A 571,688-nucleotide genomic window follows, 5' to 3' on the forward strand; every position below is an offset into this window, starting at 1 on the left:
ACTTTATAAAGATAGAGGTCCAGCTCCTCTCTCCTGTGGGGATATACCGAGCAAATGACATCGCGGTATATCCCGAAAGCCAGCTTTTTGTTAAGCCTAGGGTCTCTGGTTTTAAGCACCACAGAAATATCCCCGAAGTTATAAGCCCGGTTCTCCAGCACGTCTTGAGAGGCTATAAGCAATGACACCAAACACACATCCTTCCCATCCAGAATTTCTTTCCTAATGGAGTCTGGGATGGAGTGAGCTGGTGACACAAAAGGTGACGTATCTGAGGCAGGAGCTGAAGGGGGAAGTATAGGGGCGGGTGTTGGTGCATCAGAGACTGCCGGGTGAGGGCTGAGAGGCCAGGGAGGTTACCTGGGGAGGCGATGGCACTCTCCACCTTGCTTAACCTGCTGTTCAGGGTCTGCAGGATTGCCGCAAGGGTGTCCTGGGTGGCTGTGCAAGTGCTAGATGGTTGCCCTTGAGAGCTAGTGCCTGGCCTAGGCTCGGTGGCCTGATAGGTCAAAAGTCTGTAGAGTTCCGCCTTTCTAGCCGTAGCTGGAAAGGGGATGTGCCTGAGCCTAAGTTCGGCAGTATTTTTTGGAATAGTCCATGCTCTCAAGGACGTAGGGATAGAGGGGGCGAGAGATATGCCTGGAGACTCGGGTCTGATAGGAGTAAATGGTAGGCAACTCGTCAATGGGAGCCAGATCTTGAGACATCCTAGAAACAAATTAATGAGATGGATTTAGTAGGGGCGTATGAGAGAATGAAACGAGGGGGGGGGGGGGGCAGGGAGGTTCCTAAGGTGAACTGGACTGTAAGGCCGAAGCGAAAAACTTAACTGTGACTAGTGACAGATGAGGCCCTACTAGTGCCAAGTGGCGGTGAGAGGCTCTATCTATGATTTGGTCGAGGTAAGTACGTGGCCACAGATGTGGTGGCGGGATGACATTTAAGAGATTCAAAACGTGTGGCCGTGGAAAGTGAGGCCCTGACTAAGGCCCTGTAGAAGGGCGAATGAGGCGTTTGTTTATGACTTGGACGTGGGGCCGTACCTCCGTGTTGAGGTGGGAGATGACCTTGCGGGACCTGTAAATACCTTGGTGAGCTAGATCCGGAGCCCAGACCCTGTAAGCCAGTTCACGCACCATCAATGTATTATGTAATGTGTGGATCCTAACCTTGATAGTGGTTATACCCAGGAACCTGAACCTTCGAGTATTTTTAGAAGAGAGGCACAGCGGTTGGTGATATCGTAGAAGAAACCTAAGGGTTTGAGATAGATGTAGATCTGTGTGAGCGTGACGTGTTAGCGTGACGTATGAGCACAACGTGAGCTTCTGGGGGGTCTGAACGAGTGGTTCGAGACAGAATAACAAGTGTAGAGTGAAGGCTGCCTGAGGCCTTGATAAACAGTAAATGAAGTGAAATAAAATACTATACCTCGATTGTATGACAAGAACCAGGGTTTTTGCAATTTAGCCGTAATATATGACAAACGGGCGATCTGTGGAGACCAAAGAAATTTTAACAGAGCTATGATAAACATCCGCATGTAAAGAAATGGTATAATATTGTGTTATTAGTATTTCATGGTTAACAGCCAAGTACGTTAGATTGCTGCTACTGCTAGAGTTTAGTGCAGGCAAGCTACATGGAATACATAAAGAAAAGAACCAGCCAATACCATAAAAAACCACTAGGTGGCGATAACAGCCCATTAAACTTGGCATATGAACTGACACAAGAGATAATGGAAAGCATGAATGAAAGTTTACAAACAGAAGCATTATGCTGTGAACACTATAATGAATTATGGTATCCTTTACATATTCAGCTTAGTAGCATAGCCTCTGCTATAACAGCAGAGGCTAACCCAATGCGGATTTACATGCACAATTGAGAACCCGGGAAACAAGAGTATCGTTTAACCGAGCCGGTACGTGGTATGTGTGAAGGGTAGTACCGCGAACCGAGATGGTACGTTGGGGGGAGGGGAGAGATGTAGTTACGGCCATGTGCGTTACGGCCCCCCGATATGACCACAGAGCGGCGTGGAGGGGACCGGAATGTACCGCAAGTATGATTCATTGTTTAGCAGTCAGGAAGCCGGACCACAGATAGGACGAATGATTCAGAAGGAGACTGCAGCTGATAGACAGGACACCCGGACCGGAAGTCAGACAAACTGGAAGTCGAACAGCAACACTCGAACTTGGACATCAGAGGCGAGTAGGGGCTGGAAGTTTAAGTAGGGGACTTACTCCTCCCACAAATTCAGGTCTAATGGCCTTTCTACATATAAAATTTACTGTTAATTGTAATTATTTTAGTTGACAGTATCTACTGCGAAAACGAAAAATAAAGCTAAATAAATAAAGCAGTTTATATTCTGTTCTATGACATAAGCCACCATTTTTCTCTTACCAATACAGCTATACCATGGGGACAGTTCTTGCAAATCAAAGACATGGTTCCCCGAAGAGACCAATACTCCTGAAGAACAAACCATTGTGATAAATAAATAAATCAAATATCTTGGACTGGATGTTAAATCAGGCCTATAATATAACACTTAATATGAAGAACTCTACTGGTTAGGGGCAAAAAGATACAAATTGTCAGCATGAAACATTTCAATTACATGTTGGTGATGATAACAGCAAACAAAAGAGAAGATGGCAAAATCTTAATACCTTTGTAAAATATTTTATTTTTTGTAGCAAGAAAGTGTTTGCAAATATATATATACTGTTAAATATCAAAATACAACAGAATGTCAAATATGTTATGGTCAGGAAATTTTACTAGCAAATTGATTATGTTATTGATACCTTTGGCTTTCCACTAAGCTTGTACATGGAAGAGACTAGCTGAAAAAATTGTTTCTTTAGTTTCTCCGTTAAAAGTTCTTAAACTCTTTAAAAATTGGATCTTCTACCATGGTTGACTAATGATATGTAAACTCCTGGAGACATATGCAAAAAGTAAAACTTGCTTCCTTTTCAGACCCTGGCACAGGGATAGACAACCTTCATCACTTCAGTTGCCGTGGACTACATTACCCAAAGTGCTCTTACATCCATAATTCTGGCAAAACATCATGGGAAATGCAGTAGACAATATCTGGAATGCCAAAGATTACCCACCCTTGCCTTAGGGGTGACATTTTCAATTAGGTACCAGAGTTAAGAGAATTAATCTTAATTTATTATTATGAGTTAATTAAACATAATTTAACAGGGCCATCTGCATTTCAATAAATATGGGAGCATGAGATATGGAAATGTAAGAATACACACCCTTTACACAGTGCGCCAACCAATAAGAATGTTTTTTTTTTGTTTTGTTTTGTTAATCTTTCTTTTATTAAGGCATGCGAGTTGGGATACAGAATAAAGAAAGGGAAATGTACATGTCAAATACAAGACGGGGATATCACAGCATTAACTTTAACATGAATGATGAACATTTCCTAGATAGTAATGTCTCGTTTTTTTTTGTTTTTTTTTTAAGTAGTTGGAGTTTAAGCACAGGGATAAGACAGCTTGCTTAGGCAATGTGTAGGTTAACTAAAGGTAGGGTGGTTATCAGGGACTAGCTGATAGGGAAGATCTTCAGAGCTGATAAGTCTTACAGTATGGGCACTAAGCCGTTGAGTGCTGGGCTAAGAGACCTCCTAAGGTGTGTGTCATGGTCATTTTGGTTAACTTATGTAGGAGTAACCAATAATTAGATAGCTTGTTAGTTGCTTTGCTAAATTTTTTGGGGATTTTAAAGGTCTAGCATTGGAGTATTGGTTTGGAGGGAAATGGCGCACGGCTGTGGGTCGGGATCGGTACACTGCCGCTCAAAGGAAGTGAGTGTCCTGGATATATCAGGTCGTTGGGGGATCTGTCTGAGGAACCTGCTCATCTGCTCATCCCCCATTAAGTCTTGTAGTGTCTTGAGCTCAGGTCCCTTAAACATGTGACGAGCCTGGACCTGGCCATGCGTATGGTCTAGCCCTCCAGTCCAGGTTGAAAGTTGGGGTTGTTGGTGATGGGGTATAGGGGGGACGGGAATGATTAAAGGCCCAGTCTGGATGCGATCCTGTGCCATATATCCAAAATGGCAGAAACGCATGGCTGTTGTCCTGATTTCATTCTGCTAGCCCTGGGGTTCATCCATATTAGTGCCACTAATGATCCGCCCATTTGGGCCTGCTCTACGCCTTTACTTAACTTACTCACCCCATCCTTGGCCTATGCCATTATCCTCTGTTGGGTCGCGTGGTAATACAAGAGAAAGTCCAGAACCGCTAACCCTCTGTCACGTATTCATCCGCTTAGAGAAATGTGGTTCATGACATTTACTGTCCACACAGGAAAAGTTGTGCCGAGCAGCAACCTAATCCACAGAAGGGTTAATGCTGAGCAGCAATTATGCAAATGAAACCTGGTAACTGACTTTGGGGTCAAAGGCCGGTTACAGCCTATCAGATCTAGAGAAGGGGTATTTAGACCCAGTTCTCATCCTGCTCAGTGCCCTGTCGTTTTTTCCCTTGTGGTTGTCTGAGAGCGCGTTCCTGTTTATAGTTTTCTACCTGTTTTTTTACTTTGGCTTTGTTTATTGACTCTATATTCTGGTATCCTGACTCCTGACTTTTCTCATCGCTGCGTCCCTTTCTGTGTTCCCTGACCTCAGCTAGTATTTTTGACTATTCTTTGTACGTTAAATCCGGTCATTCTAAGGACCGGTAAAACTTTACTTATTTGTCATCCGTGCTATACAGTTCTACGTGCTGAATCATACAGTAATCCTGACACCCTCCCTCCGTCTTCGGTTTAGTCAAAGTTTGGTATCGCAGTCGGGGTTTATGAGAGCCCCATTTGTAAGTTATCATTAAGGATCGGAGCAATGTGAAATATGAGGTCAGTATCCGAATAGGGAGAGTCTGAAACAGGTAAAGGACTCGCGGCAAGATATTCATTTTCACCACTGCGACACGTCCCAACCAGGAGATATGTGGCAACGTCCATTCCACCAGGTTCTTCTGGATTGTAGTCATTAAGGGTGAGAAGTTTGTTGCATATAGGTGGGAGAGGTCCCTCAGGATCCAGACACCCCAGTACTCTCTTCACCACTGCGACACGTCCCAACCATCCCTCATTCATCTTAATAAAGGTGAGGTAATCTAGACTTTTTTTACCTGGGCGACTTCTCTTCTCAGTGACAATACCTCCTTCTGCACTGAAGGTCCTTTCTGACAGGACACTTGAAGCGGGGCAGGCCAGAAGTTCTATCGCAAATTGGGATAGCTCAGGCCACAGGTCAAGCCTGCACACACAGTAGTCAAGAGGTTCATTGCTCCTCAGAGTGTCGATATCTGCAGTTAAGGCGAGGTAGTCTGCTACCTGTCGGTCGAGTCGTTCTCTGAGGGTGGACCCCGAAGGGCTGTGGCGATGCGTAGGACTTAAAAAGCTCTGCATGTCCTCCATCAACAACACGTCTGTAAAGCGTCCTGTCCTTGCCGGCGTGGTCATGGGAGGAGGAGGATGACTTTCACCTCTTCCCCTGTTAGATTCCCGTTGTGCTGTGACATCACCCTTTTACGCTGTGTAAAGCATACTTTTTCATTGATTTTGGAACTGCTGCATCCTTTCCGACTTGCCGTAATTCGGTAACATTTCAGGCACTTTCTGCTTATACCGGGCGTCTAGTAGCGTGGACACCCAGTACAGGTTGTTCTCCTTCAGCCTTTTTATACGAGGGTCCCTCAACAGGCATGACAGCATGAAAGACCCCATTTGCACAAGGTTGGATGCCGAGCTACTCATGTCCTGTTCCTCGTCCTCAGTGATCTCACTGAAGGTATGTTCTTCCCTCCAGCCACGTACAACACCACGGGTACCAGATAGGTGACAACGAACACCCTGGGATGCCTGTTGTGGTTGGTCTTCCTCCTCCTCCTCAAAGCCACATTCCTCCTCTGACTCCTCTTCCTCACAATCCTCTTCTAGCATTGCCGCAGGTCCAGCAAGCAATGCTGATAAGGCTGTTTCTGGTGGTGATGGTGACCACAACTCTTCCTCTTCACGCTCATCTACGGCCTGATCCAGCACTCTTCGCAGGGCACGCTCCAGGAAGAAAACAAATGGTATGATGTCGCTGATGGTGCCTTCGGTGCGACTGACTAGGTTTGTCACCTCTTCAAAAGGACGCATGAGCCTACAGGCATTGCGCATGAGCGTCCAGTAACGTGGCAAAAAAAATTCCAGCTCCGCAGAGGCTGTCCTAGCACCCCGGTCATATAAATAGACGTTAACGGCTTTTTCTTGTTGGAGCAAGTAAAAAGCTACAAAACGCAGGATACATCCTAAGTAGAAGAGTATCGAGGCCTAGGAGGGCGTGACAGTCGTGAGCCCCAAAGCAAGCGGCACACCAAAGGGTGTTGGCCTGCGGGACAGCCGTCAAAGCCCTGATGAGCTGAGGAAATGGCCGATCTGTACAAGTTAATCGTGCGATACGCACGACCAGCCTCTAATAACAAAGTGAGGAATTGAAGGATTGCAGTTACAGGTGCCAAAACGGGATCCATGTTCTGAGCCGGGCACCAACCAGTCCAAGCTCTCCAAGCAGTCCCATATGATCGTCTAGTACCAGAAGCCCATGCGTCCGCCAGGAGGTGTCGAGTTGCGTCCGAAACCCCTTGGACTTCCAAGGTAACCCAGAAATACTCCAGGCAAGCAGCAGCAACGACCCGTCCAGCAGGAGAGGGTGTCGCCAGCCCGATGGATCCAGAAGAAGGTCCAGGTAAGATGGTAGTAGCCTGGGTGCATCCACTGCCAGTTCCAGGAGTTGTGGGAACCATGATTGAGTCCCCCAAAACAGGGTCAGCAGAATCAGGTAGGTCAGTTGGCGGCGAACTTGGAGTAGGACCCGAGGGATCATGGCAAACAGATGGAAGGCATAAGGGAGCGAGCCGGTCCAGTCTTGCAGGAAGGTGTCCACTACCTCCACGGCCGGATCCAGGTGCCAGCTGTAGAACCTTGGTAACTGGGTATTGAGCCAGTATGCAAAGAGGTCGATGGCAAAAGGACCCCAGAGAGACAAGATAGCGGAGAACGCCCTTACGTCCAATCTCCAGTTGCTGCTGTCTGACAGATAGCGTGAACTCCAGTCCGCATGAATGTTGTGGAGTTCTGGGAGGTATTCCGTCTTGACAACCAGATCCCTGGCCAAGCAATGAGCCCAAAAGTCCTTCGCCAGGTGGGCCAGAACTGCCGACTGCCTGCTGCCCATGTGATTGACATAACGGACCGCTGAGACGTTGTCCATGCGCAGCCTGATGCATGTGCAAAGCTCCAGATTGCGAAGGAGCTGGCCAGGAGTTCCAGAATCCGAATCCACTGTGAACTCCGGTTGGGAACCGAAGATGGCCTTGACATTCCAAGCCAAGAGATTGTGGATCCACCAGGTCAATTTGTTTCGAGTCTCTGTGTCCAGAGAGACCATGTCCGCATAGGATGCCCCGTTGCAGAGTTGTGCAAAATTCAGGCACTGGAGGGTACGGTAATGGAGAGGGGCTGAGAACACCGCTTGGATTGAGGATGCCAGGAGTCCAATGATCCGTGCCAGATGGTGTAGCGGTATCTGGGGGGCGCGCCAGTGCATGGCGTAATTCCTTGCGGATGGTCCGAATCTTGGATGGAGGAAGGCTCAGTGACTCCGCTGCGGAGTCTACGGTGAACCCGAGGAACTGCATGCATTGCGAAGGAGACAGGCAGGATTTCTCCAAGTTGAGGAGGAAACCCAGACGAGAGAGGAGGTATATCGTCCATTGCAGATGCCATGATTAGGATGTCGTCCAAGTAGACAATCAGCCAAACTCCTCGACTGCGCAACCAAGCCATGGCTGGGCCCATCAATTTTGTGAAGCACCAAGGTGAGAGCAATCAGCTGTGATGAACGCAGCGTGCAGTGGGCGTATGGTATGCCGCCTATTTATTCATTGTAATCCAATGGGTAGGTCAAGGGGAGTGAACCTACACAAACTTCCCTGCAGTCATCCCATGGTATCACAAGGGGGCGTGACCAAAGTCCGCCCGTTAGCTTGTTTGTCCAAAGGTAATATAGAAGGGGCGGAGTCATATTGAGGCACGTCAACATGACGTCCTGCACCTTGCTGAGGAGGTGTCAGATGTATCTGCCCACTACTCCTGGTGGGCCAATAGGAATGTCCAAAGTGCACGTGACCTCATGTAACAAAACAAAACAATTGTAGGACCATTATATCAAATATTCATCAGGAAAATGTGAATTGAGTATAATAGGTTCAAAAACATAAACTAAATCCTAGGTGTGTCCAGGTAGAAAATGATAATAAAGCGCCTTATCTGTAGTATATAAATTAATGCCCGCCCATTAACCGTAGCGGACCAATTGGGTGCATCTCGTCCAGCACCTTGTTAAAGAGGCATCAGATGCATCTGCCCCCATTTCCTGGCGGACCAATAGGAATGCCCAAAGTGCCGATCACGTGACCACAACCATCGGCACAAAGCAAAACCATTGTAAGACTGTAATATCAATTATCCATCATATAAATGTGAATAGGATATTATGAGTTCAAAATTACTAGCATAATAGTATATCTGGTATCATTGAAAGGGAGTATTGAGATTAAAGTTCCCTAATTAGTATCATCCACTTGTAGTCCGCATGATATTTGAGTGCAAGCTGAAAGTATAGAAAGAGTAGGTAGAATTGTTCTAGATAAATGGTGCACTTTTGATAGTATCTACTGAGAGCAGGGCCGGCGCTACCTGTTAGGGGGACTAGGCAGCTGCCTAGGGCGCCCCTTGGGAAGGGGCGCCGCCAGGAGCGCCGTCCCACCTAATGCTGCAGCCGCCCGAGCGATCTGCAGAGAGCCTCAGGCGGCTGCAGCTTTGCCCAGGCTGGTGCGTCCATGAGGGCGCACCGCCCAAGCGCAGCATGAGGAGAGGGGCTGACAGGAGGGAAGCGCTCAGCGCTCCCTCCTGTCACTCCCTCACTGTAGCGTGGTCGAGCGCTGTATGGTCCGCGGGTACAGGGAGCATCTGTCTCCTGTACCCGGCTGGACTAACAGGAAGTGCACACTGAGTGGGCACTTCCTGTTAGTCCGGCCGGGTACAGGAAACAAAAGCTCCCTGTACCCGGCAGGACCATACAGAGCTCGGCCACGCTACAATAGAGGTGGGGGGAGAAAGAGAGTGGGGAGGGGGGAGAAAAAGAGTGGGGAGGGGGAGAAAGAGAGTGGGGAGGGAGGGAGGGGTGAAAGAGAGTGGGGAGTGGGGAGGGAGGGGGGAGAAAGAGTGGGGAGGATGGGAGGGGAGAGAAAGAGAGTGGGGAGGGAGGGATGGGAGAGAAAGAGAGTAGGGAGGGAGGGAGGGGAGAGAAAGAGAGTGGAGAGGGAGGGAGGGGGAGAAAGAGAGTGGGGAGGGGGGAGAAAGAGAGTGGGGAGTGGGGAGGGAGGGAGGGAGGGGGAGAAAGAGAGTAGGGAGGGAGGGAGGGGGGGGGAGAAGGGGAGGGGGAGAAAGAGAGTGGGGAGTGGGGAGGGAGGGAGGGGGAGAAAGAGAGTGGGGAGGGAGGGAGGGGGAGAAGGGGAGGGGGGAGAACGAGAGTGGGGAGGGAGGGGGGAGAAAGAGAGTGGGGAGGGAGGGGGGAGAAAGAGAGTGGGGAGGGAGGGTGGGGGGGAAGAGAGTGGAGAGGGAGGGAGGGGGAGAAAGGGGAGGGGGGAGAACGAGAGTGGGGAGGGAGGGGGGAGAAAGAGAGTGGGGAGGGAGGGGGGAGAAAGAGAGTGGGGAGGGAGGGTGGGGGGGAAGAGAGTGGAGAGGGAGGGAGGGGGAGAAAGAGAGTGGGGAGGGAGGGAGGGATGGGGGAGAAAGAGAGTGGGGAGGGAGGGATGGGGGAGAAAGAGAGTGGAGAGGGAGGGATGGGGGAAAGAGTGACAAGGGAGGGAGGGGGGAAAGAGAATGACTGCTGCCATCCAGTGTTCAGTATGCGTAGCCGCGGCCAACCGGTATAGTCAATTAAGCTGCGGTTAACCGCAGCTACTGGGTGGTCAATTGACGACTGTTTGTTCGGTAGATAGAATCTACACATTCATACAGATACACACACATACATACAGAGACACAGACACAAACACAAATATACACACAGACACACACACACACATACAGAGACACAGACATACAGAGACACAGACACACACATACATACAGATACACACACACAGAGACACAGACACACACATACATACATACATACAGATACACACACACACACACATTGTAATATCAATTATCCATCATATAAATGTGAATAGGATATTATGAGTTCAAAATTACTAGCATACTAGTATATCTGGTATCATTGAAAGGGAGTATTGAGATTAAAGTTCCCTAATTAGTATCATCCACTTGTAGTCCGCATGATATTTGAGTGCAAGCTGAAAGTATAGAAAGAGTAGGTAGAATTGTTCTAGATAAATGGTGCACTTTTGATAGTATCTACTGAGAGCAGGGCCGGCGCTACCTGTTAGGCGGACTAGGCAGCTGCCTAGGGCGCCCCTTGGGAAGGGGCGCCGCCAGGAGCGCCGTCCCCCCTAATGCTGCAGCCGCCCAAGCGCTCTGCAGAGAGCCTCAGGCGGCTGCAGCTTTGCCCAGGCTGGTGCGTCCATGAGGGCGCACCGCCCGAGCGCAGCATGAGGAGAGGGGCTGACAGGAGGGAAGCGTTCAGCGCTCCCTCCTGTCACTCCCTCACTGTAGCGTGGTCAAGCGTTGTATGGTCCGCGGGTACAGGGAGCATCTGTCTCCTGTACCCGTCCGGACTAACAGGAAGTGCACACTGAGTGTGCACTTCCTGTTAGTCCGGCCGGGTACAGGAAACAAAAGCTCACTGTACCCGGCCGGACCATACAGAGCTCGGCCACGCTACAACAGAGGTGGGGGGAGAAAGAGAGTGGGGAGAAAAAGAGTGGGGAGGGGGAGAAAGAGAGTGGGGAGGGAGGGAGGGAGGGAGGGAGGGGGAGAAAGAGAGTGGGGAGTGGGGAGTGGGGAGGGAGGGGGGAGAAAGAGAGTGGGGAGGGAAGGAGGGGGGAGAAATAGAGGGGGGAGGATGGGAGGGGAGAGAAAGAGAGTGGGGAGGGAGGGATGGGAGAGAAAGAGAGTAGGGAGGGAGGGAGGGGAGAGAAAGAGAGTGGAGAGGGAGGGAGGGGGAGAAAGATAGTGGGGAGGAAGGGGGGAGAAAGAGAGTGGGGAGGGGGAGAAAGAGAGTGGGGAGTGGGGAGGGAGGGAGGGGGAGAAAGAGAGTAGGGAGGGAGGGGGAGAAAGAGAGTAGGGAGGGAGGGGGAGAAGGGGAGGGGGGAAAGAGAGTGGGGAGGGAGGGGGAGAAAGAGAGTGGGGAGGGAGGGTGGGGGGGAAGAGAGTGGAGAGGGAGGGGGGGAAAGAGAGTGGGGAGGGAGGGAGGGAGGGGGGAGAAAGAGAGTGGGGAGGGAGGGATGGGGAGAAAGAGAGTGGGGAGGGAGGGATGGGGGAGAAAGAGAGTGCGGAGGGAGGGATGGGGGAGAAAGAGAGTGGGGAGGGAGGGATGGGGAGAAAGAGAGTGGGGAGGGAGGGATGGGGAGAAAGAGAGTGGGGAGGGAGGGATGGGGAGAAAGAGAGTGGAGAGGGAGGGATGGGGAGAGAGTGACAAGGGAGGGAGGGGGGAAAGAGAATGACTGCTGCAATCCAGTGTTCAGTATGCGCAGCCGCGGCCAACCGGTATAGTCAATTAAGCTGCGGTTAACCGCAGCTACTGGGTGGTCAATTGACGACTGTTTGTTCGGTAGATAGAATCTACCAAATGCCCGGGCAGAAATACATGAATAGACCTTTCTGCATAGGAAAATTAAGTATTTGAATGCCGGTCCATAGTCAAAAGGCAGCAGGCAGGCAACCAGGCTCCTCCAATGCACAGTGGCGAGATTGGTCTTGTCACAGCCGAGGCCAGACATCTGTCTTCTCGCCAGGCAGTGGCGTACACACAATCCATGGGGCCCCGGTGCAAAACTGATCTGTGGGCTCCCCCCTTGTCTCCCTACCCTGACCCTCTCCCCCATGACCGTGGGCCCCCCCGACACATACATACAGACACATACATACACACACACAGACACATACATACACACATGCAGACACATACATCCAGAGACACGCACATGCAGACACATACATACATACAGAGACACACACAAATACAGAGACACACACAATACAGACACACACACAGATACACAGACACACACATACAGATACACACACACATACACACATAGAGACACACACACATACAGAGACACACACATACATTCAGACACACACACACAAACATACAGACACCCATACAGATACACAGACACACACATACATACAGATACACACACATACATACAGAGACACAGACACACACATATATACACACAGACACACACACACATACAGAGACACAGACATACAGAGACACAGACACACACATACATACAGATACACACACACAGAGACACAGACACACACATACATACATACATACATACATACAGATACACACACACATTGTAATATCAATTATCCATCATATAAATGTGAATAGGATATTATGAGTTCAAAATTACTAGCATAATAGTATATCTGGTATCATTGAAAGGGAGTATTGAGATTAAAGTTCCCTAATTAGTATCATCCACTTGTAGTCCGCATGATATTTGAGTGCAAGCTGAAAGTATAGAAAGAGTAGGTAGAATTGTTCTAGATAAATGGTGCACTTTTGATAGTATCTACTGAGAGCAGGGCCGGCGCTACCTGTTAGGCGGACTAGGCAGCTGCCTAGGGCGCCCCTTGGGAAGGGGCGCCGCCAGGAGCGCCGTCCCCCCTAATGCTGCAGCCGCCCGAGCGCTCTGCAGAGAGCCTCAGGCGGCTGCAGCTTTGCCCAGGCTGGTGCGTCCATGAGGGCGCACCGCCCGAGCGCAGCATGAGGAGAGGGGCTGACAGGAGGGAAGCGCTCAGCGCTCCCTCCTGTCACTCCCTCACTGTAGCGTGGTCGAGCGCTGTATGGTCCGCGGGTACAGGGAGCATCTGTCTCCTGTACCCGGCCGGACTATCAGGAAGTGCACACTGAGTGTGCATTTCCTGTTAGTCCGGCCGGGTACAGGAAACAAAAGCTCCCTGTACCCGGCCGGACCATACAGAGCTCAGCCACGCTACAATAGAGGTGGGGGGAGAAAGAGAGTGGGGAGGGGGGAGAAAAAGAGTGGGGAGGGGGGAGAAAAAGAGTGGGGAGGGGGAGAAAGAGAGTGGGGAGGGAGGGAGGGGGAGAAAGAGAGTGGGGAGTGGGGAGTAGGGAGGGAGGGAGGGGGGAGAAAGAGAGTGGGGAGGATGGGAGGAGAGAGAAAGAGAGTGGGGAGGGAGGGATGGGAGAGAAAGAGAGTAGGGAGGGAGGGAGGGGAGAGAAAGAGAGTAGGGTGGGAGGGAGGGGAGAGAAAGAGAGTAAAGAGGGAGGGAGGGGGAGAAAGAGAGTGGGGAGGGAGGGGGGAGAGAGAGAGTGGGGAGGGGGGAGAAAGAGAGTGGGGAGGGAGGGAGGGATGGGGGATAAAGAGAGTGGGGAGGGAGGGATGGGGGAGAAAGAGAGTGGAGAGGGAGGGATGGGGGAGAGAGTGACAAGGGAGGGAGGGGGGAAAGAGAATGACTGCTGCCATCCAGTGTTCAGTATGCGTAGCCGCGGCCACCCGGTATAGTCAATTAAGCTGCGGTTAACCGCAGCTACTGGGTGGTCAATTGACGACAGAATCTACCAAATGCCCGGGCAGAAATACATGAATAGACCTTTCTGCATAGGAAAATTAAGTATTTGAATGCCGGTCCATAGTCAAAAGGCAGCAGGCAGGCAACCAGGCTCCTCCAATGCACAGTGGCGAGATTGGTCTTGTCACAGCCGAGGCCAGACATCTGTCTTCTCGCCAGGCAGTGGTGTACACACAATCCATGGGGCCCCGGTGCAAAACTGATCTGTGGGCTCCCCCCTTGTCTCCCTACCCTGACCCTCTCCCCCCTGACCGTGGGAACCCCCGACACATAAATACAGACACATACATACACACACACAGACACATACATACGCACATGCAGACCCATACATACAGAGACACGCACATACAGACACATAAATACATACAGAGACACAGACACACACAAATACAGAGACACACACAAAACAGACACACACACAGATACACAGACACACACATACAGATACACACACACATACAGAGACACAGACACACACACAGTGGTGGCTCAGCCTGAGGGGGGTCAGAGTTCCTACTCTGACTCCCTCCTCCTTTCTGCTTCCTCCCGCGCGTGCTCTCTGTATGCTGTGAGGAGTGACCGGAGAGTCACTTCCTCCCAACAGTGATGTCATCACAGGGGGCCCGGTCGCAGTGTTAAAGCGCACAACGCTGACCAGGCCCCCTTACAATCCATGTCCATCGGGTCGCCCTGACAGCATGGGCCGGGGCCGCAAAAGGTGGCAGCTGGTACCCGGTCGCAGGGGTCCGCAGGGCGGCCGGGCTCCCTGGATTGACGGGCCCGGTCACAGCTGCGACCCCTGCGACCGCAGTATGTACGCCACTATCGCCAGGCTAGGTGGTCCTTATTTCTGTCTCGCTTCCAGTATACAATAACATACAGACCTGAATACAGCAAAATTAAGGCAGATGCTATATCCAGGCAACACGAACCACTGGAGGTCGACCCCTCCCCTCCAGAACCCATAGTCCCTTCCGCCAACATTATTGCAGCTACACACTTAGTTATCTCCTTCCTCTTTTTAGAAAAGGTGAAAGATATCAAAACCAAGCATCACCTGAAACACCTACAGGTTTATTGTTTGTACAGGGAAGGGACAGGAAAAAAGTCATGACATTGTTTCATAGGTCCAAAACAGCAGGACACCCAGGCATCACAAAAACTTATGATAACATAACAAGACATTTCTGGTGGCCTTCTGTTAGGAGGGATGTCAAGGAGTACATTATGGCTTGTCAAATTTGTACTCATGCCAAGTTTCCAACAAGCAAGCCACCTGGTCTCCTTATGCCACTTTCAGTGCCCAAGACGCCTTGGACGCACCTGTGGACCTTCCCCCCTCTGAGGGTCATACAGTCATTCTGATGGTGACTGATAGGTTCTCTAAGATAGCTTACTTTGTTCTGCTGAAGAAGCTTCCTTCTGCTGCGCTATTAGAGGAGGTCTTCGCAAAAGAGTTATTCCGGCTTCATGGCATACCCATCGATATTGTCTCTGACACGGGCCCTCAGTTAATCTCACGATTCTGGAGGGGTTTCTGTACTGAAATGGGTATATCCTTTTCCTTTTCCTCATCCTATCACCCACAGTCAAACGGGGCTGCTAAAAGAGCAAACCAATCACTGGAACTATATTTATGTTGTTTCGTGAACGAGCATCGAGATAATTGGTCCTGTCTTCTCCCGTGGGCTGAATTTACCAGGAACATGGCCTCCCATGCCTCCACTGGCTTGAGTCCTTTTCAGGTGGCTTACAGTGTACAACCTAGCATCCTTCCCGGTGTATTCTCCGACAAGGGAATACCCACTTTGGATGTGGGACTGGGTCCACCTTGCTCTAACATGTGCTGTGGAATCCCAGAAAAAGTTTGCTGATCGCCATAGGGCTTCGGCTCCCGCTTATGTGCCGGTGACAGAGTATGGCTGTCCACGAAAAACATACGCCTCCGTGTCTCCTCCAAGAAGTTGGCACTGAAATATATTGGGCCTTATAAAGTCTTGCGCAGGGTTATTCCTGTCTCTTAAACTCTGGACTTGCCTCCATCCCTGCGCACCCCCAATATGTTTCACACGTCCCTTCTGAAGCCCCTCCTGTGTAACCGGTATTCGAGGCCTGTTAGGCGCCCCAGCCCTGTCTGTGCCGACTCTAGCGAGGAGTACGAGGTGCAGTCCCTTCTCGACTCCTGCTTTTTCAGGGGTGCCTTACAGTACCTGGTTCACTGGAAGGGTTACGGCTCGGAGGAGCGTTCCTGGGTATCTGCTTGAACACCCCTCGTCTTGTTAGGGCCTTCCATGCTTGTTTTCCCTTGAAGCTTATGTCAGGTCCCCTGCCCCCGCGCCGCTCACGGCGACCTTGCTTGCGTGCACGGCAGGGTGGTATCTGAGTGTGAGTCAAGTGTATGGTTGATATCTCCGCAGAGGATTATCTGGTCTGTGTTCATTTGAACAGCTAAGGAAACAATTCTCCCCTCCTTGCCGTTCTCTTTCTCAACCACACATAAATCATGCTTTCCCTACCCTTCAGACTTTCTCCCCAGCTACTGAACAAGAGGTGGCTGCACTTCTCCGTTCCTCTCGCCCCACCACTTGCCCACTTGATCCTGTCCCATCTCACCTTATCAGATCTCTCTCCCCTTGTCTTGTGCCTATCCTAACACACATCTTTAACTGCTCTCTCTCTCTCTTCTGGCACTGTTCCTGCTGACCTTAAACATGCCACTGTAATACCTATCCTGAAAAAACCATCTCTTGACCCGTCCTCCCCCTCTAACTATCGTCCCATATCCCTGCTCCCTTACTCATCAAAAGCTTTTGGAAAGACTTGTCTTTACCCGTGTGTCTCACTTCCTTAATTCCAACTCTCTCCTTGACCCTCTTCAGTCTGGCTTCCGCCCTCTCCACTCTACTGAGACCGCTCTTATCAAAGTGACTAATGACTAATCTCTGCTAAATCCAAAGGTCACTACTCCATATTAATTCTCCTTGACCTCTCTGCTGCCTTTGACACAGTTGATCATGTTCTCCTCCTTCAAACTCTTCAATCACTCGGTCTCTGTGACTCTGTCCTCTCTTGGTTTTCCTCCTATCTCTCCCAACGCTCATTTAGTGTCTCCTTTTCCAAGGATACCTCCTCCTCTCGCCCTGTCTCGGTTGGAGTTCCCCAAGGCTCTGTCCTTGGTCCCCTTCTATTTTCTCTTTATACTGCCTCTCTTGGAAAACTTATTGCCTCTTTTGGATTCAACTACCACCTGTACGCTGATGACACTCAGATATACCTCTCCTCACCGGACCTCTCCCCGGCCGTCCTGCAACGTGTCACTGCTTGCCTCTCTTCCATCTCTGACTGGATGTCGTCACGCTTTCTCAAACTTAACCTCTCTAAAACTGAACTCCTTGTCTTTCCTCCTCCTAATACTGATCCTCCTCTCTCACTCTCCCTTCAAGTCAGTGATATCCACATAAGTCTATCCCTACAAGCGCGCTGTCTTGGCGTCATACTTGACTCTGGTCTCACCTTTGAGTCTCACATCCAGTTTGTTGCCAAGTCCTGTAGGTTCCAACTCAAAAACATAGCCCGCATCCGCCCCTTTCTTACGCAAGATGCTACCAAGGAGTTTGTCCATGCTCTAGTAATTTCCCGCATGGATTACTGTAACTCTCTCCTGATTGGTCTCCCCAAAAGCCGTACTGCCCCGCTACAGTCTGTAATGAATGCTGCAGCTAGACTGATTTTCCTATCCAGTCGGTCCTCTCACACCTCGCCCCTCTGCCAGTCCTTACATTGGCTCCCTGTATCCTATCGGAGTCAATTCAAAGTGCTAACCCATACATTTAAAGCACTGAACAATTCCAGCCCCTCTTATATCTCTTCACTGATCCAGAGGTATGCCCCTCCTCGTACCCTCCGCTCTGCCCGCGACCACCTCCTGACCACTGCTCGCACCCGTACGGCCAACTCGCGCTTGCAGGACCTCTCACGGGCGGCTCCTCTCCTTTGGAATAACTTGCCTACTGCCATCAGACTCTCCCCTAGTCTTCAATCATTTAAGAAGGGCCTTAAAACCCATCTCTTCAGGAAAGCGTATGGCCTCCCAGAGTAATCTCTCCCTTACATACCTGTCTCTTGCTCTCCTATGGGATAGTGCTTTGCTCTCTCCTCCAGCTCTGCTTCACTCCTACTTGATATTTCCTATCCTAATGTTTCTAATACCCCACCTCCTATAGACTGTAAGCTCATTTGAGCAGGGTTCTCTTCAACCTATTGTTCCTGTAAGTTTTCTTGTAATTGTCTTATTTATTGTTACATCCCCCCTCTCAAAATATTGTAAAGCGCTACGGAATCTGTTGGCGCTATATAAATGGCAATAATAATAATAATAATAATTTGTGGTAATTTCGCTAGGATCTTGTGTAGAAAATTTCTTTGGTGATTGTTTAGACTATAAAACCTCACCAGTAAATAGAGTAAATTATTTATTGTACAGTGCAGTATCAGAAATCTACCTTGGCTGTCTTTTTTATGATAAGGAGTTAGAAAGAGAGGGAGAGTTGTGAAATAAAAAGGAGACAACAAGTTTTGGATGTGTAAGTTGCATGGTAATGCGTGGGGTAGTCCCTGAGGCCGAACTGCAGTATCCTATTTGTTACAAATTGCGTTTCTTGGACACATATGATGTCCAACTTTCTTTTAAGAGGATTTGTCGTTTGTGTGGGGTTTCTAACCCTCGGACATTGAAAAAAGTAATCATCCCACACCAGTAAGGTGTCTGAACACATTTGTATTTAGAACGTTAAGCGTATCTTTTTATTTATTTACTCCCATTCAAATTAGGTCCTATATTTACCTTAACAAGTATCCTGACACACACTTTTGGTTAAATACATAATTGTGACATGTGAAAAGTAATATTAAATGCATACTTCTTTATCCTGCAACTGAATGCCTGCATCTTTGCTCTCTCTGATTGTGTTACAAACTATCTCCTTTATTCCTGGCAGCCAGCATAGCAGATGCATAAAAAGAAGATGAGATTCAGATGTTTCTGTTTTTGCTCTTCTGGATTGTGATTAAATATGCAGAATCTTTAACATCGATTAAGGAGAAAACAGAGCTTATCATGGAAAAAACTTTATGTTTTAGTCTGTAGTGTAAAATCCAGAGAAGTGAAAGTTACCTTTTAAGAAAAAAATAAAGATAATTTTCAGGCACCATTTGTATTTTTAACTGGAGATACACTGCCATCTTGTGGTTGAAAATAATTATTGTTAAAAAAAAAATCCCTAGTATGGTTATTCAACGTGAAAATTCAAAGTGGATTCAATGTTAATTTCAAATTTAAGGACACAGCAGCTGAAGTGGAAGCATAGCTGACTTGGATGATTTTTCCAATTCAACTATTTTCGTCTTACATTTGAATTCTTACCTTAGTTGATAACACTCTAGGCTGTAAGCTCTTTCTTCTAGACCAGTGGTTCCCAAACCAATCTTTAGGGCCCACCAACATTCCAGAATTTATGTATTTCCCTTTTTTATTCCAGTGGAGATACTGACAAAACCTGGGCTGTTTCTGGGTCGTGAGGAATGCTTTGGGAATCACTGCTTTAGACTGTGAGCTAATTTGAGCAGGGTTCTGTAACATTTTGTAATTGTATCATGATATATATATATATTTTTAAAAAAATAACCCTGTGAGAGGGTTGCATATTCTGTAATATGAATATATAAGAAAGTAATCCTAATAGCTGACATTGTATTATATTTAAACTTTAAGAAAAATGATAAACTAACAAAAATTAAAAGTCTGTACTCAAAAGTTTTAGTATACATCTCTGATAATGGATAGTACAATTATGTAAGTAATGTCTGTAGGCTTTAAGCTGGGTACCTCTGCCAAAGACCGCTTCCTAGCTGGAAGAGGGGACAAACCGCAACACTTCTGCCCACAGTCGCTGTGGCTTGACTGGGGCCCTGGAACTGCTCTCTCCTGGAGCCGAATAGTGAATTCGCTCTAGCAACTCCCAGGCACTGGACAACACTAAGTCCTGGGAGCTCTAGTCCTTACAAGGACTTTCCCCGCTGAATCCTCCACGCTGGAACAAGCTGAAACAGTGATTTGCCCTTTCCCCTCCCAGTAAACAGATGACATATAGTTCTGTAGGCAGGAGGCTGGCAAGCAGGCTCTTCCAGGAACTCGTGGCAAACGAAAAGGGGAGTTTGTCACAATGTCTTTGTTGACATGGTACATGAGGTGACATGGTACTGAGGTGGATATTAGGCTGAGTTTGGACAGTGAATTAATGGATTAATTAAGCCAAACACAAGGACTCAAAAGTTTTTGACCACCATTACAGAAAGAAGAGTATGTATCATATATTTTTTTTATTACATAGCAATATATGTTGATAAAAACCCTCAAATTAATTGAGTTCAACCTTTCACACATCTCTGTTTCTTCTGTTGATCCAAAAGAGTTAAGAAACCCACTTTTATGGGGTCAGACTGACAACAACCTTGAATCTAACAACAACAATACTGGGTTTGGGACTTTACCCCACCTGCCATCCACATAAGCCCTTACCTTTCTCCTGAATGTACTTTATGCTATCAGCAGTTTCCCCCAATAATTTATTCACACATAAGCCATAGCTCCCTACATACCATCCACACATGCTCCCTACATACCATTAACAAAAAACATTTCACAAACTGGCTACAACAACACACAAACCAGCCACTGCTCTCCAAAACCATTCACACACCACTCACTGCTCCTCTTAAGCCTATGTAGCCCATCCACACAATACTCACTGTGACGAAATCCACTTCGCCACTGGTTTTTGGAGGGGCCTGTTTGCCAGCCTCCTACCCTGGGACTATGGGCCCTGTGATAACCCATGTTCAAAAGTACTGTTTCTGCCCCTTGGACTTTTAACTGGAACAGATTCAAACATGTGGCGGCGGCCATCTTAAATTGTCCAGTGGTGTTTTGTTTTTGAGTGTATGGAACTGTTTTGGGCATGGGACCATGTGTACGGTGGGGCAAAAATAAGACTTCAAGGAAATTCCTGAACCCATGAACCGATGTGACTTTTGTGGGAATATGTTGTATTTTGGGGTACTTTTTGGGGTTTGTAAAAATGTATGTATTTTCTGTTTAGAGTTAATTGAGTTAGCCAATTGTCTTTGTTAATTGTATCACAGGCAGAGGGATTGTGTGCTGTAAGTGGGAATGTCGGACATTGTTGTATTGTTCTGATTGGTTTGTGTCCTTTGTGTGCCTGTGTTCCATCAGGTCCAGGGGGTGTGCCTCTGGCCTGAGGAATTGTATATAAGCAAACCTGTACCAATAAAGTGTCAGACTTGTTCTACCCTTCATGAAGTCTTGGCTCATGTTTGGGGGATTGGAGAACTACACTCTGGGGATTGCTATAATCACTATACTCCTCAGAGTATAATCACTAGCTCTTGTAAGAGCTGTTCCTGTTCCTGCTCTCTGGATTACAAGAGAGGTCTACCTACTGGAAGCTGGATCCTGGTATTGAGTCCAGAGTGGGTGGATGACGGCGAGACCCCAACCAAGCGGCAGCGGTTCGTGGGGTCTGCGTGGTTATGGTGTCTAGTGGAGTGCTTGGAGCCCTTGGGAAGGACTAGGGGCATCTGTCAAATGGAGGTACCCAGTTGGGGTGCCAGGCAATCCATTACAGTGGTGGCAGCGGTGTTATGGCATCCTAATGCTCGGAGAAGCAGCTCGGAGACACCGGTATTGTATGAACTCTAATTGAGGGCAACGCTAGTATCCGTACAGCGCCCCTGGCTACAGCAGTATGGAATTGACAGCGTTCCATGACGAGGAGGAGGAGGCGGTCGCGGACTACAGGGATGCAGACAGGAAGGAAATCTGGTATGATGCCCTGGAAGATGCCCAGAGTCTCCCCAGTGATGAGCAGCGGCTACAGAAGCGTGTGGCAATGCGGATGTATCTATTGGGAGAGCAGCCCCTGGATGAATGGGTGACAAGATTAGAGACCCTGGTATGGCGAGAGATTTGGCTAGACAACGCATACCAGGCCCTATGGTGGCATACCGTTCAACATACCCACTGGACGGCCGAGCACAACTTACCCGCAGGTGATGATTATGATGGCCCTGGATTACTATGGGATGCCTTGAAGGAGGACATTGATCTCGGCAGCATGAAGGAGTCTAGGTTTTGGGACATCTACGACTACCAGATGGGCATGTATGTTTGGGCTGACGACCGCGAGGTGAGCAAAGTGTTGTAGCAAGGGAGTGGGAGCTGGAGCAGGACTACCAACACCTGCTCAGCTTCGTGCAGCCCCAACCTACCTGACAAGCAGAACCAGACCTACCACCCTACAGCGGGGAAGACCTGGCTGAGGTACCCCCTGCTTCCCTACCAGCTACCGAAGTGGGGGACCTCAGCGACTGGTTCTGGGATGACCTCCAGATGGCAGGTGGAGATGGGACCAAGGTCCCATCCCCAGCTACATCTGGAGTGAACGGGAGAGGAGACGGTCGGTCTCCCTCCCCAGCGGCAGGGCATCTCACAGGGAGAGGAGACAACAGGTCTCTCTCCCCAGCTGCAGGGTGAATTACAAGGAGTCGAAACCTGACCTCAGGTAGGTCACTGAAGGGGTTCTTCTTGGTAACATGGCGACATGACCCATTTTGGATTTTAAAACACTGAATTTCAACATAAACAATGCTAGTTTTTACTAGGGATTGCTCCCCTTTTGCCCCCTTATCACTTTTTTTTTTTTTTTTATTACATTTTCCTTTTTTTTTTTTTTATTTCAGACATTACCAGACATCATTGTATAGGGCTTTGGTAAAAAGTCATCATCAATTTAGTATTTTCTCTTCCTATCTCCTGACTTCTTACCATAACCCCTATCTCTCCTCCTTTCCCTCTCTCCTCCATCCTCCCCTCCACCCATCTCTCCCCTCCCCCTCATCTCTCTCCTCTCTTGCCCTCCTCTACTTCTCCCCGAATCCCCAACCGCTTGTGTTAGGGGGCTACCCTTCGATCCTATGAGAGTCCATCACTATTCCCTCTCTCCCTTGTTGGGAGGTAGTGGTCAGGGGTGGTGGGGGAGAAAAATCTCTTGCTGCATTCATTCATCTATCACTCACACATTAAACTTTCACATTAACTTGGTACAGTGGTGACTTTCATCATCATCCCGTCTGACTTATGGAAGTATATATTGTATAGGTAGCTATTTCTATGGTAAGTTATTTTTTTCCTCCTGTTCTAATAATTCTAACCAGGTAAACCAGAAATTATTCTCTTTACTGTTGCTTCGACTTTTGTTTACTCCAATTTCCATTCTTATCTGAAATTTTACTTGTTGTATGAGCTTTGCTTTAGAGAATTCATCTGTCTTTCTCCAGTTTCTCGCTATGATTATTTTTGACGCTATCAGACAATGAATTGTCAATATCTGCTTTCTTTTAATTAAAGCGGGCCATCTAAAGTGAAGCAACATCGTGTCTGGGCTAGTCTCTAGTCTGATATTGTCCAGTTTGAATAACAAGGTGCTCACCCAGCTCCACAAGGGAGTTACTTTTTTACATTTCCACCATATGTGAAGATAATCTCCTCTTGATTCGCCACATCTCCAACATAGGTGGTCATTGTCTGTTGAGATTCTAAACAATCTTGTAGGTACCCAGTACCATTTATTTATCACCTTGTAATGGGTTTCTAATAAATGTATACTATGCACATATTTGTTCACCTTAGCTAACGCCCCATACCAAATATCTATATCTATATTTATATGCAGAAGTTTTTCCCAACTTTTTATTGCTGTTGGGTGATGTTCAGACACCTTAGTATCAAGTATTCTAATACTTTTTGAGAATAATTTCCTTGTTTCATTATTATCAAAAGTTGCTTTTATTGCATTGTACATATTCCCTTGATTAATAAATTTGTGTTTATTTAGATAGCTATTTACCCTTATATATGAAAAAACTTCCTGTGGCGAAAGAGACGATTCATTTTTTAGTGTTCTGAATGGTTTCACCTTGTCATCTTTGTAAATATTTTCTATTGTGATAATATTTCCTTCTTTCCATTTTTTTAAGGAAATATTAGGTATTTCTCTTTCAAGATGCTCAATACTTTGGAATCCAAAAATTTTGTTTTGTATGTCTAATTTCTTTTTACATTTTTCCCACATGGGGAGTAAGTGTCTCAACACATAAGAAGAAGAGCAATCACATATTTTATTATTCCATATTATATTAGCTAACTTCTCGGTTTGACACATTTCAGCTTCTAGCCAGAACCAACCCTCTTTAAGTATGGATTCTTTCTGCAGTAATGTTATATGATGAATTATCCCAGCCTCATAATATTTTTCTATATTTGGGTAACTAAGCCCACCTTTGCTAGTATGATTACATAAGGTGTCTGTTTTTAACCTGGGTTTTTTGCCTCTCCATACAAAATTGGAAAAAGTTGATTTTATAATTTTTATCCAGGGGGGAGGGATTGTTAGCGGCAACATTCTGAACATATATATCCATTTGGGGAGAACATAGGACCTTAAGGTGTTAATTCTGCCCCACCATGATATTTCTAGTTGGCGCCAATCCTTTAGATCTTTATTAGTTCGTTTTAGGAGGTGTAAGAAATTTATTTCCATTAGTCTATCTATATGCTTCGTTATTCTAATCCCCAAATATACAAATTCTTCTGGTTGTAGAAATCCGTATTTAGTTTGGTATTCCTTTATTGTGCTTACTCCGACATTTTTATACAGAGCAATCGATTTGGTCATATTTATTTTATAATTTGAGATGGTGCTGTACAATTCAATTTCTGCCATTATTTGGGGTAAGGAGCTCTCTAAATCTTTGACATATAGGAGGGTATCATCTGCGTATAATGATATTTTTAAATCGCCCTTAACTGTGTTAAGGCCTTTTATTAATTGATTTTGTCTTATTTTTAAAGCAAAAATCTCCATAGTAATGATGTATAGGATTGGAGACAGGGGACATCCCTGCCTCGTTCCGTTTTCTAAACCAAACCAGGAAGAACATATATTTTGACCTACCGATCTTGCTGATGGGTTGGCATATAAAGCTCTGATCGCATCCAGCATCCACCCAGAGATATTGAATGCTTCCAAGGCCCTGAACATGAATCCCCAACTGACCCTGTCAAACGCTTTCTCTGCGTCTAAGGACAGGATCAGGAGGGGATCCCCGCTTTTGTTCGACATGTCCATTGCGTCTATTAGCCTCCTCACGTTATTACCCGAGTTTCTCCCAGGGATAAATCCACTTTGGTCTGGGTTAATTATATCCTCCAATATTGTTTTTAATCTCTTAGCTAAGATTGATGCAAACAGCTTAACATCCACATTTATTAAGGAAATTGGTCTATAGTTTATTACTTCAGTTGGTATTTTACCTGGTTTTAGTATTGGCAGGACATTTGCTTTCAGCATTTCTTGTGGGAACGCTCCCTTTTTTATGGCCTCTTTGAAAGTCTTAGTTAATGGATCTGCAATTATATCCTTCATATCTTTGTAAAACCTATTACTGAATCCGTCTGGTCCTGGAGTTTTATATTGTGACAATTTATTTATTTGTTCTAATACCTCTTCTTTTGTGATGTCTTTATTTAGGTTTTTTCTTTGTTCTATGGATATTTTTGGGATTTTCACCCCCTTAAGATATTTTTCTATTTTCAAATTTGAATTATTTTTAGGTAAATTATACAGGGATTTGTAGAATTGATTAAAAGCTTCTCCTATTTCTTTAGGTGCTATGCATGTTTTTCCATCATATATGATTTTATCTATTCTATTATCTGCTTTCCTTTTTTTTAGTTGGTTTGTTAATATTTTATCTGCTCTATTTTGCCGATAATAATATTTAATTTTTAATTTAACCATTTTTTTTCTATGTTTTCTAAGATTTTATTTTTTATAGTCTGTTTAATTTGTTCTATTCTGATTTGACCTTCTCTATTTGGGTTATCCTTGTATTCTGTAATAATTTGATATAATTGAATATACCACATAGCCAACCTCGATCCTTCTGATCTTTGGATATCTTTTTTAATCTTTATACAGTGCCCTCTAATCGTTGCCTTATATGCGCACCATGTTGTTATATCTGATATCTCTAACGATTTATTTTCTATAAAAAAATATTTAGAAGTCTCTTTCAAAAATTCTTGATTTTCTTTTTTGTAAAGAATTGACTCATCTAATTTCCAGGTTGTCCTTGAATGATTGATCTTCCCTTCTTTTAATGTCATTATGATACTGTTATGATCAGACCATATCATAGTTTTTATCTCTATTTGTTCAACTTTTTCTATTATTCTTGTGTCACCTATGAAAAAATCAATCCTTGAGTATGAATTGTGAGGCCATGAATAAAAGGAATATTCTTTATTTATTGGGTTTCTTATTCTCCAAATGTCGTATAGGTTGTTCTTTTTAATAATGTTAGAGAAGGTTTTAATGTTCCTAAGTTTAGTTTTGTCTATGTTTGTATTGTTCTCTCTATATGTGTCCATTTCTATATCCAACACACAATTAAAATCTCCCCCCAATAATATACAACCCATAGCAATTTTATCTACTCGATCTAGGATTTGAGAAAGTAGTTTCATCGGGTTAATATTAGGTAAATATATATTTACCAATGTATATAGATCACCATTAATTATACAAACTAAAATTAGGAACCTTCCTTCGACATCACTCTCCTGATGTTGTATTTCTACTTGTATATGTTTTGAGAACATGATTGCCACCCCTGCCCTTTTTTCCTCTTTTTTAGATGAAGTGAATACCAATGGAAAGAATTTCTTACACCACCCAATTTTCTCCTCAAGGATCCAATGTGTCTCCTGTATTAGTGCCACTTGAATATTTTCAGATACTAAATAATCTTTAAAAGCCCATTTTTTTTTTTGGTGTATTTAAACCCTGAATGTTAATTGAAATTAATTTCACCATTTAATGACTGATTAACCATCCTCTTTTTCTTCCCCTTTGCTTAACCCTGATCACCGTATCGTTCACCACTGTACCTAAGTCATTCATTCTACACATACATTCTTTCATTTTATTGTCTTCTACTAAAATCTCTATATTGTTTAGAGATCTATACTTACATTAGCTTAAGTTGCCTATTATTTCGTTGTGATCTACACTACTCTACTTCAATCCTCATAATATAATCTGCTCTAAGTGTTTATTTGTATCACGCTTATAAAATATTGTGCTTTAGTGCCTCTGTTCTTTGTTATGTTCATTTATATGGTGCTTCTATTGTCCCTAACTATATTGCTCCCCTTATTATTTGCTCTTTTATTTCTTAAACTCAGAGAGAGGTGTATATATATTGATTCCAGCTTCCCCTTATTTACAGTCTTATGTCTAACTCTAATCATGTCTTTTCTGCTCCGTGTTTATATTGTTATTCTCTGTTGTGTTTACCACTAGTGTACATACATGCAAACTATTGTGTCATTACATTGTACTCGGTGAGTCTATAACTATTATTTTGTAAATTATTCTATTCGCCGTGATGGGGAAAAAAAAAAAAAACTACATTTATTCCTCCCTCTCTTTCTCCCCACCCCTATTCTGATGCCAGATTCATTTTATGTTAGTTGTTTCTCATTTATCCAAGATGATATTTTGTCTAGCGAATCGAAAACCTCTGCATGATCTTCCATAAACACTTTTATAGCTGTTGGAAAGATCCACGAATATTTTATATTATGTTGCCTTAATATAGCTGTTGCTGTTCCATATTTTTTTCTTTGTGCTCGAGTATAGAAAGACAGGTCTGGGAAGATTTGTATATTTTTAAATTCTTCTCCTTGCGGCTCTTTTTTCCTGCTTGTTTTCAGTATTATTTCTTTAAATTGAAACGATTGAAAGCAGCAAATTATATCTCTTGCTTTATTATCTGGGATACTTTTGGGTTTAAACACCCTATGATATCTTTCCATATTGCAATTGAATTTTTCCACTTCAATCCCCCAGGCTTTCCAGAGGTTGATTACATAGTTTGGTATCTTCTCTTGCTCTATATTTTCTGGTACATTTCTTATTCTCAAGTTATTCCGCCGAGAGCGATCTTCCAAGTCTCCCAGTTTCATTTCTAGTGCATTAATTTTCTTTGTCAATTCTTTATTTTGTTCTAGTATTATTTTTTCTTGGAATTCAATAGATGTAATTTTTTCTTCCGACGTATTTATTTTTTCTGTCAGCTGTCTCATTTGGCCAAGGATCTCTTCCGAACTCTGATTCATATGCTTCATTAAAGTATTGGATTGAGATTCTAGGCATCTTTCTAACAGTTCTGCAGTTATCTGTGTACTAGGTATGCTATCTTGGCTACTCGGTGATTCTTCGATTCTTGAAGTTGTTAGGGATGTATTCTCTGTGTGTTTCTCTTTAATTGTTCTATTTGGAGGTGAGAAAAAGTTTGTGGTTTCTTTTCCTAGTTTAGAACTTTTTTTCTCCTTTTTTTTAGTTATTTTCTCTTGGGATTTTGCTGCCATTTTGCTGTGCTCTTTTCTCAATTTCCCTCCTTTCTCCCCTTTTTTTTTTTTCCTTCTACCCTTTTTTCTCTCTTTTCCTCTGGTTCTACCTTCTCTTTTTTTTCTTCCTTTCTGCCTCGTGAGGCAGCACCAGTCAATATCCTCTACTCTTTCAATCTTCTCTACCAGTCCACAGCGGGAAAATCGATTTTTTTTTAGAGACCTATCTTTAATAGCCAGGTTTTCCAAATTTAATGGTCAAAAAAGAGACATCAGTCTAAACACTGGCCACGTCCTTACACCGTTGACACCGTTGATTGTTTGGTCTCTACCGCGTTCTCATGGAAAAAAAAAAAAGCGTTTAACTACTGAAATATGTAAGCCATATAAAAAAAAAGAAAGCTCGTGTCTCAGTACTTTCGTCACGGTTTTTAGTCCTTTAACCATGTAAGGCAAATGCCAAATCACACTCTCCACAATAACCTACTGGTGTTTCTCATTCGGTTACCTAATTACAGCATAACAATGCAGTTTTCCAATTAGCATGTGTAATCTTGTCTTAAACAGTATGAATTAAACTTTGGGTTTAGGCTTAACAGAAACTTGTATATAGCATTATAAGTTTCCACTTTAGCAGCCTAATGGATACAAGGGAATTAGCCTCGGCCCTAGCCATACACATATAATCACCACTTTGGCGTTAATGTAACTTCTCGTTTACTTAAGTGGGCTATGGGCTGTGGGCTGTATTTGTTTATCTCCCAAAGAGTAGATGGGAGGGGGGAAAAAAAAAAAAGGAGTCAGAAAGAGACTCTCTACTTATCTTATCTCTGCGGGTAGAAATTCCATTTCCTCTGGCCCCATTCAAGTTGTTTCTTCGGGGTACTTAGCTGGTAGCTTAGCTGGTAACTTCCCAATCCGGACCTGCAGGTATGTTCTTGTTGCCGACCTTGTCTCCAACATCTCCCGCTCACACGGTCTCCGGTCTCCCTCGACCGCGTTTTCAGCCGCCGCCCGCCCTCCTTAGCTCCGCCCTACGATGCGTGCGTCCGCACCTACGTCATCACGCCTCCCTCCAGTTTGCTTTAATGCATCACCCTTATCACTTTTAATCATCCCCAGGCTGCTATATCCCTTAACTACTAATCATTTGCCCTCATTCGCACTATTCACTTTTAGTTGGCGGCGGTCATTTTGGTGTCCCCAAGGAACATGTCACGTCGGCCATCTTGGTGCTCCTCTTAACCCCTTAAGGACCAAACATCTGGAATAAAAGGGAATCATGACATGTCACACATGTCATGTGTCCTTAAGGGGTTAAAGCCATCCCATTATACTACTTGTTACCATGCTACTTGTTTCTCTGTATTACGTAATGTGCATTCTGTAGTGTACCACGCTACCCATGTGAGCCTATTGTGTGTGGGGTTTTAGTCCCTGTAGTTGTACCTGTGCTTGTGCCAATTGTTGTATCATCCGGCTCCATGCTAGTGGGCTCTTTACCTATGGACCCAGCCAAGGCGCTGGATCCCGATATGTGTTTTGTGGTAGTGAGGAGGCTGTCTCTATTTATATCTATGCTATCAGGCTCTTCTCCCTATACATCTGCCACATGTTGGTTACCTCTCTCTCTGTAGACCCTGTTTGCCAGTGGAGTGTTGCATACCTTTCATACTCCACATTTGTGGAGATTAAGTCAGTCAATCAGTTCCCCTGTGGAGGGCGCCCCAACCTCTTGCTATCAGTGTTGCCGCCGCTACCAGTATAAGGAATGCTAGTTTGCATTTCGAGAGGCCCGTGGCAGTATGTACAATAGATAAGTCTCTATAGTTAGTGGGAACTGCACATCAGTGCTTTCTAATATCATCTTCTCTACCTGTGCCCAATATGGTGTTAGCCTTGGACACGTCCACCAGATGTGTAGTGTATCACCCCTCACCTACTTGACATCTCCAGCATTTAACGTCTGGTGTATTATACATTTTGTCTATTTTATTTGGTGTCAGGTACCACCTGTATAATATTTTCCACGCAATCTCGAAGTGTGAGGCGCAGGATGACAGGCCTCTAAATGCTGTAAATGCCATTTTCCATGTCTGGGGTGTTAACTCCTGTAACGGACCGTTTCAGCATAAAAGGGGAAAAATGCGTTTAGGCGATAATCCCCTTTTCCATAGACCAGCAGCTACCATAAGCACCAACTTCCCGAACTCCCAAACTGCACGCATTCACCAACTCTCGAACAGCAGACACACGAACCCTGGAAGCAGCCGAACAGGAAAAGCAATATGGACAGCTTACACTCCTGGCAGTCGGCATACAGTCCCCTTCCCCCCAAGAAAGAGACACACTCCAGCTTCAGGGTTAAACAGCAACTCCTTTACTCAGGGCTACCTGCCCAGTATTTATGCAGGTCTCCCACCTGGTGGACACTCCCCTAGGGGACCAGATGGAAGACTGTAACAAAGGACAGACATAAACCAATTACAGACACACAGCAGTAAACATTCCCACAATGCATCCTGGTTTCCTCCCTTCTGCCCTGGAGATAATTGTAGAGGTAATCCACTTATCTCACAGGACAAAGACAAGACTCCATTACACATGTGGGGATCTAAATACAGTATTATGCTTTAAAATATATAAAGTCACTTTTATTCCTCCCAACACAGACATGTTACATATCCCCAGATAGCTCAGGTCTCGGTGCACATTATTAGGTGAATGGCACCCAGACTACACGAATACAGTTTAATCGCCATGGAGCCAAAGTCTTTAATCACACAAATAGGCTCCATGGTATAGCTATCTGGGTTACTACAATTCCCATAGAAATACCGAATTCCAGTGTTCGGTTAACCTTGTACGATTAGGACCCAGGCGACAGACGGCTCAGCGGTGTTCGTGCAATTAAGTGTCCGTTTATAGTTCCATAGAATCCTCGCCGAACACCGCTGGTCTTTCGCACGATTAAAATGGCCGCTACCTCGTGGTCGGCAAACGAACAAAGGCCACCCAGCGTTCATCAATTAAGCTGCGGTTAACCGCAGCTTCTGGGCGGTTAATTGACGGCACACTCCATCTCCTAGGTGGTCCCTCATACGGTAGTTTGTTCGGTAGCTGGAATCTACCGAACACCCCGGCTGAAAGGCACGAATATGCCTTTCTGCAGGTAAAATAAAGCTTTTTAAAGTCTGGTCCATAGTCCAAAGGAAGCAGGCGAGCAACCAGGCTTCTCCAGCTCATAGTGGCGAGGTTGGTTTCGCCACACTTCTCCCCTTTACCAACTAGACTAACAGGGTACCTGACCTCCTGCCGGTCAGTGCCCTGGTTAGTCCAGCAACCCACCCACAAAACACAACTATTAGTACAGCCCCCCCACAATAACTGGGTACTACACCTGAAAAAATTACAAACTTGTCCAGGTCCAGGTGTCTCACCATGACTGTGTGGGGAACAGTTAGGCTGCCTTGGTGGGTTGCTGAGGGGGCAGAAACCAGCGGTATTCTGTCCTGGTGCCAGCACTACCACGGAAGTAGTCTGGTTGGAGCCTGGTTGCTGGAGACTGACTGTCTCCCCTTTAGGTGCATAGCTCGGCTGCCGGAGGGGGAGACCGACTGTCTCCCCTTTGGATACACCGCTCTGTGGCTGGGGGACAGGACCGACCGTCCCTACCCCTTGGGCTGTAAGTACAGAGACTACGGTCCCATCTGCACAGTCGTGGGGCTTAACATCTCCCCTTGGTGGGTTAGGCTGCCGCTGGAGAGAGGGTGTAACAAGCTCCTCTCTCTGGACGGTAAACTGCCGCTGGGGAAAGGGGGTAGCAGGCTTCTCTCCCTGCCACTCTCTCTGCTGGTGGAAAGGGGGACCAGCTGTCTCCCCTTTCATTCTCTTGTCCGGCTGCTGGGGTGCGAGACTGACTGTCTCTGCTCCCTGCAGGACACACTGCCGCTGGGGAGGATGTACGACACCATCAGCTCCCTGGGGTACACACTGCCGCTGGGGAGGAAGGACTGCACCTTCTGCTCCCTGGGACAGACACTGCTGCTGGGGAGGATGGACGACACCATCAGCTCCCTGGGGCACACACTGCCGCTGGGGAGGGAGGACGCTGCTCTCCTCTCCCTTCGCTTCACACTGCCTTCTTGGCATATCACTTTGCTGCTGGGGGGCAGGAACAACAACCTCTGCCCCTGTAACTCAGCCTGCCGCTGGGGAGGAAGGACTGCACCTTCGGCTCCCTGGGACACACACGGCTGCTGGGGAGGATGGACGACACCATCAGCTCCCTGGGGCACACACTGCCGCTGGGGAGGGAGGACGCTGCTCTCCTCTCCCTTCGCTTCACACTGCCTTCTTGGCATATCACTTTGCTGCTGGGGGGCAGGAACAACAACCTCTGCCCCCTGTAACTCAGCCTGCCGCTGGGGAGGAAGGACTGCACCTTCGGCTCCCTGGGACACACACGGCTGCTGGGGAGGATGGACGACACCATCAGCTCCCTGGGGCACACACTGCCGCTGGGGAAGGAGGACGCTGCTCTCCTCTCCCTTCACTTCACACTGCCTTCTTGGCATATCACTTTGCTGCTGGGGGGCAGGAACAACAACCTCTGCCCCCTGTAACTCAGCCTGCCGCTGGGGAGGAAGGACTGCACCTTCGGCTCCCTGGGACACACACGGCTGCTGGGGAGGATGGACGACACCATCATCTCCCTGGGGTACACACTGCCGCTGGGGAAGGAGGACGCTGCTCTCCTCTCCCTTCACTTCACACTGCCTTCTTGGCATATCACTTTGCTGCTGGGGGGCAGGAACAACAACCTCTGCCCCCTGTAACTCAGCCTGCCGCTGGGGAGGAAGGACTGCACCTTCGGCTCCCTGGGACACACACGGCTGCTGGGGAGGATGGACGACACCATCATCTCCCTGGGGTACACCTTTGAGTCCCCGAAACGCACTCTGCCGCCGGATAGGGCGACCGATACCCTTGGCTGGATCTGCCATGAACCGCAGGTACTCATCTACATGTCCACTCACAAGCCGCACGCATTTCTCCGGGGGGTTGGGTCCGAAGAAAATCAGTCGTGATCTCAGCTCTTTGTCAAACTCCTCCTGCGTGTAGCTGGGTGCCATGCTTGCTCTGCTGCAGTTGGTTCCTTGTAGATAGGGGCGCTGTACGGGTACTGGCGTTGCCCTCACTTTGTAATCCAGGAATGGTGTTGTCTGTAGCTGTCCCTCTGGTTGTAGGAACGATCCCGCCGCTTGCCACCAATTGTAACGGACCGTTTCAGCATAAAAGGGGAAAAATGCGTTTAGGCGATAATCCCCTTTTCCATAGACCAGCAGCTACCATAAGCACCAACTTCCCGAACTCCCAAACTGCACGCATTCACCAACTCTCGAACAGCAGACACACGAACCCTGGAAGCAGCCGAACAGGAAAAGCAATATGGACAGCTTACACTCCTGGCAGTCGGCATACAGTCCCCTTCCCCCCAAGAAAGAGACACACTCCAGCTTCAGGGTTAAACAGCAACTCCTTTACTCAGGGCTACCTGCCCAGTATTTATGCAGGTCTCCCACCTGGTGGACACTCCCCTAGGGGACCAGATGGAAGACTGTAACAAAGGACAGACATAAACCAATTACAGACACACAGCAGTAAACATTCCCACAATGCATCCTGGTTTCCTCCCTTCTGCCCTGGAGATAATTGTAGAGGTAATCCACTTATCTCACAGGACAAAGACAAGACTCCATTACACATGTGGGGATCTAAATACAGTATTATGCTTTAAAATATATAAAGTCACTTTTATTCCTCCCAACACAGACATGTTACATATCCCCAGATAGCTCAGGTCTCGGTGCACATTATTAGGTGAATGGCACCCAGACTACACGAATACAGTTTAATCGCCATGGAGCCAAAGTCTTTAATCACACAAATAGGCTCCATGGTATAGCTATCTGGGTTACTACAATTCCCATAGAAATACCGAATTCCAGTGTTCGGTTAACCTTGTACGATTAGGACCCAGGCGACAGACGGCTCAGCGGTGTTCGTGCAATTAAGTGTCCGTTTATAGTTCCATAGAATCCTCGCCGAACACCGCTGGTCTTTCGCACGATTAAAATGGCCGCTACCTCGTGGTCGGCAAACGAACAAAGGCCACCCAGCGTTCATCAATTAAGCTGCGGTTAACCGCAGCTTCTGGGCGGTTAATTGACGGCACACTCCATCTCCAAGGTGGTCCCTCATACGGTAGTTTGTTCGGTAGCTGGAATCTACCGAACACCCCGGCTGAAAGGCACGAATATGCCTTTCTGCAGGTAAAATAAAGCTTTTTAAAGTCTGGTCCATAGTCCAAAGGAAGCAGGCGAGCAACCAGGCTTCTCCAGCTCATAGTGGCGAGGTTGGTTTCGCCACAACTCCTTCCCTATATCTTTGTGCCATTCTTTTTGAAAGTGCCAAGCTGGTTCCTGTGACTCCTCTATGAGTGTGGTGTAGCAGAATTAAAGTATTTTCTTCTGTTTTAGAATGTTTAGGCACATGTGCTCAAACTAGGTCATGTGTACGGGATTTCCCTTTTGTACTTCATATCTTTTCTCTTCCTTAAGCGTGTAGTGTAGATGTAAATACGAGAATTGGGCATTGTGTGGGAGATGATATTGAGACTTCAAGTCTTGGAAGCTCCTGGGTACTCCCTGTTCGGTTATTTGGTGTACGTGGGTCATGTTGTATGTTGCCCATATTTTGTAGTTAAAAGTTAAAAGTGGGGTTAAGTATGTGTAGGGTTTTCAGTGGAGTTGCTGGGTCCATTTAAAAGTTAGTGTTAGGGTATCACAGTTAGTGTTAGGGTATCCATGGTTACGTGCCCAAAATCCCATTTTCGACTGGGAGACAAGGCAGATAAAATCATGGAGTGAGGCCTGCCATGAATCATGTACTATTGAAGTCACTACAAATACAAAAAGAGAAGTCCTGCGCTTAAGCAGCAAGGACTACAACACACATCAGCCCCAATATATAGTAAAAACCAAAGAAAAGAAAATGTTACTTGCGCTTTTTCCTTAATCCCTATGTATATTTAGACAAATGGAGGTCATTTAGTTGCTCCAATGGCCATTGGAGGGATGCCCGCCTGCCAACGTCAAGGCAGACCCCCCTAAGCGGGTCCTAACACTGACCCTTCAGCCTGCTTCCTTGAGCTTCTGGCAAAGATATCTCTAATGAGACAGAAAGGGGTATTTTTTATATACACCCCTTTACTTATTAACCCTTAATAGGGAACACATGGGATGGGTAGCAGCATTGTAACCAGGCTGTGTGATACAAAGTAAATACAAATACAAAAAGAGAAGTCCTGCGCTTAAGCAGCAAGGACTACAACACACATCAGCCCCAATATATAGTAAAAACCAAAGAAAAGAAAATGTTACTTGCGCTTTTTCCTTAATCCCTATGTATATTTAGACAAATGGAGGTCATTTAGTTGCTCCAATGGCCATTGGAGGGATGCCCGCCTGCCAACGTCAAGGCAGACCCCCCTAAGCGGGTCCTAACACTGACCCTTCAGCCTGCTTCCTTGAGCTTCTGGCAAAGATATCTCTAATGAGACAGAAAGGGGTATTTTTTATATACACCCCTTTACTTATTAACCCTTAATAGGGAACACATGGGATGGGTAGCAGCATTGTAACCAGGCTGTGTGATACAAAGTAAATACAAATACAAAAAGAGAAGTCCTGCGCTTAAGCAGCAAGGACTACAACACACATCAGCCCCAATATATAGTAAAAACCAAAGAAAAGAAAATGTTACTTGCGCTTTTTCCTTAATCCCTATGTATATTTAGACAAATGGAGGTCATTTAGTTGCTCCAATGGCCATTGGAGGGATGCCCGCCTGCCAACGTCAAGGCAGACCCCCCTAAGCGGGTCCTAACACTGACCCTTCAGCCTGCTTCCTTGAGCTTCTGGCAAAGATATCTCTAATGAGACAGAAAGGGGTATTTTTTATATACACCCCTTTACTTATTAACCCTTAATAGGGAACACATGGGATGGGTAGCAGCATTGTAACCAGGCTGTGTGATACAAAGTAAATACAAATACAAAAAGAGAAGTCCTGCGCTTAAGCAGCAAGGACTACAACACACATCAGCCCCAATATATAGTAAAAACCAAAGAAAAGAAAATGTTACTTGCGCTTTTTCCTTAATCCCTATGTATATTTAGACAAATGGAGGTCATTTAGTTGCTCCAATGGCCATTGGAGGGATGCCCGCCTGCCAACGTCAAGGCAGACCCCCCTAAGCGGGTCCTAACACTGACCCTTCAGCCTGCTTCCTTGAGCTTCTGGCAAAGATATCTCTAATGAGACAGAAAGGGGTATTTTTTATATACACCCCTTTACTTATTAACCCTTAATAGGGAACACATGGGATGGGTAGCAGCATTGTAACCAGGCTGTGTGATACAAAGTAAATACAAATACAAAAAGAGAAGTCCTGCGCTTAAGCAGCAAGGACTACAACACACATCAGCCCCAATATATAGTAAAAACCAAAGAAAAGAAAATGTTACTTGCGCTTTTTCCTTAATCCCTATGTATATTTAGACAAATGGAGGTCATTTAGTTGCTCCAATGGCCATTGGAGGGATGCCCGCCTGCCAACGTCAAGGCAGACCCCCCTAAGCGGGTCCTAACACTGACCCTTCAGCCTGCTTCCTTGAGCTTCTGGCAAAGATATCTCTAATGAGACAGAAAGGGGTATTTTTTATATACACCCCTTTACTTATTAACCCTTAATAGGGAACACATGGGATGGGTAGCAGCATTGTAACCAGGCTGTGTGATACAAAGTAAATACAAATACAAAAAGAGAAGTCCTGCGCTTAAGCAGCAAGGACTACAACACACATCAGCCCCAATATATAGTAAAAACCAAAGAAAAGAAAATGTTACTTGCGCTTTTTCCTTAATCCCTATGTATATTTAGACAAATGGAGGTCATTTAGTTGCTCCAATGGCCATTGGAGGGATGCCCGCCTGCCAACGTCAAGGCAGACCCCCCTAAGCGGGTCCTAACACTGACCCTTCAGCCTGCTTCCTTGAGCTTCTGGCAAAGATATCTCTAATGAGACAGAAAGGGGTATTTTTTATATACACCCCTTTACTTATTAACCCTTAATAGGGAACACATGGGATGGGTAGCAGCATTGTAACCAGGCTGTGTGATACAAAGTAAATACAAATACAAAAAGAGAAGTCCTGCGCTTAAGCAGCAAGGACTACAACACACATCAGCCCCAATATATAGTAAAAACCAAAGAAAAGAAAATGTTACTTGCGCTTTTTCCTTAATCCCTATGTATATTTAGACAAATGGAGGTCATTTAGTTGCTCCAATGGCCATTGGAGGGATGCCCGCCTGCCAACGTCAAGGCAGACCCCCCTAAGCGGGTCCTAACACTGACCCTTCAGCCTGCTTCCTTGAGCTTCTGGCAAAGATATCTCTAATGAGACAGAAAGGGGTATTTTTTATATACACCCCTTTACTTATTAACCCTTAATAGGGAACACATGGGATGGGTAGCAGCATTGTAACCAGGCTGTGTGATACAAAGTAAATACAAATACAAAAAGAGAAGTCCTGCGCTTAAGCAGCAAGGACTACAACACACATCAGCCCCAATATATAGTAAAAACCAAAGAAAAGAAAATGTTACTTGCGCTTTTTCCTTAATCCCTATGTATATTTAGACAAATGGAGGTCATTTAGTTGCTCCAATGGCCATTGGAGGGATGCCCGCCTGCCAACGTCAAGGCAGACCCCCCTAAGCGGGTCCTAACACTGACCCTTCAGCCTGCTTCCTTGAGCTTCTGGCAAAGATATCTCTAATGAGACAGAAAGGGGTATTTTTTATATACACCCCTTTACTTATTAACCCTTAATAGGGAACACATGGGATGGGTAGCAGCATTGTAACCAGGCTGTGTGATACAAAGTAAATACAAATACAAAAAGAGAAGTCCTGCGCTTAAGCAGCAAGGACTACAACACACATCAGCCCCAATATATAGTAAAAACCAAAGAAAAGAAAATGTTACTTGCGCTTTTTCCTTAATCCCTATGTATATTTAGACAAATGGAGGTCATTTAGTTGCTCCAATGGCCATTGGAGGGATGCCCGCCTGCCAACGTCAAGGCAGACCCCCCTAAGCGGGTCCTAACACTGACCCTTCAGCCTGCTTCCTTGATGCTACCCATCCCATGTGTTCCCTATTAAGGGTTAATAAGTAAAGGGGTGTATATAAAAAATACCCCTTTCTGTCTCATTAGAGATATCTTTGCCAGAAGCTCAAGGAAGCAGGCTGAAGGGTCAGTGTTAGGACCCGCTTAGGGGGGTCTGCCTTGACGTTGGCAGGCGGGCATCCCTCCAATGGCCATTGGAGCAACTAAATGACCTCCATTTGTCTAAATATACATAGGGATTAAGGAAAAAGCGCAAGTAACATTTTCTTTTCTTTGGTTTTTACTATATATTGGGGCTGATGTGTGTTGTAGTCCTTGCTGCTTAAGCGCAGGACTTCTCTTTTTGTATTTGTATTTACTTTGTATCACACAGCCTGGTTACAATGCTGCTACCCATCCCATGTGTTCCCTATTAAGGGTTAATAAGTAAAGGGGTGTATATAAAAAATACCCCTTTCTGTCTCATTAGAGATATCTTTGCCAGAAGCTCAAGGAAGCAGGCTGAAGGGTCAGTGTTAGGACCCGCTTAGGGGGGTCTGCCTTGACGTTGGCAGGCGGGCATCCCTCCAATGGCCATTGGAGCAACTAAATGACCTCCATTTGTCTAAATATACATAGGGATTAAGGAAAAAGCGCAAGTAACATTTTCTTTTCTTTGGTTTTTACTATATATTGGGGCTGATGTGTGTTGTAGTCCTTGCTGCTTAAGCGCAGGACTTCTCTTTTTGTATTTGTATTTACTTTGTATCACACAGCCTGGTTACAATGCTGCTACCCATCCCATGTGTTCCCTATTAAGGGTTAATAAGTAAAGGGGTGTATATAAAAAATACCCCTTTCTGTCTCATTAGAGATATCTTTGCCAGAAGCTCAAGGAAGCAGGCTGAAGGGTCAGTGTTAGGACCCGCTTAGGGGGGTCTGCCTTGACGTTGGCAGGCGGGCATCCCTCCAATGGCCATTGGAGCAACTAAATGACCTCCATTTGTCTAAATATACATAGGGATTAAGGAAAAAGCGCAAGTAACATTTTCTTTTCTTTGGTTTTTACTATATATTGGGGCTGATGTGTGTTGTAGTCCTTGCTGCTTAAGCGCAGGACTTCTCTTTTTGTATTTGTATTTACTTTGTATCACACAGCCTGGTTACAATGCTGCTACCCATCCCATGTGTTCCCTATTAAGGGTTAATAAGTAAAGGGGTGTATATAAAAAATACCCCTTTCTGTCTCATTAGAGATATCTTTGCCAGAAGCTCAAGGAAGCAGGCTGAAGGGTCAGTGTTAGGACCCGCTTAGGGGGGTCTGCCTTGACGTTGGCAGGCGGGCATCCCTCCAATGGCCATTGGAGCAACTAAATGACCTCCATTTGTCTAAATATACATAGGGATTAAGGAAAAAGCGCAAGTAACATTTTCTTTTCTTTGGTTTTTACTATATATTGGGGCTGATGTGTGTTGTAGTCCTTGCTGCTTAAGCGCAGGACTTCTCTTTTTGTATTTGTATTTACTTTGTATCACACAGCCTGGTTACAATGCTGCTACCCATCCCATGTGTTCCCTATTAAGGGTTAATAAGTAAAGGGGTGTATATAAAAAATACCCCTTTCTGTCTCATTAGAGATATCTTTGCCAGAAGCTCAAGGAAGCAGGCTGAAGGGTCAGTGTTAGGACCCGCTTAGGGGGGTCTGCCTTGACGTTGGCAGGCGGGCATCCCTCCAATGGCCATTGGAGCAACTAAATGACCTCCATTTGTCTAAATATACATAGGGATTAAGGAAAAAGCGCAAGTAACATTTTCTTTTCTTTGGTTTTTACTATATATTGGGGCTGATGTGTGTTGTAGTCCTTGCTGCTTAAGCGCAGGACTTCTCTTTTTGTATTTGTATTTACTTTGTATCACACAGCCTGGTTACAATGCTGCTACCCATCCCATGTGTTCCCTATTAAGGGTTAATAAGTAAAGGGGTGTATATAAAAAATACCCCTTTCTGTCTCATTAGAGATATCTTTGCCAGAAGCTCAAGGAAGCAGGCTGAAGGGTCAGTGTTAGGACCCGCTTAGGGGGGTCTGCCTTGACGTTGGCAGGCGGGCATCCCTCCAATGGCCATTGGAGCAACTAAATGACCTCCATTTGTCTAAATATACATAGGGATTAAGGAAAAAGCGCAAGTAACATTTTCTTTTCTTTGGTTTTTACTATATATTGGGGCTGATGTGTGTTGTAGTCCTTGCTGCTTAAGCGCAGGACTTCTCTTTTTGTATTTGTATTTACTTTGTATCACACAGCCTGGTTACAATGCTGCTACCCATCCCATGTGTTCCCTATTAAGGGTTAATAAGTAAAGGGGTGTATATAAAAAATACCCCTTTCTGTCTCATTAGAGATATCTTTGCCAGAAGCTCAAGGAAGCAGGCTGAAGGGTCAGTGTTAGGACCCGCTTAGGGGGGTCTGCCTTGACGTTGGCAGGCGGGCATCCCTCCAATGGCCATTGGAGCAACTAAATGACCTCCATTTGTCTAAATATACATAGGGATTAAGGAAAAAGCGCAAGTAACATTTTCTTTTCTTTGGTTTTTACTATATATTGGGGCTGATGTGTGTTGTAGTCCTTGCTGCTTAAGCGCAGGACTTCTCTTTTTGTATTTGTATTTACTTTGTATCACACAGCCTGGTTACAATGCTGCTACCCATCCCATGTGTTCCCTATTAAGGGTTAATAAGTAAAGGGGTGTATATAAAAAATACCCCTTTCTGTCTCATTAGAGATATCTTTGCCAGAAGCTCAAGGAAGCAGGCTGAAGGGTCAGTGTTAGGACCCGCTTAGGGGGGTCTGCCTTGACGTTGGCAGGCGGGCATCCCTCCAATGGCCATTGGAGCAACTAAATGACCTCCATTTGTCTAAATATACATAGGGATTAAGGAAAAAGCGCAAGTAACATTTTCTTTTCTTTGGTTTTTACTATTGAAGTCACGCCTGTGAATTCTATTAATGTTCCTACCACTCCTCCTTTGTCTACGGCTATACCCTCTCAGTATTTATCTTTAAAGACTGTCTTTGATAAAAGAGAGGCTGACAAATTACCGCCTCACAGACCCTACGATTGTGCTATTGACTTGTTGCCTGGCACTATACCTCCAAAGGGCAGGGTGTACCCCTTATCGGTTCAAGAAAACCGTGTCATGGAGGAATATATTAAAGAATCATTAGATAAGGGATTTATTAGGAGATCCTCTTCTCCGGCTGGAGCGGGGTTCTTCTTTGTATCGAAGAAAGAAGGTGATTTAAGACCTTGCATTGATTATAGAGGTCTTAATAAAATCACCATCAAAAATGCTTACCCTATACCATTAATAACAGAATTGTTTGACAGGCTCAAACATGCTACGGTATTCACCAAATTAGATCTTAGAGTAGCATACAATTTGATACGTATAAAAAAGGACCACGAATGGAAGACAGCCTTTAACACTAGGTCAGGTCATTATGAGTATACCGTCATGCCATTTGGGCTTTGCAATGCCCCAGCAGTATTCCAAGAGTTTATTAATGATGTCTTGAGAGACTTTATTCACTCATTCGTTATTGTGTACTTAGACGACATTTTAATATATTCTACAGACTTACACACTCATCACAGACATGTTACGACCGTTCTGAAGACCCTTCTTGCTAATGGTCTTTATTGTAAATTAGAAAAATGTCTATTCGACCAATCCGAAGTCCAGTTTTTGGGGTATTTGATTTCCGCTAAGGGTTTTCGTATGGATCCCCGGAAGCTCGCTGCTGTCATAGAATGGCCTCTGCCGCAAGGTCTAAAAGCCATCCAGCGTTTTCTGGGTTTCTCTAATTATTATAGACGTTTTATCAAAGGTTTTTCGTCTATTGTAGCACCTATTACTCGTATGACAAAAAAGGATGGCAATACTCGTGTCTGGTCTACCGAGGCACTTCAAGCTTTTGACTTCCTTAAGACTACGTTCGCCTCTGCACCTATTTTACAGCATCCTGTCCCCTCATTGCCCTATATACTTGAAGTTGATGCTTCAGATATCGGGGTAGGTGCTGTTTTATCTCAAAGAGAGTCTCCTGAAAAACCATTGCATCCTTGTGGCTTCTTTTCTAAACAAATGTCCAAAGCAGAGAAGAATTATGATGTGGGTAATCGCGAACTCCTTGCTATCATTTTAGCACTCAAAGAATGGAGACATTTGTTAGAAGGTACTAAGGATCCCATCCTCATATTTACGGATCATAAGAACCTGTCCTACCTTAGCGAAGCTAAAAGATTGTCTTCCAGGCAGGCTAGGTGGTCACTGTTCTTGTCCCATTTCAATTATATAATCACCTATAGGCCAGGTGATCGGAACACTAAAGCGGACGCTCTGTCCAGACAGTTTGAAACTATTGACAAACAGGAGATTGATGTTACTCCTGTCATTCCCCCAGACAGGATAATAGCAACTACTGTATTATCTATTTCCTCGTCCCTATTGCAGGCCATACAAGCGAAACAAAACATGGCACCTAGCGAGAGGCCTAATGATAAATTGTTCGTTGACGTTCCCGGGAGACGGGATATTCTGTCACTATATCACGATACTAAGACTGCTGGACATCCTGGTATTTCCAAAACAGTGTCAGCTGTTTCTCGGTATTTTTGGTGGGATTCCTTACGAAAGGATGTCACTGACTATATAAGTGCTTGTACTACTTGTGCCTGTATGAAATCCTCTCGTAGAGTTCCTTGTGGGCTGTTGCATCCGTTACCCGTTCCCGAGAGACCTTGGTCCAACCTATCTATGGATTTTATTGTTGAATTACCCCCTTCGAACGGTAACACAGTCATCCTGATGATAGTTGACCGGTTTTCCAAAATGGCTCACTTTGTGTCTCTTCGCAAGTTGCCCACATCCAAGGAACTGGCCCTTATCTTCGCTAGAGAAGTATTTCGGTTACATGGTATTCCCTTATCTATTGTGTCCGATAGGGGTAGCCAATTTATTTCCAGGTTCTGGAAGGCCTTTTGTACAGAAATTGGTATTTCTCTCTCGTTTTCTTCCGCTTACCATCCCCAGTCTAATGGAGCTGCTGAACGTGCCAACCAGTCTCTGGAGCAGTACCTCCGTTGTTTTGTGTCTCACCATCAGGACAATTGGTCTGACCTACTTCCTTGGGCTGAATTTGCTCGGAATAACGCCACTCATGATTCTTCCGGAAAAAGCCCTTTTTACGTCGTCTATGGCCAGCATCCCGTTGTTCTCCCGGCTGCATTCTCCTCACAGGGCATGCCAGTTCTGGATGAGCATTTGGTTGGTTTGCGTAATACTTGGGAGCAGGTTCAGCGTTCTTTGGTTGACTCTGCTGCTCTCCAGAAGGCTCAGGCTGACAAGCATCGCAGAGCGGCTCCTTCCTATGTTGTGGGGGACAGAGTTTTGCTTTCCACGCGGAATATTCGTCTCCGGGTGCCTTCTATGAAATTGGCTCCCCGCTTCATTGGTCCTTATCGTATTATACATAAGGTTAATCCCGTTTCTTATGCCTTGGGTCTGCCTAAGAATCTGCGCATACCTAATGTTTTTCACACCTCGTTGTTGAAGCCTTACGTGCGCAACCGCTATACCCGGCATGCTCCTCCTCCTCCTCCTGTCTCTGTGGAGGGTCATGAGGAATTCGAAGTGTCTGCTGTTCTTGACTCTCGTTTCCTTAGGGGTCGGCTTCAGTACTTGGTACATTGGAAAGGTTATGGGCCTGAGGAGCACAGTTGGATTTCTGCTGATGCTGTGCATGCTCCCCGCCTTGTGCGTTCTTTCCATTCACGTTTTCCTGCCCGACCTAGTCCTGCCCGCCCGGAGGGCGTGTCCTCAGGGGGGGGTACTGTAGCGTTACTCACCTTTCCATGGGGCCGGCCGCGGTCCTCTCTTCAAGCCGCGCGCGGTCCTGCGGCTGCACGAGCCGCGCGCGGCTCATCCGACGCTTCAGGCAGGAAGGCGGGCAGTGACCGCGAGATGCGGTCACATGTCCCGCCTGAATCTAAGAGCGCGCCGCGAGTCTCGGGCGCGCTCTTAAAGAGACAGTGGGAGCCTAAATTGCCAAATGGCTCCCATTGGCCCCTGTCATCCCACACACCCCATACACTTACCTTTTGGGGGTGTGGAAGTGACAGGAGCCAATCACAGTAGTTTTGAACCTATTTATACTTACCCTTTTCCCTTAGTTCCTTGCCCTATCGTGGTTTCTGCTACAGTTCCCTTTAGCGCTTCTTGTGTTCAGTTGTGTTCAGTTGTGTTCCTCCGTACTTGACCTTGGCTTTGTATTCTGACTTAGTTTTCGCTTTATCCTTGTCTGTTCTGTTTGCCGGCTTGCTGTTTCCTGTGTACCAGACCCCGGCTTGTCCTCGTTTACGCTGTCTCTTTGTGCCCTTGACCTCGGATTGTTCCTGACTCTGTACTTCTCCTATATACGTCGAGTCCGGCCATTCTAATGTCCGGTAGACGTATCTCTCCTCTGTTCTGCCTTCTGTTTAGCTGGATCCTGCGTGTAGGGGTATATTCTCGTTACAGAAGTATGGAGACCCCTTTGGATTTATGAGGAGTAGTGGCGTGGAGCTGGTGAGGGTATAGGTGTATCTACAATTGTGGGGGGGTGTTCATGCGAAAGTGTGTCTCCTGCAGTCACACAATGTCTGCTTGCGCCTTTTTGATTTTCCTAGACATTATGTGTCTCTCGTAAGGGATGTTTAATCCTTGTACGTTATGGGAGTATATTTTCATGTTTTTTTTTTTGTAAATATAATTTTTATTGCGATACGTACGGATCAGAATGAGACTCGCAGGTCTCTAGCTGCATGTAAATCAATTGTATAGGACACCACATGTGCCAGAACATAAGAAAGTATAAGACACAAGATATAACACAGGTGATTGGGCGCGCAGGCCCGTGTTAACATTGGACTCGCAGGTCCTTGACTGGAATTAGTGGTCCTTTCTAATGTACCAAGCTACAATGAAACCGTTAGCTTCAATCATGGTATAAGCCTGAGGCTAATCCTAACCAATAGCGTATATTCAGGGTCGTACGGACTCTGTAGGCGTGCAGCCTGGCATCATGAATGGGTATTGTCGGTCATTTCTGCAACATCTACCTATCCCTTTCGGGTTTCCGACCTAGTTAGGCCTCTTGCTCTGGGTTATGGCTCCGCACCCTTCTGGTCGGTGCGTATTGGTTGGGTCGGGGTTAGGGAGGGGTAGGATCAGGTAGGGAAGGAGGGGTAGGGTTAGTTTGTTGTCTCCGTGTCAGTCGGTCTTGGGCTCTCAGGCGTTAGACTCGTCAGTATCGTCTGGAATTCTGGTTTCGCAGTCGTCAGTATCCACTGCGTCCAGATGTCTAGGTATGTCTGTTGTTGCGGTCCAGCCGCGTACATAGTGAGTTCCTCTATGGCTCTGAGGTCTTCCATTTGGGCAAACCATAAGGGTAAGGACGGGGTCATTTTCGTCTTCCAGAACCGTGGGATCGTCTGTTTCGCTATGTTTATGATCCGGATCGTGAGCGATTTTTTATATTTGGATGTGTTTGTGTGGTGGAGTAGCATGGCTGCCGGTTCTAATGGTAGGGGATTGTCCGAAAAGCGGGTTATAATGGCATGGATAGTGTGCCAGAAGGGTTGTATCAGTTCGCAGTCCCACCATATATGCCTGTGTGCCTATCACCTTTTCGCATCTCCAGCAGAGGCGAGACTCTGTCGTGTCTATGTGATGTGCTGTGGCTGGTGTACGATACCATCGTGTGAGCAATTTATAAGCTGTCTCTTAGGTCTTGCTAAATATGGAGCAGTGGTGTATGATATTGCACATCTTTTCCCATTCCAGGGCGCTTAAAGTTTGGTTCAGGGATTCCTCCCATTTACCCATAAAGTTAGGCGTTTCAGTTGGTGTCTGTGATTGGAGAAGGGAGTATAGGTGCGATACCCCATGTGGTGGAGGGTCCGGGTCAGAGCACAGCCTTTCAAAGGCCGTGAGATCTCTGCCGAGAGCCTGGCCCTGTGGAAAGAGTTTTATGTAATTGCATAATTGTTCGTATTTAAAACGCGTTAGGAAGGGCTGGGAGGTCTCCCCACACAGTTCTGTCAGGTTTTTCATTCCCCGTCTAGTACAGACGTGTCGTAGGCAAGGCAGGGGGTCGTGTACTAGTGCCCTTAAGGCTCTCGGGTCCAGGCCCGGCGGGAAGTCCGGGTTGTGAACCAGGGGTAACAGTGGGGACGGGTATGTGGAGAGGGCATGACGTCCGACACTACCTCGCCACACCGTCAGTGTCGCTTTTGTGTAGGTGGAGAATCGTGTTTCCTTCCCTGACCCCCTGGCGGGGAGCCACGGGAGGAGGGCAGCTGGTATGCCCGCTTTGTACTCCTCTGCAGTTTTCCAGAGCTTGCTAACCCCCGGTTTGGACCACTCCACCACACGTTGCAGGTGGCATGCTTTGTAGTATAGTGTGAAGTCTGGTAGGGCAAGACCACCTTTGTCTTTGGGTTGTGAAAGCAATGTATGTTTCAGTCTGGGTCTCCTCCCATCCCAAACGTAGGACCCCAATGCTCCCCGAAGTGTAGTGAAGAAGGATGTCGGGATCACTATGGGCAAAGCCTGGAAGAGGTATAGCAGTCTCGGTAAGAAATTCATCTTTACGACTTGCACCCTACCTAACCAGGATATGTGGGGAAGGCCCACTCCCTCATCTCTTTTCGAAATTGGGTCAGCAGTGGGGTGAAGTTGGCCGTGTATAAATTTGTTGCGTTCACTGTCAGCCAGGTGCCTAAGTAGCGTATTTTGTCCAAAGCCCATTGGAAATTATGACTCCGACGCAATTGGTCGGCTCTATGCGCGGGTACACTGATATTTAGGATATAAGATTTTGAAAAGTTAATTTTCAGGCCCGAGAGGAGCCCAAATGCCGGAAATGCCTGCACTAGGTTGGGTAGGGAGATCTCTGGGTGAGTGATAAAAAATAGTAGTTCGTCCGCGTTTGCGGCTATTTTATGATGTGTATCCCCTGTATATAAGCCGGTGATATCGGGGTGGTGTCTAATGGTGTTTAGGAATGGCTCCAGGGCCAGTACAAATAATAACGGGGAAAGGGGACATCCCTGGCGTGTGCCATTGTGTATCGGAAAGGCCTCCGTTAGTACCCCATTGACCAGCACGTGTGCTGTCGGCTTGGAGTAAAGGGCTCTAATCCATCCCTGAAGGTGTGGTCCCAGACCCATATGTGCCAGCGTCCGTAACATATATTCCCAGCTGACCCTGTCGAAGGCCTTCTCCGCGTCCGTGGAGAGCAGGAGAAGGCCCGAGTCCACCCCGGATTTCCTATGCATAAGCGTGAGGGCCCTAATGGTGTTGTCCCTGGCTTCACGTCCCATCACGAAACCCACCTGGTCTGAGTGAACCAGACTGGGCACGTGTGTTTGGAGTCTGGTCGCTAGGACCTTTGCCAGAAGTTTAAGATCCGTGTTGATGAGGGATATAGGTCGGTAGCTCCCACAGTGTTCCCGATCCTTTCCCTCCTTGGGGATGATGGTGATGTGTGCTGTTAGTGCCTGCTCGGGAAGGTCGTGTCCCTCTCTGATTGCATTAAACATGTCTACTAACTAAGCGCCAGTTCCTCTAGGGTAATGGGTTCTTCCAGCTGGTCAGCTACGTCTGTCGTTAGGGAGGGGAGTGTATGGGCCAAAAGGTATTCGTCTATAGAGTCACGGAGTCTGAGGGTGTGTGAGTCTGTGTGTGGCCGCGGCATAGCGTATAGTTCCGTGTAGTATGCCCTGATGATCTCCTGTATCTTGGCGGGGTGTCTGTGAAGGATTCCTCCCTTGTCTCGAATGCGGTCAATGTAAGTGTCTTGCCTCTTTTTACTGAGCATGCGCGCTAAAAGTTTCCCACTCTTGTTACCATTTACGTGAAAGAAAGCCCTGTTGCGCAATGCGGCTCTGTGGTGTTGGGAGTGTAAGAGTGTAGTCAGCTCTCTCCGCAGACTTAGCAATGTCGCCTGGTGTGTGGGGAGTTGTAGTCGTTTATTGAGGGCGTCTAGGTGTTGTATGTCTGCCAGTAGTGAGGCCATGCGTGCCTCCCTCTGTTTCTTTAGGAGTGCGCCCTTTTGTATGAAATGCCCCCTAACGACACTTTTGTGTGCTTCCCACCGTATGGTGGGGGACGTCTGGGTACCATTGTGTGTGAAGTATTCGTGTAATGTGGTTTCTATTTCGGCCGTCAGTTCTGGCTTGGCTAGTAGGGCCTCATTTAACCTCCATTTGGAGATCTTGGGTCTGAATAGCGGGGACTTCAGGGTGACCGACACCGGTGCATGGTCCGACCACGTCGCAGTGCCCTGGTCAGCCCGAAGTGCCAGCGGCAGGTTGTGACATAAAGAGGTAGTCGATGCGGGTGTGAATAAAAGGTATAATCCCTTTCATCGGGGTGTAGGGCTCTCCAACAGTCCACAAGTCTTTCCCTTGCCTGTAAGATGTTGGGTGGGGACGTGAGAGCAGGGCCGGACTGGCCCACCGGGATACCGGGAAATTTCCCGGTGGGCCGGTGCACTTGGGGCCGCACAGTGCAGCAGCCCTTCCTCTCCCCCACACAGTGAGCAGCAGGCACTCCAAAGTGACCTGCTAATGCTGCTCGCGAGTGAAGGATAAGGAGCAGGGAGGGAGGCAGTCCTGTGCCTGCCTGTCAGCCTTCACACACAGGAGGCATGTGACCCGGTAATCAGGCAGAGCAGGGCAGCCCACGCGGGTCCTCTGCCTTTTGCTTCCTGTGTGTAAAGTGCTGGCAGGCAGGGAGAGGAGTGGGGCCAGACAGCTGCAGGCAGGGAGAGAAGTGGGGCCAGACAGAGCTGCAGGCAGGGAGAGAAGTGGGGCCAGACAGAGCTGCAGGCAGGCTGCTTCTCAGCCAGGAGCTGAGCGAGCACAGAGCAAGGTAGGATTCATAGGGTGTGTGTATATTACACTTAGAATGACGTTACATATATATATGTATATATTATATATATATAATAGATCTGCATATATATATTATATATATACACGTATAATTACAATAATAAATAAATAAATAAATTAAATAAATAAAATATTGAAACAAAATATAAAATAAATTATATATTCATATGTAATTTCATCCTAACTGTATTTTGTTATTAATATATATATATTGGAAACAGAATACACTTAGAATGACATTCTATATATATCTATCTATATATAAAATACAAATAACCGCAAATATATATATAGAGATAAATACATATAATTACATAAAAGATTACATTAGTATACACGTAGAATTTATATACCTATAAATGCATATATATTAAAATTCTACATGTATATTTAAGTAATTTTTTAAAATAATTATGTCATTTAATTAATTAAAATTTGATTGACATGCCTGACAACACAGGGAGAAAGTGCAGAGAATTTAATTCGCAAGCACTATATTAGACCCTGTAACTCTCCAAGACACCATAAAACCTGTACATAGGGGGTACTGTTTTACTCGGGAGACTTCGCTGAACTCAAATATTAGTGTTTCAAACTGGTAAATTGTATTACAACGATGATATTTTAAGTAAAAGTTACGTTTTTTGCATTTTTTACAAACAAACGGCACTTTTATGGACTATATTATTGTTGTAATATGTTTTACTGTTTTAAAACACTAATATTTGTGTTTAGTGAAATCTCCCGAGAATAACAGTACCCCCCATGTACAGGTTTTATGGTGTTTTGGAAAGTTAGAGAGTCACATATAAGGCTTGCATTTCATTTTTTTGACATTGAAATTTGCCAGATTAGTTATGTTGCCTTTGAGACCGTATGGTAGCCCAGGAATAAGAATTACCCCCATGATGGCATACCATTTGCAAAAGTAGACAACCCAAGGTATTGCAAATGGGGTATGTCCAGTCATTTTTAGTAGCCACTTAGTCACAAACACTGGCCAAATATTAGTTTTTTGCTTTTTTCACACAAAAACAAATATGAACGCTAACTTTGGCCAGTGTTTGTGACTAAGTGGCTACTAAAAAAAACTAAACATACCCCACGTTCAATACCTTGGGTTGTCTACTTTTTCAAATGGTATGCCATTATGGGGGTAATTCTCATTCCTGGGCTACCACACCGTCTCAAAGGTAACATTACTAATCTGGCAAATTTCAATTTGAAAATGGAACGTTCTATATTTGACCCTGTAACTTTCCAAAACACCATAAAACCTGTTAATGGGGGGTACTGTTGTACTCGTGAGACATCGCTGATTACAAATATGTGCATTTTGTTGCAGTAAAACCTAACAGTATTATGACATTTACAGCTAAAATGTGAGGCGGAACTACAAATTTAAAAAAAAAATTAAAATTTCTCACAGTTTTTTTTTTATTTTATTCATAATAAATTGTTTCATATACAAATATTTTATATGAAATGAAAGCCCTGTTTCTCCTGAACAAAATTATATATAATAAGTGTGGGTGCATTTAATATGAAAGAGGGGAACTACGGGTGAACAGACATATAGCGCAAATTCCAGTTTTTGTTTACGTTTTGTTTTGATCAGAACGTGTACTATTGACTCCGTCCTGAAGGGGTTAATCAAAAATCTGTGTTTATGCTTGTGTTTTGTTTGTTTTTTTAAATGACATGTTGAATTAAAAAAATAAAATATAGCTTTGCTTTATCTATGTGATTTGTGAAAGTATTCTGCATAGATACATATGCACAAATAGTATTATCACTATATATATATATATGTATGTATATAAGTCGCAAGCATAATTTTAATAATTATTATGTTTATAATATATAATATTTTCATGCATAATACACTTGGAAATTACACACACACACACATATATATACATATATAATGTATGAAGGGTTTGACATTTGCCAAAGGGTTATTACTAATAGTTTTAATTTTAAAAAGTGAAAATGTAAATTTCATAATTTAAACCAAAATAGCGTATTTGAAACAAAATTTTAACTTGGGTATAGTGACAGCTTGACTATTTAGCAATTTACATTTTCATTCACAAAAATATTAGTTTAGTGGATAACCCTGCCTTTCTCTCAGTCGTTCATTCCCTGGTATCAAACTACATACAACGAAGAGTGCACTCATAGGAATGAGGACTAACCAAAATAAGATTAATTTAAATCAGACGTGCAGCAGCATTCAGTCAATGTTTCATTCCCATTACTGGACCTTTCAAAATTATAAGGATGAAACGTTGAAGTAAGATGTTGCACATCTGATTAGAATAAAACAGCTCTTTTGTTTATTTTAAGTCCTGTGAGTGCGCTCCTTCTTGTTGGTTAAATAATTGTAACTGTATATCTGTCACAGCTGGCACAATTTATGATGGGGCTGGTATAACATTTTTCCAGGGCTGCTTTTTATTCCCAGTCCGGCCCTGCTAGCAAGTAAGTTCTTTCACATACTTATAGCATCGCAAACATTGATAGCCAAACGCTGGCTTACCACAGATAAATCCTCTATGTCAGAACTTAATTATAATAATTATAATAAATTAAATATCCCAAACAGGGAAATATGAGTTAACAGTAGGCAATCTGAACCACTACAAACTTACTGACAAACTGCATTGAAAAAGGGGTTTGAGAAACCCCCCATTTAACAATTGACTATGCAAATTTCTCCCTACTAAGTCAGTGGCGCATGCACTATTTCACAGTTTGTAATCGACTTTATATATCACAGACGTAATAAAAGCCTCTAATGTTATGATAAATCATAATCTCTCAGCACTGCACTGTGATATTCGCATTTGGGAATATTCTAACTAACTCTACACTACCATGTACGTAATCATATTTGTATGTAGACCCCCCACACGGAAAAAATATTGCATACAACTTTACACAAACCTCTATGACAATGTGCTAAAACAGGGGTCCTCAAATTCCGGCCCCCCAGATGTTGCTGAACTACAACTCCCATGATTCTTTGAATTACATAGATAGCCACAGAATCATGGGAGTTGTAGTTCAGCAACATCTGGGGGGGCCGGAGTTTGAGGACCCCTGTGCTAAACAATCCTTTAACACACCAAACAGTGTGAGAGATCAGACCCACCTTGGAAACATCTATGCTTAGGTTCAGTTGTATAGAATATTATGATATAAGACCCTGAGTAATTATTCAACCCAGGGCCGGACTGGCCCACCGGGATACCGGGAAATTTCCCGGTGGGCCGCGGCACCTGGGGGCTGCAGAGGTATGTGCCACCGGGTGGCCGGTCCGGTGGCACACTCAGAGGGGGCCTGCCGCTTTCCACGCTGGTGCCGTTGGGCCGGGTGGCAGCCTCGCCGTTCCGGCGGCACTTCTATTGCTGAGGAGGGAGGAGCACGAAGGAGGAGGGAGGAGCATGGTACAGAGACATGCTCCTCCCTCCTCCTTCATGCTCCTCCGTCCTCAGCATTAGAAGTGCCGCCAGACCGGCGAGGCTGCCACCCGGCCCGACGGCACCAGCGTGGAAAGCGGCCGGCCCCCTCTGACTACTCTCAGGTAAATGGAGAGGATGGGGGTGTAATATAGAGACACAAGGGGGGTACTATAGAGACACAAGGGGGGGTAATATAGAGACACAAGGGGGGGTAATATAGAGACACAAGGGGGGGTAATATAGAGACACAAGGGGGTAATATAGAGACACAAGGGGGGGTAATATAGAGACACAAGGGGGGTAATATAGAGACACAAGGGGGGTGTAATATAGAGACACAAGGGGGGTAATATAGAGACACAAGGGGGGGTAATATAGAGACACAAGGGGGGGGTAATATAGAGACACAAGGGGGGTAATATAGAGACACAAGGGGGGGTGTAATATAGAGACACAAGGGGGTAATATAGAGACACAAGGGGGGGGTAATATAGAGACACAAGGGGGGGTGTAATATAGAGACACAAGGGGGGTGTAATATAGAGACACAAGGGGGGTGTAATATAGACACACAAGGGGGGGTGTAATATAGAGACACAAGGGGGGGTAATATAGAGACACAAGGGGAGGGGGAAATAAAACAGAGATAGGGAAGAAAGAGACAGTGGGAGAATAGAGAGAGACAGAGGGGGAGGGAGAGTGAGACACAAGGGGAGAAAGAGGGGGATAGAGAGATGTTAGAGAGGGAGAGAGAGACGGAGAAGGGGGAAAAAGAGACAGAGGGTAAGAGAGAGATGCACAAGGGGAGGGAGAATGAGACACAAGGGGAGAAAGAGGGGGATAGAGAGATGGTAGAGAGGGAGAGAGAGACAGGGAAAAGGGGGAAAAAGAGACAGAGGGGAAGAGAGAGATACACAAGGGGAGGGGGGAAAGAGGCAGAGGGGGAAGAGAGTGACTGGGAAGGAGAGGGGAGACATGGACACAGAGGAGCAGTGAGGGGGAGAAAGAAACATATATATATATATATATATATATATATATATATATACACAGGGAGTGCAGAATTATTAGGCAAATGAGTATTTTGACCACATCATCCTCTTTATGCATGTTGTCTTACTCCAAGCTGTATAGGCTCGAAAGCCTACTACCAATTAAGCATATTAGGTGATGTGCATCTCTGTAATGAGAAGGGGTGTGGTCTAATGACATCAACACCCTATATCAGGTGTGCAGAATTATTAGGCAACATCCTTTCCTTTGGCAAAATGGGTCAAACGCCAGCAAGATGGAGGTGGAGTACTGGTTTGGGCTGGTATCATCAAAGATGAGCTTGTGGGGCCTTTTCGGGTTGAGGATGGAGTCAAGCTCAACTCCCAGTCCTACTGCCAGTTTCTGGAAGACACCTTCTTCAAGCAGTGGTACAGGAAGAAGTCTGCATCCTTCAAGAAAAACATGATTTTCATGCAGGACAATGCTCCATCACACGCGTCCAAGTACTCCACAGCGTGGCTAGCAAGAAAGGGTATAGAAGAAGAAAATCTAATGACATGGCCTCCTTGTTCACCTGCTCTGAACCCCATTGAGAACCTGTGGTCCATCATCAAATGTGAGATTTACAAGGAGGGAAAACAGTACACATCTCTGAACAGTGTCTGGGAGGCTGTGGTTGCTTCTGCACGCAATGTTGATGGTGAACAGATCAAAACACTGACAGAATCCATGGATGGCAGGCTTTTGAGTGTCCTTGCAAAGAAAGGTGGCTATATTGGTCACTGATTTGTTTTTGTTTTGTTTTTGAATGTCAGAAATGTATATTTGTGAATGTTGAGATGTTATATTGGTTTCACTGGTAAAAATAAATAATTGAAATGAGTATATATTTGTTTTTTGTTAAGTTGCCTAATAATTATGCACAGTAATAGTCACCTGCACACACAGATATCCCCCTAAAATAGCTATAACTAAAAACAAACTAAAAACTACTTCCAGCTTTGATATTAATGAGTTTTTTGGGTTAATTGAGAACATGGTTGTTGTTCAATAATAAAATTAATCCTCAAAAATACAACTTGCCTAATAATTCTGCACTCCCTGTATGACTGGTGGATCCAGGGGGGGCAACGGCAATTGCCCTTTCCCCCCCAGATGCTCTCCCCTGCTGGCCAATGCAAGGCTAGCACTGTCCAAGCATCATGTGCCTTCACGGACCGGAGGGGAGATCAGAGGTCTCCCTCCCTGTTCTGGAGGCACCATGCAGGCAGCCGGCAGGGGAGGGAGGAAGAGAGGACCCAGCCTGCAGCTCCTCCGGGTCCTTCTTGCGCGAGTACAGAGCGTTGCCGCGGTTACAGTGGCAACGCTCCAGCTCTCGCGAGAGTGAACTCTAGCGCTGGAGCAACGGGCTAGAGTTCACTCTCACCACTGCGACCTCTAGCCCCATACACACACCTAGACCCCCCATACACACATTGCCCCCCCCCCCCACACACACACACAGGCACCCAAGCACACATTGCCCCACACACCCTACACACTGAACCTTTCACACAAACAGCACCCATCACACATTGCACCACTGCTCCTATACCCTACTACAGCCCCATATCCCAGCAGACCCCAGGTAAGTTGTCAAACTGTTCTTAAACGGTTTGACTACTTACTCTGGGAGCGGGTCCCGGCACTCCTGGCACCATAACCACTACACAGAGCAGTAGTGGTTATTGTGTATGGATTATTTCTTTAAATCTATAAGTGCCCCTCCCGAGATCAGGCTCTGGATCCGCCACTGGTGTGGGTGTGTGTGTATATATACATATATATATATCATGTATATTAATGTGTGTATTAGTTATATATATATAATTATGCCTATTATATTTACACATATATTAATCTACATATATATATATATATATACGTAATACACAGAGAAATTTAATTGATATGTACCAAATGTAATGAGCAGATATTGGCCCAGTCTTGTTGCTAGGTGCATACTCCAGCACAATAACATATTTAAAGTGAAGAGTGCACCCACAGGACTTCAAAATAAACAAGATACCGTCATTTGTTACAGTTGTACCCTACATACATTCACCATTTCAGTCCCATCACCAAGCTTTTCTTAATATGTCAAGGTAGTTGGACTGAAACATTGGTTATATGCAAAGGCACGTCTGCTTAAAATAAATCTGCACTCTTGTTTTTTTTTTAAGCCTATATGTGCTTTTTTTCACGTTGGAGTAATAATTTTTAATCTTAAATTATCTTTTCTAACGCTGTATTTGCACACTATGCTGGCGCGATGCATTATGGGGCTGGTAAATAATTTTTTTCCAGGGCTGCTTTTAATTCCCAGTCCGGCCCTGCGTGAGAGCGACCCAGGGAGGAGTCCCACTTAGGGTCCAGAGCCACGTTCAGGTCTCCCCCTAGTACCAGCACGCCCTCTGTGAAGCTCTTAAGGGTGCGGAGTATCCGGGCTAGGAAACGATATTGTCTACAGTTTGGGGCATAGACATTAGCGAAGGTGTATATTGAGCCTGCTATCTCCCCCTTTATGAAAATGTACCGTCCCTCCGGGTCGGTCAGCACTCCCTTTTCTTTAAACGGAATGCGTTTGTGAAGAAGGATTGCTGTCCCCATGGATTTCCAACCATGGAAGTCACTGTAGTATCCGATGGGATAGTGCTGATTAGTCAGAGAGGGTCGCGACCCCTTTCTGAAGTGTGTCTCCTGTAAATACACTATGGATGCCTTATGGGAGAGGAAGTCCCTCATGGCTCCCGATCTTTTCTCGGGTTTTTTTAGGCCCCTAGCGTTGAGGGAAAGAACCGTTATGGGGGCCGGGGTAGTGGACATGGCCGAGACCTGTCTGTCGGGTGTATGAGTGCTGTCTTGTCCGTCCGGCGGTCAAGTGCTAGGATGGGGTGAGGGGGGTACAGGGAAGTATAGGGTAAGCGGGGTAGAAAGGGTCAGGGGTTGTATGTACACAGTCGCTGTAACCAGCGGTGTTGGAAAAGAGCATCGGAGGGCAGGAGCCCCTCCGGCCGTTAGCGGGCGGAGGGGAACCACTCACCTGATACTTGTCGCTCACTCCAGTAGGGCAGTCAAAGGAGTCCCGGAATTCCCAAGTGGGCAGGGCCCAGAGGACCAAGTGCGCTCGCAAATCGGTCATCGCTGACCACTGTGGCCTCTCGGGGCTCCACCCAGTCAGGATCTTCCGTCTCCCCGGCTTACGGCACAATCTATCTAGAATGAAGCATATATGTCAACCTCACCTTAGAATAACAATAGTAACTTTAACATGTATATCAGCCATAACAAAAAACATCTCAACAGAGATCCCTCATGTACCTTCATTGTGTAGGTCACCTGGTGGCCTGTCACAGGCCCTCCCCCCACCCTTGTCTCCATTTCCCTCCCACCCTCTTGTCCCCCAATTTTATCTCCCTCCCTCCCCTTCCCCCTCTCCAGTGGGCAAAACCCAGCCTTGATGGCGAGCTCCTGGGAGCTAGCGCTGTGGGGTCTAGCCATCGGGCGGGTGGGGTGTACTATATCTCTCGTTCTCCTCTCGAGCATAAGGCCCAGTGTGAGTCTCCAACCCTCGATGAGGAAGCAGGTTCAAAGTGTCCCCACCCCCTGAGCTAGCCCCTCCAAGCTCCTGAGTGTCCCCCTATCTGCCCACCCTCCCCCTGTCTGGAGCCGCAGCTCTAGCAATACTTGCGTTGTCAAAAGGCACATCAGCGTTCATAGAGTGGTGGAGCACCAGAGGCATGCCGATGTAAGGTCCATAGTTCACATCATGCCTGCGGTATCAGGGTAACAGTTCCGAGGCCGAGTCGTCTAGCAGGCATGGCTGTTTTCAGTTGGGCATCCCCACTGGTCTGGTCATCTGTGTGTGTGGTGGCCTCAGTCTCTGCGGACGGGGGCCCGTGCCTTGTGGTCTGGGGGCAAAGGTGTAAAAATGTAGCGGGTTCGGCCAGAGCAGTGTCTCCGGTGGCAGGTGTAGCTCTTTCTGGAGCGCCTGAGCATCTTCCTCTCCTAGGACCATGAAGGGGCCGTTGGGAGTCGCAACCTGCAGTCCCGTGGGAAAACACCAGCGGTACCTCAGTTGGGCTGTTTGCAGTTGTCTGGTTAGGGGTTTCATCGCTCTCCTATATGCCAGGGTTGCTGGGGACAGATCGTGAAACAGGTGAATCTCCGAGTCTTCCAATAAGATTTTATCTGTTTCTGGCTTTGCGGAGGATCTCCTCTTTCAGGGGGAAGCTCCCCAGACAGCAGATGATGTCGCGGGATGGGCCTTCAGGGGGTCCCTGGGGCCTAAGTGCGCGATGCGCTCGTACAAAGCCTATAGGCGTCTGCAGCGGCCGGGCCAGTAGTCTGTTAAATACAGGGCCGGCCTTAGGGGTGTGCGAGCTGTGCGGCCGCACAGGGCGCCATGGAGCAGGGGGCGCCGTGGATTTAAAAAAAAAAAAAATTTTTTTTTTTTTTTTTTTTTAAATTTGCAGCGGGGGCGGAGCTTACCGTGCGGCGGGGGCGGAGCTAAAAGCGCCGGAAAACTGCTGCAGGGGAAGCAGGAAGGAGTCCCTTCTTCCCCACCAAACAGTCACCAGGAGCTGCACTGCCTCCACAATGAACTCCACAGGTAACTGTGGGATTGTCAGGTGAGTGTGACTCTCTGCCTGTGTTTATTACTGTCTGTGTGTGTATGACTGTCTGCCTGTGTGTGTCTGTGTGTATGACTGTCTGCCTGTGTGTGTGTGTCTGTGTATGACTGTCTGCCTGTGTGTGTGTGTCTGTGTATGACTGTCTGCCTGTGTGTGTGTGTCTGTGTATGACTGTCTGCCTGTGTGTGTCTGTGTGTATGACTGTCTGCCTCTGTGTGTGTCTGTGTGTATGACTGTCTGCCTCTGTGTGTGTCTGTGTGTATGACTGTCTGCCTCTGTGTGTGTCTGTGTGTATTACTGTCTGTGTCTGTGTGTATGACTGACTGTCTGCCTGTGTGTGTCTGTGTGTGTGTGAGACTGTCTGCCTGTGTGTGTGTGTATATGACTGTCTGCCACTGTGTGTCTGTGTGTATGACTGTCTGCCTCTGTGTGTATGACTGTCTGCCTCTGTGTGTATGACTGTCTGCCTCTGTGTGTATGGCTGTCTGCCTCTGTGTGTATGGCTGTCTGCCTGTGTGTGTGTATGACTGTCTGTGTGTATTACTGTCTGCCTCTGTGTGTGTCTGTGTGTATTACTGTCTGTGTCTGTGTGTATGACTGACTGTCTGCCTGTGTGTGTCTGTGTGTGTGTGTGTGTGTATGACTGTCTGCCTGTGTGTGTGTGTGTGGATGTCTTCCTGTGTGTGTGTATGGCCGTCTGACTCTGTGTGTGTGTGTGTGTGTGTGTGTGTGACATACAACCAATACACGCATATCACACACTGTTAATACACCCATTACAAATATCACACATAGCATACATATCACACACAGTCATCACACCTACTATCACATACACAGACAACACAAACATTACAGCATACATGGATGACGGGGGGGGGGGCGCTGTGAAGATTTTTCGCACAGGGCGTCAAAATGCCTAAGGCCGGCCCTGGTTAAATAGATCTGACAAGGTGGCTTGAATAGGGGTTTTCTTGTCCAGTTCCTCAGGCACCCCCCTGATGTGGATGTTCTGTCTCCTACCCCTGTTATCTAGGTCCTCAATATGAAGTGCCATTTGCTGCAGTACCTTTGTATGGGATTGCAGCATGTCAGTGTTTGCTGCCTGTGCTGCAGACATGTGATCGCTGTCTGCTTCAAGCTGGGCCACTTTCTGGCTGAGGCCTTGTATCTCCTCTCGCAGTGCGTGGAGCTCTGTAGTGATGGAGGTGCGGAGTTCTGCATTCGCCTGCTTCAGGTCTGCTTTTGTGGGTAGTTGTTGCAGTATGGACATCAGCTCAGGGGTGGAGGTTTGGGAGATCGCTGGTGTGTGTTCTCCCTGCGGGGACCGCGGGCGGGAAAAGCCCGAGGCCGTGGAGTCAGTTGAGGCCTGCTGGTCCGGGTCCGCCTGCACCACGAGGTATTGCTTCATGGAGGGGTTCGGAGTGCTTTTCGGGGTGTCCGCGGGTCTTTGGGCGCTTGATACGCGGTGAGTTTTCCTCATTTTGAGCGTTTGGCTGTGCGGTCGTTGAGGTTTAGTGCAAGGCCGGCGGGGAGCTCACGGTTTAGGCAGCCATGTTCGCGGACCTCCAAGCCACGCCCCGTATATTTTCATGTTTGATTAAAGTGTTTTCTAGCAGCGATGGCGTATCTTTGTGCATCTTCAGTATTGATTCTGGATGTGTGCACTAATGTACCCTGTTGTTGGACACCAGCTGTTGCAGGACTTATCCTTGGCCTTGGCCCCACAATGTTATTTCTTGGCAAGTATACATAGGAATACATGCACACAATTACAGTATTGACCAAATAAACAATAAACTTAACATATAAACAGAAAGATAACTTAAACATCGGGACCGTACCGGTCTCCCTGCTAAAGCTTCGTCACGCTAGCTAATCCCACTAGCCTCGAACTTCGGGGATTGTAAGGAGTCAGGTCCAGCTTTCAGGTCACCCAGTGAACTGCATCCCCTCCGCTTCTGGCTCTAGTACTTGTCTCCTGTATTAGAAAATGTACCCTTTCCAATTAAAACTTAAACTTAAAGTGACCGTGGGTATTTGAACCCTTTAACCCACGTTATAGCGGTCTTCTAGTGACCCTCTGGACTGTACTGCTCCTGCAGCTGTATTGCAAGCCTGTGAGGTGAAGAACACCCCGGTGTTAGTAGAATTTTTTATTTTTTTAGTCCCTATTGTTTGAGTAGGGGTTGGGCTGGGGGGAGGAGGGGTGAGGAGGCAAAATAACTACTCCTCTGCCTGAGGCATTACGTGGCATGGAGACTGGCCATCTATTTGACTCTGTTGTGGCCCAGGCCATCTATGTGGCCCTAATAGGTGGTGTCATGGCACCCCATTAACTTGGGTGCTCCTCTATGGCTCTACCCCCCTTGCACAGTAAAACACAACCTTAAACATTAAGTGTTATATGCCCTTTCATAGTACGAGCGGACCTTTTATAACAGTGAGGGAGTCTATATTACCCATTGCCGTCAGTTGTCATTTCTGCGCCGTTGTGACTAAATCTTCCAGTATGGAGCCAAGTCTCTGGTGGTTAGGGAATGCAGGAATAGTTGTCGCCCCCACCATTTACTGTTTCCCCGTGACTCTGGGAGTTTTGGAATGTCGTATGGTTCTCCATTCTTGCTGGATCGCTGTATGCCTTTTGGTGCCCTCACCTGATGCAAAACTGGTGATGCCACAGTTGTGTAGTAGTCGATTGCCTGCAGCGACATCAAAGATCACTTGCATCTTGCCATCTCTGGAGATTAGTAGTTTTGTCGGGAATCCCCAACGGTATGGGATTTTTCTGATTCTCAGCTCAGAGGTTATTTCACGGAATGTTATTCTACATTAAAGCGTCTCCACTGACAGGTCTGCAAGCACCTGGATATTTTTGTATGGCTCTGGTAAGTCTTAGATCCGTTTAGATCTGAGGAGAGTCTCTTTGACATGATAGTAGTGGAGCTTGGTGAGCACGTCCCTTGAGGTGAAAGCGGGTAGGTGCTGGGGTTTTGCCACCCTGTGTGCCCTATCCATTAGGAGAATGGATGGTTGTATATCAGGGGCTAGGGCCTGGAAGAGTCCAGTCAAAAAGGCGGTGAGCTCTGCCACTTGTATGTCCTCAGGGATACCTCTTATCCTCAGGTTTTGCCATCTGGATCTGTCTTCCAGATCCATGGATTTTAGTTCTTGCCTCTCCAGTCTGGCTTCCAGCTCTTCCAGTTATGTGCTACAGTGTATTCCGCCATTTTATTTTCTATGTGGGCTGTGCGGTTACCTAAATCTAGTAGGTCTCGTCTGAGGTCTGAGATTGCTGACTGTACTGTAGTTTGTATCTTAGCAGCCATTGTCAGTATATTTATACTGGCAGACATTTTGTGTTAAGACAGAAATTAAAAGTGTATACTGTAAGTCACCATCAGAACTGAGGTGACTCCATTTTGTAACAGAATGCCAAGACAGACACAAATTTTTCCCTCTGTAACTCTATTCATTCAAGTCTGAGCTAAGGAATGCAACTTATGTAAACAGCAGAGATAAAACCTGAGATAAGGCATGAATATTCATGGATATAATATCAATGAAGAAATGCAATATTATTTACTAATGTTAGTGGAATATGTGTAATAGACATGTATAAATAATATTACTATGTGCTACACACAGACACCAATGACAGTAATTAATTTTACTTTCTAAAAACTAATGGAATCTCAATGGAATCTTAAGTTCCATTATAAGGAAGGGTGAAATTAAGGTTAGGACATGTCAAATTACAGACGTTCTGTCTGGTAAAAGTGAACCAAAACCTTTGAAAAGTGACATGTCTGTGATGGACAGTTAGCCATAAAGATAATCAGTTGACGTCAAACGCATCACGAAATACAGTTAAACCATTATACAAAAAGGTATATGGACCCCCCTGACAAAATCTAGATGATAGTCTATTGGGAAGACACACCCACAGTTCTCTATTGGTTACTATCAACTAATGATGTACAGAAAATTGTCCTTTAAAAATTAAGGACAAAGGAAAGAGAGGGGACAGGACTCAACACTCTCACTCTCAAACACTCAGACTCAGATACACTATGACTCTTAGACATAAACTCAAGACTCACACTTAACATCTAAGATCTGACATCTGGAGACAAAGCTGGACACACCTAATTCTTTATATTTTTTTCCAACTAACACAATTTCAGAATCTGAAAGTATTTCTATTTTCATACAATTCTCTCATCATACTTGCATTTAAAATTCCTGGGACATATCTACACATCTGATAGAAAAACTACAACCTAACTGGTAATTATGCTGGTTATATTTAATTAAATTAAATTAATTATTTTTTACTAATATCAGGAATATATATCTGGATAAATGTTGGTACGATTTCAATTATTAGAAATCATAATAAGCTAAGGAATATATGGTTATAAAAATTCCATTCCTGCAGCTGGAATAAAGATAACGATATGTTAATGGTAAATTTGCCAAATGTTAGCATACCAAATTTTTATCCAGAGGTATTGACTTGTTCTGATATTAAGGATAGTGAATCTTAATTAGGAAAGTTAAAATGCTAAAAAAGTTAAATCTGGTTAGAATTATTCTTATTGGATGGACAGAAGAATGGTCAATGATCAAGTATGAGATACATTGTAGTTGTAACATTGCAATATAATAGGATATCTTGCCTATGAGAATTGTAGCCAGCAGTGAAAGAGTTAATTCAGTGTGATTTGACTGTCAGTCAAAGCTTTTATTGCTGTGCTGCTGTGAAATGCTGTGTTCTCTGTTAAGTTGATTTCAAAGTAGTGTCCTGACGTAAATCTTGTTAAAACTGCATACAACTGTTGCATATAACTTGCTATTTAGCTGTCTATATTATGTTAAAGGACCACTATACTCGTTTTCCTGGCACTATAATGCCCTGAGGGTGCCCCCACCCTCAGGGTCCCCCTCCAGCCCAGCTCCGGAAAGGGGAAAAGGGGTAAAACTTACCTTTTTCCAGCGCTGGGCGGGGAGCTCTCTGCCTCCGATCCTCCTCCATTCCGCCCCATCGGCTGAATGCGCACGCGCGCATTCAGCCGGTCGCATAGGAAAGCATTATCAATGCTTTTCAATGGACGCTTGCGTGCTCTCACTGTGATTTTCACAGTGAGAATCACACAAGCGCCACTAGCGGCTGTCAATGAGACAGCCGCTAGAGGCTTTGGGGGAAGGCTTAACCCATTTATAAACATAGCAGTTTCTCTGAAACTGCTATGTTTATAAAAAAAAATGGGTTAACCCTAGCTGGACCTGGCACCCAGACCACTTCATTAAGCTGAAGTGGTCTAGGTGCCTCGTGTGGCCCTTTAAACCACTGCAATTACTGTTTACTTATGTTATACCTAAATATTCACTGATATTATCACGCATGTTACATATATTTTTATTATTAGTATTGTCACAATAAATTATATATTTATAATTCATCTGTGATTAATGTGTGAAATAACATCTTCTAATGAAAGTTACTCTAGGATCTAGGAGAATTAAAATAGTGGGTAATTCTCAGCTTTAATTCATTAAAGGGAAACTCCGGTGCCAGGAAAACAATCCGTTTTCCTGGCACTGCAGGTACCCTCTCCCTCCCACCACCCATCCCAGGTAGCTGAAGCGGTGAAAACCCCTTCAGGTCACTTACCTGAGACCCCGCCAATATCCCTCGGCGGTGGTTTCGGGTTGGCGTCACTCCTCCCAGTAATCGCGTCAGCCAGTGGGCGAGACTGATCCCGCCCGCCGACTGAGAAAATCTAATGCCGCGCACGCGCATTAGGTTTCCCCATAGGAAAGCATTGAAAAAGATTTTCAATGCTTTCCTATGGGGAATTGAGCAACGCTGGAGATCCTCACACAGTAGACAGCCACTAGAGGTGGAGTTAACCCTGCAATGTAATTATTGCAGTTTATAAAAAAAACTGCAATAAATACAGTTGCAGGGTTGAGAGTAGTGGGAGTTGGCACCCAGACCACTCCAATGAGCAGAAGTGGTCTGGGTGCCTGGAGTGTCCCTTTAATCGGGGAAATAGTGCCAAGATATCAATTTTTTTATATAATAAAAATTATTAAATTAACTTTTGATCATTTTTATGAAAATATTATTTTTAATATTTATCACCCCATAAATATCCTCACACCATGTCGTCCAGCATATTTTTAAATAGATTCCCCTGTATTTGCATTGTTTCTTGTGGGGATTGTGGCCTAGACAGAGCCCTGTCTTCGCCACTGCCGTCGCCATCTTGAGACTACAACATGGCTGTCCTCTTGCTCGGCATTTTCGCAGCAAAAAAATAGTGTTTCTCCTTGGCATCTGCCGTTTTCCGTGCCCCCTGTTGTGACATTATGGGTACACCAGGTTAGTGGAATGGTTTTAGCTGTTTTGCCACTGGAATAGCCGTCGGCCGGGGAGCTCAGACACTACGCAACCATTCAGCTCGAGCGCAGGCTCCATCCCCTTCCTAAACAGTTTTAACGGTAACACTCTGTGGTTATCCAGTGTGTCGGACAATTTAGAGATGGATTTTTATACTTACGCAGTGGGTAGTAATGTCTTTGGAATTTACTGGAGTGGTAAGTGGGGAGTAGGGATCTTGCAGGAAGCTTGGAAGAGGGTAGGGTGGACAAAACATTTGACGCTATTGGAGTTATTTCCTATCATGGTAGCATTAAAAGTTTGGGGCCAAGCCTTTGCGAACAAAAAGCTGAGGGTATTTTGTGACAATAAAAGTGTGATCGATGCTATTAACTCTCTCCATGCTTCCTCTCATCAGGTAATTTCAGTCATGAGAAGAGTAGCGTTGCTGTGTATGACTAATAATATTTGGTTAAGGGTAACTCATATTCAAGGTAAGTTCAATGGCATTGCTGATTCCCTTACTCGTTCACAGTTTACACTATTCAGAAGCCTGGCTCCAGAAGCGGAGGAAGAGCCGGTTGTTATTCCAGGACGAATATGGGAGCGTATGTTACCAAACCAAAGTGAACGAGCTTGTACAGAATTTGGTTGCCAAGGCAAGATGGACTGCCTATTTGAAATTGTGGATAAGTTGGTGCCGTTTTTTCGCTTAAAGGCAGGCTGACCCCCTTAATGCGAGTTTAGATCTCGCAGTTTCATTTTTTATTAAAATGTTTAAAGCTAATACACCCAAAACTTTATTACAAAGAATGTCACGTGGGGTTACATTCTTTTTAAAGTTACTGGGGGGGTGCAAATTGTTAGGAGTTTTTTAATTCAGCAGTTAATAAAGGGTTACACAAGAAGGGTAAGAGTTAACGATAAAAGAAAACCTATTTAGTTCAGTTTGCTTAAAAAATTAATTAGGTCACTGAGGTTCATCTGTTTTAATGAATTTGAAGTTTGTTTATTCAAAGTGTCTTTTTTATTGGCTTTCTTTGCAGCTCTTAGGCTAAGCAAACTCGATTCGGCCTCTAAATTTCAGTTATCACGTTTATTTATTGAAGATGTGGTGGTCAGAGAGGGAAGTTTAACTATTTTTATCAAGGTGTCAAAAACAGACAGGGAAAAGATTATCATTTACGCTATCAACGAACAGGAAATTTGCCCGGTAAAAGGTGTGGAAGAATTTTTGGACACCAGGCCTGCTGAGCTGGATCCTTTATTAATTCACAGTGACGTCTCTCCTTTGACACATTTCCAATTTAGAGTTGTTTTAAGGAAATGCCTGAAGCTTTTAGGTTTAGGAGGGCAAAAGTTCTTGTCTCATTCATTCCGTATAGGCACAGCCACTGAGGTCTTAGGCAAGAGGATATAAAGAGAGTGGGAAGGTGGAGGATTGTTACAAGCTTTACGAAAGCCCGGATTTAATGTAATATACTGATATATCTGATGGTGACATTTTCTTTTCTTTATTCTTCCTCGCCAGCAGCTATTTGGATAGTTGGGCACTCATTCATCTTTTGGGCACAGAGAAGAGCAGCCGAGAGATCATATGGCCAAAATTTGGCGCTGGATGAGGACAAGTTTACGATTTTTTGGAAAGGAGTAAGTGGTTTAAGAATAAATTAGGTGTTTGGGACTCTCAAAGATTGTGCGAGTAACTTCCCTGATCCAAAATGTATTATTATGCACCTTGGAGGAAATGACAATGGGAATATTAGATCTTTGTAGCTTATACAGGGAGTGCAGAATTATTAGGCAAGTTGTATTTTTGAGGATTAATTTTATTATTGAACAACAACCATGTTCTCAATGAACCCAAAAAACTCATTAATATCAAAGCTGAATATTTTTGGAAGTAGTTTTTAGTTTGTTTTTAGTTTTAGCTATTTTAGGGGGATATCTGTGTGTGCAGGTGACTATTACTGTGCATAAGTATTATGCAACTTAACAAAAAACAAATATATACCCATTTCAATTATTTATTTTTACCAGTGAAACCAATATAACATCTCAACATTCACAAATATACATTTCTGACATTCAAAAACAAAACAAAAACAAATCAGTGACCAATATAGCCACCTTTCTTTGCAAGGACACTCAAAAGCCTGCCATCCATGGATTCTGTAAGTGTTTTGATCTGTTCACCATCAACATTGCGTGCAGAAGCAACCACAGCCTCCCAGACACTGTTCAGAGAGGTGTACTGTTTTCCCTCCTTGTAAATCTCACATTTGATGATGGACCACAGGTTCTCAATGGGGTTCAGATCAGGTGAACAAGGAGGCCATGTCATTAGATTTTCTTCTTTTATACCCTTTCTTGCCAGCCACGCTGTGGAGTACTTGGACGCGTGTGATGGAGCATTGTCCTGCATGAAAATCATGTTTTTCTTGAAGGATGCAGAATTCTTCCTGTACCACTGCTTGAAGAAGGTGTCTTCCAGAAACTGGCAGTAGGACTGGGAGTTGAGCTTGACTCCATCCTCAACCCGAAAAGGCCCCACAAGCTCATCTTTGATGATACCAGCCCAAACCAGTACTCCACCTCCACCTTGCTGGCGTCTGAGTCGGACTGGAGCTCTCTGCCCTTTACCAATCCAGCCACGGGCCCATCCATCTGGCCCATCAAGACTCACTCTCATTTCATCAGTCCATAAAACCTTAGAAAAATCAGTCTTGAGATATTTCTTGGCCCAGTCTTGACGTTTCAGCTTGTGTGTCTTGTTCAGTGGTGGTCGTCTTTCAGCCTTTCTTACCTTGTCTCTGAGTATTGCACACCTTGTGCTTTTGGCCACTCCAGTGAAGTTAAGGCAAGATTCCCCAATACGTTTTTAATATTTTCTGAAATCGCGCTGCGACTAATATGGAGCAAGCACTGGGGGTTGAAGGCTTTGGAAAGAGTTAGGCGTAAAGTTAATAAAGCCATTCATAAGATGATGCCGTTTTTAGGAGGTATAAGTTTGAGGCATCTGGATTTGAAAAATGGTGGTAAAGGGATTTATTTTAAGGATGGAGTTCACCTATCTGAGATTAGGATTTACATTTTTAATAATGGTTTACAAGAAGGAATAGACAAGGCCGTAGGATTGTGGAAGAAGCCGCAAATGGCAGAGGTATGCTGCCATTGCGGCTTTGGGTAAGGTCGCCTCAAATACGAGGTGGATTGAGGCTTAAGGTTTAAGCAATCTGGCTGGTTCAAGGGTGGATTGTTAAATTTAATTTTGGTGAAATAGTTATGGAATTCGTTTTACAGTGTTTTGTAATGCCTCTAATTACCCTAAATAAAGCTACGTCAGTTATAATTTATTATATGGTATTTGGTTTTGTTTATTTAAAAATATGATCATTCGAAGGACATGCTTATTCATTTGTTTATTCACACTTTATAGAAAAAACAGTGAGAAAATGGTTAAAAAAAATATGGTTTTACTTATCTTGCTATAATTTAGAAAGGGACTGATAAAAACAGATAGTTAAATATGGTCATTTATCCTGCTTACGGACATTAACAGTTTGTATTATCCACCACAAACAAGATCGACAAAGAGGAGACTGTGTGTGCACATTCTAAGCGGAGAATATTGGATCTACCATTCACCCATCTTTTAATGCTGCTCTCAGCTTCACTACAGAGTGGGTCAGGGCAGTGGTGTATCCTGGTTTTGTGCTGCCATAGGCAGGACAAAACTCAGGCGCCCGGGGGCGGGGCCTGACTAAAGAGGGGAGTGGACGCATGTCGCTGCTGCTCCCGCGTGTAAACTCACCTAAAGCCGATTATCGATGAACGGAGGCAGTAAGCCGATGTCTCGGTGCTCCCAATCGATAGGGGACATAGAGACCGACATGTTGACACCACGCAAGTGGTTCTATGTACCGGTTCCGACCCACGCAGGTTTGCGGCCTACAAGCATGGCGGCAATGGGGGAGATGGCCGCTCTCCCACTGCTGATACACACGGCGAGGCGAAGTTAGAAACCCCGTTCCCCCCCTATGGACCGGCGGGGTTATCCCGGTCCCCACTGAAGCGACACACAGGGCTGCACGGACGGCTCCTGCACACTCGGGCTTGGGCTCCGGATGCTCCGGGCCCAGCAGTGTGACAGAGGCCCCATACCGTATGGATCCCATACCCGCGCAACCCACAAGCCTGGATTTGATATTCCAACACTTTATGGAAAAGCTGGACCGACTCTTCACGACACCCCATACGCAAATCGGAGGTACAGCATGTGGGTCGGGGAAACGGAGGCGCAACCGGGCCTACTAAAGGCACTGCTTACCCTTTAGAGCCAACGTCGAGCACCGACTGCCCTCCCGGGCCGAGGGTCACCAGGAGGCTACCTCCTCAGCATCAGCCACATCGCCGTAAGCCTAACCGCCGCTGGCGGCGACGGAACACCAGGGCTCTCCGAAGCGCCCTTACAGGGAAAAACTTGGCCTCTAGTAGCACCTGAGTTTGTGGCGCCAAGATGCAAACCCCACACGGAGCCTGGGGCCAAAGGGAGACCCGGCCGCCCTCGCACCTCTCCCGCACTCGACGACCTCCTGAAGTACTGACACTCGCACTGATAACACGGCTCCCCACCGGCAGCAGACATAGACGGGGTACCCCCTCAGGATCTATTAGAGAGAATGTCTCACCGAGGCATCAACACGGCCATGGTGTGTGGCCCGTCCGTCCAGCGCTCAAAGCCGGCATAGGCTGAACAAAGCGGACTGTAATTATGGTTGTACGTAACCCTGCAGACTTAACTGTAGAGACACAATAGGTTACCTTCATGCAATTTATTGAATAACGATTTATGAGCAGTAAAGCGCTAGGGTGTTTAAGCACTCTGTATTTACCTTACTTTAGTCTAGTCAAGGCTCTCTTTAAAATCATTAGTCTTAGCAAGTTCCCTATACTAAAAAATGAGCATTTGTATACTTAACTAGCATCACTAACATAACCAGCCTAGTAATGTGTCATTATATCTCTTGATCTGACGATTATAGACATTATAATTTTTGCTATTTGTATACTAACTAACGTTGATGCCTGCATGTCTCTATTTTAATAATGTATTTTTCAATTTTGTATGGGAAACTACACTACAACCCTCTAGTTTACTCTTGCCGCAGGGAGACTCAGGGAATACACCCAACCCTCACAGCCTAGCAAACATAGGCACCTTATACATATGTATGCGCCTGTCGTGTGCCCAGTGAAGTGTAAATGTAAGCTCTTAGTAAACTCACACAGCCATATATGTTTAGCCCTGAGCACAGCCAGCACTGTATGCACGTTTAGCGTAATTACCTCCTTACTAATAGTTTTTCCTCCTGATGAGTACCCAGATAGTTACCTAGCTTGCAATATTCTCGTATGTTTAACCTGCCGATTTAATCATCTAAAGCATGTCTACAATGTTATATTGCCTACTGACTCTCTATTTTAATAGTTTACCTAGATAGGCACTGTTTATGGTTATACTAGCAATGTCATTATATACCTGTTCTTCACATAAAAAGAGGCTGACGACTCTCTAAGACAATATGTATTGCAATGTGACACTCCTAACTTGTACAACTTATTATTGTCTTCCCTTCTTTATTCTGTACCCGTAACCAAATATGCCTCAATAGAACAAAGATTGACAAAAAAAAAAACTCAGGCGCCCCCACACCACCCTTCCCTGCCTTCTAAATACACACACACACACACACACACATTCACTGACAGATGCACATACACTAGCTAACAGACATACACACTCACTAACAGACACACACACACACACACTCACTCACTAACAGACACACGTCCTCCTTGCCCTAAATATAGCCATGTGGGGGCTCTGTATCACCATCCAGCAAGTCCTCCATGGACCCTTTTTTGTTCAACTCTGCATGCTACTGGACCGAAAAGACCACCTAACCAGACCAATGGCACCATCATGGTCCCAGCTAACCCTGCTCCTGTTCCAGAGCCTCAAAAGGAGGCTACTGTGGCTACCTTCCAATCCTCCGCTTCTGTCTCCCCTAAAGATTCCTGCAGAAGATTGGTAGGTAGCCACAGTAGCCTCCTTTTAAAGCTCTGGAACAGGAGCAGTCTGGGGACAGATCCTATGCCTCCAATGGAACCGTGGTCAGCAGGCAAGATCTAGAGGTCTTTGAACAGGCTCTTAAGGCCAGAGCTGCATCCCCTTCTCGCCTCCTTGCCTCCACGAAGAAGAACAACCAGCAAAATATTCCAACACTCTCAGATTCTTTTTTTTTTTTTTAATTCTTTATTTTTGGTGCATATAAGAAAATACAAGCTGACCTGTATTGCCACAACAGCAAAATCAGGCCTCTGCAGGCATGTTAAATCAACACACTGTCATGGCATAAAATTGGAATGCACATTTTTGTTATAGTAATCATGTTCATTACGTTTAGTTATATTAGCTGAGTTAGTGAACTTAATAAAAACAGTGAATAACAAACAGGCTATTTCAGGCTGGTCTTGCTTATCTGTCAGGGTGCTTATACTGGATCAGATACTGTGCAATCTATACGGTCAGTGACAGGTTATTATGATCCTTGCCCAAGGCTAGGTAGTTAAATGACAGACAAGAGGACATGCATGTAGGTGGCTGTGCAGATTGGTAGTAGGTGCTTACGACAAGGTATCACATCTGTCAATAGGAAATCAACTGAGGTATAATATGTGCACTTTGCTTCCTGACAGCAGGCATGAGAAAATGAAATGAAAACAAAAATGGAAATCAAAGTTAACCCCTTAAGGACCAAACTTCTGGAATAAAAAGGAATCATGACATGTCACACATGTCATGTGTCCTTAAGGGGTTAAAGTAGTTTAGGTGAGAAAGGCAAGTGTGCTAAGCAAAATGGCATGGCTAGTGTATGCATAAAAAAAAAACCTGAGGGGGGCGGGGCCTGGCCGCAGAAGGGAGCAGACGCATGTCGCTGCTGCTCCCGTAGCTGATCCGACTTCTTGCCGTTTATCGACTAGCGGAGACCGCGAGCTGGCTCAAGTAGGAACCCACTCGACGGCGGAATCCGAGACCTACAAATTGACACCACAAACGTGGATTTTGGCAGAGGGTCAGTGTCCATTAATGTTGCGGCCTACAAGCATGGCGGCGGCGGCGGGGGAGACGGCCGCTTTCCCGCCGTCCACAAGCACGGCAAGGCAGAATATGAGTTCCCGTTCCCCCCCCTATGGACCGGCGGGGGTAATCCCAGTCCCTACCACGATGACACACACTGCCCATCGACCTTCATTTACCCACTTAAGCCTGGGTTCTGGATGCTCCAGACCCGGCAACTTGCCTCCCCTCATGATACCGCATGGCGAGGGTCCTAAGCGAGAGACAAAACAAGATAAATCGAACCTGGCCAAGATGGCAACACAAGAGCGAGCTACTACTAAGCGATTACCCACTCAGCCTCCTAAGCACGCAATGGAATTTGTGACCCGGCTAAGCACTTACCTCCGGGCGAAGTTCAAAACCCGGAGGCAAAGCTACATACTAGCGATGAAGGAAGTAATGGCGTGGATACGCCCGGCCACCCGGCGCCATCTGCGGGTTAACCCACCTTGTAACCCACAAGCAGCCTCCAGAAGGAAGGAACACCGCTCAGCAAGACGGGAAACAGAAATGGGGTCCACGCACAGCAACGCCCGCGACCTCAAGCCCCAAAGCAGGACCCGGCGACCCACCCGTCCAACCTCCCACCCAGCAAAGCAATCAACACCAACTCAGCACAGAGGTAACCCTCCAGGCACTGACCAGCCTCACAAACTACACCCCTGGGACGCATGGGACCAGCACTCAGCAGCACCACCGGCAGACCCGATGGCACTGGCCTCACCCGACCATGAGATGAACTGTCCTCGATGGCTGGTAAGGGGTATTGGCTGAAGAACTCTGACTCCCTCGGCGCCTCCCCTGCGGCCCAGTACACAGACTGACCTGAGACAAACCTCAAGTAAACTCTGCCAGTATCGATCCAGCATGTGGTTTTTAATTGTTACCTCATACCATAGATAGCAGTGTTAACTTGTTAACTAACTGGATGTGTTCAGAACACCTTTACTATGCATGACTTCGCGATATCTAAAGTTTTGATCATTAATACTGTTAGCGCAACACTCGTTTTAATTGCAAATGATAGCAAAGCTGTTTTATGTATTATGTTTTATATATCTCTATGATGTCTCATGCTACACTAGAACACCCACCCTGCACGGCCTACGCTTGCGCCGAGCACTTCCATAGCGCTATGTTTAGCGGTACTACCATCCTAGCAAGTACCTTGCAATACAGCGACACAGACCATAACGGCCTATACGGTACCCTGGTACCCATTACAGCGAACACACGCCACCCCACGCCACTTTACACATAATTCTCTTACAAGCATGGAACTAAAGTCACAGACATAGCCCTCATCAAAAAGCGCAGAGCAAACCAGTAAATATCGATGTTATAAGTATCCAATACTGACCCTAGATATGTGTAAGCTTTCTTACATAAAAAAAATTGTGCACTGTTTAAATGCCATAACTGTACTGTAACGATGACATGCTTCGGCTTACAAACGCTGTTGTGGCGAGGTAAGCTGTCTTGTAACCTTTACGCACGCAAAAATAAAGAATTAAAAAAAAAAAAAAAAAAAAAAAAAAACCTGAGGAAATCATGCCACAGTGATTAAAAACCCCTGGGCCCCTGAACAGAGACTCTCTTCCCAGTGGGAAGGTGAATGTGACCCTGATAATTACTACTCAGGAGTCAGAGAGTAGGCAACCCCAGTCCAGAGAGCAGCTAGCTCCCATCACTGGCTCCCATCACTCGCTCCATCTGCGAGTGGTTCCCTGATGCCGTGGTATGGCTGGTCAGGTGGTATCAGCCGTTTGCGGTTGGGAACTGGATATGTGCAGAGGCAGCTATCGGTTGTGTATCTCGGCATCGTGGGTCCGTACCAGCTTGCAGCCTGATCACCTCAGGAACTGCTTTGCCAGTCAGATGATCTCCGCACAAGGTACTCAGTGTCGATTGGTAGCACCCCAGGCCGGGTCTCAGGATAGGTAAGTTGCTCAGACGATTTCTTCCAGAGTTGCCCGCTGTGAGCGCCAAGAGCCCTGAGAGGGGGTTGGTCACCTTCTCCACAGAGTGCCGGTCAGGCTCAGCCGCCATCTTATAGGTTAGGCGACGTCTCCGATCAGAGTAGAGCACCAGGGTAGGCCAGGATGACCCCCACCGGCCCAGAGGGGGGAAGCAGGGCCATCACATTGTATTAGGGGACCCCCATTTTGCAGTCAGGCAGGATAGCAGGGCGGCGGCTGCCCACCCTACTCACCACCTGGGTAGGCTTGACTAGGCCTTGGTCACAGAGCTCAGTTTTCTCCCCTAAAGGGGCCAAGAATCGAGTCACTGGCTGATCTTCAGAGCTAGCACCTCATAGTGCAGTTGCCTGCCGTGTCTCAGCACCAGAAATTGCGTTTTGGGACCAAATTGCCTGTAAATTGCAGGAGCTAGAGTACCATGCATCTACTCTGCTTGGCGGTCCGGCCCCGCCCCACCAACACTCTCAGATTCTTATGCCTATACAGACCTGGATTTCCTGTCTGAACCTGAATTGGACTAGTTGAAGCCATGTCTGTTCGCCCCCAGAGGTCGCTCCTTGTGGGGGGGCTCTGTCACAGCACAGCCCGAGCCCTGCAGACACCCCTTTAAGAGACCTGGCTGGGTTTGAACTCACAGCTCCAGCATCCCAGTCAGTCAGGTCCTCTACCATGATATCCACCAGGGGGCTTCAGTTTTTGTTTGCATTCTGCTTTCTGACCCCTTGCCTGGATTAAGCAGTGCTGATCCACCTGCAGCCCTTTTCCAATTAGGGTCAGCTGCATTTAATTAGCAGGCTGTAAAAGCCAGCCCTGCCTGAAACCTAGGATCTGGTCATTTTGCCTGTTTGGTGTTTCCTGACGGATCTCTGCTTCGCTACTGACTGATTTCCTAGACTCTGCCCTCTGCCTAATTTACCGACTTTGTTACTCTGCTGCCAGCCCTGACTTCTGCTTCTCATCTGACCCTGCCTTTCCATTTCCCCTTATCTGTACTGTGTCTTTGGATTTTGCCTCCTACTTGTGCCATCTCCTGCAACTGGGCTCCAACTCCTGTTAAACTGTTACATAAGTCCCCAGGTGACTGTTACACAGACACACACTCACTCACTAACAGACACACACAGACACACACTAACAGACACACATTCACTCACTTACAGACACACACACTAACAGAAACACACACAGAAACACACACACACTCACTCACATTAACACACTCAATTTTTTTTTATTTAACCCCCCCAGCCTCCTTACCTTGGGAATGCTGGAGGGGGTGGGGGGTTCTCCCTCTCCCTAGGGTCAAGTGGGGCTGCTGGGCAGTCAGGGCGGGCGGCGCTTGGGAGGGAGCACTTTCCCCTAAGCGCTCTGCTCAGCTCCCTTGCGCGCCGCAGAGTGATGCTGGGAGCCAGAATGTGACGTCATTTTCTGGCTCTCGGCATCACACTGCAGCGAGTGAGGGAGCTGAGCAGAGTACTCAGGGGAAAGTGCTCCCTCGCCAGCACCGCCCAACCAACCGACCGACCGGAATGTTAGTTAGCCGCAAGGCTAACAAGACATTTGCCCTGGGCATTTGGGGGCGGCTTTTTTTGCCGCACCCTGGAAAGTGCCGTCCAAGGCAAATGTCTTGTTTGCCTCACGGCTAATACATCCCTGGGTCAGGGTAGTGTCTGCTAACATGGTACCTGTGTAGTAAAAAATAAAGCATGTCAACTTTATTTGTTTTGCCATTTCTCCTGAGTATTAGAACATTTTAGTCACGCTAACATGAGATAATCTTGGTATAAAAACTGGGTGAAATTGAAAGAGTTGTACTTCAAACTGGCAATGTTAGGAGGTAACTAGAGAATTTAAAAATGTATACTAAAATAAGTCATGCGTAAAAATAACCCAGTTTTCAATTAGACTATTTTGGCCTAAAGTTTGAAATTCCCTTGTTAGTTGCTGAAAATATCAAGTACAGTGATATCTCTGAACAGTGGCGTACACACGACCCATGGGGCGCCGTTGCGAAAATTGATCCGTGGGCCCCCACCCCCGCGCGCTTACTCTGCACAGCCCAGGGCCGCAACACATGGCGGTGGGCACCTGGTCGCAGGGGTCACAGGGCTGCGACCGCGGTATGTACGCAAGTGCATGCAGATACACATACACTTAAAGGACCACTAGAGACACCCAGATCACATCAGCTCAATGAAGTGGTCTGGGTGTGAGGTCCCTCTAGTTTTAACCCTGCAGTTTCAGAGAAACTGCTATGTTAACACTAGGGTTAATCCAGCCTCTAGTGGCTGTTTCACTGACAGCCGTTAGAGGAGCTTCCGCGATTCTCACTGTGAAAGTCACAGTGAGAAGACGCTGGATGTCCATAGGAAAGCATTGAGTAGCTGAGAAGCGGATCGGGGCGGAGGGATCCCCAGCGCCAAGGGAGTCCGGCGCTGGAGAAAGGTCAGTGTTGAAGGGGTTTTAAACACACACACACAACAGACGCATACACACTAGCTAACAGACACACAAATTTACTGACAGAGACACACTCGCTGACAGACATACATACACACTCACTTACAAAACATACACTCACTGACAAACACTAACACTAACACACACACATTTTTTTTTTTAAATCTGATCCCCCAGCCTCCCTACCTTTGGGAGTGCTGAGGGGATTCCCTGGGGTCTAGTGGTGTCACCAGGCTGGCGGGCCCGCGAGTGAGCACTCTCCCCTAAGCACTCTCTGCCCAGCTCCCTCACGCGCGCCCAGGGCCGCCATCAGGGGGTAACCAATCGGGGGTAACCCATGGCAACGCTCTAACGGCCGCAAGTCTCGCGGGAGTTAGAGCGAGGGAAATGCTGTAAAGTACAGCTGCAGTCTGCTGGGCCCCTCTGCAAGTATAGGGAACCGGGGGGTCCGCGGCTGCACTTATATATAGCGATCATCGAGCATGGCAGTTCTACACGCTATAGCTACCTTTACACAGGATCGTGACTTGACCTTGTGGAAGTGTGGCGGAATTGACAAGTTGCACTTGTTATACGAAGATTCAGGGATCAAATCCTATTCAAGTTTACAAACAACGTATTCTCTTCCAAACAAATAATTTTTTACCTACCTGAGGATTAAGAATGTCCTATTAGCTAATAATATAACAAAACCTGATATGGCATCCCTAAACTTGTTTGATAAATATTACTTGAAACCCAACCTAGCTGGTAAACCTCTGTCCTTGTGTTACAATGCCCTTATCGCTCCCATTGGGGAAGAGAACTTACCATATATGCTACTCTGGGAGGGAGATTTCGCTAAAACTTACTCGTTGTTAAATTGGCATCAAGCCATAAAACACGCTAAACGAGCATCCCATAGCCTTACCCACTGGGAAACTTACAGCAAGGTTCGGAAGCAGTGGTATCTGGTCCCAGCAAAACTTTCGCGAATGTTTTCCTTTGACTTATGTTGGAGGTGCCAAGGGCATAGGGGAACCTTACTCCACATCTTTTAGGAATGCCCCTTCTTTTTGTCTCCTCTTGATCTCCTCCTCGTTAACCCAGTAAGCAGGAATCCAAAGGAGAAACTCCAATTGAAGGTATAAACAAAATTTATTTGAATAATCAATAAAAAGTACAAGATTAAAATCAATATAAAAATTTGTATGAAATCAGTCCAAAACGCGTTTCGCCAGTAACTGGCTTCCTCAGTTGGTATGATGGTCGCTGTATTTTCTTATTCTTTTATATGCTCTCTAATTGTAAGATTGCCGGCATCTGCCGAACCGGAAATGAGCTGTGTGGAACGCATATGTGGTTGGTTGGAACGCACGTAGACGTTTACGTGCGTGCGTTGGTCATGTGATCCGGCTGTTCTCCTTCCTTATTGTTCGTGGAACGCAACACATGTGTTCCACTGTCCACAATCTTCAGAATCGGCTGTCTTACTTACTTCCTCTTCGTGGAACGCAATACATGCGTTCCACATCCGGATTGCGTGTTTTTCGGGAGAGTTCTTAAATATAGTGTCCATTAGGTCTCAATGGACCCAGATAAATTAAAATAAAACGGAAGAAAAAATAAACATAAAATCATCATGACTAAAAATATAATATACTCAAATACAAATACTTATCAAATATTAACACTAATAATGTGCTCTTACAGTCATACATAAGGGTTAAGAAAAAAATGGATAAAAAAATCCAGAAGGGTAGAGAAACCTTACAACACTATCTTAAAAAGCTATAGAAAAGCATCCTCATAATGGGAAACAAGGGGGAAATATTAAATATCTTAAGAAGGTATAAAGTCAAGGGGAAAGAAAGACTTTCAATGGATGGGAAGAATTTATGGCAAGAAATGGCACAATTCGAAATCTAAATTTAATCCGTGTGGGGCCATAGTGTTAAAATTTAAGATAAAAGTCATTTCTTCAATGCCAATTTTTTTTATAAAATCTCCACCCCTCCAGTTATTTTTAACCAGTTTCAGAGCACAAAACATAAGACCCTGTGGATTTTGATAGTGACAGTGCTTAAAGTGTTGAGAGACACTATGTGTTTCAACCCCTTTCTTGATGTTTCTCACATGTTCAGAAATTCTGACATGGAGACATCTAATGGTCCTCCCTAAATAAATTTTGTTACAAGGACAAATTAATAAATAAATAATGTTCTTGGAGAAACATGTTAATTGGTCTCTTATCACAAACTCTTTATTAGAGATTTCATTTATATTTTTTATGTGTCTTTTTTTATTCAATGTTTCCCTACATGCAAGGCACGTACCGCACCCAAAAAAGCCTATACTTTTCGTTAAAAAATTGCCATTTCCATTTTGCTGTTGCTTTAAATTACTGTTAACTAAAAAATTCTTAATATTTTTACACCCCCTATGCACAATCTTAGGTCTCTCTGGTAATATTTCTTTAAGAATAGGGTCATCTTGCAATAGATGCCAATATTTATTGATGGCAGACCGCACTTTTTTATTATTGGCGGAGAAATTGCAGATAAAGGGAATACTAAATTTTTTGTCTTCTATCCTTGTTTCTTTCTTTTTATAGGTTAATAAATCTTTTCGTTCTAATCTTTTTATTCCCTCTATACTCTTTTGGAGATCTTCCTCTTTGTACCCTTTTTCTATAAATTGTTTCTTAATTATCTGAGTTTATAGGTTAGGCGACGTCTCCGATCAGAGTAGAGCACCAGGGTAGGCCAGGATGACCCCCACCGGCCCAGAGGGGGGAAGCAGGGCCATCACATTGTATTAGGGGACCCCCATTTTGCAGTCAGGCAGGATAGCAGGGCGGCGGCTGCCCACCCTACTCACCACCTGGGTAGGCTTGACTAGGCCTTGGTCACAGAGCTCAGTTTTCTCCCCTAAAGGGGCCAAGAATCGAGTCACTGGCTGATCTTCAGAGCTAGCACCTCATAGTGCAGTTGCCTGCCGTGTCTCAGCACCAGAAATTGCGTTTTGGGACCAAATTGCCTGTAAATTGCAGGAGCTAGAGTACCATGCATCTACTCTGCTTGGCGGTCCGGCCCCGCCCCACCAACACTCTCAGATTCTTATGCCTATACAGACCTGGATTTCCTGTCTGAACCTGAATTGGACTAGTTGAAGCCATGTCTGTTCGCCCCCAGAGGTCGCTCCTTGTGGGGGGGCTCTGTCACAGCACAGCCCGAGCCCTGCAGACACCCCTTTAAGAGACCTGGCTGGGTTTGAACTCACAGCTCCAGCATCCCAGTCAGTCAGGTCCTCTACCATGATATCCACCAGGGGGCTTCAGTTTTTGTTTGCATTCTGCTTTCTGACCCCTTGCCTGGATTAAGCAGTGCTGATCCACCTGCAGCCCTTTTCCAATTAGGGTCAGCTGCATTTAATTAGCAGGCTGTAAAAGCCAGCCCTGCCTGAAACCTAGGATCTGGTCATTTTGCCTGTTTGGTGTTTCCTGACGGATCTCTGCTTCGCTACTGACTGATTTCCTAGACTCTGCCCTCTGCCTAATTTACCGACTTTGTTACTCTGCTGCCAGCCCTGACTTCTGCTTCTCATCTGACCCTGCCTTTCCATTTCCCCTTATCTGTACTGTGTCTTTGGATTTTGCCTCCTACTTGTGCCATCTCCTGCAACTGGGCTCCAACTCCTGTTAAACTGTTACATAAGTCCCCAGGTGACTGTTACACAGACACACACTCACTCACTAACAGACACACACAGACACACACTAACAGACACACATTCACTCACTTACAGACACACACACTAACAGAAACACACACAGAAACACACACACACTCACTCACATTAACACACTCAATTTTTTTTTATTTAACCCCCCCAGCCTCCTTACCTTGGGAATGCTGGAGGGGGTGGGGGGTTCTCCCTCTCCCTAGGGTCAAGTGGGGCTGCTGGGCAGTCAGGGCGGGCGGCGCTTGGGAGGGAGCACTTTCCCCTAAGCGCTCTGCTCAGCTCCCTTGCGCGCCGCAGAGTGATGCTGGGAGCCAGAATGTGACGTCATTTTCTGGCTCTCGGCATCACACTGCAGCGAGTGAGGGAGCTGAGCAGAGTACTCAGGGGAAAGTGCTCCCTCGCCAGCACCGCCCAACCAACCGACCGACCGGAATGTTAGTTAGCCGCAAGGCTAACAAGACATTTGCCCTGGGCATTTGGGGGCGGCTTTTTTTGCCGCACCCTGGAAAGTGCCGTCCAAGGCAAATGTCTTGTTTGCCTCACGGCTAATACATCCCTGGGTCAGGGTAGTGTCTGCTAACATGGTACCTGTGTAGTAAAAAATAAAGCATGTCAACTTTATTTGTTTTGCCATTTCTCCTGAGTATTAGAACATTTTAGTCACGCTAACATGAGATAATCTTGGTATAAAAACTGGGTGAAATTGAAAGAGTTGTACTTCAAACTGGCAATGTTAGGAGGTAACTAGAGAATTTAAAAATGTATACTAAAATAAGTCATGCGTAAAAATAACCCAGTTTTCAATTAGACTATTTTGGCCTAAAGTTTGAAATTCCCTTGTTAGTTGCTGAAAATATCAAGTACAGTGATATCTCTGAACAGTGGCGTACACACGACCCATGGGGCGCCGTTGCGAAAATTGATCCGTGGGCCCCCACCCCCGCGCGCTTACTCTGCACAGCCCAGGGCCGCAACACATGGCGGTGGGCACCTGGTCGCAGGGGTCACAGGGCTGCGACCGCGGTATGTACGCAAGTGCATGCAGATACACATACACTTAAAGGACCACTAGAGACACCCAGATCACATCAGCTCAATGAAGTGGTCTGGGTGTGAGGTCCCTCTAGTTTTAACCCTGCAGTTTCAGAGAAACTGCTATGTTAACACTAGGGTTAATCCAGCCTCTAGTGGCTGTTTCACTGACAGCCGTTAGAGGAGCTTCCGCGATTCTCACTGTGAAAGTCACAGTGAGAAGACGCTGGATGTCCATAGGAAAGCATTGAGTAGCTGAGAAGCGGATCGGGGCGGAGGGATCCCCAGCGCCAAGGGAGTCCGGCGCTGGAGAAAGGTCAGTGTTGAAGGGGTTTTAAACACACACACACAACAGACGCATACACACTAGCTAACAGACACACAAATTTACTGACAGAGACACACTCGCTGACAGACATACATACACACTCACTTACAAAACATACACTCACTGACAAACACTAACACTAACACACACACATTTTTTTTTTTAAATCTGATCCCCCAGCCTCCCTACCTTTGGGAGTGCTGAGGGGATTCCCTGGGGTCTAGTGGTGTCACCAGGCTGGCGGGCCCGCGAGTGAGCACTCTCCCCTAAGCACTCTCTGCCCAGCTCCCTCACGCGCGCCCAGGGCCGCCATCAGGGGGTAACCAATCGGGGGTAACCCATGGCAACGCTCTAACGGCCGCAAGTCTCGCGGGAGTTAGAGCGAGGGAAATGCTGTAAAGTACAGCTGCAGTCTGCTGGGCCCCTCTGCAAGTATAGGGAACCGGGGGGTCCGCGGCTGCACTTATATATAGCGATCATCGAGCATGGCAGTTCTACACGCTATAGCTACCTTTACACAGGATCGTGACTTGACCTTGTGGAAGTGTGGCGGAATTGACAAGTTGCACTTGTTATACGAAGATTCAGGGATCAAATCCTATTCAAGTTTACAAACAACGTATTCTCTTCCAAACAAATAATTTTTTACCTACCTGAGGATTAAGAATGTCCTATTAGCTAATAATATAACAAAACCTGATATGGCATCCCTAAACTTGTTTGATAAATATTACTTGAAACCCAACCTAGCTGGTAAACCTCTGTCCTTGTGTTACAATGCCCTTATCGCTCCCATTGGGGAAGAGAACTTACCATATATGCTACTCTGGGAGGGAGATTTCGCTAAAACTTACTCGTTGTTAAATTGGCATCAAGCCATAAAACACGCTAAACGAGCATCCCATAGCCTTACCCACTGGGAAACTTACAGCAAGGTTCGGAAGCAGTGGTATCTGGTCCCAGCAAAACTTTCGCGAATGTTTTCCTTTGACTTATGTTGGAGGTGCCAAGGGCATAGGGGAACCTTACTCCACATCTTTTAGGAATGCCCCTTCTTTTTGTCTCCTCTTGATCTCCTCCTCGTTAACCCAGTAAGCAGGAATCCAAAGGAGAAACTCCAATTGAAGGTATAAACAAAATTTATTTGAATAATCAATAAAAAGTACAAGATTAAAATCAATATAAAAATTTGTATGAAATCAGTCCAAAACGCGTTTCGCCAGTAACTGGCTTCCTCAGTTGGTATGATGGTCGCTGTATTTTCTTATTCTTTTATATGCTCTCTAATTGTAAGATTGCCGGCATCTGCCGAACCGGAAATGAGCTGTGTGGAACGCATATGTGGTTGGTTGGAACGCACGTAGACGTTTACGTGCGTGCGTTGGTCATGTGATCCGGCTGTTCTCCTTCCTTATTGTTCGTGGAACGCAACACATGTGTTCCACTGTCCACAATCTTCAGAATCGGCTGTCTTACTTACTTCCTCTTCGTGGAACGCAATACATGCGTTCCACATCCGGATTGCGTGTTTTTCGGGAGAGTTCTTAAATATAGTGTCCATTAGGTCTCAATGGACCCAGATAAATTAAAATAAAACGGAAGAAAAAATAAACATAAAATCATCATGACTAAAAATATAATATACTCAAATACAAATACTTATCAAATATTAACACTAATAATGTGCTCTTACAGTCATACATAAGGGTTAAGAAAAAAATGGATAAAAAAATCCAGAAGGGTAGAGAAACCTTACAACACTATCTTAAAAAGCTATAGAAAAGCATCCTCATAATGGGAAACAAGGGGGAAATATTAAATATCTTAAGAAGGTATAAAGTCAAGGGGAAAGAAAGACTTTCAATGGATGGGAAGAATTTATGGCAAGAAATGGCACAATTCGAAATCTAAATTTAATCCGTGTGGGGCCATAGTGTTAAAATTTAAGATAAAAGTCATTTCTTCAATGCCAATTTTTTTTATAAAATCTCCACCCCTCCAGTTATTTTTAACCAGTTTCAGAGCACAAAACATAAGACCCTGTGGATTTTGATAGTGACAGTGCTTAAAGTGTTGAGAGACACTATGTGTTTCAACCCCTTTCTTGATGTTTCTCACATGTTCAGAAATTCTGACATGGAGACATCTAATGGTCCTCCCTAAATAAATTTTGTTACAAGGACAAATTAATAAATAAATAATGTTCTTGGAGAAACATGTTAATTGGTCTCTTATCACAAACTCTTTATTAGAGATTTCATTTATATTTTTTATGTGTCTTTTTTTATTCAATGTTTCCCTACATGCAAGGCACGTACCGCACCCAAAAAAGCCTATACTTTTCGTTAAAAAATTGCCATTTCCATTTTGCTGTTGCTTTAAATTACTGTTAACTAAAAAATTCTTAATATTTTTACACCCCCTATGCACAATCTTAGGTCTCTCTGGTAATATTTCTTTAAGAATAGGGTCATCTTGCAATAGATGCCAATATTTATTGATGGCAGACCGCACTTTTTTATTATTGGCGGAGAAATTGCAGATAAAGGGAATACTAAATTTTTTGTCTTCTATCCTTGTTTCTTTCTTTTTATAGGTTAATAAATCTTTTCGTTCTAATCTTTTTATTCCCTCTATACTCTTTTGGAGATCTTCCTCTTTGTACCCTTTTTCTATAAATTGTTTCTTAATTATCTGAGTTTATAGGTTAGGCGACGTCTCCGATCAGAGTAGAGCACCAGGGTAGGCCAGGATGACCCCCACCGGCCCAGAGGGGGGAAGCAGGGCCATCACATTGTATTAGGGGACCCCCATTTTGCAGTCAGGCAGGATAGCAGGGCGGCGGCTGCCCACCCTACTCACCACCTGGGTAGGCTTGACTAGGCCTTGGTCACAGAGCTCAGTTTTCTCCCCTAAAGGGGCCAAGAATCGAGTCACTGGCTGATCTTCAGAGCTAGCACCTCATAGTGCAGTTGCCTGCCGTGTCTCAGCACCAGAAATTGCGTTTTGGGACCAAATTGCCTGTAAATTGCAGGAGCTAGAGTACCATGCATCTACTCTGCTTGGCGGTCCGGCCCCGCCCCACCAACACTCTCAGATTCTTATGCCTATACAGACCTGGATTTCCTGTCTGAACCTGAATTGGACTAGTTGAAGCCATGTCTGTTCGCCCCCAGAGGTCGCTCCTTGTGGGGGGGCTCTGTCACAGCACAGCCCGAGCCCTGCAGACACCCCTTTAAGAGACCTGGCTGGGTTTGAACTCACAGCTCCAGCATCCCAGTCAGTCAGGTCCTCTACCATGATATCCACCAGGGGGCTTCAGTTTTTGTTTGCATTCTGCTTTCTGACCCCTTGCCTGGATTAAGCAGTGCTGATCCACCTGCAGCCCTTTTCCAATTAGGGTCAGCTGCATTTAATTAGCAGGCTGTAAAAGCCAGCCCTGCCTGAAACCTAGGATCTGGTCATTTTGCCTGTTTGGTGTTTCCTGACGGATCTCTGCTTCGCTACTGACTGATTTCCTAGACTCTGCCCTCTGCCTAATTTACCGACTTTGTTACTCTGCTGCCAGCCCTGACTTCTGCTTCTCATCTGACCCTGCCTTTCCATTTCCCCTTATCTGTACTGTGTCTTTGGATTTTGCCTCCTACTTGTGCCATCTCCTGCAACTGGGCTCCAACTCCTGTTAAACTGTTACATAAGTCCCCAGGTGACTGTTACACAGACACACACTCACTCACTAACAGACACACACAGACACACACTAACAGACACACATTCACTCACTTACAGACACACACACTAACAGAAACACACACAGAAACACACACACACTCACTCACATTAACACACTCAATTTTTTTTTATTTAACCCCCCCAGCCTCCTTACCTTGGGAATGCTGGAGGGGGTGGGGGGTTCTCCCTCTCCCTAGGGTCAAGTGGGGCTGCTGGGCAGTCAGGGCGGGCGGCGCTTGGGAGGGAGCACTTTCCCCTAAGCGCTCTGCTCAGCTCCCTTGCGCGCCGCAGAGTGATGCTGGGAGCCAGAATGTGACGTCATTTTCTGGCTCTCGGCATCACACTGCAGCGAGTGAGGGAGCTGAGCAGAGTACTCAGGGGAAAGTGCTCCCTCGCCAGCACCGCCCAACCAACCGACCGACCGGAATGTTAGTTAGCCGCAAGGCTAACAAGACATTTGCCCTGGGCATTTGGGGGCGGCTTTTTTTGCCGCACCCTGGAAAGTGCCGTCCAAGGCAAATGTCTTGTTTGCCTCACGGCTAATACATCCCTGGGTCAGGGTAGTGTCTGCTAACATGGTACCTGTGTAGTAAAAAATAAAGCATGTCAACTTTATTTGTTTTGCCATTTCTCCTGAGTATTAGAACATTTTAGTCACGCTAACATGAGATAATCTTGGTATAAAAACTGGGTGAAATTGAAAGAGTTGTACTTCAAACTGGCAATGTTAGGAGGTAACTAGAGAATTTAAAAATGTATACTAAAATAAGTCATGCGTAAAAATAACCCAGTTTTCAATTAGACTATTTTGGCCTAAAGTTTGAAATTCCCTTGTTAGTTGCTGAAAATATCAAGTACAGTGATATCTCTGAACAGTGGCGTACACACGACCCATGGGGCGCCGTTGCGAAAATTGATCCGTGGGCCCCCACCCCCGCGCGCTTACTCTGCACAGCCCAGGGCCGCAACACATGGCGGTGGGCACCTGGTCGCAGGGGTCACAGGGCTGCGACCGCGGTATGTACGCAAGTGCATGCAGATACACATACACTTAAAGGACCACTAGAGACACCCAGATCACATCAGCTCAATGAAGTGGTCTGGGTGTGAGGTCCCTCTAGTTTTAACCCTGCAGTTTCAGAGAAACTGCTATGTTAACACTAGGGTTAATCCAGCCTCTAGTGGCTGTTTCACTGACAGCCGTTAGAGGAGCTTCCGCGATTCTCACTGTGAAAGTCACAGTGAGAAGACGCTGGATGTCCATAGGAAAGCATTGAGTAGCTGAGAAGCGGATCGGGGCGGAGGGATCCCCAGCGCCAAGGGAGTCCGGCGCTGGAGAAAGGTCAGTGTTGAAGGGGTTTTAAACACACACACACAACAGACGCATACACACTAGCTAACAGACACACAAATTTACTGACAGAGACACACTCGCTGACAGACATACATACACACTCACTTACAAAACATACACTCACTGACAAACACTAACACTAACACACACACATTTTTTTTTTTAAATCTGATCCCCCAGCCTCCCTACCTTTGGGAGTGCTGAGGGGATTCCCTGGGGTCTAGTGGTGTCACCAGGCTGGCGGGCCCGCGAGTGAGCACTCTCCCCTAAGCACTCTCTGCCCAGCTCCCTCACGCGCGCCCAGGGCCGCCATCAGGGGGTAACCAATCGGGGGTAACCCATGGCAACGCTCTAACGGCCGCAAGTCTCGCGGGAGTTAGAGCGAGGGAAATGCTGTAAAGTACAGCTGCAGTCTGCTGGGCCCCTCTGCAAGTATAGGGAACCGGGGGGTCCGCGGCTGCACTTATATATAGCGATCATCGAGCATGGCAGTTCTACACGCTATAGCTACCTTTACACAGGATCGTGACTTGACCTTGTGGAAGTGTGGCGGAATTGACAAGTTGCACTTGTTATACGAAGATTCAGGGATCAAATCCTATTCAAGTTTACAAACAACGTATTCTCTTCCAAACAAATAATTTTTTACCTACCTGAGGATTAAGAATGTCCTATTAGCTAATAATATAACAAAACCTGATATGGCATCCCTAAACTTGTTTGATAAATATTACTTGAAACCCAACCTAGCTGGTAAACCTCTGTCCTTGTGTTACAATGCCCTTATCGCTCCCATTGGGGAAGAGAACTTACCATATATGCTACTCTGGGAGGGAGATTTCGCTAAAACTTACTCGTTGTTAAATTGGCATCAAGCCATAAAACACGCTAAACGAGCATCCCATAGCCTTACCCACTGGGAAACTTACAGCAAGGTTCGGAAGCAGTGGTATCTGGTCCCAGCAAAACTTTCGCGAATGTTTTCCTTTGACTTATGTTGGAGGTGCCAAGGGCATAGGGGAACCTTACTCCACATCTTTTAGGAATGCCCCTTCTTTTTGTCTCCTCTTGATCTCCTCCTCGTTAACCCAGTAAGCAGGAATCCAAAGGAGAAACTCCAATTGAAGGTATAAACAAAATTTATTTGAATAATCAATAAAAAGTACAAGATTAAAATCAATATAAAAATTTGTATGAAATCAGTCCAAAACGCGTTTCGCCAGTAACTGGCTTCCTCAGTTGGTATGATGGTCGCTGTATTTTCTTATTCTTTTATATGCTCTCTAATTGTAAGATTGCCGGCATCTGCCGAACCGGAAATGAGCTGTGTGGAACGCATATGTGGTTGGTTGGAACGCACGTAGACGTTTACGTGCGTGCGTTGGTCATGTGATCCGGCTGTTCTCCTTCCTTATTGTTCGTGGAACGCAACACATGTGTTCCACTGTCCACAATCTTCAGAATCGGCTGTCTTACTTACTTCCTCTTCGTGGAACGCAATACATGCGTTCCACATCCGGATTGCGTGTTTTTCGGGAGAGTTCTTAAATATAGTGTCCATTAGGTCTCAATGGACCCAGATAAATTAAAATAAAACGGAAGAAAAAATAAACATAAAATCATCATGACTAAAAATATAATATACTCAAATACAAATACTTATCAAATATTAACACTAATAATGTGCTCTTACAGTCATACATAAGGGTTAAGAAAAAAATGGATAAAAAAATCCAGAAGGGTAGAGAAACCTTACAACACTATCTTAAAAAGCTATAGAAAAGCATCCTCATAATGGGAAACAAGGGGGAAATATTAAATATCTTAAGAAGGTATAAAGTCAAGGGGAAAGAAAGACTTTCAATGGATGGGAAGAATTTATGGCAAGAAATGGCACAATTCGAAATCTAAATTTAATCCGTGTGGGGCCATAGTGTTAAAATTTAAGATAAAAGTCATTTCTTCAATGCCAATTTTTTTTATAAAATCTCCACCCCTCCAGTTATTTTTAACCAGTTTCAGAGCACAAAACATAAGACCCTGTGGATTTTGATAGTGACAGTGCTTAAAGTGTTGAGAGACACTATGTGTTTCAACCCCTTTCTTGATGTTTCTCACATGTTCAGAAATTCTGACATGGAGACATCTAATGGTCCTCCCTAAATAAATTTTGTTACAAGGACAAATTAATAAATAAATAATGTTCTTGGAGAAACATGTTAATTGGTCTCTTATCACAAACTCTTTATTAGAGATTTCATTTATATTTTTTATGTGTCTTTTTTTATTCAATGTTTCCCTACATGCAAGGCACGTACCGCACCCAAAAAAGCCTATACTTTTCGTTAAAAAATTGCCATTTCCATTTTGCTGTTGCTTTAAATTACTGTTAACTAAAAAATTCTTAATATTTTTACACCCCCTATGCACAATCTTAGGTCTCTCTGGTAATATTTCTTTAAGAATAGGGTCATCTTGCAATAGATGCCAATATTTATTGATGGCAGACCGCACTTTTTTATTATTGGCGGAGAAATTGCAGATAAAGGGAATACTAAATTTTTTGTCTTCTATCCTTGTTTCTTTCTTTTTATAGGTTAATAAATCTTTTCGTTCTAATCTTTTTATTCCCTCTATACTCTTTTGGAGATCTTCCTCTTTGTACCCTTTTTCTATAAATTGTTTCTTAATTATCTGAGTTTGTCCTAAAAAATCATCGTCTTTTGTGCAATTTCTTTTCAACCTCATAAACTGGCTCTTAGGTGCATTTGTGAGCCACGGGGGATGGTGACAGCTGCTTAGGTCAATATATCCATTGCAGTCTACTTCTTTAAAATAATTTTTTGTAAAACTGTTTCCTTCCTCTATAAAAACAGTGAGGTCTAAAAAATGTATTTCTTTTTTGCTTATAGTTGAAGTAAGACTGATCCCCCAGTCATTGCAATTTAGAAAGCTTAAAAAATTAGTCAAACTCAAATCATCTCCCTTCCAGATAAAAAATATGTAATCTATGTAACGGCGATAGGTGACCAAGTTCGCAAAAAACTCGCTATGTAAAATAAACATCTCTTCCCAATACGCCATAAAAAGATTTGCGTAACTAGGTGCGAACTTGGTCCCCATCGCCGTTCCATTGATTTGCAAGTAAAAACTGTATTTGAACCAAAAAAAGTTATTGGTCAAGATTAAAAAAATACCTTCTTTGATAAAATTTATCTGCTCTTGTTTAAAATTTGATTTTTCTAAAAAATATTGCACTGCCTCTATTCTCTTTGTGTGTGGGATTATGCTATAGATGGAACTGACATCGCAAGTAACCAATACGTAATTATCTTCCCATTTGATGTTATTTAAAATCTGCAGGATATGTATTGTGTCTTTTAGATACGTTTGGTTATTAATTACTACCGGTTGCAGTAAGACGTCTATATATTCCGACACCCTCGATGAGATGCTTTCGACCCCAGAAATTATGGGTCTCCCTGGGGGATTGGTTAAATGTTTATGCATCTTCGGTAAACAATAAAACACTGGGATTTGAGGATATGTGATGTGCAAATATTTGGCTTCTGTGTCTGATAAAATATTATTGTCTAAACCTTCATTGATAAAACCTTTAAACTTAGTAGAAATTTCCTGACTAGGGTTGGATGCTAATTTTTTATATGTTTTTGTATCTGACAGAAGTCTTTCCGCTTCCCCCACATATTTCTCTTTAGATAGGACTACCACTCCTCCCCCTTTATCTGCAGGTTTTATGATTAAGTTTTTATTCTTTTGTAACTTCTTTAGGGTTTTTGTCTCTACATCTGTAAGTTTTTTTTGGTATTTGTTTGTATGTTGGATTTTTTTGACCTCTTTCATAACCATAGTCTCGAAAGTCTTGATCTCACTTGAGATCATATTTTTTGGAAAGAATTTAGATTTGTCTTTAAGATTGCTGTGGATATACGGGAAGATGTTGTTAAGTTCTACTGAATCTTTATTGTGGAAGAACTTTTTCAAGCATAATCGGCTAGTAAAGCGATTGAGATCTATAAAAAATTCAAACGGTTTAAAATCTGCAGTTGGGGCGAACTTTAATCCTTTTTTTAAAATCTTAAGTTCATCTTGACCCAATTCTTTATCTGAAAGATTAAATATGCCCTTACTCTCTATATCCGTCCTCATTTCTGTCTGTTGTGGTTTCTTTCGTCTTCTAGTTCTCCCTCTTCCCACGATCTTCTCCTTTTGCCCGGTGAATCCCAATCCCGTGATTCCTGGAGTTGTTTGTATCTGGGTTGGGCTGGGCTCTTGTGAAAAGGAGGAGGTTGAGGGGAGGTGTGACTATGTTCTAATACTTGGAAACGATTATAGGTTGTGATGTCGTGGTCCCTATCTACAGACGGCTTACGTCTCTCCATACGGAATTCCTGTTTTCTCCCTGGGAGAATTCTATTCTGAAGATTTCTCGGTGGGCTCGCTACTACTTTGCTGTAGCTCCTAATGTCCTCTTCCTTTCTTCCCTCTTGCCTAGATGGCTTATGTGCAATGGTCCGTGCATTGTAGTCTTTAACTCTACTGTCTTGTTTACCATTCTCTCTGTTATCATGGGATCTTTGGTTGCGTGTATAGTTTTCTCTTCCTCCTATTTCCCTATATGTATGGTTGTTTTGGTTGTTATATCTTTGGTGTTGGTATCTCTGTGGGCCTCTATATTCCATATTTATTTGTTGGTACATTCTTGGTTGGTGGTATCTCTGTTGGCTTGGGGATCTTAGTCTTGTATATTTTCTCTGGTGACTATGTGTCCTCCCTCTATTGAATTGATTGGATTTATTCCAATTGTCCGATTTCTTATTATTTCGTACATTTCCTGTTTTATAATCCTCCAGATCTCTGAGATATTTAAGTTTCTTAGTTTCTATCACCTCTCTCTCTGTTTTGTCTATCTTTCTTTTCATTTCAGATATTATCTCGTTAAACGTTTCTGGGCTAGTGGTCTCACTTAGACCTTTTCTGAAATTCTTTATATCCTCATCCAATTTGATAAGGTTTTCTTCCCGTCTTGCCACTATGTATCCTATTAGGCTGAATGAAAACCCATCTAATAATTTGTTCCATCCCTCCATAAAAAATTGATCTTCACGATCAAAGGAAGGATCCTTAGAAAATCGTAAACCCCTAGGTGTTATTTTTTCCTTCACGTACTTTTTCAGGGTAGCGATTTCCCACTTTGATTTAATTTCTCTCGTGAGTGTTTTTTATATTGGCATCTATTGCAAGATGACCCTATTCTTAAAGAAATATTACCAGAGAGACCTAAGATTGTGCATAGGGGGTGTAAAAATATTAAGAATTTTTTAGTTAACAGTAATTTAAAGCAACAGCAAAATGGAAATGGCAATTGTTTAACGAAAAGTAAAGGCTTTTTTGGGTGCGGTACGTGCCTTGCATGTAGGGAAACATTGAATAAAAAAAGACACATAAAAAATATAAATGAAATCTCTAATAAAGAGTTTGTGATAAGAGACCAATTAACATGTTTCTCCAAGAACATTATTTATTTATTAATTTGTCCTTGTAACAAAATGTATATAGGGAGGACCATTAGATGTCTCCATGTCAGAATTTCTGAACATGTGAGAAACATCAAGAAAGGGGTTGAAACACATAGTGTCTCTCAACACTTTAAGCACTGTCACTATCAAAATCCACAGGGTCTTGTGTTTTGTGCTCTGAAACTGGTTAAAAATAACTGGAGGGGTGAAGATTTTATAAAAAAAAATTGGCATTGAAGAAATGACTTTTATCTTTAATTTTAACACTATGGCCCCACACGGATTAAATTTAGATTTCGAATTGTGCCATTTCTTGCCATAAATTCTTCCCATCCATTGAAAGTCTTTCTTTCCCCTTGACTTTATACCTTCTTAAGATATTTAATATTTTCCCCCTGTTTCCCATTATGAGGATGCTTTTCTATAGCTTTTTAAGATAGTGTTGTAAGGTTTCTCTACCCTTCTGGATTTTTTTATCCATTTTTTTTCTTAACCCTTATGTATGACTGTAAGAGCACATTATTAGTGTTAATATTTGATAAGTATTTGTATTTGAGTATATTATATTTTTAGTCATGATGATTTTTTTTTTTTCTTTCTTCCGTTTTATTTTAATTTATCTGGGTCCATTGAGACCTAATGGACACTATATTTAAGAACTCTCTGCCGAAAAACACGCAATCCGGATGTGGAACGCATGTATTGCGTTCCACGAAGAGGAAGTAAGTAAGACAGCCGATTCTGAAGATTGTGGACAGTGGAACGCATGTGTTGCGTTCCACGAACAATAAGGAAGGAGAACAGCCGGATCACATGACCAACGCACGCACGTAAACGTCTACGTGCGTTCCAACCAACCACATATGCGTTCCACACAGCTCATTTCCGGTTCCGCAGATGCCGGCAATCTTACAATTAGAGAGCATATAAAAGAATAAGAAAATACAGCGACCATCATACCAACTGAGGAAGCCAGTTACTGGCGAAACGCGTTTTGGACTGATTTCATACGAATTTTTATATTGATTTTTAATCTTTTACTTTTTATTGATTATTCAAATACATTTTGTTTATACCTTCAATTGGAGTTTCCCCTTTGCATTCCTGCTTACTGGGTTAACGAGGAGGAGATCAAGAGGAGACAAAAAGAGGGTGTTGGATCTACCTTAGAAGATCCTGAAGCGCTAACCATTTGAGCCAAGTGTATTATTGGCTCTATGTTTGTGAGTTACCCATTTATTATTCATTTCAATTTATTTCTGTAATAATCATCTGCACTTAGATTTGCTTGTTTGTTATTTACAGATTATAGCAATAGTACCTTGTCCACCCATATCATACCACTGTCTATTAAGGTAAACCTAAAACTCCACTTATTTCTGTTTTATATACATATGCTATTGGCAGCTAAAATGAGCATCACCCAAAATTGGAAAAAAGCAACTCCTCCAGATATATTGGAGGTGTTAGAGAGAGTGGATAGGACGTGCCAATGTGAAAAAAAAATTGATTATAGAATAGAAGGTAGAGAGAACACGCATGAACAAATGTGGCAGGACTGGATAGAGTATAGGGAAAGTGTAACAAGAAACAGGACATAGCTTACGTTTATTGTGGAGTACATGTGACGCAGGAGTACTTACCCCAATAAAGTTTTCCCCACCTCCCACCCTTCCCATGCTTCCCATGCTTCCCATGCAATAGGGGAGATGCTAGGCATTTCACCCAGACTTAGTTTTTCCTCTCCTTTTAATGAATGCTCTACTCTTTAATTATGTCACAATTATGTAGATATAGGCTCTGATTGAAGAGTTAATTGACGTAATTTGAGGTATTTGTACAATGCATATCTCATTGAGCTATCACGAGTAGAGTCAAATGATCATCACGGCAAGTGGGTACTGTGCACATAATAACAACAATGTGACTATGTTTCGTGCTCTGTGTATGTATTTTATTGTATTTGATGTTTTACTTTTTTTGTTAAAACGAAAGAACGAATACAAATGATACATTGGAAAATAATATCCTGGGAGTTGTCTGACAATTGCCAAGGGATTACAAACAGGCCAAACCCCGAACTCATCGATTTTTCCATCTTCCATCCTGTTCAATATTATTATATTATTATTAACATTTAGACAGCGTCTCTAGTTTCTAGACTCCTTTACACCTTATACAACGTTAATTTATACAATGGTAATTGTAAAAAAAGGTGACAGACACAAGAGCTGAAGAGTGCCTTGTTCATATTAGCTTACAATACTTAAAATTTCTATAATTAGCTTACAATACTTTAAAATTCCATAATTAGCCCCACCAATATTATTATTTTACTCTGTATATGATATCAGCTGTCTCGATCATAGATCCCTTTAAGATGTAGAGGCAGTACTTAGTAGAGGCAAGCACTTAGGTGTGTTTAAATTGACATTATAGTCACCAGAACAAGTACAGCTTCATGTAGTAGTTCCAGTGTGTATAGTATGTCATTGCAGGCTTTTTAATGTAAACACTGCTCAGAGAAAAGGCAGCATTTACATTACTTCCTAGTAACATCTCTAGTGGCAGTCATTCAGAGGGCCACTAGGGGTGCTTCCAGGGTCAGTGCTGCACAATGTGCAGCACTGACATTCAGCGTATGTACGCGCTGTAAGGAGACGCTGAACTTTCTCCATAGAGATGCTGACTGGCATAGTGCGGCATTTTGCAGGGAATGCGCAATAGTCTCCCAGTGCTTTCAAGGAGGTAGTGTGTGGACTAGGTCAGCCGTGACGAGACTTGTGCGGCACTGGGAATGGGTAAAGGGTAAAATATATTTTTCACAGGAGGAAAGGGAAGGGGCATAAACCTAAACAGTGTTTTCACACCTACAGTGTCAGGAATACACTATAGTGTTCCTTTAAGTTATTGTAAAACTCTGCAGTCTTGTTGGGTAGATATAAATATGTCCTCTAAGAGAAATGCACTGAAGCTCTATAAGAGAGCAATTCCATTACTAGACTGTTTCCTTTTACTTGTGTGCATCCCCTCCTGAAGGATATGATGTCATTGCAGTAATAACATTGGAGAGAAGGGAACACTTGCAATGTTATGAATGCTTCTCTGAAGCAGTATTAATTTTGTCGACTTACAATTTTAGTCGACTGAAATTGTTTGAGATTTAGTCGACTAAAACTAAAACAATTCAGAAGACTAAAATACGTCTAAAATGTTTTTTAGTCAAAAGACGGACTAAAACTAGATTGAAATTTGCCGCCAAAATTAACACTGCACAGAGGGTTTGTGGAAGCGGAAAAAGAGACAGACCAGGGCTTGGGAGAGAGACACCTAGAGGGGCTGAGAGGACACAGAGGGCTGGGGAAGGGGTAAAAGAGACAGATAGAGGCTTTAACTAAACACATTAGATTTTAGTTGTGTTGGCTAAAATCTACTGGCAATTTAGTCAACTGAAACTAGACTAAATCTAAAACAATTCAGATGACTAATATAAGATTAAAATGGATTTTTAGTCAAAAGACTATGGCTAAAACTAAATAGAAATTTGCTGCCCAAATCAACACTGCCCTGCAGGCATTAGCTAGACAAGGTGGTTAAAATACATTCATTTCAACATTTGTCTGTGAGTATGTGTTTCTAGCATTGTCCATCTGTAATTTTTTGTCTAAGAGTATGAATTTGTGTCATCATGTGTCTAGGCATTCATATTTGCTTATGTAAATCCAGCAGTGTGTCTGTGTGTTAATCTGAGATTGTTTTATGACTTGTTATTTGAGTGATTACGTGAATCTGTATCTGTGTGTGTCTGTCACTGTCCTTCACTAAAGTGGGAATTGTAGGGAATTCAAAGTGAATTTCATATTTTAGTCCATAATAACCTAAATGAAAACATAGTTGACTCTAAGATTTTATTCTAGTGTAAATAGGAAATTCACTTTGATATTTTGACCATTCTAACTTAAAGGGACACTGTAGGCACCCAGACCAATTCAGCTCATTGACCCTAAGCATGTAATTGTTGCAGTTTTTATCAACTGCAATAATTACCTGCTAGGGTTAACTCCTCCTCTGGTGGCTGTCTACCAGCAGTCACTAGAGGGACTATCAGGTGGATAGGCAACTTTTGGTCACCTAAATGACGCTTGAATCTCCAGTGTCTCCGGAATCCCGATAGAAAGCATTGAATAATGCTTTTTATGGGAGAAATCCTAATGCGAGCGCGGTCATTACTGCACATTAGGTCTCCCCCATAATGCTTTCCTATGGGGAAATAGTAATGCAAGTGCGGCCATGGTCGAGCATGCGCATTAGGTCTTCCCCCGCCAGTGGGGTAGGAGCGTGGGTGGAGCTGAGCTAGCGCCATGGTACATTGGCGCTGGACCCAGGTAAGTAACACGGGGAGGGGGCCTTGACAGAGAGGAAAGCTACAGTGCCAGGAAAACGAGTTTGTTTTCCTGGCACCATAGTTTCCCTTTAAGTGACTAACATACTGGGAATATTCACTAAACACTGAATTACAATATTTAGGCTCAAATAGCTGATTTAGAAGAAATATTAGACTCCGCTGTAGTCCCAACTTGGCTTTGTAGCATGAATTTTCCAATTTAATTTTCAATTCAGCACAATTTTGCATTTATTAAATATACCCCTAAATGCATCTGCGTGTAATTATGTGTTTCCGGGGAAAGGCCAGGCCAATTGGTTTGAATGAAGGTTTAGCATTTTTAATGGCAGCTTTGTAGAACTGCAGAGTTCATTCACTAAACAGTGAATATTGGTGGAATGAAAACAAAATTGTAATATTTAGGCTAAAATTGCATTACTGAGACTGTAGAGGGAGTTGGAGAAAATTTCCAAACTAGGCCTACATTTTGCAATTCAGTTTTCAACTCACTACAATTCAGTGTCTGGCAACCAAAACCCCTACACTAAATTGTAAGCTGTGGTGAATTAACAACACAAGTCCAACACTGAGGATGGAAGCTGAAATAAGTCAACTACTCTGACCTATTTTAAAGCTGCTCCTTTAACCGTTTAGTAAATAAACCCCATGGATGGGGTTTCCGATTTAATTAGCTACACCAGACGCACCTCTCCTGTTTTCTTCAATTTCCTCCGTTTATGACTTTCCTCTCGTCTACTCCCCACCCGAATTTAACATGTCCTGCAGTTTACTCCTCAAATTCCGAACCCCTGATCTGGAGTTCTAGATTCTATCATGAGTTATTCTGTAACTTTGATCATGACCATCTCCAATCCCTCCCTCTTCTCGCCTCTCACCCTTGCTCTTTTCTCTATCTCCTCCCTCTGTGTCTTGTCACAGGGGGAGGAGGGCTGAAGTACACAGACAGTCACCTCCAGCAGATCACAGTACAAGCCTTACTTACATTACTAATACAGCTTGTGCTGCTTGGGAACTGCAAACAGGGGAGCAGCAGCTTCCCATCCACACCTTTTGGACGGATCCCAGCAATAACCACATAGCAAAGGGAGAGGGAGGGTCACCCTGAATATCAATAATAACAGAATACTAACAGGAGTTCCTTGCTGCTCATGCTTCCGGGTGGCGAGTGAGTACCTCCTGCAAGATCCCTGTGATCTCTACCCCCGCTCACCTGCATCTCCTGCAGCTAATCCCCCACCCTCCCGGTCCTGTGCCCTGCTTACTGCAGACTCATGGCTGAGCTAAGGAGAAGAGGAGCTGGGGAGACTGAGCAAGGCTTCAGTGAGAAGGTAAGTCTCACCTACATGCCCTCTAGCCGTGCTCTTAGTAAGTTGGGCTTGCTGGGATCTCCTGTGCCTGTAATGCCACTGACTTACAATGCCTATCAGTTGGTTGTTTATGTATAAGACGTCAAGACTCTGTGGGCTATGTGACCTTGTTTTTCCCTGTGCTGTGTTTATTTATTTTATTTTTTTTATTTTTTTTAATGTATTCGTGATACTAAGTCGCAATCTTGCAGTACTGTGTATACATACTTAGCTAGTCATGCATATACAGGTGTGCGTGTGTTATATTTGTCATGGTTTCACATGATTTATTTTATGCCTATTGTAGAGCCTCTCCAGTATATGGCATTCTTCCCACTGAGAATGTTTGTTTGCTTTGTTGTGAGTGTTTTCTGTTGGGTGTTTGCTAGTAAAAAAAAAAAAATACAGTAACTTTTGTCATTGTTCTATAGATTTGTCACTGTATTACTAAGGGATAGGCAGCTGGGAGGGGGGGTCAGCTGAGTTCAACATGACAGGTCTGTTTCAGTGATCAGTAGATGTTTGTCATTACTGTACCTCAAATGTCAGTGGCCCTCTGCACTGTGCTCACATGTAACATATACCTTTTATTATTATTATTATTGCAACATACTGTAAAGTGCTGGATTCTATATGGTGGATGAACTAGTAAGATTTCCCTCTTAAAAAGAAAGTTCATAGTGTCAAGAATATTTTGGGTGACACTTTAATTGCACTGTGATAATACATTTGAAGCCCATTTACAATGCCATTCATAAGAGCAAATATGTTAAAGTGACACTATAGGCACCCAGATCCCTTCATCTCATTGAAGAGGTCTGGGTGCAATGTCCCTGTCCTAACTGATGCTGAACATGCTCCCGCTCTGCATGAAGACATCCAGCGTTCGTAAAATTCTCATAGGAAAGCAATTCTTTCCTATGGGGAGGGCCTAATGCGCTTGCCGCACATGCTTATTACCCCTCTCCTCGTCGGTTGAGGTTGGAGGAGGCCACCGACCCAGCGGAGATCGATGCTGGAGACGGCCCTGTGCTGTAAGGGGGGAGCAGCTATAATGCTAGGAATACAGTTTTGTATTCCTAGCACTATGGTATGCCTTTAATGGGGACATTAGTTTTAGTAGTTAATAGACCTCCGAGTACACCTCAAAATGTTTTGAACTCTTTTTTCCATATGGTCTAGTAACGCTGAGTGAGACTGATGGGATTTATAATCCACAGACCATTATTATTCACTAAAGTGAGAATTCAAAGTGAATTTCAATTTTAATGCCAATTTAGCCAAACTGGAAGCATAGGTAGCTTAGATCATATTTAAAGTGTGGCTATTTATATTGAATTTTGAATTCACCTTGGATTCTCACTTTAGTGAATAACAGAGAATCACTATGACTTACATTATGCTAGGGAACAAAATCAAGGATGAGGATCACTGCTTCATACAAGCAATAGCAAGGATGCAGTTATATTGTTGTGGGTCTCGCCACACTGTTACAACATCCAACATTGTTACGGTCACTGTAATAATTTTGCTTTTATGAATAATGATACTGTTTAAAATAAATATTAACATCATTTAATGTTAAGTTAGTTTGACACACAGATGTAAACCAACACAGAATGTTTTAATAGTCCTGTCTGCAAGTGTACAGTAAATAGGCTGCTAAAATGCTAAAAAAAAAAAAAAAAAATACAAAACATCCAAATCCACTGCCAGGATCAAAAATGATAAGCAGGGTGCACGTTCATCTGACACCAATGGTGCTCATAGGGAAAAAAGTGCCAGTGCCATGTTTAATGCCTGTTGAATAAAAATACTACCCTATCGATTTCCAAAAAACGTATACATTTTAAGTATTTGTTTAACATTATGAACTTGCACATCCCGTTTTTATAATAGGGTCTAAAACACTGAAAATATCTTAACGGCTCAAGTGATACTGATTTAAACATCTGTTGGCGTCTCTAACCACATTGCAAGAAGTCTCTGGATTTACCTTCATTGTATATGTCATGGACTATAGTAAAACAAACTACAGATTATTGGCTAGAGTAACTGACCACTTCTAGGCAAACTGTGGTACATACAATAAAAAAAAAACCAATACACCAATGTTATGAACCCTTTCATAGCTCTGCTACAAGGTCCTTAAAAATTGTTATACAAAATCTGAAATTCGTGATCAATCTTCTCCTAAAAAGTACTCTCTTGTGCCATGCATGGTAACCTTGTTTAATGAGGGATGTTCACTGAAGGATGGATTGCCATGAAAGTGCATTTCAGAGTTTAGTATAAAATATAGGAGACTTCTCTATAAAGTCACACTATAGGCACTATAACCATTTCAACACAGTAAAAGTGAATCTATAGTGTTAAGAATATAAAGTTGTATTTCTTACACTACAGTGCCCTCTGGTCTACCCCCTCACGGCCCCCAACCCCGCTAGTACAGAAAGGGTTAAAAATACTTTTATTTACTCACCCGATTCAAGCGCCAGTCTCCCGTGGCGCTAAGTCCATGCTCCGCCTTCTCTGACATCATCCTATTTTGGGACATAATGTGCATGCATTCGTCCTTCCCCATTTCAGGACTAAGGGATTTAGGGACACTGAACCAAAACCATTTCAAGGAGCTGAAGTGGTCTGGGTGCCTATAGTGTCCATTTTAATTGATTATAGTGCCTGTAGGTCCCTGGCACTGTTCCTCCATTTAATGTTTAACTATATCGAGCAGTTTTAAAACAGTCAGGGTTCCTGGCTAACCATACTAGAGGTATGGTTAAAGGGACTCTCCAGTGCCAGGGAAACAAATCAGTTTTCCTGGCACTGCAGGACCCTGCAGAGCCCCATCCCTCCAACCCCCCATCCCATGTTGCTGAAGGGGTTAAAATCCCTTCAGTGACTTGCCTGAATCCAGCACCGATATCCCTCGGCGCTGGGTCATGCTCCGCCCAAGCTCCACCCCCGCCGGCTGACATATTAGACCTCCCGATAGGAAAGCATTATTCAATGCTTTTCTCAGGGGATTTCGGCGACGCTGGAGGTCCTCATGCATAGCGTTTAAAACACTTTTCGTGTTTTAAGAACATTGCCACTAGAGGAGGACCTAACTCTGCAAGGTAATTATTGCAGTTTATAAAAACTGCAATAATTACACTTGCAGGAGTAAGGGTGATGGGAGTTGGCACCCAGACCACTCCAATGGGCAGAAGTGGTCTGGGTGCCTGGTGTGTCCCTTTAAGGCACAGATTATACAATTTCTTAGTCAAACCAACTCATCCTTGTAATAGTTGGCTGTGATAAGCTGGAAGGGGGTCAGCTGACACTTTCAGCCAATCACCGGCACCCGTTGCTGCTAAGGCTAATTCTTACTCAATACCCTGAGTAACAGAGAGTGGATGAGCTGCTGGAAACTCTCAATTAGGATCAAACCATAAAATAAAAATGAATTGCATTGCATATCACAGAGATACATGTTGTATTCAGTGTAAAATCTCTACACATTATTCACCTTGCCTTTGTTCCAGCGTCCCCATTTCTTCAGCTTTGTGAGTGTTACTCTGCTTGTAACACCCACCTCTGATCCACCAGTACTCTGCCCTGTCTCTTCTGTGACTTGCCCTGCTTGTCTGTGACACCTTGGATTCATTGACACCTTGGATTCATTGCCAACATGCTGGTGTCTGAACGCAGTGACTTCCTTTACTCTCTAGCCAGTGCTAGCAGCATTGTGGTTACTATGTGTGGAGAGCAGAAACACCTGCTGTGGGATGTCTTTTCTGCTCTTCCTTGTCAGTCAGTCCTTCAGCATGTCTGAAGATTTGACTAAAAGTTGAGAGAAATACCTATTTTATATAGGTGTTTCTCCCAAACTATACATTTGCAAAGGTATCCTTTAACTCTCAATGGGAGAATCGCACCAGTGGTGGGTTGAGTGTCAGCTAATAATTTCCGACTGTCTCTGGCCTACCATTGAGAGAAATGCTTTAGAAACTTGTGCACATTTTGGAAGTATTTCTCTTAATGGGATTCCAGTGATAGGCTGCGCGCATCAACCTAAACATCTGGTCCAGGTTTTCAGGCCTACCACCAACAGAATCTGCTCCTACAGATAGTGTCCATATTTTACCAGTATATTTTCCACTTATGTAAAGCACTAAAATACATGCATTCTACATTGTTGCCGTAACAGCCACATTTAGACGTTATAATAGGTTCTGTGTTTGCACAATTCACCCTTGATCTTTTACCTTTTATTATACCTTTTATTATAGACACAGGAGTTATTGGACCTGGATGGGTTGGCAAGTTAGCTGTAGGTTTGCAGTTGGTTAGAATGGTTTTGTATGAGAGCTAGGGTTTGGTAGTCACTAAGCTTGTGTGTGTGTGTGTGTACACACTACCTGTGGAACACACATTAGTTAGTATGCACATAGCATATGTCTGGGGTTATTGCTTGACAGCCTCACATATGAAGAGTCTGGTGATCGTCGGGTCTTGCCCTGATGGACAAGACCCATAATTTGGTTGGGTAATCGTTATGGTAACCTACAACTTCATTGCTCCTCAGCCAAGGAGACCGATCAGGGGCAGAGCCAGCACCAGCAGACTAGACTAAAGATTAGATTTTAATGTATTTAAGGGAGGCCAGGGGGGCTAGATAGTGATTTTTACATTATAGGGTCAGGAATACATGTTTGTGTTCCTTTAATCTGAAGTGAAAGCATTGGATTGGCTAAAATCTGCAAGGGGGTGGGGCCAAACACCGTTTTGGCCAATCAGCACCTCCTTATAGAGATGCATTGGATCAATGTATCTCTATGAGGAAAATTCAACATCCCCATGCTGAAAGGCAGGGCTGCTTACTGTGCAGCCCTGAGCCAGGAAGCTCCTCTAGTGGCCATCTAAGGAGTGGCGACTTGGAGGTGTCCCTAGGGGCAATTTATCTGAAAAGGCAGTGTTTACATGAAAATGCACCAGAACAACTACATTAAGCTGTAGTTGTTCTGGTGACTATAGTGTCCCTTTAAGCCAATAGATGTGTGTGTCCATAAAATTTACCCATGCTTATTTTGCCACCAAGCGATGCACCTGATGTCATTTATAATGTTGGGACTTCCTATGGACTAATAAAGACTTACAATGAAAATTGTTAATTTATATCATGCCATGACAGCATAAGGATATCATAAGTTATCCAGAGTGCTTAGTAACAAACTAAAGTCCACTGATAACGATAACCGAAGATAAGTCCAAGCAAATTGTACGTTTTGTTGAACAGTATTATAAGGAATTGATAACTAGAAAGTAATTATACAACAGTCCTAGTAATCAGTTGGCCAAGCAGTAGTGAAGCTCTTCTTAAAGCTGCACAAGTAGTGCTGGAAATTGACACTGATCAGAGGCTGATTGGTCATAGCACCTGCACAATCTCTATACAATAGGATTAACAAGTAGAGTTGAAGGGACACCATAGGCACCCAGACCACTTCTGCTTATTGAAGTGGTCTGGGTGCACTGTCCCTGTCAATTTAACCCTGCACTTGTAATTATTTAGGTGAAGAAACTGCAACAATTACATTGCAGGTTTAAGTCCACCTTTAGCAGCCGTCTAGTAGACAGCCACAAGAGTTGCTACTGGGATGTTAGGCGACTTTTGGTCGCCTAACTAATGCTAGACGTCCTCACGCTATGCATGAGGACATCCTGTGTCCGCTAAAACCCCGACTTCAGGGAGGAAGAGCGGAGGTGGAGCCTGACCCAGCGCTGACTGACATCAATGCTGTAATCAGGTAAACAAATTCAAGGTTAACTTTCTGCTGGGGGTGTGGTGGGGCGAGTGAGGAGGGCACTATAGGGTACAATAGTACTAGGAATACAATTTTGTATTCCTAGCCTATAGTTTCCCTTTAAAATTGGTTGCATGCATTGGGACTCTCCAGCATTATAACCCCCCTTTTTCTGCAAACAAGTTACTTAACTCTAATCCAGAGGAGAGATTTTTTTCCCCCTGCCACCTCTTTGCTAAGCCCACCTGGAGATCATCAATTCTGACAATTACCCGGCCATTCTGATACTTCTCATAGAGAAGCACTGAGATGCAGGGCACATGCAAGGTAATCACAGCATGTCCTATCAATGTTTAGGTGTTCCTTTAATGGTTACCAGTCATAATGCAGAAACTGGCAGGGGATTTTAACAGGTAATGAAGCATTTTACACAGGATTCGGCTATCATTAATGGAAAATTGAGCAGTGTACAATTTTTAGAGTAATGAAAGATGTGGATTTAAATACTGTGTGTGTTTAATAAAAAAAAATCTGTTTTGGGACAAAGTTCTAAAGTGGAGCCATCGGCAAGAACATTCTATTGGTTTTCACATTGATTGTTCCTGTTTTAAAACTTTGCCTTATATTTGTCATACATGCATAACTCTTTCAGTTCATAGGTCAAATCCTGCTCCAATACTTTGCAGCTTACATACAAACAAAGATCTAAATTACCCTCTTCACTTAGGGAGAGCCTAGGGTGCTGCAGTTGATTTGTAGAGTTGTCTTTGTGTGTATGTGGGCTGTTATATTGTATATGTTCATAAGTAGTTTGTGGTATTGTGATTATGATACCTATGAATGTGGGCTGTGTATGGGGGATTCTTATGGAATTGTGTGTGTGGATATGTCACATTAAGTCTTTGGTGGTGTGTGTATGTGGGGGGCTGCATGTGGCATTGCATGTGAGAAACTGCGTGTGGGGTTGTGTGTGGATGTCAGTGGTGTTGTGCTTATGGGGACTATGTGTGTTTGTGTGTTATCTGTTTTGTAAAGGCTTATTCTGCAGCTCTGTGTATATCTAGCAGTGTGGATGCTTCCAGGTCCCCAGGCTGGATAGATACAGGTCAAGGGCAGGAGATGCAATAGCCAACGCGGTTTGCTCTACAACGTTGTGGATTCCTGTTAGCAGGTGCTGGGAGGAAGTGAAGTCTCAAATCACATCACTGCCAACAATTTTATAATACCTGGTCGAGAGTGAATACATGCGATCGGTATAAAATTAAATAGATCAAAGGTTGTATTTACTATACCAGAAATTGAAAATTAAATGTCTAAAATAGCAAAGTTGTAAAAAATACTCTAGTCACCTGTTTACCCTATTCTGCTACTGGTCTGCATTTTTTAAAACTTGTTTTTCAGCCCACCACATTTCACTGTTCAGTGAATATACTCCAGAAATTGACATGATGATTGACAGTTTTCCTGGTGTCTCTTTACCTGGACAGAAAGTGGCTTGATAAAAGAGGGGAAGCATAGTATATCCAATGACAAAGAAAATGCTCTGGTTACATAACTACATAGTGGCTAGCCTGGTTACCAACAACAAAGTATTGTGTAACAAATAAGGTGAGGGTTCCTTATATAGACACTGTAACTTCTAGCTGAAAAAATAACAATAGTTGTTCTTCACTAAACCACAAACTATGGAAAGTTGAAAAAGGACTTGCAGTTTTTAGGCCACAATAGCAATTTCAAAATATTTTTTCATATCCTTTTTTGTTGCAATGCATTAACTTAGCTCTCCCTAAGTTAAAATGGTAATCGAGACATGTTCCCCCGTGCTCACTGTGCCTAGAGGAGTATCTCAGAGGAGAGATTTTTATTTAATTTTTTTCCCTGCCACAGCTCTGCTCAGCCCACCTGGAGATCATCAATTCTGACAATTACCCGGCCATTCTGATACTTCTCATAGAGAAGCACTGAGATGCAGGGCACATGCAAGGTAATCACAGCATGTCCTATCAATGTTTAGGTGTTCCTTTAATGGTTACCATTCATAATGCAGACAATGGTAGGGGACTTTAACAGGTAACCAAGCGGGGGGGGAGGAGGGGGTCACAATGTTGATACACTATGTCGATACACTATGTCAAAGAGTTCCCTGGGAAAAATTAATTAGGAGCCCCAGGGCTAGAGACACCATCACAGGCAGCATGGAGGCAGAGGAGAGGTTGGCGTGAGCTGCTGCATGCTCACTCCCATCAGCCTAAGCAAATATATAAAGTATGACCTGCATGTGTGTCAGATTGTGTGTGTGTACGTGCCAGTATGTATCGGAGTTAAAATAAAGTAGGTCCAGGCACTCAGGATTGCTGCAAAAAGGTAGTTTTATTGGAACAAAAAAAAGTGCAACGTTTCAGCCTACACAGAGGCATTTATCAAGCTATCACCTCAGTGTCACAATACCCTATTTAAAGGGTGTCAACCATAACCACAATTAGCACATAATGTGCAAAGTAATCAATTAAATAAAAACAGTCAATCAATTATACATCAAATTCATCAATATACATATTCCAGTGCAAAAACTGTGTATTTATAATTATTAAATTCCTAATACATTAAAAAGTTAATCCATGAAAAAGAAACAAGAAAAGAAAAAGTAAAAGAGAAGGGAAGAATAATCAATTTAGCTAAATAAGGATAAGTGCAGCAATAGCCCCATAGTTACATGCACCCAGGGCCATCTTAACGCGGGGCAAACAGGGCAGCTGCCCTGGGCCCAGTTGCTCCTGGGGGGCCCCAGAGCAGCTGCCACGTGGGCCCTGCGATTTGAGCACAGAGCCGCACCAGCATGCACACTAAGGAGGCCCCCCGGGTGGCCCATGCGTCAGCAGGGCCCCGGTCGGGCGCTGTGACGCTTAAACAGCGCGACCGGGTCCCTTCCTGTTCGTCAGCCGCCCATGGGAGGAACAGGGCCCAGGGGGCCCAAGAAAATGCATTGCCCAGGGTCCTAATCATATTATAGACAGCCCTGCATACACCTGAAAGGATTCCAAAACAGGATGTCCAAATATGGTTATGGAGACTACCTGGGTAATTTGGCAACCAGGCGACCATGTCAGTAGCTAACCGTAGGCAGAGGGATCTATGGTGGCCTGAACTAGAACAATAAGCTAAATGTACTCGCGGTGTGTATCTGAGTGTCAGTGCCTGTATATGTGCTCGTGTGTCAAGGTGGTCATACATGTTTTGTGGCACTGTGTGTGTGTGTGTGTGTGTGTGGAAGGGGGAGGGTGGTGCAGTAACTGCAGCCCACTAGAGGGCTTCCTGGTTTGAAACGGACGTTATTTGATGCTGGACATCCTCACACCCTGCATGAGGACCTCCAGCATCAGATTTTTCCCTATAGGAAAGCATTGCTGCGCATGCGCATTAGGTCTCCCCCGCCAGTGGGGGAGGAGGATGCATGCAGAGCCTGACCCAGCGCTGAGGGAGGTGTGCACCTTAGAACCCTATAGTGCCAGGAAAACTGCTTTGAATGTATTGCTTGTCTGTGCCTCTCCCCTCCCCCTTTTTTCCTGTCCCATTGATTGCCCAGCAGGGTGTTGTCCCAGGGGCACTGCCAGACCAGTTTAAACTAGCTGCCCTGTCACTCCTCAATCTCCCATCAGCACTTGCTTTTATCTGATCCCACCCTTCCTTGTACTAAATGGCTCGATGCACCCTATTGTATGTAAATGAGGCTGTTGCAGGCTTAAAGTACGTGTGCCATGTCTATAAAAGTTAGTTGTTTTAACCTTCACCAAGTGTCGTCTGGTGTTTGGTCCAGGTTGGAAAAGGTCCTCGGTGATCCCAGTCCATCCTCGGTGACTAGGTTTGAAGTGCTCCATGGTCCCTGATGGTTACAAGGAAGCGGAATTGGCGGAGGTACTCGGTTGGAGTACTGGAGCTCCGTCACACAGGCATTATAATCATTTTCTCATTCACTAAAAAAGTGTCCCCGGCAACCCACAGGTTGGCCGCTACTGGATGTAGGCAGAGATCACACACTTCCTTCTAGCCCTACTAGTTCATACCAGCCATGGGAGCAGTGATTGGTGGAAAGCAGTCAGCTGACACTGTCACCTATTGCTGCTCAGGGAAATGCTTCCTCATTAGCTTAAGTAGCACAGAGTTGCTCAGCTGAGTACCATCAAAAAAAGGATCATGGAGCCCAACCCGTATCCATATTGTAAAAAAAAATTAAAAGAGAAATTTGACTGTATCTTTTTATTTTTTTCTTCTGCATGGGAGACCGCTATATCTTATTATGCATATTGAATTTGAAAGTTTTTTTATGCTATATTCCTTTTATGCTATCAGTCTTAGAACTCAGGACATTTTTTTAAGCATTACTTTAAGTGCCCAAGACAAGTTTTCATTTTAACCATTCTTCTTTTAATGCACACTTTCCTTACTTTTTTATACCCAGCCATGTAGAAACAATTTTAAAATGCACAGGAAGTGTTTATATACTGATAATGCTGAATTAACGACCGAAGTTTGCCGGTTCAATGGAGAAATGCAGAATCTTGCAATGATTGCAGAGACTTAATGGTGTGATGCTAAACGGTTTTGGAAATGTTGTTGTGCAATGTACAAACTGCAAGCAGGAAAAATAACCACTAATTTAGAATTATTGCAAGAATTACAGTGACAGGTGCATTCTGGCAGAACATGGTTATAACATTATTCAAAACTTTTAAGAAATCCCAAAAATATGTAAAAAAATAAATAATAATTAATTAATAATTATAAAAGGTACGAATATACTACAAATTCATTAGGTTCTACAAAACCTTCCCAAATAGCTTCTAAACTTTGAAAATTGTTAGTTAGTGATTAGTGGATATGACCCCAATGATCAAATATACTATTCGTATACATTGGAACCATAAATGGATACATTGTATATTTGATCATTGGGAGGATATACTAAGGGCTAGCATTTTGTCTAAAATATGGTAACATTGTGAAATGTCATTTTGACAGAATTTTTAAGTTTAGATATTTATGATAATTTTATTAAAGACACGGAGGCTCATATTATGCATAACTCTTTCTTTATTTCCTCAGCAGCAAAGATAGAGGAATATAAATATTGTCAAAATGAAAGAAAAAACTGTATAGATACACAGGCAACCAATCACATAACAGAGGAAGTGACTATATAAGGCCTGTGTCTCCCACAATCCCCCTCTTTCTTTGCTGCTTCCTCAGACCACCTAAGTACCTTAATCTTGCTCTGCATGTTTCAGCATTTATTGCTCTTTTATTGCTGTTTACACTTTTTATTATTATTACTGTGTATTTACTGTGCTCTGTTTCTCTCCTGTGGTGTGCCTAGTGGGGTTTCCCTTTCAGTTTCTGGTTTCCCCGCGGAGGGGATCCCTCCCTTGTTTCCCCTGCGGCTGGCTTACCTTCTGGGTGCTCGCGTGCAGTTGTGGGCGGCTGTTTGCCGCGATCTGCTCTTGCCGACCGCGGCTACTTCTCCCTCGCTCTCGCGACCTCCGTGCCGCGTGGGTAAGGTGCACGCGCCCCTTCCCCCAGTGTGTCCTGGCCGTGAGCGATACCCGCCGGCTTCCATGTGCGGTGGCCATCTTAGAGGCGGAGCTTACTCGCGGCCAGTCCTACTGCTCCCTGCGGCTCGCGGTCAGCCTGTTGTCTGCCTCTGCAGTCCCCTGGGTCCTCCTGGGCACACCTGTCAGCGCATTTATCGTTGTTCTCTTCTACCTGTGGGTTACTCAACCCTGTTGCTCTTCTGGTTACTGCAAATCGTTTTTTCCCTCCTACATCTGTGAGTATTTTCCCTGCCATTATGCAAGACAGTGATGAGGGGCAAGAGGGCCTTCCTGACACTTTTACTCAGGATGTTCCTGAGGGCAATGTAGCTTCCCAAGAATTCCAAGCCCTCTTGGATGCCACTATGGCATCTTCCTTGCAGAGGGCCTTTGCCTCTGCCGTGGGAACGGTGTCCACATCGTTCTCCCAGTCTCAGTGCAGAATATGCTTTTGCCCTCGTTGGCGGCTCCCTCCCCCCTGGGTGATGGGACCCCCTCCCGCCCCCGCCGGCCCCCGCCATGCCTGGGGCCCGTAAGGCAAGGGCTAAGGCGAAACACGTCAGCTCCCACTCCTCGCTGCAGGTTATACCTGCCATGATGGACTCGCTTGACGCGGTCGCAGACAGCGCGCCTCCCACGCGCAAAAGAGCTCCTGGCCGGGCTAAAAAGGCTACATTGTGGAAATGGGCTAGAGCCCTGGATGATGGGTCGGATACCGACCGGAGTGTGGAGAATGAATCTGACGCTATGGAGTATGACTCCTTTTGATGAGGGAGATTCGGGGAGTGACCCCCTCAGGATCCTCTGTCGCTACTAAGGGTCATGTACAAGGCCCCACTGGGGATAGTAAAGTATTGTTTGACCCTCAGGGTAACCCCCTGTTTGACCCTGACGACCTCCGCCACCACCGGTCAGCAGAATGGGTCCCTCCTGAACACATAGCTCATTATGTGGCCCGCCGCATGCGTACCCCCCTGTCTAAGGAAGGTCGCAATAAGTTGCGTACCGAAGGCCCCAGGCCTTCCCTCCCGGGCTCGGCCTGCAAGACTCCCGATATTGACCCCCAGATTGCCCAGTTCCTGAACAAGTCAGGCTGGAAGTCCAAAAAGGGCCTGGACTACTCCCTTAAGGGCTGCCAGGACAAGATCTTGGATACCCTGGGTCCACTTTCAAAGCTGTACGAGCTGCTTGATGCCACTAGAGCTGGCGATTCTGTTTTGGACATCGATGTGGCCATCGGTTGGGTACACGGGCTATCTGCCTTTTGGGGAACGCAAATACCACCATGTCCTCGGAGAGGCGTAAGGCGATACTCCTTCAAATTGACCCGAAGTTGGCTGCCATGACGGTGGCGGAACCAGGCCCATCTGATGAAGGGGTCTTGGTCGGTAATTCCTTTGTTAAAGACCTGGGGTCATATGTTAAGACCTTTACGGCCATAGACAAAGCACAAGCGAACATGAAGCGCATGTTCGCACCCAAGGTTTTCGGAGGGGCCGGGCATAGCAGGAACCGTCCGCCCGGCCGTGGTTTCCGAGGCTCCTTCCGTGCCTCCAGAGGTTCCTTTTTCCCATCCTGGGGATTTCAAGATTCAAGGACGCCTCCTTTCTTCCCTGCCAGAGGGAGATCCTGGGGCTCCAGATACTCCCGCGGTGCCGCTTCGGGCAGATGCCCTTATGGTGAGTACCCTTTCTTCCCCTGTCGCTCATGTACGGGTAGCGGGAAGACTGGCTCTGTTCTAACAGGGGTGGGCGAATATTACTTCAGACGCTTGGGTCCTACAATGTGTAAAGGGTTATCGCCTGGAGTTTGTTTCTCTGCTTGTCCAATTTTATGTCCCCAAGGAATTGTCTCTTCCGCCAGAGCAGGACTAGATGATCTCCGCGGAGGTCGAGGAGATGCTATCGAAAGGCGCCATAGAAGAGTTGCCGTTCGCCGCTCCGGGCTTTATGAGCAATCTATTTCTGGTACCAAAGAAAGGGGGCGGGTCCGTCCAGTGATAAACCTCCGTCCTCTCAACGTATTCCTCTGATACCAACATTTTCAGATGGAGGGCATACACTGCCTCAGAGACCTCCTTCGGCAGTCGGACTGGCTGGCCAAGTTAGACCTGAAGGACGTGTATTTCACGGTCCCGATAGTGGTGGAATACAGGGACTACTTACACTTCACTTGGCACAGAAGGCGTTGGCGCTTCACCTGGCACGGAAGGCATTCGGCCTTTCCTCGGCTCCTTGGTGTTTCACCAAGATCATGAAGCCTGTGATGGAGTTCCTCCGTACCCGTGGGGTACGATTATTTACCTGGACGACATTTTAATCATGTCCCAGTCCAGGGCCCGTCTTCTAGTGCATTTGGAATGGACGATCAATCTACTTCAAACTTTGGGTTTCATTATCAACTGGGACAAATCGGTCCTAAACCCTGCCCAATCAATGGAATTCTTAGGTTTCCAAGTGGACTCCATCCGCCAATTTCTATACCTACCAGATTCAAAGGTGAAGGCCATCCAAAAGGAGCTGCGAAGGGCTCTTCGTGTACCGGACCTGTCCATCAGACAGTTGGCATGTATTATCGGCCTCCTTGCTGCCTCCATTCAGGTGATATTCCCAGGTCCACTGCATTACCGTGCCCTCCAAAGGCTCAAAGGTTCGCATCTCTGGTCGGGTCATTCCTACGAATCTCGTGTACGACTAGACGAGGAATCCAGGGACGAACTGGTGTGGTGGTTGGCACACATGGAAGCCTAGAACAGGAGGGCCATCTTCGGTCCCGTCCCGGATGTGGTGATAGAGTCAGATGCCAGCTTACACGGTTGGGGTGCTCGCTGCGGCGACGTTTCCACAGAAGGCAGATGGTCCGAGATAGAGAGATCCCTGCACATCAACGGTCTGGAACTCTTAGCAGGGGCATTCGCGATTCGCAGCCTTACCCCTGGATGGGCGAACTGCTGCGTTCTCCTCAAGATGGACAACGTGTCGGCGGTACGCTATATAAACCACCTCGGGGGCACCAAGTCCAGGATGTTAGCTCTGTTGGCAAAAGATTTTTGGCACTTTTGCCTTTACAACAACGTCTCGGTAACAGCGGAACACATTCCAAGACTGGACAATTCGGATGCGGATTGGAACTCCAGACACTTGAGAGACTCGGGAGACTGGCACTTGCACGTTTCGGTATTCCAAGGCCTAGACAGACTATGGGGACGGTTCAAGATGAATCTGTTCGCGTCATGTCTGAACGCTCAGCTACCGGAGTTTTACAGTTGGAGACCGGACCCGGCGGCAGTGGCGAAGGACGCCTTTCTCCAAGAGTGGCCATTGGGCCGCCTGTATGCATTTCCCCCATTCAACATGATCGCCCGAATGATCTCGGAGTTGGTTCGTCACGATTGTTGCATGACATTGATCACTTCTCTGTGGAGAGCCCGGCCATGGTTCCCACGTCTATTGGGGTTGTCGATAGACTATCCCCTGTTGATCCTGAGCTTCAGGGACATCCTTCTGGATCTGGACGGGAACTCACGCGGTCTGGTTCTACAACAGCAATTGCCTCTAGTAGCGTGGCTCCTTTCAGGGGAACCTGGGCTCCTCGATAACGCCTGGGCTCCCGGTTCGAGATCAGCTTACCGTGCTTCATGGAATTCATGGTCTAATTGGTGCATGGAATGGGCAATGGATCCCATATCTGCCCCTCTCCATCTGATCCTGGAGTTCCTCATGTCCCTGTTTGATGCGGGCAAGGCGTACCGCACAATCAACCTTTTCCGCTCAGCGATTTCGGACGGTCATAGTGGTTTAGATGGTTCACCAGTCGGCAGACATCCTTTTGTGTGTCGTCTTCTCAAGGGTATTCGCCTCGCTCGCCCTCCTAACTCTCGTTTCTCTGTCTTCTGGGACGTCCATGTCATGTTACAGTTCCTCTCATCATGGTATCCTAACCACGGACTGACTCTCAAGCAATTGTCCTCCAAACTAGTGATGCTACTCTTTCGTGTAAGAGGGTTTCTGATGTTCGGGCCCTTGATTGGGACGCCATTGTTTTCACCCCGGAAGGTGTTGCTTTCAACATATCCAAAAGGACAAAATCGGCATCCAAGTCGTTTGTATATCCTAGGTTCCCGGAGTGTCCGGCTTTATGTCCAGTAGAATGTCTGAAGGCTTATCTGGATGCTACGCAATCTCTTCGCTCCTTGGATTTACATCCTTTATTCATGTCTTTTAAAGCGCCTCACAGGCCTGTTTCGACTCCGACTCTGGCACGGTGGGTACGCTGGCTTTTATCTTCAGCGGGTATAGACACCTCTGTCTTTACGCCTCACTCTGTTTGGGGTGCTATGGCTTCGAAGGCATCCACTATCTGCTGTCGGCTGGAAGACATCATGCGTGCGGCAGACTGGTCTAGAGAATCAACCTTCCGCGACTTCTATTTCAGACCTATTGAACATATCACATCTCAGGTGATAGCACAGCTTTAAACTTGCATAATATGAGCCTCCGTGTCTTTAATAAAATTCCCAGATTTTACTATTAACATGACGTAAAGTCATGATTTTATTAAAGACACGGAGGCGGGTATTATTCCCTCCCACCCTCCCGATGTGGGTCTAGGGATGAGATGCTATTGGACTCTTCAGGTACGCTTCATTTCGGTCTGTTTTTGATGGGATTTGTGTATGTTATTTACATATTATATTAATTATATATCTTATGTTTTTCAGATTCCAGTTTTCTATCATTGCAATACCAGCAGTTTGTTTTGGCAAGTCTACAGTTTGGAGTTTGGATATAACCATATTTCTCTCTCTCTTTTAGCTTGACGTTATCGGTTTGTTGCCGTTTTCCTGTTCTGGACAAAGTTGGATTTCGTTCTTCTTCCCTGATCTTCGGTTTTCGCAAGAAAGAGGGGGATTGTGGGAGACACAGGCCTTATATAGTCACTTCCTCTGTTATGTGATTTGTTGATCTTTGCTGCTAAAGAAATAATAATAAAATCATGACTTTACGTCATGTTAATAGTAAAATCTGGGAATTATTAAGCACTAGAATGCAAGACACTAAAATCAATGCAATTCTGAAAAGGGCATAGTTGGGTGGTGTGATCAAGATATGTGTTGTATTGAAATTCTCACTTTCTTATCATTTTTTTTTTCTGTAACTGTAAATTGGAGAGAAGAAGGGTTAATTTTTTTTATGCCAGCTAGCAGTCCTTGGCAGAGAGTAAGTGTAGAGCAGCACCTTGCGAGGTAATTAGTGAAAAGCCAAACCTTTACTAAACAGTTTTACTCCTAATGTTGCAGAGGGGTGTGGGGGTGTTGCTTGGGCACAATATTTGCCTTTTCCCTGTATTTAGCAAAATGTGTTTTTGTCAGGTATGGAAAAATAAAATTAAATTGAGAACTCCAAACGTCTTTCCTGGACCTGGGTGCCTCCATCTTGGCACTTGGTCAATAGCATTTATACATATTGCTTTCTCCTGCCATTGAACATGGTGGAAGAGGAGAAACTGAAAGCGGGGTTTTTATTCTGTATTGAGATGTAAAATATGTCTGTCCACTTTAAAATGCCTTATAATTTTGGATGATTATACATTTTACTTAACTGGTTAAACAGATCTAAGCGTTGTGCTCAGCTTTTCCCTTTTTAAGCAATCTGAAAATTATATTTTTGAAGTACTTGTAGAAATTGGTTTTCTATATAGAGAAAAAGCTTATCTGGTTAACGTACTGGCCCAACAGATCCAGGGTGCGGTTTACAGAAAGCTAATGTAATGTTATTACCAAGGATTGTATTCAGTTGTCCAAGCTGAAGAAATTGTCCATTGCATGTTAGTAGAGTGTAGATTTTTCTTTTACTTTTTTGTAGCTCATATTTTTCAAAGGCATCTTACAAAGTATATTTAATGGAAATTCCAGTATCTCTGCCCATGGATATGCTCATTATAGTACTTGCCTCTGTAAAAGACCTCCAATCGTGTTACCTGTCTGATTTAACTTTAAATTGAGGCTGTTCCTTAGCTCTGGGAAGACCTTGGGCTTGCACCATTCTTAAAAGGGTTGAGATTAAACTGTGGGATGGCGCCATAACCAATCATTGAGTTATAGTGGTTATGTTGCTTAGAAATCCTTTTCAAACCTGCTTCCTCTGTTTTGTCTCCCCATTCTAAAACGCCACCTTCTTGCTCGTTCCTGTACCTTTGCAGCGGTGTACAGTTGTCTCTCTCATAATTGACAATGTCCAATAGCATTTTTTTTCAACTCTTCAAGAAGCCACATAAATCATTGGTCTCAATATATAAGAGACTCTGCATATAGCTTGTCCTTTCCAAGATATTAGAGGAGCTCCCTTACAGTCCTCTAATCCACACCTCCCTCTGGATATTACTCATACCAAGGGGTCACTCGACTTGCGCAATTGATTGCAATGTTGTGGCTATAACCTCTTTTCATTTTTTACTGCCTTAGTACATTTATGGGAATTTATGTGTCTGCCCCTTATGGTAGACCCTCAATTGGTGATATCTTGCAAAATTAGGGCTTAATAAAGACAGATGTCAGTTGATTACTTTGCAAAAGCACCAATATACAAGACATTAGGGAGCCCTTCTTTTTCTCGGCCACCCTTTTTCTCTTCCCAATATATATATACATCGCATTATTTCAACACTAAGTAGTAAGTGAATTGATTTTTGGTGATTGAAAGTAAATAACCTTGACAGAATATCAGATTGGCAGCTCAGTTTGTAAATGTGGAAGTGCTGTAATTGATCTCCTTTCCGGTACGTCGGTCTCTAAATGCTTTCGATGTAAAAGTCCTGCAATGATAGCCTCAGACTTGCCTGTGTATAATTTTTCTTGTGATTATTTTTGGTAGCTGTCATTCATGCTATAGTGGATCCCCACAGTAGGGAAAAACAAGTAATTAACTACTACTCTTAAAGGGACTCTTCATACCCCTAAAGCACTTTAGCTTGCTGAAAAGCTTTGTGTGAAGAGTGTTTTTTCGTTTTTTTTTTTTTTCATTTTTCAAAAACATCCGATTTCAATGGATGTTAGCACTTTATAAATTAACCTGGTTAGGGCTAAAATGTTCTATTAACTTTCAGGGTTTTTATTAAAGTGAGAATTGTGGTGGATTGAAACTGAATTTCAAATATTACATGAACACACACTACATTTACATGCCGTTACACTGCAGTTCAATCCTGGCACACATTGGATCAGAAGTTGAAAAAACTTTCTAACCCAAATCCAAGCTTTGAAGCAGTAACGTTCCAAGTGCCCCATGAGATGACTGACCCTTTCTGTTTATAGCAATATACACATTCATCACGGGATACACATACAGGCACTCACATGCACAAGAGTGTTATTTATAGCATATTGGTTAACTTTATTTTCATCTAGCCATGCTCTGAATGTGTCTTTTGGCTTAGAAACTCTAGCTAATTTTAGCTGGCTAGTTGCAGCTGCAGATCCATCTTACAGTCTTAAACCTTTATATAGATCTAGTTCTGTGTATGGAAATTAATAAGGCTTGGCGTCAAGAATATTTGTACTTTGAAAAAAAAAATATTTATATATATATATATATATATATTATATATATATATATATATATATATATATATATATATATATATAATCAGTTTGTATAGTAAGCCAGTTCTATTCCTTTAATATTAACAGAGAACTGAAATTAGCTTCCATGCTTTATAAGACTGGGTAGGTGGGTCCAATGACCACTGCATGCTTCATGGAATCTGATTAATGCTTTTTTCAACTTCTGGCAATGTGATAATTTCATTAAGGTGTAGATCACATATTTAGCAAAGTATGCAATACTCTCCACATGTTTGTAATTTGTAATCCTTTCCAAGGGGAGATCCCTCTATTTCCCTTTAAAGTGGCTCTGTCACCTTCTGGGCTTTTTGCATGTTTTGTGGGTTCAGCAGAGGTGAGTTATACTTACCTGATGCTTTCCCTCTATGGGCGCCACCATCTTTAAAATCTTCATTTCCTGGCACTTCATTAGCCAGAAGCCAACATTAGTGCTTTACTCTTACACATGAGTGAGTGTACAATACTGATGTCTACGGAGGTATGGCTGAAGAAGGCAATGACCTCACAACACTGGAAGATGGAGCAGGATAGGAAGAAGATGCGTCATTAACAACAAAGCGTATTTCCCAGGGAAAAATGGGACACCAATGACAAAATATGTTGGGTGGACTTGGAGGACAAAACGCTGGGGGAGGGAGACAATAAAATAAACAAAATGGATGCCCATTGCAGAGCATACTTTAAATACATTTTGTGGACTGCAGGGATCCTTGTAAAATAGAGCTTGTTACTTGTGTTAAGCAGGCCCAATCCTTAAACAGTGTTTCACCATCAGACAGTTCTGAGTAATCTGGAAGGATGCCAACAAAGAAAATGGGGAGGTGTTATAACATGTAAAAGGTTAAATTCACAGGTACTTTAGAGGGGGCCAGTTGACTGACTACACTTTTTCCGGGTTCATTGCCAAATGATAGCAATGAGATGAACCTTGGAAGTGATCCTGGATTAAACACGAAGATTTGCATCGCCCATCGTCTTCCCCAACTATGCTTCACCTTCCACATGACCTTCCCCAACCACATCACAATCTCCCGCTTTCCTTGTCTTTCCCCATCGGCTTCCCACCTTCCTTATTACTTCTTTCCTTGTGTCTTATAGTATTACTCATTTGACCTGGGTCTGTCCGTTTCACACCCCCCAGTTTTACTGTGATAGTCCTCCACCATGCAGCATACCAAGAAGTAATCTGCCTTCTTTGCCAGACTGCTGCTCCTCTCCCCACCATTCACACACGTGGCTCTTATTATGAGGAATAAGCAGGGGATGTGAGCTCATCTCCAGTCCCCCCCTCTTATCCTTCACACACATAGCCAAGCAATAAAATTGAGGAAGAGTCCTGTCACCAGTTCTCACAAATAGGGGACTTGTTGTTTACTTGTTTTCATTTGCTGGCTGTGGGGATGCAATTCACTTTGACGGCGGGCACGCATATTGTCGCTATGATTAATTTTGTATCCTGGTGGCTGTGAACCAATCATCATGCATTCTCAGGCCGTACAGGGCCTGGGGACGAAATATGTGCACCCTTATTGCATACTAATATCTAAATGCATATTACTGCTCCTGAATGGGTGTTAAGAATTTTATTTTATTTTTTTGTTTTGTTTTTTTCCCATGCAAGTTTTTCACAAAACCCCCAAGTTTAAAGAAGTAGAAATCTGCATGATTATCTTGCACTGGCTGGTATAAGCATCTATCACTCCAGAAAACAGTGAACAACGGTGAGAAAATGCACAAAAATAAAAAAAAAACTTGTACCCATCACAAGTTTTGAGACAAATGTACCATAGACTAAATAAAAGCAGGAATTGTTCAGCATAAACAAGAGTAGTTCTGTTTCTGTTTATAAAAAAAAAAGCCCAAAACAAAACTGCATATTGACACAAAAACCTTATCATAACCGTGAGGCAGGCTGGTGATAGCAACAGGGTTTTTGAGTGTGGGTTTTTTTTTTTTTTTTGGATAAACTTTTAAAAATGTTATATCAATATTTTCCTTCTATATATCAAATGCTATACGCCTTTCCTTTTTCTGTTATTTAATCAAATTATTTGTAATATTAATACTGAGTTAAAGATAAAAAAAAAAAAAAACTTATTCACAAATTAGTACAGATGAAAGTTCACAATTTTCATCTCACCTCTATATGGTGGTTGAGACCCATACTGCAAAAAGTAATGCTGTCTTACCTTAAGATGTCAAACCATTAAAAAATGAAATAAAATAAAAAGTTCCCCTCCTATGTTGGTCCCCGCTTTTTTACTTGGATGCTGCTACTTGCAATGGGCAGGCCAATGATAGGTTGATCGTGTCGGCTGAAGGATGATGCCAGTAGCATCCAATTAAAATATTTCGAAATTGCAGTGATATACAATGTCAGCCCATTCCCAAGCATATTTTAGTTATCTAGCTGGCCTGTGCCATTCCTCCGATCCATGGTACAGCAGGCTAGAAGTTATTATTAAAAGCACAAATATATCCTTCACACTTTTGTTCAGTTAACAGAAAAAATAGCCTCCTTTTAAATGTTTGTAATTATATCCATTCCTATTGAAGCTGGTTTCGTTCATCGGAAAGTAATAAATCTGTATCCATTGCTGATAGTATTTTATTTCCCTATTTAATTTACATATTTGATTACGGAGGTTCCATTCTTGGGCTCCTTTTTATCTTGTGAATAACCTTCCTACTGCCTACACTGCTTTGACTATGCATTACATCATAGGCTTCACTGAGAAACCACATTTCTCACAATGTATGCTTTATTAAAGCAGGATTTTTCAGAGTTTCTAAGATTGCTATTTAAAAACACTTCCAGAAATGTTAAAAAAAAAAGACAGAGGAGCTGAGGGAGCACGGAGAAAGGTGGGGTCAGTGAGCTGTGGCACCCAGGGGGGCGTGGCCTAACCACTGGAGCGGACAGTCGCACGGCCTCTGAGCTCCGGCTAAACTACGGAAAAACAACCTAAAATATAGGGGTGACCCGCAAAAAAAAAGGCACCTCTAAATCGCTTTACACTTACCAATGGGTAAGAAAACGAAAAAGCTGAAGCCTGACCGACCCCTGCAGGGGAGAAGCATTGGGGACCTATGGCGGCAGGCGCATGGCGCCCAGGAGTCTGCAATGGCGTCCCTCCATGGCGGCTGTTCCGACTTCTCCGATGGAATGTCGGAGGAGGGGGACGACGACCAACTGCTAGCAATGGCGCGGCAAACGGCACCACGGGCAGCACCCCTGCAAGGATCTCCTGATACTGCCCCAGTAACCTTAACGGCCATCAGGGAGATCATGGCGGATCTCCACACTAAAATCTCGGCAGACATGGCCTTGCTCCGTGAGGACCTGCGGGGCCTGACAGGCCGCCTCGGAGAAATGGAGCACAAAACACAGGCCCACTCACAACAAATTAATGTCCTAACACAGCAGGTAGAAGAACTCATGAAACAAGGCGCAACTAACGAGAGCAGATTTGATGCCCTAGAGGACAAGAGGAGACAGAGGAACATAAAACTAAGGGGTGTCGGGGAGACGATACCACAAGCAGAACTCCCACACCTCGCAAGGCGTCTCCTGGCTGCCATACTTCCACCAAAGCAGGCTAAAACAATATCATTGGAAGGCATATTCCGCTTGCAGAAGCCGATTAAGGCTCCAACCACAGCCACTGGGGACATCGTGATGCAGTTCCAGAACCTCAGGGACAGGGCGGCAGTGATGGCGGCAGTCAGGGGGCATACTCCCTATAACTTCGAAGGTATGTCCTTAACCTTCTTTGCAGACCTGTCAGGGGGAACACTTGCTTGGCGACGGTCACTCCGGCCACTTACCTCCCTCCTAAGCACGAAGACCATCAGCTACAGATGGAGCCAGTCTCGGTCTCTCCAGATTCCACGCGGAGACACAGTCCTCACCATACGAGACCTAAAGGATGCAGCAAGCCACCTGCAAGCACTGGGACTACCACCGGACTCGCTAGGCCCGTCTAACCCTCACGGGTGGGACCCCGGAGCAACACGTGTCTTCGTGCCCAGGGATAAAGTGCTAACTGCTAGAGCTGGGTCCACATCGTAAGTCCCGGAGGAAATGAACCCTTACACGACCCAATGTTTTGGGAGGAAAGACCGAATGCTCCGACTTCACTGCTGACATCTACCGCTGGATATGAAACAGTGACTAAATATGCCATATACATATTTTCCTTTTTATTTTAATTTATTTTTTATTTTTATTTTATTTTTTTTTATAATTTTCTTTTTTTTTTTTTTTTTTTTTTTTTTGGGGAGGGCTGTATGTACAGCCAGCTGTATATCATCAGCTCAAATGTTCTTCTAATTAATGTTCTCATTCCTTGTCCTGTGCTCCCTTCTCTGCCATGGAGGTCTCTGACCACGGGGCCCTCTCGGGCAGTGAAGGGGTTTGCTCATACCAATTGAAGATGTGTTGCTGGAGTTAGTTATACACGAGAAACAATGGGGTATGACAGCATCCCATAAGAATTAGGATATCATTAGCTGAAGCAGACATATCATATCCCTTTCATCTAGTTAAACTGGGACATATGTAAAGGGGAACCACCTCAGACGCCTTGATTTCTGGTACCTTTAGATGGCGGGAATAGTATGTTTTATGTTGCTCACGTAAGGAAAAGGAAGGGAACTGGAGTGAGACTCCCGAATACCCCAGTCTTTAGCGACGCATCAAACGAAGTGGGCTTCCTCGTAGAATACCTTAGGGACGGCATGCAACCACACCCAATAATGTTTCTACAAGCCCATAACATTCCCGACACCTCCCTACCCATCACACGAAGCACTTACCACTGCCGCATATAATAAGGGGCTATCGCTTCTAGGCTATACGGTTTGCAAATTGTTTGGGCTAGTGTGAGCTCTATACGGATGTTTGAGGTTGCTCTCTCACATATAGAGAGAGGGCCCACATTTTATTTATGTATGTAACTTGTACTTGTACTTTAGTTATTTGAGAAAAGTTAATCCTCCTGCAGCATCCCCGTTGGGGCTGGACTCTCCCTGCACTCCCTATGTGGATCTGCAGTGCTCATAATCGCTGCGATAATGGGTGATGCAATACACCGATTGAAGTACCTTGAACCTATCTTCTTGCCCTACGTCGTTTAAGGCAGATGGGGCAATAGCCCCCCCCTTTAATTAAGGATGAATACAGCAGTTACAATTAACCACCCCACAGTACCTGCCCTATGCAAAACGCATTTAATTATATTTATTAAGCTCTAAATCTTAAACCCCCCCACCTGCCCTACTGCAATAACTAGGCCGGTACGTGACATTGCGCTAAGCATTCACGATAGAGAGAAAATACAAAGAATTGGTTGCCCGATCACCCCACTTAGCCAATCACTACACAAGAGCACTGAGCACACTGATACATGAGGCGTTTAAAGCGCAGCCCGAATCCATATGCACGAATATCTTGTTGAAGCTTGGAATGTCACATTTTTAGAAGCTGTCTTAACTATATAAATGCTGGCGAATTTATTTTACACTTTTAACAACCCGAGTTACCACTTTATATCCGTTGACAAATGACTTAGTTCTGCATCTTTACTAATTGTGCGATGTCTTTTTTAAAAAGTCTCTTACAACACAAAAATAAAAATTGTGCATTGTATTTCCATGTTATGCCACACAGCAACGATGTTTACTGCTGTACAGCGGGTGCCTGCCGTTGGGGCAGGGCACACGCAAATGTGAATGTTAACCTTCTTTATGCACACAAAAATAAAGAATTTAAAAAAAAAAAAAAAAAAAAAAAAAAAAAAAAAAAAAAAAAAAAAAAAAAAAAAAAAAGACAAATAATCATTTATCCTTTATGACCACTATAAATGGATTAGTCTAAACTTAAGGGAAATATCTGTGCCCAGAAACCAATCTTGTTTGTGGAATAAATAAATGTCGGTGATTAAAGGGACACTCTAAGCACCAAAACAACTTTAACTTAATGAAATTATTTTGGTGCATAGATCATGGCCCAGTTCTCTGCCATTTAGGAGTTAAGTCACATGCAGGAAATGTGTGGCTAGGGTTTCATAAACAGTCTCCCTTTACATTTCCTGTAAAGAGAGATCTCGATTTTATACTTCCTCCATTGCACATTTTGTTTAATTTAGAATTTTATTTCCTGATCTTGACTGAAGGAGCCTCCTATGTGTGATTTTAAACATTAAAGGGACACTATAGTCACAAGAACAACTACAGCTTAATGTAGAAAGGTACAACCGTGATAAGAAAGGGAAGAACCCTTTCTACCAATGTTGCAATGGTTGTGGGATACTTTGGGCATAAAACAAAAATTAAACCTAGAAAGGAGGACTGGAGGAGGTAAGTTACACAAACCTACTGGCAGACCTATTATCCTTGAGAGAATGCTCTATCATTGAAAGGTTAAAATGCCTTTGTACATAAAGAGCAAAAAGAGAAACTATAATTTTATTAATCCCTAATGAGACAAAAACCTAGTAATAACATGTGAATAAACTAGTGTAGAAAAATCTAATAAAGTGAAAAAAGAAAATAAGTAATTCAAAATAGGACCAACCGTTGTAGCAATTTGATCCAGGTAGTTACAGACTGAGACTGCTAGAATATGTAATGTTGCAAATCGTTGTAACAAAGTTGCAAGTCTATGTCTGACATAGGATCTTACTCTGAAGGGTGTGTTAATTAATGCTTGAAGGTGGGCAAAATAGAGAGTGTAATGTTAGGGTACTACAATAAATGACTTTACATTGAAAATATCTTTAGTTGCCCATATATCTAAGCATATATACACCCCTTAGGGGATAATGGAAAAATAAGTATAAATAAAGTATTTACAAATTAAAGGGGTATTTGGGGAAGTATATAGCAGCAAGACCCCAGATTGAAAATCAACCGGGAAGCTAGCAATAATGGATATAAAATAAATATGCCCCCAATTGTAATATCCTAGAAATTGATCAACTAGTAACCACTTATAGCAATTGAAAGTTGTGCAAAGTAATTCACTCAATATTATATACCATTATAAATCAGTTTGTGTATTCATTATTAATCATAGGAATAGGGGTCTGTAGGTATATAAGAGAGTTGCCAGAATTGTTAGGACCCCAGGTAGCAACGATAGTATTAGGGTTCCAACTGGCAACTAGAACAACCCAAACAGAACACACATATTCCCTTAGAAAATGAATAAAGACCTAGTGCTCACTCATACAACAGAAGAATAAGATTAAAATTGAATATTCATAGGTAGGTCAATAAGCCTCCAGGCAATACTTGCTATAAAAGTGCTAGAGGAGATTTGGGGTATAGGATTTCCCTAAAATGACCACACCTAAGATGATCGATTTAGCTATAGTAGTATTGAAAAAATATTCAATATCCCAAAAGGTTCCCCCTAGAAGAGGGAGAGAACAGAGAGTAAATGCCAGCGGTGGTCCTAATAAGAAAAGGGCTCTTCACAAAGGCGTATGGTATCGCCTAAATGCGCGTTGGGCTAGTTTCTCTGTTACTGTGGACGTTTCCCCTTCTTCTCGCTTTAGACTTTTGCTTCGCTTGTAGGCTTTCCCAGAATGCTGCACATAGGCGATAAAATCATTCCAGGGGGATGCGTATGTTTGATGTGGCCTCCAGTAGCCGCAATTTTAGGTAAGTAGAGATGCATGCTCCTATGCCCCAACACAGGGGCCCTGTTGCTTCTAGCCAGTCAACAGACTGTGCAGTAGTGGACTGGGATGACCCCCACCGGTCCAGAGGGGGAGGGGAACAGAGCTCAGGACTTCAAGGCTGCACGCGAGTGGACAACTAAACGCTTCCCCGCCTCGTTTTAGCAAGTATTTAGCACCAAACACCAGATATTCCTGTAGGAACTCGGAGTCAGTCAACATGTTCCTATTTGAGTAGGTGAGGAGTGTTATACAAATTGGCCCCTTAAATCACATTGGATCGGTGTTATGGTAACTTTCTGTCAAGAGCTCAGCCATGCTGCTTCCAGCTCCCTCAGCCTCCAAGCCCTGCCCCCAAACTTGGACTTTTATGCACAGACCCCAGCAGGGGGTCTCCAAACAATACAATACAAGCCCCTCTCAGGAATATCTGTGCCTGGGAGATAATTGAGTTAAAGACTGGAAAGTTAATTATCTCCCAGGAACAGAGGGCCAAACATAAGTACCCCAAAACCTCATAAAAACATACAATAACCCCACATGTCCTACATCCCCCAAACAGCCCTGATCTGAGCGCCCAAGTTGTCCAAATAATGCTCAGATCCATGCAGTGTAAGGGAAATGCCACCGGGTCAAAGTTCTGACTGGCCACACACGTGGTCCTAGCCCAAAATAGTTCCAGAGCTTTTGGTGCTTTTTCCGGTCAACTTTCAGGAGTTCCTGTGGCCAATATATGGGGTGCTCCGCCTCGCTCTCAGGGAGCGTTTGTTCCCCTTAGTTTCAGACACCTTCCCTCCAAAAAGCGCTCTTCTGGCGGGTCGCAAGGTGGTTAAAAACCACCACCTAAAAAGTTGTCAGGGAACCGCAAGGTCACCTTGTCGAAAACAGTTCCATGACATTTGCGCCGAAGTACCGCTGAGGCGACTGGGAACCACAAAGTCCTCATGCCTAAATTAGTTCCGTAGTGGTCATTGCTAATTACAGCTGAGAACCATTCGTGGGTTCATTCATGAGAACAGCCGCCAAGGAGCTAACGTTCGATTCAATTTGTGAGAAGGAAAAGTGCTGAACCAAGGGTACCCAGGGAAATTTGCTAATGGCGGCTGGGCAGGGCAACCCCCGAACAGGGTCTCAGACCTGGACCATAGTCAGTGGGCAGGAGGCTAGCTTCCACACTCCTCCAGACGTTTGTGTCAAATGTCCATGGAAAAGAGCGTTTGTCACAGTTTACTTTGTGAAAACACATTAATGGAACTACATCAGTTTAACTACACATTTTCATTATTATTGGTGTTTATATAGCGCCAACTTATTCCGCAGCGCTTTGACAAATTAAATTACCGGTGGCTGGGGGGCGTGGCTTGACCACTCATGGAGTAAGTCGCACGCTGCACTCGCTCCCAGGCCCCAACCCGCATAAGCCCGATTTCAGAGCAGAACCCGCGACCCACATGGGGAAACCCAGACGGAACACCCCCCGCCATCCTCCCACTCCCCACACGAACCTTCGACTGGGTCCCATGGACGAGTTTATGTCCACCCCGCAACAACTTGGAGGCACACGAGGCGCAGACAAGATGGCGCCTTCCTCCCCTCCTTCCCCAAGCACCAGCAGCGTGGCTGGCTCCGCGGAGAGAACACCCGATGCCGATGCCTTAACCCAGATGTCCAGGGATTTAGCAGTCATATCGGCAAACATGCTTACTAGGGGTGATAAAGCTGCCATGATTACTGAACTACGCACCATCATCCGAGAGGAGATTGCAGGGGTGCGTAGGGACTTAACGGTCCTGGAACAGAGGGTGACCGACCTAGAGGAACACCGCCTCCACACGACGCACCACCAACAAGCCGCAGACCTGGCGACGACGCGACAGGGGAATATCCTGCTCGAAATGCGTAGACAGGTCGAGGACCTGGACAATAGAGGCCGCCGTAACAATATACGGGTGCGGGGCCTCCCTGAAGCAGACGACGAGTCTCCCCGCGATTTATTGCTTGGCCTTTTCAAGCAACTGCTTGGTGAGGACTCACCGGCTGACATTCCATTGGAACGTGCCCACAGGGCTCTACGGGGCCCCAGGAGAGACGGCCTACCCAGAGACGTAATTTGCTGCCTTTCCTCGTTCCCACAGAAAGACGCCATAATGAGGGCGGCCAGGGCCCAGCGCACAATCACCTACATGGGCACCCAGGTTTGGTTGTTCCAGGACCTGTCGACTCTCACGCTGGACGCCCGTCGGGCGCTGAAGCCCCTGACGAACATGCTGCTTGAAAAACGGATTCTCTACAAATGGGGTTTCCCGTTCAGCCTCCAAGCTAGGATCGAGAACCGCTGGCACACGTTACGCTGGCCTAATGACGTGCCTCGATTTCTACAGTCCGCTGGACTGCCACATGTCCACATCCCGAACTGGATTCTTGAATTCCCACCTGCTCGCCCCACCGGACCCTACCCGGCGGCAGAGAACCTCACAGGGGGACACGCTGCACCCCCCCCCGCAACGTCGTGGCGGCCCTGACGGCCCGGAAGAATGAAGCACTAACGCTTTCTTGCTGATCCCCTGCCCTGCGGACCACGGACCAATTCTTAAAACATTCTCCCACTCAACAGGAGAGGACATTTGTTTGCTGCTGGCCTTTGGCGACTCCACATCGTGTCACAAGGGGGGATTTGACCCACAGGCCTAGATCACCGGTGAACGGGCCGAAGCCGAGAACATCACCTAGCAACACGGGTCTTGGGGACTCACAGAGGGTGGGATGCTGCTAGATTGGCAGGCCGTACGCAGCGAGCCGCATTGCTTCGGCCAATATGGGGTGGGGGACTGGGCCATGCATTCCGGGACTTCGTATGCATGAACCTGTATCTGCGACCTGTAAGTTAAACGCCCTTATGGGTGATGGTTCCTGCTCCTTGTAACAGTCGTTTTTTTCTCTTTATTATATTCACATTTGCATTTCTATGTTCCTCGTTCTTCACTTTGCTGGTTTGGTTACCGCGAACTTCCCAATTGGTAGCGGACAGCCGTGTAACCTACTGCGCCTCCTACAGTGCCCTCGCTGCCCTTAGACCATCGCCCCCCCCTTTTTTTGGGAACAAGCCACGAGGGTACTGTATGATGCTTTTTAAACTGCCTCACATGTTGCCGACGTGGTACGGGGGACCTAACTACCGCCATATACCTCCCTCTGGGGTGGGCGAAGTTAGTATTTGTTTAGCACATATCCTACAACTTGGGGCCCTCGCCACGTGGTGCCATGAGCCAGATCCGAGCAGTTGCTTTTTCCCCCTTCCGCACGCTACAACGCCATTATATATTTCGTTCCCAGTTACTTACTATGGCCACTGTGATGGCCTCTATGATTTTACCTCGACTCATCTCACCCCCGTTGTAGATAGTAATGCCGCTGGGGGAGGGACACCCCACTGCTTTCATGGCGCCCCGTGCTGCCCCTTAAGCCTAGAACAAGCCGTTATATTTGCCCAGGGTGTGTGTTATAATTTCGCATCATGTACCAGGTTTTTTCACTTACACGTCCCCGGGGCACGGACCTAGCCATAAAAATATCCCCTTAGTGCAGGTAGTACAGTTTATGTTGAATGCATTACGCAGACCTATCCGCATTCTACGTGGTGTCCACAAGGGTAGAACTGAGACTCGTGAGGGCCTGGGTTACCCAGGGCAATGTAGTGGTTTATATGGCTCACATGTTAACGTTCTCTGAAAGGCTTATGGTATACATATATGTTTTATGCTACAAATGCGGTGAAACTGTGACTTGACGTGTTACACATAATTTGGTATATCCTGTTTATGATCTCATCGAGTAGCTATCGACACCCCAGGTGCCCATACCTAGCTGAGGTGATGTTACTCGTGTAAGAGGCAATTCCCATGTTTCCGGCACTTCCTAAACACATGTTAAACTCTTTGTGTGGTCCGCATGGAGCGGTTTAGGCCGTGTCCACAGGTGCAGTACATGAGGTAATGTGATTACTAAACTAGCCCCTAGATACCTCTAGCACTTCTGTGAACGTAACTTAAAACACCAATGGCAGTTTGCAGTCTCGCTTCGGTCTTAGATTGTTATGTTACTGCGATGCTACAACGCTCACCCAGGTAGTAACTATGCCCCCAGCGTTGCCCCGGATACCTCCCCTGGGTTAAGCTTTGATCTCTGTCGTATTATGTAATGTAACTGTTTGCTGTTTTAATTGCTTTTTTGGTGTACGCTGTATTTCTCCGCCCTAGGGAAGTTGACGGCCACACTCCCCCCCCCTCCCCCCCTCCAAGTCCCACGAACTGCGCCATAGTTGTGCCCCCTTCAGCCGGCGACCCCTCCTGGGCCGCTCTCCACGGCATCTCAAGACCCGTCCCCTCCCCCCCCCCCCCCCGACTTGTGAAATCCCTGACACCTAAACACGGACAGCGGGTTGGGTGCCGAGGGAAGCGGACGCTGACCACCCACACTTTAACGCGACAGTCTCCGTGTGCGGACTTCTTCGCACCTCACGCAACTGACCTCCCTGTACATAGGACCGGGGTTCGGTGAGACCCTTTAGTTCTCTTTGTCTCCTGAACACCACCTACCGGTCTAGGTTCATTAGTTGCCTTTACCTCCCTTGCCTCTTTGATCCTACCCTTCCCGCCCCCCACCTATGGATCCCCCTCCCACCAGGGTTCTCCCCACGGGGGTACGGACGGGATTTAAACCAGACTTGCTCACGTTTTGGTCCAACAACACCGGGGGCCTCAACCAACCGGAGAAGCGCTCCCACCTGCTACGCCGTCTTTGGGCGGAGAGGGTGTCCGTGGCTTTCCTGCAGGAGACGCATTTTAGGGGTCCTGATGCGCCCAAACTCGAAAATAACCGCTATAATCTGGCTTACTATGCCAACCACCAGTCGTCTAAGAGAGCAGGTGTAGCGATACTCTTTGCGAATTCTGTACCTTTTAGCCATACGGAAACTCTCCCTGACCCCGAGGGCCGCTTCCTCTTCGTTAAGGGGACCATTGCTGACCACAAATACACGTTTGCCTGCATATACTGCCCCAACCGCGGACAACACACTTTCCTCTCCCGCACCCTGACCAAACTTGGTAAATTCAGAGAAGGCCTTTTGTTGGTTGCGGGCGATCTAAATATGCCCCTTGACCCGCTCCGAGACACGTCTCGCGGGACCAGCACAATCCCCCCCCACTGCCTTAGAACCGCTGCTAGAGCGCTGAACGGCTTAGGCCTCGTGGACTGCTGGAGGACCGCACACCCCGATGAACGCGACTATACCCACTTCTCCCATGTCCACCGCCACTACAGTCGTATCGACTACATATTCATGCCTCAGGAATTCCTCTCACTACTCCACGATGCCCATATCGGGCTCACGACCCACTCTGACCATGCACCGGTTAAGATACGTACAAGCTCACCCCTCCACAAACCTAGGGACAGACAATGGAAACTCAATGTATCCCTGCTGACCGACGTAGCCGTCCGTGCATCTACACTCCAAACACTCTCACAGTACTTTGACACGAACGAGGGACCCGACACCCCCCCCCCCTGACGGTCTGGGAGGCACATAAATGTGTTATACGGGGCCATTACATCGCCCTCTGTACGCAGCGCAAAAAAGACAGACGCAGACAACTCACAGACCTCACGACTAAAGTGTCAACCCTAGAAGCCATACATAAACAAACGTTAGACGACGACGACTACCTACGACTGACCGCTGCACGGAGAGAGCTTAGAGATCACCTTTCCCAGGGACTTTTACACACTATTACGAAATCCGCCAGGTATTTCTACGAACATTCCAATAAAAGCGGTAGGCTTCTGGCAAAGATGCTTCAGGCAAAAAGGAGGACACAACACATTCACAAAATAAACACGACCGACATAGCACGAGACGACCGGACGGGATACTTGACGCCTTTCAGGCATACTACAGAGACCTGTACAATCGATCGCAAACCACACCAGGGACAGACACCCAGACACACCAGAAGAGGGTCGCGGACTACCTCACCAAACACATCTCCAAGACACTCACCCAAGATCAATCAGATGACCTAGAGCAACCCATAACACTTGAGGAACTCAACGGCACACTAAAACTCATGAAACCGCATAGGGCCCCCGGCCCTGACGGGTTACCGATTGCGTACCTCCGCACGTTCAGCGACACCCTCCTGCCCAAACTTTTGTTGGGGCTGAATTCGATCCGGGAGGGTGGGCAATTCCCCACTGACACCTTAGCTGCCACTATCACGATAATCCCCAAAGAAGGGAAGGATCCGACTAACTGCTCGAGCTACCGCCCAATATCGTTGTTAAATTCAGACCTAAAACTTTTTGCCAAGACCCTAGCTCGACGGATCTCCCCACTCCTCCCGGATCTGGTCCACCCGGACCAGGTCGGGTTTATCGCAGGGAGAGAGGCCAGGGACGACACGATACGAGCGCTCAATATAATTCATTCGGTTACATCTGAGCGGCGCGAGGCTGTCCTACTTTCGACGGACGCCGAAAAGGCGTTCGATCGGGTAGACTGGACATACCTCGCGTCCACTCTCCGCCACTTTAGATTTGGCCCCCAAATATGCACCTGGGTGTCGGCATTGTACACGACACCGACAGCGCGGATCCGAGTCAATGGGACCCTTTCACAACCATTCCCCATCAGTAACGGCACTCGCCAGGGATGCCCCCTGTCCCCCCTCCTGTTTGCCCTCTCTCTAGAACCATTTCTGGAGGTGGTCAGACGGGATGGGGGCATTACAGGGGTGACGATGGGAGCCGAGGAACACAAACTGGCCGCCTACGCAGATGATATGCTGTTTTTTATAGAACAGCCTCTAATCTCCATTCCTAACCTCCTTCAAGCGTTCCGTGAGTACCGTCAAGTCTCCAATCTAAAACTCAACCTCGATAAATCTGAAGCCATGTCGCTGCTGAGTGACGCCGGCTTCGCTGACCGCCTGCAAAGTCTGTTCTCCTTTTCCTGGCAACCCACCAAACTAAAATACCTAGGCACCTGGCTACCACGCGATCTGACACAATTGTACACAGCTAACTTTCCGCCCCTCCTAACGACCATTCAAAAGGATCTCCTCCGCTGGTCTCCACAATATCTCACCTGGTTTGGCCGCATTCAGGCACTTAAAATGAAGGTCCTCCCTAGACTGTTGTACCTCTTTGCGGCTCTACCTGTCGCGATACCCCAAGCGTTTTTACGCACCCTTACGAGGGAAATACGCAACTTTATCTGGAATCGCTCCGCATCCCGCATCCGTAGATCCACTTTAGAACGGCCAAAATCGGCGGGGGGAGCCGGGCTGCCCTCTATGCAGCAATACTATCGCGCCACACACCTTCAACGGGTAGTGGACTGGCATGCGCGCCCTGGGGCCAAAAGATGGGTACCCATGGAGGTGCAGCAGGCCGGGGGGACGATCCCGGCCAGGCTATGGCTTGGATCCCTCACGTTCGCGGAACTCCGGACCCACAACCCACTCATCGATGCTACCCTTAGGGTATGGTGCACACTGCGTTACGCACACCGACTCACCACATCTCCGAACCCACTTACTCCTCTAGCATACAACCCAAATCTAGCAGGGGGTCTTCCCCCCTCGGCATTCCGAAATTTCACACAGACGGACTGGATCTACCTTCGTCAATGGACAGGAGACAGAGCCCTTAAACCACTGACTGACGTAGTGACGGCACAGAGACCAACCACCCTGGACAGGTTCCGTTATCACCAGGTGAAGACCTACTACATGAGCCTCCAAGGTATAGACCACTTACACAGACCACTGACAGACTTCGAGCGCCTATGTACCGACAGGAAACACCTAGACCATGCCGTATCATATCTTTACACTATGCTACAAGCCCTGGGCAATGAAAGCCCACTAGGATTTACGGATAAATGGGAAAGGGAGACAGGGATGCACCTGACGGCCCAGGAGTGGGACAAAATCTTCCTCTTAACCCACAAGTGCTCCATTAGCTCTAAGTACCAAGAAATGAGCTATAAACTGCTCACTCAATGGTACAGAACTCCTGACATGCTTAAACGTATGTATGGCACTTCCTCTGGCGAATGCTGGAGATGTGGCTCTGCCCCGGGCACCAACCTTCACATATGGTGGATCTGTCCCCGCATTGTCCCATTCTGGCAGTTGATACACACTAAGATCACCGAAATTGTAGACCCGGACCTCCCACTGCAACCGCTACCAATGCTTCTGCACCACACAGCCATGTCGGTCCAAAGGTATAAGAAGACGCTCACGATACACCTGCTCTCTGCCGCAAAAAGTCTCATCCCTCTGCTCTGGAAAAGCCAGGCAGTGCCCACATATAGACAATGGGTGGATAAGGTAGAGGAAATTCATAACATGGAAATGTTGACCGCTTCCCTGCAGGAACGCTCGGACAAATGTGCTCTCCTGTGGTTTCCATGGACGTCCTACATTGCCCGTGGACAGGCCTGACCGGCCTACTCTGCCTCCGACAATCCATAGGCGACTAAACTTACAGTTCTGTTCCGCGCCCCCTGGGGATAACCCTGGTCTCAGCCTTTCCCCTTCTCTCCTCCTTCCCTCCTGTTCCCCCCTCCCCTGTGCCCGACCCAGGACACGGTCTTCAGTGACTAGAGCCCTGCCCTCACTACGAGTCAGGTACTCTCCTAGGTAAGGTGACCTCCACCTGCCGACCCAGACATGGGTACACACTCCTCTGCTACCCCGGACCGGCCTGCTCTATGTGTCAATTGCCCTCTCCATGGCCCCGCTCCCCGGCGGGACTCCGCCCTTGCAGAAAAGGTGCGGGCAGGCTAGATGTCAATCGTACAGGTATTACAGAAATTGCCTTTGACTTGAGGTTGCCAATCACACTGTTCATCAATGTACTGTATTCTGTAAAGTGTATCTTGCTCCCCCACCCCCCCACCCCCCCACCCTTTTTTCTTTTTTCTGTCTCCCTCCCTATTTTGAAAACTATTATAAATAAAGAATGTCTAAAAAAAAAAAAAAAAAAAAAAAAAAATTACCGGTGGCTATTTTTTCCCCCCCTTGGTATAGAATACAATCTAGTATAGAGAATGCATATCGCGTCTTGCTATACACCGTATACTGTATAATTTTAAGTTAGCTGTTAAGTGGTTTAACAAGGATGTAGCTTGAACTGATCTGTTTAAGCTGATGATTGAAAGGTCTTGTTTGCATATTTGGCTTTATGTCCTAGGTAAACAAGGGAGTGGAAAGTGGCTCAGCTTAAACTTATTACACTATGTCAATGAGAATACACATTGCTCTTTTCCTGCTGTGGACTTTAGTTTCATAGCTGTTTTACGGAAGCACGTGTAGATCATAGTCTGTGCATGTCAAATATCCCTTTTTTGTTTTTCAAATTAGGCTTGTGGGAAGTTTATAGCCGTTATTTACATGTGTGCATGTATGTTTTGTTTGTTTTTTTTTTGTTTTGTTTTTTTATGTATGTGTATGTATATTTTCATAATTGTAATTTTTTTTTTCTTATAACTTTCTGGTTAAATAATTGTAAATGTTTAAAGGTATAGTATGCTGCTTAAAATAAAACTTACATTAAAAAAGTTTAATAGTGGTGTTATACAAGTTACATGTGCTCGATCTTCTTTTTTTTTTTTTTTTTTTTTTATTTGTGAACAAGCAAGGCACAATTAAATGTGTATTGTATTATTTTTCCAGTTTTTTTTGTGTGATCAATGCAGATATTAAAAACACACTGTAATCTGCCAAATGTAAGTGGGGTGGTTGGTATCTTTGCTGATATCCCTTGATTTACATTGGCAGCCAAGTGGATCTATAACAAAGTTGCAGGCATGCACATTCTGCTTGATGCGTGCATGCTGAATATGTTTCCAGTAGGGACTGTACACATCCTATGAGTTAATCTATATAACATACTGCAGGCTCAGGGGATGTGAACCTCAATAGAATTCCAAATACAGAGAGAGTCCACTCCAGGCACACACATTCCATCATATTGCAAACTTTTTATTGGAATAAGCACAGGACAACGATTTGGACAATATGGACGGCCTTTCTCAAGACTTGAGTAAGGCCATTCACATTGTTCGAAACGTTATGGTATTTTAATTCCAATAAAAAGTCTGCAGTATGGTGGAATCTGTGTGCCTGGACTTTTTGCATTTGCTGAAAATTAGAAGCGGCTAAAGTTATGGTCTGTCACCTTTAAAGTGTAATTTCCATGGCACAAGCAAGTTATGTTGCCAATCGACAAACCTAGAAGAGCTGGAGAACCCTCGAACAGTGGCTCTCCTATCCACTGTCTCATGGACATTCCCCTGGTAAATACAATTTGTGATTGCTGGGGAAATATAGAAAAGTGACTGACTGCAATCTGTTTTCACACCAATGTCCCAGCATGTTGACCTCACAGGAGGGTGGGTGGGTGAGGGGGGTTATTGCACTGCTTGGAGAAATGTCCCCAAGCAGAACCACATTACTGTTTTTAATTCGTTATACAGATTATGAATTTAAAAGTCAGATTCTCTGGTCGTAGACACTGTATGGCTACTATCATTTTGAGTAGTTCTACTCATCTGGTGTGATGAGCAGAACTGTGGATAAGGCTAGCTACTTATTTCTTATATGCACCGGACACGAGTCTGTAACATGCGCGGCAGTTGTCTGTGCTACTTCTGCAAATTTAAATTGAGCATATTTTTGCTTTATTTATTTTTACTTATTTTTTTGCAGGCTTCTTTTTAATGCACTTCATAAATAAAGCTGAAGTGCTATAGGGATCCAGAGTGCCCCTTTACAACTAGAAAGCTGGGGTCACAAGTCATGAAATCGCCTCAACTTAAAGAAACTCCAGTACTTCCCAAGCAGACTCCTGAGAATAGCCTCTATTGCCTTCGATCTAGAATTGTCTTAGGAGCTCAGTTTTATATACTTTCCAACATTTGAAATGGAAAAAGAGAGACACTTTAATATTAGGGGTGTGCGTGATGGTGTGGCCAAGGCCAGACTGTTCTTAGACATTTTAGGGGACATACGAATAACCAGAACAGTGTGTCTTATTTACACACACTGATTTCTAACCACATTTGTTGTTAAAGACGCATTACTGTGAGTATTTTTGCTCTGGATCTCTGTTACACACTCGGACACGAGTAATATGGAGCTCCTAGAAAAAATAATTATACATGGGTAAAGTAAGGCGATATGAGCCATTTAGCCCCAGACCTGAACTCTTCAAATTGAGTGCTGCATTTCATAGCTTCAGGTGATTTTGACACTAATATACTATTTCTTAATTTGTTCTTTTACAATGATATGGCTCTGCCTTGCAATCTTATTTTAAACATATGTGAGAGTATCACAACTACTTGCATCAAACTGACATTTTAGAAATATGATGATGCCTTTTGTTTTTGGGGTTATCTTATGGGCAGAACAAAAAAAACTTGCTGAGCATTTTAAATATCAAACTCCTGCTTGCCTAAGATAATATTTACTCTTCCTTGCCCTAAATATCACGTTTTGATATTTACACTTGACAGGAAATTAAATCTAACCTCACGTTCTTAACCTGCCTGGCGCTCTCAGTTTAATGTAAGATAAACAGTTCTTGCCACAATGAAAGCTTGTGATTTGCATTCTGTTTGCCCATTGATGCAGTCTGGAAACGTCTAAAATATGAAGAATGTCAATACTTGGCCACATTAGCAAATGTCATCGGTGTATCCCCTTTCCAGTCAAATATACTCAGATTTAACTGTTTAATATGATCTACTGTACATATATTGAATATCAGTCACTTGTGCTTCATTGTCTATTAATCTGGCTAGAGGTTACGGATTTATTTTGACAGACGAGTGCAAAGAACAGACCGTAAGCTGAATGTGACCTCAGAATGTTTGCAACAAGATTGATTGTGTTAAATGTGTGGATCAAATTGTGCATTTGCTGTTTGCCAGCACCTTAGCATCCTCATTACCTTGTAATGTCCAGACCATCCAATGCATAACTCGATAATATAGCTTCAGAGTTGCTGTGACATGTTGTATGGTGTTATAACACTGACCCCTGCCTCACTCACGTACATGCTCACTTATGCTGGGGCTGTGATGGAGATGAGTGCAGGCAGCGCTGACATCAGAATTAATGGGGCCCTTTACAAAACTGTTAGCCGTGGCCCCTCTAAAGTATGAGAGACAAACGCATGTATGCATGCATACTCATACACACAGATACATATTCACTGATGTACATTCCCACACTCACAGATGCGCACTTGCACATTCAGAAAAACACTGCCACATACATACATACATACATACACACACATACCGTACACACTGCTACACAAATACACAAAGTGTCACATAGCCACACACAGATATTTAATGGCACATATACACACACCACTGCTATACACATACACATGGCTGAAACAAACACAGATACTGACAAAAATATTATACCCAGCTGAGCTCTTTCTTTGCCAGCCACATTTTTGCCTCCAATTGTGCTGGAGGAGGGTGGCTTTCCTTGGAACCAGTAGGGCAGTGAGGCAGTGAGCTACTGTTTCATCAATATGTCAAAAAGGAAGCCGTGTGGGAGAGCAGTCCACCAACTGGACTGCTTAGTGCTCTGCCATGCCATGGTATGGTATGGTATGGTATGCACTGGGCCATGCAGAGAGTGCTTCTAAAGTGCTTTCTGTGAGGTCCTATTGCCCGCTGCATGCAATGATGTGCTCACGCAGTGGACAGTTCCCTGGTGTCACCAGATGCAGGACACCAGTAAACTAAATCAGGACAGCGGTACAGGACCCTGAAATTAGGACTGTCCCATCGAAAGCGGGATTTTAATATGTTGCAGTTCTGAGTTTAGTGATTAAAACCCTTTCTGTACTTTTGGTCGTGGGATCTCTTGAAACAAGTCAGAAATGTTAAAGAAACTTTAATATAAACCAGCAGTTGTGACATACCCTTAGGATAACAGTGTGAGTACTGTCTTGATTCATTCGAGATAAATGGACTTTGTGTTCATGTATCACACCACTAGTTTTTACTATCACTGATTACAATTCATTCTGTCTCATTTTTTTTGTTTTTTTCTGTAGGAACCGGTTCTAGATGATAAATATGCAGACGGAGATGCTGATTCAGCATGTGATGCAGATGTTCCTGATGTCCCCGATGTTCCACTCTCATCTGACACCACTCCAAAGGTTCTCACAAAGGCTTTATCTGGATTGTCCTCCAGGTATCTCCTATCGATTTTTGCTTTTCAGCAAAAGGCTTGCAGAAGTCTCTGCTTGTGCTGTGTCAGCAATGTAATGATTTGGAATCCAGTTACAGCTCGTATAATCCCAGTCCTTCGACCATGACTTTATTCTATGGAAGCTATAGTTATTTTGATTCTTCTTTCACTAAAAGCTACATATAAAAATATAATGGAAAATACACTGTGAAGTGGGTATTGTGGGAAATAATATAATTCTGGAAGGGGTTCTGGAAGCATCATAACTTATGACATGCTGGGAGAGGAACTAGAGAGAGAATTGTACTGTCTCATCAGTTCCTCTCCCAGCAGATCTGTTTTGGAAGAGGGAAAACCATAATGGCAGCAGCTGCCAATAGCATCTACTCCCCTGGAAGATGGCTACAGCTGCCCATTTATGCTCCTGCTAATGCTTCCTTATTAGCCCGAGTGGCACAGAGGGGATGGGATGCTGGAGACTCTCCATTCATATTAAAATACATTTAGCATCTCACCTCAGTCTTACTGACAGCAGGTGCCAGTGCTGGTATGTCAGGTGATCGAAAGACCTAAGGCAAAATGATTACATGGAGTGAGTGACTGTGTGACTTGGCAGGTCTGTGCTTGTTTAAAAGGCATGTATTTATTTTTGCTGCATTCTGCATCTTCACTTTGCTTCCTCTTTGCTCTTCCAACGCCTCTTCCTTCTTGTTGGTTATTTTATGTGTGTACAGCACTTTTTTGGTTCCATATCCTAACATTCAGTGTCCAATAAAATACACATACGTCATCAGGAAGCACAATAAAGGAGTTGTGAGTGTTGTATTTCTTAAATAGAAAACAAAAATATTAACCACAGGTTTCAAAAATCCCTTCTGTGGGCAGAACTAATGACTCCTACTAAAATGCCTCTCCCTTCTACACTCTTACCCAAGAAATGCTGGGTTAAACATGCCCAACCGTTCAGACTAGACAAACTGGAATAACAGGCTCAGCATTGGCCATGGCACTTGTTGGTAAGGATAGAGCGAAAGGATGATTTAATATGTCTTTTTAACTTATGGATTTGTTACTTTTGCAAATTTTTACATATTTATTATCTATACAACACAAAAAAACAACAACAACGTTTGAATTTCAGCCTCAAGTGTACACTGGAAGCTAAATCTAGATGGTTAAGATAGAAAGGCTAAAGTTATATGGTCCCTTTTATCTCCCAAAATCATGTAAGTCCAATAAAAAATTTTTATTACAAGATAATTTCATCTGTTATTTTACATTTGGTCTAATATGTCTGCAATCTCTACTCTTTTACCAAGGAATGAAACTTAAATGAGACGTATTTAACTAAATCTGTATTTCATGTTAAAAACATAAACTTACAGAACCACATTAAGCTGCAAAGCAGAAGAAAATGTCACAAGGTGGAACCTGGCAGATGACCATGTCCGCAACACATGCTAAGGCCATCAGAGATGTCACTATGAGTTTCCCTGGGGGGGACTGACTGACTGTTAAATATTGCAAATAGCTTAATTCTTTGGTAGGAAAGATTAAAATAGAGATGGAACGAAAGATTTATAAAATCACTTTTATGGAACGGTAATCTGTTTGTTTTATTTTATCGCTTGGATATATGAATCCAATCAAGGTATCCGTTACTCCCAGAGCGCTTAGTTTCCTGCTGTTCTTCCCATGATGCCTCCGCTTCTATTAAGGAACTGGCCATAAGATGAGTGTCTTAATGCATTAATATACATCTGGGTGTACTTGATTGGTGCTTAAAGAGACTGTCCCTGCAGTCTGCCAATTGTTAACATAACCGTTTCTGAGAAGGGGCAAGGTTTATATTTGTCCATAAGGCCACTTATAGATCTTTCATTCAGACAGCCAATAGAGGCCCTTCCTGGTACAGTCTTGCAAACTTTGCAGCACTGACATTTAGCATCTCCAAGCTTTGCATTAAGACTGCGAACGCTTGCCATCAGGGCCGGCGCGTCCATAAGGTGGCACAGGCGGCTGCCTTAGGGCGCACCGGCTCCGGGGGCGCAAGATTTCAGTGACCGGCAGGAGGGAAGCTCTCCCTCCTGCCGGCCACCATCTCCGCCCCCAGTGCGGCAGGGCTGCGATCAGGCGCTGCGAGGGAGCTCTAACCTCTCTGCTCTGCTCCCTCGCGCGCTGTCTAGTGATGCCGCGGGAGCCGGAATATGACGTCATATTCCGGCTCCCGCGGCATCAGCAGACAGCCCGCGAGGGAGCAGAGCAGAGAGGTTAGAGCTCCCTCGCAGCGCCTGATCGCAGCCCTGCCGCACGCCGCCCAGCAGCCCCACTGGACCCCAGGGAATGATCCACACCAGCTCTCCAGGTAGGGAGGCTGGGTGGATATGATTTATGTATTAAAATAATTTGTGAATGTATGTGATGTGTCTGTGTGTGTGTGAGTGTCTGTGTGTGAGTGTCTGAGTGTATGTGTTACTGTGAGTGACTGTGTGTGAGTGTATGTGTGTCTGTGAGTGTGTGCGTGAGTGTATGTGTGTCTGTGAGTGTGTGCGTGAGTGTATGTGTGTCTGTGAGTGTGTGCGTGAGTGTATGTGTGTCTGAGTGACTGTGAGTGTGTGCACGAGTGAGTGTATGTGTGTCTGTGAGTGTGTGCGTGAGTGAGTGTATGTGTCTGTGAGTGACTGTGAGTGTGTGCGTGAGTGAGTGTATGTGTGTCTGTGAGTGATTGTATGAGTGGTGTATGTGTGTGTCTGTCAGTGTGTGTTTGTGAGTGTCTGTCAAATCAGTGAGTGTATCTTTGTCATTGAGTCTGTGTGTGACTATCAGTGTGTCTGTCAATGAGTGTCAATCAGTGTGTGTGTGTCAGATCAGTGAGTCTCTGTGTTTGTCATTGAGTGTGTGTGACTGTCAGAAGAACACTAAGGGACAGGGAAGGGAGGGGACCAATAATGGACGGGGAGAGGGGCTGGTTAAGAGGCACATAGGTGAAGATGTTATTTTTGAATGGGGGGGGGGGCGGAAAAATACATCTTCGCCTATGTACCCAAAAATCCTTGCACCGGCCCTGCTTGCCATAAAGATGCATTGGACTGCAATGCTTGCCTCGCATAGTTACATAGGCTCAAAACAGACGTGTGCCCATCAAGTTCAGCCTTCCTTACATCTGTTTTTTGTTGTTGATCCAAAAAAAGGCAAAAAAAAAAACAGTTTGAAGCACTTCCAAGTTTGCAACAAACTAGGAAATAAATTCCATCTTGACCCCAGAATGGCAGTCAGATTTATCCTTGGATCAAGAAGCTATTACCCTACAGTTGAAAAATTACATCATTGAATATTATGGTTTTGCAAGTATGCATCTAGTTGCTATTTAAACATCTTTACAGACTCTGATAAAACCACTTCTTCAGGCAGAGAATTCCACATCCTTATTGTTCTTACAGTAAAAAAAACACCTTTCCTTTGCCTTAGTCTAAATATTCTTTCTTTCAGTCTAAATGCATGACCTTGTGTCCTATGTATAGTCCTGTTTGTGAACAGATTTCCACACAATGGCTTGTATTGGCCTTGGATATATTTGTATAATGTTATCATATCCCCTCTGAGGCAACATTTTTCTAAACTAAAGAGGTTTAAATTTAACCTTTCTTCATAGCTTAAATGTTCTATTCCTTTTATTAATTTTTTAGCCTGCCTCTGCACTTTTTCTAGTGAGATAATATCCTTCTTTTGAAACAGGTTCCCAAAATTGCACAGCATATTCAAGATGTGGTCTTACCATATTTATAAAGAGGCAAAAATTATATTCTTATCCTGAGAATAAATGCCCTTTTTCATGCATGACAATACCTTACTGGCTTTAGCCACTGCTGATTGACATTGCACATTGTTGCATAGTTTGTCTACAACAATTCCCAAGTCCTTCTCGTGTGTGGTTATCCCTAATTCGCTTCCATTAAGGGTATAAGTTGCTTGTGCATTTTTTAGGCCGAAGTGCATAACTTGGCATTTTTCAACATTAAATTTCATCTGCCATTTCAGTGGCCAGTCTAAATCCCTCTGCAGCAAAGTAATATATTGCTTAGTCATCTGTCTCGCTGTCATCTGCAAACACTGAAAAATGGCTTTCAATGCTTTTTTTTTTTTTTTTTTTACGATCATTTATAAACCTGGTAAATAGAAGGGGTCCCCAGAACAGAACCCTGAGGGACACCACTTACCACCTCTGTCCCGCTTGAAGATTTACCATTAATGACAACTCTCTTTGTACTCTATTTTTAAGCCAATATTCTACCCAAGATCAAGAATTTTCATCTAGACCGATTTCTTTGAGATGAAACACTAATCTATTGTGTGGAACTGTATCAAACACATTGGCAAAATCCAAATGGCATGCAGTCTAGTCCCCTGTGTTTCCATAATGAAAAGGGCTGGATTGGCCGAGAATAACAGTAATGATGATCTCAGGCAGGGGATGAATGGTGACAAAGTGAGACCGGGGCACCAGGGGCCTAAGTGTTGGTAAAATGTTTTTAATTTTACTTGTTAAGAGGCCCAACAATCTAAATATGTAGGAAATCACTTTAACATTATGAATACACTGCTGTTCCTTTAAAAGAACATAATACATCAATGGCTACATGCATAAACCTTTTCATGTTCACCAGATGCTTACATGGAGTGAGTGACTGTGTGACTTGGCAGGTCTGTGCTTTGGAGGATACAGACAAATGTTATTTTTCTTTTAGGCGTCTCTCTCCTTCGTAAAAGTGGGAGGTAACTGGGTATAGTGAAGATGCAATGGTTTGTTTCTGTTATTTTTCCCTGTCTGGCATCATGCCAAAATAAAGCGGATTTTTAAATCCTAATCCATCAAATGCATTCTTAGATGCTTCTTAGCAGTGTTTTGTTATCATGGCAGCTTCCATGAATAAATTCCTAATGGCAATGATGACTTATTACAGGGGTTGAAGAAGAAGGAAAAAATGCATGCAAGAAGCCATTATTTAGAAGGCTGTATTACCCTAAAGCTCAAATAAACTTTAAATGTTACCTAGTATGTCTTCTATTAGCTATGACCATTTATTTGTAACATGAAAACATATTTTGCAGATGGAAAAATTGGTGGATCCGGGGAATTTTCAGTTTATCAATGATATCATTATTCTTCCTGCTCATCTATATGGGTCCTGTTATGCTGATTATTCTGGTAAGTTTTTTTATTTTTATTTATATATATATATATATATATATATATATATATATATATATATATATATATATATATATATATATATATATATTATTATTATTATAATTTTATTTTTTTTAAACTATTGTCCATAATTTATTATCATTGTTTACCATACAATGTTAGTATTTGGTTTTAAGCAATTTGTCACCTGGAGACTTTTCATGAAGGAACACGCTAACATAAACAGAACACTCCAGACCCCTAAAGCACTTTTGCTTGCTAAAGTGTTTCATGTGTGTCCTATTTTTGTCGCTAAACTCAAGAGAAGGGCAATTGCTCAGATCATTTGCCTTGCAGAGACCTGTCTTTTGCTGCAATGGGTAGTCTGTGATCGAACAGCCACAGAAAGTCTGGACTTTTTACTCCTGCTGTTTATCAAACAGTCTGTCAGGCTGCTCCTTCTCTTCTGAGATCATCTTTATGGATGATCTCAGGCCCACTTAGTGCTTCTCCTAGAGATAATCGCTGCCCTGAGGCAGTAGGATGCTCCTCATTGAGAAGAACTGAAGCTATTACTTCTCAATTGGAAGTACTTAAAGTGATTGGCCTCAAAAGTTTTAACTCCTGTGAAACGAGTATGAACGCCGTTATACTGTGTATGAGAACATCTAGTGTCTTCAAATCCCCCATAGAAAAGCATTGATACAATTCCTATGGGGAAGGACTAATGCATGCATGACACTTGCCGTACATGCGTATTAGGTTCTCCCTCTGCGCTGACGTCGTAACTAGACAAGTATTGCTCTGTCTCCTGTACATGAGGCTCATTCAGCAATGCTGACTCCTGGGATCTACTCACAGGAGAACATATAAATGTTTCCTTAATTGGTGAATAACGTTTCAGTTTGCTGCAATGTGGAGTTTATTGAATAATCCTGATGTGAGGAGACTGTGGCTCAGTCATTGCAATTGGGCCAGCTTTGAGAACTGATGCGCGGGTTGATAACCTTATGATCTCCACTTCTGTGGACTGCAAATTACATGATTTTCATTAACTCGACAAGATGACAAATCACCAGTCATAGTTCACAGCCTTTGTGCAATACATGCTATGCAAGCAATGTTTAACCCTTGAGCTGCTGAGCCAGTGCTGAAGAGGTTTTACCATTTCTATAGTGTATTTGCCAAGGCATGGTTTTTCAGTGCTTTTTAATTTTTTCTCAGAGCTACCCACACTTGTTTTATAAAATATACATTCATATTCAATTTCACCAAATATGGAAAGCACTCCTGCGTCTTTGAACAGTAAATTATAACTTTTATTGCCAATGTATGAAGGCCCAGGAGTGCTTTCCATATTTGGTCATATTATGTTTAAAATCTGCTGAATTAAAGCACCAGGCATTGAGATTTGTTCGGTTCTTGTGTGCAATAATACATTATTATATTCCCAGCAGAATTTGTTCTATGAAAAATGTATTTTGTTTTCAGTTACCCATTACACAAAAAAATGGAAATGAAGAACATTATTGGTAAAGAAAATATTTACTGTTTTGTATTTTGTTTGTTCATCTTTCTAAAAGTTTAATATATATGATTATATAATTGTATTAGAGGCATCAGCTGATGAGCTAGCTTTGCACCACCAGGCTTGGGCGAGCCAAGCTCCAGTTCACGTCTCCAGCTCTCTGTCAGCTGTAGTGGAGGTGGGGAGTGGAGCCCAGCGAACCACAGGTAAGAAGTCAAACTGTTCTAAAACAATTTGGCTACTTACGGTGGTGGGCACTCTGGGCACCATAACAACAACATAACTCTGTAGTGGTTATAGTGTTTGGAGTGTTTCTCTAGTCTAGGATATAGTCAAGTGACCTTTTTCTGAGAAATATTGTGATTGTAAATATTAATGAAATAAGAATACCCAAAGATGAAATATATTGTTATAAGAAAATGGTTCAGTATATCCGAATAGCCAACACTAAATACCTGTAAAAAAGAAATAAAACTTACCATTTGATTTTAGAAAAAAAAAAGACATCAAATGGTAAGATTTATTTTTTTTACATGTATTTAGTTTTCTTGTTCCCCCTCACTATTTTTAGGGTGGGGGGGGGGGGGGGGGGGGGTAGCTAGGGGTTTATTCATTTTTCATTTTTTGGGGGGGAGGGGTTGACTAGGGGTTTGGGTCCCCAACTCACCTGGGGGGAAGGGGGCCATTTTTATTTAGGGCCCCCACCACCACTCAGGGGTTGAGGGGTGGACAATAGTTCCCCCCCCACCCGCCGCTCAGGGGTGAAGGCCGGGAGGGAGGACAATAGGTCCCCCCCCATTATTCTAATTTAGGGCTCCCACCCGCCGCTCAGGAAGTATCTGAATGTCCGAATTGCCCGAAATTTGTCTGAATTGATATTCGAAATGAAATGAATTGCACATGTCTAGCCAACACATGTTGAAATACAAATTTCAAACTCAGTGGTGTGTTGGTGTATGTATTCTGTGGAACTCTAGTACTCTGTTGCTCATTTCGAATGCATCACACATAATTGGAGGAAGACAATCCTATCTCATTCTCTTAAATCAAAACAAATGAAATTGCAATATATGAAAAAGGAAAAATATTTAAATTTATGTCTTAAAACATGGACAATTGTAGTCAAGGTGGCACATCTTGTAGACATGCACTGCTGCTCACTCTACCTACTGGTAAATCTTGTCCTTTTTAATATTTTGGCAATCTCCGCAAAATACTTCAAAATATAGAATTTATTCAAGAACATGAATGTAAGCTTTGCGTGACGGAAGAATGTTAGTGGGTTACTCCAACTAAAAACACGGTTTTAATTTGGATGGTATAACCCTTGCTTGCAAGTCCCCTTGCCCCCCACCCTCCCCCCAACACACTTTAAGATAGAAAACTTAACTGTGATCCTGTGCCAAGGGCAAGTACTCCCCGTAGCCTGATCATCTTTCTACAATGTCATTCCCCTTGCTGCATTGGGCGGACTTATGGTGGCACAGGAAGGGGGGAGGGGGGTCTGTGAATGTTTCTGCAGAGGTCGACTTGGACCTCTGGCAGCAAGGGTAATTATCTCTGTGTAATTTTTATTGAAATGTTGCATTGACTCTGAAGTGGTCATGCTACTTGAAGTAACCCAATTTTTTATAATTTTTACTTATTATATAGTGTTGTTAATTTCTCACATAATGCCTTCTTTCACAGAGTTGCAAAAAGTAAACATAATAATTCAATTATTTTATTAGGCATCTATAAAGGAGATTTATAATGGTAAGATTTTAAAATGCACATCATGGATTGACTGTTCGGACCGTTGTCCTGTTGAAAAGGAACACGGATAAAAATGTCTTTAATTTGGTTGATTTATTTAAATTGCTGTCTTAACCACCCTTTAAAGATTAACAAAGAGATCGTACATACTGCATAAGCAGGTGGCAAGAGACCGCAGTCAAAATTGCTCCTAAAAAAAAAAAAAAGCTTGTGGCTGGTGTCTTCAACTAGAACAAATCTGGGAATTTGTAACGAGCACATTTTGAAAGCATTTGGTGATCAAATCTAATAATCAGATGTTTCTGTGTCTTCTCATGCTAGGTGTCTGCCATTCAGGTGAAATGCTTCCATGAAATAATATCTATCGGGCACAAAGTCTATCGATCCTACGAGTTACCATGGTTTAGAACACTGTGTTGGTATGTCACATTCTAGTTTTTTTTTTATTTTTTGCTTTTATCATCTTATTTCTTTATAGAGAACCAATATATTGGATTTGAAGTAGGGATAAAGAGTGACTCCTGTTATCTCTGTTTATTTACATTTTTGAAAATAATTTAAAAATATATACCATGCAAGTCGATAGAAAGTAAAAAGTAATTCAGGACACCTGGACTCCACATAGACCATCCAGACAAGAAAATAATATATGCATAGTGGTTATGGTACTTGGAATTCCTCTAATAAACACTCACCTTTGATAAAATTAAAGGGACAATGTAGGCACTTTAATAACTCCTGTCTTACAACCCAAACCCTTTATTTCATTAGACTAGAAGGCTTTAGGCCACGACTCCAACCCCTTTGGGTATGAGAGCCAGGAATCTTGTTTCCTAGCTCACATACCGATGTCAATCGCACAGAATACAATGATTCTCTGAGGAATTGGCGCATTTCAACTCTGCAACTAATAACTTGCCCATCCCTCCTCCTCATTTGTCTGAGATCTTAACTAATTACCAATAAGTCACTCCTATAATTTGCAATATATGAAACAAACCTCACAATGATGAGAGATTGAGATGGTAGGGTGGGCAGACCACCTCAAGGTGGCAAGGAGAGGCAGGCCCGTCTGAAAAGGCCCTTGCCAGGCTGATGTGCAGCCACTCTGGTTGGCCTCAATCGGGAAATCCCATGTGCAGAGTGCCCTTGAAGCTGAGTATCTAATGAATCCTATTGAATCTGGGACAGTTGGGAGCTATGCATTAAATTACCTGGAATTTGATGTGAATCTGCAGTTATTCTAGTGTTACATTTACATTTATGGTATGCCTACTTGCATGATGAAGGTCTCAAACTAGATATGAGCCCCTATAATGCTTTGTAAGCCAAATGGCTTATAATAATTTGACGTTGCAGGAGAATGACCATTCATTCACGAGTACATTTTATTTGCAGAGTTTTAAGAAGTATTTAGAATCCACATGTTGGCTTACAAAATTGGATACACTTGGTCGAATTACTGACTTCCATTTAAGGATCAGGTTCACTGAGAACACTCTGTGAAATTAGAATATTTAGCATTGAGTGCATGAATTGCCTTTGTATTGGCATGTTTTATTCCACCCCCTCTGTTAAATTATATAAAAGAAACCAAACTAATCTGCCTTGACCTGGTTGAAGCATGCCTGTTAAAAGGTTCATATGCACACAGGTGATAAATATAGACATAAAGAGATGTTCTCGCATTCAGAATGTATGTAGATTAGTGCAGCTAGTTACTGTGTTTTTCTTTCTGCTGTCTGTTAATATGAAGCAAAAAAAACACCTGTCTATGCTTTCAAGGTGACAACAATTAAACCCATAGGAGCCGTCTTACAGCAGGTGCAAACAAAGGTAAATCCCCAGCTAGTATAAAACTACAGGTTCTACGATCCTTTGGTTTACCATCATGCACGATGGATCTCTAATCATCTGGGGAGCTACCTTTGACCACCACTGTCCTACAGTACATACATTTTTTTCCATTTAATTTTGCATAAATCATGAAAGTAAGACAAATACACAGAAAGCAACTGCAATTAACGTTATCTCAGAGATGTGTCATCAGCACAAGGAGAGCATTTTTGTGTTTTGTGTTTAAAGAATAGAATAACATGAGAAATCATTAATTGTGTATATATATAATTTTAAGAAACTTTCATGTACTTATCTGGATAACTGACCACACATTCGCCAAAGTGTGTCCATGCAGCATTCAAAATGATGAATCTGATTCTAGAACCAATTGTTTCTTTTGTTGAAACATTAATTCCTTATCACTATTAATTGCATGATTTTGCTATTACATGACGAAAAGTCATGATTTTATTAAAGACACGGAGGCGAGTATTGCATATCCCTTTCTTTACTGTTGACAAATAGCAGCAAAGGAAACATACAGAATGAAAAAAGAATGAACATGTGATAACGTAGGCCCCTCCCCCTCAGGTCCCAGTATAACAGGCAGCACTTCCCTTCCATTTCCCTCTTTCTGCAGATGCGACCAAAGAACAATGTCCATAACTAGAGTAATGCGAGAATAAAGTCCCAAGGAATAACAGAAAAAACCGAGGAGGTATAACATCACGAACTGGGAAGTGTGGCCGTAGAATTCATAGGACCGATGGAGGACAGCAGGAGGAGACCAATAAACCGGACCCTTGCTAGACGTCTTGCCAGGTTAAGCTGTGGAGACATAAAGGACAGGAGCCAACAGGTTAAAGTCGATACTTGTAACTAGTACAAGGTTACACCAGTGGGAACAAAGACCCTTGTATATACAATCCCACAAAACAATCAATGTTAACATATCCAGTAATATTGAAAACAACAATTATAAGGACGGCCCCACTTACCGTCCCAAACTATAACATAGGTGTATCGTGGTATGAGTAATATGGGTGGGGAGATATATACTTACCAGCGAGAGAGTAACAAAAAAGGGTGGGGCAATACTCGCCTCCGTGTCTTTAATAAAATCATGACTTTTCGTCATGTAATAGCAAAATCATGCAATTTTATAACAAGACACGGAGGCTCATATTGCAAGTTTAAAGCTGATCCATTATTACAGCGAATGTGTGTGGGGCCGGCCGAAAGTAGAATTCTCGGAAGGTAGATTCCCTAGACCAATCAGCTGTTCTCATAATGTCTTCCAGGCGGGCGCCCGCAGACATCATAGAAGAGGCCGAAGCCCCTCGTACTGAGTGGGCGCCGAACACTGTAGTGTCAATGCCCGCTTGGGCCAGCAGCCATTTCACCCAGCGTGATAAGGTAGTGCTGGAAACTGGGTGAAAAGGGGGGCGGAAAGATAAGAACAACTGACGGGAGGCAGTAGATCGGTGTGGTTCGGTGCGAGATTCGTATTCACGAAGGCAGGTCACTGGGCATAGCGAAGGAGAGGCAGGGAAACTAGGGTAGGATACCGCCTTGATGGAAGTCTTAGTGCGTCTGCTGATGTTAAAAGTTACCCCGTCCGGGGTGTATGACTTGGCATCGACATCCAGTGCACTGACATCCGAGACTCTCTTGCATGAGATGAGACAGAGCAGGCACACCAATTTGGCCGACAGCTGTTTGAGGGAGAGTCCTGCGTTAGCGGGCCAGGATGAGAGGAAAGTCAATACAACTGAAACATCCCAGGTCGTGGAGTAGCGGGGCCTGGGTGGCCTTGAAAATCTAGAGCCCTTGACGAGTCGGCACACTAGAGGGTGTTGTCCCGCGGGGCGGCCCTCGAAGCCTTGGTGAATCGCCGAGATAGCGGAACGGTAAAGGTTAATGGTCCTGTAAGCCTTACCGGCTTCGAAGAGAGACGTCAGGAACTGCAGGATCGTTGTTACAGGGGCCGAAACGGGATCCTCGTTCCGAGCCATGCACCAGCTAGCCCAAGCTCGCCAAGCTGACCCATATGCCCGTCTAGTGCCGGGAGCCCATGCTGCCGCCAATAAGAGTCTAGTTGCGTCCGAAACTCCTTGGATTTCCCAGGGTCCCCGGAGATTCGCCACGCCAGAAGTGGGAGAGAGCCCTCCAGCCGGAGGGGATGATAGCGACCCGTCGGGTCTTGTAGCAGGTCGTGGCGATCCGGCAGGAGTCGAGGGTAGTCCAACGTCATCTCGAGTATTTGGGGGAACCAAGACTGCGTCTCCCAGAATGGGGTGACCATGACTAGCTCCGCCCGGTGTTTGCGGGTCTGCAGGAGTGAGCGAGGGATCATGGAAAATGGGGGAAAGGCATAGAGGAGGCCTCCCTTCCACTCTTGTAGGAAGGCATCCGCTGCCTCCGCCATTGGGTCCGGCCTCCAGCTGAAGAAGCGTGGGAGTTGAGTATTGAGCCGGGAGGCGAAAAGGTCTATGGTAAATGGCCCCCAAAGAGATGATATGTTGGAGAACACCTTCCTGGCTAATCTCCAGTCGCTGGTGTCTGAAAGATAACGTGAACCCCAGTCCGCTTGGACGTTGTGCAGGCCAGGTAAGTACTCTGCGTAGACCATCAGGTTCCGCTCCAGGCAGAATTCCCAAAAATCTTTCGCCAACCTGGCCAGGACCGCCGACTGTGTACCACCCAGGTGGTTGACATATCTCACCGCCGAAACATTGTCCATGCGGAGCCGAATACATGATAGGGCACGGTCCTTGGCGAAGCTGCGGATGGCGAAGGAGCCTGCCAGAAGCTCCAGGGCATTGATATGTAGTCGGGTTTCGGACTCCGACCACCGGCCCCCAGTTGAGATGCCCTCGCAGTGGGCTCCCCAACCGTGTAGACTCGCATCCGAGTCGATCGTGAATTCCGGCGTTAAGCCGAAGATGGCTTTGCCATTCCACGCAGACAGGTTGAGAATCCACCATCGCAACTCGTCTTTCGTCTCGTTGTCCAGGGAGACTAGGTCTGCGTAGGATGCCCCGGCTCTTAGGTGAGCGATTTTTAGGCGCTGTAGCGCTCGGTAGTGGAGTGGGCCTGGGAACACGGCCTGGATTGAAGAGGCCAGTAGGCCTATGAGGCGTGCCAATTGGCGTAAGGTGAGCTGGGGTCGGATAAGGGCCCTGCGCAATTCTTTGCGGATGGAACGAATCTTGGATATCGGGAGACTCAGCGTCGCTGCCCCCGAATCCACTTGGAAACCTAGGAATTCCAAGCGGGTGGCGGGGGTCAGGCATGACTTCTCCCAGTTGATTATGAAACCTAAGCGTGACAGGAGGTTTATGGCTAGTCGTAGGTGTGAGAGGAGGGTGGAGCGCTCCTGAGCCATGAGTAGAATATCGTCTAGGTAGACGATTAGTCGAACTCCTCGACTGCGTAGCCAGGCCATAACGGGCCGTAGAAGTTTTGTGAAACACCACGGGGCTGAGGATAGGCCAAAGGGCAGACAGGTGAATCGCCATATTTCGTGTCGCCAGTAAAAGCGTAGGAGGTCCCGAGAGGCCTCCGCTATTGGCACTGTCAGGTACGCGTCTTTTAGGTCTAGTTTCGCTAGCCAGTCTCCGTGGAGGAGGAGATCCCTTAGCAGGTGAATACCCTCCATCTTGAAATGGCGGTACCTGACTACGGCATTGAGGGGGCGCAAATTTATGACTGGCCTCGATTGGCCGCCTTTCTTTTCCACTAGGAAGATATTGCTTATTACGCCCGCAGGGCTGGGGGGTGCTAGTTCGATAGCCCCTTTGAACTGGAGGGATGAAAGTTCTTCGTCGATCCGACCGCGATCCTGGATGGAAAAGCGGATCGGTCGAGGAGGGGGAATGTGTGTAGGGCGGCAGGTGAGTTCTATATGGAAGCCCTGAATAGTGGCCAGTACCCAGGGATCTGAAGTGATTTGTGACCAGGCTGGGAAAAAATGTTGGAGTCTGCCCCCTATGTAACCCGGAGAAGAAATGTGTGGTAGAAGGCAACTCACCGTATGGTCGTCTGGAGTTTGGGTTACTCCGAAGGCCTCTGGATCGCCATTGACGTCCACGGGATGGAAAAAACATGGGGCGGGAGGTCTCCTGGTATTGGTGATACTGTTGAAAGGAGCCTCTTCCCGTGCCACGGGATTGGGGATAGTTGCGGCCGGACAGACGGCTCCTGCTTCTGCCGGCCCTGGTAGAGACCCGCCCCTGGAATACTCGCCTCATGGAGGCCTGGGCCTTGTCTAGAGCCGTGAATGCCCCCACATAACGCCCCAAGTCTTTGATGAAGGAGTCTCCGAAGAGGAGTCCTTGGGCGTCTTTGCCCGCCTCCGTAAGGGCGAGGTTGGCTAGTTTTGGCTCAATTTTGAACAATATGGCTTTACGCCTTTCAATAGACAGGGAGGTATTTACGCTCCCAGCAATACAAATTGCTCTCTGGACCCAACCTCTAAGGTCTTCAGGGTCGACCATGCGGTTCTCCGCTCTGGCGTCTTCCGCCAAGTCAAATAATTTGGCCAAAGGCCCGAATATGTCCAGGTGCCTGTCCTGGCAGGACTTCAAAGCGGACTCTAGTCCTTTACGGGGGTTCCAGCCCAGTTTAGTGAGGAACTGGGTCATTTTTGGATCAACCTCTGGGGTGTCACACACCTTGTTAGGCACCAGAGGCCTAGGACACTCCGCCCTCAATTTGTTGCGGGCCGCCTTGCTTAAGGGTTTTCTGACCCAATTTTCCAGATATGTGGCAACGTGGTCGGCTGGGAGCCACTCCGCCGACCTCGGATGATGAAGGTCATCCGGATCGAAGAGTGGGACCCCCGAAGGATCCACGAGGGATGGCCCCGCAGCCGCAGGGTTCCTGGTCCCCGTCTCGCCTCCGGGCATCTCTGCCTGAGCAGAGGAAAGGAGGTCGAGAGCGCCATCGGCGGAATCCGCATCAGAGTCGGAATCTGACTCATTCATAGCCTCCTCATTTGACCCGATTTCTGAGTCGGTGCCGCTCTCAATCTGTGCTCTAGCACATTTCCAAAGCCGCGCCCGTTCTGCCTGGCGCGGAAAGGCTCTTTTGCGTGGATGGGACACGCTTTCTGGGGCGACCGAAGGTACGCCAGTCATGGTGTTTCTGGAGGCAGAGGAGTGTTTAGATTTACGGGCAGCCTTTTTGAAGTCCCCTTTAGATACCTCTCCCTGGGGTGTCGAGGTGCCCGAGAGTTGCTCGTCTGAAGGACGGGGCAAGAGGGCTTGTGAAATGGTGTGGGAGAGGGTGGAGGACATAGACCCCATAGCAGCCATAATGGCGTCTGTCACCGAGCGCTGTAGCGCCAGAAACTGTGGTCCATCGGGTTGGGTAGTCCCATCCGCCATAGAAGGCGAAATATCTGAGGTGACAGGGGCCTCAGTTCTGATTACTGGGGAATCCGACTCCCCAGAGTGAGCGGACCCAGTAGACAGTCTGGGTTTAGGCATGATCAAGGACGTATGGGTTAGTCACCCAAACAATCTAAGCAAAGGAAAAACGCTCTCACCAGGGCCCAGACCAGCGACACACTAAGAGGTAGGGACAGAATGACAGAAAATGGCCGCCGGGAATCTCGCGGGATTCGCGGCACCCGCAAGCTACGCGGAGGAATAATGAAACAAGAAGAAGTGCGCAGAGAGGCGCTCGAGCAGAAGAAACAGACAAGGTTACATAAGCAGGGGAGGTCTGGGCCCTGAGGCTAGTGTATAACGACACAATTACTAACCTTCGAAATAAAAGACTAAATAAATACAAATTAAATAAAAATCCATTAAATTATCAATGAATAGTATATAAGAGAAAATATGGCATGTACTTATCTTTGTGTCAGAGCAGCAAAGAAAGAGGGAAATGGAAGGGAAGTGCTGCCTGTTATACTGGGACCTGAGGGGGAGGGGCCTACGTTATCACATGTTCATTCTTTTTTCATTCTGTATGTTTCCTTTGCTGCTATTTGTCAACAGTAAAGAAAGGGATATGCAATATGAGCCTCCGTGTCTTGTTATAAAATTGCTAGTTTATGCCTCTTAGCTCGGCCATCATAATATGACATATCGGAGTTCTGCAAAATATAAAAAAGAACAATTATTGATACAAATTTGCGAGGCTGTAAGCCAGGGAAAGACCAGCGTATGCAGGCATGACTAAAATCTTATCTTTAATTGACAATATGATCAATGGTTTTTAAAGCATCTCATTGAGATCTGAAGGTTTAACTATGTATATCCAATTGACTTCTCAGTGGAGTAGCATTTTACATACCTGCCATCCTATCACATTAGATGTGTCTAGTTTATATATCTACATTCAGTCGCCTGAGGGAATTGGAGCTAATAGGACATGTACGAAAAAGGTTAACCTGGAACTGTCCTGATCAGATATATGGCATTAAAATATATATATTAAATATATATATTAAAAGTTAAATGATATGTGGGTATCAGCTGAGCACCAACGTGTGAGAATCTTTGCATGCCTTTTATCAAGACTTGTATATGCTGATATGTGTTCATGATTTGTTTTTCACCTTATGATTGTTTTTTTTTGTAACTTAATTTGTATTTGAATTACTATTTAACTGTCCCCCAAAAGTTACGTTAGAAAGTGTCTGTGATTTCACACACAAATTTTCTTAACGTGAGTTTTTGCATTAGGCGTATACCATGATATCTAGATCTGTTACTTTGTTACATGTAGTACACACGAGGTTTTAATCATAATTGATAAAAAATTAGATTATATACTCTATCTCGTATTTCACTGATCACTGGGATATACCACGTACTTCTAGCCATGAATACACTTCTATCATATGTCGTCCATTTTAATGAGGACGTGAGCAGTGTAGCTGGCTTGTGGGTGAGTGGATTTAAATTAGCTTAAAGCTGATCCTTACATTCAGGTGGAAAAAAAGCAATGTAGAAAAATTGACTTTATAAAAAAGTTTGTCAAAATTTTCTTTTAATTTTTTCAATAGTTTAAAATTTTTTAATGCACCGTTTTCTCCAAAATGGCATTTTCGCTTTAACAAGTGATCACCTTACCCATTTTTAACCCCAGAGAGCTAATTTTTTCCGGACACTATTACTCTTAGATTCTCTCTGAATTTTCAACCTATAAATTTACAGTGCTTGTTTTGTTAACTTTTTGTGCTTTGTTTCAGGTACTTTCTGTTGTGCGTTAACTACTTTTTCTATGGCGAGACCCTAGCGGATTACTTTGCAAACTATGTGCAGAGAGAAGAATTGCTTCAGTTCCTTATTCGCTACCATCGCTTCATTTCATTTGCACTTTATGTTATAGGTAATATTCAAGCTATAATAGCTTTACGGAAGCATGCTACTTTTTTCATTCCTGCTAAAATCACAGCAGATCAGATGGAATCCGAAACTGATTTATCTGATTAGCTTAAGTTGTGCATTTAAAGTATCAGCTGAGAGACATGTGGTTGGTACACAGGCCTCTTTAATGTCACTGAAAAATATTAAGTCAAAATCTAAACAAGCATAACTGTTCTAAGTAAGAAAAATAAATGTCACCGTGGAAGGTTTTGCTGTGTACAAATAATGCAAGAATCTATGACAAATCATTGTAATACAGTCACAGTATCAGGCACTAACTAAAGCTGGTTAAGGATAGGACTGATGTGTAAATTTCAATCCTCTGCGTTCAGTAATGAATGTTCAGTTTTAATCCTTTCTATTCTCATATCCATTAATTGACATTCAATGTTGGTATCGGTGGTATTTTTTTAAAATTTTTCATAGTTATTGCTTGTAAAGCTGGTAGGATTTCATTAACCCCTGGGCCTGTTCACTTTAAATACTATGCTTGCTCTGTGCGTGTTTTTGTAACCAGAACAAGTAAGATATAAGCCATTGCATGTTTTTGTTTTTTGTCACACAGGTTTCTGCATGTTTGTTATCAGCTTAGTGAAGAAGCAATATCGCCTGCAATTTTACATGGTGTGTATTAATACTCTTTCATTACTATAGCAAGCCTGTTTAGTATACCATACCTATTTAACAATCTGTCTGCATGGTGTTCGATTGGACATAACTGCTTGTGTTTCTTTAATTGTCAAACATTAGTCTTTCCGTATCTGCTTTGACATGTATGTGTGACTGGTGGCTGGCGAATGATTCATAATAAAGCCATGATACAAATGTGAAAATTACCACTTCAATGCTGAGGCTAGACCAGGGATGAACTTTAGGCTCACAAAGCATCATGATAGTTCTGCAACAGGATGTACTTCTGGTTGTCCCTAGCCTAGGCTTACTGTTCCCTGTGTTCCAGCACTGGTCTTCACCCATGAGAGAAATAAAGTTTCTCCTCTCGGGCTCCTTTTACTCCCTCTGAATGAGCTAGCATAAGAACAGTGAACGTTTATCTTCCCTCCCTTACTGTACTAGGGGCCAGAGGCTCACAACGTGCAAAGCGGCATTCTTGCAACCATCGATAGATGGTACAGTCTGCAATGGCAACTAGCATTAACCTTTTAAAGTATCTCTGATTGGTTTTAGCCAGGCAGTTAACCAGACTGCATATAGGAATTCTGCCTGCATGCAAGCAATATTCTTATGTTTTTGTAATTTTTGTTTGAAAGGCATATTCCCCAAATAGCATCATATATTTTACAGATACACGCATACACAAGATACTTGTCCTCGTTTAAATTTTTTACATTTATTTTTTACGTTTTTTACTTTTATAGGACAGATATGGTATTTGTTCTGGTATTGCAAAGCAGACCATATAATCTCTAAAACGTTTTTATCACCGCAAGGTTTATGTAAATGTATAAATGAATAACTAATACTGCAAATTTCCAAACCTCACTAACAATCTATTTTTTAAAATTTCAGTTTTGCTATAACTCTTGATATTTTTGACAGGTACCAAAATAACCTAAATGGTATGTCAACCTAAATTGTATGGCAACTGAAAATTACTTTAGTGACTCTTTATTCAACTATATTTATAAAAAAAGAAAAAAAAATCTACAAAATTAGAGGGGTTGTTAAGATGACTGTTTTTCTATTTTAGTTTATTTTGGGCCTAATGAATATTATGTACCTGTTTTAACTTTGTGGTCACACTGAAATATTAAAGGGTTAAGCCAAACACAGGGTTACTAAACAAAAAATAGTGATTTGAGAAAATATTGATTTTTGGATGGAGTAATCCCTACTGTGCTGTTCCTCTGCCCCCAGTGTGACCCCAAAGTTACAACAGGTACATAATCTTCATCAGGTCCCAAATAAACAACAATAGAAGAACAGTCATCTTAACAGCTGCAGGAAACTGGGCAATCCGTACAGAGGGATCCCTGCAGCAAAACAACTGGACCTTAGGGATGAGATTCCAATCCAACTTTTCAGGGTAGCAAAACAGAGGCTGGGTGGGGAAAAAACTGAAATAAAATGTGTGTGGAGTGTGTCTATGAATGTGTGTGTGTATGAATGTGTGTTCACTGCAGAACTGAACAGGTTAACGTTGTCCTTATTGTAGTTCCTGTTATTAATTCCTTGCAGTTTCTTTTTGAGTTTTTGAAAACTGTAATCACTACGTGGTGAATGTTGTCCACTCATTACAAATTCTAGGCTGTTTAAAAATAGTGACAAGGTTAGAAATGTGTCGGTTATTAGTGGCCGCTATTAAAATGTCTGCTAAACAGCAAGAACCTTATGCTGTAATAATACATTTCTCACATACCGGGCAATGGATGGGGGTTGTAAAATAAAGTAAGGGATTTGAACAGATCACTGTCCACCCACAGTGGGGCTATTATTTAAAAAAAGTGGGGGGAACATATTGTCACTCCATATCCATGTCCATGTGGTCAGTGGTTGTGAGTTATAATTAATAAATGGAGAGGGATTTTGTGTCCCTCCCAGCCCTTCACCCTTAGGCTGTGGGTGGAGGCTATTAAATTAAAATTACCTAGGGAAACATAGTTGCACTCCCAAACCCCACCATGCTGCCTATAAGTGGGAACCAGGCAAGCAATATTACATTTCACCCTCTCTAATACGAAGTCAAAAGCCCCCACCCACGGCTTATGGATGTGGGCTGGAGGTGCACTCAAATACGGACCACGGATGAGGATTGGGGAGGATACCAAGTTCCCCCCATTTATCAGTTTAATTAATTGATCCCTTGGGGCAGGGTTGGACACTAACACTAACACACACACTAACACACACACACACACTAACACACACACTCACTAACACACACACACACTCACTAACACACACTCACTAACTAACACACACACACTCACTAACACACACACACTCACACACACACTCACTAACACTAACACACACACTAACACTCACACACACACTCACTAACACTAACACACACACTAACACTAACACACACACTCTAACACTAACACACACACACACTCACTCACTAACACTAACACACTCACTAACACACACACTCACTAACACTAACACACTCACTAACATACACACACTCACTAACACTAACACACACTCACTAACACACTCAAACTTTTTTTTTTTTTTAAATCCCCCCAGCCTCCTTACCTGTGGGAGAGCTGGGGGGATTCCCTGGGGTCCAGTGGTGTTGCTGGCCCTGCTGTCACCCGGCTGGCTGGCGGGCGCGCGAGGGAGCACTGTCCCCTGGGTGCTCCCTCTTCAGCTCCCTCGCGCGCCGCGTACTGATGCCGGAGCCGGAAGATGACGTCATCTTCCGGCTCCGGTTTCAGTGCGGTGCGCGAGGGAGCTGAAGAGGGAGCACCCAGGGGACAGTGCTCCCTCGCGCGCCCGCCAGCCAGCCGGGTGACAGCAGGGCCAGCCTCGGGGGGCCCGGAGGTGGCCGGCTCCTGGGCCCCCCAGCAGAAGAGGCTGGCCCAGTGACCTACATACCTGGGTCGCAGGGCGGCCGGGCCCCCTGTTGGGCCGGGCCCGGTCGCAGCCGCGACCCCTGCGACCCTGGTATGTACGCCACAAAGCAGCAATAGCTTCCCAGTTGCTAGTCATTTATTACAGCAAGTAGCCACTCGCTGCTTGCTTTTTAGTGGACATGCCCCGACTTGCAGCATGGAGGAAGTAATAAACTGCTTAACCTGTGGGTTTCAATATGACCCCCACATTAGTATATTTTTTTTTATATATTTTTTTTTTTAACTATTTATTAGCTGGTTGGTAATGTTGCCAGCAGACCAATAGTAAAAAAATAATAAAAAATTATGTATTCAGTTTTTCGCTGTCAAGGATTCAGTCAACGATAAATTACATTGAAAAGCAGAATCCGATCTTTTCAGTGCAAAAACATTATCAATTTTCAATATTTTTCAAAATGTATTCTTATTCAAGCCAATATTTATCAGCTACCACATTTAATAATAATAATGTAATCAATTTTAACTAATAAAAGGCTTATCGGGAGCCAATAAGCAGCTAATAAATGTTATTTATTGGGCTGTTACGTGGGCTTGATTTTTTACTTTTTCATTGCTAAACAATTCAAAATAAAATCTAGAAAAATCAATAACCGCTCCTTTCGTATTATCAAGTGCTTGGAGATTGTATTCAGCGTTTGGTAGAGAAATTTTAGTAGGCTACCTTTACTTCTCCCTTTATGGTACATGAGGACAGAATAAGGGGAGGACTTGCGCAGCACAGAGGGAAGGGCCGTGCCACCATTGGTTGCCTATTGCCAGTATCCTCTGCATGCTGATGACAGATGCCCATAATGTACAGCATTTACACAAGCCAGCCCTAACTCTTGTTTGATTTGGCTAATGAAGCTCCCGGAGGTAGAGGTAGACCTCCAGCAGGAAACTGCTATATCTATGTAATAGCAACATTTCAAACAGACTCCAAGCACTGTGACCATTTCAAGTCACTGAAGTGTCATCATTCTTGGAGTAACCCTCAAATCAATTGATCAATATCTTTAAATTAATGGCCACTCAGTGTAGTTTTGTAGCTAAGAGATTTTGTTAAGGTAAAACTAGAAGTTATTTTCTTAGTTCTTCATTTATCACATTGTTTTGTTTATAACTGCTCTGATTGTTGTATTGTTACCCTATCAACAGTTTGGCTGGACCCATGTCACTTTGCTGATCACTGTCACTCAATCTCATCTAGTCATCCAAAACCTTTTTGAAGGGATGATCTGGTAAGGATCGACACCAATTCACTTTTTAAAGACTCGTATTGTAATTTATGTTGTGTGCTATTCATAACCATGTACATGCAATGGGCAATTGATGTATAAAGCTACACTTTTTAAATTAGATTTTGACCTTATTACCTTGCAGTTTAGTGTAATACTTTTTCTACTTTTTACTTTTACTTTTTTTTTTGTCTTACATTTTTGGGGGGTTGGAACATTGAATGCTGTAGAAAGGTAGAAGTACAACAAAGATATCAATGTAAAATGAATGAAGAGCAGGATTGAGAAATATGATTGGAAAGCAGAATGAGCATACTTAGTGGAAGAGCATGGGAGGAAGACATGAAATACGTAGAGGGGATACATTGGGAAGATGAACAAGATGAATGGGCAAAAAGCAGAGAATAGGAAACAATATTGTAGCAGAACAGGATGGAAGAACATTTGAGGGAGTCAAGTGAAGAATTTAGAGAAGAAGCCCTAGGCAAGAACTAAAGTTGGTCATTGTTCCAGATTACTAGGACACTATTGGCATGTTCAAACTTTCAAAGATGTAAGCTTTGCTTGTAGAGGAGGCAGACTATATTTTAACCCCTTAAGGACCAAACTTCTGGAATAAAAGGGAATCATGACATGTCACACATGTCATGTGTCCTTAAGGGATTAACACAGTTGTCTTCCTCAAAAATAGGTTTAATATAATTTTTTCAATTGGGTTCTCAGAATTCTGGTAAAGCTTGTTCTTATGAGTAAGGGTTTAAAATTTCTGCAAGAATAAATATCAATATGTAATATGTCATTAAGGTCTTAATTTAATAAGCTTCCCAAAGTATTCAATACTGTTAGAAAAGCTTGTCAAAGGATGTGCCTACAGAAGTCACCATTAAAGTCTATGGGAATTTTTCTAGATCCATCATTTGGAAAGTTTTTCTAACAGTATTGAATCATTTGGAAACTTATTAAATTGAGGTTTGCTATATGCTACTTTGTGTATATGCATATAACTGACTGTAGGTCTGGACATACACACAGTATGTAGTTTAGATAGACTGATAAAACTATATCAAGTCCGTGCATAAAGTAGTTTTGGCCTTCTGCAGCTGTTAATGGTTACACATGCTGGTCAAATTGTCCGAGCCATGAATCTTTAAAGCTAAGCATAATGACCAAAAATGGTAAATCCTTAACTCAAAGATTTATTTTAGAATCTATAACTTTTTACCTTCATGCTGTTTATAGTAAGAAATATACCATTAGTGATGTCCCGAACGGTTCGCTGGCGAATAGTTCCTGGCGAACATCGCATGTTCGCGTTCGCCATGGACGGCGAACATATGCGATGTTCGGTCCGCCCACTATTCGTCATCATTGAGTAAACTTTGACCCTGTACCTCACAGTCAGCAGACACATTCCAGCCAATCAGCAGCAGACCCTCTCTCCCAGACACTCCCACCTCCTAGACAGCATACAATTTAGATTAATTCTGAAGCTACATTCTTTTTTATTTGTGTGTTTATTATACATTATCCCCCCATAGCCAGTAACCTGTGTTTATTATACATTATCCTCCCATAGCCAGTAACCTGTGTTTATTATACATTATCCTCCCATAGCCAGTAACCTGTGTTTATTATACATTATCCCCCCAGAGCCAGTAACCTGTGTTTATTATACATTATCCTCCCATAGCCAGTAACCTGTGTTTATTATACATTATCCTCCCCATAGCCAGTAACCTGTGTTTATTATACATTATCCTCCCCATAGCCAGTAACCTGTGTTTATTATACATTATCCTCCCCATAGCCAGTAACCTGTGTTTATTATACATTATCCTCCCATAGCCAGTAACCTGTGTTTATTATACATTATCCTCCCATAACCAGTAACCTGTGTTTATTATACATTATACCCCCATAACCAGTAACCTGTGTTTATTATACATTATACCCCCATAGCCAGTAACCTGTGTTTATTATACATTATCCCTCCATAGCCAGTAACCTGTGTTTATTATACATTATCCCTCTATAGCCAGTAACCTGTGTTTATTATACATTATCCCCCCATAGCCAGTAACCTGTGTTTATTATACATTATCCATCCATAGCCAGTAACCTGTGTTTATTATACATTATCCCTCTATAGCCAGTAACCTGTGTTTATTATACATTATCCCCCCATAGCCAGTAACCTGTGCTTATTATACATTATAATAACCTGTGCTTATTATACATTATCTCCCCCATAGCCAGTAACCTCTGTTTATTATACATTATCCCCCACAACCAGTAACCTATGTTTATTATACATTATCCCCCCATAGCCTAGTAACCTGTGTTTATTATACATTATCCCCCATAGTCATTTATCGTTGGACCTAGGCAGCATGATGTCTTAGGCCGGCCCAGAGAGTGAGTGAGTGAATAATATAATATATATGTTCAGACACATATTAGTAATATATGTAAATCGGGTTCATGCAAAGAGGGTGAAAAGGTATTAAAGAAAAACACACTTATTGCATCGAATTTACAAAGCCAAACTTTTAAAAGCTTTCCTCATTTCTTTCTCGGGATGAGGAATATATCGGTTGTAGACTGAGGATTTCCATCTGTGGGTTTTAACATTTTCCTGCCTATTGACGTCTATGGCGGTTCGCCCGTTCGCGAACATTTGCGGAAATTCGCGTTCGCCGTTCGCGACATCACTATATACCATTTTAAAATTACTTTTTAATTTGTACTTACAATTCGTTTCCATCAGTTGGGAAGATATCAAGATAGGACTAGGAGTAATGCATGAGCTTTTCTCCCATACGTCCTGCTTATTTTTCTGATATTCCCCACTGTGTCATTTATGTGTTTCCCTCCCGTGCTCTTCCATCAAGTTTGCCCTGGCCTGCTTTAGAATAAGGGAGCGATTAGGACAGAACTTGGCAAATTTCCCTTAACACTTTGACAATGTTGGAACGTGCCTGTACATTGGGGTGTACGGACTCAACGTATAGTGTTGGTGTGAGCAGGGTTAAATCCCTCCACACAGCAGGAAACCCAACAATGAGGCTCCCCTCTGTCAACAGGGACCATTTTTAGTGGCCTCTAACTAACCAATGAGCTATAAGTGGGACTGGAACTCAAACTGGAAGCATTTAACTTTGTTCAGATTGTGATCAGTGCTGGGCTTTACCAACTGCCCAGCACTGATCACTGTGTAATCGGTTGGGAAGCAGGCTCCATTGATAAATATATTGTAATTAATTATAAAAACGGACAGCAGATGGTGGTCACAGACCACTCTTTACTGTATTAACTATGAAACCCATCTTTCGATATTAGCAGAGGGTTTCCTTAGGGTTAGGTTATTGGTGAGTTTGGGGTTAGGGTAGGGTAAGGGTTAGGGTTAATGTAGGAATAGTGTTGGATTAAGGTAAGTGTTAATATTGGGTTTGTTTTAGGGTTAGGTATAGTGTAGATTTATTGGCAAAGTTAGAGTAGGTATTTGTTAAGGAGCTCTGGACCAGAGTAGGGTCTCTCATTCTTTTTTTACCTCCCTTCCTTGGTTCAGTTGCTTCAGCATCAGAGTACAGTGAATAAAGTGCACTTCCTCATACACGAGACTTGGTGATGGTAAATCAAGAACTGATTTATTGGCACAACACACACATATTTATACAGTGTTGAATATATATTCACCCTCTAAGGGTGATCAACATACGTCTGGGCTGATCATTGTTCATCTCCTGCTGAGTCTTCTCCAGACAGGGGGCCAGGGAATCGAGACCCCAATGTCCCCACCAATAGAAAGCACCCCCACAATCAACGTATACCCTGATGGTGTATCCCACCAGCTCTATCCAGCCAAAAAGCTTTCTGATTGTATGGAGGTTTTTTTTTTTTTTTTTTAATTCTTTATTTTTGAAGTGCATGATAATCAAACAGGAGAACTCGTCATGCCCCAACAGTGTGGACATGTATATAACCAGATATATGTTAACAGTAGGTTAGCACGGAGATAGATCAGCAATTTTTATATAGCATATAATATAATGACATGAACAAAGTCAATGTTCCTATCTATCAGATCAAGGCATAACAGCCTTGTTGGCGGTAACTGTTCTAAACATGTTGGGTAAAGTTTTGCTGTCTGATAGAGAATGGGAGCTTATTTCGGGAGAGGTAGGCTTGTTAGAGTAAACTGCCTCTCTACGTTGAATCCCTATCGAGACATGCGAAAACTGCAAAGACAGTATTACAATAGAAGGTTATGCAGGCTTACAGCTATGCGAGGTAAAGACATAAACTGTTCAGTAAGTTAAGCATTATGTCGCACCGGCGGTGTCAGGATATATCAACAAACAACATACCATATAACTTCTGTAGGGTCTGCGCCGTTTTTAAATTTTAATTTTGCTGAAGTGACAGGCATATGTGGCGTTTTTGTCTCAGCGCTGCTCTCAGTGTCTAAGTCTCTGAATACTTGGGAATTAAGTTAGTTGAAGTCGTGTGGTGATGCGGCTAGTTGAGCTATGTCTTGTGTTGTTGTGTCTAATAGACTTTGGGATTGTTGTGGGAGTGTGCTGTAGTCTACTAGTTTTTAGAATATTATGGCTTCTGCATAAGCACAGGTTTCCCCCTTAGAGGGGTACCTGGAGCGCGCGTCCCCCTAGTGGCCTATGGGGTAGGTTGGCTCCCATAAGGATGTTCCTTATTTATGGAGTCGCGAGGGTGGGAATCACCTGGGTGAGGTGACCTGTCGCGTTATCCCCTGTATGGAGGAGGGAGTAGGTAGGTTTGTGTGTTATGTGTCCCTCGAGTTGTCGCTCCTAGGTGAGCTGGTTGTCTGCTCCACTGCCCTGCTGAGTCTGTCGGACTGTGGGATGTGCTCGGTGGCAGTGGTGTGCTGAGTGAGTGAAAGAGCGTTCTCGCGTGGGGGCGTGTAAAGAAAAAGAGGGTAGCCACCCCGGATAGCCACCCATCTTAGTAAGATGGAGAAACACTGACATTTGGTGCCTGGTCTTAAAAGATGTGGGTGTCTCTCCTCTCAACTTACGGTTAGTATGGGTGATGTGTGTGTCTGGCTCAGCTACAAAGTGTTATGTTATAATAAAATAAAATAAAATCGGAGAAATAAGTAAACAAAAAGACAAGGCAATATGAAAGTCAATTTGCACTAGAGAAGTGTGGAGAGCTCCACGGATGTCCAGAGCGTTCTCTTTTTCTCTGGTAAGAATATCCGTTGTTCAGGTCGTAGCCAAGACGTATGACTCTGGTGTGGACGTTTGCGGGACGAACTCTGGGGTTCCTGTCGGATTCCATTGGTGTCTCAGTCTAGGGGTGGCATCTTGAACTTGGCGGTTTTGTGTGGCAACTGGGAGTCCCATTTTATGTAGGATCAGGTCGCATTCGTCTGGCTCCTGAATCGTGTACGTGGTCCCCCCATGGAAGACTGTGATGGCTCTTGCTGGGCGCCATTGGTAACGGATGCTGTGCAGCCGCAGGAGAGTGGTAAGCGGCTTTAGAGAGCGTCTCCACGCTAGTGTACTGCCCGACAAGTCCGTGAAAAAGATTAAGAACATCTCCTCAAACTGGTAAGACTGCTTCGCCCCGGTGGCCGTCATCACCGCTATCTTATCTGTAGTGTTTTGAAACTGGACTACCAGGTCTCTTGGGACTGTATCTGGCGCTTTGGCTGGTCGAGGGACTCTGAAAATGCCGGTGATTATCACTGATTTGGCACTCAGTTGTGTCAGTAGGGCTTCCATAAGACGCCTAATAAAGTTTGTCGCCTCAGCCTCCCCCACCGTTTCCGAGACACCTCTTATCTTTACATTGTTTCTCCTCTTGGCATCCTCGTTGGCAGCGAGGCGGTGTTCAAAGGAGCGGTTCTGCAGCTGTAGTTCCTCCACTGTGTGCTGCAGGGAGGCTATGTGCTGAGCTCCCGTGTGGGAGGTATGTTCCAGTTTGCTGATTCTGCCCGTTAGGCCTTGCAAGTCTCCTCGCAGTGCTTTAACATCGGCTGCTATTCTCTCGTGATGTTCTGCAAGGAGATCCCTCAGGACAGCTGCGGTTACTGGCGCGGAGTCCGGGCTTGTTCGTGGGGCTGCCGGCTTGTGCGGTGCGTGTCGGGTCAGAGCAGGTAGCATATCTAGCCCCGTGTCCACGGAAAGGTCGTCCGAGAAATCCGACCCTCCATCCACAAGGGACGCCATCTTGGGCTCGTGTGCGCCCTGGGCCTGATTGTAAGTCATCTCTTGGTGGAATTGCCTTTTTTTTGTTAGTTTTGCGCCCCATTGGGTCAATAGAGGCCTGGGGGCTTTCTCAGAGTCCGTTAGGGCTAGATTTGCCGATTATTAGGGCTGCAAGGCCCGGAGCTCAGAAATCCTGTGACCGGTTGCTGCTGTGGCTAGGCTCCGCCCCCGTATGGAGGGTTTTCTATCTGCACCTGGGTAAATGTTTGACCGGGATAAGGCAGAATTCCGATCCAGCTGCGTGTTCCAGGAAGCCAGTGTACCTTTCACGGTGCTCCTGGGGCTAACAAGGGGAGTTGATGCAACCAGGTGCTGGTGATCAGGAACACTCTGCTGTGATCCAGCCATTGGAGTAAGCATAGAGTTATTGTTGGTATAGCATTAGGTGGGGTGTGGTAAATGGCTAACGTTAACTATCAAACATTAGTTTAGTTTATATCCTAGACAAGTGGTTCCCAAACCAGTGGCCCACTAACAATCCAGGATTTATGTATTTACCTGTTTTATTCCATTTAGATTCTGACACCTGGACTGTTGGTGGGTCTTGAGGACTGGTTTGGGAAACACTGTTATAGAAATAATATACCTATACAGGAATCTATTTTCATTTTTTTCTTTGGTTGCACCACCCCTTTTTATCCATTTAATCACATTTAATGTTGTGGTACCGGGCCGTAACTAGAAATCACTAGAGGGGCTGCCTCTCATTCCTCCCCCAGCCCCTCTATGCCTCTCATTCCTCCCCCAGCCCCTCTATGCCTCTCATTCCTCCCCCAGCCCCTCTATGCCTCTCATTCCTCCCCCAGCCCCTCTATGCCTCTCATTCCTCCCCCAGCCCCTCTATGCCTCTCATTCCTCCCCCAGCCCCTCTATGCCTCTCATTCCTCCCCCAGCCCCTCTATGCCTCTCATTCCTCCCCCAGCCCCTCTATGCCTCTCATTCCTCCCCCAGCCCCTCTATGCCTCTCATTCCTCCCCCAGCCCCTCTATGCCTCTCATTCCTCCCCCAGCCCCTCTATGCCTCTCATTCCTCCCCCAGCCCCTCTATGCCTCTCATTCCTCCCCCAGCCCCTCTATGCCTCTCATTCCTCCCCCAGCCCCTCTATGCCTCTCATTCCTCCCCCAGCCCCTCTATGCCTCTCATTCCTCCCCCAGACCCTCTATGCCTCTCATTCCTCCCCCAGACCCTCTATGCCTCTCATTCCTCCCCCAGACCCTCTATGCCTCTCATTCCTCCCCCAGACCCTCTATGCCTCTCATTCCTCCCCCAGACCCTCTATGCCTCTCATTCCTCCCCCAGACCCTCTATGCCTCTCATGCCCCCCGCCATAGCCCATCCATGCCTCTCATGCCCCCCCGCCATAGCCCATCCATGCCTCTCATTCCCCCCCGCCATAGCCCATCCATGCCTCTCATTCCCCCCCGCCATAGCCCATCCATGCCTCTCATTCCCCCCGCCATAGCCCATCCATGCCTCTCATTCCCCCCCGCCATAGCCCATCCATGTCTCTCATTCCCCCCCGCCATAGCCCATCCATGTCTCTCATTCCCTCCCCGCCATAGCCCATCCATGTCTCTCATTCCCTCCCCGCCATAGCCCCTCCATGTGTCTCATTCCCCCCGCCATAGCCACTCCATGTGTCTCATTCCCCCCGCCATAGCCCCTACATGTGTCTCATTTCACCCCCTGTCCTCTCCATGCCTTTCATTCCCAAGAGAGCTACACACTGGGCAGGAGGGGAGCAGCACTCCTCTCCTGCCAGCAATGCGGACCCTGTGCTGGTGCGGCTGTGCACCACCCCAGATTTAATGCAGGCAATGGTCGCGGCTGTGGCCGGACCCCCTAGAGTGATGGGCGGGGGGGTGGGGGGGACGCCTTAAATAGAAACACTTAAATTACAGTGCATCAAACAAATTCTAGGTTAATTGATGAGATACTTATGCAAACACTAAAGTACTCTCATACTTATCTAATTAACCAGACTCATAATCCTATCAGTCATGTCGTATCTCTCCCAATAAGCCTCTCTGTTCCTTTTTTTTTTTTTAAATCTTTTTTTTCGCTCTCTCTCACAACTTGACATTAAACACAAGATTATACATGGGGACACACTTGTGATTTAATAATTCTCCATCCCTCCCTGTTTGCTTTTGATGGCAGGGAAGTAAAACTGACCTTCACCTGCACACCATAGCCACCGGACACCATGCAGTGACTACCAATGGGGGTCTTTGCAGATTATGCAAAGACCTCAGAAGGTGACAGAGCCGCTTTAAAAAGTAAAAGTCTAGTGAAACCTGGAGATGAATTATTAGATGAGAGGGTAACATTCAACATTCACTTGAGTTTAATTTGTGAGGGTAACATTCAGTTGAGTTTAATTTGTCTTGTGTCTTGTATAGTAACTCACATAATTGTATTGGTAAAATAAAATTAATGTAAAGACCTTTTAAAAAATAAAGATTTAAAAAGGGTTGACTACTATATTAATTTTTATCTCCACACCCTCCACAATACATAATTCTTAATAAAAGTTAACGTATCACTGAAAATTATTGTATATTATTCTCAGTTTGCCAGGAAACAGTCTACGTGTAGGGAAATTGTTTTATTTTTACGTAAGTCATAACTGAGCTGTCAAAGCCTGATCTTAATTCTCTTTTCTTTATAAATAACTTTAAATGAGACGTCTTGTGTTACATTTTTGCATTTCGCATATATTTATAAGCAATGTTTTCCATTCAGCTTAAAATTTTTAATTCACTTGAATTCCCCCAAAACCCACTCTGTAGTGAATGACCTCGTCTGTGTGCAATAACAATGTTTTTAACGCAAACCTATAGCACATTATTCAACTTTCCAAATGTAGTTAGGCTACAAATGGAATGTAATAAAGATCTGTGCTTGAAATGAAATAATTAAATAAAGCAAAAAATGTTTTTTTTTTTTTGTTTTTTTTAATGTATAATAAAGATTTAGATAAGTGTCATCAACATCCAGTTCAGTCCGGGCAAAGCCAGGCCTCTCAGTGCAAATGAGAAGAACAGAAACTTTCTTTGTGGTTCTCTTCTTCCACTGACAATGTTTTTAATGGCAGAAAAGATGATTGACATAGAACATTAGATGTAGGCACCCAGTTCCAGAATAGAGATCAATGCAGCAGTGTCAATTTCTACAATTATTTATTTATTTTAAGACCGCACAAACAGATATTTGCTATAAATAGTGGATAATCTAGTGGCCATTCCCATTTTAACTTTCAGATATACTAAGAGTAGATGGTAACGTTCATATGCCATTGATAAATATTGTTCATATTTAACTACATTGGTTCCGGATAGCTCCTAATTTACTTTGATGTATAACCTTTGTTCAACATACTTTACTTTCGCATCTGCCACATGTAAGGAATCACACATATTATCAATTTACATCCAAGTTGTAAACTATAATATTTAAAGTTAAAAAAATGACATAAAATATAGCACATCCTTCCTTTTATTGGGATAATTTCAGAAAAAAATACACTGTTTATTATTTTAAAATGACACCGCTTGGCTTTTACAGTCCTAGCATGTTATACTACTTATACCATACATTTAAAAGAAATATGCTTTCATCTACATTTAAAAATATATATATTTTGTTTTAAACCTATAGTTAAACTTGTAGATAATGGACAACTGTAACCTTAAAATTACTTTTTAATATAATAATAATTTTGTATATTTTTTTTTAAGGAAGTGGTTTAATTAGTTTAAATTAACTAAAAAGAAAAAAGAAAAACTCAATTTACATGCACATTGGGTTAGACAGTATTTGAAAACACAGTTTCTGTGCTATCACTCTCTGCACAGAAGGAATGAAGACTGGAGACTGTCTGTTCTTAAAACTGTCTGACCCAAGGATGCAGTCATATACTAACGTTAGGGTTTTTTTTCGTTTTTTTTCTCAATTTTATTTATTTATATATTATTATTTAAAAAAAAAATCATGTACGCAATTACAAATATATTTTTTCTTTCAAAACTTGACAAAAGGGTTATTACACCGAAAAATTGAGTTTACAATTGCTCTTTAAGAAGTATCCACTATCTATAAACCAATAATTCAGGGTTATTCACTAAAGTTCGAATGCCCCTAGTCTGTAATTAATTGTCCGGGGCATTCTGACTGAAAAAACTGGGCATTGTTCACACCAGTTAACAACATTTAGAATTGACATTACTGGCGCTGAATAAGAAAGAATTTTGTCTGGATTTCAATCTATACGGAGACAACCAACTTTTATGTGATTGTATAACTTTGTGTTGGGGTTCATTTAGATTTTACAGTAATTTGATTTTGTTACAACAGGCAATTTTGTAAGAACTATGCTAAACACATCTAAGTTTACTGGAAAACACTTAATTTTAATAGGAACATTTTAATTTTAATTAAAAATTGTCTTTATTAATTGCCAAGCTTGCCCATTCACTTGCAGAGTGTTTTACAAAAAAAAAGTTATCTCTTCTGTACTCTGTTTGAGATGGTTAATGACAAAATAAAAATAAAAATTGTCAAATTGAAGAAAAAAAAAGTTCTATATATTTACATATATTTAAAGATTGGTTATATTATATTCCTGTCTGAATTAGATATTTATATTTTAGGTTTCTTGTTCCAGTCTGCATTGTCATCTGTAATGACATAATGGCCTATATGTTTGGGTTCTTCTTTGGCAGGACACCATTAATTAAGGTAAGCCCAAATAAATGTATGCATGCCTTGACTCTGTTACATGGCAGGGAGTGAAATGCTAGCATCTTAACTGACGAATGAAGTCTTAACAAAGCTTGCTGAAAGCACATTCCTGCCAGCCTTTGTTACGGTGAATTGGTGACAAAAAATAACTTTGCAAAAAAGCTTATATTGATTATTGATGTTATTCATACAATTAAAATGATATGGATTTATATAAAGTGAGGCAAATTATACTCTGCTTAAAAATATTACTCTAGACTTGATTAGTTTAGAAAATCCCTAGGGATATTTAGTTAACAGGAGCTTTTTAGTATCACTCCAATGGCCGTTAAAGTGTAATCTCACCTGCTACTTCAAGGCAAACCTGTGTCGAGTCCTACACTAGCAATTCACCTTGCTGCTTTCAGCTAAAAGGTAAAATCTCTAATGAGACAGGTATTTTTTTGTAAACATATACATCTAAACATAGGGTGGCAGTACTGTAACATGGCTGTGTGACACAGAAGCAAATATAAACACACACAATTAAGCCCTGTGTTCCATCTCCTAGTGAATCCTATTGTTGTGGACTGCTCTATTCTAGCATGTTTTGTTCAATACAACTTACGTTCGACATGTTATGTATAACCTACTTCGTCTGTTTGCTTTTCGATGTTTCTGTATACAGAAAATCACTATGAAGACTAATGTTGGACATTTGTATCCATTCTGAAGCAAAAGGGAAATACTTAAATTCCTTAAATGGCATGCTGATGTGTCTGTGACAAGACTAATACTAATGTAAACACATGCCTTAAAAATTTATAGACTGACTTCCTGGCTGGGGTTAAGTGAACACTTTACCCTCAGTTCTTCACCGATACTCCTGCACTCAGAGATCACAGGCTTAGAATTACAGACATATTCTGTGATCAGATTGCTAAGGTATCATTGAGAGTTGGGTTAAACATAACATATCTGTAACTTATCTAAGTTAGTCATCATTGCTTAGAGGTTGCAGATGAACAACTCAAATGTCACTAATGTCTGACGAATGAAACCGATACTAATGGCAGTACTGTGATATTGTCAAGCTCTTGAGTGCTACTGTAAATGCGTGGAAACCTTTTATTTAAATCATATCTAGCGTTGTACACTGATTCATGTTTAAGTCATTTTGCCAGGGGAGTTACTACTTAATGGAGTTGCACTGCATTATGTAAGTAAATGATTATCTGTTTATAATTTTACAAGTTAATTATACGTTAATCAGTTTACTTCTCAGTGAAGTGGCCTGGGTGCAGTGTCCCTGTCCCCCCTTTGCAATGTAAACATTGCAGTTTTAAAGAAAATCTTTTTAGAGGCTGTCTCCCAGAAAACCACTAGAGGCACTCCCTGAAGTTTCACAGAGTTTGAGTCCGTGAAATGACGCTGGATGTTCTCACAATTTGCATGAGGACATCCAGCATCAAGTAACACCCATAGGAAAGCATTAATGCAATGCTTTCCTATGGAGAAGGCCTAATGCGCACGTGGCGCTTGTCGTACACAAGCATTAGGTTCCCCACCCTCCCAATTGGCTAACATCTGCTGTCATCGGCGGAGGAGACCCAGTGTCGAGGAATGTAAGGGAAAGAGAGGTGTGTTTTTTTTTTTTTTTCGTTTTTTTTTTTCTTCTCAAAAGCCTTTCATGGACTGGAGGGTTGGGGACACTGGAGTCGAGGGACACTTTTTGTGTCTTTTACATAGACATGTAAGAGAATAATGTAGTTATATCCAAAACCTGTACCTTAATTTAAGTGGTCCCGTCATCCAACACAAAATGGAAAAACTGTCTAATATGTGTTGGTTAGCCCAAAACCACTCATTAGAAATGACATGCCAAGCGTCTGACATATTAAGTGATTTATTCGACTCCATGTCATGCACGGTTTAAGTAACTTGGAGCTATTGCAAGCTCTTTTTTTCCCATTGAACTTCCAGAGAGCCACCAAGTTGCCTTGATTCATTTTTTTGAATGCTCGAGAGGCAAATGTTACAGGCTATTCTTTGGGCCAAAGTCCGCTATATTTTTTTGATACAGTGCTTTGTAGTTTTAGTATTTATTTTGCAGTAAATGTAATTATCGGCTTGATGGTGTTTCCTTATATTTTATTATTGGGCAGACTAGATGGGCCGAATGGTTCTTATCTGCCGTCACATTCTATGTTTCTATGTTTCTATTTTCCTTATAACTTTTTTTTTTTCTGCAATCAGCTGTCTCCAAAAAAGACCTGGGAAGGATTCATCGGAGGTTTCTTAATGACAGTTGTATTCGCATTTGCAGTAAGTATCAGATATTTTATAACTGCATTAAGCCAAATGTTTATTATATTTACTTACAATAGTAACAAGTGTTTACCATATAGTGTTATACAGAAGAGCTTTTCAAAGCTTACATTCTAGAAGGGATTGGGACACAGGTAAAACTAGGTATACATAAAATAGCAAAGAAATCACTGGTAAAGTACGTGAGGTTTTTAAAAATCTATAGGGAATAAGTTCTAGTTGTATATGTTTACTCTCATTAAAGGGACACTATAGTCCCCAAAGCAACTGTAGCTTAACCCCTTAAGGACAGATGACGGATATATTCCGTCATGATTCGCTTTAATTCCAGAAGTTGTGTCCTGAAGGGGTTAATGAAGCAGTTTTGATGTTTAGATCATGCTTCTGCAGTCTCACTGTTCAGTTCTCTACCATTTAGGAGTTAAATCACTTTGTTTATGCAAGGTCGCACCTCCTTGCATGGGACTTACACAGCCTTCCTAAACACTTCCTGTAAAGAATGCTTTAATGTTTACACTTCCTTTATTGCAAATTCTGTTTAATCTAGAATCTCGTATCTCCTGCTCTTTTAATAGCTTGTTAGGCCCTATAGGGGCATCCTGTATGTAATTAAAGTTTAATTAAAGTTTAATAGGAAGAGAGACAAACTTTTACAGTAAACTATGTCTGATTGAAAATGAAACCATTTTTTTTTTTCCATGCAGGCTGTATAAGTCACAGCCACGGGCGGCATGGCTAGGGCCTGAATAAACATAATGACTTCATTCCTAAATGGCAAAGAATTGAGCAGTGAGACTTCAGATTAATGATCTATACACAAAATCTGCTAAATTGGTTTTGGTGACTATCGTGTCCCTTTAAGTCTCAATCCTGATGAGTTTTCCAATCAGATGTTTCTCATAGAGAGGCATTGAGGGCAAACCGTTCATGCTTGGTAATCGTGGTGATCTATGATACTTTGCATGTTGGCGCCAGATATTTCTTCACCCTTTGCAGAATATTTTGGGAGATGAAAAGTCTTGGCTATTGTACAGTACACCTTATCCTAAGTTCCAGTTTCTGAATTCTCAGCGTAGAAGGACAAACACAATTTTATTGACACAATGAAGATGAAGAAATATTTTACAGTTGGTGGCATGCATAGAAGTTGACCTGAACCTGGGAATAGAATTATTTTTATTTTTCCATCTATTGGATGGAGATTATTATTATTTTTGGTATTTATATAGTGCCAACTAATTTTGCACTGCTTTACAATATTATGAAGGGGGGGGGGGGGGGGATTTACCATAAATGAGACAATTACTCAGTGACACAAGAACAATAGGTAGATGAGGGCCCTGCTCAAACAAGCTTACAGTCAGGCACTAGAGAGATTTCCTAGTTCAGGTCCAGCAATCTTTGCAGGGCCTACATTTAGCATCTCCACGCTCTGCATGGAGACAGCAAACACTTCCCAAGGAGATGCTGATTGATGCAATGCAGTTACTGCCATGCCTGGGTACTAGCCCCTGTCCTTCCCAATGAGGAAGCATTATTGATGATCTCAGCCTGGGGAGGAGAATGGTCGTGTCAGCCAGACAGGCACTCCAAGGGAATACATTTTAGTAAATCTCTGGATTAAGGGCACCCTCCAGAAGTAATAAAATGTAAATAGCCTGACATTACTGTCCAATGTTAGGTTGTTCCTTCAAATGTAGTGTTACTGTACATTCAATCTTGCAGCAGTGTATGTGTGTGGGGGGGAGGGGGGGGAGAAAGGTACTGACAAGTGCCCCTCCTGAAACGTAACTGTTCTCTTCAATTGTTTTGCAGTTTTCCTACATCTTTGTCCAGTTTCAGTATTTTGTGTGTCCTTTGGAGTATCACAATGAAACAAACAGCTTCTCTGCAGAGTGTAAACCTTCTGAAATTTTCAGGCTCCAAAAATATGCTGTCCCACATTTCCTGCAAGTCCTAATAGGATGGGTGAGCATATATATATATTTTAGTATTTTATGTGAATGCATTTTTTGTATGGACATTAAAATAAAAAAAATAGAAACCGTTTCCTCCCCCCCATCTCATTTGTAAAACATGTTATAGTATTTGTAATATTGAACCTCTTAAATTATGGTGGAAATATATTTAGAAAAAGTGAATGCTTTCTCTTTAACCCCTTAAGGACCAAACTTCTGGAATAAAATGGAATCATGACGTGTCACACATGTCATGTGTCCTTAAGGGGTTAAAGGAACTATAGTGTTAGAAATGCAGCTCTGTATTCCTAACACTACAGTGTACCACATGACACTCAAAAGGTTAAATTACCCTTTAAGCAACTATCTGATTCCAGCGCTGACGTCCCTCTACACTGGCTCAATCTCCACATCCTCTGACGTCCGTGCACGTGAGACCTAATGCACATGTGCAGGGTGCCTTGCACACACATTATGCCTTGTCCATATGAAAGCATTGAATCAATGATTTCCTATGGGGGATTTTAGGACGTCCAGCATTATTTCACAGATTTAACATAAACATGTTCTTCACTTTTTCAGGAAGCTGTTAGCATGTACCCATTTCAGATTCACAGTATTGCACTGTCAACGTTCGGATCACTGATTGGACCTTTTGGAGGCTTCTTTGCCAGCGGTTTCAAGAGAGCCTTTAAAATTAAGGTATATATTTTTACACTGGTTTTTGTTCATGGTTGTGGTCCCTTATTCAAGACACATTGCACCAATTATTTAGTATACAGTAATTAATAGGCACGTTAAACGTTATCTAGCCTGAAAATTTTCTTTACAAATAGCTTTTTCCAATTTAACCCACAAATCAAAAATATGTAGTATGTATACATGTCCCTACAGTCCTTTTTTTCCTTTTGAAATTACTATAATCTTCTCATTGAGGAACAAGGTAATGTACCTACTGATGTTCCGTTACACATGTTTTCAAACGTCATATTTACATGATTTGACATATACAGCAATGGTAAATCTCAGTCTTGTCTTCCAACTACCTGTCTACCAAGAACAAACTCCCTTCTGATGTCCCCTTATAATAAAAAAAAATTTTCTCTGATGAAAACTGGATAAGCCAATGTGTTGTATATGGAACATTTCTACTGAAACATTTATTGTCTCAAAGGCTACTTTCCATTTAATAATTGATGTTGGGAAACCCATTTTCACATTGTTTTGTTTATCAATCTACACCGGCTTAAACACACTAACTGTTTTGCAGGACTTTGCCAACACCATACCTGGTCATGGAGGTATTATGGATCGTTTTGATTGTCAGTATTTAATGGCCACTTTTGTTCATGTGTACATCACAAGCTTCATAAGGTAGGAACATTCCACAAAGCATTCGTTTAGTGTGGCTTTTCTATAGGTCTTATATATTTTATGTCACCATCAATATGACTTCTAATTCACCTTGTATTCTTGCTTTATCTTCAGGGGTCCTAATCCTAGCAAAGTCCTTCAGCAGCTACTCATTCTGCAACCTGAACAACAACTTAACATCTATAAGACCTTGAAGGCCCATTTGGTCGAGAAAGGGGTTCTTGAAGGAGCACTTCCTGATCTATAACTAAATGGCATATTTAATTTCTTGACTGTATAAATAACAGAAATAGCCATTCAATTGGACCCAAACCAAAGGCTTAAATCCTTTATTTATAGATCTACTTTTTCCAGGATGGATTGAGGATCAACTACATGAAGGAACGAGACTTGACTTTGTATCTTCCTGTACACATGTATTTTTGGAAACGTAAGGGAAATGCTCAATTAAGTAGTGAATCTACTGATCTTTTTATTTTATTTTATCTTTATTTAAAAAAAAAAAAATTGAACTTCATCGAAATGGAGATCTATAAAACAAATAAGGTTATGCTATTTAATTAGACCAATCATGGGTTTTTGTGACCAGAATGAACATTGTTTCAATTTGGATTAATCTTAAATACAGATTGACCTTTGCCAAAGCTTACATCACCTTTCACAGACAGCACAGACATAAGTGCCGTATATTAGTGTATTTTAGCCCGTATATACAGAAACCTATACTTAAAAATGCAAAATAACCTACAAACTCCAGCAAGAATTTCAGAAATGCCTTTAAGACAGGAAGCAGATTAACCAGGCTTATTTTCATAAAGCATAAAGTTTACGGTTTACCAGTCACTCCCACCACTTTGATTGGTAGGGTTTTTAAAGTTAATTACTGATATAGGGAGAAATGGGAGGACGTTTCCATTAATAACCTGCAGTAAAGAGTAAGCAAATGTGGATATCTACAGCACAGTCTGTAATTTATTTTATATTTTTTTTGCTTGATAGGCAGCTGTTGTACATAGCATACATCAAATAATTATAGTTTTATTTATGATAGAGGAAATGGAGCACAATATAAATCATGTCTGTGTGTATATATATATATAGCCTGCTTTTTATATTCTGCTTTAAAAGCAGAAATCTGAGCAGTAGTTATATTAGCCTAGCCTGTTCCAGGGCTTAGCGTTTGACTCTCCCCAAATTACTGTACATCTGCTTTCACACTTGTTAAGGGGTATACCTACAAATGTTCCCTGCTGTAAACTTATAGAATGGTTTTATCGAACGTAGGCGTTCTCCATGCTTTTGCACTATTTTGCATAAAGAATTATGAAAATTTAGTTCCGACTGCTGGATCACAATAACTGACAAGGGTATGTTATTCAATGTAATGAATTCTCTGTTATACCACTATCCTACCTAAAACAATTGTATTAACTTTCCTAAGTTTTGATTCTGGCACTGCTGGGTTTACAGGTTTGGAAGATTCTGCATGCTATGTGCTAAAAGGCCAGTGCAGAATGTCTACCAGTTAAGTAGAAGTGTGTTTATAACTATTCCAACCAAAAGTGCATGGTGCTTGAAACAATAAACTGATCAAAAGCACTGTAGTGTTTCAGCTAATACAATGCCAATATTAACCAATACCGTGTTGCGCTTAGAAAACCATTGAAATTGAAGAAAATCTAAAGTGCGATATTTATATAATACTTATAAAGTGTCACGATAATAGCAAAAAAGTGCCAATCATTGCTAGACTTGTACAGGTCTAATTAAAATGTTCCTACAAAGAAAAATAAATAAATATATAGTGCATATTGTTTACAAAAAGGTAATTCTTATTAATCCCCCTATGTGGAACACTCACATGCACCAGAGCTGCTTCAGGTCAGATGATTCCCACATGATTGGGCGAAAAGCTTTGAAGCCGATAACGGTGGTGGGTGAATGTGTCCACCACATAATCAGAATTCCCAGGATCACCTGAACTGTAGAAGATGGCATTGCTTACTGTATTTCAAGCACGATTTGTGAGTTTCCCTATACAGTAAGCTCACACACATTTTATGTAAGCGCTTTTTATCTTGTTTGTCTTGAAATAAAACTAACAGCCCCCTCTGTTCTCTTTTCTGCTTTATTGTTGCAGCATATATGTGGGAAGGTGTAGGGGCTGGATGGGGTATTAACCTTTATCATTACGAGTGCTTTAAACTCAGAGCCAGGCATAAGAGGGTCTGGTGCATGTGATTGTGCCAAAAGAGAATCAGATTATATATATATATATATTATATATATATATATATATAAAATCCGAGTGCCCCGCACTCAATTTAACAGGTCTTGTTAGATGCCTCGGTGCAATAGCTCCAGCCACTCCATATATTCCCGAAAGAGTGCACTCAAAGGACTTGAATAAATTTTCAAATAAATACTTTAATGAAGTATTAAATTACAAGAAAAATACGGATCGACGTTTCAGTCCCAACGGACTTTTATCAAGACCTGACCTGAGTCTTGATAAAAGTCCGTTGGGACTGAAACGTCGATCCGTATTTTTCTTGTAATTTAATACTTCATTAAAGTATTTATTTGAAAATTTATTCAAGTCCTTTGAGTGCACTCTTTCGGGAATATATATATATATATATATATATATATATATATATATATATATATATATATATATATATATATATATATATATATATACGATAGGCACTATGTTTGTAGAGCGTAAGCACAGTTGTATTAGATCCGTTTTAAGTATAAAACAAATATTGGCACTTTTTTTTTTTTGCACTAAGAATGACACTTTATAAGTATTACCCTTTGGAAAACCCTTTAAATTGAAAAATTTAGAAACATTCTAAACGAAACACTATTGGTTAATATAAGTAGAATTGCATGCTTCGGTATTTAATATAATCAAAGTTAATTTGTATAGGGTTTGTATAAAGGGAAGAGACCTAATATATTTCAAACCCTTAGTACTTTTGTTCTTTCAAACTATTTGTACCCCTTAGCACAACCTATAAATTGTATGTATTTTTTTTTTTTTTTTTGGTACCAGCTAAACAACAATAAGCTCTACAGATTTTGTGACAAGGCCTAACCAACAGTTGGATGAGTGATGGATGTTGCAGTTCAGCAAACAGTTGGAGTGCTATTAGATACTCTCTTGAACGGCGACAAACACATTTTTTCTCCTCTAGAATCAGTGAAGCAAATCAGATTGGCTTTTTTATTTGACATCGCTGATTCACTCAGCAAAGCAGATCGCAGTAGTCTGAGTATACATCCGGTGCACATTTATGGTGTTTGTGTTGGGACAGAAGCTAAACATGACTCTATCCATACAACTAGAAGACTGTTAGACAGACTAGAGTCATTAAAACCGCCAGATAAGCGTATAGTAATATGGTGTTTCAGAGAGAAATACCCTAAAGAACAATGACATTCATGGACATGAATCAAATCTTTTTTTGATTCTTGTATATTTTGCTTTGAATGCACTCTTACCTGTTTGAGTACAGAGCTGCCTGTTTTACATGTTCTCAAGCAAGATCATCCTTTTTATTAGGAACTGTCCATTGTCTGGAAGTTAAACAATTTGGACAGAATGTCACCTAGAAGTTGTGGTAGCCTTTTGTGAATTGATGTACATTTAAAAAAAAAAAAAATCATCAAAGATTTAGCAAATTATATTATAATCCAGTTTAGGCTAGGCACAGCCAAGGCAAACATTGCAAATGAGGAGGAGAAAAAAAATTCCCTTTATGTATTCTGTTTACAATACTTAAGAACCCATCAAAACTATTTGATGCAATTAAACAAATTTAACAGAGTTCTTGCTTTGTAACTAGCATTGTTTATAAGACTATGTTTCTAAAACTGTATATTACATAGGCCGAGCAGGTTTAATACTCTGTTTTAAAGTAAATTTGATTGACAAATATGTCTCTAAAAGACTATGATAAAAATTTTAAACAAAGCTTCGTACAGATTTCACCTGCAGTTTGTCACTCGCCAAATGATATTTTTTTTTCTGCATATTTCTTTCCTATGATTAGAAACCCCCAGTAAAACACAATGTGTGTTTTTATACGTGATGTTAGCAATTCCAAATGATCTGACAGAATAGATTTAGACATAAATGAACAATTATTTCAGGTTTTTGTCCATCCATGCTGCTACTTAGCACAGTGCGCTGAATCAGATTAACACATTTGATGTTTATTTTTTTTTATTTGAGATGTTTATATTGAAATAAATCTTACTGAATCTACTAAAGTAGTATGACTGTATGTATTAAGAATTAAAGTTACAATTCCATAGGCCAATGGTGTTACAAGTTATAAAATATTAGGAACCGGATCCTTAACACCAAAAATATCTGCTGAAAAACATGAAAACACACAATTTTTATTACAAAAAAAAAAGATGGTCTATTTAAGTTTTTTTTTTTTTTTTTTTAATCAAGTATATTGTTTTGTGAATGCACAATAAAGCCTTAACGGGTCACTCCTGGCCCCTAAACAGCTTTAGCTTACTGTGTGAAGAGTATGTCCCCTTTTTTTTTGATTTTGCAAAAAGTGCAGATTTTAATAGAAACTGATCCTTTTATAAATCATACTGGTTACACCCCCTTGGCTTGCAAGCAAACATCAATTTACTTCCTGGTTTGGTTAGCTCAGTAGAGCTAAACTTACGAGGCAGTAATTACTCAGAGCAGCTGCCTTGCAAAGATTTCTCACTGAGCTGCATTGGGAGTCTGTGATTGGACAGCCACAGAAAGATTCAGGGATGGACTCAGACCGTAAGCTGTCAGGGACCCTCTACTTTCTTATGGCAGCCCCGTACACATTTATATTGTGGTTACGCTCACATTTCCCAGAGCCTTATTAACCATGGCTCATTTTAAAACTGAATGGATCCCACAACTCCATATCCACATTATGGTAAGGTAATTTTCTTGAGCATAATCTATGGAGGGAGACAAAGCCAGGAACGCCCAATGGCACAGCATCACATCAAATTTTATTAACATACAACTAAAAACTACTTACCGTATATACTCGAGTATAAGTCGAGTTATTCAGCACATTTTTTGTGCTGAAAACCCCCAACTCTGCTTATACTTGAGTCAATGTCTGTATTATGGCAATTCATATTGCCATAATACAGACAGGGGGGGGGGGGGCTGGCAGAGAGCACTTACCTCTCCTGCGGCTCCTGTCAGCTCCCTTCTCCTCTGCGCCGGTCCGGTCAGCACCTCTGTCTGTCGCGAGACTTACAGTGTGAGCTGGCAGAGGGAGCTGCACGGACCGGTGCAGAGGAGAAGGGAGCTGACAGGAGCTGCAGGAGAGGTAAGCGCTCTCTGCCAGCCCCCCTCCACTGAAATGCCAATGCCACTGGACCACCAGGGAGTGAGAGCCCCCCTCCCTGCCATGTATCAAGCAGGGAGGGGGGACGAAAAAAAATATAAAATAATATTTTAAAAATAATAATAAAAAAAATTATAAAAATAATTAAAAAAATTATAATAAAAATGCCCACCCCCCACCAAGGCTCTGCAACACACACACACCACTCATATATACACACTGCATTCATACACACACACTGTAAATAAATATTCAATTAATATAATTTTTTTAGGATCTAATTTTATTTAGAAATTTAACAGTAGCTGCTGCATTTCCCACCCTAGTCTTATACTCAAGTCAATAAGTTTTCCCAGTTTTTTGGGGTAAAATTAGGGGCCTCGGCTTATATTCGGGTCGGCTTATACTCGAGTAAATACGGTACTTTAAACAGTGGTGGGCATATTAAAAGAGTAATCCTACAAACACATATATAATAAGGATGAAAGCTTTTGCAAGGCACTTCTTGGTCCTTGTGATTTTGATCCGTAGCCGTAAATGTAACTGATGCATTTTGTCCTGCCTTTCCTGGACGTCGTCAGACCCAGATACAAACACACATAGTTGCACTGACATACATACAGACACAAAGATACATACAATTGAACATTTTAGCCACCTTTCAGTTTTCTACATTTTGAGTGCAGGAGGGTGGCTTCAGCTGAGTGGGGCTGTTGGGAGTTAGGGTCTTGCTCCTCTCCCAGTCTGCACCTACCCTATACTGTGTCCTGCACGGCTTGGTATGTGTCCCCTGGGAGAAGGGGACTGTTACGAATGCTGGTAGTTATGGTACCTTGTTCACCAATTCCTCCCGAACTGCTGAGCCTTAGGGTGTAGATCAGAATAGTTCCAGACGAATGCAGCTTCCAAGAAGTTTCTCCCCAGCCAGTAGATAGTTACCCAAACATGAGCCTAGACTTCATGAAGGGTACAACAGGAGTAATGGTTTATTTATACCACACTGGCTTTTATGCAAGACCCCATGCAAGGGGACCTCCCACCTGGACCTTGTGGGGCACCAGGACACAAACGTTACAACCAATAGCATTACATTGACAAAGTGAAACACTCCCACTGCAAACATACAATCCCCTCCTCTTTGCCTGTGAGATAATTAGGTAAGCTAATGGATGGGGATGGGGGGGGGAGAGAATTTGACTTAGGGTCCCCACCAGGGAAGGCACCCTTCAAGGTTGAAAACGGGAGGTAGGTTTAAAAGTGTAAATTGTTCAGGTGTGAATGTGTGTCAGTATGTGTGTGTGTGTGTCAGTGTGTCGGTCACTGGATGTTTCTGGGTGTGTTTGTGTCAGCATGTCTGTCAGGGTATGTGTCGGTATGTTAGTCAGTGTGTATGTATGCATCAGTATGTTTGTCAGTGTAAATGTTTGTGTAAGCTTGTCCTGCACCTCTCTACTTTAGTTCCCCCACTTCAATAGGGTGAAATGCTTGATTGCACGCCAGGGAGTGGAGGCAGTGTCCAGGCTGTGGTTAAGTCTTGGGTAAAAGACTTCAAACTGAACACAAGCTGATGTTAATTTTTCAAGTTCGACTCCTTTAGCCAGCAGAGGGCTAGCATAAGGTTCTGGGCTTCATCCTCAAACCATTGTTCTGAAAATTAAAGGAACACTATAGAGTTCCTAAAGCCATAGTCTTCTACTTAGTTAGAGAGTGATTGCCTCCCCCTTCCTCCCAGTGGAAAAGAAATCTAATCACCTTTCTTTTCTTGCCACAATGGTCTCGTCATGGCTGCGGAGATAATCAGTCTTTATGATTTAAGCCAATCCAATTCTTTCCTATTGGACTACGAGAGCATGCTCTGCAAAGTTCCACACTGCACCAATCAACATCTACTCATAGAGCTACATTGAGTCAGTACATCTCTATGGGGAGCTTTCAGTGTCTCCATGCAGAGCGTGGCGATGCTGAACGACAGTGCTACAAGTATTAACTTCACTCTGGTGGCTGTCCAATTGACAGCCACTAAAGGTGGCCTTATGCAGCAGAGTTAACATTGTCTTTTCTCAGAAAAGGCAGCATTTACTCTGCAGAGCCTGCAGGAACAGGCTATTTACCCAAGAGCCACTACATTAGCGGTAGTGCTCTAGGCGAGTATAGTGTCTCCTTTAAAAAAAAGCAAGACATTAATTAGGATGTCTGTTTGCACAGTTCTGCAGGAATAACGTTGTTGCACTGTGTGACCCTATGACATTGTTCTCTAGGTCTAAACGGGGACACACTGGGATATTTCCTGGTCTGCAAAATCAGAGGCTGATCAGACTGCAAGACTACAATGTGGAGTATGTATGGTATACTATAACCCCCACCTGCTAAACGTGGGGGTGGACATTACAAAGCCCCTTTATTTATTTTTATTACCCTCTCCCCCTCCCCCCAAAACCCATGTGGCCAGGCATAGGCAACCTTTGGCACTACAGATGTCTTGGACTCCACCTCTCATGATCCTTTTTCAGCATTATGGGTGTAAGAGCATTATGGGGGATGATCTTATGAGGTATAAGATCAAGCAAGATTGCTTGAAGCCACTGTCTGTGTGCTCGGACCCTCTGTGGAATGAATTTCATTTAGGGATTGTCCTGCCGAACTTTTAATTCTTTTAACCACATCAAACATGCTCCATAATATTGTAAAACCAGAATGCACAATATGCCAATATCCAACATGTGAAAGGCAGTATTTATAGAGAATGCATAATAAACACATCAACACAGTGGGTTTGGTGGTAAATAGCAGGTATTTATTTTTAATGGAAAAAAAAATTAACTTAAGTACCTGATCTATTGCATTTTAGTTATTTATTGTGTTACTCTACTCTTTTTGCATTTGAGACAAAAATACAATGAACATTCAGATATTACAGATTGCACGCTAAATAGTAATTATTTCAGGCCTTGTACATTTAACCACCAAAAAAAAACAGATACTGGATTCTGCAATACAGTACAAAATTCCACGCTCCGGCTACGCCAATTATTCCCAAACAACTTCTGCTGCTGTACAAATAAATGGCTGTGTATAAGGGCGTACAAGTTAACAGGACAAAAAGAAAATATACATTGCACTGACACAAAAAGTCAGCTGTGTTAATAGTCATGCAACAAGTAACGAAACTTGCTGAAATTAAAAATACTTCCTAAAAATTTTTTGCTTCTTCCGACTGCATAAATATTCTTTTTTTTTTTTTTCATTTAATTGTTTTTTTTTTTTTTTTTTTTTTAAATTAAAATCATATGAGCCTTGAAATACATAAACAAAATAAAATTTGGCTGCTAGTGCTATTATACATGAGAAGGTGCAAAATAATTTATCGAAGTGTTCTGCTCAAAGCTTTTCCTATATTGAAGCATGACAATACATTTGGATTCTACCTACAAATATATAGAATACATGGTTGTGTTTAGAATATATATATATAATGTGAGTAAGCGTAAGAATCAGAATGGGAGTAAAACTGGTCAAGGGTTCTCTTGTTTTAGACAGAATCACATATGCATCATATACAATTTTGTACAGGAAAGCTGGATATACAATTTATTTGCTCTATTAGCAATTTGGGGAGAAAACGATAACATTGATATGGAGATGTATCTCCATAAACTGCATATTTTTATCCAGAAGAGGACTCTGTTGTAATATTTTTCTATGTGACTAGAGTGGTACCAGCCGTACCCCACTGTGCGGAGTTGTAAGTCTTTTGTATAGGGTTGCTGCAGCTTTAATGAAGAAGGCTTTTATTTGGAAATTTGGTTTTAGATAGCGATGTTGGGTCCAGCCTGACATGCTAATGGTTATAGGTTTCCTCTGTAATGGCACAAGAGAGCAAAAACATAGTTTAAGACCTCCTGGGTGAGCAACTATCATTTGGCGAGCTATTAAGCTTCTGTCTGTTCTCAGTGCGTATCTTACACTTTTTTTTTTAACAAGACTTTACGTTCTCAGGGTTATATCTAGCAAGGCACCACAGGATTTTACCGCTGTAGAGTTCTGGTGGTTTTTATGTGCTACAGTGTTCTAAATCTGAAAGGTCAGTATTTTTTTCCCATACTTCTATCTACATGTTTTGAGTGTTTTTATTTAAATCTCTACATGTAATTCTAAGGTAAATGTACGAGCTACTCTACCCAGAGGCAACATTAGTATATTAACAAACCTCCTGTGATTAAGTCCTCCTTTCTGTGGGGCCGCAGTAATAAAAAGGGAGTGTTGTCTAACCTCAGCCATCAATATTATGCATAAAATAGCAGGAGTACCAAACTTATAGGTAATTAGTACTTTTCACAAATTAACTACAAAAAAAACAAAAACCATCCTATAAATAAAATGATTTTCTTTTCTTATTTTTCCATAATAATAGACAGATTCCCTCATAAAAAATCTCATAATAGAGAAATTAAAGAAACCTAAGTCTCAATATTCAGCTACATCTGTTAGATGCAAATTTTTACCACTTTTCTGTTAACTATTTTCTTTAAAACTGGCTGTATAAAGATACTGTGATACAATGTAAGCTGTACAGAATTCCAGCCATTTTGGCTTCAAATTTTTGTTTGAAAGAATCCTATAAACCAGTCATTTTATGATGGCATAATGAACGATTTTATATATATATATATATATATAATATAGTATTATCCCACCCACTCTAGTGTTTGTATTGTGGTGTACATAAAATATATAAAGAATGCACACCAAAATACAAACACTAAATTGGGTGGGATAATACAATTTTTACTTGAAAATCTTGGTCAGATTCTTGCCTTAATTTTATTTTCTTGTTAGACTTGATTACACATTTCTACCATTATCCAGGATGGGTCAAAATTCAGACTAGGATTTGACAGGTAATGTTAGTAGTTACATATTTTAGTCTTGTGAGATTCATCATGGGTAATTCATCAACTCATAATTTCTGACGAAGCGCTTTTTCATTTAAATGGCTTCATCAATAAACAAAACTGGCATTTCTAGCGTACAGAAAATCCACAGATAATTCATCAGCGACAATTGTACCCTAGCAAATTCACTGTATAGTGTGGGGTGACCCCACAGGAAGTTATTGAGGAGAAATTCAAATACTAGAGCTACCTATATAAACTAATTTTCTAAACAATGCAATAGAAATAGCCTGACTTTGCGAGCTCATTTAATAGAGGTCATCTTCCGTACTTAGTTAAACAAATCTTCTTACGTTAAGCATTCATTGTATGTAATACCATTGAAATTGGTTCATTAATGAAAAAAAGTTATTGACTCCTCAAACCCTACTCTGAATATTGACCCACCCTGTATTCCGACTAATTATACACTTCATTGTAAATCGATAACACTCCATTAGCGAAGTTTTTCTCAGATTCTAGCCTACTTCACTGTGCAGTCCTTTATTTTTTTTAAACTCATAATATGGGAATTCAGCCCATGCGAATTGTTATACAGCATTTACATTAAAATGAAGTGTGTGCAGTAAAACAAATAAAATAAAAAAATAGACAATATAGCAAACATATTCAGTGTATTTCATTATGAGAAATATTAAACAACGCTAAAATGTTAAAATAAAATTAAAAATAAAATATACATATAAACATAGTTCAAATATAACTTGAATTATTTCTGTAGAACCTTGTACATAAAGGACAGTTGCGTTATACTTGAGCCTGATAATTCAACATATCTGCTTTTTAGATCATTTATTGCCAGTAGCAGGTGGTTTCAGTTATGCTAAGTCTTAGGATATATATTAGCTGGAATGATTATAGGTTTCCTGCTAGTCAAACTAGTCTTGCAGTGTAAAATACGTGTCTCCTCCTGTGATAAAACCTTTGCTAATCCATATTCTAATCATTAAAATGATGCCTTAGAAGGAGTTTTGAAAAACTCTGTATCTTTAGGACAACAGGGAATTTGGCAAAATGCTTTTCATTGTATTATAACAACCTGACCTTCTCTTCTGTTACAAGCACCAAAAATAGTAACTTCGTTAAATCATTTATTATTTAATATACAGTGTTAAATTTCAGAAAACAAATCTGTAGCTTGGGAAATCTCTGGAGAACACAATAGTTTGCTAAAATACGAACGTCCTCCGTCTCTTGAAAAAAAAAAAAAAAAATAAGATTATCTGTGGATTAATGTGTCACCAGGTACTCCATACCCAGAAATAAAAGACACAGAATTTTGTAGAGTCCCGGGATCTAACTCTCAATCAGACCTTATTAGAATGAATCTATATTCTTTACGCTATGACCTGCACAGTAGATTAAATAACATGCAAATTAGTTGGATATTTACATGCCACTTCTTTCTCTATTTGTACTGTATTCTGTATACCTCCCGAGCGTCTCAGAATTATGGAATTATGTGGTTTTAAGTTACAGTACAATATCCAAAACATGAATAAGGCATGCCCAACTTTCAATAGGGTTGGATAAACATACAGTAAACCCAAAAGATTACCTTCAATTTTTTACGGATTTACATGTCGGCAATTCTTATACTGGTTACTTGTGTTTCAATGCCGTGATAGGGATGAAATAGTGCATTCAGAAGAGATGCATTGGGGGGGTGATATTCCTAAAGAAAAGTACTGACAAAGTATATAGATGCTATAGTGAGCTTTAGTCCAATGTAACAGGCAATTTAAGTTTGCAACTTTCAATAAAAAGAACCGATATATTATTTACAATAAACTGTACACAGCTGCAATTCGGATTTTCTTCGTAAGCGGCTACTTGTTTGAAAAGCTGTTATATTAGAATATCGAGGTGAGGGGGGCTGCAAACAAAGATGGGTTACTATGGGAATCTGTCATCAGCCAGTAAATTATAGCAGCAGGACTAGATTTATATACATAATATGTGTGTGAATGCTCACTTGGGTCATTGTTTAATTGAAAACCAATGTAAATAGTGAGCTATATGATCCCTTTTTACGTTGCAGTGTTTACAACACAGTACAAAGATGCATGTAAACTGGATTTTTTTTTGTTGCATTTCTTTTTTTTTTTGCAAATGTCATTCAGTTTCTGCCCACTTGGAAATTAAAGCACTAATGAGTGCCTATTTCATACATATATATATATAAGTTAGATGGCAGAGGTGATTTTAGTTCCTCGAGGCCTCCTCAGAGCCCCGCTCATGCTGTAAGTTGTAGAAACAGTTCTGGCACACACGCACTGGGGAGGAGATTTTCAGTCGTTTGATTTCTGACTGGAATCGGCTGCACCTAATAGGATTAAAGAGCGACAGTTTTAATAACACACGGCCTGCAAATATTTTTTTCCAAAAACTAATAGCTTAAGAGATTAAAAAAATACTTATTTAATTTATTAAATAAATTTTATGTCTACATGATATCAGTTCATTGTGGGGGGCTTTCCACTTATATCAACACATTTTTCAAGAGCTACTTTTTGGAACAAATAAAATAAAATAAATACGTTCAATAAATATAAAAAAAACAAAAAACAAACTGTCTCAATGATGGGAGGTCTGACCAAGATTATCTCAATGTATAACAATATTTTAATGTACAGGCAACATATGAAGGGCAAGTGCTTACTTCTGGCAAAAAAGTTGACCACAATTTCTGCAGTGGTGACGCCTCTCCGTCAGGGAAAACCGAACACCACATCCGGAACAACTGTCCATACCTTCATCCTTCACCCAGTGATCAGCTGCAGATCTCCCAGGCTGATCACTTACTGACCAGCTAAACACCCTCCCTCTGCTGTCTCCAACTAATATTCTGCTGTGATCTCTGAAAGAAATAAAAAAATAAATGGATACAGATCATATTCTACCAACTCAAATGAAAAAGAATAAAGAGAATAGTCGAAAAATATTAGAGTTAAAAAAAAAAATATATATATATATATCTTCTGACATGCAAATACACAGGAACACAGACTATTCTCTAGTGATGCAAAGTAAATGTTAGTGTCCCATTTATTTTTCCGTGAGACTCACTTGGAGATTCCCAAGGCAGTAATTTCAGCGGGATGGGCATTATCTTTTCGATCAAATGCTGTGTGCATAGTAAGCTTGCTTCTGAATACCAATTGTCGTTCCCATCTGTAGCCTAAAAGACAAGAGGAAATATTGTAATGCTGCAATGTTAGGTTTGTTTTGCTTAGGTATCCTTTGATGAGCAAAAACTTTTTCCATTCATCAAACCCTTTGTACCTCCAACCCCATGTAAAATAAAAATAAATGAATAAATAATCAATAGAATACATTCTCAGACAGTAAATTAAGTTGTTTTTATTCATCAACGGCACAATATATGCTTTTGATATAGTCATGCTAGCAGGTGCCGAATACATGGAACCAAAAAACTATAACCAATCTGGCTGATAACACATGTACACTAGATAAGGCAACAACTACCAAGGCTGTTAAAGGAATACATCAAGTACCAAAAACACTACAGCTTCTCTTTGTGGAGAAGACTAGATGTAGTGGATTATGCGCCAGTGGCTGTAGTGGCTATGGTATTCTTTTAAAGTGAAACTGCAGTCTCCAAATGCACCTTTCAGAAATATATCAAAATTACAAATCCGCTTAGTAACAAGCAAACAGCCAGGAGGGTTTTCTGAGAGAAAGAATTTCATAGAGAAACCTCATTTTCAATTATTCTCTAGGACTACTAATGTTGGTGGTTCACGGCAAGTACCATGTGTCCTAATGCTTCTCTGAAAGAAACATCTTATAGGACAAAAGTCATCACTATGGATGACTGCAGTGAGGAGACTCTCTTGATGCTAGAAGGTGAGTTTACTAGCTTTCTAATCACTTATAATTCCGAAATGGAAGAGCAGTAATCTAAACAGATTTACAAACACTGCAATACAAAATTAAATATAAAACTCTATGCAAATTAGATAGTTATTTTTAAAATCATTTTTGAGTGTCCCTTTAAGTTACTACCACATGGAAAGATAAAATACCCCATCTTGAATATGTGGTGCAATTGTGGGTATTTTTTTTATTGACATAATAAATAAAGGAAATGGTAGATTTGTGCTATAGAGAATGGCTAAGAAAAAAAAAATTTATTTACATTACGAAAAAGTGAAGAATTAAAGGATTGCATTATGGCAAGAGTAAGAAGTTATTGCACCATGAATATAATGTAGATACGTGTAGATATTGGATATATAACAACTGCTCAGTGTTCATCATGTTTCAAATCACAAGAAGTAGACAACTGAGCAAGTCATTGCTCAGATATCACTCTTCACACCACTTTATCATATCGGACAGTGTTGTACAGCGCTCTATCCACAGGTTATCTGTATCCATCACAAAACAATGTGCATATTACAAAACTGCAAAGACAGGGACATAAATAAGTCAGATACTTTCTGTATTAAGCATTTTAATTCTGTATGTTCTATATTAGCATGAACACTGTTATACACTCCTGACTATAGCAGATTAATGACTGCAATTCACCAAAGTTTCTAAAAGCACTAAATACCCTTAGCGATCTGTAAACAGCAACAGTGTGGGAGGTACCTAAAACAACTCTATTGACCTATGAATCAATTCAAAAAGTCTTATATAAATGAAAAGTGATGCCCCTTACCTGATTTCAATTTGTTATAATGCCGTAACTCTGATTGGCTTGGCTGTGCACCACTCTGGACTTGTGGGAACTGCACTTTACCCTGACCCTCCGAATAGTTCACAAAGACAAAGCCATCTTTTTCATCCAAACTCAACTGGTCTGACCAGCGCTTGGAGTCTTCTAAGCCATTGTCTGCTGACCACGCGGATAAGCCAGCCCTGGCAGAGGATGCTCTTGGCCTATGGCTGACACTGCTAAGTTGGTGCTGGCTGTCCCTTGTCCTAGTGTCCTGGCTGGCACTTTGATCCTCCACATCAGAGTCGCTACTGTCATCATCCTGGGCTTCATGTCCTGTGATTATAAAAAGGAAAGATTACATGTTGCATGAACTGCTGTTACTGGACTGGGCTGCACAAACAACACAACAGCTTCCTTCTGACACTGAAAGCTGCCTACATGACTGGAATAGAAGTTCTCAAATTAGTACCCAGCACCACGAACAGGTCTCATTTTGAGGACATTTAGGTACTGATTTCCTATTCACAGAGCCTGTTCAAGCAGGACTTGTGGTGGCAATAAAGGAGAGGTTTGTGAAGCCAGTATAAGAGAACACAGCATGTTTTCTGCCCATATGTTAACATTCGGATCACAGCAAGCTAATATAAACAATACCTAGGTGGGTTTCTGTGCAGTCTTCTGGCATCTCAATGGTATCAGCAGGAGCTGGTGCTGGGGTTTCTGGCACTTGTAAAAACTCCATCCTCCAGAACTGTGTAAAACAAACATGACAAAACATTAAATCATTCTAATGTCTCCAAAAAAGAAAGCATATTTTATTGGTACTCCGGTATGGTCAGGTGTACTGCACAGCAACAGCAGCATTCTACAGCAATGATTCCCAAACATTACTTGCAACCTTTGCTTTGACTAATACTGCTCAATGTATTTAAAGCACTTTTTAGTACAAAGATTCCATCATTGGTCCATGAGTGCCAATCATTTATTCATTTTCAGTTGTAGCTGAAAAAGATGATAATGCCTTATTATAAAGTATCTGCCTATACCCAGCACACAATAATGTTCACCGTTGATCAGTGTCATGTTTTATTTATCTCTCTGTAGAGCAATCCACTTACACGGACAACTCCATCTGAATGCCCTGTAACAAACACGTTCTGAGTGTCCCACTCGTTCATTTCAGACAGACAGCAGCACAGGATCTGCTGACTTCTTCCAGTAAACGTGTTCACACTGACAATTGGATTCCCATTTATACTCCACACATGGATATACGTGCCAGCACACGACACAATATCACCCTGAGGACAGAAAAAGGCACACATTAACTAGATGCCACATACCCGCTAAAAAGAATATACTTTCATGCAAAGTTCCTTTTTTTTCCCACGTACAGGTGACTGTATACTAGTGATCATCTTTGCTACAGTATAAAATTACTACTACTTGTAATCATCTATGTTACAGCCTTTAGTACAGCGATAAGATTAGAAACCCAACGGTCGGTTACCTCTAAAAAAAAAAAAAAAACCTGTGTCTCCAAGTAAATTTCCCCATCAGTGACATATGGTTGAATTGCAGAGCAAATTATTTGAAACATTATGTATGCAGAAGGTATAACATGTAGTTCATCAAGATGTAAAATATATATACAATATTTTTATAGTTGTGTGATATTCGTCAATTTGGGGCTCCAAAATTTACTGCTAAATCTAAATTCTACCACTTCCCACTCCTTGCTAAATATCAGAATATGTATCACTTTGCACTAAACTGAAAACATTTATCCAATTACAATTTTTACAAACTTACACAAGATGATTTTATTACCACTTACCGTTAACTCATTGATGCAGAGAGCGGACACTGGGGCTCGGTGTCCTCGCAGCTGCGTCACAAATGAGAGCTTGTTCAGGTCCCAGATAATGCAGGTTCGGTCGCGTGACCCACTCACTACGATGTGATAGGCAAGTGATGCAGTCAAACATGTCACTGTGTCTGTATGTCCAATCAAAGCCTGTAAAGATAAGTGTAGGGAAAGAACATTGGACAATGTGACACTGTAAATTAGGGACAGAAAAAATATGCAGTTTTCTCTTTGAAACCTCTATGACATTTGGGAGAAGGAATAGCATCCCATAACACATTCCTGAGATACGTAAACAGTAGGTTTGTCTTCAAGTCATAATTCATTTTACCGTATCTTTTTATTTGTTTTATCTTTTTATTATAAAAACCTAAAGTTAAATCGAAGCATGGCAAGACTTGTAGTTCATTTTAAGATACAATTAGACTAAAACGTTAATAAGTATGCATGCAATAGAAGTATTGAATGGACGAAATTAAAGCCCTGTGTCTGACATTTACACAAACATGTTTATGCCAATATAGATGGGATTGACAAAACGGTTAACATTCTGCTAATACCAAAAACAAACACAAAATATATACATATATTTTAACACCTCAATATGGTAAAACAAAAGCAAAAAAAATATAATTAAAACCAAGTAAATTCTAAACTGATTGCATTGTCTTTATTGCAAACTATAATGGACATCATTGGAAATTAACATAAAAGCTGTAAAAGAATTTCAGTAAAAATTCTGAAGAATAGCAACACAGCTGCAAGATCTTACTTATCTGGAGGAATGGACTGTAGTGCCACCAGTATGCTTATAACAAGAGTTCTTCCTCTCTATTTCAGATGACCCAAACAATCCAATTACTCAAGTTGTATAACTGAAAATGGTTCACAAACTCAGCCAGGTTTATCGTCGTGATTGCAGATTCAGAATCCTACAACTTGACTACTCCACACCCCACCCGGCAATGAAGTTCAACCAGCTTTTGGCCACTGACCAACAAAGATACTATTTTATACAATACATGGGCCTTCTTTTTAATATTCTGACCCAGAAATCTATAGTCCATGAAGAAGACTCTTTGTACCTGGGCTACGGATGGCCCTTTAGAGATAGCTTCCTGTGTACACACCAGCAATGTAAAACAATCTGTGAATACAATGGCTTCCATTGAGTTTGTGGAAAGTAATGACAGCATTCAAAGCACGGGGCCCTGTATGAAAAACTCATACCAAAGGCTGGGTTGACTGAGTTTTGAATCTAAATCTCTCCCTATGACAGTTGAGAGCTGGGTGTTCTGGTCTGGGGAGTCTATCCTTATTGGAGAATCCATCCTTGTTCTGTCCAAAAGGTAAGGCCATTTAATTCTGACCAAAATCTGAACATCACAACTGTCCCTTCTCCTCTCTAAATCCCATTATTGTAAAATGTAATCTCTGAACCAGATTCCCTGGCTTGTTTATTTGTTAAAATACTGTGATTCAAGCTACATATTCATTGATCTACAATAAGGGAGGTTCCTTATGTACCTGTTTCAGTGTCAGAGACTTGGCTTTTTCTTTTGATAGTCCCACTTCCCAAACACAAACCACCGTACTTGTTCCTCCTGTGATAGCCAGTTTAGGGTTTGGGCAAATAGCACATAAAATCTGCCCCCATTCAGATAAACACTCATATACAACAACAGCCTGCAAAAGAAAAATAAATGTTAGTTGTAAGCAGACCAGTTGATCCATTATTATCGTTATGAGGCACAAATATTAACACGATCTTACATGTCAGAAGTTCAAAAATGAATTTACAAACCTTGTCAGATTCATATGTTCCTAGCCTGCAGCTGAGGTCTGCATATCCCCAGGCAAATGTCTTGTTCCAGGCAGGTGGTATTAGAACCTTATTTTGTTCTACAGCCAGAATACCTTTATCTGTACAAACAATCTGACCCACGGGTTCCTTCAGTTCTTAAAAGAAAAACAATTTAAAAAACGTAAAAATGTATAATGTAGTATAGTAGTAATTAGCCAGTCTCTAAATCCTGCACATAAAAATCAAACTGTTCATAAGAACATATTAAATCATTTCAACTCAAATACGCCATTACAGATAAAGTTCAATTAACATATCCAAATAATCTCAACTAGAAAGGCCAGGTGTGAAGTGGCAAACAAAATGCAAATAAAAATAAACACAGCACTTCTAAAACAAGCTCTGAGGTTAGATTGTGAGGTAGGGTCCTCTTCATATACTGTCCCCATATGCCATACGTGTTCAGTTAGAATTAAATGATTGTCTTGTTTACCTATTGCAAAGTGTTGCGGAATATGTTGGCGATATATAAATGAATGTAATTGTGTGATCAGCAGGGCACTATTCAATAGAATGAAATATTAAGTTCTATTTTGGATTGATTTACCAAGTAACTTTTTTTACTTATTAAAAACACTCCCAACAGCATGACCACCATGTGCTGTAGTATTTATAGTGCCATGAGTTTCTTGGCACCTACCCACTATAACTAGTCAAAAAGTTTGACTTTTTACCTGGTGACTACAGTCTGTCTCCACTACAACCATCAGAGAGCTAGACATTCAGTGTCTGAGCTAAGCCCGGTGGTGCAAGGCTTAGCTCAGAATAGCAATAGGTAATGAAAGCACCTAAAAAGGAGCATTTACCTGCATTTAGCTGCATAGAGATGGGGGGGGGGGGGGGGGGGGTATGGAAATCGGTGCCTGCTGGACCCCAGATGTGAATTAAATTATTCTATAATGGTGTGACTACTTACACTAAGGGCAGCGGTTGAAAAACCTCTAGCGAAGTCATTAGACAGCCAGAACAAGAGTTCTGGGCAGGCTAATGTCAATCTTATACATATTGGTTGATTGACGTCAGCAAGCAAAGTTTGCTGGCACAAGACAATGCCAACCATGTCTTCCTGACATCCGTCCTCCTCCAGTGATTACACCCATGGAGTATCGGGCTGCAGGGAGAACTTAGTCCAGCGCTGGAATGAATTTGAGCTTTAGCTACATCTTTTTTTTATTTTTTATTATTTATCAATATTGTTTTTGTTTACTGTATAAGAGGATATAAGCGACTTCTACAATCATATCAACTTTCATACCTTTGACAGGAACTAGTGAAGGTCTTAGATTGTCCAAATGATGGAAAAATATTTTGTCACATGCAGATCCAATAGCCATAGATACTGATGTCATATCTCCATTGATCCTACTTCTGACACGCTTTGGAGGGTGAGGTTTTTTAAATAACTATACAATAAACAAAAATATCAATGGTGAATATTAGTAACGTTACACCAGCTTCATGCTTATCAAAAATATATAAGTAAATAAACCATGTCAATTATTATCTACATTTAACATAAAAAATAGAAAATGTAAACTTTGTACCTGGTACCATATAAGTTTTACCTGTTTGGGTATTTGCCCAAAATTGTTAATAAAGCCTATGGTGGCAGTCTCTTTTAGTGGGTCATTAATGTTGTAGATGTCCACTTGTCCCTCGTAGAAGAGATGATGGAAGACATTGACAGCTTCTACTGCTGCTGGACCCTGCTGCTTGTACCCAAAGATGAGATCAATCCACTCATGCAGATGAGAACTAACATAGTCACATTCCAGGGCCTACATGAACAAAGACAGGTACAGTGAGTACACCTATAGTAAAACTCAACACAATCATTGATACCCCTTTTCCATGGGACAATTATAATATATCTTTCAGAAGACAATGGTAATAAACAAAGTCTCTAAGTATGTTACAAGGAATATTAACTGAATTATAATAGATAATATAGACATGACAGATATTCATGTCTATATTAAGCATTTTAAAATTAAGTTTAAAAAAAACGATCCAGTGATTTCTTTCTCCCTTACCTCTCTGTGCACCCGAATAAATTCTCTTGGGTCTCCTTTAGCCCACGGAGGCAGTAAGACATCTCCTAGCTTTGTTCCATTTTGTTTGCAGCCTATAAAGTAAACAAAAAAATGCTGTAATTTGTCCTTCATATTCAGACAATTTGATCTTTTAATTTTTTTGGGGCTTCACAAAGAAACACAGGCTGATAAAATTGCAGAGACTGATTTTTTTAAATTACTTTTTGTATATTATAGTTACATACTTGATCAAAAGCCTGATCCAGAACTAAATGTCATCAGTGACTAAACAGTGAACGTGTTTTACATGGACACAATCAGGTCAAATTACGAAGTAGTGTAAAATAGTCACGTTGTTGTTGAATTTATTATACTCTAAAGTCAGTTTAAGATAAGTGATATTTACGATCACGTGTGGCAGGAGTGTTCCAGATCCCAGCCAGCAGATCTATTTCCCCTGGCATGAATGCCAAGAAAATAGAATGAAACCAAGGAAATGGCATGCGTAAGCCTGTAATTTTTATAGCTGCAAACTAACTGCAAACACGGTGTTCTATAGGCAAGTGTTATATAAAATCCATAAATAAATGTAAAAATTATAAAATAAAAGTGTGGATCCCTGGACCCCAAAAATAGAGTAGGGGCCGATCGAGCGATCCCCTATTCCATCCTTTACCCCATGTGCAGCGGTGTGAAGGATAATCAATAGGGCCAAGGAGCTGTTTAGTCTCAAATCCTTAAAGGTACCCCTGCAAGGTAGACATGGATTCCCAAAGCCCTAGCTGTTCCATCCAAATATGTCTCTATCTACCCTTTCACATGTATAGTAGTGAAGCCATACATGTTGCAAAAAAAAAGGGGGAAAAAAACAAACAATTGAATGACTCCAAAAAGGTAAAATAACAAAATAAATAAAAAATCATAACCCAACAAAACTTAATAAAAAAAAAATTACAAAATATCAATGTGAACCTCTGTCCACTAATAAAGGCCTTCCTACACTGTAAATGCACACCCAGTAGGCTGTATTTCAGTGCACCTGGTGACAACTTATTATTATTATTGCCTGATTTCTGTAGACATAGCATTTACATTAGAAAAAAAAAGAGCGTTTTGCTCTTGAAACTGCAACTCCATTTAGTTTCTATTAATTCCGATGGTGCGCAAGCATTAAAGGAACACTATAGTCACCTAAATTACTTTAGCTAAATAAAGCAGTTTTAGTGTATAGATCATTCCCCTGCAATTTCACTGTTCAATTCACTGTCATTTAGGAGTTAAATCCCTTTGTTTCTGTTTATGCAGCCCTAGCCACACCTCCCCTGGCTATGATTGACAGAGCCTGCATGAAAAAAAAACTGGTTTCACTTTCAAACAAACAGATGAAATTTACCTTAAATAATTGTCTCTCAATCTCTAAATTGAACGTTCATCACATACAGGAGGCTCTTGCAGGGTCTAGCAAGCTATTAACATAGCAGGGGATAAGAAAATCTTAATTAAACAGAACCTTGCAATAAAGAAAGCCTAAATAGGGCTCTCTTTACAGGAAGTGTTTATGGAAGGCTGTGCAAGTCACATGCAGGGAGGTGTGACTAGGGTTCATAATCAAAGGAAATTAACTACTAAATGGCAGAGGATTGAGCAGTGAGGCTACAGGGGCATGTTCTATACACCAAAACTGCTTCATTAAGCTAAAGTTGTTCAGGTGACTATAGTGTCCCTTTAAGTGCAAAAACCTTTAATAATTTGTAAATAACAATTATGGTGTAAAGCAAAAAAGCTGTCTGGCTCGAATAAATTTAGTTCATTATTTCTATACTAACATTTTTGCACATAAAATGTTCATTTTGAAAATTTGAGATTTGTCTTTACCAAGGTCAAAGTTGTTAGAATTCAGCAGGAACTCTGGGAGGTAAAAGAACTCAGGAATCAGTTCCTTCACATCAGCCATATTATGCTTTGATGCAGAGTACCATGCCTCACGCACGCTGTGAAACATTCTGTCTGCAAGGTCAAAATGGCCACCCTATGGGAAAACAAGAAAACATTCAACAAAGAACTAACCCAGAGTATAGTTTTGGTTTTTTTGTTAAATCTAGAAGATTCTTAAAAATATATACATGCAAGACACTTGAGAGAGACACTGTTGCATCGATTTACCATTTTGTTTTCAGGTGAACTGCAAAACTGGAGTGATATTTTGTCCTTTTAAATACACAATCCATTTATGTCAATGTCAATTGTCTTTTTAAAAGAGAAACACATTACCTGGAGGCGAAGGAAGATCTGTGTAAATGGCTCCATTCGTACCAGGTATGATGCAACAATCATTGCAGACGAATAATGAGTTCCATAGTGATAGGCTGGTGTCTCTCCTAAGAGAAAAATGAAAAACGATTTTGATCACAATTTCATAAAAGAACACCAAAATGAAGCTTATGCATTAAAACACAGGACCCAAAAATGAACTTACAGTGGCTTATACAATAGTTAGAGTAGAGGCAAATTGTAAATGTTATTTAAACGTATTATTTTAATAACTTCACATTTTGGAGGCATTTAGCGGAGTATAGCATTTTGTTTCCAACCCAGTGCATAAACAATAAGGAAAAACTGAATAGGGAAGGGTGACCTACCATAATAATGAATGTAATATTGCATACCTGAATTGGAATTCTGAAGAGATATATATGGTTAGACTATAAATCCTGATTAGATGGACACAACAACACTGGTTCATAAATATCTAGATGTGAGATAGGCTGACTAAAGTAACCGAAGGAAATTTACTATTGTCATTCTGTCCAAGTCACATATAGAAAGCCAGCCATGCATAACGAAGTCCCAGAACTACATGAAAAGCAGAAATTCTACAACCCCCAAACGACTTTGTAGATATTCAAAAGCAACTACATCACAGAAATAAAATTCTAGAAGCCCCAAATCTAGATACTTAGCGGTTACAACCTTTACTAATCATGAACGGTTATTTTTGCTTCCATTAAGCCTATCTTACATTATGTATTATCACCATTTTTGTGTTTTGAAGAGACATTGCTTTGATGACCAGTCACATTTTTTTATTTAAATTTACAATTCCTGACAGATCACACTTTATTGAACAACCCTGTGTCTGCCAGAATGTGGCAGATTGCATGCCAAACACAGAGTAAATATATCTAAAATCTTAAACGGAATGTTCAGAACTACACAGAATTCTGATAAAAAAAACCAACATATTTACCATTGGGATCTTCCCAGTCTTTGTAGCGTTTCTTGTACTGAGCAAGCCTGTCATCAGTCTGTGCTCCCATTGGTTTAGCTAAGTTTCGGAACGTTTTGGGATTGGTCAGATCCAGTTCCTTTATTTTAAACAGATAGAATAAAGAAAAAACATCAACACTGAGAAACATACCTATTTTACTTATTTATTTATTACTGGTATTTATAAAGCGCCAACAGATTCCGCAGCGCTGTACAATTAGTGGAGAACGTACAATATACACAGACAAATACAAGAGGTAGAGAGAGCCCTGCCCATAAGCGAATAACTAGCCATTGGATCTCTTTTATACAAAGTGCTTACAGTCTAAAGCAGGGGTGGTATACCTTTTTCTACCTACCGCCCACTAATGCATCTTTCTTCATGGAAAAAATTACTTACCGCCCACCAGTGCAAGTGCAAGTGCAGAATATTTTTTAGAAAAAGGGTGGGTGTTTTTATTTCTACTTTATGTATGTTTATAATGTTTTTAACTTTATAAAGTTTAATGAGAAAACAATAAAGTAAATTGAAATACCTTAACTAGTGATTAATGAGATCCTTGAAGGACCACTATAGGCACCCAGACCACTTCAGCTTAATGAAGTGGTCTGGGTGCCAGGTCCAGCTAGGATTAACCCTCTTTTCTGTAAACATAGCAGTTTCAGAGAAACTGCTATGTTTACACTAGGGTTAATCCAGCCTCTAGTGGCTGTCTCATTGACAGTCGCTAGAGGCGCTTCCGTGAGAAGACACCAACGTCCATAGGAAAGCATTGAGAATACTTTCCTATGGACTGGCTGAATGCGCGCGTGGCTCTTGCCGCGCATGCGCATTCAGCCGGTGACGGAAGAACAGTGAGGAGAGCTCCCCGCCCGGCGCTGGAGAAAGAAGTAAGTTTAACCCCTTCCTCCTGCTAGAGCCCGGCGGGAGGGGGACCCTGAGTAGTATGTTTTCCTGGCACTATAGTGGTCCTTTAAGGTTGATGCTGCAAGGCTAAATATTTGACATCTGGTTAGATTTTCATAACGAACAAACAAAGGTCTCCTCTTTCGGTGATATTCAGACGATTTCTCTGTTTGCTCATAATATGATTTACCATCCTTGCATCAGCTCCCCCCCTCTCCCTCCTCAATTCCTCCCCTCCCTTTTTTCCTTTTTTTCTATTTTTTTTACCTTCCTTATAGCAACGCCCAGCAGGAAGGCTGAGCTAGGTAGCCCACTTACTATTATTAGCCAACAACAATTCTCTCCGTTTCCTTTTTATATTTTCCTTCTTTCTCCTTTTTTACAAGTACTCTGCTCCTTATTTCTCCTTATTACAAGTACTCTGCTCCATCTTTCTCCTATTCTACAAGTACTCTGCTCCATCTTTCTCCTATTCTACAAGTACTCTGCATCTCCTTTCTCCTATTCTACAAATACTTTGCTCCTTCTTTCTCCTTTTTTACAAATACTCTGCTCCTTCTTTCTCCTATTCTACAAATACTCTGCTCCTTCTTTCTCCTATTCTACAAATACTCTGCTCCTTCTTTCTCCTTTTTTACAAGTACTCTGCTCCTTCTTTCTCCTTTTTTACAAGTACTCTGCTCCTTCCACTTTTTTAAAAGTACTCTGCTCCTTCCACTTTTTTAAAAGTACTCTGCTCCTTCCACTTTTTTAAAAGTACTCTGCTCCTTCTTTCCTATTCAACAAGTACTCTGCTCCTTTCTCCTTTTTTACAAATACTCTGCTCCTTCTTTCTCCTTTTTTACAAGTACTCTGCTCCTTCTTTCTCCTTTTTTACCAGTACTCTGCTCCTTCTTTCTCCTTTTTTACAAGTACTCTGCTCCATCTTTCTCCTATTCAACAAATACTCTGCTCCTTCTTTCTCCTTTTTTACGAGTACTCTGCTCCTTCTTTCTCCTTTTTTACAAATACTCTGCTCCTTCTTTCTCCTTTTTTACAAGTACTCTGCTCCTTCTTTCTCCTATTCTACAAATACTCTGCTCCTTCTTTCTCCTATTCTACAAATACTCTGCTCCTTCTTTCTCCTATTCTACAAATACTCTGCTCCTTCTCTCTCCTTTTTTACAAGTACTCTGCTCCTTCTTTCTCCTTTTTTACAAGTACTCTGCTCCTTCTCCTTTTTTACAAATACTCTGCTCCTTCTTTCTCCTTTTTTACAAGTACTCTGCTCCTTCTTTCTCCTTTTTTACAAGTACTCTGCTCCTTCTTTCTCCTTTTTTACAAGTACTCTGCTCCTTCTTTCTCCTTTTTTACAAATACTCTGCTCCTTCTTTCTCCTTTTTTACAAGTACTCTGCTCCATCTTTCTCCTTTTTTACAAGTACTCTGCTCCTTCTTTCTCCTTTTTACAAGTACTCTGCTCCTTCCACTTTTTTAAAAGTACGCTGCTCCTTCTTTCTCCTTTTTTACAAATACTCTGCTCCTTCTTTCTCCTTTTTTACAAGTACTCTGCTCCTTTTTTACAAGTACTCTGCTCCTTCTTTCTCCTTTTTTACAAATACTCTGCTCCTTCTTTCTCCTTTTTTACAAGTACTCTGCTCCTTCTTTCTCCTTTTTTACAAGTACTCTGCTCCTTCTTTCTCCTTTTTCACAAGTACTCTGCTCCATCTTTCTCCTATTCAACAAATACTCTGCTCATTCTTTCTTTTTTTTTACAAGTACTCTGCTCCTTCTTTATCCTTTTTTACAAGTACTCTGCTCCTTCCACTTTTTTAAAAGTACTCTGCTCCTTCCACTTTTTTAAAAGTACTCTGCTCCTTCCACTTTTTTAAAAGTACTCTGCTCCTTCTTTCCTATTCAACAAGTACTCTGCTCCTTCTTTCCTATTCAACAAGTACTCTGCTCCTTCTTTCCTATTCAACAAGTACTCTGCTCCTTCTTTCTCCTATTCTACAAATACTCTGCTCCTTCTTTCTCCTATTCTACAAGTACTCTGCTCCTTCTCCTTTTTTACAAGTACTCTGCTCCATCTTTCTCCTATTCTACAAGTACTCTGCTCCATCTTTCTCCTATTCAACAAATACTCGGCTCCTTCTTTCTCCTTTTTTTTTACAAGTACTCTGCTCCTTCTTTCTCCTTTTTACAAGTACTCTGCTCCTTCCACTTTTTTTAAAAGTACCCTGCTCCTTCTTTCCTATTCAACAAGTACTCTGCTCCTTCTCTCCTTTTTTACAAATACTCTGCTCCTTCTTTTACAAGTACTCTGCTCCATCTTTCTCCTATTCTACAAGTACTCTGCTCCATCTTTCTCCTATTCAACAAATACTCTGCTCCTTCTTTCACCTTTTTTACAAGTACTCTGCTCCTTCCACTTTTTTAAAAGTACTCTGCTCCTTCCACTTTTTTAAAAGTACTCTGCTCCTTCTTTACCCTTTTTTACAAGTACTCTGCTCCTTCTTTACCCTTTTTTACAAGTACTCTGCTCCTTCCACTTTTTTAAAAGTACTCTGCTCCTTCTTTCCTATTCAACAAGTACTCTGCTCCTTCTTTCTCCTATTCTACAAATACTCTGCTCCTTCTTTCTCCTTTTTTACAAGTACTCTGCTCCATCTTTCTCCTTTTTTACAAGTACTCTGCTCCTTCTCCTTTTTTTACAAGTACTCTGCTCCATCTTTCTCCTATTCTACAAGTACTCTGCTCCATCTTTCTCCTATTCAACAAATACTCTGCGCCTTCTTTCTCCTTTTTTTACAAGTACTCTGCTCCATATTTCTCCTATTCTACAAGTACTCTGCTCCTTCCACTTTTTTAAAAGTACTCTGCTCCTTCCACTTTTTTAAAAGTACTCTGCTCCTTCCACTTTTTTAAAAGTACTCTGCTCCTTCTTTCCTATTCAACAAGTACTCTGCTCCTTCTTTCTCCTTTTTTACAAATACTCTGTTCCTTCTTTCTCCTAGTCTACAAGTACTCTACACCTTCTTTCTCCGATTTTCCAAGTACTCCACTCCCTGCTATCGTGTATCCCCCTACCTACTCCAACTCCTCCCCTTCTACTACCCGTGTGTTACACTTGTTCACAAGCGCACGCATTCCTACGTGCGTACGCACGTGATATGGGTGCACATGCGCATTCAAGCACACACGCCCGCGCTTCCTGTGCAAGTGTTCTGCAACCTCGCACTTACTGCTTAACACTTAGTGCGCGAGAGATGAACAGAGCGTTCATCTCTATGGATGGAGGGAGGACTCTGCTACCGCCCACCTGGAATCCCAAAACGCCCACTGGTGGGCGGTAGGGACCAGGTTGACTACCCATGGTCTAAAGCAGGGGTAGGCAACCTTCGGCTCTACAGATGTTTTGGACTACATCTCCCATAATGCTTTTACAGCCATATTGCTGGCAAAGCATCAAGGGAGATGTAGTCCACAACATCTGTAGAGCCGAAGGTTGCCTACCCCTGGTCTAAAGGATAAAATGGGGATTTGAGACAAGAGGTAGCAGGGGAATTTTGGAAGTGATGGCTAAAAGAGTTAACAGAGAGAAGCAGCTATTGGTAAATATAAATTTGAATTATTTTGTGCTAATTTTGTTACTAGCAGTATCTTGACAGCATACACAAACTACACATGGGGTGTAATAGAACAGAAAATTAAACGAAACAGTTTTGCATTGCATGTACCTCATGGATATAATCACCAATACAAATGGAACAGAAGCCTGTTTAACTGAGCCAACTTTTGGATTTAATCAAATACATGTATAGCCACCCAACCATTTCATGTCCACAATTAAAGGTTCACTAAAGTCCCCCAGATCACTTCATCTCAATGAGATGCAGAGGTCCTGTCATTTTAAGCTTGCAATATAAAACAGTGTAGTTTTGTAAAAATGCAATATTTACATTGCATGGTTAAATACACCTCTAGTGGCTGCCTTCCTGAAATGTATCCTTGTCTGGTCCATGGGGAGTATGAGCAATGAGTGTGTACTTACTGTACTCCCTCTGCACACCTCCCTCACGTTCCATGCAGAGGACTCATATGGGAGCTGTGCAGGAAGAGCACTGTGATCCCGCCAGCAACCACTGGCCACCAGGGAGTGGATCCACTCCAGGATCTTTCCTTACATTGGTACCACTATGTGGAGTTTCCATTTAAGGATACCAATTGGCGTGCAGTTTAGCAGATAACAAAAGCAGATTTGCAAAGACCTCACCGTTGGAGGGGAGGGGGCAAAGGTTAGATTTACTTACCTGAACCGATCCCTCGCTGGTTCAGCCATCTTCACCCAGCGGGTCCTCTTCAGCTCCTGCCACTTCAGTGCCAGGAGCTGACGTCACTGCTGAACTCTCAAGCTTGCACAGGTACATCATTGAGGACTATGGAGGATCCCGTATGTTTGCAGGATCCTCAATAAAGTAAATTCCCTACACTGCTGACAGAGGGGATTGACACTTCTAAACATCGATAACACCACCCAGTGTCTAGAGGTATCAAGTGTAGGAATTATACAGAGATAAAGTAGGCCTTACTTTGTCTCAGTATATCTCTTGACTGGGTTGGAATTTCAGTGAAATAAGTATTTCATAAGTAACACTAAAGTAAAACCGATCTTACAAGAGCAATTTGGGTACTTGCAAACACATACTACTTTCTTCTTGCTTATTGTCAGATTTGTCTTGACATTGCTTTGTATGTACTCTTTCATTTTTTATTAAATACAAAAGTGAGGAGGTTGAAGCAGGCACTGACCATCAGTATCATCCATGCCAACTAGTACAAACTGCTAGTAACTGCTCATCAATAGCAAAGATAGCAAATGTTACTAGCAAGACTAGTCTTAAACTATGCTGAAAGGATTTGGGGTAACAGCAACTGTGCAAAAAACATGTACACACAAGTGAATGTGCTCCTTTGTATACACTTTCTCTGATTTTAATTTAGATTGTCTTACAAAGTTGAACATTTTTGCAATATAGAGGTATTGTTTTTGCTCTGGTCTTTTTGGTTGGATGTCTTCCTGTTTAATTTACGTTTACCAGTAATTGTGCATCTCACCACATCCTTGGTCATCACTGCTCTGCCGTCTGATCATATACACAAGTTTACGAAAACAGAAACTGTGCAGGTTTTTACCAAACGTCTACATTTCTAACCCTTTTCAATGGATTTATTTGAGCAATTTACTAAAACTGGCCTCTTAAACGTTTGCAACAATCTTCAGACTGACATGGAACGAGGTAAACGCACTGGAGCTATTTTTCCAGACTTTGCAAATACATTTGATACTGCTGACCACAACATCTTATTAACTAACCTTTGAAAACACTGCCTAACTTGTTTCAGTTCTTACTTATTAGATAAAATATTACTGTGCATATGCAGTTGAGACCACAATACACACAAAGATAACAAATCCCACCATGAGGCTCTTTTAGAAGTAAAATAAAAATTAAATCACAATGGTATTTCAAATAAAGCACAAGCAATCCTTAATCAGAGATTCAGGATACATCAAAATACTGTAATTATAAATCATAATTTGGCCCCTAAGTAGATCCCAACCTCTCATGGTAATTAATATAAAAAAAATACAAATACAAATCAACCAATCACAGACAGGGGAGGTGTAGTTAAAGCAGCATAAACAGCTGGGAATTGGACATTGAGGCTGCAAGTTGTTTTGCTGCTTAGAATGTCCCTTTAAATAACAATTCAATACTCTGTTTACTTACTTTTTTACCTTCTCTGTCACTGCAGAAAGGACTTAACAAATCTTACGAATTGTAAATGGACAATTACCTCAGAGTCAAAATCTGCCAGGATCCACGGGAATACAGGGTACTGCATGAGGTCATTATATGATCTGCCTGCCAGGGTGTTCAAGTGCATTAAATACTGGAAATTGCTGATTTCTCCTCTCTGAATAGAGAAAGAAGCACAGGATTAGCAGAAGATCACAGCAAAGAAAAAAGTATTAAGCCTTATTGATCTTATGGAGCTTATCGCAGAGTTACCATTGTGTGTAAAATGAAAAGAAAAGGAAAAAAAGATTTGACAGATGAGGAATGAGCTTTATGGCACTCTATTTCAGGGCCAGTCCTAGCAAGTTTTATTGTGCAAAGTTGAGGTTTCTGCCTGCCAAACAGTACGTTTAAATTTGACAAAAACACGTAAACAGGACATTTCAGGCACATTTCAACGTACATGCATGAAAAAAAATTGTCTGATGACTTACATTAATTTACATTAAAAGCAAATGCAGTACTATGATTGACTAGTCAGACCAAAATGTAATGGGAATTTTTCTTTTGCATTCTGCGTCTATTTACTGCCAGTAGGCTAGTGCTCAAAAAGATACACTCGCCATAAGCATAGCTTTACTGAATAGCATTGAAATAGATTTCAAGTACCGTATATGATGGTAATAAGTGGTCAGCTGTAATTAAAAACCTAACAATGCATAAAGCAGGCAGCAGGCTTTATAAAGAAAGATTGATTTGATTAATTCAATCCTGATATTTTCTGCATTCAAGTATAATTTTATCATCATTTTTTTTCTTTCTTTCCATGGTTAATATTCCTTACCTCCCATCTCTGCGTCACAGATTTTTCACCAACCAGTGTGCTTAGCAATCCAGAACTAAAATACACAGACAAATAGGAAATAAAAATAAGAACAGGAAACGCCAAATACAAGATCTGAAAATATTGAAAATAATGATGATTTTCAATTTTGGTTTTTAAATTATAAACATTTGAATGCTTGATAGATGAACGTGTCATCATTCAGTAACCTTGGCAACAGAAATGTTTGTGAACTACATTTCTTATGATGCTGAGCCTCAAATATCTGAAGTACCACAATAATCCGTCTCATACCCATGCAGAAGAAAATACAACACCTACCCTTTCTTACATTCAATTAATAATATGGTCACCACACTCTTTAAAGCAGGCATCTTAAACACTGGCCCTTCAGATGTTACTGACCTATCTTCCATGATTCTGCGGTCATCTATTTAATTAAAATAATTCTTGGAGTAGGCCATCATTGTCTGTGGATCAGTGTTTGAGACTCCTGCTTTATAGGATGTAGCTTGTAGTTAAGGTAACAGGGCTCTACTCACGGGGTAAATACAATAAGGCACATCAGCATAAGCAAAAACTATCTTACCCCTGTTCCACGCTGGTATTTGGGCGCTGTCCAGAAACTGATTCGGAGCTGTCCGTTAAAGATGGAACAACAGCGAGGAACCTTCAAATATACAAGCATGATCTCAATGAAAGTGTAAACAACAAAACAGAAGCTAATTTATCACTTAGACCCAACGTCCCTATTTTCAGAGGACACTTATCACTGAATCCTCTCTTCCCTGTTGTGTCACTGTAAAATCTAGTTAAAGGACCACTATAGGCACCCAGACCACTTCAGCTTAATGAAGTGGTCTGAGTGCCAGGTCCAGCTAGGTTTAACCCTTTTTTTTTTTTTTTTTAAATAAACATAGCAGTTAATCCAGCCTCTAGTGGCTGTCTCATTGACAGCCGCTAGAGGGCTTCCGCGCTTCTCACTGTGATTCTCACAGTGAGAAGGTGCCAGCGTCCATAGGAAAGCATTGTGAATGCTTTCCTATGGACTGGCTGAATGTGCGCGCGGCTCCTGCCGCGCATGCGCATTCAGCCGAGGAGGAGGAAAGTCCCCCGCCCGGCGCTGGAAAAAGAGGTAAGTTTAACCCCTTCCTCTCCCCAGAGCCCGGCGGGAGGGGGTCCCTGAGGGTGGGGGCACCCTCAGGGCACTATAGTGCCAGGAAAACTAGTATGTTTTCCTGGCACTATAGTGGTCCTTTAACTTCAAGGGAAAGTATTCTTCAAAAGTACCAACAATCAGAATGTGGATTATTTTAAAATTAGAACAATTAAGTGGGAATGCTTTTATTTAGTGTTTTTCCTAAAACACCCATGAACATTTTATAAGCTGACAACCAAACAGTGTAGTTTTACCATTATGCCCCTGCATGTGGGTAACCTACTGAACATCAAACCCTTAGTGTACAAAACACTCTGGTGACTAATATAGAAAACATACCATGGGGCAAGGTTATAAACGTGCATCAATTACCATGGAAACCAATGGAGAATTTCTACCTATTGCTTCACTTTTAGCATTTGTAAAAAATAACATCTGTAATCACTCTTTTTTTAGGGTGAGGGGGATACAGAGGCATTTTACTACGGATTTCAGTAAAAATAGTTCAGTTATATATTCTCGAACAGCCCTTACCTTTGATAGACCTTGTTTCTTACTCCCTTCTGAAAAGCCAACAGATAATTTCGTCCATCGGCAGAAAATACTTCCACGGCAATTGGCTGCAAGACACACAAGCAGCTTTGAAAGCAGAACCTTTGCCAAAAGCAACATTTATATATAGCATGCTGGCAAAGCAGGCACCGTTCCTTCTATACACTTTACATTTTAATTCACACTGGAGCTCTGTTAAATCAGGTTTAATATACTGTGTGAGTGTGCAAAAGGTCTGCAACAAAACATTAATGCAAGTATCTAACCAGCATAAAACGTTAAACTGAAATGTACCTCTAAAATATATCTACAAGAAAAATCTAGAATGTAAAAGCTGAAACGCACCGCACTGCCAGCAACAAAGAATACATTAATTCAATAGAAAAAAATGCATTGAGATGTTCAATACAGTAAATAACATAATATGTGTTATTCAAAACAATAATAATGAACAATGATATAAAAAACAAATAAGGAATTTAAGATGTTTAGACTGAATAGCTGAAAACATAACAGACTTGGTCATATTATCCAGTTTGGATATTTTAACCAAAATTATGAAATTCAAGTTAATTCATACTTAATAACTTTGTTAAGATTTTTGATAGAAAAGTTTTAGATTAACTGGGTTATTCGATATAAATTACCGTATATACTCGAGTATAAGCCGACCCGAATATAAGCCGAGGCCCCTAATTTTACCCCAAACAACTGGGAAAACGTATTGACTCGAGTATAAGACTAGGGTGGGAAATGCAGCAGCTACTGGTAAATTTCTAAATAAAATTAGATCCTAAAAAAATTATATTAATTGAATATTTATTTACAGTGTGTGTATATAATGAATGCAGTGTGTGCGTATGAATGCAGTGTATGAGTGCAGTGCGTGTATGAGTGCAGTGCGTGCGTATGAGTGCAGTGTATGAATGCAGTGCGTGTATGAATGCAGTGCGTGTCTGAATGCAGTGCGTGTATATGAGTGCAGTGTGTGTGTATGAGTGCAGTGTGTGTGTATGAGTGCAGTGTGAGTGCAGTGTGTGTGCGTATGAGTGCAGTGTGTGTGTATATATTAATTGAATATTTATTTCCAGTGTGTGTATATAATGAGTGCAGTGCGTGTATGAGTGCAGTATGTGTGTGTGAGTGCAGTGTGTGTGTATGAGTGCAGTGTGTGTGTATGAGTGCAGTGTGTGTGTATGAGTGCAGTGTGTGTGTGAGTGCAGTGTGTGTGTGAGTGCAGTGTGTGTGTGAGTGCAGTGTGTGTGTATATGAATGAAGTGTGTGTGTGATGCAGTGTGTGTTTGTGTATGTGTTGGTGGGGGTGGGCATTTTGATATATTATTAATTATTTTATTTTTTATTTTTTAATATTATAATTTTTTTATTATTATTATTTTTTATTTAATTTAATTATTATTAAAAAAAAAAATTTATATTTTTTTTTCGTCCCCCCTCCCTGCTTGATATATGGCACGGAGGGGGGCTCCTTCCCTGGTGGTCCAGTGTCATTGGTTCAGTGGGGGGGGAGAGGGGTGCTGGCAGAGCTGTACTTACCTGTCCTGCAGCTCCTGTCAGCTCTCTCCTCCTCCGCGCGGTCTGTGCAGCTCCCTCTGTCAGCTCCCAGTGTAAGTCTCGCGAGAGCCGCGGCTCTCTCAAGACTTACACTGGGAGCTGACCGAGGTGCTGAACGGACGGCGCGGAGGAGGAGAGAGCTGACAGGAGCTGCAGGACAGGTAAGTACAGCTCTGCCAGCACCCCTCTCCCCCAGTCTATATTATGGCAATGCAAATTGCCATAATACAGACTCTGACTCCAGTATAAGCCGAGTTGGGGTTTTTCAGCACAAAAAATGTGCTGAAAAACTCGGCTTATACTCGAGTATATACGGTAATGGGAATTTAATATTTATGCAAAAATTTTAAATAAATCTCAAAAAAAGCTAGTTTTATATGGTTTGGCCTATGTGATTTAAAACTCCTTTTCAGGATTATCGTGAGAATTTAAAGTGAATTCAAGTAGAATTAAACATTTTAGACCAGAGTAGCTGAACTGAATGCATAGCTGACTTATAGAATTTTTTTAATTTGGCTATTTTGGCCTTAAATTTTAAATTCACTTTGAATTGTAATTTTAACCCCTTAAGGACCAAACTTCTGGAATAAAAGGGAATCATGACATGTCACACAGGTCATGTGTCCTTAAGGGGTTAATGAATAACCCCATATGAATTCCTAAATTGACACTTTATTGTATAACTCTATGAATGCAAACATAACGATCACATACCTGTAACAAATATCGCCGTTTGTGAACTTCTTTGATATCTTCATAAGCAAATATGCTGCAAGTTCTCTTCAGTTGGCTGGGGCCCTGTCTCGCTCCACGTGGTATGATTGGTTCATGCATGCTGCAGGATGATACAAGGAAGGGTATTAGGGCTCATTAGGTACAGACATGTGACTTTAAGAAATTCTCCTACTTCTGGCTGCAATATGAACAATAATATCCTGCAGAAAGTCTAAATGCATAGCTTGTTAGGGATAGCATTAATTGTTAAATATTATAACTGAAAATATTCTTTATACTAAATATCTCTCACCTCTACGGCTAATGATGCCTAAATGTTGCAATTTGGTTGTCAAATCATTGTTCAGAGAATAACCTTCTCTAAAGTTTTAAATCTGAACTAAATCTGAGCTTTCTACAAATACACAACATGCGTCTTTGAAGCATTGGAATTGGAATCTAATTACTTGTAATATTTAAAACATATATATTTATAATTTTTAACAAAATAAAAAATGCATGCATATTCAAACGTGAATAACTGGCTTATTTAAAAACATTGCATAGGCATGCTACTAGTTAGTTTTCGATCTTTAAAAACAGCTTTATTGTGCAAATTGTACAGAAATATTTGACAAGATGAAAAAAAAAACAAAGAAAAGAAAAAAATGAAAAATAAACAGATTCTATGACAATAAATAAATCTATATATATATATATATTTAAAATAATCACATTTTATTTTCTCCTAGTAACACAAATAAAGATCTTGTTGCTTACTTTGCAGGTAGCGTTTCTATGTCACGGATTTCTCTGCTGACGGTCATTGTAAATCCGTCAACGACATAAAAATGTTCTTTACCGAAGAGAAGAAGGCCTTCACTTGTGTCCAATCCCTGGACTCTTGCACAACGATACATGTGCTGAATCTGAAATAAGAGATTCAAAAAACAATTACATTGATACAGTATATAAAGCATTGATATATATTTCTGAAGATGGTATTCGAACAGATGAGGAGGACGGTCTATCTGGTATATAGCTTCTCAGCTGAAAGTACAGGTTTTATTTTTGATTGTGTTTCATACTTTAGATATTGTGTCTATCTCATGCTTAATAAACACCATAAATACCTTAATCAGTCCCTTATAACCATGTACAAAATTAGCAATTCCAGACACACAAAGTACTTTTAGCTTGCTTATAGCTTTAGCTCAGAGGCTTCTCATTGACAAGCCTCTGATTGGTGTTTTCCCCATCATAGACTGAACGGGGAATGGCTTGAAAATGCTCCAGAAAGAAGGTCTGCAGCTTTTACAAGATGTTTTTTTCCCCATACACCTCCAAAGAAAACCTGGAATATAAAGAAATGTGTCACGACTAGTAATGTGGTCCAGCACGCAGAAACTATGTAAACATATACATAAGTAAGAAAAGGAAAATAACAGGATAGAGCGTAAACCGGACCTTAGAATGGCCGGGCTAATACGCTAGAGACAGAGAATGGTCAAAGGGAAAGCCGAGGTCAAGGAAGCCAGAAAATACTCAATACCGATAAAACAAGCCAAGTCAGGGAAACCAGAGATCAGAATAACCAGGGAAACGCCAAGGATCAGGATACCAGGAAATCAGAAACACGAGAATAGCACTTTCAGGAAATCAGGAAACTGAAACCACGACATGGCAAAGTACTGGAGTGAATTAGGGGTTTAAATACCCCTCTCTAAGCTACGATTGGTCAGAGGGCGACCTCTGACCCCAGAACGTGCGTGTGCGTTGACGTCGTGACGTCACGCACAAGTTAGTATAATTCTCGGGGGCGGGGCTATCCATAGACGCGACCACGTGGTCGGCGCCATATTGGATTCGGGCGTGATGCCCGGAAGAACTATGTGCACGGTTCCCGGCTCGCCGACGAGCAGGTAAGCTCGTGTAGTCGGTGCGGTCGTGCCGGTTGGGCACGGCCGTGAGGCTCGGCGGGCCGGTGACCGCAACAGTACCCCCCACTCGAAGACCACGCACCGGGCGGGAAGGACCCGGCTTAAGAGGAAAGCGGTTGTGAAATGACCGGATAAGACGGGGCGCATGGACCCGGTCAGCAGGAACCCAACAACGTTCCTCGGGACCATAACCCTTCCAGTCAACGAGATAGGACAAGACACCTCTGGATAATTTGGAGTCCATGATAGAATGGACTTCATATTCTTCTTGATCACCCACTACCAAGGGCGGAGGAGGAGTGGATAACCTGGTGTAGCGATTGCAAGTAAGGGGCTTGAGCAGAGACACATGGAAAGTATTCGCAATTCTCATATGAGCCGGTAGTGCCAAAGAATAGGTCACTGGATTGACACGTTGGGTAACTCGAAAGGGACCTATGTACCGAGGGGCAAATTTCATGGACGGGACCTTAAGTTTGATATGTTTTGTGGAGAGCCACACCCTGTCACCTGTGAGATATACAGGATTAGCGCCCCGTTTTTTGTCAGCTTGGGCCTTTGCTCGTAATGAAGCTTTTTGCAGAGCTGAATGGACGGAATCCCAGGTATCATGAATTGATTCTAAACGGGTGTTCAAGGCAGGAATTTCCGTGTCTGAGAATTCAGAAGGAAAAACAGCGGGGTGATAACCCTGATTTACAAAGAATGGACTATGATTAGAAGATTCATGAGTGGCGTTGTTCCTGGCGAACTCAGCCATGGGTAAGAGCTCACACCAGTTAGACTGATTGGCATTTATAAAGCAACGTAAATAGGCTTCTAAAGACTGATTCGCCCTCTCTGCTGCTCCATTTGTTTGAGGGTGATACGCCGACGAAAAGGAGAGCCCGATGCCTAATTGCTTACAAAAGGAACGCCAAAACCTAGAAACAAACTGGGTACCTCTGTCAGATACTATGCTTTTGGGTACACCGTGCAACCGAAAGATCTCTCTCAAGAATATTTGAACTAGATGGTAATTTTTTAAGGGGGACAAAATGTGCCATCTTTGTGAATCTATCGATAACCATAAGGACTGTATTAAACCCGTTTGAACTGGGTAGATCCACAATGAAATCCATGGCTAAGTGGGTCCAAGGAGCACTGGGTATGGGCAGTGGTTGTAACAGTCCAGGAGGCGATCTAGGAGGAACTTTAGAAACGGCACATATTTGACATGCCCCAACATATTCTTTGATATCGTTTCTAAGAGCAGGCCACCAAAACCTCCGGGAGATGGCAGAGAGAGTTTTATGGACTCCAGGATGGCCTGCTGTGAGGTTGTCATGGAACAAATCTAGTACCTTCTTTCGAAACTGAGGTGACACATACAGTTTGTCCGGAGGTTTTCCCACAGGTGCCTGAGTTTGATCTGCTATTATGGCACAGAAGAGTGGAGAAGACACTTCGGTAACTGTAGTGGCAATGAGGCATTCAGGAGGTATAATAGGATATATCACCTGTTCCGGAGCTTCATCTGTCTCAAACTGCCTAGAAAGTGCATCTGCCTTGGTGTTTTTAGTACCAGGCCTGTACGTAATTATGAAATTGAATCGGGAGAGGAACAATGACCATCTAGCCTGACGAGAGGACAGTCTCTTAGCGTCCCCAATATAAGCCAGATTCTTATGATCAGTAAAGATCAAAAGTGGCTCTTTGGAACCTTCCAAGAGATGCCTCCATTCCTTAAGGGCAAGTACAATGGCCAAAAGTTCCCTATTCCCTATGTCATAATTCTTCTCTGCAGGTGTGAGTTTGCGAGAGTAAAATCCACAGGGATGTAAAGGTGTATCAGGACTTTCTCTTTGAGACAGAATGGCTCCAACTCCTGTCTCTGATGCATCCACCTCTAGGATAAATGGTTTGGTTGGATCAGGATGGGTCAGGACAGGTGCTGAGGAAAATAAAGATTTTAACAGTTCAAATGCCTCTCTTGCTTCTTTGGGCCAAGATATACAATTTGCTCCTTTTTTGGTTAAATTGGTTATAGGGGAAATCACGGAGGAAAAACCCTTTATGAATTTGCGGTAGTAATTCGCAAAACCTATAAAGCGTTGAGTGGCTTTAAGGCCCTTGGGTAATGGCCACTGTAAGACTGCCTCCAGTTTACGGGGATCCATCTGGAAACCAGACGGAGATATAACGTATCCAAGGAATTGTATCTCCGTTTGGTCAAACTGGCATTTCTCCAGTTTACAGTAAAGGCCGTTCTGTAACAGGGTTTTCAGTACAATTCTCACATGTTCGTGATGTGTCTCTAGGTCTGGGGAATAGATGAGAATGTCGTCCAAGTACACTAGAACGAACATGTGAAGGTACTCTCTTAGGACATCGTTAATAAAATCCTGGAACACCGCTGGAGCGTTACATAATCCAAACGGCATAACCAGGTATTCGTAATGTCCCATTCTGGTGTTAAACGCGGTCATCCATTCGTGACCGTCCTTAATCCTGACTAGATTGTATGCGCTTCGGAGATCGAGCTTGGTAAAGACTCGAGCTCCCTTCAATCTATCAAACAGCTCTGATATAAGGGGAATAGGGTAGGCATTTTTTATGGTAATCCTATTCAAACCCCTATAATCAATACAAGGGCGTAGGTCTCCCTCTTTTTTAGAGACAAAGAAGAATCCAGCCCCGGCTGGTGAGGAGGACCTACGGATATGACCCTTTCTGAGAGCATCCTTAATATATTCCTCCAAACAAAGATTTTCCTGGGAGGACAAGGCATAGACTCCTCCCTTGGGAGGCATAGTCCCTGGTAATAAGTTTATGGTACAGTCATAAGGTCTATGAGGAGGTAACCCTTCTGACTGGACCTTGTTAAATACCTCTTTCAAATCCATATACTGCGGTGGAATTTGTGTGGTCAAGGGAGGTGCAACAGGAACATTAATGGTACCAATAGGTTGTGGGATTTGCTTAAAGCAAACACCTTTGCATCTTTCACCCCAACTCACAATCTCTCCTTCAATCCAATCCAAACGTGGATTGTGTTTCAGGAGCCAAGGGAAACCGAGTATTATCGGAACTGTAGGTGAAGATATGATTTGAAAGGTCATTTCTTCAGAGTGGAGAATACCCACTGAAACAGTGATTGGCAGAGTTTCGTGTGTGATGAAAGGCTGGGTAAGAGGCCTTCCATCAATGGCCTCGACTGCTATAGGTTTCTCTTTATGTCTTAAGGGCAGGAGATGTTTTGCAGAGAATTCTTTGTCTAGGAAATTCTCCGCTGCCCCAGAGTCAATCATAGCCTCACACTGAACAGTGTGTTCTTGAAAGATAAGGTTACTTTGACAAGGAAACGGTTCTTAGTCAATTTAGGGGACATATACATCACACCTAAGGTCGGTCCCCGTACGTGCCTTAGGTGTGCAAGTTTTCCGGCCGAACCGGGCATGACGATCTTAGATGTCCCTTCTTGCCACAATACATACATAACCCCTCGTTACGTCTGTGTTGTCTCTCTGCCTCAGTGAGTTTAGCGCTACCCAATTGCATGGGTTCAGGTTCTGCAAGAGGCGTTTGGCTACTCACCATTGGGTTAGAGAAACGAGGAGCTATGGACAAATTAGAACGTCTGTTACGTTGTTTGTTTTTCTCTCTCTCTCTGAGCCGGTTATCAATGTCTATCATGTAGGCAATAAACTCATTAAGATTAACCGGAAGGTCTCTAGCTGCAGTCTCATCTTGTATACTCTCAGCTAGACCTTCAGAGAAAGCAGCCACCAGACCACTATTGGTCCAATCAACCTCAGACGCTAATGTCCTGAACTCTATTGCATAATCGGCTACAGAACGACTGCCTTGCTTGATTCTCATAAGGGCTTTGGCAGCGTTCTTCTCCCTGCCTTTAGGTTCAAACGTAGCCTTAAAGGCCGTAAGAAATGTACTGTAATCACGGGCTACTGCGTCACCACTTTCCCATAAGGGGTTAGCCCAGGTCAAGGCTTTTCCAGTTAATTGGTTCATCGGATAGCCTATTTTAGATCTATCTGTTGGGAATGAACCTGGGGAGGCCTCAAAGTGGTATTCAATTTGGTTTAAAAAACCTCTGAATTCCTTAGAATCACCTCCATAGCGAGGGGGCGGTGACAAGGTTATGGACGGTGGTTTATGTGGTACGGGAACCACTACAGGTGGCGGAACCACAGGTGGTACCGGAGGGACCTCTAAATAGGCAGTCCTCTGGAGCAAGGTCTGAAATGCCTGGGCAAATTGGTCTAACCTGTGGTCCATATCCTCCACCCTACTTTCACAGGCGATCATATGTTTGCATAGTTCTGCAGGATCCATGGCCATGTCGTAATGTCACGACTAGTAATGTGGTCCAGCACGCAGAAACTATGTAAACTTATACATAAGTAAGAAAAGGAAAATAACAGGATAGAGCGTAAACCGGACCTTAGAATGGCCGGACTAATACGCTAGAGACAGAGAATGGTCAAAGGGAAAGCCGAGGCCAAGGAAGCCAGAAAATACTCAATACCGATAAAACAAGCCAAGTCAGGGAAACCAGAGATCAGAATAACCAGGGAAACGCCAAGGATCAGGATACCAGGAAATCAGAAACACGAGAATAGCACTTTCAGGAAATCAGGAAACTGAAACCACGACATGGCAAAGTACTGGAGTGAATTAGGGGTTTAAATACCCCTCTCTAAGCTATGATTGGTCAGAGGGCGACCTCTGACCCCAGAACGTGCGTGTGCGTTGACGTCGTGACGTCACGCACACGTTAGTATAATTCTCGGGGGCGGGGCTATCCATAGACGCGACCACGTGGTCGGCGCCATATTGGATTCGGGCGTGATGCCCGGAAGAACTATGTGCGCGGTTCCCGGCTCGCCGACGAGGCTCGGCGGGCCGGTGACCGCAACAAAATGTTCTTTTCCCTGATGGTGTATATATACAAAATAGTAGATAATTTTAAAAATAAATAATATATTTATATATCAGTGGAGACAGGAGTTGCCTTATCCCTTATCAAGGACATCATCAGATAATTGTTGTGTTTTCTGATTTCTCCAACTTGTAATTTTCTATTTTATGGTGTTAAGAAAGCCCATTTTAAACCTGTTGTTTTGGCTATTTATTTTTGCTTATTTTATCTAATTGGTAACAGTATAATACAACTAACCACAGAATATATCTAATGGTTTAGTAAAAAAAGAATAATACAGAATAATTCACATTTACATAAAATCGAACATAATGGGGCACAGTATAACTGCTCAATGTATCAGCTGAAATGGGAATAGCCAAAAAAAAAAAAAGCTTAGTTTACTATGGTTTATGCATATGTACTGTATAATTAAACATTATACCACGAGGTGGCACTCTTGCCTTAAATGAGAACCAAAACCAAAAAATAAATTACAAAAATGTTGGTTACATGGGAAAAAAAAAAGCCCCGTCTAGGTTTTGAGGGAAAAAAAACAAAACAAACATATGCTTTGCAGTGGAAGCACTAGTTAACAGGTTTATTGCATGTCCATGCGTTTAAGCATAGACGTGATGATGTTTCAGGGAAATAATCAATATAGAAGAAGACTCTGCTACATTTCCCAGTATATATATCAATATGTCATCACAATGGCAAAGTGGCAATGGCCAATGGCAATCACAACAGGTGTTATTAGGCAATAGGCTTGCTGTATTTGGGTATCAACTTAAAATTATGCCAAGTGTTAAGATCTTGTTGAGCAGCATTTGCTCCAGGATAGCTGTGTGCACCAGGCCCCTTTAAGATTGTTTGTTCATAGAACAGTTTAGTGTGTGTAACGTTTGCAGAATATTGATTCACACGCTGCCAGATTATTTTGTATTGTTGTATAATGTTGATATAAAGAATACAATAAAAGAGGTTAAAGTGAAGAGAAACACAAGATGACCTGAGCCATAATCTAATAAGATTACAATTGAAACAAACCTCAAGATATACAATCCACATGGCCAAGCTCCATGTAGATAAGAGCAAACATTCCTGTTATACACCGTATTTAAAGGGACACTCCAGGCACCCAGACCACTTCTACCCATTGGAGTGGTCTGGGTGCCAATTCCCACTACTTCTAACCCTGCAAGTGTAATTATTGCAGTTTTTTATAAACTGCAATAATTACCTTGCAGGGTTAAATCCACCTCTAGTGGCTGTCTACTAGACAGCCACTAGAGGTCACTTTCTGGTTTGTAGCACAGATTATCTGTGCTAGAGCGTCGCTGGACGTCCTCACGCTGTGTGAGGACCTCCAGCGTCGCTCAAATCCCCATAGGAAAGCATTGAAATTAGTTTTCAATGCTTTCCTATGGGGAGCGCTAATGCGCATGCGCGGCATTGCCACTCATGCGCATTAGGTCTCCTCGGCCAGTGGGCAGGATCAGTCTCACCAACCGGCCGACGGAATCACAGGGAGGAGCGGCGCGGAGTAGGAGGCAGCGACGAGGGACATCGCCGCTGTCCCAGGTAAGTGACTGAAGGGGTTTTCACCCCTTCAGCAACTGGGGATTGGTGGGTGGGAGGGAGAGGGACCCTCCAGTGCCAGGAAAACTGATTGTTTTCCTGGCACTGGAGTTTCCCTTTAACATCTTCTACTTATAGCACATATAGCACTATACAGTACAAATTAATGTGTTTCGATTTCCTAATATTTACCTTCTCTCCTTCCTCAAGTAGTCTCAGCAGTGTCGTACTGTCCATCTTCTCTTCTTCATCCATTGATGACCCTTCTGACAGCTGATCCTGCAAGAGGTCCTGATTTTCATCTTCACCTCCATCTGGTGCAGATCGAGATCTCTTCAGAGGGGCTTTCACTAGGCCTGTATACAGCAGAGGACAGGATAGAAATGCTATTAATATTACAGAACCATACATTCTGATGGTAGTATATTTTTTCCACTTAAAAGCCAAGTGTGTAATGAATTGTGAGTACTACTCATACACCAACAATAGGGTTCCAACAAGAAACCAGATCTATAATCCAGTATAATAGAACAACAAAAAGATGATTCAATACTGCTTTAGCTAAAGAAAGGATTGAAACCCTGTCATTGCTTAGTGTATGCCCAAAAGATTGTATTAACAGATTAAAAGAGTTCTGGAACATTTCTTACAATAGAAGCTGTATCTTTCCATTTTCCAGTGAAGGTGAATCCCTTTCACAAAACTCACAGGGATCAAGTGAAAAGCATTTCAGATAAAGTACAAACATTAAAATGCAGCCATAGCTTAATAATAAACAAAATCTTATACATTTAAAGGATTCAAATATGATTATATATCTACCCGTCAAAGTTACACAAACACATCCAAATGTAAAAAAATTTTTTAATTGGTTTAAATACTAAGTAACCTCTGTTGATTAAAAACAAACAAACAAACAAAAAAACACATTTTCAACATTTCTACTTCCAGAGTTGAGAAGCTGAAATATAGGATTTTAAAAAAAGTGTTTACCATAATTTTCTACAGGAAGTATGTGTTTGCAAATTCTCTCCTTAAATTTTTTTTACAGTTTTTCCCACATTTCAAACAGGTGATAACATACATTACATTTTAAGAATTATAATTTATAAAGGACTTCACAGCATTCATTGACTGGTATGTTAAACGAGCACTATAGTCAACAGGTCCCCTAGCCTTTTTTCTTGCTTTTATATTAGTTTGCCATTTAAAAAAAAAAAAAAAAAAAAAAAAAAAGATTCTCGCCAGGCCACGCCCCCTTTTTCATCAAAATTACAAAATAGCAGCGCTCAGACGCTTCTCTTTGAGAAGCGTCATCACTCTCTGGTGCACATGCGCGGCTTCGCACTGTACCAATCGCATTCTTCATAGAGCGGCATTGAATGCCGCTCTATGAATGAACTGAATGCTCTATACTCGTTCGCGAGCTGACACTGTTCATGCCCGCCCCCCCTCCTACCGACACCCTTCTCAGCCCAAAGTTTGTGTGTTTCCATAGAAACATTATATATAAAGATATCTCTATAAATAGTGTTTGTATAAAAACACACACATTTTAAATAAATATTGTAAACACACACACACTTTCTCTCTCTATCTATTTCTGTCTATCTATTTCTCTCACACACTCTCTCTCTCACACACACTCACTCATTTTTAAAATAAGTTTACTTAGCTGCTTGAAGTCAGTAGATCCTCCTGCTCGGTCTCCTGCCTTCTGCATTCAGCCTGTCAGCCCGAGCCGACGCTGTGTGCGCAGGAGATCCTTATCTCCCACACTGTCAGCTCTGATTGCGGTCAGGCTCCAGGTTACTACAGGACACAGGAGGTGCGTTTACAGTGCCTCCTGTGTCCTGATAGCACGTTTGATGTCTTCAGCTAAGCGTGAAGACGTCAAATGTAAGTCCTGCGCATCAGGCAGGATTTGACTCGGAAGTCCCTCTGGTGGCCGTCTGAGTGACTGCCACTGGAGGTGTTCCTAGGTTCTAATGTAAACACTGTATTTTCTCTGAAACACTGTTTCTCTGAAAATACAGTGTTTACATGAAAAATCCTGTAGGGAGCTACTGTACTCACCTGAACAACCCGATTAAGCTGAAGTTGTTAAGGTGTCCCTTTAAGCGACCTGGAAACAAAACTGCCACACTTACAGCGAGTAAAAGCACACCAAAACATTCCATTAACAGAAAGACAAGTCGCCGTGTTGGAATTATTGGAAATATAGCTAGATACCAAAATACTTTGAAGAGAAGGACATACAGACGTTTGCAATATGTACGACAAGCACCCACCTCATTTTCAGTAAAATAATTGCCTAAAATTACCAATTGTCTTTCGTTTAACCTCTGGCACCCTTTATCTACCCCTTTCTACAGCATCCAACAGTATTTTGGTAACTACTTCTTTCCAATTGTTCCTATCGGCTATGTTACCTAATAATTTTCCCCTCGATGGAGACTGGAAGCAGTACATACTCTCAGTCACACTACTACTTATGCACACCGTATATGGAAACATACACCTTACACTTAGAATTATCTTTTACTTATTACTACATGACAGATTTATGATGTGCCATGTATATAATTTTTTTTCTCACCTTTTACTCTGGCAATAGTGTCTTCTCCATGCTCCGGTTCATGTTGAGCCGCTTCGCCCTCAGAGCTTTCTTCCACCGTGTCCTGAAACACTGCTGGGTTCCCTGGCATCAGGCGCATATAGTAATCCTTACTGTCATAGCTCACTGCGCGGCGGTAACGAGCTGGCTTCTGTAACAATATATTACTCACTATAACCAAAAGAGGATGCAAACATATACCCAAAATGATGCTGTTGGCATTAATAGTTCATAAATATTAAAGTTTAAAAAATAATGCAATAATAGGATGTAGCGCCCCAACGTGTTTGATTACACACTTGTGTCTGCTGGCGGTGTACAGCTGCTTTATCCAAAAACAGACTTAAAACAGCAGTGGGAAATAAATATGTATTATTATTGATCAGTTAACATGCAATTAAAGATTATTGAGCAAGTCACCATGAACGTGGCACAATGTGATATAGGCAGAACAGCCCAGTGGTGCAAAGCAGATTAGAGCACAAGCTGTGTTGCTGTGAATTAGGAACTAGGTTTCTTGAACAAAAACTAGCCTCAAATTTAGGCACAGACAAAATTGTATTAAGAACATGGAATATATTCACTATGCACAGAATTGCAGTTAATTTAAAACCCAACTGCAAAGTTTAGGCTACCAAAACTGTTTTGGGAAAGTCTTCCAACTTAGCTATAGTCATAGCTTGCCTATGTCAGCCAAAATTTGCAACTGGGCTTTCCTCTTAGACTTCATTATTTAGTACATAAACTCTATGTCAGTTAGTAATCCAAGTTGTCTGTCCCCTTTTAATCATATTGTTGATATCTAAATCTCTTTAATAAAAAATATAATTATCAAACCCAACATTTGAAAGAGAGCAGTTGATATTTTAATATTAAGAAAAGGGTATATTGAATAGACATCTTGCATTTCTAATAAACTCATTGCAATACTAATTATGTCAGAAACTGATAGAAACACACAATGAAAGGACACATTTAGCAATCTACTTATTAAGAAGATAATTAGGACTGTTTTGCAAAGGAAGTCTATACTATCTTTATTCATTATATCAGACAATTCTAAATCCTTTCATGAATTTGGTGAGATACTGGTGTTATGAAAATGTACACATCATAAAAACTGAGCTTGCTTCCAATTCAGAACCCAACAGCAATAAACTCCTATCCAATAGAGCTGCAAGCTTAGTGGGAACCACTGAGTTAAAACAAACAATTCTGGGGTAATATTTAGAGAGCTCAATACACTTTTACAAGTACCAAGGCTTTTTGAACTATCCAGTTACAAGCACACAGGGGCTTTAAATAAAATATGAGCTGCGGTGAGTTGCAAATTGACTTTTCAGGTATTTCCCTATAAACATTATGTATTCTAATGCAGTGAATGATGTATCTTATCATTAAACAGCCGGTAATTTTTCATTTTTGTTTTGTTTTAGATTTCGGCTTCCCTAATAGATCCAAGAGCAAACATATGTTTAAGGATATACAGTTGAGCAAATTATGGAATGCTGATCTGTGTTTACATTTATAGAACTTACAGCCTTAATTTAGACTCTTAGTGGTTAATGTTGTACATAAATCCACCCTCCATTTGAAAAGTAAGCTTATAACACTAGTAAAAAAATAAAAAAATAATAGTAATGGAAAAAGCCATCTTGATTTTCAAGAGTTTTCTAATCTTTTCAGTTTGTGCCCCTTCCCTTGGTAAAGGCTGTTGAAGAGTGTACCGAGGTGGGCTGTGTTTAGAAGGTATATTTATCACTGCAACAGCACTTCCCAGTAGCGGTGTGCTGCGAGTGCACATGCATGCTTGGGCATCTTCTTGCAGTAATGATGTGTGAGCATGTGCATGTGCACACTCCTTTGCATATCACACAAGACAGCATGTGCAATCACACTCTGATCATCATGAGATATGATTAATTTACAACAGATGTCAGACTTGACAGCCTTGCATACATGTAAATCTAAATTACAAAAAAAACAACCGCAAGATTTTGAAGAAGATGAAAAAGCGCATAATACATTAACTTTAACATATAAATGCAGGCCACTGGTGTTTCTAAAACGAAGAGAAGTCTGACATTTATATTAGGCCAGAGGTCCATGTGAGCATTGCAGATGAAAGCAGAATGTTCCTGGTTCCATACAATGGTGTAAATTAAACAAGAAGAAAAATGTAGCTGCACTAGCCATGGCTAACTTTTATATATAAATAAGTAGACCATTCATGTTTCTGTAAGGAAAAGGAGCCTGACCCCTATATTACGTCATCTGGGCATGTCTGGAAAATGTGCCAGAAAAACATTACTTCAGCTATTTGCAATGTCTGCTTGCCCATAATAGGATCATTTATGTGATCAGCCAATGAACCAGAATCGTGACAACACGGCCATTAACAGCCTGTTAGTGTCTCCCAAAGCTGTACTAGAGGATGCTGTGACAGAGAGAGGATGGTGCCCAGTGACATTTAGAGAAGCAGATCGGTCATGCAGCAGATGAACACTTGTTCTGATGCCAGTACTGTTAACTATAAGGATTAACAAAAACTCAACAGCTCTTTGATACAGTAAAAGCATTTGCATCATCTGTGGGGTATTGCGGTACTTTCCAGTCATGAGCCAACAAATGCATAAGCAGAGGAGCAGTCCCTCTTTTGGGACCAGAATCATGATGTCTGAAGCTGTACTGTCTGAAGGCTAGACTCATGTAAGATTCTTGCACTGTATAAGGGGTCAGATTTATAGATTTATTTAGAATGACTAAATTCTGGAAGATGCTCATTTTCAGAACTCATCTGAGCTTCTATTATCTCTAGCTGTTAATATTGATAAAGGTAAGAGTTGTAGGTCTGCAGTTTCAAGTTTAGAGATAAGCCTTGTTAGCGCGGTGGGCCATGCTCTACGTGCTGCTTTTCAGTGTTGAAGCATTTATTCTTCTTACGTTTACCTTTTCATGGGCTGCCATTAAGATGCCATCAGAGGTTTCAGGCAGTAAACATGGAAATTCGGACTAAAACAGGGCATTAAGTATAGACATACATCAGAAGGTGGTAGCACATTTAGGTCAAAGAAGAGAAATTGACGATGAATGGCATACTTATAAGCAGAGCTAAGCCCAGTTATTGGAATTTAGATTTAAAAAAAATAAAAATAAATAATCCTAAACAAGGTTAGAATCATTATTTCATTCACAGACAGTAACCTACAGTAACAGTAAATATCTATCAGCAGTCATGCTGATTTATGCAGTTGCAAAGCTCATATATACATTACATTTATCAGTTAGAGACTTCTTGCATTTCTAGCAAACGACCAAAGTGGTCATTGGAGAGCCACAATTACAAAGGTGTGGTTTTTGTGATGATGGTTACACAGTATAATATAAACCAGAAAGTAAGAATTTGGGGACTTCTTAATGGCATGCATATAACATTTTACAAGAAACATAATAAAAGATGGTGTCCCATTAGATCTGCTAGATGAAGCAAGATTGCTAACATTTTTGCCATTATTTAAAAGTATGTCAGAAATCAGATGTTTGCATGTGATACATCATCAAAAGCAAGTAAAAAATAGGCGCTAGTAAAAAATGTCTAAAAATCCAAATATAAATACCCAGGGATGTTTTAAAACAAAGAAAGCTGCACCTAAATAAGTGTAAAGCTCCAACAAAACACTCCTAAAATACAAAAAACTCAAAATTAAGCTGCGCTGTGTCTTTAAGACCAAATTTCTAAAGTGCCACAAGTGCAAATTATAATAAAGTGCAAAGTGATATAAAGTGCACTCAATGTGTATAGTGATAATACCTTAAGAAAATAGCTTATACATACATATATGTGTCCTCTCCAGTGGCAGTAAACATATGAAAGGGAGAGACACAAAAAAACAATAATAGTGTAAATCTGTTAAGAAAACCAATTAATAGTATAATATTAAAGTTTACACTCACAAAGATAGAGCAGAGAAAGCCTGCTCTAACTGTATCAGCTTCTTCAAATATTCCCTTAGGGAAAAGGACTGCATGGACGAATAGTTTCCATTCACATTTATTGCCCAACTCTGCACAGAGAGAGATCTGATGAAGCCGTGAACACGGCAAAACGTGTCATCACGCAAACCACGCATTACGCACTGCCGGTAACTCCTCCTCCCGGAAGTCTGGACTAGAGACAGCAGCAACAGTATCGGCTGGAAACTGAGGGCTTTGTCGACACCCCAAAGTGTAAACAGCCTGTTATATCTTATCGTGTCCTGTATGCAGAGGAAGGTGAAGTACCTGTGCAGAGTTGGGCAATAAATATGTGAATGGAAACTATTTGTCCATGCAGTCCTTTTCCCTAAGGGAATATTTGAAGAAGCTGATACAGTTAGAGCAGGCTTTCTCTGCTCTATCTTTGTGAGTGTAAACTTTAATATTATACTATTAATTGGTTTTCTTAACAGATTTACACTATTATTGTCTTTTTTGTGTCGTTCCCTTTCATATGTTTACTGCCACTGGAGAGGACACATATATGTATGTATAAGCTACTTTATATCACTTTGCACTTTATTTTTTATTTTGCACTTGTGGCACTTTAGAAATTTGGTCTTAAAGACACAGCGCACCTTAATTTTGAGTTTTATGTGATACATCACAACAATTATCAAATGAACTATATTTATCTCTAAATGTGCTAATATTATTTCTATCAAAAGAACAGGTGCATTATTTTGGAATGTGCTATGGAACTTGATCAGGGCAATGAAGAGGACAGTGCTTCAGTGTCAGCATTTTGTGGATTCAAAATTGAATAGACAGAATCCATCATGTACTCTACCACTAGTAGATTCCAAAGAGATTAATTTACACTTGAACCCGTGACTCTTTCTTCTCCCATCAATGAAAGGCATTGGTGCTATGAACCCATGAAAAGTGTGACGGAATCCTTCTAAATAAAGCTCTCACATTGTATTTAATCTCTCTGGATATCAAAGAAAATATAATACTGGACAAATGGTCATTGGTAAGTGGGTAGGACTTAAATGAATATGTACTCAAGATTAAATAGTGGTATTTAAATTGTACAATCTCAGCTTCATTGTAAAGAACTAAGCAGAGAACAGGAACCTGTGTCACGTAAGGTTTAGCCTTGCTAATCAAACCTACCAATGTGTTTGTATCATGCTCAGTATCAGGGATGTAGGGGTAGTGGATGTAAAACATGTCGTTTCTCACGATCTTCTTTCTCATTCTACATGGACCTTCAGTCATCTCCAGCATCCACTTATCCAGATGGGATCCAATGGGAGGACCCCAAAGTCCTCTCTCCCGTAGCAGCTCATACTCAATCTGATTCCATTCCTCTGTCACGTACTTCAAAGCATTCTGCTGCCGCTGTTAAAACATTTATTGGTGAAACTGGTTAGCTCTAAAAGAGGTTATTTCGATTAAAATTACTTAAAGACCCAACCTAATGAAAGCATGTGAAAAGTGGGAAACAGGAATACATGTGTAATCTGTTCTCTATGATACAATATACCAAGATGGTAAAAGGTAAAATTGTAAACACAATTTAAAACAACTCAAATTCCTTTATAAAAGTAAGTAATGAGCAACATTCTTGAAGTCAAAGTGGGCATTTGTAGCCTTAAGAGCATACTACTATGTTCATTAATTAATGTCACTCTAAGTTTTCAAAATTGTACATCAGCTAAGAATCTATTTTAATATTATGTAGTGGTTATAGTGCAAACCGTCTATGGGTGGTTTAGGTCAAACTGTTTTAGAGCATATTAAGGGGGGAAAAACAGGGTTCTCCTAGTTCTCATGCTTCCACTGGGATAGGCACACCCAGTGCTCAGACCTAAACACTGCCATCCAAATGTAGACAGATTTGAGCAAAAAACGCAGAAGCAAAATTCCAGTATAATATGGCAGAAGGTTACCGGCAAACCTCCTATGTTTTATCAGAGTGATTCCTTGCACTATTACCACTACAATAGGCTGTAGCAATAATACTTATTTCAATATATATTTTATAATTATATTGGGATTCAAGAAAACAGATGAGAAAGGAGGGAAAAATATTTTTAAAGATAATCTTAGGTGACAGATGCATGTCAAAAAACAGATCATAAGGCTGTTGTGCTCTACACAAATACTGACTTCATTACATCCCTACAGACTGACTTCTTCCCATTCATAGATTTTGATAATATGACCAGTAAACATATGGTCTGCTGTCTAACCTCTTGGTGTTCCTTATACTGCATGTCTACCAGGTCCCGTACAACAGCTATGTGAGTGAAGACCCATTGGGAGATTTCCTGGGAAGACAAAAAAAGAAATGGAAATGAGCACATTTTAATTCAAAAGTAAATCTTGCAAAAAAAAAAAACCCAAAACATCCAAACACTCAATTAAGGCAGATGTAGTATTTCAAGCTATTTGGAAAATATTTTTTCATCATTGAAAATTCCATTCTAATGGGTATTTTAAAATTAGAAGATGTAAGCAGGTAAACAAGCCTTTATCTCGTGCTGTGAGAAGTACAGACTTCATCACCCCAACTATTGCAAAAAAGAGGTCCCAATGAGAGCAATTAGAGGCGTTACATTTTTTTTTTCTCTATTTCTTCTTATTTTTTCATTTCAGCAGTACGTTTTACTAATTAGCCCTCTTGTGCTGAAGGCTTTAATTCTTTCTCTGACAAAGGATCACTTGCATGTTTTTGCTGCTTTTAGGTGTAGCATAACCTCAAAATCTTGCTTTCTCAAAGGAAAATGTGCTCTCTTCCAGGGTTCATTGATCAATCACAAACGTATAATCAGGCAGAGGGTGGGCTGGAAGTATAGCTACGTGGAGAGTTCTAAACATCACATGGGACACATGGGAAAAATACTAGCTCCCACCAAAAGCCTATACACGCAAATATACACAAAAATTAATGGAAACAAAATGCACAGCAGTTAATACTACTGCATTATGAAAAGGTACTTTCAGAACGGAGACTGGTTTACCTTAGCAGCCATAAGGTAAAGGGAAATAATGGTTAAATTTTTTTGTACCCAACATCTAGAATATGATGTAATGATTTTAATAGCTCATTCCTTACATAGCCACACAATTTACTTATAGGTATTGCTGGATCATTAAAGGGATACTATAGACACCAAAACAATCCACAAAGTTTGCCATCCTAAAGGCAGGAAAAGCATCACTGTACTTGTATAGCATCACAATATATACTTTTTAGACATTCCTGTCTTAGTACAATTAATAAATTCAACGCTAGAAGAAGAATATTTAAACACTAGACAAAATAATTACATCAAAAAGCAGTACCCATAGAAGGGCGTGGCCTGACCGTAATGGCGACTGGATTTGTCTCCTGTGAGCTCCTGGGGAGATGCTTAATAAACCTCTGTGATGAACGCCCCTTTGCCTGGACGTTCACCAGGGAGTCCTGGAGGAGTGTGGAGGCTAGCCTCCTGCCCACTGACTATGGGCCACGGCAGGTAAAAAGACTTGGTTCGTGGGATTTATTTGTACTGTTTGGGAACCGAACAAACTCACGAACTGCGGGACTTGTTAACCCCTGGTTACCTCTCCTGAGTAGTGATGTCCCGAACTGTTCGGCGAACATATGCGATGGTCGGGACATCACTACTCCTGAGACTTCAATTATTGTGTGTTCTAATTGTGCGGCTGGGTGGCCGCCGTTCGTATGCACAAACACGTGAGAACTGGGTTGGCGGCCATCTTGTTTGCGGAAATGCAGGCAGTGTTTGGGCATCGATCGCATGGAACTAAAATCAGACAAGGAAACTCCTGAACACCGCTGAGGTTTTGACGAATGCCTGCGTCCTTCCCACGCGTCAGGAGAACGCAGTTCGGTAGGTTTAAACCATACGAACAAACGCTGCTAAATAGCCAGAGTGTGCATTCAGTATTTCTTCCGCATGGAACTCCCGAAGTTGACCAGCAAAAGCACAAAACGCCCTGGAACGGTTTTGGGCATCAGACCATGTGTGTGGCCAGTCAGAACTTTACCCCGGTCACGTTTCGGCTGTGTTGGTGAGAGCTGAGCTCTTTTTGGATATGTTTGGCGCTTAATTCCAGGTTACCGGGGATGTAAAAACTATGGGGGTTCCTAGGTGGGAAATATGTGATTTTGTGTGTTTTCTATAATTTGTCATTTTTGCTTAGTCATGGTAACATGGCATTTTGGGGACATTTTGTGGGTGTGTTTATGTGAGTGTCATGGGCATGTTTTCTGTGTCCCTGTATTGTATAAAAGCAGGCAATTGAGCAGATCATTTTACCCCTTCATTAAGTCTAAGCTAATGTTTGGGGGATTAGGAGCTATATTCACAACTAATCACTACTGTGTTTGGGACTTGGGTGGTTCTTTACGGATATACTCAGCTGGAGTATAGGGATCCATTACAACCTCACATTCTGGCAGAGTGAATTCTACCTTTCCAGTTGGCAACAGATAATACTTATACAAAACAGGTGTGTGAAATACTTACCGACCGCAACAAAGGACCGACCTGGGCACGCTACTCTCTGTCTGCAAGCTTTACCCAGACGCTATTGCACAACTGGGCTATAGTGGGCACAGAGGAAGGGAGAGGCGGCCAATCTCCTGTATAGACGCAGGTCCCACAGAGTCTAGTGGATGTACCGGTGGGGGTGGGTGATCCTGGTCCCCACCGATACCACAACGATGCTCCACGGCAGTACCCTGAATGCGGGAGTGCATCCAAGATGGCGGACATCTTGTGCGCCATGGACCCCAGGGGAGAGGTACTCGACTTCATGCAGCGGCTGGATGCACTTTTTGAGGCATTTTGGCAGAGGTTGAGCGACAGGAGACCTCTACCTGCACATGAAACAGCTAGACCACCTCAAAGAATGCCAGAGGCGGTGAAAAGCTCTCCAATACACCTCGAGGAAGGTGCAGAGCAGAGCAGCGTCAGCACCGACTACTTTCACAGCCAACACGTGGAGTGCGAGGAGAGCAGAAGGTCAGAGGGAGCAGCAGGTGAGCGCGGGACAGTCACAGCTGACATTGCTTGTACTGGGCCAACAACCTGACAATCTTGGATGGCATAGCATCGTACCCAGGGACGTTTTAGCTGCGAGGTAAACAAGGCATTTGCCTTGGGCGGCATTTTCCAGAGGGCGGCAAAAAAAGCCACCCTCAAATGCCCAGGGCAAATGTCTTGTTAGCCTTGCGGCTAACTGACATTCCAGGCAAGCTGCTGGGCGGGCGGCGAGGGAGCACTTTCCTCTGAGCTGTCTGCTCAGCTCCCTCGCGCGCCACAGAGTGAGGCTGGGAGACGGAATATGATGTCATATTCCGGCTCCCAGCCTCATTCTGCGGGCAGCGCGAGGGAGCTGAGCAGACAGCTCAGGGAAGAGTCCTCCCTCGCCGCCCGCCCAGCAGCCAATCAACCCAGCAGCCACTGGACCTCCAGGGAGAAAGAGAACCCCCCAGGCATTCCCAAAGGTAAGAAGGCTGGGGGGGTTAAATAAAAAAAAAGTGTTAATGTGAGTGAGTGTCTGTGTGTGTCTGTTAGTGTGTGTGTGTCTGTTAGTGTGCGTGTGTCTGTTAGTGTGCCTGTTAGTGAGTGTGTGTCTGTTAGTGAGTGAGTGTGTCTGACTGTGTGTGTCTGACTGTGTGTGTGTGTTTGCCTGTGAGTGTATGTCTGAGTGTCTATGAGTGTGTGTTTGTCTGTTAGTGTGTGTGTGTGTGTGTGTGTTTCTGTTAGCTAGTGTATGCGTATCTGTCAGTGAATGTGTGTGTGTGTATTTAGAAGGCGGGGCGGGGGGAAGGGTTGGGTGAGGGTGGCGCCGGGATGGAGGGGGAGGGGGGCGCCTGAGTTTTGTCCTCCCTAGGGCAGCACAAAACCAGGATACACCACTGATCGTTCCCATAACCGGAATAGGTTGACTGCGCTTGGGACTCTCTCTGTGTGTTCCTGTGCAGCCTACTCGTTCCTTTATGTTGAATTCTGAAGTGCTCAGAAGCTTGTTGTCCGCTAGCTAAGCAAGAGCAGACTGCCTGCTATGTCCCTGAAGCTCATTCGGGTGGCATACTCTTTCATTGTTTTGTTCATGTAGTCCTAACCTGAATATTTTTGCTTTGTTTTACTCATGCATATCTAGATTGCTCATATAAGCCTACTCATGCATATTTAGCCTGAATGTCTTAACATTTAAAATTGTGCTAATACTCTTTCAAATGCCATGACACCTCCCATTATTAGGCTTGCTACTGCTGTTGTGACACAGCAAGATTATCTGTTATTTCTTATCTCATGCACAAAATTAAAGAATACAAATATATTTTTTAAAAAAGCAGTACGCATACATTCACAATGTCAAGAAGGAATCTATATATACACGTTTTATTTCCTTCTGTTTTATTGTTAAATGTTGAATACGTAGTAGTACATGCATGACATTTGGTTTCATTTGTAAAGTAGAACAATACCTGTGTGGAGAGGTTATGTTTGTTAAGTCCACTTTCTTTGCGATTTCTTCGTGAACCTGTTAATTTAGAAAGTCCAAAGCCACTGCTTACACGGGACAACTTGGATTGAGAGCTGGGGACCAATGCTTCTCCTTTACTAATGCATTTCTTCTCATAAGCTGTCAAATACACAATACCGAACAATAGATAAGATATTCAAGCAACATAATGGTTTACACTTTAGCGCAGATTAACCATCAAAGAGAGTCGTGATCAATGCAAAGTAATACAAAATGCTTGCATTGGTAGATAAAAATACATTTGGACTGGACATATTTAAGAGGTAAGGCTAATCTATTATTGTGGAATGTTTCACACACAACATACTCTCAGACTAAACACAACACACACTCTCAGACCGTGCTGAGTAGAGCACTAGGGCCCTCAGATCACCCATCCTAGCTTGGGGATAGATCAAAATTAGAGGGTTTTTAGAGAACATTAGAGAGCGCATTATTAAAATGAGAATAATTAGATATTGAGGTCTGTGCTGCATTTCAATCTCCATTGTTTGCATATTGCATTGTTTTCTGACATTTGTGATTTGTAATGGATAGTTTGGGTACTCGGAAATTGCTGGGGGATTTTATTTATTTATTTATTTATTTTTTTAAAGAGGGGGAAAAAAAACAAATATTTTTTTTTCCGCACACCTTCTTGACATGCGAAAAAATAAAAATGATCAACCCTATTTAACTACAGCTATAAATCAGGTCAGCCACAATGTGAGAGGAATAGAAAGACACTGAGTAAACAATTATCATAGTCATGAATAAACTCAAAATAATAGCATGTGAAAGCACTACTAATGTCAGATCAGGTCAACAAGCAGTACAGAACATGATCAACAAAGGCAATGAGATCTCCTAACACAGATGCTTTACTCATAGATATATTCTTAGTGGTTACCATACATGAATGACAAATTCTAACTCAGGTTAAAACCCCATCTGTTGGCAGTCTGGCAAAGCATAATGGCAGTTGTATTTTAACAATTGGGAATCTACCATTAGACCATCCATGTTCTAGCTTACGTAGGCAAGCTTCAGGCAAAATAATGAATATTGTTGAATACTACAGCTGTATGTAAATATGAGGTCCCTAAAGTGCATTCAAGTGCATGCTTGCATTAGAAACCTTACCCAGGTGATTCTGCCAACATCGTAATGTTGCTTCCTCAATAGATGGTCGTACAGCAGCAATGTCCACATGCCCTCGGTCGTTGACAGGAAATGTAACTTTAAACAAGTCTTCCAAAACTTGCTTCTTACTATGAATAAGCTCTATCCATACTCTATTGACGGCTTTCAAAAGAAGTTGACGACCTACACAAACATACAGAAAAATAGATTATGCCTGCAAATTGTTATTCTAGACGATTTCTTCCTGTTACATTTATGTTCTCTCTCCTTTCCACCTCAGGACTGAAACAGGCTTTTAATCTTTATTAAAGTCTGCTATAATTACATAAAATTAAAAGAATATAAGAATTTAGGTCGTTTTAAAATAAGTATTCACACTTCCAATAAGGTGGGCCTGTAAAAAGGCAATTTCTTACAAATCTGTTGTACAGGTTCTCTTAATAAATAATAAGGAAATTATCTCAAATATAAGGAATCTTCAACATTTTCTAAATCTCTGTGCATATAATATTCCCTAAATTAGTCTGTTTGCTTCCTTTTCTATATGCTTCCTTAACAATAAGCTCTTGGTGGTTAGCGTAAAGGAACACTACAGTTTTGCATAAAAAAGCCTGAAGACAATTATAACACTCACCAGAACAAATACATTAAGCTGTAGTTGTTTTGGTGACTATAGTTTCCCTTTAATGAGCAATGAACATCCCTGTTTAGTCACAAACTGGCATAAAACAAAACAAAAAAATACCTTCACTGAGATCCTGATAGACTCCTTCAGGTTCTATATCAGATGGGATCATTATGTGCCAAGTGGTCATCCTTGCTTCTGCTTCCAAACCAAAACCATCAGGGTTGCTACAGAAAGACACATTTACTTATTTATACAGGTTTATATTATTTTACAGATCTTTATGGTATGTAAGATATCGATTTGTTGTCTATCTCAATCCCTAATTACTTAGAGCTCCACAATTTCTCTCCAAGTATAGTCTTCTCTAGCTCTGTCACACGCAGCATGGAGACACAGAGGACCAAAATGAGCAATTCTGTTGCACAGCGCAACAAATAAGCTTTGTAATTGTTTCTTTATATTACTTTGCAATTCTAAGAAATAAAGAGCGTATACGTTTCATCCCATCACACAAAGCAGGACATATCAGTTATCTTGTATAGGATCCAAAACACCACTAACAAGATCACACGTTTATATTAAACCTGCAGTGTGCGGATACCGGATTAATTGTTGAAAGAAAACAACGCTTTACTGCTTTGATACTTATCACATGTAAACACACAAAACCAATTACCCCTCAAAAGCCCAGAAGAACATGATTGGATAATTTGTTAAAACTAAAATGTTGAAAAAAAAAAAAAACATCATTACCTCCCCATGTGTAGATTAATCAGACAGTGAGCGAGGCAGGCAATGAAATCTTGATCATGGTTCCCAGGACCCAGTATTAAATTCCTATTCACCGTAAGAACTCTCAAAGAATCAAGAAGAGCTACTTGTTGAGGAACGGTTTTGTGAGGTCTGGAGAACTGGTACAAGATGGTCCGATTCAAGCAGTTATAAATAGCTTCCAGCGACAAACCTTGAGATCGCCTCTTTGACTACACAAAACAAAAACAAAAAAAATGTTGTTTTCCAAATTCTTATTATTAGATTATCAAATAAGCAATAAATCAAGGAAGCAAAGTTATTCTCCAAAAGAGAGAGCTGTTAGAACAAAAAACAGTGATTTACACATGAACAAGAACAGCTGCCGTGTATTTTGTTTTGGAATTGTATCACGCCCCAGCAGTCTCACTGATCAATAATATGCCATTTCCAGACTTTGTTTATACAGCCCTAGCCATACCTCACTGGATCTGACTTGTGCAGTCTTCCTAAACACTTCCTGTAAAGAGACTAATTTTTTACTTCCTTTATTGCAAATCCGGCTTCATTTAGAATTTCTTATCTCCCGTGCTGCTAATAGCTTGCTAGACCTTGCAGGACCCTACCGTATGTGATTAAAGTTGAATTTACAGAGCAGGAGATACAATCTTTTTAAAGTAAGTTTAAAGATTGAAAATTAAATAATTTTGTTTTCATGCTGGTTGTGTCAGTCACAGCCATAGGAGATGTGGCTAGAGCTGCATGGACAGGAACAAAAGTGATTTAACTCCTAAATGACAGAGAAAAAGAACATTGAGACTTCAGAGGCATGATCTATACATTAAAACTGCTTAGCTAAGCAAAAGTAGTTTGAGACTATAGTGTCCCTTTAAGATGTTTGCTCTTAAGATAAGTCAGCTAAAGTTATCTTAATTTATAACATCATTGCCTGACAGTATAATTATATATAAGGATTATTTAACTTTAGAATAATCATGTCCTGCAGTGCACAGCATCAAAAGCAGTTAACCTTTTATAAAAAAAAAAAAAAAAAAAAAAAAGTACTGTGCAATGATACCATGCCCTACCTGGGAAAGAAGTTGGATTATACACTCTACCACGAGTTTGGAGTCCTTGTTGAACATCCCTTGCCATAGCTTATCCACAAGCCTCTGGGTGAAATAAAACACGTTGTTTACGAGTACCTGATAATTCCCCCCAGTAGTGATGGGCAAAGAGGCATCTTCACCTGAAAAGAAACACAATTTATATAAATAATATATTTTTGATAGTAGTTTACAATACAAAGGATTTAAAAAAAGGGTTGTGCTCTAACTAGGAATACTATACAGACAAAATCCTATTATCCCCCTCTTCCCCCCACCCCATTCCGCCCCCGGATAACAACATTTTGCATCTGCCTTTATCTTATCCATAATACCAGAAGGAGTAGACAAAGTATAACCCAGTTTTAGGTCCCATATGAAATACCTAGAAGAACATCTGTTGCTAGCAGGTGGTCCATTACACTGTCCAATATGTAGGTCTGGAACTCCTTCTGTTGGGCTCTAGTGGATCTTTCAGGAGAAGACTACAAAAACAAATATGGAAACATTCAGAGGTGAAAGAACAAGTTCATGTAGAAGAAAAAAAAAAAAACAGACAAAACAGAAAGACCAATGAATGTGAAACAATGATCAAAAGCAATCGAATGTAACCTTAATGTTTATTTTATATTATAATAAGATGAAACCCATACATATCTACAAACCACATTCAATAAATATCTAATATTGCAATGGGGGAAAAAAAAAAAAAAAAACTTAATGAATTGTATCACTGATATGTTGTCACGCTGTTTATGGACAGTGACATTTTTTCCCTGTGAAAAGTAAGGTCAATAGAAAACATTTACAGTGTAGTTTTAATAATGCATGATGATTTTTTTTAAACATTCGGTGTTTATTGATTTGGATCATGATAACTGAAGGATCAGAACGAAGACTGCTGTGAGAATTAGACCAATTACTCTTGAACACATTAAGCTTAGTTAAGCAGGGGAACAGTGCAGTTTTTCTTGTGATTATATATAAAAAAACAAGGACATTTAAAGTGTGGGAAGAGTTCTTTTTAACAAAATATATAACATTTGCCGAAGTTACTATAAGATTTAGAGACAATTTTTTTTTAGTTTGCCGTTACTCATTTTTACCAATTAGGGCATCCAATATTTTGCATATAAGGGGGATCAGCATTCTCAAATCTCTAGCAAATACTGAACACTGAAAGATATTGCCCCAGTGACCAATACCACCAGACCCAATGAAGCAAGCAAATATTTATATAAAATCAACATATCTCTACTAGTTGAATAGGGCAATGATCGCTGCAATTCTGAAATACTGTTCTAATACTTTTGCTATTTATGCACTTTTACTTGTTTTTTTCACAATTGCTCCTGTTCCTGAATGTCAGAGTTCACTGTGAATTCAAGGGGGTTTTCTTCAGTGATTGCTTAATTAGTTTGTCAAAGATTAGGCCACATGGTGCTCATTAAAAACAGAAGTATTGGAAAATAAGATTACCTGCACTATAATATTCTAGCTATACCACCAGGAGGATAAAATTACATTAATTTCAATATCTAAAACAAAACCGGAATACAAAGAACAAATACAACTAGTTAAACGTTTTTAAATGTTGGATTAGAAAATTCCATACATGTGACAATCTCTTTAAGAGTCAAGTACCCAAGCAAAGCATGGTCGTGGTATTGTTTCAGCGCACATGATTCATCAGAAAGACATACCTCCAGGAGAAGATCGATCAATGGGGTTTGTTTACTGGCAGGAGTCAGACACAGATTTTCAATCACAAGAACGCGCATGAAATCAAAAACATATTTCTTTGCAGGGTGATTGGTTAGATACGTTTTAAAGCCCACATTGCAGTATTCTGACTGGCTTCTGTTCATGCCAGAATCGGAGCTAAGGGCCTTGAATTCTTCTGCAGGTGATCCAACTTCATCATCGAGGTCAGTGACCTGAAAAATAGCATATGGTATTAAATCCAAGGAATAAATAAGTAAATATGTGCAACTAACACACCGTGACAAACCTGCAATCATTCAGCACATAGGAAGCAGTTATATCTGGTGGCCAGCTATTTAGAAAATCCAGTTCTTACAAATTAGGAATACTTTTATTTTCAAAATATTTCATTTTATAAGTACTACAAGCATTTGACAGAGCTGAACAAGCTGCCTCATTAGACTAGATGCCTTGAGATAAGTGAGAAAACAGGTAACTAACCAAATTCTCAATGGGCCTCAGGAACATGGCAGTAAACCAGTATGCCCTTTACCTTATCAGTAACTTTGTAGACTGTACTTTGAAAGAGTTGGCAAGTTAATCAGTTTTATGAACATAATATTTCACACACACAAAAAACAAAACTTTTTTCCATCTATTTTTCTTGTTACTTAAACCTTTATAGTACCGTCTTTTATATTATCTGCACTGACCTACCCCAATGTAATTAATGTTGTGTGTGTGTGTATGTGTAAAATGTAAAAACAAAAAGCAATAGTCTTGGTACCTCTGTGTAGAATTGCTATACATTAGCTTGCTGTACCCTTCCAGATCCAATTCAAACTGCTAACACTGACCAACAGAGCCCTAACTAACAACTCCTCATTACATTTCTTCTTTACTCAGCAAATATGCTCTTTTTTTGTTCCCTTCACTCTACAAATGACTTTCTCCTGACATCTGCTAGTTCCCGAATTGTGAACCCTCATCTTCAACAGTTTTAAAGGGCTACTGCATTCCTTTGGAACTTGATGCCCTATGCAATCAGACTCTCCCCTAGCCTCCAGTCCTTCAAGAAGTGACTGAAAACACACCTCTCTAGAAAAGCTTGCCATCTTCTTGGGTGATGATTCTCTCATTTAACTTCCCTTATCCCCATAACCCAGCTCACGTTCTCTCCTGACACTATTTGGTTCCCCCACACACCACTTTGACTAGCTTATTGCAACACAGGAATCTTATAGGTCAATCCTTCCTCCCCTCTGACATGCTGTTATTACTCTTGTGTATCTTTACACCTTCCATTTCATAATTGTAACGCGCTGTGTAATATGTTGGCGCTGTATAAATAATAATATAAACCGTCACAAAAATATTTGTGATTGAACAGTCTGTCATTGTCAAACATCAAAAAATAAAATATTGTTGGCCCATCTTGTTTTATAGTTATAATTAGAGGACACTTTGGATAAGCCATTAGCAAATGTTTGTAAGTAAATTAATTGTAAGCTTTATGGGGCACTCTCCAGAAGTGGGGAGCCCCGATTTATATAAAACTGTTTCCAAACAGCTTGACATTAAACCATGGTACAGGCCTAAGACACTCTCAGAAACATAACCTCTACAACTTTGTGTTTCTTTCGTTTCCACCACGTAAAAATACAATTAAAAAAAATAAAAATCTACACTAAACCTTTATTGTTTGCAAGATTTAATCTGTGATTCTAGATTATCCATCTCTTGGCACATGGCACTGCCATGGAGAAACAGGAAGGATGAATTTCTGCACTGATTTCAGAATAACAAATGAGTAGCTCGTACAAGCCACCTTACAAGAAAAAATTGTCTAAACTAATCTGTAAATAAATGTACGTTTTTTTCTATAACAAAAACCTTACTAACAATTCCCCTTGCGAACAAAGTTGTACTTCCCAGAAAACTATAGGAACTTGAAAATATGACTGTAAGGTATCATAGAGGTAAATCACAATTTGTAAACCTCAGTAAATATACTAATTATAAATAACACGCACAACAGTAGGGAGCCGCTGGCTCTGCTCTCAGCTAGACCAAGTTAGACCTGCAGGCTGCTTATACGATGTGCTTCTCAGAGAATGACACACTGAAATAAAACTCCATGGAGTTTATTTCCATGGAGTTTATTTCCATGGAGTTTATTTCCATGGAGTTTTATTTCAGCGTGTCGTTCTCTGAGAAGCACATCGTATAAACAGCCTGCAGGTCTAACTTGGTCTAGCTGAGAGCAGAGCCAGCGGCTCCCTACTGTTGTGCGTGTTATTGACAAATGGTTGCTCACATGCTTGGCGCTGCTCGCACTAGAGGATTTTAATTGATCATAGGGGTAACAAAATGTGTTATTTTATCTTTTGTGTGTGCTCTCACCACTTCTATTTTATTTTCACTTATTTATGTGTGGTGGAGTGACCCACATAGGTGATAGTAGCACCCTGTTTCTTATTGTTTTTTAACCAAATATAAGCTCCTTTTTATTAATATAAATAACCCCTATTTTTATAGCTGCTAATAAGAGCCAGTACTTAGTTGTTACGAATCTAATTTAATTGTGGGCATTATTGCGTTATTGTACCTTTCTTGGTTGTTATTTTATATATTGTTATGCAACATCGCCGCATTGTCTTTTTTTATGAATTAAAGTTGGTACTTGAATAATAAAAGATAAAATGTTTCCTAAAGATACGGAATTAGAACCTCAAATATCCCATATATGCCCGTATTAAAACTCAGAATTTCTCCGTGCGCAGGGAAGGGATTGAATTGTGTAAAGATGCAGAATGCCCATGTTCCATGTGCATCGAAAGTCCAGATTAGTTAGCATAAGCTACTCCAGGCTATCTGGCCAAATTGCATCAAGACAGACTTGCCCCCTACCATTTCAGAGTATGGTCGAATGTTGAATGGGAACACAGATGCTGCCAGTGCACACAGGAACTCTGGGCTGAACCACAATGGAGCAAGATCTGGTACATTGTGATATAGGTACCGAAAGAATTGCATCAAAGTGACTGGGTATTCTCTGAGCCAGGAACCTTCTTCCTCAGACTGCCATGGCTGCAATTGAAAGAAATAAATACATGAAAATTAACACAACACCATTCTCCGACATCATATACAACAGGAACGTGAGGAAATACCTGTAGATCTAGTCGAGGATTGTACAGAATCACATCCCAGACCTATCTGGACATTTCCAGTAACTTGGATTAATTAGTATTTCACAGCAAAGAGTAAGTAATCTATTATCATTTAATTTGTGAAAAAATAACCGGTTACCATTTGACAAGAATAAACATAGCATGAACATCCAGTTTATGGAAAATCTTACATCGTCAGCACCTTTGTTGATAAACAGTAGGTAGGGATGAAAGGGATTTAGGGGTAATTATTTCAGATGACTTAAAAGGTAGGCAGACAGTTTAATAGAGCAGCTGGAAATGCTAGCAGAATGTTTGGTTGTATAGGGAGAGGTATTAGCAGTAGAAAGAGGGAAGTGCTCATGCCATTGTATAGAACACTGGTGAGACCTCACTTGGAGTATTGTACGCAGTACTGGAGTCCGTATCTCCAGAAGGATATTGATACTTTAGAGAGCGTTCAGACAAGGGCTACTAAACTGGTTCATGGATTGCAGGATTAAACTTACAAAACTTGGGCAGACTAGATGGGCATTTATTCAACAAGTAAAATAATAATAAATGCCATTCTATCCCTTATCCATTGAGCCAAACACATGAGACGGAGTGTAATCCCCAATGTGAATTAATGCATACAGAAAACTGGTGAGGTTATTAATATTGGAGAGAGCCGACTGTGCCTTACAGGACAGAATGAATTCATTAAATGAGAGTGAAGGTGACAGCTTTGACACAATAGAACAGATTTCCATTCAGTAGCAACTTGCTGATCTACCTAAGAAGATTGGCTTCTTATAGTCCTGCACTGTGTGCAGATTAAGTCTATTAAGGTAATGCCGGTCGGTATTCCCTTCCTATTTTCAAATTAGGCACTGTCATTACTTTGTCAATGCAAATAACTGGTGTTGAGGATTTAGATAATAATGTATTTGAGATCTCATTACCTGCGGCCAAGAAACATGCAGTTAACCCCCGGGTAACTTTCTATATGAAAGACTTACTGTGCAACCCACAGGCACAAACTGGCTAACACTGCTGATCTACTAACTGTCAAGGACTGCGAAGAAGACAGATAGAATTCTAACAAGTGAGATTCTAAAAAGGGTCTCAGCTGGTATATGAATATATAATACAAAAGGGCCAGTACAAACAGCACTTTGCTAACATGTTTATTAACAGGATTGTACAATGGACAAGAGGCCATCTATTTACAACTGAAGAAAGAAGATATTTTTTTTTTTTTGGAGACACAATATTTACTGGAAGGAATGTATTTCCATTTTGTGGACCACTTGGAAACTGCTTTATATTGGGTTTTTCATTTTCTTCTGTATAATTTTTCATCCTCTGTACTAAAGTTATATTTAGCATTTGTTAAAGAATGTGTATATAGGAAAAAAGTCAGAATTTATTTCAACATCAACATACCACCATGTATGCATGTTTTTGCATAAGTTATCCGTCTAGGCTCCATATTTTTAATGAATGAAGATGCCCATGGCAGGCTCAAATAATTAGTGACACATTGAAACATAAGACAAGGAGGGCGCTGCTCACACATATTGAAAATCTACATGCTGTGTGTTTCTTTTGTGTATTTGCCCAGCGCCTGCTGCACATATGTCCATACATTCATAATACACAATACTCACAGAATTGAGCATGGTCCTCAGCATGCCCAGAAGGAGGAAGGCAGCTTCTGTGCAGACATTGTGGATGGAAGAAAAGACATTTCCACTGGATGCAGGGACTCCAAAGATAAAGGTCCAGATGGAGTCCAAATCAAACTAAGGAGGAAAAACAGGAGGTCTTACATTTGTGACACCTGCACTATGAAAAGACCCTAACAACTGAAACCCCAAGTATTTGTGCGACACACAACAGCCTTCTGGTTCCAGATAACTGGAAGCGAAGTCTGGTTTTGTGTATCGCTCATCAGCAGATATCTTTTAAGGAGTCACATCTAAGCTACAAAATGGCAAAATAGCAGCTGGGCAAAATAGCAGCTCCGCTTGCCAGAAGGAGTGTATAATTAACTCATAATGTACTGATATTTATGGTACAGCACAGAATCTTATAGTATGAGAGATAGCTGCTTGATCCGTTTAAATCCTTAAGACCTATACTGGTATGGAATGTTCTGATCTTAAAGCATTAGCCAAGTTCTCTACAGCATAGAAAAAAACTGAATTGGGGGACACCTGGAACATGCATTTCACACCAATGGTGCCTCTGTAGAAATGAAAATGTATACAAAGTGCAGATTAAAGAACAGTGCACACATACAAATAATACAGTTTTAAATTTTACAAGGCTACTTAAAATCACCTCTCTCTAGTGCTAAATGAACTAAAGTGTAAACTATTATTTTATTGTTGTAGAAGCATTATGAATGCAATATATAATGCAAAATGAATGTGATACTATTTTTTTGAATGGTCACATTACTTTTACATGATATATATATATAACAGATTAAATACACTTTGATTCATTTAGCACTAGTACTACTTAATTTGTCTCCCACATTATAATTAGTGTAGGACCCACCGATATTGGTCTACTGTGGCGTAGTGGTGGGCTTAACACAATAGGTCCATATGCTGGAACTTAATCCCATATTTGTTTGCAGAGATAGGAGATTTTAAGTAGTATTGTAAGATTTAAAACTGTATGTTTGTGTGTGCGCTGTTCTTTAATCTGAGTTCTGTAGAGCAGACAGACAGTATGAAGCAAGCATGACATTGCATGTCAACAGAAGGACTATACAGATTTTAATATTTGCAAAGCCCCGTCATCGTCCATAGTGCTGTATAACGTGATGACAGAATAGAATTTTTTCCATAATGTGTTAAGTATTTAAATTCACCAAAATCTACAAGACTTGCAGGTATCTAGTATTATAAAGGGTTAACACTAATTATGAAAACCTTCTAAGTGCCTTATTACTGTCTGTTCAAGGACAATGAAACATGCAAGCTATAAGCTATAGTTCATTAACAGCTGGAGAATTGTCAGCCAGACTTTTTTTGTTTTCCCCTTTCAATAAACAAGTGCATATTGTTTACCATTCTCTTTAATACGTTAAAGCAAAATGAAGGCAGCATGGCATTAAGCAGACGTGAGCCGTTCTATGGTTTTTACTAATTCCACACACTAATTTATTGCATGATCAGAGTTATGCCAGTGTTTGGATGTGATGTTACATTACAATAAATTTAAGGCAAAGTGAATAAATACAGCCAAAAATTACATTATAGTTAATATAGTAATGAAAAGATCGGAGAACCAACGAAAAAAATAAAAATAAAAAACTAGCAGGAACATGCATAAAGTAACATAGAAACACCATCCAGAAATGAGATTCTTTGGGAGAAAAGTAAAATACGTCAATGTTAGCAAATAATCATGTCCTTTTGCAAGTCAATAGGATTGGAAGACTTTCACATCATTATCCCAGCTCTGAGCCAAGCAACTGGATGAATGTATAGCAAGACAGTGATTCTTCATACAGAAATCAAGCTTTCTAACTGACACATTTTATTTCATGAATATGACCACAAGTTAATATGATTGACAGAGTTACAAAACACTATAAAAAAAAAAATTATTTTAAATAAAGAATTTTTTTTTCCGTCCAAACAAGCTATGAAAGGTTAGTTATGTTTTAAGGTTATACCATGATAATTAAGAACTAATATATGGTTTGCCAAATACCTTTCAGGTCAAAGACCACAGTAAACTGTATTTGTAAATAGTAATATTACATTGTGATATGAATGGATAGTGAGAACTGAAGAAATGTTTACTACTTATAGATTCATATGGATGGGAGTTAAAACTTTTTGATTTTATCAGAAACTATAAAGAACCACATGCTCTGTATTTTACACTCTATAAAACACAAAATCAATGGCACAACTTTACCAGTCCAGCCACCTGCTAAGCACTAAAAGGAAAAACACACAAATATAAAAACAGAAAAAGGTGAACCAAAATAATTAAATTAATAAAAAAAAAGAAGAAAGAGAATAAGGATAGAGGGAAATAACACATACGATCATGCCTTACTGGATAATTCCTACCTGGCAACCACGGTTACTTCGGTTGCTGCTGACAGGTGCACTGACCTGCAAGTTCTCAGACAGTTCAGTAACTGGCTGCTGCAGGAACAGTGCCATGAGCAGAAAGTAAAGTGCAGGTACGTTAGTGTGCTTCGGGAGGAGAGACTGAAGAACTGGGAAGCCAGGAAAGTGACAAGCTTCACGGTTAATCTCCCTGAGAGTTGATCTGCCACCGGCGCTCCTTCCCACATTGAATCCTTGGAGAGAAAACATCACGGACATAAGCAAAGACTAAGGAGTGACTTGTGTAAGGCACGAAGGATGCAGAATAGTTTACGAACTTTAAACAAGACAAAGCTGTCTTGTGAAGTACACGAGGGACAATCTCCAAATTTACAACTCTACAACTCTTTTTCCTTGTATACACACATACACATGTATTTGTCTGTACCAGCTCCAATTTGTTTTTGTTTTTACAAAACTTTGTGCGATCATACTACATGGACATTACTGTGAACCTACTAAAGGACTTGAAAAATTTGAGATGGTAAAGGCATTTGATGACATCTAATAGCACAACTTAGCAGTAAACACAGATTAGTGTCTTGCATTCAGGAGGGTGTGGTTATATACACTAGAGCCCATTCTACTCTAATCCTTGGATTGGGTTTCCTCAATGCTGAATGTAAACAGGACACAATGTTTTTATTAGGTGATAGTGTTTTGATTTACATTTTTCCCCCTGTATGGTTGAGTCCAGGGTTCACACTGAGAGTATGTAAATTTTCCTCCTCGTGTTTACTTCAGAACTAGAGAAGGCATGGTCATTGGTTTTCTTTTGGATATTTGCTCTAAGACAAATATGCCATTGTCTTCTTTTCTTCATTACTTAAAAGAACCCTGTGGTGCCAGGAACACAAAGATGTATTCCTGACACTATTGGTAATATGACTATTTCGATCTCCAGCCCCCTTTCTACTTTAAAAAGGTTATTCTACTCAGCTTTTTTCCCAGCACAGCACCGGTCTTGCGTCGGCTGCCCCGAATCCAATGCTTTCTAATAAGAAAGCACTGATTGGCTAATCAGCATCTCCTATTAGAGATGCACTGAATAAATGCATCCCTTGGGGAGTGTTCAGCATCTCCATGCACATCATTTATATCCATGCACAGCATGGAGATACTGAACGCCAGTGCTACACATTGTGCAGCAACGACCCATGAAGCACATCTAGTGCCTGTCTGTTTGACTTCAACTAGACGTCTTACTAGTCAACAATGTAAATGGCAGTGCTTACATCAAAAAGCTGCAGGGAAAGGCTGTAGACACCAGAACAAGTACATTAATCTAAACAAGAGCAGACATTGCAAATGAAGAGGAGAAATATTAACATTGTTTTGTTTCTCCTCTGCTCTGAATAAGTTTTCAGAGAGAATGTGTAACATTGCTTGACAGGGAGCTAGGATGGAGGGCCCCATTTGCAAATAGGTGCAGATTTCTACCTGTCTACTTATTATTATTCACATCACACAGTTACATATTTATTAAATATAGGGATAAGTAAACAATATAACAATTGCAGTTTATTTCCATAATGCCCTCTCTGAACATGTGTAGCAAAAGTGTCAGCAGAGCTGAAAATAAGAAAAGTCTAGAAGTCTCTACAACAGCAAGATTATGCAACTGTCATAACTACTACTTTGTTTTTTTTAAAAGCTGCTCATCATCCACCTAATGAATGTAACTTCCTTTACTTTCTTCCAGCTAGAGGTGTAGCAAAGTGTGGAAACTCACATGTTCAAGAACAGTGATTCCCAAACTAGTCCTCTAGGCACATCAACGGTTCAGGTGTTGTCGGTAAACTTACTGGAATTGATCTGGGAAATGCCTCTATTCTATTCCTCGAGGACTGAATTAGAAATCACTGCTCTAGAACATACGATGGACCATGAAGAAAAAAACAAATCTGGGCAACTTGCTAGAAGTGGAACAATCCGCAGACACATTATATTGGTTTCCATGATAACATTACCATTTTTAAAACTTTATTCCTAAATACCACTTCATGAATAAGTTGGCTCTTGGAAGATATGTTTATGTCATGTTTTGCCATTTTCTTCCCAAAACGAATGATGATTCAGATTGCAGACAAGGGAAGTTAGTAAGTGGAATGTATCTTTAATATACACTCAAAATCAAACTAGCCAATAAATGTACATCATACACACGGTATTTGTAAATCAAACATTTTGAAGAAGAAAAAAAAAAAAAAAAAAAATAAGTAAAAGAATTGCTATACCATAAGCAATGCATAGTGCTTATATTATATGTAAATGATTTGAGTGTAATGGATTTACCTAGCACAGTGCCAATCTTATTGGTCAAAACTGAATCTGTGTGGTCAAGCCAACCACCACCGCTCACTCCTTCTTTGAACCTCATAAGGATAGACTGATTACTCAGCAGCACTACAAGAATCCTCATGGCAGCTGTGACCGTTGTAGAATGCAGATGTTCTTCCATGAACATAATCACCCAATCAAAACCAAGAGTCTTCACAAGTTCTTCACAAGCCCTTAAAATAACAACAGTAAAGTCAGATTACATTGACCAAAAAAAAAAAAAAAAAAAAAAAAAAAAAGGAGTGCTGGAGTTTCTAATATTGTATTGCAGATAGCATATAGATTTTCACAGATAAAGGTCATGGCACTATGCTTACAGGGGTCCTGAAACATCAGTACTTTGGATGCTCTTTGAATAAATTTGGGCTGCACTGGTGGGACCCTACCAGTGCACATTTTGGATTTCTATATTTTGCTTGCTGTTGGGACGACAGCAGCTTATACACAACAGTTACACTAGGTTAAACTTTTTGCCTTTTGGTACTGTGCTATAACGCAGTCCTAGATCATATTTTTGTTTACTTTAAATAAGAACAAGTTGTTTACTTCTTAATAGAAAATGTATATATTTTTAAATAGATTAGTGACCCCCCTCCCATAAAAGAAAGAAAAATAAATCACCATTAAAGTTTCCTGTACCTTACCAGTGCTGGGACATATTTCTCACTGCTACCTAATCCTCCATCGTTGAAGTCATCAAACGTTATGATTTTGCCTAGTCAAATCCTTCTCAAACAGTAGCATGCATAACTTTCAGCACAATTTGCCAATTGAATGGAGAAGTATTGGAAGTATGTTGTATCTGGTGTACGCAAACTTTGTACTGGCAATCCCGAATGTCAAATAGATTGAATAACGAATTCTATTTCAGCCCATGACCCTAGTGGCCGACCGTCTCATGGTGTGTAGAAGCAGTTTAACTGCAAAGTGCAGATGGTGCTAGTTCTTGGAAACAGCACTGTTTTCATCTGCAAGACTGCTTTTCAATGGAAACATCATACAGTTCATTCTTTCTACTTTCCTAAGTGACATGATATATGAAGTGACAGGGTACTGGATAAATTGTTACTCTGATGTTCTTTCAGGGGATAATTTTTATAGTTTATTAAAGGTCATATTTGGATATTTTCAGAGTGGGACTTTAGGAATTAATGATGACTAGCTAGTTAATGTCCTACAATTAAACATGACATCACAGTTTGATCTGTGTACCAATTTGCTTGTGCTTTTGTCTATGAGTTACTATTTTACCCTTTGGTACTCACTGCAGGTTTACTGTAGTTTTTTCCTTGCTGGTGTATAACAGCTTAAGCAGCATGTCCAGCAGTCTGTTTCTTAGAAGAATAAGGTTGGCAGAGACAAGTCCTCCAAAATCATCTTCTGCTCCTTACGGGAAACACAAACCAAGAAACAGTCATTGTAATTTCACAGTAATGGCTGCATAGGGTGTCCTAAAGAAGAGTTTGTCAATGTCAGTCTTAGGTTTGTTTTGATATAGGAAGACATTAAAAGCTATTACATATTAACAACAGACTCCCATTTCAAAGGGTTATTCCAAGCGTCATAACTACTACAGCCTGGATCCCTGGTAATGGGGCAAACTTTTTTGAAACTGCTTGCCTTTTAACCTGGGTTGCTGCTGGGTGCCGAGGGTCCTTGTAGGACTGGTGACATGCATCCAATTTCTCTAGAGCTCCTGAAGTCTATCTAGTAGTAATTCTAAACAAATGAATGCATCTCTGTGCATACAAATATGCACAGAATTGACAATATCCAGCCTGGAACTCTTGTAGTTGGCTGACTAATGACACTCCAATAATGGTGGTGTTACAACTCTGGCAGCAAAAGTGTTAAAGGACCACTATAGGCATCCAGACCACTTCAGCTCAATGAAGTGGTCTGGGTGCCAGGTCCATCTAGGGTTAACCCTGCAGCTGTAAACATAGCAGTTTTAGAGAAACTGCTATGTTTACACTATGGTTAATTCAGCCTCTGGAGGCGCTTCCGCGCTTCTCACAGTGATTTTCACAGTGAGAAGATGCCAATGTCCATAGGAAAGCATTGAGAAATGCTTTCGTATGGACGGATTGAATGCGCGCGCAGCTCTTGCCGCGCATGCGCATTCGGTGGATGACGTCGGCAGGAGGAGGAGAGTCCCCAGTGCCGAGGGAGCACGGCGCTGGAGAAAGGTAAGCATTTAATCCCTTCCTCCTCCTAGAGCCCGGCGGGAGGGGGACCCAGAGTTTGTTTTTCTGGCACTATAGAGGTCCTTTAAACTCTGTATGAACAGCATTTCATTGCAAAACGCTGCACATACTGACTCCAGGCACCATTACCACTCTAAATTGCTGAAGTGCTCTTGGTGCTTGGAGTAACTTTTTAACATAATTTTACGGTTATGTACATAAGACATTCTTGTGCAAAAGTCTAACTAAGAGGCAACCACAAAGGAAGACAATATGTTCTGCCTGATTCACTCAAGAACACAAACTGATTCTCTATACAACTTTAATGTTTGTTTTTTTTGTCAATCTATTTCTTTTATGAGATAACGTATAACAGCCATTATTCAAGATAATATTAGAATTTGACAGTGTGACATAATGTAAAATACAATTTGTGGCTTTGTGATTTTTGAGTGACAATAACATCATTTATTTATTTATTTTCATTTAAACAAGCGATAGAAGGAATAAAAGTAAATGCCATATCTAAACTGGAAGCTTAGGATAAACTTGCAGATAAAGTAGACATGGCGGTTGCTCTGAAAGAGTAATGCTGCATAACAGGTTAGGTTATCACGAGTTAGCACAGTAATGGGTACGTAACCATCATGCTGAGTGTGTCACTGGAACTTGGTGAGGTGTTTAGGACTCTGCATGCCCCTAAGGAATATCACCTAACCTCAGAGTGAGGGTAACAAAGGTAACAAACCCTTTAGGTGATTTATCAACAGGTACTCTCACACTTCGGCACCTGTACTTCCAGCAACCAATTTAACCACAGTCAGCCAATGTAGGCTGTAGAGGGGGACGGGGCGATGCAGGCGGGATTAAGTTCCATTGTCAATTCCCAGTTATTTACTGTGAATAATTCTGATAGCCTTTTCCTTTCCCATCCATCAGTTCCCCGTCCCATCATTTGTTTCATTATTCAAAATAAAAAAAAAACAATTATATCTTATTCCATTAACCTATCAGTAAGTAGGTTCACCAGTCCCAACAGTGACTGCAAGTAGCGGGATGTTTTAAAGAATATGAGCACTCTAATCTCACATTTGAGACTAAATGACATTTTAGTGCAATACGCAGTGTGTTACAGTGAAGAGCGCTACACAGTTAACTACTTAACATTTCTTATGCCTTGTTCAAAGTGCACTCACAGAGCCAATGAGCATCCATTTCTACATACAAGCAAACCTCCCAATGCCACAAAACAAAACTTACAATAACAATAATCTGTAAAACGAAAATGTGAAATTTTCTTGTTTATTTTGGAAAGTCTGGTGTGCACATACCTGGCTCAAGTTTCTCTTCATTATTTACTTCCATTACAACAAATTTCTCGCACACTGCAAATGTCGGCAAAGTTGAGGAGATGAACTGACCAAACCTTGAGGGGCAGAACAAAACATTTCAGTTACTGCTGAAAAAAATCGTGAAGTGATATAAAAACAGACTTGCAAGTAAATAAAGAGAAACAAACTTAACAAAAAACAAACATACACCAGAAATGATTTTCTATATGGTATTACAATGTTTTAAAACCATATACATATATATATATAGATAGATATATTTCCCATTTGCTATATGCACTAGACTGGGGGTGCCCAAAAGGTATATCCCAGATGTAGAACTATAGCATCCTTATGCTTTGCATGCCTTTGGGATGCCTTTAGAATTGCAAAGCATCATGGTAGTTATAGCTTTAAAACATCTGGGGATCTACCTTTTCGGAATCCCTGCTTTAGATGATGCTGGTAAATAGCTATGGTGTATGCAGTACCTGAGCAGGTCATTGTTGTTTGGGAAGCCCTGCAGCAGAAAACTCAGCACATTACTGATGGCAGCGATGGTGGGCTGTGAAAGAGACATGTCTCGAAGAGTCAGCAAAAGCTTCGGGATCAGCTGGAACTCCCTCATTAGCTTTGCATTCTTTGCTGCCTCGCTGTAAAGAAAACACACGCCATGTATCAGCATGGTAAGCACCAAAACAAAGATGTAATTCATCTATGGATGTGGTTGGCAGTGATCATTCAAGTATTGATTTCGGGGTAACTAAGTAAAACTTGCATTCACTGGGCTTTGCTCTCTGAATTCACTTGGTCTAACAGGACACACAATGCTGAATAGGAGGCTACGGTATTCATTATCCCAGCTCTAAAGGGTTTTTTTTAAGAGCCGGTATTTGCAGTTGGAGTCTAATTACTGTAGGATGCAGCTATTAGCTCACTGGTTGTGTCTGATAATAAACTGATATGAGAAGTAAAGGTACTATACTGTAAACTACATCGTGCCAATATGTTTATTGCTATTGCAAAGTCTTAACCACAAAAAGATTTTGCACCGTTGCTAGATTTCATTTTAGGCTAATCCATGATTAGTAGTACAACAGTTTAAAAATGAAAATTTGGGATCCTACCTTGATTCTGTGAGCAGCTCAATGAAATGTTCAAACAACGAGAGATGGAGCTCGTATGGTGCATGCAGCCAGACCTAAGGAGAATGTTAGAATATGAATCTTATACTTTATATATAACTTTGGCTTTATCTGTGGAACACAACAATTGTAAAAGAAGCCTAAGAATTTTGAGAAATATCGGTCTGCTTACCTAATAAAGCCTATATGAATATTGCAGACTTGCAGAGGTGTTTAGTAACTTTATCTCCTCACTTACTTAGGTATGGGAGTAGCCTTATAAGGCTAGTTTGGTATTTATTATTATTTGGAGTCATTTTTTTTCTGTGTTGATACTTTCTGTTACTTCAGCTATTTAGTGGTCTCCCTCTGGTTACATTGTTCCCTACCACTGGATGCTTTGGTGACTACATCTTTATCTCCAGTCAGCATTAAATTCAGTTTGTGAATTTTTGCTTCTTTGTTTCGGTTTGCTTACCTTGCCTGTCTCAAAGCCTATCACTACATCTGGAGTTTTCATAAGGCAGAACAGAATCTTGTATAAACCACTCTTATAAAGGCCCCATTGTAGATAAAGAATATGGATAGCCTATTAATATCCTTACCCCTTAAGGGTATTTTACACCTCGCACTGCTTGTTTGTGCAGTGCCAACTTCCCATGTCATATGTGTTTGGTTAGCATTACAAGTTTGTCTTGTTTACCTATTCTACATCGCTGCTGAATATGTTGGTGCTTAAAAATAAATGTAAAGGCTTGGCCTGCAGTTGTGGGAGGGGCATGTTACCCTATTTAAACCCCCCTACTCACCTTCCTCCGTCCCGTACGTTTTTTAGCGACTCGCATGTCCCCACCCTCCACTCCCTCTCTATACTTTCATTACACCTCATGGGTGGGCCCTCTTTTATTACAGGCCTACCACGATGTCGGTTCCGGCACACCCCAACCGACTTATTTCCCCTTTAATTCTTATACGGCCTTATTTTTTGCCCCTCACACAACAGTCATTTTATATCCTGTCTGTTTTCTAAAAAAAAAAAAATAGTGCACTTGTCAGCTAAAATAATTTGCATTAATGACAAGAGCATAAAACAGTTCATGTTGTAAAAACACTAGTTTCATGCTTTAAACAAAATATTTTCCAACATTCCTTTGCTCTCCTCTTACTAACTGTTTGTTTTGTGCCCATTGTAAGGTTAATAATGTGTTTTCCTGGCTTGCGGTAAGTAGCAGTTTAGATTTAGGGATTCAAATATTAATTGCATGATAAGTTCCATTGCCTGCTACATTAACATGAGACACTGAACGCTAAAAAAGTCGCAATATAACATCAATGGTCAAAATTTATGTTGTGTTAAATACTATAAACTGTCTCTAGTAGACAAGTACATTTTAATTTGAACACAGGACATTTTAAAACAGCAAAGGATGAAAAATAGATGCAATTAAGTAGCACAACTTCTTGCATCTATACCAGCATAGAATGAACATTTAGTTTTAATGTGCTAATACCCAATAAAAATGTGTTAACTATTAAAGGGAATGTGCGTTCTAATTGTAAATGGTCAACAAGATATATAACAAACGTTATCTATACAGTGTGCTGGACAAAACACCAGTAAATGTATACATCAGGTTATTCCAACATGGATTCCACCGTACGTACATTTATTCCTTAAAATGCTTAGGGTAAGTGCACCACCACATAATAGAAGACTGAACACTAAGCACTGTGGGATATGGATATGAAACGGATAGCACACAGCTGTGTAAACGGTCACATTCAGAGCTAAACACTAACAGGGTTATTCATTAAAGTGAGGATTGTAGGGTATCCAAAGTGAATTTTAAATTTAAGGCCAAAAAACAATCTGGAAAAGAGATCTCAAACTCAGCAATGCTGCAATGCTTCCAGTTCAGCTACCTTTTCCCTTTTCCTTACTTGAAAATCCCTTTCGATTCCCGGAACTCTCACTTTAATGAATAACCATATAAGAATAGAATTAACATTACACCTATGAATGTGGTAGCAGCTTAAATCGCATAATACAGACATAAACATATAAACTTAAAACGTCATACCTCTGAATTTTTGTATTGCAGATTCCAGCTAAAGCTCTAGTAGCATTTAAACTAGACTTCATACAAAAGCTCTCTGGCTTTTCCTACATTCAATTTATACGCATAGAGAGACAAAAAAAAAAAAAAAATGTCACAGCTGTCCATCACATGAAGATTGTGTCTGAAAAGACACGCATTGACCTGCAGCTGTAAGCAATGTACCTCAAAGTCACACAGCAGGTCCTGGAAAGCAGTTGAGTTGGGGATAATAGAGGTTTCATGTCCACTGTCAACTGTTCCAACCAAAGAAAAGGTCAAATGCAGAATGTGGCTGTTTAGGAGTCCTCTCTTCTTCTTCAATAGCATTGCCAGCAGCTAAGAAAAGAAAGACACAGAAGCTTACTCACCATTATATATATATATGCGTTGTAGAGCAGTAACGACAACAAAGATATAAAGTCAACTACAACAAAAAAACAGATCGAATAATTCAATAAGGGAAGAAAAGACAGAGAAGTGAAATCATGATGGTAGAGAATGGACATTCATAATATACATTTTATGGTTTTACTATGAGTCTGACCATTGGTCTTGAAGCAAAATGTATTAAGATAAAAGCCTCCATGACTATTTCTGTTTTTAGAATTGGTCATGGAGCAAACAATCTGTATGTGCAGTGTTTCTGCTTGAAATGCTGCCTATATAGAATAATCTGCACCCCTGTCACACGTGACTCAGACAGCCCAGAATTATGGATCGGACTGCCTAATGTTGGTTCTGTGCAAAAATTACATATCTTGTTGGCATACACTGTACGTTGGCAAAAGATGTAATCGACTTTGCTGGCAGTGCAGTGATGCATCCCACCCTGGGCCCTCCCTCCCCACATTTGATTGGAATATGAACTACCTGTTTTTACAGGTTTCTATATAACAAGATGCTGGGAACCAAGTGACAAATGCCCGAGAGGGTATTACAAAACCAAAAGCGGAATAATAGATAAAGGGTTGGAGCTGCCTTTAATGGACGACAAATCAAGTAATACAATACCTCCCAAATGTTATTGTATCAATTAATTTTTTGTGGACCCAAGGCATACTTGAAAACGAGAGAAATCTCAATGTATCTTTCCTGGTAAAATATATATATATTTTTTTTTAAATGCCCGATTTAAGAAATGTGTAAGACTTTCCCCCTCACGTGAAAAATGCCTCCTACGCTGCTCAAACTATGCTGGAGAGCCCTGGCAAAATATATGTGCTTATACATGTCCCTTGTATTCTGGATAAAAAATATTGTTGGAAGATGTTTGACTATGAGTAAAAAAAAAATACAGCACCTCAGTATATGGGATTCTATCTAATTCTGCTGCCTATATCACTCAAGCAAACCTAATAAATGGCATATACTAGGATGAATAAACTATATATTTTTTTCGTTTCTACAATGTTTGCTAGTTCTTCTCCCACATACAGAGGAACTATAGAAGTGAGAAGATATGGATCATTGATAATGATATTATGTAGAATTATCCTAAATTGAGAAACTCAAGACTCTGTGGCTAACATTTTGTAGAGAGAAAGCCAACATATCATGTAGTGCCAATATACAAATGATGAATACTGCAGCCATTGATGCTGCCCAAGAGTAGTGGGAGTTTGACCACAGGGCTTGATTTTATGTGTTATATTTGTTTCTTCATTACACAGAAATATCACAGTATTGCAACCGGGCTCCCATGTGTGTACTATTAAGGGTTAATAAGTGTTTCTAAGAATATCCAATTATACCAAACTTGATATTTTGCATTTTCGCTGAAAGCAGCAAGGTGAATTGTTGATGTAGGACTCGCCTAAGAGGTATGACTTGATGGGGCAAGTGAGCTTGCAATTTAATGGCCATTGGAGTTGTATTAAAATCCTTCTGTTATGTAAATGTGCTTAGGGATTTGGGATAGTGTGTTGATAACTTATTTTATGAAGGGCCAACCTAATTAACCTGAAATGGGGCAACCTTCACACTTCAATGATTTCACACTGACACTTGCATCCAAACATTTGATAAATACAATATCCCTTGCATTTGGTCGTACAAGACCTTCGCAAAAGATTGACAGAAAATGATGAATTCCTCTAGCCCTGGGCATAATTCTTTATGTATGAAGCAAATCAAGCATTTTATTTTGATGACTATTATTACTATGTTTACAGTGCTTATTCACTTTGTCATTTCAATCAATGTATATTTCAATGCTAGAAAGAGGTCATGTCCTGGGTGGCATTGTTCTAAAACCTCAAAAAAGCCCTAAATTTTGACATATGAATCTGTACCTGTTCTCATATTTTCGCGTATAGATGCCATTAATTTGTTAGGTTATATAAAAAAATCTGATGCAAAGCGCTAGATGCACAGCAACTGCTAGTGAAAAACGGGAACACTATTTACTCAAGATACAACACTTTGGCCCACAATTACTCCCAACATAAATGACACAGTTTGCAAAGTATTACATGTGTCCGTGTCATTGATATCTATATAAACTATTTTAAAGCCAAGACAAAAACTGACATTTTATTTTCACATAGTTGACAATTTGCACTGGTCCATCGCCTCCTCTTCTTTTGAACCCTTCTTCTTCTAACAACATGTAAGAATAAAATCAACATTCTTAGACTTTTACTAGGCACCAGAAACTAGCATGGAAGTCCAAATGCTAAACAAATCAAATGAAAGAGTACGAAACATACTAAAAATGGATAGAATCTTCATATATTGACCTACAACTCACTGCCACACAGAAACATTCAGATTCAGATGAGTGTTATTTGCATATCACACTGTCAATAGGTCAATGGGTTTCCAAGTAATAATGGTTTCTGTATATTTGCTAACATTTTTTTCTAGGTATTTTGAGTAATCCCCACAGAATCAGCATGTTCCAAATGTATCACAAACCATTGTATCACTTTTGTATGTTATGCTTTTATACCAACAGATCATAGATACTGTTTTATTCTAATTTTTTCTTTTCCCTATATTGCATTTATTTGTCACTTCTATAACAGATTCAGTGAGAATTAATTCACTTTGCTAGCTACACCAGATTGATCTGGATTACAACACACACGACGCTGTTAATTATAATTTTCTAGCCTTGGCTTATGAAAGGAGCCTATATTATTGAAAGGTATGTATACAAAATCCAACACATTCTCCACTTAGCAGAATGCAATGAACGGCCAGGGATCCTGTATTGTAAAGTGCCATGGGTTTCAAAATGTTCTAGAATAGAACACTAGCATGCAGATACAAATTCCAGTAATTTTATACAGGAGCATGAAGCTTTTATCTGTGGATAACTGTATCACAAAAGACCTTTCCAAGAAAAGAACAAAAACATTTTTTTTTCCAAGTCCTATTCTTTTGTCATGCAAATTGTTCAGCTTCACACTGCTTACAGGAAAAACCTCTATTGTATATGGCCACGCTATGCATTACTACTTCGTAGTGAGTGCTGATTTCTGCAGTGAAGACACAAAAAGCGTGTTTTATAAAGCCTTTATTCACTGACACAGCTCTTATGCTGAACTCGCTTTGTTCTACAAATATCCTTGAAAATGTAATCCTAGATAAATAGACTTAATTTATATTCCTGCACATCAATAACCTACTAGTCTGAATCCTTTTAAATGTATTTCAAGCTGAACAATTAAAATATAAATAAATTGGGAATGGTGAAATGATAAAACTCTGTATATTTAATTTTCAGGAGGCTATCAAAGTTGTAACGGCACCCCCCGACATAAAAGGGTTAAACCGCCGTTTAGTAGATCTTCCCCTTCCAGAGACACAGGCACAGCTACTGCGGAACCCCAAACTCCTGAACAGGATACCAAGTAGCACTCCAAACTCCCGAACTGGAACCTCACGAATAGCTGCTAGCAGCTGAACAGGAAAAGCACCCAAGCGGCTTACACTCCTGGCAATCAGTCTCTAACAGCATACAGTAAATCCCCCCAAGAACGAGACAAAGCTCCGTGTTGAGGGTCAAGCAGTGAACAGACAGAGCTGTGGGTTTATTGTTCTTATATACACATTAGTACCACCCACAGGGTTTTGGAAAACAACCAATAAACACGTACAATACACTCAGACACTCCCACACAAAATCCTCCCCTCTGCCTGTGATACAATTACCTTACACAATGGGTAATGTAATTATCACAGACAGAGAAATACAGTTTTTCCACATTATTCATAACTTTAAAAGTATGCATCACATTCACTTACATTTTCAGAATCAGCATACTCCAAATACAAACATACGTCAAAATCATACAAATTGGTCCAGTGGTTCAAAAGATAGATCATAGTCCTTTGTGACCAAATGAAGCATGGATTTTCTGCCCAAAACCAGTTCCACAGAGTCTTCTATCCTGGAGATAATTGGGAAGTAATCCAATTATCTCCAAGGACAGAGGCAAAACTCCATTAAGCACATGGCAGTAAAAAGACCGTAATATACAATAAAATACACAAGGTTACATTTATTACATAAAATACAGACATGAAACATATCCCCAGATAGCTTAGGTCTGAGCACACATTATTACTGAATGGCGCTCAGAACACACACATACAGTTCAATTGCCATGGAGCCAAAGTCTTTCCCATAGTCTTTCAATATACGAATGGGCTCCATGGCATAGCTATCTGGGGTATCACCGCTCAAACAGGGCAAACACCGAATGACCCGGCTTTCATGTCTTTGCAGGGTAAAACCAAGCGTTTCAACATGGGGCCATAGTCTAAAGGCAGCAGGCGGGCAACCAGGCTCCTCCAATGCACAGTGGCGAGATTGGTCTCGTCACATCAGTTATTACTTAAAATATTCTTGAATTTGTATCAAAGGAAAAATTCTATCAAGTCTATCAAGAAACAGTTATTATGCATTTGCAACAGTTATTCTGCATTATGCATTTTGAGTATCCCTATTTATAATCCAAATACCATGATCTGTTTTTGTACACATTTGTCTAAAGCTCTAAATTGTTCATATGTGGGAATACATGACAGAGTTCCACAAGAAAAAAAGTACACAACAACGTATCTATAAATTACAACAATGTGTTCATAACTTGCTTTAGTTTTCTCTTTTTCTTAAATAAAAATACTCTGGTGTTGTTCAAAGCTGCTTTTTAGACTCTCTCTCAAGCCCCTCTTTGGGGTTTCAAGCACATGTATTGAGCAGTGGCATTTATTCACCACTTTTTGGGTGGCTAAGGTTTTTAGGTGTATGAATGACATACACACTTTTTATAATGTGGTCTATATTTATTGGAGGTGCTGTAACCTTTATGAAATCTACAGGTCCCAAAAGCAAATTATTTAAGATAATGCCTGTTTGGGAAAGGCTGCTTAATCTCATATTCTCACGTGTATATCACGTATTTATGAATCCTCCCCATATGTATTATTTCCTCATACTACTATATAATCAGATTCAGTGACCACTATATGCAGGCACTTAGTCTGTCAATTAGGCCACTGCAGCGCAATATGCTATTTATTGCATACTATACACCAGGGGTAGGCAACCTTTAGCAATCCAGGTGTTGACTAAATCTCCCATAATGCTCTTACAGCCATAATCCTGGGGAGATGTGGTCCACAACATTTCGAGTGCCAATTTTTGCCTATTCCTACTGTGACAAAACCAACCTCGCCACTGGGCCCTGGAGAAGCCTGTTTGCTAGCCTCCTACCTGCTGACTATGGCCCCTGGATTATTTGGGGCATATTGTATTCTATTGTGCGACTGCTGGCCCTTTAAGCACAGTGAATGGTATTTTATTGTACTGCTGCTGGCCCTTTAAGAACTGTCTGGGGACATATTGAGACTTTGGGTAACAATACCCTTTAAGACTATGGCCCCTGAAAACGTATGGACTTTTATTTGGTGTGTATGGCCCTTTAAGAACCGTCTGGGGACATCTTGTAACTTTGGTGAACAATGTCCCTTTAAGACTATGTCCCCAGACCTGTAAAATAACTTGCCCCTGGCTTTCCCCCACTTGGTTCAGTATATAGGGCTTACTGAACCAAGTACCACACAGGCGGACCACCCAGAAGTTAAAGTGTGCAGGCAATTTACCTCCCAGGCTGTGAGGTTACTACAGGTTAATTGCACGTGGCGGCGGCCATCTTTGTTCATTCGAATGCGGTCAGCGGTGTATGCTAAAGATTCTGTGGAACTAAAATCGGCTACACATTTTGCCGAACACCGCTGACCCTTACCTTCTTCCATACTGAACTTGCAGCTCCAGAGACTAAGTCCCGTTCGAAATGGGACTTAGTCGTTTTTCGGCATGAAATTGACCGGCCGCACAGCCCAAATCTATGGAACTGTTTTGGGCAGGAAAATGTGCTTGCGGTCGGTCATAAAGCTAACTTTTGATCCACTGGAGGGATTTGGCTGATTTTTGGAAGGGTTTATGTTTAAAGTGTGCTGATTCTAAATATGTAGTTTTTAGGAAGATTGGATGTATGAATTTAAAGTTATAGCACATGTATAAAAACTGTAGTTTTCCTGGCTGTATAATTATGTTAACTGGTTATCTGAGGGGAGGGGATGTGTGGGTTGTACCATGTATGTGATTGGTTATTTTATGCCTCCCCCTGGGTGTGGCCTGTAAGTGTACAAGTGTAATAAAAGCCAGACTGGATGAGCCAGTCCAGAGTTCCTGTTTTACCCTCAAAGTGATGTGTCGTCTCGTTATTGGGGGGAAGGATTCGTTGGATGCTGTTCCAGTTTGACTGCTAGGAGTGTAAACCTATCGTATGGTTTTTCCTATTCGGCTGTATACAGCATTCATATGCTAGAGAGGATTTCTATGCTTCTCAGAGTCGGTGGTTGTGGTGTCTGCTGCAGTGCTTGAAGTCCTCAGGAGCGCTAGGAGCATCCTTTAACGGAGGTACCCAGTCGGGGTGCCAGGCGATCCGTTACACCTACTATAGACTGTAATCCGCACACACAAAGGTAAATAAAGGTATAGCTGCCTGCCAACGCTTCATGCATGCAGCCAAGTATAGAGTTATAAATAAGTGGGGTTCACAGACATATTTCCTAACAAAAATAAATATTAAATATGGCGATAAGTATACTATATTTAATATATATTGCACTGTGTACATCACAATAGTCAAACTGCAAAACAACTCCTAAAACACAGCATGTGGCTGGAACAGGTTCACTAACAGATCAGGTGGATGTTAACAGTTTATTTTATTGGTATCCCTCTTAAAGTTCATTTTCTGTTTCAATATTTAAGATATTATGCTGCAACCCCTTCATACCTGGTAACCTTTGATTCTCTCCATCTCTTTGCTTGCTAGTGGGTTACTCTTCACCACACAAACAAGGGCTTTCACCGCAGCATACAGTCCTTCCACGTCAGACGCCATGGCCACTAAGCCCAGGATGGCAGCAGCTCCACCAATGTATTGCAGGGTGGTAGCCACAGGCTTTGGGACAAATGTCCTCACACCTAAAAAAATAAATAAAAAAAATTAATAGCAAACCTTAACCAGTAATACAGCTCAGATCTTACGCTATCAAGCTGGAGAAACAAGTACATTTAGCTGTTTAACATTAAGTTAACGATTCAAGATGGCAGATTGGGTGAAGGGTATCATATGTCATAGGTTTCACACCAAATGTTGAGAATAGTCAAACACAAAGCAGTTATTTAGGTGGTTAGTGACTACGGACCCCCCTTGAACATATGCCAGCCTGCATGTAAGAAGTAGTGCATATAATGCCTCCTCAAACAGAAATTAATCTGAGACCAGTGAATAAGAGTGCATAGAATTCTGACTATCATTGTGCTAGTGAATGCATCGATAAACGTGCATTCTCCCATATCTGTATATATCTCTGCTACTTTTATGTTTAAGAAGTCGCCACTGGCTCATCAATAAACTGCAATCTTTAAGTTTGGATTCCAATATTGTTGAATGGGTAAGGCAGTGGCTGAGTGACAGGCAACAGAGGGTTGTACTTAACGGAGTATGTTCGAAGCTTGGGCTTGTCACCTCAGGGATCTGTACTTGGACCCATTCTCTTTAATAATTTTATTAGTAATATTGCAGAAGGTCTTGATGGTTAGGTATGTCTTTTTGCTGATGGTACTAAAATTGCAAAAGGGTTGATGTTCCAGGAGGGATAAGCCAAATGGCTAATGATTTAGGTAAACTAGAAAAATGGTCAGAGCTGTGGCAACTGACATTTAATGTGTGTAAGTGCAAGATAATGCACCTTTGACGTTAAAACTCAAGGGAAGAGTATAGAATATTTGATAGAGTCCTAATCTCAACATCTGAGGAAAGAGATTTAGGAGTGATTATTTCAGATGAGTTAAAGGTAGGCAGACAATGTAATAGAGCAGCAGGAAATGCTAGCAGAATGCTTGGTTGTATAGGGAGAGGTATTAGCAGTAGAAAGAGGGAAGTGCTCATGCCATTGTACAGAACACTGGTGAGACCTCACTTGGAGTATTATACACAGTACTGGAGACCATATATCCAGAAGGATATTGATACCTTAGAGAGAGTTCAAAGAAGGGCTACTAAACTGGTTCATGGATTGCAGGAAGTTACAAGGAAAGGTCAAAGGATCTTAACATGTATAGCTTGAAGGAAAGACGAGAAAGGGGGGGATATGATAGAAACATTTAAATACATAAAGGGAATCAACACAGTAAAGGAGGAGACTATATTTAAAATAAAAACTACCACAACAAGAGGACATAGTCTTAAATTAGAGGGGCAAAGGTTTAAAAAGATCAGGAAGTATTACTTTACTGAGAGGGTAGTGGATGCATGGAATAGCCTTCCAGCTGAAGTGGTAGAGGTTAACACAGTAAAGGAGTATAATCATGCGTGGGATAGGCATAAGGCTACCCTAACTATAAGACAAGGCCAGGGACTAATGAATGTATTTAGAAAATTAGGAAGACTAGATGGGCCGAATGGTTCTTATCTGCTGTCACATTCTATGTTTCTAGGGAAGAGGAGGAGAGCACAGTAATTTTGGGAAGGAGAAACCCCTAATTATATACAGCATTTTGTTTAAAACTATACACCCATGACTATCCTGTTAATATAAATCCAGCTCTGAATAGGTTATTGTTTACATATCTATTTATGCATAGAGGAGGTAAGCAAGTCCCTAATCTGGATGTAAAACCTACCTAAATAGCCAATGAGTGCAGCCCCTATGGTCCGTGCGGGTCCATTCAAATGTCCGGCTGAGTTGTGCAGCAATTTCACTGGCGTTGCATTTTCATGGGAAGAGATAGCCAACTGAAGAAAGATAAAGAATAACACTATGTAATACAAACTGTGAGAAGGTGAGTGTAGGTTTAAAAAAAAAAAAAATACTATTAGTGTACTAACTGTTAATATATTTTACAGTGGCTAGCAGGTTATGTAATCAGGTTGGCATACAGACAGATATTGGGGAGCATTTTTTTGTTTTTACATACCTGTTTGGCTATGGCTTTACTATCCAACTTGTTGTAAACCTTCCTTATCCTAGCGACTGTAAGGGACGATACTGAAAGCGCATACAGTCCAAAGGACACTTTCTCCTCTGGAACCAGTGACACCAGAGATGGACTGCCTGATTCAGATTTGGAATCTTTACCTGTTAAAATAGATACATAGGTAAAACTATGTTAAAGTTATATTTTACGTACCAAAACAACTTTAGTTAAATGAAGCAGTAAATGAAGCAGTATTGCTATAAAAATCTTGCCCCTGCAGGCCCATTTAGGAGCTAAGTCACCTTGTTTATGCAGCCCTAACCACACCCTTCACCTGGGACTTACATAACCTCACTGCACACTTCCTGTAAAGAGCAATCTAATTTTTAAGCTTCCATTATTGCACAGTATATTTAATTTAGATTTTGGTAGAATACAAAATAATCCTCAAAGTTGAAAGAGTTGCTTTAATACCAATGCATTTACTTTTTGTCTGGCAAATTTTGTCTATTCATGCAAATACAGGATATTGGAGTACAAATGTCGTTTTAGCTTTTAAAATTGATATTAAACATGGGGGTAAAAGTTAATAAATAAAGGAGGAGTAAATTATAGTTATGTTCAGCAACTGATGAAGAGAGAAATCTTTAAGAGCACAATAAAACGGCATGTATACATCAGAACGGAAATCGGATCTCATTTGGCGGTCCATTCAGAAAAATTAGTTTCATATAGTAGAGACAAACAGATTTTTTATGTATTGTTACATTTTGTTACACTGCTTTTTACCCAATTAATAAAAAATATGCAGGTTTGAAATTTAAAGCATTAAGACTAACTTTAGAATAAAATTGTGTGCATTGCACAAACATATTATTCAGAAAGGTTGTCCAGTATATATTTATGTGCTACGTAAAAGATGGTAACACAGCTGTGTTAAAAAGAGGTTCTGTGGCAAAGCCATACATTGCAAACCATTGCAAGGAGAAATTCTAGCAGTCAAACTGCTAAGAGGAATTTATATGTTTTATAATTGAGTGAATGCTGTTCTAAGGGAGTTTTCCTCAATGATGTTTGTTGATGGCTGTGTTCTGGTATAACATTAGATATTTTACAAGCAAGAGACTGTACATCTGCAAACACATAGGTGAAAAAAATAAATCACTATTTTAAATAATCCATCAAACTAGTAATATGCACTCTGTGCAGCGTCTGCTCTTAACAGCAGCTTGCAAGTTGTGTAAAATCCTTCCTTGTCTGCAGCCACTGCAATGCAATCAGCATATTATTTTACCATTTTGATGATCTGAAAGTTAACTAATAGCAAGAAATAAAACTGTATTAGTGTATGACACTTTAGTTTGTAATTATAAGAAAGTTTGGTTGTCAAATAAAAAAAAAAATGAATGGGATTTTTTTTGGTACATTTTTTAAGAAAACCAAATAATTTGCAATGACTCACCTGGTGAAAAAACAGCTTGAAAGCTCCCAACGTAATTTGGTCCTAATTCATTTAAGATGCCAACACTAGCAGCAGTCAAGACTTCTTCCAGAAAATGCGTTGGTCCCAGGCGCCACACCAGAGAGGAAAGCTGGCGTTGCGCAGGTGGAGTGCCAATGTAAGTATATACTGTGCTAACCACTGGTGGGTTAGTTGATCCAGACCCTCCTGGGGTACTGTGTACATAGTGAAGCTACAAGGGAGGAGTGAATACAAATTTTACCATTATTAATTAGTCTTAGTTCAAGAGCCCTCATAGCATAATAGTAGTTGCAAATTAATATTTAGTAAGGTATCTGTGCAACCATTAATAATGTATTTGTGTGTCAGCTTAGGATATGAAGTGAAAGCACGAGAGGAATGCTAGTGTGTGAAGAGTGAGATGTGTAATAGGAATGAAACAAGTAGCTGAATTGTATCAAAATGCTATTTTTGCATAGTTGCAATAAAGTAATATGACCAAAAATAAAATTTATTGGTCAACTCGAGAATTTTGTCTGATGCCCTTTACATTTTTTTGTATTTTTAATTGATTCATGAAATCATTAATATTGAAAACATGCAATTTAAACATTAATGTGACCCGTATTTACTTACCATTAAAAGTAGTGGCAATAAACAAACATTCTTAAAGGGAGAAATTCAAAGCACGAAAACAACTATAACTAACCATACTCCTGCTCAGTTTTCTGCCATTTCAGAGCTAAATCAGTTTCGTCTCAGTTTATGAAGTGCTAGCCACACCTACTTTATCTGTGACTTACATAGCCAATATAAAAAAATGGTTTCATTTTCAATCAGATCTCACAAAGCAGTATGTTTAATTTAGAAGTTCGTATTCCCTGTTCTGCTAACTGATCTGTAATCACACATAGGAGCCTCCTATCTGTGACTTACATAGCCAATATAAAAAAAAAAATGCTTTCATTTTCAATCAGATCTCACAAAGCAGTGTGTTTAATTTAGAAGTTCTTATTCCCCGTTCTGCTAACTGATCTGTAATCACACATAGGAGCTTCCTGAAAGCTCTAGAGCTATAACATATGTTAACTGCTTACCCTTTTTCCTTTGAATGTATATGAAATATTTAGCAAATTACATGAAAATCCAGATCAGATGGTTTTGCAAACCGTGCAAATGAGGGGAACAAATACAAACTTTGTTTAATTTCTCCTCTTTGATATGTTTTCTCAATTCTGACTGCCAGTTGCACAGTAATGAGAAAAATGGAAGACAGGTAAAAAGGCCCTCATGCAGAAAATGGTTGCTAATCCCTAATCTACATTAATATTGACTAATCTTTTTATTTTGCACCCTGGATTTAAACTATTAAATGTTGGGGGTCAAAATGTAATGAACATAAAATGCAATACCATCCCTGGGATTAATAAGATTCCCAGTTTAAACGATCTATTGCAGGAGGAAGTCCCTTTTCTATCCTATTGTCTATCAACTCAAGTGCAGCCATACATCACAAACATGTTATGCTGTTGGATCATGGATTTGAGTTCCTATTGATGTTGTCACTCTTAAATCTGGGAGCTATGTTAACTGAATTATCAATTTAATTGTAGTAATTGTTGCAGTCCTAAAACAAATACAAACGTATAGCCGCCCAGTAGGCCAAACATATTTTAGTGATGCTAAACAAATGCTGAATGTTTTTATTCTCCTTTATATGCAGTTGTAGAAATGGAAACACAAATACGGAGGATAGATTTAAGAATATAGGACAAAAGACAACATCGACATCTAGATTTAAAAAGTAGCCTTGACATTTTTGCCTTGAGCTACAATGCACATATTAAACTGGATAGACAACTTTTCAGAAATGGGTGAATATTTCATTCTGTTTATCTCCACTGAGCCATCTCTATCTTCATTTATTATTTTTTTTAGCGATATTCACAGATTTCAAGCGGCTTTATATATCAAGAGATGCACAAGGTCACTAGTGATGTAAACGCTAGGAAACATCACTTTTAGCAATTTTTCCAGCACCAATACATCCACTTCTAAAACAGTGATAAAAAAATGCTTTATCATTGTTGGCTTACTCATTTAATGAATTCTATGTGAACAGCATCTGACATAAAATGCAATTAACCAAATAATTGAAACAGATCTATTCAAAACCATTCGTTTTGAAGTTGCTTATGAAGATAGGGGGAATACAAAGTCCATACTTTAGTTTAGTTTGAAACTTTAGTTCGCTTTCAATGTGAAGACAATTCATACACATGGTATTCATGAATACCTGGTTGAGGGAACCGTACATAGCAATGTACAATGGACATAATTTGGTTACAGTGGATATTAATTTTTAAACCCAGACGAAAAGGTCTTCTACCCAAATTCCATAGTTCTTATTTCTCTTAGAGTTTATCTGCAATGAGTCGCCGGCTGACTACTTGCTATCGCTCTAGAGCAGGGGTCTTCAAACTCCGGCCCCCCAGATGTTGCTGAACTACAACTCCCATGATTCTATGGCTATCTATGTAATTCAAAGAATCATGGGAGTTGTAGTTCAGCAACATATGGAGGGCCACAGTTTGAGGACCCCTGCTCTAGAGCAGTTATGGCTAGCCTTGACACCATAAATTGTTTCTGCACTCTAAAAGCTAGTTGTGTATCATGGGAAATGTAGTCCAGAAACAATTTATGGTGTCAAGGTTAGCCATCACTGCTCTAGGGAGAGAGAAGACTTATGGCCAGGTTTTCTGCTTTTCAAAATTATCCCACTTTACACTCCCTCTTTCACCTATCATCTGTTTTTTTTCAGTCATTCTGAAGATACATATAAAACATATAATAGTTATTCTATAATCAACCTACTTTGGGTAAAATATATTTGAAGAAAATGAAAAGGGTGCCAAAAATAAATCTTCAAAAAAAATAATATTTTCACATTATAATCTTGACAGACATATCATCGGTACCTTTACAGTGTTGATGAGTTGGCCATCTAAGTATAGAGCTGCTGTACTGTTCTTCAACATGCCTTTACTCATGACCAGTACCAGGTGGTGCCATTGTCCTTCCTGTATAAGTTCACTGCAGCGGAACCGAGCGCAGCAAGGTAAGATCTCATAAAACGAGGACTCCTCACTGAAATCATCCACTGCAAATCATGCAGAAGGGAGACAAGTTATATTAATGCAAGAACACTTTTGATGCTGGATAACATGTTTTACGTTTAATCAGCATTGCATTTAGTGTAACTCAGTACGAACTAAAAAAAACATATACATATAATCTGAAACTATTCAAATTGAGAAAGGAAAGAGAAAGATGTTACAGTATGTTAAAGGAACACTAGAACATTAGGAATCCGAATGGGTACTCCTAATGCTATAGTACCCCAGTCTTTTGTTATATTCAGATCCCACCTCCCCAGTATAAAATAAAGATTTTACTTCTCTTTTTCCAACACTGCTCACCTCTCCTGCAACATCATAGAAAAGCATATGGGATGTGATACATATGCATTGCAAGCATTACATGCATAGCCAATGCTTCTTATAGGAACAAAGCATTGAATCCAATGCTTTCCTATGTGCAGTGGACATTAGAGGCATGTTTAACCCTTCCAAGACAAGCATTGTTCTTTCTGCAAAATGCCAATGTTTTACTTTGACGGGTTAAAATGACAGGACCACTGCACCCAGATCACTTCTTTGAGATTTCAGTGGACATTTAAGAGAGATCACACCTTCTGGGGCCCAATTTTCAGGAGAACTTATTTTAAAAAGGATGCTATTGGTCTAAAAATGAAGAGGTGGGCTACAAAATAAAAAATGGAAATGGACTATATTCGTTGGAAAGAAAGTTAGAAAACTTTAACTTGTTTACTTTAGAAAAAAAAAAGTGGCAAAAAGGGGATGATAGCATTATACAACTATCTACAGGGCCAGTACAAAAACGCTCTCTGGTAACCGCTTCATTAATAGGACTGTACAAAGTGATCACCTATTTAGACTTGAAAGAAGCAGATTTAATCTACAGCAGAGGACATTGTCATTTACTGTAAAAATAATAAAGATGTGAAATTCTCTGTTAAAGGAACACTATAGTGTCTGGAACACAAACATGAGAGCCATATTGGAGTTCAGAAGGATTTTCCCCCAATTTTGTAATTGAGAATTGTGTGAAGTTTAAAGGAACACCACAGGGTCAGGAACACAAACATGTATTCCTGACCCTATGGTGTTAAAAACACAATTTAGGTTGCTTGATCCCATTTGCCCCCTTTAAAAGGGTTGTGCGAGCAAGCTGGCGCTAGCCCTGTCGCCAATCCGCCTCCTTGGCTGACATCATCAGAATTGACGATCTCAGCAAATCAAAAGCATCTCCTCATAGATATGCATTGAGTCAATGCATCTCTAGGGGTAAAGTTCAGAGTCTCTATGCAGAGCGTGGAGATGCTGCATGTCAGTACTACACACTGTGCAGCAATGCCGCAGGAGGCACCTCTAGCAGCCATCTGAGGAGTGTTCAATGGAGGTATCCCTAGGCTGTAATCTAAACACTGCCTTTTCTCTGAAAAGACAGTGTTTACAGTAAAAGGGCTGTGGGGACTGACTATAGACACCAGAACAACTACATTTAGCTGTAGTTGTTCGGGTAACTACAGTGTCCCTTTAACCTGGAGAATGTGAGTCCTGTTTCAGCCTATATTATGTAATTATGTAATATTACCATACAGGAAATTCTACACAAAAAACAGGCTCAAGCTAGTATTTTATAGAAACATAGAATGTGACAGCAGATAAGAACCATTCGGCCCATCTAGTCTGCCCAATTTTCTAAATACTTTCATTGGTCCCTGGCCTTATCTTATAGCTAGGATAGCCCACGCATGCTTAAACTCCTTTACTGTGTTAACCTCCACTACTTCAGCTGGAAGGCTAATTCCATGCATCCACTACCCTCTCAGTAAAGTAATACTGCTTGATATAATTTTAAACCTTTGTTGTCGTTGCTGCCGCCCAGGAGTGATGGGAGTGAGCACAGGACTTATCTTTTTGTATTCACTTTTTGTATCACACAGCTCTGTTACAATGCTGCCGCCCATCCCATGTGTTCCCTATTAAGGGTTAATAAGTATATAGGGGTGTACATAAAAAATACCCCTCTCTGTCTCATTAGAGATATCTTTGCCAGAAGCTCAAGGAAGCAAGGTGAAGGGTCAGTGTAGGACCGCATAGGGGGGTCTGTCCTGACGTTGGCAGGCGGGCATTCCTTCCAATGGCCATTTGAGTAACTAAATGACCTCCATTTGTTTAAATATGCATAGGGATTCAGGAGATAGTGCAGGTAACTTTCTTTAGTTATGATGAACCCATGTATGCTTAAAGGGAAACTAATGTGCCAGGAAAACAATCCTTTTTCCTAGCACTGCAGGTACCCTCTCCTTCCCACCCCACAATCCCCGGTTGCTGAAGGGGTGAAAACCCCTTCAGTAACTTACCAGAGGCAGCGATATGTCCCACGTCGCTGCTTCTTCCTCCGCCGCTCCTCCTCTGTATTACGTCGGCCGGTGACCGAGACTGATCCGCATGCGCATTAGAGCTCCCCATAGGAAAGCATTTAAAATGCTTTTCAATGCTTTCCTATGGGGAATTGAGTGACGCTGGAGGTCCTCACATAGCGTGAGGACAGATTTTCTGTGCTATAGAGCAGGAAGTGCCCTCTAGTGGCTGCCTAGTAGACAGCCACTAGGGGAGGACTTAACCCTGCAAGGTAGTTATTACAGTTTTATTACACTTGCAGGGTTAAGAGTAGTGGGAGTTGGCACCCAGACCACTCCAATGGGCAGAAGTGGTCTGGGTGCCTGGCGTGTCCCTTTAAACTCCCTTACTGTTTTAACCTCCACTACTTCAGCTGGAAGGCTAATTCCATGCATCCACTACCCTCTCAGTAAAGTAATACTTCCTGATATTTTTAAACCTTTGTCCCTCTAATTTAAGACTATGTCCTCTTGTTGTGGTAGTTTTTCTTCTTTTAAATATAGTCTCCTTCTTTACTGTGTTGATGACTTTTATGTATTTAAATGTTTCTATCATATCCCCCGTCTAATCTTTCCACCAAGCTATACATGGTAAAGGACCACTAAAGTGCCAGGAAAACAAACTCGTTTTCCTGGCTCTATAGCGTTAATAGTTGTCCCCCACCCTCAGGGCTGAAAGGGTTAAAACCCCTTCAGCCACTTATCTTTCTCTAGCGCCGGGCTCCCTCTGCGCTGGGGAACTCTCCTCCCTCTGCCGACGTCAGCACGGAATGCACATGCGCAGCAAGAGCCGCGCGCATTCAAACCGCCCATAGGAAAGCATTTCTCAATGCTTTCCTATGGACGTCCAGCGTCTTCTCACTGTGATTTTCATAGTGAGAAGCGAGGAAGCGCCTCTAGCGGCTGTCAGTGAGACAGCCACTATAGGCTGGCTTAACCCTCATGGAAACATAGCAGTGTTTCTGAAACTGATATGTTTTCAGCTGCAGGGTTAAAACTAGAGGGACCTGGCACCCAGATCACTTCATTGAGCTGAAGTGGTTTGGGTGCCTATAGTGGTCCTTTAAGATCTTTTAACCTTTCCTTGTAAGTTTTATCCTGCAATTCATGAACCAGTTTAGTAGCCCTTCTCTGAACTCTCTCTAGAGTATCAATATCCTTCTGGAGATACGGTCTCCAGTACTGCGAACAATACTCAAAGTGAGGTCTCACCAGTGTTCTGTACAATGGCTTCCCTCTTTCTACTGCTAATACCTCTCCCTATACAACCAAGCATTCTGCTAGCATTTCCTGTTGCTCTATTACATTGTCTGCCTACCTTTAACTCATCTGAAATAATTACTCCTAAATCCCTTTTCTCAGATGTTGAGGTTAGGACTCTATCAAATATTCTATACTGCCCTTGGGTTTTTACGGCCACGATGCATTATCTTGCACTTATCCACATTAAATGTCAGCTGTCACAGCTCTGACCATTTTTCTAGTTTACCTAAATCATTTGGCTTATCCCTCCTGGAAAAGCAACCCTGTTACATATTAGTATCATCAGCAAAAAGACATACCTTACCATCAAGACCTTCTACAATATCACTAATAAAAATATTAAAAAAGAATGGGTACAATTACAGATCCCTGAGGTACCCCACTGGTGACAAGACCTTGTTTCGAATATACTCCATTAACTGCAACCCTCTGTTGCCTGTCACTCAGCCACTGCCTTACGCATTCTACAATATTGGAATCCAAACTTAAAGATTGCAGTTTATTGACAAGCTTTCTATGTGCAACAGTGTCAAACGCCTTACTGAAATATAGGTAAGCAATGTCTACTGCACCACCCTGATCTATTATTTTAGTTACCCAATCAAAAAAATCAATAAGATTAGTTTGGAAGTAAACCCACGTCGTCTCTGATCTTGAAATTCATCTGATTTTAGATGTTCAACAATCCTATCCTTTAACATGGTTTCTATTACTTTCCCCACTACTGAAGTAAGGCTTACTGGCCTATAGTTGCCCGACTCCTCCCTACTACCTTTCTTTTGAATGGGCACAACATTCGCTAACTTCCAATTTTCTGGGACCACTCCTGTTAACAATGATTTGTTAAATAAATCTGTTAATGGTTTTGCTTGTACATTTTTCTCAGTAGAGCATCCAGAATCACACCAGACACCATACAGATAAATAATAACAACAACAAACAATATAAATTTGTAAAGACACTTGATAAACATTTTTGTACATAAATATTTTTTTGTACATAAATAAAAGGCCAAACTATGTCCAGACTCCTTCAACTAAACTATCTTGGGGAAAAAAGGAAAGCACTGTGGAAATATTTAAGCAAAATTGATTTATTATGTTTTGTCCACAAAAAAGAACTGTGTTTACCGTAACTTTGAAGCAGCTCTTCCTTTGTGGACACGATCAGTGACTTGTCTTTAGCAGATAGGACAATGGCCAGACAGACATAGTGCTGCTCTGATGAGGTGGCCCTCCTAACAATAGTCAGAAGCCTGATAGGGTGGTTGTTTGGAGGGGAGCTAAAATGCTCAATGCAGAACCAGGTTGAATAGGTCAAACCAGAAGGTGGAGGAAAAAGTCGTTCTCCTGGGGAAGACACATAATAAAAATATATTAAAAGATTGATTTTTTTTCTATAAAAGTACAAAACCTTAATATTTATTTAACAATATTTAAGACTAAAATTATCAACTAACAATATGGTCATGGTTAAAGGAACTATTTAACTCCAAAATCATAAAGCACTTTAATATTGTCACAACTCCCCAGCTAGTCCTGTTACTTCTTTGAAGTTAAACTCGATGGAGCTAAACTCAAGAGATATGCAATTGTCTGACACTTTTAAAGAAACGCACCATGCCCCATAACCACTACAATGCACTGTAGTGGTTATAGTGTCAGGAGTAACGGTTTTACTTCTAATCTGGGGTCTGACATTTCTAACCAATGAGCCAGTCCTGAACTGCAAGGCTTAGCTCAGAAGAGTTACTTTAATCTACTAGCAAGAGTTCAGGCACTCATTTGCTGCTAAGAGAAAGAGGGGAGAACACTAGTTACATTTGGAGGAACCCTTGGCACTCATGACACCATAACCACTACATAATGTTGTAGTGGTTAAAGTGCATGGAGTGTTCCTTTACAAGAAACCCGTGGTTTGTACCAATTACACTGAACTATTGATGCGCAGATAAAAACAGCAGTTCCCAGTGTTTAAAAGCCGCCATTGACCCTGGACTGCCATCAGATTAGATTCATTATTACTGTGTAATAAAGGAGAATGTCAAACTCATGGATTTCAACACTGTATCAGAAGATAAATCAATAAATGATTGCCATGGCAGCAAGAGTCAGGGAACATCATCAAGTGAAACAACTAGCAATACAATAAAGGCAATTTCTATCAAAATGTGAGATTGCAATCTCCTACGCATTAGCTCAATTTTGCAGGTACTTTGCTCAAAATGAGGGAATAACAATAGGAAACATATGAATGCTAAAGTAAAAAGAATTGGGGTTTTAAGCAGAATAGATTACTAAAAAATTACAGTCTACTTCAGGAGTGGAGTCTTCCTAGACATTTAAATTTAGTTTCTGCAGAAAGAATGAATATGTACAAGGAAGTGGGCAGGTGGGTAAATATGCATAAATACATCTGGTTGAAATACAGGCTTTCTCCACCATTGTCTGAAGTTAATTGTACCCTTTAAGAATTATATGTCTAGCTTCATAAAAGGTCACCAAAGACAAACAGTTATGGCATACGAAGTGCCCCAATCAAGTCTATCATAGCATACAATATTCTGACATAGCCTCTTGCTTGCAGTGCTGGTATTTGTGTGAACACAATATCAAGCACCATCTGCACTGTAAACATTCTTTCATAAGGACATAAAGGACTGTCACCTGAGCATAGAGTGATGTAGAGGTTAGACCAATTCAATCCAGTGCCTCTCATGGAGTGACATCACAAAATTACCCCATAAATTCAAGTCAATTATTTCCTTACCTGTTCCTATTCCACTCACAACAGCTCCATCAATAAGGTTCGTAGCGACTGCATTGCTGGTAGGCGCATTATGGGGTGCAAAGCTGGGTAAGAAAAGGCATCTGCAGAACCAAATGAAAAAAGGGAAATATAAAAACACAAGAACTTGTTGTTGCAGAACTTCAATTCCAATGATGCTTCACCACCTTTTCGAAACGCAAAGCATCATGGAAGTTGTAGTTTTAAATTAAATCTGGGCATCTAGATTTTAGGCTTTCCTGCTCTAACTCATTTAACCCCTTAAAGACACATGGCATTTGTGACATGTCATGATTCCCTTTTATTCCAGAAGTTTGGTCCTTAAGGGGTTAAGTAACAAGGACTGACCTAGTGTAGTGTTTTTTTTAAATCTTTGCCGATATTCTCCCTGATAGTGCTATTCAGAAAAAGACTGTAAAAAGACCATCAAAACAGACCGGGAAATAGTATGTCCTACAAAACAAACAGAAATGTAAGTTGCTTTTTTTATTTCTTCCGGTCACGCAATCACGCAAGCGCCTCTAGCGGCTGTCAGTGAGACAGCCACTAGAGGATTTGAGGGCTGGATTAACCCATTTATAAACATAGCAGTTTCTCTGAAACTGCTATGTTTATAAAAAAAAATGGGTTAACCCTAGCTGGACCTGGCACCCAGACCACTTCATTAAGCTGAAGTGGTCTGGGTGCCTATAGTGGTCCTTTAAGAGTTTTTTTAATTGTATATAATGCATAAAACCTGATGTTACACAGTGAGAAAAATGTAAATTGCATATGAGGCCACGGTTTGTTAAGTAATTTCAATGAACCTGAGATTGATAAATAACAAAAAAAATAAAATTACCCAAAGCCTTCCAGAGATGTGTCAAATTCAACAAAGGCTGGTGTCACAGAAGATCCATGAAGTCTGATGTCATGTGGTGTTGTCATTGAAACCAGACACTTTACCCTGGTCAGGGGCACAGTGCATCCTTCTGCTGACTTTACCAAACTCCGGTTAATCCTGTAGTGCTTATCTTCATCCACACAAAACACACTATCAGATCCAAGACCCTCTGCGGACAGGATCATGCTACCTGCAAGGCATTATGAAAATAGGTAATAAAAAAAATGATTTTTTTAAGGTATATTTGCCCTTTTTTAAACCATAATACATATTCAAAACAGGACATTTCATAATGAATATACTGACAATAATAAAAATGAAGTGACAAATATAGACAGATCATATATAGACAAATATAGACAGATCATATTTAGACAGATCAACTAGTACACATTAAATTCAGCTATTATAGAGCATTGTAATAATGTCTACCATCCAAATACACAAGACAGAAAAATAAAAAGGGATTTAGGGCACTTATTAACAAGAGGGAAAAAATAATCATTTTGAAAATTATGTGCTCCATATTATAGTTTAATACCAATTTGTCTTTAAAGGGGCTGTATAGGCAGTATGTCAGGTCATGTCAGCCCTGCAATGTAAAACATTGCCGTAGAGCAGATGCAGCAATATTTCCATGGCAGGGCTGAACACACCTCTATTGGCTGTCTTCCTGGCAGCCACCAAAGACTCTTCCACTGTGAGAACAGAGTCCGACTCTGTTCTCACACGTCACCTACTCTGACTGCTTCTCACAGAGAGCATTTATTTGAAGGAGAGTGGCACTCGCTGCACATGTTCTTCTCATCCCCAATGCTTCTCTTTGATAAGCACTGGATGAGAAGACAAAGAAGTAATGCCTGCGGGATAATATTGAGAGAGGAGGAGTGGCTGCAATGAGTGATTTGAGGAACTGGAAAAAAAAAAGTAAGTAAAAAATGTTTTCCTTGTAATAGTAACACTATAGGGTTTGTTAAATTTGTGAGAAGCAGCATATTCACAGTCTTCTAGTTCCATGCTACCACTAATTTGGTGCCTTCTAAATGGTTGATCAGTTTGATAACGGAGTTAGGAATACTCTTGGAGTACATTCTTAAGAATACAGCCTCTTCCCGCCCCGTCTGATGTGTCGACACTTGATTGGCCATGTTACATCATCGGTGGGGCTACACATAAAAACAGCCGGCAAACTCCGTTCATTTCTACTCTTGACAAAGGCGCATCACGTCGAGGAGGACACCATTCTAAGCAATTTTTATTTTATTAGGTTTTCCTAGGGGCTCTGCCATCATGCACTTTGCCTGGATAGTAAGCAGCTAGAGAGATTTGGGATGTATGTTAGTTAGGATCTGTGTGGGACTGATTTTTATATGGTTGGTATTTACCTTTACCTCTAAGCACTTGTACCACCCTGGGTATGAGAGTAAGGTTTATGGATTAGGACCTTTAGAAAGTTCTCTCAATAGGGAGTCTATGGGTATGCTTTAACCCTGGTTAAATTGCCTTCAGATGCAGTATTTACCTAGGTTAGCTACATGGACTAATCCCAGAAACCTCTCATATATATTGATTTTAATCCAGCCCTTCTGGATGACTGCTGTTTTTTAAAGTGTTTTTTTTTTTTAACACCTTGTTCTTTGCAACTATAATCAGGGTTGTGGTTTGTGGTGGGGAAGAGGGTAGGTAATTATTGCCATGAACGCCTACCCTCCTGTTTTCCCTTTTAAATCCGATATTCACCCTCTTTTAAGTGGAGTTTGGTCTAATTATTAAGGTGGGGGTGGCGAATTAACACTCTATACACCTACCCTCCTGTTCCTTATAATCAGACTCTACTAATATACCAGTTTACTTCCATTATTTTACATTATCTCTATCATTGTATCTACCCATACCTTTTATTCACCCTTTTGAATATCTCTAATATTTCCAATATCTCTAATTTTCAAAATATCTCTAATTTTTAATCTAAAAGCTAAGCTTTATTCTTCCGATCCCCATACACTGCTGCTATTGAATTGGCTACATTTTAGCCTTCCACTTGGAATAAAATTTTATTACTAAACGGCTGTCTTTCTTGATACTATCTTTCTACTTGGGTTCATCAAGAATTAGTATATTTTCTCACACTTGCTGTGATTGATATATACAAGTTTCTCCTTTTTAATATTACACTTTCACAAATCACTTTTGTGTTTTTCACTTTGTCTTTTTTTTGTTTTCCCCTATTATGTAGATATGCCCTTTAAAGACTAATAAAGCTTATATTTGATTTTTTTGTTTCTTACCAATTATAGTGGGTTATACATATTATATGTGAGAATTGTTACCCATAGTCCTTTGACTTGGGACTGCCATTTTTCAAAGAAAGATTTGTTACTCTTTTTTCAATTTTATTCATAAGAAAACAGTTACTGCATTATTTGTAAGCCTTAAGAGTGTTAAATCATCTATACAAGGGTAAAATGTGGACCACATGTGGAAAAGAGATTCTACAGAGCCATAGGGGAAGAAGCAGATTTGTATATACGGCCTAGCAAAGGACTTTTCTAAATAATATCTAATCATCTTGAAAAGAAACAGTTCAATATCTCTCTCAGCAGAAATTGTCCAAGTACCATCATATAACACTTTTAAAAATGTGTTGATCCTTTTTTTAATCTGTTCATGTTACTTTTCTTTCTCTTCTAGAAAGTGGATTTAATATTTCTAGCTATGCTTAGGTGCAACAGTTAAAACAATAAACAACTCAAAGAACAGTTTCTACATTTCTGAACCATGGAAACCTGGGAGTTTTAATATGTCCTCCTCGATCACACAGATTATTTTTTTACTTACTTATTTATAAATTGATGAAAATAAAATGAATCTATAATATTCATCTATGCATAGGTTTCAAAATTATATATGTGAAGAATGTTCAACAAATGCTAATTTTTGTAATTTTTTTTTTTAAAGTCCCAAAAATTATTTAAATACATATAGTCACCTCTTTCAAAACAAATTACAACATCATATTTAATGTATTTCTCTTATCATATTATCAGTACTATAAAGGCATCTGGTGTAGCTTTGCCAGAGGAAATTTATTTTTACATTTATTTATTTTCCTTCGTTTTTACACATTGGGACCCCGGATTCCTACAGGGTAGTGTCACCCTAAAGAGACACCATGCATAAAGTTGGGAGCCAGTCATTTTAAACAGGCTACCAAAATTTTAAATAGGCTCCCAAATTTCTTGCTAAACTGTTAGTCATCAGTAACTGCACCTAGATGCCTGCTTATATTTTACATGCAATCCTGAAAAGAAAAAAATCGCTATAGAAGAAAGTTTGGAAGCCACCTTAAAGGGCCCCAAACGCCTAGCTTTTAGAGCCTATATCCAAAAGGCTCTAGAGCATGTGAGTGTGACCATACACATATATTTGATTATTAGATCAATTTTTGAAATATATTGCACAATTGTGTATAATGTATTTAGTTTTACATGTAAATACAACCCATTCAAGTTAAAGGGGTAAGTAATCATAAAAACAGCGCTGCACTTGCACTTTCGTGTTTAAGTGGTGGGGTACATGACCTAAAAGGTCAGTTTGTTTGTTTCACCCTGTATATAGTGGAATTGGGAAATCCATACAGTGTTTTCAGCAGCTGAACACAAGATACTCTGTTTGCTATAACTAAGCGCCTAAATCTGCACACTTGTTTTGTTTGGTATATTCCACAGGAAATTATGCAACGATGGGAAAAAGTGTGTGCATGGGACGCAGTATAATAAAGTGAGCGTCAGGTCATGTATGGATGTAAAGTGGCATATTCGTCATACGTGTGAATGTATGCGTGTAGCAAGCACATATATATAATAGCCTTTTATATATAATCCTAGATAAAAATCCACTCGGAATGTTAACGAATGAACATGTGTAGGTGTGATCATTAGAGTGTGCGCATGTATTTGTATGTGTTTACTAATACCACATACACAGGCTCACATTTGATGCCTCCAGTGATGTCTGCTGATACTAGCAACATTCTGACATCTTTCAGAGAATCCCTAGTTCTCATTTAGAAGTGAATTGGAGTTTTGTCTGCCAGTTTCTCTTCTCTCATTACTTTCAGTGAGATAATTAGTGACAATGTGTGCTTGCATAAGTATTCATTATTCATTCATTCCACAGTGAAGTGAATAAAATTATTACGGTAAATTGCCATGAGCAGCAAATTACCGACAAGAAATTAAAGGGACGTTTTGGTATGTTGAAAAAAACAAAACAAGATGTGTGGTTCAGATTTTGGCTAGTACAATGCATACATTAACACGTTACTTAGAAAACGCAGTATCGTACTATTGGCCTGATAGGTTAACTGTATTTGGGGGTGGGGGGGACTAGAAAAATAACATGAACAATTAACCTCAAAAAATTTAAATCACATCATCTGGCTTACTTACTGACGAGAGCGTTACCACATCAAAGAAACATCCCAGTATGGAAAATGTCAGGCCATTTCCCAATTCATTCATATAATTAATATGTCAAAACTCTGCGTAAATAAACGTGGGTTTGTCTGTGTAGGAGGGGTGAAGAACTGGTAAGCAGACTACATTGTAATCATAAAGTCGAAACTATCTTCGGACTAATTAGCTGACCCGACAGCTTGACAGATTAAAAAAAATATATAAGAAATTAGAAACGGACGAGGAAAGAAAAAAAAACGCAATAATTCTCGATGAAACATGGAAAAAATAGAGACTATGTTCCGCTGCTGCTTTTGCTGAGTAACTATAAATATATGTCTCCGAGAAAATGTTGGATCTGTGCTAATATATGATAATTATTTCGATTATTCTAAAAGAGATCATTTTTTTCCTTCCAAACTTACTTCTCATTTCAGGTTCATAGCTCAATGAACTGGGCTTATGTACTCTGTACTGCTTTAACAACCGCTTGTCCCATGCTGCACAATTCAAAGGGTTGGCAAGACGCAAAAATTCCCTGGAGGCACACAAGGGAAAATAAAAGAATTAATCAATAGATACATATGAACAAAATTAGAAGATAAAATGTAATACATCTACACGTAGTTCCTTAAAATTAATAAAGTAAAACACCAATATATTCAGCAGGTATTATAATGTGCACAAGGGCATCTGTCAAAAAGGTACTTGGGTTCTGGTTATAAATTAAATAAATCGTGTCAAACAGGAGATGTTGAGCTCCTATGTGTTGCTAAATAATTAATAGTAATTCTGGATATTTGGTGGCAAGAAATGATGAGATGAAGAAATGTTTTGCAACATTGGGAGTTGGTGCATAGTTTGATATGTTTGTTCTAAATGAAATGAGGTGGTCAATGAGGCAGGAGGTGGTGGAATCCGTAGTAAAGATTAAAAAGGGCAGTTGCTTCCTATGCTATAATTTCTCAAAGTCTGATCTGTTAAAAGAGCAGATTATAATGTATTGTAAAATGTGCTCAAAAACTTAAATTAAAGGGACACTATACTCACCAGAGAAACTACAGCTTAATGTAATTGTTATAGTGAGTATAGTCTGTTTCTACAGGCATTTTGCTGTAAACACTGCCTTTTTCGAGAAAAGGCAGTGTTTACATTGCTACCGAGGGACACTTCCAATGCCAGTCACTGGAGGTGCTTCCTTGGTCAGTTCATTCAGCGTCTCCACGCTCTGCATGGACACCCTAAATGCTCCCCATAGAGATCCATTGATTCTATGCATTTCTATGAGGAGATGCTGATCGGGCAGGGCTGCATTTGGCTCCTCCCCCTCCCGGCCTACTGGGCTGATATCATCAGAATTGACTGAGTCAATCCAATGCTTTCATACAAGTTTGTGTTCCTAAATCTATAGCGTTTTTTAACCCGTTAAGGACCGGTGACGGTTCAGGACCGTCATCGGCATTTTACCGTTGCCGACCGCTGACGGTCCTGAACCGTCACAGCGGTCTTATGTACTTACCCGATCGCCGTCGTTCCCCCGGCGGCGATCGGCGTTGGTCCCGGTGTGGGGAGACTGCCTGCAGCCCAGACAGTCTCCCCATGGCGGATTAGGACCCCTGTGGCCATGTGATCGCCCAATAGGGCGACCACATGGTCACAATAGGTGTCCTAGTCTCTGCCTGCAGGGGGACTGTCTGTGCTGACAGGCAGTCTCCCTGCAACTGTAAAATCAAAAAAAAAAATTAAAGTTAATGTTAATTAAAAAATATATATATTATATATTTGTATATATATATGACATATAGGCATATTATATCTATATAATATATGTCTATATATCATATATATATAATGTCATGCCAAGTGTATTTTTATATTAATATGTACATATATTAATATAAAAATACACGTATAATTAAACTACACACGTATATATATAATATATATAATAACTATATATATTGTATATATATATATATTATAAAATACAAATAATAAGTAATTTAAATTAAATTAAAAAATTTAAAAATAATAATAAAAAATAAAAAATAATTATATATCTATATGAAATTTTATTCTAATTGTATTTTGATATTAATATATATATATTTATATCAAAATACACTTAGAACAAAATTGTATATATATATATATATCTATGTATATATAAATAAATAATAATAATACAAAATATACATATGTCCATATACAAAATTACATAAATAATTATATAAATATACACGTAGACTTCAAATATATAAACATGCATATATATTTAAATTCTACATGCGTATTTATGTAATATTTTTACATAATTAAGTAATTTTATTGATTGCAATTTGAGGGACCTGGCTGCCAACCCAGGACGAAAGACCGGAGAATTTAATGTGCTAGCACTGTATTTTACCCTGTAACTTTCTATGACGCCCTAAAACCTGTACATGGAGGGTACTGTTTTACTCAGGAGACTTCGCTGAACACAAATATTAATGATTCAAAACAGTAAAAAATATCACAGCCATGATATTGTCAGTGAAAGTGACTTTTTTTGCATTTTTTACACCCAAACAGCACTTCTACTGATGATATAATTGTTGTGATACGCTTTCCTGTTTTGAAACATTAATATTTGTGTTCAGAAAAGTCTCCCGAGTATCACAGTACCCCCCATGTACAGGTTTTATAGCGTTTTTGAAAGTTACAGGGTCAAATATATGGGTCACATATTTTTACGTTGAAAATGGCCAGGTTGGTTACGTTGCCTTTGAGAGCGTATGGTAGCCCAGGAATGAGAATTACTCCCATGATGGCATACCATTTGCAAAAGAAGACAACCCAAGGTATTGCAAATGGGGTATGTCCAGTCTTTTTTAGTAGCCACTTAGTCACAAACACTGGCCAAAATTAGCGTTCAATTTAGTTTTTTACTTTTTTCACACACAAACAAATATGAACGCTAACTTTGGCCAGTGTTTGTGACTAAGTGGCTACTAAAAAACACTGGACATACCCCATATTGAATACCCTGGGTTGTCTACTTTTAAAAAAAATATGTACATGTGGGGTGTTTTTCAGAGATTTATGACAGATAATAGTGTTACAATGTCACTATTGATAAATTTAAAAATTGTATGTTTTGAAACCGCTATATCCCACTTGTACTTATTGCCCTATAACTTGCAAAAAAAGCAAAAAAGCATGTAAACACTGGGTATTTTTAAACTCAGGACAAAATTTTGAATCTATTTAGCAGTTTTTTTCATTCGCTTTTGTAGATGAGTAAATGATTTTTCAAGTAAAAGTAAAAAAACATGTATTTTTTTCAATTTATCATATTTTTTAATTTAATTTTAATTAAATTACATAAGATTATATACATAATGGTATGTAAAGAAAGCCCTTTTTGTCCTGAAAAAAACAATATATAATTTGTATGGTAACAGTAAATGAGAGAGCGGAAAATTACAGCTAAACACAGACACCACAAAAGTGTAAAAAAAGACCTGGTCGCAAATGTACAACATCGCAAAAACAGTCCGGTCCTTAAGGGGTTAACAAGTAATTTTCAGCTGTTTAAGTGTTTTTAACCGAAAAAAAAGATGTCTGAAATGACCGGGCCTTGCTGCTCCCTTAACATGGGCCTGGAGGACATCCTGCATAATTAGGGAATTTAAAGAAAGCATTTCACGTCATCCCTTTCATATTCAGTAACAGACTCTTAATGTTAAAATAACAATGGTGATGCAATGCAAGATAGCCAACATAGGACAATATATTATTAAAGCAAAGTTAATTTGTAAATATTTATTGAAAATTATTTTCATGATGAACATTTTAAATGCCGCACACTTTAGCCTGTCAGGTAATACTATTTTAATCATAACTATAAAAATATATCATATAATATATCTTATAACAATCCTAAATATAAGAGTTTACTAATTATTATAAACATCATTATAATCACTATCTATAAACACACGGTGCCTGTAAAATGCATCTAATGTATTCTGGCAATGGAACCTCTGCTACACTTCTGAGTCTACATAACCGGCTGAATGTTCCATAGTGACACAGCTTTTCGGGTTCAGATTCCAGGAAAATCTTCTCTGCCTTATCAGTCTGTCAAATTTAGGCCTTTATTGAATAAGCTTTCCAAATGGTTCAATACTGCTAGAGATTTTTTTCTATTTAAATAATTTGGAGCGTTTTTCTAATAGTATTGAATAATTTGGAAAGCTTATTAAATCAAGGTCTTTGTTTAGATAAGCCTCCAAGTACTGCTGTTGGCACTATATAAATACTGTACTTTACCATTAATCAATGAATACAGGTTTTAAACTTTCCATTATATCTTATATGCTAGCTATGTGTAATATTTTCTACTCTCTGCCTCTGAGGAAATCTCTGTTCCTTTTTTGCCAGCCTACACACACAATGCTTTCTGAGAAATGTGAATACGATTAAGTCTCTTCCACCTCTTGTGTAATTTTCGGCACATTTGGACCATTTTCAGCCGAAATGGGATAGGCCCATTTTCAGTTCAAAATTTCAGCAGCCAAAATTTCGGTGCATCCCTAGCGATACTTAGGGACGGTTTCGCTGGAACATGACATTATATCCACACTCATTCTCCTCAAAAGCCCCCTTAACAGTTCCCTGCTATGCAGTTAAGAGAAGGCCTGTGAAGGAAGACGTCCAGATATCCCTCACAATTGCCATGATTTACACCAAACATCCTTAAACTATAGGTCCTCTCACCCTGGCTGAGAGATTGTTTGGTAGTGGTACTCTATTTAAAGTAGCTAAATAGATCTGTGACTCACCTACCTTCACAATTTTACCTTGGTCTAAAATCTGCAATTCACTTTTTCCAATTATCTACACCAGGAGTGCTCAAAAATTAGACCCCCAGATGTTTTAAAAATACAGCTTGGGAGTTGTAGTTCTACAACATCACGGGGTCTACCTTTTTAGCATCCCTGATCTACGCTTTCTGGTTTAGTGAATAACAAGGTTTAACCTGGTTTCAGCATGGATTAGTGAAGAGGCCTACTGAGAATTAAGAATGACAGATGAGAGTAAATGAAAATGAAAAACTTGCTTTCTAAAATATGTTATGCTAATTTCAATTAAAATGTCAGCATGGCATAGAACTGCTTCTTAACAAATAAATGACAACTCTTGAAAATATTTGAAAAAAAACAAACAAACCAAAAAAACAGACACATATTACTATTATTATTAATTATATATTATTACACACCTTAACACCATAGGCTCCAGGGCTTGGGAGGCTAGTCTTTCAAACATCCTCTGGAGTGGAGGGTGCAACGAGTGGTCTTCATCAGCTAGAGCGGCACTGCATCTGTGCAATAGACGAGCATGTAACCCAGCTTCACACATGACCTGCTGGTTTCTTTCGGTGTGCACCAGACACTGTAAAATGTTTGCTACTGCTAGCTGGAGGTCCAGGGCATGCTGCACAGAAGAAAATGGCAAAGTTGAACTATTTACAGAATGAACTGGGCATATCAGAAAATAAGAATAATCTCAACACTTTATAAGTAAATAAAAACTGCAGAATTGCAGAATATTATTAATATATATGTTGTTCATGGTGTTCCTCGCGATGTAACAAGGTCATGCAAGTCAATGAGCCTTAAGGAAAGAAAAAAAAAAGGAGGACAATGGTTTGTATATTAAAAAAAAAAAAAAAGGGGATAAGCACATAATTATTATAATCATTATTATTTTCCAAACTTTCCATGTACTGTTTCCTGTGATTATTTACGTTTTTCAATGATAAGATAACTAAAGAAACAGATGTAGTAACTAACTTTAAAAAGGCAAAAAGGATTTGTTCAACACGGATGTCTATGGAGGATCCCGAGATCAGCCATAGACATAAGCGATGTACAGTTGCACATGTGCTAGGGTACATCGCGGACATCGGCTCCTGACACATGAAGCACCATGAACTTAACAGGACCAGCAGAAAGGCGGTGGCAGCTGCGACGGACAGGTCCCGGTACGTAAAACGAACTTTTCCTTGCAACCCACGGCCACCTCACTGCAAGCAGCAGAGTCACAATTGGAGGTCTTTGCAAAATATGCAAAGACACAAGAGCCACTTTAAATTGACTGTGTCTAGCATTTGGGATTAATTCCCTATACATTAGGCACCTACAAGCTGTAAAAAATGTTCCAGTTTTAGAATGTATTAAGCAGCAGCATTGCATATGCAATAAAGAGTATAAATTATTCCCCAAGCCACAAAAGCACAGAAACATCTGTAAAGTACTACACGGTTATGGTCATTTTGGTATAAAATGGTTAATTGGGGTATAAACAGGTTAATTTGAGAATGAAAACTCTCACACACTTGTACTAATGATGTATATAAACATTTGTGCTTTGTTATGTGAATACAAGGTCAGTCGGCCCTGAGAATCTTTCTCTAGGTGCCTGAGAATCAGAATTGCCTCGTAAGAAGCCAAAATATTTACTCATCTTATGGATCATGTTTGGTTTTCTTCTTAGCTTAGGATTTGACATTTCTACTTGGAAGAAATGAAGGTTAACTTTAAATGTTACTTTAGTACAATAACTAGTTCATTGCGTGGTTATGCAGAAACTTGTTTGATTTAGCATATACTTCAATAATTACTCTACCTTAAAGGTTTGTAACTTTTATGTGGAAATTGTCTTAATGCCTTTTTTTTTAATATTGTAATGCAGTTGCTTATTGTCGTTTTATAGAACAGAATAGGATGTTTTCATACAAACAAAACATTGTCATTTAATGCACAGGCTCAAACTTGGCTCCAAGACTTTGTGTGGGGGCAGTGAAGGTAAACCCGGTTACAATATAAACAAGTGAAAGAGAAAATGAAATGGGGGATTCAAGAACGATTCACTAAGTGGCCATAAAACAAGCTCAAAGTGATGACTGTGCTCTGAGCATCTTTCAGCCTGACCTGAAAGTACTCAAGTGTTTCATTATAAATGAACAAGTGGCAAAGCTGTAGTATGTCAGACTTGCTTTTTTCAGATTTTTTTAAAATATTTTTTAAAAGAAGGTTAAAAAAACAAAAACAAACTGGAGTTAGTGAAAACAAGCCAAACAATGGCCTAGTTAATGTTCCATATGCAGAGTGCTTATGCTTGCCACAAAACGTAATCACCAATAGAAAGGAAGTTCACCATTTTGTGGGAAGGCCAGTGATGGGGACTGGATGCTGTGTCTAGAATAAGCTCAACGGCACAAAATGGCTGCAGAAACATATTCAGATACAAAATATCCTATTTATATCACTAACATTCATTTTCTGCAGTTTTATAAAACAGACTACACTACAATATAATATGTGGTCACATGGAAGATAAATGTGAATTCACAAATGGTAATTTCCAGTTTCATGAAAAAAAAGTAGTTTTCGTTTTTGTTCTTATTATGAAGAAAAGAACTTGAACTCAACTGAGCAAGGCACAGCAGCAAAATAAGAATTTCAAAGAACACTAGTATCCTTCAGCTGAAAATGTGATATTTACACTGAACAAAAATTCTAAACGCAACACTATTGTTTTTGCCCCCATTTTTCATGAGATGAACTCCAAGATCTAAGACTTTTTCTATGTAAACAAAAGGCCTATTTCTCTAAAATATTGTTCACAAATCTGTCTAAATCTGTGTTAGTGAGCACTTCTCCTTTGCCGAGATAATCCATCCACCTCACAGGTGTAGCATATCAAGATGCTAATTATACAGCATGATTATTGAACAGGTGTGCCTTAGGCTGGCCACAACAAAAGGCCACTCTAAAATGTGCAGTTTCATCACATAGCACAATGCCACAGATGTTGAGGGAGCGTGCAACTGGCATGCTGACTGCAGGAATGTCCTCCACAGCTGTTGCCTGTGAATTGAATGTCCATTTCTCTACCATAAGCCGTCTCCAAAGGCGTTTCAGAGAATTTGGCAGTACATCTTACTGGCCTCACAACCACAGACCATGTGTAACCACACCAGCCCAGGACCTCCACATCCAGCATCTTCACCTCCAAGATCATCTGAGACCAGCCACCCGGACAGCTGCTGCAACAATCGGTTTGCATAACCAAAGAATTCCTGCACAAACTGTCAGAAACCGTCTCAGGGAAGCTCATCTGCATGCTCGTTGTCCTCATCGGGGTCTCGAAAAGTCTGCAGTTTGTCATCGTAACCGACTTGAGTGGGCAAATGCTCAAATTTGATGGCGTCTGGCACTTTGGAGAGGTGTTCTTTACAGGGAGGAATCCCGGTTTTCACTGTACAGGGCAGATGGCAGACTGCGTGTATGGCATTGTGTGGGTGAGCAGCTTGCGGATGTCAGCATTGTGGATCGAGTGGCCCATGGTGGCAGTGGTGTTATGGTATGTCCAGGCGTATGTTATGGACAACGAACACAGGTGACTTTTATTGATGGCATTTTGAATGCACAGAGATACTGTGAGGAGGTCCTGAGGCCCATTGTTGTGCCATTCATCCACGACTATCACCTCATGTTGCAGCATGATAATGCACGGTCCCATGTTGCAAGGATCTGTTAACAATTCCTGGAAGCTGAAAACATCCCAGTTCTTACATGGCCAGCATACTCAGCGGAAATGTCAGCAGTTGAGCATGTTTGGGATGCTCTGGATCAGCATATACGACAGCGTGTTCCAGGTCCTGCCAATATCCAGCAACTTCGCACAGCCATTGAAGAGGAGTGGACCAATATTCCACAGGGCACCTTCAAAAACCTGATCAACTCTATGCGAAGGAGATGTGTTGCACTGTGTGAGGCAAATGGTGGTCACACCAGATACTGGTTGGTTTTCAGACCCCCCCGGGGTCTTTTGTTGTGGCCAGCCTAAGGCACACTTGTGCAATAGTCATGCTGTCTAATCAGCATCTTGATATGCCACACCTGTGAGGTGGATGGATTATCTTGGCAAAGGAGAAGTGCTCACTAACACAGATTTAGACAGATTTGTGAACAACATTTGAGAGAAATAGGCCTTTTGTGTACATAGAAAAAGTCTTAGATCTTTGAGTTTAGCTCATGAAAAATGGGGGCAAAAACAATAGTGTTGCGTTTATAATTTTGTTCAGTGTAGTAAAGTTAGGATTGCGGTTTTGTGGATGGTTATGGGTGAAATTCCTTGCTTTGTTCTCAGACCTATTACTGCAATAATTAATTAACTATCAGAGAAAACTAGCACATTAGAGTGGTGTAAATGGACAGCTGTTGAGGTGCTAATGTTAGAACATTTTAATGTCAGCTCCATGCATCTCATGTAAACTCCTGCACACCATGTTACATATGGGTGGTGCATTGTCAAGCCTCTGGGGTTAACGAAAATAAGCTGTTTGATCTAATTTCCATCACGCCTCAACTTTATTTCATTCACCAATTTAAAAAGATGCAGGAAGTGATCTACATCTGCGTTTACTACTACACCTGATAAAATAAACAGTCTTTCCACACTAGATCACTTGGAAAAGTAGACACACAGAGATAATCAGATGCTTGAGTTGCTACTGTTAATACACCACCATACTAGCTTTTATTTTTCCCCAGTTCTGGATGAAGAGAAAGCACATGCTAAATTTCTTACTAGGAAAATTAGAAGCAGAGCAAAACACTACAATTTAAAACTCATAATTTAAAATAAATATCTTTGAAATGAACACCTTCTTAGTGTGACCATTTAACAGATAGTAAGAACACACTACTTTAGCTACCATTACAGCACAAAACTAACTTTCCCCATACATTACCTCTGGTTGAGTATCTGAATCAATAGATGCCAGAAGGTCTAACATAGACAACACGGCCCCGGGATGTATAATGACAGCATCTGAACTTGACACAAAGGGTGTTCCTACTTGGGTTTTCAAATCCGTAATATTTTTCTGAGGGTTTATAGAGGATGTGGAAACTGCATGGTAGACATGCCTACAAAGATAAAAATAAAAAATAAAACATGAATTAATATTGCTTAAGGAAGCAAACAATTATAAGTATTTAGCATTTGTTTTATGCAAGACACCTTGGTAGTGTTGATTGCATAAATTTACAGACCTGCATAATATTTTATTATTTGCATTCTCTGGATTGCTAGTTGTGTATAACTAACTTAAGTATCTAATTATCTTCAGAAACCAGGATTCGTTTTATTTAATGGGTTAAATTAACCCATTATCCAGACTAATTGCCTAGCAGAACACTAAATAACAAATATTAAATTGCTGTCACTGTAAATAAATAAAAAAAAAAATCATATTTTAATTGTGGCATCTCCTCCTCAGCTACTACATATCTCAGATCCAGCAGCTAGTTGTATGTCAGCATAGCTCTCAATATTTTTTAGGAAATACAGATTTGGGGATTTGACCCCAAAATAGGAACTGCATCTCCTAAATATGGACACTTAGAAAGAGAAAGCGTGAGTCAATGTAAAGACTTAGGTTTTGCAATTGAACAAAGACAAACCATTTTGGCCAGTTTATTCGACATTAAATTTATTTACAGGCTACGATCTACTGGCTTATGCAGAATTCTTCGAGGACAATTCAGGGAACTAAAGCCCATATCTGAATCTCCCTGGAGTCAAAGTTTAAAGCAGTGGCTCCCAAACTGGTCCTAATGGCCCTGCAACAGTCCTTGATTTTCTATGTCCCTTTTATATTACAGTGGAGGTACTGGCAAATCCTGGACTGTTGCTGCGTCTTGAGAACTGGTATGGGAACCACTAATTTAAAGGAACACTCCAAGCACCATAACCACTAAAGCACATTGTAATACCTGTTGTGGCAAAAGTGCCCTGACACCCCCCTCTTGTATGTAGTAAGCTATTTTAGAATGGTTTGACTTCTTACTCTGGGTCAACCCATGTACAACTTCAGCTACAGGAGAGCCAAAAATTTTCAGTCTGAGCAAACAAAGGCAGTGTATGGCTTAGCTGATTGGATCAGCTGGAGATCCATCAGCTATCAGAGTGTTTTTTTAAACCATCACAAACTAGATACCATATTGCATTTACCAATAATACTATTACTAGTGTATATACATAATATGAAGCTATATTTCTGGGCCTTAAACGCAACTCACTACAAAATGATGTAAGACAAAAGGGTGCATAATCTGTAGAACATAATTAAAAAAAAAATATTAACATGCATACTCCATGTGGTACTTTCGGTACGTGTAGCTCAGTACCTGTTTACATTCGATGTAAAACAGTTAATATTAGAGATCATTTTATTAAGAAGAGGTTAAACATTGTCCTCTACACCAGTGAGTGTAGATACAGAAAAGTGATGATATTTTACACTATTAGTGGTGAATCCATACCTATAATCCACTTTGGCACAGGATAAATCGGTGAAATAAGAAAGAATGGCAAAGGAAATGCCAACAGCTGAAAGGATCAAAGAGCTGCATGACTTACTGAAGGACGTTACATGCCCCAATCCACCAGCTATTTTTTTTTTTTTTTTTAAATACCCCTCTCTGCAAGCTAGGTATGGCTCTCCTACTGATATTCACACGAGTTTTTAAAGGAATTACTTAAAGGGACACTTTAAGCACCAGAACCACTTCATCTTAATGAAGTTGTTTTGGGTGCATTGCTACTTCCCCTTTTGTCTAGCAATATAAAACATTGCTGATTCTAAGCAATGGCAATGTCTACATTTTTCCTAAACAACAGCATTAGTGCCCTCCAGCCTTTTTGAAGATCTTAAAGTGGTTGTTTTTTTTTGTTTTGTTTTTTTAAACTATTTTTTGGATAACAGGGAGCTCCAGTAATTTAAAAATGTAAATAAAACTAAAGTTAAAATATTTGTGCTTAATGTTAAAGTGTCCTTTTAAAGGGATCCTATAGTGCCAAGAAAACAAAGCCGTTGTTTTCCTGGCACTATAGGATCCCCTCCCTCACCACTTCAGCCACCTACCTGAATCCAGCGCTGGCGCTTGGTCAGGCTCCGCCCACGCTCATGCCCAACCGATGTCAGCCGGCGGGGGAAACCTAATGCGCACGAGCGGCAATGGCCACGTGCGCATTAGACCTCCCCATAGGAAAGCATTATTTACTAAGTGCAATAGGGACACAGCACCCTGACAACTTCAATTAGTTGAAGTGGTCTGGGTGCCTACAGTGTCCCTTTAATGTCTAGCATTGACATTGCTACAAAAAGCGTTAATTAGATGGGTGGTGGAACTTTTACCTGTTAGCAAAATAAAAATAATTGTTCTGAGAACAGTAACTTTTGTACGATATGTATACTAAAATACTAATATGTAGACTAAAAACTAAATGACACAATAAGGAACAGGGCTTTAAAATAATTGCTAACTGCAAATCTCAATATCTGTCAGAATATAACAAGAAGGTATCTGAAAATAACAAATATAATTATCTCTGTTCTTTCACTGCTGGCAAATTCATAAGAGCTTAGGTCTGACAGAATATCTATAATCTAAACCACATTATCTGGGAAAACCAGATCAAAAATGTCTCTTGGACTCTCGCTGAAAGCATTCTGATATCTTTCGGAGAAAGTTGGCCTTTAGCAAATTGATAATGGCCTCTTAAAATATTAAAGGGGTCATGAATACATTGTATACCTGACTCAGAAATAGCTCAAATAATTTTTACAGGAGAATAATTACCAAAAAGAACGCGCTAAATTAATCTGTAAATACAAAGAAACAAATAATGGTGCAGACCATCTGGTAATAGTAATGTGGGGAAAAGGAGTTATATGAAAAAAAACTCACATGTCCCAGAGCCCTATCACCCCTGGCTCTGGGTTTGAAATGCTCCTTGGGAGAGGGGATATTCCCACACTGCAGGGTAATCCAGAGGATATGTCCACTGATGATTCTGTTGTGCTGTGTATAAAAGGAAGAAGGGCAGGACCCCCAATTGAATAATATCACAATTCGGTTTATTGTACAAAATAGGTTAAAAACCCTTACTTTGGATGTGGTGGGTATGAACTCGCAGAGTCACCCACATAAAAGCATAAAACACATATACTCGAAAACGCTTCCTGGTTGTAGTCCGGTCACGTGATCGCTTCCGGGTCCGCCCTCCAATGACGTCCGTGTGACGCGTTTTGCCCGCCTCCAGTAGTCCGGCGTCACACGGACGTCATTGGAGGGCGGACCCGGAAGCGATCACGTGACCGGACTACAACCAGGAAGCGTTTTCGAGTATATGTGTTTTATGCTTTTATGTGGGTGACTCTGCGAGTTCATACCCACCACATCCAAAGTAAGGGTTTTTAACCTATTTTGTACAATAAACCGAATTGTGATATTATTCAATTGGGGGTCCTGCCCTTCTTCCTTTTATACACAGCACAACAGAATCATCAGTGGACATATCCTCTGGATTACCCTGCAGTGTGGGAATATCCCCTCTCCCAAGGAGCATTTCAAACCCAGAGCCAGGGGTGATAGGGCTCTGGGACATGTGAGTTTTTTTTCATATAACTCCTTTTCCCCACATTACTATTACCAGATGGTCTGCACCATTATTTGTTTCTTTGTATTTACAGATTAATTTAGCGCGTTCTTTTTGGTAATTATTGTTCTGCTTTTCACAATTTTTTGTGCATTGTATTTTTGAACGCTGCCATATTATCTGCATGGGATTTTAGCGCTCACACATTGGTTATTGAATTTTTACAGGAGGCTCGTCAGATGTACATCTATCGTTCATAGAATTATGCAAATACATTTACATTATTGCCAACATTATAAAATTAGTAACATGTTTTGCACGGTCATCAGAAATTGCCTACACAGCATTGTATTGTACTTTAAAAACACTACAAACTGTAAACACTAATAGCTTACATTAATTTCATAGGTTATGTTGTAAAGAGCACGCCTGTCACTTGCACCTTTCAAACAGGGCCTTAAAGTGGATAAGTTTGCAAAAACGACTGCAGGTTAAGGCCTGCATTCCTTCTCAACACAACAGAGAAGGTAAAATAGATTTCCAGATGAATGGAACTGGTGGTGGTGATCGAACTACATATCCCATAAACTACCACAGGAACAAAAACTAATAAACCCATGGGCCAAAAAAAGAGAGACATATTAGTAGTTCAGCTTCTTTGTGGATTGTGGATTGTGGATTGTGAGGGGCCTCTTCTGCTACTTGTGTATTTGCCGTGTATTTGACAGAAGAAACTTTAAAGCAGAGTATTTTTTACCTTTTTTGTATTTTTTTTAAATACAGCATCATCTATATAATGGATTGGAAATCTATTAAATATTATATCTATCTATATATATATATATATATATATATCCGTTAGATTCATCTACTTTTATAAAAGCCCAATAAAATGGAGGTGGTGGGGGGTGGGGCCCAAAGTATCAGCAGAGAGTTGAAATAACACCTTTTCCTCTTTCTTCCACAAAGGGAGAGGTTGTTGAGAAACACTGGCTCATGGTAAACTTTCAATAACAGTACCACTTTAAGAAGGTGATAAGCATATGTGTTATTCTTTTTTCCAGATTTTCTAAACATAGATGTTAAAGGAGTGATTTTGTAATAAAAAAGTGTTCATAACATAAGTTATATCACGGTGTCCCTGCCTACACCTCCAAACTATGCCATTACCCATTAGCTTTTGCTCAAAACACAAATATGAGACATTAAACCGCAGGCTCTTCCATAGACTCTGTGCACACTTGAGTACAAGAGTTACAAGGTTTCATGGCAGTTGAAGCCATCACAAGCTAAAGAAATATGGTGGAACACAGGAGGGAGAACATCAGGAAAATATACATCCTTGCCAACTTCACCAAAGGCTGAAACTGTACAAATGTTCCTGTAAACCGTGATTGCTGCAAAAGTGAACGTTTAAAACCAAAATATTTAAATTGTTTACCTTTTCTAAATAATTATTCCCTGATATGTGACAGAGGCAATGCTCGGGCAACATACAGCCCCTAACCTTCACCGTTCCTGCATAATCTGAAAAGCAACTGGAGACATGGGAGAACTTGTTGGCTGCTGTATGACTGACATAACTCACTCAATGGAAAATTAAGCAATAATAGTAAAGGACACAGGCCGATTTATAAATGTAGTCTAAAGACACATTACTGTGAGTATTATTGTTGTGCAGCTCTGCTATACACTCAGACACACCAACAATAAGGAGCTGAAAAGGATGACATTAGGGTAGAAAAGAGGGACAGAGGGATTTGAGTCATATATAGGGATTGTCTCCTAAATCTCCAAATAGAGACACTTGGTAAGTATGGTTTCATCCTCTATTATGAAAACATTATCACATAGGTTTATATTTGCATATTTTGGGAAGAATAGTGGCACAATGGTGAGCTATACTTCCTAAACCTGTTCCTCCGGGCAGCAGCACTATCCTCTTCCATCTGCTCCTCTCCAGCTCTCCGAGATTAGGCTGCCAGGAGCCCATGTCACTGCTGTATTCTCGCACATGCTTGAAAATGCAGTATTGAGGTCTTTGGAAGATCCTGCAAGACCCTCCATAGATCGAGCTACATTTTCCTCCAGCCATCACAGGTGACGGCTGGGGGAAGTGACAAGGGAAATTACTTTGTCAAGTGTAGGAAAAATACAGAGACAAAGTAGTCCATCCAACTCCGTTTCAGTGTATCTTTTGAAATGCTTATATTAACACAGCCAATATGAGCATCTCATAAACACAGCCAATATGAGCATCTCATGTTATGTAATATTAATGAAGGTCATTTCATGCCAATGAGGTCATATTTTTTTGTATTGCCATTCAAATTCATTGAAGCATAACTTTATTGGATGTGCTTACCTCCCTCCGAAGCAGGATAACGGAGACAAGCTGAGAAAAACCTGCTACTTCCTAATCTGGGCAGAGAGCCAAAATAATCCCTGGTTCTATTCCACAAATGCAGGAACTTTGAAGATATATATTTTTTTTGTTTATTTATTACAACTGTCAGTAATCTCACGGTGAATTCTTTTAATGTTTTTTTCTAGAACAGACAACATTTCTAGGCTACCTGTTAATCTAATTTAACCCCTTAAGGACACGTCATGATTCCATTTTATTCCAGAAGTTTGGTCCTTAAGGGGTTAAAGGTACACTTAGTGTCAGAAACACAAACGTATTCCTGACACTATAGTGCTAAAATCACTGTTTAGGTTTCCGGCCCCCCTTGCCACCCTTTGAAAAGGGTATTTTATCCACCTTTTTCCAGCGCCACGCTGGTCTCGCCATAGCTGATGATCTCCATCGCCAATCCAATGCTTTCCCATAGGAGTAGTGCACATGCATGGCAAAATATCACGCTCCGAATCAATGCATCTCTATAGGAAATGTTCAGCTGAGGTGAGTGACTGTCACTGGAGGTGTCCCTATGCAGTAATGTGAACACTGCCTTTTCTCTTACAAAGGCAATTTTTACATTAGAAAGCCTGCAGGTAATGCTACAGACACCAGAACAATAACATTAAGCTGTAGTTCTGGTGACTACAGTGTCCCTTAAACTTGCATTCATAGTTCATCTAAGCATGTAAACTAGCCACTAAACTTTGTAATTGCTATACATACCCAATATAAACTTTGAAAGAAGGTTTTAGAAACAAACAAAACAATTATGTTACTTACATACAGAGTTATTTACTAAAGTGTGAAATTATGTGATTTTCAAGGGTATTCGAAGATCAAAATAGCAAAGCTGAAAACAGAATTTACTTAAATTAGTTTTTTTTCTTATTCTGTTATTTGACCTTAATTCTGAAATCTCTTAATATAGTGGTTAATGTAATGAATCAGTTTAAACACTGCCTTTTCTGAGAAAAGTCCACCTCTAGTGCCTGTCACTCAGACGGCCACTAGAGGGACTTCCTGGGTTCAGTCTTGCAAAGCTTGCAGGATTGATGTTCAGCTTCTCCACAGCCTGCACGGATAAGATGAAAGCTCCCTACAGAGATGCATTGACTCAATGTACCTCTATGAGGAGATACTGTTTGCCGCACACGTGCATAGCCTCCCAATAGGGAAGAATTTTATTGGCGGAGATCATCAGGATTTAAGATTTCAATCATGGAGGCAGGGCAACCAAACATAGATCGGCAGAAATAAGGAAAATAAAAAGCTTTTCTTATTTCATTGGGAGGGGGTGGAGATTATGTAACTAGTTACAGAACAAAAATAAGATTTAAGTGGAGTAAAAGTAGAAAGAATAGGGGGACAGATTACTTAAATGCAGTAAAGTTAGGTGGGTCAAGAGGAATAGGGAACATATTAACCTACAACTGAAAATACAAAAGATTAGGAGTGCTCTCGTCCTGTCATGTAATGACTGTCTCATGAATAATTCAATAAAGATTGAGAAGTAAAAATGCAAAAAATAAAAAATCAAAAGATACATTCTAGAAATAAGTCAATATGTAATATTCACAAATTTTATAATTTATCTTCTGATTTTGTATTTCTCGCATTTTTACTTATCAATCTTTATTGTATTATTGAATTATTCATGAGACAGCGTCATTACATGACAGGGAAAGACCACTTCTAATCTTTAGTTACTAGAACACTATAGCGTTAAGACACGTTTGTATACCTAATGCTGTTACTATAACATTGTTCTTATGGAAACAACAAGGAGAATGTGCAGAAAATATTTGATTTTAGTGTTAATTTACAAGTTTGATAACCTACTAATATAGATGTTAATGTAAGAGTCATCAGCACTCAAAAGTGCGGAAAGCTGCATAAATGTGATCATGCCAATTTTGCCATTAAAAGTTTAGGAAGATCTGGAACATTTAGAGGATGGTTGATACAACTAGCCAAAACGACCAAGATTCATGTGTTGGGGTTGACCTCATCACATGGGATCAGTTGGCAGGTATGAAATTATAGAATTGTAATGTTAGGAAATTGCATTGCATTGTATTGTAATTTCATTAAAAAGAAATGCTATGTAAGCATTCCAGCAAGCATGATATTTTTAGAGGAAATAGATTATGTCATTAGTATGACAATTAACAGTTGCCACTGATGACTATTTCCAGATAACATTAGCATGCTGTGGAACATTAATAATAGATATCATTGTGTCTGGTAGAGTGCTCTGCCAGGGAAAGAAGCACTTTCTAAAAATATAACAACATCTTTAAATATTTAATCAAATGAAAATCTGCTGCATTATTTAAAACTGCAATGGCAACTGTGATTTGTCTTTTCTCTAAATATTCGCCATTATCATAATTTAACAAAATAATAAACACGAACGGTAAAGTAAAGGGCTTCTCATCACATGCCATAGAAGCATTAACATTTTACGTGGTTATAAAGAAGCAAATGCTTTTTTCCAACTTGTGCTGCTAGTTAAATGGACACTTTGGAGTCTAAACCATCTTTAATGCATTCAACAGGTTTTCTCTTCGTTACTATGCTTTTTTTTCCTTCACGTTAAAATTGGGATATTTTGCAGCATTCCGCACAATAAGAATCCTTAGCCAAGACCCTATCTTAACATAAATCTTGCCTTAGTTCCCTATGTACGCAGCACAGATACTGACAGCACTGGACAGCGAGCTGAGCTGCAGGAAGACAAGCGTGCTAAATGACAAGGGGAGGACACACAAGCAAACATGTAGTAAGTATATCTCTACATGCCTGTCTGCTGTCATGTATACAGTGCTTTCATCGCACAATGTTGTGTATAAGCATGAGGATTTGGCATCACTGTTTAGTAGAGACGTACTAGATACCACATTCACTAAATAACCCATGTGCTATGAAACCAGGGTTGGCCAGGTTCATGCACTCCGGGATAACAGAAATAGCAGCTTTATTGAGGCAAAAGCAGCAACGTTTCAACCCTACTAGGTCTTTATCAAGCTTGATAAAGACCTGATCGAGTCGAAACGTTGCTGCTTTTGCCCCAATAAAGCGGCTATTTCTGTTATGCAGGAGTGCTTGAACTGTTATTTAGCATGGTTTAGTAGACATATGCAGGGACGCATTTATAATTATCATGATTTCAGTTATAATAGCAATTTTTTTTTTTTTTTTTTTTTAAATGCAAGTTTAAAATCGAAGATATTTGCCTCCCTGCTTCTTTCTACCTTCAGCTACCCCGAGAGAAGTCTCCACTAAACATAAATGGCAAGGAAGCACCAGCATTAAGGGGGTTTGGAATTCTAGTTTGTAATGATATGGTTTTAATCCCATTGTACAGCGCTATGGAATTTGCTGGTGCTATATAAATAATAAAATAATAATGGCAAACTGAAATGCAAGTTAGTATTAGAAATCACATTTGCCTCTTCTAAATGGCATTTTTGTTGCTTTGTGTTGAGTGTACTGCACCATTAAAGTACAGTCTAGTAGAGGTATTTCTGCACAAACAAACATGATTTGAAATCCTAACCTGCATTTCAGTTTGCTATTAGAACAGAGAGTATAGACTGAAATGACATTATATTTAAGATGTGTTGAGCTGTATTGACATGACAGCATGAAATAGACCATTACTTCATGATGATTGGCCATCAATCAACTTACAAAAAGAAGCAACAGTAGTTGAAGTTATAACCTGAAGACTCTGGTGAGTCCAGTTTGTCAAAGAAAATATTTTAAACAGTGTTTAAAAAAGTTTTTTTTTTAAAAATAAAATAAAAAAATAGTAAATTTTATTAAATACATCCTTAACATTCACATGGTAAAAATCATAATTGACAAACATTTCAGGCAGAAATTTAAGACATGGTGTGCTGCTAGTTAATGCGAGACGCAGAAAAAATTAATAAAAAAAATGATATATATTGTAAGCTCCACTGGATAGAGATTTACCATTTGCATGTAACATATAACAGAAAAACTCGTTATTTAACTCATGCTCATTATTAAGTTAAAAATTAAAAAAGCTACAACCTTTACGGAGGTCTTTTCAGAGAGAGTTTTACAAAAGCCTCAACACATTTTATTTTTCATAGCATCAGTCTCACATCTTTCAATAATTTTCTTTGGGGGAACTCTATCAGAAAGCAAGGTTCCTCTCCTCTTCCTTGGAATGTGATAATTACCTGCTGAAACTTACATTTCTTTTTCCTTAAATCCTCTACTCCTCATTTGAAATTTTATTTATCAGTAACTGTAGTACTTTTTTAATTGACATTTATAAGCATCAGTATAAACGATAAAAGTAGCATACAAAAGAATATTTCATAATTTAAACACAAACCTACGTGAGACATAAAAATGAAGAATGCACGACAGGAAGGTTAAACCATTAAGAAGAGAAAAACACAGGTTGCAACGGGCTACAAAGAGTGGCACACAGATTCCAAAAGCAATCCGTAATGGTTGACTATGCCCACCCTTTGTAGTAAATTAAAAAAGTCCATAAAAGAGGAGAAAGACATGTCTACAAGTCGCATCAGTACCTTTTCCTGGACAGAGCTGGAGTGCCCCAGGGTGAAGGGAGAGAAGTCTCATTGGTCAAGCAAGGAGGGATCTGCTCTGCACGACTGCAGACAAAACAGACACGAGGAGGACAGAGAAAAGGTTAGAAAGACAAGGAATGCTGAAAGCATGTGTTAGTGTTACAGGAATTAAAGATTCAAATAGTATATAGCATTAACACAAAAAAGGACAGAATTATCACATAGGAAAATAGCTGAGAAAACACAGACACATGCTAGTTCATTGTGAGGTTCCACTTGTACATTAAAGCAGGAAAAGAGAGAACTAATCTATTTTCAAGGTTATTGTACATTAGGGTGAGCACAATTGCTCTTTATATCCATCTCTGGTCAGTAAAGCAGTCCAACTACATCATCCTGCAAGATTTAATGCAGCAAAGGCGGTTTTCATTTCTACTTTGACATAGAGGAACACATAGGCTTGCCTGGTTTAAAAGCATTTTAGGGGAACATTTTGCTTAACGTTCCAAACAAATCAAATAACAAGGGTTCTTTACAATAGTGCAATACAATCACTTTGGCATGATTACATCCAAGCACTTATGGAAAGGTTCTAGCATTCTACTGACGTAAACTACATTCCTTTTAATGCACACCATTCCCTTTCAGCCACCTAGAGTCAATCTAGCATAAATCTAACCCATATGATAACATTATACCAATGGCCTGATAAGTACATTATGATAACCATATTTTCTAAGGTTAATGGATAAAAGCAAAATAAACAGGCTGACCACTATTTTACAATGGGGCTTTATGGCAAAAGATATGTCAAGCAGATATTTAAGTGGCTCTGTTAAGAGAGATGTATAGCATTGTAAGGAAAAATAAAAATTGAATAGTGCAATGGCAGAGCATTATAAAGTATAAGAAATATGATGTTCCAACAGTAAGAGAGCACAGACAGGTAGGTTCTCCTGACACATGATACTAGACATCACCAGTGAATGCAGGAGTTAAATGTACTCTGTCAAACTGATTAAAATCATCCTTTACTAAAATAATGCAATATATATATTGGACAAATGAACAGAAAGAGGCAAAAAGAAAGGAAGGCATCAACGCGTTTCATGCCGTGCAAGTAACTTCCTCTGAATGCAGGATGGAGATGTATTACATGTATGGTGGTATACCAATAAACAACTCTCCATGAAGGGTACACAGTGCCCAGTTTGGACTACACTGGTGATAAAGTTGCTGGTGTTAGGTTTAGATCTATGGATAGCTACCTCCTCCACTCAATAGCAAATAATAAATATTATACAAAATGTTTTATTTGAAGTGCACACTCTGCTAACACTAACCCACCCAAAGGTTCTTGAATCTCCCTGACTGGACCGTTAAAAAATCTTACAGAATGACTGGATAAAGGTTATATCTGTTAGTAATGGTGGGGTACAACTTACATCCAGTCCTGCTTGACTAGAAAAAGCCAGTGAAAGAAAAACTACACATGGTCATGTGCCCTAGTATGTGCCATAACACACCTAACCTAAGCTTTTGAAGGACACTTTAATTTAAACATAGATCCTAGAAAAGTAGAGCTCTACACAGTACTAGAGCTGTATGATACAAGTTGACAATTGGTTCAGAACCCAAGACTCACCGACACTATTTATTTATGCTTGAGAAAAATCAATAAAAAGGCCTAAAGTGAGAATGTCATTTCACTTCCCTGGAATTCACACCTTTAAACAAAACATTGAAAATCACCTATGACTTGTGTTAACCATTTTTCACGAGATGCCTCATTTTCTTTTAAATTTAACCATTTAGCAAATTACATCTTAATATAGTTGAGACACGGAAAATCCAATGCAAACATTGTCAACAAGGAGGAGAAATCAAACCAGCTTAATGTCTTCTCCTCCGCTCTATATGCTTTCTCTATGCTGACAGCGAGATGCAAGGGACCGAGCTTATAATGACTGACAGCATGCTTAGATGAAGGCATCCAGTTTTTGAATGAAGTTCTACATTTAATTTAATATTTTCACACCTTACAAATACATATCTGTTATATATTGGGGGATAAACAAGCATAATAGTAAATATCCTCAGGGGCATGAGCTAGCATCTTATAGCATGTGTGATATGCTGTAAAATAAATATAGATATCCTGCATAGAATAGCCCGTTTATCCTTCTTCTAATGCAGTACAAAGAAACCTTGATTACTGCAAGGGTCATACCTATGATTCTGAAGCCTGTCAAACATTACATATATCCATCTTGCAATGATTAACTTTGTTTTGTATCCTTCAACAGGTGAGGATTTTATATGATGTCTGGCAGTGCAAGTGACATTGCCATGGCCGCATCCGTTTTTGTTTTTTTTAACCCCCTTCCCGACTCCACTACATCTAATTTCCACCCTAGACGCCCCCAAATACCCCTAGTCCCCCAATATTACTTTTTTTGTGCCCGGACCTATGTCCTGGGCGCCACCATCTTTGTGTGGGTAGATGAAGTCCCTGTGGGACACGTCATCTGCCCACACTAGATAGCGCTGCAAACAATTCCCGCGCATGCCCAGTTAAACACTTGGGCATTCGCTATTGTCCGTAATTCGGACTAGAATTTCGTCCATTCATTCGTCAGAAAGACAAATGAATAGAAATTTCAGACGAACAAACAAACACAGAATATCGGTGTTCGTTTGTTTAGCTTATTACATGAAGGCAGCTACCGGCGCACAGCTCCCTCCTTGCAATATGTAAAAATAGAAGCGGCAGGGAGCAGTGTTCCCCACCACTTCCTAAGCCCCCCATGTCCTCCCACACTCTATGGGGGTCAATATCACCCCCATATTAGCATAAGAGAGATTGCAATCTCCCGAATGCCCCTACAATACTTAATAGGGTCCCCCATTGGCCCCCACCCATGAGCTGCGGGTGGGGGCCCTAAATCATAATAAGAGGGGGACCTAGTGCCTCCCTGACCCCCACCCATGAGCGGCTGGTGGGGGCCCTAAAGGCAACGGAAGGGGAAAACCTATTGTCCTCCCCTCGGCCCCCCCATGAGCGGCAGGTGGGGACCCTAAATGTCAATGGGGAAGGGGGGAGATCTATTGTCGTCATCCACACCCTCCCTGAGCGGCGGGTGAGGGCCCTAAATTACAATAAGGGAGTTAAGATCTATTGTCCCCCCCCGGCTCCCACCCATGAGCGGCAGGTGGGGGCCCTAAAAGACAATGGGGGGACCTATTGTTTCCCTCCCCCATTGTCTTTTAGGGCCCCCACCAACTTTAGCTTAATGAAGCAGTTTTGGTGTGTAGATCATGCCTCTCAGGTTTCACTGCTCACTACCATTTAGGAGTTAAATCACTTTGTTTCTGTTTATAAAGCACTTGCCACACCTTCCCTGGCTCTGATTGACACAGCCTGCATAAAAAAAAACCTGGTTTCATTTTCAATCAGATGTAATTTACCTTAAACAATTTTATCTCTTGGTAAGAAAATCTAAATTAAACAGAACTTGCAAAAGGAAAGGATAAACATTGGATGGCTCTTTACAGGAAGTGTTTATGGAAGGCTGTGCAAGTCACATGCAGGGAGGTGTGACTAGGGTTCATAAACAAAGTGATTTAACTCCTAAATGGCAGCTAATTTAGCACTGAGACTGCAGGGGCATGATCTATACACCAAAACTGTTTCATTAAGCTAAAGTTGTTTTCGTGACTATAGTATCTTTTTAAATTAAAATGGCCAAATGTCTTTTTTTTTAGCATTAACAGCTGGAAAAGGCATGGGTTTAAAGATCTTTTTTGTCAAACCACTTCAAAACGGTTTGACAAAAACAAAGATGGCATATGGCAAACAAGCCTTTTTCTGCTATAACCACTACACTGATCTGCAGTAGTTCTGGTGCGTATAATACTCTTAAAGGGTACCCGTTACTGAATATACAGCTTATGCTCTTTTGAAAGAGTACAGCATTCTGTCTATACATTGTGCTAGCAAAGACTATGCTGAACAACTGAATGACCAGCGAAAGCAGAATAAACCACCCACAGGTGGTCGTTCTGCTCTCTACACATAGTAACCACAGCTCATGCAGTGTTGTTACTATGGTAACTCCTAAGCCAATGGCTAAAGTGTATAGAAACAGGCACTCTGTTCAAATGCCGGCATCGAAGCCAGCATGTCAGTGTCACAAAGTAGGCTCGCCCTGCTTTGGGAAATGTCTCCAAGAATGGCTGTAACAGAAGAATAACCCCCACAAAGCTAAGGACATAATTTTGCAGGATTGGAGGTAAAAGGAGTAAATCTCACATTGTTTAACTAAGTACATCATCTATCTCTGCAATATAGGATGTATTCAATGTATTTGAGGCTGATTTATTTTGACTTAAAAATGCAGCACAAACTTATTTTAATCTAAAAAAAAGGAGGCAGCGCATTTTTTATCACAGAGGAAGTAGAGAAAGTCTGTAATCTATTCTTAGCACAAAAGACAGGACAGAAAACACATGAAGCAATATACTGAATTGGATGTGTTTCTCAATATTCATATTATAAATGTACGGATTCCAATTCTGCATTTTGATCAAATAAAGAGAGAGTCTCTGGGGTCTTACAAAGGCTACACGGCAGTTGTATGGAAAAATACAGAATTCTATCAGTCAGGTGTCATTAATGTCTTCACTGGTACTAAAAGTAAGCAGAACTGACACCAACTCTGTGAGACTTGCTGACAGTTTGATTTCACGTCTGCATGTAATGCATTTTTTAATCACATTTGTTGTTAGGAAAGCAATGCCCAGAGCAAAGAAAAACATTGCGCTACAGAACACCTACCTGGTAACATCATATTCTTCTGGGAAAATAAAAGACAGCACTGACAGTTTATATGTTCTCAAAATACAGAATTCTATTACTAGGTAAAGATTCAGAGGAGTATGATGGAAGTCACAGATCAAAAAAAGCAGGCTATGGTTTTTGTTCCATTTCTTTTTACAAACTTTATTTTAAGGACATACCCCTTGCTAAGCCTCCATATATGAATATGCACTGGTATATCAATATCTGAATACTGGGATAAATATCTGAATGTCAATATCTAATATATGAACATATATATATATATAAATAAAACCAGGGGGCTGCAGTGACTGTGCTGGCTCTTGTGAAATATATCTCAGTATCTCCTTGTTTTACAGGCCACAATATCTGATTATCACTTGGTATTGCTGTATGCAGATTATATATATTTTATATTTCTCACATATTTTATAATAAATTATAGTATTGTTCCTTTTCTTCCGTGCGATCACTGTATTGATATCCATGTGCAAGTTATCCATATATTCTTGTTTTTATTAGCCTTGCATTGCATATTACTAATTTTTGGAATTGGCATAGTTGCCTAGTACTTAATAGTGAATAATAGTCTGGAACGTATATTACAGAGAATATCCAAGTATTTACTCTGAAGTATATTTTAGGGATTTGGCCTCCTTTACAATCCATTGGAACAAATCTCCAACCCTTAGACTAGATTTGTGAAATCATTATTCATGTTAGGCCAGTATTACAATTAAAACTATGCTATTTAACAGAATATTTAACAGTCCGTCACAAAACTCTTTTTGTAGAGAATTCAAATCTGAATTGCAAACTATATCTGGAAAAAAAAATCTCCAACTCTGCTACAATTCCAGCATGACTAATTTAGAGACCGTTTTGGCATTCAGATTTTCATTTCCTAAAATACAGACTTCAGTTAATAGCCCAGCAGTACTTCTTCTGTTATAGCATACAATTTAGCAATGTTTTGCATGAACTTGTTTTTTTTCAATGTTTTTTCCCTTTATATCTGCATATATTTGCATTTCAGTATATAAATAATTTTTTTTTTAAACAAAACAACCTTCACATGCAAAAACCTCTCAATAAGTCATTTGAGGGGTTTAAAAAAAGGGTAAGGTGACTGAAGAAGAAAATAAAAAGTAATTCTCTATGAAGATATTAATTTAATGTGGAAAGAACAGGAAATCTGGACATAGCAATGTTAATTAAAAAGAACCCATAAAAGGTGGGGAAAAAGTATTTGCTGTTTTTGTTTTTGGTTTTATGCATAGCAGTTTAACTTTCTTCGCAGTCAGCTCACACACAGTCTATATCCTCCAATATTTACACTCACATTAACATTAAATACTTGCGGTATTGTTACAGCTGGTTGTTGCTTTCAGAAAAAAAAACTATTTTATGGATCGTTAAAGCCAGGGGATTTGTGGTAGTTAAATGAAAAATATATGCAATCATATTCAAAGCCCAAAAATTTAATTAAGATCCATATATAACCATTCTCTACATTGAGCATCTCAAAGGGAAAGTTTCTCATTTAATGACCAACATGCAACATAAGTACAAGCAGAAAACTATATTGTCAACATTTAGAACAGAGCATTTCCCAAAAGGCATGTAGAAACAGTGTCTAAAAGATTCCCGCTGAAACATTTTAGGGGTATCGGTATCACTTGCTTTCTCTGTATGGATTCCCTATTTCTATATTCAACAAAATTCACAACAAGGCTCAAAGGAAGTTGCCGTTACCTAAATATGAACTAGCCACACCTCTGTTTTAATAATTGTATTATTCCAAAGGCATTGCTAGGAGTGGTAGAGCTGGGAAAAGGTTCCATTCCATTTATTCAATAAATTATATAATTTTATGATTTCTATAGTTCTTCAAACCACCAAAGAAAGCATGTTATAGAAGTCATAACTCTTTAGCACTTAATCAGGGTGTGACTATTATGACCTGTCAATAGAGGGCTGTCAGATGCTTTGAGAAAGTGTGTGGTGGGGGAGAGGGGGGAAGAGGGGGCAGGACAGTGTACAAATAAAAAAATATAAGAACTTTTAGGCAGTTATAAATATTGAACGTACTATACAAAATGTGCTAATGTACTACCAGGTGCGATATAAAAAATAAAAAAAAAATTATTCTAAATACAGGCTCAAATATGTATATACAATTACTAAAATTCTACTTCCAAGGATTCTGGGTAAGTCATCATTCCCAACCAACAATAGACAGTCCTGTTTTTCAACCCTAAAAAAAAAAAAAATATATATATATATGTATGTATTGTGCATGGTTAAAAGGGCACAATTGCTTCTTTATGTTGTGTTAGCCAAAGGGCTATCTATGTATAATAGAATCAATTTCTTTTACTTAAGTTCACAAGCTATATTGGGTATATGAGAAACGAAACTGTTCGGTTGAATGGATTTAATGCAGTAGTACACAATATATATGTGCACGTAAAGACATAATGTGTAAAATAATGGTCTTATAATAATAATAGTCTTATGCTATCTTTTGACTGTGTTGGAATTTCAATGCGGTCACTAAATTTTAGTGATTACATTTCAAATTTGAAACATGTTTTGTCATTTACAAATTTGTAGATCACAGGTCCACTATGATATATTTACTACTTGATAACCTCTCATGATCCCAGAAAATCTCCTAGGTAAGATTTTGCAATATTCCTGTAAACAAAAGGTAAGTATTTGATAATTAACAGCAACATAAATCTTTAGCGGATAAACACATATTGACACATCCTTTGTAAACATTGAGAGGGGATCCTGCTCTAGAAAGAATATTAGATACCACACAGAGGATGGTTTCCTCTAGGGCTCAAACCTTAACTCAATGTTAGCACCAACGATTAAGTGCAGAGTGGTACAAAGGATAATGCTGAAGATGATGTGGGCATCCACAGATGTGGCAAATGTCTAGGGTGAACAAATAACCCATCTCAAGAGTCAGTAATGGCGGGTTTCAACACAAATAAGCAAAATAAAATATATAACATAGGATTCAAAATGAGTTGTAACACTTCAGGAATTCTATATCTATTGAGATGCCCTTTTCCAAAGCCGCTTTTGGGATGTAATAAAAAGCCTTTTAAGAGGAGAGTCTCTGAACATATTCATAATATTAAGATTGGATTTCAGTCCCATAATCTCTACACACATTTTAGCCAATTCCGTGCGCAGAATCCTAGTGAAGTACAGTGTCTAGCTATAAAGAAAGTGAATACATATTGAAGGGGGGAGATCTGGATAAGGATTTTAAAAAGGCAGACGCTAAGTGGATCTATTGATCTATTGTCTTAACACTGGTACCTGATTGAATATTGATTTTGAACTTAATGCATTTTTATAGAGATCGAGTGTATGTTTGGTACATTGATATATTAGCCTATGCATTATTCTCCATTTCATCTGGGTATTTTTTTTTTTATTGGTACATTTTTTTATTTTACTTACCTGTCAAAGGAATCTGTTGCTACTTTATAGAGATAAACAAAAAGTTTACTGCAGTGCCTGAGCAGGGGGCAGATAGAGTCCACTGGATCCTCCTCTACAAGTCTCTGAAATGGCTGGTTGTTAGAAGGGAAGACATTGGATGGTTTGATTTTCCTGGAATCTGCATAACATCCAAGTAGCCGGATGGCGTCTGCTAGTTTTTCATATTGGATTTCTGTTCTGAAGAAGTGAGAATTTGCCGGTTCATAGCGCATGGCTGCTGTAAGTGTACAAAAAACTGTGTGCAAGAGTTCAAAGACTTGATTTTGGTTCACTTTCTCCCAGCCATTCCTTGGTGGACAACCAAGAGACTTTTCCATAGCAACCAAAAGAGACGTGACATATACAAAGCCTCCAACTTTCCTGAAAACCGTCCTGGTCCGATGGCTCTCTCTTAAAACTATGAGAAGTGCCTGGGAATCATAAGAAACACCAAAGTAGAACATTACAGAGGGACACAACACTTTACTAACTAGCGAATGTAGAAGGCAGCAATGAAATACCAAAAAGTATAGAATTCTACTGGTAACTCTACTGATTTCAAATATAATAATTATTTTACAGGTGAGAAACAAACTACAATTTTATACAAAACGCTCGTGTCAGATTTCAGAAAAGAATGTATTACGGTTATTTATATATTTTTTCCGATTTGTTATTACACTGATACCATACTGCCTTTTAGAAATGGAGAGCCATTTTATGTAAATAAACTTTCCCATATTCATGACTACCACCACATCTTGGGTAAGCTTCAATGTTAACACATCTTCTCGAGTAGAGAGGAAATTCACGAACAGAAGGGACCATGGCATGAGTAGATTTGCATAAGCAGCTTGAACTATTTATCATGATAGCATTAAAACAGACACTAAGCACTATAACCAATACAGAGATTTTTGCAGTGGAAGGAATTGTTGGACGCAGTCCTGTTTTTTGTTAAACCACTGGAATATTTGTACTGGCTGTTCATTGTTCATAAAGGCAGATATTTATGCTCTGTTCATAATCAAGTTGAAGTTAAACCAACAAGTTTATTTAATTGACAAAACCATATACATTGATAGTGTTAACTAGGATGAACACGAGAGTTTGTCTTACATTTCCATAATGCACAATACAAGTCACTTACTTTTGTAAGTTGACATTATGGTCTTCAATTGTCTTTTAACATGCATTCTGCTGTCCAACAAGTTGAGACCAGAATGACTGTCTTAAATACTAGCTGTGATTTTGACTTTTTTTGTAACTTAAAATGACAAATTTACATGGGCTACATACACAATAAGTTGCACATATGGAACCAAACAGATCAAAAAATATAAACGGAGCAAACTTAAACAAACCCATACGGAAACTGGCAACAAGTAAAGGTGGAATGCCTGATAAATAAAACTCCAAAAATACATGACAACGTCTAAGAATAATAAAAATATATTAGTAAATGTAGAGATTTGAAAATATTAGAATTTTTGGGGGGGCAATACCATTACATCACTGACACATATATTCCTACCCATGTTGGCGTGGAGACCCCTCAAACATCACATGCGTACCGGGTATTGTGGGATACCTCACTAAGAATTGCATACCCAATTACAGTGTGGAAGCTACTTTGGGGGATACTGATGCAAGCTTCAGCAGCGCACATCTTTTAATTTTTACATTTCCTGTTATTTCACTAGCACAATGCATACACAATATTTGCTTATCTACCTGAAGCTGACCTTGTAATTCATCTTTCTTTCGGATGACATATCCAATTTAATTAAAGCGATCTAACATGCTAATTAGCATAAGCAAGCACAATTGACTACAGATATACACGGATATTAATTTCACGCTGACAGAGACAATGAAAAATTATAACAAGATATTCCGAGCTATAATGATTAATAGATCACATTCCCTGGCACATAAGATTTTCAAGTGGAAATGCCTGAACTATGACAGAGTATTTACTAAAGTGAGGATTCAAAGTTAATTGGAAGGGAGTTTCCAATTTAAGGAAAGAGTAACTGAATGGAAAGCATAGCTGACTTAGAGATTTTTTTCCATTTCAGCTATTTTGACCATAAATTCGAAATTTACTTGGAATTCTCACTTTATTGAATAACCCGGTAAATCTCGAGATAATTGTCAGCAATGCGGAAAAATATGGAAATAAAAGTAGGTGAGAAGCAAGCAATAATGCAGCCAGTTTCTGTGACTGAAGCAAGAAAAAAGGTATATATAAATCACATAATGCAATACAGTATTTGCAGCCTGTTGTAGTTTGTAACTCTATGGTTCTAAGTGAAAGAAAAGGTGACAAAAGGAAGTGGCAGTGTAAATTTTATGACGTTTCCAGCTCACCCGTAGAATGTCTGTTTTAAGCTGCAGCTCTGTAGATGGTGCGGAGTGCATCAACCCCAAAAGTGTCCCCATGTCATCATCGCCACTCGGAGACAACATTAACTGCTGAATTACCATTAGCGCATGTTCACGGCACTGGGGGTACTTGACAATGTTGTGTACACACCTTGCACCTCCAAATTCCCTAAAAACACCTGCCAGGGTAAAAGAGATCAATTTAATTTATATTTGATTTAACATGAACTTAAGCAGTTTAGTCTGAAAGTAAGATTTGAATTGTAGAGTTTTTGAAAAAAAATTGTTAAAGTATTTTTTTGATTCATAATGGATGTCAGCTGCCATTTTGCAAAGGCACATAAAGGCATTTGATGTAAAATTGCTAATGAGCAGAAGAGTTAGCCTTTGATTCTCTGTGCATTTTTCCAATGGAATTGACTGCACTTGGCTGTGTGCATAAGGAATAGCAGAATCATGATCACGCTACTTAATTTGCAGAACCAAGTAGAATTTTTTTCTCTAACTCACAATGACAATTTCACCCCACTAAAATGTACAACAGCATTTATTGGGGTAATGAAAAGAACAGGTGATATTATTTTGTATGCCAGAAGGTGTTTCATGTAAAAATACAATTACACTAAAACGGACATTCCATCATCTATTTTCTTAATGTATTCTATAAAAAATATAACAAACATTAAAATTAATTGCAAAACCTTTCGGTTTTTACAAGAAATGTGTCTAAGGAGTTGGTCTCTAAATTGTAAGAGCCTTTTTGGGCATGAACACCCATAATCACTAGATCCATATATAAAAGTCTGGGTTTAATTATTGTTTTTTCTGTCTTCCCTTGCAGCTCTTATGAACTCTTTTTCCCCCCCTACAATGCAGAGCTTGTAGCTGCAGTAGAATGCATGGCTTGCAAGACTCAGAAAGTTTGCATATTTATGTGGTTTATATTAAGCCATTTGTAAGCCTTTAGGTTTTATTGTAGATTTAGTGATATTGATACATTTGAAGGTTGAACTAGCACCTTCTAGTTGGTTATAGTTTTGTTTCAAGGTTTACAGTAGGATAAGGTACAAAACTCACTTACCAATATAGAACTTTTAGATTGTGAGTGGTAACATTTTCTGAGAAGTGGCTTTTAAAAAAGCACTTATGAACATCAATAGAAATAAAGTGCTTATATTTTTATTTTAAGTGCATGCATGTCTGAGAATATCAGCCTCACACTCCCACAGATGTGATACACAAAATGAAGAAAAAGAAAAAAAAGAAAAGAAAAAAAAAACTAAAAAGGTTTGTGATATCATCAATAGATAATACCACAGATAATTCAATGTTTCCTTTTCTTGACGTATTTTCTTCCATAGCTATAAAAATAAAGCAAGGTAGGCACACTCAACTATTTACTGTAAAATAGCCCCTAAATGGAGCTCCATAAGAAAGTATTGGGTGCTCACTTACATGAGGCTCTATCCCCAACAGCCCATATACATGTAAATACAAATAGAGTAAGGAGCACAACCTTAAATATTTATATACAGAAAAAATCTTTATTGAATGGGTACACACTATTATAGTATCTCTTTAAACATGAAAAAAAAAATAGAAAGTCATAATGCTATCAAACAACTAATAGATACAATTCCTGTATATTTATATATATATATATATATATATATATATATATATATATATATACACCGTATGCCAAATGCGTTCTACTTCTTTTCTGTATTCAGTCTGATACAAACAAAAACATTTTTCTTGAAAGCCATTTGATGATGAATTGTAGAGCACTGAATTAACTGGGATGGGCTTACATTTCCATTTGTTTTGCAATCTGCTTTCCACTATGACAGCTATACAGAAATTATGTCTGAAAATCACACTCATTTTAGACTTAAAGCCCCCACCCCCATTTGACATATTAAACCGATAGGTTATATAAATTGTTTTTGATAATCATAGACTATTCATTTAAACTGCGTAACTGTTAGTTTGTAATTCCTTGGACAATGTGTTCAATCTATTTATGTAATTTGTTCAGTCCTTCTAATACACCTGGGACAGACATACATATTTCAAATATATTAATATGAAGCAAAGTTGACCAAACTCAGCATTATCTTCAAGCCTGTGGTTTACAGAATAATGTAAATTAACAAACCTATGTGCAAAGAAAAAAAAAAAAAAAAAACAACAACAACAGATAATGGTAATACCTGCATTTGTATTTGATCCTTGAAGAAGAACAGTTAATGTTTCCATAACCACCAGGGCAAGTTGCCTTTGGTCCTCTGTTGACTGAATTACAGTAGTGCATCCTATGAAAAAAAATATGAAGCAATAGATACAAGTCAGATCCATAAAACCATACTTCTTAGTGAAGCATTACTACAAACAAGAATTTATATGCACTGGGGTTATACTGTTTGTATGGATTAAGAAAACTATGTTAGCCACTTTATGTGTTCTAAAATGCTTAACAGGACACCATTTTAGCTTCATGAATCAGTTTGGGTGTATTAATCCTGCCCCTGCAGTCTCACTGCTACATTCTCTACCATTTAAGAGTAAAATCACTTTCTGTATTCAGCCCTAGTTACACACCTCTGCATGTGACTTACACCGCTTTCTCAAAAACTTCCTGTGAAGCGGCATCTAATGTTTACACTTCCTTTATGGCAAATTTAAAGTTTCATATCTCCTGCTCTGATAAAAGCTTGCTAGATCCTGGAGGTGCCTCCTGTGTGTGATTAAAGTTCAATTTACAGAGCTAAAAACGTTTAAAGGAAGTTAACATCTGATTGATCATGAAACCATTTTGTTTTCATGCAGGCTGTGTCAGTCACAGCCAGGGGAGGTGTGGCAAGGGCTGCAAAAGCAGAAAAAAAAAAAGTGATTTTACTCATAAATGACAGTAAATTGAGCAGTGAAACTTCAGAGGCATGATCTATACACAAAAACTGCTTCATTAAGCCAAAGTTGTTTGGTGACTATAGTGACCCTTTAATTTAAGAATTACAAAAAATATACACATCACCTCTAGTGCCTTAGAAATTCAAACATAGATTGCTGGCACAGATTCAAAGATGTCTTGCATTTTAAAAAAATGATATAAAGAAGTCTTTTTACAACCAACTCTGTTACCATTCACATGTTTTTGAAGAGTCTGTAATTACTATTCATTTTGTTTCGCGTTTATACATTCATTTAAGTTCTAGTATGTCAAGCTGTGCTGTCATGCAGATAGGGAATCCTCCACATTCTTTCCAGAAAGATGTGTATTCATTTATTTTATTTAACGATCATGACCCTACTACTGTCTGCTCCACAGGTATTTAGTCTATTGATCATCAAAGCACTTGAGACATCCAGCGACCTGATTTAAACAAAACATTTTTCATATAAGGCAGTTATGTATCATAATATGAGGACATCAGCATAATCCAGTAAATTGTTCCAGTCACCCACTGAACAGTAAATGCTAGTACAGATAAAGATCATAAAGCAAAAAAAATATAAATAATAATCTTCCGTGTTCAGCAGTCATGGGAGCATATCAAACTGGAATTTAGAATCCAATATCTTATTGTTCTTTAGAAGACATTATATTTGTAACTTAAAGGGACACTCCAGGCACCCAGACCACTTCTGCCCATTGGAATGGTCTGGGTGCCAACTCCCACTACTCCTAACCCTGCAGTGGTAATTATTGCAGTTTTCTATAAACTGCAATAATTACCTTGCAGGGTTAACTCCACCTCTAGTGGCTGTCTTCCTCCGCTGTGTGAGGACCTCCAGCGTCGCTCATTTCCCCAAAGGAAATGCGCTATTAGGTCTCCTCGGCCGGTGGGCGGGATCAGTCTCGCCCACCGGCCGACGCAATGCAGAGGAGGAGCGGCGCAGAGGAGGAGACAGCGACGAGGGACATTGTCGCTGCCTCAGGTAAGTGACTGAAGGGGTTTTCCCCCTTAAGCAACCGGGGATTGGTGGGAGAGGGACCCTCCAGTGCCAATAAAAAACGGATTGTTTTCCTGGCACTGGAGATTCCCTTTAAGGTATGTAACGCATTTGCTTACGGTATATGATTTTGCTTAGGTTACAGTTTGGTGTCTTTACTACATAATAATTTTTCTTTCAGTCTATTATTTTTTTAATTTCTAACACTTACTGGGGAGACAAATTGCAAATGGAAATCATACAAGGGTCTCGCTTTGAAGATTAGAACAATGACACAGATATTTGAAAAACTAGAATTGTTATATATTGGGGGGCGGGGCCGGACCGCCGAGCTGGACGGTCGCACACATGAGCGGCTCCTGCAAAATACAGACATTAACGCTAAAAATCATGCTTTACCACCTACAAACAGTCCGCCAACGATGGTGCCTAGAACACAGGGATTGCTGGATCCTGGGAGAGGCTGGCTCATGGAGTTACAGTCCCCAGGAGGAGATTTTCTCGTCATCACGAACGGGGCCTTCTCCGGCGGTGAGTGGGGCAGACGGCCGCTGCCCCACTATCCTGCACTGCAGTTCTCAGCTCGGGGCGCCACTGCAAGCGGCTCCGGACCCCCCCCCCCCCCCCCCCCCCTGGACCGGCGGGGGTGATCCCGGTCCTCACCCAGTGGCCCTGCTCAGGTCAGTGCAATTGGAGCTGGGGGACCCGAACACGGCTTCCAAGATGGCGGGCGCCATGTGCGCGGGAAGCAGGAGGAAGACCTGCACTGTCTCCAAGCTCACTGCAAACTACGGGATCCCAACATCTCGGTCTGGCAACACGGAGGGGCGGACAAACCCCCACCTACTCCCGCAGCCACACAAGCCGAAGTCGAGCGGCACAAGGGACCCCAATGAGCGGATCGTAACATCGCACCACGACAACTCCCGCATGGGAAAGCGGAGGCTACCACCAAGCGAGTAACAACCACACGAGAACCCACTTTACACTCACCTGCTCTCCAGCGCGCAACACCACGACCCTGCAAACAGCTCATTCAATCGACCGACGCCGAACGCCAAGCCTGACTCCAGCCTCCTGACGACCGACGGCGGAGGGCTCCACAACAAGAGACTGCCACCCAGGTGAATCTGGCAAGGAGCCCACAGCACAGCATGGAGGGGCTATGCCAGAACACCTGCTTTAACAGACACTCGCACCCCGCAACATAGAACTGGCAAGGGCAGGTATCGGGTAAAGCTAGCCCTTCTCCATGGAGAAAGCCCGGGAAATCCCCCAATACACCAGGGTGATAAATCTAACACAGCGACCTCCTAAGACCTTAATTGCAAAATATATTGTATGTTGTTTTGTGTAATATGCAGGGTGATTGATCTGCCACAGTGACCTACTAAGATTTTGCTTGCAACAAATTTTGTCTGTTACTTTACTTGTTTGATAATTTTCTAACGTACACGCGCAAATTACACTAGCATGTTTTAATTCTTGTATAATTAAGCGAATTTGACCTCCTTGTAAAGCCAACTCTTACATGTCCAAGAAGCAACATACATTTATTGTCTCAAGCTTGCGGTCCTTAACGCGACCCACCACACTGGACATACTCACTTAGCTTATACTCAGCTTGAATTATAAAACTCTAAAAAATTGTGCTTTCTCCTTAAATACCACACAACTGTTTAACTATGCTTGTATTCAAATAACCTGTAACTGCTGTTGTGGCATTACAAGTACGCATGTTATCGCTCGCACATCAAAAATAAAGAATTTAAAAAAAAAAAAAAAAAAAAAAAAGAATTGTTATATATTTCCAAAAACAATGTACCATCTAAACAGTATCTGTAAAACCATAGTCCCCAACCGTCCTGGATTCGTTGAGACAGTCCTGAATTTGAGATCCTGTACTAATGTCCTGGGTTTATTCTTTGGTGTCCCGCATGTGGGGACAGCAGAGACCAGGCTCCCATAAAACATAATGCAAACACATCATTAGATGTGCTTGTGCTGTTTAAAGTGCCCTCAGGGGATTCACTGGATACAAGAAAGCTTCAGAAGCATGCTGTGCATGGGCAGCCTGGGTGGACAGTCATTCGAGTATGCATTCATGCCAAACACTACCCTTTCCTAGAAGGCTAACCCCTTTTAAGGGTAGACTCTCAGTACATTACAGGGCAAGGCTTCAGGGAGACCAAAATGTAGAATATTTGTACAATAAAGGAAGAAAAGTTTACTTTAAAATTCCATGAGTATCAAATACGTTTTCCAGTTCTTTTGGCCCGAAGATAAACATGTACACAATCCATGAGATTTCACATTCCCGCATATGGCAACACTCAATGAACAATTGGACTCCATGTAGAGAAAGAACAGTAGTCTATTAAACATCATACCAGTTAGAATATGTGTAAAGTAAGCAAGTTCTTACATAAAATAATTTAGAACCTTTATCAAAAATCATTACAAGCAAAATCGAATTGAGATGTTTTGTATGCCCTTACTACTGTCCACTACTTTAAATACTAGCTCATTCCAGTTTTATATATCTGCTAATACATCTAAAATTCCCCTCTACCTCCCCCAATCGCATAGAATAAAGCTACAAAACCATGGCTGCGTTGCTAAGTTTAATTTGTTACCGGGAACGTGTTAGGACTGAACATTCCAATCACAGCAAAAAAATGGAAATCAAACTCAAACAGCAGAATAGTTAGTCTTGTGCGACCATGCCCAATTACAGAGAGACCTGCATGGTTTCCACACACTTTGTCAATTATAAAATGGAAATTTGGAAACTCCCAAAAGAATAGTGAATAGACCACTCATTAACAAATGGTCCAGATGCAAAATACTCCAAAAACATCACAGCCTTTTTACAGTTTCTTGCTGTGCTCAAATATCTCCAATAAACATAGTAACGTTCCTACCTTGTTCAATGTAGGCTTGTGCGGGATCTTTTAGTACAGCGGCATACTTGTGCAAAATGTTGACCATAACTTCTAAAAGTCCAACTTCTTTAAAAACATCTTTAAATATTTGGTGGTGGCGGATGAACTTTAGTAGAGTCTTGGTGGCAATGATGCTACAGCCGAAAGAAGTGTTGGACTTTAAAAGGATGCTCACGCTAATCAACTCTTTGCATGGGATATAGTTCAAGCTGAAGACAACAAACTCAAGCATCTCAAAGTATTTCACTTGCACATCAGGTAGTTTGGTAATTTTCTCTGCAAACTGGGAAAGTGTGTGCTGTGACTCCAAAATAAAGTAGTTCGCATTGTCCGACATGTAAATGTTTGTGATGGCATCAAGAATAATTTGAGCAAGATAGCTGGTCTTTGCTTTCAAAAATGTATTCTGTAGGACAGAGAAAGCCTGGATGTTCCGCACACTCAAACCTAGAATTGCAAGGCATAAACATGGTCAAATATTGGCAAAGACAAAATCCCAAGCAAATACCCAAATTACTCAAAACGAAATTGAATAGTCTGCATGAGTATAAGGGTCAAGGGTATGTAGAGAAAATGGTTGTTTGACAATTCAGCTTAGGAATTCATAGGAACACCCCACCTTGTAATTACATTTAATAATAGATTTCTTTTTTCCCCTCAATAATTTTTGCAGTATCAGATTTTTTTTAGATTAATATATGTAACCGTACAGAGTAAATACTCAGCAGTATACCAGGAGCTGGTATAAAATGTGATTACTTGCTTGAACACATTTGAACGTGTTCAAGCAAGTAATCAGTTATCAGTTATAAGTGGATATAACACTTTTGTGGACTAATTTTGGTGTACGGTGTGGTGTGTGTGTGTACACACGTCTGTTTTTTTTTTAATACACGATTATTGGTATCAATTAATGGGGTTAATCACATAGCTATTTAGGCACACAGTCATTTATTAATTTCTCCTAAATACCAGCTCCTGGTATACTGCAGCGTATTTACTTTGTAAGGTTGTATTTTTCAATATTTACAGTTTTATATGGTGACCTTTAAATTCTTTAAAAATAGATTTTTCCTTATTATTGTGTTCTTTATTAAGATTTTTAGATTATCTCAGTAGCTGACGTCAGGGCAAGTGCAGCAAAATATACTTCTCTTTTATTGTACTCATGTGAACACATGCTTTAAAAAAAATAAAAATAAAAATTATTTAACTGTTGCAACATATCTTGCAAACAACAGTAGTACAAAGTATCAATGGTGTGCTCATAAAGAGAACACCATAGGTTTTTGACAATTACCCTATACTTAAATTGTATAATGCTGTTGTTTAGCTTAAAGGACCACTATAGGAACAGCAGACCACTTCAACTCAATTAAGTGGTCTGGGTGCCTTAACCCCTTCAGCACTGAGGAAGGGGGGCCCCAGAGGGAGATGGGCCCTCCAAGAGCCTATAGTGCCAGGAAAATGGGTTTTCCTGGTACTATAGGATCCCTTTAACATAAATAAGCTATTATTATAGTGATGTTACAATACATGTACAGTAAACAAAAAACAACTATGATAAAATGTTACATATCAATCCTGTAGAGATCATAAACAACAAGAGCAAATGTCAACTTTTCTCAAAAATCTTGACATTGCATTATTTTTACTTAATACACATCTTTTATATTATTAATATTTTTTTGGCTTTTTGCCTCATATGGCTAGCATGCAAGAGACTGGCTCCTGCCACTCCAGCTACTGTGAAATGAAAACACACAGATACACTAGCACATGTACACGAACACTCACAAATATTGATTTCTTCTTCTTACATGTCACATAATGCCTGTGACTAGTGGGACTCACACACAAGGGTGGCAGGTGCGGTCATTAAAGGAATTCTATAGGGTTAGGAATAATTTTTTTTATTATTTTATAAAAAAAAATCTGTATTCCTGACACTACAGCGCCCTCTGGTCCCCTTTCCCTTGCACCTCCCGGCTCATGAAGGGTTAAAAAAAAACCTTTAATCGATGTCCCTCGGCACTGGGTCAGCATTCCTCCATAGAGTGTAGGGTGCTATTGCGAATGCGAAACGACCGTATTGGGCCCTCTCCATAGGGAAGCACTGCTTAAATGCTTTTCTATGGGGATTTCACGGACGCTGGATGTCCTCATGCAGAGCGTGAGGACATCCAGTAGCATTTAGGGGTAACAGAGTCTACAAGCATCTAGGAAGTGCCTCTAGGGGCTGTCTGATTGACAGCCACTGGAGGCAGTCGTAGTCCTGCAATGTAATTATTTCTAAAAAATAGCAATGATTTACATTGCAGGACTAAGTGGGACAAAGACATTGCACCTACCTGCATCAATGAGATTAAGTGGACTGGATGCCTATAATTCTTAAAGGGACACTCCAGGCACCCAGACCACTTCTGCTCATTGGAGTGGTCTGGGTGCCAACTCCCACTACCCTTAACCCTGCAAGTGTAATTATTGCAGTTTTTCATAAACTTCAATATTTACATTGCAGGGTTAACTCCACCTCTAGTGGCTGTCTATTAGACAGCCACTAGAGGTCACTTCCTGGGTTCTAGCACAGGTTTCCTGTGCTAGAGCGTCGCTGGACGTCCTCACGCTGTGTGAGGACCTCCAGCGTCGCTCAAAACCCCATAGGAAAGCATTGAAATGATTTTTCAATGCTTTCCTATGGGGAGACGTAATGCGCATGCGCGGAATTTCCGCGCATGCGCATTAGGTCTCCTCGGCCGGTGAGCGAGATTAGTTTTCACCCCTTCAGTAACCGGGGATTGGTGGGTGGGAGGGAGAGGGACCCTCCAGTGCCAGAAAAACTAATCGTTTTTCTGGCACTGGAGTTTCCCTTTAATTCCCTTTAATTCTGACCTCTCTTGAGATTCACACCTTCCATCCAACAGTGTGACACCCATCATTCTCAGGCAGCCCAAGACATGTATTTCTCTAACACTTACATTGATGCAACCCACATTTTTATAGCATGTTGTATAACATGACACTTTGCAAGACATAATTATTAAATGTTAATCGCCCACTGAAAGAGGATTATCAAACACTAACATTGTGATGATGAAGCAATGTTTTATTGCATGGCAAAAAAAAACAAGCATTTTTGCTACTACTGAATAAATTTAACTAGAAATGCTGCACTAGAAATGAAGCTACTTACCTTTTCCGGTAGGCTGCGGGACAGCGAAACCTGGCAGCAGAAAAGGTGCCCCTGTTGTTAAACCAGCTGGTTTCAGCTCATTCACACCATATGTTGTTAAAGAAGTAATTAGGTTAACCAAGTCCTTCAGAGCATCTTTGGATTCATTTTCTTTTGCTTGTTCCAGCCTAGGGGACAGACAAAACAAATTTCATAAAGCATTACTTTTTCTAATATTTACACCTAAATATAGATCATATTTCTAGAGAGAAAGGCACATATAGTGACAGAGAGAGAGACATAAGCCCAATTGTAAAATCAATATTAAAATGTAAGTACTACGTGCAAAGGATATTCTGTGTTTCAAATCATAAAATTGTTTTAATAGGACTGATTTTTTAAAAGGTTTAATCGAACGTACACATGTCACGTGTCACATGTAAGCAAAGTAAAATGCTGACTTGCAAATTTTCATAAATGTATGTTCGATAATAATAATGTAATGATTTGAGATCATTAGACTACAGTCCAACATGAAATAGCCATAGAAATAAAGCAGAACACACAAACCATTTTACTCACTAAACATAGCATGTTTATCACCTAAACAGAACTCTCTTCTCTTGACTAATTCATTCAGTGTGGGATAAACAAACAACTAACTTCATTTATGTCATGATAAGCCTTCTGCCTTACAGATCTTTAAATAATCTGATTCCCATATAACTGGTGTAGCACTTGAGCCTTCAACTGCCCAAATGGTTTATTTTTCCACAACGTGCTTTCCAAGAAAATCAGATCTGATGTGTTGATGTCTTTAGAATACGGTTTATGTTGTATAGACCTGTATCCTGAACAGACTAATGTTTTTTTTTTTTTTTTTTTATATAAGATAATATTTCAAAGAGACCTGCAAATCCACATTAAACTACACTGCTTAAGAATATGAAAACGGGGCTAAAGGATTTACAAGTAACTCCAAACGTAACAGTATGTTACAAATATATATATATATATATATATATATATATATATGTGTATATATATATATATACACACACACACACACACCCTCATTTCTTTTATACAATTATTTGTGACATTCCTGGACAGATGCTGTCTCTGCTACAGTTTACTGGTTGTTTGAAGATAATAGTTTTCGGTTTGTGATTCTATTTTTTTTTTTCTTTTTTCAAGTGGACTATTTTTCTTTTCACATGAGCATTACAATTCAAAGCATCAAGCACTTGTACGAGAGACAGATGTTTGCCTACGTGTAATCCAGATGAAACAGTCTGCCTTGACATTGATGTAATCTGTGCCAAAACATAGATCTCCAATGACAATATGATAGCAAGACAAGTTGGGTTTGTAGAGAGATGTAATTAACCCCTCAACAAGAAACGAGTACACAAGAAGTCACGTTACACAAGCAGGGCTAGTAAAAGGGAAATTATATTCTCTCTTTCTTCTGGATTGACATCAGGAACCTATTAAAATGTATGTACAGTATTCCTATACACAAGTGATATGTTGCTACTGCATGATACAAAGCAAGCTATATACCAGCTTAAAATTGTACTTCCTTAAAAATGGGGGGAAAAAAACCCTGCTGTAAGTCACACGGACTAATCTAAATCCGTAACAGAAATGTGTGTTGCACAATATATTTTCACAAGTAACTAATGATTGCATAAGAACGTATTCCATTGAATGTACACACATAGCACATATGGATAAAGTCCTGTACATTTGCTGACTTACCTCAATAAAAGATCTGAGAGGAAGACATATCCTTGGCATGTCCTGAAGTCATCCAGCAGTGTTTGCGAGACGTCACTGGAGTCTTTGAGAAAGCAGGAAAGGCCAGCAAACATCTCCACAATTTCCAGAGGGGACAAATCATTGGATTGCTGCATGTTCTGCACACACGTGGCCAGGCATTCTTTTTCTGAAAGGGCATGTACAGGGCTCTATGATAAACTGGCAAGTGACACATAAAGCCGATCCAAAGCAATAAAACAGCCAGGTATGGCATTTACCACCATACCGGGCAGCAGGGCCGCCATCAGGGCATGACAACCATAACAGTTGTCATGGGCCCGGCGGCCCTGGGGGGCCCGGCCGCCCGGGCCCCACGTGTGGGGCCCATCGGGTGGCCCACACACTTAAGGCCACCCGATGAGCCCCCTCCTTCAGGGGCCCGGTCAGCGCTGTGGCCGTTGTATAGCGCGACCGGGCCCCTTTAAAAAAAAAAAAAAAAACAGCCGCAAGTGCTGCTGGGAGGAAGTGCTCACTTCCTCCCAGCTCACTCCGCGCGGGAGGAGCGCGCCTGCCCGCCCAGCCGTAAAGAGGGAGAGCCCAGCAATGAAGAGGGAGCAGCGCCGACTCCCATCATCCCCAGCCACCCTCCTGCAAAGAAAAGGTAAGAGACAGGAGGGTGGCTGGAAAATGAGCTGTGTGTGTGTATGTATGTCTGTCTGTCTGTATGCATGTATGTGTATGTGTGTGTGTGTGTCTGTCTGTATGTATGTCTGTATGCATGTATGTGTATGTGTGTCTGTCTGTCTGTATGTCTGTGTGTCTGTATGTATGTCTGTGTGTCTGTATGTATGTATGTATGTATGTATGTGTGTGTGTCTGTCTGTCTGTATGCATGTATGTGTATGTGTGTCTGTCTGTATGTATGTCTGTGTCTGTATGCATGTATGTGTATGTCTGTCTGTATGTATGTATGTATGTATGCATGTATGTCTGTCTGTATGTGTATGTCTGTATGCATGTATGTCTATGTCTGTCTGTCTGTCTGGATGCATGCATGTCTGTCTGGATGCATGCATGTCTGTCTGGATGCGTGCATGTCTGTGTGTCTGGATGCATGTATGTGTATGTATGTATGTCTGTCTGTGTATGTATGTCTGTCTGTGTATGTATGTCTGTCTGTGTATGTATGTCTGTCTGCATGCATGTATGACTGTCCGTATGTCTGTATGTATGTCTGTGTGTATGTCTATGTATGTATGTCTGTATGTATGTCTGTATGTATGTATATGTCTGTTTGTATGTATGTATGTATGTATGTCTGTGTGTATGTCTATGTCTGTCTGACTGCATGCATGTATGTCTACGTATGTATGTCTGTTTATGTATGTTTGTGTATGTCTGTATGCATACATGTATGTCTGTATGCATGTATGTCTGTATGTATGTCTATGTATGTATATATGTATGTCAGTATGAATGTATGTCTGCATATTATTATGAACGTAGGTCTGTGTGTATGGATGTCTGTATGCATGTATGTCTGTCAGTATGTCTGTATATATGCATGTATGTCAGTCTGTATGTCTGTATGCCATTATGAATGTATGTGTGTATGGATGTCCGTGTCTGTATGTATGTATGAATGTGTGTGTGTGTGTATGGATGTATGTATGTCAGTGTCTGTATGTATGTGTGTCTGTATGTATGTTATTATGTGTCTGTCTGTCACTATGTATGCCTGTGTGTATGTCTCAGTATGTGTGTGTTAGTATGTATGCCTGTATGCGTGGATGTCTGTTTCAGTATGTGTGTCTGTTAGTATGTATCTGTGTCCTTTTGTATCAGTGTGTGCGTTTGTGTCTGTGTGTGTGGACCCAGTGGGCGGTATTTGGAGGCGGGCCCGAGGGGGCCCAGACCCTGAGCTGAGTTAGGGGCCCCAAAATTTCTGGTGGCGGCCCTGCCGGGCAGACTCTTCTAGATCAGGTTTTATCTCCATTCGAACAGGACATTAAACCTTTAACACAAATCAATTCCCTAATGGAAGCAAAAATACTGTTAAACAGTTCCTAATTTAACTTGTAGGGCAGTGTGATTATGCGCTAGAGAAAAAAAAAATAATTGTTTTGGTGCTATTTCTAAAAAGGATCAGCTAATCAAGATAACTTTTTTTTTTTTTTAAATGTAGGGGTAAATGCAACAATAGGGCTTGACAGAGACACACTTTCAAAGACATTCTATATAACACTAACCCTAAAAATTAATTTATATCAAAATTAAATAAAAACAAATCCAAACAAAAAAAAAACTGTCTTGATATACAGTAAGGGAATTAAACTATTGAGAGCAAACTACTCAGAACACAAGTTGAAAATATGAAAATATAAAAATAAAAAACATGGAAAGCACTCATGGCTGCTAGCATGGCACTGGACCATTTGTTATTCTATTCTGCCTTACACTAAATAAGCATTTACTGATCAGCCAGCTCCTGGTCAAGCAAGGAGTACTGACCTGAGAACCCGTTTGCCTCTTATTATTTATGTACTCTACCAATAATTCATACAAAATGCTCACACTCACCATGTATATATTTTACCACATTCAGGCTAAGCCCATGTCGCGATATTGTCATCAGTACTTCTCCTGCACTCTTCCTCCAGGGAAGGTTGTAAGGAGGGCACCAGGATGTTATTGCACTGAACAGGAGCTGGAGGTCATCTTTCTGTGCCAGCTCCTCGGCTGGAGAAACATAGTTGCACAACTTTACGAGTATCTACAATAAAAACAAAATAGACAGGGCTATACAAACAGGAAAAAAACACATAATCTATACAGCATTAATAACTGTAAATATCCAATAAGTAACAGAGGTATAGAATGCTAGTTGTTTTAGAATACAGCTAATGGGTCATGGGTCAACCTTTTAAACCAGGTCAAATGGAGTCAGATAGTTGCTGTTATGCTGGCAGCACCCTAGCAATATTTTACTGGACTATCTACCCTCATTTGGCGCAGCCCTTTCATATCTTTTTCCCCATCTGTATTTATCCACTTCATTTGGGTTGCTGCCTACCTTGACTAATTTTGTGATTACTAGCGCTGAATTCTTTTTGTGTTTACATAGATATTTAGGTTACCTGCCAGAGGTGTAACTCCAGTGTCAAAGAGTTCTGGGTTGGTTAATGTCAAATCTGTGTATATTTATTTGCACAGACACTCATTCATTGACTGAGAGCGGACACTCATCCAACGAATAGGTGGCAGGTCTGCAGATGCATTTAAGACACCATCACTGGAGCCTCAGAGGTTGGCGGGACTCAGGTAGAAGGTAAACGGTTGCAATACAGTTTGTACCATTATCGAGGAATGCCACCAGGGTACTCCCAACACCATAACCTCTACAGTGGGCTGTAGAAGCCATGATGCAATAAGTAACCCTTTAAGTAAATATATATTTAGCATTGTTTGCAATTTACATGATGTGAAATACAATATTTACAATGGTGCTTAATTTTATATGCATACATGTACATATATAAAAACACACACACAATGTGTTTTGGTACATAACTTTCCCTTTAAGGAACTTGATGATTTTTCAAGTTTCATATAATATCTTCTTATAATAGTAGGCATGTGGAAAAGTGCAGTGTACCGACATAGAATGTAATGAAGATGAAGTTTCTAAACTAGGAGGTCTCATTTAGTCTGGGAATAATCATTGAAGCAGATGGCTTATCAAATATTCTATTAAGAAATTGCAGTGGGGATATTAAACAGATCGATAGTGGCCGACGCCAGATGGAAATAACTATTGCAAAGACTAGAAGCGTGTATAATGATTTCTGTTGCAGATGCAGTATGAATGTATGCTGTAATGCAACTCACTTGGTATTTGTAGTACCCCTTCTACAATTACTACCAAGCTAAATCACTTCCATGGCAATTAGTGGGAGAACAGAAGGAAGTGATTTACAAGATATCATAAAAAATACAAATCTGCATTTGTGTTCTGCCCCTTTAAATGTATGGTTGTGGCATATGTTTCAGTTTCATGACTAATATAAGTGTGTATAATCAACCCTACTAGAAACAGGGAAGGAAATCACTCAGCTACAGTATGGAATATTACTGAAATTGTGCTACTGTAAAAACAAAAATGAATCCACTGAAAAAGGTTCTATGGGCAAACAGAGTAACCACACAAAACATCAAATGTACAAATAATTATATATATATATATATATATATATATATATATATATATACAGGGCCGTCTTTAAGGAGGGGCAAACGGGGCAGCTGCCCTGGACCCAGTTACTCATGGGGGGCCCAAAGCAGCTGCCCCGTCGCCTGCAATACAATTATTATTTTTTTTTTAAATATTTCCCTACCTAATGGGCCCGCGGTGCTAGTATTGCAGCTGCACCGGGACCCGCACACTAAGGGGGCCCAACGGGTGGCCCATACCCTTAGGGCCACCTAGTGAGCATGTTCCAGCAGGGGCCCGGTCGGCGCTGTGGCCCTTTAACAGCGCGACCGGGCCCTTGCTTAACGGCTGCATGGGAGGAAGTGACGTCCGCGAATCACTTCCTCCCACCTCAAAGACATCGGGCCGCGCGGGAGGCTGCTGAGCCAGCATCCAGTGAGGGGAGGAAGGAGAGCCAGACCCCCAACTCCCAACTACCCCAGCCAGCACACTGGACCCCAGGGAAGGAAGCCTCTTTCAAAGGTAGGAAACTGAAGAGTGTCTGTCTGTGTGTGTCAGTATGTCTGTCTGTGTGTCAGTATGTATGTGTGTGTGTGTGTCAGTATGTTTGTCTGTGTGTCAGTATGTTTGTCTGTGTGTCAGTATGTCTGTCTGTGTGTGTCAGTGTGTGTGTCAGTATGTCTGTCTGTGTGTGTCAGTGTGTGTGTCAGTATGTCTGTGTGTGTGTGTGTCAGTATGTCTGTGTGTGTGTGTGTCAGTATGTCTGTGTGTGTGTGTGTCAGTATGTCTGTGTGTGTGTGTGTGTGTGTGTGTGTCGGTATGTTTGTGTGTGTGTCGGTATGTTTGTCTGTGTGTCGGTATGTTTGTCTGTGTGTCGGTATGTTTGTCTGTGTGTCGGTATGTTTGTGTGTCGGTATGTTTGTGTGTCGGTATGTCTGTCTGTGTGTCAGTATGTCTGTCTGTGTGTCAGAATGTGTGTGTGTCAGTATGTATGTGTCAGTCAGTATATGTCTGTGTGTCAGTTTGTATGTCTGTGTGTGTGTCAGTATGTCTGTGTGTGTGTCAGTATGTATGTCGGTGTGCCAGTCAGTATGTCTGTGTCAGTATGTCTGTCTGTCACAGTGTCAGTGTGTCTGTGTGTGTCAGTGTGTATCTGTATGTTGTCAGTATGTAAGTATCTGTGTGTGTGCCAGTGTGTATACATGTGCATGTATCTGTATGTAGCCACGGTGTGTATCTGCATGTGTGTCAGTGTTTGTATCTGCATTTGTCAGGTTATGTATCTGTGTGTCTGTATGTTGTCATTGTGTGTGTCTGTGTATCTGTAGATTGTCAGTGTATCTGCGTGTGTGTGCATCTGTGTGTCTGCATGTGTGCCAGGTTGTGTGTCTGTATGTGTGTGTGTCAGTGTGTGTAAATGTGTCTGTATAGCTGCATCTGTATGATTGTGTATATCTGTGTATCTGCAAGTGTTTCTGTGTGTGTATGTGTATCACAGTGTGTGTGTGTGTGTGTGTGTGTGTTTGTGACAGTGCATGTGTATTTGTGCATACATCTCAGCATTCAACACTACACGCAAATACACACCTGCATTCAAACTTCAACACTACATATAAACACACCTCTTTTTTTAAACAACAAAATTATATATAAACACACCAGTGTATTCATAAACCAACACTACACATAAATGCATACTTGCATTTAAATGCCATCTCCACATACAAACACACCTCTACATTCACACAAACATACTCCATACAAAAACATGCTTACACACAAATACTTCTCAGTGCTAAATACAACCCTGCATGCATGGGAAAATGGTAGCGCCCCAGCTGTCAAAGCATTGTTGGAGTTGCATGACAGATGCCCAAAATAATTCATGCACCAGAGCCCTCTCTACTTTACATCCGCCTCTGCATTGGGGTGGGGGGCCCAAGCAAATGTTTGCCCAGGGTCCAATCCATATTAAAGACGGCCCTGTATATATATATATATATTTTTAAACTGTTCTCCTAAAACTCTAAATGAAATTCAGAGGAAGGTAGAATGGCCCAGAGCGTAAAAACACACACAAAAGAAGGGAAGTATACAAACAGAAAAAAATATAAAAAAATAAGTAAACCAAAAAAATTACAAATAATAAATAGCACAAATGTCCATGAAACATATTATAGGCTAGAGGTTCTCAAATCCTTGAAATAACGATGGTTGATCTGAAGGGAAAAAATAAAAAAAATAATAAAAAAATACAGTGCTTTCTGTAAGCAACTTAAAAGAAGAAACAAGGTGAACAAAAATTCAATAAAAAAAAAAAGAATAAAAATAAAATACTTACTGAACATAAAGATCAGTAGGCACATTACAAGAATCATCATTTGGGCTCCCATTTTGATTGTTTATTATCTGTAATTGTATAATATACTTATTTTGTAGCTCACTTTATTTTATTTCTATTTGTATACTCACCATCCTTTGTGTGTCTACATAGGCTGGCTCTGGGTCATTCTGCCTTGCTCTGAATGCATTTAGAGTTCTTAAAGGAAAGGTCTTAAGTTTTTTTTCAATATAAGTGTGTCCTACTGTGTATTCTATTTTAATTATCTACAATCCAAATACATATGGATTAACAATGGACTGCAATGCAAAAATGCTGAATGTAACACATTTCAAGACGGCAAAATCTCTGCAAAGTACATCATCCTGGATATTTTTTTTTTTTTTTTTTAAAGTAGCTGGAAACATCTGGTTGATGCGATAGGGAAGCAAAATTAACTTGCAAGCAGGTACCAACATATTTGATGCAGCAGAGGTTATGGCATATGCAGTTAAGCAGCTGCAAAAGTTTTATTTACCGTATTTATCGGCGTATAACACGCACTTTTTCTCCCTGAAAATAGGGAGAAAATCATGGGTGCGTGTTATACACCGATATTCCACATTTACTTACCTGTCTTGAAGCGTGGGCCGGCTTCACAGCGCGCACCGCGGTACTGGAACTTTAATTTCAGGTTCCGGTTTCCGGCGGGACTGAAAGGAAGTGTGCACACTATTGTGTGCACACTTCCTTTCAGTCCCGCCGGAAACCGGAACCTGAAATTTAAGTTCCAGTGCCGGCGGGACTGAAAGGAAGTGTGCACACAATAGTGTGCACACTTCCTTTCAGTCCTGCCAGAAACCGGAACCTGAAATTTAAGTTCCAGTACCGCGGTGCGCGCTGTGAAGCCGGCCCACGCTTCAAGACAGGTAAGTAAATATGGGACAGAGGGAAAGTGCACTAGGGGACACTATGGGAGGGGGGGGGGACACTATGGGAGGGGCACTATGGGAGGGGGGACATACTATGGGAGGGGGGGGAGAATACTATGGGAGGGGGGGGAGAATACTATGGAAGGGGGGGGAACACTATGGGATGAGGGGGGAACACTATGGGAGGGGGGAGAATACTATGGGAGGGGGGAGAATACTATGGAAGGGGGGGAACACTATAGGATGAGGGGGGAGAATACTATGGGAGGGGGGGAGAATACTATGGGAGGGGGGGGAGAATACTATGGGAGGGGGGGGAGAATACTATGGGAGGGGGGGAAAATACTATGGAAAGTGGGGGGAACACTATGGGAGGGGTGGAAATTTCCTGGAATTTCCTTCTGAAAATGAGGTGCGTGTTATACGCCGGCGCGTGTTATACGCCGATAAATACGGTATTTATTTTCGTCATGTTAATAAAATCCCCAGCACCGACTCTCTTAGCTTGCCATGAAGTTTCATTCATTTTTTTACCCCATGAATGAATCAGCACACAAACACCGAGCTTTGAATAAGGTAAGCAATTTATTTTTTTAATTTCTGGTTAGGGGTGGGAAGGAGGGGGGGGGGGGCTATTTAGAGCTAGGGAAAGGGCACTATGGTGTTAGGAATACATATTTGTATTCCTACTGCTATAGTGTTCCTTTAACTAAAATGGTAGCACTGAGATGCACTTTACATTATACTTTTCGTTTTTTGTACTTTGGGTGGTACAATGTATCCTTTGTGGTAAATATTTATATTTAGTCTGCCTCTCTGGCACTGCCCAAGGGATTCATTATGTACTTTTCTACCCTGCACCTTCCCCTTCACCTCCCATTCCACATCCCCCTCTCCACTTTGGAAAGCAACAGCACTGCGTACTCTAAACCCAGTGCTGGACATTTGCATTGGACCTAGAAAATCAGAAAAAGAGAATTTCTGACTTTTACATATGTTCATAAAAGTTACTTTTCCCCCCTAAATACCAAGATGGTGCATTATTTTCCAGATCTGTCTATATCAATTTCACTGCAGTCTCCACGGTGATTAGCTGTCACTCACCAACTGACACATACCAAACATTTCTATGGGTGATGCCAATTTGTAACCAGGCATTTACGCACAAAAGAATATTTTTGGAAGGGGCTTCAATTTATTGGTCTCATTATGGTCACATTTAGAGAATATGGGTCAGGAAGAAATATTTCTTCATGTTCACCGTTTGAACACCATGCTTGTTTATGAGAAGCATCAAGTTTTCCAAGCTTCAGCATGGAGAAGTGTCAGGCAGTAGTCCAATGGATTGTTATTGCCTCTCACTTTCTCAAAGAAGGCTTTTTAGTTTTCTGCCATGCTGGGCCTCCTTAGCAATCCACGCCTACGGGATAAATAATCAGTTTGCAAATTATCTAAGCAGGTGTAAATGGAGTAAGTCAAAATAGTTCCTCTCAAACTCCATGTTCAGGAGGATTGACACCTTTGGATGTTTCAGTAGTGGATCTCATTGTTACAAGAAGTAACATGAAGAGTCTAAATTCCCAGAAATGGATATTCAGATGTGAAAACAAGGAGAACTGTCTCATTGACCTAGAAAGAGGATCCCATTTATTTCTAAGCATTTGAAAAAAAAAAAAGTATCTTCTTCCTTCTGGAAGAAAATAGCAAACCTCTTATCGGCACTCTTGTTTTTCTTGGGTCTCTGGACAAATTATATCAAAAAAACGTTTCTTCCAGAAAAGCAGCAAAAATACACCAGAAAAAAACATTTGCCAGATCTCTCATTCAATCTCAGTATATGTCATGCCATTAAAGCTTGTGATTCCGCCAGTCCACTAGGCCAGAATCGTTCTCTCTTGCACATCAAAGAGACAAAGCAGAAAAGTTCAGTGGTAACTATCCATCTCTATTTGTACCAAGAGTATCTTTTTCAACAGATATATACATGGTCGTCTCTACAACCACTTTGAAAAAATAATTATACAACTAGCCTTTTGAATAAAACCGACAGTACAGTTTCGTTTTGGATACAATTGGAAGATACAATTGACAGACACTTCTCTACAATGAAGCTAGAATGAATTGATGCACCCCATCAATTACTGCTGCTAATGCTATGGAAAAATAAATTCACGAGGTGTGGCCTGACGCTGATTGGAGATGGCCGCTAAAGTCTGTGGCTCCGTCCCTGACGGCTCGATAAACTGTACTTACCGCAATTCATGGCATCCATGGGCCGCAATAAAAAAAAAAGCCTAAATGACCCCTTCGACCCCTAGAACCCAGGGGGAGCCCCCATCATCGTCTATTCGGAGTTACCTACACTCCCTAGCAGCGCACCTTGAGGACTCCAATATGGCGCCGGCATCACCAGTCTTGGCAATGTTGGAGGAAGGAACGTTGGAGGAAGAAAAAAAAAAAAAAAAAAGAGGACTTTCAGCACCTGATAGTGGAGGCCAAAGTCACACAGAGATCTCCTCTGTTAAGGCATCCCTCACTGCCTTGGAGACCAGAGTCACCGCCCTGGAAGACAGGAGGCCGGGAGAAGGAGGCCTTGATACAGTCACTCTATACAGACACACGGCACAGATAGCTGATATGAGGCTTCACGTCGAAGACCTTGATAATAAAAACCGCAGACACAATATTCGTGTGCGGGGCCTGCAGGAGTCCCCAAAACCAGAGAACTTACAAGCACAACTCATGCGCCTCTCCAACAAAATCCTGGGCAGACCACCCGAAGCACGAGTCACTAAGGACAGAGCACACAGGGCGCTACGTCCACAACCGCCTCCTTAGGGATCCCGCCTAGGGATGTAATTTGCCGGGTACAGGAGTACCAGCTGAAAGCGGAGATCATGCTACGAGAACGGAGAGGGCCTGGAGATTTGAAGGCCAACAGGTGGAACTATACAATGATCTATCCCACATGATGCTACAATCCAGACGGGCTCTGAGGCCTATCACAACAGCGCTGCAGCATGAACAGATCAGGTACCGGTGGATGTTCCCTTTTGCCCTGGCAGCACACAGGGGAAACACGGAAGCAACCATCCGGATCCCTGGAGATGTTCCAGCATTCATGGAAGCACTGGGCATACCATCCATACATGTGTCAGATTGGATTACATGTCCACTGAACAAAAGAAATATAGGCCAGCTGGCTAGCTGTAGATTTCTGGCGGAGGGAGATCCGGAGCGCAACATAACCTCAATGTCACAAGCTAGACCGGAGGAATAAGCACAGAAGAGAGAAGACATCAAGAATGGACGCTTAAGACTAAAGTTGACGACCTGCACTTTTTTTTTACATTCGGATTTCTCTCACCTCCACGCACACATGAAAGCCGCAAGACACGTAAGCCACCAATCGTATACTACAAAGGGCGCAGAAACGTTAACTGCCTGAACACAAGGCTTGTGAAATGTATACATGCCCCACTGTACTAAGAGGAAGTTACGGGGGAGGAATTTAAAAAGGCCAAGTTATCAATAGGGGAAAACAAAGGAGAGGGGAGAGGAAGGGGGCAGGGAGGAGTCATAACGCACATTATGAGTGGATTTATAATCCACAATGGAAGAAAAGAAGCCAACTAACCGATTTTATGGCTGGGGAAATGTACACGTCATATTGCACCAAGGGGGTAGGGCACGGGGGAGGGGGGTTAAAAAGGCTTTGTTAACACTAAGGGAGCACACAGAGGTGGGGGAGGGGTGGGGAAAAGCTGTAACCCTTACCAAATTGTGCAAAGGGGGGGGAGGGGGGAGAGAGTAGGACACAGGGGACGCAAAGAGTCAACAGTTTTCTCTTAGGCTTATAATACTACTAAAGGTTACTTCTACATATACAGATGACCAATTACAATGTCACTACTCTACGAGCCGCACTGACAAGTTCCCCATTGGGCCCACCTAAGTTACCACATGTTGTTAAAAGTTTTTAAAGTATTACAAGGTACAGGACCCAGGGGAGACGACACAGGACGACAGAACGAATGACTCAGTACTGAGACGTCAAAGTAGGGGGAACATGTACACACAACTACATAGCTTCTCCTCACCGTGGCACTACAGCTCAGAGAACCAAAGCCCAGCCAAAAACGGACCCAACTACAACACCCACGGACTGACCATAGAATGACTTTCAGACCAGGGCAGCAGGAACGGTACGACACAGTTCTAGGAGACTTACAAACCGCCCCACGGGCTTACTGCCAAAATTCTGTGGCCCTGGACATCAACAAAGTCCTTCTTGGCTTTAGCTTCGGCCCAGAGGCAAATTGCCCCTAATTTGGTCGCCTACTGCGACACCCTACTACCCCTTTCCCCTAGGGCCAGCCTCCCGGCCTACACCCCGTCACGACCTCTCCATCTTCCCTGCTTCCCCCCTTCCCATCCATCTCCCCCACCGGGAATTACGAGCAGAAACCCATTTTTATCAACTCAAGCATCAAAGTTTTCTAACAAATACTACCAGATGGGCTTTTTTTTTTGCTAACAACCCAGTCTCAAAGTCCAAGGGAGTGGCAATCCTCTTCTCGGCAGACATCCCCTTCCAGAGGCAAATTTCTCTTCATTAAGGGGAAGAGTCACGATACACAGTTTACCTTCGCAAACATATACCTCCCAAACAAAGGACACAAACAATTTTTTAGGAACACACTTAACGCCCTAGACTCCTTCGGCGAGGGCACAATAGTGATGGGAGGAGATTTTAATGCCCCCATGAACCCAAAGACTGGAACAACAATGCTCCCAGAACATGTCGCAAGGGGCATTAGGGCCCTCTTACATGAACACCAGCTGTCAGACTGCTGGCGTACGCTACACTACGCAGACAGAGATTACACCTTTTATTTGACGGTGCACAAATAATCACCTAGATTACTTCTTCACGTAACATCACAATTTGGACGACCTCGTCTCGACAAGCATAGCCCTGATGATGTGCCAGTGATTGTGTCCATCAGACCACCAGGCCCCATACAAAAGCAGGGGATATGGAGACTAAATAAGGCATTGCTGGAAAATTCCACTATTAAAGCGGACATTCTCGCTAATATAGAACAGTTCTTCCTGACCAATGCCACTACAGACGCTTACACAGCATCGGTCTGGGAAGCCCACAAATGTTCCATCAGGGGCCTCCTAAACAAAAGCACGGGTCGCACCAGAAAAAAAACTATGTGCTGAAGAGACAGCTGAACTGGTCACGCAAATATCGTCACTTGAAACTCTCCATAAAGCCAGGCTAGATGAGGAGACATACAAACAACTGGCATTGGCCAGGGCGAAACTCCACACATGCCCAACGTCCAAGATCCAATTCCAACTTCAGCTCGACAAGAAATCATTCTATGAGTCTGGAAACAAATGCAGCAAAATGCTAGTCAGAGCACTGAGAGCCAAGCAGCAAAAATGATTCGTACAAAAACTGAACCATGACGACACATTACACCTGACACCAAAGGACATAGCAGAAGGCTTCAGACAATACTACACCTCTCTATATAATCTAACCCTAACGCAAGAGGAAGCCAAGATCGCCACTTCCACACTACAGGATAGAAGAATAGCATACACTACCCGACACATCACCTCAAAGCTAAGTGCAGAAGCGAGAGAGGCTATGGAAGCATGCATCACCATGGGAGAGCTCAAACTGGCCATGAAATTTGCAAAAACGGGCAAGACTTTGGGGCCAGATGGCTTCACAATACAATATTACAGGACATACGCCAAGATATTCGCACCGCATTTCTTGAAAATCTTAAATTCAGTTAGCAACAGGGGATCATTAGATCCCAATATGGTAATGGCACACATAGTGGCCCTGCTGAAGGAGGGAAAGGACCCCATGGCATGTTCTAGCTACAAGCAGACTTCAAGCTCTTCACAAAGATACCGGCTCTCCGCATCCAACACTTCCTACCGAAGATCATACACCCAGACCAGGTGGGATTTGTGAGAGGCCGGGAGGCACGGGACAACACGGTTAAGGTGATCAACCTGGTACACGCAGCCAAGATACACTCAACCCCCTCACTACGAATATGTACGGATTCAGAGAAGGCGTTCAACAGGGTGGATTGGTCCTCCCTCATGGCGGCGCTTCGTCAGGCAGGATTCAGACCTCACATGCAATCATGGATACAGGTCCTCTACACTACACCGGCAGAAAGGGTGAATGTCAACGGAATCCTGTCCCAACCGTTCAATATCCAAAACGGAATCCGGCAAGGATGCCCCTTATCACCTCTTCTATTTGTCATCAGCCTGGAACCATTCAACGTGATAAGAAGCCACACTCGGGTGGAGGGCATAATAGGAAGACTGGGAGAAAGCAAAATTTCGGCTTACGCGGATGACCTTCTTTTCTAGGTCACGAACCCACAAACATCACTGAAAGAGATCATGCTAGAATTTGAAACGTATCACCAACTATCCAACCTAAAGATAAATTACACAAAATCCTCAACATCGGGTGCAACCAAACCTGGACACAAGCATTATGCACCGCATTCCCATTCCGATGGTGCACAGAGGCCTTAAAATACCTGGTAATATGGATGCCAGCGAAACTCTCTGAACTGTTCCGCCTCAACTTCACACCATTTCTGGAGCGAGTGCAAAGAGTCTTACAAAAGTGGACACTAACTCACATCACATGGCTAGGAAGGATAAGTGTCCTTAAAATGAATGTTTTACCCAGATTACTGTACCTCCTTCAGACCATACCAACCGATATACCCATGGGGTTCTTTTCCTCAATACGCAAAATCTTCACTCAATATGTCTGGCGGGGTCAACAGGTGAGACGGAGCTTTGCGATCCCGACCCAACTTAACAAAGCGGGGTCTTTGGCCTACCTGACCTACTCAACTACAGCAAGGACTCAAGTGAACTCACTCCCCTACCCCCCTCCCCCCCACAAGCTATAGAACACAGTTTCACCTGTCAAACTACTAACACTCACACTCACAAACTACTAACACTCACTATATATATATATATATATAGTGAGTGTTCGTAGTTTGACAGTATATATATATACACACTGACAATATGTAAATTGTTTTGTTAGTCTAAATAATTTGCCTTAAACTAGTTTCAAGTTAGCAAACTTGAGTGAGAGCACACAGGTATCTAAACCACAATAACAGTGTAATGAGCACAACTAACAAGAACTGCTCAAACACGGACTAGATACGAAGTAGGCAATCTTAAGCACTCCAGATGTTGTAGACTACATCTCCCTTGATTCTTTGCCAGTTTTACGGCTGTAAGAGCATTATGGAGGATGTAGTCCACAACATCTGGAGGGCCGAAGGTTATCTACTCCTGAACTAGATAATCAGATACAGTGTACACAAATATCACTTACCTGTACAAAGACTTTCTGAAGCAATGCTCTGCGTTCGGCAAGGGGCAGCTCGTTATCTGCTCCTCCAGGGATCTCAGGCACGTGCGGAAGGTCAAAAAACAGGTACAGGCATTTAATGAGTGTGGAAGGCACAGACATCGTTGTCATGCAGTCCACAGTTTTCTAAAACAGAGGAGAAACAAACAGAGATATGCAAACCTAAGCAAACCACAAACAATTATATCCAAGATCAGAATCAGAAACATAAACCATCGCATTCCTTCCATGCAGAGGTATATTTACCAATACAAAGTACTGACTGTGGTGTATTACCAACAAAGTCAAGATCAATGCTAGCTCTCTTCATGAACAACACCACTAAATCGGTTGGATATGCAATTCTACAAAAAAAGTTTTTATTTTTAATTTTCAGTCTAACAACTTGTAGACTACATATTTCCAGGTTATAGTATAAATGCAGAGTTTAATCACCAAGACTTTACAGCTTCTACACTGAAAACTACTCACACTACATGTAATGAAAGGAACACTATAGTGTTAGGAATACAAAGCTGTATTTCCAAGCCTATAGAATCCCAGTGTCTCTCTGCCTCCGTCGCCCCCCCCCCCTCTGCCCCCCCCCCCCCCCCCCTTGGATAAAGGGTTCAGTCAGTCAGGCTTCTCCCCCTGCGATGTCAGCCGTGCATGTATCAGACTTATCCCACAGGAATGTATTGGCTCATTGCTTTCCTATGATATATTTCATCACCCTCGACATCCTCAGGCACAGCGTGAGGACGTCCAGCATCTTTTCACAGAGTCAAACTCTGTGAAACTGCAGTAAGTGGCTGTCTGGTAGTTTCTCTAAACACTGCATTGCAGGGTTACGGGACCAGGGACACTGCACCAAGACAACAACGAAGTGAAATGCTCTGGGTGCCTTGAAGTTACCCATTTGTATATTATTTTTACCTTTCCAAAAAAGGAGTGTTTTTTTTTGGGGGGGGGGGGGTTTGTTGTTGTTTTTTGCTATAGTTTATACTCCCAACATAATTAACCACTTGACTTTGCATACAGTAATCAAATCGACAGGAAGAAAGGTGGCCAGCTAGAACATTGACGTACAGTGCAATCACAAGCCAAGAAGCAATTTATTTCAAATGCAAGCTAAAAGCAACTTACAAACTTACTGAAGCGATATAATTGTGCACTTTATGTGTGCCTGATCACACAACAGCATGAATCATTATAGTTTATTTACCTGTGGTTAACCTAGCTGTATATCAACTGCAGAAGGAAATACTATGGCAACTTCTGCACAGGTGAAAAAACAAAATGTAAATATTTTAGTATTTTACCAAGTTTTATTTTTACTGACCACTATAGGCACCCAGACCACTTCAGCTCAATGAAGCAGTCTGGGTGTCAGGTCCCCATAGTTTTAACCCTGCAGTTGAAAACATAGTTTCAGAGAAAGTGTTAATCCAGCCTCTAGTGGCTGTCTCCCTGACAGTCACTAGAGGCGCTTCCGCGATTTACACAGAGTAAATTGCACTTATTTGACGCTGGACGTCCTCGCGGACCTCCAGCATCAAAAAAGGTCCCCATAGGAAAGCATTGAGTAATGCTTTGCTATGGGCGGGTTTGAATGCATGCACACCTTTGGCAGTGCATGCGGCTCCACTCAGGGGCGGACGCCGATGGAGGAGGAGAGGTCACCAGCGCCGGATTAAGGTAAGCAAATAAATGGTTAATTATCCTTTTATTCGCCACAGAAGGGGCCCTAGTCACCGTTTAGGTGACTAGAGCTCTATAGCATTAGGAATACATATTTGTTTTCCTAACGCTATAGTGTTCCTTTAACAGTGCAGTAAATTATAACTTAGGCAAACTGGGAGGAAATGAACAGACTCAAGATCTATTTCTGATAAGGTTCAAATATAGGGACATGCTTTGTAACATACAGTAGATCAGGGTGGACATAAAAGGAACCCCAAGTGTTGCTGGACTCCAGCTTCTATGATACTTTTCTAGTCCTTAGGCTGACAAAGCATCATGGGAGCTTTACATCTAGAACAGTTAGGGATGCCTCTTGTTGCAAGACCTACAGTAGAGCGTTGTCATTATCCAATCACAAGGAGCCATGGCTAGAAGAGATATAAGTTAAAATTATGGAATTCTCTAAATGACAAGAAATTGGAGGTTGTCCATATGCAGTAGGACATTTGCTGGTTGACAAACAATCTTGCCTTACAAGACTTATTAATGTACATTATTATTGTGCATTTTGTCACCATCAACTTGGTTTGTGACCCATTAATTTTCTATATCTCGCGGCATACACCAGCAAAACTCCTCTATTAGTGCATAATCAAATAAGGGCTCAGATACAAATTCCAGAAATTTTGATTAATTCAAGTCCCCAAATAAACAAGCTGCAGTTTATGCCAAATTGTGCTTAAATAGGATGTCCTTTACACTTGCCCTGTTATCAGAACATTAAAATAGACGAATGGAACTCAGCAAATATACTCATCTAGATTAAAAAATGACAGATTATTAGAAAATAAAGATGTGGGCAATCATTCACAGAACAAAAGGTGCGTAAGATAAATACAAACCTGGCCAGATGATGCCAGCAGGTTAATGACTGTTAGAAGCATCCAGCCCCTGCTCGTCTCTTCACTCTGGTTGATCTCCAAAAATTGGACAATGGCCCGGCTAGCAGCCTCTGGAAAAACAGATACAAGAAGAAAGGTTATGCCAGGTTAATGCACACTTTGAAACATAATTCTAAAAGAAAAACTACTTGGTAACCAGTTTTGATACATCAGTTTAGAGGAACAGAGTGTTTTGAATATTTTATTTTCTGTCTTTGAAGAGCAAAACAGGATAAAATATATACGGTGTTATGGATATACACTTTGTTTTGATATGAATAAATTAAACTATATAGAACTGTGTCACTCTATAATATATATATAGATTTATTAATATTAGATTGGATTATATAGTGTAGATTGGATTAGCCATATTAGTCCAGTAGACAAGATGCCAAAATACCAGAGTATTGCAGTATGCAATGATACCTTTTTTTATTAGACTAAGATAATATTTCAAAGACAAGCTTTCGAGAGTTTTCCCCTCTTACTCAGGTCTGACTTTCAGGCACATCTTCTGCTATTTATGACACCGAACTCACCCCACCTCCCCTTCTTCTTCTTCTTTTAACTGTTAAACTCAATCAATTGATCAGTATTGCTTCAGACCTGAGGAAGAGAGGAAAACTCTCGAAAACTGAAATATTAGGTTAGTCCAATATAAAAAAAAAAAAAGGTATCAATGCATACTGCAATACTCTGGTATTTTGTGATATATATATATATATATATATATATATATATATATATATATATTTATTGAGTTTAACAATATATATACCCCATACCCCCCACGGTCACCAAAAAGGATTTTAAATTTAGATGAAGAAGAAGCGGCAGGCGCAAACAAAAGAGAAAGATTAGAAAGACAATAACTATTCAAGATAATACTAATAGTGGCATTTTTAACCTTTCACAAAAAATCTTAACTAGTGCACAGATATCAGTTTTAAGTAAAGGTCTTAAATTTGCTCCAACTACCGGTAATAAATAATAATTAAAAAAAAAATAATAATATATAAAAAAAAAATAATAATAATTTATAATATATTAAATGACCACCAACACATACACAAACACACACTGCATCACACACACTCACACTTCATTCATATACACACACTGCACTCACACACACTGCATTCATACACACACTGCACTCACACACACTCACATTTCATTCATATACACACACTGCACTCACACACACTGCACTCACACACACTGCATTCATACACACACTGCACTCATACACACTGCACTCATACACACACTGCACTCATACACACTGCACTCACACACACTGCACTCATACACACTGCACTCACACACACTGCACTCATACACACTGCACTCACACACACACACTGCATTCATTATATACACACACTGGAAATAAATATTCAATTAATATATACGCACACACACTGCACTCATACACACACACTGCACTCGCACTGCACTCATACACGCACTGCACTCATACACACACTGTAAATAAATATTCAATTAATATAATTTTTTTTAGGATCTAATTTTATTTAGAAATTTACCAGTAGCTGCTGCATTTCCCACCCTAGTCTTATACTCGAGTCAATACGTTTTCCCAGTTTTTTTGGGTAAAATTAGGGGCCTCGGCTTATATTCGGGTCGGCTTATACTCGAGTATATACGGTAACTCTTTTAAACCTTTTGAAGCCTTCCTTGATGTTAATATTTTAAATCCGATTCCACCCCCTCTCACACTGCCACATAATCATCAAATAATGGATACACACCTCAGAGAGAAATCTACTTTCTACCCTGCCTATTTTAAGTCTGCCCCCCTCACTATATTCGAGAAACTAGTAGTAAAAGATTTAGAAAAAATCAAGAATAACAAATACGACCCACAGAATCTCACACATACAGAGAAATTGGCACTAAAGGAACTCCAAGAAGATAAAAACATTGTAATCAAGACAGCCGATAAATGGGGAGGGAAAGTTATACAATCCAGCCAAATGTATATAGAAGAGGCACACAGACAATTAAATGATACAAATGTGTATGAAAAACTTTTATCAGACCCAACCGCACAAATACAAGCAATTTTAACCCAATTTTTAAATAAAGGCTTAAATTCAGGGATTTTAAATAAACACGAATTCAACTTTTGAAATAAAACATTTCCTGTAATACCCGTCATATACTTTCTCCCTAAAATCCATAAAAATGAAACCATACCACCAGGGAGACCAATTGTGTCTGGCATAGCCTCCCTCCTATGTAATCTCTCGCAATACATAGACACCCTCCTACAACCCTCAGTTAAACTTATGAGATCTTATCTTCAAGACTCCATGGCTCTCCTAAAGTTTTTAAACAATTTTACATGGAAACCCAGTTTTATATTAGTCACATGTGACGTTCAGTCACTATATACAATTATAACTCATGATATAGGCTGTCAAGCTATTAAAGATATTTTAACAAAAGAAGGAAAAAATTCTGATATACAAATTTATTTTATGTTAGAAGACATCAATATTATTTAAAAAAACAACTGTTTTTGGTTTTTAAATTCTTTTTGTCTTCAAAAAAGAGGGAATGCCATGGGAACTAGGTTTGCTCCCAGTTACGCTAATCTATTTATGGCGGACTTGGAATCTGAAGCTATTTTTAACAATCACGTCTGGAGAGCAAACCTAGTCTCATTTTTTAGATATATTGATGATCGTTTTTTTATTTGGGAAGGTTCTGAAGATGATCTTAACTCTTATTAACAATCTTAATATAAATAACAAAGGTATTATTTTAACTTACGAATATAGCAGAGAACAAAATCAATTTTTTTAGATCTCAATTTTTTTTATTTTTTTTTTATAAAAATAAAGTGCTCAGAAGAGCCAAATATTAAGACTCCGGAGAAATTGTTCAGAAATAAGCGAGTTTAATAAACAAGCAGACCTTTTAAAAGATACATTTATTGAGAAAAATGATTCTGAAATAGAACTCACGAATACTTTTAAAAATATACAAAAAAAGGATAGAAATTAACTTTTAAAATACAAATTGAAAAATACTGACGATCCCATGCCCTTACCTATTTTTAATTATAATAATAAAAGTAGCACTGGAAAAAAGATTATAAAGAAACACTGGCATATTCTGAAACAAGACGACACACTTAATAAAATTATACCAGAACGTCCGATAAATAGTATTTAGGGGAGCACCACATTTTAAATCAATATCAACTAAGAATTTTACCAAAGAAGTAATAAATGCATTATCCTTTTTTCCACAAATCAAAGGTTTTTGCAAATGCAAAATGTGTATAGTTTGTAGAACTACTGATCCCACTGTTCCTCACAAAGTAACCCAATTTATTTCAAGAATGACAAATCAGGTTTATAAAATTAATGACTTCATTAACTGTTCAACGAAAAATGTTATCTATCTGATTGAATGCCCCTGTGGCCTCCAATATGTTGGAATGACTACAAGGTGCTTAAAAACGCGATTAAGCGAACATTGCAGAAACATAAAAAATGGATACTTAAACCACTCAGTATCCAAACATTTTATTAAACATAACAAAGACCCAAGAATGCTTAAATGTATTGGAATATAAAAATGTACTATTCCATGGAGGGGCGGAAATATTAAAAACATTTTAGGCAAAACTGAAATGGAATGGGTGTACAAACTCCAAACTCTCACACCCCATGGTTTAAATGTTGATTTTGATTTGTTTAATTTCTTGTAACTATATGCTTTTACATTGTTTTTATTTATTATTATGTCAATGTGTATTTTTAAATAGATGGGCTATATGTTTCTTTTATCCTCTGCACCATTAATAGATGGGATATGTGCTGCTTTTTTTATATATATATATATATATATATATATATATATATATATATATATATATATATATATATAGTGTTTTTTTATATATTGGTTTAATCTCTTGTCAGTATTATTAGGTTATTCTGATATTTCTTTATTTGGGAATATGCCTGATGACACTTTTCAGTGTGTCAGGCACTCCCTAACGCCGGCCACATCCTTGTGTGAGCAGACGTTTTTTGTTTTTTTTCTATCTCCATGACGACGGCCGCAGCTTTGTGCGGGCCGTCGGCTCCGAGATTCAGCCAATTATCCATGATGACGGCCGCAGCTTTGTGCGCGCCGTCGTCGTGTAGATACACGCCCCCTCCTTCTGACGTCAGCCGCAATTATATGCGAGCTGACGTCCAAATCCCACTTACTGGTTTAGACGTCAGCGGCTGCGCAGTGCGACAGTGCCGACATCTTGTTATCAACTACATGTCCCAGCAAACCATGCGGTTTTTATGCCGGTCACATGACCACATTAGAAAGTTATTTTCTATATAAAATAACCCTCGTTTACAATGTTTCAAAGTCTTATAAGGTTCATAAAGCCTATTATATTGTATGTCCATTATGAAATTATTTGTTTTTATATGTTTAAACTTGATTGTTTATTACTGAAATTTTGATTGTCTGTTTCTAATTTTGGCGCCAATTTCAAAGATTTGAATTGCTATTTAAACTCTCTCTTGCCAGGTATCAGGTCCTTATTCCATATTGATAAAGCCGTACTGGCGAAACGTGTTTGTGGATCTTTTTATTGTGTATTTGAATATATTAAAGATTATTTGGTCACTTTTTATTTGTGCCATTTATCTCTTGATACACTTTATATTGTTTTTTACCTGGCATTTTTATCACCCTGGACTCCAAGTAATCCGAGGTGGGGATAATACCACCAGCGCTATCTTCAAGGAGCAGTTGGTCTGCTCCTTCCTTGTGAGTACCATTTTATATATTTTATTTACAGTATTTTATCCAATGAGCACTATTGGTTGTCTCTCTTTTATTTTTGAGTGTTGAACATACCATTGATGGAGGAAGTTTACCCTATATCCCATAAGCGGGGATTGTACCGCTGTACGCCTTTTACACTAGAGTGAGTTATAGCTCTTGCAAATGTGAGTTTTATACCAGCTTTTAATATTTTTACTCTATTAGTAGACTTATTGCACTATTTGGTTCTCGATTTATTTTATCTCTTGCATATGAGTTAATCTACACGGAGGAGAACAGCGAGGACATTTGTTCCTGACCAAGCACCTATAGACTCTGTGTCTCCAATAAGAGCATTTTAGATAAGACTCTTTTTATTTGGACTATTTATTATTAATATATTAAGTCTCTCTGGCACAGCCCTTACTCTCTATTCTTTCTTCTTTTGTTATACTTTACACTAGGGTGTTTGAGGGATTCCCTTATAGGGTTGCTGCCCATTTGTTATTTAGCGCTTACTCTTTTCTCATATATATATATATATATATATATATATATATATATATATATATATATATATATATATATATATATATATATATATAATAAACAATACACAGCAACTTCAATGTTGACAGATTTTATTAGTTTGTAAAAGTTTTTTTTAAAAAACACCTAATCTAGGCAAAAAAATGGGGATTTAGTTACATTATATGATCATACATTGCATAAGCCTGCCACAACGTCAATGTACAGGCTTATGCAATGTATGATCATATAATGTAACTAAATCCCCATTTTTTTGCCTAGATTAGGTGTTTTTTTTTAAAAAAAAACTTTTACAAACTAATAAAATCTGTCAACATTGAAGTTGCTGTTTAGTGGATGGGAGAGTGCGCTGGATCTTGTGTATTGTTTATTGTATAATATGGCCCCCAGCAGCACCCCATTTAAGCATGTTTAGGTGAGTGCAACCATCCCCCCATGTTTCCTATATATATATATATATATATATATATATATATATATATACATATACACACAAAGATTGATAGGAGTTGCACTCCAGCCTTCCTCAAGTGTCTGCCCGGTGCTCGGCTGCACAAATGTATAGCGTATAGAGAAAAGCCAGCACTCAAGGACTTTTAAATTGTCAAAAGAAACCTTTAGTGTGTCCTGATGAAAGTCCACAACAGTGGACTGAAACGTCGACCTTCAGACAAATTGGAATAAAAGGTTTCTTTTGACAATTTAAAAGTCCTTGAGTGCTGGCTTTTCTCTATACGATATATATATACACATATATATTTATATTTTAACGTTTTTCCACAATTTTTTTTTTTTAATTCTTTATTTTATTTGTGCAAATAATGAACAGGCAAGTTTGCTCCGCCACATCATCTGAAGCAAACCAGATGATTCACAGAAAGAAATAGCATTATGGCATGGGAAGCATTGCACATTTTTAGAGTTAATTGAACAAGATAAACATATAATATATTACAAGAGGGTTACGTCTGTGTTCGTATTGTCTGCTAGGGTGTCAGTGAGTGAAGTTTTTTTTTTATTTTTTTGTTTTTTATGATGTAGACTTGACTAATTGACATTAGAGAGATGGGTTGCCACCGGGTTGCATATCGTGTGGCCGGTATTGGAGGTAGGTGGGCCCGTGGCTTGGGTACATGTCCCTTCCTTATGTAGGTGATCTGCGCTTCCGTCCGAGTTAGGGACGGGGGTGGGGGGAGGATATGTCATATGTGTAGACTGCAAGTGGGTGGCTGGACGGTCTTAAATATGAGGTCTGCCATGCGTGTGCGTGCGTAGTGGTGTGGCCCCACGTGGGTATCTCAGTTTAAGCGGGATTGTAGGGCCGCTGTCCTGCTCCGTGCCCCGTCAGGCTAGTTGTGTGTACTGTGGGTGGGGATAAGAGAGGCATGCAGTGGTATTAGTCAAGAGAATGAAATAAAATAAAACATAGAACAAGAAACCAAACAACGAAGGTTCACCAGTCTTTGGGAGCGGCAATCCAGCTTAATGTTTTAGGGTCAACCGGGTTGGTGCAAGTAACCCATTCGGCAGGTTACTGGAGTAGTGGAGGAACTCCGATTTGGGCTCAATATTCACACTCTTAAGTCCCCGTTCCAGTGGAAGAGGAGGGTTTCGTCGCCCTTGGGATAAAGTCCCTTATCGCGGCCGGGTCCACCTGTGCCAGGGAGCTGGTCTCCAATCTGTTGTTCATCGGGATGTTCAGCGTTTGTAGGTGGCTCTCCAATTCTTGGTACATTTCTGCCCGGAGGGAGTTATCTTGGGCCGTGATTATGATAGTACGGGAAGGGTCCCATCTGTAGGGCACATCGCTTGCCCGGAGGTGTTGGAGTAGTGGCCGTAAGGATTGGCGCCATAGGAGCGTGTTCCGCGAGAGATCTGGGAATAGGAGCAGCGAGGCCCCTTCGAAGGTAATTGGCGTTTTCCCCCTCACCTCTGCCAGTAGCACTGCTTTGTCTTGCAGAGAACCGAACTGGAGGATGAGGTCCGGGGGTGGCGGTCACTGGTGCACTGGTTGGCTTAGGGAGGCGGAACATGCCATCCAACCTCAGGTGTTTTGCCTGCTTCAGGGGTAGGTGGGCCGCAATGAAGCGCCTAATAAAGTGTGGTAAGTCCGACTGGCCCACTTTGTCCGGCACCCCCCTGAGCTTCAGGTTGTACCTGCGTCTCTGGTCCTCGAGGGTTTCCAGCTTGCGGTCAATCTGCATTCTGTGCTTGTCCAGGGTTGCAAAGCTCTTTTCCATAGCTGTGATCCGACCCTCGTGCTTGTTCTGTACAGCCTCTACTTGGGTCATTTGTGCGGTCGTGCGTTCCACGGCCCTTCTGAGGGGGGCCAGGTCACCCGCTAGATTTGCGCGGAGTTCTGCTAGCATCTCCTTCAGTTGCGTTGCTGTGACCGGTTCTCTGTCAGCAGCAGCTTCCAGTGAAGTGCTGCACCGTTTCGCCGCCTAAGCTGGCCTGTCCGCTGGGGTTATAGCCATGTCGTCCGAGGAGTATGAGGTTCCGTCGTCCTCCAGCGCCATTTTGCCCCATGCGGCTCTCTGCGAACTCCGAAACAGGTCCCCGATATCCCGACTCTGTGGGCTCCTGTCTGGCCAAGATTTTTTGTTCTTGCGGCCCATACTCTGTTGTGTGGTCCAGGAAGTACGATCTGGGGATTTTTGCAGGTCTCTTTGCCGGTATTTTTGGGCGTTTTCGATAAGTTTGAGCGGAGAAGAGCAAGTATGCGACCGTCCAGGTTCACCGCTAGGCTCCGCCGCCTATTTTAACGTTTTTCCACGATTTTAAGACCTGGAGTGCTCCCTAAATTGACAGTGACATTTCCACTGGAGGGAGGAGTGCCAAGCATTACAGATTTTGGTATATACAGTTGCAAGAAAAAGTATGTGAACCCTTTGGAATGATATGGATTTCTGCACAAATTGGTCATAAAATGTGATCTGATCATCATCTAAGTCACAGCAATAGACAATCACAGTCTGCTTAAACTAATAACACACAAAGAATGAAATGTTGCCATGTTTTTATTGAACACACCATGTAAACATTCACAGTGCAGGTGGAAAAAGTATGTGAACCCTTGGATTTAATAACTGGTTGAACCTCCTTTGGCAATAATAACTTCAACCAAACGTTTCCTGTAGTTGCAGATCAGACGTGCACAACGGTCAGGAGTAATTCTTGACCATTCCTCTTTACAGAACTGTTTCAGTTCAGCAATATTCTTGGGATGTCTGGTGTGAATCGCTTTCTTGAGGTCATGCCACAGCATCTCAATCGGGTTGAGGTCAGGAATCTGACTGGGCCACTTCAGAAGGCGTATTTTCTTCTGTTTAAGCCATTCTGTTGATTTACTTCTATGCTTTGAGTCTTTGTCCTGTTGCAACACCCATCTTCTGTTGAGCTTCAGCTGGTCTTAAGTTCTCCTGCAAAATGTCTTGATAAACTTGGGAATTCATTTTTCCTTCGATGATAGCAATCTGTCCAGGCCCTGACGCAGCAAAGCAGCCCAGAACCATGATGCCCCCACCACCATACTTTACACTTGGGATGAGGTTTTGATGTTGGTGTGCTGTGCCTCTTTTTTCGCCACACATAGTGTTGTGTGTTTCTTCCAAACAACTCAAATTTGGTTTCATCTGTCCACAGAATATTTTGCCAGTACTGCTGTGGAACATCCAGGTGCTCTCGTGCAAACTGTAAATGTGCAGCAATGTTTTGTTTGGACAGCAGTGGCTTCCTCTGTGGTATCCTCCCATGAAATCCATTCTTGTTTAGTGTTTTACGTATTGTAGATTCGCTAACAGGGATGTTAGCATACTCCAGTGACTTTTGTAAGTCTTTAGCTGACACTCTAGGATTCTTCTTCACGTCATTGAGCAGTCTGCGCTGTGCTCTTGCAGTCATCTTTACAGGACGGCCACTCCTAGGGAGAGTAGCAGCAGTGCTGAACTTTCTCCATTTATAGACAATTTGTCTTACCGTGGACTGATGAACAGCACGGCTTTTGGAGATACTTTTGTAACCCTTTCCAGCTTAATGCAAGTCAACAATTCTTAATCGTAGGTCTTCTGAGAGCTCTTTTGTGCGAGGCATCATTCACATCAGGCAATGCTTCTTGTGAAAAGCAAACCCAGAACTGGTGTGTGTGTTTTATAGGGCAGGGCAGCTGTAACCAACACCTCCAATCTCATCTCATTGATTGAACTCCAGTTGGCTGACATCTCACTCCAATTAGCTCTTGGAGATGTCATTAGTCTAGGGGTTCACATACTTTTTACACCTGCACTGTGAATGTTTACATGGTGTGTTCAATAAAAACATGGCAACATTTCATTCTTTGTGTGTTATTAGTTTAAGCAGACTGTGCTTGTCTATTGTTGTGACTTAGATGATGATCAGATCACATTTTATGACCAGTTTGTGCAGAAATCCATATCATTCCAAAGGGTTCACATACTTTTTCTTGCAACTGTATATGTATATATATATATATATATATATATATATACACACATATATACATATACATACATACATATATATATGATGTTATTCTCTGCAAACCAATTAAAATTGTAAAATTTTAAACAATAACAAATAATAAACTCACCATTAGGAATGTCTGTATGGCACAGTAAAAAGTCAATTTATTATCCAATATACAAATTACAGATTAAATTGGATTAGACTGGCATCTGAACATTTCAAGAGTTAAGATTAAAACTTTAGAAATAACTATGTTCTTCGTTGCAGGGGGGAGGGGTTAACCTGGCATGTTTCTTAAACTTGAGAAATCACGAAATAAAAACAAGTGTCTGCACATCATATTTTAACCATTAAAGGGACACTCCAGGCACCCAGACCACTTCTGCCCATTGGAGTGGTCTGGGTGCAAACTCCCACTACCCTTAACCCTGCAAGTGTAATTATTTCAGTTTTCATAAACTGCAATAATTACATTGCAGGGTTAACTCCTCCTCTAGTGGCTGTCTAGGAGGGAGAGGGGACCCGCAGTGCCAGGAAAACGGATTGTTTTCCTGGCACTGGAGAGTCTCTTTAACAGACAAGTTTAATTTATTTGAAAATGTTTAATCTTTGATCCAAATTAGCAATATCCTAGCAGCCATAAATAAAACCTTGACAACCTTAAAACACTCAATAAGTCCTTTGAAAAGACATATTGCGCAAGAATTACCTTATGTAATAATAGATTATCGCATCTGTTTTTTACAATAGTCACAATAATTAAAACCTCAGTATCTTTATTAGTTGATGTATACACAGAAAATTATTTACACCTGCCAAGGGCAGGATCACACTTCTACAATACACCCTGTTCCAAATTATTATGCAAATTATATATTTTTTTAATTTACCTAAATAATTGATGTAAATAACAGCATAATTCTCATGTTATCAACTATTAAGAGTACAATTCAAATTTCATTGAACAAACCTCCTAATGATAACAGTATTTTTTTTAAACATAAAAAAACTTACAATGCACTGTTCCAAATTATTACACACAGTAAGTTTCAAAACACTTTATAGGTTGTAAAGAACTGGAAATTGTCATTTGTTGTGTTTGCAGCATATTTACTGAAATCAAAAGCTATTTCAATCAAACTGATAACAACATATTAACGCTTTAAATATTTTAACAGGTCACGTTACATTTTAACATAGGACCCTTTATTTGATAGCAGCTTCACATGTCTTGCATCCATTGAACTTGTGAGGTTTTGGACAGTTTCTGCTTGAATTTGTTTGCAAGATGTCAGAATAGCCTCCCAGAGCTGCTGTTTGGATGTAAACTGCCTCCCACTCTCATAGATCTTTTGCTTGAGGATGCTCCAAAGGTTCTCAATAGGATTGAGGTCAGGGGAGGATGGAGGCCACACCATGACTTTCTCTCCTTTTATCCCCATAGCAGCCATTGATGCAGAGGTATTCTTTGCAGCATGAGATGGTGCATTGTCATGCATGAAGATGATTTTATTACGGAAAGCATCGTTCTTCCTTCTGTCCCAGGGAAGAAAGTGGTCAGTCAGAAACTCCACATACTTTGCAGGTGTCATCTTTACACCTTCGGGGACCCTAAAGGGACTGACCAGCTCTCTTCCCATGATTCCGGCCCAAAACATGACTCCACCACCGCCTTGCTGACGTCGCAGCCTTGTTGAAACAGGGTGGCCGTCCACCAACCATCTGGACCATCCAGGGTTGCACGGCACGCAACAGTGAACAGGACTGTTTGAAAATTAGTCTTCATGTATTTTTCTGCCCAATGCAGCAGTTTCTGCTTGTGAGCATTGGTTAGTGGTGGCCGAATAGAAGGTTTATGCACAGTTGCAAGACTCTGGAGGACTCTACACCTTGATGTCCGTGGGACTCCAGAGGCACCAGCAGCTTCAAGTATATATTTCCTGCTATGTAATGGTATTTTAGCAGCTGCTCTCTTGATCCGATGCATGGATCTGGCAGAAATCTTCCTCAATGTGCCTTTATCTGCACGAACCCTTCTGTGCTCTAAATCAGCCACAAATCTCTTAATAGTGCGATGATCACGCTTAAGTTTTCGTGAAATATAGGTTTTCATACCTCGTCCAAGAGAGATCATTTTTCTTCCCCATATTGCATTAAAATGGTGCTCTGCTTAATAATGTGGAACACCCTCCTTTAGTAGTTTTTCCTTAAATTGGGCTCACATGGAAATCTAACTATGACAGGTATCCGGGTTTGTTTTCAGTGATCAAAAGAGCCCTGAGACACAATGCCATCCATGAGTTAAACTGAAAAACAAAATATTTAATCTTTGTGACACTTAAATAGAATTTGCATAATAATTTGGAACAGGGTGTAATAGACAAAGAAAATGTTACATTATCCAGATCACATTGCTTTTACAGACATCAGTGTTTTTAAATTGCGTTTAAATGGTTACGAGCATTTTAAATTATTTATATATTAATCACGTCTCAACAACAAAAAAAACGATAAGTGTACAAATAACGCTTGTGCTTTCAAACAAACTATCTAATGTTCCTGTATGTTTCTTCTTCTGACCACAGATGTGAAAATCAAGAGACCTTGCCTGTGGTTTTGTAGGAATTCTTTGAAGAATGATTTGAGTGCAAGCGGGAAATCCTCATATGAAGAAGTCCTAATAAGAGACCTGTTTGTTTTTTTGTTTTCCCAGTTCTACATTAGGGACAGTACTACGAAACAAACTTGCATTGTGTATACTGTTCAATGCTTAGATGCACAAAATAGAAAAAAAATAAATAAATACAAGATTTACTTTTTCAGCAGTGTTATTAGAGAGTTAGATTGTCAATATGTGTATATTATAACATTTTTTGTAGAGTTCTTAAAATTGGTCAAGTAATATATATATATATTATGCTCTTCCATCTTCAGTATGAACCCCTTATGTCATGAGGACTGGCGTTCATATATATATATATGAACCAATTTAAACAACAAAACAAACAAACAAACAAACCCTTGCAGCAAGCCGTTTTGATTTTGTGGCTATTTTATTAAGGAGTTTACGCTTTTGTGACAATTTCAAAATGGTTTGCAAACCACACCCTGTAGAGATGGACAAGCATTAGAGCATGGGTGCACAACATGAGTAGATACTGCATATAAAAAAGTCATTTATCTGCCGTCACATTCAATGTTTCTATACGATAAGGCCAGGGACTAATAAAAGTATTTAGAAAATTGTGCAGACTCGATGGGCCGAATGGTTCTCATCTGCCGTCACATTCTATGTTTCTATTTACAAAGATTAGCATTTTATCAATATATATGAGATTTGCATTAGTCATATAAACCAATTTCACCATCAGACACGTGGGCTTCATATTGCAAATCAACTATTAACATCATAATGGTTTAAATATTTTTGTCAAGAAGCATTAGCCATGTTCAGTGTTGTGTGATGTGTGATGACTCTAAATGTCCTTTGACCTTCTACGGTTTTAAAGGGGAAGTCGTCTAGTGTCTGACAGCTACAAGTAAAAATTGCCATTTCTCAAATAAGACAAAAAACACAATGGCTCCACAGAAGAAAGGACACTGCCTATTTTTCAGGCATGGAGACAAATGGGCAATTATAGTGTGCATATAATCCATGTTAGCACCAATCAAGCAGGACAATTATTTTTTAAAAATGATTTTCCTTACACACTGTAAGAGCTGTGTTATGCTCCCGTGATTCCATAGACACATTTCTTTCATGCAGGAGGGACTGTCACATCTAGTTATATTAAGTAGGCCCTTGACATTTCATGCAGAAACCCCTTCATGCATATCTTTATACACTGATCTAATAAAAATCAGGAACTGCATAATAAAATAAATGAATATTTCTTTATATGCTCCTTTGTCTGCTCAAGACACACTGTTCCATTGTAGTTTATATACACACATATATATATATATATATATATATATATATATATATATATATATATATATATATATATATATATATATATATATATATATTGTGTATATTGTTTTCTCCAGTGTGTGGTTTTCTGCTTAGGTGAACCCTGAATGCTTTCATTTATTTTAGTCTTGCTTCATTAAAGAGGCAATTTCCTACATCCTTCCACTGAATTGTTGTTATACCGATATATGGGAGAGATGACAAAATTCCATCATGCTTTTTAATACAAATGCTATTCTTTTCATGCCTAGTTTTGATTAATGCTACATATGAGGATTCAGTATACAGAGAATCTACATAGTACTCGTTTCAACCTAAATCTATAACAAAACCTTGATATGGTTTCCAACAGCTTTTCATACCTTATAAGTGCCCACAACTAGAGAACCCAGCAGTCACGAAGCACATATGGAATACATGTTTAAAGGAACACTATAGAGTGAGGAAGACAAATGTGTATTCCTGACCCTATAGTGTTAACACTTACAAGGTCTCCAGTCCCCCCCCATCCCCCACCATTGGGTTGGCTGAGATTATCAATACTGATGATCTCAGCCAAAGAGGTGGGATAGGGGGCAGAGCCAAACACCGCCCTGGCCAATTAGCATCAAATCAATGCATCTCCATTAGGAAAGTTCAGCGTCTAAATGCAGAGTGTGGAGACACTGAACCCCGGTGCTGCACTCAGGAAGCACCGTCTGAGTGACTGCCACTAGAGGTGTCCCTAGGCAATAATTTGAGTACAGTAGCTCTGAAAATGCCTGCAGGGACTGACTGTACTCACTAGAACAACTACATTAAGTTGTAGTTGTTCTGATGACTGTAGTGTCCCTTTAAGGTTAATACATGTACACTAGTGGGCAGGGTTATTAGGAAATTGGTGACATCAAACAAAGACAGTGCCAAGACACAGTTGGCAAAGTTGCTTAGAACCCAATATAATTGACTGAAAGCTTAATTTTACTTTATTGTTGCCATATTCGCTTGACTGACCATTTAAAAAGAGTGTATATATATATATATAAAAATTCTGCCTTGATCTAATAATGTATTTGTAAAGTATAATAAGTAGTCACTCAGGAATATATGGTATCAAAACAAATTGACAAACTCAGTGTAGAATAATAATTGATTGTTTAATATATACAGTATGTATCAATGAATATTCATTTCCACTGAGTTTTATGAGGGAGTAGTGGTTTAACCCCTTAAGGACCAAACTTTTGGAATAAAAGGGAATCATGACATGTCATGTGTCCTTAAGGGGTTAAAGTGTTGTGACACTGTAGTTTTAACCCTGAAATGTAAACACTGCAGTTTTGTAGAACCTGTAATGTTCTTATTTCACTGTAAAACATACCTCTAGTGGCTGTCTTGGAACTTCCACAGCAACAACCACATAAAACTCAGTCATGTGACCCATGCATCTCTTTGGAATGCATTGAAATTATTTATTTCCTATAAGAAGCATTCCCGATGCGCGGTCAGCACTCGTCGTGCACGAGCATTAGACTCCAATGAGGAGCATAGAACTAGCCATTGTAGAGAGAGATGGATGATGTCACAGGAGGAGGCGCAAGTGGCAGCGCCAAGAAAGTATCGATGCTGGAGAAAAGCACTGAAACACCCCCCCCCCCCCAAAAAAAAAACTTTTCTTTTTAGGTTTTTACGGAAAACAGGGGGATTAAGGGGAACAACAACAACCTAAAACAAACTCTGCACTTGGGTACTATATCGTCAGGAATACAGGTGTCTATTACAAACGCTATAGTGTTTAATTAGAGGATTACATTTAGAGAGTCGGTAAAAAGACTGTAATAACCTTAATGACTCTCTAAGCGTTCTTGATATAGAATTATTGGTGAACGTATACATCAGTTCAATTATAAGTATATGTTTAGAAGGTCAGAAAACACATTGTATAAAAGAATTGATTTTGACATCAATCTTTGTAAGACATAGGGATAACAGGAGCAACTGAATACAGAACAATGACCTTGAAAGTTGGGTTTTAACTTGAACAATCTTATAGCACAAGGACACAAAAGGATATGTATTCTAAGACATTAAGCAGAGGAGGCAGCAGGAACATTTTGAACCAAGTGAGAGCAAACACCATCTAAACAAGCATACACTCCTACCACGGAACATATTGAACCAACTGTTCCTATGTTGCTGTGCTATTTGCTGAACAGTAATTTGCTATGCCTCAAAATAAAGAGCATAACGGAGGGTTTATTAACACACTGTCTTTGCAGCACAAGCAAAATTATTTTCTTTCAGTGAACAGGATCTAGTCAAAATTACACATGCTTTTATTTTAAGTAATTGCATATACAATGCAACTACTTATGTTATATCTGTTCTCCGTGAAAGGGTCTTGTCACTTGGTTGCTGTCCCAAACACCCTTCCTCTAGATCAGTGTTGCCCAACCCAGTCCACATGGACCACCAACAAAACCATGACGACTGGGTTGGGGAACACTGCTCTAGATTGTAAGCTTATCCAAGCAGGGTGCTCAAAAACCAATTCTTCCTGTCAAATTTGTACTAGTTTGTTGTTCTATTTCTCCATTTATATTATCGTAAAACACTACAGAAGAAGTTGGTGCTATATAAATGCCAATAATAATCTTAATTTATATCACCTCTGAATTAGGCATTACCTATTAAAAAAAAATAAAATCAGGGGGCGGGGCCTGACAGCCGAGCTAACCAGACATGCATGCAGAGAGCTCTGGCAAGAAGCAGCATTATATTGGCAAATATATGCCCAAAACCTTGACTAAGCAGCCTAGCTTGGTATCACAGTGGTGCTGAACCAAGTGGAGATCCGTGGACACACACCTGATGCAAATCTGGAGAAAATAACCCACACTCCACGAATGAGGCCTACCATTGAAAGCGGCCTAGTGGCAGAGAGAGGCGGCCGATCTCCCACCATTGGGACCACAAACGGCAGAAGCTCTCCTGGCGACCTGCATCCCCCCCCCTCTGGACCGGTGGGGGTTATCCCGGTCCCCGCTGGGGAAACATAGTCCTACACCCTGTAACTGCTCGTCCGGAAAGCAGACCGCATGTCGGGCCCAAGATGGCTGCCAAACACCATCCCCTGCAATCCCAGAAAAGCCTACAGATAAGGGCATGGAGGGAACGCTTCGAAGCCCAGTTTGATCACATATGCCGGGACTTTTGGAGGCGCATAGCGCATAACACCACCAACCCCGTTATACACACCGCACAAGGAAAGGGAGCTGAAGTGGCGTCTCCTCAGACCACCGCACACACTGTAAAACGACATTCCGGCCGACGGAACCCCAAAGCTCCGAACCGGGCAGAGGCACGATGCCACCCAACGCACAAGCTACCACCATCCAGTCTCTGCACGGCACTCACGGAGAAGCAGACTCCAAGCTGACATACCGCTGGGTCGGAAAACTTCTTCAGGGCCACTTGCTTACGGGCACCGAGATGGCCAGGAGGCCTGGCCCCAGCAACTGCACTCTGTGGCAAAAGGGTCGGGGAAGCACACGACCACACAAACACCAAGGGCTGGCGGTGCTCCCTCCTTCGGGAAGATAGACTCAGGTTTCTCAGGTCTGGCGGGTTGCTATGGCTGCACGCCATTTACTTTACAACTTATCCATAACGACCTGTTTGCCCGACACATGGCCTAGAGTTACCCATTGAAACCGGCAATTAGCCTCCAAGTCAGCCGACCTGCACAAATGTATTGTATAACGTGTTATTTAGCACCATTTGTCCCGAGCCTCATGAGGGCTATCCTCGGTCACCGTAAATTTAAGTACCCAGCGGCAACCAAGCATCAGACCTCACCTAGCTACCTTATTTTGTTACTTACTCATTCTAATTAATTAACAATCTTCATGTCTGTCGCTCTTACACTTGAACCTCCAGCCTTGTTTTTCAGGCAGATGCGTATACTCCAGCATTCAATATACTGCAGTAGTCTCCTGCAAAGTAAACCTAACCCACACACATACTAAACTACTGTGCAGTTACTCTACGTTAATGTTAAATGTTTTATTGAGGTTGTTAATACTTAAAAAAATGTGCACACACTCATGCCATTGTTAAGCCTGTATGACTATATATGTACGCTGTTGTGGCGTTTGTCAATGGCATGTACTTATCTGCACAACAAAAATAAAGAATAAAAAAAAAAAAAAATACATTATAACGAAACAATGTGTAAATTTAAAGGGGATCTATACACAAAAGACTAAAAGGGAGCTTGTTTCTTCCCAAATAAACAGAGAACAAAATATTGAAACACCTACTACTCCCACAATAAATCTGCAGCTATGAAGAATGTTAATCAACATTTAATGTAAAATCTTTCCTACTAGTCAATTCAATCTTTTGAGTTTAGATACTATGCCCAAAATACTTTAAGCGTTCTGAGCTTCCCCCTGTTTCTGCACATCTGTTTGGGTTTTTCTTCATGCTGTCTAACTTGACATGAAGTCCACTCTGAATAAAGAAGATGCTGCACAATGCTAGTTTTACTATGAGAGGAGCCTGTGTTATTGTACATTTTCACTATAAAGTATCAAGAACCTGTGTTCTGGTGCAGTGTGGAAGCTGGATCCTCGTTTTTCTCTATTTATTGATATGATTGCTATAGTATTTCAGACACATACCTGTAGATTTATTGGATGCTCTCCTCCGAATCTCAGTCACCATCAGTCGAGAAACTTGTGTTGTAAACTGTAGCAGGTCTGAGAACTTCTCGGTCATTGAACTGGGAGGTGCACTTTCAAACACCTATGGGAAAACAAAATATAAAATGTACTCTGCTATACAGTTATCTCAGATTTAGCAACCATGCATGACCAGGTGAGCAACCACCCTATTTACATTGTAAAGGTTTTTCAGTTCTCCTCCCATTAAGTGACTAAACCCATCTACTGCTACCTAAACAGAGAGCGCGAGAAGAGAGCAGAGGAGAGAAGAGAGCAGAGGAGAGAAGAGAGCAGAGGAGAGAAGAGAGCAGAGGAGAGAAGAGAGCAGAGGAGAGCGCGAGCAGAGGAGAGCGCGAGCAGAGGAGAGAGCGAAAGAGGAGAGCGAAAGAGGAGAGCGAAAGAGATGGGGAGAGAGGAGAGAGAGGGTACAGCGAAAGAGAGGGTACAGCGAAAGAGAGGGGACAGCAAGAGAGTGAGAGGGAAGAGCAAGAAAGGGGAGAGGAAAGAGCAAGAGGGGAGAGCGAAAGCGCGAGAGAAGGGAGAGCGAAAGCGCGAGAGAAGGGAGAGCGAAAGCGCGAGAGAAGGGAGAGCGAAAGCGCGAGAGAAGGGAGAGCGAAAGCGCGAGAGAAGGGAGAGCGAAAGCGCGAGAGAAGGGAGAGCGAGCACGAGAGAAGGGTGAGCGAGCGCGAGAGAAGGGAGAGCGAGCGCGAGAGAAGGGAGAGCGAGCGCGAGAGAAGGGAGAGCGAGCGCGAGAGAAGGGAGAGCGAGCGCGAGAGAAGGGAGAGCGAGCGCGAGAGAAGGGAGAGCGAGCGCGAGAGAAGGGAGAGCGAGCGCGAGAGAAGGGAGAGCGAGCGCGAGAGAAGGGAGAGCGAGGAGAGGCGAAAGCGAAAGAGAGGGGAGAGCGAGGGGAGGGCGAGGGGAGGGCGAGGGGAGGGCGAGGGGAGGGCGAGGGGAGGGCGAGGGGAGGGCGAGAGAGAGGGGAGAGCGAGAGAGAGGGGAGAGCGAGAGAGAGGGGAGAGCGAGAGAGGGGGGAGAGCGAGAGAGGGGGGAGAGCGAGAGAGAGGGGAGAGCGAGAGAGAGGGGAGAGCGAGCGAGAGGGGAGAGCGAGCGAGAGGGGAGAGCGAGCGAGAGGGGAGAGCGAGAGAGAGGGGAGAGCGAGCGAGAGGGGAGAGCGAGCGAGAGGGGAGAGCGAGCGAGAGGGGAGAGCGAGCGAGAGGGGAGAGCGAGCGAGAGGGGAGAGCGAGCGAGAGGGGAGAGCGAGCAAGAGGGAGGGAGAGCGAGCGAGAGGGAGGGAGAGTGAGCGAGAGGGGGGGAGAGCGAGCGAGAGGGGGGGAGAGCGAGCGAGAGGGGGGAGAGCGAGCGAGAGAGGGGGAGAGCGAGCGAGAGGGGGGAGAGCGAGCGAGAGAGGGGGAGAGCGAGCGAGAGGGGGGAGAGCGAGCGAGGGGGGAGAGCGAGCGAGAAGGGAGAGCGAGCGAGAGGGGGGAGAGCGAGCGAGAGGGAGGGAGAGCGAGCGAGAGGGAGAGCGAGCGAGAGGGGGGGAGAGCGAGCGAGAGGGGAGGGAGAGCGAGAGAGAGCGTGGGAGAGAGAGGGGAGAGAGAGGGGAGAGAGGGGAGAGAGAGGGGAGAGCGTGGGAGAGAGAGGGGAGAGAGTGGGAGAGAGCGTGGGAGAGAGAGGGGATAGCGTGGGAGAGAGAGGGGAGTGCGCGGGGGAGAGGGGAGTGCGCGGGGGAGAGAGAGAGGGGAGTGCACGGGGGAGAGAGGGGAGTGCACGGGGGAGAGAGGGGAGTGTGCGGGGGAGAGAGGGGAGTGCGCGGGGGAGAGAGGGGAGTGCGCGGGGAGAGAGGGGAGTACGCGGGGAGAGAGGGGAGTGCGCGGGAGAGAGAGAGAGGGGAGTGCACGGGGGAGAGAGGGGAGTGCACGGGGGAGAGAGGGGAGTGCACGGGGGAGAGAGGGGAGTGCACGGGGGAGAGAGGGGAGTGCACGGGGGAGAGAGGGGAGTGCGCGGGGGAGAGAGGGGAGTGCGCGGGGAGAGAGGGGAGTGCGCGGGGAGAGAGGGGAGTGCGCGGGGGAGAGAGGGGAGTGCGCGGGGGAGAGAGGGGAGTGCGCGGGGGAGAGAGGGGAGTGCGCGGGGGAGCGAGAAATGAGTTCAAGGCAGAGAAGTTATTTGTTATGCAGTTTATGTACATGACTGGATCACAATCTGGCTGGTCTACTGAGAAAGGAAGATATCTCACTAGGAAGCCCTAGGCTCTAGCTGGTAATTATTTATAATTATCTTTCAATGTCCAAGAAATAAATACGATGTACAGCCTTAAGCTGTGATACATTTGGCATTTTAGCCTAGATTTCTGTGTCATCTGCAAAAATTGTACACCATGGATGGTCATTTAAAAATGTTAAAAGAAGGGACCCAAGAAAATAACATAATATTCCATATATAACTCGGATTAGGTAAAACAAATTAATTATGAGCAATAGACATGAATAAGCTTTGTTCTTAAGAAAAACAGACAGTGTATAGCCATCTATATGCCTCAAGTGTTAGCTTCCTTAATAATGTTACTCCAACCACCATCAAGTGGAGATGGTGGGTATGAGTCAGTATGTGCAGAATTTTTCTATCAGCTGACACACTCGGCCTATCAGTGGCGACCCTATCAGAGACTTCCTGATTCAACACTCTGACAGAAGCAGAATGAGATGGGCAAAAATGACCACTCCTGGAGTCAACACTTTGGAGTTAAACTCTGTGTAAATGCTTTAACCCCTAAATGTGAGCTGATTCCAGGGAACTCCTGGTAGCATAACAACTTAATTATTATGAAGTAGTTATGGTCCTTGAGTGTTCCTTTAAAGGAACACTCTAAACACCTAAATCATTTTTGCTTGCTTAAGTGCTTTACATGTGAAGAATGTGTCTGATCTTATTTTTCTCTTTTTTCAATTTTCAAAAAGTGCAGATTTCAATAGAAATCTTGTTACACCCTCACCCATGGCTTTCAGACAACTGGTCTTGTTGCTTCCTGGTATTTTAGCTTAGCGAAATTGCCCAGAGCACCTGCCATACAAAGGTAGACTCTCACTGAGCAGCATTGGAAGTGTGTGAAGGGGAAGCCTTGCAAAGGTTGCAGACAAGAGATATGCAGCATTTGCAATCTGTTTTTAGATATATCCACAATGAAAAAAAATTTGGACGGAATGATTTACTATTTTTTTTTTTTTTTCATTGGAGGGAATTATTTACTATTTTTTAATATTTGGGCAGTGGAGTGTCCCTTTAATTTTAAAATGAATAATTTTATTCTCCTAGATCAGTAATGGCGAACATTTTTGAGCCAGAGTGCCCAAACCGCAATACAAACCAACTTGTTTTTCCCTCAAAGGGCCAACACGGCAATTAAACACGACAATTATATACACTGACACTCACAGACAGACACACTCACTCACAGACACAGAGTGACTGACAGACACACACACACACACACATATTAACTGACAGACACACACTCGTACACTTTTCCCCCAACACTCACAAATTACTATTATTTATTTTAATTTAACTCCACCAAGCCTCTTTGGGAAAACTGGGGTCCAGTGGGGCTGCTTGTGCTGCTGGATAGGCAGGCAGGGGGCAAACTGGCAGAGTAGGCACGAGGAAGTTCTGATCTTCCTGCTCAACTCCCTCGCGTGCCGCTTAGTGATGCCGGGAGCTGGTCTGACGTCATATTCCGGCTCCCGGCATCACTAAGTGGTGCGCGAGGAAGCTGAGCAGGAGAAGATCAGACTACAACACTCCCTCGCAGCAAGCCCGCAAATCAAGCTTCCGCCTGCCTCAGAGGGTGCCCAAAGGTGGCCAGCTGGCCAGCTCTTGGGCCCCCTAGGACACAAATACAGAATAGACCGCTGGGCACCCTACTGACGACCTATGGCCGCGTGCGCACAGAGAGAGCTCGGCGTGCCAGTTGTGGCATGCGTGCCATAGGTTCACCATCACTGTCCTAGATCAAGCATATCTAATGATGCAGTGGGACATCAGAGATCAAACCCTACACCCTGAGACAGGAGACCCAAGTAATCAATGTACTGCCAAATCCAGGATTGTTAGTATGCATGATATATACACTTAAACATAGATATATTAAAGCTAATTTGGATATTGTTAATAATTAGGCTGAGTTTCTTTGCTTTATCTAAATGCCCGGGGTAATGATATCATACTCTGCTGCTCATATTCTTAGTACAATTGTGTATGAGAATAGTGAGATGGACTGGCAACTGTCAACAGCCTGAGCAAACTAGATTTCACAAAATCACTCATAAAAATCAAAACAAATAGAAATTTCTTCTATCCATATGAAGCCTACTTTATTACTGCACTGCATAGATCTGTATTTCAACAAAACAATTTAGCTATGGCTTAAAGGCATTTATTCGATTGGCTTGCTTAAAAGGAATTTATCATTCTAATTATATCTATCTTTAAAATTCAGCCTTAAGGAGCATGGGTTTGTGTTTTCATATTGGTGGCAGTTTGTAGCAAATTATATGGTTACAATTGCTCTTTTCTGGAAATCAATATCACAAATGGCATTTCTGGAGAGATGAGATATGCAAACTACGTCAAACGATGTGAGAACAGTGGTGTATATAGACACTGAATGTGAATCGGGTGCTGGGACACAATGAATCTTAGAGTGAAAATGCTAATTCTCTAATGTATGTCAGCATGGGAAAACAAATACGGTAAATTCTTGAAAGATGAAACAAAGTTTGCTTCACACAAAATAATATAAACCTCAACGTGCAGGCGCACACACACACACACGCACACACGCACGCACACACACACACACACACGCGCGCGCGCGATTTTGACATGTAACTAAGCTTTATTACATGTGACAGAAAATATATAATAAATTAATAGCCGTACACAGTGAAAATGTTATGGAATATGTGAAGAATAAAAAAAATGTAAAAAAAAAAAAAAAAACTTTAATTTGGGTGTTTTTTCAAGTGCGATTTTCTTTTGTTTATTCGATATTCTTTATTTTCTGTCAGCTTATGCAACTTGAAGCATGGGCTGGTCAGTATATAAGAATCATAATGTGATTTAGGCAGAGTATGTATTTATCTTTATCTATCTGGACCTTCCGATATCAACCTAAGAATTTATCGGACCCTTTAATTACACAGCAAAAGTAAAGGCCGAATAAATAAAAGTTGAAAACATCACTAGAACATTGATTACGGACTACAGAATGTAAAATGTGGATATTAATTCACCTTCAAAGATATAAGGTCCTACTATAATGAGTGTATTAAAGATCAGATTGCCATAAGAACAAAAAACTTACTATCACGTACGTAGTATTAAGTCATGTTCACATACCCGGTTGAAGACTGGCAGCATCATGTAAAGTTTCTCCTCTTGCTCCTTCTGTGTCATGTGCCTGGCAGGGTGGCATAGTTCTGTAAAGAGGCGCCGTAGATGCATTAATCCCAGAGCATTATCCTGGGGGCTGCACTCCTCTTGCCGAGGCCGGCCCATAATCCTTTTCACCATATTCATGGTGATGCCCTTTTCAAAGCCAACCAGTTCACTGAAAGAAGGAGAAAAAACAAACAAAGCAATCATCTAGGTCAGGACTTGACAAATTTTTGATTGCACAGATTTAAAAACCCTAAGCACTAGGTAACCATGGTGACTAAAAACTGGCTTTTGGCAAACAGGTTTTAATGTGCAGAAAACAAACACCGGATAAGAGCATCTTACTGTATTTTTCCCACATTTTGCTTTATGTTATCCATATTGTAGAGGAGGATGTCAGGTAGCACTACGAAACCTACATCGCAACGTATGACATGCATGGCCAGAAACTGAGTAATTAAGGCCCTTTTACCTACTTAATGCATCTTCGTCCTTTAACTAAGCACCTATTGCAACAGCACCTGATGGAGGTCCATTGAATGCCCAAAGATCTTCACTCCAGTAATTTGTTCTAGACCAATTATTACATACAGTGTGTATGTATGGATTGTGGGTGCTACATGGGTTGAGTGTGTCTAGACTCATATGAGTACGTATTAGAATGACATATCACTTGCGTAACAGAGGTCATGTGGTTATGCAAGAAAATCATATGGGTGAACGTGTCAGGATTACCACAGGTTGCCATAAGAGCATATCATGGGAAAGTGGCCGGTGCTTTTTGGCTGACATATGGTATATGACTGGCAATGGCTCCAGGGATAATACATTTTTCATGCAAAGATGGAGAGTGTGATTTCCGATATTATCTATATTATGCGGAGCATGACTTGCACTGGACTGGGATAAGCAATGCTTTGTAATTTCTAAAGTAAACACATAAAAATATAGAAACAATCCGGTCTCTTCCTGCAAGGCTTTGCTTCAAAAGCATAGTTAAGCAAAACCATGCACAAAAACACGGGCCTCCCCACACTCCCAGAATACATATGTTTATAATAACAAAACAAAAAAACAAAGAAAATAATTGTTGGATGGAATTAGATGCATGCCCCATGTATTTGAGGGAAGTCACCTTTGAACAGTCTCTGTGGTAAGAGGAAGATATAAGTCAATACAGACTCTAATCTTTCTAAAGAGGGACACTACAGTGTTAGGAATACAGCTTTGTATTCCTAACACTGTTGTGTTCCCTTAACTACAGAAATTGCACTCTAAAAAGCTAGTTTAGGGGAGAAATATAAAACAAAACCAAGAACACCCACCCCCTTGAAATACAGGTCAGATATAATGGTGCAGTTCAACTTTTTTTTCCTTGCGGGGGAAGACTAATCACACAAAATGTAGTTCGTCTAAGAGATCCAACAGAAACACATTTACTCAACCTGGATGCTCTCATTTAATTAAATTATTATTAAAGTGATAGTGCTTTGATGTATATCCTCACAATGCTTATCAAATTGATATACATCAAAGCACAACCACTTTAATTGCTTAGTTTTGACACTATTGTTTTGAATTGTGTTTTTTTAATAACATGAATTTTGCTTTTTATTATTATTTTATTATTTATATAGCGCCATCAGATTCCGTAGCGCTGTACAAAGGGTGGACTAACAGACATTTAATTGTAACCAGACAACTCGACGTACACAGGGCCGGTGCAAGGATTTTTGGCTACACAGGCGAAGATGAATTTTGCCCCCCCACCCCACACACACAAATAAGATATATCTTTAGCGGTGTCTCATATCCAGCCTTTTGAAATCCCCATGTAGTGTATTGTACCCCCCTTTAGTGTGTCTTACACCCCCTTGTATGTCTCTTACAACCCCCATGTGTATCTCCTTTCCCCCCCAGCCCCTTTGTGTGTCTTTCTTTCCCACAGCCCTTTTCTGTGGGTCTCTCCCCTCAGCCTGTTTTTTGTGTGTCCCTCTTCCCCTCAGGCTCCTTTGTGTAACTTTTCCCTCCCAAGCCATATAGACATAGATATATAGCTACACACACATACAGGCACATGGTCACAGAAATATACAGGCACACAAACAAACACAGTCATACAGGCACACAGTCATACAATCAACACATACAGGTACACAGTCATACAGACACACACACAGAGACATGCAGACACTGGCATATAGATAAATAAAGACACATTTATACAACACAGACATACAGAGACATGAAGATGCAGGCATATAGAGACATACAGAACAAGGCATACAGATACATACAGGCATGCAGAGACATACTTACACAGGCATGCAGGGACATATATACACAGACAGTCACAGAAAGATATACAGAACAAGGCATACAGAGACATATGGATACAGTCATACAGAGACATACAGACACAGGCATACAGTGACATTCAGAAACACACAGACACAGTCATATAGAGACATACAGACATACATACACTTTCATACACAGACAGACATAGACATAGTCATACAGAGACATGCAGACAGGTATACAGAGCAGGGGCAGATCCAGAACCTAATCTTGAGAATTAGTGGGGTAATAGGGGCTCTAATTGAGGAGTTAGGGGCTGTAGTAGAGGGACAGGGGCTGTAGTTGAGAGTTAGGGGCTGTAATTGGGGGCTTAGGAAATGTAGTGGGGAATTGGGGCTGTAGTAGGGGGTTAGGGACTGAAGTAGGTTGATGGCTGCAAGTGGGAACAGGGGCTGTAGTGTGGGGGATATGGGCAGCAATTGGGGGAGAGGGGCTGTAGTGGGGGTAAGGACTGTAGTAAGGGAATAGGGGCTGTACTGGAGTTATGGGGTGTAAAAGGGAGTGGAAGGGATGTGAAGTAAGGGAGTTAGAGGCTGTAGAAGGGAGTATAGGGGCTGTGGTGGGAGCAAAGGAGCAATGTGGTTGGAAACTGGCAGTATGGTGGGAAACAGGGGCAGTAGAGGGGGACACAGGGGCAGTATGGTGTGGGCACGGGCTGTAACGAGGGACACTGAGGCAATAAAGTGGTGTCACAGGGACAGTATGGTAGGGGGTAAATGGGAAGTAGAGGGGGGACAGGGGCTGTTGAGGCGGGTAGAGGAAGTAGAGGGGGGAGACAGGGGCAGTAGAGGCGTGTGAAAGGGGGGAAGAGGCAGGGGCTGTAGAGGGAAATAGAGGAGGCACACGGGATAAAGAGGGGGGCACAAAAGCAATAGAGGGGGGGCAAGGGCAGTATAGTGGGGACAGGGGCTGTAGAGGGGGGCGCATGGGCAGTATGGTGGGGTAGAGGCTTTAGAGGGAAAGAGGGGCTGTAGAGGGAAATAGAGGAGCTGTAGAGGGGCAGTATGGTGGGGCAGGGGTTATGGAGGGAAATAGAGGTGCTGTAGAGTGGCACAGGGGGCAGTAGAGGAGGACAGGGTCAGTATGGTGGGGGCAGGGGCTATAGAGGTGCTGTAGAGGGGCACATGGGGCAGTATGGTGGGGCAGGGGCTATAGAGGGACGTAGAGGGGACATGGGCAGTATGGTGGGGCAGGGTCTATAGAGGGAAATAGAAGTGCTGGAGAGGGGCACATGGGGCAGTAGAGTGGGGGCAGAGGCTATAGAGGGGCTGTTAAGGGGCAGGGGTAGTATGGTGGGGCAGGGGCTATAGAGGGGCTGTTAAGGGGCAGGGGTAGTATGGTGGGGCAGAGACTGTAGAGGGGGCAGGGGTAGTATGGTGGGGCAGGGGCTATAGAGGGGGCAGGGGCAGTATAGTGGGGCAGGGGCATAGAGGGGCTGTAGAGGGGCGGGGCAGGGGCAGTATGGTGGGGCAGGGGCTATAGAGGGACATAGAGGGGTGGGGGCTATAGAGGGGCTGTAAAGGGGGCAGTATGGTGGGGCAGGGGCTAAAGAAGGAAATAGAAGTGCTGTAGAGGGGCACATGGGGCAGTAGAGGGGGCAGGGGCTATTATGGGGCTGTAAAGGGGGCAGGGGTAGTATGGTGGGGAAGTTTGGAGGGGCAGGGGCTGTAGAGGGGGCAGGGGCAGTATGGTGGGGCAGGGGCTATAGAGGTGGCAGGGGTAGTATGGTGGGGGCTGTGGCTATAGAGGTGGCAGGGGGAGTATGGTGGGGCAGGGGGAGTATGGTGGGGGCAGGGGCAGTATGGTGGGGGCAGGGGCAGTATGGTGGGGGCAGGGGCAGTATGGTGGGGGCAGGGGCAGTATGGTGGGGCAGGGGCAGTATGCTGGGGCAGGGGCAGTATGCTGGGGGCAGGGGCAGTATGCGGGGGGCAGTATGGTGGGGGCAGGGGCAGTATGGTGGGGGCAGGGGGAGTATGGTGGGGGCAGGGGGACTATAGTGGGGGCAGGGGGACTATAGTGGGGGCAGGGGCTGTAAAGGGGGCAGTATGGTGGGGGCAGGGGCTGTAAAGGGGGCAGTATGGTGGGGGCAGGGGCTATAGAGGGAAATATAAGTGCTGTAGAGGGGCAAATGGGGCAGTAGAGGGGCAGGGGCACTATGGTGGGGAAGGGGCTATAGATGGGGCTGTAAAGGGGGCAGGGGTAGTATGGTGGGGCAGTTTGGAGGGGGCAGGGGTAGTATGGTGGGGCAGTTTGGAGGGGGCAGGGGCCATAGAGGTGGCAGGGGTAGTATGGTGGGGGTGGGGGCAGGGGCTATAGAGGTGGCAGGGGCCGTATAGTGGTGGCAGGGGCCGTATAGTGGGGGCAGGGGGAGTATAGTGGGGCAGGGGGAGTATGGTGGGGGCAGGGGGGAGTATGGTGGGGGCAGGGGGAATATGGTGGGGGCAGGGGGGAGTATGGTGGGGGCAGGGGGAGTATGGTGGGGGCAGGGGCTGTATGGTGGGGGCAGGGGGCATATGGTGGGGGCAGGGGGCGTATGGTGGGGGCAGGGGGCGTATGGTGGGGGCAGGGGCCGTATAGTGGGGGCAGGGGGTGTATAGTGGGGGCAGGGGGTGTATAGTGGGGGCAGGGGCTGTAGAAAGGGGCTGAAAAAAAAAACGTTTTGATTTAAAAAAAAAAAAAAAAATGCTTGAAGTTCTTCCCCTCCCCCTCCCCCTCCCAGAAGCTTACCTTGGGCCAGGGAGGGAGGGAGCACCTTACAACTGGTTACGGCTGGGAGGCTGGAGCTGTAGTCAGAACCGCTGGGGAGTCTGGGAGCAGTAGAAGTCCCGCCCCCTTCTGACATCATCAGAGGAGGACGGCTGACTTCACTGCCCTGCTCCTGCTGTGTGCTGGCTGCAGGGAGAGAGGTGAGATTACAAATCCGAGTCTCCAGCCAGAGGCAGGAGATTCGGATTTTTGCGCCCCCCCTCCTCTGGCGCCCTAAGGCGGCCGCCTGTGCCGCCTTATGGACGCGCCGGCCCTGGACGTACAGGAACAGAGAGATGGAGGGCCCTGCTCAATGAGCTTACATGCTAGAGGGAGTGGGGTATAGTGACACAGAGGGTAAAAGTAGGGGTACGAAATAAGTTGTTAGAAAAATATAAGCGGAGGGCTCAGTAGGTCATTTTTGACAGTTGCAGGAGAGGAGTCATGGAGGGTGGAGAATAAAAACCTGCTAACAGTTTAATTGATATGCTTTCTTGAAGAAGTGAGTTTTCAATGAAATTTTGAATGAGTGGAGACTTGGTGAAATTTTTATGGAGAAGGGAAGGGAGTTCCACAGAAGAGGTGCAGCTCTGGAAAAGTCTTGGAGGTGAGCGTTAGAGGTGGGAGTACGGACAGAGGATATACGTAGGTCTTTGGCAGAGCGAAGGGGCTTCGATGGGACATACTTGTGTATTAGGGAGGATAGGTAGGTTGGAGCAGCATTATGTAGGGACTTGTAAGCAAGCACCAGAATTCACAATTCTTACAACAGATTATTTACATACACTTTAACTCATTTAGCACTAGCACTATTTAATTTTTCTCTCACATTGGAATTAGTGTAGGAACCATCGATATTGGGGTACTGTGGTATAGTGGTGGGCTTAACACAATATGGCCATATGGTGGAACTGAATCCCCATATTTGTTTCCTGAGTTTAGATTATTTTAGGAAGTTTTGATAAAATTGAAAACTGTATTTTTTTGAGTGTGAATTGTTCCTTAATCTGTATATTGTAGCAATTTTGGTCTCTACAGCAGCACCGTCACTGAAAAAAAAGCATTTTCCCGGTGTGCCCCCAGTTCCCCTCTTTCACTTTATTTTAATAATAGTCTTATGCTATATAGATCATTATTTGTCCCTAATAAAACGGACTATGTCCACCGCCATTGTGCAGTACATGCGGTCAACAAATGTAATTTTTACATAGGACTCAGATTAAAAAGAAATCTGGGCTGCCTAAATCATGTGTTTTGTAACTAGACACCAACACAAAAGTGCAGATTTCTCTGTATAAACAGCATTTGAAGCAGAAAAACTGCACAAACCGATTGCTCGCTCCATGACCAATTGAAAAAGCCAAAATGGTCACGGAGGCTGGAGTAACTATACAAGTAAAAAATAGCGGCAACGGTATATTATAATACATGTACATAGTCTAGTAGAGATTAAATCTGGATTAGATTAACAATATTATACTATGCCACAAAAATATACTAAAGGAAGAGGAGAGGTAACTGTTGAGCTCACCTCTCAATTTTTATGAAATGACAGTGTCTCTCAAACCTGATAATTTGGGAACTTGTGCCAGTATTAAGTAGCATGCATTGGACAAAACACAACATAATGCTTACTGCTACTATTTCCCAGGCGCCACCCCCACAATGGACAATACTTTTCTGGCTGTAAGCCATTGTACAATAAAATCATACATGGTTTGAACCTGCGGATTCTGATGCTATATCCTTTGGTGGCGGCTTGGGTACAGCAATTGCTTCCTCGATTACATAGTTCATGCATATACAATCATAGGCATTTAAAAATAGCTGGCAACTCATCACGCCATTATGCAAAACTCTGTTTTTAAGCAGTATTTTAGCTCTGTGTTTTGGGGCCTTTGAATAAAATGTAGCCACACTAGTTACATATTTCATTTTAAGACCCAAGTTCACTTTCTCCATTGTAATTTATTTATTTTTTATTAAAGGGACATTGTGGGGCCTTTGAATAAAATGTAGCCACACTAGTTACATATTTCATTTTAAGACCCAAGTTCACTTTCTCCATTGTAATTTATTTATTTTTTATTAAAGGGACATTGTGAACCAACACATACTACACGGTACGGTTTCAGGCGCTTAAACACACTGTCCTTGATGTCCCTAATCTGTTACAAGGCAGTGTTAACATAAAGCTGTAAGGACATCGCTAGTGGCGGTCACTCAGACAGCAACTAGAAAGTCTCTATTGCAGTCCTCCAATCTTTGGGGATTGTGAGAATGCATCCATATGAGGGGATACTAATTGGTGCAGCACAGAGATTGCAAGGTGTGCACAGTAGCCCCTATGGGTAAGCATTAGATTGGAGACCATCATCACAGACGTACTCCACCATGGGAGAAGGGGCGTAGAGTAGAATAGTCGTGGAATAGAAGGAGAGTAAATCTTCTTTATTTTTATTTTACTTGAAGGAGAAAGAGCAACACCTAAACAGGCAGGGGCTTTAACAGATAATAAGCTCTCATCTCTAAAAGGTGTCAAGGTTATGAATATAAAGACAATTGGGAAATGTAAACAAATCTATTATACCACATTGATATCCATGCTGAGTGTTCCTCAGTACAGCCACAAAAAGAAAATGATGCTGTCACATCTAATAAATCTCAGAATGATGAACCCAGTAAGGTTTGAACAGAGAAAGACTTTGTTTGCTTCCATTCCAGTAGCATTTTTAATAGTAACATCGAGGATGATGGAATACTTTAACATTTAAAATATGCATGTTAATTTATCAGGTTTTAACTCAATATCGCAACTTGGAGAAAAACTGTAGCTCTTTCAACAGTGTACCCAACAGAATCAGGACACATTCAAGTTAAATAATACTTTGCTTAAAAAAGTAGCACATAGGATTTACACACCGTAGAAGGTTCGAATTTGTGGACTTGCCTGCAGATTGCTCTGTGAACTGTGTGTGTGACAAACAAAACACAGTTTTACAAGAGTATCACGCAGACGTGTCCTATGCCAATAGATAGGAGAAAGTGTGTCTATGGAAAACAAGAAAGATTAAAGAATTGAGACATCACAGAAGACATAGGTATAGGTGATGACTTTGAACTTTCTGAAGAGTATTCATGCATAAGCAGAGGTACTGTGGTTTAGGTAAAACAATTATTAATCCCGGTGTTCTCTGGTTGAACAGAAACAATGTCTTGTGTCAATCTCTGGTATTCCTCTTTTTTTTTTTTTTTTACTTTAAAAGGATTCGGTCTACAGGAAACCTTCAAACATGAAAGAACATGTGATAGCAATTCATTATCCACAATAAAAGACAGTAACCAATGACCAAGTGAAAAACCAGGATGATCCAATTTTATTTATGGCTTTGTCTTTTAAATCTGTATTTAACCCCAAACTTCTGGAATAAAAGGGAATCATGACATGTCACACATGTCATGTGTCCTTAAGGGGTTAAAGTGAAGAACAGATAAATATGTCATAAAGCATACCTACCCTTGAGTAAAGTAAAGATTTTAGCCTTACATAAAACAAGAAAGGAAAAATAGCCAACAGATGACTGCCACTTCTTACATGGAAGTATGACAGAATATAAACAGGAAAAAATAGTACAATCTGATTGTATTTAAAAAAACAAAACAAAAAAACTGTTTATTTGACATGGTACATGGACACACAATCCAAAAAGTGTATTAATGTTTATATCATTTTTATTTTTCTCTTCAGGGTTCAACATTTTCACTCGCCATTAGCCCTTGGACTTAGCATTGTAAAAACTGCCTTTTCTCATAAAAGGCAGCATTTACACAGCTGGAACTGAAAGTGGTTCTGAAGATTATAATGTCCTAAATTAAGTCATTTATTTATGCAATGGGATAAAATACACATCTACTCCCAATTTAACCGATGTGATGTATTCCGAGTAGGTTCACATCGCACACTACCATGGACAATGTATGTCTCATAGATGTCTACATGAAAAAGTACTTTTCATGATTCATGTGTTATGGCCCATAAAATAAAATAATAGATATTCCTCAATGTGAGCATGACTTCAAAGACACCTAAAAAAAACAGAAAAAAAACAAAACCAGACCACTTTCCTGTAACAGAGAATTGATCGCTTACAGTGATTTGTTTGTCATCGCCTTTCAATGACAGAAGATAGTTAGGTCATATTTCAAAAGCCAAACAAATCCCAAACAGTTAAATAAATAATACATTTGGCAAGAATATTTGTTCATACGTATGAGACAAAAGCCATCATTAAATCCCTAACTTGCAAATAAATGTACAGGTTTCCATTTCAGGAGCATGGATGCAAGTACAAACATCTGGGTATTTTACAGAAAGAAAATTCTATCTTGGAAGTTCAGGCCCTATGAAATTAGTACAGAATATGAAGGGGTCATTTATTGACTGTGTGATGATACAGCCTTAATATATCGTCCGTGGGTATTCTTTTACATAACTTGCAGCACTAAACGCTAGGACTCTTCATTGGTAGTGTATCCAGGATATACTGAGCTGATATCTGATTTCTATATGGTATTTTATCCATCCAGTCTTCTGGCAATACTCTTATTAGTAATTACTCTATAGAGGACAATGAAGAGCCATATCTTGTGAGACCTCAAGGAAGAGACAACACCAGCTTCTTTCTTGGCAACAACTAGAACTCGGACTCCGACTCCGTTTATTGTATCCAGATCCAGCTTACAAAGATCACAGCATATAGTAAAATAAACATTGCACAAAACATTCACCAATGGGAATACAGAACAGGTCACTGGGATAGAACTACAAAGCAACAAAGTGATTCCTTACACTAGTTACCACCTCCCTCTGTACCAATATACCGTGACAACAAAAGGTTATCTTGATTGGACCCACTGTCCCTTCAGAGCAATCTCTCTTAAGACAAGACACTTAATGAAATATACTCAAAATATAGATAAACATGTTCACTAGCATTTTATATTTCACAACATTCACAATAGGCTGGCCTTATTATACTACAATGTTAAAAGTAAAATGTGGAAATCCCATAACAGACTTTTCTATTACTTACTGTAAGGAATAAAATCATATTTAGTAAGCAAAATAGCTTGGAGATTAATATTATATCCTAGTGAAAGCAGGTACCACAGTCAGTTCTCAAGCATCTGCTGTACACACCAAAGAACTTTGTAAGGATGGCAAAACTGTGCATATGGAGAGTGAAACGCTGCATACAAATACAGCACTGATAAGTATGGTGGCTCCATAACAGGTTAAAGGTTTGCAAGAAAGGAGCTTTAAATGGCTCGAAGATTCAAAAAATGGCAGAGCTCCTATTATGTAAGATCAGGTTTAAGTAAACTAAGATATTTTATGCAAGGATGGACTAGGCTCTAACCACTATGTCCAAGCTAGAAGGGAATTGGGTGGACAAGAGGGCAGGCTTGTGTGAGATAGGAGAAAATTGGTTAAGGCTGCCAGGATGTCAGAGAGCTCTGACAGGGTGTATTCCTCAAAAATGTCTAAAGTAACATGTATGGGGGATTCTATGGGTGCTGTGTGGCAATGGAAAATCATCCTTGGCAGAGCTGCAGGTGGCTATGCAAGATCCAGCCTAAACGCCTCCTTAAGTTAAACACTTGGTAACAGTATTAAAGGCAGTCTTGATTCTTCCAAAGCATTAAGGATGAAGAGTCTTTCTCAAGGTATATTCGATATGCCCTACAAAGATGAAATGGACATTTGAGGATTGAAATTATAATACAAACTACTCATTTTGATCTTTTTCATGCACTCAAGTCACCTCATTTAGGGGAAAACAAGTCGGGGGTAATATTAGCCTTATACATGCTGGAATTATTTGTATCAGATGTCTATCAAAGATCAATGTATCTTATGTTAAAGGGAGGGACACTACAGTCACCCAGACCACTTCAGCTCAATGAAGTGGTCTGGGTGCCAGGTCTCTCAGGTTTTAACCCTCCAGATGCAAACATAGCAGTTTCAGAGAAACTACGTTTACATTTGGGGTTAAGCCAGCCTCTAGTGGTTGTCTTCTGGACAGCCACTACAGGCGCATCTGCGACGCTGGAGGCATATTCCTCCATCGCGAAGAGCGTCCATAGGAAAGCATTGAGAAATGCATTCCTATGGACACTTTGAATGCGCGCGGCACTTGCGCGCATGCGCATTCGGCTCCGCTGACGTCGGACGGGGGAGGAGAGGTCACCAGCGCCGAGGGAGCCCGGCGCTGAAATAAGGTAAACTGCTGAAAGGGTTTTAACACCTTCTGCGCCATGGGAGGGGAAACCTGAGGGTGGGGACACCCTCAGGGCACTATATTGTTTCCCTGACACTAAAGTGATCATTTAAGACTAAAATGGAAAATACTTTGCTTTCACAAGAAGATAGCAGCAATTGTAAAGATTTTTAATGGAAAGAAAACACAACAGCATAAGCATATAGACTCAAAATTATAGTACTTTTAAAAGATTATCAAGTAACAGGAAGAATTAATTATTATGCTTAAAACACCATTTGTAAAGACAAGGAGTGGGTGGCAGCAAATGGTCTGAGCTATATTTTTAGTCTCACATAGCCTGGAAAAGCTTTATGTGACATATTTGTTGAAAGAAAGGCTGTTATTTTATTAAGGTCTAGTATAATTACACTTAATCTGATTATAGACTATGTTAATTGCTCTATTCTGCGCCAGTCAACTCAGTATTTAATGGACAACGTAACAAAAGTTTAACAATTATATAATGAAGTGTCTTCTACAAACACATTGGAACAAAGTTTCAAATATTGCCAATTTCTCAAAAAACAGATATAATAATAATAAAAAAAAATAAAAAAATCTGAGTAGATTTGACTGTATGAAATCAAAATGGTTTTATATTTATTTTGATTAAGATCTATACTAGCAGGCCTCCCAACCATCCCGATTTCAGCAGGACAGTTCAAATTTTCGGGTCCAGTTCTGCCATCCCAACTTTGTTCCCGGGTGTCCTGCTTTTAATTACACCAGGGAACTACCAACAAATATAGCAAGAGTGCATCATTAGACAACTTTGTGCTATTATCATTGCATTAGGACCCCGTAGAGAGCACTGAAACAGTGTTCCCTGCTGTCAGGATTATATTGATCCAGCATGCAGAATAGTACCACACCCTAGAACTAAGGGTAAAGTCTTACCGCGCCTTAGAATGGCCGGACTTACAGGTCTCTCTGCAGTCTGCCCGGCCCCAGCTTGCTGCGGCCCACCGGGAAATTTAACGGTATCCCGGTGGGCCAGTCCGGCCCTGGTTCTGAACCAGAACAGGGGTAGGCAACCTTTTAGAAGTACAGTGCAAAGATAAGATCTGGAAGTCCCTTGATATGCCCTTCGTTTTTGAGGTACAGGTGCTCAAATAGCTTTGTATACTTTGAGACAGTATGACAGCTGATGAAAATTACCCCATCATGGGGGGCGGGGCCGAACCGCAGAGCTGAGCGGCAGCAATTCTTAACAGCTCCTGCGAGCAGAATTTTAAAAAGCGTGATACCCATACTGAAACGGCACCCAAACGCCAGCTAAGAGCCACCAAGCGATGGGGGACGTCGGGACACACAAAACGGTACATTCCAAGCGACAACCGACCCGACGACCGCCGTCCACACTGGTGAGGCCTACTGGCATGGCGGAAGCAGGAGAGGCGGCCGCTCTCCTGCTGCCAGGATCAGAGGGGAGACAGACTCAGAGCCCACGCTCCCCCCCCTTTGGACCGGTGGGGGATATCCCGGTCCTACCCCCCAAGCTTAACCGGTCACACAAGACCCAAGCGACAGGACTACAGAGTCCGGAGGCTGCATACGAGGGCGGCAAAATGGCGGCCGGCCCACGCACCACTGCCACATATCTGATCAGAAAGGAAACTGAGCGCCGGTATGACCTTATATTCCAGGCACTATGGAGACAGCTGGAAACCCTCCTGCGGTCCCCGCAAGCGGAAGCCTCACCTGGTGTTATACTACAGAGGCCAAAACGAAGGAGCACTGAGATGGATGGGACACCCCTCACCCTCAAAATGGCCACTCATAAGAAAGGGCCTGGCCCAACTGCACCCGAAAGGAGCAAAGCTGTGACCAAACCCAGACCGCACAGAGCCCGCAAAGCTAAGCGGACCCCCAAGAATCCACACCAAAGGCAACCTCACCGAAAAGCTGTAGTCCAACACGGACTCAAGAGGAGCAAAGCTCGCCCAGACGGACCAAGGGGAGGGCGGATGGCCAAGCCCACATTAGCAGAAACCATTACACTGCCACATCGAGCCGGCAACAGCAAGCGACCGCACCGACTTGCGCAATCCACTGCCGGGACCTCAAGACACTCACCAGGCGAACCTGTGACCCTCACCGCCACTCCACTCCTCTGCACACTCGGAACGCGGAACGAGAGCCTCCAGCGCACGGCGCAGGCTTGTGCTCTGCCCACACGAGGCATCGGCTGAACGGTAACGCGAGAGGGGGACTCTCCCTAGGGTAAATGTGCAGCCAGATACCCACACCTGATTGCACGCTAGCCTGCTTGACTGTGCAGCTTCCCCATAGGAGACTCACATAGGCGGGCAGGACTGCCATTTTTCGCTGACCACCCAAACCCCTTGATAAGCATTTCACACCATCCGTCTTAGCTAAAGGCCCATACCGACCCACTTCTGTCGAGCAGATGACCCTCCGAATGGACCCTCTTTACTTTCCTAACCTGGTATTACCCATGCTATGACTTCCACGGATGGACTCTGAGCCACCTCAGCGGGGTATTGGCTACCCTTCCGGGACCAGCATCATGCCACTACTCCAACTGTGACTGTGGGGTGAACATCTATGTTTTATAGTTATGTTTCTAGCTGCTTATATATTCTTAAGACACATACCCTAGCTGACAGCTATTACATGCATTATTCCAGCATAGATTGTTTTTCATAGTTCAGCCTTGAAATGCATAAATGTTTATGTCTCGAATCACCTAATCGCCACTAACTAACCAGACACGGCAGATTATTGTTAAACTCCACAGGGAGCTCCTGGTAAATCAACTTACGTGAATTAATCAGGGATAGGAACACCCCGCTTCAGATTTAACTTCCAGCGGAGTCTTAAGCTAAGTTGCTCGATATGTAACCTGTCCGCTTCATTTAGAATAAGAATCATTTAAGATTTTTTTGCCTAGCATCTGACACAGCATATTAACCCACTATGTAAAAACCAAAACGTTGTTTTTCTTTGTTGTGTCTTGCAATCTCACTAAGCAAAGTTCATTATTCTGTTTATCTCCTTACTTAAAAAAAAAACAATTGTGTGCAAGGTCTCATGTCTACCCCTATGTACAAATGTGCCTAACGTGCTAGAGGATTGCCTTTGGGGTACCTCATTAGCAACTGTTATCACTGTGCGCACTTCAAAAATAAAGAATTAAAAAAAAAAAGAATGGCCGGACTTAACGTACCCAAGAATAGTCAGAAAACTAGCCGAGGTCAGGGACACAGAACGAGACACAGTAACAAGGAAAAGCCAAAAGTCAAGGGTACCAGAAATCAGGGAAGTCAAAACGAAGTCAAATTAAAAAAACAGAAAAACACGATAAGCAACACTCTCGGATAACCATCTAAGGGAAACCACGACAGGACAATGAGCTAAGGAATAAGTGAGTTTAAATAACCCTCTTGCAGATCCGATTGGCTGTACCTAGCCCTTGACCCCAAAACGTGCGTGTGTCTCTTTGGCATTACGTCACCCACACGTCGACATCGTCTTTACCGTGGCTATACAATTGCATGGGTCCGCAGCGGCCGGCGTGCACCAACATGCCGCACAAGCCAGGCATCATGGCAGAAGACCGCCGAGCTGCACTCCCTTTCAATCTTCGGAAGGTAATTATCTCCGTTTTTGCCACATGGATACGAAGGATACGTGACACCTGCATGGTCTGCTCTTGGTTGGCATTCCTACATTCATGCAATGCTGACAAGTCATTTCTACCCTCTGGGCGGTGCGAGTTACGCAAATCATTTCACTTGTCCAACCCTTTTTGTGACGAGTTTCACTTGCCCAACCCTTTTTACCCCTTCCACCAGCATCCTGCTTTAAAGCATGCCAAAGTTGGGAGGTATGCATAAGTGTAATTATAAAATGACGGGCAAGCAGAAAACCCAACTGTGGCCAGTACATACCAGATTCTTTGCACAATATTCCCCCAACCCAGAATTTCCTCTGCTACAGAGTCATAAAATATTAAAGTGCGGGGGTGATAAAAAAAAAAAAAATATATATATATATATATAGTTAGCTACTTAGGGAAAAAGAGCACATTACCCTCCTAGTGCTGTGTAGCCTGTTAAATCCCACCAAATAGTGCTTGCAGCTGCCTTCCACCATATACAACGGCTTAGTTAATATTGCCATTACTGCTCCATCTTATGATTTTCCCAACAGAGATGAGGAATTGGAAATACTTAGACATTCGACAAAACAACTATAAATAGAACAGGTTTCATTATTCAGAATAGCAGTGACAAAGAAGTAAAAACTAGAAGAAAAAGACTGAAGGTCCTTATAAATGGTTTTGCATAGGAAAATAAATGTTCTGGTAAATTTATTGAACTATAAGTTAAGCATTTTATGCTAACAACAGAAAAATTTCAGCTTTCTTAGTTTCCAAAGGTCAACCCAGACTAGAACCATCAACATGTCAATTAGTGAATTACTGCGATGTACAAAGCATTAAAACAATTGAATCTATAAATACTGCTTACAGAAGAATTTGCACACTTTTGCAGTTTAAAAAGCTCTTCACGGGGGGCGGGGCCGGACCGCCGAGATGGCCGGTCGCAAGCAGAAGGAGCTCCTGCTGCTTCAAGTCCAAATACGCCGGAAAAATCTAATTTTGCCCAAGGAACGACCGACCACTAGATTGCCCAAAGCTGAGGGCCTGCTGGAGCCAGGGAGAGGCTGGCTTGTTAAGCTACAGTCCCCTGGAGGAGAGGGCTGCGAGACCCCGGCCTTCTTCGGCGGTGAGTGGAGCGGGCGGCCGACGCTCCGCTATCCTGCCTCACAGCGCCCAGCCTGGGGCTCGAATTGGAGCGGATCCGGCCCTGGTCCCCCCCCTATGGACCGGGGGGGTGATCCCGGTCCCCACCCGGAGGCATGGCAGCCGGAACACACAGGCGCCATAGACACGCTTGAGGGCCCGACCGCACCGCACAAGATGGCGACTGCCACGTGCACCGAGGGCGACGAACAAGCACGGGCTCAGGAAGCCTGAACAGACGGCGGCTTCACCCTCCATCAGCTCGCCAAGCGACATCTCACCTGTCAGAGCCACAATCCATCGGTAGACAGGCAGCAGCAGAGGCTTACCGGTAACGGAGAGGCGGAGTCACCAACCTGCAGAGACTCAACTCCATACCCATGATTCTGCCGCCAACCGCTGGGAGCCACACGCCAGAAAAACAACCCCCAATGCCGATCTGGGAGACCGCTCCTCTCAACTCCTCACAGCAGCAAGCCCGGGCGACGCATCTGGAGAGGAACCTCAGCCTACAAGGAGACTAACACCGGGTCGCGCTGACGGGCCGAAACCAACACTGGCGGATTATATACACTGCCACCCATGAAGCATCGGACACGCCATGTCAGTGATTCCTGACGCGTGTGCCGTTACACGAACTCTAGAACGGACTGGGTGATATAATCCTATAATTAGTATGATAACTGCCTGGCTTTAACACATGTAACATGTACATGCTGCACCTCTGACCACGGCATACTGCTTACACCTCACACACTGCAACACATACCATGCCAACACTCAAGGCACATTACCATTGCAGTAACCACTATTCAGTCTGCACTCTCACATCGCTTACAACAGCTATGTTTCAGGCCATTTAGTCTACCATGTGCCCCCACGCGCTGCCTGTAATTAAATCATGCACCCTGCCTCCCCGGGTGAGTAACCTAGGAGCAATCCTGGACAAACATCATTAGCACGCAAAACACAGGGCCTACGCATGTGTAACGCAACTACCTGTTTAAGTAACCGTATATGACTTGTATTGCATACCTGCATAACTTACACCTCTATGTAATTAATCGACTAAATAATGCTGTATATCCTTTTGTCAGAACGAGACCATCACAAAAAAAAAAAAAAATGTGCACATACAAACGTATACCCCATTGTACCTATTGTCTGACCAACACGAGGACTGCCTTTGGGGTACCCCGTGTAAAGCTGTAACACCTTATGCACTGCAAAAATAAAAAATTTAAAAAAAAAAAAAAAAAAAAAAAAAAGCTCTTCACGTCATGGGCTCCAGATATCCCTGCCATGAGCATATTCTGGGTATATGATTAATACACCTGTGCGAATGAAGTGATGTATACAACACCTGCCATGTGGTACGGATGTTGAAAAACTGTTTTTCCTGCTATCTAATGCAGTTTAGGTGCAGCTCCTTAATAAAAGGGACTTAAGCAAAACAAACTGGACATATCTCTCTTTCACAAAAGGCAAGATCACTCGGTTCTATGAGAAGTCACTAGCTACTAACAGTTGCTAGAAAACAGCAAACCATTATAAAATGGGATTTGTTTTTCACAACAGAAAAGTTCACCACTTTTTACTTTATCTATGTTCCAAAAGAAAGTCTAGACTGTCATTCGGTGTATTCACTCAAGCAGGGAGATAAAGAATGAGGTAGAGGAAAGAATAGAAAAAATGTGCAACGTGTTTGTGTATTACTATATTTTTATGTCCGAAACAAGGTTTAAAAAAAGTTACATTAGTTACAGTAAGAAAATCTTTATAGACACATTCACGTCAACTGCATTCACAAAATCTGCTTGCTGGATGAAACCTTATATTCTCATGATGTGTTCGATATTAACAGCAGCTGCCTGCTACAGAAACTTCCGCAGAATAACTTTGTGCCATGTGCATAAAGACTATTTGTGTCGAGTCAGAGATCACAAAGATGTGGGGGTCATCCCTGTGCCAGCAATGACAGCAGACAGCTGAACTGAACATCCGTAATGCAAAGGCTGCATAGAATGTCCTGAAAATCCATCAGGGGCGGACAAAGTAATGAGTCCTTACTGGACAGATATAGATTTGTGGTCAGAGACAATAAGCAGAGTTACAGTAGTGGTGGTAAAAGACAGTTGTCATGTGCCGAAACTGACATTCAGGTAGGCCTGTAAAAAGAGGCTTGATAAAGGGAGCGGTGGGGGGGCTGAACCAGGCAGTATTGGCCCTGAGGAAGGGGCCGGGTAACCCCTCCCACAACATCAGGCTAAGTCTTCCTATATATCAAACATTATGGCCTAAATGCACTTCTGGCAAACCATTACAACATTCCGGTTTACTATATTGAATTCCTAAACGTCTATTAATAGTTGCTGTACCTTTAAGTTACATAGTTACATAGCTGAAAAGAGACTTGCGTCCATCAAGTTCAGCCTTTACTTTTGGTTCTCACCAGAGGTCATTAATACCATAAGGCTGTTGCTGCATGCATCCACTCACTAGCAGATATTCATCCATTAGAAAAAAAACTAATAAATAAGAAGAATACATGTAAGAGAATGGAAGTATCATTCATGGGTGGTTACCTTAAACTGGGAGTTAAAATGACCACAATAGAGATTAGCTGCTTGTGCAGACATCATTAAATAAACAGAAGACCCATGGAATAAATATTGTTATAAAAAACAATTTTTTTTTTTAATGCTTTATGTTTATTTTAATGCAGTAAAAATAAAAAAAAAATAAAAAAATAATAAACAAACAAGTAGTAATTCTATCCTGGAGTATCAATTCAATAAAAAATAAATTAAAACAAAGAAGAAAGTCTAAGTTCACATTAGGATACAATTTTTTTTATTTTTTTTTGGAAAGGTCTTCTCCATTAAAAAGAGCTGGCTGAATCAATAAGTATTTGTAAATAATTAATACATGTTTGTATGTAGTAAAACGAAGACACAAAATGAAGGAGTTGATTACTACCACTTAATCCTCTTTATGTTACAAAGTCGGTGTTGCAGAGAGGTAAAGCATTTGGTTTCTATTTGGTGTAAGGATGGCTGCAGTAGATGGGGTGAATCGAATTATCAAGGCTGTTTAATCCTTTCAGCAGTTTGGCTTCATACAGATCTTTCCAGTTTCTTTAAGCGCCATTAAATATTTTCATTTTATTCAGAATATCTTACTATCCCAATCAATATAAGTTACATGATACAGGAGTGAAACGGATTATACATGTTCAGTTTATTAGTATTGAAGCATGTCAATTATTACTGAATTCGTCTAATATCAAGCAATAATTAAAACAAAAGAAATGTGTGAGGGAAAGAACACTAGAATTTGCCAACTGAGTATCAACTGACATCATAAATAATGAATAAAGGGCAATATGTCTACAGAGCCCTGTTACATATGGTGCCCTAGCACAAAACAAATGTTTTTTTTTTGTTCTTTATGTGGGTAAAACATACATGCACAGAATTCACATTAGTTATTCTGAAACGTTTTCCCCTAATGATGATACACCACTGGTAGTAATGGGGTTAAAATCGATGTGTACAGCGTTCCAAGCTGAAATGCTGTACATAAAAACTCCAAGCCCTATGAACTCTCCAAATCAGTGAAGCGGTCATAGTGTGTGTAGGTATCCTTTAACCAAACTTGCAACTTCTAGGCAATTCTTTGCCATTTAGGAGTTAAATCACTTTGTTTTTTCAGCTCTAACCAACCTTCCGCTACCTGTGACTTACACAGCCTCCCAGTACACTTGCTGTAAAGAGAGATCTAATTTTTAAACTTGCTTTAAATAATAAAAATGTGTATCTTTTGTGTTTGATTAATGTTCAGCTAAAAGTTCAGGAGATAAGAACTTCTAAAATAAACATACTGTACGGTTGCATCTGATTGAAAACAAAACCATTTTAATGGAGGGTGTGAGAGTCACAACCTTGGAATAGTGGTTAGAGCTGCACAAAAAGAAAAGTGATGTAATTCCTAATGGCAGAGAATTGACCAGTGAGGATGCCAGGGCACATTTGGCATTCTAGATATTGTGGACTACAACTCCCCTGATGCTTACCAACCACAAGGGCTAGGAGAGAATTATGGGGGACGTAGTCCACAAGATCTGGAGTGACAAAGGTTGCCAACCACTGAGATATACACAAAAACTGCTTAATTAAGCTAAAGATGTTTGGTTGCTTAAATTATCCCTTTAATTTAAATCACTATAAAAAACATTGTAAGAAACGTTCAGGCAGTCTGTTCTTCATTGAATGTGTTCACATACAGAGATTCAGGGGTTTGTTGTGGGTCAGTCAACTTCTAAAGCAGAACCTACAAAGATGAAGTCACCTTTACATTGGCCCATGCGGCTTAATTCTGCCTCTTTTTTAAAGGGTACAGTTCTCCGCAATATCGGTTACAAGATTATTTTTACTAAATCTATGGCCTTGCCACTCTTACTCTCCAGAGAGGTCACAGGTAACTACATTTAATCTTTTAAATTACAAATTGCCTTTTAGGCCTTTAGTATTTGGACTCACTGGCTGAAAGCTTCATAATAATAATAATAACAATAACTAGTATTCATATAGCGCCTTTCTCCCAGTGGGACTCAGAGCGCCTAACAGCAAAACCATTCTTTCTTGGTGCATGGATCCTGTTCCTTTTTTTTTTTTGCAATGGAAACATTATCATTTCATAGAAACGGCAATGCGTGTATTGTTGGAGAACAAGCTTCTTTCTAGTGGCTCTCAGACTCCGAATCACTACCACAGAAGACCTTTGACTATCGAACGCATGTTCACTAGCATGATGGTGCTGATCACTTTGAGTAAACACATCTTTATGAGTATCATCAGATTCCTGGACTGCTAAAAAATCTCAGATGCTGGAGTACAGAGATTGCTACATAGGTGTGGCAATTGCTCTTTTAAAAAGCATTGGATTGGACAGAAATCATTATAACGGACGATCTCCGAAAAAATGGAACAGTTGCAGAACCTGAATTATAGGGTCTTTTTTTCTGTTTTCCTGATTTTAAAAAGGTCCACAATCTAAATCAATATTATCACCTTTTTTTTTTTTTACATAAGAGAGAGAGAGAGAGAGAGAGAGAGAGAGTCTCTTCACATTTTCTAATATCTGAAAACTGATACTACGAGTTTTCATGGTCTCATTTTTGTACTTCCCAAATAAATTCATATCTCCAAGCATGAAATGTAATTTTCATTTCTGTTACTACTGGCAAAATGCTTTGTTTTTTTAAAGGAACACTATAGTCACCTAAATTACTTTAGCTAAATAAAGCAGTTTTAGTGTATAGATCCTTCCCCTGCAATTTCACTGCTCAATTCACTGTCATTTAGGAGTTAAATCACTTTGTTTCTGTTAATGGAGCCCTAGCCACACCTCCCCTGGCTATGATTGACAGAGCCTGCATGAAAAAAAACTGGTTTCACTTTCAAACAGATGTAATTTACCGTAAATAATTGCATCTCAATCTCTAAATTGAACTTTAATCACATACAGGAGGCTCTTGCAGGGTCTAGCAAGCTATTAACATAGCAGGGGATAGGAAAATCTTAATTAAACAGAACTTGCAATAAAGAAAGCCTAAATAGGGCTCTCTTTACAGGAAGTGTTTATGGAAGGCTGTGCAAGTCACATGCAGGGAGGTGTGACTAGGGTTCATAAACAAAGGGATTTAACTCCTAAATGGCAGAGGATTGAGCAGTGAGGCTGCAGGGGCATGTTCTATACACCAAAACTGCTTCATTAAGCTAAAGTTGTTCAGGTGACTATAGTGTCCCTTTAAAGAGAATGTTCCTATCAATGTAACTATTGCCGTTTTAGAATAAACATACTCTACAGTTTAGCTTCTAAAAGGAAGTTCCAAACAAATGAAATAAAAATCTAAAACACCTAGTAACTAATGTATTGAGTACACTACAGATGTACATTTATGTAGATCATATTTCTCTCCTTATTGTTCCATGCTGCCTTCAAAGAAGAAAAGTAGAAGAAAAGTTATACACAGACAAGATTGATCAAATATCCCAAGCTTAAAGCAGCACTGTCACTTTTCTTTAATATTTTTTACATTTCTGATTTTTTTTTTTTTTTTTAGTAAGAATTAAAAGTAAGACTTACGTTCTTATAGGAACCGTGGTGTATTTTTTTTTTTTTTTTTTTTTAAATACTGGGTCTGTTATTCACCTACTAGGTTAGTTTCAGTTCTAAACACTCTGAGAAAGTATATTCAGAACATATGGAGTAAATAAAAGTTTGAATTATCATTAACATTTCCCAAATCAGGAAGGATATGGATGTCTTGCTAGCAAATCTAGATCATATCTTCAGATCATAAAAGAAAATCAGTTTTTTTTTTGTGTTTGTAGATGTTTCCTTCATGGTCTAAGCCTATAGCACAAGTATTTCCTGTGTTTTACTAACTAAACTTTCAAAACCCAACAAATAAAATCCAAAATAAATTATATTTGCAACTCTGAAAACAACATTAGCTAGATGATATGTTTGAACATAGAATACTAGGCCCAAACGGAAAAGTATTCACATATTCACAGAAAGTAGAATAAAAAAAAATCCAGAATATATACAAATGTCGCTGAAGACGGATTTCAGCTGTTTAGCTTTTAATCCACCTATTACAAGACATTCACATCAAGGATTAGAATTAAACCAATCTTAATCCATTTATAGAGTATTAGCCAGGATGATGCATTCCTGGAATGTATTTTTTCTCTCTTTTGATGTAGGTTTTAAATATTTGTAATTACATAAAACAAATACACAGGTTTATAAAAAGATGTCATTTTTTTTTTCATTCCCCACCGAAGAACCAAATCTATAATACATCCCATCAGTTAAACAAACTCTGACAGTAGGAATTGTAATGGGTAAATATAACAAAGTGTTGAAATAAATTAGATTTTACAGCTGATTCAACAGTGTGCATAAAACGCCTAGCTCCACTACACAGCTTAAAGGAATATTATAGGGTCAGGAACACAAACATGTATTCCTGACCCTTTAGTGTTAAAATCACCATCTAGCCCCCCTGTTCCCCATGTCCTCCTAAATATAGTAACATAATATAGTAACATCTTACTTTTATTCCAGTCTGCTGCTGCTGGCTTTGCCCCTAATTTGCCTCCTTGGCTGACATCATCAGAAATGTAGATGTAAGCCAATCACAATGCTTTCACATAAGAAAGCATTGGATTAGCTGAGAGTGTCAATTAGGCAGATTAGGGGCAGAGCCAGCACAAGCCAAACACAGTTCTGGCCAATCAGCATCTCCTCGTAGAGATGCATTGAATCAATGCATCTCTATGAGCAAAGTTCAGGGTCTCCATGCAGAGTAAACAGTGTTTTCTGCAAAAAGCCTGAATTGACAGATTAGACTCACCAGAACACGTACATTGAGCTTCAGTTATTCTGGTGACTATAGTGTCCCTTTAACCCCTTAAGGACACATGACGTGTGTGACACGTCATGATCCCATTTTATTCCAGAAGTTTGGTCCTTAAGGGGTTAAGCGTAAAACAAGTTATCTTATGCGTTATTTTACGTTTGTAAAACAACCAGGAGCAGCCTAACTTCTATTTAGCATTTTGATGTGGCATACTTCAGATGTAACAAAATGGTCTACACCTATCCAGAACAACTAGCAACAAGAGAAATGCCCTGTATTACTTCAACTGATTTATTACATAGGCCAGAGTTTCTAGCCAGAGAAGCATTTAAATATTAGCTTTAATCTTCAAGGGTACTTGATGATATAATGTATGCTCTCTTTAACCCCTTAAGGACCAAACTTCTGGAATAAAAGGGAATCATGACATGTCACACATGTCATGTGTCATTAAGGGGTTAAAGAGCATAACATTCTATTTATACATTATGCAAGCAGACTGCTGGCACAGGTGTCAGGTAGAGCAGACAAGTCTTCCTACAAGCAATCCTTATACTCTCCAAGCATAGCAATCACTGTGCATGCGCTAAGGTGTGTCCGTAAATGCAATGATGTGTATGTGAAGTGTAAGAGTGTTTATAAATGCAGGAGTATATTTGTGGAGTGTCTATGGGTGAATGCCGGGGTATACATGTATGAAGTGTCCATGGGTGAATGCAGAGGTATAAAGATGTGTTGAGTGTGTGTGGCTGAATGTAGAAGTGTAGATCTAACCGATCCCCCTTCACAAATCACCTCTCCTTACTTTCTCGTTATAGCTCTCACAAGTTGGTTTTCCTTCTTAGATGCAATTAGGCCAATATTTAAGGATGATTGCTCAGTTTTGTTTTGGATTTTGCTTTCTTGGTTGTTTTTTTTTTACATTTTATTTATTATTATTATTTCAGCTACTTGAGTTACTTTTGGATCCCCCCCCCCCTCCCGCCTCCCCCCCATGAATAACAAATAGCACAGGTTTGGCATAAATCGCAAACAGGGCATTTATCACAATATAGCACAGTGACACATCTCATGCAAGATGTTCAAGAAAATTGATAGTTTAGATGTAACAGATACACATACCACTTAATTTTGGAATTTTGAAATAGTAATCACTATTATTATTATTTTATTTTTTTATTGTACTTTCAGGAAGATTTTTTACCTTCTTACATCCTGAGCAGAAAGCTGAATTAAACGTGGACAAAAGTGAAGTTTACTAAATTAATTTGGTTGGCTTACCATACTGCTGAAAAACTGCTAAGGAAAGTAAAAATGTACGTATAATTTTTTTTCCCACAACAATCTTTGGTATATATATGCAAATGCTCTCCTTCCTTGTAGTCCAGTGAAAATCTTGGTTACTAAAAGTGAGACTTGGTATGCTTAAAGAACTCATTGAAATCCTAATCCCTATTTACATAAAAACGTTATCAAGTATTCAACACGCATTATACTTTCTGTTCACGGAGCAACTTGCATCAAGGTTTCAAGTGTATTTCCCAGGACTTTAGTATCTGTGCAAAGCGCATTTCAATTTGCCGTTTAGATTTTAGTTTAAAAAATATAGAATCATAATCAGCTGAAAACACTCCATAGGGCACCGGAAAATATATGAAATTCAAGTTTTAAGGCAAAAGTCATTTAAGTAAGTAGAAATGCACATTTAAATGTTAGTCTGGTTGCTTCCTTAGATGTGTATACAGTGCCCTATACTAATTGGTAAAGATAAGATTGTTAAAATTGTCTTATTGTTTAACCTTTTGATCTTTTCTTAAAAAAATAAAAAAAAAAAATACACAAAAATACTTTCCCTGCATGGATACCAAATAATGGCAAACACAACACAGGTATATGAAAAAAATAAATCTTTGTTAAATATATGTGTGGCACAGTGATCTGAAACCCAATGAATTCAGATGAGAAAAATATAGTTGAATATAGCAGACATCCCAAGTCTCCGGGTAGTTCCGGGAGACTCCCGCATATTTAATGTGGTTCCCTGACACCCGTATACCATATGTAATATCCAGGAAATCACACGCACAATCTGACATACAACATATGTCAGATTGGTGTGTTTGATTACCAGGCTATTATTACATGATTAATGCGCTTTATAACATACCCGCCTTCCCCTTACTAATTACTCACCCGATCACTTCCTCCCAGCTAAGAAGACAGCCACATGAGAGGGAGGAGGTGGCAGCAGCACCACCACAGGCAGCATGGAGAGGCTGGAGTGAGCAGCTACATGATCACTCCCATCAGCCTCAGCCAGAACCCCAAAAGACAAGCTAGCAGGTGGCTGCAATGTATGTCAGTTTATGTGTGTGTCAGTGTGTGTATGTGCACTGAACAATTGTAGCCCCTCTTAAACCTCTTCAGAGATCCACAAGTATGCCCCTTCTGGGTCTCTACGCCATGTCCATGACCTTCTCCTGTCCGCTGCTCACACAAATACGGCGAACTCATGCTTGCAGGACTTTTCGCAGGAGGCTCCCTTCCTTTGGAATAGTCTGCCTATCACCTTTAGACTCTCCCCTGGTCTTCAATCGTTTTAAAAGTGCCTTAAGACCCATCTATTCAGGAAAGCTTATGGCCTCAGAGTAATCTCTACCTTACATACCTGTCCCTTGCTCTCCTAAATAGCAGCACTCTACTATCACCTCCAGCTCTGCTTCACTCCTACCTTGTTTGATTGCTATCTCTTGTCCTATTGTGTTTTATACCCCACCTCCTGTAGACTGTAAGCTCGTTTAAGCAGGGTACTCGTCATCCTATCTTTCCTGTTTTTGTAATTGTCTCATTTATTGTTAAATTTCCCCCTCCAATAACATTATAAAGCCCTACGGAATTTTTGGCGCTATATAAATGCCAATAATAATAATAATGTGCCAGTGTGTGTATGTGACAGTGTGTATCTGTATGTATGTGCAGTGTGTGTATTTGTGTGTATGTGCCTGTGTGTATATCTGTGTGTATGTGTTAGAACGTTCCAGTGCATGTATCTGTGTATATGCCGGTGTATATCAGTGAGTGTATCTGTGTGTCAAGGTGTTTGCATGTGTCTATGTGTTAATTTACTTAAATGTTACAGCAGAAAAGAACTGTTTGGCCCATCTAGTCTGCCCAATTTTATAAAATACGAATATAATGCATTTACGACATATATGGATGAATATATATATATATATATATATATATATATATATATATATGTATTAAGGCCTTTTGGCCTGTAATTGTGGGAGGGGCGTATGACACACCTCTTCCCTACTTAAGGGACACCCCTTACCTGGCTCCATATCGTTCGAGGTCAGCGCTGCATCATTTCCACTTCCGGGTCATCCAGACGCCATTTTACCTGATTACTCCATGAGGTTTTTTAAGCAGAGCTGTGTCAGGAATTCAGCCACAGGCTTTTCCGGCCTACCACCTTCTTTCTTCAATCCATCGCCGTGGATGGTGTCCAAGTGACTCACAAACTGTAAGTCAACCTACCCGTTATGCCAGGCATCAGTCCCACGGCACCATGCACGGGTCAGGTCCTCACTTTACGGCTGCATTTTGTCTAAGTCTGTTCTAAAACCATTGCATGTTCATGCATATCATTCGTTTAAACCCCCTACCGGTCTTTGGGTGTACTACAGGCTTCTTAGACATTATCGCATTTCATGTACAAACCACTGCATTTTCGCCTACACACTGACCCCTACCGGTCATTCAGTCTACTACAGGCTTCTCAGACATTATTGCATTTCATGTACAAACCAACGAACCACTGCATTTTCGCCTACACACTGACCCCTACCGGTCATTCGGTGTACTACAGGCTTCTCAGACATTATTGCATTTCATGTACAAACCATCGAACCACTGCATTTTCGCCTACACACTGACCCCTACCGGTCATTCAGTGTACTACAGGCTTCTCAGACATTATTGCATTTCATGTAAAAAACAACCTTGCTTCATTTAAACGATTGTCATTTCGGTTTGTGTTTTCTGGTCGGCACTTATTCATAGTATATTCTATGCACGATTGCTGTTCGCATTAAAATGCATACGGTTAAGCTATTCATGCTAACTTCTGTTTCCCTTCATACTAAGATTCGGTTATTCTGCTATGTATTCACATAGATCTTTTTCGTGAGTTACATTTCATCATTTTATGTATTTACATTTGGTTAAAAAGTTGCTTGGTTAAATAGACAGACCATTTTCATGCTATTTTTAAGGTATCACTTATTACATCAAGGGTATGAAACCAGCTAACATTTCTGTATAGACATTGGACTCCCACGCTTACTGGAGTTTTTTTTATAATTATCCATTTCATTACAATTAAATCAGCCTACGTTACAGGCCTCATTTCTTTGTTGTTAACCATGACACAAGGATTTAATTCCTTTTCATGCATACTCGGGTTGAATCACACGTACTGATCCAACCAATCATACGTTTCCTGCACAGTTATCGGTTAAACTTTAAAATACTTATTTTACACGATCTTAGGTTGTCTATTTTGTTTCAGTTTGCTTATTATATATATATGGTTTTAATAATAAGTTATTTTATTTTACAATGCAGATATTACATGTATATTACTGTTATGGTTAGCCTACATTACGGCTCCTTTTTCTGTCATGCTCGTACGACATACCACGAGTTCAAGGACACGGTCCTATTTTCAAAGAGTATAATGGAGATATGATGTTATTACAACCATGTACATTACGATTACATGGCACTAACTATTCAGGCCATTTCTTATCATACTCATACGATATACCACGAGTATATAAGAACACGGTCCTACCTTCCACAGAGGGTTTCGGGTTGAATCACACGCATTGGTTCAACCACTCATACGTCACGTTACAACATTTTCTGCATAGATTGTCATTTCACATAATTTCACATGGCATTTACAAACTCAGGCCTTTTCTTGACACACTCAGGCGACGTAACACGAGTATTCAAGAACACGGCATATACGTCTCACAAGACTTTTGGTTTTTGAATCACACGTTCTGGTTCATACATTCATACGTCACTTTACAGCAACATTTATGATTCTGCATATTGTCACTTCACATTAAAAAGTCCCTTGCATTCCCAGATCAGTTTAGTGACATGCATATCATCTGATCACCTTCCATATATACACATTACACGGCCAATCCCCTGCTGCCAGGTATCGGACTCAGCGTAACGCTTGTCACCAAGCATGGGCAGTCATGTCACTATCATACTCATAGATTTTACACCTCCCACACATACTGCTAGAAGCCTAATCCCAGCCTATACAGATTACACAGGTCTCACAGGATCCATTCTCACTCGATCCCTTTTTAGGTTTATCCAGGTTTTCATACCTGTCGAATCTCAAAACTTCATACATACTACCAGGTACGTAAGCCTGCTCACGTTGTAGTTCACATACGTTTCATTCTTCTAGGCCATAGAGTACTGGCAAGTTAGGGGTATAGGCCCAAATAGGTACCTCCCTTCTTGGCATTTCTGCCTATCGTTTAGTGGTCCGCGAGGCCAACACCCCGCCTCAACGTTTCGGAGGCAAACGCCATCGGGCCACACGTGAGTTAGCCGCCTCGCAATATTATAGAGAGGGCCTCACCTGTCACTCCCTCCCCCTGTTTTCTTTTACTATCACTGAGAGGCCTACGATTCCTGCCACTACGACGGGTGGCCTCAATAACCCCTCGCGCCAACTCATAGACAGAGCCTCTCATAGCCACTTGGCAACTAGCAGGGCCTCACCTGTCACAAACAAGATTAATTTTTCGCCTTTCAGGCCTAGTTAGCCTGCCAGTATCACCCCTGGGGAATCGGTCACTACACCCCTTACCATGGCTGGGTCGGCCGCTGCGACCCCTCCAGCACTGGTTGAGTTGCAATCACTTTCTCCAGCCATCTGTTTCAGGGCACATGCTAAATCTGTGTCCAAATAAAATGTATCCCAAAACTATACTTAACATCAATAAACATTTCTGTACTTACGACATTACTGCCACATCATCCATCTAGACATTTGGTGGAATTCATTATCTCGGGTCTATCAGAAGGATTCACACAGGCCTCATACACATGCCTTCCGGAATCCTGGAATGTCCTAATTTACAATCCGCACAACAAACCCTACAGCGGTGGAGGCACTCATAGCCAGGAAGTGGCAGAGGACTTCCTATGGGGGCCCTTCCAGTCCCCTCCGTTCACCACATGGCGGACAAACCCCATCGGTATTGTCACGGGGAAATCTTCTCACAAACAGAGACTTATCATTGATCTATCAACACCTCACACCTCTGCCACTCCTAGTCTGAACTCCCTCATACCCTCTGAGGAATTTTCACTGCAATATTCCACCATAGATCACGCCATTACGGCTATCATGCAGGCAGGGGCCGGAGCATGGCTAAGTAAGACTGATATCACAATGCTTTCAAGTTACTGCCTATCCACCCTACACTGTGTCACCTGCATGGTATCAAGTGGGCAGGGAACTACTATTTTGCTCACGTTTAACATTTAGGTTCCAAAGTAGTCCGGCCATTTTCGACGTATTCGCCGAAACCCTATGCTGGTTTTATTAAATATAGCCAGATGCCCTACAGTTATACATTATCTGGATGATTTCTTACTGGTCGAGGAGAATATTTCCCCTCCCAGTAGCCTAAAAGAAACCATCAGTCTATTCGAACAGGTGGGTGTCCCAGTCTCCTCCACCAAGACTGAAGGACCAGATACCTTCATCACATTCCTGGGTATCATACTAGACTCAGCCACCATGCAAGCTAGCCTGCCACGCCCAAGGTAGAAAACATTCTGATCAACATAATCTCTACATACAACTCGGTACTTGCAACCGCAAGAATTAGTCTCTGCTTGGGTCACTGAATTTTGCCATTCGCATCATACCTCAAGGCCGGGCTTTCATCTCACAACTCCTTTACATGTTTCCCACTTTTAGACATGATGGACACAGGTCACCCCTGGATACCCAAGCCACGGCAGGCGTAATTATGTGGAGAAAATTTTTAACCACCTTGAATGGTAAAAGCATGTTCCTTCCAAAATTGTCTGACTCCTCACCTACCATTTGGTCAGACGCGGCGTCTACCACAGGTGTTACAGCATTTTTTCAGGAACGAATGGCTTTGGGGCAGCTGGCCTTCAGAAGTTCAGGACCTGGAGGGTTTTTACACTACCTCAGCTCTGTTTGAGATATATCCCATCATGACGGTTGCCGTGGCATGGGTGCATTTATGGGCAGGTTCGTCTGTACGTTGCTACTCAGACAACCAAGTAACTTGTCACATTATAAACAAGGCCGATCCAAATCACTGACTATTATGAGATTCTTGAGGAAACTCACTTGGCTGGCTGCATGTCATAATTTTCTCTTGTTTTGTATTCATGTTCCAGGTGTATGTAACACTGCTGCTGACAATTTGTCTCGCTTTAATTTCCAGGCTTTTCGTCAAATACTCCCGTCAGCCGCACTCACAGCCATGAATACCCCACTATTCCACCATCTAGTAATGGACTAGATGCTATTATGCAACATAGCAGAACATTGTCCCAATTAGCACTGTCTACTAATACCCGGGAAACTTACGATAGAGCTTTCATTTGATTTAAAGATTCCTTTCTGAACACAACATCTTACAACCTTTCATCGTGACATCCTAGTTGGGCTTTGCTTCTTTTTGCCACCTCAAACTCAAACTATCAAACAACACAATCAAACCATATCTGACAGGCATCCAACATCACATGCTAACTTTACAACCAGACAAATCAAGTGTCCTCCTACCAATTAAGAACACCCTTAGGGGTATTCAGAGATCCGAACCCCCACGTACGGCCCAGAGGCTACCCATAGATTTCCATATTTTTAAAGACTTATACAATTCACTAGATTTAAACCCTTTGCCAACAACACAAACCTCATCGTTAAAACCGCCATATACGTAGCCTTGTTTATGGTTTCTTGAGACCAAGAGAATTTACCGCCATCAGCACAACACAGTCCACTCACATCCTACTTCATTCACACTTAACAAAACACATGGACTATTATATCTTGACTCTGCCTCACTCCAAAACCAGTCAACATGCACTTTCAGTAGAGGTTAAGTACTATCCTACTCACAACAGGTGGAGCCCCGTCAAACTACTGGACTCATATACCCAGCATAACAACGAACCACCATCTCAACCACTTTCAGTCTACAAGGTTCGGTACTCACTACCACCACCTTTATGACACACGTCAGGTCTTTACTTGCACAGCTGGGCCTCAAATCAGCTAACTATTCGGGCCACTCCTTCCGCATAGGAGCGGCCTCCACAGCATCCAGTGCAAACATTCCAGTTCATGTTATCAAGTCACTAGGGCGCTGGAAATCATCGGCTTACTCTAGATACATACCTAACCCGGTACAAGAAGTAAGAAATGCCTTTCAAGACATGTCTGGTTAAAGTATGTATATTGCTGGTATGTAATAAATTTGATTTTCTACTTTTGCCCTCTTTATTTACAGGCCTACCTCATCGTCGGTTCCGGCACACCACAACCGACTTGCTCTTTTAATACCATCAGTGTTTGTATCTTCTGTACTATCATGAGCCCTTAACACAAGTATTAAGGCCTTTTGGCCTGTAATTGTGGGAGGGGCGTATGACACACCTCTTCCCTACTTAAGGGACACCCCTTACCTGGCTCCATATCGTTCGAGGTCAGCGCTGCATCACCCTCCCACCCACTCCTCATTATTAACTCCTTTTCTCTTTACATTTCTTCTTGGTGGGCCCTCTTTATTTACAGGCCTACCTCATCGTCGGTTCCGGCACACCACAACCGACTTGCTCTTTTAATACCATCAGTGTTTGTATCTTCTGTACTATCATGAGCCCTTAACACAAATATATATATATATATATATAGTAACCCTGCTAGGGATGGGGCAGATGCCTTGTTCTTATTATCCAACTCTGGTATGACATGTGCTTATTCCACTCCAAAGCAAATGCGGTATGACCCCGACATGATGTTGACATGACCCTGACAAGTGGTAATATGGTGTGTGTGTGTGACTGTGTGCAGGAGCCTGTGCTGGCAGAGGATGGAGGGGGGGGGGGAGGGGCGAGGATGCTGGGGCAGGGGGGGAGAGGGTGCGGTGCAGCCACTTCCCTGAAATTCGTTTTTGCATTTTGGGATTTAGTACACCATGGTGAGTAGGAACAGGAAATTGTTCAACCATGACTTCCTGTTTTTACAGGGATATAAATATGAGGTAACTCACTGCCCAAATTCCGTTAGTCATTTGTTACAATGGGTAAAACCAATGGGAATTGCAGGAGTTTGTTGGGGTCAGAAAGTCTCCAAAACTGCAATCTGACATTGCCTACATCACCACAAGTTGTTTGGAATGGTTTTAAGAAAAAAAAGTCTACTCTCATTAAAAACCAAGCTCAAGCATCTTTAGTTTGCCAGACAACTTTGGAACTTCAAATGGGGTTGGGGTCTATTGTCAGGTGAAACTAAACTAGAGCTTTCTTGGCAATAAACAACAGAGGTTGGTTTGGGGCACACAGAGAAGTAGTCATGTGGAAAAGTGTCTCATTCAGATGGTTAAATATGTTGGTGTTTTTTTTTTATGTTTTAGGGCTCTTTTTCTGCTGGACGACCTGAACATTTTGTTAGGATACATGGAATCATGGACACATCAAAGGAAACCTGTGGGGTGAACAGAAGAGGAGGAGAGTCCGCGATCCTCAACCTCAAAATTCCAATGATCTGCAGAGATTCTGTATGGAAAAATGGTCTCAATGTGTTATTGGGCATTATAGGAGAAGGCAGAGCTGTTATCTTGGCAAATGGAGTTTGCCAAAGTATTGAATATAAGAGTACGGTACAAATAATTGTGACACACACAATTTATAAAAAGATTTGTTTAATTTAGTTTTTATAAACATGTGTTGTGTTGTGTTTGCTATCCATGAGAGCAGAGTATGTTTGTGTATTTTATGAACAAAAGATCAAAAGGTTAACCCCTTAAGGACTGAGCCAATGTACACGTTGTGATCAAAACAAAACGTAAACAAAACCTGGAATTTTATGGCAAGACAGGAGGCTTCATATTTGCTATATATCTTTCTTTACTGAACCTCCCAGCAGCAAAGGAACAGTTAACAGTAATGTAAAAAGTTCAACCAATCAGATAGTATAACAGTATTATATGATGTCATCAAACTCCTCCCATATCCTCTTTCTTTGCTGCTTGCCTCCCAGGTGAGTCTACTCCAATTATATTGCTGTATCATTTAACCTTTAATACACTATTTCAATTAAAAAATGTATTACAATGGTCATATACCTTTAACACTACATTCACTTATAACTTTAACAACACTTTCTGTGGAAACATTTATGCCCTATTTATTTTAATTTCATTCTATTCAATCTTGGACTACTTTGTCAATTTCCTATTAAACTTTATTTAGGTTTCCCCTTTAAATCGCAGGAGGGTTTTCCTCCTGCGACTCATTACTGCTTTTTACTATTCTCAGTTTCGCGCCCTCGCGTTACCCCGCCCGTTCGCATCAGCACTTTGCAAGTGCATTGTTTCCCGCCCTTTTGCTGGCGGCGGACATTTTATTCGCATTCCAGTCACTGATCAACTCGCCTGACTTCGAATCTGGTAAGTACTATTTTCCTCTTCTGTTTATAGCACCTTAAAGTGCTAATACCTTAATCTCTTTTAGTGATTTTTTCCCCCCTTTTATTTCCTTCTCAGAATTTTTTCCCAAAACACCTGCTGTATTATCATTGTTGTTACTAAATAAAGGAAGGCTTTGTGGGTGACCCCCACCATTTTATTATCTGCCACTTCATTATATTGAGTGTCTTTAATATCAATTCCTACGGTGTTTTTAACATCAATATTACTGTTCAGGGTGACCCCCTTATACAAATGCACTATAATTAAAGTGATACAACACTTTAATATCAATTCTTAAGGTGTTTTAACACCAATATTACTGTTAAGGGTGAGCCCCTTATACAAATTCACTATAATTAAAGTGATACAACACTTTAATATCAATTCTTAAGGTGTTTTAACACCAATATTACTGTTAAGGGTGACCCCCTTATACAAATGCACTATAATTAAAGTGATACAACACTTTAATATCAATTCTTAAGGTGTTTTAACACCAATATTACTGTTAAGGGTGAGCCCCTTATACAAATTCACTATAATTAAAGTGATACAACACTTTAATATCAATTCTTAAGGTGTTTTAACACCAATATTACTGTTAAGGGTGACCCCCTTATACTAATGCACTACAATTAAAGTGATACAACACTTTAATATCAATTCTCAAGGTGTTTTAACACCAATATTACTGTTCAGGGTGACCCCCTTATACAAATGCACTATAATTAAAGTGATACAACACTTTAATATCAATTCTTAAGGTGGCTTAACACCAATATTACTGTTAAGGGTGAGTCCCTTATACAAATACACTATAATTAAGTGATACAACACTTTATTACTACTCAGTGGTGAACCCCACTGTCTATGGTTATAATTAAGTGGTTAACCCCACTGTTTACTATCATAGTGGTACAACCCACTTGTGTATATTTTAGTGGACAACCCACTAAATATTGAGTGCCGCCTACGTATTAAACTACACAAATATTTTGGGTGACCCCCATGGAAATAATTTTGGGTGAACTCCATTCTTTCAAATTAATATACTTAACTGTTTGGCAACCGCTCTAAGACATACCATGTCTGACAATAATGAGCCCGCTATATCCCAGGTACTCAGAGCCTGGTTGGTTTCAACCATTGCAGATTCCATCCCCAAGGCATTAGCAGCCTTTCATGAGAAGACTTCGGCCGAAGTCACCCCTACTGCACGTCAACTCTCTGATTCCGAGGACTCTCAACCCTCGGATCAGGAGGTTACACGCAAACGCCCCTAGAAAGGGGAGAGTAGGTCTGCGGGCAAGGGCAAGGCTCCTGCCAAGTCCCAAAAATTGATTGCCACTCGCCCCGTTCAAGCTAACTTTAACCCCTTAGAGGGTCTACATCCCACACGTTAGACGGGGTTGACGATTATTTCCTTGGATATTCTGATGAGGACCCCTCGGCGAATGCGCTAGGGGATACCCCATCGGAATTTGTCAAGGAAACCTTTCTCACACATAAAGATCTAGATGCTATACTACCTAATCAAAAGGACCCGATTCAGACATCCCCAGGGTCATCAGACACCCACGGTCGGCAGAATGGGCTCCACCAGAGCACATTTCCAACTTTTGTAAAATGTGGTTATGCAACCCACTGGACAAAGAAATTAGGGCAAAACTCAGAGCCGAGTGCCCTCGACCGACCATTCCAAACAAGGTAACTCTCACGCCAGATTTGACCCAAACACAGTTAGAGAGTGGGCCCAGAGAGCCTTATGCTTACTAGGCAACGCTAATGTGGCCATGTCCACCGAGAGACGCTAGGCGGCACTGTACAAACCGGATGCAAAATTAGCCGATCTGAGCTCCCGAGAACTGGGACCAGAGGCAATGGATTACTGTTTGGGGACTCGTTCATGAAAGACCTTTTCAAACATGTAGCGGTGTTCACCACCCTAAATAAGGCCCAATCCTCCTTGCGCAGGGTTTTTCGTTCTCAGTCAGGCCGTTTTTCTGGGAGAGCTGGACGTTATAGAGGCCGAACGAACAGCAGAATCGCCTTCACAGGCTACAGGCCTCGCCCCTCTGAAAACTATTGGCAATCGGGACAACCCCGACCCTACCACAGGCAACTATTCACTAATAGAGGGTCTATCAATCTATCGTTGATCTGCCTCCCTACGCGGAAGAGCTGCTCCAGGTAATACATCTCCCTTCTTTCAATGCAGGTCGATTAACCAGTTTTTCCAACAGTGGGAATTACTTTCTCAGGATCTATGGATCCTACACACAGTCCAAGGGTTCAAATAGATTTTCTTTCCACCCCTTCCAGGACACCCCACCTACACCACTACAGATGTCTGCAGCAGACAACCTGACACTACAAACCGTACTGCGCAAGCTAGTAAAAAAAGGGCCAATAGAGAAATCCCCTTTCCCGCATACTTTTCTAAGCAACATTTTTTTGGCCACAAAAAACTGGAGACCTACGCCCAATTATCAACTTAAAAAAACCTGAATCACTTTGTCAGGTATCGCCACTTCAAGATGGAGGGCATCCATCTACTCAGGGACCTCCTTTGCGTGGGAGATTGGTTCTCCAGCTTCGATCTCAAAGACGCATACCTCACAGTTCCTATTGCTCGCAACCATCGAGCTTTCCTTCAATTCCTCTGGCAAGAGGAAATCTGGCAATTCACATGCCTCTCATTCGGACTATGCTCCGCACCATGATGTTTCACGAAACTGATGAAACCAGTGATGGCGCTACTCCGATCACAGGGGATTCGATCCATCATACATTTGGATGACATCCTGATAATGGCACAAGACATTCGCAAATTGTTATCAACCCATCAGATTTGCTTACTTATATCTGGAATCCGATGCCAGTCTCCTGGGATAGGGCGCCACATGCGCCCAAGGGTCCACAGCGGGACTTTGGTCCCCATCCGAACAAGCACTGCACATCAATTGTTTGGAATTGATTACAGGATCTTTTGCAATTCGCAGTTTCGCGAAAGACTGTTTCAACTGTTCACTAGTACTGCGCATGGACAACGTCTCTGCAGTGCGCTATGTGAATCGGTTAGGAGGCTCCCGATCCAAGCTACTATCCGATCTGACCAAAGATCTTTACCAATTCTGTCTAGAACGGAAGTTATCTATCAGAGCGGAATATCTTCCGGGCATGGACAACCTAGTCGCGGATTGGTTCTCTCGCCATTGGAGGGATGTAAGCGACTGGCAATTAGACCCCCGCGTGTTCCACTAAATTCATTGCCTTCGCGGGCCCCTTACACTGGACCTGTTTGCATCCCATCTGAACCGCCAGACGGAAGCCTTCATCAGCTGGCTCCCAGACCCCAGTCATGGGCAGTCAACGCCTTTCTACATCCTTGGCCGGAGACAGGAGCCTATGCGTTCCCACCTTTCTCCATGATCCAATGCACCCTCTACCGGGTCAAAGCCCTAACAGTGACGATAGTCATTGTCACTCCACTAAGGAGAACCCAGACTTGGTTTCCAACCTCTGTTAGAATTATCAGTGAACTATCCAATTCTTCTACCTCGATCACCCGACATCCTCAGGAACCCAACAGGGCACTTTCACCCACTCACCCTTCAGGACCGGCTCCAGCTTGTAGCTTGGACCGTTTCAGGGGATCTTGGAACGTCTCAGGACTTTCGGAGACAACTCAGGCTCTCCTATGGGACTCCTGGGCCCCAGGCACTAGTCGAGCTTACATCGCTGCATGGAAGACATGGGTCAGCTGGTGTTTGGAAAGGGACACCGATCCCTTTTCAGCACCTCTGACGATCATCCTACATTTTCTGTCTACCCTATTTGATCAAGGTAAATCCTATCGATCAATTAATGTCTATAGATCCACTATCTCTGCGGCCCATAATCCCATTGACAATGCGTCAATAGGGAAACATCCTTCAGTCTGTAGACTTTTACGAGGGATCAGGTTAGCCAGACCCCCTCTTCCTAAATACTCCTGTTTCTGGGATATCACTCAAGTCTTTTCCCTTTTAGAATCCTGGACCGCTAATGAAAATTTGTCGCTACGTCAACTTTCGGCCAAACTGGCCTTACTCCTATGCCTGGTATCCATCCGTAGGGTCTCGGATATCCGAGCATTTGATCACCACGCAGTAGTCTTCTCGCCTGAAGGCGTTAAGTTTCCCATCACCAGACGAACAAAACTAATTCTTCCTCCGTATTCTACCTTACTTTCCTAATAGACAGTCACTCTGCGTGGCACTCTGCGTAAGGCATTATTTAGATGCCACCACTCTACGCCCCCCTACGGGACCCCTCCTCGTGTCTTATGTAAAACCACACAAACCGGTATCCGCACCCACCGTCGCACGGTGGATCAGATGGATACTAGCGCAAGCAGGCATTGACTCAAATTTTGGAGCATATTCAGTCAGAGGAGCAGCCGCATCCTCAGCCTTTCGCGCAGGGAGCTCCCTCTCAGACATTTTGTCATCTGCAGATTGGTCCAGAGAGTCCACATTCCGTACATTTTATTTCAAACCTATGACACATGCTGCATCTTCTATCATATAGGAGCGTTAAAACAGCAAATATGAAGCCTCCTGTCTTGCCATAAAATTAGGGATTATTCTAGCTTTAGTGACTGAATAATCTAAATTTTATTAACGACAGGAGGCAAATATTTTCCCCCCCTCTTTATTTTCACTTTCTAACACCCGCCCAGGTAAATTACTATGCATTCCAGTCTACTGGTTACACACACTTTATACACCATCTGCCATAGGTTCACGCCATAACACTTCTAATCTAGTGTTTGAAATATTCAATATTATATTCAAAGAGTAACTACAATTTGTTCTTAATATACATGCCATAAATTGCATTCACCTAGTATGAGAACCTATACTCTCACGTCTTTTCTCTATTCCCTTAGTGTGAAAAATACCTACCTTTGTATATACGGCTCCTTCAAGCACGCTGAAGATTCCACATGTTGACTACTTCAGGACTCCAACTTAGTCCGCAGTTCATCGTTACAGTTTACACGGTTGACACAGACATATCATCGACCACAGCAAGAAAGAGGATATGGGAGGAGTTTGATGACATCATATAATACTGTTATACTATCTGATTGGTTGAACTTTTTACATTACTGTTAACTGTTCCTTTACTGCTGGGAGGTTCAGTAAAGAAAGATATAGCAAATATTTGCCTCCTGTCGTTAATAAAATTTAGATTATTCAGTCACTAAAGCTAGAATAATCCCTAATTTGACTATATGTCTGTTCAGGCGTAATTCACCTCTTTCATATTATGTGCACCCACACGTATTATATACAATGTTATTCAGGGTTTTCATTTATCATCAAATATTTAGGTATGAAACAATTTAATATAAATAAAATGGGAGAAAAGAAGATTTTTTTTTTCTTTTTAGTTCTACGTGACATTTTAACTGTGAATGTCATAATACTGTTTGCTTTTACTGCAATAAAATACACATATTTGTATTCAGCGATGTCTCATGATGTGTAAAACAGTATCCCCTATGTACAGGTTTTATGGTGTTTTGGGAAGTTACAGGGTCAAATATAGCATGTTACATTTTTCATTTTTTTCACATTGAAATTCGCCAGATTGGTTACTTTGCCTTTGAGACTGTATGGTAGCCCAGGAATGTTAATATTGGTTTAAGAGCCAGGTCCCCAAGGATGGCATAGAACGCCCGCCGTCCTTAAGGGGTTAAACAATAAAGACTAAATTCTTTGCTCATAAATACCACGGGTGCAAATATAAGTTGAGGGCACTGCAATATGCTATAAATATAAATGAATATATTATGAATAAACCAAGACCAATAGGTTTCCTCTAACAGGGTTATTCATAGTGAATTTCAAATTCAAGGCAAAGCATCCAAACTGGAAGCATTGCTGAATTAGAGAATGTTTCTGGTTTAGCTAATTTGACCTTACAGGAACACTAAAGTCACCAGAACAACTACAGCTTAATGTGGTTGTTCTGGTGTCTATAGCATCACCTGCAGGCTTTTTAACCCCTTAAGGACCAAACTTCTGGAATAAAAGGGAATCATGACATGTCACACATGTCATGTGTCCTTAAGGGGTTAATGTAAACAGGGCAGTGTGTGAACTTGAGGACATCCACAACTCTGATTGGGGGAATAGTAAAACTTACAGCCATGCTACGGGCAAGACCTCAAGGCACTGTATGTCAAACATAGAATGTGGACACAATTGCTTTATTTTAGGCAGAACTATTTAGTGTATCTGCCTGATTGACTGTCTGAGCATGTGTGGCGAGAGTAGAAGGAGGGGAAAAGTGATCTTTATCAGAAACTGCAGTAAATACTACAGAAAGATTACAGAGACAGAACTGTTTTGCACCAAAGCCACTGATATTAAGTGGTTCTGGTGTTTAGACTGACCTTTTAAAGGTACACTATAGTGTTATGGTTGTATAGTTAATGCTATAGTGCCTTTTTTGGTTTGTTTTAGGTTCCACACCTCCACTCTGTTTCCAGTAAAAACCTTCACCAAAAAAAAACAAAAAACGGCTCAACTCCACCTCCAGCAAAATGATATGGATCTCGAGCCAATGGCCAATTAAATTGGAAACTGAGGTGCATACGCAGAAAGCACATCCAAATGCTTTACACAAGAAAGCACTGGATTCACGGCTTTCCTGTGAACCTTTAGATCACGTGAACGTGTTTATCTTTGTCATTGGAGTGGCAGCACCTGTAATGGTTGGCAGGAAGGCAGCCACTAGAGGTGGATTTAACTCTGCAATATAAACATTGCACTTTCAAAAAAAACAAACCAAACAAACCTGCAATGTTTCACACTGAAGGATTAAAATTACTTGGCTTCTGCACCCAGACCACATAATTGAGATGAAGTTACCTGGGTGACTTTAGTTGACCTTCAATAGTTCCAAAGTAATTCTATATGATACTATAGGAGGATGTTTCCTTTACGTGGCCATCAAAAAGCGCAATTCTGCCAGATCCGAAGATATTGAATTCTCCACTTTGTCTTATGTTTGTTGGTATTCGTTATGTGGAGAAATAACTATATTAATATTAGTGTACATATTTTATGTTCACAATAATTTTTTAACTAACTTCAAGTAAGGGGGAAAAAAAAGCTTTTTTTAAAACAAATCTTGTATTTATTCTTATACAATGTAGGTTTGTCAGGACAGTTCAGCTGCGGTATAGAATGTTATTTAAAGAGGAACTATCCCATGCAGGGTTTTATCATAACCTAATCGGTGCTTACACTTCCCACCCCAGTGAGAGCAACAATAGCATCTAGCGTGATGAGGGAAAGGAGAGCAGTCACTATCGGAGAAGTAACCATTCCTCTTTAAGTCCACAAAGACTCATCTAGCAAGGTCCCGGTTTTGTGAACCATGTTAGTTTAAAGTTTCCATACAATTCTCATTTTACTTCCTTCATAAAAAAAGTGCAAGAAATCACCACCCCAAGAAGCAGACGTTACCTCTCTTCTGCCTCCAGAGGTCAGTCTATTGTTCTAGAGAAGTATCTAATTACCATAGGAGAACAGACAAGGGACCCAGGTGTGGCTAATTTACAATGTATACAATGTGTACAATTAACTCGGCAGCGTTTTCTGCTTAAACAATGTTGGGCAGCTGGGCACATATCAGCCAGTGTCCTCTGAGAAAACAGAGACCCACATCAGTGACTTTATACCAGCCTTCTTGCATTTATTTTAACCAGGTTTTTATGGGTGGACAGATGTGTAGGGGGAGCTAGCTCTTTTGTTAAGTGTAATCTATTGAAATCAGCAGTTCATGTTTTAGAATTATCCTTGCATAAATCTGCTTAGAACATAAAGATGTGTACAGTGGACACGCGTCGCAAGCCATCTGTTTCCATAATCGTTACTCCATCTCTTCAAGCCTGGACTTTACATGACTTCCACACATGAGTAACAGCAAAAATCCAGTTACTAGTTTTAAATGCTTATGCTTCACTGAACCCAAAGTTTAATTAGCCGTTATCAGAGTCAGATAAAATGTGAACTGTTTTAGGAAACTATAGGCCTGTGGATCCGAACTCAGTCCTCAAAGGACACCAATAGCCTGGGACTTGTCAGTTTTCCCATTGGAAAAAGAAATGAGAAAAACACAAGTCCTTCCCTGTTGGTGTGCTTTGAGAACTGAGCTGTAAACTACTGCTCTAGACTGTGCGCTCGCATACACTAAGAATATCATCAGCAATGCAAGAAAAATAGTAATGTATCATTTTATTGAAAGAAAATTTTTTTTTTAACAAATTTAGAAGATACACCTAAAGAAAACATGAATGTAATTATTCTCATTTACAAGTTGGTGCACTTATAAACTAGTCTCAGCATAGAGCTGCATCTACCATAACCTCTGCACAATAAACAAATTAATTTTATTGAAGTAGTTATGTTGCCAAAATAGGTCCTTTTAAAGCCTAATGCAGGCAGACAGAACTTCTGGGGTGCTTTGTGAATAGTCACAGAAAGCAAACATAAGAAAACAGAGAAGACAACTGGTTGGTAGTTACCGTACTTGAGAAGTACCACATTGCCTATACCGTGGATACCTTTTAAATAAATGTTCAGCAAGTATTTTCTATATACATGGGGCAAAAGATTTCTATCTGACATTTGCTTTTCATGATGGGCACACAACATTATCTGATAATGTGAATAACCTTTTTTCTATTTCTGATATATTGAAAAGTTGTGGGCAGATTCTGATGGCTTCGAACATCACATTCGCAAGTTTGATTATCCATTGTTGTCACTAAGGTTTTCGAAACAGTTATGCAACACAGAGATGACCACTTCCACACTGAAACAGAGAATTTCAAGTGGTAATTAAAGCTACACATTGTAGCGGAGATCCACTTAAGATCCCAGTGAGGCTCAGGAACAAGTATTATAAATCCATAGAGTAGTAATACCAGCAGGCAAAATAATCCAACAATATCCCAACAGCAATCCCAATGACTGGACGACACACAGCATAAGGAGCAGAACTGACGTTTATTCCCACAGCCTCCTTTTAAGACATTCTCCCATGCAAGGGAGGGATTTGCAATCATTAAGACATTAACCAATACAGTAATAGTTAACTCCCACACCTCTCCTCCCCTCAGAGTGACTCATAATCCCCTTAACTGTACTGTACATTTACCCCAAACCTGGATGTACCCTAAAATAAGCAGATAGCCTAATATTTAGGGTACCGCCTGGTAGCCCTGATCTGGGTCAATCATTTAGAAGTTCATAAAGACTGCATCCTTTACAAGGACCAATCGAGGTCATAGTGAAGTGTGCATCCATCCACTCCCACAATGGAAGGGAAAACATGCATGTGCACCCACTACACCAACAATATAAATCGATAGACGGTAGAATCTCTCAGTTGTGGAATAATCCACATATTTACCAACAATCTATAAAGGATAAAAATATACAATATACACAATGAAAAAATATAATAGAAAATACACAGGGTATAGAAATGTACCAATAAAAATACAACCTAAGAGGATGGAGTGAGAGTGAGAGAGGACTGGAGTGTCTTAAAATACACTGCGTGCAGAATTATTAGGCAAATGAGTATTTTGACCACATCATCCTCTTTATGCATGTTGTCTTACTCCAAGCTGTATAGGCTCGAAAGCCTACTACCAATTAAGCATATTAGGTGATGTGCATCTCTGTAATGAGAAGGGGTGTGGTCTAATGACATCAACACCCTATATCAGGTGTGCATAATTATTAGGCAACCTCCTTTCCTTTGGCAAAATGGGTCAAAAGAAGGACTTGACAGGCTCAGAAAAGTAAAAAATAGTGAGATATCTTGCAGAGGGATGCAGCACTCTTAAAATTGCAAAGCTTCTGAAGCGTGATCATCGAACAATCAAGCGTTTCATTCAAAATAGTCAACAGGGTCGCAAGAAGCGTGTGGAGAAACCAAGGCGCAAAATAACTGCCCATGAACTGAGAAAAGTCAAGCGTGCAGCTGCCAAGATGCCACTTGCCACCAGTCTGGCCATATTTCAGAGCTGCAACATCACTGGAGTGCCCGAAAGCACAAGGTGTGCAATACTCAGAGACATGGCCAAGGTAAGAAAGGCTGAAAGACGACCACCACTGAACAAGACACACAAGCTGAAACGTCAAGACTGGGCCAAGAAATATCTCAAGACTGATTTTTCTAAGGTTTTATGGACTGATGAAATGAGAGTGAGTCTTGATGGGCCAGATGGATGGATTGGTAAAGGGCAGAGAGCTCCAGTCTGACTCAGACGCCAGCAAGGTGTAGGTGGAGTACTGGCTTGGGCTGGTATCATCAAAGATGAGCTTGTGGGGCCTTTTCGGGTTGAGGATGGAGTCAAGCTCAACTCCCAGTTTCTGGAAGACACCTTCTTCAAGCAGTGGTACAGGAAGAAGTCTGCATCCTTCAAGAAAAACATGATTTTCATGCAGGACAATGCTCCATCACACGCGTCCAAGTACTCCACAGCGTGGCTGTCAAGAAAGGGTATAAAAGAAGAAAATCTAATGACATGGCCTCCTTGTTCACCTGATATGAACCCCATTGAGAACCTGTGGTCCATCATCAAATGTGAGATTTACAAGGAGGGAAAACAGTACACCTCTCTGAACAGTGTCTGGGAGGCTGTGGTTGCTGCTGCACGCAATGTTGATGGTGAACAGATCAAAACACTGACAGAATCCATGGATGGCAGGCTTTTGAGTGTCCTTGCAAAGAAAGGTGGCTATATTGGTCACTGATTTGTTTTTGTTATGTTTTTGAATGTCAGAAATGTATATTTGTGAATGTTGAGATGTTATATTGGTTTCACTGGTAAAAATAAATAATTTAAATGGGTATATATTAGTTTTTTGTTAAGTTGCCTAATAATTATGCACAGTAATAGTCACATGCACACACAGATATCCCCCTAAAATAGCTATAACTAAAAACAAACTAAAAACTACTTCCAAAAATATTCAGCTTTGATATTAATGAGTTTTTTGGGTTCATTGAGAACATGGTTGTTGTTCAATAATAAAATTAATCCTCAAAAATACAACTTGCCTAATAATTCTGCACTCCCTGTAGATATGGATATCTAGTATATAAACACAAACTGCATATGGTGTAATATAGTTAAAAAAAAAACTTATGAGGAAGGGGGTGGAAAAGCACTCACAAAGAAAAAAATATTTCAGGCCAGTCTCCCCCACTGGGGTATATCAGCTAAAGTGTATCTTGAACCCTCAGCCTCTTTGAGGTTTAAAAAACAAACATGAACTACTCAGATATAAAAGTTTATAAGAAAATAAATACAAACTATACAAAATTATTAAGAAAAGGTACACAAAGAAAGGTTATGATACAGACAGAATGGAAATTGATGAAGTAACAATCAAGAATCTTAACAGAACAAAGCTTCTTCCACACAACAAAAACAAGAATGTGACTCAAATATAGAGGAAGGATTGTCCATGCATTCATTACACAATACATCATTCATGCAAAAATAACTAAAATATGAAAACAAAAGAAACCACTGGACAATTGTAACCCCTTAAACACAGAGACTCAAACAAAGTGACTAAAACAAAACCTGGAGTGAGTTATAGGTCTGTTCAACTATAATTTGTCTCTTTCAAATTAAGTGTACTCAGGCTTATTACACATCATTTTGTCCTATGGGAAATCATTGGATTGACCAAGATCATCAAGACTGATCATTTTAGACACGGGGGCATGGTCAGCCCAGGCAAAACCAGCACGAGTGGGAAATAAGACAAACACCTTCCCCATGTGATCAGAGGAAGGCCAGTCACCTAACTGACACACAAACACACTCCATAAAAAACACAATTTTTTTTGCACACTCACAAATTATTATTATTTGTTTTATTTAAATTTATGTCCATTCAGCCACCCTAGCTTTGGGAGAGTTAGAGTGGTTCCTTGTCCTGGGGTCCACTGAAGCGGTTCTGATCCTGTAATCTTCAAACTACTCTTGCTCTGCTCCCTCACACACTGTTTAGTATTGCCGGGTGTGCATTGTCGTCATCTCCCAGCTACCGGCATCCTTGCAGGGCACGTGAGGGAGCAGAGCAAGACGAGCAGGAAGATTATAGGTCCCTCAGCCTGCTGATTCAGCTAAACATGCTGGCAAACACCCAGGTGTCAGGACAAATTCCTAGTCGCCATGGTGACCTGGGGCTTGGGATTTGTCAAGTCTTGTATTATACCTGTCCTGTATTACACCATATGCAGTTTATCTCCTAGATCAGAGGTAGGCAACCTTTTAGCAGCACTGGACCGAAATAAGATTGTGAAATCCCGTAGCGTGCCGGTCCTATTTTTTTTAAATTGAGATGTGTATGTTGCCATTTTCTGCTTTTATTATTTATACTGCAGTTGCTTTGTATCGTTGTATTTGTGCATATAGGAGTTATTATATTGTATATGTTCACAAATAGTTTGTGGTGTTGTGTATGATACCTGTGAATGCGGGCTGTATATGGGGGGCTGCTTGTGGAATTGTGTGTGGATGGATCTGTCACATTGTGTGTTTGGTAGTGTGTGTATGTGAGGGTCTGTTTGGGGTATTGCATGCGAGAGGCAGCATGTGGGGTTATGTGCATGTATGTGGACTGTCAGTGGTGTTGAGTTTGTGCGGATTGTGTGTTGTTTGTGTGTGGGCTGTTCGTATTATTTGTATGAGGGGAGGGTTATTCTGCATTTCTGTGTATATCAAGCAGTGTGGTTGGCTTCCCCGGATTCCAGTGGGGACCAGGCTGGTCAGGTACAGGTCAAAGGCAGGAGCTGCAACAGCAACTGTGAGCTGATCTTCTACAGTGTGGTTTCCCATTCACAAGTGCTGGGAGGAAGTGATCTGAGATCACTTCCTCTACGTGCTGCAATGCATAAATTGAGGATAGTCCTTCACCACCTTATCGTATTAGCAGATATGTGAAGTTTCACTGGGACTCCTGATAGGCCAGAGTCTGTTTGGCTCTGGAAGCATTGAGTGCCGTGCAAAGACACCTTGAGTGCCGTGCATGGCACACGTGCCATAGGTTGCATACCCCTGTCCTAGATATTTACCGAATTTAATCGAACCCAATGCGCATTCAGATTATGACCTGCAATCACGCAAAAATAAATAATTTTTTAAAAATAAAAAAATACAATTTAGACATTTACTAAAAAGAAATATATCATGTATGAGTGCTATATGAAGTATTGGTGGTACAGAGTGATATGATATGCATCTATACAGCTTAGATTGTAGTAACAAACATATCTAAACCAATTCAATGGTGAACAAAACATTGTACATATACACAGATAATCCTCTGACAAAAATACAAAAGTAAGGCAGCGTATCAGTCAAATATCCTACAACAAATTCAACAGAGGGATGTTTATCTTCAGCTCTAAATATACAAGCATGCTTCTTGGATACAGCCATTGGTAGTTGGCATGGTTTCTTGAACGCCTCCAGTCTTGAAACCACTGGAGAGAAGTCATAGTTCAAACACACAGTTACAGCGACTCACACAGAGAGCAAATGCTGAAGTCTGAATCCTGGTGCTGACAGCCCACACAACAACATTCTAAACATAATGAATTACACTGTATTCTTTTGTTCTTCAGACAGACCGTATACACAGAGGAGACATACACACTTATTTTTGCATCAGACTTGCAAGTATGACAAGCAGCAATGATAAATTACAAAATTGTGTAACAAAATGAAATGAAAAAAAAAAATAAATATATATATATATATATATATATATATATATATATATATATATATATATATATATATATATATATAACATAATTGCATCTTCAGAGGAAGCAACCCTTACGTTATCGCCTCATTAACAGGGAGGTGAGCAAAAATATGTACAAATATAACAGGTGAAACCATATGAGACCTTCTCTATATCGGAGCTACAGACAGGTGCATAAAGATGCCCACACGGATTTCTAAGTTTAAACTGAATGGTGGGATACCATCCCTCTAATGTAGCCTCAATATTCGGCTGCCATTTTGTGATGGTCTGCACCAATCCAATGAATGTAAATATCAATTAAACACATAATGTAAGTTTGAGCAGGACCCCTACTTATTGTTCCTGTGCACGCAAATTATTTGCACTACTCATTTGTCCACCTAATTTACAATGTTGTTCAACATATGCTAGTTAAAAACAATAAGGATCATAAAAACAATAAAACTGAGCTGTAGGCATTAATAGATATACATAGTAAGCACCGGGCATCAAGATTGGTTGTTTTATACCTAAATCTTGGTATGGTTCTCTATATCTGTATCACTGTCTACTGTCCTCTCTCTAAATCAGACAGAGGTGTGTAGATACAGAGCCAGCCATAGAGATAGGTATATAGAAAGCCAGACAGACGTCACTATTAAGAGAGTTGAATGTAGAGGAAGATATAAAGAAATCCAAACAGCGATCAAAAGAAAAGGAGAGAGAGACAACGTGATCGATATTAGTGACAAATTAGGCTTGGAGTACATATAAAAAACAGAAAGTATAATATAGTGCAGATGGTACGTAAAATACAATAAAATAATTGATGGTGAAGTTAGAACTAGCGATCGACCGGTTATCTGTCTGGTCGATATTATCGGACAATATTCTGTATTTTCAGCAATATCGGTATCTGCCAATAAAGATACCGATATTGCAGATAATGCAGACCAGGGTCGCCATCATATTGTTGATGTAAAGAGTGTATAACAGTCCTCCGCAGCAATAATATTCACAGTAATGTCTTTAAACTACAACAAATATGTTTAGAAATCAGATCTTGTTCTAAATTCCATTTTAGTTGCAACAATTGTGATTACCAAGTCAAATAAATGTCTCAGAATAGCCCTGTCCATTGTCACACCCATAGTCACAACCCTACACTTAAAATATCCCTATTTGTCTATTTGAAATATTGTGAGGTGTGCTTATGATGGAAATGGTAAATAAAATAAAAGAAAAAAAATATATGTGCAAAGTTAAAACAAAAAAACAAGTAGAACACCACATTTCCTTAGGGTTTGCATAGATTATTCATTTTTGTAAAAAGAGAAACATTATCCAGTTAAATGACATTGATTGAATTCATAACTGGCTGCCCTGCCTGGGCTGGCACATTGTTTGTGATGCAGACATTCCAAACTGCTGTCCCTGCCCGCTGCCCCCTCAAAATACATGAAACTATATTAATGACACCCCGAGCAAGAAGCAGCAATATAGTAATATTTATACAGGTATTTTATAATTAGAACTTATTTATATTATTTAATTAGTGTAGACAGTAAAACTATTTTTGTTTTACTAGAGTTTATTTTGGGAATGTTGCAGCACAATTATAGATGAAGCAGTCATGCTGTGGCATGCTCTTTGCAGCTGGGTGTACCTTACAATCCAAGAAAATTGTTACTCACCAAGCTATTTGTCTTCATGTCTACATCATCCCTCCCCCCAACCCCCCACCCCTTCATTTCCCTCTCCTTACCTATTTCATGTATTTAAATGTATGCCCAAACGGAGTCACTGATTCTAGAGTAAACTCAGAGAAAATGGCTCCACTATGCCTAACATTACTTTAGCAAATGAAACTATGTTGTCTTGACAATCTGAACCGTGTGTTCTTATGTCAACATTGAATGGCCGGCGCAAACTTGATCATAAAGTGAAAGCTGGCGCCCCCTACTAAGCAGCGCCCTAGACGGCCGACTACTTGGCCTATAGGAAGCGCCGGCCCTGTGACCCGGATTGTAAATGGGTAGGACATTCCACACGCATATGGGAAATTAAAGGAACAAAGCTACTCCTGGGATGGCCAAAGATTATATATCACCTATTGTTGCATAACTACAACCCCAACATGTTTTGTCAGCCTTTAGAACAGCACTGCATTACATACGAGATGTAGTCCGCAAACTATTAGATCAAGATGCAAAAAAAATATGAACAATTGTACACACCACTCAAAATACAAATCTTTAAACAGAGTTAGATAAGACTGAGGAAGCTAAACTTTGTCGGTGAAACGCGTATCTAGAGCATTACTGAGCTATTTTAAAGTATTACTTGTCAATGATATTTTGTTTGTTTTTATTTCATATATTTGAATAAATTATATACTTTTTATAACCACTTCATCCAGTCCTCCTGAATTGCTGGAAGATAAGGTTTTATGATACTTTACCATACAAGGCTTCAAGTTTGAGCCTCCATTTTGGGATCTACTTTTGTGAGTGTGTATATATATATATATATATATATATATATATATATATATATATATATATATATATATATATATATATATATTTATATATTTATATTTTGCAGGCAGTTTGAAGCAATATTACACTATATTTGCTCTATTTCCTTATTAATTATTTAAGGAAAGGAAGATTCTATACATCATAATGAGGTGTTGCCTAAACAGACCCAGATGCCTACCATACCAATGAGTATTAGCTCTGAACACTGGGTGTTCAATTATTTGCTTTTTTTTCCCCTATATAAAAGTGTTTCTGCACTAATGTATTAATCTGTGTTTTAAAGGTATACACAAGGGAATATTATGATCTTTGAAGATAAGGTTTTCTGGATTCTATTACATCATTTATATTTACACTGTGTGTGTTTCATTGCGATTTTTGTAAATAACGAGGTGAGAGCACTGCACTTTATATATTATATAAGTGCTATACTACTTATTTTGTTTAGATTGTTTGGTGTCTTAAGAGGTAACATAGGGTAGTGTGTAAGCAGCTGACATTTAAATTGGAATTTTTATATTCAAAAAGTAAAATATTCCCTGGAAGAGTGTTTTTGCACAAGCACTTATTAGAGTTAGATTAGAGACTATGCAATATACCAAGTTGTTATATAAACCCTCTGTGTATAGAGCTAAATTATATCTACAATATTTTTAGCATAATTTCTAATGTTACATAAGATACTTGTAAAGGCCAAGAAGCAAAACAACAATACATACTACTGACGGTCTTGCAAAAGAAAAACTGTAAACCTTCCAAGAGTTAAACCCACGTGGGATAAAGCAGTGTCATTGCTCAGGAATCTGGTTAGCTGCTGTAGTTTACTATAATAATGAAAGGAACAATGCAGAGGAGTTACACAATAAACAGCCCCGAGACTCAATATCACAAAGAGAACAGAGTCTGCTAGCATCAGACCTAGAACCTTCATAAATACATCAAGGTTCACAATTGAAGGATGAGAGCACACAGCTTTACAAGACACATATTGTTAAAGGGAATCTAGTGTTGGGAATGCAGAGATTTATTGCCAACACTAAGGTGTCCTCTGGTCCACCTCTCGGTTTACTCACCAGATTCCAGCATTGATGTCCCTCGGTGTTGGGTTAGCGCTCTGCCTCCTTAGTCTTCATCCGCCAGGTGGGGAGCTAATGTGCATGCATGGCGAGAGCCGCAAGTGCATTAGGCCAGAGTGCCGCAATTGCATTGCTTCAATGCTTTCCTATATGTCCTCATGCAGAGCGCAGGATGTCCTCATGCAGAGCGCAAGGACATCTAGCGTGTTAACCTGTGCCATGGCTTACCAGTGTCATTTACTCCTATAACTGAAGCACACAGCACGTTTAGGTGTGTGTTTTTGGTTTTTTTTTTTACATGAAACTCAAATATGGTACACTGTAGTAAACTTGTGCTTTTGTAAGCTTAAATATTATTTAATACCTATTATTTATAACTTAAGTTGGTTGTATATAATATATAGTCCTATATTTTAGCACAAACTGTTATTTTTATATTGATAATCAGTTTTGTAGAGCACATTTCACCTTGATAAATGTTCCAATACCATGTGTAACAGAGACACAAAAGACAAAATAATCGGTCTCTTTTGTAAGGATTTGAAAGTGTGTGACATACTAACAAGAATGTGCAGTAGTGAACAACAGAGTCTGCTGTGAAGAGGTTACCAGGATTGTTGCAGTCATGTGCAATCAATGGGAGATAGAAAATCTTTCCTGTTGGTCACTAAACTATCCACAGTGTACTAAGATACCTGGCCAAAAAAGCTCAGGGAGAACAGTGAAAATATTATTAGAACCAAAAACAGGAAACACTTAAACTCAAATAAAAAATATGCGGTTACTAGAAATGTATTCTACCCCTACACTCTCCTATCTAATAATATTATATAACTTATTACATTTGAAGGAAACTTTAAACTAAGGATGTCTATAATAAATAAATAAAATTACATGTATGTTTAATTACAGTAAACACATAATATACAGCATTTAGCAACATATTGCACCTGGAGGGCAAACCTTACTAATTTTGGCAAGCCTCCCAACTGTTCGATTTACGGGTCCCGTTAGGCTGTCCTGCTTTTGGGGAGGCCAGGGAACTGTCCCCATCAAGCATTGCATGAGAACTGCATTAGACGTGGTCAGGCTATGTTCATGGCTCTAGGACCAGGAAGGCAGCACTGAAACAGTGGTTCCTGCTGCGTGTGCCACTAGTGGGCCAGCCTGAATGACGGACAAGCTGACCTGCCAAAACATTAGTTGGACCTGCCCCTTTCTAGGCAAGGCTGACCCCCTTTGGAGCAGAACTAGTGACATGATAATGCCACTGACCCGCCTCCTTTACCACCCTTCCACCAGTGTCCCAATTCTATGGATGCTGGATTTGTAAGGTATGTTCACAATCCAGTCCTGGAAAGAATAGAGGTATTTAGATATATGTGCATGTACAGCTTGATCTCCTATGTAAATTAGAGGAATCCATAGCATGCTTGTTCCTGACACACAATGTGGCATGGGTTGCAGTTTTTGGTGTTTATTAAAAAATAACTTGTATTATTAATAAAAGCAACCTAAGCAGCTATTTGTTGAACATTCGTTATAACCCGTGAGTTGAGTTAGGTGACTAGTTGTAGTGTAAGTTAACGTAGACCTATATTGGTCTCGGTTATGTTAAAGGGACACTATAGTCACCTGAACAACTTTAGCTTAATGAAGCAGTTTTGGTGTATAGAACATGCCCCTGCAGCCTCACTGCTCAATCCTCGGCCATTTAGGAGTTAAATCCCTTTGTTTATGAACCCTAGTCACACCTCCCTGCATGTGACTTGCACAGCCTTCCATAAACACTTCCTGTAAAGAGAGCCCTATTTAGGCTTTCTTTATTGCAAGTTCTGTTTAATTAAGATTTTCTTATCCCCTGATATGTTAATAGCTTGCGAGACCCCGCAAGAGCCTCCTGTATGTGATTAAAGTTCAATTTAGAGATTGAGATACAATTATTTAAGGTAAATTACATCTGTTTGAAAGTGAAACCAGTTTTTGTTTTCATGCAGGCTCTGTCAATCATAGCCAGGGAAGGTGTGGCTAGGGCTGCATAAACAGAAACAAAGTGATTTAACTCCTAAATGACAGTGAATTGAGCAGTGAAATTGCAGGGGAATGATCTATACACTAAAACTGCTTTATTTAGCTAAAGTAATTTAAGTGACTATAGTGTTCCTTTAAGGATACTGCGAGATTTGGCCCGACAGGTGTTGAGCCAATGATAATATATAAAGAACAACTCATAAAAGGGGTGTCAGAAAAGAACCCAATCCACCATGAGGTCAAAACCAGCATCTCATTCATGAGAAATATAAACAAATGTTACCGTTTTTATCTAACTGCGTAATCAATTCTATTTTTTTTCTCCTGCGAAGAGAGCTTGCACATGCATAAGCAGCCATATCTTCAACTCAGAATCCACGAGAACAGGTTCTTATGATATAGACGGTTTACCAAGTTTCAGATCAGACTCTCTCTTGTTTTGGAAATGAGAAGATATAGGATGTATGTATGGGCAACTGTCAGCAAGCATTATTGGGTTTAAGGACTCATTGGAACGATCACATTCATTAATTGTTTGTTATACTTTTTATTTTTATATTTATTGAAAATATAACACCGACCAAACCAAGTATGTGGCAAGTGCAATTTATGCATACTCAAGAAACCATATATACACTTTGGATTTATATCCATTACCTACCAAGACTTCTAGCTATATACCAAGCCTGTTTATTTGTGATAAATCAATATTTTCTGAACAACCCGAGAGCCTCATCCATCTTTATACTGTATCCAGGAATCATTTAACAGCTTTCCTGGCAAGCCTGAAACTGGACTGACGCTAGAATGTTATAAATAACAGAGTGCTAGAATTCATAGCAAAACAGCATCAAACTAAACATACAAATAATAAACTTTTTTTCTTTCCTTCTATCCTTTTCACACTGCAAAGCTTGACTGATTGCCAAAGAATGATCATTTTAGTTCAAATCACAGTCAGCAAGTCTGGCTAATATGGTTCAAAAGATCAATAGGACAATAACATTTATTTATAAAATATTTTACCAGGAAAGTTACATTGAGATTTATCTTGTTTTTACATGTACAGTTTGACAGTGAATGACAATGAAGTGGTCTGGGTGCAGTTGCCCTGTCCTTTTAACCCTGCAATGTAAAACCGTACAGTGTTTTTTTTTTTTTTTTTTTTTTTTAAATGCATTGTTTAGATCGCAGGGTTAAACCCACCTCTAGTAGCTTTCTTCCTGACAGCCACTAGAGGCGCTTTAGAGGCCCTGACCGAGTAAAACACGGTCACATGATGCAAAACCCCCAAAGGAAAGTATTGATTTAATGCTTTCTACGAGGAGCATTGGATAGGAGCAACGATGGACGCGGGAGATTGAAAGGTATGTAAGCCTTGGCACTAGAAAAATGTGAGTAAAATCCTTTATTTTATAATTTTAATGCATATACAAAGGGGGACGAGCCTATATAACAGGGACAGGAACACTAGAGCATTAGGAACACAGGTTTGTATTGTGAACACTTTAGTGTTTCTTTAACTTGACGGGTCATACAATATTCAGAAGAAATGGATGGGGTGCTTTTTAAACATGATTATTATAATTATCACTACTTAATAAGCCAAAGTAAAGATAATTTAAAATTCCACTTTATTTGGGTTATATCAGTAATATCAAAGAAGTTAACCAGATAGGTTATATTTAGCTTTTAGGCGAGTACACATGCTTAGCAAATTGCTGCGCTGCGCCTATCAACATTTCTTTATAGATTGTAAAGCGCTGCAGAATTTGACGGCACTATATAAATAATAACATAATAAGAATAATAATAATATTATGCATTAAATATGCATTAAATCAATGAGTCTCTATTGGAAACATTCAGCATCTCCATACAGAGCATGGAGATGATGAATGATGGCCCTGCAATCTTTGCAGGATCAAAACAAGGAAGTCCTTCCAGTGGCTGTCCAAGTTACAGTAGTTAGGGGTGGCGTTACGGAGCAGTGTAAACAGTCCCCACCCTGCAGGAAAAGGCCATATGCCCCAGAACTACTTTAAGTTTTATTCCTCCCTATAAGAATGTCAGAAACACAACTGAGTTTTGGTCTCAGGGAGACCTCAACAAGGTATTAATGGATACCCAGGGACAAAATAATCATCAGTAAAATTTTGTAAATGAACCAGAGTTTTACAGTCAAACTGTGAGTATAAAGCCAATAACCTAGAACAGCGGTTCCCAAAGTGTGGGTCGCGACCCACTGGTGGGTCGCAGGGCGATTCCCAGTGGGTCGCGCTGACCCACACATCCAGGGCCGCCGGCTAGTCAGGCAGACTGACACCAGGAGGGAGCCCGGCGGCTTGCCCTGTATGCCGCCGGGCTCCCTCCAGTCAGTCTGCCCAGCAGCTCCGGTCTGCAGCTCCGCCGGGTGCAGAGCTGCAGACTGTGTGATAGGTGTCTCGCGAGCACCCAGAGCATTACCATGGCAACACTCAGGGAGCTCGCGAGACACCTATCACACAGTCTGCAGCTCTGCACCCGGCGGAGCTCAGACCGGAGAGTTACCCCACTGGACCACCATGGAGACACTGGACCACCAGGGAAGGTAGGACACAGCCCACAGACAACCCCCGCCCCCCCCATGTAACCCCTTCACCCCCTGCCCCCCCATATAACCCCTTCACCCCCTGCCCCTCCATGTAACCCCTTCACCCCCTGCCCCTCCATGTAACCCCTTCACCCCCTGCCCCTCCATGTAACCCCTTCACCCCCTGCCCCTCCATGTAACCCCTTCACCCCCTGCCCCTCCATGTAACCCCTTCACCCCCTGCCCCCCCATGTAACCCCTTCACCCCCTGCCCCCCCATGTAACCCCTTCACCCCCTGCCCCCCCATGTAACCCCTTCAACCCCTGCCCCCCCATGTAACCCCTTCACCCCCTGCCCCCCCATGTAACCCCTTCACCCCCTGCCCCCCATGTAACCCCTTCACCCCCTGCCCCCCCATGTAACCCCTTCACCCCCTGCCCCCCCATGTAACCCCTTCACTCCCTGCCCCCCCATTTAACCCCTTCACTCCCTGCCCCCCCATGTAACCCCTTCACTCCCTGCCCCCCATGAAACCCCTTCACTCCATGCCCCGCCATGTAACCCCTTCACCCCTTGCCCCCCATGTAACCCCTTCACTCCCTGCCCCCCCATGAAACCCCTTCACCCCCTGCCCCCCATGAAACCCCTTCACTCCATGCCCCCCCATGTAACCCCTTCACCCCCTGCCCCCCCCCATGTAACCCATTCACCCCCTGTCCTCCCCCAAGTAACCCCTTCACCCCCTGTCCTTCCCCAAGTAACCCCTTCACCCCGTCCTTCCCCAAGTAACCCCTTCACCCCCTGTCCTTCCCCAAGTAACCCCTTCACCCCGTCCTTCCCCAAGTAACCCCTTCACTCCCTGCCCCCCATGCAACCCCTTCACTCCCTGCCCCCCATGCAACCCCTTCACTCCCTGCCCCCCATGCAACCCCTTCACTCCCTGCCCCCCAATGTAACCCCTTCACCCCCTGCCCTCCCCCATGTAACCCCTTCAGCCCCTGTCCTCCCCCAAGTAACCCATTCACCCCCTGTCCTCCCCCAAGTAACCCCTTCACCCCCTGTCCTTCCCCATGCAACCCCATCACCCCCTGTCCTTCCCCATGCAACCCCTTCACTCCCTGCCCCCCATGCAACCCCTTCACTCCCTGCCCCCATGCAACCCCTTCACTCCCTGCCCCCCAATGTAACCCCTTCACTCCCTGCCCCCCAATGTAACCCCTTCACTCCCTGCCCCCAATGTAACCCCTTCACTCCCTGCCCCCCCATTAAATCCCTTCACTCCCTGCCCCCCCATGTAACCCCTTCACCCCCTGCCCTCCCCCCATGTAACCCCTTCACTCCCTGCCCCCCCATGTAACCCCTTCACTCCCTGCCCCCCCATGTAACCCCTTCACTCCCTGCCCCCCATGTAACCCCTTCACCCCCTGTCCTCCCCCAAGTAACCCCTTCACTCCCTGACCCCCCATGTAACCCCTTCACTCCCTGCCCCCATGTAACCCATTCACACCCTGCCCCCATGTAACCCCTTCACCCCCTGTCCTCCCCCAAGTAACCCCTTCACACCCTGCCCCCATGTATCCCCTTCACCCCCTGTCCTCCCCCAAGTAACCCCTTCACACCCTGCCCCCATGTATCCCCTTCACCCCCTGTCCTCCCCCAAGTAACCCCTTCTCCCCCTGCCCCCATGTAACCCCTTCACCCCCTGTCCTCCACCAAGTAACCCCTTCACTCCCTGCCCCCCATGTAACCCCTTCACTCCCTGCCCCCCAATGTAACCCCTTCACTCCCTGCCCCTCCATGTAACCCCTTCACTCCCTGCCCCTCCATGTAACCCCTTCACTCCCTGCCCCCCCCTGTAACCCCTTCACCCCCTGCCCCCCATGAAACCCCTTCACTCCATGCCCCCCATGTAACCCCCTTCACCCCCTGCCCTCCCCCCATGAAACCCCTTCACTCCATGCCCCCCCATGTAACCCCTTCACCCCCTGCCCTCCCCCTCATGAAACCCCTTCACTCCATGCCCCCCCATGTAACCCCTTCACCCCCTGCCCTCCCCCATGTAACCCCTTCACGCCCTGCCCTCCCCCATGTAACCCCTTCACGCCCTGCCCTCCCTCAATGTAACCCCTTCACTCCCTGCCCTCCCTCAATGTAACCCCTTCACTCCCTGCCTTCCCCCATGTCACCCCTTCACTCCCTGCCCCCCTCCCCTCAAACTGTAACCCCTTCACTCCCTGCCCTCCCCCATTGTAACCCCGTTACTCCCTGCCCTCCCCCATTGTAACCCCTTCACTCCCTGCCCTCCCCCCAATGTAACCCCTTCACTCCCTGCCCTCCCCCCAATGTAACCCCTTCACTCCCTGCCCTCCCCCAATGTAACCCCTTCACTCCCTGCCCTCCCCCATGTCACCCCTTCACTCCCTGCCCCCCTCCCCACAAACTGTAACCCCGATACTCCCTGCCCTCCCCCATTGTAACCCCATCACTCCCTGCCCTCCCCCCAATGTAACCCCTTCACCCCATGATTACCATGATGTTCCAATGTTATGCACCTAAAGCTTATTGCCATGCTGTGCCAAGTTTATGTATTTAAAGCTGCCATGATGTTCAGAATTTATGCCTCTAAAGCTGGTTGCCATGGTGTGCTGCTTGTAAGCCTCTAAAAATGATTGCCATGGTGTGCCAATTGTATGCACCTAAAGCTGATTGCCATGATTTGCCAAGTTTATGCATCTAAAACTGATTGCTATAGTGTGCCAATTTTATGCATCTAAAGCTGACATAATGTTCCAATTGTATGCCTGTAAAGCTGATTGCCACGGTGTGCCAATTGTATGCCTCTAAAGCTGATTGCTATAGTGTGCCAATTGTATGCCTCTAAAGCGGTTTGCCATGGTGTGCCAGTTTTATGCCTCTAAAAGTAATTGTCATGATGTGCCAATTATGTGCATCTAAAGCGGATTGCTATGGTGTTCACTTTTTAAAATATGAATTAAAAGCAAGTGGGTCTCGAAAAATTACCGTTTTGAAAAGTGGGTCTCGGACCATAAAAGTTTGGGAAGCCCTGACCTAGAATATCATTCTGCAGTTGCAAGTAAAAATTAATATTAAATAGCAGCACCAGATATGGCTCATTATCTCAAAAACGAGTCTAAAACCATAGCCAACAGAAAATTATTTTAAAAAAGATTCTTGATCCGAAAGCAACAGCAGAAAGAATCAAAATAGAACATGGCTAACCTTCAACAATACGTCTGGAGCAAAGACTCTCTTATCCAGAACACCCACGCCAATACAGTAGCTTCATTATTTGACAATGAGATTTCCAGTGCTTCTTTTAGAGATGATCTCTGTAACAAGAAACCAATATAAATACATTGTTGAAATGTCAAAAGGCATCAAATAATAAGGTTTAAAATTATACAGAATAAAATTTTTAGTACATACTTTATACCATTTAGTAGATTGTAAACATGCATCCCAACATTCGTCCTCTTGGTGAGACAGTCCTGACTTTGATGTTCAGGGCACCAAAATCACTACAGTACCCTGCACTAATTATGGTGCTCGGATTGTCCTTTAACAAAGGAGTATACTTGGTCAATGGTTGTATAACAATACTAAAAATCATATTAGCACGGCACCCAAAGACTCAGGATAATCTAGCCGCAAATTCTCACATATAGTTAATCAAATCCTTATGGCTTTAGATGCAAATGAACCATTTATGCACCAGCAACATTTTGCTCCTCAGTGGACCATTATTCGAAGTACTGTGCATTTAAGCCTCTATTTAGTTTACAGGCAAATCTCAACCTACTCATCTGAGTTTCCTGAAATGTTACAATTTAGTTGATTACACCAGATAGATTGTTACACACATAAGCTTTGACCTCAAAGACTTCCGTACACACTGGTGCTTTTTGCCTTTTTGAGTAAAGATTCAGTGACGCAAAAACAGCTTTAGCTTAATAAAATGTATTCAAATCACTTTGCAGCCTTAGCCATACCGCAATGGGGGAAGAAAATGTTTTACAGCAGTGTGTTTAATTTCAAATGTTTTATCTACTACTTGAAATTCAAAAGGAAGTTTAAAAATGTGATCTTTTTTTAGGAAGTCTGGAGAGTGGCTGTCCAAGTCTCAGCCAGAGGAGGTGAAAACAATAAACAAAGTAATTTAAAACCGATTTGTCATACCACACCTCAAAAAATGTATTTCATAAAATCTTAATGAAACTCACATTGACCGTAAAAAGATGTCATAAGACAAAGTAGGGACTACTTTGTCTTATAGTCTTTCCATGCACTTGATAAAAAAGGTGAAGCTACCACTGTCAAGTTCTCAGCCATGAAAAAAATAAAAAAATAAATAAAAGCTCTCTCTTTAGGGACTCCTACGTCCTTGCGAGATCATGCATTAACATCAGTATTGAACACTCTCACATATGCAAGTGCACAGCACCGTCTGCTCCGAACAGATGAAATAAAGAGGATACTGTGGTAGAAGATAGCCGCAGCTGTAAGGTTTCAAATAAGTAAAACTCGCCTTTCCCTGCACCCCTCAGAGATACCGGAAGGTGACAGAGCCGTCTTAAATCCAAAAAGACAGATAACGGACTAGTGCGGGGTCATAATATACTCACTAAAATGGCTTTATCAAGCTAAAGTTGTTTTGGTGCTTCTGAGCTTCTCTTTAAATCATATATGTAAAGGGCTATGTATATATTATATATGGCTACTATATTCTACATACTGTAGCTTGTTGATGTATTATTGAATAAACTGCATTATTTCCCATTCAAAATGCCTGAGGATATGCAGTGACCCATTGTACATAGTATAGCCTCTGAATTAAATAAAGTAGGCAACTCTTGCATATAAAGTAATGATTAGTCAAGCAATTGCTGTGAACTACTAAGACAAATCGGAGTATCAGGATAAGGATTGGATAAAATGCGTAATAAGGTTAGATGATGGACATACATACAGCCTATACAAGACATTTTAGCCCTTAGTTAGAAAAATGAATTGTAGGATGCTTCTATTTTCTATTCATTGCATACATAAAGCATTAAAAAGAAAACATTAAACAAATAAAATATAACCTAAGGAGAAAATCTAATTGGATTCAACCTTCCTTACATAAAACAGGAAGTGGTTGATATATCTTGGCCAATCTTGGCCTCCTACTCATTTGAGATGGAGGAAGCACTGACTGAACAAGGCACTTTTGCAAAAATAATAAATGGGAGTCCAGTTCTGTTCGAATGAGCATCCAGTCATAATGTGTGTATTGAATTCAACACAGGTCAGTGGAGGCTGTACTGTATTGCTTATAACACCTTTGCAAAACCATAACACACAGGTTATAGTTTTCCTAGGGTGTTTTAAGCAGTACAGAGATATATATATATACATACACACACACACATATAGCAATGGCACCACTGATTGGCTAGCAGTCAGCTGACACTCTAAGCCAATCAGTAGCCCCCCATTCATAATAAAATTTTAAAAAAATAAAAACCTTATAATGTACCTTAAAACATGTACACTATAACCAATATGTAAAAATGCACTTCGGTATACTTCAGTGATTCAGAGGTCATGGTGCTTGGAGTTTGTATGTGCAGAGTTGCATCGTGATATACAAATTCTACACACAGACTGTAGCGGAGAGGTAGTATAATCCACAGGGTCTCCGCTGGTAGACAGGAAAAGCAGGTAATAATCCAAGTAGGCAGATACAGCATGCAATAATCCAGGTAGCGTTATAAGAATCCTTCCCTCCCAAGAACTAGACGACACATAGGCTGGGAGTCAACTGAGCTTTTAATCACAGGTCACCGTATTTATGGGATTCCCCATGCAAGGGGTTTCCCTACTGACATTTCAGGGGTTGTACAGTAGAGGACTACATAGGGAACTGAATAATCTGAACATTTCTCCCATCATGCCCTGCTGCACGAGAGGGATACTCCCACTAGAATATACAGTTAAGTGGATTATCCCTCCGTGCAGCAGAACCAATATTTTACATGAAAATACATAACTTTTATAATATTCATTAGATTTAAACGAATGGACGTTCGGTAGATAGCTGGGGTCTGAGAGCACATTTCGTGAAAGTACCGCTCAGATCCCAGCTTAAATAACCGAACGCCGCATGAAATACACATTGCATTAAAGTTGCCGCGTGGTCAGTAGCCGAACGGCGGCCACCCTGAATCCTTCTAATTACCGATTGCAACACTGTTGCAATCCTTAATGGGAGCCACACGACCTCCTGTGTGTGGTCTCCCTTCGGTAGTTTGGTTGTTTCACCAACAGTGTTGAAATTCACTGTTCGTGAAACGATTTTGCAGGAAGGCTGGCGGCTTTCATGCCGCCAGCAGAACCACACTACATACACTTGGTTCTTAAAGGTATACATACACACTTGTAATGAAATACAGTTTAAAGTGGCTGGATTTGCCACACAGACATATAGAGTTTAACCCCTTTGTTGCCAGAAGCATAACTACACCGCACGGCGTCATTAGGGCACAAGAGTTCCAGGTTGGTAGATGTCAATTATGTGCATATTTCTGTACTCAGAAGGTCATTTACTGGTTGAGACCATTCTGGTGATGGTCTCAACCAATGAGATTGTTAATCTTGTTTCAAGGAGATCCATTGCCAATGATATGGATCTCCTTGAAACAAGAGATTCGTGCAAATGATAAAGAAACATGTACAGATATCATATCTTGGGAGAATTAACCCTGAAATATTGATTGAACACGATTAAACAATGAAGCCTGGAGTGTTACTTCAACCAAAATATCTCCCCCCCCCCCCCCCCCCCCAAAAAAAAAAAAAAAAGTTTTAGTACAACACTGTTTTTTGGTTAAAGAGCCCTTACTAGTATGCCCACCTTCATCCTCCCCAAAAGAGAAATTTTAGATCCTGTGTCAAGATGTAAAGGAAAAGTTCTTTCTGGAGCATCATCATCCCAAAGGAAGGCTAAAGGGAGGATTTAACTGGGAGGACTTGGGTGTCTTGGTCATCTGAAGACATATGCGCATAGAATTCACATTAGCCAACCCAGAAAGCTAATTCCACACTAGGTTAGGGTGCTGCCGAATATGGAACTACACCATCAACAGTACTGGGCTTTAACTCAAATCACTAAAGTGGTCAAGATGATTGGAGTACTCTTTAAAACTGATTTTAATTAATAAGGACAATGATAATAGCTCTGACAGCGTTACCAGTAGAAAAAAGTTGTGACATTTTTCTATTGCAATTGTACACTCATGAGATACGCGGGAAAAGTCAGAAAATCGTTTTGTTTGTATACAGACGCTGAGCTGTTTATCCCTAAACAGTGCGATAGATATGAACCAAAAATAAATAAATACTGGCCTAACTGCCAAAGCAAGCGGTCGCACGACTTTTGAGCTCCTGGAAACAAAGGCCCAAATCGGCATTTTGCAGCCTTCCTTACCGGCACTTTTGGGCTCTGGCAGACCCCCAAACTATACCTCCTACCATGGGGAAGAAAAGCAAGAAGATGAGACCTGATAAACCCCGCGAGGGGATGACCATCGGCGATATGTGGCGGCAGGCAAACAGCACGCAAGAGTCCAAAATGGCGGCCCTCATGGGAGAATGCTCGGACTTCTCCAACGACCAGTCCACGGATCTGGGCGAGGGGTACTTACCCGCACTAGCAGCCGCACCGCTGACCCCAAGGCCGAACCCAAACGCCGCTCCGGTAACAACGGCCATAATGAAAGAGCTCCTGGCAGATCTGCAGCGGAACCTCATGGCTGATATGGCCACTATTCGCAAGGATATACAGGGCCTGACAGGCCGCCTTGTAGACCTCGAAAAAACCTCCACGGAAAACACCAAACACATAGCATCCCTACAAACGGCAGTCCACGACCTGCAACAACAAAACCTCATGTACTAACGCCGATTCGCGGCCCAGGAAGACACACGACGGCGCAACAATCTTAAAATAAGGGGGATCGCAGATACCGTCCCCGAAGAGGAGCTACCACACATGGTGAGGCGCCTGATAGCAGCCCTAATGACACCACGGCAGGCAAAAACCCTGGAGATAGAGGGAATATTCTGCGTGCCCAAACCGCAGAAAGCACCCTCAGCTGCCCCAATGGACCTTATAGTCCAGTTTCGACACATGAAGGACAAAATGGCGCTGATAACGGCGTCCAGAGACAAGCTGCCATACCGCTTTGAGGAAATGGAGGTCAACTTTTATGCCGACCTGTCGGGCAGCACCCTAGCCTGGCGCAGGGAATTTCGCCCACTCACGCTAATACTGCAGCAGCGCCAAATCCGCTACCGTTGGCATCTCGCACGGTCCCTAACCATCTTCCATGGAGATATGATTCACACAGCCCAGGACGTTAAGGAGGCCGCAACTATCATTCAAAACATGGGCCTCATCGGCACTGCCTTGACCCAAGACAACCCGCCCACGGCATCCAAAAACCGGCACCGTTGGAACCCACAAACTGCGGCAGTGTTTCAACCCCGATCCTCTGCGGCAGTGCCCTCGGACCGAGCCGCAACCTAGGGGCCACGGAACTCACTTCATACTACACTTTGGCCGAGAACTGGACATTACAGCTCCACTCCCCCCACGGCGGACAGGCCTTGGAATCCAAGGCCTTCTACAGCAATGCCAATGCCCTCTAACTGTTAATTATTATTTGACGCTTGTTTTCTATACTGAATATGTTATAGCTGTTACTTAGAGTTAGATAGGACGATAGATCAACCCACCAGGGACAAAATCCACGACCACACCAGCAGACACCAGGGATAGGATCTTCACACACAGTAGGACACGGACACACACCACACTCATATGGCCCATATGTCAGCCATGCACAACCTTCACGGGCACCCGGACAGCCCACACACTAGACCCCGGAAACCCGGCCTTATACCAGCTTTTATTTCTCCCTAGTTCTCCCTCTATAGTTTTTTTTTTTTTTTTATATTCTTTATTTTTGTTGTGCAGATATTGACAAATAGGCTTACATAGACATATCCATTGGTTAAGGTAAAACATAACAGGGTACAGGAGCATTACAAGATATGACAAGAGTGTTGCACAATTTTTTTTTTTGTATGACAAGCAGGCTTAGTATGATACGCTGTAGTAAAATGTTCATGCTAAACAAAACTTCGCATGAGAAGACAACAAAATGCAGGTAGTAGCATAATACGTGTTACATGACTGTTGTCTGGAGAGGGGTTCCACCCCGCAGGACTCCATGTGATAGGCGTGAGAGTCCAATTAGTGTTGCTTAGGAGTATGGGGAGGCAGGGTACTTCAGCGTGGTAGCGAGCATGGAGCAGCACACTTGGACATCCCAGGTGTCCCTCAGCCTGTGCCTTTGAAGGGCAGTAATGTCCCGGATATCGGTGCTAATTAGCAAGCTCTGTGGGGTAAGTGCCAGTGAGAGGGTACCTTGATGTTATATCAGATGTTGGGGCAGTCAGCATTCCGTGGTGTGTTGCCGTCCGGCTGGTAGCTCTCCTGTCTGTCTAACATAGGAAGCCACAGGTGCAGGCGACTGGGCTTTATTCTCCGGTGAGTTGGCGCTGATGGACAGGATCTCGTTCGCCCTTGTGCAGCTTTGTCCAGAGTTGTGTGCACCCAGTTGCATGATCTGGAACAAGCGGGTCCGCCGCGTGGGTAGGCTGTAAGCAGGCCTTCATAGGAGCAGGCCTAGGTCTGGCAGCCATCTTGCTTTGGGCCTTGAGCTCACGTGGTGGTATAATGTTGCCTCCGAGAGCCGTTACGGGATGAGGACCGGGATAACCCCCCCGGTCCAAAGGGGGGGGGATCGGGACCGGGCCCGCAGTGATGCAGCTCCTCCGTTGGGCCCCGTAGGGCAGGATAGTGGAGCGGCGGCCGTCCAGTCCACTCACCGCCGGGCTAGTCTCGCTTGGTACGGCAGAGATCTCTCCCCCGAGGGACTTAAACTCCAGGAGTAAGCCTCTCCTCGGCTCCGGTGGCCCTTATGCATCGAGGGTCGCAGTTGTGGGTCAGGTAAGTAGCCAACATTCCCGGTTTTCAGGCTTATTATTATGAGATTTGCAGGAGCTGGTCTCTCCTGCGACCGTTCAGGTCGGCGGCCCGGCCCCGCCCCCTCCCTCTATAGTTACCCACACCGCTGACACCAATGTCCCACAGTGTTGGCAACTACAGGCCCAGCATGTAAGCATGGAGGCGACACCCCAGCGGTTCCACTTAGCGACTTAGGGCATACCCATGCCCACTCAGATACGGCGGACAGCCCTGTATATAACTAACTATCTTACTGAAGTAACTTCAAGCCTCAGCCTATACATCACACAACGACAATTCCCGCTCTACCAAATGCGCACCCTAAGCGAGAACCCTCACACACATTATCATCCACCTTACAGCAACATGTTGTATGTTGTATTTTTTATGCTGAATATTATCTTGATTTAAATTGTTTTTATATGCTCTTGTTATCGTTTGTACATACAAAAAAACTAAAAAACTCATTCTGCATACCCACAGTATGTGAAATATTCTCACTGTGACCTTTTGTATACCTATAATCTGTCAACCAATGTACACCGTATTTTTGGCAATGTAAACAGTATCTTTGGTACATCTGCAAAATGAGAAAAAATAAAGAATTTAAAGAAAAAAAAATAAAAATAAATACTATTTATTAAAAATTTACTAAATACGGATCGGTTTCTAAATCTATTATCCTACCTTATTTGCAGTACATAAAAATGCAAACGTATATTTTTAAATTATTCAAAAAAAGGATTAAAAAAAAAATATATATATATATACCGGGTATATATTTTTATACCAGAAATGTATCATCCACTATACAATACTGCATTAATACAGAATTATATATTCAGCTTTCACATCAGGAGGTTTAAAATGTTCCTCAATTTAAAAGTGAAATCACAAGATGAGTGACAAAACAAAAAAAAAAAAAACATTGAGTTGATATCTTTCCAGCAATTAAAAATTTGTACACAAATTCAAACTGTGCAGCGGTTGCATTTACACCTTGCTGTTCTGTCCCTCAAAGCTCATCAATCACAAGGTAAAAGGTACTTTATATGTGTACAAGGGGATGGAAGCCAAACAGAGCATGAGAAAGTACATGTTACATTTGCGAACCCGCCAGGAGCTGTCAAATTGCATGATTTCATGATTTTTTTAATATACCTACTGTATTCTGTTTCGATGTGAATGCCTCTGGGATTACACCACCAGACCAACACAGAATTATTATGAGCACGTTTCATCAAAGATACAGCAAAGGCTCATATAGAAAGAAAAAAAAAATACCCCAAAACACACATTTATGAAAGAACCTAAAAATGTGCTCAATGAAGTGGTGTTTCTTTAACCCATATAATAAATACACAATGTGAATTCATATTACCAGCTATGATCTCCCTTTGATGCAAACGGTTACATTTACTTCAACTCAAGTGTAAAAAAGAACTTTTGAGCCTTGATACATTTGAATATATGTCTCATTCATGCCAATTTTAGACCTGTGCAGAGTATTTTATAAAATGAAAGAGGACCACTCACTGAAGTGGTTTCTTCATTTGGTTTTGATTTTGGCCCCTGACCAGGGCTGGCCCTAGGCCTTTAGACACCCTGTGCGAAAAATCTTCACATATCCCCTCCTTGGTCACAACCCTCCCTGAGTACTTCCCTCATCCAATACCTCACATTCGTATTAACCCCAAAACAAAGAGATTAGAATTATTGTGTAAAATAAGTGCGTGTAGTGTTGGCATCTGAACGCATGGAGGAATTGTGTGTAGGTGTGGTATTTGAATGCAGGGGCATAATATATGATAATTAACCATAAAAATGTAACTGTTTATGGACAAATTTCGATAATGCTAAACTGGGCTTAGAGATGGCTTGAATGTCATGTGAATGTAGTTCACAAATTCCTATGTAGTCCATGAAACATGTTTAACCTCCTGCCTCCCACTATCTCTCTGTCCTTGTCTCTTGTGTGAAAGTGTGGGTTTATGACAGCATATGCGTTTGTAATGTGTGTGAGACTGCAGATGTAAGCTGTGAAAGTGAGCCTGTGGGTAACGTGTTTATTTAACTATGGGCAAAAAGTTCTACGTGCCAGGGTGGGTTGGAGTAGATCGGGGTCTGGGACTTAGTGTGTGATATTGCATGAGTGAACGTGACGAGGAGGAGGTATATGTAAGTGGGTGAGTATTACTAGGAGAAGGGAAAATGGCAGGGTGTGACACTGTGGTGGGTACTATGACCGTGTGTTCCATAGCACATAGTGGATTGAAGGAGGTGTATGCAGTCGAAGTGGTGAGTTTGGGTCTTAAATGGCGCGGTGTAAGTATAATGGGGTTGGGTGTTATATGACAGAGAGGGTATTATGTCAAGGTAGGGGTGTATGTCAGGGTTTGTATTATGACAAGGTGGGGTTGTATATGGCAGGGAGAGTATTATGGCAGCGTGGGTGTTATAGGACAGGTTGTGGTGTATATGGCAGTGTCGGTATTATGACCACGTATTGGATTTATGACAGGGAGGGTAGTATGATAAAGTGGGGATTGGAGTTATATGGCAGGGCGAGTATTATAATGAAGTGGGGATTGGGGATTATATGGCAGGGAGTGTATTAAGATAACGTGGGTGGTATATAACTGGGTGGGTATGATATGGATATGAGCATTATGTATACAGTTTTTGCTCCCCATTCATGGTGGTGAAGGAACAGCAAGCAGGTGCTGCTCTGTTCCAAGGGGCAGGGGATCTAGAGAGACTGACTATGATCCCTTCCAAAAGGAGCGACCTGCTGGTAAACTCCATAAGGACTTCTCTGGTGCTCAATGTTGAGTCAGAGCACAGGCTGGGAATCCCTTCAGCTGTGCTCTGACTTACTAACTGAGTGCCATTGAGGGAGATTATTATGTCTGCATCAGCAGGGGGTAAAGTGTGAGATGTCACCACCGGACCACCAGGAAATCCTTTTTATGTAGTACATTGACTACCCGGCAATATATTTAATATAAAATGTAATTACACTTTTCATTGGGGCGGCAGTATCCTCGGATGCAGTGAACCCCCCTGCCAGGGTGCCACAAAATGGCCATTACTGTTGTGAGGTGTGACAGCCACATGGCGCTCCTGTTGCCATGGCACCCTGTGCAGCCGCAGAGCTAGCACAACCCAAAGGCTGGCCCTGCCCCCGACTAGACGTTTTCAGATTCAGTGGCACCTCTATCTTCCTCTTTAAATTCTTGGCTGATAAGATTGGCAGTATTTGTATACAAATCTAATGTGTATATATGATAAGTTGAGAGCTGGGACTCTATGGGGGAGGAGGGCACATGATCTAATAACTTGCCTGGAACACAAACCTTCTACAGGGAGTGCAGAATTATTAGGCAAGTTGTATTTTTGAGTATTAATTGTATTATTGAACAACAACAACCATGTTCTCAATGAACCCAAAAAACTCATTAATATCAAAGCTGAATATTTTTGGAAGTAGTTTTTAGTTTGTTTTTAGTTATAGCTATTTTAGGGGGATATCTGTGTGTGCAGGTGACTATTACTGTGCATAATTATTAGGCAACTTAACAAAAAACAAATATATACCCATTTCAATTATTTATTTTTACCAGTGAAACCAATAGAACATCTCAACATTCACAAATATGCATTTCTGACATTCAAAAACATAACAAAAACAAATCAGTGACCAATATAGCCACCTTTCTTTGCAAGGACACTCAAAAGCCTGCCATCCATGGATTCTGTCAGTGTTTTGATCTGTTCACCATCAACATTGCGTGCAGCAGCAACCATAGCCTCCCAGACACTGTTCAGAGAGGTGTACTGTTTTCCCTCCTTGTAAATCTCACATTTGATGATGGACCACAGGTTCTCAATGGGGTTCAGATCAGGTGAACAAGGAGGCCATGTCATTAGATTTTCTTCTTTTATACCCTTTCTTGCCAGCCACGCTGTGGAGTACTTGGACGCGTGTGATGGAGCATTGTCCTGCATGAAAATCATGTTTTTCTTGAAGGATGCAGACTTCTTCCTGTACCACTGCTTGAAGAAGGTGTCTTCCAGAAACTGGCAGTAGGACTGGGAGTTGAGCTTGACTTCATCCTCAACCCGAAAAGGCCCCACAAGCTCATCTTTGATGATACCAGCCCAAGCCAGTACTCCACCTACACCTTGCTGGCGTCTGAGTCGGACTGGAGCTCTCTGCCCTTTACCAATCCATCCATCTGGCCCATCAAGACTCCCTCTCATTTCATCAGTCCATAAAACCTTAGAAAAATCAGTCTTGAGATATTTCTTGGCCCAGTCTTGACGTTTCAGCTTGTGTGTCTTGTTCAGTGGTGGTCGTCTTTCAGCCTTTCTTACCTTGGCCATGTCTCTGAGTATTGCACACCTTGTGCTTTTGGGCACTCCAGTGATGTTGCAGCTCTGAAATATGGCCAAACTGGTGGCAAGTGGCATCTTGGCAGCTGCACGCTTGACTTTTCTCAGTTCATGGGCAGTTATTTTGCGCCTTGGTTTCTCCACACGCTTCTTGCGACCCTGTTGACTATTTTGAATGAAACGCTTGATTGTTCGATGATCACGCTTCAGAAGCTTTGCAATTTTAAGAGTGCTGCATCCCTCTGCAAGATATCTCACTATTTTTGACTTTTCTGAGCCTTTCAAGTCATTCTTTTGACCCAATTTGCCAAAGGAAAGGAGGTTGCCTAATAATTATGCACACCTGATATAGGGTGTTGATGTCATTAGACCACACCCCTTCTCATTACAGAGATGCACATCACCTAATATGCTTAATTGGTAGTAGGCTTTCGAGCCTATACAGCTTGGAGTAAGACAACATGCATAAAGAGGATGATGTGGTCAAAATACTCATTTGCCGGGGGGCGGAGCCAACAGCCAAGGCGAGCGGTCGCAACTCCAGCGAGCTCCGTGCTGTATGAGCAAATTTACAGTCTAAATCTATGAATATCACCCCCCAAATCGACAAAAGAACCACGCTGCTTACCCCGACAATCTAGGGGGAAATGGGGAAGAAAAACAAAAAACTTAAATCGGACGGGACTCGCCCAGGCGCAAGTATTGGGGACCTGTGGCGGAGAGCATGTGAAGCCCAAGAGTCCCACATGGCAGACTACACAGACTTTGCAGACGACCTCACTAACTCTGATGCCCTAACCTCGGACCAAGAAGAGGTGACCTTGCCCACTACCCGACCACCGACGCAACCTAAGATACCGTCGGATGCGACCCCGGTCACGAAGGCCGAGATGAAGGAGCTGCTGACAGAGCTCCGACTGGGCCTCCAGGCTGACATGGCGGGTATGAAAAAAGACATTCAGGGCCTATCGGACCGAATGAGTGCCGTCGAGCGAGACTCCAAGAGCCATACACAGCAACTCACCGCGCTGCAGCGAGATGTAGTCTCCTTACAACGACAGCACCTGCAGGTAGACCAAAAAATGGCGGCGATGGAAGACACGAGGCGGGCCCAAAACCTCAAAGTAAGGGGAATTACAGACTCAATCTCCGACGCCGAGGTGCCCCACCTCATACGACGCCTGGTAAGCACGATCCTCCCCGCAAAGCAGGTCAAAGGTATATGCATTGAAAACACATTCCGCATACCCAAACCCATGACTGCCCCAGCGGCGGCACCCCGGGACATAATTACATTTCAAAAGCGTCAAGACAAAATGGCACTAATGGCCGCCCTCAGGGGACACACTCCATATATATTTGAAGACATGTCCCTCACATTTTATGCGGACCTGTCTAGAGGTACGATGGCATGGCGCGCATCACTTAGGCCTCTCACCGCCTTACTCCGCGCACACAGCATAAAATACCAGTGGCGAACACCCCATAAACTACAGGTGCTTAGGGGGGACGATACCTACCTGATAGCCGACCTAACAGAGGCAAGAAGACACCTGGCGGTCTGGGGCCTCCCTCACGACGCCTTGCAACAGCCTACCAAACCCACCACCACTCATACATGGAATCCGGCCACCTCCGAGACATTTGTCCCGAGAAGAACCACCCCAACGGTACCATCAGTGAGCCAACCATGACACCTTCCATGGAATTAAGGATCCTCGCTTCTCCACTATTGCGGTTCCCTGGGCTATAAGAACTGTATTGTTCATATAGTGGATTACCCCCTAAAGAACACAAAGAACACCAAGAACATTTTTTCTTCGATTTGATTTACCCATTTACTTAGGAACTATCCGACACCAAGATGCCGCAGCACTATATCAGAAAAATGATCCACCCAACTACTCTCTAGACTGGGCGACCCCGCATAGGTCCCCTATATATTTGACAGAACTTTTACAGAAACCCGTTGGCCCAGTTTATTCGACAGTTTGTTTTTTGTGTTTTGTTCTTCCTATAGGCTTTTCCATAGGCTCTTACTATATCTCCCCCAGGGGGAAGCTGCAACTAGATAGGCCTTATGGCATGGTAGACTGAGGGCAAGTTCAATGCCTTTCATACGGATAAAATCGCACTTAGAGTCCGTTAATTAGTCAGTGGCCCTATTTCTGCTAATTACCTACACAGAGAGTCCGGTGTCCCAGGGCACGCAGACTCGCCCAACTGATATAACCGAATAACTGTATTGTGATTGTGATTATGTTATGCTGAGCTGCTCTGGTCTATTTTGCTATGCATGCACTGAATGGCGCTAGTTATGTGTCCAATGTCTCATTATACCACAGCGCGCAAGATACCTATCGCTAGTAATCAGCCTATCTCCCCTGGGCAAACTATGTCACTGAGCAACCAGCCACTGAGCTGACCCCCTCCCCCCCCCAATTATTTGTTTAGCCTACCATTGCCTCCACGCAGGCTTTGAAAGTAACAATCCACCAATGACCACCCTCAATCTCTAGCGCAGTCAAGATGATGTGTGTAACTGTTCTGTTCTATATAAACGAGCAATTCACAGGTCCGGCTGAGCAGTGCAGAGAACAAGAAAAACTCCCGGAAAGCGACACCAATGCATGTAAAAATGTATAGCACTATCCTATGCCCAAGTACTAAGTACCCAAGTCAGAATAAATGCTCAACCAGGCAGTCTAGGCATAGTAAACATGATTAGCAACACCCAAACGTCTAGAACCACTCTTATATTATACCATGCTATTTAGTTATCTTTAACCTAGTATCTCACCTCTTGATAAGCGGACCAGGCCGAACTCCTCGTCAAACGACAATAATATATATACAAATAAATGTGCAATGTCCTCTAATGCCTCATTATTGTAACACTGTGTTGAAAAACTGTTTACCCATGCTGTTGAGGCTTTGTAAACATAATATGTTTTATTTGTGCACAAATAAAATAAAGAATTTAAAAAAAAAAAAAAATACTAATTTGCCTAATAATTCTGCACACAGTATAGTCACAAACACTCAAATAACACTATTAACAAAAACATATGGTCTATATTGGAGCCTGCATACATTTTGTGAAAAATTGGCATTCGTAGCTACCCAGCTCTTTCGGAAGGTGGACTACTTCAGTATGGAGGAATTGACAGTTAAGCTCAGGGGTGCCTATAGTTCTATTAATAAAAATGGGACACCTTTGGCATGTCTACTTGTCTAGGACCATCTGTTAAGATAAGCATCTAATCCCCCCATCCCCCCCAACATTCCCAGTTCAGGCTCCCCTACTATTTGTTTTTTCCTCATCCTTTCTTGCTCTCCAGTTCTCTCTTTTCTTATATTCAGGTTTCTCTCTATGGAGGTTCATCATTCACACTTCTACAATTCTTAACTTTTATTAAAATGATAAATATCTTTTACCTAATTACCCGTTTTTTTCTTTTCTTTTTTTGAGGGGGCTGGGGGCGATCAATCACTGTTAAGGTGATGGCAAAGATTGCTTCTAATGCTCCTGCATGTAACATATGTCTGAGATTTGTGCTATATTTCTGTACAGCGGTAATATTGCAAAATTAGTTTAAAATTATACAGTAGGTAATACTGTATGGGATAAAACTCCTGTAAAAGGAGATTTCAGAATTGCATGTGTTGTATATTAATCATGTAAACAAATTTTAGATAATGCTAGGAGTGTAAGAAAGAAATAGTCTGTTATGGTTTGATTTTCCCTACCACAATCAAGCCCTTCATATACAGGACTTGAACAGATAAACATAAAAAATGTCACATAAGCAAAAAAATTAATAAAATTAAATGTGAATGCAGTGATAAATTTCACTTACAGTATAGAATGCCTGCAGTCTCAACTAAAAGATGACATATGACAATGTATTTTCACAAAATAAGTATTTTTTTAGTAAAACTAATTTAATATAATGTGATGTGTTTTTTTTTCTATGCTTATGAAAGGTATACTTTAAAAAACTCTATGCACTACAGATCATTTTAGTGGTTATGGTGGCATGACTACGGGCACGAATATTTGTGTACAATTTGACAATTAACAGGGCTCTGCCTGGCACCCAAAGTCCACAGACACATCACTACAATGAGCAAGGACAGATATAGACTTCAATTTTATATTGTTGGATAAGCTTTCCAAATTATTTAATATTTTTGGATAAACATTTAAAATGATTTTTTTAAAACATTATAAAATATATTTTTAGAAAATATAAAAAAAAAAAATATAAAAAAAAAAAAACTGTCATAACATCAAACACCAAAAATATAAAATAAAAAAGCCTATCCTACAATATTAAAAATAGAGACTGTGGTTTGTAATCTGCCCATTTAAATGACCTAGTTGACCTAGTTTGTATGGAAGTGTCCTGGATCTAAGAGCAAATGTGATTGTGCATTTGTTTCTACTGTGGTTTACTCTCAGGGCCAGGGGGGAGTGCCCCTTGCATGGGGACAGTCATGAAAGGCCAAGTGTGGTCCCATTAGAGTCAGTTCACTTCAACCTCAACAAACAGCCTCGTCTCGCGATTGTAGGGAACAGCTATACCAGCTTTGGATTGCTATACTGGTTATAATGACTAGCTCTTGTAAGAGCTACACAGCTATACCTGCTAGACTCTCTGGAGTAGGAGAGGTCCACCTACTGGAAGCTGGATCCAGGGCTTGGGTGGGTGAAGGACAGCAAGACCCCAGCCAAGCTATGGCGGCTAAGGGACTACGGTGCTTATGGTGTCTGGTGCGGTGCTTATAGTACTCCAGGCTACTAGGAAGCAGCGATTGGCAGAGACACCCAGTTGGGGTACCAGTCGGTCATCACAATACACAATAAAATAAATAAGTAATAAAAAGGCAATCCACTATGTAGTAGTAGTACCCCTCTAACCCTTTTGCGGTTTTCAATTCAGTCTCGTGCACAGCATTTGCTATCAAATATGCTTGTACATTTGTAACTCCCTAGTGTACCTGATCCAAAACCAATGATTCTACTGCAACATTACTGCAATCGGTGAACCTAATGCGCATGTGTGGAGCGTACCGCACACACATACATCCATATGAATAGTGTGAGGACAAATCCAACAGAGATAAACTCTATTAGGGAGCAGGAAGCACCTCTAGTGGCTGTCTGTCTAATACTGCAGTAAATTAAATTACATGGTTAAGTGTACAGGGGCACTGCACCCAAACCCCTTCAATGAGACAGTGGTCTGGGTGCCCGACTGCCCCTTTAACCATTCCAAGGACACAGCCTGTGTACGGTCATTATCCATATTTACCCCTTTTGTGCCTTGATTCCTCAATAGACTTTCATCACCCTATTTTTGTCATCTTTTTTCAGCGACTTTCGTCATTTCATATATACAGAACCATAGTTGTGCCTGTATGATTCACAAAGCCATGGTTCTGCTTGTATGATTCACAGTTAAAAGCTTCTCTGAACACACACAAAGAAAAAAAGTGAGTAAAGTATGCAATCCTGATGACTTCATGTTTCTAAGGAGAATTTGGTATCAGAAACCCGCGATCCAAGCGTGTTTCTTATTGTTCTGCCAGCTCATTTTTAATATAACCAGCCAAAAAATAAAAACATTGTAGAGTGCTGCACAATACGTTCACAATGTATAAGTAACAGTAACAATAATAATCATGAACAGGATAGTGTATGTCATTATCAAAGGTACAGCATGCCAAAATTATGAGACATCATGCTGCTCTCTTCTCTACTATCAGAATAGCTTCTATTAAACAAGAATACAATTATTATGGGAAATAATGGAAATATGGGAACAATGTGACAAATAGTTACATGGCTAGATAGTGCAAGGAACTAAAGATCGGGGAAAAAGACACATTTTGCTGTCAATTCAACTACAACACAATCTACACATGTCAAATTGCTTCTTTTAACAAATACATTACTAGTATTAAGAAGGGAATATATTTGAAAACTAGTTCACTAGATCTGCTATAAAAATCTTCAACAGATTTTGTTACTAATTCAATCAGAATATACAGAAATACGACCAAACTCCAGTTCATCGCTTTATTCTAACAATACTAGCATTGTATAAATGTTCAAAATGTTTGTCTGCTTTGTTTAGGTTTGTCATTTTATGTACATTGATTACATTTATAAAAATAAATAAATGAAAAATAGAGTAAAAAAAAAAAAACAACCACCAAAAACCCAAGAAGTTTTAAAACTTTCACTGGCAGAGTACTGTGCACACCACAGGATATCCGGTTGCAGCCAGGGGAAAATCCATTAGGCTAATCACTGATGGGAAGGGCAGGTAAACAAAAATAAGCAAATAAAACACACACACACACACACACACACACACAAACACTTTAATACCGATCTAAAAAAAAACATAAGATATCAGAAACCTGATTATCACACTACTATCATTCTAACATTCAAACTATGCAAATATTTTCAGCTTCCTAAAAGGGGAGTCAGATTAGGTGGATAGATAAAAATGCATTAATTTATCTCCTTAGTTATTTAATATTGTAGAAGAAGAAAAAAAGCCAAGCACATCTCATTTTACAAATATTAAGAAACATATTAGCACTTAAAGTCAAAGAAACTGAAAGACAACTCAGGAATAACTTACAATTATTATTATTATCATTATCGCCATTTATATAGCGCCAACAGATTTCGTAGCGCTTTACAATATTATTAGAGGGGGTATTTAACTATAAATAGGACAATTACAAGAAAACTTACATAAATGATAGGTTGAAGAGGGCCCTGCTCAAACGAGCTTACAGTCTATAGGAGGTGGGGTAAAAAAACAATCAATCCAGTGCTCTCCCACCTGATTTCTATACCTTAGCCAGTTAAATCTATGCCTTCATGAAGTGGGTAAATGTGGCTTTGGATCCAAAGGTACAAGGTACAACATACATGCCACTGTACAAGTAAAAAGAAATCAAGTTTTTCTTACCTAACAATGATGAAAGAGGTGGTTATACCGGTCTTAACACCGCAAACCACAATGAGCAACAGACACATAGTAGAATGTTACTGAGCATCATTACAAAAGTCCATTGTTTGTTATCTAACACTACAGCATGGATTTTCCTGCTGAGGAGGGTTATCTAAGGATGTTCCTGTGTACCAAGCTGTGCAGGGCAGTCAGCCAAGTAGAAAAACTACTATGCTACACTGCACTGAGGCCAGAAAAAAAATGTAAGGTGCTGGGAGGCAGATGGTACATATCAGATGGCATTAGTAACTAGGCAATACGTTAACGATAACATGTTCCCCTTAAAAAAATAAATTGTAAACAAACCTGGTTCTTTATACTGGATACAATGGTGGCTATAATACTTTATGCCATCTACATCAGGGTGGGTGTAGTGAAAATGTAAACTTTTACCATAGGTTTGAAGGAAGAAGAGATCAGTGGCTTCTAATACTTCCCACTCCCTTAATGGGAGAGAGTCAAGAAAAACTAAATTGCTATGACTGAATCCTGCATCTCTGAGACCCTCAGTGATCTATCCTTAGGTTCATTAGTGCCTGATAATTTGTAAAGCCATCTTTATAAAGAGTTTCTATGGCAATGAGTGTTACACTCAAGGATCAAAGTATATGGGTTAAAACTTCTAATATGGACAATTTATAATATCTGATACCCTTTGAAATAAATAAACAGCGGGATAGTCCCTGGTTAATAGCAAACATGTCACATTTATTTATAACCAGTTCTTTGAAAAGAAACCATGCTAATCAACAGGCAACATCAGCCCAGCTCACATTCCCGATTCCACTTTTAGTACTTTAACACTCTGCAAACAGGAAGTAAGAAGCCAGTGAGATAGTAGAAATGTTTTCCTAGAAAGTACATCCTCTCTGGGTGTGCATTCTAAAGCTTAAGAAAAACACTTGTATGTGTTTGTGTATATATTTTTATTCAATATGTAATGGTATAAGTGTGTCCTACAGACTGTAAGCTTGTTTGAGCAGGGTCCTCTTCAACATATTGTTCCTGTAAGTTTTCTTGTAATTGTCCTGTAATTGTCCTTATAGGTAAATACCCCTCTAATAATATTGTAAAGCGCTACGGAATCTGTTGGCACTATATAAATGGCAATAATAATAATTACAAACTAAAATTAGACAGTCAGTTTTTTGTTTTTTTTTACTAAAGTGAGAATTGTCAGGACTTCAAAGTGAAGGCCAGAATAGATTTCAGTTCAACTACTTTGGTAAAAAAACCGTGCAATTTGCTTTAAAATCTAACAATTCTTACTTTAAGCCCCCCAGCCCGAACCCAAAATTGGCATCCCGAGAAGCAGGACACCAGTTGGAGCTGGGTGAAGGTGGAGGGTCAGTGATGCAATCGCATTACTGACTCTATACAAATAAGTGGACCCGCCATAAAGCAGGCCAGCCTACGGAGGGCTATTTCAGTGCTTTCTGCAGGGTCTTAGAACCCTGAGTATAACACAAGCACATCTAATAATCAAAAAGTGGTACACCAGGGAACAAAGTCGGGACTGCAGGACAAAACCTGAAAATCATGATCAGCACACCAACATTGGGATGGTTGGGAGTCATGCTTTAATGAATAACACCAAATGATGGTCTTGCTTCTCATCTTCAACACAAAATAAACAAACACACAACTTTTATCCCAGGGTATAAAATCCAGATGAGATTTGGATATGGGTAGGTATGTAGAATAAACTAAGGTCATTCACTCAACAAAATAATACAAAGAAATTAAATAAAAAATAAATAAATGTAGAAAAAAAAAAAAAAAAAAAAAGAGAAGATCTTCAGTGAATCAGCATTATATATCAATCTGTACAACACTAACAACTATTTTTGGGTCTTTTTCCCAGCTTGACTATCGCAGCCTAAAAGGTCACATTTCCTTGTTTACTAAATAATTATTCTAGTTTCCCAGTTGCTGATCCAATGTTTTTGCACTCTAGGTATGCCTCTGTTTTGTTTTGGTTTTATTTTCCATGTAAGTTGCCAACCAAAATTCAAGGATACATGGAAATGCTGATGCCAAATATGCAAAAGGTCTATTTACTATGTGACAAGACAGCAGCTGGATAACTTTTGGTTGTCCAAGTTCAGCTGATATAAAACCCATTTGGCCATTCACAAAAGGTAAATGTACACATTCATTCATCTGCTATTTGATAAACTTTTAAAACCAGCCAAACCTTTATACAATTTGTGAAAAGCAAAAATTTGCTAAAAGCTGAACTGCAACCGAATCCCATTTATTTGTTTGATCCAGACGAAGGGAACTGCACCTGTACTCTTTACACTCTCCATTACCCTTTGATGATATCCCAAAACCAGACATCCCAAGACTCCTGGTAGGTCTAGGAGACTCCCGGACACCATGTGTAATATCCCGTAAATCACACACACAATCTGACATACAATGTGTGTTTAATTTCCAGGATATTACACACTTAAAATGCATTCAGTAGTTGTCCCACCAATCCCCTATGGAATACTCACCCGATGGGTGTTATTTCTAAGCAGGGGTCCAGGCGGGTGCCCGGCCCTTTAATAGCCTCACCGGGCCCCAGTAGTTTTTGCCGGCTGAGAGGAAGTGGTAAACCCTGTCACTTCCTCCCAGGTAAAGAGACAGCCGTGTGGGAGGGAGGAGGAGGAGGCAACAGCACCACAAGCAGCATAGAGAGGCTGGAGTGTGTCAGATTGTGTGTGTATCTGTGTGTATGTGCCAGTGTGTATGTTTGTGTGTATGTACCAGTGTGAGCATCTGTGTTCCGATGTATGTGTCAGTGTGTTTATGTGCCAGTGTGCGCAACTGTGTGTCAAGTTGTGTATATCTGTGTGTGTGTTAGGTTGCGCACTCGCGGGGAGGGGTGTGCATGGGGGCAGCCACGTCCCTAAAATGAGGTTATGCAAGTTGGGATGTTTAGCAGAGTATGCTGTATTATATGTGGCATTTAGTCAGTAGGGCCTTCAGTATGTGTTACTACTATTATTTTATATATATATATATATATATATATCTTATTCAAACTTTGGGAAAAATATATCTGCTATATCAATCTCCAAAATGTGTTTTTTTTTTTTTTTGAGAAGGTTAATTTAACTGAACTGGGATGTCACTATTGTGTTTTGATGTTCTGTTTTCAAGCAGATCTATTGTGCATGTACAATCTTCTCTTTTACGTGTAAAACTATAGGGGAGTTATGGGAAATGTACAGCTGTGTGTTTTCTGCTACGATTTGCAGGAAACATGTAGCTGAATATTTTCTGATAGGTGTCAACATGAAGTGAAGAAGTGGCGTGAAACCTATTTACAGGACCTGACTGGGAAAAAAAATCAGGCCCGGGCATTTTTCAATCAGAGCGGCCCCCTAATAAGGGGGCGGGGCCAGAGAGGGTGTGTTTTGGCATCACTAATGACAAGCACGCCCCCTCTCAAAGTGAGCATGTTGGTTCAATGCGCAGAGCCCCGCTGAAGAGCTCTGGCATTAGAAAAAGCCCCTGAATTTGAACTGCGCAGCGCAAGCAAATTTAATAACATGCTTGCGCTGTCTTTGCTTTTAAATTGTCTCTGGTGTCTCCACAAGTGGGATACCAGAGGACAAAAGGGCCAGGAAAGTGTATGGTGCATGTGTTTGGAGCCTGCTTGTGAGATTGCGTGTGTGTAAAGTGTGGTGTGGTATTGTGTAAATAGGTTTCAATTTCATTTGTGTTTGTGGTGTAATATGTGTGGCTAGGGGCTGTAGAGAGTGTGTGGATAGGGGACAGTGTTATACAACATTCTCTAAACACACCCTCTCTACAGCCTGTATGCACACACTCGCTACATCCCTTATGGGTTTGCTGACAAGGAATGTAGTGTGTGTGTGTGTGTAGGTGGTGCAGTGTGTGTGTGTGTAGGAGATCTAGTGTGTAAAGGACCCAGAGTATGTATAGAGGATTAAGAGTGCATATAGGGTAAGGGATCTAGCGTGTATCTGGAGCGTAATGTGTGTAGTGGTGCAGTGTGAGGGGTGCTGTAGTGTGTGTGTATATATATATATATATATATATATATATATATATATTGTATGTGTGAGGGGCGCAGTGTGTGTGTGTATATGCAAGAGGGATACTGTGTGTGAGGGTGTTTTTATCTGCCGTCACATTCTAGGTTTCTAATTTTCTTTGTCTGTTAACTCACTGAGGGTTAACTCGACACCGATACAAACTAATTAACAAGTCCTCTGGAGTGCTCGTTTCATCATTTCTTATATAATATATATATATATTATATATTATATATTATATATATGTGTGTGTGAACGAGGGTGCTCTCTGTGAGTGAGGGTGCTGTGTGTGTCTGGGGGGGGCTGTGTGTGTGAGTGAATGTATTGTTTATTTAAATTTAAATATATTTTATTAATAATAATAATAATAATATATATATATATATATATATATATATATATATATATATATATATATATATATATATATATATATATATATATATTTTATTCCCCCCCCCTCCCTTTTTACCTTTAGCCTGAGAGGGGGTGGGAAGCCGGGTTTCCATGAGGGGGAGCCGTGCTGCCATGGAGGGTGCTACCTTCCCTGGTGGTCCTAGTGGTGAGAGTGAACTCTAGCCTGCAGGCTAGAGTTCACCCTCGCAAGAGCTGAGTGTTGCCGTGGTAACCGCAGCAACGCTCAGAATCCCGCGAGAGGACCCGGCGGAGCTGCTGGCTAGAGCTCAACTGGGTCCTCTCCTGCCTCTCCTTCACTCCCCAGCTGGCGGCCACTTAGAATTGCCTGTGGGCCGGTGAGGGAGATCTTTGATCTCCCCACTGGCCCATGAGGGCACACAGCAGGGCCGGCGCTCTGATAGCGCTGGCCCTGCAGGGGCTGGCCGTGGAGATCCTGTGATCTCCCGTCGGCCCGTGCCTACCGGGCATTTGCCCGTTGTGCCCGATTGCCAGTCCGGGCCTGCCTATTTTAACCAAACTATCAATTTGTATTAACTACAGGAAACATTGGACTTAAAACCTAATAAGAACATCTAAGCATTGGTAGCTACACGTGCAAACTGAGATATTCTTCCAATGTTCCAAGCTGATTGGGTGATTTCATGATGGGACCACACTGGATTTGGAGAGAACTTATGTACAATTTCTGTTTCGGTTCTTACCCCTCAATGAAATGTTCTGGGTGCAGCAACATTGTAGTTTTAACCCTGCAATGTAAAACTCTTGCCGACAGCCACTAGAGGAGCTTCCTGAACCACAATAGAATAAAATTTGGTCATGTAACCAAAGGATTCTCACAGTAAAATATTAAATTCAATGCTTTCCTATGAAAAGCACGTGGGTGCGTCATGGTGTACGCAACAAAAACGCATCAGTCCCTGATTTTCCTTTACGAGAAGCACTGGATTTGATTAGCACAGAAAGTGCTGGATGACAATGTAGGTGGAAGCATGGGCAGCAGCACCAAGGGAGTCTCATTAATAACAAACAGGCCCATCTAAAGTGTGAAGAAAAGCCATGATATTGTCCACATATAAAACATAGGTTGTAGGTGAATAAATGTTAAAACCAAACTGACTAGCTGAAGCTTATTTAGTCAAGGAGTGTGCTAGCAGTTAGCATGCCCAGGCACAATTAATTATTAAAAAGAAAGAGCCCATTTAACAATCAAGTGGAAAAAGAAAGCCAGTGCAATAACCCACAAGTCAGGCACTCACACCCTCCTGATCAAGGGGTACTAGATACAAGGGGTATAAAAATTGTCATGACGACCAGTAACCCTGCATCAATTAAAAAAAAAAAAAAAAAACACATGAAAAACATTTTTAAGCTGGACACCTCCACTGGCCAAGCATGAAAGGGAGACATTATGAGGCCGGATGGGCTTTCTGCTACACCACATTGATCATCAAAAACATGACGACCCAACAGCATGTCTCACAGAATTCCCTTGGGGGCTTCCAAGTCCCTTTGAGCCTCTCCAGTGTAGGTTCACCCACACCACGGGCACCAACACTCTCTATAGGCATATAGTATCCACTCCGGACGACCACCAGAGTCCTCAACCAGCCACCTCTCCACACTAGCCAGAAAGGCCCCATCTGGCCAGCCATAGCTTCGTCAGACGTCCCAGCACCCATGGAAGCGGGTTTCAAAGCATGGAGTAAACAGTCACCCAGGTTCCCTCAAACCCTAGGTGGCAAGGGTGACTTGGGGCATAACAGGGAGCACTAAAGGAACATAACAGTTTGAGAGGTATCTATAATAGGGAAAACATGAAGTCAGTTGAGAAATATAGTAAAGTCCTGTGGGCAAATAATGTTTATGGCAATAAAGGATCCAGCTCCATCGAAAAGGGTAAATAGCCATGCAGGGGATCCCTACAGACCAATAAGAAGGCCATAAGCAATAAGGTTGGTCAGGATGAAGGGCAGGGCTTGCAAAGGCTTCAGACACAAGATCTGCAGCTATTACAAGCAAATTGAAATATACCCCAGTGAAAATAATAATAAAAAATAAATCAATGCATGCATGTTTTCAATGGGTAATATCTACTAAATATTTTAACATTAACATATAAAAAGACAGTGAAAGCTGCTTACTTTGGAACAAAAACATATTCTACGCTAACAAAGTTGCATTCTTGCACTTCTCATATATTGGAGTGACAGACTGAACTGAAAAAGTGCCAAAATTGAACAGGAAAATAATACGTCGCTAGAGGCTCAGTAAGAAATATTTTGGCACAAAAAGAAGGAATAAAAAGGTGCAAAGGAGAATAGCTCCAAAAAAGGGACTTTTTTTTTAAAGACACTTTATACACAACCCTAATATCTCCTGAATAGGAGTTCACATTTTACTTTAAACATAGGAACTGCAATATTTGCCAAGCTGTGTACCACAAACTTGTTTTGGGATTTTTGTAATATCAAATTGTAATATGTTCTTTCCTTGTAAAAATAATTCAACAGAAGACACAGATCACATAGGAGGAACAGTCAAAGCACAAGTCGGACTGCACTTCAGCATGTCCAAATATGCAGGATATTTTGTCTAGTGACTTGTGCTGCCTGATCAGAATATATCATTATTTTCCTATCCATGACAACGCTTTTTTGATTACAGACATTTTTCAAACACCCTCATATAGTTAATTCAGAGCACATCAAATATTACAACATATTTAAATGATCACTTTAAGCAACATAAATGCAGCACCTCCCGCCAATACTGCTTATAGCAGAGCTCTAAAAATCCCATTTGTTGGCCCATTCAGCCAGAGGTGGAGCAGAGCAGCTAGATGACTGAAGCCCCACTGGACCCCAGAGATGGCCAAATTACTCAAGCTCCAGGTAGGGAGGCTGGGTGGTCACCTTAATGTGTGTTGTTATTGCAGGGACAGTGAATGTGAGTGTGTGTGTCAATGAGTGTGAGTGTGTCAGTGAGTGAATGTGTGTTTAGGTGACTGGTCCCCCTTCAATCACACGTGCAAGGGTTTTTTACTCACCTTTTTCCCCCCACGCTGTGCTGGTCTGGCCGCAGCCTGCCCTGTCTCCATTACTGTGATCATCAATCTTGAGGATCTCAGCCAATCCAATGCTTTCCCAAAGGAAAGCATTAGGAGGCGATTGTGCATGTGTGGCAAAATGCCAAGCTGCGCCAATCAGCATCTCCTCAGAAATTAATGCCTCTCTATGGGGAACATTCAGCGCCTCCATGCATAGCGTGGAGATGCTAAACGTAGGTGCTGCATACTGTGCAGCAATGACCTAGGACGCACTCTACAGGTCGTCTTAGTGACTTATACTAGAAGTGTTACTAGGCAACAATCTAAATACTGCCTTTTCTCTAAAAAGGCAAGGTTTACATTATAAAGTGTGGAGGGACAGGTTATAGACACGAGAAGAACTACATTAAGCTGTAGTGGTTCTAGTGACTATAGTGTCGCTTTAAGAATTTTATTTTTTATAATGAAAAACCTGGCCTAACTTATTTTGCTGGCTCCTAGATTCAAAGCAGATTTGTCAAGCCCTGGCTTATAGTATTCCACACCTTAACCCCTTAAGGACACATGACGTGTGCAGTGGTGTATCTTGGTTTTGTGCTGCCCTAGGCAGGACAAAACTCAGACACCCCCCCACCCCCCCCCGCGCGCGCCACCCCCACCTAACCCTTCCCCCCTGCCCCGCCTTCTAAATACACACACATTCACTGACAGATACGCATACACTAGCTAACAGACAAACACAGTCAGACACACACAGTCGGACACACACACAATAACAAACACACACAGTCGGACACACACACTAACAAATACACACAGTCGGACACACACACATTAACAGACACACACACTAACAAACACACACAGTCGGACACATACACTAACAAACACACACAGTCGGACACACACACACTAACAAACACACAGTCGGACACACACACTAACAAACACACACAGTCGGACACACACACAATAACAAACACACACAGTCGGACACACACACACTAACAGACACACACAGTGAGACACACACACTAACAAACACACACAGTCGGACACACACACACTAACAGACACACACAGTGAGACACACACACTAACAGACACACACTGTCGGACACACAGTCAGACACACACACAGTCAGACACACACACAGTCAGACACACACACTAACAGACACACACACTAACAGACACACACACTAACAGACACACACACTAACAGACACACACACACACTAACACACACACTAACAGACACACTAACAGACACACACACACACTAACAGACACACACACACACACACTAACAGACACACACACACTAGCAGACACACACACACACACTAACAGACACACACACACTAACAGACACACACACACACACTAACAGACACACACACACACTATCAGACACACACAGTCAGAGACACACACACACACATTAACACATTTTTTTTTTTAATTTACTCCCCCCCCCCCCAGCCTCCTTACCTTTGGGAATGCTGGGGGTGGGGGGGTTCTCCCATTCCCTGGTGGTCCAGTGGCTGTAGGGCGGCACTGGCGGGCAGGCTGGGCGGCCGGCGAGGGAGCTCTTCCCCTGAGCTCTCTGCTCAGCTCCCTCGCGCGCCGCCCGCAGAGTGAGACTGGGAGCCGGAATATGACGTCATATTCCGGCTCCGCCTCCCAGCCTCACTCTGCGGGCGGCGCGCGAGGGAGCTGAGCAGAGAGCTCAGGGGAAGAGCTCCCTCGCCGGCCGCCCAGCAACCAGCCCAGCATGTCTGTTAGCCGCAAGGCTAACAAGACATTTGCCTTGGGCATTTGGGGGCGGCGTTTTTTGCCGCCCCCTGGAAAATGCCGCCCAAGGCAAATGCCTTGTTTGCCTCGCGGCTAATACGCCCCTGGACGTGTGTGGCATGTCAAGATTCCCTTTTATTCCAGAAGTTTGGTCCTTAAGGGGTTAAAGCAGAGGTAGTCAAATGAAGATTCCCAGAGGTTGTTGAATTACACCACTAAAATGAACCAACCATTCCTTAACGGACATCACTGTTGTATGTATCTGTTCTATGCCAGCATCAGAACTTAGACTACACTGTGCTTCTGGAAAGTAATATGATTAGTGGTTAAATATGTAATTGAAATCAACAATAGGTAAAGTGATAAGATAACTTTATGCTAATGGTGCTAAAATTAGTGTGTGACACCATCAGCTTCCCAGCTGTCCAGGGCGGAAGGTCTAGCATAGGGTAAACACCTAGAACAGAGATAAGCAGGACTTGCTCTAAATCACCAGTATGGAAATCATTCAGCTCATCTTGCACAGTTACAGTACGGCTTAACAAGACAATTCAAACACATACAGATGTAGAATTTCCATTATTAATGAATTAATGTGCCCGGTTAAGGTAACGTTTTTGTGCCATAAACAGAGAAACATCACCTTGTAAATAGAGAAATGGAAGCATAAAAAAAGTAAATTCTATGTGGGTTTATACCATGTCGGCCAGTGATGCAGCTAGATACATATTTAAAGGAACACTATAGTCACCTAACAACTTTAGCTTAATGAAGCAGTTTTGGTATATACATTATGCCTCTCAGGTTTCACTGCGCAATCCACTACCATTTAGGAGTTAAATCACTTTTTTTCTGTTTATTAAGCACTTGCCACTTGCTCTGTAATATGAACTTTAATCACAAACAGGAGGCTCTTGCAGGGTCTAACAAGCCATTAACATAGCAGGGGATACGAAAATCTAAATTAAACAGAACTTGCAATAAAGGAAGGATAAACATTAGATGGCTCTTTACAGGAAGTGTTTAGGAAGGCTGTACAAGTCACATGCAGGGAGGTGTGACTAGGGTTCATAAACAAAGGGATTTAACTCCTAAATGGCAGAGAATTAAACACAGAGACTGCAGGGGCATGATCTATACACCAAAACTGTTTCATTAAGCTAAAGTTGCTTTGGTGACTTAGTGTCCCTTTAACCCCTTAAGGACACATGACATGTGTGACATGTCCAGGATTCCCTTTTATTCCAGAAGTTTGGTCCTTAAGGGGTTAAAGATTTGTATGTCATTTTACAACTGATGAGACCACTGTTACCACTCTAAAATCGCAAGTATACTTCTATCTGTAAAACCTGATCTAAATAGAAGACTCAAAAATACCCTAACAACAAAAATATACCATATTTATTATTGGCATGTTTTCAAAGTCCTTTTATTTTTCACATCTCACAAATACATATTTCTGAAATATAGGGTTGAGTAATCCTAATAATAACAATCATTCTGAAAAGTATCAGTTCCTCTTTCAGGGTCAAGTACTAAAACCACTTCAGCTTATTAAACTGGTTATGATGTAAAAGTCCAGTTCCTTCAGTATTTTGGCTATAAATGCTGAGCTTCATCAAGATGAAAAGAGCTGCTATTTTGAGGGAATCTCTCTCAACATTTAGTTGCCCCAGAATAGCACCTGTATTAACTCGATAAATCTCACCCTGATTTTACATATGGAGATTATTTTTTTACCTTTTCCCATAGTGCCTCCCCGCCTCAATTCTTCAGTTGGCAGGAACAATAGATTTTCCCTCCAAGACATATACATTCTGCCTGTAGTTTGACATCCGCATATAAAGCATGCCAAACTAGAAGAGAGATCTTTAGAATTTTGTTTTGAAGGCATTTTCTCCTGATCGGTTTCAGAAATCTCTATAAGACACACTGAATTGATAAAAGTCTCCCATGTGCAACTCATTTGCAAATATTGACTTTGAGAAGCCTTTTACTGACATTGCCCAGCATGAACTAGGAAATTAGTGCAGGGCAAAATGAGGTGGTGATAATCGTTAGTAAGAGACGCCATTTCTGACACTTGTTTCTAGTTAGCAAGGTTTTAACCCCTTCAGGACCGGCCTGTTTTTGCGATGTTGTACGTTAAGGACCAGGGCTCTTTTAACACTTGTGGCGTTTAGCTGTAATTTTCCTCTCTCTCATTTACTGTTCCCATACAAGTTATATATTGTTTCTTTCAGGACAAAAAGGGCTTTCTTTACATACCATTATTTGTATCATGTCATATAATTTACTTTAAAAAAAAAAAAAAATATGGTGAAAAGTTTAAGAAAAAACAAACACGTTTTTTGACTTTTGCTTGAAAAATCTTTTACTTACCTACGAAAGCTAATGAAAAAACAAACTGCTAAATAGACACCCAGTGTTTACATGCTTTTTATTGCAAGTTATAGGGCTATAAGTACAAATAGTAAACTGCCGTTTCAAAATATATATTTTAAAAATGTATCAGTAGTGACATTGTAACACTATTATCTGTCATAAATCTCTGAATCACACACCACATGTACATATATTTTTAAAGTAGACAAACCAGGGTATTCAATATGAGGCATGTCCAGTCCTTTTTAGAAGCCACTTAGTCACAAACACTGGCCAAAGTTAGCGTTCATATTTGTTTGTGTGTGAAAAAAGTAAAATACTAAATTGAACGCTAATTTTGGCCAGTGTTAGTGACTAAGTGGCTACTAAAAATGACTGGACATACCCCGTTTGCAATACCTTGGGTTGTCTTCTTTTGCAAATGGTATGCCATCATGGGGGTAATTCTCATTCCTGGGCTACCATATGCTCTCAAAGGCAACGTAACCAACCTGGCAATTTTCAATGTAAAAATATAAGACCCTTATATTTGACCCGGTTACTTTCAAAATCGCTATAAAACCTGTACATGGGGGGTATTGTTATACTCGGGAGACTTTGCTGAACACAAATATTAGTGTTTCAAAACAATTATATCATGGGGGCGGAGCCAAGCAGGCAAGCAGCCCAGACGTGTCTGGCCAGAGCTCCCACGTCTGGAGAGGTAAAATGGGGTACAATGCCGGAACACAACCGCTCACAGCCAAAAGACTACAGTACCTCTACTCAGGGGGGGCCACCGACTCGAACGGTGCCCCTCACGAGCCCCTGCGTAGCCAACCTGACAAAACAAGGCTTGCGGCCTACCTGGGACCGAGCCACGGGGAGACAGCCACTCTCCGGGACATCAGCAGTAACCGCAGCGAAACACTTTCTCTCTCCCACCCCCACCCCCGGCGGGTGTTATCCCGGTCACGAGAAAGCAGCTCGTCTCGCCTGTTTCTCCCCACTGCCACAGCGCACACGGACAAGCCACAAAATTCAATATGGTGGCGAGCAGTACTCACTCTTGCTGCCCCAGCCGCAGCCCCCCTGAGCCATAGCGTGCGCAGAAGTCGCAAGCCTCCACGCTCCTCACATCTCCCCAAGGGGTCTAGGAGGAGGCGCGTGAAACCATTGCGGTGGCCAACCATCACCAGCCGCTCTGACCTTCCTGCCTACCGCAACTCACATTACCTATGGCAAAGCGACCCCTTCACCCGCAGCACAACCAGCCTCATATGCATATACTCCAAGCCACATGACCAGAGAAGCGGAGGTGCCAAAGCATCGATCCCCAGCTATCACAGTAAGAGACATACCACAGGACTGGTTGGCTGTCTGGAGCCTCCTGGGAATAGCTCACAAAGGGGACAGATGGGACTCTCTTGGCGTCGGCTGAGGGGTCCACAAGAGTTTCCAGTAGTCTAGCAATTCTCTCACTTTTTGGATAAGCACCACGTTAGCTGCAGCCCTGATATTTAAGTTGTTCTATGCTTTGACTACAGGGCTACAAAAATCTACCCAGTGGAATATTCTTCTTGTTATCTCATATAGCTCTATCCTACACCTCCTCTTACTCTCTCCTCGTTCAATCTCACAGAATGGTGCTCCTACTGTCTTCATATGTTTACTCTTCATTGATTTAAAATGTGCACAGTTATTCATGTCAAACAATTGTCTTTATACTTTACACTACTATCGAAACACTGGCATCGAAACACTGGCAACAGCTGTTGTGGCATAGCTAGCTTATATGGAATATAACCTGTCATTAAATATTCCTTATAATACAGCCAGTTAGAATAACCAGACCGCTGTTACATTACTCCATTTTGAAATATTGACCATTCTGTTTATTGTTCAGCTTGATTTTACTTTTAAAAATTGTGCAGTTACTTCATATACCATGTCAAAACTATATCTAACCTGTAACATGAATCGCTTGCTACTTCTGTTGTGGTATTCGCAAGCCTATGTGTAACCACATGCACAACAAAAATAAAGAATAAAAAAAAAAAAACAGTTACCGTATATACTCGAGTATAAGCCGACCCGAATATAAGCCGAGGCCCCTAATTTTACCCCAAAAAACTGGGAAAACTTATTGACTCGAGTATAAGACTAGGGTGGAAAATGCAGCAGCTACTGGTAAATTTCTAAATAAAATTAGATCCTAAAAAAGTTATATTAACTGAATATTTATTTACAGTGTGTGTATATAATGAATGCAGTGTGTGTGTGTGTATGAATGCTGTGTGTGTATGCAGTGTGTGTATGAATGCAGTGTGTATATAATGAATGGAGTGCAGTGTGTGTATATGAGTGCAGTGTGTGTATGAGTGCAGTGTGTGTATGAGTGCAGTGTGTGTATGAGTGCAGTGCAGTGTGTGTATGCAGTGTGTATATAATGAATGCAGTGTGTGAGTGCAGTGTGTATATAATGAATGCAGTGCAGTGTGAATGCAGTGTGTGTGTATGAGTGCAGTGTGTATGTATGAGTGCAGTGTGTGTGTGTATGAATGCAGTGTGTATATAATGAATGGAGTGCAGTGTGTGTATATGAGTGCAGTGTGTGTATAATGAATGCAGTGCAGTGTGTGTATATGAGTGCAGTGTGTATATGAGTGCAGTGTGTGTATAATGAGTGCAGTGTGTATATAATGAGTGCAGTGTGTGTATGAGTGCAGTGTGAATGCAGTGTGTGTATGAATGCAGTGTGTGTATATAATGAATGCAGTGCAGTGTGTGTATGAGTGTGTATGAATGCAGTGTGTGTGAGTGCAGTGTGTGTGTGTGTGTGTGTGTGTGTGAGTGAGAGTGCAGAGCATTGGTGGGGGTGGGCATTTTATTAATTATTATTTAATTATTATTATTGTAATATATATTTTTTTAATGTTATTATTTTTTTAATGTTATTATTTTTTTATTTTATTATTATTATTTTTTTTCGTCCCCCCTCCCTGCTTGTTAGCTGGCCAGGGAGGGGGGCTCTCACTCCCTGGTGGTCCAGTGGATGGGCTGTAGGAGGGGGGCTGTCAGGAAGCGGTAACTTACCTTCACCGCAGCTCCTGTCAGCTCCCTTCTCTCTCCTCCGTCCGTGCAGCTCCCAGGTCAGCTTCCTCTGCAACTCTCGCGGGCGCGCGGAACGTTGCCACGGTAACCCGTGGCAATGCTCTGACCCCGCGGCTCTCGCGAGAGTTGCAGAGGAAGCTGACCTGGGAGCTGCACGGACGGAGGAGAGAGAAGGGAGCTGACAGGAGCTGACAGGAGCTGCGGTGAAGGTAAGTTACAGCTTCCTGACAGCCCCCGGTCCTTGTCTGTATTATGGCAATGAAAATTGCCATAATACAGACAACTGACTCGAGTATAAGACGAGTGAGTGTTTTTCAGCACAAAAAATGTGCTGAAAAACTCGTCTTATACTCGAGTATATACGGTATATCATCAGTAAAAGTGATGTTTGGGTGTGAAAAATGCAAAAAAGGGGGGCGGAGCCTGACTGCCTAACAGAGCAGAAGCAAGGTACACGAGCTCCTGCAGAACGGGCAGGAAAAAAGGCATATTCGGGGGCTAATTAGCCCAAAGACCCACCAGGGAGCATCACCCACGTCGGGGGTGCACCCCTGAACAAAACAAGACCTTTTTAGAGCCCATCGGAGCTCGGAAAGCGGGACACCAAGCGCGACCTACAGAAACCGGAGCCGGGGAGAGGCGGCCGCTCTCTCTGACACCAGACCCCCTAAGCGAATTAGCAAGTCTCCAAACCCCCCCTTTGGACCGGTGGGGGATATCCCGGCCCCTACTGGACAGGCGGACCAGGCAAGCTGACCAGCCTTTTGGCTACATCACCTGGAGAAACGCCAGATTTTACACAAGATGGCCACTATGCACGAACCTGTGGACAATACTTTGTCATCGTGGAGTGTCCTGCAACCGAGCAGCCAGAGTGATCGCCTTATGGATCCACCCAGTGACTAGCAGACGCCATTACAGATACCCACTACAAGCGTTCAGGAAGGCCATGCGGCCACAAGGGCACCAAAAATCACCCTGGCGGAATAAAGCGCAAAGCTACCAGGGCTAACGCAATCGCTCCCATACACACAGCAGTTGGACCAACGAGCAACCCCTGCAGCCACACTACCTACCCAAACAAAGAACCTCGGACCAAAGAAGCACATATCTACACCCAGAGCATATGGCCGAACACCGCATGGCTCTACAAAAGGACGCTTCCCACAGAAACACCAAAGAGGGAATTAAACCCAAGGGTTCCACTGAGCAAAGCGCTCTGCATGGACACAGCAAGTACATGCTAATGATACCCGAGACAGGCATAGGCTGAAGGCCTCCTTACTTGCAATACACAGCCCCCAACCTGGGCCCAAAGCTGTGGTTCACATAATCTCCCTCCCTGGAACCACAGGCTAAATATATTACATATGCACTCTGTACCTTTATTTCACCAACTCTGGCGATATTTAGACATCTGCCTGACCACCCAGTGGAACCTTGTTTCACATAGATGGGGATGCAGTAACACATCCTGTCTGTTTTTTAAAGTTTTCTGCCTTAATCGTTTTGCTTCAGACCCCATCTATCTGCAATGTACCTAAACGTGTGTTTCATAGTGAATACAATATTTAAGCATGACATAATATAATGTTCAAGCATGACCTCATATATACTAGTTAAGCATGATACATTACTCAGACTAGCATAGTTACTCTGCAGCTTCACAGTTGCCAACCTAATCGACGGGACATGTTAGACATGGCATAACGCATTACTAATTAAGCAAGGTAGCATTGCAGTCTCACTGTTGTTGTTCAATGTGCATGTTAACACACTATTTAAGCATGACAGTATATGTTTAAGCATGACCTCATATATACTAGCTAAACGTAATGCATCTCTCAGACTAGCATAGTTACAATGCAGCCTCACAGTTGCCGACCTAATCGACAGGACATGTTGGACATGACCCAACACATTACAAATTCAGCAAGGTAGCATTGCAGTCTCACTGTTGTTATTGAAATTTTTTACTGACCTAAGCGACAAGATATAAGTAATCAAACTTGTATGCAACGAATTGTATTAATAGTTACTAAATAACACAAAAAATTGTGCATGTTTCTCTTAAACCCCAATGTAACCTATAAATGTGAAACTCTGGAGGATTGCCTTTGGGGTACCTCACAAGCGACTGTTACTTATCTATGCACACAAAAAATAAAGAATAAAAAAAAATGCAAAAAAAAATAACTTTCACTGACAATATCATCGCTGTGATAGGTTTTGAATCACTAATATTTGTGTTCAGCAAACTCTCCCAAGTAAAACCGTACCCCCCCTCATGTACAGGTTTCAGGGTGTCATAGAAAATTACAGGGTAAAATACAGTGCTAGCAAACTAAATTCTCTGGACCTTCAGCCTGGGTTGTCAGGCAGGTCCCTCAAATTGCAATCAATAAAATTACTTAATTATGTAAAAATATTACATAAATTAGCACAAAAGAATTTAAATAATATATGCATATTTGTATATTTAAAGTCTACGTGTTTATTTATATAATTTTGTATATAGACATTTGTATATTTCGTATTATTTTTATTTATTTATATATACACAATTTCATTCTAAGTGTATTTTGATATAAATATTTATATATATATATTAATATCAAAATACAGTTAAAAAAATTATATCTATATGAAATTTTATTCTAAGTTTTATTATTTAAATTTTTTTTTATTTACTTATTATTTGTATATATATATATATATATATATATATATATATATATATATAGATATAGATATACACACACACACACACACACACACACACACACGTGTGTAATTTAATACGTGTATTTTTATATTAATATAAAAATACACTTAGTATGACATTATATATGATATATAGACAATATATATCATACACACACACACATATATTATTATTTTTTTAAATTAACATTAACTTTTGTTTAGTTTTTTTTTACACTTGCAGGGAGACTGCAGTCCCCCTGCAGGCAGACACTTGGACACCTATTGTTAGCATGTGACCACTCTGTTGAGCGATCACATGGCCTCGGGGTACTAATTCGCCGCGGGGAGACTGTCTGGCCTGCAGGCAGTCTCCCCACACCGGGAGCAACGGCGATCGGGTAAGTACATATTACCGTTGTGACGGTTCTGGACCGTCACCAGTCCTCAACAGTAAAATACCAAAGACGGTCCTGAACAGTCGACGGTCGTGAAGGGGTTAAAGGCACACAAGCAAAAAACAAAACATTTGTAAACTTCGTTTTGAAATTTTATCATTAATGACTTAGAGCAGCACTGTTACTGCGTAGGATTTTTTTAATTTATATTTTTTTATTTGAAGTTCTGACATTACATTTTTTTTTATTCTTCTTAGTTTCCTTTAGAAAGATAAGGAAAAAACACTACCCTTTCTTAAGTAGAGCGTCCAATTTTGGCAATGGTCAGAGATGAACCCTCTTAAGGACCACATTTAATTATGTTTGTTTTTCACTTAGAGAGACAAGCAATTTTTGCATTTTTGCTGTGTGTGTTTAGCCACAATTTCCATCTTATTCATTTACTGCATATATACAGTTTTTTTAAATTTAAAGTATTGGTTGTGTAATGTTTACACATATTAAAGTGTTAAACGATTAACTTTTTGCCCTCTTTTTACAGGCCTACCTGAACATCTGTTTCGGCACACCACAACTGACTTATGCACCACTAATATAACTCGGCTTATTGTCCCAGACCACAAATGGAAGGCTGGGGAGGGATTATTCCAGCCTACAAATTCACAGGCTGACCCTTCCCCTAGGCTGACACTGTCTGGTTTAGCTACCCACCACTCCCTTTATCAAGCCATTTAAACTGGTGGGCCCTCTTTTTACAGGCCTACCTGAACATCGGTTTCAGCACACCACAACTGATGTATGGACTATATATAAAACTTTTTTTTTCTTTTTTTTTTACTTCACAGCTTTGTCAATAATATTGTGTACATAATTAGTGCAGCTTAAGAAAAGTAATTCAAAATAGAAAATATGCCCTTGTTTACAGAGTATATAAAATGTCTAAGAGTTCACTTTATTTCAGTTTGGTAATTACAGGTTTTTACAGCTCACAAAATACAAGGAGTAAAATAAAATGTCAGTGTGGAGCAATTTTACAATTTGTTAAGTTTGTCTTGTAACTTTAATAGCCATCACAGAAAAGAATATTGCCACACAAAAGTATATATAGTTATATAAAGTAGACATCATAAGCCATTTACCTGAAGGTGTTTTGACACTGTTTATGTAGCCATTTAATTTCCAATCTCTGCTAAATATTGTAGTAAAAGTTAGACTTTTTTTTTTTTTTTTTACACACACACACACACACACACACACACACGGTTTTTCATACATACCGTATTTTTCGCTCCATAAGACGCACCACACCATAAGACGCACCTAGTTTTTAGAGGAGAAAACCCAGAAAAAAAAATATTCTGAACAAACGGCCCCATGGTGTTCCTTACCACCCACTCCCCTCTCCCCTCTCCCCTCTCCCGTCCCATAGTAATTGCTACCCCCCCTCCCATTGTCCAATAGTGTTCCCCCCCTCTCCTCATCCCATAGTGTTCCCCCCTCCCCTTCCCCCATAGTATTCTCCCCCCTCCCCATAGTACTCCCCCCTCCCCTTGCCTTGTCCCATAGTGTCCCCCCCTTTCACATAGTATTCTCCCCCCCTCCCCTTCCCTTGTCCCATAGTGTCCCATAATTACTTACCTGTCTTGTAGAGTTGGCCGGCTTAACAGCGCGCACCGCGGTACTGGAACTTCAATTTCAGGTTCTGGTTTCCGGCGGGACTGAAAGGAAGTGTGCACACTGAGTGCGTACTTCCTTTCAGTCCCGCCGGAAACCGGAACCTGAAATTGAAGTTCCAGTACTGCGGTGCGCGCTCAACACCGGCCCACGCTACAAGACAGGTAAGTAAAGCTTCACATTCGCTCCATGAAGACGCACAGACATTTCCCCTCACTTTTGAGGGGGAAAAAAAGTGCGTCTTACGGAGTGAAAAATACGGTATTTCTGTGATGTGTGCTACTACTGTACAAAACCCCATATGTGTTCAGCTTCTACTTTTGAGAACTATACACCCAATGTATGCCTTTGCCACTATTCTGTGACGCTACAGCACCATGTAAGAGCCCTGACTATTTCTGGACTATGGACTATGTTTAATTTTGGGGCATTCTAGTATTTTATTGTTGATATTACCGCACTAAGGCATACCATTTGTTAAAGTAGAAATTACAGGGTCTCTTATATGATGTAAGTTTTTGCCTTAGCATGCTACGATTTTTTATTTTGCGGTTTTTACACACTCATTACAATTTAAGTGGATTTTTCAGATATATACGTGCCACTGTGACCAATTCCACAAAATTATGCTCAGCAATCTCTTCTGAACAAAGCAATACCCCCAATTGTATTTATGTTTGGGTTTTTTTTTAATCTCATGTGCCATTGTAATACAATTCGCTCAACTATGCTCAGCAACATCTCCTAAAAACAACAATTATCCAGTATGTATACCTTTGCAAATTAACAATCCTAATCCCACTCTAAAATCCTTATTCCTAAACCAAACCCCAATTCTAACCCGAATCCTAATCCAAAATCTAACCCTAAATCTAATAATAAACCTAACCTTACTCCTAACCCATTTTGGATTGTAACACTTTAAATCATTGATTGCAGGCACACCTTGAGCTCTGCAAACAGAGCATAGGTCTGTCTGGGGCCACTAATTTTGGCCCCAGCTGATTGAGGGGACCCAAGTTTTCAAAGGGTATCTGGAGTTCCTTGGTTCTCGCAGGGTTTTAACCAGTGTTAATTTGGCAACAAATTTCAATTTAGTTTAGTTTAGTTCGTTTGACTAGAAGCTTAGATTGGAGATCTGGAGAGGTAAATTGCAACACTGAGGGAGATTGACAATCTTGAGAGGAGTCTGCTGCTCACTGAGCAGAGTTTAGTGGGTGGAGATGAGCCAGTTGGTGAGCAGGCACATAGCTGGGCAACAGTGGGACGAGGAAGCAGTGGAGAGGGAAGAGGAAAGGTTTAGCTAGTCCTGATTTTGTGCAGCCTAAGAGATTTGCCCGTTTGAGTGAAGATGTTGGGAGCATCAGCTCAGGAGTAGCTGTACTGCAGGAAGCTGTTCCTTCTAACAGCCGTGGGAACAGCCCCTCTAGTACGGGTGGGGTTGAGAGGGTAAGGAAGGCTAGACAGGTTGTGGTGGTTGTGGACTCTATTATTAAGAGGAATAGCTAGTGTAATCTGTTACTCTGAACATCTCAACCTGACAGTTTGCTGTCTCCCGGGTGCTCGGGTCCGGCATGTTGCCGACAGAGTGGAGGGATTATTGGGAGGGGCTGGGGATGACCCAGCTGTCATGGTCCATATTGGTACCAATGACAAAGTCAGAGGAAAATGGAAGGTCCTAAAGAATGAGTTCAGGGAACTAGGAAGTAAGCTAAAGAAAAGAACCTCCAAGGTAATATTTTCAGAAATATTACCTGTGCTGCGCGCTACAATGAGTGGCTGAAGTCTTGGTGCAGAAAAGAGGGTCTGGGGTTTTTTAAACTGGTAGAAGGGGGGGAGGCTCAAAGCAATCTAGAAAATGGAGATAGGATAGAAATGAGATGGGCTTTAGCGTAAGGGTGGTGGAGATGGGGGGGGGGGTAGTGGAAAGCTCAGAACAGAGGAGGTATGTAATATTGATGAAAATTCACAAAAAGTATAAAAGACTCCCGATAATATTAAATGTATGCTTACTAATGCAAGGAGCCTATATAACAAAAACGGGGGAACTAGAGGCAATAGCATACACTAAACAATATGATATAACAGGCAAACAGAAACATGGTGGGATGAGACACGTGACTGGGCAGTTAACTTAAATGGGTACACATTATCTAGGAAGGATAGGAAAAACAAGAAGGGTGGTGGGGTATGTCAACCATGAGTTAAAGTCAAATCTTAGGCATGTGGAGTGTGACGAGGAAAATGTGGACGCTTTACGGGTAGATATCTGCAAACAAAGGGAAATCAATTATTGGTTGGGATATGTTATAAACCACCTAATGTAAATATTAATGAGGAATTACAGCTGTTCGAGCAAATTGGGAAAGCTGAAAATTGGGGTAACACGTTAATTATTGGAGATTTTAATTACTCGGACATAAATTGGGATAGAGGGACTAGTATTTCAGCAAGGGGAATCAGGTTTTTGAATGTGTTAAATGACACCTTTATGTCACAACTGGTACAAGCACCAACTAGAAAGGATGCTTGTCTGGATCTCGTTATAACAAACAATGTTGATCTTTTAACCAACATTCGAGTAGGGGAGCATTTGGGAAATAGTGATCACAATATGGTAATTTTTAAAATAAACTCAAAAAAGCAAAAAGCACGTGGTTTTACTAAATCATGAAATTTTTAAAAAGCCAATTTCAATAACATTAGAGCAGCTCTACAACATATCGACTGGCATAAACTCCTTAGTGAAAAAAACACGGAGGATAAATGGAAACTATTTAAACAAATATAAGAAAAGCACATTTCTCAGTATGTACCATTGGGTAATAAATATAAAATAAACAAATTGAAACCAATGTGGCTTAGTAGAGAAGTAAAACGAGATTAAAAATAAGAAAAGGGCATTTAAATCGGACAAATCAGAGGCATACTATAGAAGATATAAGGAAGCCAATAATGATTGCAAAAAAAAGGCAATTAAAGTGGCTAAACTAGAAAATGAGAAATTGATAGCCAAAGAATGCAAAACCAACCCCAAAATCTTTTTAAAGTACATCAATTCTAAAAAACAAAAAATGAAAGTGTAGTTACACTGAAAACAGGTATGGGTCTGTTAGCTAATGAAGACCAAGAAAAGGCAGAAATTTTAAATAAAAAATGTTCTTCATTATATATTAATGAGGATCCTATGGCAAGAGATATGCAAATGTTTGCATTCTACAATGAAGTAAGTAGAAGTCTATATCAGGGTGTTGCAGTGGATGTGATCTACTTGGATTTTGCCAAGGCATTTGATATGGTTCCTCATAATAGGTTAGTCTTCAAACTAAAAGAAATTGGTCTAGATGATTTTTCTTGTTCTTGGGTAGAACATTGGCTTAAGGATAGAGTACAAAGAGTTGTCATTAATGGTAAATTTTCAGGCCATTCAGCCATTTCATTACATGGGTGGTTGGTATGACGAGCATTTTCCAACAGGATAGGGATTTTCTTAGGGGTAAGGGCTGCCCACAAAGGCACAATAGGGAAAGCTATTCATTCCACAGTCCTCCCAAACATCTATCCCCCACCCGGCGAAGAAGTGTGATGTCAGTGAAAGAGGAGAGATCCTCGGCACTGGAAAGGAAGGTGAGTTTTAGCTTAGAAACATAGAATGAGACGGCAGATAAGAACCATTTGGCCCATCTAGTCTGCCCAATTATCAAAATACTTTCATTAGTCCCTGGCCTTATCTTAAGTCTAGGATAGCCTTATGCCTATCCCATGTATGCTTAAACTCTCTCACTGTGTTAACCTCTACCACATCAGCTGGAAGACTATTCCATGCATCCACTACCCTCTCAGTAAAGTAATACTTCCTGAAATTATTTTTAAATATTTGCACCTCTAATTTAAGACTATGTCCTCTTGTTGTGGTAGTATATAATATAGTCTCCTCCATTAGTGTGTTGATTCCCTTTATGTATTCAAATGTTTCTATCATATTCCCCCCTGTCTCGGCTTTCCTCCAAGCTATACATGTTAAGATCCTTTAACCTTTCCTGGTAAGTTTTATCCTGCAATCCATAAACCAGTTTAGTAGCCCTTCTCTGAACTCTTTCCAAAGGAAGTTAATTTATTTAATGGGAGGCAGGATAAAAAGGGTTCTTCTAGCCGAGTAACACCAACTCATTCAATATTTTTTCAGGCAGAAATTATTCTTCTTGTACAGGACTTGCTCATATTTCAGAAAGTATGATGGTTCTAAGGACACTCTTTTCAAAGGGTTGCTTGTCTGCAACTTCAAAGAAATAATAGATTATAAAGAAGTTATAAACCACAACCAGAAGGCTGAGTGAACATGTTAAGATCATTCTGAACTTTCACATCTTTGAAATGGTTTAGTTTCCAAGTGTACAAAACATTACACAGGATTCATATTGAACAAGACTCTTTCTGCAACACCAGAACTGCAGGCTGAGTATGTCCACAAAAACTTGAGCTAAAGACCAAAACATAACTTAGTCATCATTGAGGTTTTCTCTTCAATATCCCCCCCTTTTCCGTTTTCCATGATACAATGAAATAAGTTCATCTCTGGATACACGGAAAAAGTCAAAACTCTCTAAATAAAGCAACAATTCAAAAAGTGATTTCAACATCGGTCTTAAAAACCAAAACAAAGCAGAATCAGCCTGTGTTTCTATGCATTTCACTATAAAATAGCTCCCCAGGAGCCAAAATAAGTAAAACATGTAAAGAAGTTGACATGCAAATCTCGAAGATGGATGGGTTTCTTTAGGGTTACATGGCTTAAAAACTAAACTTTACTAAAGCCATAAAGCTTTATGGGGAATACTCTTCTAAAACTGTAATGGACACTCATCCAATGAATGATGTAGAAAATTTATATCAAAGAAACCAAAAGGACTGTGGGTGTCAGGGGAGCACAGGTAAGAGAGTCATACTGTTCGCAAAATAAGTGGACTACTGACCATGGGACAGTGCCAACGGTCTATAGTGGTTAAGGTGCTTAGAGTATTACTTTAAATTAAAATCACAAGTTTCTGCAGGGCCAATCGTGATGATCCCTCTCTGTTAGTTTATTCCATATAACTCTTCACAGCACAGGTGTATGGGACATTTAGTTTAGCACTTTACCACACCAGAAGTATATAGAATATGCACTCGTCACCAGTTCCATTCATCAAATACATATGAATGAGATGAAGGGAACTGCTGCCTAAGAGCAACCACACTACAGCTTCAATCACCTTGCTGAAAGCAGGTTTAAGTAATGCAAACAGATGCAAGCATGCACATCAGTTCAGATGTCTTCACAGTAAGCAGTGATGAAGTCTATTATTAATTATTATTATTATTATTATAAGTGGAGACTTTTATGGAATACTATATAATGAGCGCATGTAGAAGTGACAACTCTTGATGAAGGTGTAGGCTAATGGATGAAGTGATTTCTGAAAATCACTGCAGTTAGAAGCAACTATAAAACCAGTTTAGTGAGTCAGGAAAGTGGATCAACCTGAACCATAAACATGGCAACAATCATGGGAATGTATGGTGCTTAGAATATATGTTTAAATGTGCACACAAAAATAAAAAAAAATTTAAAAAAAAGTCATAATGTCCATTACATTTGAACAAAAACAGAAAAGATCTATGCATATTTTATTGGTAACATGCATTTTGACTGATATATTACATTTTAGTTTTTTTCTCTTCTGCTTCTAGATTATATTAAATGTTGCATGTACTGTATAGAAAACAAAATGAAAATATAATAGCAGTTAGTGACATTATGTTGTATATACATTAAAACCTGCAAAACTGGATATTCGGCAGAGGAAAAAAGTATTTAAAGTACATGCTGTTTTTTTTAAACTTTTTTCTTCCACGGTGACTCAGTCTCAAGGGGAACGAATTTAGCCTACTGGAGCAAAAATTGTAACCACACTAATAATATTGTAAAATAAAAAAAAAATGAGTAATGGGTAAGTAGATCATTTGGAAAAACTGTATCACCAATGCCTTTTAAAAAGACTATTTTCAAATGCCAAGTAGTAAGCATTGCTGAATATCAGATCTTTTACTTAGGATGATGTTAAAGGGACATTCCTGCTTATGCAACTTGAAATGACCAATGAGCAAGAAGCTCCTCTCTTTATCAGCTATTTAAAGCTGGCCCCCCTACAAATCGGCACAACTAAAAAAAATCCACTGTGTTTCGTTAATTTTATGTGCTATGTTTGTGCCATAAAATTAAGCTTTGTGCTTTTAATTATTAAAGGGACACTGTAGGCACACAGACCACTTCAGTTCATTGAAGTGTTCTGGGTGCAAACTCTCATCACCCTTAACCGTGAGCATGTAATGATTGCAGTTTTTATAAACTGCAATAATTACCTGCTAGGGTTAATTCCTCTTTTAGTGGCTGTCTACCAGACAGCCACAAGAGGGACTTCCGGGTTGATAGGTGACTTTTGGTCGCCTAAACGACACTGGACGTCCTCACGCTATGCATGAGGACTTCCAGTGTCACCGGAATCCCCATAGGAGGAGCATTGAATAATGCTTTCCTATGGGAGAATCCTAATGCGAGCGTGGCCACTGCCACGCATGCGCATTAGGTCTCCCCTGCTGGATGACGTTGGCTGGAGAAGAGCATGGGCGGAGCTGAGACAGTGCCGACGAGGGGGGGGGGGCAGGCACCCTTGACAAGGAGAAGCTCTAGTGCCAGGAAAATGACTATAGCAAATATCTTTTGAGCTATTACCGATTAAACTAAAGTCACCCAGCCCCCCTACAATTGCCAAAAGACAAGAAACCTGGCTGGTTGGTTAGCAATGCATTTGCACTGGTTTGTGCTGTTTAACTCTATGTTCTATCCAATTTAGTTTTTGAGTTAACGATTTAATAAAGGTCAAAAAAGGTCATCCAGCCCCCCCCTACAACAACCAAAAACACATGAAACCGGGCTGGTTAGTTAGTGCTGCATTTATGGTATTAACATATTTTATTTGTGTCGTTTATTTGGAACGGTCTGATTTCTTACCTAGGGTCCACTTGGGCAGAGTAAGTTTTAGTGGTTATGGTGCTTGGAGTATTCCTTTCAAGATCACAATGTTAATATTTAACTTAATAATCCATTGTACATTTGTTTTTATTTGAGAGGGCAGCAATCATTGAAATCGCATTACCATTTTTAAAACTCATGGTCACTGAAAAAAAAAATGTTTCTACAGAGAGTAGGTGGTGACAGGCCAACCACAACCTGCAATTTACAAAATACATTTTCCATTGTAAATTAAAAAAGCAAAAGGTTCTGTTAACACTGACAATGTTGTGTTCCCAATAGAACTCTAAAATTACTGATTGCAAGGAAAAAGGCATTCAGGTTTATAAAATTAATAAATAAAATTAAAAAAAAAAGTGAACTATAAAATGTAAAGGGAAAAAAAAAATAAAGAAAACATTACATGCACGAGTTTGAAAGAGTTTCACTTTAAATACAAAAGCACAAAAAGATCTGGAAAATAAGGAAGGATGCACAAAAGCATAAAACCAAATAGCTTTAAATGTAGAAGCAAATTTCTAGAACAGGATAACTGTCAATAGTAAATTAAGTCAGGGTTGACAAATCTTAGGTGCCAGGTTTCGATTGTCCTGGCGGCTGGGTGTTTGTGGACCCATTCAGCGGCTGGAGTGGAGGCGGGCGGTGGGGGAGCTGTGATCTTTCTGCTCTTCGTGCTCTGTTCCCTTGCACGCCCTGCTGTGATACCAGGAACTGGATATGAAGTCAGTCCAGCCCAGTCATCACTAAACAGCGTGCCAAGGAGCAGAGCAAGAAGAGCTACAGCAGCCACACTAGACCCTAGGGAAATTACCCACTCCAGCTCTCCCAAAGGTAGGGAGGCAAAGTGGACTAAAATTTAAAGTAAAAATAATTTGTGCATGTATGAGAAAATGTGTGTCAGCAAATGAGTGTCTCTTTAGGTGAACGGCTACCTCCGATCGTATGGCAAAAGGGTTTTTTCCCCACACCATGCCGCTCTTGCTGCGGCTGGTCCTGCCTCTACTGCAGAGATAATCAATCTTGATTAATTCAACCAATCCAATGCTTTCGGAGGCTATTGTGCAAGCGAGACAAAACAGCGTTGCGCCAATCAGTATCTCCTGATAGAGATACATTGAATTTAAGTCTCTATTGAGAAATTCAGCGCCTTCATGTTGAGCATGGAGACACTGAATGTAGGTACTGCACACTGTGCAACACTGACCCAGGAAGCATCTCTAGTTGTTGTCTGAGTGACTGTCACTAGAGGTGTTGCTAGTCAGCAATGTAAATGTCTCTAAAAAGGCAGGGTTTACACTGAAAAGCTTGCAGGGCCAGGCTATAGACACGAGAACAACTACATTAAGCTTTAGTGGTTCTGGTGACTATAGTGTCTCTTTAAGAATTGTATTTTTTTTGTTGAAAATAAAAGCTTTGATAGTTTAAAAAAAAAAAAAAATAGCTTCTAACTTTTTTAGCTGGCTCCTCGATTCCTAGCAAATTTGTCAAGCCCTGATTTAAGGGGATGATTTTTTTAAACATGAGCTTACTAAGTGTAACAAAGTTTTAAAAACGGTTATTTGTAGTCTACAAATAACAGTCTTTAAAACTTTGTTAAGCTTATTAAGCTCACGTTAGCTAACTTACAAAACTGACAAAGTGATCGATTAATCGGAGTACGTACACGCCTTACAAGCCTGCTTACTGCTTACTGCTTACAAGCCTGCTTACTGCTTCCAAGCCTGCTTACTGCTTCCAAGCCTGCTTACTGCTTTAAAGTAAACTTTAAGAGCACCTTCTATCCCAGCTGTTTATACATAAAAATGCCAATTTAGAACTAGCAGACAAAATACTGATCAAGGGAAAGGCAGATAATATATTAACAATTAAATTGTTTAGTTTCATACCTCTCATTGAAATCCATTGAATGAAAGGTCTATAAGAACCCTGGCTTTTACAGACATGGTGTCCGTGTGAACTAATTTCTTCTCCTAGCTATCTGCCTGTCAAAGCTCTCTGCAATCTGTCCTGCTCAGACCCGGAGGTATGTTGGCCAACAGGTGAATCAAACCTTCCCCCATGTACAAATTGAGTCCTACGCTAAACCATCACAAAATGGATAAATAAATAAAAAATTAAAAAGGAACTGTAATATTTTCATCTTGTCAAAAAAATATTCATCTATGCATCATCATATATCACCTAAAATATATGTATACGTGGTGTTGATTATTTATAAATCTATTCAACATTTTTTTTTTTTTTTTTTAAACATGTAAAATATGTAAAACGAGTCATGACCACAAAGCATAATCCAGGAATTCAGAGAGTCATTTTTCATTTTCTGCACAGTGATGTGGGACCTGTTCTGAAAGTCGCTGAATTTGATTGGCTGCTGACCTCACATGGTTTCTGCAGTCTTGTCTTTATTAGCAGTAATAATTATATTAGGCAATGTACATGTGTAATGCAAGCCAGCAGCTGCAAATGTCAGGAAGGTATAGTCATGCATAAAAATAGATATTAATTCACATGATGAAACAATAAGACCTTGAGTATGTGTTTCAAATGTACGTACCAAGTCTTAAATACGAAACGGAAAGAACTAAAACAGATCTGTCTGCCCGTCTCCCGTTGGCCTTTGGTCTGTATTTTGAAAAATATGCTTAATTTGAAAGAGAATATGAATATTTAAAAATTAATTTTTTATGGTCTCTTTGAAAATAAATATACATATATAGTAAGATAGATAGACAAACGTTCAATTCGTTATGCGCATACAATATCATTTATGGGCACAGCCATTTTAAAAACCTGAAGATGGAAGCACCTAGAAAGAACACCAGTAAATAAAGCTGGTTCCTGGGATATGAAAATGGTTAGGGGGCAACGGGGGCACAGATGCAAGCAGTACCATCAGTTTGGTGGCATCCACTTTAAGAAGGGGAATTGAAGAATTTAAATCTGAAAAATGTATAAAAATAGCTACAAAAATAAAATATATATATAAATAATTTGTTTAGAAAAAAGTATAAAAAGAGTGGACTGGACAGGGCTATACAAATATATACAGGACCAGTACAAACATTGTATTAGTGCTTTATTGGAGAACGATATAAGGATAATTTGCAAGCTTTCAGGACACTAATGTGCTGAATGGACAATAACGTGCAAGCTTTCAGGACTTGTCTGTTGAATGTGGCTTTATACACAGCATAATGCAGTGGTTCCCAAACAAGTCCTCATGGTCCACCAGCAATCCTGGATAATTATTATATAGCGTCATCAAATTCCGTAGCGCTGTACAATGGAAGCAATGTATTTTCTGGTTTTATTCCAATGGAGATATGACCAAATCTGGACTGTTATTGGGTCTTGAGGACTGGTTTGGGAAACACTGGTATAGAGGAAAAATTAAAAATAAATTACAAAAACACACGATAATAGGTTGAAACAGTTTATGAGGGAAAATTATCAATATACCTTTAATGATTCCAAACTATGTGTGAAGTTATGTTTTGGTTAGTGTCAGAATCTCCTTATCTTTTATATATGGAGGGCAATTAATACAAGCGACAGCTCTGTGGGGATATGCATGACCCCCATTTGGCCTCTGTGTCAGTTATAGAGAGCTCAATATATGGTAGTATAGGCACCCATGAACCCCTGGCTTATTATTAACCCAAAATTCGGAGCATAAAAATACATTTCTAAACGTGACTTCTCAGACTTCCCACAGACTTCTTTCAGTCTGTGATTTAAAGTTGCCCTTTAGTATGGACAATTTCATTTCCTAAAGGCTGTGGCCTGGGCTGATGAAATGTTTGCCCACAAAAGTGTAATTGTCTTGGTTGTCCTCTAGAATGTAAGCTCATTGAGCAGGGCCCTCCACCCCTCTGTTCCTGTACGTCCAGTTGTCTGGTTACAATTACATGTCTGTTAGTCCACCCATTGTACAGCGCTACAGAATCGGATTGTGCTATATAAATAAGAATAAATAATAATTGTATAGTGATACAAGTTCATTCAACATCTTTGCAGTTGGTGCACATTATGATGTACGGTAGGTTTGTTGAGGCGAAGGTGAAGGACCCTCGAATTCTTGATTCCTTCTGTTTGTTGGGTGGTTGAATTATTTAAATGAGAATGTGTTATCAGGTCTTGAACATTTTATGCGCATAGAAGAACCTGCTTGTGTTGTTGGGCTCTGTCAGATGTCTAAATTTTAAAAATAATAATTGGTTTAGAGATCACCTGTGTGAGAGAATTGGTGGTTTTGTAAACACTGCTTTCAGTATGTGGTCTCTGTGGAGGATAGGTTGCAGCTATTTTTCCTTAAAGGGACACTATAGCCTCCCAGGCCACTCAATCTCAATTAACTAGCCATAACAACTCAGCCATCTGTATAAAGCGCTCAATGGGTAGGTTGTGTTGGTCTAAGAATTATTTGTCTATATAGTCTATGTTGCTATGTAACTATGCCCACAACTAACAATATATGTAGGCATGGCAACCACATGAAACTTCACTTGTAAGTTATAGTCTAAAATTGTAACTTTTTTAGATGGGTTAAGCTGTATCAGTTGACATATGCATAGCTATACTTACTAACATGGTTATGTAGAATAGTGCAATAATAGAAAAAAAAATGTCTAAACACAAAGAAATTGCCATATAATCTAATGGAGTAGTACTGATTGCTACACTTTTGAAACTTTGGTCTAGCATTGCTCTTTTTTACTCAAAGGGACACTATAGACACCAGAACAACTACAGCTTATTGAATTTGTTCAGGTGAGTAGAATCATTACCTTCAGGCCTTTTGCTGTAAACACTGTCTTTTTAGAGAAAATGCAGTGTTTACATTACAGCCTAGTGATAACTTCACTGGCCACTCCTCAGATAGCTGTTAGAGATCCTTCCTGGGTCATGGCTGCCTAAAATGCATCCAAACATTCAGTGTCTCCTCCCTCTGCATGCAGACACTGAACTTTCCTCAGAGATTCATTGATTCAATTCATCTCTAGGAGGAGATGCTGATTGGCCAGGGCTGTGTTTGAATCATGCTGGTTCTGCCCCTGATCTGCCTCTTTGTCAGTCTCAGCCAATCCTATGGGAAAGCACTGTGACTGGATCAGGCCACCACTTCTAATGATGTCAGCAGACTGCTTGTTTTTCTGAGTCTAACAGAATGCAGAGTTACAGCTTCAGGCTTGAATACAGTAAGATTTTGCTATATTTATGGAGGCATGAGGGGCCCAGGGGGGCTAGATGGTGGTTTTAACACTTTAGGGTCAGGAATACACGTTTGTGTTCCTGACCCTATAGTGATCCTTTAATACCAGTAGTATTTCTTCATCAATACTCAAGCTCTGCATTTAACATTCTGACGCAAATCCCACAACTCTCAGGTACTGACTGAAGCTTGAAAGATACTCCACCTCATTTATTCTTGCATTACTACCATATTATCATGTGTTACTATATAATTGTTACCATTTATACCTGTAATGTGCCACTGTAATTTTCTGTGCATGCAGTTTGTATTATTGTCATTTCATGTTTCTGACCAATATTCCATGTACACAGTTATTCATATTTTGGGTGATAGGATTTGGTAGCTAAACTTTTCAATTGTATACAACACATGGCTGCTCTACACCTTCTCTTCCCCCCTCCCCCAAAATGTATAGCATGCTCCCTCAGCTGTTTAAGATTCTCACCCAGTTACCTCTTCATTCCCTTTACACTTTACCAATAGCTGTAACTATCTGTGAACTTCTTTTAGCCATCCCTTCCAAATTTCCACTGCTACCTGTCGTCTCCCCACTGCATCCTTTAGATTGTAAGCTCACGGGCAGTCTAGCTAAGAACTTTGCTTCAATGGCTAGATATCAGCTTATGGGCAGGGCCCTCTCTACCTTTGTATTTGTATGTCCTCCACTAATTGTACAGCGCTGCGGAATCTGCTGGCGCTTTATTAATACCAGTAACAAATAAATAGTTTCCTGTACTCAGTCCACTGTGTAGACCAAACCGGTCATAAAAAGCAATTTCAATACCTCTTTCGTTATTCCTGTATACTTTTCACAATCCTTTAGTGGTTCATTTGACAAGAAAAACAGATGCTATTCAAAAAGTATTTAACTTTTGTAATATTTCACACAAGTCTGTAGTCTTTTCGTTTGACTGAGATGGGTATTCTGTGCCCTCTATTTTAACATTCTTAACATAGTCACTCAACCCAAGGGCTAAAGCCACAAGCACTGAAAATAATTCTCTCAGCAAAACATTAAATTTATCTTTGCTAGCTTGTAAAAAGTATCTGAGAAAATGCTGCAACTAGCATTTTGCAAACTCGATTAATCAAGTTGAAGCATATAGTTTAGAATTTTAAGATTTTTGACAGCGACGTGCATTGTTGTGCACACTGGATATTAGATATAGACTAACAGGGTTATATACTAAAGTGAGAGTTGTAGGGAATTTATATTTACACCCAAAGTAACTATACTGAAAGATTAGCCAACTTGGAGTTTAAATTTTATATTTACTAGGAATTCCTAAAAAAATTATACTTCAGTGAATAACACTGCAAATTTAAATTTGGAAGTAATTGCATCATTTAAAATTAGTCTATGGCCTGAAAATAATTTAGATACTTGACCTGTTCATCTATTTTTTGACCACCTGTATATCAGCATATTCTTAATATTACACACAGGAGATCTAACATACGATCTAAAAAAGGTTTCAAGTTGTGACATCTCTACATCATGGAGCAGGCATGGCCTCCTCCGGCGTTGTTCAACCCAACTCTCCTCTATGGGAGGATCATTGGGGGAAAAAAAATGCGCATATACAGCAAGCACCGTACGCACATCCAATGCTTCACATAGGTAAGCATTGAATCAATGCTTCGCTATAGGCAGTGATTGCTAACCTTGACACCATAAATTGTTTCTGGACTACATTTCCCATGATGCACAGCTAGCTTTTAGACTCTGAAAGCTAGCCGAGCATCATGGGCAATGTAGTCCAGAAACAATTTATGGTGTAAAGGTTAGCCATCACTGCTATAGGGGCTATTACATCACATGACCGAGTTGTACTTCGTCAGTGCAGAGGAGGAGCCTCCTGTGGTTGCCAGTGACTGACAGCCACTGGAGGTGTTTTTGCTCTTTAAAAGGTAACAATAATTGCTGTTACTGATAGAATTTTTTTTTTTTAAATAGCATTGTTTTACCTTGAATGATTAAATTGACAAGACCACTGCAACCATCTCAATAAGTGGCCCGAGTGATTTTAGTGGTCCTTCAAACAATTGACATAATCAGATTTAGTCAAGCAGAGCCAGGGCACACATTGCATTTGACGAGGAAGAACAAACCATTAGAGGAGATTTATCAAAGTGGCCTGTTTTAAAAAGTGGTGTAAAGTACTAAAAGTGTGTCAATACAACATGGAAACTGAAGGGACATTCCATTTGGGTCTTCTCACCGTTTACATATTTTCACCACCTTTTTAGAACAGAACACTTTGATAAATATTTCCCACTGTTTGGTTTCTCCACCACTGCATACTATATTCGATTGCAGAAAAAGGACAGCACCAAAAAGGGAGGTGTTTAAACAGAGGTGAGGATTTCTACTCTTATATTTAAACCTCACAACACACATATTTGTCCAATGCAGAACATAAGTCAACATAATATTAATAATCATGGGATTAATAAACATGGCTGTTCCATTTTAAACTGTTCACCTTAGTATGCCTCAAAAACTGAACATGTGGATTTAATGGAATAGTTTGGCTAGAATTAGATCAAGTTGTATTATATGATTTCTGACACATATCTGGTCAAAGCCAACCAAACATATTCCAAAATTGCTACACAAAAAAAAGTACCCCTGTACTTTTGCCTTTTCATTACTAATCTCTGGCAAATTCTCTAATTTTGTATCTTTTTTTTTTTTTTTTTTTTAGAAACCTACATTCATGAAGGACATTGTATTAAAAAATGTAATATTACAAGCCTAATGCTCATTACTGCAGAATAAAAATCTGACCTCCAAGTACAGTACTACTCACATCTTATAACTGGGTAGTGTAGATGGGAAGTTACAAGGCCAAAATGCAAGACCTGCTCGGTTTAGCTTTCCAATATCCAATTTAGATTGATTAGGCCCAAGTCACCGTTGAAGCAGAATATCAGGTCACAACTACAGTTTACCCTTAAAATTGTGTGCCTTTTGTAAAAGTGCAAAACCTGGCCTATATCATATCGGCTACTTCAAGTTTTATCGAGTGGACAATTTACTGATGAGTATAGTGACCAACTAAACCCTAAAATGACCACCCAATTAACAAACCAGATGACAACACAAAAAAACAAAAAAACTACTGCAGTGATGAAAGGTCATTTTATTAAAATATAGAAGTCCAGACACCTGACCAGTCCAGACACAATGTAACACCTCTCTCTCTCTCTCTCTCTCTCTGTTAGACAATAAGATAGAAGACAGAGAGAATAGAAGGATTTAGCAAACCATTGTTTATACACAAATCAATATGACTAGCCTTTACTCTAATTGCATGGCCAAGGACATCACTGATTGACTAATATGGAGGCAGACAAAAACATCTCAAAGATGCTGATCCCAGAATGCATTGCTGCTGGCTTCAGCTGTTTACAGCATACAATTGCTGTGATATCACAGCAAATGTATTCCCAATAACAAGTAATCTGCAGCAGTCTTACGCCAATACTGGACAGGTTGGGCCAAGACTTCCAATGTAAGCATGGTAAACTGGTGGAGTGTTCACAATCACGTGGCCACCTGTATCAGTAATCATATCCTTGTATTAGCCACCACTTTTCTATCTTTGGGATATCACTCGATTATGGCTGCAGGAAGTAGCATGGTCTTTCCAATTGTGGCCAGACCTGCTTTCTGTGAGCACCTTAACCCCTTAAGGACACATGACATGTGTGACATGTCATGATTCACTTTTATTCCAGAAGTTTGGTCCAAAATGGTTTTCCTGACACTATAGTGCCCTGAGGGTGCACTATAAAACCCCTTCAGCAGCTTATCTTAATCCAGCGCCGGAATCCCTCGGCGCTGGTGACCTCTCCTCCCCCGCCGTCAGCTCTTTCTCAATGCTTTCCTATGGATGCTCTGTGTGATGGAGGCATAATATCAATAGATTCTGGCTTAACCCCAAATGTAAACAAAGCAGTTTCTCTGAAACTGCTATGTTTGCATCTGAAGGGTTAAAACCTGAGGGACCTGGCACCCAGACCACTTCATTGAGCTGAAGTGGTCTGGGTGACTATAGTGTCCCTTTAACCCCTTAAGGACACATGACATGTGTGACATGTCATGAATCCCTTTCATTCCAGAAGTTTGGTCCTTAAGGGGTTAAACAGCTGCCATTCCTGTCACAAAGAGCATAAAATAAGTGCCATAGGATTTTCTTTTATTTTTTAAGCATATAGGTGTGACAATTCTCTTTATACGATTCTAAGGTGTAGGTAGGAGTGAATAAAAGTCAGTTTAAGACATGATGCATGTCTCACTTTTTCCTGTATTCCCCCCCCCCCCCCCATCCGTCTAATTTTCACATTATATTTTGTGATCTTTTTGCCCCACATATTTCTGCAGATGGATTCTAAGGATTTCAGAAGAAAATTTGAAGTTTAGCCCCTTAAGGACCAAACTTCCGGAATAAAAGGGAATCATGACATGTCACACAAGTCATGTGTCCTTAAGGGGTTAAAGGGACACTACAGGCACCAGAACAACTTTAGCTTAAAGGACCACTCTAGGCACCCAGACCACTTCAGCTTAATGAGGTGGTCTGGGTGCCAGGTCCTTCTAGGGTTAACCCATTTTTTCATAAACATAGCAGTTTCAGAGAAACTGCTATGTTTATGAATGGGTTAAGCCTTCCCCCTATGTCCTCTAGTGGCTGTCTCATTGACAGCCGCTAGAGGCGCTTGCGTGCTTCTCACTGTGATTTTCACAGTGAGAAGACGCCAGCGTCCATAGGAAAGCATTATGAATGCTTTCCTATGTGACCGGCTGAATGCGCGCGCAGCTCTTGCCGCGCGTGCGCATTCAGCCGACGGGGAGGAGAAGAGGAGGATCGGAGGAGGAGAGCAGGAGGAGATCTCCCCGCCCAGCGCTGGAAAAAGGTAAGTTTTTACCCCTTTCCCCTTTCCAGAGCCGGGCGGGAGGGGGTCCCTGAGGGTGGGGGCACCCTCAGGGCACTCTAGTGCCAGGAAAACGAGTATGCTTTCCTGGCACTAGAGTGGTCCTTTAATGAAGCCGTTTTAGTGTATATAGATCATAACTGAAGTTTCACTGCTCAATTAACTGCCAATTAGGAGTTACATCACTTTTGTTTATGTCCATGCAGCTTTAGCCACTCCTCCCCTGGCTGTGAGGTACAATAGCTTGCATGAAAAAAAAAAAAATGGTTTCATTTTCAATCAGATGTAACTTACTTCAAATCCTTTATCTCCTGCTTTGTAAATTGAACTTTAGTTACACACAAGAGGTTCCTGTAGGGTCTACCAAGCTATTAACAGTACAGGAGATAAGAAGTTCTAAATTAAATAGAATTTGCAATAAAAGAAGTGTAAACACAAGATCTCACTTTACAGGTGTTTAGGAAGGCTGTGCAAGTCACATGCAGGGTGGTGTGACTGGGGCTGCATAAACAAACTGCAGGGGAATAATCAAAAAACCAAAACGGATTCATTAAAGAGACACTCCAGGCACCCAGACCACTTCTGCTCATTGGAGTGGTCTGGGTGCCAACTCCCACTACCCTTAACCCTGCAAGTGTAATTATTGCAGTTTTTTTTTATAAACTGCAATAATTACCTTGCAGGGCTAACTCCGCCTCTAGTGGCTGTCAACTAGACAGCCATTAGAGGTCACTTCCTCCTTCATAGCACAGATTATCTGTGCTAGAGCGTCGCTGGACGTCCTCACGCTGTGTGAGGACCTCCAGCGTCTCTCATTTCCTCATAGGAAAGCATTGAAAATGTTTTTCAATGCTTTCCTATGGGGAGCGCTAATGCGCATGCACGGCATTGCCGCGCATGCGCATTAGGTCTCCTCGGCCGGTGGGCGGGATCAGTCTCGCCCACCAGCCGACGGAGACAGTAGGAGGAGACAGCGACGAGGGACATCATCGCTGCCTCAGGTAAGTGACTGAAGGGGTTTTCACCCCTTCAGCAACTGGGGATTGGTGGGTGGGAGGGAGAGGGTACCTTTAAACTAGCTATTTTGGTGACTTTAGTGTACCTTTAATACAATGTGCGGTTCAGATGTGTTTGGATATTAAGGGGAACTAGCAACCACATACTGCCGAACAGATCTACTAGTGGGACTTGTATTCCTTCAATTAGAGGTTATTTATTGCCCTTCATATGCAACGTTTTTTGTGGCCTAATAATTTACAGAACATTATGGTGACAACCCAAAGCAGCAAGTAGGCTTACAGTATATGACATGCATAGTTACATAGTTACATAGCTGAAAAGAGACTTGCATCCTTCAAGTTCAGCCTTCCTCACATTTGTTTTTTGCTGTTGATCCAAAAGAAGGCAAAAAATCCAGTTTGAAGCACTTCCAATTTTGCAACAAGCTAGGAAAAACGTCCTTCTTGACCCCAGAATGGCAGTCAGATTTATCCTTGGTTTAAGCAGTTATTAACCTACATTAAAAGATTATATCCTTGAATATTCTGTTTTTTCAAGTATGCATCTAGTAGCTGTTTGTACATCTGTATGGACTCTGCTAAAACCACTTCTTCAGGCAGAGAATTCCACATCCTGATTGTTCTTACAGTAAAAAAACCTTTCCTTTGCCTTAGATGAAATCTTTCTTCCAGTCTAAACACATGACCTTGTGTCCTATGTAAAGTCCGGTTTGTGAATAGATTTCCACACAATAGTTTGTATTGTCCCCGAATATATTTGTATAATGTTATATCCCCTCTCAGGCGACGTTTTTCTAAACTAAATAGGTTTAAAATTTGTTAACCTTTCTTCATAGCGGATATGTTCCATTCCTTTTATTAATTTTGTAGCCCGCCTCTGCACTTTTTCAAGTGCCATAATATCCTTCTTTAGAACAGGTGCCCAAAATTGCACAGCATATTCAATATGTGGTCTTACCAGATGATTTGTAAAGAGGCAAAATGATATTCTCGTCCTGAGAATGAATGCCCTTTTTCATGCATGACAATACCTTACTGGCCTTGGCCACTGCTGATTGACATTGCACATTGTTGCATAGTTTGTTGTCTATAACAATTCCCAAGTCCTTTTCGTGTGGTGTTATCCCTAATTCGCTTCCATTAAGGGTATACGTTGCTTGTGTATTCTTTACACCAAAGTGCATAACTTTGCATTTTTCAACATTAAATTTCATCTGCCATTTGAGTGCCCAGTCCATCTAAATCCCTCTGCAGCAAAGTAATATCTTGCTCACATTGTATTATTTTACAAAGTTTTGTGTCATCTGCAAACACTGAAACATGACTTTCAATGCGGTCTTCAAGATCATTTATAAACATGTTAAATAGAAGGGGTCCCAGAACAGACCCCTGAGGGACACCACTTGCCACCTCTGTCCAGCTTGAAAATTTACCATTAATGACAACTCTTTGTACTTCTATTTTATGTAAGGAATACAGTAATGGGGTTCCTCTCATTATAACCTATGCAATCATTAATGTTACTTGCATTAAACTGAATCAAATTTAAAATACAATGTAAATCCTTGATGCCAGTACCTGTGTTTGCACGTTAAAAGGAACACATGAATAAATGTATTACATTTTAACGTGAGATGCTTCATTTTTATAATCTTTATTCAAGACCCTGAATAATAAAAAAAAAAAAAATTAAATAGCAATTAAAAATGTACATATAATCCGATCAACTGCTGCTCCACCCTCAATGAGATAATCCAATGCTTCTCACATGCTTCTATAGTGCATGCACGGCGATTTCCACACGCTGATGTTTCTCATTGAGTAAGTATCCAATCCAATTGTTCTCTGTGAGAAGTTTCAGCTGGATTTGGCAACATTATGTTGTGCATCATGATGGCAAACATGAGAACCTTTAAATTTCCGAAGGTCTTAAAGAGGAAATGTCTCGTTGTCTGACAACGACTAGAAACATGTTCTTGGACAAATGTAAATAATGCTGTGTTTTACAATGGCAGAGACAGAGATTACGTAATTTAAATATTTAATAAATAATACAACAAAACTTGTGAATTTTTTCAGACAAAGCTACAGTCATCCTATGGGACAACAGATTGTGATGCACTATATCTTTCTAATTGTAGAAGTACTATAGCTCCCATAATTCTCTGGTAAATTCGAGTGTATGCTGAGGCTAAACTTCTGAGAGTAGCAATCCAACACAAATTTGAGAGATTAGGTTCACATTCAACATTTCACAAAAAAAAAAAAATAAAAAAAAAAAAAAATAAGAGTTTTGTATCTCATTGCATTCCTGTGCAAACCCAAAACCCTTCAGCATTATTTTGAACGATTGGTACATGAGGCCCACCATAATCTCCTGTTTGAAGAGCAAGTTTCACAAATTGGGAGCATTCCGGAACCCTATAACACTCCAATCTAACAAATAGTCATATTTTTGCACAAGTAGCCTGAAAGCATAGCATATCACATCAAAGACATACATGTCTACATGGCTTATATGTTTCAGTAGAAGTTATAAAAGGATTTGTTTTATTGAATTATTATTAAAACCCATTCTATTATATGATGATTTCATACAGGAAATCCAGGAAATTTCTTTCCAGATATCACATGGGCCAAACATGTTACATGATCAATACACCTCAGCAGATTCCTGGAGAGGTCATGTGAATGCTGTAATGTACTGCAAAGCAATACTGTACTTTGGAACTGAAACACATGCACATACTATGTACTGGGGGGGAGGAGGTTGTAACTAAAAGTGTGAACAGTCTGGATTTCAAAGTAAATTTAAAGCCATAATAGCGGCATAGTACCAGGAAACATAGTTGAGTTGGCAAGTGTTCAATTTGGCTATTTTAGTCAAAAATTGTAAATTAATTTGGATTTACACTTCAGTAATTAACTATGACAGATTAACCTCTTCAGTACCGTTGGCATGTCAGGAGTGTCACTATCACAAAGGATTTGACTGATAACACCTTGGTCTTTAGAGACTTCAGTTAGTAAACATCAACCAGCATCCTACAATTTAACTAATTCCAGTTTTAGTGCTAGTCACCTGCAAGTCTTATTACTGCTCACAATTGCAAAACCGAATAGTAAACACAGAAGATACTAGTATTAATTTAGTATGAGGGAAAAAAAAATTTAAATATTGAATTAGAAGAGTACATAGATATGAAGCCAAAGCTGGTAAAATTAAAATATCAAAAATAATAAGAGAGAAATGGCAAGCAGAGCCAAATTTGACACAATAGCATGTAAAAACACAAACAGAAAATGGAAATAAATCCATACTAGCCTATTTTTATGACAGCAACACATCCATTCAGCCCTACCATGAGCATATTTAGCACCTGCCCTGCCACCATGCCATAATCACTCCCTGCCCTTTGGGGCAGTATATTGGTGCAGGGGTGGGTGAGGGAATTGACTGTCACCCAGGAGTACCCATTTGTCATCGTAAACGTAGACATGAAAGGGTTAAGAGGTATAACCACTCCTCATCATGGAGCTTTTTAGGCTAACTATAAAAAGAAATTCTATTAGGTCCAGTGTACATAAAGGCATTAAGAACATCTAAATTGTCATGAGATTTCAAGTCACCAGGGACAGATTGAAGTAATCCCTTTTGTGCAATAGCGTTCAGTCCTTATTGTGCAATACTAGAATTTGTAACAGTGGAAATGTATCAACCAAAAACATAAAATTAAAAATATATATTAGAATACAAGGAGGGGGGTGTTTAAATATCCATGCTCACTGATTACAGTTAGACCATGACATTGTTCTTTTCTTTAATACCTGTTCAAGGGTCATGCACAAAGCACACAATACTGTGTAACTGTTTGTCTTCACTGTACACACAGAAGCATATCATACATGATCCATCTGCACACACAAAAGCTAACCAGTGAAGATACCCAGCCACCCATTACCATGCAATTGTACTGCTATGGTGGGGCTGCTGTAGAATACATGCCAGGCCTCTCAGCAAGCAGGGAGGGTTAAAAAGGGCCCATTATGCACAAAATGCTTGTCTTGCTAGTGACTGATTTAAATAAATCAAATCTTTCCAGTGCTGGATATTAGCTGATGGCTGCTAGCCCTTCCTCCTCCCCTATAGCCAAAATACAGCACACTCACCGTTTTGCAGGCAGCAAAGAGTGCAGGATGAAGCTATTTTATCCACACTGCTTTGATTTATTTCCTTCCCATTATGATCTCTGCTGGTATAACCATTTAAACCAATCCTTTTGTTGTTTGGAGAGGGGTGTTGTTCCAGGTAATCCAAAAGGGTAAAATTAAAATAATAAATACAAAAACTACAGAGATAAAAATTAATAATAATAAGAAGAAGTACTGTGCAATCAAGTCTCCACAATGTCAGGTCTGCTGTGAAGGGAGAGAAATGCAGGAGGTGATTGAGGGCAGTGAGCCTGGGGATTGTGTTGTGTGCCCTGTTGGCTCCCTGGCACTGCTATGGCCACCTTGCAGGGACAGATGTGCCAGCTGATGCTGATGCTGTGTGCTTGCTCTGATCCCTGCTCCTTCCATCAATGTTGACCGGCAGGGCCAGTCTGACCATTCCGGAAAGTCAGGAGTTGTTGCTGTTTCCAGCAGCTGCTGGTGGCCATTTTTAATCTTTATTCCTCCTCCCTCTTCCTGACTCACTCCGAGATCTTCCCTCTCCTTCCCTTCCCCCTGCTGCTCTGTCTCTTGCTGTGATGACAGTGCCTGTCTCTTCTTTCTTTCTTTCTTTCTTTCCTTTTTTTTTTTTTAACCCCGTTTATATCTTTCTCCTCATAAATGTAGATCAGTTTTATTCTACATTCTATTCTTAATTCACTTCATTTTATTCTACATTCTAAAATTCCATTTGTTTTTAGTTTGTCTTATACTGCATTATATTTTTGTCATTTATATGTCTTTATTTATTTGTCATTGTTTCCTTTCCCCCCTTTCCTGTCTGGGAAATATTTTGTTGATTGGAAGAGCTTTGTCCTTCCTTTTATGATACAGTATACTACTTAGAATGTTTTGTCCCATCTGTAAAGAATCATTGAGAAACAAAGAACTATGTTATTGTAGAATAATGTCGTGTATGAGTTTCAGGAGACATGACAAACCACTTAATGGACCAGACTGCCTGAGACTGATGGTAGTCACATTCCCAGGTTCCAGCAATAATTTGCAGCTATCTTAATTTTTTTTCTGACTCCCATCAGTCTCAGGCAGGCTGTGACATGTCCTGGTACTGTACTGAGACAAAAGGAGCTATACTTATAACTATGTGTAAGCGTATGTATGTGTAAGTGTATGTGTGCATATATGTCTGTGCTGCATTCCACAGCAGTATAAATAGCAGTGACCAATTGAGGTATTCCAAAACAAAATAAAAAGTAAATATTTTTAATCGTGTATTATAAAAAATGATGCGTGTTAAACGTGAAAATAATAACATCTTGGGGTTCTGCAGACTCCCATAAATCACATGGCTTTCAATTTTATGGTTTATTGTGCTTATTGGCATTATTTTCCCATGATATAAGCATACTTTAGTCCTCCACCACACTGAGACTGTTTGCAGTTTTTGCCAATAAAGACATTTTCCAAGCACCATAACCACTACAGCACTCATGGTACCTGGAGTGTGTGGGCTCTCACCCAGTGTGAGTAGTTAAACCATTTAAGAATGGTTGACTTCTTACTTGGGATCTGCCGGCCTCTGCTACCCATCTCTAATACAGCCTGCAAAGAGACGGAAACACTGTGTCTGAGCTAAGCCCAGCAGTGCGGCTGAATGTGAACAGTTGGCACAATGCAAGGCGTAGCTCAGAAGAGCTAAGGGAAGCTCCAAGCAGGAGTGTCTGACTCTGTCAGCTGTAGTGGTGAGAGTTACAACCTGTAGACCACAGGTGTGAAGTCAAACCATTCTAAAGCGGTTAGAAAACTTACAACTAGGGACAGCCAGGGCACTTCTGGCAATCGTTTATGGATAAGCAGCAAATCATAATGAGGGAGTTTGTCAGAAGGGTGACCCAGTGCTGTAAGGAAGGCTCGGCTTTGTTTAACCCCTTAACACCGCAGCCAAATGTACAAGTTGTGAACGAAACAAAACGTAAACAAAACCTGGCATTTGCGCTATATGTCTGTCCAACCGTAATTCACCTCTTTCATATTAAATGCACCCCCCCCTTATTATATATCATTTTATTCAGGGGAAACAGGGCTTTCATTTAATATCAAATATTTAGCTATGAAACATAATTTAATATGAAAAAAATGGGAGAAAAACAGATTTTTTTGATTTTTTTCGTTCTACATGACATTTTAACTGTCAATGTCATAATACTGTTTGCTTTTACTGCAATAAAATACACATATTTGTATTCAGCAAAGTCTCACGTGTAAAACAGTACCCCCTATGTACAGGTGTTATGGTGTTTTGGGAAGTTACAGGGTCAAATATAGCGTGTTACATTTGAAATTGAAATTCGCCAGATTGGTTACATTGCTTTTGAGACTGTATAGTAGCCCGGGAAATAAATTTACACCCATAATGGCATGCCATTTGCAATAGTAGACGACCCAAGGTATTGCAAATAAGCGATGTCCAGTCTTTTTTAGTAGCCATTTGGTCACAAACACTGGCCAAAGTTAGCGTTCGTATTTGTTTGTGTGTGAAAAATGCAAAAAACGCCAATTGTGGCCAGTGTTTGTGACTAAGTGGCTACTAAAAAAGACTGGACATACCCCATTTGCAATACCTTTGGTTGTCTACTATTGCAAATGGTATGCCATCATAGGGGTAATTTTCATTCTTGGGCTACCATAGGGTCATAAAGGCAACGTAAGCAATCTGGCGAATTTTAATGTGAAAAAAATTAAACACAAGCCTTATATTTGACGCTGTAATTTTTGAAAACACCATAAAACCTGTACATGAGGGGTACTGTTGTACTCAGGAGACTTCGCTGAACACAAATATTTGTGTTTCAAAACAGTAAAAAGTATTGCAGCAATAATATTGTCCCTGTAAGTGCTGTTTGTGCGTGAAAAATGCAAAAAACGTCACTTTTACTGGCGATATCATGGTTGTAATACATTTTACTGTTTTGAAACACTAATATTTGTGTTCAGCGAAGTCTCCCGAGTAAAACAGTACCCCCCATGTACAGGTTTTATGGTGTCTTGGAAAGTTATAGGGTTAAATATAGTGCTAGCAAATTAAATTCCCTTTACTTTCGGCATGGGTGGTCAGGCAGGTCCCGCTAATTGTAATTAATTAGGATACCTAATTATGTAAAATTATTACATAAATATATGTGTAGAATTAATATATGTATATATATACATATGTGTATATATACGTATATATATATATATTTTTTTCTTTTAATATTTTTATTTATATATAGGTATATATATAGTGATATATACGTATATATTTATGTATATAGATATATATATTATTTCGTTCTACGTGTATTTTGATATAAATATATATATTAACATCACAATACAGTTAGAACGAAATAAAACACATCTATATATTTTTAATATTTTATTTTTAATTATTTTTTTTATTTTATTTTTTTACGTATTTACATATTTTTTTTATATTATTTATAAATATATATATATAACAATAATTATATATATATTTAATCAGTATCAGTCTACGTGTAATTTGATATTAATATATATATAATTATATATATATATTAATATTAAAATACACCTAGGCGGTGTATGTGTGTGTATGTATATGTGTATATATATACTTAGATCATATATATATAATATATATATATATGATCTAAGTATAAATTTTTTTTTTACACTTATTTAACATTTATTTTATTTGATTTCAGCCAGCAGGGGGACCAACTGTCATTACAGTTGGTCCCGCTGCTGGCATTGCTGCAGCCAGCTATACCGGCCATGTGATTGTGAGGTCCTCGCAAGGACCTCACTCTCACATGACCGGGAGGGACCGGAGGAGGAAGATGTGCCGCGGGGGGGCTCCCTGGGAGTCCCCCCAACCGCGATCGCCGGCGTGGGACCGCCGGCGACCGGGTAAGTTACTAAAAACCGGAGGGCGTACTATTACGCCCTGCGGCGTTTAGAGCCGCTTTAAAAAGGACGTAATAGTACGCCCTCCGGTCTTAAAGGGTTAAACCACTATATGTTTCGGCCCATCTAACTAGGCAGACTAGATAGGCTGAATGGTTTTTATCTGCCGTCACATTCTATGTTTCTATAAACTTGTGTGTCGACCTGCTCCATGAACGTGTATATAATGTCTGCACCATAATTAGCAGAATGCCAAAACGACACTGGAAAATACAGTTAATAAAGTTATCTCTCTTGCACAGCATGTAAACGGCAAACAGTAAAATGATACCCATCATGAGACCTCATCTCCTGCTCACAGAATTAGACACACCAAAATGCAAAAAATACACATTTATTAAAACAAAACAAAACTTAACAGGAAACAAAAATAAACATTTCATATATTTCATATATAGAAACAAAGCCGAGCCTTCCTTACAGCACTGCTTCACCCTTCTGACAAACTCCCTCATTGGGATTGACTGCTTATTTATGTCCAGTCACAATGCAGTAACTAACAAACCTTGCAGGAAATTCTTCAGACTTGCTAAATTAACGTTACCCTGTCACCTATTGGGGTCTATATTTTGCATAATCCACCATTAATGACGTTGTTACTTAGGGCGTAGTAGCCAAAGGGTTCAGTACAGGTGACATCAACCATATTTCACAGCATAATGGTCGCAGATTTTATGCCTAATTCCTTTCCTTAAAAATAGGGGTGTGACCATTATGCAGTGTGCGACCATTATGTGAAGCTTTATTTTTTGCGATATTATATATGCAAAACTTTTTTTTTTAACAGTTTTTTAACTGTTGCTGAAAAAAATTATAGTTGCTGATAACATAACATTGTATATTTCCTAATGCATTACGTAAACACTGATCCTAATCCCTGTCCTCCTGCCATTTCTTAATGCATTACATGAAGATGCACTAAAATACAATAAACTAATAGGTCATAAACCCTTTCTTCAGTTTAAGATCAGTAGGATGTTAGCCATCAGTATTCAAGAATAAGAATGTCTCACAACAATAACAGCAATGGTGAAATATGCAACTGTTATGTGATGAATTGAATTTGAACCAATTTTTTATTAAAAAACCCAGGGTGCGACTATTATGCGGTGGTGACTATTAAGCAGTGAAATACGGTACTTACCTGCTGGTATGCTCCTGACACTTCACCTGCCAGAAACCTCCTTCACTGCAGTACTGTGGCACATGCGCAGGGGTACAATAATAATGTCTATGGAGAATCCTGCAGGACTGCAGAAGCCTCCATAGATATTATCCCACAGCCATTGCTAGTGACAGCTATGTGAAGTGACGAAAGTTGACGGCAGTAGCTCAATGAAATTCCAACTCAGTCTTTATGAGCATTTCATAAAGATTTAATCTTTATGATTTGCTCAAAATGTAGGGGGTGTAACAGGGCCTATTAAAGACCCAGTGAATGCTTGACCAATGCATTTTTATATTAAAGGATCCCTATAGTGTCAGGAAAACAAAGTGGTTTTCCTGACACTATAGTGCCCTGAGGGTGCCCCCACCCTCAGGGTCCCCCTCCCGTGGTGCTGAAGGGGATAAAACCCCTTCAGCAGTTTACCTTAATCCAGCGCCGGCAAGTGCTGGTGACCTTCCCCGCCGACGTCAGCTCCCTCTGCCGACGTCAGCAATGACGCTGAGGCATGATATGCCACCAGTGTTGCAGATGCACCTCTAGTGGTTGTCTGAAAGACAGCCACCAGAGGCTGGCTTAACCCTGCAATGTAAACATAGCAGTTTCTCTGAAACAGGGTTAAAACCTGAGGGACCTGGCACCCAGACCACTTTATTGAGCTGAAGTGGTCTGGGTGACTATAGTGTCCCTTTAAGAGGAGGCAGGAGGGTTAGAAGAATGAAACATACATGTTTTAAAAGCCCTTGTTTCCAGGAAGGTGACGTTAAAATCATCTGTGTCAATTATTTCTAATTTGTTTTTGGTTTTTATTTAAACTTATTTTTTTTATTTGAAAGTTCTCAAATTTTATCCTTGAACTTAACAGACTTTACAAATTGTTTTATTTTCTGGATGCTCAGCCACTGAGTACTGGATTTCCTGAAAATAGTGACTTTTCCTGAAAAAACTTCTAAAGGGAACTTGACATCCAGAGTGAGGTCAATCTTGAAGTAATCTATACATTGTGCTGGTCAATTCTCGAGCAAAGGAGAACATCTATGATTGGCAGCCGTTGGACGGAAAGGCTAAAAAATGCATGGACCTTACTTTCAGATGACTTTCGTCACAGCGTATGAGTCTTGTCGGTGCACATTTAGAGTCGAAGAATGCTATTGCTCTCCTGAAGGATGTGCAGATGCAGGTTCCATACCTTAAACATGAACTGGAAAAAAATATTTATACAACTGCCAGAAATGTTATTACCATTACCATAAAGTATAAATTAAAAGTATTTTTTTTAAGTAACATGTGGAGTTTAATTATGAGGATGGGTTGTCAGTGTTACTGGTTGTGTAATGGCAAGCTCAGGATTGGGACCAAGAAGGTGCATTTAAGCACAGGGACTTTAATGGAGCAATCAGGGAACAAACATGTAGGCTATAGCAGAAGAAACAAAAGTTAAATAAAGAATTGGAGAAGGCAATCTTGTTGTTGAAGACAAGGGCTAGAGCAAATATTTGTAGTCCAAGAGGAAAACAGAGGATGTAAAGAGCAGGAACAGGAGAAGCAAGAACTGGAGATAAGATCGCAGGAATGGGCTAAGAGAGGTGAGGAATGCTGAGTTAATAGCACAAAAGCAGATGAATACCAATCATTGACACTAGTGTGTGCTCTGGGGTTTTAAAGGCTGATTCAGGCCAAGGGTACATGTGCGAATAATGATGGGTTCACTAATATTTTATAGCTCTGTACAGATTCCAGCAAAGTGTACCTATTTCTGCTGTACTCCATGACTTGCAGTTTAAAGAAAGAGGTATCGCTGTCTGATGCAAGGGTTTAGAGTTAATAAGATTACAGTAGTTTTATTTCATTGTCAGCTTCAGCAAAGCATTTCATTAGCACAAGCACGGCCTGCTGTAGCAGCACAACACTAATAGTCACCCCATTTGTATATGCTAGCAGAAATGCTAGGAAACGGACATATTTTAATTTCACTGCAATCAATGCTTGGCATAAAGATTTAATCCACGAGTGAGTGACAGGGTGAGAAGGACAACCTTCCTAAAGGAGATTGTCCTGCTCCCTCTCACAATACTACCCTCTGAGCAAGCTGTTCTCACACTTGTAGGAGTACTATAAGATGTTCTGATGAAGATGTGCTGGCAGTGAAGCTAGCATGTCAGTGTCATTAGAGAGAATTGACATGCTAGAATATGAGTCTCCAGGGCCAGGGCCAATGATTTCCAAGTGGTTCTTGCTCTCACTGAGCAGTAGTGGACACAGGGAGCGGATCCAGCTGACTACAAGTAAGAAGTCAAAGTGTTCTTTTACAGTTTGACTCCTTACAATGGGGGTCGCTAGAGAAATCCTGACAGACACTATAACTACTACAGCACACTGTTGTGGTTATTGTGCTTGGAGTGTTCCTTTAAGTGTTTTATCCTTAAAGGATTACTATAGTGTCAGGAAAACAAACTTGTTTTCCTGACACTATATAACCCTTAGGTCCCCCCCCCACCCTCAGGTCCACCTCATCCTCAGGGCCCCCCTCCCTTGGTGCTGAAGGGGTTATAACCCATTCAGTCACTTACCTTTGTCCAGCGCCGGGCTCCCTCGGCACTGGCGACCTCTCCTCCGCCGCCGCCAACGTTTATTATATATTTTTATGTGACAACACTGAAGAAATGACACTCTGCTACAATGTAAAGTAGTAAGTGTATAGCCTGTATAACAGTGTAAATTTGCTGTCCCCTCAGAATAACTTAACACACAGCCATTAATGTCTAAACCGTTGGCAAGTACACCCCTAAGTGGAAATGTCCAAATTGGGCCAAATTAGCCATTTCCCCCCACCTCCTTGTGTCATGTGACTTGTAAGTGCTACGAGGTCTCAGGTGTGAATGGGGAGCAGGTGTGTTAAATTTGGTGTTAAATTTGGTGTTATCGCTCTCACACTCTCTCATACTGGTCACTGGAAGTTCAACATGGCAAAGAACTCTCTGAGGATCTGAAAAAAGAATTGTTGCTCTACATAAAAAGAGTGCCAAGCATGGTGGGCAAGGCCATACAGTTGTTTCACAGGACAGGTTCCACTCAGACATGGTTGACCAAAGAAGTTGAGTGCACATGCTCATATCCAGAGGTTGTCTTTGGGAAATAGGCGTATGAGCGTTGCCAGCAGTGCTGCAGAGTTTGAAGGGGTTAGTGGGTCAGCCTGTCAGTGCTCAAAGCATACGCCGCATTTTGCATAAAATTGGTCTGCATGGCTTTCGTCGCAGGAGGAAGTGTGTCTTGCCTACAGTCAAGCATGGTGGTGGGAGTGTCATAGTCTGGGCCTGCATGAGTGCTGCTGGCACTGGGGAGCTACAGTTCATTGAGGGAACCATGAATGCCAACAAGTAGTGTGACATACTGAAGCTGAGCATGATGCCCTCCCTTCGGAGACTGGGCCACAGGGCAGTATTCCGACATGATAACTTTCACAAACGCACCCTATTTCAAGAGTGTGTGCGACGTAGTTCTGGTGGTGAAAGAGTTAAAGCTCACCATTTGTCTGCACTAGACCAGAAATAATTATAACATCCCACTTAACACCACCCACACTTAAGCATAATAATATAAATATTACTATTTTAACACTGCCACCACCAAGACAATTTATAAATGGGGTGCCTTGGTCCCCATTTTTAAAAATAAAAATCTACCAAATACAACTTAACACAATATCTATGTACTTGCAAAACACTAATTAGTCTCTTCAGGTAACGTGATTCTTTACTAGACAAAGTCAGAACATAATAAAGGAATATTTAGTATGAGCAAAAAATAGTCACAGTGCATAAAAAAATATAGATGACAATAAAATTAGTTACACCAAAAACAGATAAAAACAAAAGGGATAGAATAACAGAAGTCCTAATTACTTACTCGGATTTTCAAAGTAAAACTTCTGCCCAGGGGCTAAGAAAGATGGTGGTAAGAAATATGGTGACTAACTTAGAATTAGATCCTGCCCCCAAGCAAGTACAATACACATTTCAGTATCATTGTATATATACCCTGTGGATTACCAAGCTTGGCCTAGAGGTGGAGTTAAGACTGCTCTATAGAGACAATAAGCGACCACCCCCTTGTGTTCCAGATTCACATCAATCCAAATAGAAACTTTTTCTTCTATCTCCTCTTTTGTACTTGCCACATAAATAATAATTGCATCTATTTGTTACCATTTCTCCATTCCATAGACATGTCACACTTCTTACTTGTGACCCAATATAGCGAACATTCCAATTCCTTCCCATATGGTCAAGTTATGCCAGTCATGTTTGGTCTTGTTTAGAAGATGGTACTTAATAAATAAAATTAATAAAAATGAGGCTTAATTATTATTCTGTGGGTACATATTAATGTTTCTTTTGTATATGATACTTGAACACAAGGCTAATGACCATTAACATATCAAAGAAATGAACTCATCAATTAAAACGCAGAGGCCATATGGCTGAGGTCAGTTAGTTTACATCGGGACTAGACATTCAGGCATTTCAAGTGTAAAATCTCACACCCTACAGAGCTTGGAACTAGATATCCAGGCATCTCCAGTGTAGAATCTCACACCCTGCAGAGCCTTTGATTAATCAAAGTATCCATCCATGTTGCAAACCATCTGCCCAATTTTGCATTCCTATACAATTTGCATTACCCCTATTACCATCTGACCCCCCCTACCAAGTGGCCAATTCATGTATGCACTAAATGGCAATATTCTATTGTGCAACAATGAATTATGCACCCTTGGTGTGACAATAACGACCCCAAACACACATCCAAGACGACCACTGACTTGCTAAAGAAGCTGTAGGTAAAGGTGATGGACTGGCCAAGCATATCTCCAGACCTAAACCCTGTTGAGCATCTGTGGGGCATCCTCAAATGGAAGGTGGGGGAGCGTATGGTTTCTAACATCCACCAGCTCCGTGATGTCGTCATGGAGGAGGGGAAGAGGACTTCAGTGACAACCTCTGAAGTTCTGGTGAACTCCATGCCCATGAGGGTTAAGGCAGTGCTGGAAAATAATGGTGGCCACACAAAATATTGACACTTTGGGCCCAATTTGGACATTTTCACTTAGGGGTGTACTCACTTTTGTTGTCAACAGTTTAGACATTAATGGCTGTGTGTTGAATTATTTTGAGGGGACAGTAAATTTACACTGTTATACAGGCTGTACACTTAGTACTTTACATTGTAGCAGATTGTCATTTATTCAGTGTTAAAATAAGATATAATACAATATTTACAAAAATGTGAGGGGTGTACTCACTTTTGTGAGATACTGTATATATATATAAATATAAAACATACAAAATACACAATCCGGGGGCGTGGCCTGACACCCGATGTGAGCGGTCGCAACTGCCAAGAGCTCCCGGCCGGCGGCAACAAAACTGGCATAAAAAGAGTGAAGATTACCTAATTAATGGGCAACAAAAGAAAACAGACCCAGTCCCTATACACCCAGGATTCGGGCACACCGAGAAAACCAAACGGACTAGATAAATATTTCCGAGACACAGTGAAAGTTCTCGGAGAAGGCATGGCGGAAAGCATGGAGGCGCCATCTTGTCCGCACAAAACACCCGATCTCAGCACAACAGGAGAGGAGACCTCACCGGCAAACAGCATAGCAGATGGACTGGCGAGCATAAGGGAGACCCTTGCACACTTACCTTCCAGGGATGAACTGGCTAACATGATTGCTAAGCTAGAATCCTCAGTGCAAGACCAGATCTCCGCCATATCTGCAGACATCAGGCAAGTGAACACGAGGGTAGGGGATCTGGAGGAAGATAGAGACCAGATATTAGACAGACTCCTCACCCTTGAACATCACCAAAAAAACAGAGACGCCAAAACTCTTTACATTATGAGAAATACAGAAGACCTCGATAATAGAGGAAGGAGGAACAATATTAGAGTAAGGGGGGTCCCAGAATCCCAAGAAAATCCTGAAAATTTACAAAACCTACTACAATCGCTGTTTAATAAAATTCTGCAATGGCCAGAAGACACTCCAATTCTCTTGGACAGAGCACACAGGGCCCTGAGACCCAAAGGCCTACCACAAGAATCCCCCAGGGACATAATATGCAGAGTTCATTATTACACTGAAAAAGAAGATATTATGAGAAATGCCAGAGACACTACAGACATAATGTTTAATAACGCGAAAATAATGATTCTCCCAGACCTGGCATGGCTAACTCTGAGAGGCAGAAGAGCGCTTAGACCACTAACACTAGCCTTGCAACAGGCCAATATAAAATACAGATGGAGCTTCCCCTTTGCTCTTACAGCCTCCCACCAAGGAATACAAGCCACCTTAACTTCTTCTGCAGAGGTAGAAGCTTTCACCCAACGCTTAGGAATTCCAAGCATAGAAATACCGGATTGGTATGACATTTCGGAACCTGAAAAGACTAAACCACAATACCAAAAACAGACCGGTCAAGCTATGGACACACGAAAGAGAACATCGTGGAAGACCCCTCCAGCATCACCTTTCCTACGATCGAGAAGAAACCCAATGACCCCTAGGAAAATAAACTGAAGCAAAGAAAAAAAAAAAAGACAGGGGACACAACCTATAAAATAAAAGGGACTTACAAACTGCCTAAAGCAATACTGAACTTACACAACTGTCCGATATACGATTAATGGAAGGGTAACTATAAACAGCTACTAATGAATAGTACTGATATTAGTATAATGTAAAAATATTTGAAATCAACATACAGATTTGAATTTTCATGTATTCGAACTGTACAATAATAGAAAAATGTTACTACGCATGTATATGATAATTGGAAAATGTATTTAACTTGATATAAGCCTGCAAAGGAAATGTACTTAAATTCCAAACTAACGAGACATGATAAAAACCGATAGCACAAATTAGCACTCTGATACCCAGCCCAAACTATAACGTAATTCACACTTGTTATAAAACCAGTTTATAACGTCAAGCGTCAAATAGCCGCCTTCCGGAGAGTCCACTTAGCAACGGAGGCGATATAAAAGAAACACTATACACAATACCATAGTGTTCACGCTCCTCTAGGACACAACCCAAGGCCCTAGGGGTCAAGAGCGGTACCAATACCTATTTATCTTACACTATATAAAGCTAAGCGTCACCTGAGCTAGCTCCTATAGCTAGAATAACTCAGGAAAGAGTACCGTCTCCTATTTAGAGATCTTCCATATACACAACCATTTTAGTTTTGAATAGAACATACTAAAGGTAGACCTCTATATCCACACGAGGGGTTTCAGGTTCCTTCTTGAACTTCCCTTCGTAGTACATCGTATTTATAACTTAATTGAAACTGATTTGTAAATAGTTAATGTTTATATTGTTTATCTTGTATTGTATTTGACTTGTGCACCCTTATAGCAGAAGGTTCACACATCCATACGCATTTCCAAACAGACACCCCGCTACTTGAAGATACCTTGCGAGATAACATCACACCAGACTCCCATAATAAAATTCCAAATAATAAATAGACAAAACTATTATCCAACACTCGACAATGGGCACACTAAAAATATGCTCCATAAATGTACGAGGGCTCAATACACCTGAAAAGAGGAAGATGGTATTAACCGAATTAGCAACAAACAAAATAGACATAGCATTCCTAGAAGAAACGCATTTAAGAGGTTCAGACGCCCCAAAACTCAAACATCACCAATTTCCTCACGTGTATTACAATAACTACAACCAGAGTAAATCAAGAGGCGTAGCAATCTTAATAGGGAAACAGATTCCATTCACGTACTCAACACATATAACAGACGAATCAGGCAGATTCATCATCCTACAAGGTACAGTGGGGACAGAACCGGTAATCCTTGTGGCCGTATACCTGCCCAACAAACATCAATGCGGGGCAATGAGGAAGATAATGGCAAAAATAAAACAACATACGAATGGCATACTCATAATAGGGGGGGATTTTAATATTTCCCTAGATGCCACGAGAGATAGCACATCGACTCATAGTACACACCTTAACACCACCAGAATCCAAATGCAGCACATCATTAAAACCCATCAACTATCAGATTGTTGGAGGATATTCCACCCGACGACAAAAGACTATACCCACTACTCCAACCCAAACAAATCATATTCCAGAATAGACTATTTCCTAGTAGGCCACAGAGACCTGGGTTTAATATCAGACACTTCCATAGGACCAATGACCTGGTCGGACCACTCACCAATCTATCTCACGCAGTGGCGTACTAAGGGGGGGGCGGGGGGTGCGGTCCGCCCCGGGTGCCACCAGTTAGGGGGGTGCCTCCAGGTAAGGGGGTGCCTCCAGGGCTTGTGACTCTGTGAGCTGTGTGGCTGCACAGGGCGCCGGGAGCCACACAGCTCACACACGCAGGGGCTGGGAATTCAGCAGTACAGTGTACTGCACGGAGAAATGGGGGCGGAGCCAAACCGGATGCGGGGGCGGAGCTACAGCCAGCCTCCATTTGCTGCCTTTCACTGCAGCACACTGAGGGGAAGCAGGAAGGAGGCCCTGCTTCCCCAACTCCAACACACCAGGGACTCACTGACTGACTCCTCCACCAGTAAGTAAGAGAGAGAGAGAGAGAGAGAGAGAGAGAGAGAGTGTGTGTGTGTGTGTGTGTGTGTGTGTGAAACTGCTTGTGACTGTGTGTGTGAATCCCTGCCTTTGACTGTCTGTGACTGTGTGTGTGAAACTGCTTGTGACTGTCTGTGAGTGTGAATCCCTGCCTTTGACTGTCTGTGACTGTGTGTGAATGTCTGCCTGTGACTGTCTGTGACTGTGTGTGAATGTCTGCCTGTGACCAGTGGCAAATCTGATCCGTGCCCCCCCCCCACCCTGACCCTCTCCCCCCTGACTGTGGGTCCTTCCCCCCCACACATACATACAGACACAAACACATTCACACACCCCCGACAGACACATACATACACACATGCAGACACATACATACAGAGACACAGACACACACATACATACACAGCCATACATACAGATACACACATACAGAGACAGACACACACATACACACATACATACACACATACAGAGATACACACATACAATCATACACACATACAAAGACACAGACACAAACATACATAAACACATACTGTGATGTAATTCCAGTAAAATACAAGTTTAGCAGGCTAAGATTGCCACAAGGCATATGTATGTATATGTGTTTGTAGTATCAGTTGGTTAATTACACGTAGCTAAGATACTGTCATCACTGTACTGACCAGGTGCAGGAATGTAAGAACTGGAATTACGCGTCCCTCTCCTTTGTATCAGATGAGCCACGTGGTTAGACCGGATGGATGAGTTTAGACTCTATTCATTAAATAGGTTAAGGGTATGTGTGGGTGTAGTTAATTGTGGGAGGAGCTACAGTGCTATATAAGGAATGTACTCTATGTATTCAGTACTCAGACTTTGCTGTATTTTGGTGACGCTAGTCCCTCTGAGTCCCGATCGGTGATCCAATAAAGAATCTCTTCCTTCCTGAAGAAACCTGTGTCCATCTCTCTGTGCTTGGCTTCCGTCAGTTTCTCCGGTATCATTTGGTGCATTGGCCGGGAAGCTCATCGTTCAACGGTAGCTGAGAGGCAGAGGCGTGAGACGGTCTATCTTTGCCCACGTTCTCTACGGCTGCACCCCTGAACTTCTGCGTGGACCTCCCTTCGTCTCGGCGCCACTGGTCTGTTGTCCAGGAGATCATCGGCCTCTACGTGAGAAGTGCTGGGGTGTCCCCGTCGATGAGTGTGAACTCAGGTTCAGGAACGAGGAGGTAAGATAACTGCTGTTTTAGACGGCAGGACCCGCTAGGGGTATACCGATTGTGCGGTAGGCCCAAAGGGGTTTTTGAATCTGTATCTGCCCCCTCTGTCGGAGGGAAGGAGCGAAGGCGCACCGCTCGATCGAACGCTCTTTAGTCAGACCGTTTGATTTGGTTAGTCAGGCGGGGTCCTGGTGTAAATAGCCCTAGCCGGACACCGGTGTCTTGTCTAGACTAGCGTTCTAGGGTGTATATTACGTTCGCTAGGTCGGAGGGACCGGGAGACTAAGCGGCGCCTGTGTAAATTCGGTTCGCTAGTTCTCATCCTATCTGGGCTAAGTGGGAAGGCGTGTAAATTTGGAACCCACTAGACTTTTGATAGTACGACTAAGAGGCGCCTGTGTAAATTCGGATCTCTAGCTCGTTGTATAGTGCGACTAAGAGGCGCCTGTGTAAATTCGGTTCTCTAGCTCGCTATGTATATGTGGTGATTGGGCAGTGTGGCTAACCAAAACGGGTGTATATAGTTTTAGGTAGTCCATTCAAGGTACTGGCCAATAGTTTAGTTGGGAATTGTAAATGTGTTAATGATTGTTTAGTAAAGTGTATATCTTGTTAGATAGCGCGAGCTCAGCCGTCTAGCGAGAGTGTTAATAGTGTGTTGCTGTATTATAGTGCACGGTACCATAACCCTGTATATTTACTGACATTATATAATAAGTACTAATCATTGTCGTCCATTGCATGTTTAACACCATAACCACTAATAATTGTATTGTGACCTTAACTTGTGCTTTGACCTATGCTAACCGTACTGTAACCGCTATTTGTAAAAGACGATGTTACTGGGGTGTGTTATAGACGGGTAATTCGTATATAGAGAATTATAGCGTGGGTGACTGTGTAGTTACGCCAAAGGGCATAATATTGATTATATAGTGACTGGTGTAGCAGCTGTGTGTGTATGGGAATTCCCTGAGTGTTTATTGTTATTGTGTACGTTTCACTTGGTAACCATACCACGTGGTGCTGTTGCCAGAGGAAACGGGTGTGACTGTTGAATAGTACGCGTGTATAGTATTCGTTGTCGACGACGTTCCATTGTTAAGTATGGGTGCGTCGCAGTCAACGATTCCGGATCCCTTAGGATGTATGGTTAAGAATTTTAAAAAGGGATTCAAAGTTTGTGATTTTGGGGTAAAGATGTCTCCTGTACGTTTGGTCACTTTGTGTACTAGGGAGTGGCCTACTTTGGTTGCGGCATGGCCGCCACGTGGCAGTTTGGATCCAACTCTGGTACAGCGCTTACACGTGGCTGTATCAGGTAGGCCTGAACTTTACGGCCAGTTTCCTTATATTGACTGTTGGAGACAGGCCGTAAATGACTCGCCAAAATGGCTCCAGACATGCCACGAGGAGCAGTGTCGCCTCATGGTAGCTAGGACTTGCTCGTCCACTAGGACTGGTGTTAGGCCCATTTTGGACACGCCCCCTGAGTCCGAGATCCCTTTGCCGCCCCCTTACTTTCCGTTAAGAAGAAGTGACGCAAACGCAGGAAGTCCTGCACCCCTCCCCTCATTACCCTCATCCACTTCCGCTTCCTCCTCCAGTACAGGATCCACCCCCCCTCGTACTAAATCTCCCCTTCCGGAACCAGAACCCACCCCCATTAGAAACGAATATCCTGATTTGGCGCCACTTCAGACTTCCGGTCAAGCTTCATCTAGCTCGGCCCGAAGTGTTCTATTCACTACCTTTTCCCAAAACCAACCTCCCACATCCCCATACCCTATATCTCCCCGACCGGAACCCATGACTGACGCTTCCCTACGTAGCCCCATCCAAACCCGACAGTTGACTGGTGCCCAACAATTAAAGCACTATCAGATGCCTCTTCGCTTAAATCCCGGGTCAGCTTATATCGATGCCGCAGGTCAAATGGCACACGCTGACCCTGTCTTCGTATATGTCCCTTTCACCACTACCGACCTTTTAAACTGGAAGACCCATAATTCCTCGTATACTGAGAAACCACAAGCCATGACTGATCTGTTCACCTCAATAGTACAGACACATAATCCGACATGGGCTGATTGCCAGCAGTTATTAATGACTTTATTTAACAATGAGGAAAGGACAAGAATAAATCAAGCAGCCATTAAAGCATTAGAGGATAGAGCCCGTGCTTTGAACCAAGCTAATCCAGCAGCATGGGCCGCAACACATTATCCCAACACTGATCCCGATTGGAACGTAAATGGTGCTGATATGGTTCAACTCAGAGCCTATAGAGACGCTATAATTGCTGGCATGAAAGCCGGAGGAAAGAAAGCCATTAACATGTCGAAGACAGTTGAGGTGATCCAGAAAAGCGATGAAGCGCCCAGTGTCTTTTATGACCGATTATTGGAGGCGTACCGCTTGTACACCCCCTTTAATCCGGAAGACGCAGACAATTCCCGAATGGTTAACTCCGCCTTTGTCAGCCAAGCTTACGGAGATATTAAGCGCAAGCTACAAAAGTTAGAAGGGTTTGCAGGTATGTCCATCACCCAACTAATGGAGGTAGCAAATAAGGTCTATATGAACAGGGATACAGAAAGTAAGAAAGAGGAAGAGCACAAGATGCGTAAAAAGGCTGATATGCTAGCGGTAGCGATCGCAGGCGTAGATAAACGGGGCCCAGATAGAGGCAATAATAGATGGAGTAGGGAGCCTTTGAGTAGGGATCAATGCGCGTATTGCAAGGAAGAAGGGCATTGGAGGAACGAATGTCCGCAAAGAGAGCAGTACGAGAGAGACCAACCCAGGGCAGGCTACGGAAACTTTAGAGGTAGAGCGAGAGGTAGAGGAGGCCCCGGAGGGAGTAATGGTTATAGAGGGAGTAATGGGAACAGAGGAAGTGTTAGGGAAGACAGGTATATTCCAGCAGCGCAAAGGTCCCGCGATAGAGAAGGTAGGGACTTTGTAGGATTGGCTGACACTGTCATGGAGGACTATTGATACCGACCGGGCTCCATCCCCCTTGGTCGAGCGGAGCCTATGGTCGATGTATCAATAGGGGGGAAAAGGAGTGCGTTCATGATCGACACTGGTGCTGAACATTCAGTGGTGACTAATCTAGTTGCTCCTCCATCTGGAAGGACTATTACTGTGATAGGAGCAACTGGAAGAAGTGCTGAAAGACCGGTTCTTAAAAGTCGACTCTGTACATTGGGAGGCCACGTAGTAAAACACCAATTCCTTTATATGCCTGAATGTCCAGTCCAATTGCTGGGACGTGATATGCTATCCAAATTACAAGCGCAGATTACGTTCCTACCAGATGGAACAACATCTTTAAAGTTTAATGGACCTTCAGGTATTATGACTTTATCCGTACCAAAGGAAGAAGAGTGGCGACTTTATACAGTGTTGACTAGCCAAAACCCTAGGAGTGATGAGACATTGTTTAACATACCAGGAGTTTGGGCAGAGAACAACCCACCAGGACTGGCCCGCAATATTCCACCAATAAAAATTGAACTGAAACATGGGGTTTATCCAGTGAGCCTAAGACAATATCACATTCCGCAGAAGGCTAAGAAGAACATCCAATCCTATCTGGATAAGTTCATACGGTATGGTATCCTAAAATTCTGTACTTCCCCCTGGAACACCCCATTGCTGCCTGTTCAAAAGCCCGGTACAGATGAGTATCGACCTGTACAGGACTTAAGAGCAGTCAATGATGCGGTTGTTAGCATACATCCAGTTGTACCCAATCCATATAACCTGCTTGCTTTAATTCCGGGCGGGGCTACTTACTTCACAGTCTTAGATCTCAAAGATGCCTTCTTTTGCCTCCGAATTGCCGCAGAAAGCCAATGTATTTTCGCTTTCCAATGGGAGAACGCTGTAACGGGCTCAAAACGCCAAATGACTTGGACAAGACTGCCCCAAGGGTTTAAAAATTCACCTACCCTATTTGGTTCAGCTCTAAGTCAAGATCTACTGGATTTCGAGTCTATCCCAGGAGAATGTGTATTGTTACAATATGTAGATGACTTGTTGATAGCAGCAGTTACAAAAGAAAAATGTCAGCAAGCAACGCACGATCTACTACATATTCTCTGGAAGGCAGGATACAAGGTGTCCAGGAAGAAGGCTCAGTTGTGTTTGCCAACTGTCAAGTATCTAGGATTCCATATCTCTGAAGGTCAAAGAATTATGGGGCCAGAGAGAAAAGAAGCTGTCTGCCAAATACCAATACCCAAGAATAGAAGACAAGTGCGAGAATTCTTGGGGGCAGCAGGCTTCTGTAGGATATGGATTCCCAGTTATGCGATACTAGCAAAACCTCTGTACGCAGCCATCAAAGGTACAGAGCACGACCCCTTCTTATGGACCCAAGAACAGCAAACGGCATTTGAAGATGTGAAGAAGGCTTTGATGAGTGCCCCAGCATTAGGTCTACCTGATCACACACGACCATTCTACTTATATGTACACGAGCAAAGAAGAATGGCTGTGGGAGTATTGACACAGTACTTGGGATCATGGCAAAGACCTGTTGCCTACATGTCTAAGCAACTGGATGCAGTGGCCAGCGGACTTCCACCTTGTCTAAGAGCCGTAGCTGCAGCCGCCCTGCTAGTAGCTGAAGCCGATAAACTCACTCTGGGTCAAGAACTTTATGTACGAGTCCCACATGCAGTACAGACGTTGTTGGATTACAAAGGAAATCATTGGTTTAGTAACAGCCGTATGACCAAGTATCAAGCAATGTTGTGTGAAAACCCAAGAGTGCATTTAGAGACTGTAAACACCTTAAATCCAGCTACCCTTTTGCCGCAACCTACTGAAAGTCAACATGATTGTTTGGAAGTAATGGATGAAGTATTTTCAAGTAGACCAGATCTTCGTGATTTTCCCATCCAGAACCCCGATGTTCAATATTACACCGACGGCAGTAGTTATGTGAAAGAAGGGATCCGCTATGCAGGATATGCAGTGACAACAATAGACAAGGTGATAGAAGCTCGGCCACTGGCGAAAGGAACATCAGCACAAAAGGCAGAATTAATAGCACTAACACGAGCGTTACAATTGGCTGAAGGTTTAAGAGTAAATATCTATACGGACTCTAAGTATGCGTTTTTAACCACTCATGCCCACGGAGCTTTGTATAAAGAAAGAGGACTACTGAATTCAGAAGGCAAAGAAATCAAGTACGCAGCTGAAATCCTACAACTATTGGAAGCAGTGTGGGAGCCGAAAGAAGTCGGTATCATACATTGTCGAGCGCATCTGAGAGGAGATGGTGATGTAACCAAGGGAAATCGGATGGCAGATAGTGCAGCTAAGCGTGCTGCTGAATCAGGAAGACAGGAGTATGTGGGGCATATAGCTGCTCTTATACCAACTCCACTGTCCCAATGGACTCCAGTTTATACAGCTCAAGAAGAGGAGTGGTTAAAGACTGAACCGGGAAAGTATTTGGAGAACAAGTGGTATCAGCTAGAAGATGGAAGAATAGTCATACCAGCATCACTAGCGGTAGAAATTGTCCAAAATTATCACAACGGGACACATTCTGGGAGAGACAGTACTGAAGAATCTCTCAGGAAACATTTCTACATACCAAGATTGTCCAACTTGACTCAGGCCATTGTACGCAGATGTGTAACGTGTGCTAAGAATAATGCAAGACAAGGACCAGTAAAGCCACCAGGAGTCCAGTTTATGGGGGGACTCCCCATGTCCGATCTACAAATAGACTTTACAGTAATGCCTAAATCGGGTGGACATCGTTACCTGTTGGTAATTGTGTGCACCTATTCAGGCTGGGTAGAAGCATGTCCTACTCGTACAGAGAAAGCAGGAGAAGTTGTAAGATTCCTGCTACGAGAAATAATACCCCGATATGGACTACCCTGTTCTATAGGATCGGACAATGGTCCAGCTTTTGTTCATCAGTGCCTACAACAACTGACTCATATGCTTGGTATAAAGTGGAGGCTTCATACTGCATATAGACCCCAGAGTTCTGGTAAGGTAGAGAGAATGAATAGAACTATAAAGAACCAGTTGGCTAAAATGTGTCAGGAAACCCAACTTAAGTGGAACGTTCTCTTACCCATAGCTTTATTGCGAATCCGCAGTACCCCTACCAGAAGGATGGGCCTCTCTCCTTTTGAAATCATGTATGGGCGACCACCTCCCGTACTTGGTAACTTAAGGGGGGACTTGAGTCAGTTGGGAGAAGGAATTACCCGGCAGCAGGTTGTAGAGTTGGGTAAGACTATGGAGGAGGTACAGAAATGGGTACAAGATAGATTACCTGTGAATATTTATCCCCCTGTTCATAGTTATCATCCAGGAGATCAAGTGTGGATTAAAGAGTGGAATAATGTACCGTTAGGGCCCAAGTGGAGAGGTCCTTATGTTGTTCTTTTGTCTACCCCTACAGCAATAAAAGTAGCAGAAGTGACTCCGTGGATACATCACTCCAGGGTTAAACCAGCAGCAGTCGATTCTTGGCAAATTACAGCAGATCCAGAGAATCCCTGCAAGATCCGGTTGAAACGCACTACTCAGTCGGAGTAACGAGGAATTATTGTGGATTACAAATTTTATTGTTACAGGTGTGAGTGAGAAGGCCATAATAAAGCCTGTCCGCTTACCAACACATAGTGTATAAGCCAGGAAAGTCTCGAAGGGACACCTGTGAAGATGAGCAGAACTCCATTCCCTGCAGCCCCTCACATCCTGGAAGCTGAGGCGCCATCGCACGGACGAAGACTGAGGATGACGGCGAAAGATGTGCTTTTGATAGTGTTTATTTATATGTGTTTTTATATTCAGGAAGGTAGAGGTACCGACACTCCTAGCTGTGAGGTATGCATTAAGACTACGAGAACAGGTAACCATATTTCCCAAACCCTAATTTGGCATTCACAATACGAATGTAAAGGAGATGTATCGAGATGTAGATACTTAAATATAGATTATAGTGTGTGCCATTTAGGAGTAGGAGAACCTAGGTGCTTCAGTCCGGAGTATCAGCCTCGTACAATTTGGTTGACTCTCAGGAATGGAGATCCTCAGGGGACCCTAATTAATAAGACGGTGTTAGAATCCGTACATTCTTCGGGTGTTCTGCTATTTGATGCATGTAAGGCGATATCAAGTGGTAGAAAACCGTGGAATGTATGTGGGGATCTTAGATGGGAGAGGACGTATGGGTCTAATGATAAATATATTTGTCCCAGTAGTAAAAATAAATATGTGAGTCCTAGATGCCCAAATAAAGACTATAACTTTTGTCCATATTGGTCTTGTGTGGGGTGGGCAACTTGGGGACAGACAGTAGACAAAGACATGATAGTGACTAAGTTGCCGACTAGCCCTTATTGTAAGTCTATGGAATGCAACCCAGTCCATATACTCATTAATAACCCCGACAAGTTCTTAGATAAGTATGGAAATTTATTTGGGTTTCAAATATACGGGACGGGTTTAGATCCTGGGACATTATTGTTTATAGGAATAGAGACTGATACGGTATCCTCCCAGACTCATCAAGTATACCATTCCTTTTACGAAGAGATGAGTATAGATAATAAGATCCCCCATAATGCTAAAAACCTGTTCATCGATTTAGCTGAAAGTATTGCCGGTAGTCTTAATGTTACCAACTGCTATGTGTGTGGAGGTACTAACATGGGAGACCAATGGCCTTGGGAAGCAAAGGAGGTAATGTCCGGTTCTGAGGCAGTTGACCAACTAATATCTTCACAAGCCGATTATCAGATGAGTGTTAGAGGTAAATCTGAGTGGAGATTAAAGACCTCCATCATAGGTTATGTTTGCATAGCAAGGAAAGGAATAATGTATAATACTTCTGTAGGAGAATTAACTTGTCTAGGGCAAAAAGCTTATGATGATGATACTAAAAATACAACTTGGTGGTCGGCTTCAAATGTCTCAGAACCATCTAACCCGTTTGCTAGATATGCCAGTTTAAAGGATGTGTGGTTTGATTTATCCATCACATCTACCTGGAGAGCCCCAGCAAATTTGTACTGGATCTGTGGTAAGAAAGCCTATTCGGAGCTGCCACAGGACTGGGAAGGGGCATGTGTGTTGGGTATGCTCAAACCATCCTTCTTCTTGTTACCGATTGAAACAGGTGAGACTTTAGGTGTTAAAGTGTATGATGTGAATCATAGGAAGAAAAGGGGACCCATAGAGATAGGCGCCTGGGAAGATGATGAATGGCCTCCCCAGCGTATTATAGATTACTATGGGCCAGCCACGTGGGCTGAGGATGGTACCTTTGGTTATAGAACCCCTATTTATATGCTCAACCGTATTATAAGATTACAGGCGGTGGTTGAGATTATCACAAATGAGACATCACAAGCGCTCAATCTTCTAGCGAAGCATAACACCAGGATGAGGACAGCAGTCTACCAAAATAGATTAGCCTTGGATTACCTTTTGGCAGTAGAGGGAGGTGTATGTGGGAAGTTTAACCTAAGTAATTGCTGTCTTCAAATAGATGACGAAGGGCAAGCAATAGCTGAGCTTACTAGCCATATGGTTAAACTAGTGCATGTGCCTACTCAGGTATGGAAAGGGTACAATCCAAGTAGTTGGTTTGGTAGCTGGTATGAGTGGTTTGGAGGGCTTAAGGCAGTGGTAGGTGGAGTCCTACTGATTTTACTGTTGTGTCTACTCCTACCGTGTCTTATACCCTTAGTAGTTAGGTCTGTGCATAGCCTGATAGGAAGTATAGCAGAGAGGAAGGCTGCTGCACAGATAATGGCGATATATAAGTATAAGGCTCTAGATCAAGGAGAACCAATGCAGGAAGATGAGTGTTAAAAGATTCACATCATAAGATAAGTCTGGTCTGGTTCATGGTAACCTGAGGTATATGCAAACCAAGGTTAAGTGATGCCTCAAGTAATTGTGAAATATCAGAGGCATCAAAGGGGGGAATGTGATGTAATTCCAGTAAAATACAAGTTTAGCAGGCTAAGATTGCCACAAGGCATATGTATGTATATGTGTTTGTAGTATCAGTTGGTTAATTACACGTAGCTAAGATACTGTCATCACTGTACTGACCAGGTGCAGGAATGTAAGAACTGGAATTACGCGTCCCTCTCCTTTGTATCAGATGAGCCACGTGGTTAGACCGGATGGATGAGTTTAGACTCTATTCATTAAATAGGTTAAGGGTATGTGTGGGTGTAGTTAATTGTGGGAGGAGCTACAGTGCTATATAAGGAATGTACTCTATGTATTCAGTACTCAGACTTTGCTGTATTTTGGTGACGCTAGTCCCTCTGAGTCCCGATCGGTGATCCAATAAAGAATCTCTTCCTTCCTGAAGAAACCTGTGTCCATCTCTCTGTGCTTGGCTTCCGTCAGTTTCTCCGGTATCAATACACACACACATACAGAGACAAAGACACAGACAAACATACACACAGAGACACACACATACATACAAACACAGAGTCACAGACATACATACGGATACACACACACAAAGAGACAGACCCACACAGACATACATACATACGGATACACACATACAGAGACACAGACACACATACATACACACATACAGAGACACAAAATGTTTCCTACCATGTGTGATTTCCCTGGGGTCCAGTGGTGGCTCAGCCTGATGGGAGTCAGAGTTCTCACTCTGACTTCCTCCTCCTTTCTGTTTCCTTCCGCGCGGGCTCTCAGTATGCTGGGAGGAGTGACGTGCGGTCACTTCCTCCCAGCGTGTGATGATCTCATCACAGGGGGTCCGGTCGCGCTCTTAAAGCGCTCAGCGCAGACCGGGCCCCCTTACAATCCATGTCCATCAGGTGGCCCCTTAACATGCGGCCCCGGCGGTTTGCTGCCGGGGCCGCAAAGCATGGCAGCTGCTAACCGGTCGCGGGGGGCCGCAGGGCGGCCGGGCCCGGTTGCAGCTGCGACCCCTGCGACCGCGGTACGTACGCCACTGCCTGTGACTATCTGTGACTGTGTGTGTGAATGTCTGCCTGTGACTATCTGTGACTGTGTGTGAATCCCTGCCTTTGACTGTCTGTGACTGTGTGTGAATGTCTGCCTGTGACTGTCTGTGACTGTGTGTGAATGTCTGCCTGTGTCTGTGAATGTGTGTGAATGTCTGCCTGCGACTGTGTCTGTGAATGTCTGCCTGTGACTATCTGTGACTGTGTGTGTGAATGTCTGCCTGTGACTATCTGTGACTGTGTGTGTGAATGTCTGCCTGTGACTATCTGTGACTGTGTGTGTGCATGTCTGCCTGTGACTATCTGTGACTGTGTGTGTGAATGTCTGCCTGTGACTATCTGTGACTGTGTGTGTGAATGTCTGCCTGTGGCTATCTGTGACTGTGTGTGAATGTCTGCCTGTGGCTATCTGTGACTGTGTGTGAATGTCTGCCTGTGGCTATCTGTGACTGTGTGTGAATGTCTGCCTGTGGCTGTCTACCTGTGACTACGTCTGTGACTGTCTGCCTGTGCCTGTGTGTGTGAATGTCTGCCTGTGACTGTGCTTGAGACTGACTTTTGGTGACTGTGTGTGTGACTGTCTGCCTGTGCCTGTATGTATGAATGTCTGCCTGTGATTGTCTACCTGGGACTGTCTGCATGTCACTGAGTGTGTGTGACTGTGTGCTGCCTGTAACTATGTTACAGTCTGCCTGTAATTGTGTGTGTGTGTGAGACTGTGTGTGTGTGTGACTGTCTGCCTGTAGCTGTGTGTGTGTGACTGTCTGCCTGTAGCTGTGTGTGTGTGTGACTGTCGGTCTGTAACTGTGTGTGTTACTGTCTGCCTGCAGCTGTGCGTTTGACAGTGTGCAAGTGACTATGTGTTTGGTACGGTGTGCATGTGGCTGTATTTGACAGTATATGCGTATAACTGTGTACATCTGACTGTATCTGACTGTCTTCGCCCTGCAGTGAGTCGGCACATAACATCATCCAAGCATCGGCGTCATATTACAGGATGTGCAAGGGACGTGTGCATGAAGAGCACAGAGATCCCAGCAGCAACCACTGACTACCAGGGACTGAGGATCCACTCTAGCCCTCCCAGAGCAAGGTAGGGAGGCTGGGTGGACCTCTTAATTATTAAATGTGTGCATGTATGTGTTGTTTGCGTGTGTATATCTAATTATGTGTGTTTGTAATTGTATGTGTGTGGGTCTGTGATTGTGTATGTATGTGTTTATGTGTGTGGTTGTGTGTGTATCTCTGTAGTTAAGTGTGCGTGTGTGTGTGTGTATATATATATATATATATATATATATATATATATATATATATATATATACACACACACAACACACTTAACTACAGAGATACACACACAACCACACACATAAACACAGACATATACAATCACAGACCCACACACATACAATTACAAACACACATAATTAGATATACACACGCAAACGTCACATACATACACACGTGTATATATATACATACACACACACAATCACAGATATACACACAGACATACACCTATTGTGTTATTGTGTGTGTATATAAATGTGTATGTGTTTGGTACATAGCTCCCTTATTTGGTGTCCTTAAATATTGCAATCCCACATAAGGATAACAAATAAGGGCGTTATCTACTAAACAACTGAAATTAGGAATTTTTTTTTTTTTTTTAATTCATCTTTTAGCTGTTTAGTTGATAATTCTCTAAATTGGTGTCCTTATGGTAGATTTCCATATTTAAAGATACCAAATTAGGGTTCTGTTTAGCAGATGGCTCCCTTATCCTTATTTGGTGTCCCTAAATATGGCAATCCCACATAAGGATAGCAAATAAGGGAGTTATCTGATAAACAAAGATCGACGTTAAGGAAGTCAGCTAGCCCACGAACAAGAAATCTGGGTGGCTAATGTGAATTATATGCAAATTTGTTGACTGATGCCAACGTGCACTGCATGCTGCCAATGGCAGCACATTACCCCATCCCTTAGTGAAAAGTTTTAGTGCCCCCCCCCCAGTTTGGATTGTGGTATCTTACCCCCTATATATTGTTCCTATGTGTCTATGTATCTGCATGTGTGTCAGTGTGTATTTAGGTGTGTGTATGTGTATATGTGCATACATCTCAGAATCTCGCCAACACTACACACAAATACAACCCTGCATTTCAACGTCACCATTATATATAACCACACCACTGCCTTCAAAAACCACACTACATAAAAATGCATGCCTGCATTCAAACGCCAACACCACATACAGACACACATCCTACATTCACTCAAACATACTCCATACAAAAACATGCTTACATTTAAAAGCATAAACACTGCTTAATACTAAATACATAAAAAAAAATAAAAAATTGTGGTTGCTTTTTACATTTTAAAGTTGGGGGGTGGGGGGTGCCAAAAATAGGACCCGCCCCGGGTGCCAAATGCTCTAGGTACGCCCCTGATCTCACGTTAACCATTCCATCACTCCCCCGCCCTAAAGGGACGTGGAAACTAAACCCCATCTTATTACAGACGAAAAAAGTGAAAGACTCAATAGAAACGACGATAAAACAATACTTTAACGAGAACAAAACTCCCGACACATCCGCTTTTACACAATGGGAAGCACATAAAGCGGTAATTAGAGGGGAATTGATAAAATGGAGATCACAACTTAAAAGGGAAAAAAGCAAAAAAATAGACGAACTACATAAACAAATCTCACAGCTGGAAGAAAACCACAAACTACATATGTCAGATGAGGCTTATTGTAAACTTCTTGCCCTAAGAGCTGATTTAAAATCACTTCTCCAAGATAAAGCGAAAAAAGCAATTCTGTGGACTAAACAACTCCACTACGCCCAAGGAGATAGAAGTGGAAAATTTTTAGCACAAGCCTTAAAACAAAAACAAATGCTCACATACATACCCAAAATCAAACAAAATACACAATCCAACTCACTCGCTCATTCACTAAACAGCGATTTCAAGCTTCACAGATTGTAATAGTTTTATTTAAAAACACCTCACCTAGGCAAAAATAATGGCTGTTAAGTTACAGCATATGATCATACATTGCATAAGCCTGCCACAACATCAATGTACCCCATGCATGTCAAACTCGTGGCCCACACTGAATTTTTTTGCGGCCCGGCGAGCCACTTGTTTGCTTACTAATGCAGAGTAGGAACCTGCTCTCTCCACATTGCAGGTGCCTACTCTGCCCAAAATACCTCGCCGGGGTGCGCCCTCTGTAGTGATGCTGGGTACCGGAATATGCCCGGCATCACTAAACTGTGCACGTGAGGGAGCAGGAAGACTGAGCTCCCGAAAGAAGATCAGGGAGAGGCCCCACACCAGCCTCCAAAGTTAGGGAGCAATACATAAAATTATGTGAGTGTGTGCAAGAATGTGTAAATGTGTGTGTGTCTGTCAGTGTGTATGTGTGTCTGTCAGAGAGGGTGTGTGCGTGTTTGTCAGTGAGTGTGTGTCTGTCGTGTGTGTGTGTCTGTCAGTGTGTGTTAGTCAGTGTTGCAATGGCCGCGGCTGGACAGTGGGGGACCTTGAGGTGCACGGAGGCACGCAACGCCAAGTCACATTCTAACGTGACGTCAACGTGTTCCACCTTCACAGGTTTTCAAGGAGTAGCAGGAGGATCCGTTTAGCACAGGATGCAGACGGCCCCATTGGGGATATGCCAGAGGCTGGACTCCCGAATCGCATATTGGCAGCAGCAATGTGAGTGGAGTCTGCTTGTTGGCTAGTATTGTTTTTAGTTTTTTTAGTTTAGTAGAGTGGGGTGCTGTGATTTAGGATAGAGGGGGGTGCTGGGATTTAGTATAGAGGGGGGTGCTGGGATATAGTACAGAGGGGGGACTGGGATTTAGTACAGAGGGGTGGACTGGGGTTTAGTAGAGGGGGGTGCTGTTTGTTTTTTTTGTTTTTTTTAATACTGTACTTTTCAAAACAAACCTAAGTTTCTATGAAAATTTAAGGTTTTTTTTTTTTGTACCCCATGGGGATGTACCCCATTCTTGGCAGGTTCTACTCTAGATATATATACATTCAAATATAACAGATAGCCTTCTGGATGGAGATGTGTAAGTGCAGTGCATGCGAGGGAGCCGTGGCCGCACTGGCGTACATACCTGGGTCGCAGGGCGCCCGGGCCCCCCTGCAGGGCTGGGTCAGGTCGCAGCTGCGACCCCTGTGACCGCGGTATGTATGCCAGTGAGGGAGAGTGTGTATGTTAGTGAGAATGTGTAAGTGACACTGTGTGTGTTAGTGACTGTGTAAATGACATTGTGTGTGTCAGTGAGAGTGCGTAAGTGACACTGTGTATGTCAGTGAGAGTGTGTGTTATTGAGAAAGTGTGTAAGTGACACTGTATGTCAGTGAGAGTGGGTGTGTTATTGAGAGCATGTAAGTGACACTGTATGTCAGTGAGAGTGTGTGTGTTAGTGACAGTGTGTAAGTGACACTGTATGTCAGTGAGAATGTTTATGTTAGTGAAAGTGTGTACCTGACACAGTATGTCAATGAGAGTGTGTATCTTAGTGAGTGTGTAAGTGGCACTGTGTATGTCAGGGAGAATGTATGTGTTAGTGAGAATGTGTAAGTGACACTGGGTATGTAAGTGAGAATGTATGTTAGTGAGAATGTGTTAATGATACTGTATGTCAGTGAAAGTGTGTTAGTGAAAATGTGTGACACTTTGTATGTACAGGGAGTGCAGAATTATTAGGCAAATGAGTATTTTGACCACATCATCCTCTTCATGCATGTTGTCTTACTCCAAGCTGTATAGGCTCGAAAGCCTACTACCAATTAAGCATATTAGGTGATGTGCATCTCTGTAATGAGAAGGGGTGTGGTCTAATGACATCAACACCCTATATCAGGTGTGCATCATTATTAGGCAACTTCCTTTCCTTTGGCAAAATGGGTCAAAAGAAGGACTTGACAGGCTCAGAAAAGTCAAAAATAGTGAGATATCTTGCAGAGGGATGCAGCACTCTTAAAATTGCAAAGCTTCTGAAGCGTGATCATCGAACAATCAAGCGTTTCATTCAAAATAGTCAACAGGGTCGCAAGAAGCGTGTTGAAAAACCAAGGCGCAAAATAACTGTCCATGAACTGAGAAAAGTCAAGCGTGCAGCTGCCAAGATGCCACTTGCCACCAGTTTGGCCATATTTCAGAGCTGCAACATCACTGAAGTGCCCAAAAGCACAAGGTGTGCAATACTCAGAGACATGGCCAAGGTAAGAAAGGCTGAAAGACGACCACCACTGAACAAGACACACAAGCTGAAACGTCAAGACTGGGCCAAGAAATATCTCAAGACTGATTTTTCTAAGGTTTTATGGACTGATGAAATGAGAGGGAGTCTTGATGGGCCAGATGGATGGGCCCGTGGCTGGATTGGTAAAGGGCAGAGAGCTCCAGTCCGACTCAGACGCCAGCAAGGTGGAGGTGGAGTACTGGTTTGGGCTGGTATCATCAAAGATGAGCTTGTGGGGCCTTTTCGGGTTGAGGATGGAGTCAAGCTCAACTCCCAGTCCTACTGCCAGTTTCTGGAAGACACCTTCTTCAAGCAGTGGTACAGGAAGAAGTCTGCATCCTTCAAGAAAAACATGATTTTCATGCAGGACAATGCTCCATCACACGCGTCCAAGTACTCCACAGCGTGGCTGGCAAGAAAGGGTATAAAAGAAGAAAATCTAATGACATGGCCTCCTTGTTCACCTGATCTGAACCCCATTGAGAACCTGTGGTCCATCATCAAATGTGAGATTTACAAGGAGGGAAAACAGTACACCTCTCTGAACAGTGTCTGGGAGGCTGTGGTTGCTTCTGCACGCAATGTTGATGGTGAACAGATCAAAACACTGACAGAATCCATGGATGGCAGGCTTTTGAGTGTCCTTGCAAAGAAAGGTGGCTATATTGGTCACTGATTTGTTTTTGTTTTGTTTTTGAATGTAAAAAATTTATATTTGTGAATGTTGAGATGTTATATTGGTTTCACTGGTAAAAATAAATAATTGAAATGGGTATATATTTGTTTTTTGTTAAGTTGCCTAATAATTATGCACAGTAATAGTCACCTGCACACACAGATATCCCCCTAAAATAGCTAAAACTAAAAACAAACTAAAAACTACTTCCAAAAATATTCAGCTTTGATATTAATGAGTTTTTGGGGTTCATTGAGAACATGGTTGTTGTTCAATAATAAAATTAATCCTCAAAAATACAACTTGCCTAATAATTCTGCACTCCCTGTATGTCAGTGCGAGTGTGTAAGTGACAGTGTGTGTATGTCTGTGAGAGTGTGTGTGACCATGTAAATAGATACTTATATAAAAAAAATATATTTATACTATATATTAATATAATTCTATATTAAACCGGAAAAAGGTTTTACTTAAAGTTCACTGTAACATAAGTTAAATCCCAACATTATTATAAATTAAATACCACCAAATGCATTGAAAAAGCATGTATGGATATATGTTTTAGGCAGTACGTGTCTATTGATATATGTAATAGGCAGTCTGTGTGGATGGATGTATTAGGCAGTGCGTGTTTATGGATGCATATACTGAATGAGTGTTTCTATGCAGTGTGTTTTCTTCCCTAAATGTCTATTCATTGCAATTCAGAATTTAGGGAATAAACCTGTTAGAGAATGTAGTTGCCTTCATGAGGTGGCAACAAAATGGATTGTTGCCTAGGGTGGCAAGAATCCTTGCACCGGCCCTGCCTGGAACACATCGCTGGATTGGAAAACAGACAATTCTCTAGCAAAGGAGAACATCAATGGTTGCCAGCCGTTGGATGGAGAGGCTGAAAAATGCAAGGACCATACTTTCAGATGACTCTTCTGGCAGCCTATGAGTCTTGTGGGTGCACATTTAGATTCGAATATTGCTATTGCTCTCTTGAAAGAAGTGCCGATGCAAGCTCTATACCCAGGGCCGGATCAACATAGGGGCTGATGGAGCTGCAGCTCCAGGCCCAGGCCCATGGAATAGGCCCATTTATAAAAAAAAAACAAAAACTGGCATTTTACTGGCACAGCCGGTATTTGAGGCTGTCTGGCCATGCCGGTATTGCAGTAATACCAGCAATACAAATGCAGGTATTTTTCTCAGAATAAATGGAGATTACTCTGCAATACCAGCACCGGCCAGTAGGCGTCACTGTGTGTGGAGAGCGGCAGGTATAGGAAGTGACAGCATATCCCTGCCTCTCTCTACTACTCACTGATCCATGAGGGAGCAGCAACACAGCACAGAGTCCAGACAACAGCTCTACAGTAAGTGAGGGATGGGGGGAAAGATAGTAGGGACACATGGGGACACTGAGACACTAGGGGACACATGGGGACACTGAGACACTAGGGGACACAGACACTAGGGGACACTGAGACACTAGGACATATGGGGACACAGACACTGGGAGACCTGGGAACACAGACACTTGGGGACACTGGAAAGCATGGGGACACTGAGACACTAGGGGACACTGGGACACATGGGGATGCTGAGACACATGGGGACGCTGTGAGATATAGGGACATTGGGAGACACTGAGACATTGGGACACTGAGACACTATGTCCCCATTTCTGCCAGTGTCCCTAGTGTCTCAGTGTCCCCAAGTCTCCCAGTGTCTGTGTCCCATGTCTCTCAGTGTGCCTAGTGTCCCCATGTGTCCCTATATGTCCCAGTGTCCCCATGTCTATGTCCACAACTGTCCCCATGTCTCCCAGTGTCCCCAAGTGTCTGTCTCCCAGCCAGTGTCCCCTAGTCTTCCAGTGTCCCCTAGTCTCCCAGTGTCTGTGTTCCCATGTATCTGTGTCCCTAGTGTCTTAGTGTCCCCAAATGTTCAGTGTCCCCATGTCTCAGTATCCCCAAGTGTCTGTCTCCCAGCCAGTGTCCCCTAGTCTCCCAGTGTCTGTGTTCCCATGTCTCTGTGTCCCTAGTGTCTTAGTGTCCCCAAATGTTGCAGTGTCCCCATGTCTCCCAGTGTCTGTGTTCCTAGTGTCTCAGTGTGCCTAGTGTCCCCATGTCTCCCAGTGTCCCTATATGTCCCAGTGTCCCCATGTCTATGTCCACAACTGTCCCCATGTCTCCCAGTGTCCCCAAGTGTCTGTCTCCCAGCCATTTTCCCCTAGTCTCCCAGTGTCTGTGTTCCCATGTCTTTGTGTCCCTAGTGTCTTAGTGTCCCCAAATGTTTCAGTGTCCCCATGTCTCAGTGTCTGTGTCCCTAGTGTCTCAGTGTCCCCATTTCTCCCAGTTACCCTAAATGTCTCAGTGTCCCCATGTCTCCCAGTGTTCCCATGTCTGTGTGTTCCCGGGTCTCTCAGTGTCCCCATGTCTCTCAGTGTCCCGGGTCTCACTGTGTCCCCAGTATCCTAGTGACATGGGGACACACTGAGACATTGGGACACTGGGAGAAATGGGGACACTGAGACACTGGGAGACTAGGGGACTGGGCGACATGGGGACACTGACACTTTGATACATAGGGACACTGAGACACTGGGTGACTTGCGAGACTGAGACACTGGGAGACATTGGGAGCAATCCATCTATACAGCAGAATCAAACTGTGAGTAGTTTGTTGGTGATTTTACAGAATTTTCTCTGATGTCACTCCTTGTGATTATACAAATGATTACGGCTGGTATTTTTTCCCAAGAAAGGTGGCAACCCTAACTACTCTTCACATACTCTTGCTTAAAGGAGCACTACAGGGTCAGGAACACAATCATGTATTTCTGACCCTATTATGTTAAAACCACCACCCTGGCCCCTTCTTGCCTCCCTAAGTATAGTAAAATATAACTTGTATTCAAGTCTGCAGCTGCTGGCTCTGCCTCTGAACTGACTGTCTGCTGACATCATCAGAAGTGGTGGTCTGAGCAAATTACAATACTTGCCCATGGGATTGGCTGAGAATGTTAACTAGGCAGATCAGGGGCAGAGCCAGCACAAGTCCAACATAGCCCTGGCCAATCAGCATCTCCTCATAAAGATAAATTGAATCAATGCATCTCTATGAGGAAAGTTCAGTGTCTGCATGCAGAGGGTGGAGACACTGAATGGCAGTGCTGCACACTAGGCAGTACTGCCCCAGGAAGCACCTCTAGCAGCCATCTAAGGAGTGGCCAGTGGAGTTATTTTCTCTGAAAAGACAGTGTTTACTGCAAAAGGCCTGAATGGAATGATTCTACTTACCAGAACAAATACAATAAGCTGTAGTTGTTCTGGTGACTATAGTGTCCCTTTAAGTTTGGAAGCTTAAGAGGGATGTATGGGAACAAAACCTGTGTGGACTGGCTGACAATAAAATTAGTTTAGGTAATGCTGTTGGTCTCTCTAACATTGTGGTATGTCCCCTCCTTTCTTCTACACTCACTACATACACCTTTTCTCTGTCTCAGACTGTATAACAGGAACTTCTGCCTGCTAGTAAGAAGATAAGGAGACAAGTGGACCAGCGAGTGCTAGGGGACAGTCCTTAGAAAGCATGGAGTGAGCGCATCATTAGACGCATTTATGTCAAGCTCAGAATGCTGTCTGCATAGTATGCCCTTAGTTGGCCAGCCTGCAGGATTGGCAGGCAGCCTGACACGCATTCATGCCAGGCTGTCCTTCAAATTCTTTGGACAGACATGCCCCCTTTTTGGGCATGTTCTCCCCTTTTGGCAGGTCTGGTGATGTGATTCGCACCAGTGGCCCACCCTTTTACCCCGCCCATTGACTTCCTGCTTCACTGGACACTGCTGTTAGAGGGTATGGATTTACTTGAAAGATGAAAGCATAAATTAGAGAGAGATTAGCATAGAGTATATGTTTTCTTATAGCTACATCCTATGAGTTTCCCTCCAACACCATCTCCATCAGATACATGACGCTTGGGAGGTATGACCGTTTTAGTGTTTTTGGTCGATAAGATTCTGTAAATAGGCCCATCATAATTGTCAGCACCAGGCCCACTGGGCTCTTAATCCAGCCCTGTCTATACCTTAGACAGTAAATGGATATTTTCATTTATACAACTGCCAGAAATGTTATTACCAAAGAAGTATAAATGAAATGTTATATTTTAAATAACACGTGGAGTTTAATTACAAAGATGGGTTGTCAGGGTTACTGGCAAGTATAATGGCAAGCCAGACACAGTTTATTGTTTAACCTTAAAAATTACACAGTATTCTCTGCTCTCATGGATATCAAGAATTGAAAACGCAACACAGGTTTATCCAAAACAAAACAACTCTTTGTTAACGGAGCACTATAGGGTCAGGAACACAAACATGTATTCCTGACCCTATAGGGTCAAAACCACCATCTAACCCCCCTGCCCCCCTGCCCTTATGCCTCCCTAAACATAGTAAAATCTTACTTGTATTCAAGCCTGAAGCTGCAGGCTTTGTCCCTGTTTTCTTTTGACCTGCCCACTGACAGCCATCTAAGGAGTGGCCAGTGAAGTTATCACTAGGCTGTAATGTAAACACTGCATTTTCTCTGAAAAGACATTGTTTACAGCAAAAATCATGAAGGTAATGATTCTGCTCACCAAAACAAATTCAATAAGCTGTAGTTGTTCTGACTATAGTGTCCCTTTAAGTATATGTGTGAAAACATTATTGGCACCTTTATGAATTCATATAAAAAAAATATAATTTTGTTCCATTGATATTTTAAATATTTTTTGTACCGGTTCAACCATGGCTTGCTGTTTCATAGAGTTATAAATATGTGATGACACGTAGGCCAAATTCCAATGTCATTCATCACAGTCGGTAAGACCAAGGAATATAGCTCTGATGTGCAAAAAAAGCTTGTTGAGCCTCACAAAATGGGAAGTGACTATAAGAAAATAGAAAAAGCTTTGAAAATAGCCATTCCCACCAACAGGACAATAATTAAAAAATGTATTCAACTGGAAATATTATGAACCAACCTGGAAGAGGATGTGTGTCTATATTGTCTCAATGCACTGTGAAGAGGATGAATTGCAGACGTTAGTTGCGTCTTGGGGTCATAAAGTCTCCAAAACTACACTCTGAAGTCACCTGCATCACCACAAGTTGTTTGGAAGGGTTTCAAGAAAAAAGCCTGTACTGTAATCCAAAAACAAACTCAATATCTTCAGTTTGCCAAAATGGGATCGGATTCTATGGTCAGATGAAACCAAAACTTTTTGGCCATAGACACTAGAGATGGGTTTGTCGCATACAGAGGTAGCCTCATGAAAAAGTATCTAATGCCCACGGTTAAATATGATGGTGACTCTTTAATATTTTAGGGCAGTTTTTCTGCTAGACAACCTGAACATTTTGTTAGAATACATGGCATTATGAACTCTATCAAATATTAACAGATGTTAAATTAACACCTGACTGCCTCTGCCAGAAAGCTTAAAATAGGCCATGGTTGGATCTTCCACCAGGACAATGATCCAAACCATACATCAAAATCAACAGAAAAATGGTTTACTGCCCACAAAATCAAGGCATTGCCATGGCCATCCCATTCCCCAGACTTGAACTCCATAGAAAACCTGTGGGGTGAAGAGGAGAGTCCACCAGCGTTGACCGTGAAATATGTAGGATCAGCAGAGATTCTGTATGGAGGAATCATCTCAAATCCATTGCCATGTATTTTTCAACCTCATCAGGTATTATAGGAGAAGATTCAGAGCTAATATCTTCCAAAAGCACTTTTTTTTTTAAAATAACTCGGTTGACATTGATTTTCCACTGTGTGAATTTGAATTCTGAAGCAGGGTAATATTAATTGTGTGCTATATTCTAAGAATACTATTAAGTACATCTAGAATCAAAATTGAATCGTCAAAGATCTTCATGACTGGCCACACCCCCTCCCCCCCCCCCCCCCCCCCCACTACATCAAGGGAAATTAAGGTTGCCACTTCAGGAAAGCAAATATCAACATCTGCTTTCCCTCATCATCTGACATTTCTGTATGAAGTAATCCATTTTTTTAAAATAATGAAATGACATAAAAAGCACACAGCCTCCCCATACATATAACATAAAGCCTCTCCACACATAGCAATCCTGCTTTCGGACACATACAAACACCGCTATGAACCTCCCCATATACAACTTTCATCATATACACCTATAAAGTTCCACACACCTTTTTCCAGATGGGGTTATACCTTGTGGCATCATCATGTGGGCCAACATGGAGCCGTCACAGCCCACGACCGGCATATCCAGCATTGAGAACAGGCAGGAGGACATTATATACACCGACAAGCATACATCCTCATGGCACAAATGCTCTACACTCCCTCACACTTGGGAGACTGAGCAGGCTGCAACGATCAGTGGGAGCACATGCAGCCCCAGCAAGGCATCGGCTGACCCAAACAACAGGACTGGGACTTAATGTTAGGCAACGTGCCTACTGCTTCTTACCTTTCCATACCCAAGTTGAACACTCATATAAGTTTATTACAAGCTCCAGTGAATTTATTATCCTTCTTTGACCATACAGGGGATCGCAGGGGGGTATCACTCAAAGTTAATCGACTACATACTAATTGTACCTATACCCGACATGGTCTAGTTTACATTCACGCAAGTTGTATTTTTTATTTTTATTTTCATTCTTATTTAGTATCAGCCTAGATAGTTAAACCTCATGTAAGAATGTATGATATGATCAGTCTAGACCTGTATCTCTAGCTTACTGGTTACTCTTCTATCATAAAAAAGAAAACGTTCATTGTATTTGAAGCCACATTAATGTTCAACATTATCTATTGCTCTGATTGCAACAGCTCTTGTGGCAGTGCAAATCTGCTTGTAAACCTATGCACAACCTAATAAAGAATTTAAAACAAAACAAAACGAAACTAATGAGTAAGGGAAAATAGATGGAGCCATAAAAAGGAAGTGAGATTTGCAGAGGTAGACACTAGAGAAGAGAAAGAAATGAGAAAAGAAACTGAGGGAGATGGGGAAATCTCAGACGGCTTCAGACTGGATTTTTGCCTAGGGTGCTATAACACCTTGGACAGAAGGCTGGTTTTCCCATAAGGCCACCAAGGTCGCAGGTGGAGAGAGGTGGCACAGATGGTGGGGAGATCATAGAGATCTCTTACAATGTCAACACCTCCTCGGAAGGAGCCATGCAAGTGGTCTGCGCCTGCTTAAAGTGCCATCCAGAAAAAAGCACCCACTGGGCCATAAAGAATTAGTATTCCTTCATCCCTGGCCCAGGGTAAGCAAGAGGAATAGGGGAACAAATGTAACATATACTACAGTCCCACAACAGCCCCTGTCACTTCCACAAAACACATAAAAGCCCATTTCTCCCCTAATACACACAACAGACACTACCTACCACTCAACACATACATTACAGCCCTTACCCCCTGCATACATATACTATAGCCACAAACTCCCCATACACACTAACCCCTTTAAACACACAATACAGTCTCAATCCAAATAAAGCCCTTATTCACATACACATAATACACCATAAACATCCCTATCCATCCACACAAAAAATCCCAGACTCAACTCCAACGGACCTACATGTACCTTCTCCCAAGATACTAATCCCCACAAGCAGCGTCCACAGAAATAGAGTGTAAGAAAATCCCATTTTACTTTAACCTGTTAATCAAAGAGTCTCTTTTCCACTCCTAAATCTCTGCATCATTCTGGATGCTCATTTATATCTTTGTGTCTTCATTCGCATCAAAAATTATGTGGAAAAAGGATTACATTTTACTTTTACCTTTGACAGTGCATCATTCTAATTATGAGATTGGTGCTAGTTTTAGCTCAGTATTATTCTTACTATCTTAAGTCATGTAATTTTATTCTAACAGGCTCTAAAATGATAACTTAGTAACACCTAACTTATTTTAGGTTTCATCCTGGTTTTGGTGCCCTTAAGTGGTTTTGGACCCGTAGGTGCATTATTCTGTTGGTGTTGTGATTTTTTTTGTTTTCCTGACTCAGGTTTGTTCCTGACCTTAATATCTGGCACTCCTAATCTGGCCTAGTCTTCTTCTGATTACCATACCTTGGTTTTAACGCTTATTGCCCTGTTAGTTCTATTGTTATCTCCTTAGATTCCCTTCTATATCCCAATTCTTCTGAGGCTTTGACATGTCGTCCTTCATTCTCCCTGAGACAAGCAGCACTAAAAGTAGCCTACACTCACACATGCAACACCACAAACTCTCCCACACAAAGAAAACCCCATAAGCAGCAACCCTACAAACATACAACACCACAACTGCCCTCCTCCCACATGCGCAACACCAAAATCAGTAGCTACACAAATACGCAAACTCCCTCTCCCAGCCCTGTGCCATTTATTATTCAAGCACCCTTCTAGTCACATTCACCATCCAGTCATACCCCAAACTAGTCACTTTCATGCATCTAATCAAATACCCCCAAATCATTTACGCAAAACTATTCGCATTCACCCACAGCAAACTTTTCGACTATATGTACATACTTAGTGAGAAGTGGGATGCCAATGGGAGGGGTTAAAGACAGAGGTCCAGTAATATGATTGTGTCACTGGCTCCACCCCAAAGGGGGCAGGGCCATTTTGAAAGCGGATCCACATAAATTAATGGGAGGTCAGCCTGGCGTGAATGCACACCAGGTCATATGTCCATTATTTAGGCTGTTCCACTGAGGGAAGATCCTACAGTGTGCACTGTTTCCTAGTGCCATGAATCTAGCACAAATGCTTCTAATGATGCACTTGCGCTGTGCTTGTTGGGGACAGTTCCCTGGTGCCCCTAGCTTCCAGGACACAAGGGAACTAAGTCAAAACGGCAGGACGGTATATACACTGCTCAAAAAAATAAAGGGAACACTTAAACAATACAATGTAACTCCAAGTCAATCACACTTCTGTGAAATCAAACTGTCCACTTAGGAAGCAACACTGAGTGACAATCAATTAAACATGCTGTTGTGCAAGTGGGATAGACAACAGGTGGAAATTATAGGCAATTAGCAAGACACCCCTAATAAAGGAGTGGTTCTGCAGGTGGTGACCACAGACCACTTATCAGTTTCTATGCTTCCTGGCTGATGTTTTGGTCACTTTTGAATGCTGGCAGTGCTTTCACTCTAGTGGTAGTATGAGATGGAGTCTACAACCAACACAAGTGGCTCAGGTAGTGCAGCTCCTCCAGGATGGCACATCAATGCGAGCTGTGGCAAGAAGGTTTGCTGTGTCTGTCAGCATAGTGTCCAGAGCATGGAGGCGCTACCAGGAGACAGGCCAGTATATCAGGAGATGTGGAGGAGGCTGTAGGAGGGCAACAACCCAGCAGCAGGACCGCTACCTCCGCCGTTGTGCAAGGAAGAACAGGCGGAGCACTGCCAGAGCCCTGCAAAATGACCTTCAGCAGGCCACAAATGTGCATGTGTCTGCTCAAACGGTCAGAAACAGACTCCATAAGGGTGGTATGAGGGCCCGACGTCCACAGGTGGTGGTTGTGCTTACAGCCCAACACCGTGCAGGACGTTTGGCATTTGCTAGAGAACACCAAGATTGGCAAATTTGTCACTGGCGCACTGTGCTCTTAACAGATGAAAGCAGGTTCACACTGAGCACATGTGACAGACGTGGCAGAGTCTGGAGATGCCGTGGAGAACGTTCTGCTGCCTGCAACATCCTTCAGCATGATCAGTTTGGCAGTGGGTCAGTAATGGTGTGGGGTGGCATTTCTTTGGGAGGCAGCACAGCCCTCCCTGTGCTCGCCAGAGGTAGCTTGACTGTCATTAGGTACCGAGATGAGATCCTCAGACCCCTTGTGAGACCATATGATGGTGCGGTTGGCCCTGGGTTCCTCCTAATGCAAGACAATGCTAGACCTCATGTGGCTGGAGTGTGTCAGCAGTTCCTGCAAGACGAAGGCATTGATGCTATGGACTGGCCCGCCCGTTCCCCAGACCTGAGCACATCTGGGACATCATGTCTCACTCCATCCACCAACGTCACGTTGCACCACAGACTGTCCAGGAGTTGGCAGATGCTTTAGTCCAGGCCTGGGAGGAGATTCCTCAGGAGACCATCCGCTACTTTGTAAGGAACATGCACAGGTATTATAGGGAGGTCATACAGGCACGTGGAGGCCACACACACTACTGAGCCTCATTTTGACTTGTTTTAAGGACATTACATCAAAGTTGGATAAGCCTGTAGTGTGTTTTTCCACTTTAATTTTGAGTGTGACTCCAAATCCAGACCTCCATGGGTTGAAAAATTTGATTTAATTTTTTGATTTAATGGGTATGTCACAATAATTGAACTACTGATATACTCACCTGTTAATCAGTTTCACAGTTATTCTGTTCACTCGAGAAATTATTTTGTTCACTCAAGAAATTATTCTGTTCACTTGGCTGGACACAAAATAAACAATGTGCACAAGAAAATATAAACTGAGATTCTAGATCTAAACCTAAAAAATTACACAAAAGGGATTCTTCATGGCAAGTTCAAGCTGGTCATACTGGAAATTGAATTACCAATCCTTGTTGGTGTTTTTGTGACATCTGTCATTCAGATTACTCAGGAACCAAAGCCAATTTAACTGATATGCATTCTCAATTAAGTTCAGCTGTAAATCTCAATCATATGTACCAACTATTCAGTTACATCCCTGACTTGACATTAGTTCCCGTGTCATCCTAGCCCACTGATCTAAAGGACCACTCTAGTGCCAGGAAAGCATACTCGTTTTCCTGGCACTAGAGTGCCCTGAGGGTGCCCCCACCCTCAGGGACCCCCTCCCGCCCGGCTCTGGAAAGGAGAAAGGGGTAAAAACTTACCTTTTTCCAGCGCTGGGCGGAGAGATCTCCTCCTGCTCTCCTCCTCCGATCCTCCTCTTCTCCTCCCCGTCGGCTGAATGCGCACGCGCGGCAAGAGCTGCGCGCGCATTCAGCCGGTCACATAGGAAAGCATTCACAATGCTTTCCTATGGACGCTGGCGTGCTCTCACTGTGAAAATCACAGTGAGAAGCACGCAAGCGCCTCTAGCGGCTGTCAATGAGACAGCCACTAGAGGACATAGGGGGAAGGCTTAACCCATTCATAAACATAGCAGTTTCTCTGAAACTGCTATGTTTCTGAAAAAATGGGTTAACCCTAGAAGGACCTGGCACCCAGACCACTTCATTAAGCTGAAGTGGTCTGGGTGCCTAGAGTGGTCCTTTAAGTACTCTTGGATAACCTTTTATCTTGTTTAATTGGATACTGATTGAACTCTGGAAGTCACTGACCTTTTGTCTGTACCGGAATATTCATTTGAACAATGTCCTCCAAGGAAAATGTTTACTTTTGGATTTTGATTGAATGCTACCTATATTGTTTAATGTAATTATTTATTGTGACATTCGTTTGCTGGACTTTGCTGTACAGCTAACTCAAAAAGCCCTCCGTCATATTCCTGGAAAGTCTCACTACACCCAGCCTGCTCAAATGTTTCGTCGTAATATTGATGGAAGTGTAGATATTAATAAAACCGCCTTTACATTCCATATATATATATATATATATATATATATATATATATATATATCTTCATGCAAATATCAATGGTGTGTGAATTTTTCATGGGTCAATAGATTATTTATAGGCCTCTGTATGTTATGTCAGGTTCAAATATGGGGTCTGAGCCTGTAATCCTTTGAGCATGCATTCATGTTTAAGGCAGCAAGGCACATACATATGCATGGTTGGCATACAACATTAGATATAATTACCAGACAGGGCAATTTGACACTGTTTTATTGTATGCCTGGGAACGCCCTTCACACCCCCTGTGCATGCCAATAGGCATTGTGACACTAGCATCATTATAAATTCATAACAATATATTAACTTTATCTGATTTGGGTTAGGGGAGAGTTTGTGGAAAACGCTATGGACCACTCGTCAGTTACTGAACCTGCTGTCTGAGGTAAGATAAGTAAATGACAGCTGTCATCTGGCTATTGCAAGTGGGCACAGCCAGTGTAAAAACAGCGTATTATTGAGGGAGGAAGCAGTGGTTTATCGTTTTCTCCCTAAATGTATACATGTAAATGCAGTGGATGATGACATCCACCTATAAGTATAATAAATTAAGTAGATACTTTTAAAGGACCTCTTACTCGGATGGTTTTTACAGCCCTGTCTGCAGGTAAATTTTAGATGCTGTGACCAATAACCTATAGCTATTCTATGAAAATCTATTTTAATTTAGTAGGTTTTTTTTTTATCAAAAGTAGTGATGTCCCGAACAGTTCGCTGGCGAATAGTTCCTGGCGAACATAGCGTGTTTGCGTTCGCCACTGATGGCGAACATATGCGATGTTCGGTCCGCCCCCTATTTTTTTTGTGGTCTTTCACCGAAATTTACTAATACTAAGTAAAAATTACTTAGTATTAGTAAATTGTGCCCTTACTCACAATACCGCAAGTGGGGGCATGTCTATTAAACAGCCTGTGGCTGCTCACTGTTAAAAAAAGAAAAAAAAAAAAGGGTCCCCCCTCCCTGAGCGGGTGGGGGCCCTAAAGTAAAAAAAGGGGGGGGACCTATTGTGGTGGGTGGGGGCCCTAAATACCAATAGGGGGGACCTATTGTCCTCCCCATACCCCCACCCCTGAGCGGCAGGTGGGGGCCCTAAATACCAATAGGGGGGGACCTATTGTCCTTCCCCCCAGCCCCCACCCCTGAGCAGTGGGTGGGAGCCCTTAATACCAATAGGGGGTGGACCTATTGTCCTCCCCCCCGGCCCCCACCCCTGAGCGGTGGGTGGGGGCCCTAAATACCAATAGGGGGGACCTATTGTCCTCCCCCCTGGCCCCCACCCCTGAGCGGTGGGTGCCCTAAAAATGACAATGAGGGGGGGACCTACTGTCCCCCCTGGCCCCCACCCCTGAGCGGTGGGTGGGGGCCCTAAATACAAAGGAGGGGACACTAGTCACCCCCTCCCCCCAAAAAAATTATCCCCCTACCTAACCCCCTCACCCTAGAAATAATGAGGGGGGGACCTTTAACTAAAAACCTGTAAAAAAAAATTAGATAAAAATAACTTACCATTCGATGTTTTCTTTCTTCTAAAATCTTCTTTTTTCAGCCTCAAAAAAGGGCAAATATAAAACCATAATAACCGACGCAATAAAAAAAAAAAAAAAATGTGAGCCAAAAAAAAAAAATCCATCTTCACCCATGGAGGGCTCCGCGCAGACTGAGCTCTGCAGGGCGGGGGAAGGCTTATAAAGCCTTGCCACAGCATGCAATTAGGCTAAGAACACTCTGATTGGCTGGTTTAAGCCAATCAGAGTGCTCTTTGTCATTTTACACAGCATGGGAAAATTCCAAAGAACTTTCCCACACTGTGTAAAATGACACAGAGCAATGTGATTGGATGGCTTGAAATCCATCCAATCACAGTGCTCTGTGTAAAATGACACAGAGCACTGTGATTGGATGGATTTCAAGCCCACTAATCAGAGTGCTCTTTGTCATTTTACACAGCGTGGGAAAATTCCAAAGAACTGTGTTCTTAGCCTAATTGCAGGGCATGGCAAGGCTTTATAAGCCTTCCCCCGCGCTGCAGAGCTCAGTCTGCGCGGAGCCCTCCATGGGTGAAGATGGATTTTTTTTTTGACACTCGTTTTTTTTTTTTTTTTTTTTTAATTGCGTCGGTTATTATGATTTTTTATTTGGCCTTTTTTGGGGCTGAAAAATTAAGATTTTAGAAGAAAGAAAACATCGAATGGTAAGTTGTTTTTATCTAATTTTTTTTTACAGGTTTTTAGTTAAAGGTCCCCCCCTCATTATTTTTAGGGTGAGGGGGGTAGGTAGGGGGATAAAAAATTTTTTGGGAGGGTGGAGGGGGTGACTAGGGTCCCCCCACTTTGTATTAAGGGCCCTCACCCACCGCTCAGGGGTGGGGGCCGGGGGGGACAGTAGGTCCCCCTTATTGTTATTTTTAGGGCCCCCACCCACCGCTCAGGGGTGGGGGCCAGGGGGGGACAGTAGGTCCCCCCCTTATTGTCATTTTTAAGGCCCCCACCCACCGCTCAGAGGTGGGGGCCAGGGGGGACAGTAGGTCCCCCCCTTATTGTCATTTTTAGGGCCCCCACCCACCGCTCAGGGTTGGGGGCTGGGGGGGGACAGTAGGTCCCCACCTTATTGTTATTTTTAGGGCCCCACCCACCGCTCAGGGGTGGGGCCCGGGGGGGACAGTTAGTCCCCCCCTTATTGTTATTTTTAGGGCCCCCACCCACTGCTCAGGGGGGGCGGGGAGAACAGTAGGTCCCCCCCTTATTGTTTTTTTTAGGGCCCCCACTCGCCGCACAGGGTTGGGGGCCGGAGAGGGGGAGGACAGTAGGTCCCCCGTCATTACGATTATGGCCCCCACCCGCCCCCCAGGGGTGGGGGCCAGGGGGGAGGACAGTAGGTCCTCCCTCATTATCATTATGGCCCCCACCCGCCACCCAGGGGTGGGAGCCAGGGGGGAAGGAGAGTAGGTCTCCCCCCCCCATTTAATCACTATTGTGGCCAGAAAGAGTCCCTGTGGGTTTTAAAATTCGCCTGCCTATTGAAGTCTATGGCGGTTTTTATGGAAAATTTTATGTTCGCGACATCACTAATCAAAAGCAAAAAAAAAAAATGATGTGCCAATAAAGATGTGAAGTAATGACTAATTTCTAGGGATGTGCATGGGCAAAAAATTAGGTTTGATTCGGTTCAGAAATTTGGGTAAGTAAAAAAAATTGTCTACTTTGGCAACTTGGACCAATGTCATTCGGTTCAGTACTTTCTGAAATTCCGGAATTTGGCAATTCAGACCTTAATTCTGACCTTAACCCTACCACTACCCCTATCCGTAACCCCTAAACCCTAGCCCTAACCCACTTTGGAACGTCGGCAATTCTGAACTTCGGCAGTTAGGAACTTCGGCAATTCGGGACTTCAGCAATTCGGTTCAGCACTTTGGAAATTCGGCAATTCTAACCAGACATTCGTAAGCATCCGAATGTCTGAATTGCACGAAATTCGTCCGAATGTACATTCCGAACAAAAAGAATTGCACGTCTACTAATTTCATAGCAGTTAGTATAAAATAATAAAAGAGGTAAAACAACAAGCTTTGAGGAAATACCAGGGTCCACAGGGTGGTGAAGACCTACTGGGTGACAAGCAGTGCCCATTTCCGTGGGTGTCTGAGAGCTAATTAATGAGCAGGGGTGCCACTGGTGAGTGGAGCCACTTATCTTGAAGGATCCTATGTGGCTATTAGCAACTAAGTGCCCCTTTTCTCGGGTGCCTAGGCACCTACAGGCAAACCGGGGCAACTTCACTGGGGTACCTTGGTGTGTATTGGTGAGAAGGGGCCATGTTTCTTTGGAGCCTAGGTGTCTATTAGCAAGAACTTAACTATTGGAGAGCTGGACCACTTTCAGGTACCTGGGGCATTTATTGGCATGCAGGGGCCACTTTCCTGGTGTTCCTGGTTTATTATTTGTTTGCAAGCAGGGGGCACCTTCCTTTAGGTGTTCCTGGATGGTTATTGACAAGCAAGGGGACACTTTCCAAGGATGTCTTGGTGTTTATTGATGAGCAGGGGCCATTTACGGGATTGCCTAAGCAACTATTGGTGAGAAGGTGCCAATTTCCTAGGCTGTCTGAGCGCCTTTCATAGGCAAATGGATTTCAAATCTGGAGGTAAAAAAAAACTTAAGGAATGTGCAAAACTTTATTGCTGGAAACTAGTTAGGCAAAAGGCTTTTTAAAATGGTGTTTTAAAACTAAAATAACTATTTGCCTTTTTGACTTAAATTATTATTTGTCTACAACATATATAAAATTATAATTTTCCTGAATCTGTTCAGAGTAATGAAGAACTATTCATTTCAACTTTGAACTATAGTACAACGCGAGTGAGGCATGAAACTCTCTCAACTATCTACTTGACCCTGGGGAGGTGTAACTACAAGAATTTATAACAGGGATTTCTCTTGAAACTGGTACTTTTATAATCTGAGTTAGAGTAGACAGGCAGTATCCCCCAATGAACATCAACTTAAAGTGCTTTAGTGTTCTGGAGTGTCCCTAATAGTCATATACGATAAAGTGTGACACAATGTCCACATTGTTTTTGTAATTTAAGGAACACTATATGTTTAAGAACACAAACATGTATTCCTGACCCTATAGTGTTAAAACCACCATCTAGCGCCCCCCCCCCACCCCAGCCTCCCCTTCCCTCCCTAAATATACTAAAATCTTACTTGTATTTAAGTCTGCAGCTGCTGCCTCTGTCCCTGATCTGCCTGCTGTCTGCTGACATAATTAGAAGTGGTGGTCTGAGCTAATCACAATGCTTCCCCATAGGGTTGGCTGAGACTGGGGATGGGGGGCAGAACAGTATACATGGAAGGGCTGGGGGGGCAGAACAGAACACATGGAGGGGCTGGGGGGCAGAACAGGACACACGGGGGCAGAACAGAACACATAGAGAGGCAGAATAGAACACATGGAGGGCAGAACAGGACACACGGAGGTTCCAGGGGGTGAGAATGAGAAACATGGAGGGTCTGTGGGGGTGAGAATGGGACACATGGAGGGGCTGGGGGGTGAATGAGGCAGATGGAGGAGTTGGGGGGAGAATGAGACACATGGGGGCTGGGAAGGTGGTAAGATACACAAAAAGGGGTAAGACATTCAACAGATGAGTCGAACACAAAAGGGGGTTAGAAAGTCAAAAGAGGGTTTAAGAAACACACATGTGAACATGCTTTTTTTTGGGGGGTGGGGGTGGGAGGGAGGGGGTTGCAAAATGCCTATTTGCCTGATAAGTCAAAAATTATTGTAGGATAAAAATTGTCATGCAGTTTAACATCAGTGTTTGTATCTGTCTGTGTATTTGCATGTGTGGCAGTGTTGTATCTGTGTGTATGTGTATCTGCATGTGTGTCAGTATGTGTATTTGTGTATCTAGATGTGTGTCAGTGTTTGTATCTGTGTGTCTGTGTATCTGTATGTGTATCAGTTTGAGTCTGTATCTAGATGTGTGTCAGTGCTTGTGCCTGTGCATCTGCATGTGCGTCAGTGTTTTTATCTGTGCATCTACATGTGTGGCAGTGTGTGTATCAAATTAGAAAATGGCAACTTGATTCTTCTATTAAACTTTTGCATCAGGTTTCTCAATCCTTTGCATGCCTGCACTTTAGGTAAAAATGACTGTGCCTCTCCCCTTCATGACATTATCTAAAGGGGGCAGAGCATGGATGTCATTACAATTATGACCCCCGCTGGAACAATTTCTGCGGACGCCCATTGGAACACTATAGGGTCAGGAAAACACATGTATTACTGACCCTATAGTGTTAAAAACACTATGAAGCCTCCCTTGCCCCACTTGTCCCCCTAAATAGAGTAATATCTTACCTTTATTCCAGTCTGCTGACGCTGGCTCCACCCTCGATCTAACTCCTTGGCTGACATAATCAGAAGTGATGACCTCAGCCATTCACAATGCTGTAATTGGATTGGTTGAGATTGTCAATTTTGAGGAGGCGGGCTGGGGGCAGAGACAAACACCGCCCAGGCCAGTCAGCATCTCCCAAATAGAGATTCACTGAATCCATTGCATCACTATGGGAAAAGTTCAGTGTCTCCATGCAAAGTGCAGAGATGCTAAATGTCACTGCAGCAGTGCTTCTATGAAAAGACAATTTTACAACAAACAGCCTGCAGGGACTAACTATACTCACCAGAACAACAATACGTTGTAATTGTTCTGGTGACTACAGTGTCCCTTTTAGTGAATTAGTAAAACATAGATGGCTTACAAAGTACTATAAGAACCTTTTATATGCATTATAGTTATAACTGCCATTAATTTAATCCGTCTTGTCTCAAAGTTATTTTTATAGCAGGTCATAGCATCAATATTTTTATCTGATACAATTTATCAAACCACTTTGGTAGATTTTATACTTAGCTAAAATGTACTCTTGAATCTTACCAGTTACGTCATTTAGTCACTGCTTTGCTTTCATTTTGCTTTCAAAGCTCGTGGGCATAATGCCATAATAATATTCAGAATAATGGCAGGAAGGCTGTAAACCAAATTTGTCAAGTGTAAGGATTAGCCAAGTTTAGCCTGTAATTGGTATTACAACTGTTTTGAAATAAATTGTGCACAGCTTCCGCTTAAGCATTCTCCATAGTTAGCTGAATGATGTTTCTACGATTCTAAGATGCCTTGTTTGACTCACTTCCTTTTCCACAGTTTGTTGCCTTAGTAACCTGCCTGAAGTGTGGTGTCCAGTATCAAAAAATAAATTAATATTTCATAAATCCTTTAATTAATAGAGTGCATTGTTTATGAACGATTAGTAGGTGACAAGTGGTATATGTTATATCATATATTATACATGGTAAATCGCTCTCAAGCACTTGTCTTTGGTAACTATTCTTTTCAAAGCTTCTTTCCCTGTTCTCCATGCTGTTTCGGTGCTCATTCTTGTTTGGTGTACTTGTCCATGTCAACCTATTGGACACAATGCAGTTATGCCAAATACAGTGCATAGTTTGTCCACATTCATTAACTCCACTTTCAAGAACTCCTTTCGTGGGGCAGGATATCTCTTTTCGGTCATTGTCTGTATAGAGGCTCTTACTTCTTACACCAGTCCTTTGGACCCAGACCTAAGAACTGAACCTTAATATAAAAATTATTTGGATCAAGATATATTTCAATGTGAGAATCATTTTCCAGGCAACCTACTTATCTTGTAATATTGTACATAGCTTATATATGTCAGCCTTACTGAAGGAATATGCAAACGTCTGTACAAATTTTACAGGTGAGATTCTCAATTTAAAAGGGACACTATAGGTACCCAGACCACTTCAATGAGATGTCGCTGTCCCCTTATACCTGCAGCTGAAAACATTGCAGTTTTAACCCTTTCAGGACCGCTGACGGTTCAGGACCGTCAGCGGTAAAACATGCGTTTGGACCGCTGACGGTCCTATACCGTCATAACGGTCTGGGGCTACTTACCTGATCGCCGTCGGTCCCACGGCGGCGATCAGTGCTCCACCCGGTCCAGGGGGGCTGCCTGTCTGCCCGGGCAGTCCCCCCTCGGCAGATCAGGACCCTGCGGCCATGTGATCACTCGATCACATGACCGCAATAGGTGTCTGTGTATCTGCCTGCAGGGGGACTGTCTGTGCTGACAGGCAGTCTCCCTGCAAGTGAAAAATCAAAAAAATAAAGTTAAAAAAAAACAGTGTAAAATCAGTGTAAAAAAAAAAAAAATAATATGTGTATATATATATGATATATATACATGTATTATATCTATATATAATATATGTATATGTATCATATATATAATGTCATATTAAGTGTATTTTTATATTTATATATACGTATATTAATATAAAAATACACTTATATTTAAATTACACACGAATATATACAATATATATAATTGCTATATATATGGTATATATATATTATAAAATACAAATAATATGTTAATAAAAATAAATAACAAAAAATAAAAATAATTTTTAATAATTATAAAAAAATATTTATATATGCAATTTTATTCTAACAGTATTTTGATATATATATATATATATTTATATCAAAATATACTTAGAATGTAATGATATATATATCTATGTATAAATAAATAAATAAAAACAATACGAAATATACATATGTCCATATACATAATTACATAAATAATTTCATAAATATACACGTAGACGTCAAATATATAAATATGTATATATATTAAAATTCTACATGTGTATTTATGTAATATTTTTACCTAATTAAGTAATTTTAATGATTGCAATTTGAGGGACCTGCCTGCCAACCCAGGCCGAAAGTCCAGATAATTTAATTTGCTAGCACTGTGTTTAACCCTGTAACTTTCTATGACACCCTAAAACCTGTACATGGGGGTGCTGTTTTACTCGGGAGACTTCGCTGAACACAAATATTAGTGTTTCAAAACAGTAAAACATATCACAGCGATGATATTGTCAGTGAAAGTGAAGTTTTTTGCATTTTTCACACACAAACAGCACTTTCACTGAGGATATTATTGCTGTGATACATTTTACTGTTCTGATACACTAATATTTGTGTTCAGCGAAGTCTCCTGAGTATAACAGTACCCCACATGTAGAGGTTTTATAGTGTTTGTGAAAGTTACAGGGTCAAATATAAGGCTTGATTTTACTTTTTTTTTAATTGAAATTTGTCGGATTGGTTAGGTTGCCTTTGAGAGCGTATGGTAGCCAAGGAATGAGAATTAGCACCATGATGGCATACCATTTGCAAAAGAAGACAACCCAAGGTATTGCAAATGGGGTATGTTCAGCCTTTTTTAGTAGCCACTTAGTCACAAACACCGGCCAAAGTTAGCGTTTCTTGCATTTTTAACACACAAACAAATATAAATGCTAACTTTGGCCAGTGTTTGTGACTAAGTGGCTACTAAAAAAAACTGGACATACCCAATTTTGAATACCCTGGGTTGTCTACTTTAAAAAAATATGTACATGTTAGGTGTGTTTCAGGGATTTATGACAGATAACGGTGTTACAAGGTCACTATTGATACATTTAAAATATATATATATTGAAACAGCAATTTCCTACTTGCATTTATAGGCCTATAACTTGCAAAAAAAAGCAATAAAGCATGTAAACACTGGGTGTTTTTAAACTCGGGACAAAATTTTGAATCTATTTAGCAGTTTTTTTCATTAGCTTTTGTAGATAAGTAAAAGATTTTTCAAGTAAAAGTCCAAAAACATGTTTTTTTTTTAAATTTTTCACCATATTTTATTATTTTTTTTAAATACAATATTGGACATAATACAAATAATGGTATGTAAAGAAAGCCCCTTTTGTCCTGAAAAAAACAATATATAACTTGTATGGGAACCGTAAATGAGAGAGCGGAAAATTACAGCTAAACACAAACACCACAAAAGTGTTAAAACTGCTCTGGTCCTTAACGTACAAACATCGCAAAAACAGGCCGGTCCTGAAGGGGTTAAAGAAACTGCAATGTTTACATTGTTGGATTAAGAATGCTTCTTGTGGATATCTACCAGATATCCACTATAGGTGCTTCCTGCAGTTTCACACTATGGACGTCCTCACACTTTAGGTTCCCCGTTGAGCTGACATCGAAGGAGGTGGAGATGAACCTCGGTGCTGGAATCGGTTAAGTGGTTTAAGGTTTTTAACCGATTGATTGCTGGGGAGGAGGTCAGAGCGAACCCTGTAGTCTTATAAATTCAGCTTTGTATTCACAAAAAAAATCAGGACTGCATGTGTTTCTACAGCCAAATGGTCAATGTGTTTGTAGCACACTTTGTCATGTCTCCTATTAGGGATGTATGAAATTGGGACCAGAGTGAGTGGGTTGGCAGGGGACATGTCTACAATATCATAAATGGTAATTCCTACTCAAAAAGCAAACATGTAACCCTAGTGTGAATGCACTGAATGCACAGGAGTTCCCTCCAGTCAAAGAAACTAAATTGTATAATAACAGGACCTGCAACACAAGTCAGTAATATGAGACTTGATTGCACACATATCAAAACTGGGTGCAAGAGAATACTGAGAACAACTCAAATAGTTTGCCCTTTGGTAGGTTCTTGAGCTGGTGTTTGCTCATTGTGTGCCATTATAGACTGAACCTAAACCATTGCATGTCTGACTAATCCTACCAAAAAGGCCATTCAGATTAAAAATGCATTGAATAAAGTCCAAATTTCCTTAAAGTGCAGACTTTAATAGAAACTGGAACGTCACAGACCCAGTTTCCATACTTACCTTTTGCTGATTACGTGGTGCGCCAATTTGGCTACACGCTGCTTGTTCATCTTCTACCCCTCCTCCTTTGATGGTGTGATGCCTCAGCACCAACGCCATCAACAATCACTTGCCTTCATGTAATTTGCAACGCCTCCTTGTGTTTTGAGGGTGTGGTGATCATGCAAACGCCCTTACCATATGAAAACAGCATTTTTCTGGGCATTACTGGGTTCTGATTCAATCCCAGTAGTGCTAAAGTTAGGTCTGCACATATTTGGACACCGCTGCAAGTTTTGTTATTTTGGCTCTTTACCAAAATAAATTCAGCTTTAATTTGAGGGTATTCACATCCAATTTGGAGGATGGGTTTAGGAATTACAGCTCTTTCATATGTAGCCTGCTCTTTTTCAAGGGTTGGACAATTGACTCAAAAGCTGTTTCATGGACGGGTGGGCTATTCCTTTGTTATTTATTCATCAATTAAGCTGGTAAAAGTTCTGGAGTTGATTCCAGGTGAATTCAGGTGTAGCATTCGCATTTGGAAGCTGTTGCTATGAACCCACAGCATGGGATCAAAAGAGCTTTCAATGCAAGTGAAACAGGTCATCCTTAGACTACAAAAAAAACAACAATCCATCAGAGATTTGGCAGGGATATTAGGAGTGCCCAAATCAACAGCTTGTTACATTCTGAGAAAAAAAAAATCACAGTGAGCTCTGCAACACAAAAATGCCTATATGGTACACTGTAAACAACTGTAGGGTCCTTTTCATGGTAAAGAAAAACACCATCACAAGATCCAGCCAAGTAAATAACACACTCCAGGAAGTAGGCATATCATTATCCAAGTCCACTATAAAGAGAAGACTTCACGAGAGCAAATACAGAGGGTTGGAATATTCTTCAATGGCCGAGTCAAATACCTGATCTCAACATCGAGCATGTATTTCACTTGCTGAAGACAAAGTCTAAGGCAGAAAGATCCACAAACAAACAACAATAGAAGACAGCTGCAATAAAGGCAAAGAATTACAAAGGAGGAAACACAGTGTTTGATGAAGTCCATGCGTTCCAGACTTCAAGCAATCATTGCCTGCAAAGGATTCTCGACGTAGTATTAAAAGTTAAAATTTTGTTTATCATTGTGTTCATTCGTTATTTGAGCTCCTGAAATAAGGGGACTGTGTGTGAAAATGTTTGCAATTCCTAAACGTTTCATGTAATATTTTGTTTAAACCCTTGAATTAAAGTTGAAATTTGCACTGCAATTGCATTTCAGTTGTTTCATTTCAAATCCATTGTGGTGGTGTACAGAGCCAAAATTATGAAAATTGAGTCAGTGTCCAAATATTTCCAGACTTCACTGTATAATTTTTTCTTGCCAGAGAACCAATTATTACGGAGTCAAAATAAATACAAAATTCTAACAAATATTTCCTTGTGGAGAATAGGGTGTACATTGTGGGATGTTGCGTTGCTTAGTCTCCTTAATATTTCAAAATCTATTGAATGCTCTTTGTTTTTACACATGTGGTGGTGAAAGTAATGGCAACTTTGATTGAAAACTTTCATTAGTGTGCTATTCCTTTCATATATTTTCTTTGGTCTTTAGACACATGTAAGTAATGTATGAGTTAGTACACCTGCAAAACATATGGAAATATTTATAGGTTTTTCATGTTTTCATCTCTGCTTAGTATATGACATTGTCCTTATAATCTATCAATGCAGAAATGTTAGCCTAAATCATTATTGTGGAATTGTACGACTGTTCCACCTCATAAATTAATTTTACTTTGTAGTTGAAGTCAATGTGTCTTGGCAACTTTAGAAACAGTTGTTAGATGAAGAGTCCTGGCCTAGATATAAGTGCTGTAAAAAAACTGTCATGCCGAACTTACCTTTCCCTAATCGCTTCCTCTTCTCTCCCTCTCTCGGGATCTGTTATTCTTTTTTTCCAATCTGCTCTAGTTTTCTTTAAAACATAAGACAAAGTAGGGACTACTTTGCTTTATATATTTTTCCTACGCTTGACCAGCACAAGTGGATCAGAGAAATCTTCCCACAATACTCACCCTTTCGCAATGCCTGCTTTCACTATTCCCGAACGTCCTGTCATTTAGACAGAACACCGGCGAAACTAGTGAATTTTGTCCAAACAGAATGAGAACAGTTTGTCAATTCGTGTTAGGAAGCAATTCTGGACTTTGTCCGGATCGGAATTTCATTCAAATAAATTAAATGCCGATCCTATTTGTGTCGCAGCTGCATCTTGCAGCCATTTAATAGTTAGCTCTCTAATTCCCACGGTATTAGGGAGCTATCTACCAAAAGGTTGAAAGACCAAGATTGGTCTTTCAGCCAACTTTACTAATACTAAGTAAAGATTAGTAATTAATCTGCCCTTACTCGCTATGCCGCGAGTAGGGGCATGTCTAGTAAACAGTGAACAGCCAGTGGCTCCTCACTGTTGTAAAAAAAACAACAACTTTCCCATAAATTGCCCTATTGTGGGTCAACTTTTAACTAGTGGGGGGGACATAGTGTGCCCCCCCAAGCCCCCACCCGTGCCCCGCGAGTGGGGGCTATTTAATTAAACAAGGGACATAGGGTCCCCCCGGCCCCCACCCCTGAGCGGCAGGTGGGGGCCCTAAATGACAATAAGGGGGGGACCTATTGTCCTGCCCCCCAGTCCCCGCCCATGAGCGGAGCTGCAGACTGGAAATGATGGACACCGGACCATCAGGGAGCCAATCAAGGTATGTCTTCCCCCTCTCACACCCCCCCTCAGCATCACCCCCCTCTCACCATCAACCCCCCTCCCTCAGCATCACCCCCTCTCACCAGCAACCCTCCCCCTTACCATCAACCCCCCTCCCTCAGCACCACCCCCGCTCACCATCACCCCTCTGCCTATCACCATCACCCCTCTCCCTCACACGTTCGCCCCCTCCCTCACACCATCACCCCCCACACCGTCACTCCCTCTTCCTGTCACCATCACCCCCCTCTCCCTGTCACGATCACATCCCTCTCCCTTTCACCATCACCCCCTTCCTCACAATATCACCCCCTCCCTCAAACATCACTCCTCACACCATCACCCCCCTCTCCCTGTCACCATCACCCCCTCTCCCTGTCAACATCACCCCCCTCTCCCTGTCACCATCACCCCCCTCTCCCACCCTCTCATCACCCCCTCTCCCTCCCTCTCACCATCACCCCCTCACACACACAGCCTCCCCAGACACATGATCACATCCCTCTCCCTTTCACCATCACCCCCTTCCTCACAATATCACCCCCTCCCTCAAACATCACTCCTCACACCATCACCCCCTCTCCCTGTCACCATCACCCCCTCTCCCTGTCAACATCACCCCCCTCTCCCTGTCACCATCACCCCCCTCTCCCTCCCTCTCATCACCCCCTCTCCCTCCCTCTCACCATCACCCCCTCACACACACAGCCTCCCCAGACACACTGTTAGCATCCCCTCACACTGTCACCACCTTACACTGTCAGCCTCTTCATGCATCCACATTCACATCAACCACTCCTAATCCTGTTAATCTCACCCCCTCCAAACTCATCTGCCCTCACTCTGCCACACTCACCCTTTCACCTTAACCCCCCTTAATCCTGTCACACTCGTCCCTCCTATCATGCCACAATTGCCCTGACACACTTACCTCCACTCGCCCTGTCACACTCCCTCATCAAACCATGTCATACTCCCTGTCCCTCATTCTCCCTCAGAACCCCCCCCCCCGTCCATTTACCCCCTTCGCCCTGTCATGCTCTCCCTGCCACTGGTACCTCTTTACTCATCTTGTCACAGTCACCACCTGAAGACATTCATCATACACACACAGTCAAGAAACATAGCTTTGCCATAAACACATTGCACAAAGGCTACAGGCAGACCCCCATACACACAACACACTTCAAGCAGCTACCTCATACACATAGGGTCCCAGACAAAAACGCAAACATGCTCAGAGAGACAAACATTCTCACACACACGCGCACACACACACGGATACTCTCTGTCAGACACACTCTCAGGCACATACACAGTTAAACTGTGCATCAATGTGTATATGTGACAGTGTGCATGTATTGCAACTCTATTTGTTTTCACTTTTTTGTTAGTGGGGCCTCATGTTTGAGTTTCGCCTAAGGCCTCATAAAGTCTAGAGCCGCCTCTGCATATACAGGTAAACAATGCCAGATATACTAAAAAAATACACGCAGCCAGATAAAAACACATTGTGACTGTATGTCTGCATAAGTCAATATTTGTGTCTCTGTGCATCAGTGTGTTTGTGTGTGTGTATGCATGTGCATGTATCAGTGTGTATATGTATTTGTGTATTAGTGTGTAAATGTGTGCATGTATTAGTGTGTGCAGGGCCGGACTGGGAGAAAAATTCGGCCCGGGCATTTTTTTATCACGGCGGCCCACTAAGAAGGGGGCGGGGCAGAGAGGGTGTGTTTCGTCATCACCAATGACAAACACGCCCCCTCTCAAAGTGAGCATGTTGGTTCAATGCTCTTCCAGGGCAGACCATGCGCAGAGCTCTGCTAAAGAGCTCTAGCATGAGAAAAAAAGCCCTGTATTTGTTCTGCACAGTGCAAGCAAATTTAATAACATGCTTGCACTGTGTTTCCTTGCAACTTGTCTCTGGTGTCTCTATAAATGGATACCAGGAGACAAAAGGGCCAGGAAAGAGTATTGTGCATGTGTTTGGAGCCTGCTTGTGGTATTGCGTGTGTGTAGAGTGAGCTGATTGTGGTGTGGTATTGTGTAATAAGGTCGGTTTTAGTAGTGTTGTGTTTTTGGTGTAATGTAATGCATATATGGCTAGGGGCTGTAGAGAATGTAAGTGTGTGCATACAGGCTATAGTGTGTGTGTGTATATGGGTGATGTAGTGTTTGTAGGGGTTGTAGAGAGTGTGTGTTTTGGGGGTGTAGTATGTGTTTGTTTACAATGAAACTAGTGTGTTTATAAGGGATCCAGAGTGTGTATTTTAGTAATGTAGTATGTGTGTGTGTAGATGGCGCAGTGTTTGTGTATACAGGAGTCTAGTGTGTGTTTGAAGGACCCAGAATGTGTAGGAGATCTAGTGAGTGTGTGTATATAAGGATTCAGAGTGTGTAAAGGGATCTAGTGTGCGTATATGATCCAGAGTTGGGTAAGGGATCTAGTGTGTGTCTGGAACGTAATGTGTTTAGGACTGCAGTATGTGTGTGAGGGGTGCTGTAGTGTGTGTATATATATACAGCGATATTCTTGGGACTCACCCCTCAATGAACATAATGTTGCAATCTGCCTGGGTGCAACCTTGGCGTCAATATGTAGAAAAATAGAAAAAAGGTGCACTCACAGGTCTTCATCCAAGTGGTATTTTTATTCTTAGTTGTAGTTTACAAGTGTAGTAAAATAAATCAACGTTTCGACCCCATACCGGGTCTTTTTCAAGATCAAACTAACTGTGAAATCAATGTGAATATATAGGTAAATAAATAAAGTGAACTTACTTACCGGTGTGTGAATTACAAATGCAGTGGCTGCGTAACTTGCAGTCACATGATGCCAGGAAATTCATTCTCCCACCCACATAGTGGGAAAAGAATCAAAATTGCACACCATATTACATGCACGACGGATCACGTCATTTACCTCATCACTTGCCCATGCGGGCTATCCTATGTAGGGAAAACGGACCTCACCCTTCGGGACCGCATCCGAGGTCATAGATCTGGCATCATGACAGCATTCAGAGATTCAAGAACGGACAAACCAGTAGCCAAACAGTATCTTGCAGCCTCACATAGACTCCCCACATTGAAGTTCATGGCTATAGATCATGTCCCCCCGTTATCCCGTGGGGGTGACAGGTCTAGAGCACTACTTCAAAGGGAAGCTTACTGGATCTTCACCCTGGACACAGTCACGCCCAGAGGTCTTAATGAATACAATACCTACTCGATGTTCCTGTGACATTGTTATATACCAGTATTGGTATTGGAAGTTTAGAGTTTAGCTCTCACGAGTCGATAAAAGTTTGTATGTTACAAGATATTATTATGGATTTTCAGGACCTGATCATCTGGTCCTTTAGTTTATATACGTTGGTTGGTTATTGTTAGATTGCAGTTATTACATTGGACTCCTAGTCTGTGATAAGATAGATTCACAACCTATTCTCTTCCCGTAAATATAGTTCTTTAATTGTGAGAGGTATATTCCCATTAGCATGGCCTTAGTACAGAGTAGGGGTTTAGGATATGTTCTGCTATTAAACCACAAGAATAATATTATGTTCATAGTAATACATGCAGGATACCATATTGTGGATTATATTGATGTAGATTTATTTACCTATATATTCACATTGATTTCACAGTTAGTTTGATCTTGAAAAAGACCCGGTATGGGGTCGAAACGTTGATTTATTTTACTACACTTGTAAACTACAACTAAGATTAAAAATACCACTTGGATGAAGACCTGTGAGTGCACCTTTTTTCTATTTTTATATATATATATATATATATATATATATATATATATATATATAATATAAATATGTTCGGAAGTATTGTGTGTGTGTGTTTGGTGCAGTGGGTGTCTGTGAGGGATGTAGTGTGTATGTGAAGGGTGCAGTGTGTGTGCGATGGATGCTGTGTTTGAGGGGTGCTGTGTGTGTGATGTTTGTGGGCTGAGTGTGCTATGTGCGAGAGTGCTGTGTGTGATGAGTGTGAGAGTGCTGTGTGTGATGGGTGTGAGAGTGCTGTGTGTGATGGGTGTGAGAGTACGGTGGGTGATGGGTGTGAGAGTGCTGTGGGTGATGGGTGTGAGAGTGCTGGGTGTGATGGGTGTGAGAGTGCTGTGTATGAGAGTGATGTGTGTGATGGGTGTGATAGTGCTGTGTATGAGAGTGCTGTGTGTGATGGGTGTGATAGTGCTGTGTATGAGAGTGCTGTGTGTGATGGGTGTGAGAGTGCTGTGTATGCGAGTGCTGTGTGTGATGAGTGTGAGAGTGCTGTGTGTGATGGGTATGAGAGTGCTGTGTGTGATGGGTGTGAGAGTGCTGTGTGTGATGGGTATGAGAGTGCTGTGTGTGATGGGTGTGAGAGTGCTGTGTGTGATGGTATGAGAGTGCTGTGTGTGATGGGTGTGAGAGTGCTGTGTATGAGAGTGCTGTGTGTGATGGGTGTGAGAGTGCTGTGTGTGATGGGTGTGAGAGTGCTGTGGGTGATGGGTGTGAGAGTGCTGTGTGTGATGGGTGTGAGAGTGCTGTGGGTGATGGGTGTGGAAGTGCTGTGGGTGATGGGTGTGAGAGTGCTGTGGGTGAGTATTATTATTGAGAAGGGATTGTCTGTGTGTGTTTTGGGTTGGTAAAAAAATTTAAAATAAGTAGGCATTAAATCCCCCCCTCCCTTCTTACCTTTGGCCTGGGAGGGGGGGGGGACCGGCACGGTGGTGAGTGGGAGGGGGGACCGGCGCTCGTACAGAATCCCTGGTGGTCCAGTGGGTGAGTGAACTCTAGCCTGCGAGGCTAGAGTTCACTCTCGCGAGATCCGGTTGTTGCCATGGCGACGCGCCAGATCTCGCGAGAGGAACCCGGCGGAGCTGCAAGATAGAGCTCCGCCGGGTCCTCTCCCTCCCTCCCCAGCCGCATGTCTATTTCAGTGGGCCGGTGAGGGAGATCTTTGATCTCCCCACCGGCCCATCATGGCACACAGCGGGCCGGCGCTCGGATAGTGCCGGCCCTGCATAGACCGGCAGGGGAGATCCTGGGACCTTCCCCTGCCGGCCACGGCCCATGGCCACAGCGGCTCACCGGGCATTTGCCCGGTGTGCCCGATGGTCAGTCCGGGCCTGAGTGTGTGTGTCTGTCTGCAATGTGAGGGTGGTATAGTATGGGCAATGCAAAGGTAAAGTTGCAAGCAATATATATTTTATATGCATACATACATATACAATGGGGAAACACATATATAATAATATACATGTAAAGGATTATAGAATATGTGTGGAAAATGTCTATGACATTGTTTTCTTATCTGTAACTATTATCTGGTAAATTATTTTTTAGTTTTGTTTCCAATAACACCTTAACACTGGCACTTAAGTATATACAACTGCCAGGCTATACAACCATACCCCACAATCGTGTTTAAACGATAGCAAAATTGCAAATGAAATTTGTTTATTGCAAATTATTCCATAACTACAGTTCGAGAGCTCACAACGCAGGAGCATAGGGAGCTGCGACAATGCAAGCCTCTGAAGAGGAATACAGAGACTAGTACTCTGTATCCAACGCCGCAAGCCTGCCATTCAATATATCTACAGCTCCTTATACGCACACAACCCTATTTTTTTGCACTAATGGTGTTAGATGGGGCCTCATGTTTGAGTCTCGCCTAAGGCCTCGCAAAGTCTAGATCCATCCCTGCAGGTGACATAGGCAAGAAGCCACATGACACGTCCCCCGCCTAATAATCATAACAATAACAATCTCCCGCTTTCATATCTAGACTCTCCCGTTTTTTCCTTCTCTCTCTCTCTCCCTCTATAAGAAGGTATTGTGGTGGAATCTCGGTAAAAATAAATTTAGTAGGCCGAGATTACCACGTGGCATGTGTACGTGCATATGCTGACGTATCGATCAGTTGGTTGCACGAGGCAAGATACGATCAGTAGTGTACGGAGCATGTGCAAGAATACAGGATATAGTATTCCCCCTCCTCCATTGTGCTGGACAAGCCATGCGGTCAAACAGGAAGTTAATTCTTATTTGTGTTGATTGGTTAAGAGAATGTGCGGGTGGAGCTTAATATGGGAGGAGTTATATGCCTATATAAGGAGCCTGCACTATTGTCCGGGGCTCAGAACTTGCTGTATTTTGGTGACATTAGTCCCTCTGAGTCCCGATCGGTGATCCAATAAAGAATCTCTTCCTTCCTGAAGAAACCTGTGTCCATCTCTCTGTGCTTGGCTTCCGTCAGTTTCTCCGGTATCATTTGGTGCATTGGCCGGGAAGCTCATCGTTCAACGGTAGCTGAGAGGCAGAGGCGTGAGACGGTCTATCTTTGCCCACGTTCTCTACGGCTGCACCCCTGAACTTCTGCGTGGACCTCCCTTCGTCTCGGCGCCACTGGGCCGTTGTCCAGGAGATCATCGGCCTCTACGTGAGAAGTGCTGGGGTGTCCCCGTCGATGAGTGTGAACTCAGGTTCAGGAACGAGGAGGTAAGATAACTGCTGTTTTAGACGGCAGGACCCACTAGGGGTATACCGATTGTGCGGTAGGCCCAAAGGGGTTTTGAATCTGTGTATCTGCCCCCTCTGTCGGAGGGAAGGAGCGAAGGCGCACCGCTCGATCGAACGCTCTTTAGTCAGACCGTTTGATTTGGTTAGTCAGGCGGGGTTCTGGTGTAAATAGCCCTAGCCGGACACCGGTGTCTTGTCTAGACTAGCGTTCTAGGGTGTATATTACGTTCGCTAGGTCGGAGGGACCGGGAGACTAAGCGGCGCCTGTGTAAATTCGGTTCGCTAGTTCTCATCCTATCTGGGCTAAGTGGGAAGGCGTGTAAATTTGGAACCCACTAGACTTTTGATAGTGCGACTAAGAGGCGCCTGTGTAAATTCGGTTCTCTAGCTCGCTATATATGTGGTGATTGGGCAGTGTGGCTAACCAAAACGGGTGTATATAGTTTTAGGTAGTCCATTCAAGGTACTGGCCAATAGTTTAGTTGGGAATTGTAAATGTGTTAACGATTGTTTTAGTAAAGTGTATATCTTGTTAGATAGCGCGAGCTCAGCCGTCTAGCGAGAGTGTTAATAGTGTGTTGCTGTATTATAGTGCACGGTACCATAACCCTGTATATTTACTGACACTGTATATAAGTACTAATCATTGTCGTCCATTGCATGTTTAACACCATAACCACTAATAATTGTATTGTGACCTTAACTTGTGCTTTGACCTATGCTAACCGTACTGTAACCGCTATTTGTAAAAGACGATGTTACTGGGGTGTGTTATAGACGGGTAATTCGTATATAGAGAATTATAGCGTGGGTGACTGTATAGTTACGCCAAAGGGCATAATATTGATTATATAGTGACTGGTGTAACAGCTGTGTGTGTACGGGAATTCCCTGAGTGTTTATTGTTATTGTGTACGTTTCACTTGGTAACCGTACCACGTGGTGCTGTTGCCAGAGGAAACGGGTGTGACTGTTGAATAGTACGCGTGTATAGTATTCGTTGTCGACGACGTTCCATTGTTAAGTATGGGTGCGTCGCAGTCAACGATTCCGGATCCCTTAGGTTGTATGGTGAAGAATTTTAAAAAGGGATTCAAAACTTGTGATTTTGGGGTTAAGATGTCTCCTGTACGTTTAGTTACTTTGTGCACTAGGGAGTGGCCTACTTTGGTTGCGGCATGGCCGCCACGTGGCAGTTTGGATCTAACTCTGGTACAGCGCTTACACGTGGCTGTATCAGGTAGGCCTGAACTTTACGGCCAGTTTCCTTATATTGACTGTTGGAGACAGGCCGTAAATGACTCGCCAAAATGGCTCCAGACATGCCACGAGGAGCAGTGTCGCCTCATGGTAGCTAGGACTTGTTCGTCCACTAGGACTGGTGTTAGGCCCATTTTGGACACGCCCCCTGAGTCCGAGATCCCTTTGCCGCCCCCTTACTTTCCGTTAAGAAGAAGTGACGCAAACGCAGGAAGCCCTGCACCCCTCCCCTCATTACCCTCATCCACTTCCGCTTCCTCCTCCAGTACAGGATCCACCCCCCCTCGTACTAAATCTCCCCTTCCGGAACCAGAACCCACCCCCATTAAAAACGAATATCCTGATTTGGCGCCACTTCAGACTTCCGGTCAAGCTTCATCTAGCTCGGCTCGAAGTGTTTTATTTACGACCTTTTCCCAAAACCAACCTCCCACATCCCCATACCCTACCTCTCCCCGACCGGAACCCATGACTGACGCCTCTCTACGTAGCCCCATCCAAACCCGACAGTTGACTGGTGCCCAACAATTAAAGCACTATCAGATGCCTCTTCGCCTAAATCCCGGGTCAGCTTATATCGATGCCGCAGGTCAAATGGCACACGCTGACCCAGTCTTCGTATATGTCCCATTTACCACTACCGACCTTTTAAACTGGAAGACCCATAATTCCTCGTATACTGAGAAACCACAAGCCATGACTGATCTGTTCACCTCAATAGTACAGACGCATAATCCGACATGGGCTGATTGCCAGCAGTTATTAATGACTTTATTTAACAATGAGGAAAGGACAAGAATAAATCAAGCAGCCATTAAAGCATTAGAAGATAGAGCCCGTGCTTTGAACCAAGCTAATCCAGCAGCATGGGCCGCAACACATTATCCCAACACTGATCCCGATTGGAACGTAAATGGTGCTGATATGGTTCAACTCAGAGCCTATAGAGACGCTATAATTGCTGGCATGAAAGCAGGAGGAAAGAAAGCCATTAACATGTCGAAGACAGTTGAGGTGATCCAGAAAAGCGATGAAGCGCCCAGTGTCTTTTATGACCGATTATTGGAGGCATACCGCTTGTATACCCCCTTTAATCCGGAAGACGCAGACAATTCCCGAATGGTTAACTCCGCCTTTGTCAGCCAAGCATACGGAGATATTAAGCGCAAGCTACAAAAGTTAGAAGGGTTTGCAGGTATGTCCATCACCCAACTAATGGAGGTAGCTAATAAGGTTTATATGAACAGGGATACAGAAAGTAAGAAAGAGGAAGAGCGCAAGATGCGTAAAAAGGCTGATATGCTAGCGGTAGCGATCGCAGGCGTAGATAAACGGGGCCCAGATAGAGGCAATAATAGATGGAGTAGGGAGCCTTTGAGTAGGGATCAGTGCGCGTATTGCAGGGAAGAAGGGCATTGGAGGAACGAATTTGGGCAAAGAGAGCAGTACGAGAGAGACCAACCCAGGGCAGGCTACGGAAACTTTAGAGGCAGAGCGAGAGGTAGAGGAGGCCCCGGAGGGAGTAATGGTTATAGAGGGAGTAATGGGAACAGAGGAAGTGTTAGGGAAGACAGGTATATTCCAGCAGCGCAAAGGTCCCGCGATAGAGAAGGTAGGGACTTCGTAGGATTGGCTGACACGGTCATGGAGGACTATTGATACCGACCGGGCTCCATCCCCCTTGGTCGAGCGGAGCCTATGGTCGATGTATCAATAGGGGGAAAAAGGAGTGCGTTCATGATCGACACTGGTGCTGAACATTCAGTGGTGACTAATCTAGTTGCTCCTCCATCTGGAAGGACTATTACTGTGATAGGAGCAACTGGAAGAAGTGCTGAAAGACCGGTTCTTAAAAGTCGACTCTGTACATTGGGAGGCCACGTAGTAAAACACCAATTCCTTTATATGCCTGAATGTCCAGTCCAATTGCTGGGACGTGATATGCTATCAAAATTACAAGCGCAGATTACGTTCCTACCAAATGGAACAACATCCTTAAAGTTTAATGGACCTTCAGGTATTATGACTTTATCCGTACCAAAGGAAGAAGAGTGGCGACTTTATACAGTGTTGACTAGCCAAAACCCTAGGAGTGATGAGACATTATTTAACATACCAGGAGTTTGGGCAGAGAACAACCCACCAGGACTGGCCCGCAATATTCCACCTATAAAAATTGAACTAAAACTTGGGGTTTATCCAGTGAGCCTAAGACAATACCACATCCCACAGAAGGCTAAGAAGAACATCCAATCCTATCTGGATAAGTTCATACGGTATGGTATCCTAAAATTCTGTACTTCCCCCTGGAACACCCCATTGCTGCCTGTTCAAAAGCCCGGTACAGATGAGTATCGACCTGTGCAGGACTTGAGAGCAGTCAATGATGCGGTTGTTAGTATACATCCAGTTGTACCCAATCCATATAACCTGCTTGCTTTAATTCCGGGCGGGGCTACTTACTTCACAGTCTTAGATCTCAAAGATGCCTTCTTTTGCCTCCGAATTGCCGCAGAAAGTCAATGTATTTTCGCTTTCCAATGGGAGAACGCTGTAACGGGCTCAAAACGCCAAATGACTTGGACAAGACTGCCCCAAGGGTTTAAAAATTCACCTACCCTATTTGGTTCAGCCCTAAGTCAAGATCTACTGGATTTCGAGTCTATCCCAGGAGAATGTGTATTGTTACAATATGTAGATGACTTGTTGATAGCAGCAGTTACAAAAGAAATCTGTCAGCAAGCAACGCACGATCTACTGCACATTCTCTGGAAGGCAGGATACAAGGTGTCCAGGAAGAAGGCTCAGTTGTGTTTGCCAACTGTCAAGTATCTGGGATTCCATATCTCTGAAGGTCAAAGGATTATGGGGCCAGAGAGAAAAGAAGCTGTCTGCCAAATACCAATACCCAAGAATAGAAGACAAGTGCGAGAATTCTTGGGGGCAGCAGGCTTCTGTAGGATATGGATTCCCAGCTATGCGATACTAGCAAAACCTCTGTACGCAGCTATCAAAGGTACAGAGCACGACCCCTTCTTATGGACCCAAGAACAGCAAACGGCATTTGAAGATGTGAAGAAGGCTTTGATGAGTGCCCCAGCATTAGGTCTACCTGATCACACACGACCATTCTACTTATATGTACACGAGCAAAGAAGAATGGCTGTGGGAGTATTGACACAGTACTTGGGATCATGGCAAAGACCTGTTGCCTACATGTCTAAGCAACTGGATGCAGTGGCCAGCGGACTTCCACCTTGTCTAAGAGCCGTAGCTGCAGCCGCCCTGCTAGTAGCTGAAGCCGATAAACTCACTCTGGGTCAAGAACTTTATGTACGAGTCCCACATGCAGTACAGACGTTGTTGGATTACAAAGGAAATCATTGGTTTAGTAACAGCCGTATGACCAAGTATCAAGCAATGTTGTGTGAAAACCCAAGAGTGCATTTAGAGACTGTAAACACCTTAAATCCAGCTACCCTTTTGCCACAACCTACTGAAAGTCAACATGATTGTTTGGAAGTAATGGATGAAGTATTCTCAAGTAGACCAGATCTTCGTGATTTTCCCATCCAGAACCCCGATGTTCAATATTATACCGACGGCAGTAGTTATGTGAAAGAAGGGATCCGCTATGCAGGATATGCAGTAACAACAATAGACAAGGTGATAGAAGCTCGGCCACTGGCGAAAGGAACATCAGCACAAAAGGCAGAATTAATAGCACTAACACGAGCGTTACAATTGGCTGAAGGTTTAAGAGTGAATATCTATACGGACTCTAAGTATGCGTTTTTAACCACTCATGCCCACGGAGCTTTGTATAAAGAAAGAGGACTACTGAATTCAGAAGGCAAAGAAATCAAGTACGCAGCTGAAATCCTACAACTATTGGAAGCAGTGTGGGAGCCGAAAGAAGTCGGTATCATACATTGTCGAGCGCATCTGAGAGGAGATGGTGATGTAACCAAAGGAAATCGGATGGCAGATAGTGCAGCTAAGCGTGCTGCTGAATCAGGAAGACAGGAGTATGTGGGGCATATAGCTGCTCTAATACCAACCCCACTGTCTCAATGGACTCCAGTTTATACAACTCAAGAAGAGGAGTGGTTAAAGACTGAACCGGGAAAGTATTTGGAGAACAAGTGGTATCAGCTAGAAGATGGAAGAATAGTCATACCAGCATCACTAGCGGTAGAAATTGTCCAAAATTATCACAACGGGACACATTCTGGGAGAGACAGTACTGAAGAATCTCTCAGGAAACATTTCTACATACCAAGATTGTCCAACTTGACTCAGGCCATTGTACGCAGATGTGTAACGTGTGCTAAGAATAATGCAAGACAAGGACCAGTAAAGCCACCAGGAGTCCAGTTTATGGGGGGACTCCCCATGTCCGATCTACAAATAGACTTTACAGTGATGCCTAAATCGGGTGGACATCGTTACCTGCTGGTAATTGTGTGCACCTATTCAGGCTGGGTAGAAGCATGTCCTACTCGTACAGAGAAAGCAGGAGAAGTTGTGAGATTCCTGCTACGAGAAATAATACCCCGATATGGACTACCCTGTTCTATAGGATCGGACAATGGTCCAGCTTTTGTTCACCAGTGCCTACAACAACTGACTCATATGCTTGGTATAAAGTGGAGGCTTCATACTGCATATAGACCCCAGAGTTCTGGTAAGGTAGAGAGAATGAATAGAACTATTAAGAACCAGTTGGCTAAAATGTGTCAGGAAACCCAACTTAAGTGGAACGTTCTCTTACCTATAGCTCTATTGCGAATCCGCAGTACCCCTACCAGAAGGATGGGCCTCTCTCCTTTTGAAATTATGTATGGACGACCACCTCCCGTACTTGGTAACTTAAGGGGGGATTTGAGTCAGTTGGGAGAAGGAATTACTCGGCAGCAGGTTGTAGAGTTGGGTAAGACTATGGAGGAGGTACAGAAATGGGTACAAGATAGATTACCTGTGAATATTTATCCCCCTGTTCATAGTTATCATCCAGGAGACCAAGTGTGGATTAAAGAGTGGAATAATGTACCGTTAGGGCCCAAGTGGAGAGGTCCTTATGTTGTTCTTTTGTCTACCCCTACAGCGATAAAAGTAGCAGAAGTGACTCCGTGGATACATCACTCCAGGGTTAAACCAGCAGCAGTCGATTCTTGGCAAGTTACAGCAGATCCAGAGAATCCCTGCAAGATCCGGTTGAAACGCACTACTCAGTCGGAGTAACGAGGAATTATTGTGGATTACAAATTTTATTGTTACAGGTGTGAGTGAGAAGGCCATAATAAAGCCTGTCCGCTTACCAACACATAGTGTATAAGCCAGGAAAGTCTCGAAGGGACACCTGTGAAGACGAGCAGAACTCCATTCCCTGCAGCCCTCACATCCTGGAAGCTGAGGTTCCATCGCACGGACGAAGACTGAGGATGACGGCGAAAGATGTGCTTTTGATTGTGTTTATTTATATGTGTTTTTATATTCAGGAAGGTAGAGGTACCGACACTCCTAGCTGTGAGGTATGCATTAAGACTACGAGAACAGGTAACCATATTTCCCAAACCCTAATTTGGCATTCACAATACGAGTGTAAAGGAGATGTATCGAGATGTAGATACTTAAATATAGACTATAGTGTGTGCCATTTAGGAGTAGGAGAACCTAAGTGCTTCAGTCCGGAGTATCAACCTCGTACAATTTGGTTGACTCTCAGGAATGGAGATCCTCAGGGGACCCTAATTAATAAGACGGTGTTAGAATCCGTACATTCTTCGGGTGTTCTGCTATTTGATGCGTGTAAAGCGATATCGAGTGGTAGAAAGCCGTGGAATGTATGTGGGGATCTTAGATGGGAGAGGACGTATGGGTCTAATGATAAATATATTTGTCCCAGTAGTAAAAATAAATATGTAAGTCCTAGATGCCCAAATAAAGACTATAACTTTTGCCCATATTGGTCTTGTGTGGGGTGGGCGACTTGGGGACAGACAGTAGATAAAGACATGATAGTGACTAAGTTGCCGACTAGCCCTTATTGTAAGTCTATGGAATGCAACCCAGTCCATATACTTATTAATAACCCCGACAAGTTCCTAGATAAGTATGGCAATTTATTTGGGTTTCAGATATACGGGACGGGTTTAGATCCTGGGACATTATTGTTTATAGGAATAGAGACTGATACGGTATCCTCCCAGACTCATCAAGTATACCATTCCTTTTATGAAGAGATGAGTATAGATAATAAGATCCCCCATAACGCTAAAAACCTGTTCATTGACCTAGCTGAAAGTATTGCCGGTAGTCTTAATGTTACCAACTGCTATGTGTGTGGAGGTACTAACATGGGAGACCAATGGCCTTGGGAAGCAAAGGAGGTAATGTCCGGTTCTGAGGCAGTTGACCAACTAAAATCTACACAAGCCGATTATCATTTGAGTGTTAGAGGTAAATCTGAGTGGAGATTAAAGACCTCCATCATAGGTTATGTTTGCATAGCAAGGAAAGGAATAATGTATAATACTTCTGTAGGAGAATTAACTTGTCTAGGGCAAAAAGCTTATGATGATGATACAAAGAATACAACTTGGTGGTCGGCTTCAAATGTCTCAGAACCATCTAACCCGTTTGCTAGATACGCCAATTTAAAGGATGTGTGGTTTGATCTATCCATCACATCTACCTGGAGAGCCCCAGCAAATTTGTACTGGATCTGTGGTAAGGAAGCCTATTCGGAGCTGCCACAGGACTGGGAAGGGGCATGTGTGTTGGGTATGCTCAAACCATCCTTCTTCTTGTTACCGATTGAAACAGGTGAGACTTTAGGTGTTAAAGTGTATGATGTGAATCATAGGAAGAAAAGGGGACCCATAGAGATAGGCACCTGGGAAGATAATGAATGGCCTCCCCAGCGTATCATAGATTATTATGGGCCAGCCACGTGGGCTGAGGATGGTACCTTTGGTTATAGAACCCCTATTTATATGCTCAACCGCATTATAAGATTACAGGCGGTGGTTGAGATTATCACTAACGAAACATCACAAGCGCTCAATCTTCTAGCGAAGCATAACACCAGGATGAGGACAGCAGTCTACCAAAATAGATTAGCCTTGGATTACCTTTTGGCAGTAGAGGGAGGTGTATGTGGGAAGTTTAACCTAAGCAATTGCTGTCTTCAAATAGACGACGAAGGGCAAGCAATAGCTGAGCTTACTAGCCATATGGTTAAACTAGCGCATGTGCCTACTCAGGTATGGAAAGGGTACAATCCAAGTAGTTGGTTTGGTAGCTGGTATGAGTGGTTTGGAGGGCTTAAGGCAGTGGTAGGTGGAGTCCTACTGATTTTACTGTTGTGTCTACTCCTACCGTGTCTTATACCCTTAGTAGTTAGGTCTGTGCAAAGCCTGATAGGAAGTATAGCAGAGAGGAAGGCTGCTGCACAGATAATGGCGATATATAAGTATAAGGCTCTAGATCAAGGAGAACCAATGCAGGAAGATGAGTGTTAAAAGATTCACATCATAAGATAAGTCTGGTCTGGTTCAAGGTAACTTGCGGTGTAAGCAAAACTAAGGTTATGTGATGCCTCAAGTAATTGTAAAATATCAAGAGGCATCAAAGGGGGGAATGTGGTGGAATCTCGGTAAAAATAAATTTAGTAGGCCGAGATTACCACGTGGCATGTGTACGTGCATATGCTGACGTATCGATCAGTTGGTTGCACGAGGCAAGATACGATCAGTAGTGTACGGAGCATGTGCAAGAATACAGGATATAGTATTCCCCCTCCTCCATTGTGCTGGACAAGCCATGCGGTCAAACAGGAAGTTAATTCTTATTTGTGTTGATTGGTTAAGAGAATGTGCGGGTGGAGCTTAATATGGGAGGAGTTATATGCCTATATAAGGAGCCTGCACTATTGTCCGGGGCTCAGAACTTGCTGTATTTTGGTGACATTAGTCCCTCTGAGTCCCGATCGGTGATCCAATAAAGAATCTCTTCCTTCCTGAAGAAACCTGTGTCCATCTCTCTGTGCTTGGCTTCCGTCAGTTTCTCCGGTATCAGTATAGGGGAGCAAGGTAACATGGAATGGGGGATCAAAATGGACAGGGAGGAGCAGCAAGAAGTTAAGTGGACATGATATGTGAATGTGGACATGTTGAGGGAACATGCTTGGGGCATGGTTAGATTTAAATGGAACTTGGGCTTTGGGGTCCCTGCTTTCAAGGCACTCGAGACTGCAATCCCCATAATGCTAAGGCAAGCAACACTATCCTCAGTACTCAGATTATAAAACTTCAAATTGGCTACCTTCCTTTGAAAAGGCCAGGCCTATTTGTTTACCAGTTTGGCCCTGCCTGGAAGATGTGGTGGAGATATATAATCAAACAAAGGAATGAAGTGATATTGCTAGAAACATGGTACCATGTAGCCAAACCAACATATGAATCAAAAACAATATTGCAAATTCAACATTTTGCAAATTCAACATTAATATGGTGAATCGTGGACAACAAGTGAACACTGCATTTTGCAAACTGGTTTTCAGTTTACCACAATTCATACATTTATTTTCTTCAACCTTAGTAGTCATTTAACCTGTAGCTCTGCAGATTAAATGTAAAAGGCACCCAGCACCCAGTGCTACATGTTTAATCACATGAAGAAAAATAAGCCTTGTTATTGCTTTTTCCATATCTACTGCAAGACTGATTAATCGCAGTGCCATGGGGTCAAGCAATGTGTGGCAGACCTTTCTACAAGCGGTTAAACCCGGCAGATGGGCAAAGCAAGTAAAACATTTATTCAGTTATTTTTTTTTTTTGTAAGAGAAGAAACAATACTGCTTTTTGGCTCCAGAGTTCAACCCTTCATACAAAGCTATAAAGAGAAGCGAAATGCAGTGTTTCTGTGATAATCCAGGAAAACAGTCAGGATATTTTTACAATCTTTTACTGTGCACTTCTCAAGGAGACTTAGCATTGTCAGACAGATCGAAATCTTTGAAGCATAAGCAGGATAAAGTCTCCATGGTAACCACTTTCACCGGTCCTGTGGGAAAAGCGATGAAGTCAGCAATTAGCAGCAAGACTCGGCACTCCTACCTTTGTAACAATCATATTTTGATTAAGTTACCACGATGAACGCTGCCGCTGAATTATAGCATCGCCATAATATCTCTGTACATTAATAACGTGTGGAGACAAAAATTACTCTATTTCACGTCTACCTGCCTATATTAAATTATATTGTCATTTTCAGTTTTTTTGCCATTACTAACAAGTGTTCACATTACAAGACGGGCTCGGTATTCTGGACCTGACCATGCAGTGAACAGAGTTATTTACTAAAGTGTGAATTCTCAGGAATTCAGAATAAATGATCACATATTAGGCCAAAATAATGATCTGGAAGCGTAGCTAATTTAGATAATTTTTTTCAGTTTTGGCTATTTTGGACTAAAATTTGAAATTCACTTGGAATTTACAATGAATTTCTGACAATAAAAATTTCTATAACTATGACAAACTCCTCTTCCCACGTGAGTTTACCACTAGCTCCTGGAGGCAGTGGAGTACACACAACCCATGGGGCCCCGGTGCCAAAACTGATCCGTGCCCCCCCCCCCACCTTATTCTGCGCGGGCCGGGGCCGCAACCGCAACACATGGCGACCCCTGCGACAGCGGTATGTACGCCAGTGCATTCAGATACACATACACTTAAAGGACCACTACAGACACCCAGATCGCATCAGCTCAATGAAGTGGTCTGGGTGCTAGGTCCCTCTAGTTTTAACCGTGCAGCTGAAAACATAGCAGTTTCAGAGAAACTGCTATGTTTCACTGAGGGTTAATCCAGCCTCTAGTGGCTGTCTCATTGACACCCTCTAGAGGAGCTTCCGCTCACTGACAGACAGACACATACACACTCACAAAACACACACTCACTAACAGACACCAAACAGACTCACTAACAGACGCACACAAACTAACACACTCAGTATCAGACACACACAGTAACACACTCACTGACACACACAAACTTACACTAACACACACACACTCTAACACACACACACACACTCACACACACACTCTAACACACACTCTCACACACACACTCACACACACACACACACACACATTTTTTAATGTAATCCCGCAGCCTCCCTACCTTTGGGAGAGCTGAGGTATGCCCTGGGATCCAGTGGTGTTGCTGGGCGGCCGGTCACCCGGCAGGCTGGCGGGCGCGCGAGGGAGCACTCTCCGAACACCGCTAGACTTCCATCATCGCCTGTGTTCGGTTTTGTAGATCCTAGAAGAACACTGTTCGGTGGAATTGTTCGTCTGGATGAGGTTAACAAGCTCTACAGTTCAAAAAGAGACATCATTCAATATTTTATTTGTTTTATTTTACTGAAGTTGACGGACCGCTAGCCCTGATTTCATGGAACTGTTTTGGGCGTAGGACCATGTGCACAGTCGGTCAAATAATTGACTTCTATGGAAAAGTTAAACCCCTGAACCGATCTGGGTGATTTTTGGATATGTTGGTCACCCAGATTGGGGCTATCATGGGATGTATCTTTTGGGGGGGTTTCCTGGATTTTGAAAGTACTTTTGGGGTGTTTGTAAATTGTATGTTTTTCTGTACCTGGAGATAATTGAGTTTGTACAGTTCCTGACTCAATTATCTCCTAGGCACAGGGCAGCAGGGCCGCCATCAGGGCATGACAACCATAACAGTTGTCATGGGCCCGGCGGTCCTGGGGGGCCCCGAGCCCCACATACTGCTGCAGTAAGTAATGGCTGAGCTGGGGAGTTAAACAATCTCCCCAGCCAGCCTGCACTCAGCAAGGGGCCCGCACAGCCGTCCGCGGGCCCCTGCTGCTACTAATCATCTCCTCCGTGCAGGGCACACTGAGGGACAGCTATAGGGCCCTCCCAAAGACCCCACTAGGCTGCCCCTCAGTGTGCCTGTCTCCAAACACAGCCTCACTGAGCTGCCTGTAACTGCTCAGGGCAGCTCCGTGCAGCTGGTTCTGCAGGAAGTGACATCACCAGTCACAGTGCAGAGTGAGCTGTGCGGAGCTGCCCTGAGCAGACTTACAGGCAGCGTGTCAGCATTGTGAGGTTCCTTCAGAAGAGGACCACCAGAGAGGTAAGGTTTGGGAGGGTTTTGGGAGCCCCTACCCCCCCTTGCTCCCACTGCATCCCCTACCCCCCCTTGCTCCCACTGCATCCTCTACCCCCCCTTGCTCCCACTGCATCCCCTACCCCACCCTGCTCCCCCTACCCCCACTGCATCCCCTACCCCTCCTTGCTCTCACTGCAGCCCCTACCCCCTTCTCCCACTGCATCCTCTACCCCCCCTTGCTCCCACTGCATCCCCTACCCCCCATCCCCCTACCTCCCTGCTCCCACTGCATCCCCTACCCCCTTGCTCCCACTGCATCCCCTACCCCCTTGCTCCCACTGCATCCCCTACCCCTCCTTGCTCTCACTGCAGCCCCTACCCCCCTTCTCCCACTGCATCCTCTACCCCCCCTTGCTCCCACTGCATCCCCTACCCCCCATCCCCCCTACCTCCCTGCTCCCACTGCATCCCCTACCCCCTTGCTCCCACTGCATCCCCTACCCCCTTGCTCCCACTGCATCCCCTACCTCCCTTGCTCCCACTGCATCCCCTACCCCCTTGCTCCCACTGCATCCCCTACCCCCTGCTCCCACTGCATCCCCTGCTCCCACTGCATCCCCTATCCCCCCGACCCCCTGCATCTCCTACCCCCTGCTCTCACTGCATCTCCTACCCCCCTGCTCTCACTGCATCCCCTACCCCCTTGCTCCCACTGCATCCCCTACCCCCCTTGCTCCCACTGCATCCCCTACCCCCCTTGCTCCCACTGCATCCCCTACCCCCCTGCTCCCACTGCATCCCCTACCCCCCTGCTCCCACTGCATCCCCTATCCCCCCTACCCCCTGCATCTCCTACCCCCCATGCTCCCACTGCATACCATACCCCCCTGCATCCCCTACCCCCCTTGCTCCCACTGCATCCCCTACCCCCCTGCTCCCACTGCATCCCCTATCCCCCCTACCCCCCTGCATCTCCTACCCCCATGCTCCCACTGCATCCCCTACCCCCCTGCATCCCCTACCCCCCTGCTCCCACTGCATCCCCTATCCCCCCCTACCCCCCTGCATCTCCTACCCCCCATGCTCCCACTGCATCCCCTACCCCCTGCATCCCCTACCCCCCTTGCTCCCACTGCATCCCCTACCCCCTTGCTCCCACTGCATCCCCAACCCCTTGCTCCCACTGCATCCCCTACCCCCTTGCTCCCACTGCATCCCCCTACTCCCCTGCTCCCACTGCACCCCCTACCCCCTGCTCCCACTGCATCCCCTATCACCCCTACCCCCATGCTCCCACTGCATCCCCTATCCCCCCTACCCCCCTGCATCTCCTACCCCCCATGCTCCCACTGCATCCCCTACCCCACTGCATCCCCTACCCCCCCTTGCTCCCACTGCATCCCCTACCCCCCTGCTCCCACTGCATCCCCTACCCCCCTGCTCCCACTGCATCCCCTACCCCCCTGCTCCCACTGCAGCTCCTGCCCCCTGCACTGTGCGCAATGGTAGGGTTTCGCTTCTGGTAGTGGCTAGTGGGCTACACAACTGCTCCCACTGCAGCTCCTATTACCCTTTGCACCCACTACATCCTGTCCCTCCTCAGCACCCACTACAGCCTCTATTCCCCCCTGTACCCTCTGCAGCCCCTTCCACTCACACCCTTTACAGCCCCTTCCTTTCGGCACCCTCTGCAGTCCCTACCCCTTTGCACGCACAAACATAAAGGGACACTATAGTTACCAGAACAACTACAGCTTAATTTATATTATACAGCTTAACCCCTTAAGGACACATGACATGTGTGACATGTCATGATTCCCTTTTATTCCAGAAGTTTGGTCCTTAAGGGGTTAAAGTAGTTGTTCTGGTGAGTATAGTCTACCACTGCAGGGTTTTTGCTGCAAAGACTGCCTTTTCAGAGAAAATGCAGTGTTTACATTGCTGCCTAGGAACACCTAGGCGCTTCCTGTGTCAGTGTTGCAAAATGTGCAGCACTGACATTCAACATCTCCATGCTCTGCATGTCGACGCTGAATGCTTGTCATAGAGAAGCACATATATATATATATACACACACACATATACACACACACACACACACACATATATATATAGCGATTTTCGCTATATATATGTGCACAGAGGGCCCCCTGCTACCTGTACGATGAAGAGGGGCCCCAGCAGCACACTCTGTCCTCCTTTCCAGCTGCTCTCTGTCTAACTTTCCTGCACCCTGCGGCTGCCAGAGCGTTGCCACGGGTTACTATGGCAACGCTCCGCACAGCACGCAGGCCTGTCTTGTGAGATTTAGTCAGAGAGGAGCTGGAAAGGAAGACAATGTGTGCTGCTGGGCCCCCTCTTCAATGTACCGCTGCTGGCTCGCTCCACCATGCCACTGGATCAACAGGAAATGCGATCTCCCCCCTCCCTCCCTGGCACGGTAAGAACCAGGGAGGGGGGAATAAAATGTAAATATATACAAATAAATAAATAAAATAATACTCCCCTCCCCTTATTTTACACACACACTGAATCCTTACAAGCACACACTCTGCACTACACACACACACACTACATTCACTAAACACACTCTGCACTACATTCACTAAACACACTCTGCACTACACACACACTACATTCACTAAACACACTCTGCACTCACTACAAACACTACATTTACTAAACACTCTGCACTACACACACACACTCTGCACTACATTCACTAAACACACTCTGCACTACACATACACTACATTCACTAAACACACTGCACTCACTACAAACACTACATTTACTAAACACTCTGCACTACACACACACTACATTCACTAAACACACTCTGCACTACATTCACTAAACACACTCTGCACTACACATACACTACATTCACTAAACACACTGCACTCACTACAAACAATACATTTACTAAACACTCTGCACTACACACATACACTACATTCACTAAACACACTTTGCGCTACAGACACACACTACATTCACTATACACATTTTGCTCTACACACACTACATTCACTATACACATTTTTCACTACACACACACACTACATTCACTAAACACACTCTGCACTACATTCACTATACACTCTCTGCACTCACTACAAACACTACATTCACTAAACACACTCTGCACTACACACACTACATTCACTAAACACACTTTGCACTACACACACACACACACTACATTCACTATACACACGTTTCACTCACTACAAACACACTACATTCACTATACACACTACATCCACTAAAAAACACACACTCTGCATTCACTACACACACTCTGCATCTAATGCATGCATACAAACATTACATACATTACACAAAACGTACAATCTGCATCCACTATATGCACTGCATCCATGACACACATACTGCATCCACTATACACACTGTATCCATGACACACATACCGCATCCACTATACACACTGTATCCATGACACACATACCGCATCCACTATACACATTCTACATCCACTATACACACTGTATCCATGACACACATACCGCATCCACTATACACATTCTACATCCACTATACACACTGCATCCACTACACACACACACACTTCATCCTTGTGGGCGGACTCGGGGCTGGCCCCGGGGGCCCAGATCTTGAGCTGTGTCAGGGGCCCTAAAATTTCTGATGGCAGCCCTGCAGGGGAGGGATTATCCTGTTTTGTGTGGGAGTGTCATGGGCGTGTTTGACTGTGTCCATAAATGTATAAAAGCAGGCCATCAGGCCAGATTAAAGCATTACAGCTTGTACTTACAGAACTATGTGTCGTCTGGTTACTGGGAGGGGAAAGGGCTAATCACTACTCCAGCTTGTTTCAGCATGGAGGATTCAGCAGGGAAAGTCCCTGTAAAGACTAGAGCTCCCAGGACTGAGTGTCGTCCCAGTGCCTGGGAGTGGATAGAGCAGGTTCCCCATTCGGCTCCAGGACAGAGTGGTTCCAGGACCCCAGTCAAGTCATGGCGACTGGGGGCGGGAGTGCTGCTGTTTGTCCCCTGTTCCAGTTAGGAAGTGGTCCTTTGTTTAGGTACCCAGCCGGGGTACAGGGAGCTCCGTTACAAACTCTATTAAAGGGACACCTAGATCACTTCAGCTCATTGAAGTGGTCTGGATGCAGTGCCCCTGTCCCCTAAACCCTGCAATGTTAATCATTGCAGTTTATGAAAAACTGCCAGAATTACCTCGCAGGGTTAAGATTGCCTCAATCAGACAGCCACTAGAGGTACTTCCTGGTGGTTAGGAGACTTTTGTCACCTAATTGACACTCTGCTTGATGACATCCAGGACATCCAGTGTTAGTAAATTCTCCATAGGAAAGCATTGCAGCAATGCTTTTCTATATGGAGGGCCTAATCTTCAGAGGGGCCCCGGAATTGAGTAAGTACAGTAAGGATTTATTAACCATTACACTGTGGGGGATGGGGCAGCACTATAGCCTTTAATGTTTATTTTGCAATTCCACAACTTGTACAATTTGCACTCATTGTTTATCATAATCCATTAAAAAACAAAATTCTTTGTAGAGATACTTACACTTCAATAGCCATTGGAATTATACTAAAAAAACTCTAGTTATTTAGAGACACTATAGTCACCAGAACAACTACAGCTTAAATTTAGTTAAGGCAGTGTTTACATTACAGCTTAGGAACACCTCCAGTTGCCAATTTTCAGAGGACCACTAGAAGTGCTTCCTGGGTCAGTGCTGCACAGTGTGCATGCACCCTCTGCATGCAGACACTAAACTTTCCTAATAAAGATGCAGTGATACAATTAGGAAATGCTCACTGGCCAGGACGCTGCTGGGCTCTGCCCCAGCCAGCCTCCTTGGCTGAGATCCTCAGAATTGACGATCTCAGCCAATCCCATGTTTTCTCTTTGGGAAAGCATTGTGATTGGCTGAGATCATCAATCCTAATGATGACAGCCAAGGAGGCGAATCAGCGGCGGATCAGGGGCAGAGCCAGCGCCGGCGGACCCGTGTAGCGAATTCTAGCTTTTCAATGGGGGCAGCACTCTATATAGGGTCAAGAATACACGTTTGTGTTATTGACCCTGTGACAGATCACCCTGTCTCTGGATTATAATTACTATGTTTCGCTCAACTATGTGTTTAGGACATTGCATTTCCCTTTGTTTTATTATTATTTCATTCACCTACTGAACAAACACCCGAACAACTAGACCACCCATATGCGGAGTGTGCCACTCATTAAGCTCTGTCACCTCTTTAACACTCCTAAACCGCAAACATTCTAAGCGGTCAGCTGGGTGGTCGACGTTTGGTATACGAACATGTGTCGGCGGCCATCTTTAGCCATGAACACAAAGAGCGGTGTTTGGCCGCTGAGTGCATGGAACCCAAATCGGACACTTGACGGTGCGAACACCGGTGGAACTTCCCCTTCCATCAAAGTTTGGTTTAACGTATGGGAATTAAAAGACGTTTGGTAGGAGCAAGCTCCCGAATGAGAGACATAGACGGAGCGTACCCACAAACCGCTACGTTCGGTATTTTGAGTATATTGTGTATTCCCGAAATTATGACCTTTATGGGAATCACGAACCCCGGAAACGATCTGGGTGATTTTTAATTATCGATTATATCTCTGGCACAGATGAAGGATTAACCTATTTTGTGTGGCTCTATGGGACAACTGGTTTAATAGCAGCCACAACTGGCCTTATATGCATGTCCCCATGCAAGGGGTTTTCTATAACATATTCCAGGGGCATTGCCCAGTGGACCTGAGAGGGGACTATGGCAAAGTACACACTGTAACATTGGCTCTCAGATCCAGGACACACCAACACAAAATAGCTAAATCCCTGCCCTGTGTCTGAGAGAAGATTGAGTCAGGAACTGTACTAAACTCAATTATCTCCAGGCACAGAAAACATAAATTTTAGCAGTATCCCAAAAGTACCCCAAAAACCCATGGAAAACCCACAAGAGTCACATCCCCTTATAGCCCAGATCTGGGTGACCAACATATCCAAAAATCACCCAGATCAGTTCAGGGGTTCGGGATTTCCATGGAGCTCATAATTTGACTGTCCACACACGATGCATCCATGCCTAAAAGAGTTCAATGAAATCAGGCTGTGCATTTGGTCTCTTTTGGGAATACACAATATTGATCTACACACCAAAACTGCTGCATTGAGCTAAAGTTGTTTTGGTGACTATAATGTCCCTTTAAACATTCTAAGGTCCAGTAATACTTTGTTTCTGTTTACATATTCCTGACCTATACTTATAAGTTGGGTTGTGTAGCCTTGACAAACGTGTGCCCAAATGGCCTTGCTTCTCCTTCCCTACCAACCTCGTCTCCGTGATGAGTGTGACACTGATAGTTGTGTAATTTTTAAACTCCACTTCATGCCCAAAGTAATGTGTATAGTCTACAGATTTTAATTTAGGCGCAATGCAACTATCAGTGTCACACACATCACGGACACGAGGCGGGTAGGAAAGAGAAGTAAGGCTATCAAGGAACATAATACTGGCGTACTGGTATGATACCATTTAGTAGACAATGGCAAAGAAGGTATGGAGACTAGCTACCTGACTGGTAGCCAGGTGACCAATATTTGCATTAAATCACTACTTAGTAGTGTTGAGCAACCATGCACATATTAAGCAAATTGGAGACAGTGTCAGCGTTTATCCTGTTCTTGGCAACATAGGGCTTCAGTTTTATCTTCATATCATGCCTGTTTGGTTTTCTGAATTTTATAACATGACAGAAGGCTTCATATTTGCTTAAGTCTCTCTTTACTAGAACTCCACAGCAGCACATTAACATAGATAGAAACAACCAATCAGAAAAAATCTGAAAAAAGTAAGGAACCATAAAAGTCCCCTCCCAACTAACTACTTCCTCTTTCTTTGCTGCTCCAAATCAAGCACAGGTCAGAGTACCACTGCCTCCTATTTCTTTATGGGTGGTTGTGGGATATGCATTTTACTGATTGATTTGGTGTATTTTATGCCTTTCTCTTGTGTTCCCTAGTTATTTATACCTGTTTCCTTGTATTCCCCCCGTTTTCTTTTAGGGCTGAAGGGGTTTATTTTCTTCCCCTCTCTTTCAGGGCTACCTCTACCCTTCACTTTCTGTCTTTCTGCTCTGGGTTTTATCCCTGTTTTCTCGCAGTCGGCGGGGAGCGGTTTAGTGAACCGCCTCCCATTCTGCCTCGACTGCCAGGGCAGCGGAGTACTCCGGTGGCCCCACGTGTAGCTCTCGCAGGCCGATTTCTCAGCTGCGCGGGAGCTACCCCATCCTTCTATCCCACTCCCACGCTCCCCGAGCCACAGGAAACGTTGTTCTTTCATGGCCGCGGGTAGCTTGGGCGGTGAGGACAGGGCAGACCGGCCACGTGGGAGCGACAGCTCCTGGCCTCGTTTTGTGTTCATCCCCACCCCGCAGGGCCCCCTCTGTACCAGGAACCTGTGGGGGAAGTTGTTTTTATCATATCCTGATTCCAGGTTATTACTTACAGGGGTTGTTTGTTGGGTAATTGCCCTCTTGTCTAAAGTATGTTTAGAAACTAAACCAGATAGCACAGAGGAATTAGGTTTTAGATTTAGGGTGGGAGGCCCACCTGTGGGAGGCCCACCCAGAGGTTATTCAGTTTCCCTTTCCTCTTAGGCCTCTGTTGCATGCCTGCATTCCATTCCACTTTATAGGCCATGTTTTGCCATTTTGCTGTATGGTTAGTTCTCTCTGCGGCCCATCCCAGGGGTCTGACCTTCCCTGGACTGGGCCCACTTTTGGCCTGCCTTCTCAGAGTCCTATATTAGTCTGCTGTGTCTGCATTCCCTACCAGCCTGCTTTGTCTGCGCCCTGTTTTGGCCTACTTTGCCTGTGCCTCACTGATTGGCCTGCTTTGTCTGTGCCCTATTGATTGGCCTGCTTTGTCTGTGCCCATTGACTTGTCCTGCACTGTCTGTGCCATTGCCTCTGGATGCCCGGCCTAGCAGTTTCATACTCACGCTTGTGCCTTGCATGCACTGTCCAACTTGCCTCTGCCGCTATATGGGGTGCTGCCTCGATTATGCTACTGGTGACACTTGTCCTTTGTGTCCCTAGGGGTCACATTGCCTATGACTTTAGATTATAGAGCCCTCTACTCAAGAGCAGAACTTACAGGCAATGATCAATGCGGCGGTGGCCGCCTCTGTGGAAAACTCCCTCAAACACAACAGGAGTGGGGCTCTAGAGGGACCCCTCACACGGCAGACAACTCGGCTGAGTCAGACTCTCCTAGGAGAGATCAGGCAAGTGCGCAGAAGCACTATTGGAAGGGTGAAGGCCCTGAACCACGCTCCCGGAAGGGTAAGGCTCCGGCGCTTTCAGACTCACCTGCCCGACACCACCGCCTCTCAGGTGAAGGGGAGGAGGTCACCATACCCCCCACCCATGGCCGTCCTGGATGAATGGCGGGCAGACCAGTCCCCCTCGGAAGAGGAGGATGGTTGGGGCGAAGATTATGAGGACGATCCCAGATGGCACAGTGATGCTGGGGAAGCTTCCACACTAGGAGCGACAACTGCCTTAGCTGGAGGTTTCTTTAGCTCTATTTTCCTGGTGAGGAAAAAAAGTCTGGAGAATTCCGCCCGGAGATCAACCTGAGAAACCTAAATGCCTTTGTGGTATACCATCATTTCAAGATTTCCATCTCCTGCGGGACCTCCTCCGCCCAGGAGATTGGATCACAAGGCTGGATTTGAAGGACGCCTACCTCTCTGTTCCAGTGGACCCTGAGTGCCAACGGTTCCTCTGTTTCCTCTGGAAGGGCAAACCTTGCCAGTTCACCTGTCTTCCATTCGGTGCCAGCTCTGCTCCGTGGTGCTTCACCAAGCTGTTGAAACTGGTGACTGCACGCCTTCGATCAGAGGGCGCCCGTTGTATCTACCTGGATGATCGGCTGATCTTCTGCGAAGAGCCCTCCAGACTGAAGTGTCAGACGCACTCTGTGGTCTCCTTATTCGAATCCCTGGGTTTCGTGGTCAACCAGGAAAAGTTGGCTCTCCGTCACAGGTAGTCGAGTTCTTGGGTTTCGAAATAGACGCAAAGGAATGTCTCATATGCCCCCCTCTGTCCAAGATATCGACCATTCGAAAGGAAATAAGGAATATTCTACATCAAGACCGGATCCCACTATGGATGTTAGCACGTGTGGAGCGTTTCCTCTCCGCTTTGATCCAGGCGATCTACCCGGAATTTATGCATAATTAAATGTGACTATGGGTGATGAATAGTGACACTCTGATTTAAGGAAAAACATAGGGAGAACTGTGTACATATGTTTTATAAAAGGAACAAATTTGAGGAACATACTTAAAAATATACAAATAACTGCATAAAACCTCATGCGTACGGTTAATGAAAGTGCAAGAGGGATATAACAGGACCGCATATGATCGATTAGGAAAAACTAAAAGCTAGTAAAACAGCCGTACGTACGTGTTTCGGCTAATGAACGTACCGTATGTAAGAAACAGACGAACATAGGTGAGTATAAGTGGTCGGTATTTAATACTAACGAAAGAAAAACGAACGAGTGTGTACTCTGTGGTCGGCTAATAGCCGCATGAACACAGAAGTACATGAACAGCAGAATTATACGAACGGGTACATAATATAGGGAGCCTATCCCTGCGTTTTTAGGCCCGAACGGGGGAAATAGCCGAACGCCGGATAACGAGTAAGGAATACAGCGGGGCAGCCGGTGGACGAGCCCAGAGGTCGGCGGCAGGAGCTGCTGAAGACAGAGGCAGGACTGACGGGAACAACGACCAGAAGTGCAGGTAACTATGGAGACAAACAGCTTGCATGACAAAGGTAAGTAGGGGGGGTAGGGTTTATATAGGATATAGGATCATAACTCCTCCCACAAATTCAGGCCAAATGGCCTTCCAACATACGGGATATATATTTGGGTATCCTGTTCCATATATACACTTTATCCTATTCAAGGGTCTACTCAGGTGTGACACAATGTAATATTGGTTAATTAATTAATTACTTGGCTAATGTATTGGGCCAGAGCTGATTGTGATCCACTATTTATTGGTGTATGTTTCATTTTGCAGGTTTAGGGTGGCATTTAGAACAGCGTTTGCACTTCAGACCTCATTATCACTTGTCAGTGAGGGGGGGAGAGTTTAATCCTAACAACTAGTGGGGAGTTCCTCGTTGTACAGATTATGACATACACTCCTTTTATTACCATCAGGTAT

At 41.9% G+C, this 571,688-nt stretch overlaps 2 protein-coding genes across 5 annotated transcripts; one reads left to right on the forward strand and one right to left on the reverse strand.

The window, feature by feature from the left end:
• Positions 1-97,837: 97,837 nt before the first annotated feature.
• On the forward strand, positions 97,838-179,651 carry CDS1 (CDP-diacylglycerol synthase 1). Its single transcript, XM_063458755.1, has 13 exons — positions 97,838-98,236; positions 138,093-138,235; positions 143,342-143,438; positions 147,028-147,125; positions 155,753-155,892; positions 156,496-156,554; positions 160,673-160,755; positions 171,656-171,743; positions 173,982-174,050; positions 175,869-176,021; positions 176,594-176,713; positions 177,282-177,385; positions 177,500-179,651. The coding sequence occupies exons 1-13, from the start codon at positions 98,180-98,182 to the stop codon at positions 177,630-177,632; spliced, it is 1,344 nt and encodes a 447-aa protein (XP_063314825.1). The 5' UTR covers positions 97,838-98,179; the 3' UTR covers positions 177,633-179,651.
• Positions 179,652-189,808: 10,157 nt separating this feature from the next.
• WDFY3 (WD repeat and FYVE domain containing 3) lies at positions 189,809-487,261 on the reverse strand. Of its 4 annotated transcripts, XM_063458756.1 has the most exons (67): positions 486,774-487,261; positions 426,456-426,565; positions 366,679-366,889; positions 361,243-361,366; positions 342,712-342,821; positions 340,112-340,273; positions 327,807-327,999; positions 325,227-325,413; positions 323,484-323,650; positions 320,270-320,737; positions 315,605-315,706; positions 313,374-313,567; positions 310,980-311,431; positions 302,654-302,737; positions 291,981-292,158; positions 287,439-287,653; positions 282,598-282,710; positions 277,674-277,905; positions 276,815-276,915; positions 275,176-275,394; positions 270,212-270,393; positions 267,234-267,465; positions 265,772-265,932; positions 265,478-265,589; positions 263,583-263,773; positions 256,450-256,602; positions 254,171-254,244; positions 253,535-253,696; positions 253,044-253,138; positions 250,792-250,912; positions 249,482-249,699; positions 247,145-247,380; positions 244,712-244,846; positions 242,797-242,976; positions 239,886-240,119; positions 238,568-238,667; positions 238,165-238,325; positions 237,080-237,309; positions 236,444-236,550; positions 235,699-235,881; positions 234,518-234,675; positions 230,262-230,339; positions 229,180-229,407; positions 226,975-227,037; positions 224,008-224,176; positions 221,601-221,764; positions 213,747-213,895; positions 212,967-213,087; positions 210,663-210,748; positions 209,559-209,639; positions 208,970-209,024; positions 208,184-208,303; positions 201,417-201,534; positions 200,441-200,547; positions 200,045-200,198; positions 198,170-198,261; positions 197,702-197,914; positions 197,392-197,539; positions 196,077-196,231; positions 195,800-195,958; positions 194,243-194,422; positions 193,524-193,706; positions 193,060-193,156; positions 192,406-192,738; positions 190,785-190,896; positions 190,378-190,575; positions 189,809-190,041 (listed from the first exon to the last, which is right to left on the reverse strand). In XM_063458756.1, exons 3-67 carry the CDS (start codon positions 366,856-366,858, stop codon positions 189,921-189,923), a joined length of 10,590 nt encoding a protein of 3,529 aa, XP_063314826.1. In that variant the 5' UTR covers positions 366,859-366,889; positions 426,456-426,565; positions 486,774-487,261; the 3' UTR covers positions 189,809-189,920. The 4 variants fall into 4 exon arrangements, with proteins under 4 accessions (XP_063314826.1, XP_063314827.1, XP_063314830.1 ...); XM_063458757.1 differs by lacking the exon at positions 426,456-426,565; XM_063458760.1 differs by lacking the exon at positions 302,654-302,737.
• Positions 487,262-571,688: the final 84,427 nt, after the last annotated feature.

The sequence above is a fragment of the Pelobates fuscus genome, chromosome 6, assembly GCF_036172605.1.
Source record: "Pelobates fuscus isolate aPelFus1 chromosome 6, aPelFus1.pri, whole genome shotgun sequence".
In the NCBI taxonomy this organism is placed as follows: domain Eukaryota; kingdom Metazoa; phylum Chordata; class Amphibia; order Anura; family Pelobatidae; genus Pelobates; species Pelobates fuscus.

Bases quoted from the DNA above. Each gene is read 5' to 3' on its own strand.
- WDFY3 (XM_063458757.1), bottom strand. From the start codon at position 366,858: ATGAATATGGTGAAAAGGATTATGGGCCGGCCTCGGCAAGAGGAGTGC. The intron at 227,038-229,179 runs GTAGGTTTGATT...GCCCTGTTTTAG, and splicing joins AGCATGATACAAACACATTG to TCCGAATTTCCATGTTTACT. The intron at 190,576-190,784 runs GTGAGTCTCACG...TATTTCTTTCAG, and splicing joins ACTGCCTTGGGAATCTCCAA to AGATCACAGCAGAATATTAG.
- CDS1 (XM_063458755.1), top strand. From the start codon at position 98,180: ATGGCTGAGCTAAGGAGAAGAGGAGCTGGGGAGACTGAGCAAGGCTTC. The intron at 138,236-143,341 runs GTATCTCCTATC...CATATTTTGCAG, and splicing joins TTATCTGGATTGTCCTCCAG to ATGGAAAAATTGGTGGATCC. The intron at 174,051-175,868 runs GTAAGTATCAGA...ATTGTTTTGCAG, and splicing joins CAGTTGTATTCGCATTTGCA to TTTTCCTACATCTTTGTCCA.